At 42.8% G+C, this 576,716-nt stretch overlaps 5 protein-coding genes and 1 long non-coding RNA gene across 21 annotated transcripts; 4 read left to right on the forward strand and 2 right to left on the reverse strand.

The window, feature by feature from the left end:
- The first annotated feature begins 134,015 nt into the window (after positions 1–134,015).
- CFAP20DC (CFAP20 domain containing) lies at positions 134,016–370,801 on the forward strand. Of its 9 annotated transcripts, XM_036331721.1 has the most exons (17): positions 134,016–134,353; positions 137,216–137,305; positions 144,025–144,118; positions 152,833–152,905; positions 218,591–218,705; positions 238,319–238,475; positions 253,887–254,051; positions 270,875–271,011; positions 271,910–272,072; positions 274,083–274,199; positions 275,594–275,713; positions 278,066–278,385; positions 291,341–291,694; positions 311,033–311,236; positions 321,158–321,219; positions 357,762–357,856; positions 370,250–370,801. In XM_036331721.1, exons 1-17 carry the CDS (start codon positions 134,333–134,335, stop codon positions 370,360–370,362), a joined length of 2,400 nt encoding a protein of 799 aa, XP_036187614.1. In that variant the 5' UTR covers positions 134,016–134,332; the 3' UTR covers positions 370,363–370,801. The 9 variants fall into 9 exon arrangements, with proteins under 9 accessions (XP_036187614.1, XP_036187615.1, XP_036187616.1 ...); XM_036331722.1 differs by lacking the exon at positions 275,594–275,713; XM_036331723.1 differs by lacking the exon at positions 253,887–254,051.
- Positions 370,802–412,438: 41,637 nt separating this feature from the next.
- Positions 412,439–439,246, forward strand: FAM3D (FAM3 metabolism regulating signaling molecule D). 2 transcript variants are annotated; one of them, XM_036331730.1, is made up of 10 exons: positions 412,439–412,991; positions 417,191–417,305; positions 419,394–419,501; positions 424,037–424,060; positions 427,510–427,627; positions 429,419–429,477; positions 432,469–432,519; positions 434,878–434,962; positions 435,647–435,773; positions 438,800–439,246. In XM_036331730.1, exons 2-10 carry the CDS (start codon positions 417,293–417,295, stop codon positions 438,887–438,889), a joined length of 675 nt encoding a protein of 224 aa, XP_036187623.1. In that variant the 5' UTR covers positions 412,439–412,991; positions 417,191–417,292; the 3' UTR covers positions 438,890–439,246. The 2 variants fall into 2 exon arrangements, with proteins under 2 accessions (XP_036187623.1, XP_036187624.1); XM_036331731.1 differs by having other exon boundaries at positions 412,440–412,991; positions 424,040–424,060.
- Positions 439,247–445,400: 6,154 nt separating this feature from the next.
- On the forward strand, positions 445,401–497,633 carry FAM107A (family with sequence similarity 107 member A). Of its 4 annotated transcripts, none has more exons than XM_036331734.1 (4): positions 445,401–446,001; positions 492,803–492,977; positions 494,493–494,649; positions 495,149–497,633. In XM_036331734.1, the coding sequence occupies exons 2-4, from the start codon at positions 492,808–492,810 to the stop codon at positions 495,254–495,256; spliced, it is 435 nt and encodes a 144-aa protein (XP_036187627.1). In that variant the 5' UTR covers positions 445,401–446,001; positions 492,803–492,807; the 3' UTR covers positions 495,257–497,633. The 4 variants fall into 4 exon arrangements, with proteins under 4 accessions (XP_036187627.1, XP_036187625.1, XP_036187628.1 ...); XM_036331732.1 differs by lacking the exon at positions 445,401–446,001 and adding an exon at positions 477,515–477,696; XM_036331735.1 differs by lacking the exon at positions 445,401–446,001 and adding an exon at positions 477,960–477,978.
- A 7,846-nt stretch (positions 497,634–505,479) lies between these two features.
- ACOX2 (acyl-CoA oxidase 2) lies at positions 505,480–542,654 on the forward strand. Its single transcript, XM_036331736.1, has 15 exons — positions 505,480–505,609; positions 508,511–508,683; positions 509,086–509,248; positions 509,428–509,579; positions 509,963–510,070; positions 512,455–512,574; positions 512,892–513,007; positions 513,669–513,841; positions 515,928–516,090; positions 522,442–522,632; positions 524,564–524,743; positions 526,293–526,398; positions 530,888–531,105; positions 538,627–538,759; positions 542,082–542,654. Exons 2-15 carry the CDS (start codon positions 508,527–508,529, stop codon positions 542,142–542,144), a joined length of 2,043 nt encoding a protein of 680 aa, XP_036187629.1. The 5' UTR covers positions 505,480–505,609; positions 508,511–508,526; the 3' UTR covers positions 542,145–542,654.
- LOC118667936 lies at positions 531,104–542,158 on the reverse strand. Its single transcript, XR_004971461.1, has 3 exons — positions 541,740–542,158; positions 540,714–540,777; positions 531,104–531,215 (listed from the first exon to the last, which is right to left on the reverse strand). It is a non-coding gene; the product is annotated as an uncharacterized LOC118667936 (long non-coding RNA).
- A 2,379-nt stretch (positions 542,655–545,033) lies between the features above and the next one.
- KCTD6 (potassium channel tetramerization domain containing 6) lies at positions 545,034–557,825 on the reverse strand. Of its 4 annotated transcripts, none has more exons than XM_036331738.1 (4): positions 555,390–557,208; positions 553,457–553,561; positions 548,091–548,159; positions 545,034–546,429 (listed from the first exon to the last, which is right to left on the reverse strand). In XM_036331738.1, exons 1-4 carry the CDS (start codon positions 555,498–555,500, stop codon positions 545,743–545,745), a joined length of 972 nt encoding a protein of 323 aa, XP_036187631.1. In that variant the 5' UTR covers positions 555,501–557,208; the 3' UTR covers positions 545,034–545,742. The 4 variants fall into 4 exon arrangements, with proteins under 4 accessions (XP_036187631.1, XP_036187633.1, XP_036187634.1 ...); XM_036331740.1 differs by having other exon boundaries at positions 553,457–553,579; XM_036331741.1 differs by lacking the exons at positions 553,457–553,561; positions 555,390–557,208 and adding an exon at positions 557,582–557,825.
- Positions 557,826–576,716: the final 18,891 nt, after the last annotated feature.

Raw genomic sequence — 576,716 nt, forward strand, 5'->3', positions numbered from 1 at the left:
GACCTAAAAACCATAAAGAAAAAGTCAAATAAAATTATAAAAACAAACAACAGAAACAATAAGTGAAACAATGAGTAGGTTAAAAGCAAAATAAACCCAGCTCAAAAAGATAACAAATCAACTAAAAGATAAATCCCTAGGAAATATATACAACAAAAGAACACAGAGAGGGCAAAATATGAAAAAGAGTACCATATGGAGATAAAGTTGAATATGTATAATGAGAGTCCCAAAGAAGAATAGAGACAGAATAAAGCAAAGGCAATCTTTGAAAAGATAATGTCTGAGAATTCTTTTTAAAAATGGGAGAAAGTAATAAGCCATGAACTCAAAAGTGCTACAAACCTGAAACAGGATAAATACAGAGAAAATTACTCCTGAATACAATATGGTAAAACTGCTAAAAGCTCGTGACAGAGAAAAACTTAAAAACAAAGAGAGGAAAAAGTCACGTTACTTCTGGAGGATCAACAGTAAGACTAAAATAGGAACCAAAGATAATGGAATTATATCTTCAAAATGCCAGGGGGGAAAAGTTAGCACACTTAAAATTCTAATGCCATTGTTTTTAAAAAATGAAGTGAAATAAAGTATTAAATTTATAGACAACAACAACAAAAAGCTGAGAGAATTTGTCAGGAGCAGATCTGCTCTAAAAGGCATTATCAGCTCTAGCTGGTTTGGTTAAGTGGCTAGAGAATTGGCCTGTGAACTGAAGGGTCCAGGGTTTGATTCCAATCAAGGGCACATGTCTGGGTTGCGGGCTTGATACCCAGTAGGGGGCATTCAGGAGGCAGAAGATCAGTGATTCTCATCATTGATGTTTCTATCTCCCTCTCCCTCTCCCTTCCTTTCTGAAATCAATAAAACATATTTAAAATAAATAAATAAAATGCATTAGCAGAAGGAAAACAATCACATTTTGAAGCAAGAAGATAAAAGAAGAAATGAAGATTGGAAAGTAGTATATAGATAAATCTAAATAGTATCTGTATAAAATGATAACAAAAAAGCCTATAGAGCTTTAACTGGTTTGGCTCAGTGGATAGAGCATCCGCCTGCAGACTGAAAGGTCTCAAGTTCTATTCCGGTCAAGGGCATGTGCCTTGGTTGCGGGCACATCCCCAGTAGGAGGTGTGCAGGAGGCAGCTGATCGATGTTTCTCTCTCATCAATGTTTCTAACTCTGTCTCTCTCCCTTCCTCTCTGTAAAAAATTAATAAAATATATATTTTTAAAAAAACTATAGAAAAAAACATACCTATAGGACTTATATATGTCCAGAATTAACATTAGCAAGAATCAAAGATGGGGTGGGCAAAACTAGGTTTACAGTAATGAGTATGTGAAAGTTTATTTTTGTATTATTATTTATTAATTATTGTACTGTTTTCACACGAACAACTATACCCACTTTTGTCCAGCCCTGTATATTAGCAATAATATTTTAAAAAGGCAGGAGGGCCGAAACCGGTTTGGCTCAGTGGATGGAGTGTCGGCCTGCGGACTGAAAGGTCCCAGGTTCGATTCCAGTCAAGGGCATGTATCTGGGTTGCGGGCACATCCCCGGTGGGAGATGTGCAGGAGGCAGCTGATCGATGTTTCTCTCTCATCGATGTTTCTAACTCTCTATCTCTCTCCCTTCCTCTCTGTAAAAAATCAATAAAATATATTAAAAAAAAAAAAAAAGGCAGGAGGGGATAAACGATATTAAGACAACTAAAGTTACTGCATTGTCCAGGAAGTTACAAATATACTAAATTATATTAAATTTAAATGTCAAATATGCATATTTCAATTTCTAGGATAACTATTTAAAAATAGCAAGAAAGAAATAATAGTGGAGAAAGTGAACATAAAAAATAACACAAAAGAAAAAAGTAATACAAAAGAAAACAAGAAAGGAGAACAAAGGAGAAAATGAGTGGGACAAAGCAAAAACAAATAGTGAGATGGTAGATTTAAATTAAAATGTATCAGTAATTTCATCAATTATAAACAGCTATATATTCCAAATAAAAGACAAATATTTGCCCTAGCCGGTTTGGCTCAATAGATATAGAGTGTTGGCCTGTGGACCAAAGGGTCCCAGGTTCCATTCCAGTCAAGGGCACATACGTTGGTTGCAGGCTCCTCCATGGCCCGGGCCATGGTCTGGGCATGTGCAGGAGGCAACCAATCAATGTGAATCTCTCACATCAATGTTTCTTCCTTTCCCTCTCTCTTCCACTCTCTAAGAAAATCAATGGAAAAATATCCTCAGGTGAGGATTAAAACAAAAATAAATATTTTCAGATTGATTTAAAACACCTTAATTATATGCTGCTTACATGAGACACATCTTAACTATAAAGACTCAGAAAGCCTGGAAAGTACAAGGACAGAAAAGGATGCACCATACAAAACCATATAAAGGCTAATTAAAACAAATTGGCTTCACCATTCTGATAACAGATAGAACCAACTTTAAGGTAAAATAACATTACTAGAAATGGGAAGGAATTCTTGTAATGATAAAAGGGAAAATGCACCAGGAAAATATGGCAATTCTAAATAAGTTAGCACCTAATACCATTGCTTCATATTTGCAAATGTAGGAAGAACTAACAGAACTAAAAGCAGAAATAGACAAATTCACATGATACTGGAGATAAAAATATCTGTCTATATAACTGAGAGAACAAGCAGACAAAAGATCAGACAATAATTAGATTATTCGGATTACAGACTTTATAAAATTGATCCAATTGACTTTTATAGAAAACTATAATCAACAACCACAAATACTTATTCTTTTCAAGTACACATGGAACATTTACCAAAATTGGCCATATTCTGGTCCATAAAGCATGTGTCAAAAAATTTTCAAGTGTTAAAATATTAAAAGCATATACTACATCTACAAAATGAAGCTGCAAATCAATGGCAACTATAAAAACAACAAAATGAATAAGTAATAACTTTACAAATTCACAAATGTGCGAAAGTTAATCAATGCTCCTTAATCAATTTCTGCTTATCAAGTGGCACCATTAAGACAGTAAGAAAGCAAACTGCTGAGTGGGACTATTCTTTGGAATACATATATCCCATGAAAGCTGCAGAATAAAGAACTCCTATACTAGCAAGTCATTAAGAATAACAAGAAGATTCTTCACAAAACAGGATATCCTACTGGCCAGTGAACTTTTTAAAAGAAGATAAACATCATTAGCTATCAGGAAAATATCAGTGAAGATAAAAGCACAATGAGATCCCATCATAAGCCAATGGCAAAGTGTTGGTAAGGATATGAAACAGCTGGAACTCTCATAGACTGTGTGGTCGGCATACCCGATGACCCAGCAGTTCCTCCCCGGATACACACTCACTAAAGTTATGTTCATGTGCCGCCAGCACAGACTTAGGAAAATGATTCATTTTCAAAATATACAGCTGCAAAATGGGCTTGCCCATTTGGGTGGTAGTGCAGAGAAATGTCCAGTGATGAATGGTACAGAATTAGCAGTTGATAAGCCATATTTTTGATAAAAGAGTATACCACTCACAAGACCTACACACTTGGAAATGATAAATTCCAGAATACATTTGAGGTAGGAGTTACTTCCGTGACAAATGTTACCATTTATTATATTCGGAGGCCCTTGTTATAAGGGCATTCAGGAGATAGCTAGGTGGGAGCTATAGTGTCATAAGCCTTGAATGAGCTTTCTGTCATTCAACCCATTTCAGAGTATGAGAATCTCTCCTCAGAAGACATCAATCTCACACTTCCAGGTCAACAGAATTTCAGCTCTGGACTTCTAGCAAGTCAAATGGTTCTCAGGCCTTTTTCCACACATTTCCCCAGCATGAACCCAGTAGCTATATGGCCCAGAGAGAGAACTCTGTTGAAGACATTTTGGTAAAGACCACATGGACTTCTTTTGTTAACATGGTGAATGTGGATTTTGCTTCTGGCAGAAACTAAACAGGGCCAAAACTATCTTGATCCACCAATGTTAGTCATTCCCCACAGTGAGAGGAAAGAATCAATTACTTTGTTAATACCCACTTTTGATCTTTCTTTGTACTAACTCTTGTAATTGAAACTGAAAAAGGTGTAATTCTTTCCTTGCAGCCTTGGTTTTTCTCCTTTGTGGCAAATGCTTACCAAATAGGAATAAATAAATAAAAGTGTAAAGAAGCAACACTGTGGAAAAGCTGAGGAAGTGAGGTCTTGTTGCCAGGCTGTGTCTGGGTGGTAAGTTCAAATTGGACATGGCAGAGTTGATTAACAATGATTATTTAGACAACAGTACTAGGTTGAACTGTAATTCTTGTTTCCATTTGAAACCAGAATTGCCTAGCCATGCCCAGCACCTTTTTAAAGATAGAAATTTTTATGTAGTTTGTTAATCACTATATCCACAGAACCCAGATGTATAGTAGATACCAATAAATAGTTGTAAAATGAACGCCATTCTCACTTAGGAGGTCATGTTTACATCAAAATGGCCAATAAGTCCTTTTGGCTCATTTATTTAATTCAAGAAACTGACTATGTACTATTCTAAATAGCACCAGCTATGTGCTATTTACAAAGAGTTGATTAGTTAAAGAATTGAATAAGCCCTTAAAGAAGGAGCTTATAGCTGGGGTTAGCAAATTTTTTCTGTAATGGCCCACAGAGTAAATGTTTTAGGTTTTGTGGGCCACTGTGATCTCCATTGAAAATACTCAACTTTGCTACTGGAGCACAAAAGCAGTCATGGCAACATATAAACGAATAGGTATGGCTGTTTTCCAATAAAACTTTACTTACAAAACAGGAGGCAGACAATATTTGGTCTGAGAGCTATAATTTGAAAACCTCTGGCTTATATAGTATAGTAAGCAACTCACGTATATAAAACCTAATTATAACCCCCTTTACAATAATGACAGAAAGATGAAACACGAAGAATAAAGAATAAACTTCAAAAAAGAAATGGACAGACCGTATGAAGAAAAAAAATGCATTCCATATCACCCCCCCCCCAAAGCTAATTTCCTGAAGCTATTAAGAACTCTGAAAAATAAGTTAATACTAATAAGCCAACAGAAAAATGAATAAAGCATATAATTAGACAGGCCAAGAAATACACATGTCTCTTAAACACAGAAAAGATGATCAAATGATCAACCTTATTTATAACAGGAGAGATGTCATTTGAAACTACAGTGACTCTGTTGGCAGGAAGTGGGGGGACCAGTGAGTATGATGAATCGGCACCACCACTTTGGTGAGAAATTCAGAACATCAATCAAAATTACAATTTCTCCTTGACTCAGCAATTCTACCTCTAGGAATTTTCCTCCTGAAGATAAATACACACTTGCTCATAAGTGAAATGACAAAACATACAAGGTTATCCACAAAAGTATTGTTTGTAATAGTAAAAGATAGAAAGCCAAGTCCATCATTACGGGACAGGTGAAATAAACTGTGATACAGGCCAATAATGGAATACTATGCATCCCTAAAAGAGAAATGAGGCCTTACTTGAGGTACAAATATGAAAGGTTCTCTAAAATATTTAATGAAAGATAAAGGTACAGAACTGTATATGTAGTTTGCTAAATTTGTGAAAAAGGAGAGGATGATAGATGATATGTATTAACATATATGTGTGTGTTATTATACAAACTAAAATATCTCTAGAAGGATACAAAGAAACTTAAGAATATTGGTTTCTTAAGGGCTGTGGAATGGGTGGCTGGTGGACAATGGTAATAGAAGGAAGGCTTTTCACTGTATACCTTACCTTCTGAATTCTAAATCTATTCAAAATGATAAACTATATTAAAATAAATAATGATGAAACAATGCAGAATGAAATAAATGTTAAATAAATGTAGGAGAAGCATGACACACAAGCATAATAAAGTGAAGTTCAATTGGAGAGGATGAAGGGTTCTTCTGGGTCCAGCCTGTGGTCACAGATAGAATCCAAAGGAAGATGTGAACAGAATCAGAAGCCAGACTCTGTCCCTGGTCTGCCTTGCAAATACTCACTAACTCTACTTGGCTTAAAGTGCCTGTAATGATTGGCAGCTATAAAACCATCCAATAAATTTCTTCAACTCATCATCAAGTAAATAATGGACAACTTGGTCAAATGCCTTGCCAAAATAATCACCATACCTCATGTTAATATTTCAGAAAGAATTTTCACCAAAAAAAATATATTTAAGCAATGTTCATTGATTCAATGGACATTTACTGAGTACTTACTGCGAGGGCATGTTTAAGATGTTATGAAGGCAATGAAGGTCAAGACACATTATTTTCAACCTCAAAGAATTTGCATTCTAGTGGAAAAGGGGCCAGACAATAAACAAAATCATTACATTATAATTTTATAGATCAACCATTGTCTTGACAACAATAAGGTGACATTTTATGGCTATTACCTGATTAGCTGCTTTAGACCAGGAGTTTAGGAATTTCATTTCTGAAAAGTTGGCCATCCACATGAAGCCCCAAATGATGAGGCTGTCTATGGAATTTCTTTAATCAACTAGTCTAATGAATAATCGAAAGAAAAAAATACTAATTTGGCTGAATTGAACAACTTATGTTAAGAATGAGTTATCACCCCCACCCCAATTACTCACAAATGGCATTTTGAATTACTTCAGATCCAGGCCAAGCTGATTACTCAACTGTTACTTTTTTATCCTCTCCGTTTGAAAATTGGAATACTAGCCCCTCTCCAGGATTCTGGAAGCTCTCCCACACTCCATGATTTCTCAAAGATTACCAACTACAACTAGTTCTTTGATCAGGGTCATAAAATAGGACTTTTGATGTAAGCTCTTATAAGACCCAATTGCCCTACTACAAATCTCTCTTGGACTTTAATTATTTTTTACTGCCTTCTACTATAGTCCGTGTTTGAACATTCTCCTTCATGAAGAGAGGGGGCGGGGGGGGAGGGGGGGAGCAAAAGCAAAGGTGGGAGACACTGCCTTTTCTCTTTTACTTGTTAAACTATACATTAACTGTCTCAAGCAGGTCTGCCCCTGCTTTGTGCTGCAAATGAAGCTTGAAAAGTCCTTTTGCCTATTCTGAACAACCATATTCCTATCTCATACAAGTTGATAGTCTAAGAAATAAGATCTCATTTGTTTTTTTAATGAGTTTTATTTATTTAGCTTTTATCTTTTGAGGTAAATTTGCTCTCTTCACCTCCAATAATTTGCATAAACAGTTCATTGTCAGATCACTATTTATTATAATCACACACACGTACATACCAAACTTATTTCAAAAAATAAAATTCATCAATAAGAAAAGTCAATATACCTGTAGTTCTAGCCATTCCAGTGGCCTGGTATGACTTTTCCCTAATTACAACGAAATGCCTGGTGGGCACAATATGCCTCCAGAAATATTTTTATTCTTTTTTTTGAGCATTGGTTTTGTTAGTTGAAACAAAGCACTGTGATCTTTCTGTTTCTCTCTTGAGCTTTCTTTTTTTCTTGTTTGATACTTTATTAAGATAAAAGGTGAACAGACCTTCCTTCTTTCCTTCTTCTTACAGAGGTTCTCAAGAAGTACCCAAAAAAAGATAACATATATTGCCTTAGGGAAGTGACCCAGCCTCAAGCATGTGCACCCTTTCTTGCTGGCTCAGTCTGGGTCATTGCAGATGGCTGCCTGAGTACAGAAAAGGTATAAAAACTCACATGAAAACAGGCTTTTTAAAATCTAGCTAAAATTCACAGAAGGGACCATCTGAACAGACCAGGAGAAAAGATAAGGCTTTTTCTCATGATATCTCAGCTAGAAGAGGGAATTTAAGCAGAAAGAACAGGGCGACCTATTCCACCTCAGAGAATTTATCCCCCAAAGCCAGCTGTGGATGTACAGAATAGACCAAAGAGACCGAAGACTTATCCTCCCATTCTGCTTGTCGACCAGTTTGCCAATCAGCGAGGTTCATTCTATTTCTTTCTCTCCCTCTCCCCTTCCGTTCCCTTCTCTCTAATACAAGTAATTTTCAAGGCTCTAAACTATCCAGAGAAAAGAAAAATCTGTAAGCACTTTGATTCACCATATCAGAATCTGGCAAATGAAACCGCACAAAATTTAACTTATAAGTGAACAAATATTCAATACAAACTTCAAATCAGAATAACTAATGCTATTTATTAATATCCTTTCTCTGGTAGAAATATCTTATCAAAGAACGATGTTACTAGTAAAATAAATTGACCTTTTAGCTTGATTTCCTTGGGAAATAAATTTCTCTTTGCACGTTTTCCTTTCATCAAGATCTTCTCTTTTTTTGTGGTTCCTTGCTTGTTTCTTCCTTTTGTGTTTCCACTTTGGTTTTTCTTGTTAGGGACAACCTAACCCACAATGATCAGGCACCACAGAAAACAGAGTCACACAGTTACCCAACTCGATGCCCTGGCATCTTTCATTTCCTAATATGACATTTGTTTTTTCTAATCCAGATTCCAATTCCACTAAAACACCTCTGTGTACTTTTTGGAAGAGAATGTAAATGTAAAAGTTAAGGTCCCCAAGGAAAAATAAAAAGAAACATTCTCAAATAAAAAATGATCAAAAGTTTGAAGAAAAAAATAAATGACTGGGGTAAGAAAAGATATTGCAAAGGATCCTAATTTAGAGAACACGAAAAAGAGCAGAGTCTGACCAAGCCTCACATTGTAAAATGAAACACTGGGTCCACTAGAATTAGCTTTTAAATTATATTACAATGCACTTAAATAGTCTTGAAAGAACACAAATGCAGGCTTTTATTTACAGTTTAATAAAAAAAAGTCATTAAAATTACACTTGATTATCAAACTTACTGCAGTTTCAGGATAATTTATATTGCACATAGTATATCTTTCTCTTATAATATTATATATTGTGGATTTGGGACATATTTATTCCTCTTATTCATGCTAGCACCTGGCGAAGTATCTGGTAATACAGTAGAAAAATAGCAAATATTTAATTGGGTTGAAGTTGTGATACTTCTCCTACTTAAAGACTCTTCTCTCTAAATATAACCAGGCTGCTAGGTACTTTTAAATCTTTTAGCTTTGCAGATAGAAACTGGGGTGTGGGGTAGGAGTTGACCCTGTTCTTTAACCTTACACTTAAATGGCCCAAGCCCCCACTGCAGGTAGGATGAACACCCAGCGCCTCTTCCCACTCTGATCTTCAGAACCCGGTGCTTTCAGTCTGAGTTCTGTCTCAGCCGGTGCTACTTGGACTCCATAGTACCCACGGTGAAACAGCCAGTTTTCTTGGATTTCCCCCAAATACGGCTCACAATAGACAATGTGTATAGCAATCATACTGTTATTCAAAGTAACAATGGAGGAGAGCTTTAGAGGGGGAAATGCTTCATTACATCACAGCAAACACATTAAAACAATGTCTACACGCACTCCAGGCCTTTCCTCTGCGGGCTCGTTCTACTGCACCTCTTCCCTTCAGATCCACTTTCCACACTCCCCTTACCAGTTCTCTCTTTTCCAAACTACCACCACCATCACCTTCCAGGATACTTTAAAGTCTTATACACATTTGAATGCAAAACAATTCACCTCATGCTTTTTCTAGCCTCTTCTTAACTTAGACCTGCAGTGTCCGGTATAGCCATGCACCACAGATGCCTTGCAACCACTCCTATTGCAGCTAGTCCACGCTGAGGTGTGGTGTAAAGCACACACCAGATTTTGAAAATTAAGTATTTTTTAAACAACTTAAGAAGTAATAAACTATCTCATTAATAATTTTATACTGACTATACATTGAAACAATAATATTATAGATATTGGGTTAAATTAAAAATATTATTAAAACATGTTGTTTTAAAACTTTTTAATGTGATTACTACAACAAACCTTCAGTTCTTGTTAATTACATTTAAAACTTCTTGTCCATTGACCTTTAGCAGAAAATAGCCTGATTCCTTCTTGAGGGTTTTTTAACATTTCTCCTGGTTTGAGTCCTAGCCCAGAAACTGGGGTAAATTACACCAATGGAGATTTCATGTAGTACTTCAGTTCAAATCATGCAACCTCAAGTAACCAAAAAGAAAAAAGGGGGAGGAGGGAGGAGGAAAAAATCTTCCTAAGAGTGTCCCAGGTGACACCTGTCGCATTCCATTCCAAGTACAAAGTCTGTCACCTGAAACTCCAAACCTCAGAATTGCCTGCATTGTTGTTGACTGTTGTGCTTAAGTCCTGCTGTTCCTCTCCCATGTCACAGGCTGCTCTGACCCACTGTGCTTTCCATTGCCAGGGAATTTATTCCTCTTGCAGAAATGTCTCAATCTCTTAGGCGCAGAAGACGTTTCAATTGGTATATTTCAGTAAGTGTGGCTTTATTCCAATGTAGCCTGCCAAGTACTAGTTGGAGTCATCATCCTCTGTCATCACCTTCTATTAATGAGCCAGGGCAGGTCCTCTCTCTCCCCCTCCCCTATCCTGGCTGTAAGTCCCTTGCCACTCCATTTGCATGTGGGTTTGCACCTTTGTTCCTTGCCTTGTGATAACGTGATATTTGCTCACTTATTTCTTTACAAAGAGTAACTGCCAAGTAGAACCTAAGTTGAAAAATGTCCTTCATTAGCCACAAAAGAAGAAATCCATGTCATTTCTTGCAGTAGCCCAGGAGTTTTAATTTAACTATTTTATACTCACTGTCATATGGGCATGGATGCTCACTACAAGAAAGATGGTAATGATGTCAAGAAAGAAGGGAAAAGAAACTAAAAGTGGGGAAGGAAAATGACATTTTGAATATTTATTTATTAATCCCTTTGATAGACACTGTATGTACATTATCTATTTCTGAATAAAGGACTTTGAGGGGAAACTAGACAGTTCCATAGAACAATTGGTTAGGGAATCTAAGTATCATATACTAGTAACTGAAGCAAAGGAATGGGAAAAAAGAACCATGTTTTCAGTGGTGTTGAAAGTTATGTGTGCCACACAGGATGCGAAGAAATAGAAACCTTTGTGCTTTGCTGATGGGAATATAAAATTGTGAAGCCACATTGAAAAACAGTTGGACAGGCTACAGGAAATGCACATTGAAGTCAGCTACAAGGATCTGCCTCTGGGAGTTCTGTGCTCTTTCGTCTGATGTAAGGGGAACAGCAGTCGAAGAAAGGATGAAAACGTGGATGACACCAGCTAAAGCAGAGCAGCCAGGCAATTCGGTTGAAAGTATTTTGACATTTAATTTAGCTGTAATTTCCCAAGCATTTGATGCTTTCTTCCTTCGGGGAGAACAGACGGATTCCATTGCCTTGACTGTTCTGTCCAGTAGAGTTTGTGAGTTCTTTCCAGCTTCACTTCAGAAAGCACATACAGATGGCAGCGTTTCTTTTTTCCTTGTCTCCATCACCTTGCCAATAAATGCGGCTTCCTTTCCAAAGCATCCCTGTTGCACATGTCATGCTTTTTCCGCTCCCATCTCCTTTTATTAATTTTTCTGTTTGAGGCATATGGAGAAACATGTGTTGGTGCGGGCACAGTTTCCTGCGCCACTGCCAAATGTAAGTGCAGCTCTGAAGTGAAGGGAATTGATCTCAGACCTGTAAAACTGAGTAAGAGGCCAGAAGGAAATCTGAAATACTAAATAAGAAACAGCATGTGACCAACTATAGCCTGATAAAGTCAGGAAAATAACTCAGGCCATATTGGCAAAGGCAACACATGTTCATCTATGTCACCCAGCATTAAACATATCACAAGGCGGGGAGGAGAGGGAGGTAAGAGAGCAACCAAAGGACTTGTATATATGCATATAAGCACAACCCATGGACACAGACAGTAAGGGGTGAGGGCATGTGCTGGGGGGTGGGAATGACTGGGAGAGGTTAATGGGGGGAAAAGGAGACATATGTAATACTTTAAACAATAAGGAATTATAAATAAATAAATAAATATCACAAGGCTGTTCACCCGACCAAAACAAGTGTCTATCAACACAAGACCCATTAAGCGTATTTTGGAACATCCAAAACAGGCTACTGCCACCAGAGTCCTCCTGTGAGTTAGGAGCAGTGTCTGGTGGTAGACCTATTGCCAAAAGGCAGACTTCCTCCACTTCCTGTGTAAAACAATTAGCAAAGGTGTCCCTTCCCCAGCTCTCACAGCCCATGCCAGTGCTGCAGAGGCTGGATTTCAGCCTCCAGGGTACAAATCTGCTTCCAACTGCAATGCATGGAGCCATAAAAGAAGAAAAATCTACAAGACACATTGCTAAGTAAAAATGAAGTCATAGAAGAAAAGTGTTTTTTATATACAAATAAATGCATGGATATTTCTAATAAAAATATCCAAGAAACCAGGTATCTGAATGGTAGAAACTCTGAGGCTTGGAGTTTCAGGTGAGAGGGGAGTGAGGCTTTGTACATGGAATGGAATGCCACATGTGCTGGCTGGAACAGTACTAGGCAGCTTTTTCCTCCTCCTCCTCCTCCTCCGCTTTCTTTTTGGTTACATAAGGTTATGCGTTTTGAATTGGAGTACATGGGATTTCATTCATGTAATTTTCTGCAGTTTCTGGGATAGGACTCAGATTAGGAGAAATACTAAAACCCTCTTGTTGAAAGGCAACTGACAAAAAGTTTTCACTTTAACAAGAGAGTAGGGCTTGTTCTGGTTCATAGCCTTATTATCTCTACAAACTAGAGGCCTGGTGCATGAAATCCATGCACTCGGATGGGGGAGTCCCTTAGTCCAGCCTGCACCCTCTCTCAGTCTGGGAGCCCTTGGGGGATATCCAACTGATGGCCTAGGCCAGCTCCCCATGGCTGGCCTAAGCTGGCAATCAGACATCTTTAGCGCTGCCGTGGAGGTGGGAGAGGCTCCTGCTACTACCACGGCACTCGCCAGCCATGAGCCCAGCTCAGGGCTTCTGCCTGAACGGTGCTCCCCCGTGGGAGTGCACTGACTACCAGGGGGCAGCTTCTGCCTTGAGCATCTGCCCCCTGGTGGTCAGTGTGCATCATAGTAACGGTTGTTCCTCCATTTGGTCAATTTGCATATTAGCCTTTTATTAAATAGGATGTTGACTTAATTATTTATCTTTGGCTCAAAACCAATAACTTCCTTTGGAAGGGGTTGTTGGGAAGATAGGGCAAAGTAGGTCAAGTCTAAGGTTCCCTGTTTAAGTCTATCACCAACACTAAATGTATGTGTGTGTGTGTGTGTGTGTGTGTGTGTGTGTGTCCTGTTGGTTTGGTTACTTTGGAAAACCCTAATTTCCTTTATCAACATTGAGTTTTCTTTATTATTCATGTTGGTTTATTTTTTTATACGAATTTATAATCAGTTTATCTAGTTAAAATTAAAAGCTGGTATTTGTTATTGAAATGCTATTAAATGTATAATTCTGTAACACATTTTCAATGTACAAGTTGTACATTTAATTTAGAGAGAATTAAAATATTGAGTCTTCCTATGACCAAGGCTTATTTCATAACTTTCAGCAGTATTTAAATTATTTTTCACTCATCCAAACATTTCTCTGTGTGTGTGTGTGTGTGTGTGTGTGTGTGTGTTAATCCTCACCTGAGGATATTTTTTCCATTGATTTTTACAGGGAGGGAGGAAGGAGAGAGAGAAAAACATCCATGTGATAGAGACACATCAATTGGTTGCCTCCCGCACGGCCCCCAGGATTGAACATGAAACCCAGGTATGTGCCCTTGACCGGGAATTAAACCTGTTACCCTTTGGTCCATGGGCCAATGCTTTAACCACATAGACACACTGGCCAGAATCAAACATTTCTTAAGATTATTTCTACACTAAAGGCCTGGTGCATGAAAATTCATGCACTGGAAGAGGGCCCCCCCTCACAGTCCGGGAGCCCTCAGGGGTGGGAGGCGACCCAGCGATCAGGGGAAGGCGACACTCCATCACACCTCTGCTGCTGCCACTGCCTGCAGAGCAAGTTTTGGCCAGCCCTGGTTACCTGAGGCTTGGGTGGCCCTGGGCGGCTGGGGGGCTGAGAGGACTGGGGATCTCTGGAGGCAGGCACACAGTTTGGCCAGGCCCACCTCTAGGCGGGCCCAGCTGCTCTGCGCCTGCTGCCCTGGCCGGGCTGAGGGGACTGGGCACCGCCATATTTGAGGGCGGGGCAGTCAATTAGTATATTCCCTCCTTACTGGCTGTGGACTCTGCCATCTTTGCAATAGCATGAGGGTCAATTAACATATTCCCTCTATATTAGATAGGATAGTATTTTTTTTTATATTGCCCAAAATACTATCTTTTGTCCATTATAAGTTCTTTTTGCTAATTGTTTGCATATAGGAAAGCTACTGATTTCTGAACAATTATCCCCTCCCCCCATGACTTTATGAAATTTATTATTTTATTGTGGTAGTTTTCTAGCTGATTTTCTGTATCTTCCAGTTATAGAATTCTATCATCTGAAAACATGGACAGTTTTGCCTCCTTCTTCTCTGATTTTATATTACTTATTACTTAGCTTTTAAAAAATACTTTGGTGGCTCAGTTGGTTGGAGTTTTGTCCTGTATGCCCCCAGCCCCTGTCAGGGCACATACCCAGGTTGTGGGTTATATCCTAAGTTAGGGCACATATGGGAGGCAACTGATTGATGTTTCTCACATCAGTGTTTCTCTCTCTCTCCCCTCCTCTCTCTCTCTAAAATCAATAAAAACATATCATCAGATAACTATTAAAAATGTGCTTTGGTTTAGCCAAGTGTAATATTATATTAGTAGTGGTATAATTGTCTTGCTTGTCTCTAACGTCAGTGAGAATACCTCTAGTAGTTTCCCTCTAAGCAAAATGAGAGCAAAATAAAGAAAGTTACAGACCAATATCCCTGATGAACATAGATGTCAAAATTCTCAACAAAATACTAGCAAAACAAATTCAACAATACATTAAAAGGTTCATACATCATGATCAAATAGGATTTATCTCAGGGATGCACAAATGATTCAACATCTATAAATCAATCAACATACTACACACCTCATTAATAGAAAAAGGATAAGGATCATATGATCATTTCAATAGATGCAGAAAAATCATTTGACAAAATAGAACATGCATTTATGATAAAAATTCTCAATAAAGTGGGAACACAGAAATCATATCTCAACATAATAAAGGCCATATATGACAAACCCACAGCTAACACTATACTCAATGGGAAAAAAACTAAAAGCCTTTCCTCTAAAATCAGGAACATAACAAAGATGCCTTTATTCAACACAATTTTGGAAGTCCTAGTCCAGGGGTGGGCAAACTTTTTGACTCGAGGTCCACAATGGGTTCTTAAACTGGACCGGAGGGCCGGAACAAAAGCATGGATGGAGTGTTTGTGTGAACTAATATAAACTCAAAGTAAACATCATTACATAAAAGGGTACGGTCTTTTGTTTTTTTAGTTTTATTCATTTCAAACGGGCTGGATCCGGCTAGCGGGCCATAGTTTGCCCACGGCTGTCCTAGTCTCAGCAATTAGAACAGAAAAATAAATAAAAGGTATCCAAATTGGAAAAGAAGAAGTAAAACTGTCATGATTAACAGATGACATGACAGTATATATAGAAAATCCTAAAGACTCCACTGAAAAAATTATTAGAATGAATTCATTAAAGTTGCAAAATGTAAAATTAAAAATAGAAATCAGTAGCATTTCTATAAACTAATAATGAACTATCAAAAAGAGAAATAAAAACATAATCCCATTTATAATTTCATTAAACAAAAACAACCCTAGGAATTAACTTAATCAAGGAGACAAAAGACCTATACTCTGTAAACTGTAAAGCAGTGATGAAAGAAACTGAAGATGACACAAATAACTGGAAGAATGTATCATGTTCATAGGTTGGAAGAATTAAATTAGTTAAAACATCCAGACTACCTAAATCAATCTACAGATTCAATGAAATCCCTATTAATATATCAATGGCATTTAGTAGAGAACTATAATAAATAATCCTAATATTTACATGGAACTGCAAAAGACCCCAAGTAGCAAAGAAAATCTTGAGAAAGAAGAAAATGCTGAAGGTGCTCTGCGCCCTGATTTCCAACTATACCACAAAGCTATGGTAATCAAAATAGTATGGTACTGGCACATAAACAGACACATAGATCAAAGGAACAGAATAGAAAGCCCAGAAATATAGTCACACTTATAATCTATGAAAAAGGACACAGGAATATACAATGTGTAAATGATGTTGATAAAACTGGACAAATAAATGCAAAAAAAAATTGGACCAGTTTCTTACACAATATACAAAAATAAACTCAAAATGGACTAAAGACTTAAATGTAAGAGCTGAATCTATAAAACTCCCAGAAGAAAAAAATAAGCAGTAAACTTTTTGACATCAGTCTTAACAATATTATTTTTTCACTATTTCTCCTCAGGTAATAACAAAAGCAAAAATAAACAAATGGGATTATATCAAACTAAATAGCTTTTGCACAGGAGAGGAAACGATCAAAAAAGCAAAAGACAACCTAATGAATGAGAGAAAATATTTGCAAATGATATATCCAATAAAGCATCAATATCCAAAATATATCGAGAACTCATTTAACTCAACATCAAAAAATAAAAATATTCAATTAAAAAACGGGCAGAGGGACTGAATAGTTCCTCTCCAAAGACACACAGATTGCCAACACACATATGAAAAGATGCTCAATATCATTAATCATCAGGGAAATGTAGATCAAAACCACAATGAGATATCAACTCAAATCTGTTAAATGGATACTATTCAAAAGTGAGCAAGTAAAAAGTGTTGATGAGAATGTGGAGAAAAGGAAACCCTCATGCATCGTTGTGGAATTGTAAATTGGTGTGGCCACAATAAAAGATAGGTTTCTCAAAAAATCCAAAAACGCCGAAACCGGTTTGGCGCAGTGGATAGAGCGTCGGCCTGCGGACTGAAAGGTCCTAGGTTTGATTCTGGTCAAGGGCATGTACCTGGGTTGCGGGCACATCCCCAGTAGGAGATGTGCAGGAGGTGGCTGATCGATGTTTCTCTCTCATCGATGTTTCTAACTCTCTATCTCTCTCCCTTCCTCTCTGTAAAAAATCAATAAAATATATTTAAAAAAAAATCCAAAAACAATAAAAACATGAAAAGATATATACACTCCTATGTTCATTGCAGCATTCTTTACAAAAGCCAAGATATGGAAGCAACCTAGATTTCCATCAATAGATGAATGAATAAAGAAGATGTGATATATATATATATATATATATATATATATATATATATATATATATATATATATTTTTCCCCCAATGGAATAGTAGCCATAAAAAGAATGAAATATTGCCATTGTGACAACATAAAACCCCTAGAGTGTATTATGTTAAATGAAATAAGTCAGACAGACAAAAACAAATATCATATTCTAACACTTATATGTGGAATCTAAAAAAATAAATGAAAAAAAAAATACAAACAGATTCATAGATACAGAGAAGAAACTGATAGTTGCCAGAGGGGAGAGGAGTGAGGAAATAGATGAAAGAAGTAAAGGGGAAAAAGAGGTACAAACTTCCAGTTATAAAATAAAATAAATCATGAGGCTGTAAAGTACAGCATAGGGAAAATAGTCAATAATATCATAATAATTATGTAGGGTGACAGATGGTTACTAGACTTATTATGGGGATCACATTATAAAGCATATAAATTTCTTACTACTATATTATACACCTGAAACTATATAGTATTATATGTAAACTACAATAAAAATAAATTTTAAAAACTCTAACTTTATTTTTCTCATATAGATACTCAATTGTCACAGCACCCTCTACAGAAAAGATTGTCCTTTCTCTACTGTTCTGCAGTGCATCATTTGTCTATATCAAGTGACAATTCATATGTGCTCTTTATTCAATTCCATGGTTGATTTATTTTTTCTACACTGGCTTAATTACTTTAGCTCTTTAATCATTCTTAGGATATCCTAGAGCAAGTCTACCACCTATTTTTCTTGAAAAGTGCTTCCTTAAAAAGTATATCTTGCTGATATTTTGTGTAATCATTATCTAAATTATTGACAAAGGTATATTAAAACTCTGATTGTTAAGTGGTTTTGTCTATTCTCCTTATAGCCCTGTCAGTTTTTCTTTATGTATTTTTAAATGCCATCATTAGGTCTATAAATGTTTATAATTTTATGTTCTCTTGATGATTTGACCCATTTATTATTATGACATGATTCTCTTTATTCTTGAACATTGTTTGCTGTGAAATCTACTTTGATATTAATATGTCCATCCCAGCTTTCTTTTCATTAGTGATAGCATACTATGACTTTCTTCATACTTTTTCTTTTCATTTATTTATGCTTTTATATTTATAGCATCATTTCAGAGAAAAACTCTCAACAAACTAGACATAGAAGGGAACTTTCTCAATCTAATAAAGGGTGCTCATGACAAACCTACAGCTATTCTCATAGTTAGTGATGAGAGACTGAATGCTTTCACCCTAGAATCAAGAACAAGGCAAGGATGTTCACTTTAACACTAGTATTCAACATTATACTGGAGATTTTAGCCAGTAAAATAAAACCATAAAAACCAATGTCACCCCAATGAACTCAATACAAATTTTTAAAAAGAAATAAAAGGCATTCAAGATTGGAAAGGAGAAAGTAAAATTGTCTTTATTCACAGATGACATGATCTACAGGAACAAAATACTACAGGAACAAATAAGTGAGTTTAGCAAGCTTACAGGGCATAAATTTAATACACAAAAAACTAATTCTATTTTATATATTAGCAAGAGACAGTCAGAAATTAAAGTATTAAAGATATAATTTATAACATTATCAAAGATATGGAATACATGCCATAAATCTGAAAAAAAGCTATGCAAGACTTATACACTGAAAAATAAAAAAACACACACTAATGAAACTAAAGAATGCCTAAATAATGGAAAGACATTCCATGATCATTAATCAGAAGACTCAATACTGATAAGATGTCAATTCTCCCCAAATGGTCTATGCAGGTGTCCTCAAACTATGGCCCACGGGCCACATGCAAATACAAATATTGCATTTGTTCCTGTTTTGTTTTTTTACTTCAAAATAAGATATGTTCAGTGTGCATAGGAATTTGTTCATAGTTTTTTTTTTAAACTATAGTCCGGACCTCCAACGGTCTGAGGGACAGTGAACTGGACCCCTGTTTAAAAAGTTTGAGGACCCCTGGTCTATAGGTTCAATGAAATCCCAATCAAAATCCCAGCAGGCTTTTTATTTTTTTAGAAATTGAATACCAAAACCAGGTAAAGACAACACAATGAAAGAGAATTACAGGCCAATATCCCTCATGAACATAGATGCCAAAATCCTCAACAAAATCTTAGCAAATCGGATCCAGCAGTACATCAGAAAGATCATACACCATGACCAAGTAGGATTTATCCCAGGGATGCAAGGATAGTACAATATCCGCAAATCAATAAACGTGATACATCACATAAACAAATTGAAAGAAAAAAACCACATGGTCATATCAATTGATGCAGAAAAAGCATTTGACAAAATTCAACACCCATTTTTGATAAAAACTCTCAGTAAGGCGGGAGTAGAAGGATCATACCTCAACATAATAAAAGCCATATAGGACAGGCCCACAGCCAGCATCATACTCAATGGACAAAAACTAACACCATTTCCCCTAAGAACAGGAACAAGACAGGGATGCCCCCTCTCACCACTCCTGTTCAACATAGTTCTGGAAGTGTTAGCCATTGCAATTAGGCAAGAAGAAGAAATAAAAGGCATCCAAATTGGAAAAGAGGAAGTAAAACTGTCCTTATTTGCAGACGACATGATATTATACATACAAAACCCTAGAGACTCCATCAAAAAGCTACTAGACTTAATACATGAATTTGGCAATGTAGCAGGATACAAAATTAACCCCAAGAAATCTGAGGCATTTCTATACACCAATAGTGAACTTTCAGAAAGAGAGATTATAAAAACAACCACGTTTACCATCGCACCAAAAAAATTAAGCTACCTAGGAATAAACTTAACTAAAGAGGTAAAAGACCTCTACTCAGAAAACTACAGGACGTTGAAAAAAGATATAGAGGAAAACATAACCAGATGGAAGAACATACCGTGTTCATGGATTGGTGGAATCAACATCATTAAAATGTCCTACTACCCAAAGCAATCTATAAATTCAACGCACTTCCCATTAAAATACCAACGGCATACTTCATAGATCTAGAACGAACTCTCCAAAAATTCATCTGGAATAAAAAAAGACCCCGAATAGCTGCAGCAATCCTGAAAAAGAACAAAGTAGGTGGGATCTCAATACCAGATATCAAGATGTATTACAAAGCCACTGTTCTCAAAACTGCCTGGTACTGGCACAAGAATAGGCATATAGATCAATGGAATAGAAGAGAGAGCCCAGAAATCGGCCCAAACCAATATGCTCAATTAATATTTGACAAAGGAGGCAAGAACATACAATGGAGCCAAGATAGTCTCTTCAATAAATGGTGTTGGGAAAATTGGACGGATATATGCAAGAAATGAAACTAGACCACCAACTTACACCATACACAAAAATAAACTCAAAATGGATAAAGGACTTAAATGTACGACAGGAAACCATAAAAATTCTAGAAGAATCCAAAGGCAACAAAATCTCAGACATATGCCGAAGCAATTTCTTCACTGATACAGCTCCTAGGGCACTTGAAACTAAAGAGAAAATGAACAAATGGGACTACATCAAAATAAAAAGCTTCTGCACAGCAAAAGAAACCATCAACAAAACAACGAGAAAACCCACTGTGTGGGAAAACATATTTGCCAATGTCATATCTGATAAGGGCCTAATCTCCAAAATTTATAGGGAACTCATACAACTTAACAAAAGGAAGATAAACAATCCAATCAAAAAATGGGCAAAGGACCTAAATAGACACCTTTCAAAAGAGGACATTCAGAAAGCCAAGAGACATATGAAAACATGCTCAAAGTCACTAATCATCTGAGAGATGCAAATCAAAACAACAATGAGGTACCATCTCACACCTGTCAGACTGGCTATCATCAACAAATCAACAAACGACAAGTGCTGGAGAGGATGTGGAGAAAAAGGAACACTTGTGCACTGCTGGTGGGAATGCAGACTGGTGCAGCCACTATGGAAGACAGTATGGAGTTTCCTCAAAAAACTGAAAATGGAACTCCCATTTGACCCTGTGATCCCACTTCTAGGAATATATCCCAAGAAACCAGAAACACCAATCAGAAAGGATATATGCACCTCTATGTTCATAGCAGCACAATTCACCATAGCTAAGATCTGGAAACAGCCTAAGTGCCCATCAGTAGATGAATGGATTAGAAAACTGTGGTACATCTACATGATGGAATACTATGCTGCTCTAAAAAGGAAGGAACTCTTACCATTTGCACCGGCATGGATGGAACTGGAGAGCATTATGCTAAGTGAAATAAGCCAGTCAATGAAGGAAAAATACCACATGATCTCACTCATTCATGGATAATAGAGACCATTATAAACTTTTGAACAATAATAGATACAGAGGCAGAGCTGCCTCAAACAGATTGTCAAACTGCAGCGGGAAGGCCGGGGAGGGTTGGGGGACAGGAGGTAGGGGGGTTAGAGATCAACCAAAGGACTTGTATGCATGCATATAAGCATAACCAATGGACATAAGACACTGGGGGACAGGGGAGGCTAGGGGACTGTCTAGGGCGGGGGGGGGGGGGGAAATGGACACATATGTAATACCCTTTGGAATACTTTAAGCAATAAAATAAAAAAAAAAGAAATTGAAAAACTTATTCTGAAATTTATAAAGAAATACAAAGGTTCTTAAATAATCTAAACAACACTGAAAAAGAACAAAGTGAGAGAATTAACATTACCTAATTTCAAGACTAACTGTAAAGCTAGATATCAGAACAGTATAATTTCAATGTACACACAGGTAAACAGATCAATGGGATAGGATAGAAAGTCCAGAAATAGAATCACAAATATATGAACAACTGATTTTCAACAACAGTGCATAGACAATTCAGTGAATAAACAATTTTTCTGCCCTGGCCAGTTTTCTCAGTGATTAGAGTGTTGGCCCATGGACTGAAGGGTCACAGATTCAATTTCCTGTCAAGGGCACATAACCCTGTTTCAGGTTCCCCAGCTCTGGTAGGGGCGCATGCAGGAGGCAACCAATGCATGTGTCTCTCTCATGTTGATGTTTCTCTCTCTCTCCCTTCCACTCCTTCCTTCCTTCCACTCTCTTTAAAAAAAATAATAATAATTTTTCAACACATGGTGCTACAATTGGATGTCAAAGGGAAGAAAGGAGAAATCTGTCCCATACTTCACATCATATATAAAATTTAACTCAAAATGGATCATAGACCTAAATGTAAAACAGAAAACAAGACAATTTCTACAAAAAACAGAGAAGTAAATCTTCATTAGCTTGAAGTACACAAAGAGTTCTTAGATATGACACCAAAAGAATGATCTATAAAAGAAAAAAATTGATAAATTAAACCTCATCAATATTAAAAACATATCTTAAAAAGACACTGGTAAGAGAATGAAAGAAGACCCTAAATCATATATCTGATAAAGAAGTTGTACACATAGTACTTAAAAACTCTTAAAACTAAATAAGAAAATCATCAAGAAAAATTGTTATATTGGCAAGGTATTTGAATAGACAATTCATCAGGATATATGAATGGAAAGGACATTCAGATGGACAATAAACATATAAAAAGATGCTCAATATCACCAATCATCAGGGAAATAAAAAATAAAACCACAATAAGCTATCACCTCACATCTGTCAGGATGACTATCATCAATAAATCAACAAACAAATATTGACGAGGCTGTGGTGAAAAGGGAACCTTTGTGTACTGTCTGTGAGACTATAAATTGGTGCACTCACTATGGAAAACATCATAGAGGTTCTATAAAAAATTAAAAAACGGAACTGCCATATGACCTAGTAATTTCATTTCTGGGTATTTATCCAAAGAAATCCAAAACAGTATGAAAAGACATATGAACACCTATATTTATCACAGCCTTATTTACCATAGCCAAAATATGGAAGCAACTTAAGTGATTATCAATAGACAAATGGATAAAGAGGCAGTACATACTAGTATATACAATGGAATATTACTTATCCATAAAAAAAATGAAATCTTGCCATTTGCGACACATGGATGAACCTAGAGGGCATTATGCTAAGTCAAATAAGTTAGACAGAGAAAGATAAATACCACATGATTTCACTTATCTGTGGAATCTAAAACAAGCAAATAAAAGGGAAACAAACTCATAGATATAGAGACAAATTAATGGTTCCCAAATGGAAGGGGTGTTGGGAGGATAGGTAAAAAGGGGGTAGGGATTAAGATGTACTAATTGCCCGTTATAAAAACAGTCATAGGGATGTAAAGTATGTTATAGGAAAATAGAAAAAATAATCAAATATATGTATATAAAAGCCTAAGTGACCATCTGACTGTTCAACCGTCTGACCAGTAGCTATGATGTACAAGGACCACCAGGGGGCAGACACTCTAACTGGTAGCTATGATGTGCACTGACCACCACAGGGCAGATGCTCAACTCAGGAGCTGCTGAGCTGTGGTGACTTGGCAGCTGCGGTTCTCAGGTGATGCACCCGGAACCAGAGAGGAGGGAGCCTGATTCTGGGGTGCTCACCCAAGAACCGCCCTCTTGCAATCCGGGACACCTCGGGGATGTCATAGAGCTGGTTTCGGCCTGATCCCCACAGGCCACGCCGAAGGACCCCACTGGTGCACTGGCCTCTAGTATTATAATAATTATCTATGGAGTCAGATAGTTACTAGACTTATCATAGTGATCACTCTGTAAATAAATACATGTCTAATCACTAATATAATGTTGAATGTCAACTGTAATTGAAAAATAAAGAAGATTGCCGAAACCGGTTTGGCTCAGTGGATAGAGCGTCGGCTTGCGGACTGAAAGGTCCCAGGTTCGATTCCGGTCAAGGGCATGTACCTGGGTTGCAGGCACATCCCCAGTAGGAGATGTGCAGGAGGCAGCTGATCGATGTTTCTCTCTCATCGATGTTTCTAACTCTCTATCTCACTCCCTTCCTCTCTGTAAAAAATCAATAAAATATATTTTAAAAAAAAAAGTAAAAGAAAGAAGATAAACAAATGGTAAATAAGCACAACAATATTAAGTGTTGACAATAATACAAAATAACACCATTCCTTGTAGGAATGTAAAATAGTACAACCATACTGGAAAATAGCTTGGAAGTTTCTTAAAAAGTTAAGTATACAAATAATATATGATACAGCCATTTTAGTCCTAGCTATTTCCCCAAAGAAATTAAAGCATACATCCATACAAAGACTTTTTTACAAATATTAACAACAATTTTACTTGCAAAAGCCAAAAACTGGAAAAGATGCAAATCTCTATGAATAGGTGAGTGGGTAAACAATTATAGCATGTCCATATGCAGCCATATACATACAATAATATGGATTAATCTCAAAATAACAATGCTAAGTAAAAAAGAAAGACCCCTGTACCCCCAAAACAAATAAATATTGTATGATTCCATTTATATGTAACTAGAGGCCCAATGCATGAAATTCGTGCAAGAGTAGGCCTTCCTTCCCCCGGCTGCCCACACCAGCTTCCCTCTGGCACCCGGGACTCGGGCTTCCCTCACAGCCCCAGCTTCATCTGGCAGGGCGTCCAGAAGGACGTCTGGTCTAATTAGCATATTACGCTTTTATTATTATAGATTCTAGGAAACATGGATCTAAAGTGACAGAAATCAATCAATGATTCTCTGGGCATGGGGACAACAAAGGGACACAAGGAAACTTTGGGAAGTGATAAATATATTCATTATCTTGTTTGTGGTTATATTTCCATTGCTGTACACATATTATTCTTCTATCACTACATATATAAAATTTATCAAATTGCATATTTTTAAAATGTGAAGTTTATTGTATGTCAATTACCCTTCAAACAATAACAATGACAACAGACAACCAGCATTTTTTTCTAACAAGTCTGAATTGATAAGTTCAATTAGATCAACTAGCAGTGGCCTAGCTGATCTAGGATGGACTCAGATGAGACAACTCAGATCAGTTCCATGGGTTCTCTCACCCTCCAGCAGTCTAGCCCAAGCTTTTCTCAGGGTCAAGGAGGAAAAGTGAAAAAATGCAATGACTCTTAAGGTCTAGGCTTGGAATCACTCTATTACATTAGCAAAGGTAAATCAAAAGGCCATCATAGACTCAAGGGATGAGAAATAAACTCTATGACTTAAGGGGAGGAAGTTCAAACTCCTATTTCAAAGGACATGAATACAAAAAGGGGTTGTAAAATCACGGCCATTTTTTTTGCAATTAAGCTACCACACCTACTAAGTAGAAGGCATTTTTATTTACTAAGAATTTCAAATATTACTTCATTTGATCCTTATTACAACTCAAATTAAGTAGAATCCTAATTTTGAAGATGAAGAAACTGAGGCCTAGAGAAGTTAAGTAAGCATGACCAAAGTCCCATAGCCCATATTTGCAGAGGTGGGATTAAGCTTTACTTTGACTTCAGAGCATCTGCCCTTGGTAGCTGTGCTTCATCACTTCCCTTTACTGCTACAATCTTCATTCCAAAAGCCATTACCATCTGCCTAGGACTCTAGGCTTCCATCTCAATACCACTTCAGAAAAGGCATCAGAAATTGTTTTATATGTGGCATAGATAAGACAGGGTAGGGGGAGAGGGTCTATTCTTATTCTATGAATCAAGCTCTACCCTGGATATTAAATTTGTTTAAGGATCAAATCTTTGAAGGAGTCTGAATTTCACTTCTAATCAAGAAAAACTTTCCTGTGTATCCAAAGAGTGTGTACTAAAACTCCAAAAGTCATTCACAATGCATGAGAAAGATTGTCCTATTTGAAAATGTTTGACTATTTGATCTGCTGAAGGGCAATTATTAACATTACCTATTCGTATAGGCAATTTCCAGATTGTTAATGGATTGTGTTCCTAAAGTTCATATGTAAGTAAATGACTTAGAAATCATATTGTAATATTTCATAAAAATAATACAACAAATGCTTCCAGGGTAGCCTATCAAAGCCTATTGATTGCATAATAGCTGAAAAAATAGTACAAAGAATAAAAGAATGTTTCCCTGCAGTTTTTTTAATAAAATGTTTCTGTGTATTTTAAAAATATATTTTTATTGATTTCAGAGAGAAGCATGGAGAGGGAGAGAGAAATAGAAACATCATTGATGAGAGAATCATTGACCAGCTGCCTCCTGCAAGCCCCACACTGGGGATTGAGCACACAACCTGGGCATGTGCCCTGACCAGGAATCAAACCATGACCTCCAGGTTCGTAGGTCACCCACTGAGCCACATCTGCTGGGCAAAATAAAATGTTTCTGAATAAAATATCTGACAAGTTCCAATTCAGCATGCCATGAGTAGAATTCTTGTCCTACTTGCCCTCTGAAAATGAAAGAGCAATATAAAGATTTGATTCCCAACAAGCATGAATTTTGTCACTTTCTTTAGAAGGCAGAATCAACTATAGCCTTGTTTGATTTTGCATAACAAGTGTTTTCATTTCACTATATTTATAAAGGATATCATACAACCTGTACATTTTTAAAAAGCACAGGAATTATTTTCCAATACAAAATATAGTTCAGACTTCTATACTAAAATTATAAATAAAAATTACTTCTAGATTTAACTCTTCTGCTCAAAATCCTCCAATGGCACTTGCCTTACTCAAAATAGAAGCCAATATCATTATATAACCTAAAAGGCCCCACATGCTCTGCCCCATCCCCTTATCTCCCAAAGTTTACCTTTATTTCCCCCTCCTCTCTCAATCTGTTCCACCTGACCATGACATCCTTACCTTTCCCCAAAATAGGATAAGCACACTCCTGCCACAGGGTCTTTGCTTTTGCTATTCCCTCTAACTGGAACACTCTTCCTCCAGCTACCTACATGGCTCTCTCATCCCCTTCAAGTCTTTGCTCAAATGTCATTATTCAACTGGGGCTTTCACCAACCATCCCATGTAATATAGCAACAACTATACCTCCTTCTCCCCACACTCCTTACTCTCATCATTCTTCCTTACTTAATTTTTCCCCATATAACTTTTCACTTTAAATATACAATGCAATTCTCTTATTTTTTGGTCATCTCACTACTACCACCACTAACATGCCAAGTCCGTAACAGTAGTCATTTTATATCTTCTGGTCCTTCCTGCAAGACCCAACACCTCCATGTTCAAGAACTCTGTATAAACACTTTTCCAACTTATTTCATTATCTGTTTATTTATACACACATTTCTTTCACATGTATATTCTTACTTGGCTTTCTTCTTTAAGTATTCTGCATAAAAGAAAAAGGTCATCTTCTATTTGGCCAAAGATTCAGCTGGAAATAACTAATGAGCAGACAGAAAATTCATTGTTGCAATGATTGGTGCTACAGCCTTTCAAATAATTCTTGGTCTTCAAGTCATTCTTGAAAAATTCATGCTTTCTATATTCTCATAGAGTGGAGTGGCATAAGTTTGGTCGACGCTATTCTCTTAATCAATACTCATTTGTATTGTACAATTGTGTAATGTTTTAGCAGCCTGTAGAATTATAGAAGCTATCAATAAGATATCCATTCATGAATAGCATGCATTGTATTATTTAAATCTAATGTTGCATCTATTATGAAAAAGACCCAGTTCAATAAGTTTTTCCATTCTATTTCATTGAATTAAAATTTTACTACTTCCTTATCTCTGCCTTTTATCAATTAATCTAGATAAAACCAACCCCCATCATTGTAATGAGTAAATCTATATCATTGCAAGTAAATTTTAGTATAGCAACTCTGTTATTTGCTGGTGTGATTTCTGTAATGCAGCTCTGCCCATATGTTGCTATCTTAGCACTCATTCACTCTGATTTTCAATTCATTGGATCTGGTTGGGCAAACACTGTGGCCTTTAATCAGGCTGCTAACAGTGCCAAATTGAGAAATGGTTTCACAAGGCTTATAAAATCAGATGTGGGAGATGAATTCAAATTTCTTTGAGAGCTAAGAAAATAGATTGTGTTCTACCTATTTTCTCAACCAGTCATTCATATTTTATGCATTAGGTATTTAACATCAGTCCTCCCACCCCTTTCAAGTATGCATCACTCAGATTACAACCATAAATTGAACATATTCTGAAGCATTTTCCTTTGAGGGTTCTGACGAATTCTGAAAACTAGAATACACATGTCATTTAAACTTCCTTTTAGTTAAATTTTGTATTGCAACTGACAGACTACTTTTGGTAATTATTTAAGATATATATTGAAAACAATTGAGCCCAGTCAGCATGGCTCAGTGGTTGAGCATTGACCTATGAACCAGGAGGTCACGGTTCAACTCCCAGTCAGGGAACATGCCCTGGTTGCGGACTTGATCCCGAGGGCATGCAGGAGGCAGCCGATTAATGATTCTCTCTCACCAATGATGTTTCTCTCTCTCTCCCCCTCTCCCTTCCTCTCTGAAATCAATAAAAATATATCTATATATATAAAAGCCTAAAGCTACCTTCCGACCATTCGACCACTGACCGGTAGCTATGATGTGCAATGACGACCAGGGGACAGACAATCTGATCGATAGCTATGGCATGCACTGACCACCAGGGGGCAGATGCTCAATGCAGGAGCTGCCAAGCTGTGGTGACTTGGCAGCTGTGATTCTCAGGTGACGCACCTGGAACAAGAGAGGAGGGGGCCCGATTTCAGTGTGCATCAACTGAGAACTGCCCTCTCACAATCCGGGACCCCTCTGGAGATGTCAGAGAGCTGTTTTTGGCCTGATTCCTGCAGGCCAGGCCGAGTGACCCCATCAGTGCACAAATCCATGCACCAGCCTCTAGTTTAAAAATAGAAGAAAATACATCGAATTGGTACTTCAGTAGCAATATCAAAATTACGTTGAGTAAGTTCCTGCCATGTACTCAGCCTCATAAGTAATAAAAATGAGTAAGACATAGACCTTGCCTCAAGGAAATTATAAGCTATCCATGTATTCAAAATAAGTGCCCTACAAGAAAAAATATGATACCATTTTGTTGATGTTAATAAATAACATTTTGTTGATGTTAATAAATACTGAACAAATGATGAATAAATGAATGAATATTATAAAGTTTCCTATGATCATTACAACCCCCTTCCAAAAGATTCAACTCTTCCTTTAAATTGTTCCTCTTATTTTGTTTTATGAAAATTTGGAATATATGTTCAACTATATTAATTTACTCATCCTTATTAATAACTAAGAAGAAACATTTTAGTTCATTATCTCTTATGAGATAGGCATTCCTCATCATTTGATGTGTATTACCATTATTGAGATAGTAGAGGCCTGATACATGAAAATTTGTGTAAGAGTAGGCCTTCCTTCCCCTGGCTTCTGGCACCGACTTCCCTCCAGCACCCGGAACCAAGGCTTCCCCACTCCAGTCACCCGCAGACACCTGGTACCTGGGTTGGCTTCCCTCAGGCCCCAGCTTCATCAGGAAGGACATCCGGAATGACGTGTGGAAGACATCTAGTCTAATTAGCATATTACCCTTTTATTATTATCCTATATAACACAAGCCTAGGTGGCATCATGCAGGACGTCATCACAAGATGGCCTCCACAAGATGGCCACCCTCATGTCATCACAAGATGATCACCATAAGATGGCCTCCACAAGATGGCCACCCTCATGTCATCACAAGATGATCACCATAAGATGGCCTCCACAAGATGGCCACCCTCATGTCATCACAAGATGATCACCATAAGATGGCCGCCACAAGATGGCCAGCAGGGGAGGGCAGTTGTGGGTGATCAGGCTGGCAGGGGAGCAGTTAGGCATCAAATCAGGCCAACAGGGGAGCAGTTAGGGGGCGATCAAGCTGGCAGGCAGGCAAGCGGTTAGGAGCCAGCAGTCCTGGATTGTGAGAGGGTGCAGGCCAGGAGAGGTGTCCCTCTCCCCCGTGCACGAATTTCATGCACTGGGCCTCTAGTAGATTATAAAAAGAATTTGAGCTCAAATTTTAGAAATAAGTCACCAGGCACCAGTTTTTGTTTCTCAGGATCCCTTTCCCCTCATGAAATCCTGGTCTATGGCCAGCTCTACTCACCATTCACCCAAACTTATATTCTACATTTGCTCAATATGAATTGATATATTTACATTCATACCACCACAGTGTATAAAGCAGTCTCTTGGTGATACCCAATTTACAACCAATTTTCCTTTATCATTACCCTTGAGGAGACATCTTTGATGAACCAGAAATTGTTTGCAGCAGTTATAGAGGCCAGTGTGGAAAGAGATAATGAAAATTAAAGGTCAAACGCAGATTAAGAAATACAGAGATATACTATTATTCTTAATAACAGGTTCTAATAACTTTTTCTTATTTCTCGATAAATTTATGAAGCAATCTTTGACAATACCAATGTTCTCTCTCCCATAAGTATTCAGGTGATACGTTTTTGAGGTCACTGATGGCTGAAGAAAGACATTTTTGTACAGCTGAGTGGCAGGATATTTTGACAAGGCTCTCCCTATAGTGCCATATCAATTGATGGGTCAGAAGGTAAAACCATTAGTAAAAAATACAAATAATTCTTGCAATAATATCCCTATCCATTACCTTGAGAGAGGTTCACTTCACCCTTCACCCTAACTTGCCCCTAATTACCACTCCATCCCTCATCCAACCCTGAGTGTCCAGCACCTCACTAAGAGATGAAGTAAAAGGTGAAGTCAGGTTTAGGGTTGAATGGAAAAAAGGGATTAAATGAAACTTAAGGACAAAGTCAAGGATAGAGTGTGTGTTGTGGAGAGAGTGGGGTAAGGAATAAGTCAGAAGAATGGAGTAAAGATGTCTAATGCACACATGACTTTATAATTTGTAATTTCAACAGATGCCTAAATCCACACCCAACCCATTCACTTAAGAAAGCAGGGAAGCGTGCATAGAAATAGATTTTGGCTAATGCCTCCGTGACCTCTGTGATTCCTCCTAAGGTGCACTACTAGGGGTCTGGCTGAGACTTGACTACCATTATGGGACCTATGGGGAATGGTATAAACTAGAACAGAAGCAGCTCATCCATTCCCCGCCCTGGAAATGAACAGATCTTAAACACAAAGCTGTTGGATAGCTTTGCTGCTTAAATTGCCAATACTCATGAGTTCCCGGCTTTTTGGAACCCTTAACTTCCATTGTTACATATTTGATTTTACAGAATTCCTTTTACTCCTCTCAAAATAAGACTGTGCCATACAATGTTAAAATAAATAAAATTAAGTGGACTGGAGAGTCTTGCAAATTTTGCACTATGCACATAGATTCTAAATTGTTAGCTTGAGAATTCAGTTAGTTACAACAGATGAATCTGTAAGAACACAAGTATTATTCTTTGTCTTGGCCATTGCCTTATTGATATAGGCTAGAGGGGACAGAAATGAGCTGATCAGGAAATATGAAGGAATTAGAGGGCTAATAAAACAGATCCAATTGTTTTGGGGTTAGTCCAAGTCGAAAAGTCAACAGCCCAATGAACAGTGTCAAAAGAAGTCTGCTCAATTTGAACCTACTTCCTACAGATGTCATCTTCCAAGGAGGCTTACCTTTGTGAGGTAGCTTAGATGAAGGGATGGAAAAAGACATGATACACAAATTTCAACTGGCTTCTATGAGCTTCATAATTGGAAAGCATTCATATCTTGCAATCAAAGATCAGATGGAATTTATGAAAATTAAGCCAACCTTACATATATATTATTCTTGCAGATTCTAATAATTATTAATAAAATGTGAATTTAGTTACATATTCATAAAGTTTATTGCTAGGGTAATTAAATACCTAATTCTTCCAGTATCTTTTTTAAAATCCTCACTTGAGTACATGTTTTTATTGATTTTTAGAGAGAAGGGAAGAGAGAGAGAGAGAAACTTTGATGTAAGAGATCGTTTGCCTCCCATATGTGCCCTGACCAGGGATTGAACCCACAAGCTTTTGGTACATGTACGACACTCCAACCAACCAAGCCACTGGCCAGGGTAATTATTCCAGCATCTGAGTCCAATAATCAAACATTTGAATTGTCCACACTCAAGTGTTTTTAAAGATATAAACAAAGCCCAAAGTTTGTTGCAGGAACATAAATGGTACTATATCAACCTGAATAACATTGAAACAGCTAAAGATATGAGAAACTATGTGCTTTTAAATATGAAGGTATTTTTGTATTCAGGTAAATATAATATGCAACAATGATCTAAATTTATTTCAGGGCTCACATATTTATTATAATAAAGTACATTTCATAATATGTCATATTATCCTATACCAGAGACCTAGTACATGAAATTCGTGCACTGGGGGGGAGGAGGATCCCTCAGCCCAGATTGCGAGAGTGCACAGGCCAGGCCGAGGGACCCCACCAGTGCACGATCAGGGCTGGGGAGGAATGTGGGAGGTTGGCCAGCCAGGGAGAGATTGCAGGAGGGCTCCAGGGCGTGTTCAGCCCGACTCACTCAGTCCCAATCGGCCGGACCCCAGCAGCAAGCTAAACTACCAGTCAGAGCGTCTGCCCCCTGCTGGCCAGTGCACATCATAGCAACTGGCCAATGAGTCGACTGTCTGCCCCCTGGTGGTCAGTGCATGTCATAGCGAGTGGTTCAGCGGCCTTAGCATATCATTAGCATATTATGCTTTGATTGGTTGAATGGATGACCAGACGGCCAGACACTTAGCATATTAGGCTTTTATTATCCTACCAGAGGCCCAATGCACAAAATTTGTGCAAGAGTAGGCCTTCCTTCCCCAGCTGCCGGCACTGACTGCCCTCTGGCACCCGGGACCCAAGCTTCTCTCTGGCACCTGGGACCTGGGCTTCCTTCCTGCCACCAGCAGGCACCCAGGACCCAGGTTTCCTCTGGCCACCAGCAAGCACTTGGGACCCAGGCTTCCCTCAAAGCCCTGGTGAAGCCTGGTCATCCAGAAGAATGTCTGGTCTAATTAGCATATTACACTTTTATTATAGATATAATATGCAAATTGTCCCCTCGCCTGGGAGTTTGACCAAGGGGTGGGGCCAGCTGGCCAACTGCAGGAAGGGAGGACCTGTTCGGCAGTCAGCAGCCACTAGGGACCCTTACCCGTGCATGAATTTTGTGCACTGGGCCTTTAGTGTATTATCTACACTAATAAAAGACAAAGATGCTAATTGACCATACCTTCGCTAAGCCCAAGCCATGCCCACCAGCCAATCAGAGCGACTATATGCAAATTAACCCAACCAAGATGGCGGCCGGTAGCCACGTGCTGGAGCAAGCAGGTGGCTTGGTTGTCCCGGCGATGGAGGAAGCTAAGCTTCCCTCCAACCCTGGCCGGCTGTGGCCTCTGCAAAAGGCAACAAAGTTTCAATTATAAAAGCTAAATAAATCCCAGATACCTGCTTCCAGCCAGCCTCCACTGGTAGCTTGGGTGGCTGGGGGCCGTGGCCAGCCTGCTAACAGCCAAGAGCCCCTCACCCAGGATGGTTGCACCCTCATGGGGTAAGGGTCTCTGCTGGGGGACTTGGCCAGCCTGCAAACAGCCATCAATCCCTCACCCAGGATGGCCACACCTTCATTGGGTAAGGGTCCCTGCTGGGAGGCTTGGCTAGCCTGAAAACAGCCATCAGCCCCTCACTCAGACTGGCCAGGGACCCCAGAAGGACCCTCCACCCTGAAGGGGGTGTGGCCATCCTGCAAACAGCCCTCAGCCCCTCACCAAGGCTGGCCAGGTACCCCAGCGGGAACCCTTACCCTGAAGGGGCTGTGGCCAGCCTGCAAACAGCCATCAGCTCCTCACCCAGGATGGCCACACCCTCATGGGGTGAGGGTCCATGCTGGGGGGCTTGACCACCCTACAAACAGCCATCAATCCCTCACCCAGGCTGGCCAGGCACCCCAGCGGAGACCCCTACCCTGAAGGGGCTGTGGCCAGCCTGCAAACAGCCATAAGCCCCTCACCTAGGATGGCCACACCCTCATGGGGTGAGAGTCCCCACTGGGGGCCTTGACCAGCCTGAAAACAGTGATCAGCCCCTCACCCAGACTGGCCAGGCACCCCAGCAGGAGCCCCCACCCTGAAGGGGGTGTGGCCAGCCTGAAAACAGCCCTCAGCCCCTCACCCAGGCTGGCCAGGCACCCCAGTGGTGACCCCCACCCTGAAGGTGCTGTGGCCAGCCTGCAAACAGCCATCTGCCTCTCACCCAGGCTGGCCAGGCACTCCTATATAATAAAAGGGTAATATGCAAATTGACCCTAACAACAGAACACGACTGGGAATGACTGGTCACTATGACACACACTGACCAGCAGGGGGCAGACGCTCTATGCAGGAGCTGCCCCCTGGTGGTCAGTGTGCTCCCACAGGGGGAGTTCTGTTCAGTCACAAGCCAGGCTGATAGCTGCCAGTACAGCGGTGGTGGTGGGAGCCTCTCCTGCCTCCTCAGCAGTGCTAAAGATGTCCAACTGCAGCTAGGCCTGCTCCCTGCTGGCAAGTAGACATCCCCTGAGGGCTCCCAGGCTGCCAGAGGGATGTCTGACTGCCAGTTTAGGCCCAATCCCCTGGGAACGGGTCTAAGCCAGCAGGTGGTCATTCCCTGAGGGATCCCAGACTGCGAGAGGGCACAGGCCGGGCTGAGGGAACCTCCTGAGTGCACAAATTTTTGTGCACCTGGCCTCTAATATGTATACATGCATCTATGTAATATAATATACATTACATGTAATATCTATATATATAAAAGCCTAAGTGACCATCTGACTGTTTGACCATCCAACTGGTAGCTATGATGTACAATGACCACCAAGAGACAGACACTCCAATCAGTAGCTATGATGCACACTGACCACCAGGGGGCAGATGCTCAATGCAAGAGCTGCCGAGTGACAGCAACTTTGCAGAGTACCCTCTCACACTCTGGGACCCATCGGGGGATGTAGGACTGCTGGTTTTGGCCTGATCACCGCAGGCCAGGCCGGGGGACCCCACCTGTCAGAGGGACCACGCTCACTCCACAGTGCCCTTTGAGCCCCAGCACCATCCCAGGTACAGCTGGCCAGGGACGGATTGTGGGAGGTTGGCTCCAGGGCATGTCCAGCCATCTCACCCAGTCCCGCCCCACCAACCACCTTCTCATTAATTTCCTTTCAATGTCCATGAATCCGTGCACCAGGCTTCTAGTATATTACAGAATATAGATTACAATCATATGATAACACAAATTATAGCTTATGGTGGTTTATACGTGTTTTCCTATTTTTTTACTCCTGTGGAGTTTTCTCTTCTTGTTCCCAGTCATCCTTTCTTCATAGATGTTTCTCTTCAGTGTTATTTATTTTTTGAGTCTTCATGTATCTGATCTTTCCTTTAATCTTTGGTTAGCCTTTCTTTTTTTTTTTTTACATTTTCTTAGAAGTTTTCAGGGTTAAGCATTATATAGTTCTTATAGCTTATAAATCTTTGATTACATAAGTAAACACTGAAAATACCTAAAATTATTTTAGTAAAAAATTTTCATAAACACTTAATTTTTATTTTTTTTTTATTTTTTACAGAGAGGAAGGGAGAGGGATAGAGAGCAACATCGATGAGAGAGAAACATCAATCAGCCGACTCCTGCATGCCCCCTCCTGGGGATGTGCCCGCAACCAAGGTACATGCCCTTGACTGGAATCGAACCTGGTACCCTTGAGTCCACAGGCTGACGCTGTATCCACTGAGCCAAACCGGTTAGGGCAACACACTTAATTCTTAAAAGCATGCTTAGACATTGTCTTAACTTCAAAATATATGACATATATTACATTTTAAGCTTACTATTCAGAAATTTATACAATTTTTAAAGCAGTCACTACCTACTTCTCACCCTTTAATGTCAACATTTTTAAATTATTAAATATGGCTTTTATAAATTATTGAAGGCTCATTCTAGTAATATTATCTTAATAAAAACCACTGTTACAAACAAAAAAAACAGCACAGTTAAATCTTGGTTTTTGTTGCTGCTGTTTGTCTTTTGTCTTAATTAAAAGATAATATCCACCTCCAGGAATAGGGGTCTGTCAAAGAGAGTATCAGAGTTCCAGTGGGGACCAGAGAACTTGGCATGGCTATGAAAGTGAGTACCAAGTTGTATGACCTTGTCTAACATCCTGAGCTCCTCCTTAGGTGCAATGATAAACAATTCTGTGGTAACACAACCAAAGTCAGATAAATTAACCAGAGGGTTCAGGTGCAGAATATTCCTCCTAATTTCATAAGAACTGGCTCAGAATCTGAGCCTCCAGGAAAAAGGTATCAGAAACTATAGTAGACAAACTGGGAAAAAGTAAACTTTGATAGAAAGCAAAATAAGCACGCCTAGTGAAAGATTTGTTGATAATTAATATTAAAAATTTGCCTCTCAGAAATGAAGTACTGACCCACTCACCCATGAGATCCTTGCAAATTGCAATGATAAGACTTGTCTGACCCAACTCTCCTCTCCTCCACTGCACCCTGTGTCACCTTCCTTGCCCCAGAGTTCTATAGGAAAGATTCATCTTTGGGGCTAAAACATTGTCTTAGTACGTTTAATCCTACTGTTTAATCCTAATGTTTTATGAGAATAGTACATCCCGCTCGTCTGCAATAAGATTTGTTTTCTCCATTAGTTCATCTCATGGGTGTGTTCATTTTATAAAATTATAAATCAAACCCATTGAAATATTGATGATGTAAAACTCTATGTGTATTCATGATGGTTATATATATGAGGGACAGTCAGATCCCAACTCCAATTATGTGCACTTACTAAAAACATATTCACAAATGAGTAGAACTCAGTATCATAAGTTCTATTAATTTTAATGCTCCCAAGATGAGTCAGAATTTTTAAAGAAAATGGCTCATTTGCTTGGATCCTTAGCTCTGAAAGTTGTTTTAAATTAATGAAATTGGTTGTCCTGAAATGTTTAGATTGACATAGAATTTTCTTCCCACTTTTGAGGATTCTTCCCAGTTATTAAAGAGGTTTTATATTTTAATATTAAACAAAATTTTGCCCTCAATAACTTTTAATATTTTAAGAGAATATGTATGCTTTGCCTAATGTGAGTTAGTTCAAAATGATGTATAAACTATGATAGATTGAATTTCATTAGTGTTCTAATTTCTCTTTGAGCTGCTGTGTTATTTCCCCAGTGCTATAATCTAAAATATTATGTGACAATAAATATTTAAGAGGATGAATTCCTCAGCAGTTTTGGTTAATAGAATTCACCATAACTAAGAAAAATATTACAATATATATATATTAAGATCCATTTACCAAATCCCAGAATATTAAACATTCACTAACGCTCTAAAATTTAAATAAAATATTCTTATGGAATATAAGTTTGTAAAATTTGTCATCCAGAGAAATAATGCAAGGAAAAATGTGAGTTGGTTTAGAGCTACTTAGAGAAGTTTCATAATAACTAATATTTAACTTTATCCTCACAGTTAAGTTCAGATAGATGTGACTCTGTAAATATATATCTACTAGAGGCCCAGTGCACAAAAACTCATACACTCAGAGGGGTCTCTCTCAGCCCGGCCTGTGCCCTCTCGCAGTCTGGGACCCCTCTGGGGATGTCCACCTGCCGGGAGCCCTTGGGAGATGTCCACCTTCTGGCTTAGGCCTGCTCCCTGCTAGCAGCCCAGGAGCCCTCAGGGGATGTCTGGCAGCCCAGTAGCCCTCAGCCACAGTCTGCCTTAGTGCTGCCAAGAAGGTGGAAGAGGCTCCCGCCACCACTACTGCGCTGGCAGCTGGCAGCCTGGCTTGTGGCTGAGTGGAGTTTCCCCTGTGGGAGCGCACTGACCACCAGGGGGCAGCTCATGCATTGAGCATCTGCCCCCTGATGGTCAGTGTGCGTCATAGCGACCAGTTTGTTCCGCCATTAAGGTTAATTTGCATATTACCGTTTTATTAGATAGGATTTTGATGTTAAGGGAATTGTGATATAACTCAGCATGACATTTTGCTGGTCTCCTTTTACTCATATAATAACATAATCATTCCATAAATAAATATATACTTCTATATATAATATATATTTAGTAATAATTTTGTATTTATCCTGAATATATATTTAGTAATAATTTTATATCAATTGATGTTGAAATGATAATACTTTGGATGTATTGAGTTAAATAAAGTATATATCAATTTCACATGTTTCTTTTCATTTTTTTACTATGGATACTAGAAAATTTTAATGGGTCTCATTATTGGATAATGCTGATCTAAAGGAAACTGACAATAAGCAGGTAAATGAAAAAATATATACAATTTACTTCATATAATGAAAGACTTTTGAATCTGATAATCAGAAAGCCATTATAGAGTAGATTGAATAAAGGCCAGTCAGATACTAGTGTATCAATCCTAATGCCTGGAACGTCTAAATGTTATCTTATTTGGGGAAAAGATTTTTATAGATGGGATTAAAAAAATATTGAGTTAAGGAGATTACCCTGGATTCTCAGGGTGTTAAATGTAATCACAAGTCTCTTTAAGAAAGAATGGAAAAGGAGAGAATAAAGACAGCAGAGAAGGGGCAATGTGACTATGGAGAAAGAGGTTGCAGTGATGTGGCTGAGGAATGCAGAGAGCAACCAGAAACTGTAAGAGGCAAAGAGCAGATTCCTCTCTGAAGCCTCCAGGAGTATGGCTTGGCCAACACCTTGATTCTGGACTTACAGCCTTCAGAATTGTGAGAGAATAAATTTATGTTGTCTTAAGCCATCTAATTTGTGGTAATTCGTTATAACAGCACAGGAAGCTAATACAGAGCATAAACATGGGAAGAGGTGATTTATAATGGATCTTAAAGTAAATTGAGAGAAGAAAATCCTTGAATAAAATGATCAGGGAACACCAATCCGAGAAAGCTACATTTAAGTGATATGTAAAGAACAAGAAGGTGCTAACCATGTGAAGAGACTGAAGAAAGCATCCCAGTCACAGGGAACAAGACACGGGCAAGCTCTGTGACAGAAAAAAAACTTCATCTCTTCTAGAAAAACAAGAGGCTCCAATTCGTGAAACGGTGAGCAAAGGGGAGCATGACTCTAGAAGAAAATGAAGAGGTAAGCAGAATAGAAGAGGAAAGGTCCTGCAGGTAACAGAGAACCACATTTGCCAAGATGTCTATAGATTTTACTTTAATTATAACAAACAAATGAAACATGGTAGACTTATGTTTAAAGAAAAAAATTATGTGGCTTATTTGTAGAGCTTGTACTGAGAGGGAACAAGTGTAAAACCCTAGAATCAATTAGGAGGATGTATGGTAGATTTCCTGATGGGTACCTGGAATCTGAAGGAGGAAGCATGAGCTAAGTATGCCCTGGGTAGAAATGAGTCTAAGACATGAGACCACTGGGTTATTGAGGATGGTGTGCTTTCAGTGGATTTATTCCAGTGATTTCTATGCATTAGCAGTCAGCATTGTTGAAGAATAAATTTTTGGTTAGTCCAAGCAAGGCACTTCTCATTTGTTTATTTCCATTTTATCTCATTCCCCATTTTCATAGGCAACCATTACAGTATCATTCAGAATGGTTTCACAGCCCTAAATATCCCCTACGCTCCACCTACTTATCCCTCCAGACTGGCAACCACTGATCTTTTCATTGTCTCTATAGCTTGCCTTTTAGCCCAGAACTTTATTTCTTTAGGACCAGACTTGAAAAGTAATTGGCCTTATTTTCCTTTCAGTTGGTGCTCCAGTAACGCTTGACATAGGGGACAACTGAGACCTTCACACTAAATTCCTGGGATGTTGGAGCCAAGAGTCAGAAAGAAAGAACATTAAACAATAAATTTGGAAGTAATATAGAAATTTAAATACACAATTTGGTAAGTTATTGATACTGGAATATTTATAATGCAATATATGTAAAGGCAATATTTATAATGGAAAATCAAAGCTAGTAAACAAAGACCCTGGCTCGGTGACTCAGTTGATTGGAGCATAATCCCAGACATCAAAGGCTGGAGGTCTGATTCCTAGTCAGGGTACATACCTAGGTTGCAGGTTTGATCCCCAGTTGGGGCACATATGGGAGACAACCAAACAGTGTTTTTTACATTGATGTTTCTGTCTCTCTTTTCCTTCTTTTCTCTCTAAAATCAATATACATATCCTCAAGTGAGAATTAAAAAAAAATAAAAGCTGGTAAACAAAGACAAACTATAACCCAAAGCAAGGGAAAAGTACATTAATGAACTACCACTTTAAGTAATATTTAATAAGTGGTAAACATGTCATTATACATTTATCAAAACCCATAGAATATGCAACACAAATTCTAATGTAGACTATGAAGTTAATTAATAATAATGAGTCAATATTGGCTCATCAATTGTGACAAATGTACCACACTAATGCAAGATAATAACAATAGAAAACATTGTATGTGCAAAGGGGGACTTGTGGAGAAAGGATATATATGAAAATTCGTTGCACTTTCTGCTCAGTTTTTCTATATATTTAAAACTAAAAAACGCTTATTAGCTTTTAAAAGGTTTGGGTCCTCAATATTTCAAAGATAGAAAACACTTAGATTCTTACATCTAGATGCTTAAATAAACTCCCAAATTATTAGTAGTCAATAACAATAAAAAGGAGACTAAAAACAAATACAACCTATTGGGATTTTTATCTATATTCATGTCTTTTAATGCCATTATTTTTCTGAGCCCTAATGTCATTACCTTTTCTCTCTGGACCATTAAGTGTTGAACTCTAATTTCTTTATGGTCTTTGGATGACTATAACTCTTTTTTACCTTAGAATATAGTAGTTTAACTCTTCAAACCCAATTAGAACATAACCAAATCATGGCCAAGAAACATCAGACATTTAAAATCTATGGAAGAAGGTAGAAATAAGACTTTCTACTACACCTGTTTTTATTATTTTGATTGATTTTAAAATAATATTAAATCAGTTTCACAATAAATAAACTTCTCCTCCAAACTCTGTCCACCAGGCCTAGACATTGTGCATAATTCTCAGTCATTTCTCGTGTTTCTGGTAATAAATTGCTTTTATAGGTTCGGGTCCATACCCATGCCTTCATTTTCTGTGACCTCCTCTACTTCCTAATCAGCACCAGGAAACAAAATGCAGTTTGCCTGTTTGCATCAGACTTCCAACCTTCTGGTAAAAGCCTGCTCTATGTCATAACCACAGTCATCACTAAGTCATAGATACATTGATTTTAGGTATCCCCTTTCTTTATTTTTTTGAGTTTTAAGGAAAATATGTTTGGCTAACTGGATTTCTTTGGGAATACCAAATGACCTAGCCAAGATAGCTTCAGTCAAGACAAACAATCCTTGACTGCAGCATCTAATATTTTCAATCCTTACTAACACCAATTATTCTGCTACCTTGCTGAGAAATTCTAATGTTGAGAATAAAAAATCTAGAGTAGAAAACAAGATAATAATGCTTTGATGCATTACAGTAGGAAGGCTATTCATTTTTTTCACGGATTATTTGTTTCTCCTAGGTGAGCAGAAGATGGAATAATGGTGAGGGTGCTTTTAGTTTGTATTCAGTTTTGGTGTTAAAACTTCTCTCTGCTCAAAGAATCTAGAGAGATAATTACTACTGTGATAAGTTCATTATATTCCAAACTTGACACATTATAAGGTTTGCTGACGATGTTTGTACAGACTCCAAATCCTGCTTTCTTTCCTGTTAGGGGAAAAGTTTCTTTCAAAAGATTTGAGAATCTGGATGAACTGCATAACGCTGCTTTTTTTTTTTTTCCGGCTCAGATAATTCAGGAAATGAAAATGTAAGCTATTCAAGTCTAAAATGAACATGCACTATAACTGGAGATCCAGGAAAAATACTAACCTAGTTAAAACACATTTCTGGCTTCATTTTCAGAAATGCTGGTACCAAAATTTGAAGATCTTGTAATACACCAATTTAGAAGAAAATAGAGTTCTGACAATTTCAGGGACTTTTCCATAGGCCCTTTACTTCCAGGCATGCCGTCTCCTGCCTAGCACCAAGACAAAACGCAGCTTGACTGACATGACAGACCTAAGTCCTGAAGAGTCGGTCCTGAAACTCAGGCCCTTTGTTTCCAGTTGAAATGAATGTAAATGAGAGGTATATATGGCATAGAAACTATTTTCACATCTGTAAGTGTATCAGTCTTCCTCTTTAGGGAAAAGCAGCCTATTTCTCTTCCAGTGCACTTGTATAATGTGGAGCAAGAATTCATTAACCAGGAGTACGTGGTACCTTAAGAGAGACACTATCCACATGTATTTTCTCAGTTCCTCACTATTCACTTGTAGCAAGTAGCTTCCAAATGTGCAGCTCTTGCTCCTATGTTTGTCTTTGGTAAGAGTCATTTGTACACTCATCTTATCCCCATGCCCACGATCTTGTCTTTCCCTCCTGCACTGGACAGTTTTTCCTAATGCTTGGAACACTCGCTCCTCATCAGACGTGCCAGTTTCATCTTATTCAGGTTTCCATGAGAGAGTCCTTCCCTTCTTGCCACCTGACCTTATATTATCTTCGTGCGGCAGTTACAGTGTGTGAAATCTTGTTTACGTATTTAATCATATGCTGCTTTCTGTTTCTTTCCAACTAGAACTTAGTTCATCAAGGCCAGGACATCAGTCTTGTTTACCTTTATTGCCTGTGCTTAAAACAGCACCTGGTCCGTTACAGACAAAGGATTATACACTCCTGGACAACAAGAATAGTCTTCTATCAGAAATGCTATGGTTATAGTAAGCAACCAAAAGTTATTAATTCTCAAAGGATTCCAGCACTATCCTCAAATATGAACAAGTGAAATTAATTACTCAAACCCAGTTTAAAGCTCAGAAATATTTTAAAAAACACTACGTCCCGCCCTGATTGGTGTGGTTCAGTTGACAGGAGTATTGTCTCATACAGCGAAAGGTCTCAGTTCAATTCCCAGTCAGGGCACTTACCTAGGTTGTGGATTCAATCCCCAGTCAAGGCACATGAGGGAGGCAACCGATCTCTCTCTCTCTCTCTCTCTCTCTCTCTCTCTCTCTCTCTCTCTCTCTCTCTCTCTTTCCCCCCTCTCTCTGTCCCTTCCTCCCTTCTCTCTAAAAATCAATGAAAAATGTCCTTGGGTGAGGATTAAAACAAAAAATAAAAAACACCAAGTCCTTAGGTCCAGCCTCAAAGTGTCTAAGAAAGTGAAAGACTCAAAAAAAATTCTTGAAACTATCTGACCCTAATTTGCTAACTGAATGCCATAAAATCTGAATTTAAGTCCATAATAAACTGTGCAGTTGAACCATAGGTCATATTATCAAATTCTGAATACATGCTTGAATAAGTTCATGGGAGAGAGAGATATTAACTCTTTCAGAAAGTACTATGATGATGTAGTTTAACAGCTATTAACTTACTACATATTTAACAGAAAGAATTGAAATATCTTTAAAAAATAGGGAAAATGAGCTATTGTCAGGAAAAGTGACAAAATAGAAAATAACAAACTGAAATACATAAGAACCTGATTTTAAAGGTTAACTTTTAGTTATATTAGATAAAACAGGTATATTAGGTTTTAAGAATAGTATGTATACAACAGCTGTTTTGTAGGTAAAAAGCCATTGAAATGAATAATTAATTACATGTGGTTCAACTTTCCATGCACTGAAGATTTCCTAAATGCCAATCACCTACTGGTAATTGGCACACTGTATCATTTAATGCTCCCAACAAATCTATGAGCATTATCCTTATTTTACAATTGAAGCAACATAGGCTGAGAGAAATTAATCAGCCTCTCCAAGGTCAAAGAGCTAGCCAGTAGCAAAGCAGGCATTCCAACCTAAATCTCTCAGTAGCCACAACCCATTGTATTTCCACTATATTACCGACACTCTGTAAGCATCTGCTTTTTTATTAATTACCAACATCTTTGCCCAAAAGTTCCTATTTTCATTCTGGCTGGAGCTTCATGGTTGATGCTTAAAACTTAGCATTATAATTAATCCTTTTTATATTACCATTAGCAAATAAAATAGGAAAAGGAAAGTGCCTCTTTAGATACATCAGGCAATAGCCAAGGCATTTCTCAGACCAATATTTATATCTCCAAGAGGCCAAGGGCAAGCTTTGTTTTCATCTTTAAAAGTTTATTTACTTTTTTCTGCTATTAATTTGGAGGATGCATAGAAAGCAAGTTTACAGGTCACATTAAATTGTGAAAAGCAAGACACAATGGGAAGTAATGTACTTGGATTCAGATGAATCATTCAGGCTTTGGGACTAATGTGCAGCAAATTGACCTCACCCAGAGAAAATGTAGATAAAATGAGTTTAGGAGCAAATAATAGGATGTGGAAATACATTTAAATGGAACAATGCTTCAGTTGAATAGTTAAGAAACCGTTTTAAGAATTAAGGGAGAAAAAGTCTCATAGAATTTACTAGTCTATACAACAGTCAGAGCAAAACAAGCTGATATGGTGGATAAGGTGATGGCTATGCTGTTAGAGACATATAGATGAAATTTTAAAAAAATGACATTCACAATTTTTGGATACAGTTAAGAGAATGCCAAATGCTTTTCAGTGTGGGTTTCCTAGCTCCCCTTAAACATTTTCAACATTATCAGATTAAGTGCTCTCTAAGGCATGAGTAAGATTCTTCCTTTATTAGCTTTACAATGGAGGGAAAGCATCAACTTCTCTAAGCATCCTGATCAACTACAACAGAGTTCATAGTAACATGTCACAAAGTTTTTAAGAATAAATGAGATAGTGTATGTGAGAAGAGTTTATTATCTATAAAGAATTATAAAAATTAAAATTAATGATGATGATGATGATGATAAAAGTTAAAATAAAATGAAAAGGTAATCTCCCACAGGAAGTGTTATGATCTCACTTATATAAAATTAAAATATTTGTGTTGATAAATGCATAAAAATGAGAAAGATAATATTAGTACTATAACTAGTGACTTGCAAAGAAATCCATGATGTTAACCGAAAAGAGCAAATAGCATACAGAATGATTCTATTTAAATAACAAAAAAATGCATCTGTGCTTATACCTTGGACAATACACGCACACATGTGCACACATAACTGTGTATCATTTGCCATCTTAACCATAAGTCATATTATATTTGTAATTGAGGAAAAAAAGGGAATTTTTAAAAACCATATTAGTAATATAAACCCTGAAAGCAATATTGATAACAAAAAAGTCAGCAAGGTGTGCAGCAACATCCATACTTTTAGAGTCATGTCTTATTAGCAGTGCTCTAGCTGATTATACATATACTTCAACTTGCCCTTGGGCTGCAATCTAAACCACCAAAGTGAGGCATTCACATTCCACTGACACCATCCCCATAATGTCAAAGAAAAGAGTACACTAAGGTGTCTGAAACTAGCCTAAGGATCCAGGAGCCATGGGGTATATGAGACTCTGGTGGAATGACTCAGAGGGGGTGAGAGGTTGTTAAAGACCTCAATGCAATGGTGTGACCACTGTGGAAAACAGTATGGGATTTCCTCAAAATATTAAAAATGGAACTGCTGTTTTTCCCAGTGATCCCACTTCTGGGCATATGTCTTAAGAATCCTGAAACACCAATCAGAAAGAATATATGCACCCCTATGTTCATAGCAGCCTTCTTTACAATAGTCAATATCTGGGCCATGGGAAATGAAAAGCTCTGCTGCTCCACAGAAAACCAGCAATGGTCCTTTGAACATGAAATGTTGTCTGGAGGCTGTACAGAATAGGTTGGATTCTGTTCTAACAATGATTATTGGGCCTAGTAGGCCTGGAGTCCTCAGGATGAAGAAGGCTCAGTTTGGAGACACTTAAACAAACACATTTCAAACCAGTCTTGTCCAATCAGTGTGGCTCAATGGTTGAGCATCAACCCATGAACCAAGAAGTCACTGGTTCGATTCTCGGTCAGGGCACATGCTTGGGGTTGTGGGCTTGATCCCCAGTAGGGACAGTCAGGGGGCAGCCTATCGATGTCACTGACATTTCTTGTCATTGATGTTTTTACCTCTTCATCCTTATCCCTTCCTAAAATCAATAAACGTTAAAAAAACAACCTTTCCTTCACCTTCCATGTACAAGAACAATACCAGTAAGTCACAGGATTGTACTCAGAAAACCTAAAAGTTACATGAAAGAAAAATTCCACAGGGAGGAAGTCTCCAAAGGTGGGCAAAGAAGAGAAAATAAATGAAGACAGTAGAGTGGCCAATTTCAATCCTTTGAATAAATCTAACTCCATGTCTCAGTAGCATCAGCACTGGGAATGCTGGCTCCCCCAGGCCTTCTGCTCGTTGTTTCTAATGAGATACTGAGGACGATTAGCATCCTCCATAGACTTAGGACAGGAAAAAGAAGTTCTAACAGAAACAAAGTTGGCAACAAATAAAAATTTTAATAAAATTGAAATACAAACACATTCTATTTAAAGTGTGGTTATCCTTTTATTGATTGTTTAAAAAAATCTACTGAGAAAATTAGATTTAAAGAAGCTTTCTGGGTCTCAAAGAATGGGTTTTTACCGAAAATTCAAAGGAGCTTTAGAAAACCTTAAGATGTGTTCAAAAATGATGAAATGTAGCTAGATGAGTTTTGAGAGGTTTGACAAGTTCAAATGTTGAAGCAGTAATGAGCTTAAGAGGATGCCAGGAGATAAAAGAAACTCTATGGCACTTTGGGGGGAAGAAACAGCGATTTTTCTTATTACCTAATACACAGCGTCCTTTTATATAGTTTACAAAGGAAAAAGTTCTTTATTTCCTGGAGTAAAAGCTTGATATAAAACCTAGTTGGCTCTCTCTTTGAAAAACAAGAATTATATCTGGTGTAATTAAGATAATTATAAGAGAAATGGGTACAAATTCTTAGCCATGCTATAACTTTAAAATGCCATTTTCAGGAAAAATCTGGAAAATCTAAAACATTCACAAATACATATTTAGACAATTTAGACACAACTTTTATTTTACAAAAGTTAGTTTAAATGCAGCAAGATGCTAAGGTTTAAACAGCATCACCAATACATTTTACAGTGATGGATCAAAACCTGAGAGAATGAAGGCTTGAATCAGGGTTAGTGTGTGGTTTATCTCTTCTATGAGAAGGAGCCACTCAGAACCCCACTTAAGTGCAGAGAGGGGCTGAGGGAGGGAAGCTGGCATGGCAGTTACTTGTGCTGTCAAGTTAACAATGCTGCTTCAGTGCAACTACAATTCTAAACAAGACTTTCCGACCATGAATAGCCGCTGCTAAGAATAAATAAGTTTTCCTATCATCTATTGAGTAACACTATGGATTACTAATTTATTTCACACACATTATGAAGAAACTTGGAAAAGAAAAGTGCATGAGCCATTACTATTGACTGTACAGATAGCTTGATTGTCGTTGCCCATCAGATCTCTTTGTGAGGCTGGAATGGTGATTGCCTTGTGAGAACCTACAAGGCATTTTTTAGTACAGACATGTTTCTAGTGAGGTAAGCGGCTATGAAAGGTTCACCATGGAATAAATACTGCAAAGAACTCTGGCAGGTCATATGTGACATAGCCAGCTTCTCTGTCCCCTGTACCTACTGTTTCTTCCTCAGCCATCCTCTTGGGGTGAGGGTAGGGGGGAGGTGTCTTTTTTTACATAGTTACATCAAAGTTGTGCTATTAACACCAGAGAGTCTGGTTTTATACAACAGATCCATTCCAAAGATCTAAAAAGTTTAAGCCAAATTCCATGGAGGGCTGTGAGATTCCATCTTAGATTCCTTATTGCCTTCCAGAATGGACCCAGGGACAGTGGTTTCCACAGTTTTTGACCACATGGGGAGGGTGAGGAGTCAAAAAAGGAAAGAGGACATGAGAATGACTAGGGGAGAGGGGCCTAAAGCTGACTGATAAGCTAAAAGAGCACAATGAGAACAGTTTGAAAATGTTTAGCATCATACTCTGTACTCTGAGAATGTTTGCAGTCAGCTACTCATAGATTGCACTTGTTTCTAGCAGTGGGCTGTATACATGCCTGCCTCTCCAGTTACACAGTGTAACAGAGGGTTACATGAAGAATGTGAAATAAACTGTTCAGGAAATAAAATCTATTTTACACATGGCAGTATTCTTGCTTCATTACAATGTGGACTGTTTGGGATTATTTAAATCAGGGGTCCTCAAACTTTTTAAACAGGGGGCCAGTTCACAGTCCCTCAGACCGTTGGAGGGCCGGACTATAGTTTTAAAAAAAACTATTAACAAATTCCTATGCACACTGCACATATCTTATTTTGAAGTAAAAAAACAAAACGGGAACAATACAATATTTGTATTTGCATGTGGCCCGCGGGCCGTAGTTTGAGGACCCCTGATTTAAATGATTAGTAACAGCAAGATGACTTCAAACACTTCTTCCCTCTAAATGGAGACTGGGACCCCAGGATCCATTTATTAAAAATAGTTTAAATGACATAATAGTAATCAAAGTGAGAAAGCCAAATGAAGCCAGCTATAAGATACTGATTTTATTTCTGTGTATGGTAGGAGATATTGTGTATAGACAGAGACTCTTTACGAAGCATTTATGACTTGAAACTGCTCTTGTGAAGACTGCATGATGGCTATATTGTGTATTATGCTGTGCTAGCTGCTCTTACAGCATGATTCATAAATCAGGAGAGGGTGGGTTCTTCTGAATTCTATTTTAACTAGTTAAATCCTATGGAAAGAACTATCCTTGCTGGGAGACAGTCTTCCATAGATCTTTTACATTTCTGCCCATTTGATAAGGGAAAACAGAAAACTTTTGTTTTGCACTATCTTTTCAAGGAGGATTTTGTAGCAAACAGACTTAGAAGATAGAGATAGAGTCCCCTCTAAAATAAAAGGCAGGTTTGTTTATCATCCAATATAGTAAAAATAGTGTCACTGTGCAAAAGAGAGCAAAAGTTAGGCATTTGCTTATAATCCATGAGAGGCCTGGTGCTCAGCCTGGCCTGCGGGGATTGGGCCAAAACCAGCTCTCCGTCATCCCCCAGAGGGGCCCTAGATTGCGAGAGGGCATAAGCCAGGCCCAGGGACCCCACTGGTGCACAATTGGGACCAGGGAGGGACCATGGGAGGGCTCCAGGGTGTGTCCAGCCCATCTTGCCCAGTCCTGATTGGCCAGGCCCCAGCAGCAAGCTAACCTACCAGTCGGAGCATCTGCCCCCTGGTGGTCAGTGTGCATCATAGGGACTGGTTGAACAGTTGAACTAACAGTCGGACACTTAGCATATTAGGCTTTTATTATATCCTATATAAAAGTTTATTATATCCTATATAATAAAAGGCTAATATGCAAATAGACCCAACAGTGAAACAACCAAACAATGGGTTGCTATGACGTGCGCTGACCACCAGAGGACATGAACAGAACATGGTGGGTATCGGCAGCAGGCAGCAGAGCGCAGAACTTGGTGGGTGTCAACCATGGTGGGATGGTGAAACAGGTGAGCAGGGATGCCAGACCAAGGCAGGGCACTGGTTGCTGTCACTGGGGCGAGGCTCTGGTGGTTACTGAAAATTCTTTGCTCCCGCATGCCGTGGTCCCACCCAGAGCTCACAACCGCTGCTGGCACCTGGTGCTGACCCTGATCACGCCTGAGGGCTTCTCCACCTTTTCCGGCTCTTGAGGGGCAATCAGGGCAGCGGCCGTCACTCGTATCCGCTGATGGCACCAGCCCCGCTTGCACCTGCTACTGGCGCTAGCCCCAATCGCTGTCAGCGGTACAAGGGGGGCCAGCGCTGTCAGCATGTGGGAGCAGTGGCAGCAGGTGCAGAGCTGCTGGCAGACAGGGGTCTGGGGGCCACAGTGGGAGGGAATGGGTGGGAGCAAGGAGGATGGGCCGAGACCCACCCCTGAGCCCACTGCAGCCTCATGGCCCACAGCTCCTTTCAAGGTGCATGAATTCATGCACTGGGCCCTAGTAAGATTATAAAAGATAGGAGTTTCCTAAGTTGGGGTCCCTTGGCTGTGACACAAACTCACTGTGTGCAGTGTCCACTTGGGCCACTCTGCATTACCCTATGAGACTTGAGGAACAAGGGGGATAAGTCAAACACGAAGGTCATGCTGACTGCTATGTTATGAGAAAGAAAGTGTTTTGTCTCTGATTCATAAGTCTCAGATTTTCTGCCAGCTTGCAAGAAACTAGCTAATTTGATAACTTGCAAGTAAGTATTGGATAAAATATCATGCCTCACAGTTCTTCATAGTCCTCCACTCCTATCCTGCTTATCTCTCACTGCAGTAGCCTCCTACTAGGTCTCCTGACTCCACCCTGGTTCTCCTACAGACTTTCTTTCAATGGGCAGCCAGAATAAACAATCCATTGGAAAATAAGTCAGATGGAACAGCATCTCTACTTAAAACACTCCAGAGGTTTCCTGTCCTGACGATGTCCTACAAACCCCAAGTCTCTGGCTCCCTGCTGTCTTTATCTCCTGTTGCTCCACTCTCCCCATTGCTGCATGAGCTCCAGCCAGGCTGGTCTCCTTGCTGTTTTTCTAGGCATGCTTTCCTCTCAAGGCGTACAGACTTACTGTTCTCTCTGCCTGGAATTTGGACAATTCCCTTAACTCCTTCAGGTCTCTGCTCAAACATTGCTTCCTCAGCCAGGTCTTCCCTGATCATCCTATTCAAAATTGCAATCCCCAGGAAGATGGCGGCGGTATAGGCAGACGCGTCCCAGGTCGTGTCCCTGAGCAAATGGAGTGAGCAGCTGAAACTAGTAACATCCACCCCGAATTGGCGAAATTCCTCAGCTGGCGAGACAGTTTACAGCCGGGAAGAGCAGAACTCCCCTGGAAAGGTAAAAAAACCAGGGATTTGGGCAGGAAAGTTTGCCAGACCTCTGAGACCAGAGAGTCGGAGGGAGACCGCGTGGCAGACAGCCACGTCCCTTGGGACAGGCACAGCCCCTGACGGGGGAAAGGAGAACCGCGGGATTCCTGGCGCTGCCGGGGGAATTGAGAGCTCGGTCTGTGATCACAGAGGACTGAGCCTAAAGGGGGCAGCCTGAAGAGCTGACCAGACCATGCAGTCCCGGTAAGAGAAGAAGCTTACAGAAACCAAGCCTTCCCCGTTTCCGCGGCCGGCGTTTGTTTGTTTGTTTTCACTGAACCCTGTTCATGGGACATTTCGGATACAGACACTCACCTGTGCTGAAGAGAGGGAGAGTGTGCGGAGGAGTGGAATCTGGGGAGAGACTGAGGAGAGAAGGGGGGCCAGGAGAGGTGGCAGCGAATTGAGTGCTGAGACACCCCTGAGCCCACGTCTGAGGCAGCCATTCTCTCCGGAGAGTGAGACTCCTCCCCCCAGCCCCCAGGCAAGGAGCACAGCCACACCCAGATTCCACCCTGTAGGAGATCAAGGATTAAAATAACCTGATCAGTCCCTGGGAGTTAACAGGGTCTGGCCTATAGAGGGATTTTCAATCCCAGCAACAACACAGCACTGGTAACTCTTACGCAGCCAGCTCTGGGCAGTGAACTTCCACTGGACAGAGAGGCCCTGTAGCCTCAGAGGCCAACCCCAGAACACTGCCACCCAGAGGCTGACCCACAAACTGACTCTTTGCTAAACACAAAATAAGGCAGTCTGGGAAACAAATGCGGCTTGCTTTAAAATAAGGACTGTGGTTTACAACACAGAGGAACAGTGTATCGCAGGGAAACTCAACACTCTCCTGAATACCTGGCAGGTCTAAGGCGAGCCACACTGAAGAATAGAAGAACCGAAGGACCTTCACTACTGCAATATTTTTTTTTTCTTTTTTCACCTTTTAACTAAGAAACCAATTTTTTTTCTTTTTTTTTCTTTTTTTTTTCTTTTCCTCTTCTTCTTTTTTTTTTCTTCTTTTTTCCATCACCTGATTTTACCCTTTTAATTACTACCTTCTTATTTTTAACCAGTATTATTACTGCTACCATTTTACCATTTTTTTTAAAGTGCCATTTTATTTTCTCTTTATTTTATTTTGGGATTAGTGTTCTCCATTCTATTTTCATCGTTATATTATTGGTTGTTTCTAGTTTGCATTTATCTCCAGGGAGCTGTTGCTGGAATTTGTTGGGATTAATGGCTGTTCTATAGGAGCATTCTCCTCATATAAAAAGTCTCTTCCCCTCTTCCACTTCATTCTCTCTTTTCGCTCTTTTTTTTTCTTTTCCTTTCTTTTCTCGCTTTTACTTTCCCCCCTCCTTTTTCCCACTTTCATTTTTGCACTCCTTTTTTTGGTCCCTAATTTTCTTTTCTTTTTTCTCTTTTCTCTTTTTCTCTTCCTTCTTCCTTATCCCCTAATTCTCTTAATTCAGGTGGTCACCTTTATTTGGGGTTATTAATATCGTGAATATATTTGTGTATAGTGCCTGGTACGTGGTGCCTTGTTGTGTTGTATTTTGTGCCTTTAAATCAACACAGCAGATCCAAGCAACAGCAACCTCCTGAGCACCACACCCTCTGCTGAGGAACAGCAGCTGTATGTGAAACCTCGCCCCACCAGCCAGAAGAGCCACCACAGCTGTGAACAGCACCCACCAGAGGAGTTGCTGCCAACTGAAGAGCAGCTGCTACCGCAACCGCCCGAAGAGGAACCGCAGACCAAGGAGTCACTGCCACCAAGGGAGCAGCCACTGAACGACTCAACGTCTAGATATGTCAGTGAGATCAAACATGGGTAGACAAAGAAACCCCCAAAGGAAAGAGAAGGAGGACTCTCCAGAAAAGCAGCTAAGTAATACAGAGGCATGCAACATGACAGAAAAAGAATTCAGAATAAGGGTCCTAGAGTGCATAAACCGGATGGAGGAAAAAATCGACAACCTCAGCAAGAAGCAAGAAGAAACAGATGAAAAAATCGATAACATATGGAAGAAGCTAGAAGAAACAGATGAAAAAATCGATAACATATGGAAGAAGCTAGAAGAAACAGATGAAAAAATCAACAACTTAAGTAAGACCCAAGAAGATATGAAGAGTGATATAGCTGCAATGAAAAACTCCATTGAAAGTATCAACAGTAGACTAGGAGAAGCGGAGGACCGAATTAGTGATTTAGAAGACAAGGAAGCAAAACACACCCAAAATGTACTGCAATTGGAGAAAAAAATGAAAAGACAGGAGGAGAGCCTAAGGGAGCTTTGGGACAACATGAAACGAAACAACATACGAATAATAGGGGTACCAGAACAACAGAAGGATGAACAAGGATTAGAAAACCTATTAGAAGAAATAATATCAGAAAACTTCCCTGAGGTGGGGAAGAAAAAAGTCACACAAGCCCAGAGAGTCCCAAACAAGGTGAACCCAAAAAGACCCACACCAAGACACATCATAATTACCATGGCAAATGTTCAGGACAAAGAGAGAATCTTACAGGCTGCAAGAGAGAGACGGAAAGTTACATACAAGGGATCTCCCATTAGATTGTCAAATGATTTCTCAACAGAAACACATCAGGCCAGAAAAGAATGGACGGAAATTTACAAAGTGATGCAAAGCAAAGGACTGAATCCAAGAATACTCTATCCAGCAAGGCTATCATTCAAACTTGAAGGGGAAATAAGAAGCTTCACAGACAAAAAAAGGCTAAGGGAGTTTATCACCACCAAGCCAGCAATGCAAGGAATGCTAAAGGGACTGGTATAAAAATAAGAAATAAAAAGCTCAGAAAGAAAACAGCCACACAAAAACAGAAATGCCTACAAACAAGTACCTTTCAATAATAACTTTAAACGTAAACGGACTAAATGCTCCAAACAAAAGACATCGAGTGGCTGAATGGATAAAAAAACATGACCCATACATCTGCTGTCTACAAGAAACCCACCTCATTAGAAGGGACTCACACAGACTGAAAGTGAAAGGATGGAAAAATATCTTTCAGGCAAATGGAAAGGAAAAGAAAGCTGGGGTAGCAATACTTATATCGGACAAAATAGACCTCAAAGTGAAGGCCATAACAAGAGATAAGGAAGGCCACTTCATAATACTAAAGGGATCAATACAACAAGAAGATATAATCCTGGTAAACATATATGCACCCAATGCAGGAGCACCCAAATTCATAAAAAAACTCCTGGAAGATATCAAAGGAGACATCGACAACAATACAATCATAGTAGGGGACTTTAATACACCACTGACAGCACTGGATAAGTCCTCTAGACAAATAATCAGCAAAGATACAGCAATCCTAAATGACTCACTAGATCAGATGGACTTAATAGACATCTTCAGAACACTTCACCCGAAAGCCAGGGAATATACATTCTACTCAAATGCTCATAGGACATATTCAAAAATAGACCATATATTGGGTCACAAGCAAAGTATCCCCAAATTCAAGAAAATTGAAATCATAAAAAGCGTCTTCGCAGACCACGATGGCATAATATTAGAAATAAACTACAATAAAAACAACCCAAAATACTCAAACACCTGGAAGCTGAATAGCATGCTATTAAATATTGATTGGGTTACCAATGAAATCAAAGAAGAAATTCGAAACATCCTGGAAACTAATGACAATGAAAACACAACAATCCAAAACCTATGGGACACAATGAAAGCCGTCCTGAGAGGGAAGTTTATAGCTCTACAGGCCTATCTCAACAAACAAGAAAAAATGGTAGTAAATCATCTAACTCTACAACTCAAAGAATTAGAAAGAGAGCAACAAGAAAACCCCAGAGTGAGCAGAAGGAAGGAGATAATAAAGATTAGAGCAGAAATAAATGACATAGAGACCAAAAAAACAATACAGAAAATCAATGAAACCAAGAGCTGGTTCTTTGAAAGGATAAACAAGATTGACAAACCTCTAGCCAGACTCACCAAGAAGCAAAGAGAGAGGACCCAAATAAACAAAATCAGAAACGATAGAGGCGAAATAACAACAGACCCCACAGAAATACAAATGATTGTTAAAAAATACTATGGACAGCTCTACTCCAACAAACTAGACAACCTGGAGGAAATGGACAAATTCCTAGAAAAATACAACATTCCAAAACTCAATCAGGAAGAATCTAAAAATCTCAACAGGCCAATAACTATGGAAGAAATTGAAGCAGTCATCAAAAAGCTTCCAGCAAACAAAAGCCCAGGACCAGACGGCTTCACAGGGGAGTTTTACCAAACATTCAAGGAAGAACTAAAACCTATCCTCCTCAGACTACTACAAAAAATTCAAGAGGAAGGAACACTTCCAAGCTCATTCTATGAAGCCAGCATCACCCTAATACCAAAACCAGGTAAAGACAACACAATGAAAGAGAATTACAGGCCAATATCCCTCATGAACATAGATGCCAAAATCCTCAACAAAATCTTAGCAAATCGGATCCAGCAGTACATCAGAAAGATCATACACCATGACCAAGTAGGATTTATCCCAGGGATGCAAGGATGGTACAATATCCGCAAATCAATAAACGTGATACATCACATAAACAAATTGAAAGAAAAAAACCACATGGTCATATCAATTGATGCAGAAAAAGCATTTGACAAAATTCAACACCCATTTTTGATAAAAGCTCTCAGCAAGGTGGGAGTAGAAGGATCATACCTCAACATAATAAAAGCCATATATGACAGGCCCACAGCCAACATCATACTCAATGGACAAAAACTAACACCATTTCCCCTAAGAACAGGAACAAGACAGGGATGCCCCCTCTCACCACTCCTGTTCAACATAGTACTGGAAGTGTTAGCCATTGCAATTCGGCAAGAAGAAGAAATAAAAGGCATCCAAATTGGAAAAGAGGAAGTAAAACTGTCCTTATTTGCAGACGACATGATATTATACATACAAAACCCTAGAGACTCCATCAAAAAGCTACTGGACTTAATACATGAATTTGGCAATGTAGCAGGATACAAAATTAACCCCAAGAAATCCGAGGCATTTCTATACACCAATAGTGAACTTTCAGAAAGAGAGATTATAAAAACAATCCCGTTTACCACCGCACCAAAAAAATTAAGCTACCTAGGAATAAACTTAACTAAAGAGGTAAAAGACCTCTACTCAGAAAACTACAGGACGTTGAAAAAAGATATAGAGGAAGACATAAACAGATGGAAGAACATACCGTGTTCATGGATTGGTAGAATCAACATCATTAAAATGTCCATACTACCCAAAGCAATCTATAAATTCAACGCACTTCCCATTAAAATACCAACGGCATACTTCAGAGATCTAGAACGAACTCTCCAAAAATTCATCTGGAATAAAAAAAGACCTCGAATAGCTGCAGCAATCCTGAAAAAGACCAAAGTAGGTGGGATCTCAATACCAGATATCAAGATGTATTACAAAGCCACTGTTCTCAAAACTGCCTGGTACTGGCACAAGAATAGGCATATAGATCAATGGAATAGAATAGAGAGCCCAGAAATCAGCCCGAACCAATATGCTCAATTAATATTTGACAAAGGAGGCAAGAACATACAATGGAGCCAAGATAGTCTCTTCAATAAATGGTGCTGGGAAAATTGGACAGATATATGCAAGAAAATGAAACTAGACCACCAACTTACACCATACACAAAAATAAACTCAAAATGGATAAAGGACTTAAATGTACGACAGGAAACTATAAAAATTCTAGAAGAATCCAAAGGCAACAAAATCTCAGACATATGCCGAAGCAATTTCTTCACTGATACAGCTCCTAGGGCACTTGAAACTAAAGAGAAAATGAACAAATGGGACTACATCAAAATAAAAAGCTTCTGCACAGCAAAAGAAACCATCAACAAAACAACGAGAAAACCCACTGTGTGGGAAAACATATTTGCCAATGTCATATCCGATAAGGGCCTAATCTCCAAAATTTATAGGGAACTCATACAACTTAACAAAAGGAAGATAAACAATCCAATCAAAAAATGGGCAAAGGACCTAAATAGACACCTTTCAAAAGAGGACATTCAGAAAGCCAAGAGACATATGAAAACATGCTCAAAGTCACTAATCATCCGAGAGATGCAAATCAAAACAACAATGAGGTACCATCTCACACCTGTCAGACTGGCTATCATCAACAAATCAACAAACGACAAGTGCTGGAGAGGATGTGGAGAAAAAGGAACACTTGTGCACTGCTGGTGGGAATGCAGACTGGTGCAGCCACTATGGAAGACAGTATGGAGTTTCCTTAAAAAACTGAAAATGGAACTCCCATTTGACCCTGTGATCCCACTTCTAGGAATATATCCCAAGAAACCAGAAACACCAATCAGAAAGGATATATGCACCCCTATGTTCATAGCAGCACAATTCACCATAGCTAAGATCTGGAAACAGCCTAAGTGCCCATCAGTAGATGAATGGATTAGAAAACTGTGGTACATCTACACGATGGAATACTATGCTGCTCTAAAAAGGAAGGAACTCTTACCATTTGCAACGTCATGGATGGAACTGGAGAGCATTATGCTAAGTGAAATAAGCCAGTCAATGAAGGAAAAATACCACATGATCTCACTCATTCATGGATAATAGAGACCATTATAAACTTTTGAACAATAATAGATACAGAGGCAGAGCTGCCTCAAACAGATTGTCAAACTGCAGCAGGAAGGCCGGGGAGGGTTGCGGGGCAGGAGGTAGGGGGGTAAGAGATCAACTAAAGGACTTGTATGCATGCATAGAAGCATAACCAGTGGACATAAGACATTGGGGGATAGGGGAGGCTAGGGGACTGTCTAGGGCGGGGGGATAAAATGGACACATATGTAATACCCTTTGTAATACTTTAAGCAATAAAAAAAAAAAAAAAAAAAAAATAAAGTTCTACATACTAAACATCATTACATTTATTAATTTTGAGATAAAATTATATTCCATCTATATACTTTTGACAATTTGTGTACATGTGGGAAGAATATCTTATGTATTTGGTCAACAAGTCATATCTTCTATGTCTCTGGAAACTTATAATCCGACAATAGTGATTTAGCCCTTCTCCTCACCCACATCTTTAGATTCAAAGACCACGACTCAGAAACTGGTGGGAGGCATAAAAGAACTGAATTATGTGCACCCCGCCTCCCGCCTTGGGCTGTGTAGTTTGGGCCAAATTACTTAGCCCGTTCGGTCCTTGAGCTTTGTGAGGGTTTAAATTCAATAAGATAATGTATATGAAAGCACTCTTTGAACTGTCAGACAGGATATAAATGCAAAATACAATTCTCTCAAGGACAAGAGGAAAAGCCTGCATGAGAACTCTATGTGATGGGATCACGAGAGAAATACCATCGTGGATGTATTTTGTAGATGACATCATATACATCTGGGTTTTCTTCTCATTGCCCCAAACTCTCCTCCTGCTGGGATAGTTAAATTATCACTGTCTTTCTTTCCTTCTCATGTTTGGTAATGTCCCTTCTACTAGGGAAGGAAATATCCCTCTACCATTTTCTAACTTCTTGCCTGAGACCCCTGTAACAAATGATGGCTGCATAAAGAAATTATTTAATATAAGTTTTATGTGACAGAAGAGTGTTTATAAAAAAACAAAGACCTAAAAAAAAAAAAAAAAAAAAAAAAAAAAAAAAAAAAAAAAAAAAAAAAAAAATTGCAATCCCCCTTCCTTACTCTGCATTGTTAGCCAGCCCCTTTTTCTGCTTATTGTTTTTTTCTAAAGCAGTTTTCTGTCTCCAATACATCATTTGCCATTTATTTTTATCTCCTCACACAAGACTATAAGCTCCATGAGGGTAAGGTCTTTGTTTTACTCATTTCGGTATCCCTATGCTAGAACAATTCTTGGTACAAAGTTGGTGCTTAATAAATTATTGTTACATGACTATGAATGAACTTCTAATCAATATCAATCTCTTATTAAGCATAGCCTCTCTGAGGCTTAGTTTCCTTTCTGCAAAAAGAGAATCATCTTCCTCATATGATTGTTAAATGGATTGGACCAGGTACACTTGAAAAGCACTTACTAGGTATTTAATTAATGATATTTTCCTTACTAAGATCTCAATGAAATTTATATTAATTCTATACATTTTAGTATCACCAGGGAAAACTTGAGATATCTTATATTTGCTAAGCGTATCTTTTCATCTTTACACCCTTAACATACAGCCCAATTTCTAATAAACATCAGTCTTTCAAAAAAGGTATGCTTATTTGTTTTGTTCTCATAAAAATATTATTTTAAAATTGGAAAATATGGAGAAGAAACAAATTACCTATAGTCCTACTATATTAACATGACTGTCATTTCTACTTTATTGTATTTTCTTCTGGAAATTTTTCTTATGACATTTTTAATTGCAATTATGATGTGCACACATTTTTATAGCAAGTTTTTCTCAGTTTTTTCAGTTTTTTTATATAAACACTAGTGTCCTGGTACACGGATTCGTGCACATTGAAAGCAAATTAGTTAGAAGAAATATTTTAATATCACTCTTCGCCCTTTCTCTATAATAGAAGTGTCAACCAAATTCAAGATTGACAATGACAGATCGAAACACACGCATGTAACTGGCGCCAAGAGCTTTATAGTAACGTGCACATGCAAGTCAACTTAGCCTTTTATATATATAAACTTAATTAGACCTGCTTTCTGATTTAGCTAAACTTTTTCCAGCCCAGTGAAAGCACCCCAATTTCTCTTTCAGGTAATTGTCAACAACACAGCAGTATATATCAATACAAAGCAGATTATTATTGTAGATCACATGGGGAGAACAAAGGGTAAAATATTTAACTATAGCAGTCTTTGACTATATTCTGCACAGTGAGAAAACCTGAAGTCATTTTCAAGGTCCACCATTTCTTACTTCTTTTCAGTCAGGTCAAGTTTCTAAGCTTTCTAAATCTCTGTTTTCTGGCTAATGAAAAGAAAATAGGATTCTACCAAGTCTCCTATCTACCTACTCCAGGACGTTTGTGAGGATCAAATGCTTCACAAACATTTGGTTGAACTGTAAAATGTTTGCACCTGGCTATAAAGCAAGTCAGGTTCCTGGGCTGAAGAAACTCCAAGGAGGCTAGTCACTAAGGAGAGGAAGCTGGGTGTTGCTACATGACATCATTACCCGGTGCCCACGGTGACCATTTCCAGGCTGGGCTGGGCTGTGGGCCACATTTTGTGCTATGAGGTCTTGGCAGCGTTGGCTGCGATTTGGTGGAGTGTTGCTCCGAGGTGGTGGTGGGACCTGTGTCCCATGTGGGGGAAGGCAAGTGTTGGTTTGTCCGTGCCAGGTCTGTAGTGCCATTTATTTTTAAATGGCCAGTGCATGTCATGGCAGCTCCTGCATTGAGCATCTGCCCCCTGGTGGTCATTGCTCATCATAGCTACCGGTTGAAGGGAAAGACAGACACTTAGCCTTTTATATGATAGATTTTATAGATAGATTTTTCCATAAAGCTGTGTTGTCTTCCCAACCATTAGTTTATTTATGGCTGCATCATTTGTCAAATGTCAAATAGATACATTATGGTTTACTTGTGCATATTTTCATTATTGGTTATTTGGATAATTTTTAACTGTTCACTTTGATAAATGTATAAGGATTAAAAAGGAAAAGAAAGAATCTACTTTTCTCGCTCTTCAAAATTAAGCATGTCTGACCCTTTTGGGGAAAAGGAAATGAATTCCTCTACTCTGCATTTGCAAGAGAACACTTCTGAATAATTCATGGATACACAGAGATGGAAAAGATATACATCATCTAGCTGATTATTAACATAATACAGCCAAATGAAACATTACCCTAAAAAGTCACTTACTTGCAGCTGTGGAAATGAGACTTTGAACATTTTAAAAGAAGTCATATTTAAGATGTAAATAAATACATTTCAAAATTATTTTAAGGCAATGCCTAGCACAAATTCTTCTCTGTAAATGTGGTTATTGGTTTTTTCCACATAAAAATAGGAAATCAGTCCTTGCAATTTACTAAGTTAGTGAATAATCTTGAGAATAATGTAATAAACTTCTGAAGTATCTATTTTTTAAAAGCTAACAAAATCACTTAGATTTCTGCATGTAAATGTTAGCTTTCATTACACTTCAGTTAGGTCACATGAGAAATTACTCAAATAATAATAACAAAACTATGTGCTGACACAGAACCTAGACACAGAACCTACACAGAACCTAGAGACAGAAGAACTTAGCGGGAGAACATGGCAAAAGATCCTGGACAGAACCTGGCTACAGAACTTGGTTGGAGAACCTAGACAGAACCTGGCTGAAGAACGCGGCTACAGAACCTGGCGACCAAACCTGGCTGGAGAACCTAGCGAGAGAACATGGCTACAGAACCTGGCTGGAGATCCTAGACAGAACTTGGCTGGAGAACTGGCTACAGAACCTGGCTGGAGACCCTGACAAGAGAACCCGGCTATGATGATCACCTGAACGCTGCCTCTGTTTAATTCCTTCTTCGCGACTCCGTCCACACCTTTGGGGGCCCCTGGACCTGCTGGGGTTGGACCCCAGCATCTGGCGCCCAAACAGGGACCCCTAGGTAAGCCCCACTCTCGGGATGGATAGGACTTCACCGTAGGAAGAGGGTGGATAGTCTTCGCCGACTCCGTCCACACCTTTGGGAACCCCTGGAACAGGATTCCCCTAGGTAAGCCCCCCCGCCCCATTGAGAACCCCACACTCGGGACGGATAGGACTCCACCAGGGTACTGCAGACCCCCCTATAAAGGATAAGTAGGGTAAGAAGGTGGATAGTACAGAACTTAGATTGAGAAGATGTGCCATACTGAGTCCAAAGAAAGAAGACTCTGTATTGATCTTTAGATTAAGAAGATGTGCCATACTGAGTCTAAAGAAATAAGACTCTGTATTGATCTTTTAACACATATGCTTGCTAGCAGAGGAATTAAGTTTACTCCCAGTCAGACAGAACGTTTTATATAAGAAGTATGTCCATGCATTTCTGAGGAAGGAAAGGTAAATGTAAAGGCATGGGAGGAGGTAGGCCCAAGGAGCCTTATCCCTAACCCCACTGCAGCCTTTCCACCCCGGGAAAGTGCAGGATTGGCAAGCTCTCCCTGGGGTGATAGATCAGGACTCAGGTAATAGCGGAAAGCACCAATCCTACTCTTAAAATGGATACAAGAGAGCATTTGGGGTTTTTCTTTTTAATGCCTGCTTTTAAAAAATAAAAAAGGGGGAATTTGCCGGGAGCCGGTCCATCCTTGCTGTTTCAAGGGACCTGGCATATATGGCATACTGTTCTTAATATGTTTGCTCACCTTCTTGGCACTATGTGTTTTAACCAAGGTCACCTCTCTGAGAAAGGTTGTTTCCCCAGGTAGGGATTTTCCCCTGAAGTTAGGGAGGGAATAAAACCCCTTAACTAAGTGCCAGGCGGGTAATTAATCACTTTAACTACGAACAATCATGCTTAAGCTACATAATCTTTACTCCCTGGAATGGAGATAAGAAACGCCCTAACCTTTGGAATAGAGATTGATAGGATTGGAATCAACTGGTATAAATTCAGATGTAACAAGACAACAGGACACAGAACCTAGACACAGAACCTACACAGAACCTAGAGACAGAAGAACTTCGCTGGAGAGAACATGGCAAAAGATCCTGGACAGAACCTAGACACAGAACCTAGAGACAGAACCTAGAGACAGAACCTAGAGACAGAACCTAGAGACGGAACATGGCAAAAGATCCTGGACAGAAACTGGCAACAGAACCTAGAGACAGAACATGGCAAAAGATCCTGGACAGAAACTGACCACAGAACCTAGAGACAGAACCTAGTGAGAGAACATGGCCAAAGAACTTAGAGACAGAACCTGGCTACAGAACCTGGATAGAACATGGCAAGAGAACCTGACTAGAACCTGGTGACTGAACCTGGCTGGAGAACCTGGAGAGAACCTGATTGGAGAACCTAGGGAGGGAACATGGCTACAGAACGTGGCTGGAGTACCTGGAGAACCTAGCAAGAGAACATGGACACAGAACCTGGCTGGAGATCCTGACCAGAACTTGGCTAGAGATCCTGGCTAGGCTGCTGATCAACTGAAAACAAAACAAAACAAAACAATGTGCTAATTACCTCAATTACTGATAATGTTTGATTACATCATTCCAAAAAGAAAGATATACTTCTTATACTGAAAATGAAAACTATAAACAGATGAAAATATAAGTATAAAAATATTTATTTTATAAAGGGCCAAGCATAGTAAAAAGAAAATGGAAGAATGAAGCTCCAGGAACAGAGTCTTTGAAGGTTACTGAATGCACACATATTTCAAAACCTCAGAAGATCTGAGTTCTAATGGCTTTCTCTTCACTCCCTGTCCCTTAGTTCCTGTGTTTCAGCCTGTGTCAGCAGCACTGTAGGCCTAATTATGTCCTGGTTGTGTAATCCCATGCTGACTTTCCTTTTGCAATTCCTCTGTATTCAAAACTGTTTCCTGTATTCAGTTTCTTTCTATTCTTGTTTTTCCCCCTATTTTGGTTAAAGTGCATCCTCTAGTTCAGCGGTTCTCAACCTGTGGGTCACGACCCCTTCGACGGTTGAACGACCCTTTCACAAGGGTCGCTTAAGACCATCCTGCATATCAGATATTTACATTACGTTTCATAACAGTAGCAACATTACAGTTATGAAGTAGCAACGAAAGTAATTTTATGGTTGGGTCACAACATGAGGAACTGTATTTAAAGGGCCAGAAGGTTGAGAACCACTGCGAGTTGCTTGCTAAGAAGGTGTTTGGGGTACTTGCATATCTGAAAAATATCTTTGTTCTACCATTTATCTTACATGATTAAGCTCTTAATAGATTAAGAGGCTAAACACATACTCTTAAAATTTTGAAAGCATTGCTCCAATGTTTTTTAGCACCAATTCTTGGATTTGATAAGTCAGTGCTGCTTAGACACAAGGTTGGAGGCAGAGGGTCTGAAGGAATATATCTGGCTGCCAGACTGCTGAGATGTGAGGAGGGGGGAGAGATTACTGAGAGTCCCATTGCTCAGTAAATTGACTCACTTACCCCTGTTCCAGTGCTTGCCTTGGTGATTCCCCTGCTCTGCTTAATGTCACTGACTTCGAGCCGCCTCCAGTTAAAATCCTCTAGAGAACCAACCTGTTGCTCCTTAAAGGCAGGAGAGTAGTGTCCAACCACTTATGTAACTTTCCTCTTTATCCCTACAGATATTTCACCCCGCCTTCTGTAACTCTTGGTGCTTCCAAGAGCTGAGCCTCCAAAGGGTATCCAGAGTGAATCAACATACTTCTAACCAGTCCTAACTCCTAATCTATTTAGTCTTCCCAGAATTTTTCATCCATTCCTATTCCCTCCTCTGTGCACACTCTTGTGAAATAAACACTGTTTTATTCCTTTGTTGTCTTTTTCTAACATTTCTGAAGGGAGAGAGCATCTTCATGCTTTAAGTGATGCTCACATTACTTCCTTTCTGAGGTTTCCCTACTCCAGATTCCTCTGGTCCACTGTTCTATTCCTCCCTCTAAATCCTCAGAGTGCTGGGAACAGATCTCTAGTAGTTACTTTCCATTCTTTATTGGTCTCTTCGAAAAAAAAAAATTGTACTTTTACTCTAAATCATATACTTGAGCACATTATATCTTGGTTTGCCTTTATTTCATATATCGGTAGGAATCTCATTGTGGGACAGAGACTGACATCCATTATATAGCCCCACGATGCCCGAACTAGGCACTTTCAGACTTCATGTGCTCAGGATCACTTAGCGACTGTACTGAAAATGAAGATTCCAAGACTTCACCTCAGAGAGGTGGACTGTGACTGCAGTACAGTCCTAGGGTCTGGATATCCAACAGGCACACCCACATGATCTGACACAGGTAGTTTTGGAACACACTGTGAGATAAATTGTCTAAGGACACTCAAAAAGGAGCTGGTCACATTGGTGGTTTTGTTATTCTTCCCCACTTTATCTTTAAAAGGTTGGAATTCTGGTTTCCCTTAATATGTCATCATGAATCTGACATTCGTAAATGTATCTCTTTTTCTTTAGACATTTTTTCTTTAATATGACACACAGAAAAACGAAAGAAAGAGACGGCTTAGAGTTCCACAGCCCCTGGCAGATGCGCAGCAATTTCTTTTCCACACCTCTCTTTGATGTCTGAGTGGATCTGAAGAGACAATTTTGGTCTTTGAGGCTTCAGAACTGAAGTGAAACAAGTAGGGTCTCTTGCTTTCCTGAAAAAGCCAGAACCTGAAAGACGCCCCCAAGGAAAGAGGAGCATTTAAGCACAACATGCTCCAGAGGAGAGAAGTGCTGGCTCTTACACATCTGCAGAAAGCCTCCCTCAACAGATCTCTTCTCATCTTTGCCTCCTCCGAGAGCTGAGCAGCAAGTTCAATGAAGAGAAACAGAAATCTAATCCAGCCATCCAGCACGCCATTTATAAGAAAGAGATACCCAGCTTCCCGAGGACAGTATTCTCAGGACTCAGGAAGCAGAAACTTTCTTCTCTTGGAAGTAATGGTGAGGCAGGAAAACCCACATTCCCTCTTAGAAAACTCGGGGGCGGGGTGGTGGGAGCTGTAACTTTCCAACCCACTTCAACAGAGCCAGAGCTTCACTGCAGGCAGAACTCAGCCACAGTCCAGTGCCACTCACAATTCTGAGGTTCACAGTTCCATCCCACACTTAAGCAGAAACACAATTTCTAAATGAAGAGCTTCAAATTACTGGGGGACATAGGATAAAAGGAAAGAACAGGGATTTAAATGTGCCCTTTTTAAAATCTTCACCCAAGGACATGCTTTTTTACTGTTTTTTGAGAGAGGAATGGTGTGGGGAAAGAGAGAGAATGAGAGAGAGCGACAAAGAGACAGAGACAGAGAAACAGAGAAACATTCATCAGTTGTGTCCCGACCTTGGAACAAAACTCCAACCCGGCCAGAGCTGCCCTTTTGACTGTTACAAAGTCTGACACCATTTTATTTAGCTTGATGGGGGGGGGGGAGGGGGGCCGAGGCGGGGGGGCTTTGTCTTTTCAAATATGGTAAAAATATTTATTTTGTTTTTCCTATGCAAAAGTTCATTTTATCATTTTGAAGACTCTTTTCCCTTCTGAATTTCATGAGGATTTCTCCTACTACTCATATTTCTTTTTAAAAACATTTAAATCTTTAATCTATTTGAAATTTATCTTAAAATTCAATGTGAGGGCCCTGACTGGTTTGGCTCATGGATGGAGCGTCGGCCTGTGGACTGAGGGTCCCAGGTTTGATTCCGGTCAAGGGCATGTACCTTGGTTGCGGGCACATCCCCAGTGGGGGATGTGCAGGAGGCAGCTGATCGATGTTTCTCTCTCATCGATGTTTCTAACTCTCTATCCCTCTCCCTTCCTCTCTGTAAAAAACCAATAAAATATATTTTTTTTTAAAAAATTCAATATGAGGAATATATTCAATTTTATATATTTCCATATGACTATTCAGTTTATCCCAATATTAAACATTCATAATTTCCCACCGATTTGGATGTTCTCTTTATAATGTATATGACAACATATAATGTTCCCAAATGCAATTAGGTCTACTTGTGGGGTTTCTTCTCTGTTTTGTTAGTGTGTCTGTCTATTCAGGCACCATGATTACACTGTTATAATTATGTTTTAATACACAGTAGGTCTATCTCACCCCCATTGCTCTTTTTGACAGTGACTTCCTATAATGGTTATTTATTTACTTAAATAAACTTTATAATCAACTTTTCTATCTCTAGGATAAAAATCCAATAGTTTTATAAGGATTATGTTAAATTTAGAAATTAATTTAGGGAAAAATTGACATCTTTCTTATGTTTCCTGATTCTATCTAAGTACATGGGTACATTTTTCCATATAGTCAGGTTAATTTTTGTGTCTTTTGGGACTGTTTTATAGTTTTCCTTAATATATGTTTTAGATATTTCTCCTTAACTTTGTGCCTAGTTATTTTGGCTATAATTTAAAAAGCCCGCTCTTCCACTGCATCTTCTAAACAGTTTTTTCTCTACATAATAAGACTATTGTTTGGAATACTGATTTATAACCTACTACTTTATTAAGTTCTCTATGACTTGTTATAGTTTTTCCACCGACTCTTACTTGGACTCTCTGGATATAAAAAATCATCTAAAAATAAAGATAATATTTCTTCAAATTCTTATGCTTCTAATTGTTTTTATTTGTCAAAGTACATTGATTAGTATTTCAACAAAATGTAATGGAATAGTGTCATGCCCTAGCTGGTTTGGCTCACTGGAGAGAGCATTGGCCCAAGGGGTTAGATTCCGGTCAAGGGCATGTACCTTGGTTGCAGGCTCGATCCCCAGTGGGGGTTGTGCAGGAGGCAGCTAATCGATGTTTCTCTCACATCGATGTTTCTAACTCTCTATCCCTCTCCCATCCTCTCTGTAAAAATCAATAAAGTATATTGTTAAAAAAAGAATGGTATCATAAGGGTTACCAGATAAAATATAAGATGCTAGATTAAATTTTAATTTCAGATAATTCATTTTATAGTGTAAATATGTCCCAAATATTGCCTTCTTATATATGAGAATGTTATCCTGCTCAGTATAGTGGGGTTTTTTTATCTTGTACTAACTGCAATCCTTTTTTGGTACTCATATTTGGTGAAATGAGTTTTCCTACACTCAGTGAAAGGAGTGGGTCAGGATATTAACACACAATTGGAAAGTAAAATTTAAGAAACAATACTAATAACCAAAGCATCAAAAAGCATTAAAAAGTAGGGGTAAATTAATAAAATATGTGCAAGATTTGCACTTTGAAAACTACAAATAATGCTTTAGAAAATAACAGAAAAGGGGTTTATAGAGATATATGCTATGTTCATGGATTGATTCAATATTAATAGGTGTCAATTCTCCCCAAACTTATCTATAGATTGAGCTCAATCACATCAAAATCCCAGTAGACTTTTAAAAGAAATTGATGAACTTATTTTAAAATTTATATAACAGAAATAAATCAAAAATTCAAAAATATGTGGAGATTAAACAACACACTTCTTTTCCTTTCAAACAACACACTTCTCAATAACACACAGGTAAAGAAGAAATCTCAAGAGAAATTTTAAAATATTTTTATCTAATTGAAAATGAAAATGCAACTCATCAAAATTTATGTGATGCAGCAAAAACAATGCTTAGAGAGAAATTTATAGCATTGAATGCATATTTAGAAAAAGGGATGGTCTAAAATTAATTATCTAAACTTCCACATTAGGAAACTAGAAAAAGAAGAGTAAATTTAATCCAAACTAAGCTGAAGAAAAGAAATAAGGATTAGAACAGAAATTAGTGAAATTGAAAATGGGAAATCAATAGAATCAATGAAACCAAAACATGGTTCTTTGAAAAGATTGATTAATTGATAAACCTCTAAACAGACTAAGAAAAAAAAAGGACACAAATTATTAATGTCAAAATGACCTATATATATAAAAGCCTAAGCAACCATCGCAACCGAACAGATGACCAAACAGGCTGCATGGGGCGACCAGGCCAGCAGGGGGGTTAGTGAGGGGTGACCAAACAACTGAGCAGCAGGTTGCGTGGGGCGACCAGGCCAGCAGAGGGGGCAGTTAGGGGCAACCAGGCTGGTGGCGGGTGGGGGGGGAGGGGTGCAGTAAGAGGCGGCCAGGCCAGCGGGGACCAGTTAGGAGCGACCAGGCTGGCGAGGTAGGCAGTTGGGGGCGACCGGGCCAGCAAGGGGGACAGTAAGGGGCGACCATGCATCGCCCGAGGGGTCTTGGACTAGAGAGGGTGCAGGCTGGGCTGAGGGGACCCTCCCCACCTCCCGTGCACGAATTTTGTGCACCGGGCCTCTAGTAAAATAATAAATAAATAGGAAAGATTGGCTAAGCTAGATTTTTATATAATAACTAAGGTACCAAGTTGTTATTCTTAGTTTCTCTGGCTTATTTAGAAGTAACTCTCCCTTGGATACAGGTTCAGTGTGTCACGGAATAAACAAACATAATTTGGATTGACCAAATGTTGTAGGTGACAACTAAATGTAATGCAGTATCCTGGACGGGACTCTGGAACAGATACAAGATAAGGAAATCTGAGTAAAGTATGAGATCTTGTTATTAATAATATGTCAATATTGGTCTATTAATTGTAATAAACATACCATACTAATGTAAGATGTTAATAATAGACAAACAGGATACATGGTACATGGGAATTCTCTGTACTATCTTTGTCATGTTTCTGCAAATCTAAAACTATTTTGAAAAATAAGGTTTATTAAAAAATATTTGGATAAATGAAAAAGATATGGACAGATTGGCAATTTGGCAATTAGAAGACCCTAGCTAGCTAAGCCTCCTTATTGTGTGGTATATGAAAAAGGCTATCTGAAAGCCACAGTTATGAATTCCAAATTGAATAATCTAGAAAAATAGTGTGTTAAAAGGACATATACCTAAATATCAAAAGTAATTTTCTCTAGGGGGAGACCTTTCTGAGGTTTTCTGTGTTTCCCAAGTTATCTGCAATGACCATGCATTATACATACAGGTCAAAAGGGAAATAATAATAATAAAAGAAGTGTTCCTTTGGTAAAACCTGTAATTAAATAACTTAAATAAGGTCATGTGCTGCAGAAGGCACCTGCCAGGAATAGAAAGACCATTTATTCTACCAATACTAGATGCCAGTCACTGGCCTGGGCACATAACATATATTATTTCATTTAATTGTTTAAAATAAGGATGTCTTTGCATTGAATCACATTTGAAGAATAATTTTATGTTTATGGAACCATTGGAAATTTAAAGCAAAAATGCTAATGCATGCTTTTTAAAGTTCCAGCCAGGCATATTTTGCTCTTATGCTAAAGCACAATTAGTTACCCACTACCTAACACGTCATCTGTATTTTTTCTTGTCACACATTCTCATTTGATCCACACGTCTGAAGAGAAGCCAATACACCATGTCCTGCCTATATATGACTCTCTTAAACTAATTTTATGCTTCATTGTAAAATAATTGATTTGTGAATCACAGGACATTAATTAACTCAGATAAACTTTAATAGTAAGTAAATAATGAAGTTTAGAAAATCATAGCAAGTAATTGTGTTTAAAAGCAATCTTTCCACAGTTTGTTTTTGTGTTATGCCTTGTTTTATGCCTTGCTTTTTATATAAAATAAAGAAAAAAATTTTAAACACGTTGCTCACAGATGTTAAGATCACAAATTGCATATACATGTCAATATCTTTACATAGGGCCTATTTTCTGTGAAAGCATTATCTCAAAATCAAAACCACAATCAATAATCAGCATATATTGTTCTTGCGAGTGATTGCAGAAAGTGTATGTTCAGTAAATTGTGTATTTATGGATTGTTTTCTCTAAAGAATTCCAACCAAAATAGAAAACTGTTTTTCCCCGACACCGTTTTTTGGAGGTGATTGTTAAATTCCAGAGAGTGACAATATTGTAATGATTGAATGTTGACTCAGCATTTTGTCAAACATATCTAATTTGATCCCTATAATAATTTGTGATGTAGGTACTATTATCCCCAATTTACAGAAACTTGTCTAAAGTCACAAAGCTGTAGGTAGAAGAGCTGTGTTTCCAATCCACTTATGTCTGATTCCAAAGCTTGAAGTCTTAACTACCCAACTGTACTGCTTCTTAGTGTCAGTGTCTGTCTTTGCGCCTGTCTTTAAGGCTTCCACACCTCCTCAGCTCCCCCAGAGCAGTTGAACTTACCCTAGTTCTGTACCACTATGTCCAAACCACCCTCATCTCTTACCTAGACTGCTGCAGTAGCCTCCTATCTGGGGAGCTTCAGGTCTTCCTAATCCTCCTGTCTGTTCTTTCCCTCTTTCTCCACTCCCAACCTCAACCCACTCTCCACACTCTAAACACAATGATTTTTCTCAAACCATGTGGTCTACAAGCCATTATCTGCTACATGCTCTCAGCCTTCATCATACACAATGCTATCCCGCACACTCTGGGCTTCTGTCACACTAGTCTTTTTTACATACTCCCTCCTACCACAGGGTCATTGTTTATGCTCCGAATTCCCCCTTACTAGATTACTCTTTGCCTAGTTAACTCCCACTCACCCTTCACATAACAACTCATAATCATACTACCAGGAAGCCTTCCTTGACCTCCATACCAAGATATAACTTTTCCTATTATAAGTACTCTGGCAATATGCATCTCTGTTCCATTGCATGCTGCCATTACAATGTTATGTTTCCATGATTAGTTAATTAACATCTGATTTAAGCCTCTATGCCCTATTGTGCACCAGATTGCAAATTCAGTGAGGGCAAGAATTCAGTTTGCTTTTGCTCACTATGTTATGGTTTTGCATGCAGTAAATTTTTCAACAAATGCCTATAGATGAGTAAACTGTTCCCACTCTCTATGCATCATAATCTAAAGACTACTATCTTCCTAAAAGAAGAATGTTCTCTGCCCTTCCACAGGTCAAAGCTGGGGTAAAATAGGGTAAGGGGAGAGACAAATATAATGGAGGCAGTGGCTACAGAAAAAACTTACTAGGATCCATAAACAAGAATTTCAATAGCTTACTTTAAATTCTGGATGTTCATTTCAAATGTATATCTGCAGCCTTCAAATTTCTATATATGTCTATTCAACATCTCTACTTGAATTTCTAATAGGCATTTCAAATTTAACATGTCCTAATCTGAACTATTTTTATTTGCCCTCTAAATTCATTCCTCTTTAGTTTTCACCAGTTTAATAAATGGCATCACCATGTATCCAATAGCTCAGGCCAAAAACCAATGAATCATGCCTGATTTTCCTCTTTCTCATACACCCTACACTTAAATTCAAATCTGTCCCTTGTTCAAAATGATCCAATGGCTCCCCATTATTCTTAGAATAAAATCCAAAATCTTTATTTGACCTTAAGACTCTTCATGATGTGGCCCTTCATTCCTTCTTTGACCTCATTTCCTCTATTGTTCCCTTCCTCATGGAAGTTCAGCATCATTGGCTTCCTTATTGTTCCTCCAAGATGCACATGACCTCCTCTGAATATTTGTGCTTACTTCTCTGTGCCTGAAAGGGTCTTCCCCCAGATATTTGCCCAGCTCACTCCGCACTCCCTTCAGGACATTTGTTCACACCTTCCCTTACAGAGCCTTTCCTAATATCTACATAGCCTCCACTGTTGCTCTATAGCAGTTTATCTCTTTCCCTTTTCTAAACAGCACTTATCACTACTGGTGTTAATTATATACTTATTTATGTGTTTATTAATTTATGCCTCCACCACCTTATTGTAAACCTCTCAAGTGTTCTCTATTTTGTTAAGCATAGGAGCTTAATAACTACCCCATGAGTGAGTGAAAATGATTGCCAATATCCAACTACTTTGAATTATCTAACAGCTTGAATTTTTCATGTCACCTGGATTTAGAATAGGAAATAAATGAACTATTTAATAACTAATATAAAAAGGGATAGCAATTAAAAATGTAGTCTTTTAATGATTAGCTAAGAATGATTACAAATCTGTACAAACCAATTGCAAAACAAATAAAAGTTTTATTATTGTGGTTTCTTAATTGGTTTCTTAGGAAAGTTCAGGGTCAGACTAGTTATTTCCTTTATTGTTTTCCCTTAGCCTTCCTCTGCAAAGTCTGTCATCAACCTCTACTCATAACAGTATTATGGCAATAATACTGTGTCAGTGCAAAGATTGTATAATTTATAAGAAAAGAAGATAATGATGCTCAAAGCAGTAAAATTGTTCAGTGACTCACCCTGATTATTCAGTAAGTAAAGCTTAAGAAATATGAACAGAAGTTCACAGCTTATTTTTTTCGTTGTTATCCAATCATTAGCACCAAAGAATTACAAATTTCTTATTCTAGCAAAAAGAAAAAGAGAGGATTCTGAAGATGGTGGCGATATAGGCAGACATGTCCCAGGTCGTGTCCCGGAGCAAATGGAGTGAGCAGCTGAAACTAATAACACCCACCCCGAATTGGAGAAATTGCTCAGCTGGTGAGACCGTTTGCAGCCGGGAAGGGCAGAACTCCCCTGGAAAGGTAAAAAAAAAAAACAGGGATTTGGGCAGGAAAGTTTGCCAGACCTCTGAGCCCAGAGTCGGAGGGAGACCGCGTGGCAGACAGCCACGTCCCTTGGGACAGGCACAGCCCCTGACTGGGGAAAGGAGATCCGCGGGATTCCTGGCGCCGACAGGGGATTTGAGAGCTGGGTTCTGTGATCACAGAGGACTGAGCCTAAAGGGGGCAGCCTGAAGAGCTGACCAGACCATGCAGTGCCGGTAAGAGAAGAGCTTACAGAAACCAAGCCTTCCCCGTTTCTGCGGCTGGCGTTTGTTTGTTTGTTTTCACTGAATCCTGTTCACAAGATATTTCAGATACAGACACTCACCTGTGCTGAAGAGAGGGAGAGGGTGCGGAGGAGTGGAATCTGGGGAGAGACTGAGGAGAGAAGGGAGGCCGGGAGAGGTGGCAGCGAATTGAGCGCTGAGACACCCCTGAGCCCAGGACTGGGGCAGCCATTCTCTCCAGGAAGTGAGACTCCTTCCCCCAGCCCCCAGGCAAGGAGCACAGCCACACCCAGATTCCACCCTGAACGAGATCAAGGATTAAAATAATCTGATCAGTCCCTGGGAGTTAACAGGGTCTGGCCTATAGAGGGATTTTCAATCCCAGCAACAACACAGAGCGGGTAACTATTAGGGAACCAGCTCTGGATAGTTGACCTCTCCAAATCAGTTTTAAATGCGATAGAGAAGCCTTATAGCCTCAGAGGCCAACCCAAGAACACTGCCACCCAGAGGCTGAGCCACAAACTGACTCTTTGCTAAACACAAAATAAGGCAGTCTGGGAAACAAATACGACCTGCTTTAAAATAAGGACTGTGGTTTACAACACAGAAGAACAGTGTATCGCAGGGAAACTCAACACTCTCCTGAATACCTGGCAGGACTAAAGGCGAGCCAGACTGAAGAATAGAAGAACCGAAGGACCTTCACTACTGCAAATTTTTTTTTTCTTTTTTCACCTTTTAACTAAGAAACCATTTTTTTTTCTTTTTTTTGCTTTTTTTTTTCTTTTTTTTCTTTTTTTTTCTTCTTTTTCCATCACCTGATTTTACCCTTTTAATTACTACCTTCTTATTTTTAACCAGTATTATTATTGCTACCATTTTACCATTTTTTAAAGTGCCATTTTATTTTTTCTTTATTTTATTTTGGGATTAGTGTCCTCCATTCTATTTTCATCGTTATATTATTAGTTGTTTCTAGTTTGCATCCATCTCCAGGGAGCTGTTGCTGGAATTTGTTGGGATTAGTGGTGGTTCTATAGGAGTATTCTCCGCATATAAAAAGTCTCTTCCCCTCTTCCACTTCATTCTCTCTTTTCGCTCTTTTTTTTGTTTTTCTTTTCTTTTCTCGCTTTTATTTTCCCCCCTCCTTTTTCCCAATTTCATTTTTGCACTCCTTTTTTTGGTCCCTAATTTTCTTTTCTTTTTTCTCTTTTATCTTTTTCTCTTCCTTCTTCCTTATCCCCTAATTCTCTTAATTTGGGTGGTCACCTTTATTTGGGGTTATTAATATCGTGAATATATTTGTGTTTAGTGCCTGGTACGTGGTGCCTTGTTGTGTTGTATTTTGTGCCTTTAAATCAATGCAGCAGATCCAAGCAACAGCAGCCTCCTGAGCACCACACCCTCTGCTGAGGAACAGCAGCTGTATGTGAAGCCTCCCCCCACCAGCCAGAAGAGCCACCACAGCTCTGAACAGCACCCAACAGAGGAGCTGCTGCCAACTGAGGAGCAGCTGCTACCGCAACCGCCCGAAAAACAACCACAGACCAAGGAGTCACTGCCACCCAGGGAGCAGCGACTGAACGACTCAACGTCTAGATATGTCAGTGAGATCAAACATCGGTAGACAAAGAAACCCCCAAAAGAAAGAGAAGGAGGACTCTCCAGAAAAGCAGCTAAGTAATACAGAGGCATGCAACATGACAGAAAAAGAATTCAGAATAAGGGTCCTAGAGTGCATAAACTGGATGGAGGAAAAAATCAACAACTTCTACAAGAAGCAAGAAGAAACAGATGAAAAAATCAATAACATATGGAAGAAGCTAGAAGAAACAGATGAAAAAATCAACAACTTTAGTAAGACCCAAGAAGAAATGAAGAGTGATATAGCTGCAACAAAAAACACCATTGAAAGTATCAACAGTAGACTAGGAGAAGCAGAGGACCGAATTAGTGAATTAGAAGACAAGGAAGCAAAACACACGCAAAATGTACTGCAATTGGAGAAAAAAATTAAAAGACAGGAGGAGAGCCTAAGGGAGCTTTGGGACAACATGAAACGAAACAACATACGAATAATAGGGGTGCCAGAACAACAGAAAGATGAACAAGGATTAGAAAACCTATTCAAAGAAATAATATCAGAAAACTCCCCTGAGGTGGGGAAGAAAAAAGTCACACAAGCCCAGAGAGTCCCAAACAAGGTGAACCAGAAAAGACCCACACCAAGACACATCATAATTACCATGGCAAATGTTCAGGACAAAGAGAGAATCTTACAGGCTGCAAGAGAGAGATGGAAAGTTACATACAAGGGATCTCCCATTAGATTGTCAAATGATTTCTCAACAGAAACACATCAGGCCAGAAAAGAATGGACAGAAATTTACAAAGTGATGCAAAGCAAAGGACTGAATCCAAGAATACTCTATCCAGCAAGGCTATCATTCAAACTTGAAGGGGAAATAAGAAGCTTCACAGACAAAAAAAGGCTAAGGGAGTTTATCACCACCAAGCCAGCAATGCAAGGAATGCTAAAGGGACTGGTATAAAAATAAGAAATAAAAAGCTCAGAAAGAAAACAGCCACACAAAAACAGAAATGCCTACAAACAAGTACCTTTCAATAATAACTTTAAACGTAAACGGACTAAATGCTCCAAACAAAAGACATCGAGTGGCTGAATGGATAAAAAAACATGACCCATACATCTGCTGTCTACAAGAAACCCACCTCATTAGAAGGGACTCACACAGACTGAAAGTGAAAGGATGGAAAAATATCTTTCAGGCAAATGGAAAGGAAAAGAAAGCTGGGGTAGCAATACTTATATCGGACAAAATAGACCTCAAAGTGAAGGCCATAACAAGAGATAAGGAAGGCCACTTCATAATACTAAAGGGATCAATACAACAAGAAGATATAATCCTGGTAAACATATATGCACCCAATGCAGGAGCACCCAAATTCATAAAAAAACTCCTGGAAGATATCAAAGGAGACATCGACAACAATACAATCATAGTAGGGGACTTTAATACACCACTGACAGCACTGGATAAGTCCTCTAGACAAATAATCAGCAAAGATACAGCAATCCTAAATGACTCACTAGATCAGATGGACTTAATAGACATCTTTAGAACACTTCACCCGAAAGCCAGGGAATATACATTCTACTCAAATGCTCATAGGACATATTCTAAAATAGACCATATATTGGGTCACAAGCAAAGTATCCCCAAATTCAAGAAAATTGAAATCATAAAAAGCGTCTTCGCAGACCATGATGGCATAATATTAGAAATAAACTACAATAAAAACAACCCAAAATACTCAAACACCTGGAAGCTGAATAGCATGCTATTAAATATTGATTGGGTTACCAATGAAATCAAAGAAGAAATTCGAAACATCCTGGAAACTAATGACAATGAAAACACAACAATCCAAAACCTATGGGACACAATGAAAGCAGTCCTGAGAGGGAAGTTTATAGCTCTACAGGCCTATCTCAACAAACAAGAAAAAATGGTAGTAAATCATCTAACTCTACAACTCAAAGAATTAGAAAGAGAGCAACAAGAAAACCCCAGAGTGAGCAGAAGGAAGGAGATAATAAAGATTAGAGCAGAAATAAATGACATAGAGACCAAAAAAACAATACAGAAAATCAATGAAACCAAGAGCTGGTTCTTTGAAAGGATAAACAAGATTGACAAACCTCTAGCCAGACTCACCAAGAAGCAAAGAGAGAGGACCCAAATAAACAAAATCAGAAACGATAGAGGCGAAATAACAACAGACCCCACAGAAATACAAATGATTGTTAAAAAATACTATGGACAGCTCTACTCCAACAAACTAGACAACCTGGAGGAAATGGACAAATTCCTAGAAAAATACAACATTCCAAAACTCAATCAGGAAGAATCTAAAAATCTCAACAGGCCAATAACTATGGAAGAAATTGAAGCAGTCATCAAAAAGCTTCCAGCAAACAAAAGCCCAGGACCAGACGGCTTCACAGGGGAGTTTTACCAAACATTCAAGGAAGAACTAAAACCTATCCTCCTCAGACTACTACAAAAAATTCAAGAGGAAGGAACCCTTCCAAGCTCATTCTATGAAGCCAGCATCACCCTAATACCAAAACCAGGTAAAGACAACACAATGAAAGAGAATTACAGGCCAATATCCCTCATGAACATAGATGCCAAAATCCTCAACAAAATCTTAGCAAATCGGATCCAGCAGTACATCAGAAAGATCATACACCATGACCAAGTAGGATTTATCCCAGGGATGCAAGGATGGTACAATATCCGCAAATCAATAAACGTGATACATCACATAAACAAATTGAAAGAAAAAAACCACATGGTCATATCAATTGATGCAGAAAAAGCATTTGACAAAATTCAACACCCATTTTTGATAAAAGCTCTCAGCAAGGTGGGAGTAGAAGGATCATACCTCAACATAATAAAAGCCATATATGACAGGCCCACAGCCAACATCATACTCAATGGACAAAAACTAACACCATTTCCCCTAAGAACAGGAACAAGACAGGGATGCCCCCTCTCACCACTCCTGTTCAACATAGTACTGGAAGTGTTAGCCATTGCAATTCGGCAAGAAGAAGAAATAAAAGGCATCCAAATTGGAAAAGAGGAAGTAAAACTGTCCTTATTTGCAGACGACATGATATTATACATACAAAACCCTAGAGACTCCATCAAAAAGCTACTGGACTTAATACATGAATTTGGCAATGTAGCAGGATACAAAATTAACCCCAAGAAATCCGAGGCATTTCTATACACCAATAGTGAACTTTCAGAAAGAGAGATTATAAAAACAATCCCATTTACCATCGCACCAAAAAAATTAAGCTACCTAGGAATAAACTTAACTAAAGAGGTAAAAGACCTCTACTCAGAAAACTACAGGACGTTGAAAAAAGATATAGAGGAAGACATAAACAGATGGAAGAACATACCGTGTTCATGGATTGGTAGAATCAACATCATTAAAATGTCCATACTACCCAAAGCAATCTATAAATTCAACGCACTTCCCATTAAAATACCAATGGCATACTTCATAGATCTAGAACGAACTCTCCAAAAATTCATCTGGAATAAAAAAAGACCTCGAATAGCTGCAGCAATCCTGAAAAAGACCAAAGTAGGTGGGATCTCAATACCAGATATCAAGATGTATTACAAAGCCACTGTTCTCAAAACTGCCTGGTACTGGCACAAGAATAGGCATATAGATCAATGGAATAGAATAGAGAGCCCAGAAATCGGCCCAAACCAATATGCTCAATTAATATTTGACAAAGGAGGCAAGAACATACAATGGAGCCAAGATAGTCTCTTCAATAAATGGTGCTGGGAAAATTGGACAGATATATGCAAGAAAATGAAACTAGACCACCAACTTACACCATACACAAAAATAAACTCAAAATGGATAAAGGACTTAAATGTACGACAGGAAACCATAAAAATTCTAGAAGAATCCAAAGGCAACAAAATCTCAGACATATGCCGAAGCAATTTCTTCACTGATACAGCTCCTAGGGCACTTGAAACTAAAGAGAAAATGAACAAATGGGACTACATCAAAATAAAAAGCTTCTGCACAGCAAAAGAAACCATCAACAAAACAACGAGAAAACCCACTGTGTGGGAAAACATATTTGCCAATGTCATATCCGATAAGGGCCTAATCTCCAAAATTTATAGGGAACTCATACAACTTAACAAAAGGAAGATAAACAATCCAATCAAAAAATGGGCAAAGGACCTAAATAGACACCTTTCAAAAGAGGACATTCAGAAAGCCAAGAGACATATGAAAACATGCTCAAAGTCACTAATCATCCGAGAGATGCAAATCAAAACAACAATGAGGTACCATCTCACACCTGTCAGACTGGCTATCATCAACAAATCAACAAACGACAAGTGCTGGAGAGGATGTGGAGAAAAAGGAACACTTGTGCACTGCTGGTGGGAATGCAGACTGGTGCAGCCACTATGGAAGACAGTATGGAGTTTCCTCAAAAAACTACAAATGGAACTACCATTTGACCCTGTGATCCCACTTCTAGGAATACATCCCAAGAAACCAGAAACACCAATCAGAAAGGATATATGCACCCCTATGTTCATAGCAGCACAATTCACCATAGCTAAGATCTGGAAACAGCCTAAGTGCCCATCAGTAGATGAATGGATTAGAAAACTGTGGTACATCTACACGATGGAATACTATGCTGCTCTAAAAAGGAAGGAACTCTTACCATTTGCAACGTCATGGATGGAACTGGAGAGCATTATGCTAAGTGAAATAAGCCAGTCAATGAATGAAAAATACCACATGATCTCACTCATTCATGGATAATAGAGACCATTATAAACTTTTGAACAATAATAGATACAGAGGCAGAGCTGCCTCAAACAGATTGTCAAACTGCAGCAGGAAGGCCGGGGAGGGTTGCGGGGCAGGAGGTAGGGGGGTAAGAGATCAACTAAAGGACTTGTATGCATGCATAGAAGCATAACCAGTGGACATAAGACATTGGGGGATAGGGGAGGCTAGGGGACTGTCTAGGGCGGGGGGATAAAATGGACACATATGTAATACCCTTTGTAATACTTTAAGCAAAAAAAAAAAAAAAAAAAAAAACTCCTGGAAGATATCAAAGGAGAGATCGACAACAATACAATCATAGTAGGGGACTTTAATACACCACTGACAGCACTGGATAAGTCCTCTAGACAAACAATCAGCAAAGATACAGCAATCCTAAATGACTCACTAGATCAGATGGACTTAATAGACATCTTCAGAACACTTCAGCCCAAAACCAGGGAATATACATTCTACTCATGTGCTCATAAGACATATTCAAAAATAGACCATATATTGGGTCACAAGCAAAGTATCCCCAAATTCAAGAAGATTGAAATCATAAAAAGCATCTTCGCAGACCACGATGGCATAATATTAGAAATAAACTACAATAAAAACAACCCAAAATACTCAAACACCTGGAAGCTGAATAGCATGCTATTAAATATTGATTGGGTTACCAATGAGATCAAAGAAGAAATTAAAAACATCCTGGAAACTAATGACAATGAAAACACAACAATCCAAAACCTATGGGACACAATGAAAGCAGTCCTGAGAGGGAAGTTTATAGCTCTACAGGCCTATCTCAAAAAACAAGAAAAAATGGTAGTAAATCATCTAACTCTACAACTCAAAGAATAAGAAAGAGAGCAACAAGAAAACCCCAGAGTGAGCAGAAGGAAGGAGATAATAAAGATTAGAGCAGAAATAAATGACATAGAGACCAAAAAAACAATACAGAAAATCAATGAAACCAAGAGCTGGTTCTTTGAAAGGATAAACAAGATTGACAAACCTCTAGACAGACTCACCAAGAAGCAAAGAGAGAGGACCCAAATAAACAAAATCAGAAACGATAGAGGCGAAATAACAACAGACCCCACAGAAATACAAACGATTGTTAAAAAATACTATGGACAGCTCTACTCCAACAAACTAGACAACCTGGAGGAAATGGACAAATTCCTAGAAAAATACAACATGCCAAAACTCAATCAGGAAGAATCTAAAAATCTCAACAGGCCAATAACTATAGAAGAAATTGAAGCAGTCATCAAAAAGCTTCCAGCAAACAAAAGCCCAGGACCAGACGGCTTCACAGGGGAGTTTTACCAAACATTCAAGGAAGAACTAAAACCTATCCTCCTCAGACTACTACAAAAAATCCAAGAGGAAGGAACACTTCCAAGCTCATTCTATGAAGCCAGCATCACCCTAATACCAAAACCAGGTAAAGACAACACAATGAAAGAGAATTACAGGCCAATATCCCTCATGAACATAGATGCCAAAATCCTCAACAAAATCTTAGCAAATCGGATCCAGCAGTACATCAGAAAGATCATATACCATGACCAAGTAGGATTTATCCCAGGAATGCAAGGATGGTACAATATCCGCAAATCAATAAACGTGATACATCACATAAACAAATTGAAAGAAAAAAACCACATGGTCATATCAATTGATGCAGAAAAAGCATTTGACAAAATTCAACACCCATTTTTGATAAAAACTCTCAGTAAGGCGGGAGTAGAAGGATCATACCTCAACATAATAAAAGCCATATAGGACAGGCCCACAGCCAGCATCATACTCAATGGACAAAAACTAACACCATTTCCCCTAAGAACAGGAACAAGACAGGGATGCCCCCTCTCACCACTCCTGTTCAACATAGTACTGGAAGTGTTAGCCATTGCAATTAGGCAAGAAGAAGAAATAAAAGGCATCCAAATTGGAAAAGAGGAAGTAAAACTGTCCTTATTTGCAGACGACATGATATTATACATACAAAACCCTAGAGACTCCATCAAAAAGCTACTGGACTTAATACATGAGTTTGGCAATGTAGCAGGATACAAAATTAACCCCAAGAAATCTGAGGCATTTCTATACACCAATAGTGAACTTTCAGAAAGAGAGATTATAAAAACAATCCCATTTACCATCGCACCAAAAAAAATTAAGCTACCTAGGAATAAACTTAACTAAAGAGGTAAAAGACCTCTACTCAGAAAACTACCGGACGTTGAAAAAAGAGATAGAGGAAGACATAACCAGATGGAAGAACATACCGTGTTCATGGATTGGTAGAATCAACATCATTAAAATGTCCATACTACCCAAAGCAATCTATAAATTCAACGCACTTCCCATTAAAATACCAACGGCATACTTCATAGATCTAGAACGAACTCTCCAAAAATTCATCTGGAATAAAAAAAGACCCCGAATAGCTGCAGCAATCCTGAAAAAGACCAAAGTAGGTGGGATCTCAATACCAGATATCAAGATGTATTACAAAGCCACTGTTCTCAAAACTGCCTGGTACTGGCACAAGAATAGGCATATAGATCAATGGAATAGAATAGAGAGCCCAGAAATCGGCCCAAACCAATATGCTCAATTAATATTTGACAAAGGAGGCAAGAACATACAATGGAGCCAAGATAGTCTCTTCAATAAATGGTGTTGGGAAAATTGGACGGATATATGCAAGAAAATGAAACTAGACCACCAACTTACACCATACACAAAAATAAACTCAAAATGGATAAAGGACTTAAATGTACGACAGGAAACCATAAAAATTCTAGAAGAATCCAAAGGCAACAAAATCTCAGACATATGCCGAAGCAATTTCTTCACTGATACAGCTCCTAGGGCACTTGAAACTAAAGAGAAAATGAACAAATGGGACTACATCAAAATAAAAAGCTTCTGCACAGCAAAAGAAACCATCAACAAAACAACAAGAAAACCCACTGTGTGGGAACACATATTTGCCAATGTCATATCTGATAAGGGCCTAATCTCCAAAATTTATAGGGAACTCATACAACTTAACAAAAGGAAGATAAACAATCCAATCAAAAAATGGGCAAAGGCCGAGGCCGGTTTGGCTCAGTGGATGGAGCGTCGGCCTGCGGACTGAGGGGTCCCGGGTTCGATTCCGGTCAAGGGCATGTGCCTGGGTTGCGGGCACATCCCCAGTGGGAGATGTGCAGGAGGCAGCTGATCGATGTTTCTCTCTCATCGATGTTTCTGACTCTCTATCTCTATCCCTTCCTCTCTGTAAAAAATCAATGAAATATATTAAAAAAAAAAAAAAAATGGGCAAAGGACCTAAATAGACACCTTTCAAAAGAGGACATTCAGAAAGCCAAGAGACATATGAAAACATGCTCAAAGTCACTAATCATCTGAGAGATGCAAATCAAAACAACAATGAGGTACCATCTCACACCTGTCAGACTGGCTATCATCAACAAATCAACAAACGACAAGTGCTGGAGAGGATGTGGAGAAAAAGGAACACTTGTGCACTGCTGGTGGGAATGCAGACTGGTGCAGCCACTATGGAAGACAGTATGGAGTTTCCTCAAAAAACTGAAAATGGAACTCCCATTTGACCCTGTGATCCCTCTTCTAGGAATATATCCCAAGAAACCAGAAACACCAATCAGAAAGGATATATGCACCTCTATGTTCATAGCAGCACAATTCACCATAGCTAAGATCTGGAAACAGCCTAAGTGCCCATCAGTAGATGAATGGATTAGAAAACTGTGGTACATCTACACGATGGAATACTATGCTGCTCTAAAAAGGAAGGAACTCTTACCATTTGCACCGGCATGGATGGAACTGGAGAGCATTATGCTAAGTGAAATAAGCCAGTCAATGAAGGAAAAATACCACATGATCTCACTCATTCATGGATAATAGAGACCATTATAAACTTTTGAACAATAATAGATACAGAGGCAGAGCTGCCTCAAACAGATTGTCAAACTGCAGCGGGAAGGCCGGGGAGGGTTGGGGGACAGGAGGTAGGGGGGTAAGAGATCAACCAAAGGACTTGTATGCATGCATATAAGCATAACCAATGGACATAAGACACTGGGGGATAGGGGAGGCTAGGGGACTGTCTAGGGCCGGGGGGGTGGGGGGGGTGGGAAATGGACACATATGTAATACCCTTTGTATTACTTTAAGCAATAAAAAAAAAAAAAATAGATACAGAGGCATAGCTGCCTCAAACAGACTGTCAAACTTCAGGGGGATGGCCGGGGAGGGTTGGGGGGCAAAAGGGGGGGGTAAGCAATCAACTGAAGGACTTATATGCATGCATATAAGCATAACCAATGGACATAAGACACTGGGGGGTAGGGAAGGCCAGGGGATTGTCAAGGGTGGGGGAAATAAGGAGACATATGTAATACCCTTTGTAATACTTTAAGCAATAAAACTAAAAAATATTTAAAAAAAAAAGAAAAAGAAAACATGATGGGCAAATTAACATTGTAAATTCTACTGTAGATGATGGATACTTCACTCTGAGATTTTCAGCATGCCAGAGGATGCACATCCACTTAATTAGGCAAGTCAGAAAAGCTGGGAGTCAGCCTGGACTCTCCTGCTCATGCTCCTGTCACTCTTCCTCACCATGCAATTGGTGCCCACGTCCGAGCAGATTTATAGACTAAATATGTCTCAAAGCCATCAGTTTAGGGCAGCCGTGGGCAAACTACAGCCCGCTGGCCGGATCCGGCCCATTCGGCTGTTCTATCTGGCCCACGGAGCCGAACGAGCGGAGGGTTCTCTTGCTCTCCCCTCCGCTCCTTCACCAGCAGCAGTGTTAACATGTATTAGTTCACACAAACACTCCATGCTTTTGTTCCGGCCTTCTGGTCCTGTTTAAGAACCCATTGTGACCCTCGAGTCAAAAAGTTTGCCCACCCCTGGTTTAGGGCCTTAGGTAGCCACTCCCTTAATCCTCTTACTTGGGTTACAAAACAGCCTCCTGAGATTTCTGCCCACATTCACCCTTTTTCCTTCAACTCCACTCTCCAATCTACAGCAGAGTGATATTCTAATACACAAATCCAATAATGTCCCTCTGTTAATCAAAGACATACAGTGGCTTCTCTTCGTTCTTGGAGAATTCTGGTCCCTAATGTCACCTAAAGGCCTGTTTTCTGGCCTCTGTCTAGCTCCCCAACCTCATCTAAAACCACTCTTGCCTTTGTTCTTTCCATGTGAACCTCACTATCCTCTTGTTAGTTCCTTGAAAGTGCACAAGTCTTTTTTGCCTCAGAGCCCCCTCATAGGCATCACTCTGATTTCAGATCAAAGGTTACTTTCTTGTAGTGGGGGGGTTGGGGGGGAGGAGAAGTCTCCCAGTCTACCAGGCTAAGAGAGCTTCTCCTGTTACAAATCCTCAAAGCTCTCTCTGCACTTCCTCATCCTAACATGTGCTATAATTACATATTTAATTTACTTATTTAATATTTCTGGAACCACTATTATATCCCAACACTTAAGATAAACCCTAGTATATAAGAAATTCAGTAACTATTGCATAATAACAGCATTGATGTTAGAAACATCCAAACTTGTACAGAATTTTTACAAAAATTTATTTAGGCCAAACAGAGAATATGCCTGGAAGCAAGATCAACGCTCAACGGACTGCCCTAACCGGTTTGGCTCAGTGGATAGAGCGTTGGCCTGCGGAGTGAAAGGTCCCAGGTTCAATTCTGGTCAAGGGCATGTACCTTGGTTGCGGGCACATCCCCAGTAGGGGGTGTGCAGGAGGCAGCTTATCAATGTTTCTCTCTCATTGATGTTTCTAACTCTCTATTCCTCTCCGTGCCTCTCTGTAAAAAATCAATAAAATATATTAAAAGATCTCAACCGACTAAAACGCTTCAGAGAATAACAATTTGCAGTTTCCTCTTTACATTTGAGATTAGGGAGGGGTTACATGCAGGTGGGAGAAAGCAAGGCAGGGATCCGATTACAGGATGATTAGGATTATGTGCTCTCTTAAGTGTGGTCACACTTTAGAAAGGGGGGTGTGAAGCGGGTCATTTCAAAAGTGTGCTAACCTAGATGCTCAGAAACAATGGAGAAGGCTTGTTTCAGGCAAAGATAAGCCTTCTACAAAAAAAGTTACATGCCTGGGGAGTGACTACCCTCCATGACCTGCCCAGTTAGGAATTTATGATCACCCTGTGAGGTTACTCTAAATAGAACCTTTTTCATCCACATCAGTGTAAGATGAGAATGGTCAAATGCTGACTTAGGTAATTTGGGCTACATTTAAAAGCATTTTTGAGCACCATAGAACATGGGAATGGATGGGGTCCCCACAACATATTGAAGAATCATCTTCTGTGAAGACTCTTAAAATCTAAATATGAGAAAGTGAGTGAGAAAGAGAGCTGCAATGCCCAATATGTTTGCCACTAGTCCCATGTGGCTATTGAGTTCTTGCAATGTGACTAGTCCTGGCTGAGATGTGCCACAAGTATTAAATACACAACAGATTTTAGAATACTGGCAAAAAGGTAAAATATCTCAATAATTTCTATATTGATTAGATGTTGAAATAATATTTTGGTTATATTGGGTTAAGTAAAATTATTGCTAAAATTAATTTTCTTTTTACCTTTTTGAAATGTGACTACTGGGAAATTTATATTTATATCTACATTATATTTCTATTGAAGCCATGATGGTGTATGGTATTTCAGGATGATGATGCCTGAAGATAGGCATGATAGAGTGAGAAAAGCTGTTGACACAGATTTGTATACTGTAAGAAGTCGTGAAGAATCGCTTGTTAGTAATGTGTTTCTTCCTCCCACTTCCACCCCTCCCCAATTAGCTGTGCCTGTGCTACTTCACCACACATCCAAATATTTGTTCAATGTATCGTCCCACTTGCTCAATCTTTACAAACTGAATGTCAAAGCACCTCCTCACGCTATTATTTAATCAGTATCCTAACAACTGACATAAAGTTTGCAAAGTTCCGCTTTCTTACTTTGCTGAATTCTAAATGGCCAGTTTGTTGAAGGAGTGAGTGCTTGGGACAGTTTGGCACTATGAGTCAGTTCTATCTAAGGTAACCAGGAGGCAAACACTGCAAGCAGCAGCTCTGTTTAGAGAGGTAGGCACAGGGTTTCTTTTCACACCTCTGAAAGCTTCACTTCTCCGGGGAGTTTTCTCTGTATTCCCACAGCTGGTTGCCCATGTTATTTTTACATGCTGTCTTCCTCTTAAGATCCCCAGGCAAGTGATCTATAGATGTACCTTGGTCTCCTTAGCATCTAACTCAGCACCAGTACCTGGCACAAAGCAGGCACTCAATAAGTCTTTTCTAGAATTTTTTAAACAAATGAACTTTTCCTCATTCTGACCACTCCTTGACTCTAACCTCAACACTACAGATTCAATTTATGGGCTTATAGTTAATAAACCATTGCCCCGGGATTCCTTTAGGGTCATTTTGTGAGTGTGTGTTTGGCATGGCTAAATCAAATTTAGAGTCTTATATCTCCCTATAATGCCTAGGGCCATGCAAAGCATTTCACAGGTTCATTATATACTAACTGAATAACAAATTGTAATCCTTAGACCAAACACTATTCCCACATAAGGAAAAGAACCTGACCAGCAACTGTGCTTAGTGTACCCCACTTTCTGGGCAGCACTCTAAGCTTATTTATAAAATTATTATTTACACAACTTAGTGAGTGTACCTCCAAAATGTAAGCTACAGTTTAGGATAAGCTGCTGTATAACTGAAATATGAAGCTCAAATGATTCCTTTTGAACATAAATTCCACAGGACATAAAGATACTGAAAGCTACATCAAGAGTGTGTACTGAGAAATGTATCTTAGGCAACTAAGTCTAGGTAAGTGGAGCAACAAGGTAGCTGTGTGTACATGATGGACTAATATATAGAAACTTCACGTCTGACCAGCCACACCCAAGCTCTTGCTTCTGCACAAGGACACGGAGGTGCAGCAGCATGGCTGCTGGCTGCCAGAATTCAACACAAGGAGACAGATAACCTTGCATTGGCAGCCCAAGAGAGTTGCTTTGTTTCAGCAAAAGCCTCAGGCAGCCTAACTAGGGAAGGACAAACCAGCAAATATCCATAGTTTTATAAATTTTTGCTAATCTGAGGGCAGTCCAAGTGTACTCTTGGGCTGAGTCCAATACCTGAATGAAATGTGAACATTAACCACTCAGGTATAAGTAAATTTGAACTTCAGTTTTGGGAATTTCAACTGGATGATTCACATTTAGGAATCACAATATCCAGGCAGAAGGGATTTTGCATCTCAGCAGGTTTTGCTTCCACAATAGTAGCCCCGGCAACAATAGTATCACAGGATAGTTTTAATTGCAAACGGTGTGTGTGTGTAGATTCCTCCAAATTTTGTAAACCTAAATAATCAACACTTACACATATACATGAGATAAATGGCTGATCTGGCCTATGTCCAGGCCATTACTGCTTTTAGCCTTGGTGGCCATCGACTGACTACCTTAGCAATGGTCTAGAGAAAATGTGTATGAAGAAATTGCAATCCCATTTCAGTAATTGATAGATAGTGGGTCACAGGCATTGTGGCAGTCACAACCTCTAGCCATTTCATTTTTTCATAAAGAAAAGAATAATCTATTGATGTAGATTCAACTAGGGGCATAAACATTATTTGTGCCAACACATTCTCTTTTTGCTAAGAAGTGTAATTTGCCATTTCCCAGACAATCAATGTTGCAAAGAGGTCCCATACAAACTCATAGAAGCCTATTTAACCCATTGTTTGGCTGAGATACTATGGAAGAAGAAAATGGAAGGTAAATAGGGAAGGGGCAGGAAGGAAAAATGGGATTCCATGGAGCAGTGGTCAGACATGGGAAAATTGCTAGGGGAATTATAAGAATTATAAGTTGGCTTGAGCCATATTATGAATTAGTTAAGATATTAGATTATCTAAGAACCCAACAACCTTTGGAATAATGTTTCCATGGGGAATGTATCTGAAATAATTTTCTGAAATGAAGCCTGTTCTATATCACTTTTTGCCTAGAAAAATATTAAAATTAAGAGCAGTAAAAGGGTATTTATGGCTAATTTTTAAAAATTAAAAAAAAATACATTCATTCACCCCTCCTTAATGGAGATACAGGCAAGTAAACAAAGTATTTGGGGTGCTAAATGCTTTTACTAAATGCAGGGTGACCTGGAGCACAAAGCAGGGGAATCTACCTAAATTAAATGAGGATAGAGAGGTGGTTAAGAAAGGTGTGGGGAATTAGTTCAGAGAACGGAAAAAAGGTAAAATGCAGACAAAATTATTCTAGACAAAAACAAAATAATACTTCTGGAGACAAGAGAAATAATAGAGTCAAAAAAGACTCCCAGGATTCCAGTTTCAGCTGCAGGGACAAGTAGTACCATTCATCAAGAGAGGAAACAAAGAGGAGGTCCAGCTTGAGGAGGAAGATGTGAATTTAGTTTTAGATGTGTAAGTCTGAAATACCTAAGGAACACACAAGTGGTGGGATCTCAGGATCAGATCTATATCTGGAGTTGAGGCTCATGAGAGACTTGTGGCCTGGAGACATGGATTTTTAAGTCATAGAGATAGTAAGTGTAGGTTTTGCAGAAAACAGAACTCTTCACTCCATCCCACACACAGGAGATGCAAACTTGATCCCCAGCCCTGGTCAAAGCACATGCCGGAGACAACCAATAGATGTGTCTCTCTCACATCAATGTTTCTCTCTGTGTGTCTCCTCCTCTACTCTCTCTAAAAATCAATGGAGCCCGGCCAGCATGGCTCAGTGCTTGAGCACTGAGCTATGAATCAGGAGGTCACGGTTCTATTCCCGGTCAGGACACATACCTGGGTTGTGGGCTCAATCCCCAGTGTGGGGCGTGCAGGAGGCAGCCGATCCATGATTCCCTCTCATCATGGATGTTTCTCTCTCTCTCTCCCTCTCCCTTCCTCTCTGAAATCAATAAAAAAACATTTTTTAATCAATGGAAATATATCTTCAGGTGAGGATTAACAACAACAACAGAAAGATATACTGGGAGTAACATGTACTTAATGTAATATCAGCTTGAGGGAGGGCTTCATTTTACTTTATTTACATAGTCAAGTAAAGGAGCCAGCAAGAGAAGGAAAGAATTTGGAGATACATACAAGAGAAAGAGGGATAATCAAGAAGCCAAGTAAGCCCTAGATGGTTGGCTCAGTGGCTAGAGCATTGGCCTGCGGACTGAAGGGTCCTGGGTTTGATTCTGGTCAAGGGCACATGCCCAGGTTGCAGGCTTGATCCCCAGTAGGGGGCGTGCAAAAGGCAGTCAATCAAAGATTCTGTCTCATCATTGATGTTTCTATCTCTCTCTCCCTCTCCGAATCAATAAAAATATATATTTTTAAAAAGCCACGGAAGTTATAAAGAATAGAACGAATGGTATTCAGAGCCCAAAGTGAAGGGAGGATTGCATCTTTCATTAGAGTATCAAAAAAGAAAAGAAAAAAAAAGGGAAGAGTAGGATAATTTTGTTGGCTGAAGTTAAGGGTGTTCTTTCTGATTATTTCTATTGTCTCTGTGGAGCAACAAATAAGCTCATCAGTTGAGGAGAGGTGGGAGTAAAAAAGGTGTACAGTGACTCCTTTGAGAGTAGGAGAGTAGGAGAGAGGGCTGATTCTTCACACAAAAAACTTGCCAAAAACACGGCCAAGAGCCTAATAAGGTTGTGTGGTTTCACCATCACCTGGCTGAAGTGCTGGCTAAACTCTAAGATTTACGGAGTGGGAGAAAATAGAAAAATGAAGAGACTGGAAGCTCTTATGAGATGAAAGAATACTTGTTGAGAGAAAATACTCAGAGACCTGAAATAATGACACACATTTAATATTTAAAGTGGAGCAATTCTAGATGATGGTATGATTTGGGGCTTGACCACTGGAGTAGGTAGCTGAAGTTGGTAGTGACAACGATCGTGGGAGTTGATAGGTCACCGAAGTGAGCAGAAAATTTCTTATGAATGCCCAAAGTGAAGGGTTTAAAAAGAAAATACACAGAAGGGGGATGTCATAAGGACATAAAAACTAACCTGAAAATTTTCCAATGGCCAAAGCTTTTTGAGCACCAAAAACAAAAAATAGTATTAGATTATACCACAAAAATAAAATAAATATCCATGAGTTTATACAGATATGAGTGATTAAATAAATAGGGAAGAAGGGACAAATATTGCATATAGAATAATTTTAAATAATTAATGTAGAAATGTGGAAAACAGAAAATCATCACAGTGATCACATTAAGGAGAAACACAATACTTACATAGCCTCAAATTATATTCCCCAACATATTTATTTATTACTGTGGTGCTTTTAATGTATGTCCAAAATTTTTTCAGTATTCCTGCTTCCAGGAGGTGGAGCTTAATTCTCTTTCCCTTAAGTGTGGCCTAGATTTAGTGACTCACCTTTAACCAAAAGAGTATGAAAGGGGAAAATAATAGTAAGTTTACAGTAGAGAAATCCATCAAGTACCACCTTAACCAAGTGATAAAGATGTACATTATCATGCTCTGGTTTCTCTTCAGACCGCATAAATCTTTCGCCTTTTACTAAAGATGTACATTATCAGCATGAAGTCATGATGACATCATGTATCCTCTTATGTGATGTGATGGTGTTGGGGGCATTAGGAACAGGTACCAGGTGTTAGGCCAGTGGGGTCAGACCCAATATGGGTTCAGCAACCTTGGTACTTGAGTTCTGGCTAGGAAAGAATTCAGAGCCAAAACTCAAACTATAAGAGAACATTTATTTACAACATTACAGAGGTAGGAGTAATTCATGGAAGAAATGGGCTGAAGAAAAAAATTATAGTGGCAAAGGAAGGGCCCTTGGAGCTTAGAAGTGAGGAAGGTAAAGGTGTTGTGCCTGGGGAAGAGGGCAGTGGGAAGAGAAAGGGGCAGGCGTGCTCCTGGGAAGGAGAGCGCACTGAGGTCCTCTGTCCTAAGGGTTTTAAAGGTGGAGATTTTAGGGGAGGTCCCAGGGGGAGGTCTTAACAGAATATTCATGAGCTTTCTAGATGTGTCCTTTCAGGGTCTAGGTCGCCACTGACTGGTCAACACCCAGACAAGGGGTTAATATTATATAATGCATCTGGTCCTGAGATCAGCAGTGGTGTCACTTGTCTGGTTTTGCTGCTTTTCTGGGCCTGGAACTGAAATACAACTGAGGCCTAGATATTCTCTCTAAGGAGGAAAGGTCAGGGGGTCCAAACCTCCTGACCAGTGATATGCTAGGGGAGGAAAGGTCACCCTGGGGATGAAGTCCCCCCCGACCCCGCCCCCGCCACAACTGTCTTTTGCTAAGTATCAGGGCTTTCCGCTCTGCTGACCTCCTGTACCTGTCCCTTCATCCTTCCTCTGCTCATGTCCCTCTAACTGTTTACCACAATGGGAAGGGCTCTTCACTTCTGTGGTAATCTCCCTCAAACCCATAACTGCAGTTTAATCATGAGAAACACCACACAAACACAAATTGAGGGACCTTCTTCAAAACATCCAACCAGTAATCTTCAAAAGTGTCAAAGTCATGAAAAACAAGAAAGACTGAAACAAGGAGAAATAGATTGGAGTAGACTAAGGGGACATGACAACTAAACGCAATGTAGTACTGGATTGGATCTTAGAGGGGGAAAAAAACATTAGTGGAAAAACTGGTAAAGTCCAAATAAAATCTGTTGTTTAGTTAATTGTGTTGTACCAATGCTAATTTTCCAGTTTGGATAAATGTGCCAAGGTTAGATAAGAGGTAAACATCAGGGGAGCTGGCTGAAGGGTATATGGGAACTCTATATACTTTATTACAATAGTTTATAATTATGAATTCTTTCAAAATAAAAAATTTAAGAGAAAAGCTTGAATGAGTAAGAATGAGTAGCTAAGAGATTAGTATGTTATTAAAAGATAGCAGATGTAATGAGAGTCAGAGCTGGACAGCATGAGGATCAACAGAGAAGGAAGTTTTATAGAAAGGTGAAGAAGTCATTTGGCACAACATTGTAGAGTAAGGTTATCATCTCTGCCTTAGAACCTAACATTTATTTGACTTGATGCTGTCTGAAGGTCAAATAAAAATTAAAAAGTGTTCACTGCATTTGGTAATTATCTGATCCAACTTCTGTGGACCACTGGTCCTGATTAGAAAAGCCATCATCCTTGAAATCTGTCAGCAGTATCATCAGCTCCATTCCATTATCCATGTCAGATCTAAGCTATTTCCCACTTCAGAGTTTGCAGCTCCCACAAACAGGTTTATAAATGGTCTGAGGAAAGCTACAAGTGCTAAGCTGCTTTGCACAATAGAAATGACTGACATGTTTGGAACCTAGTGAATGATCAAGCTCTCTGCTCATCTTTCCAATTTTTCCCACCCCCTATCAAGAGGGAAGTTTTTCTACAAAGTACTCTAAACATTAGGTCAAAACAGGGCGGGGGGGGGGGGGAGTTAACAGGGGAAAGGAATTTTTTAAAAAACTAAAGTTTGTTAAGTGGGTATAAAGTGTTCAAACTCGCAATAGGTGTTTTTACATAAATTATCTCAATTAGATAATTTAGAAAAAGGTCACTATGATAATTTGAAAAAAATAATAATGTATACCACTTTAAATTTAAGATTTAGGAAAAATGAGGGTCAAAAGAATGGGACGGAAAAATTTTTAAAGTACTGACAAGTGGACTTTTATATAATAGCTTTAAATATTGTTTAATTCAATCCATGCTTTATTTATTGTGGTTAAGTGCCAGCTCACAACCATGGCAGAATGAATCACAACTGCAAACAGAGAGCCATACAACAAAGGAGAATGGCAGAGGCACACAGAGTAGACAGCATTCGTCACAACCAGGAAAACAACTCAACTCTGCATTAATATTCATCACAGAGTTTTTTAAAAAAGAAACTTTAACTTTACAAATATCCCACTGCATTGATCAGTCTGTCAAATACAATTAAAATTAAAGTATTTGATGATACATCAGTGAAAGACAGATAGTAGGTTAGATATACAGACAAACAGACAAATAGATATAAAATGATGATAAATGTGTTCTAGGTACCAAATCTGAAACTTTAGTGAGTAATATTCATTACATTAAAAAAAATGGAAAAAAAAACTTCTAAGACTGGCAATATTTGAGTGCTTAAATAAACAAGTGAAGAACAACCACAATAAAACAGCATTATATTGTTTTTAGTGTTTGACTTTTAAAAAGCTTAAAGTGCTTTATATCTAATGTCAGTTCCATTCCCAGAGAATTAAGTTGGAATCAGCATCATGAATAAGTAAACTAATCTGTTAAAAAGCAAAATTAATGGGGCCAAATCAAATCTTGGAAGAGTGTTCTATGCAGCATAGACACCAATCTCAGATAGATTCTCTCATGGTAGTCTCAAGACAGCTCCCTGGAGGTCACAGGGCTATATCTTTCCCCATTCATATCCAGTAGAAAAGAGTGAGAGTTCTTGTCCCAGCTTTCCCACCCAACCAAAGATTCATGTGTCCTGTTGTTTCCAATGATCCAGTGATCACAGGACCTTCTCTGAACAAGTCATTATAACCAGAAAATGTGATACACTAATTGGCTCACACATAGGTACTACTCAAACCTAGATGGGTGTCAAAACAATACTACCTCATACGCATAAAGAAAAATGGGAATACAGTTATCAGGAGAAGGGAAAATAAGTATTGTGAATCTAAAATATTTCAACAACCTCCATTAGTAACCCTGTCAAGCACTGAGAGTTAGAGAACGTGGTTAATCTTTAAAGACTTCCACAAAAGGTGACCAGCCCTGTATCAGTATCACCCTCTTATCACAAAGGTAGGGAGTCTTTCTCAGCAGTGCCCACAAATCACTTTTAAGTAAAAGGAAGCTTGATTTGTTTGAAATGTTTTCACAGGATAGATTAATTAATCTGTGAAGAACTGTACTGACATGATTAATACATAAAGCACTAACTCCTATGATTTCAAAGAGGGCACCCATGGAAGTCAGAGCTGTGATCTTGAAAAGATTTGGCTGCTCATTAAAAAGCTATGAAATGCTTCTGTTGTGGGCTTAAGGGGAAATAAAAAGAGAACTCATACAGAGATAAAGACTCCAGAAAAGTAATACAACAGAACACATTCAGTAACATTGTTTATATTAAAATAAACCTACTGGCTAATGCTTCCTGAGCTAGATATGGAAGCCTAATGAATTCAGGAAGCCAACCAAAAGAACACATTCTGAAACTTAACAAAGGCTAGAATGGCAAACATTCAGCAGGGGGTTTCTTCAAAGGGTAAACAGAAAACAGTGGGGCCAGAGGCTAATCATATGGTTGTGAAAAATGCTAGTTTCTTCTTAGGGCCTATTCAGAAAACAGGCACGTTTTTAAAAATCATGCTAAATGGGTAGTATTATAAATTAATGAGTGATCACAATAATATGCAGTAATCCAACAGCGATAGCTTATAATAGCAATGGGTTAAATTTCTTTCACTGTTTATGGAACTCTCTCTGAAATTCCTTATCCATTAGATCAACAATGGCATTATTCTTTTATTATATGTATTGAATGAACAGATGCATGCAAGCATGAATGAAGTGAATTAACTAGTAATTGAACTTTGGAAGTTTTCACACAGAGTTAATTTTCTGTTATGAACTTGTGTGATCAAAAGTTGGAGTGTTTGCTTATTCCTGCAAAAAAGATTTTGCTATGTAAGCTAATTTCTGATTGCATTAGCACGCCATTTTTTAGTATGGTTATAATGCCTATGTCAGAGCCATACTAGCCCACACAGAGTTTTTAGATAGTTAGAGAAGGTGTCCTTCAAGGATGGATGTAGCTCCTTGGCATATGACTTGGTGAAAAGATGGAACTATGGTATAAAGATAAAAGGTGCCCCATTCTCTGGAATACTTGGGGAGGTGACAAGGGGCTGGATTGAGTTTCCACCCCCATATCCTCATCTTTGTTGAAAGCCTAAGTGGTACAAACCTGGCTCAATCTATGAAAATGCAGAATAATCATAAAGGAAGGAGCAAAAATCAGAAATTCTTGCTATTTTGTTTTGTGGAGTCATTTCTTAAAGACCAGATTCTAATAAATTATATAATCAATAGTTTTAAAAAACACCTAATAGAATATATTTAAATGTTAAAAATTTAAATTTCCCTCAAAGTATTTTTCAACCTATTCTTTCTTATTGACAAGATTTTTCCTGAAGGCCAGGTGAAATCAAATCATTAAAAGGGTTGTACTGTACTGTACTATACATGGTCACAAAGACTTTCTAGTCTAATCTTATGAAAATGTTTCAAATTAAAATGTTAATGCTACCCCAAGGTTATTTTGTTTTACTTCTTCTTTTGCATCAGTGAAAGTTATTTTTATTTCTTTCTAAGACTTCCCAATGGCTAGTGTGATCAACTAAGTTCCCCCAATCTAATTCTAAGAGATGGGATATACTCAGAGCAAGGAAAATGGAGAAACAGTGATGGAGAATGGTAATGGAATCTATTTTATCCTGAAGCAATAACAAAATAAATTCAATTTGCACAAAAGGCTTCTGATTTGCAGCCAAAGGACTAAAAAGGTCCTTCTGTTTACTCTTCATTAGGAAGGTATACATGCCACAGTCTTTTCTGTCTATTTATAGCCATGAAATGAGCCTGTCCCTCCCAGGTGTTAGGCTTTGCAAACGGAGGGTTGTTCTGCATGATGAAATAGAAATGTGCAGATCCAGTTTTGAATTTTAGCTTTTTAATAATAGTCCTTCTGGCAAATCACTGAGTCTCTTCGTTTCATCAGCTGTATGATGGAGGTTGGGCTAAAGATGTGATTATATTGACAATAACAGCCATCACTTATTGACAGAATACTATGTACAATGTACCTAGCACTGAAGTGAGCCCTTGCAGTTGCATTATCTCATCTAATTCTTAAAAGTCCCTAAAAGTTAATGATTTTACAGGAGAGAAGCTGAAGCTTGGATGGATCAAATAACCTACCAGAATCCTAGAGCTGTAGCTGTTGGAGCCAGGATAGAACTAGAGGTCTCAATTAAAAGGCCATCTGGAGAGCATTATGCTAAGCGAAATAAGCCAGTCAGAGAAAGATAAATTATCACATGATCTCACTCATTTATGGAATATAATGAACAACATAAACTGAAGAACAAAAACAGATCCAGAGACAGAGAAGCATCAATCAGACCGTCAAACCTCAGAGGGAAGGTAGGGGAGGTTGGAGGTAAGGGGGAGAGATCAACCAAAGGACTTGTATGCATACATACAAGCCTAACCAATGGACACAGACACCGGGGGGGGGGGGGGACAATGGGGCGATAAGGACACATATGTAATACCTTAATCAATAAAAAAATAAAGAAAGAAAAGAAATATCTGAGAAGGGCAATAAAACAAGGTATGCCTACAAAAAAAAAGGCTATCTGGGATTGCTTCTTGCATATTTACAGGCTAACAAAAAGCAATCTACAAAGTGAATCTCAGACAAGCGTTATTTGCAGGTTTCCTTTTTTACACATTCCTAAGTATTTTAACTTCAGAAGCATACACAGAGTTTTCCAAAATGCTACTGAAAAAAATAACATGTCTGCTCTCTTAGTGAGCATGCTAAGGGTGGCTCTCTGTAGACCTGGGAGATTTAAATTTTAACGCCAAATCCACTGCTGTTTCATATCATCAGGTATTTATGTCTCATAGTACAGATCCAGATTTCATTTTACACAACTCATTTTTTTTTTTTAAGAATTGATATGATGCAAAGAAAATGCCACAGGCTATAAAGAAGAATTCGAAAAGAAGAATTCTAGAAACATTTTTAAAAATAGTTCCATCATGAAACAACTGGGTAGTTTCTGAAATGGCTGCTCTGGCTAAAAGAGGTCTTTCAAATTTTATCACATGACTTCAAAGACACATGGATATATGGTAAGTACTTATTTTTACACCATTTACTTCACATACTGTATTGAGTACTTATTGTTCTGTACACTGACTAGAGATACAACCAAGATGGTTTTCATGAAACATGAAGAGACATAAAGTAAACAAATAAATAAATATACAAAATAACCACAGATTGGGATAATTACTGCAACAAAAATAGGATGTTCTTTTAGGAAAAACTTAATGGAGGAGGCAGTCCATTTTAGCTGGGATCGTTAGGAAAGGCTTTTTTGAAATTTAAAGAATGAGAAGAAGCCAAACATAAGAAAGAACCAGGCTTACAAAGGCCATGAAGTGGAAAAGTTTGGGAAGTTCTGGAAACTGTGGGTGGTTGGTGCATAAGAAACTGGGGGTTGAAATCCATAGCTAACATCACACTTAATGTTGAAATACTATTTTTTGTACCTATATGAAGTGATGGATGTGAACTAAACTTATTGTAGTGGTCATTTTACAATATAGGAGTCACATTATTATTCTTTATACCTATGCAGTGCTGTATGTTAATTATATCTCAATAAAACTGAGGGTAAACTTCCACCAAAAAAAAAGGTAAAAAACTGAAAGCTTTCCCCTTAAAACCTGGAGCAAGACAAGGATATTGGTTCTTACCACTTTCATCCAACATAGATTTTTAGGCAAGAAAAACACTAAATAGCATCCAGATTGAAAAAGTCAAGAAGTAAAGTGATCTCTATATGAAGATGACATAATCTTGTACATGAAAATCCTAAGGTGTCCACAAAAAATCATAAAAATCATCCCAAAACACCATTCGAGCTAATAAATGGGTATAGGAAAGCTGCAGAATATAAAATCAACATGCAAAAATCAATTGTATTTCTATATACTTTCAATAAGCAATCTGAAAATAAAATTAATAAAATATTGATTTCTAAAAGCATCAAAATAAATAAGCTTTAGGAATAAATTTAACAAAAAAGTACAAAATTTGTATACGAAAGCCTAAAAAACATTATTGAAAAAATTAAAAATATATAAATAAAAGGGAAGATATCACATGTTACAAGACTTATTGGAAGACTTAATATTGTTAAGAATTTATGGACAGATACAAGGCAATTTCTATTAAAATCTTAGCTGCCATTTTTTGCAGAAATTGACAAATTGATCTCACAATTCTTATGGAAATGCAAGGGAACCAGAACACTCAAACAATCTTGAAAAAGAACAAAGTAGGGGGACTAACACTTTCCAATTTTAAAAAGTTTCTACAATGACTAGTAATCAAGATAATGTAGTAATGACATAGAATATACTTACAGATTAATGGAAAAGATTTGAGAGTCCAGAAATAAATCTATGTTTCTATGATCAACTGCTTTTAACAAGGGCGCTAAGACCACTGAATGGGGAAATAGTAGTCTTTTCAAGAAATGATGTTGGGATAACTGGATATCCACATGCAAAAGAATGAAGTTGAACCTCTTCCTCATAACATATGCAAATATTAACTCTTAACGGATCAAACACCTAAATGTAAGAGCTAAAGAATAAAACTCTTAGAAGAAAATATAGGCTTAAATCTTCACAATCTTGTATTGGACAATCATTTTTGAGATATGATACCAAAAGCACAAGCCACAATGAATAGATAGATAGATAGATAGATAGATAGATAGATAGATAGATAGACAGATAGATCTTTATCAAAATTATGAATATTCTTTCCTCAAGAAAGGAAAAAGGCAATCCACAGAATGGGAGAAAGTATTTGCAAATTTTATCTGGTAAGGAACTGTATCTAGAACATATAAAGAACTTTTAAGATTCATTAATAAAAAGACAATCCAATTTTTTAAATGGGCAAAGGTTCTGAATTGACATTTCTCCTAAGAAGATATGCAAATGGACAATAAGCACATGAAAATATGTTCAACAACATTAGCCATCAGAGAAATACAAATTAAACCCACAATAAGGAAGCATTTCCCACTAAAATGGCTATAATAAAAAAGACAGGTAGTGACAATGTTGGCAAGGATGTGGAGAAATTGGAACCCATATACAGATGGTTAGAATATAAAATGGTGCAGCTACTTTGGAAAACAATTTGGCAATTCCTCGAAAGATTAACTGTAGAATTGCCATAGGGCCCAGTAATTCTAATCCTAGATATACATAGAAGAGAAATGAAAATACTACATATGTCCACACACATAGTTGTACATGAATACTTTCAGCAGCATTATCCATAATAGCCCAAAAGTAGAGACAACTCAAATATCTAACAACTGGTGAATGGATTCATAACATGTGACACATCTACACAATGGAATTTTATTCAGCAATAAAGAGGAATGAAGTACTGAAATATGCTATAATATGGATAAATCTTGGAAACATTATGCTAAGTGAGAGAAGTCAGTCACAAAAATTATATATTGTGTCATTCAATTCCACTTATATAAAAGATCCAGAAGAGGCAAATCTGTGGAGATAGAAAGTTGATTAGTGATTTCTTAGGGCTGAGAGTGTTGGGGAAAATTGAAGGTGATTGCTAGAGGGTATAGAGTTTCCTTTTGGAGTGATGAAAATTTTCTAAAATTGGTTGTAGTGAAGGGTGCATAATTCTCTGAATATAATAAAGCCCATTGAATTGTATACTTTAGAGGACTGAATTGTATGAGATGTAAATTATAACTCAATATTGTAACCAGAAAAAATGCAGAGAGGAAAAAAGAGATGAGGGATAGAAAGGGAGTTGGAGATGTAGGCACATGTGAGAAGTTGGAGGGCTTTGTGGGCCAAATTATACAACTAGGATTTCGTACTAAGGGCAGAGGGAAGCCACAGAAGGAGTTTAAGGAGAAGGATGATATATGATTGACCGTTTTAAAAGTTCCTTCTGGCTGCTGTCTAGAGAATGGCTTGAAGGGGCAAAAGTGGAAGCCGGGAGAGCAGTAGACATTACAGCAGAAGCCCAGGTGAGACAGGACAGGTATTTGAATTAGGAGATATTGAAAGAAAGATGATGAAAACAGATGGATTGGAGAGATATTTTAGAGCTAGAACATTCATAAATATGGGGTGTCCCCCAAAAAAGTATACACATACTTTGAATAATTATAAAGACAGTGTTTGTTAAAATACATTTCATTTTCAAAATTGTGCTATCAGCTGTTAAAATGTGTATACTTTTGGGGGGAACACTATATATATATATACATATATATACATATATATACACATATATATACATATATATGTATATATCCTATCTAATAAAAGAGAAACATGGTAATCAGCATACGACCGCTATGCTTTCTCATTGGCTAATCAGGGGGATATGCAAATTAACTGCCAGCCAAGATAGAGGCCGGCAGCCAGGCAGCTTGAAACTAACATGAGGCTTGCTTGCTTCAGTAACGGAGGAAACCAACGTTCCCCGCCTGCCTTGCCGGCCTCTGAGCTTGCACTTTGAAACATTGTTACAAATATAGAAGCGGAACAAAACCCCAGAAACGTGCTTTCAGCCCGCCGGGATCTCAGAGCTGGAGTTGATACAGAGTTTCGATTATAGAACCCAAACAAACCAGATACCTGCTTTCAGCAGCAGAGGCCTCAGAGCTGGAGCCTCAGAGCTAAAGCTGGCCCAGAATAAAAAAAAAAAAAGAAAGAAAAAAAGGAGCAGTTGGGAGCTTCAGTCACCCGCCAGCCTGAAAACAGCCCTCATCCCCAAACCCAGACTGGCCAGGCACCCCAGTGGGGACCCCCACCCTGAAGGGTGTGTGACCAGCTGCAAACAGCCATCATCCCCTCATCCAGGTTGGCCAGGCACCCCAGTGGGGACCCCCACCCTGAAGGGTATGTGACCAGCTGCAAACAACCATCATCCCCTCACCCAGGCTGGCCAGGCACCCCAGTGGGGACCCCCACCCTGATCCAGGACACCCTTCAGGGCAAACCAGCTGGCCCCCACCCGTGCACCAGGTCTCTATCCTATATAGTAAAAGGGTAATATGCCTCCCAGCACCGGGATCAGCGGAGCTGAGAGGCCTCCCGGCACCGGGATCAGCGTGACAGGGGGCAGCGCCCAAACCCCCTGATCACCCTGCGGCTCTGTGTGTGACAGGGGGCGGGGCCACAACCTCCCTATCCGCCCTGCTCTGTTCGTGACAGTGGAAGGCGCCCCAACTCCCTGATCAGCCCTGCTCTGTGCCTGATAGGGGGGAACTCCCCGACCCCCTGATGGGCCATGCTCTGTGCGTGACAGGGGGCAGCGCCCCAACCCCCTGATTGGCCCTGCTCTGTGTGTGACAGGGTACGGAGCCCCAACCCCCCTGATGGGCCCTGCTCTGTGAGTGACAGGGGGCAGCACCCCAATCCCCTGATTGGCCCTGCTCTGTGCGTGACAGGGGGTGGCACCGCAACCTCCCCATCGACCCTGCCTTGAGTGTGACGGGGGTGGTTCCCCAACCCCCCAATCGGCCCTACCCTGAGCGTGACTGAGGGTGGCATCGCAACCTCCAGATCCACCCTGCTCTGTGCATGACAGGGGGCGGCGCCCCAACTCCCCAGTCGGCCCTGCTCTAAGCCCAACCAGGGGCTGCACCTAGGGATTGGGCCTGCCCTCTTCTACCGGGGAGCAGGCCTAAGCCAGCAGGTCGTTATCCCCCGAAGGGTCCCAGACTGCGAGAGGGCACAGGCCGGGCTGAGGGACCCCCCCTCCCCCCTGAGTGCACAAATTTTTGTGCACCGGGCCTCTAGTATATATATATAAAAGAGAGAGCAAGCATTTTGATATCACACCATCAAACATCTAGTAAATATATATAATTTAAATGAAATAAAAAATTGTAAGTATTTTATGAAAAAGTTGTTTTTGTTTAAAAATAGTGTTTGATATTAACTAGGAATCTGTAATGGACTAATTTGGTGGAACTTTCAATTGATTTGACTCTATTCTTTTAATAAAGGCAATTTCTATAAGGAATAATTATATTACTAAAATTTTATCAAGTTTTAAAAACTTGATATGGAATTAAAGTCACAAAATAGAAAAAGTGTTTGTTAAATTATGAGTTCTAATTTGGTAACTCTAACTGTACATCATAGATGTTCACAGAATTTCAAGATTTGAAGGAGCTTAAAAGTCACTCATTTAGTCCAATGAACCTACTTTCCAATGATGAGATTTTTTTCTACAACATTCTTGACAAGCAGTCAGACAGATCTGATATCCTATCAGTGCTTAATATTTATTAATCAGGAGATACTGGAATTTTGACATCTCCAAAGATTTACTTTGGATAGTAAAAGTTTTAGTGGATACTTAAAATATAAGCATTTTGAAGCTATATTATATGAAAATACTATAAATAAATTAATATTTAAATAAATTATAGTTATTTTTACAAATAATTTTGTCAAATGTTTCTTAATTCATTTTTATCTTTACATGTAAAAAAAGTAAATTATCTCAATGAAGTCAGAAACCAATTTTTTCTCTATTAGATGAACTGACCATCCATGAAAAGTTTATACTAGTATATGGCTACTAGCAAAAATTTACTACTGAATTTAGACCAAAATGAATGAATCAGGTATCTAGCAACTACAGCAACAACAGATTTATCTGGCAACATTGAGGAATGAATTTTACCATGTAAATAAATTTTACAAATAACCTGCTGTTATAATCAATTCATGGGGATGTATCTTGGAACGTTTCTCACTAAAATCTCTCTAAATCTAAGGTGTTACAGACTTCACTAGCATAGCCAATAGGTAAACATAATTTAAGAGCTGTTGATGAATCAGGAACATCATTTTTAAAATTCCACATAATGATGCTAGTGAAGTAAATAAAAGTTAGTTTGCCAACCCATTAAATGTTTCCATGGACAACAGGGTTGATGGACTTGAATGCCACAATAGGTGGCCTATGGAAGTGGACTCATTTCCTTTTAGAAGGCCTCATGGGAAAGCTTTTTGTGCCCCAATTATTTCAAAACTCTTTGTCCTGACTTACTCCTTAGGTATACACTCCTCAGGTTCACTGCAAAACTATGCTATCTACAAAAAGGGCATATTCCTTGTACTAGGGGTTCCCCTTTGAGTCAGTTAGGGCTTTGAGTTGCAAGTAACAGTAACTAACTTTAGCCAATTAATCCAAAGAAACAGTTCATTAAAGTGATATTCAGAGGCTCATAGAATTGCTAGGAGGACTAATGATTAGGACTAGGAGGACTAAGTTTAAACTAATTCCAGGATAAAGGACTTAAACCACTTTGTGAAACTGTCAAGATGAAAAATTGCCACTGATGCTTGCTGCCCTCTAACTCACTCAGAAACCCCAATATTCCCATACTTTCCCTCCATAGCAGGGTCTTTTGTATTTCAATATCACAGCATCAAATATATAGTAAATATTCAGTATATTTTATTCATTCAATAAATATATATTGGACATTTATTATGCTTCTTGAATTGAATTAAAAAACCCTCTAGTATCCTTATGTATATGAAGAGATTCTACTTTTTTATCAATGTATGCTACAGTTAAAGCATAAAGTATTGTATTAAAACAAATGCTATAGGTTCTCACATTCCTTATGAACTAAAGAACTAAATTGAATTTGACAACAAGTAATCCAGCCTGAAATCAATGTATATCTGAACTGCATGCATTAGCTGTAGCTCAAAATTAATTGCCTAAGGGAGTGGGAAAAACTACAATGTGGATTACTACAAAGCCTAATTTAAACTAATGGCATAATCGTTGTAAGTACCCTACACCTGGTATGCACGAGTAGTTGCACTCAAATGGGAAAAGGTTGGTGCACTGCTACATTTTATGCTTGCCTGATTAATGCAAAACTGTTCTGGATAAAAATGAATGTATAAGTGTTGATAGAGACTCATTCATTTCTTTTCACCTTGAACTTGAGCTGTTAATTTCAAAGTTCTATTATTTTGCAAACAACAAAGACTTAAGATCTTCATACATATAAATCACTCAGGTGCAAGTTAGAAAATTAAATGGATTCAGATATGAGCCACTTGGAGGTCTGTACAGAGAATGAGTACCTAGGTGAGAACCCCTGAGCACAGGAGCTCAGATAAAATTTGCTGCTGCTAAGGCAGAAAAAAAAACAGTCATTATCCTGCCCCATTGGTGCCCTTGTCCTCTGGCTACAGGTTTCTGATCAACAATTCCTGATTGTGCTGTACAACTTAGGGGGACACTTTTTCCCTTCTGCCTCAGGTCTAATAAGGCTTGGCACAACACTGTCTGGTTCATCATACTCTCAAGCTCAATGTGCAACAAAACTATAAGTTGAACCACATGAAATTAATGTTTTTGTAGATCCAAAAGGACCAATTATCAGTAATTTCATATGATTCAATCTAACATTTATACTTCAGATCCATTTGATTTAATCAATGCTACTATTTCATAAAATTTTTATTTTTGTGCCTGACACTGGGTCATCCACCTGTACTTTTCATAATGTGAAAAAATGAGGCCCAGCCCTAACCGGTTTGGCTTAGTGTTTAGAGCGTCAGCCAGCGGACTGAAAGGTTCCAGGTTCAATTCCGGTCAAGGGCATGTACCTTGGTTGTGGGCACTTCCCCAGTAGGAGGTGTGCAGGAGGCAGCTGATCAATGTTTCTCTCTCATCGATGTTTCTAACTCTCTATCCTTCTCCCTTCCTCTCTATAAAAAATCAATAAAATATATTTTTAAAAAATGAGGCCCAGGAAAATTAAAGGAAGTGTCATGTGGTTAGGTCAAAACTAAGACTAGAACCAAAGTCTTCTGATAGCCACTTCCACAAGCTCTCTACTAGTGTGATACTACGATGCTTTTATGGTAGAACTCCTAATACTTTGTTTGGCCAATATATTTTTTAATTTTTTGAATAATTAGCCAACATATTTAAAATGTGAGATTCACATAAAAATCTGGATTCTCAGCTTCTCTTTAAAAAGAGGATTGGGGTGAGGCAAAGGAGGTACTCTGCAGTCACAACATATGAAGGGGTGTCAGAAAAAAACACACAGTAATCAAGATAGATAATATTGTAATGCAATCTTTTAAAAAGAATCAAAATTAATGCTAAAAGATCCATGATGAAGAAAGTAATCAAATGTGGTGAAGACAGGCTGTTTTTTGTTTATTTATAGCCCTCTGTTATTGTGCAATGGGAATAGTCATTTCCAAGCAGTCCTCTGTTCTGGGTCACTTGCCCATCTAATCTTCCCACTAGGCAGATTTATGAGTTGACAATTATATTCAAACTAACTAAGCAGCATGAGGCTTTATATATAGTCAAGTTTTATACTGTAGGTCTTTTAATACATTTTCCACTTAGTTCAAAATATAGGAAGCTATTTTGTTACACATGGAGATACACACTTTTCCTTTTGCCTCAGGCTCCAATATGGCTTTGCATGGTGGTGCCTGCAATAAACAGGTGGTGCCCAGTAACAACAGAGTCTTTGGTCAGAGATAACCTCCATTCAACCCTCTTCACTAGGCCTCCTTTCTTTCCTCTGCTATCTATTAAAGGTTGGCAATCCCCAGAATTCAAAGCTGAGCTCTTTTTTCTTCCCTAGGTAATCTCATCCAGGGATTAAAATTGTGGATTTAAATGCCATCTATATGCCAGTAACCCTCAGATATTTATGTCCAATCATGTGCTCTTTCCTCTGAGCTCCAGATTTAAACATACAACTGCTTACTATGATGATGAAGAGTATCACAAATCTGACCCATTTGAAACAGAAAAACTTTTGATTTCCCCCACAAACTTGTTTCTCCTCCAGTCCTCTCCATCTCAGGAAATGATACAGCCATCCTTCTAGTTCTTCAGATCAAACATTTACAGTCTGCTTTACCTTATTTCTCTATCCCATATCTTTAACTCATTAAAAAGCACTATTAACTCTTAAGAAACACTCAAATCTACTCACTTTTTCCACTTCTATGGCTACTATCACAGTCCAAGATATCACACCATTTCTCTTCCTGACTGTTGCGAAAGCCTTTCAGTTGGTCTTTCTGCCTTAACTGTGCATCTATCTCCATCTCCAATGCATTTCCCACTTAATAGCCAAACTTATCTGTATAAAATATAAATCACACTATGTTACCACCCTGCTTAAAAACCTTAGTGTCTTTCTGCTACAATTAGACTAAAATGAATACTCCTTACTATGACCTATCCTATATAATAAAAGCCTAATATGCTGAGTGTCCATTTGTCCATTCAACCAAAGCATAATATGCTAATGATATGCTAAGGTTGCTCAACTGCTCGCTATGACATGCACTGACCACCAGGGGGCAGACACTCTGACTGGTGGGTTAGCTTGCTGCTGGGGTCCGGCCGATCGGGACTGAGCAAGATGGGCTGGACATGCCCTTGAGACCTCCCGCAGTCCCTCACCGGCTGGCCAACCTCCACGTCCCTCCCCAGCCCACGGTGGGGTCCCTCCGCCTGGTCTGTGCCCTCTCACAATCTGGGACCCCTCAGGGGATGTCGGAGAGCTGGTTTTGACCCAATTTTGCAGGCCAGCCCAAGGGGCCCCAAGGGTGCATGAATTGGTGCACCAGGCCTCTAGTAAAATCCTGTATAATAAAAAGGTAATATGCAAATTGACCATCACTCCAACACACAAGATGGCCACCACAAGATGGCCAGCAGGGAGGGCAGTTGTGGGCAATCAGGCCAGCAGGGGAGGGCAGTTGGGATGGACCAGGCCTGCAGGGGAGGGCAGTCGGGGGTGACCAGGCCTACAGGGGAGGGCAGTTAGGGGCGACCAGGCTGGCAGGGGAGGGCAATTAGGAGCAACCAGGCCGGCAGGGGAGGACAGTTAGGGGCAACCAGGCAGGCAGGGGAGGGCAGTTAGGGTGACCAGGCTGGCAGGGGAGCAGTTAGGTATCGATCAGACTGGCAGGGGAGTGGTTAGGGGGTGATCAGGCTGGCAGGCAGAAGCAGTTAGGGGCAAGCAGGCAAGCAGGCAGGCGAGCAGTTGGGAGCCAGCAACCCTGGATTGAGAGAGGGATGTCCGACTGCCTGTTTAGGCCCGATCCCACCGGGAAGTCGGACATCCCTTGAGGGGTCCCAGATTGGAGAGGGTGCAGGCTGAGCTGAGTGACACCCCTCCCCCCCGCCCGCCCCTGTGCACAAATTTCGTGCACCAGGCCTCTAGTCTAATCTAATAATAGACAAACATGGTAATTGACCATACCTTCGCTACACCTCCCATTGGCTAATCAGCGTGATATGCAAATTAACTGCCAACAAAGATGGCGGATAATTTGCATACTGCAGGCAGATCATGCTGCACCACCCCAGCTCGGGATCTGGGCCTGCCGTGTCCTGGGCGGGGTGGGCAGGGCGGGCAGGGTGGTTGGCAGCACAATCTGAGCGTCCGCTAGCCCCAGCGTGGGATCAGGGCCTGCAGTGTCTTGGGTGGGGTGGGCGGGGTGGGCGGCAGTGATATCCCCAGCCACCGCTCCCCAGTGCAGGATCCGGGTCTGCCATCTGCGACCAGGGGAGACGGGACACACACTGCAGGATTGGGCGTGCCATCTGCCACCCGGGGAGCGGCCCTAAGCCAGCAGGTGGTTATCTCCCGAGGGGTCCCAGACTGTGAGAGGGCACAGGTTGGGCTGAGGAACCCCCCTCCCCTGCCAGTGCACAAATTTTTGTGCACAGGGCTTCTAGTATATAATATGCATCATCGCATTCCAAAAACACTGGCTTCTATATTCTCAGAAACACTGCAGGCACAATCCCTCCTAGAGGTCTTTTATATTCTCTGGGCCTGAAATGCTCTTTCCACAGGTCTTACATGGCTGTTTTCTTCTCATCGTTTAGATATTAGCTCACCTATCACCTCTCCAGAAAGGCTTCTCTGGACTGTCTACTAGATCCTTTGGCTACTTTTACTCATATCGCCCCAATCCTGTGAAATTACCCTGTTCGTTTCCCTGTTTATTATATTCTTTCCTCATGTGGAGTTCACTGATATATCCTTAGCATCTAGCTTAGTGCTAGGTAAGAACACATGCTCAATAAATATTTGCTGAATGCATGCCTAGGTCCATGAATAAGTAAATGAGACCAAGCAGACCTTACTAGGAATATTAGCTATTATAAACTATCTGATGAATCATCCAAATTAATTTTCTCTTGGGATGATGAATAGTATCACAATGCTTTGTGTGTGTGTGTGTGTTTTTTGTTTAATTTCTGTGAATGTCTTTGAGTTTATTTGAGTTTGATTTCTGTGAATGTCTTTGAGTTTATTTGAGTTTGATTTCTGTGAATGTCTTTGAGTTTATTTGCCCGTAACCCTGCTCTTATCCTCTTGTCATTTATCACATATTTTGAATTTTTAAAAAATTAAGGTATAATTGACAGAAAGCATATTAGTTTCAAGTATACTAGTACAACATAATAATTCAATATATGTACTAGTATACTTTAAGAAATAATCACCATACCCCACCATGTGGCTTGGTTGGTTGAGCCTCATCCCATGCACCAGGAGGTCACCAGATAGATTCCCAGTCAGGGTACATGCAGGGGTTACCAGATGGATCTCCAGTAGGGGGCATGCAGGAGGCAGCTGATTGATGTTTCGCTCTCATTGATGTTTCTATCTCTCTTTCCCTCTCCCATCCTCTCTCTAAAATCAATTTTAAAAAATTATATATATATATGAAATAATCACCACAAAAAGTTTTGTTAACATCTATCAGCTTATAGTTACAAACACATCTGCTGTTTTCTTTTGTGATGAGAACTTTTAAGACCTACTCTTACCAACTTTCAAATATGAAATAGAGTATTATTAATCTTAGCACTACAATGCTTTGTTTAAAAAAATATTTATCTGCATAAGCTTACTTCAGAGAAAAATATTTCATTTCAGAGAACACACAATTCCTAGCTGTGGGGCAGTATCTGGATTCTGGAAATTGATCTTAGAGACAATTTAGAGTCAACAACAACCACATGAAACTATGTGCATTATAAAGGAATCCACAAAATGAAGACCTAAAGAGACAGAAAATGGTAGTAGCTCATGAAACTTTTGGAAGATAAAGATTCCCTTGTACATTTTTTTCTGTGACTGTCATTTTTTAATAAATTTAGACAGCATCAGTCTCTGTGCATATTTAGGTTCCTAAATGACAGAGGCTCTAGTCACTATGAAATCTGGCTACAAAAGACAGAAATATCCCTGGCCGGTGTGCTCAGTGTATATAGAGCGTCAGCCTGAGCACCAAAGGATCACGGGTTCTGGGTGTGTGCAGGAGGCAACCAATCTATGTGTCTTTCTCACATTGATGTTTCTCTCCTCCCCCCAGCCCCCTTCCACTCTCTCTAAAAATTAATAGGAAAAATATCCTCCTATGAGGATTGGAAAAAAAAAAGACAGAAATAAAACATCAATAGAGAAATTATTTTTAGTCAGTTTGGTTTCATCTTATTGTTGTGATCCTTCCACTAATAAATTGGCAGCAAAATCCAAGATACTACTTTCCATCGTTGTCTTCATCTTGTTGCTGTATTTTGACACATCATGTGTTTTAAAAAAATCAGCCTTATTGATACATGTAAACTCTATCATAAAATTCACCCATTTTAGGTGTAAAATTTAAATGATTATTATCAAATTTAACAAGTGGTGCAAACAGGCATACTGGTAAATCAATTTAGAACATTTTGAGCTCCCTAGTAAGATCTCTCATACCTATTTACAGTTAATCCAGATTCCCCCTCCCAGACCCAGGCAATCATTAATCTATTTTCTATCTCTGTAAGTTTGCCTTTTCTGGACATATTATAAAAAGGAAATCATACAATATGTATTCACAAATGTACAATATGTGTTTAACTTTGCATTATGTTTCTGAGGTTTCCATGATATAGGACATGCAAATGCATAGTATATTATTTTTATTGCTGAATAATATTCAATTATATGGATATATCATATTTTGTTTATGTATTAAATAACTAATGGACATTTGAGTTGTTTCCAATTCTTGGCTATTATAAATAATGCTGCCATGAACACTCGCATACAAGTTTTTGTGTGGATTTATGTTTTAATTTCTCTTAAGTAGATATCTAGGAGTGGATCTGCTGGTTTATATGATAATTTCATGTTTAACTTTAAAAAAACAACTTTCAAACTGTTTTTTTAAAGGGCTACAGCATGTTGTGTTCCCCCAAGCAACATAAAATGAGTGTCCCCATTTCTCTATATCCTCAGAAATATTTGTTATTATTTTACTTATTATAGCCATTCTAGTGGCTACAAAACTATGGTATCTCATGCAGTTTTAATTTGCATTTCCTTAATGGCTATTGCATTTCCTCAATAGTAATTCCTATATATTCTTTAGTGAAATGTCTGTTCATATCTATAGCTCATTTTGATTTTTTCTATTACTATTGAGTTTTAAGGGTTGTTAGTAAATTCTAGATGAAAGACCTTCATCAGATATGTTTACTCCAAGACTATTGCTTATATTTTCATTTTCTTAATGGTGACAAATGCAAAAGTTTTAAATTTTGCTAAAGTTCAATTTATCAATTTTTTTTCTTTTATGGGTTGTGCTTTTGGTATAGCTAAGAAATAGCTACGAAACCTTTCCCTAACCCAATGTCTCAAAGATTTTCTCCTTTATTTATTCTATGAGTTTTATTTTCTTAGCTTACATTTAAGACTATGATTTTTATGTATGGCATGAAATAAGAAAGTTCATATTTTTGCATGTGGGTATGTAATTGTTCCAATACCATTTGTTGAAAAGATTATACTTTTCACAATGAATTTCCTTGGCATATTGTAAAATATCAATCAACAATAAATGTAAAGATTTCTTTCTAGACTCTCAATTGTGTTCTGTTTATCTATGTCTATCCTTATGCCATAACACAGTCTTGATAACTATATATTTATAGTAAATTCTGATATGGAAAAGTGAAAGTCCTCCAACTTGTCTTTTTCAAAATTGTTTTGGCTATTGTAGATGTTTTGCATTTCCATATAAATTTAGGGTAAGCTTTTCAATTTATGCAAAAAAAATATCACACAGAATTTTGATAGGACTTGCATTGAATCTATATAGCTCAATTAGTGGAGAATTTCCATCATACTAATATTGAATCTTCCAATCTACAAACATGGAATGCCCCTCTATTTACTTAGATCCTCTTTAATTGCTATCAACAAAGTTTCTAAATATTCAGTGTCTTATACTTCTTTTGTTAAACTTATTCCAAAAGTATTTTAACCATTTTGATGCTTTTTGAATAGAAAAATATTTTGTTTGCTGATTTGTTAATGCATAGAAATACAACTGAATTTTTTCAGCTCGTATACACAGTTTTGCATTTTTTTGTTTAATAGGTATGTAATTCATATATCATAAAATCTACCTTTTAAAATATATAATCCAGTGGTTTTCAGTAGATTCAAAGAATTGTGCAACCATTACCACTATCTAATTCCGGAATATTTTCTTCATCTTCCAAAGGAAACCAGGTGCACATTAGCAGTCATTCCTCATTTCCCTTTATCCCCAGTACCCCTAGGCCATGGTAATCAACAACCTAAATTTTGTCTCTACAGATCTGCATACCTTAGAAATCATATAATATGTGGTCTTTTGTGTCTGGCTTCTTTCACATAGCACAATATCTTTTAAGTTCATCCATGTTGTAGCATGTGTCAATAATTCTTTCCTTTTTATGACCGAACTAGAGGCCCAGTGCACGAAATTTGTGCACTGGGGGGGGGGGTGGTTTCCCTCAGCCCAGCCTGCACCCTCTCCAATCTGGGACATCCCTCTCACAATCTGGGACTGCTGGCGTCCAACTGCTTTGCCTGCCTGCCTGCCTGATTGCCCCTAGCCATTTCTGCCTGCCAGCCTGATCACCCCCTTAACCACTCCCCTGATAGCCTGATTGATGCATAACTGCTCCCCTGCGGGCCCAATTGCTCCCAACTACCCTCCCTGCCGGCCTGATCTCGCCTCCAATGCCCTCCCCTGCCAGCCTGGTTGCCCCCAACTATCCTCCCCTGCTGGCCTGATCGCCCCTAACGGCTTCTGCCTCGGCCTCCACCACCGTGGCTTTGTCTGAAAGTAAGTCAGACGTCCTGAACATGGCCAGTCGACCTGGTCTAATTAGCATATTATCCTTTTTTTTTTTTAAATATATTTTATTGATTTTTTACAGAGAGGAAAGGAGAGAGATAGAGAGTTAGAAACATCGATGAGAGAGAAACATCGATCAGCTGCCTCCTGCACATCTCCTACTGGGGATGTGCCCGCAACCCAGGTACATGCCCTTGACCGGAATCGAACCTGGGACCTTTCAGTCCGCAGGGCGACGCTCTATCCACTGAGCCAAACCGGTTTTGGCGCATATTATCCTTTTATTAGTGTAGATAGATTATATAGGATAGGATTGCTTAAATGGGGGGCGGGAAAAGCCTTTTTCAGCAGGAGGAGATGCTCTTGGCAGAGAAAAACACATAATCCCTATATCTGGACTGATAGCCAGCCATATGCACTATACTGCCAAAACGGTCATTAAAAAATTGAACCGGCCAAAACCGGTTTGGCTCAGTGGATAGAGCACTGGCCTGCGGACTGAAAGGTCCCAGGTTCGATTCCGGTCGGGGGCATGTACCTGGGTTGCGGGCACATCCCCAGTGGGAGATGTGCAGGAGGCAGCTGATCGATGTTTCTCTCTCATCGATGTTTCTAACTCTCTATCTCTCTCCCTTTCTCTCTGTAGAAAATCAGTAAAATGTATTAAAAAAAAAAAAATTGAACCGTTTTCTTACACCTTACACCCTTAAAACCCCTCCTCAGCCCCCAATTTAGGTTCTGCCTTCGCAGTTCACCCAGATTAGGTTCTGATTGGTCAGTTTCGATGCCAGACAGCATCAAAAGCTCTGCCTTCTAGGCAGCCATTGGCTCCTGGCATTTCACCCAGATTAGGTTCTGATTGGTCGGTTTCTATGCCAGTCAGTGTCTCCAGGCCTATCTCTGGGCCTGATCAAAGAGGCAGGGCTAATAGCCCCTGTGGAGGCCCGGAGAGAAACAGAGGTGCAGCTGCTGGGGAAGCCCAGAGAGGGAGAGGCAACAGCTGCCAAAGACGCTGTGGATCAGACCCTCCTCTCTCTCTGTAGGCCTCTCTCCGGACCTCATCTGCAGCAGCCTCGGCAGTCAGTGCTGGGTCGCTGCACCAGCACCAGCTGCAGTCAGTGCTAGGTCAACACTAAATATAGATGTATCATATTTATCCTTTAACCAATTGTTGGACATTTATTTACACTTTTTGGTTATAAGAATGATGCTGCTTTGAACACTCATGTACAAGTTTTTGTGTGGACATACTCTTTCATTTCTCTTGGGAGTATACCTAGGAGTGGTCCTATTTAATCTCTAGAGGAACTGACAAACTATTTTTCAAAATTGCCACATTATTTTACATTTCCATCAGCTATGTATGAAAGTTCCAATCTATGTCCTCACCAACATTTATCCTTTTTATTATAGCCATCTCAGTGGGTGTGAAATAGTATATCACTATAGGTTTCATTTTTCTCTGATGGCTAATGAAGTTGAACTTCTTTTCATATGCATATTGGACATGTGTATATCTTATTTGAAGACATGTCTATTCTGATCTTTTGCTCCCTTTCAAATTGGGCTGTCTTTTATTATTGATTCATAATCGTATTATATATATTCTTGACATAAGCACCTTATCATATAAATGACTTGCAAATATTTTCCCCACTCTTTGGTCTTTTCATTTTCTTGATTATGCCCTTTGAAGCACTTTTTTATTTTGGTTTGATGGTCTAATTATGTACTTTTTTACTTTGTGGATGTGCTTTTAGTGATATGGCTAACTAACCATTGTTTAATCCAAGGTCATGATGACTTACACATATGAATTCTTCTTAAAATTTTGTAGTTTTAGCTATTAAATTTAGGTCTTTGATCCACTGTAAGTTAATCTTTGAATGAACTACAAAAAATAACGTGAGATAAGGGTACAACTTCATTCTTTTGCATGTGGATATCCAGTAGTCCCAGCACCATTTGTTTAAAAGATTATTCTTCCCTATTGAGTGATCTTTGCACCATCATAATATCATGACTCTTAAATAATAAAATACCAGGTTATGATGTTATAATGGTAATACTATATCCATTTGTTTCTGATGGTTAAGTCTTTAAATAATCTTTTCATATTTAGAACAATACTTGAAAAGAATTTCAGAAGCAATTTCCATTTTAGAGTATCTTAATATTCACCTTGATCCAGTTATAGTCCAGCCTAAGAAACTTCCTTGTCATTATTCTATTCATACTACCAAAGAAATTGATACTAGATTTTTATAAATTAGGATATTTTCTTTATGTAAGAGAAACCTAAGTCTCAATGGCTTAAATAAAAATAAAATTTATTACTTCATTTAAGAAGAAGTCCAAAGATAGGGCAGCCCCCTAAGGTAGCTGATTCATTGGCACACTGAGAAAGGTGGACAGCATCCAGGAAAGGCATATTCTCCAGTACCCTCTTCAGATGGGCATACAATGCAATATACAGATGATGTATCATAGAACCATACACTTGAAACCTAAATAATTTTATTAACCATTGTCACCTCAATAAATTTAATAACAAACAAAAGAAATGCTACAAGACCAGGAAATAAACTTTTGTTGTTTTAAGCTTCTGTGATTTTGCGACTGTTTTGTTATGGCAGCATACATGGCCTCAGCTGACAAAAAAGATGACTATTTTACTAGTATTTCTGCCTTTCTGATTCTTTAAATACATCTAAAGAGGTCATAATATACAAAGGAACACTTTGTTTCCTTAATTAGATTTAATTCCAAAGTCTAAAAAGTTAGGAAAAGACTTCTTTTAAAACAAGGCCTGGTACAACTCTTATCTGCCTATCTAAGTCAATATAAATTACTATCATTTTTCCTACTTAAATATTAAATATTTGTAAGGTTTTACCATCTGAATAAATGATGTCATTATTCCAATATTCAACTAGAGAACTTGCAGTTCCCAATACACCTTTAAAATTTACATTATAATGCTCAAGCCCTGTATACTATACTTATTCATATTTGCATAAATATTCCTAAATTAAAATAATTTGTTATAGATAAAAGGCCAAAATGCATCCTTGGGGTTTCTTATATAGAAACGGTTTTTAATATCATACATTGAATACTTTTTATACATCAAAGAATCTTCTAAATCAGTGGTTCTCAACCTTCCTAATGCCGTGACCCTTTAATACAGTTCCTTGTGTTTTGGTGATCTCCAATTTCATTGTTACAAATTGAACATAATTAAAGCATAGTGATTAATCACAAAAAAATATGTAATTATATATGTGTTTTCCGATGGTCTTAGGCGACCTCTGTGAAAGGGTCGTTCGACCCCCAAAGGGGTCGCGACCCACAGGTTGAGAACCGCTGTTCTAAATTAAAGTCATTCAGTTCTCAGCATTATTTGAAGCAAAATGAGGAAACAGGATACTTATAACAATCTACATTTTTTTAGTTGAATATAGCAACAAAAAGAAGTGGTTTGTGCCCTAACTTGTTTGGCTCAGTGGATAGAGCATTAGCCTGCGGACTGAATGGTCCCAGGTTCAATTCCGACCAAGGGCATGTACCTTGGTTGCAGGCACATCCCCGGTTGGGGGGTGTACAGGAGGCAGCTGATCGATGTTTCTCTCTCATTGATGTTTCTAACTCTCTATCCCTCTCCCTTCCTCTCTGTAAAAAATCAATAAAATATATATTTTTTTAAAAAAAGAAGTGATTTGTTAGAACAGTAACAGCATATTTGTTGGTATGTTCTACCTGAAACAAAAATTAAAATGTGTAAATTTTGTATTTTATTAGACTAACACTATTCATGACAATACCTTGATGTTCTTATAAATTCAAAAGTTTACCTAGGATTATACGTTACAAAGAAAATCATAATTCCAAAACGAGTTCTATCTATATATATAAAAGACTAATATGCAAAGTGTTCCCTCAGGAGTTCAACCGGGAGACCGGGAATTCGATCGCTCACTATGATGTGTGCTGACCACCAGGGGGTGGCGCGGAACACGGCGGGAGACCAGAGGCAGTGGCAGGGCACTGAGGGAACAAGGGAAGGAGGGAGCCGGGAGACGGAGAGGCAGGGAATCTGATCAGTCCTGATCGCTGGCCAGGCCTAGGGATCCTACCTGTGCCCCAATTTCATGCACTGGGCCTCTAGTTATTTATAAAGAGACTGTTTATTGGCAAACTAAAGAACAATGTCCTAAACAAGTTAATAAACAGAAAACAAAGCTGCTAAAGTCCTTTTGCACATTTACATTTTAAAATATTTTTTATTAGAGCATTTATCATTTTTAACAATTTTTCATTTACAGCTGACATACATTATTAGTTTCAGGTGAACAGCCCAGTGAATAAACATTACATTACTTACTAAGTGATCATCCCGATAAATCTCACAGCCATCTGACACCATATGTAGTTATTAGAATATTATTGACTGTATTCCCTATGTTGTACTTTACATCCCCATGACGATTCTGTAATGACCAATTTGTACTTCTTAATCCCCTCACGTTTGTCACCCATCCCCCAAACCTTCTCCCATCTGGCAAATGTCAAAATGTACTCTGTATCTATGCGTTTGTTTCTGTTCTGCTTGTTTATTAATTTTGCTTTTTAGATTCAATTATTGATAGATATGTATTTATTGCCCTTTTATTGTTCATACATTTATCTTTTTTTAATTCTTAAAGAAGAACCTTCAGTTTCGTATGATACTGGCTTAGTTGTGATGAACTCCTTTAGCTTTTTCTTATCTGGGAAGCTCTTTATCCTTTCATTCTAAATGATAGCTTTGCTGGATAGAGTTATCTTGGTTGTAGATCCTTGCTTTTCATTACTTTGAATATTTCTTGCCAATTCCTTCTAGTCTGCAAAGTTTCTGTTGAGAAATCAGCTGATAGTCTTATGGGAGCTCCCTATTACAAACTGCTTTTTTCTTGCTGCTTTTAAGATTTTTCTCTTTATCTTCAACCTTTTGCATTTTAATTATCATATATCTTGGTTTGGGCCTCTTTAAATTGATCTTGTCTGGGACTCTCTGCACTTCCTGAACTTGTATGTCTATTTCTTTCACCAAGTTAGGGAAGTTTTCTGTTACTAAGTGTACCTGTTAATAATGCGGATTTTTTTTCAATAGATAGTTATGCGATTTGATATGTGTGCTATTTTGTTGTATTGACAACAAGCTTCAAAATTTCGTATGTCAAATTTTCTGAAGGTGTTAACATCAAGATATTTTTACACTTAAAAATGTAGATTTTCGTGCCAAAAAAAGAGCATTTGCAGGAAGTTTTAATTACTTTATGTTGAAAAAAAGTGCTGCTGAATACTTTGGGAAGCTCCATGCTCCATCTCAAGATACTTGTGAACGCTGGTTTAAACACTTTAAAAGTGATTTTGATGTGAAAGACAAAGAACGTCCAGGTCAACCAAAAAAGTTTGAAGACCAACAATTGCAAGATTTATTGGATGAAGATGCATGTCAAACTCAAAAACGACTTGCAGAAAGATTAAACGTTGCTCAGCAATTTCTGATCGTTTACAAGCAATGGGAAAGATTTTAAAGGAAGGAAAATTGGTTCCACATCAACTGAACAAAAGACAAATGGAAAACCAAAAAGTCATCAGTAAAATGTTGCTTCAACAGCACAAAAGAAAGTCTTTTTTGTATCAAATTGTGACTGGCGGTGAAAAGTGGATTTATGTTCAGAATCCCAAATGCACAAAATCATGAGTTGGTCAAAGTCAACCATCAACATCGACTGCAAGGCGAAATTGCTTTGGAAAGAAGACAATGCTCTGCATTTGGTGGGATCAGGAAAGTGTTGTGTATTATGAGCTTCTAAAGCCAGGTGAAACCACTAATACTTATCGCTACCGACAACAAAAAATCAATTTGAACCACATTTGATTGTGAAATGACCAGAATGTGCCAGAAGACATGGCAAAGTAATTTTGCTTCATGATGATGCACCATCACACACTTCAAAACCAGTTAAAGACACGTTAGAAGATCTTGCCTGGAAAGTATTAACCCACCCACTGTATTCACCAGATCTTACTCCTTCAGATTACCACTTGTTCTGATCAATGATGGCACACGCACTTTCTGAGCAGCACTCCAAAATATATGAAGAAGTGGAAAATTGGGTCTCTGAATGGTTTGCCTCAAAACAAGAAAAGTTCTATTGGAACAGTATCCACAAATTACCTGAAAGATGGGGGAAATGTGTAACTAGCGATGGACATTACTTTGAATAAAGCACTTTTGATGTTTCTCTTGAAATTATCATGTTTTCTTTGATTACAAAATCCGCATTATTAACCAATACACCTAGTATTTCATTGAGCAGATTTTCAATTTCTTGCTCTCTTCTCTTTCTGGCACTACCATGATGTGAATGTTGGTATGTGTGAAGTTGTCCCAGAGGTTCTTTACATTATCCTCATTATTTTGTATTCTTTTTTTCTTTCTGCTGCTCAAATTGGGTGTTTTTTGCTTCCTTATATTCAAAACCTCTGATGTGGTTCTCAGCTTCATCTATTCTACTGTTGATTCACTGTAAATTATTCACTTTAGTTAGTATATCCTTCATTTTTCACTGGTTCTTTTTTATGCTGTGAAGGTTCTAAGTTCATTGAGCATCCTTATAACCAGTGTTTTGAAGTCTGCATCTAGTAGTTTGCTTGTCCCCATTTTGCTTAGTTCTTTTTCTGGAGTTTTATTCTGTCCTTTCATTTCATACATGTTTCTTTGTCTCGTTTTGTTTCTATGTAGTAGGTAGAGCTGCTACATCTCCCAGGCTTGGTAGAGTGGGCTAATGTAGTAGGCGTTCTGTAGGGCCAGTGGCACAACTTCCCCAGTTACCCAGGCTTGGCACTTGAGGTGTGCCACCCCCACCCACCCCATGTAGGCTGTGTATACCCTCTTCTTGTAATTAAGCCCTGATTGCTGCTGGCATGTCAATAGTAGGGATTTACCTCCAGGCTGCTGAGCCCTAAGGACTGGCTGAGACTACCAACCATGGACCTCTGGCCACTGTGGAGGATCAGTTGTGCAGGGCCCCATCCCATGGAGCAGGTCTTACTTCAGCAGGGCTCTGGTGCCCCCCGAATCTTCCCCTTGAGTGTGTTGCTTATGGAAGTAGGTGGGTAGTGATGCTTTGGCCATGGTCTAAAGCTGTCCACTGGGTGTGCTGACTCTAGAGCCTCCTGTGTTCAGCTGCCACCTGTGTTCTGTTCAGGGCCACCCAGCATGACTACAAAGTGATCTTCAGATGGTTGCTATTTGTGACGGGCTTGGAGGTGCCCAGGTGAGGCCAAGCTGCAAACTAAGGCTGGCTGCTGCTAGTGTTGGGCCTGGGCCACTTAGCGAGATGTATGGGGCACACTCGGGCCAAATGCTGCTTATTTAAAAGGAGAACCTGAAGCATGAGCCAAGATTGGCCATTCACATGGAAGAGCCACTGGAAACAGCTCGGGTGCCCCCAAATGTTGGATAGGGTACGGCCTTGGGGAATCACCAGGGCAATGTGAACAGTGTTAGCCAGGTTGATGGATCTCAGAAATATGGTTCCAGAGATATGCTGGCTCTGTGAGGGCAGGGCTCATCAAAGGAACAATGACCTCTGTCAGCACTTCGGTCTGGGAAAAAGCCACCCAGCCCTCCCCACTCCCTACCTCCACCTCTTGCCCTGATTCTGGACAATTCAGTTCCTCCCCCTATATCTCTGGTGCTTTTTAAGCTGCTGCCCCAGTGCTGGAGCTCAGAGGGAGTGAGTCCATGCACAGGCTCTTTAAGAGGAACTGCCTGGGACTCCAGCAGACCTCTATCTCCCTCAACTTCAATTCCCACTGGTTTTTACAGCCAGAAGTTATGAGGACTTCTCCTTCTGGCACTGGAACCCTGGGCTCAGGAGCCTGGTGTGGGGCTGGGACCCCTTGCTCCTCAGGGGTGATCTCCACAGCTGAGATATTCCTCTCAAATTTTATCCACTACACGTGGGTGTTGGACTGTTCTGAGTCTCTATCCCTCCTACCAGTCTCTGTGTAGTTTCTTATTTAATTCCCTAATTATAGGACTTCCATTCAGCCAGATTTCCGGTAGTTCAGAATGATTGTTGTTCTGTAGTTTAGTTGTAATTTTGACATGGTTGTGAGAGGAGGGGAGTGCTATATTCACCTACACTGCCATCTTGACTATAAGTTCTCCACAATCTAATTTTAGAACATTTGTGTTACTCCCAAAAGAAACATCTTACCCATTTGCAGTCACTCCCTGTCCCCACTCCCAATCCCAGACAACCACCAATCTACTTCCTACTTCTACAGATTTTCCCATGTCTACATCTTAGCCTGAAGGAATTAGTAAGAAATATTATTGTTAAATATACAAGGATTCAAAAAAGCCTTAATAAGACAAACAAATAAATTAACAAATGGGGTAAGAAGTGGAGAGAGAAAATTAAAAAGCTAAAAAAAGTATCAAGTAACAATTTTAATCCCATAATTGGTAAGTAGCCGATTCCCTATGCAATATTACACAGAGATTAAATTTTTGCTCTATTTTCAATAGAACCATTTCATTATCTAAATATTGCTATAATTAGTTTTAATTTAGAAGAGTGCATTATTCATGATTATCCATTTGAAAAATATCTTTAGCAACTTGTCAGGCCAACAGAGAAATTCTAGGACTGGGAACACACCAAAGATCTTAGAGGACAGTACTGATGCTTGTGCATTTCTAATCATGCACCCCAGAAAATGCAGCATACATCACTCAAACGTCTAGGGATCTGAATTATATTTTAAAAACAATCCTGTTTTGTAATTTTAGATATATAAAATAAAGCCATTGGATGACAGAGTAGCCAAAAGGATATTATTTTGCTTTGAGTGAATGTTTCAATATTTGTATATTATGTATAAATGGTTTATCTTTTACTCTATACTCTCCTCACATGCTTATATCCACATTTACATATATATATATGTGTGTGTGTGTGTGTGTGTGTGTGTGTGTGTGTGTGTATTTCAGAGAGAAAGGGAGAGGAAGAGACAGAAACATCAATGAGGAGAGAGAAACACTGATTGGCCACCCCTCACAGGCCCCCCCATGGGGGATGGAGCCCACAATCTGGGCACGTGCCCCTGACCAGAATGGAACCTGGGACCCCTCAGTCAAACCACATTAATTTAAAACTCTGATACAAAAGATTTTATTTTGCTTTTGTTCTTATTTGTGGGGGGAAAGTATATTATGATTTTAGCCTCTGAAAGAACCTGCATACTAAGATTTTATTCAAGAATATCAAATTAAATTTCTAATAATCCCACAGGAAAATGTAATGAGTCCACATGCTAGTTTTTCTATGAATTATACAATGTTTTTCATTAAAATAAATCATATACTCCTCCCCCTGTCTAAGCATAATCCTTCCATCCATGTTCTAAATCTCATACACTTCTTCCCTTTCAGTGATAATTCTTCCTCTTATATGTATCTTTAAAATCCAAATGTCTCTCCTTAGGATCAAATATTAAAAACTCTCTGTAAACTGCCGAATACTCCAGCTATTGGAGTTTTCCCGTTCCCTTTCACTATCAATTTTCTTGAATGTTTTCTTCATTTGCTGACACTGCTTTCTTATTTGCCAATCACTCCTCAATCTACCGGAATATGGCTTCTCTGTGACCAGTTCTACAAAAGTAACCTTTCAGAGAACACTGTTGATCTCTGAGTTACTTTGCAAGCTTTATCTTGACATCTTAGAAACACAAACATTTGCTGACCTATCTTTTTCTTGACTCTTTACATCATTGGTATGAAAATTACTACATACATGTGCTCTTTCTCTTACTTTTTTGAGTGTTCCCTCTTGATTCTTTACCCATCTCTTACATGCCATTTCTGCCCAAGCCTTTTCTTCCTACTTTACAATCTCTCTAGTTTTTCTCCTTCACTATTCTCAGTCCTTAATTACCATCCATATTTTGGTAACTCCCAATTCTATATCTCTAACAAACTCTCCATACTGGGCTATAGAACCATACACCCAGCTGCCTATTCAATAACTCCAATTGTATGTCCCACAAGCAACTGAAATTTAATCCATCTACATTTAACTCATAATATGCTCTTCCTCATGAACAGCCCCACCATTCACCCAGTTACCTAAGCCATAAACTGTGACTTGATCTTTCCCTTATCTCTCACATCCAACCAATCACCAAATAGGTCTTGTGAGCCAAGCTTTTGTCTTAGCAGCAATAAAAAATCAATGAAGGGCAATAGGCAGTGAAGGGACAAGAACAAGAATATGTCAGAAAGATTACTCTAACTCCATAATGGAGGGTAGAGTGGAAGTAATCACAGATAGGAAATTATTTTCACCTGAATTGAGGTAGAAACCATGGGGGGAATGATACCTCAATGAATGTTGCATGTCAAATATAAAAATAAACATATTGAGGAAGAGTGTTTTTTTTAAATGCAGTGTTAAATATACTAGAAATGACAAATATTTCTTCCTGCTATATCATACCTTTAGAAAATCTACTCCCTCACAGCTGTGTTTAGATCCTATAATTCTCTACTATCCCCTCTTTGCCTACCCTCAGCTGATTGTATTACCTGTGGATACCTGACTTCAAAAAAACCTTACCATAGCCTGGGTCAAGCTGTTAAAGCCTTTTCTACTACCTGCATTGAAAGGGGATAGCCAACCAGTCTCTATTGGGTCCTTAAAGTAATCTGCTTATTCTATTGAAACAACAGTGTTTACATTTGAGAAGGAATTTTTGAGTACTATATACCCAAATAAAATCTCAGACAGAATATGATATCAGGATATATGAAAAAATCATTGAAAACTTAGTCTTTTATTCAAACAAATTGATTTTTAAAAACCCTACAGAAATAATTTTAAAAATGGAGCAAAGATTTGGAGGGGGGAAATGATGTTCATTCACTACTAGGTGATTTACAATAGCAAAAATTTTAGATAGCAACATTGGATTAACTAGATGGTTAATAACAGAAAATTGCTTAAGGATATATACAAAAAACACTAACAATGGTTACTTCTATATGGTGAAATTATAGTGATTTTATTTTCTTTTGCATTTTTCAAGTTTTCTAAACTAAGCGTTAAAAGCAAATTAAAAACAAATGTATGGCTTAAAAACAAATTTAAAATGTTAATAGAAAACTTTACTCACAACTTTAACCAAGTAATTAATCTCAACATCAAAATAACAGAACAAACTCATATTATGAATCTCCAAAATGGATGCATTACATCACTTATGTGGTGTTTTTACCCTAAATGTTTAATTGGGTCATGAGGAAACAATTAGACAAATCCATATGGAGGAGTATTCTATAAAACAACTGGCCTGAATTCTCCAAAATGTCAATGTCTTTAAAAAGAAAAACCATGTATTGGCAAATACATGGTTGCTCTTACAGAACTTCGATGTACCTAGTATGGTCTGGCCCAGTGGCTCAATTAGTTGGAGTGTCATCCTGAACACCAGAAGGCTGTGGATTCAATTCCCAGTCGGGGCACATACATGGGTTGTGGATTTGATCCCTGGTCAGGGCATGTATGGGCAACAACCGATTAATGTTTATCTCTCTCTCTCCTTTCCTCTCTAAAAATCAATACATATCCTCGGGTGTGGTTAAAAACAAACAACCAATTGTTTTAGACTAAAGGAGATTAAAAGTTGTTACAACTAAATTTGAAATATGAACCTTGATTGTTCCTATATAGAAAAATAAAATTAGCCCTAGCCAGTTTGGCTCAGTGGATAGAGCATCGGCCTGCGGACTGAAGGGTCCCGGGTCCGATTCCGGTCAAGGGCGCATGCCTAGGCTGTGGGCTCAGTACCCAGTGGGGGGCGTGCAGGAGGCAGCCAATCAATGATTCCCTCTCATCATTGATGTTTCTATCTCTCTCTTCCTCTCCCTTTCTCTCTGAAATCAATAAAATATATTTAAAAAATTTTAATTAAAAAATAAAATTATTAGAACTGTAACTGAATAGAGACTGTGTCAGAATATATTTTTGTTCAATATTAAATTTCTTGAGAATGGTAATGATAAGGAAGTATGGTATACATGTAATATTATGGTATATAATGGTATGTAGGAAATTATCTTTGTTCTTAGGAGATATATGCTATTATGCCATGTATTTAGCAGTAAAGTGTCATGATGCCTGCATCTTAACTTTAAATAGTTCAACTAAAACAAACACACACACACAGTATTACTGCATACCCGGAGCCTTTTTTAGACATTTATTTTACTAATCAGAGCCCCTCCTCCCATAAAACTTTAACAATTGTGGTAAAAAATACATAAAATTTGCCATCTTAAACATTTTTAAGTGTATGGTTCAGTATTGTTGAGATACTTACATTGTTGCACAATCTCCAGAAGAACCTTTTCATCTTATGAAACGGAAACTCTATATTCATTAAACAACCACTTCCCATTTCTTCCTCCCCTACTTATGCCCTGTCAACTGCCATTCTATTTTTTAATCTATGGTTTTGACTGCTCTGGATACCTCATCTATATGGGATCATACAGTATTTGTTGTGTGTGTGTGTGTGTGTGTGTGTGTGTGTGTGTGTGTGTGTGTGTGTGTGTGTTTGGCTTATTTAACTAAGCACAATGTCCTCACAGTTCATCCTTTTCTTTTTTTAGGATGCCATGCCAAGCAGAAAGCCTCTGAAAAATCCATCTATCACTAGGCTGTTCTTCACAAATGACAGCATCTCCTCAGCTGTGCGTTTCACCTCTGTAGATAGGTGGTTGCTCTTACAGATCTTCAGCTGTTCCTTGGCTTTCTTCATGTCCTTTTCTACTTGTTGCCAGCCAACTCTGATGTACCCAGTTTGGTCTGCAAGTTGAAGGAGAAAAAAGTCTTCCTCGGACAGCTGTTGCAGCCAACTTTCCAACCTTCTGGAATATGAAACCTGTGCACCATCCAGTGACACCTCCAATAATAGCTGGGTTGCCATGCCACCAACAGTGCACAAAAGTTTGAATTTCTCCACATCTTCACCAACACTTGTTATTTTCTCTTTTTGATAATAGTCATCTTAAAGGGTGTGAGATGATACTTCATTGAGATTTTGATTTGCATATCCCTGATGTCCAACTTTTTGTGTGCTTATTGGCCATTTGTAATTTTCTTTGGAGAAATGTCTATTCAAGTCCTCTGCTCATTTTAAAAATAAGGGTAATTGTTTCTGTTGCTGTTGTTGAGTTGTAGAAGTAGTCTGTATATTCTGAATACATATGTTATCAGATATGTGATTGGCAAATACATGGTGAGACAAAAGTAGGTTTATAGATTATGAATACATAAGAGTTTATTCTTTCATTATTTAAATAAATAATTATTCACTAATTATTTACTATTTTCCATACGAACAACTGTAAACCTACTTTTGCCCCACCCTATAATTTTTCCATTCCATATGTTGCCTTTTCACTCTGTTGATTGAGTCCTTTGATGCATAGAAGTTTTAATAAATTTTGATCTACTCTAATTTCTCTTCTTTTACTTTTGTTGCCTGTACTTTCTGTGTCATATCCAAGAAATCACTGTCAAATCCAATGTCATGGAGTTTTTCCTCTATGTTTTCATCATAAAGTTTTATAGTTTTAAGTTTATGTCTTGGTCTTAGATCCATTTCGAGTTAACTTTTTATGTAGTTTAAGTTAAGGGACCAACTTTATTCTTTTGTATATGGATACCCAGTTTTCTATAGCTTTCTTATCACAAATCAGCACAATATTTAGGTTAGAGAAAGTTATGTAAGAAAACTTGCTTAGATCTTAATTAACGTTTTTGACAAAAGAAAAGCACTTAAAAACAAATTGGTATTAAATATCAACTCACTTCATTAAATCTTTTCAAAGATGTTCGTTTTTCTAAAACTAAGTGGATGTGGTACAAAACTTATATTTGGGAAAATATTTATACCTAAATATTCAACTACTGGAACAGCTTTTTTCTGTTGAGAAAACCCTCAAGTAATAACTGACTTGGGAGATTTCAAGTTTATGAATACATTTTGAAGTATTTGGTTATCTAAAATTACAGGCAGAAATAAGTCTCTGTAGAATCTCATAGACAAGAGAAAAAAAGTAAATGAAGCATTCAAGAAGAAAATACACAAACAATATCAAAAACTTTCCCCATAACATACCTTCTTTAAAAAACAAAAAAAAAGACATCACTATTCTCAAATCAAAAGTCAAATGGATGACTGAGATATCACTAATTTTTCTCAATTTAAAATAATAACTTTAATGGCTTAAAATTATTAAATAGGCATGGTTTTAAAATTATCCTATCAAGGTGTCATTATTGTCATTTATAAAGTTATTCCATGATGTAAAAAAAGAATAAAATGATTCCCCAAGTATTAACCATTTTGATTACTGTATAGCAAAACAAATTTTGATCAAACAAACCTTTTTTCTTCCTATTATGCTAAATGATTAGATTATAATCTGCAACCAAAACATAAATTACAATTATATTGTGGTGAACACTCTAGTTCAAAAGAATACTATTTTGTCAAATTTATAATATCATCTACTTGAATGACTACCTTGGCATACAAAGGCTCCACCTTTTAAAAATTGTTTCTAGTCTATTCCATTTTAAATACCATCCAATATCCTTTTATAATATTAACACCCCACCAATTTACTTCCTTTGTAGAACAAAGACAAGCACTTTAAAGCTTGTAAAGTGACTAATTCTTAATGCTGTCAAATTAAGTTAAGCAATTTAATGTAATTACTAAATGTACTGACTTCTTTAAAAATTGTAGTAATTAGAGTAACTGTTTTACTGCCGTTTATAATGTACATAAATAACTTGGCTTAAGCAAAGTTGTTTGGGTGGCTGACTCTTTTTGGGGGAGGATAGGGTACTGAATTCTAGTAGCCATTCTTGAAGTCATAACTTGCATTCATCCAAATCAGCAAAAGCATCTTACCTAATAATAGACAAACATGTAAATTGACTGCCCTCTGCTATGCTCACCAGCCAATCAGGAGAGTATGCAAATTAGCCCAACAAAGATGGCGGTTAATTTGCATACATAGGCGCGAAGTGGCGGAGTGAAAACTGAAGGCTGTGGCCAGAGCCGGAGCGAAGGCCTGGGCCCCGGGTGCCGGAGGAAAACCGGTGCCAGCAGCCAGGAGAAGGGAAGGCCTATTGCACGAATCTCTTCATGCAACGGGCCTCTAGTCTACATATATAAAAGCCTAAGTGACCGAACTACCCAATGACCAGTCGCTATGATGCACACTGACTGACAGGGGGCAGACCCTCAACGCAGGAGCTGTCCCCTGGTGGTCAGTGTGCTCCCACAGTGGGAGTGCTGCTCAGCTGACTGACCCATCCTGGTGGCCCACCAGCCCAGCTGCAGCCACTCACTCCCTCAATAGTCCTGCAGGTCCAATCTCCGAAAATGGGCCAGCAGGCACCAATGGACTGTTGCCACCAGCACAATCCTGGAAGTCGGCCTCAGGCACCATGGCTGCTTCCCCTCCCTAGATGCTCCGCAAGGAAAAAATGATATAAAAGCAGCTGCCAGGTGGCTCCCGATAACCGGCGTGAATATCAGCGGGACACAGCCAGATACCAGGCTGTCAAGGGCATCCCACTGCCCCCCTGGAGGGCTGATCACGTCCTGACCCCCCTCAGCACCCTCTGGACAAGCGCCAGAGCAGGGCTCACAGCTGGCAAATGCTGTGAGCCTCTCTCCATTAGGACTGACTGGGCACGAGCCCACAGCAAGCGCAGCAAAGCCAAAATGAGGAGGAGCGCCAGGTGGTGCTGGATTGCCGGTTTTGTCTCAATCCCCACAGGCCACACCGAGGGACCCCACCTGTGCGTGAATCTGTGCACCAGGCCTCTAGTTTGATATAATAACATTGGATCTCTTTCTATCTCTGGCTTTGAATTCATATTGTTAAAATAGTGCACATTCTTATTTTGCTGTATAGCCACCACTGTTAGTGTTAATGGTAGTTTTCACCATAGACAAAACAATTTTTATCTGAGCTGGGCAGCCTTTAGAATTGCCCATTGCCTAAATAGGCCTTTATCCCACACTCTTGAATAAAACTCCAACTATAAGTGTCCTAAACTTCTAAGGAGTTATGAGAGTAGGGAATGACTTAACTCTTGGACAACTGGGCCTTAGACAATTATTTTTTCTCAAAGAAATAAGTAGTTTAAAGTAAATGTTACTGGATCCTTCCTGCCTTTAACTGAATAAACAGGTGATTAAAATAAAAGCACCTGAGTAATGAAACTTACTGCTATACTGTGATTAATCATTGCAACTCTGTAACTAGTTTTTCTATCAATAAATTAAAGTGATTAATTCACCTTTTACCTTAATGTATTTTCAACTGCTTTCTTCTTGTTTTCTCACCACCAAAGTCTATGGCTGTCTTTTAAGATTATATTCATCCTTCATCTTCTCCCTCAATCATTCACTTAGTTACTATTTTGTTATAGCAGGTACAAGGTTGAACTAGTATACCAAACACAATAGACCCGTGGTCGGCAAACTGCGGATCGCGAGCCACATGCGGCTCTTTGGCCCCTTGAATGTGGCTCTTCCTAAGCCTTAGGAGTACCCTAATTAAGTTAATAACAATGTACCTACCTATATAGTTTAAGTTTACAATATTTGGCTCTCAAAAGAAATTTCAATTGTTGTACTGTTGATATTTGGCTCTGTTGACTAATGAGTTTGCTGATCACTGCTATAGACCAATAGAGATGGCCAACATTACAAATACATATAAAATTTCCATTATTATTTCAGTAATTCTAAGTATTAAGATGCTATGGAAAACTATGAATAGGGGGGCCTGATCAAGTCAGAGAGATCAAAGAAGGCATCCTTGAGAAAGGGACCCTTGATCTAAACTCTATAGGACAAGTAGGTCTTAACCAAAGAAGGAAGGAAGCAAAAGTAATCCATGCAGAACAGGCCCTACAGTGAAAGCAAACATGTTAGACATGAGGAACTAAAAGAAAATTCAATGGCTGAAATGAAGGGGACTGAATAATGTACAAAGAAACTAGGGAAAGAGAAAAAAGCTCTATAATCATGAAAAGGTTAGAAGCAAGAGACTAATATGATTGAATCTGTGTTCTATAAAGATGACTATGACTGCGATAGATTTGAAGAGGGCCGACGTGGTATGTGAATTAGGAGGCTATTAAATTAGTTCAGGGAAGAGAAATCATAGGTAAATCAGAATACAGGCACAGATTTCACTGTGCTTCACAAATATTGCGTTTTTTACAAACTGAAGGCAAGATCCTCCATAAGCAAGTATCACTTTATTGTGGTGATCTAGAACCAAAACCACAATACCTCCAAGGGATGCCTGTATAAACTACAGTGGAGGAAAGGTAGATCGATTTTTAAAGTATTTAGATAAAATGAATAGGTTTGGGCGATGAATTGTGTACGGGAAGTGTGTTAGTTAGCTATTGTTGTGTTAAAAAATTACCTTAAAACTTACCAGCTTACAATGAATATAATTTCTGTGGGTCAGAAATCAGGGTACAATTAGTTGAGTGCCTCTAACTCAGGCACTGACTATCATAAGACTCAGTCAAGGTGTGGACCAGGGGCACGGTCACTTCAAGGCACGGCTAGGAAAGGATACATTTTCAAGCCGACTAATGTGCCTGTTGACAGGCCTCAAGTCCTCAAGGAACATTACTTCCTTGCTACATGAACCTGTCCAAGGGGCTACACTCAACACATCAATTTGCTTCCTTCAGAGTGAGGACAGAGAAGGGGAGGGAAATCAGATAAAGTGGGTGAAAAAAGGCCAGCAAGAAAATCAGTCGTAGAAATGACATCTCAGGACTCTTGCCATTTTGTATTCATTAAAAGTGTCACTAGGTCCAATCCACATACAGGGGAGATTACACAGAGGCATGCATACCAGAAGATGGAGCTCCATGGAGGCCGTTTTAGAAACTGCCCACCATACAGAGTGAGGAAGAGGAGACATTGTTGTATTAATAAGAATGGGAAGAATGGAAAAGGCCCAGGTTTGGAGAAGTTCTGTATTGGATGGTGAGTTTGAAAGGACAAGGTGCCTTTAATTCAATCAAATTTGTTATAATATTCCTACTATATACCACACATTACTGTAGGAGATGAGATATAATGATGGACACAGAAAAAGTCCTTACCTTCATGGAATTTATCTTCTAATAGCTGAAGACAGATAATAAATAAGATTCAGATAATGATAAGGGGTAGAAAGAAAATAGCATAGGATAAAGTTGTAGGTTTCTCTTCAGCTATGGTGTCAAAATACCCATTTCAGAGACCCAAGTAGATTGTTAAAAGCCTTAAGTTGTTTCCTAGATTCTTCCTGTACTCTCACTGCATTGTTTGTCTCTCTTACAGCATTTATCAAAAGCTGATTTCTCTTATAGTACAAGTCAACGTTTGGGTTAGGCCAAGAAATGACACATCCTCCTCCCACAACCCTCCCAATGATATCTACATCTATCCCCTGGGACATGTGAATGTTTCCCTATTTGAAAAAGTGTTTTTGCAGATCTTTCAAGTTAAAGAACAAACAGGCAGTGTGACCACTGAGGCAGAGATTGGAGAGATGTAGCCACAGGTCGAGGAAGGTCAACAGCTACCAGACGCTGGAAAAGACAAAGAGCAAATTCTCCTCTAAAGCCCCCAAAAGAAGTGCTGCCCTGCTAACACCTTCATTTTGGACTTCTGGTCTCCAGAACTGTGAATTTCTGTTGTTTTAAGCCACCCACTTTGTGGAACTCTGTTACAACAGTCACAAGAAACTAATATACCCTTCAAATGTTATTTCCTATCACTGGATTCATGGCATTTATCTCAAATTGTAATTAGTTGTTTATCCACTTGTCATGGTGTCTCACCCTATTAATATATAAGCTCCAAAAAGATGGGGGCCTCCTCTATGCCCCAGCTCTTAGCATCGTGTCTAGAATATACTGCATTCCTAAGAATTAGCTGTTAAATGAATAGATATCCCTCCATGAGATAACAAGTTTATAAGACAGAGACTGTGTGTATTAACCATAATTCCTTAAACCCCCAGCACAGAGCCTTGCCAAAAACTGTTGTTGAACTAGGTCCGAGCTCTAGCAATCGGAAAGTCTGGATTCTGGACATTGTACCTCTATCTTGTCTGCATCTAGTATTCGAGGAAGTGTTCCATTAACTTTGTCCCTGGGCTGCTCTTCTTAGTCCTGCTAAGGCACGAGTCCAGATAGCATTTTTGCACTCTGTTCATGACCCACAGTGCTTGGCACACGGTAGGGACAACACATATGTGAGACTTCTGGGTGACAGGGGTCCTCAAACTACGGCCTGCGGGCCACATGCAAATACAAATATTGTATTTGTTCCCGTTCTGTTTTTTTAGTTCAAAATAAGATATGTGCAGTGTGCATAGGAATTTGTTTATAGTTTTTCTTTTAACTATAGTCCAGCCCTCCAAGGGTCTGAGGGACAGTGAACTGGCCCCCTGTTTAAAGAGTTTGAGGACCCCTGGGTCAGGATATCAGACTAAGCCATAACGTAAAGCCAACATTGCAGCCTCGGGTAAATTCCTAATCAACTCTGGACCTCAAGCTTCTCAACTAACCCTGGCGTCAGGGGGTGTGAACCTGGGAGCTACCTGGCCTGTAGTGGCTCCATGAGTGGAAGCTGATTATTATGAATAGCCCCAGGCCACTCACCTAACTGGACCTTGAGTACAGCCTCAGAAGTGAGTTCCATTACTTCCTGGCCCTGCGACCTTGGACAAGCTATTTTACCTTCTGGGCACAGTTCCTTGGCCAAAACTGACAAGAATGTCTGCCTTGGAAAAGCAGTTCTGACACAGAAACTAAATGAAGTAACCGAAGAGTGAAACTTAGAAAGCCTGGCTTAATAATGTAATTATTTTGAGAGGGGGGGAAAAAAAACAAAAACAAAAAACCCTTGGCTCTTTAACATGCGCTTACCTTGAATAAATACGCCCATTTCCTGGGGCTTTCTAAAACAATGGAAGGGGCTACCAAACCCTCATATTGCCTCAGGGAATCCCAAGTTTGGGAACCTTCGAACCAAAGGCCACGTGAGGGCTCCATGACTCCATGCCTCTTTCCTTCAGCAACCTACCAGTTATCAGTGTTTACAACGAGGAGAGACAGAGCCGAGGGGACAGGTTTCCAGGAGAGCCCGGCTGAGTTTAAGCTTTTTCCGCAGACACAGACCGTGACCTAAGAAGGACGCCCGTCACAGACCAGGCGGTCCACGAAGTCTCAGAGACTCCCTCAGTTGCCTGGGTAACGCTTACGTCACCACGTAGCCTCACGTGCCCGTTGGCTAGAAGCCCATACAGCGCAACGCGCAGGCGCCTGGTGAGAGCCAATGGGCGCGGCCGGAACGTTGGCGCCGCCCCGCGCCCTTTTCCGGTCGGACCGGGCGGCGGCCGGGCGGAGCGCTCGCGGAGCGCGCCTCCCTCTCCCGGCGAGTGGGCGGTTGTCTGTAGGTCGCCGGCGCCCCGTCTCTAGGTTACGCACACGATCACGCCCAGGGCCCGCCCAGGCGGCTGTGCCCTCCCACCTCGGGCTCCCCGGAGGCGGGACCGCGATGGTGCGGGTCGGGGGCCCGAGGTGGAGCTGACCCGCGGCCGGGGAGACCCTGGCCGAATTGGGGGCCAACCACGAAGCCCTTCCCTGCCGCCGACTGTCAGCCGTCTGGAAGCCCTGAACTCCGTGCCCCCCAAGCCCTGGCCCCCCTGCGGGAATGTTCAAAAATGAGTATCAGGTAACCCCAAACTGTCTCCAACCTGTCGATACAGCTTTCTCCTCTGGGGCGAGGTAGCGCCGGTTGGGATGCGGGCCGAGCTTCCCCCAGCCTCCCATTATTGTCTTTCTTCGGGGTAAGAAGAAATTAATGGATGAGCGGTCTTGATCCAAAAAGAAAGCAACTAACGTCTGGATGCAGGATCTGACCCTGTTCAGTCTCCGGCGCAGAGCTTCTCACGGTGTATTGGAATCCCAGAGATTCTAATTAACATACAGATCTTAAACCCCAGCCAGACCCCCGAATCGGGGCCCATAAATGCGCCTTGGTACCCACTTCTGATGCACACTGTGCAGCGAGCTGTTTAGAAGAGAGTGAATCAATGAATGTGCCCGTGAATGGGTCACACCAAGAAAGAAAGCAAGCTTTGGCTATAGGCTGTTTTCTCCGAAACGGGTTCCGTTTCTCTTAAACGCTGGGGTATAGAAGGATCGCTTTTGCAGTGGTTCCCAACCTTAGCTGCACATTAGAATCACCTGGGAATCTTTTTACAATCCTGATTTCCGGGCCTCATCCTCCGGAAATTCTGTTTCTTTGTTACTAATGTTGTGGCCCCACCCCATAACAAAGAAACAGAATTTCCAGAGGATGAGGCCCAGAAATCAGGATTTTAAAAAGATTCCCAGGTGATTCTAATGTGCAGCCAAAGTTGAGAACCAGTGGCTTAGGGAGCACTTGTAAACACTGCAGGGTTCCTGACCCTCACCCCAGATCTAGTGGATCAGAATCTCTGTAGAGGGGGGCAGTGAATTTACCTTTGTAACAACTGTACCCTCCCCTCCTCCCCCAGCCCTCCCCTCCAGCTCATGCTGATGCGAGTGGTCCAAAGATAACGGGAGAAACTGATTCTGGGTCTTCCTGTCACCCTGAGGATCCTCCAGCATCTCAATACCTGACCTGCTCTCCTCACTTCGCTGGCATCTCCCTTCCTGCTTTTCCTTCTCCCTGGTCTCCAGCCCTCCCCTCCCGACCCCTACCAGAGGTCGCACTCTATTCACAGTCTGTTTTCCATTCTAGTCCTACTGTGTGGTCCCAGTGCCAGAACAGCCCTCCACTGGTCTCCAACTCTCTGTTGCTTCTACTTTTTCAGCAAACACTACCTGCCTTCTTATGAGTGCCCCAAGAGTATTTTGCAGCTTTCTTCTATTCCAATAATTAGAATGATTTTAGGGAGTTTCGCTTAATATAGGTAAAATACATTGTGTTGTGTGTGTGTTGTTTTTTTTTTTTTTTTTTAAAAAAAGCATACTCCTGTGGGAAACTTGGATAACAGGAGAAAAAGAAATGGGGAGTGGCAGTTTTTTCTATCTCATCAAGGTATAAGGATTTTTCTTAAAATAAATAAGTAAAAGCTGCCTCATTTAAATTTCATAGTGAAATATGACCTGTCTCCAGAAGCTGTAGTAATTCTATCCACACACAGTTTGCACATAAAATGCCTAAGGAAGAAGAAATTAAATGTCTTAAGTGATTATGTGTTAAAACTCAAAACCAAAAATATATAATTGAGAAAAATTAAAAGCTGGAAATTCTTTACAAAAATCAGACAGATTTGCTCATATGTTGCTTATTATTCATACAGTCCATAAAAGAAAAACCATATTTAGTCTTTATTTCATATTCTCAATTTCTTGCAATAAACTCTTCTTCAGAGATAATCATTTTGTTTAATTCCTCTCCTTTATATTAAAAGTACATGGAAATTCAGTAACGTGTGTGATGTTTTTACATAAGCATGTCCTTCCATGTTCTCAGGTGTACAGTAGGGAACACACAGCATATCTATTGGTAAGATTCTCTATTTTTTTTGTACAGATTAAGAAAAAATTTTTTATTTGTTGATTTTTTTTTTTTATAGAGAGAAGGGGAGAGAGTGAGAGAGAGAAACATCGACTCGTTGCTCAACCCATTCATGCATTCATTGGTTGATTCTTGTGTGTACCCTGATGAAGAATCGAACCCACAACCTTGACATATCTGGACAACACTCTAACCAACTGAGCTCCTGGCCAGGGGCTTGTACAGATTTTATAAATCTCTAAATTAATTTGTATTAAATATACAGGGTAGGGCACAAGTAGGTTTATAGTTGTGAGTATGCAAAATAATTTATTCTTGTATTTTATTAATTTTATATTATTTTCCATATGAACAACTATAAACCTACTTTTGCCCACCTGATATAAAAAGATTTACAGAAATGCTCGAAATAAGAATCATTCTCTTCTTCACTCCCAAACTTTTTTATCGACCAGACTAAAATAGTAACGTGCCCTTTTTTTGAACAGTTATTACTGGCACTATTGAGCTTTGCTATGTGCAAGGTATTGTACTTGATGGTTTATATTTACTATCCTGTGTAATCCAACAATCCATTTTACAGGTGAAGAATCAAGAAGTTAAGTAACTCCAAGGTCAGGTAGTTACTAAATGGCAAAGCTGATATTGGAGCTCAGGCTAGTATGACTAAAAAGATAATTATCAGAATTTATTAGTCTGGGTTGAATAGCATGTTCTGTAAGCATGAGCTATACATGTCAAATAACTGAACCTTACACTAAGATATCATAAGGTTGTATGGCACAATTTATTTAATGTTTATCCTGCTTTAAAAATGTTCTTAAAATTTCTATTAATGAGAGGTGACTCAAATCAGAGCTGCTGTTGCTAGATACAATCTAGGTATAAAGTAGGATCATGTTTTCTCCCAGATCTGCTTACCTGACAGAAGCCTGAACAGTGGTTGTCGGCTATGTGATGGGTAGTCTCTTCTCCTAGCATCGTCTTTCACTGTAATGTAAATACTTCATTTTTTCTTTCTAGGGAGGTGCATTTGTTGAAATATTTAGTGCTCAGGGAAAAAATCCTGGAGCGAAGTGGAAGATCCTTGGAAGCCCGTCTGTGATTTGGAAAGTAAGTGTGAGAAAGGAGTGCCACCTAAAACACGGCAAGAAGTGAGAGTAACTGTTTGTGACAAAAAGGGCTCCGTCAGATTTCAGAACTGCTTTTCCTATTCATGCACCCAAAACCCTCGCATGACATTGTGGGCTGCCGTCCTCCCAGACAGCACTCCTCACTTGTTTGAGATTTAGGCCTGCAGCTCACAGCCCTCTCTGAACACCAAGTCCTGCCGCTTTAAGTGACTTCAGTATCTGTGAGGAAAATCTCTCCAAACCCTCAGCTTCTCGGTTTCTTCTAGTTTTTATTTTAATTTTTAACTTACTGATTGATTTTTAGAGAGAGAGACAGAGAAAGAAACATCAGTTTGTTGATCCACTTATTTGTGCATTCAATTGGTTGATTCTTATATGTGCCCTGACTGGGGATCAAACCTTGGTGTATGGGGATGGCACTCTAACCAACTGAGCTTCCTGGCAAGGGCCTCATTTTCTTGATTCCTTCATTTCTAATGGCCTATCCCACTCTACTTTGCTGTACATGCCCTCTGTCATGCCCTGTACCTCATCACCATAAACTGCAGGGACTCTGAAATGTACTAAGTGAGATATCACGACATCCCTTCCGGCCCCAATCTTCAGTTCTTAAGCCTGCTTGCCCAGTTATTCCCACTATATTTGCTCTTCAACCTAATTGAGACTTTTAGGACATTCTACTTTCCCCATTGTTTAGTTTTATTTGTGTATTTTCTCTGTCTTCACTTCCTTTTCTCTCTAGCCCAGAATCCATAGTCCATGATTTCAATCAAGGCCCGGTCAAGACCTTGAATGCCCTTGCTTCTTGTCCTTTCATCATGCCTGCCTAGGAAACGCTCACCCTTTCTGAATTCCCAGTTATCTGTCTGCATCCAGCTTCTCGATACCTTTGGAGAAAATATCTACAGCCTCTTAGATTGATGATGCTATAAATTTATCCTGAATATCCCAGAAAGTTCTCTTAGTCTTTAAAATAATTTTCTCAATTTTCTTCAGGTTTCCAACCACCAACTCCCTATCCCCATCCCCAATCCACACCCAGATAGGTCCTCCTCACTCACCAGACCACACCCCATTTCACTGGAAAAACCAATGCCATCAGGTAGAAACTACCTCAGCTTGCTGTCACTAGATCTAAAAACCTATATCCATCCCTTTCTTCTTTTTCTCTTGTCTCCTGTCTACTGGAGAGAAAAATGCCTTTCTAAGGACTCAGTTCTATGGGTAACTTTTTAAATCTATTGAGGGCTGTTTACCAAGCATAGCATCAAGTACATTACATATGTAATCTGTACAATAGCCTTGTGAGATAGTTACATTTATGCCCCTTTTATAGACTGAGGCATGGAGAACGTAAGCAACTTACTCACAATTATACAGCTCTTACTATGAATGACAGATAAATGATGCTGTGAGGGTATATACCAAGGAAATTAGGAAAGCCTTCCCAAGGAAATGCCCTTTGATCTCTAAGAGCTAACTAGGCACTGGGTGAGGCTGGTAGAAAGCAGAGTATTTCAGGCAAAGGGAAAAGCATGCACGAAGTCCTGTGTCAGAAGAGAGCTTAGAATTTTTAGGAAACTGCAAGAAGGCTATGAAGGCTAGGATGCAGACAGGAGAGAGTGCAAAGTAGGAGATGGGGTTGGAAAAACTGGGCAGGGATCAGAATACGCAAGGACTTACAGACCACGTTGAAGATTTTGGTAAACTGGTGAAAGGTTTTATGTGTATGTTCAACTTGTGGAATAAATAATACACTAGGTGTATGTATATTCATTGCAAATACACAGGAGAAAGACAAGTATCACATGATATCATTCATATGTGGAATCTAATGAACAAAATAAACTGATGAACAAAATTGATCCAGAGACATAGAAGCATGGAACAGACTGATGAATCTCAGAGGGAAGGTGGTGGTGGGTGGGAAGAGATCAAATAAAGAACTTGTATGCAGCTCTCTCGAACCAAGATGGCGGCATAGGTAAACACCGGAGATTGCTGCCTCGCACAACCACTTCAAAAAAACAACTAAAAGACAGAGCGGACATCATCCAGAACCACAGGAAGGCTGGCTGAGTGGAAACTCTACAACTAGAAGGAGGGAGAGAAGCACACTGAGACTCAGAGGAGGTGCGGTGTGGAATTAAAGTGCAGAGGTATGGAGGCGCACGTGGAAAGGGCTGGCAACTGAGGACACAACTGTCTTTTTCAATCGAGAGGGCGACACAGGCTCCCAACTGCTCTGAATGCCAGTTCCGGGCGAAGCTCTGGATACCCAGACTCATACAGGGAGAAACTGGAATGTCTGGCATCGGGCAGAACTCGAGGGGGGCTTTCTCTCAGAGGCGCTTGCAACGATTACTGTGGAACAGTGAGGCCCGGGTCCTCTTAGGGCAGGGCTGAGGATCAGCCATAGCTGTTTGCTCCACCCTGTTGATTCCCTGAGACCCCACCCCACCCAAGCTGTGCACAGAGGCTTTTGCATATGAATGCCCTAGCCCTTTGCAATCTAAAATTACCTAACTAACTGCAGCTGGGCCAGAGAGACCCAGAACATCCAAAAAGAAGACCCAAGGCCCCACAGCAGCTTGCATTGCTTCACAGTTGGGCCTCATCTCGGCACCTCCAAACTCCAAACAAAGAAGAGGAACCTGCAGATCCCTCCATAGCTCCTGCTGGGTAGCCTCAGGAAGATGCTAAATTAGCACCTCCTTAGAGATCCAAGAGCCAGTATACCTAGTGGTCAGAGTGGACCATCCAGATTACAACTCCTCAGATCCATAAGGGACATACTCGGGGCAGACTCAGTGAGCACCAAAGCCCCACTGAAGCAAGTCTTGCCCCATAAGGGTGTCTCCAGCACAGAAGTTCTCCCACTGTAGACACAGCTGATTCTCACAGCCAATTGGCCTTGAGGTCAATTCCTCCCAGTGATACCTACAACAGTCAAGGCTTAACTACAACAAGACTGTGCACAAAGCCCACAAAGGGGTGTACCAAGAGTGTCCACCTCAGGTAATTGGGGAGGCTGAGCCACTGGGCCCTATAGGACACCTAGCACACAAAGCCACTCTACCAACACAGGCAAGCAGCCAAAATGCGGAGATAAAGAAACAGGTCACAAATGACAGAAATGGAGGAAAGCAAACTACTGGATATAGAGTTCAAAACCACGGTTATAAGGTTTTTCAAGAATTTTCTAGAAACCGCTGATAAATTTAGTGAGACCCTCAAGGATATGAAAAAGGACCAACTAGAAATTAAGCATACACTGACTGAAAATAATATTATACAGAGACCCAACAGCAGACTAGAGGACCCCAAGAACCAAGTCAAAGATTTGAAATACGAAGAAGCAAAAAATGCTCAACCGGAAAAAAAAAAAAAAAGAATCCAAAAATATCAAGATAATGTAAGGAGCCTCTGGGACAACTTCAAGCGTACCAACATCTGAATTATAGGGGTGCCAGAAGAAGAGAGAGCAAGATATTGGAAACCTATTTGAAGAAATAATGACAGTAAACTTCCCCTACCTGGTGAAAGAAATAGACTTACAAGTCCAGGATGCTCAGAGAACCCCAAACAAAAGGAATCCAAAGAGGACCACACCAAGACACATCATAATTAAAATGCCAAGAGCAAAAGACAAAGAGAGAATTTTAAAAGCAGCAAGAGAAAAACAGACAGTTACCTACAAGGGCGTACCCATACGACTGTCAGCTGATTTCTCAACAGAAACTATGCAGGCCAGAGGGGAGTGGCAAGAAATATTCAAAGTGATGAATACCAAGAACCTACAACCAAGATTACTTTACCCAGCAAAGTTATCATTCAGAATTGAAGGTCAGATAAAGCGCTTCACAGATAAGAAAAAGCTAAAGGAGTTCATCACCACCAAACCAGTATTATATGAAATGCTTAAAGGTATCCTTTAAGAAGATAAATAATTTGATGAAAAGAATAAACTGGTGAATATAATAGAATCAGGGACATTGAAAGGGAGTGGACTGAGGACAGTGGCAGGGGTAAGGGCAGAAGGTGGGGTGGGAACTGGGTGGAGGAGAGCTATAGGGGGAAAAAAGAGGAACAACCGTGATAATCCTATCTAATAAAAGAGAAACATGGTAATTAGCGTACGTCTGCTACCCTTCCCATTGGCTAGTCAGCGAGATATGCAAATTAATTGCCAGCCAAGATGGTGGCCGGCAGCCAGGCAGCTTGAAGCTAACATGAGGCTTGCTTGCTTCAGTGACGGAAGAAACCAACATTCCCCGCCTGCCTTGCCAGCCTCTGAGCTTGCAGTTTGAAACATTGTTACAAATATAGAAGCTAAACAAAACTCCAGAAACCTGCTTTCAGCCCGCTGGGATCTCAGAGCTGGAGTTGATACAGTGTTTCGACTACAGAACCCAAACAAACCAGATACCTGCTTTCAGCAGCAGAGGCCTCAGAGCTGGAGCCAGAGCTAAAGCTGGCCCAGAATAAAAAAAAAAAAAGAAAGAAAGAAAAAAAAGGAGCAGTTGGGAGCTTCAGTCACCCACCAGCCTGAAAACAGCCCTCAGCCCCTCACCCAGTCTGGCCAGGCACCCCAGTGGGGACCCCCACCCTGAAGGGTGTGTGACCAGCTGCAAACAGCCATCATGCCCTCACCCAGGCTGGCCAGGCACCCCAGTGGGGACCCCCACCCTGATCCAGGACACCCTTCAGGGCAAACCAGCCGGCCCCCACTTGTGCACCAGGCCTCTATTCTATATAGTAAAAGGTTAATATGCCTCCCAGCACCGGGATCAGCGGAGCTGAGAGGCCTCCCGGCACCAGGATCAGTGTGACAGGGGGCAGGGCCCAAACCCCCTGATTGCCCTGCGGCTCTGTGTGTTACAGGGGGCAGGGCCACAACCTCCCTATCTGCCCTGCTCTGTTCGTGACAGGGGAAAGTGCCCCAACTCCCTGATCAGCCCTGCTCTGTGCCTGATAGGGGGGAGCTCCCCAACCCCCTGATTGCCCTGCAGCTCTGTGTGACAGGGTGCGGCGCCCCAACCCCCCCGCCCCCGCCCACAGGCCCTGCTCTGTGTGTGACGGGGTAGAGCCATAACCTCCCCATTGGCTCTGCCCTGAGTGTGACAGTGGTGGTGCCTCAACCCCCTGATTGGCCCTGCTCTGTGGGAGATAGAGGGTGGCGCCCCAACCCCCTTATCCGCCCTGCTTTGTGCGTGACAGGGTATGGAGCCCCAACCCCCCTGATGGGCCCTGCTCTGTGCGTGACAGGGTACGGAGCCCCAACCCCCCTGATGGGCCCTGCTCTGTGAGTGATGGGGCAGCGCCCCAACCCCCTGATTGGCCCTGCTCTGTGCATGACAGGGGGTGGCGCCGCAACCTCCCCATCGACCCTGCCTTGAGTGTGACAGGGGGCGGTGCCCCAACCCCCCAATCGGCCCTACCCTGAGCTTGACTGAGGGTGGCATCGCAACCTCCCGATCCGCCCTGCTCTGTGCATGACAGGGGGTGGCACCCCAACTCCCCAATCGGCCCTGCTCTGAGCCGGACCAGGGGCTGCACCTAGGGATTTGGCCTGCCCTCTGCCAGCAGGTCGTTATCTCCCGAGGGGTCCCAGACTGGGAGAGGGCACAGGCCGGGCTGAGGGACCCCTCCTCCCCCCCGAGTGCATAAATTTTTGTGCACCGGGCCTCTAGTCTGAATAATAAAGATTTAATTTTTTAAAAAAGAACTTGTATGCATATATATATATAACTCATGGCCCCAGACAGTAGGGTGTTGAAGGCCTGGAGGGGGGGCTGGGGTGGGTTAGAAGGGGTTAATGGGGGAACAAAGGGGGAAGATATTTAATACTTTCAACATAAAGATTTATTAAAAAAATAAAGATTAAAAAACCCCACAAATACATAGGAGATGCTATAGTGATAGACATAATATAAATTTATTAAAATGTTACTTAATTCTTAGCAGCTATTAGACACAATGCATTTCTTAATACAAAATGGGAGAGTGGGAGGATCTGTGAATTATTTTAATGTGAAAAAGATCTTTTATACTCAAAGATTGGGAATTTGTTTCATAAAAATATAACCATTTACATTACCACTTTGATTCATGTTTGTTTGTTTTCTGTTTCTCCAGCCTTAGTTTTTTAGGTTACTTTAATTAACTGTAGTACTTTAATTTGTACTGATGTTAAGCAAATGATATGGAACTTCCAAGTTGGAGCACTAGTTTTTTTTAAAAAGGCAATGATTAATTCTGTATGAGCCATGGCCAAAGACCAAGGACCTTTCAGACTAGATGCAGCATAGGTTAGATGATTTATTATACTGTAACAGAAGTGATGTCCGCTTGTCCTGCTAGACAGAAACACACAGATTAAAGGAAAGGAAGAGAAATAAACTCCGGAAACTCAAAATTAGTTACTTGAGAATCCCTAAGAAGCTTGGAGAGCTTTTTATCGTTTGGAGGAAGAGTGCCTACTCAATATAATAGAGAATTTGCCAAGTGGCTTAGTGTGGCTTCTGTATTCCAGTTCCCAGCAAGTCTTAGGGCGAGAGTATCAAGGCCTAAGTCTACTTTTAAGTCATTTGAATCTGGAATTTGTTTCTTGTGAGTTTTCAGCTCTAATTTTATAATAGAAGCCAAACAACATACTAGTACTTTTCAATTACCACTGTTTTCATTTTTGTTCTATAGGAGTTTGATAAAGAAGTGAAAAGTTTTGTATTTGTCCTGGAAGGCAGCAGTCAGACAAACAAAATTCAGTTACCAAAGGAGAATAAGCAAATCCGTAAGTAAGATTTTTAACCTTGAAACTTAACATTTGATGCTTGAAATTATGCCTTTAAGTCTCATACACATTAATTAGTTTGACTTTTACTGGCACCTGTTGACAGGAACCTGATAAGATTTTTTTTTTAAATTTAGAAAGTAACCTTATGCCAGGTTTTTTTTTTGTTTTTGTTTTTTTTAATATTTTGCTTCACTGTTTACTAGAAATCTATCAGTATTTTTAAGATTTAAAGAACTATTTAATGACCATTAGTTGTAATAGTAATGGTATTTATTGAGCATTTACTGTGTACCTGACTTCCTAAGCATTTCACATTTAACTCTTTTAATCCTCACTGTAGCTCTTCTATAGATAAGCACGCTGAGGTTGGTTCCTTATCAAGAAATCAGGTAGTCAAGACTAAGCTTTGAAATAAACTCAGGAGTTCCTAAATTATAGGAAATTAATTTGTTAGAAAACAATTATGTAAAATACAATAGAAGGCACTATTTAGTGACATATCAACTTATATACCTTTAAAAATATTAATATCTAATAAATATAGATATTAACATGTGCTTTAACAAAAGCTCAAGGAGTAGATTTCAATTCTTTCTTACTTTGGAAATTAGAGTCAGCATTCTAAAGCAGAAGAAACCCTAAGAGATCACCTACATTTAGGATCAGAAGCCATTATTGGCAAAACTGGGGTTAAAATTTGAGGCTCTGCCACCAAATTAGGCTTTGAGTAAACTGATGTGATTTAAAAAATAGAATTTTTCAAAATGATTATTCAGATTTTCATCAACTTTGTCCTATGTTTTAACCATAGATTTTAGGTAATTTAGTAAATATAAGTAGCCAGTTACTTTTTACATTCATTTCTTTCTTCATTCATTCATTAAAAACATTTATTGAATACTACTGTGTACCAGATACTATGAAAAGACTGTTCTTGGTACCTGATTTTTCTCATTTTAATTCAGTTTTCTAAATTTTCATAGACTCTGTGCTTTATCTACCATTTCAAACTACTACATGCATATTTTAGAGCTCTGAGACATAAGCCAAGCCATAGAAGTTATAGATGGAAGATGGTTAACTTTAAAATGGTTTGCCAGTGTTTCTTTCTTAAATAAAATAAAAAGCAGAAACTCGCAGAGAAGGAATAATCATTGTTAAAATAATTTTTGTTAGTTTACTACAATTTTACAAATCATGATTTCCTCACAGTTCCTTTTTTTTTTTTTTAGTATATTTTTATTGATTTCAAAGAGGAAGGGAGAGGGAGAGAGAGAGAGAAACATCAATGATGATGAGAGAGAATCATTGATTGGCTACCTCCTGCATGCCCCCTACTGGAGATCGAGCCTGCAACCCAGGTATGTGCCCTTGACCGGAATTGAATCTGGGACCCTTCAGTCCGTAGGGCTACGCTCTATCCACTGAGCCAAACCGGCCAGGGCCAGTTCCTTTTCTTTTAATAGAGTATTTTTCATTTTTACAAAAATTTATACATATAAATGAGATAAACTAAGATGAGCCAGGGAAATGTGTCTGAAACTAGGTTATTCTTACAGGAGACATGTTTCATCTTTTTTAAGGATATTGTCTTCGTGAGAGAGATACATTATACATTTGATTTGCAGAAACATAACTTAATGTAATCCAGTGTTCTTTTGTTGTTTTTTTTCTTATTGTTGGCCTGTACTTCCATGTGATGCCCTCAGCATCAATGTACATAATCATGTTATTGACAAAATCAAACCACTCCTTGTAACCTTTCTCAGTTGGCTCTGAAAAATTTCTCCTCTTCCAAAGGTTCAGTGTCTAAAGACAAGCTCCCTTTCCTACTTTTTTTTTTTTCTTTTTAGTTTTTTCTTAATCCCTCTACCACCTCCCTTTTCCTACTTTTATCTAAAAAATTTTTTTAGGAATTTTTAACTTGTTATATAATTGCTTTTTAAATGGCAAGATGATAGTTTTAATTGGAAGAAACGGAAGAATCTGTTAATGTGTTTTTTGTGCAATGCCCTGTAATTAAAAATTAATCTGGCTCTTCTGTAGGATGTGCAACACTGTAACAAATGAAACAGTTTATACAGTCTGTAAGATTAATTACTTGTAATTTTTGTACTAATGCCTTTAAGATTATTTGTAATTTTTGATAACAGCTTTATAGTTATTTTTGCTTCTATAAAATGACCTTCTGTGTGAAGTTGTTATGGTTAAATTTAAATTAAATGTTATGCCTTGAATAGAGTATTGGCTTTCAATTACCATTTCTAAATTTAGTTCAGTTACCATTATATATTTCTATTTTAAGAGTAAACATTCACTTTATTTATACAGATTTGAAATTAGCTACCCCATTATGTGTTTCCTACTATATTAGGTGCTTCTGAAGAAAGTTTAATAATAAAATTAAGTATGTTTAACTTTTTATTTTAAATAGTACTATTTCTGAATTACACTTGAATATCTCTCAATATGTCAAAGTTTTTTTGGTTTTGTTTTATTTATTTTTACTCAGCATCTTATCAAATAAACTGATATTAATTATTAGATTGTACACTTCTCCAGTGTAGGAATCTTGCATCATCTATTTTATACCCCTGACTAATGTATTGTATATAGTTGGTGTTTAATAAGTTTGTTAAATTTGTCACATAAACAAACTATAACAATTTAGGTTATAATTTCTAAATGTAACCAGCTTCCCTTGATAAGGAGACTTGAGTAAATTATTAGCCAGATAAGTAAGTCCACACTGCTCTTCACCCTGGTACTTGTTATATCGACTAGAGGCCCGATGCACAAAATTTGTGCATGGATAGGGTCCCTAGGCCTGGCTGGTGATCAGGCCAATTTTGGGGGCAGCCAGCAGGGTGACTGGGGAGGGCTTCTCCCCCCCCCCCCCCCACTGGCACCTGCCTTGGCCGGCCTGGCGCCGCCCACTCACCGACCCCACTCCCCGCCACCACCGCCGAGTTCCTCCCTCTGGTCATCTCCCTCTGCAGGACGACCGGTAGGGTGATTGGGGGGCCCTCCCTGGCACCTGCCTTGGCTGGCCTGAGGCCTGCAGGCTGGGGGCAGCTCCTGCATTGAGCATCTGCCCACTGGTGGTCAGTGCGCATCATAACGACTGGTCATTTCACCAGTTGTTCCACCATTCGGTCTCTTTGCATATTAGGATTTTATTATATAGGATGCCCCTATGGGACTGGGACTTTCTGTGTGAGGCTCAGCTTTGAAACCATTTTTTCTCTGCCTGTGGTGTCCGAGCCCAGTTGCATGTCTGGGGACCAGCATCTCTGAAGCCCTGTGTTAATCCAAGTTCCAGCTGCTCTGGAGGGTGAAGTCATCTTTATGAGGTGCTCCCCAAACCTCCCCCGGCCCCCACTTCGATATTCTTTTTTAAAATAAATCTCATTATGAATTCTTCTGTTTAAAATGTTTCAATGGCACTGACTTTACCACTGTACTGATAGTGCTCTTGTCAGAGTCACTAGTGATCGCTGTACTCCTGAATCCGTTGGCCAATTCCAGCCCTCATTTTGCTTATCATCTCAGCAGCGTTTGACCAGGTTGACACCCTCCTCCTTGATATATTTTCTTCATTCATCTTCCAGGATGCCCACTGCTAGTTTCCTTCCTGATTCTCTGGTCTTCCCTCTTAGTTTCCTTTCATGGTTCTTCCTCTTCTCCCTAACCCAACTTAATGTTGCAGTGCGCCTGGACCTAGTCCCTGACCCTCTATTTACATTTACTCCCTAGTTTATACCATGTCTGTCTTATTCCAGCTTGTATTTTCCAGCTCAGACTTCTCTCTCAAACTCCCAACTTGTATTTTCAGCTGCTTACTTGACATTTCCACTTGGACAGGCTTTGCCCTAGATATTCCTCCTCCTCCTCTAGCACACAACCCCATCTCAGTCGTTAGGTAACTTGTCTTTTCAATTGTTCAAACAAAAACTCTTAAATTAGCCTGATTTTTTTTTTCTCTTCATTCAGTCCATTAGGAAGACCTTATTGGTTCTGTGTTTAAGTTAGAGTCATTCTCTGCTTCTTGCCACCCTCTAATGCAGCGGTTCTCAACCTGTGGGTCACGACCCCTTTGGCAGTCGAACGACCCCTTCACAGGGGTCACCTAAGACCATCCTGCATATCAGATATTTACATTACGATTCATAACAGTAGCAACATTACAGTTATGAAGTAGCAACGAAAATAATTTTATGGTTGGGTCACAACATGAGGAACTGTATTTAAAGGGCCAGAAGGTTGAGAACCACTGCTCTAATGCTACCACCCTGGCCCAAGCCACCATTATCTCATGCTTGGAATACTGCAGTAGACTTCTAATTGGCCTCCCTGTTTCTGACTTGCCTTTTGTTGTCAATTTAGTGGCTAGCGCGATACTTGTCAATGTAAGGCACTCCCCTGCTGAAAATGTTCCTTCTCTCTCAGAGTAAAAACCAAAGATCTATAGGACCCTGCAGGATTGGTGCCCTCTTAACTCCCTAACCCTGTCTCCTATAATTCTTTCCCTAGTTCACTCTGCCGCAACTATAAAGGTCTCCTTGCTGTTTTCAAACATAGCCTGGTACCTTATCACCCTAGCACCTGTGTTCAAGCTGTACCCTCTGCCTAGAGCTTCATTTTCCCAGACTCCCCTTCTTCAGGCCTTAACTTCAGGCCTGTGCTTTAGATCCTTCCCGCACTTTTGATCGTTTTTAGCATGCTCTGCTTCTTCCAGTAGTTCTTACTACCATTTAACACACTATTTATTTACTTACTTATTTATTTATTTGTTTATTTTTCTCATCATTACCAGAAAGTTACTGCCACCAGCACAGAAATTTAGTCTATTTTGTTTGCCTAAAACAGTGCCTGGCACCATAGTAGACATCCAGTAACTTCGTTGAATAAATTAGTGAATATATGAGTGGCTTCCCATTGATTTTAGGATGACCTATACCAGTGATGGCAAACCTATGACATGCGTGTCAGAGGTGACACGTGAACTCATTTTTTTTTGGTTGATTTTTTTTTGTTAAATGGCATTTAAATATATAAAATAAATATCACAAATATAAGTCTTTGTTTTACTATGGTTGCAAATATCAAAAAATTTTTATATGTGACACGGCACCAGAGTTAAGTTAGGGTTTTTCAAAATGCTGACACGTGGAGCTCAAAAGGTTCGCCATCACTGGCCTATACCCTTCACATGGCCTTCAAGGCCCTAAAATCAGGGGTGGGCAAACTTTTTGACTTGAGGGCCACAATGGGTTCTTAAACTGGACTGGAGGGCCGGAACAAAAGCATGGATGGAGTGTTTGTGTGAACTAATATAAATTCAAAGGAAACATCATTACATAAAAGGGTACGGTCTTTTTTTTTTCAATTGTTTTATTCATTTCAAAAAACCCGCGGGCCGTAGTTTGCCCAAGGCTGCCCTAAATGATTGAGTTCCTAGCTATTTGCCAGGCTTATCTCCTGCTTCTTTTCACCTGCTGACTTTCCTATCTGCCTGTTAGGCCTTTAAATTCACCTTTTTCATCACATGATAGAATATTCCCTTTCCCTGTAAAATGTGTTCCTAGCTGAATTCCAATGTCATTTCTTTAAGAAAATCTTCATTCATCGTCCCTTTCCCTCTAAGGACCCATGATTATATGCTTTCACAGCATCCTGACCTTCTCCTTCATGGAACTAGACAATAAATTCTAAGGGGTCAGAGACCTTGTCTATCTTACTCACTACAAAAACTTCAGCACTGTCTTATACATAGTAGACGTTCAATAAATCTTTATTGAATAGATCTAATTTAATCCATACAAATAAGCCTGTAATTTATAACTCTAAATTATTGATCCAGTTTTACACATGAAAAGTAAAAGGGCCCAGACAGGTTTTCTCATTTGCCCAAGGGATGTGGAATAACCCATAATGAAGGCATAACTGTTTCCTGTCGTCTGTATTGAAGTGGAGAGGTACAGGTCAGTGCTGTTTATGGCAGGGCTGTGATTGGAACCAGTAAATAGTTTCAGCATGACTTACCAGGTCACTCCTAAAGGATGACTAGTCCCAACTCCTTGTATATGAGGTGTACAGCTGTCATTTTCTATAAGGAAACAACTGGAACACCAGTGTTTAAACATCTAATGGTATTTTACCAGTTAAATTTGTTTCTAAAATATTCAAAAGAAAAAAGGACCTGACCCCTTAAAAATAGAGGTAGTTTGTCTCAGGCAAGAATAGATTATAAAACTGTAGAAACCTGCATATTTCAATAAAAAGACTACATTTTTATGAATTTTATGTGCATAATGGTCATTTTTTGACTAAGCAGTTCCACATTCAGCATTACTTAGAGTAATTTTAAATATAATGTAGACATGAAGAGTCCATTTGAATTTACTAGGCTACTAGAAAAAAAATATTACTATAGAATTTATATAGCTATTCTAACACACAGGATCAGTGTATGTCAAGCGTTATTAAAGTACTTTTTTCTTTGTTAGATCATCACCATATAGTATTGTCATACTTCTTTTAATCTTAGAAGTTGAGACTTTTGGAAACTAGGGCTTCTCTATATGTGAGAAAGTTGCATTATAAAGGTTTCTTTTTTTGAGGGCAAGTGTCTTTCATATCTAAAAATGTTCATACAAAAATGCCCTGTATGTGTAGCTCTTTGTGTTTGAAAAGAACAGTGCTGATTCAGTGAGATTTGTGACATATATTAGGGACCTTTTGTAAAGACTGCATTTCATTTATCCTGGTGCTCCCTCAGCTCTATTTACAGAGACGTTGTGCAGTGGAAAAATACCCAAGGGCCAATCAGTGGAAGATGCAAGAGAGAGATTGATTAACAATGAGTTGTTAATTAATGAGTTGTTGATTAACAATAAGTTGACCTCATTTTGGTATCTTATTTTGGTTTTGTAGTCCAAGACCCTAGTTGCCTTACTGGCTTTTCCCATAAATATGGTAGAATCTGGTTCCTGATGAATTTTCTAAGGTCAGAACCTGTAATTCCCTATTTTTAATATATTTTATTGATTTTTTTACAGAGAGGAAGGGAGAGGGATAGAGAGTTAGAAACATCGATGAGAGAGAAACATCAATCAGCCGACTCCTGCATGCCCCCTCCTGGGGATGTGCCCGCAACCAAGGTACATGCCCTTGACCGAATCGAACCTGGGACCCTTGAGTCCGCAGGCCGACGCTCTATCCACTGAGCCAAACCAGTTAGGGCCCCTATTTTTATTATATTGCTTACTCTACAAATAGATCTCTGGTCAGTTTATAAGCTTTGTGTTTTTGTTGTTTGTTTGTTTTAATCCTCACCTGAGGATATGTTTTTATTGATTTTTAGAGAGAGAGAAAGGGGAGAGAAAGATCAATGTGAGAGAGAAGCATTGATCAGTTGCCTCCTGGATGGGCCCTGCCTGGGAATCAAACTCTCAACCTTTTGGTATACAGGACAATGCTCTAACCAACTGAGTCACCTGGCCACTTAGTGTTTTAAGCAAAAGTTATCCTGTTTGTTTGATTTAAAAATACTGGGCATATTTAGTTTTTAGAAACTAAATTTCAGGTTGTTCAGAAATGTTGTTAAACAGTTTACCTAGAATTATAACCCAGAAGGTCTTTATATAGACTATATAAACATGTATTATTACTTTAAAATACTTAAATTTGTTAAGCTTACTAAGTTAGAATAAATAGAAAACAACATGCATTTTAGACCAATTGCTTTCTTTTATCCATGCATTAGCCTGTACTGTGAGATTTGTAAGAAAGGTCAGATAAATCAAAACATTTCCATATTTTACCCAAAGTCCCACATCAGGAAAAAAGTTCCTAAAAGTTATGTTTTGAAAAGTAGTGATACTAAAACATCCATTAAACGTATCATAATTGAGAGATTAAGCAGAAGTTCAAAGCCTAAGAGGGAAGGAATTAAGTGACTGAATCTGAAGAGGTAATATGAAATTAATCGATTTTGAAGCAGTTATAGACTTCACCTATCAAAAGTGCCAAGGGATTGGTATTTCTCCAAATATTTTTTTAATAAAGATGAAGCCGGTGGTGGGGAATAAGAGTTATCAGTTCTTAATTTATGAGCATTAGATTAATTAAAAGTGTGTTAAATTAACAAAAGGTATTATAAATGAAAATATGTTTCTCCATCCATCTCAATGTGGACACTATGTTTAAAACCATATAAACTAGATATGGCTCATCAAACCTTCAGTGAGAATTGCTTTTCTTGGTCTATTTTTTTTTATTAAGTTGTTTAGTACACTTAAAACTGTCAGTGAATAAAAATAATTGCTCCAAGCTTTTATGGCTGCCTTGATAGGAATCTATAGTTCAGTTTTATATGTCTCTATTGAATGCAGTTCTATGTGTACATTCTCTCCTAAACTATTAAAAATAGTAAAGAAAAAATTATTTTTTAAATTTTCATAAAAATTTTACCAAGCCTACAGATGGGACTTTAAAAGACAACATTTGTTGTTAGAGTTTGATTTGATTTTCATCAATGTTTTGCTTTAATAAGGATGTTGTAACGCATGGGCAGTGCTATTGCAGTTCTTTATATTACTGAAATACTAAAAGCTTAAGCTTGTTGGTGGCCTTCGATTGTGTTTGTTTATATGCACATATAAATGGTTTGGACATGTGAATGTATCTTTTCCCCCCTCTCATTCTAGTTGGACTGATCCAGAGGTTTCTTGTACTTCAGATTTACATACCCCTGGGACAAGACTTCTCCACTGAATTGCTGTAAGATATACAGAACTTCTTTCAATGTTTTATATGTTTGAGACATTTGATCAATTAAAGCAATACGAAGTCATTAATTACAAGTGGCAGTTTTTGCATTAAAGAACAGTGACTTATCAAGTTGACATAAAGTAATTAAACTAATTTAATCATATTTCTTAGATATCACTGTAGTCTGGCATTTCCCTGAGGGAAGGAAGCAAATTTAATCTGTTTTAAGAAAATATCAAAGGATTATGAATTTGGTAATAAACAACCTATAACTTGAAGAAATAAATAATCCAAAATTTTGAAATTTTGGTTCAAATGGGGGTCAGCAATGTTATGTTTTATGCTGTCTGCTATTTAAAACTATGTTTGGTTTAAATTTGACTGAAATACCTTGTTTTAATGTTGCTCAGTTAGAAATGTTGGTCCTTTCTGATATATAGATGGTTTGGAATGTATTCATTTCAAATGACCTTTCTATAATCAGATTATTTAGCAAAAATGAGAATATACAACTATTACTCAGTTGTGCAATCTGTTGTCTGAGATGATTCAAGAATGAAGATATTTGATTTGTACACTCATATAGAATTTGAATATTATTTAAGATTTAATTAATACAGGGTGGGGCAAAATAGGTTTACAGTTCATATGGAAAATAATACAATAATTAATAAATAATACTACAAGAATAAACTGTGTTTCATGTACTCACAGCTATAAATCTACTTTTGCTACTTCCTATACATTTATATATTTTCATTATAGCATTGCATTTAAAGTATGCTATTTTCTAAATTTTTTCTTTTGTAATTAATAGCTGTCCAAGGTCTAAGCTTAGACTTTTATTTTCCCTGCTGGAATAAGTGGCTTTTCCTAATAATGAAGGTAATTTTGTACTGGAAACACTGGTACAAACTAAGAGAAAGGAAGAGCTTCCTTAATAAAATGCAAATAACATAAATTTGAGGTTATTCTTTTCTCTTTATGTGAATTAGAATATTAACAATTTTTGAAGGTGTTGCTAAAATATGAATTTTAGCTAGTAATATACAATCTTGTTTTGGTAAAGGATAGATGGAACAATTTGTACCTTTGTTTTGTTCAACTTTAAATCTCAGTGAATGTCTAAGGTTTTCTATTTTCATTTGCCTTGGTTACTAAGATTCTTTAAAATAGTTCTTACAGTGATAGGACCAAAACATTATTTGTTGCTCTTAAGAATCCTTTTCTGGTTCTGTAGAAAGAACATTTTTAAGACTCTAACGGCATACTGCTTGTACAGAGAGTACCATAGAAAGCTTTATTTTTAGTGTAGGGGAAATGGCTTCCTACCAAATGGAAGAAAGCAAATTATAAATATATATTTTTAATATATTTTTATTGATTTCAGAGAGGAAGGGAGAGAGACAGAGAGATAGAAACTGAAAGGACAGAACAGGACTGATAGCTGTGTCCCTAACCCCTCTTCCAAGAAAAAGCCGCAGAATGTATCAGTTACTCAGCCTGCCCTTATCTCGGCCAATGGGAAAGCGGGGGAAACTAGCCCAAGGCCAAGAGTATGCTAGCCACCCCCTTGTCTTTGTGTAACCAGACCCTAGCTGCACCCTGCCTTTGCGTCACTAGCCCCCCGGCCCTCACTCAACCAACAGGAATCGGCCAAATCAGTGGTCAGAGTGTGCCCCCACCCCCCGACCCCAAGCCCTATAAATTCTTTGTTCTCTTGGAACTCCGGGCTCTCTCGGGCTCTCTCGCACCCTATCGCAGCGTCGGTAGGGGGTGCAGAGGGACCATGCCCCGGGCTTGAATAAAGACTCTATGCTTTTGCATCGGACTCAGTGCTCCTTGGTGATGTCCTTTGGGGGATCTTGAAATCTGGGCATAACAGAAACATCAATAATGAGAGAGAATCATTGATAGCTGCCTCCTGCACACCCCACAATGGGGATCGAGCCTGCAACTCGGACATGTGCCCTGACTGGGAATGAAACCGAGACCTCCTGGTTCATAGGTCAATACTCAACCAGTGAGCCACACCCCACGCTGACTATTTTTAAGTTTCTTGCATGGCAATCCCGTTCAGCCCCTCATATCCTGATTTCTACCACTTATACTTTGAGATTCTTCAGAAGCAGTGGTGTGGGCACTGGTGGGTAGGTGGCCTTTTGATAAAAGGTATGCAAGACACTTGATTGAACTTTTTGCTGATGGGCATTCTTTTTTTAAATAACAAATTAAGCTTTATTTGTGTCCCCAAGCACTTGAATTTACTACTCTAGCCTAAGTAATATATTGTTTTAAGTAATTTAATAATAATAAAGCTTTAATTTCTAAGAAATTGATAAGTATCTTAGGTTTATCTTAGTCCTAGCAAGAGAGCAGCTGTAAGTAAGCCTGACTACTCCTTTGTTACCCTGCTATTAATGCTGTTGGCCTGTATAAGGATGGGAAAACATTTTCAGAGGTGTTGGGATTAAGGATTACATTTTGAATGCAGTTGACTGTAATCATAGATTCTCTTGTTCTCATATCCACATGAACGTTTTGACTTTCCAAATGGTTTTAGTTTTACAGTTTTAGCAAGAGAAATACCTTTTGACCTGATACAAGGTCAAAATTATTAAATAACATAGGGAAGACACTCTCTGTTCTGACATTGTGAATTTATCCGATTATAAATTAACTTTTCATTTGCATTTGTTACTAATAGGTAATAAAAATATTTTGCTGTTTTAGAAAGTAAGGACAGAGATCATGTTTTTACAAGTAAGGAAGTAGAATGAGTATAGTTTGTCTAACTATAGCTTTTTTCCCTCTTAAATGAAAGGACTTATTTTCAGCACCTTTAGTGTTTCACTATATTTCTGGCAGCATACCCCCAGGCTATTTTAAATAATACATTTCTCCCACAGCTTAAAAAGTCACACAGCAAAAGATAGCTGGCTTCTAATTTTCCATTGCCAGACTGGGAGAGGCATTTTGTTTTACAAAGAAACATTCACACATCAAGAGGTTTTCGTAAGTGGAGTCTTGCCAGCTGGCTTATTAACTTAATAATAATTTCTCCCACATCTTCCTGTGGGCCTCATGTGCGCTGGATGACTAAACTGCTCAGGGTGAGGTCATGCATCTGTGGGTTAGCAGATGCCTCAGAACCAGCAACAGCTCTGCTTGAGGGATCAGTCAGGCAACAAATGATTGAGTTCCTGTGATTGTCAGGCAGTGTGTTAGACATGGGGGAGCCAATCTACTTTGAATCTGTATATTCCACGCCCGCCCCCCACTTACTGCCACCCTCCTGGTCCTTAACCACCGTCACATTTCCCTTGATCTACTGTCAGAGGATCCCAGTGAGTTTCCCAGATTCTTCTCTTGTCCTTTTCTAATCTAGTCTCCACACTGCAGCTAGAGTGATCCTTCTGTAATCACAAAAGCAACTGTAATTCCCATTGTACTGCAAATAAACTCCCAAACCCGTGATACTCCTATGTGCTCTGGTAGCTCACCTCTCCCTTCTCATCTCATACCACTCTGCCCTGCAGTCACCATTTGCAGCCATGCTGGCTCCTTTCCAGCCATACTGTCTTTCCCTTCCTCAAACCCTTCCAGTGAGGTCTCTTCTTACGTCCTATGCACAAGTGGTTTAAATCCCCATTTCTTTGCCCAGCTGGAGTGGCTCGGTTGGAGCATTGTCAGGGCATGGACCTGGGTTTTGGGATCGTCTCCGTTCAGGACACATGTAATCAATGTTTCTCACACTCTTTCTCCCCCTTCCTTTCTCTAAGCATGTTCTCCAATGATGATTTTTTTTTTAAAAAATCCCCATTTCTTTGCCTTGCCTACTCCTACTCAGCCTTCTCATCACAGCTTGTGTCCCTTCTTCACAGAGATCTTACTTAATTTCCCTTAACTAAATGAGTTCCATCTCTTATGCTCTTTTCTAACAGCCTGCTCTTTTCCTTTATTACAATACCAGTTTGTAATTATATTTTTACCTGATTATCTGTCTTTTTTAGTAGACTTTGAGTTCCATGAGGACTGGGACCCTGTCTGTCTACCCATCATGATATTTCAGCACCTAACGGTGCCTCGCCCAGAAGCTCTCAAATCTGGATGAGTGGGCTGGAGGGGACTATTGGACAGAAATGGATAAACAGGACCCAATATAGTTTACTCTTAGTGTGAAAGATCAGTTGAAAGCCTATTTAAATACATCTTGATAAATGTTATGATGACATAAGAGCAAGACCTATGGGGAACATGTGTGGTATTAGGTAGAAGTAAGCACATAGGCTTGAAACTAGACAGATCCATTGTCAAATCCTTCTTTATCTCTGTAGGACTTGGGGCAAATTATTTAACTCACCTTCACCATGGGATGAGAGTAATAATAACTACCTCACAGAAGTGTCATAAGAATTCAATGAGAAAATTTATATAAAATATAATGGCTAATATTTGTTAAGCACTTACTAGATACTGGCCTTTGCTCTAAGTACTTTAATTGTTTATTTCAATTAATCTTTAAAACAAGCGGTAATGTTAATTATTGCCTCTGTTTTACCATTGAGGAAACTGAAGTCCAGAAAGGTTAAGGAATCTGCTAGAGATTATAGACCTACTCACTAGCTCTTAGAGCCAGAATTCAAGCTTGTAGTCTAAATCTACACTTTAACTTAGCCAAAAGGCAACAAAGTGATAATGTAGTCTAAATGTAGAACTTGTGCTCTGTACTGCCATGCCATGCTGCCATACTTTTAAATATTGTTATTTTTCTAACTATACATAGGTACATATCTAGTAGATATAATTTATTTGAGTTTTGGTACAAGATGAAAGTGCTAAGCCTTCTGCATCATTTTTAGGGGCTCCTCAATATAGTATTACTAGTGGCCCGGTGCACAAAATTTGTGCACATTAAAAGGGAATTAATTAGAGGAAATATTTTAATATTGCTATTTGTCCTTTCTCTATAATAGAAGTGTCAGAGATGAAAGAAAATTAGTAAAATGTATATGAAAATAATATATAAATTTATTAATAAATAAACAATAACAGCCTCACGTCCCCCAGCCTCACCGTGCATGCAGCCCCACCCACCCACACCTGCTGCGCATGCAGATGTTCCTGTTTCTGTCTTTACCCTTTTCAGAGAAAAGTGCCTGAGAATTAAAGGAAGAATTTTACCCAAATCTTTTTTGTTTTAGTACTTTGCATCTCAGATGTGGCAATACTCATATTACACTTTCTTTTTTAAATGAAAGCTAAGAATCAACTTTACTTCTCTGTTGATTCTTTATTTTTGTTCATACTGAGATCTTTTTTTTTTCTTTAACATCTAAAAAATATAATATTCAGAATCTTGCACCTGTGGGTAAGGTGCTTTCAGAGCTTAATAACCATTACATTTTGCATGTAGAGCAAGGGAGCACTGTACTAATACTTAATATCTGTAGCAATACAGTAACAGAATTCTCTCATATTTCTCTCTTTTGGTGTCAGCATACAAAAGAAAATACCCTCCCTGCTTTATACAAATAAACCCTATGTTTTAATTTGCTTATTTCTTAGTATTAGTTGCAATTTTTATTTCCAAAGTATTTTAGTATACCTGTGTCTCACTGTTTGACCTGAAGTTAAATGATTCAATAAACAACAACTTTTTAAGAATTCTTTCATTTTGTGGTCCCTTCCGTACTGCAGCATCATGGCAGTGGGAAGCCAGCAGCTCCCCTGTGTGGGTTGATAGGTGTTACAGAGCCTGGAGGCAGACATCTGGTGCACGGGAGAAGCTCCATGAACCAGAGCTCTTGGAAGGGAACCAACTGCATCTTGAAATAGAAATCCATTTTGCTAAATTTGATTCTGCCAATCATACTAAGGGACTTTTGTCTATTATAATTTTTGACAGGGATTGTATTCATTTTACTGAATATTGTTGATCTGCATTAATTCCTTTTTTCTATCCTTATTTTGTCCTGATCTTGGTGAATTATGAGATTTGTAATGTTAATGCCTCTAAGAGAATTGACATTATTTTTCTCATTTTTACTCAGCTCAACCAGTGCTTTTTTGACATATGGGATGAACACACTATGAAAGCCAGTGGTGGGCATCATCTTATTTGGAGAGGTTGGGATCCCTAGCCTGTGGATCCTAAGGAATATTTTTACCAAAATGGTTCACATGTTGAATCCTTAGCTGTTCGGAGCACTACTTGCATTTGAAATCTGATAAAGGAAATTCTTAAAAAAAGAAAGAGACCCCCTAAAAGGATCACTAGTCCTTACAAATTTTAACTGTTTCTTTGTGATCTCTTTATTGCAATATTTTGAATTTGAAGTATATCTGAGTAGAGAGTAATGATTTTAACCTAGAATTCAATCTAGGATTTATGATGCTTATTTCAGTTTTTGTTTCATCCTTTTGCTCTGTCCTCTAGTTATATGCCTGTGGACCAGACACTTAAATTCTGTCTCAGTTGCCTCTTCAGTAAATGGTAATGTGACCTTTTATTTTTATTTTTTAGTTTTAATTACCAGAGTAAATTGGTGATATTAGGTTTTTCCTTAGAAATTTTAGGAGGTTTTATTTATGTGGATTCCTCAGAGCCTTTTTCCCCATTTCCATAAAATAGATAATTGAAACATAGCTATCCTACAAAAGTAAGCTTTAGCATTAAGGCAATTTAATGAAAATTACTCTTACATCACCTTTTCTGTATTGATACTAGTGAGTTAGACAAAGGAGTCAGGAGAGAAATTTAATAGAAATTTCAGATTCTTCTATCCTATTGAATTCTGCTCCTACTGTCCCTTCTTTGGTGATGTTGGAGACAGTAGACTCCTTTGAAACTTTAAACCAAGTAAAGTGAATATGGCCTGCCGACCCATTCTTTTCACATGTCACCAGTCTCCTTCAGCCACTTTAAAGCTAGCCAGCAGAGTTGAGAGAACACCTCAATTTGATATCTTTAGGTCAGAATGACATTGGTGAAAGCTGTTGAGGTTGTGTACATTTAACCAAGCATAGCTCTTCCTGTGGAAAATTTATCTTTTTTTCATTTTGATGCCTTCCTTTGAAGAAAATAGTGGTTGCTATGTAGCTCTTGAATTATTTATTTTTTTAAAAATGTTATCTAAGTGCAGTGTATTATATTATCCAATGAAATCATTTGCCACTGAGTGAATATATCTCTAAATTGTGTGTATAGAACTAAGCAAAAGTGGCCAGTGGTTGCTCTTTTTTAAGCTAGAAATATTGTATACTAAAGTGATAACGACACTGCAAGTTTCATTAGCATTTTGAATGCATTTCATGGCTAATTCCAACTTCTATTTTTTCTTTTTAAAATCATCAGTATTTAAATCTCAGTATTTTAATTATATCCAATTAATGTTTTTGCATAATCAGTATATTTTGTTACATGCATTAGTAAAAAGCACTTTAATATGCTTTGCATACTGACTTTCATAATATATTAAATTTGCATGCCTTAAAATAGATTTTATGTGGAAGTGTTAGATAACACATGTGGTCTTATATAAACCAGATGCAATATTCTTTATTGAATAAATGTTCTTTGAGAAATCTTCCTTGTTTTTAGTTCATTTATTTTAATTTTCTAAATTATTTTTAAAAAATTCTTTAGATAACCTTGATACATGTTGAAAGCTAAAATAAAATGTTAGCAAAAAAAATTGCACATACAGAAATATTTGGAAGTGTTCTTACTCTGTAAAATTGTAATAAAGGCCATACATTTGTTAGTCACTGTGCAGTTCAACGATTGCCTTATACATTATCAAGTCAGGGTCCTGTGATGGGTTGGATGATAAGCCTAGGAGTCATTGGCTCTGATGTGTTAGCTTGAAGACCCTGGGCAAGTTGATGAACCCTCTGTGTGTCACAGGTTTCTCCGTGTAACAGGGATGGTATTTACACCTATTTATTATTGAATCATTATGAGGATTAAATTGGATAATGCCAAGTAGCAACTGTACAGTAAATATTAATTTTACATCCCTAAATATAGATAGGAATGCAGGGATATTTGATTTTTAAATTGTGCTTCTGAAACATTTTAAGACAATTGGAGCATGTCTCTTTCCCTGTGAAATATTCATGGTACTCATCCCTGAAGAGAGATGGTAAAACAGCCTTTCATTGGGAGCCTGCAGGGTCTCTGTCTGGAAGGAGGTGCATTGTTTGGGTATGAATGCTAACAATTTATTTAAAAGACAACTATAGGAATTACTGGCCTCATAGTCCTGGTATGAAGGGAGTTACAGGAGACAAGGCTGAAACCTCAGATAGAGAGGAATGTTCATCTGTGAAGAAATAGGACCTAGCAAAATAGGTAAAGCAGATAGACTTCCAATGATCTATAACAGTAAATGCATATATGCTAATTAGACCAGATGACCTTCTGGACGAAGCTAGGGCTGTGAGGAAAGCCCGGGTCCTGGGTCCCGGGTGCCTGCTATCGGCCAAAGGGAAGCCTGGGTCCCGGGTGCCTGCCCGTGGCCAGAGGAAAGCCGAGGTCCCAGGTGCCAGAGGGAAGCCAGTGTCCGTAGCCGGGGGAAGGAAGGCCTACTCCTGCACGAATTTTGTGCATCGGGCCTCTAGTGTAGACCATAAAAAACAGGCCTCTGTGTTTCCCATTGCCCATGTTCTTCACTAGCAGGGACTGAAGATACCTCACAGCCGATCCCATCTTCCAAATGCTCTCCCTTCTTTGCTATGGCAGAGTTGGGAGGATATGTTTCTTTGATGCCATTGATATCTAGCTCACTTTTTATTGTCAGGAGAAATGTTTCCTCTGGTTTGGTTCTTCTTCCCTCTCACTGTATGTTATTTTTATTCTGGCAGTTAATTATTTTAAGTTTACAAATTAATAATTTTTAACATCTACAAAAATAGATTATAATATGTATGTTATGGGACCCATATAGTCCCCATTATAAAATTTATAATCATTTAGGACATTTTCATTAATGGAATGTTATAGAACTATTTAATATTGAGGAAGAATTCCTAGTTAGCAATTACAATATACCATGGAGCTTTGTGCAGTCATTTAGCTTTGATTACGTTGGCCAATAATAAATATAAGGAGAAGCTACCTATAGGGAGGGCTGGTATCTCTAACATTCCTATTTTTTTTAATTTTTGTCATAAATTGTGGAATTTCTTCCTTGGATGTACAAATTTTATAGAACCTTTATTTGAACACACATAAATGACTTTGGTGGAATGAAATATATGTAGTAAATCACAAATATATCCTATAGTAGCATGTATACATAAGTCTGTTATGACATTTATTACATAACTAGAGGCCTGGTGCATGAAATTCGTGCACGGGTACAATCCCTAGGCCTGGCCAGTGATCAGTGCCAATCTGTGGGGCGACCAGCGGGGCAATCGGTGGGCCCCCACTGGCACCCACCTTGGCTGGCCTGGGGCCTACAGGCTGGGGGCAGCTCCTGCATTGAGCATCTGCCCCCTGGTGGTCAGTGCACGTCACAGCAACCGCTCGTTCCACTGGTCAGTCGATTTGCATATTAGGCTTTTATTATATAGGGTGGTCTATTATTTATGTATCTCCACAACCATCTCTTTATCCTAACTAGACCAGGAGATCTTCAGAGGCCAGTGCATTTGGATCCTGATGAGTCTGTCATTGACTTTTGAATTACTAAATTCCATTTGCTAAAAGACATTGCCCAGATGTTACACTAGGCAGCAGCAGAGTTAATTGGACTTCAGGTTGTTTAAAGAGACCTAACCTAGCAGCTGGCACAGAGCACACGATCTGTAAATGTTCATTTCCTTCTTTCTAATTCCTTGCATTGTTAAGACTCCTTTAAGTCAGTTTCAGTTGGTGGTATAGTGTACTTCTTTTGCAGGAAGAAGTCAAGATACGGGTGGTTTAAAATTGGTAACTTGGTGATATTCACATTTAGAATTTCTATTCATAGGAATGAAGTTTTGAAGCTAGCCGGAAAGAACATTTAAGATTATCTAATCCATTGGTTTTTATACAGTCCTGGGTCACTCCTGTTACTTTAAACAGAACAGTCCCTCCTCCCTTTTTTCAATCTTATATGCATTTGAGGATGAATACCTTTATGTGTTTTATATCAACAGAGGATATTATTGCTCCCTCAGAACGTTGAAATTCTCTGATATGGTTCAACCTTCTTTTAAAAACTGGGTAGTAATACATAATGAAATAAAGCTGGCATTGCAGACTTCAACTGCATTTAAGTTCTCTGTTGCCAGGAACTCTAATACCTGTTTTTCACTTTTGAAATCATCAGTATCAGTTTTAGATTTTAGTCTTAGGCAACTGAGGTCCATGGGAAAAAACACACATCAGATTTGCTGCAACCCAAGCTTCTTCATCCAAATGTAGTTCACTGGGCACCTTAGGCTGGATGTGATCTGACACCTCTCCCTCCATTTCTTATTCCACTTCAACCCCTTGCCATAGATACCTTGGTTGCTCAACCCCGCAGGCTCTTATGCCTTTGGCTTTAGTTTTCATCCAAACTAATCTCATTTTTCCACCTTTTGAAATCCTAATCATTCCCTAAGGTCAAACTCAAATGCATATCCTTACAAATCCTCCCCATGTCCTCTAGTTGCTGTAAGAGTCTCCTCAGTGTTCCCATACTTGTCTACATGATTACTTTGAGGGTAAGGATGTCTTGTTCATCATTGTAATCCCCACAGCACTTAGAAGAATCCTGTGTGCATGGAGGATCCTCAAGAATACTTGTATTGTACTGAAATATGTTGACATACTGTCAGAGTGGTTCTTTGTTTAGAAAAAGATAGGACAAGAAACAAGAATGAGCAAAGAGCAGGTGAACAGGATTAGGAAAGTATCCAGCTTTTCTTTTCTCAATCCTTAGTTCCTGGAAAACTAGTGTCTGAGCCCTAAATTAACCTTTTATTTGCCCTGCTGAATATAAAGTGCATTTCTCTTAGCCACACCTCATGGCAGGATGGTATCTATTTCAGAAACAAGGAAAGGCAGAACTTAGGTAAGGAGAAGTAAAGCCCCATAATTTCTCACAGTGGTGATATGAAGGTAAATGCAAGGAAATGTTTTCAAGACTGGGCTGAAGCTAAGAAACACCACCCTTAGCTCTTAGGTGAAAACTGATTATAAGCCCATAATAGAACTCCCAAAGAACTTTAATTAAAACCAAATACTCTGCCCTCTTTTATTGGAGCTTATTAGTGATCTTACATTTTATCTCTATTTCATACTTTAACAGCTATTACAATAAACTGTTTGAAACTAGGTCAGTGATCTGAAATTCTCAGTCTAGTCGGAAGTTGGTTGCATTTGTTGGTAGTAAATAGAACAGCCGTTCTGTTTCATATGCACAGGTATTACCATTCTCTTTTTTAAGGTTAAATGCCATTGATTTATAACTTGGAAAAGAAAATATATCTTAGCGTTATTTAAAATCATATATGATATTGATACGCCATAAACACAGTGATTTGTAATAAATGTACAGATTCACTATATTTTAGAAATTGATGTATTAGCATAAACTTTTAAAATGTTTTAGCCACTCAATTCTCTATTATTATAGGGAATCTACAAATCTTATCCAGTTCCCTGTTTTTTATAGAAAAAACCCAGGACCCAGAAAAGGGATGTGACATTTTTCAGAACACAAAGGTTCTTATGGGCAAAAACCTGACCTGTAGCACCTTTTCTTGATATCTTTGCTGCTTTTACTGTTTGAGTTGAAAAAAGGTCAAGATGCAGTATGATTTTATAATCATGGTTTCTGACACTTTTTAAAGTGAAATTATTTCTGTAAGTGCTTTGGACTTTCAGTTGCAGAAAGTTAATTATATTCCCATTATCCAGATTTCTATTCCCCAGGACTACCCCTGCCCTCTAATAATTCCCAGAAATAAGTTAAAATTTGGGGTTCAGGATTAGTTAAGTAAAACAAAACTACTACTACTTTTAAGTATTGTTTGTTTGTTAGGGACTGAAATCTATTTAAATTATGCTAAGTAAAAAGATAAGTACCGGAAGAATGTGAGATCTTATGGAACCCAACTGCGGAAGTTGATACAGCAGCTTCTCTCTCTGGCATCTACTTCCTCTCATTCTGTTTGCAAGTCTGCTTCATTATTCTACTTGATCCTATAGATCCGCTTTCTTTGATTGCTTGTCATTGTGCATGTGAGCAAATATGGCTGCCACATTCCTCTATGGTCTTAGACCTCCAGTACCCATCACTCTCTGATTAGGTTCATTGTGTGTATCGTCAAGTTCAAAAAATTTGAAAGAGTAATCAAGATTGGTCCTTGGCTTAGTATTGCTCTGTCTTTGGTTTTGGTTTCAGAGGTAAGCTGGGGCAGATTCCCAGAGAAGAGGGTGTAGGCAAGGCAGGCAGATGGACTGATAACCCACTGCACTGCTCTTTGAGTATGGAGACTTGTCACCTGCCCAGAACCTTTACAGATATGTCTGAGCCCCTCTAGTGGCACTCAGGGGTGCATAATAGCCACATTTTTTATTTTAGTCAGATTTACTTTGATACCACTCTTATCCTAGTTTTTACACTTAATTTACCTGAAATCCTAAGGTTTTCTCAATGGTACTGTATAAACTGTCTTTAGTCAGGGTAGACTCTGCTTTGTGTAGTCACTCAAGGACTAAGCCACAGTTCTTCAGTACTTTTCTAGCTAAATAATAACTGACTAGTTAAGTTTATTGAACAGTTAGGTTTATTGAACATCTATAACATGTTAGGCTCGTTCTGTACTGTATTTGCCAGGGCTGCTAAGGCGGCTTACACCAATTTCATATATTTCTGTCTCACGTTACCTGAGAGCTGCAGGTGAACTGTAGCTCTGCTTTAGCTCTAGGTTGACTATGTGTTGGTTCTGTGTCATCTCATTCCAGAACCTGGATCGAACATACATGCCCTATCAGGGACATGCTGTTCTTCAGGCAAGGGCAGAAGAGCAAGAGTCTGAGCAGAACCACACAATTAAATTTAAAGTTTCTCCTCAGATATGTGTGACATATGTCACTCTACTTACATCCATTGGCCAATGCAAGTCATATGACTAAGCCTATAGTCAATGGTACAGGGATGTATAAACCTCCTACACAAAAGAGGGTAAAGAATGATTTTGAACACTGGTAACATACACCAACTCATACACATTATCTCAGTTATCACAGCGCTCTTAGATGTGTAAATCATCACGATTGTATAATTTATTAATTTAACAATTATGTATTGAGCACCTACTGTGTCCTAGAGACTATACTATTGAATTAATACCCCCACGATCCTATCACGTATTTTGACAACATGGGCTTATTTTATATAAAATGTTGTGACTCCTGGGTGTGCTCATGCTTTCCTTCTTCTACAACAGCAGTTCTCACATTTTTTGGTCTCAGGACCCTTTTATACTCTTAAAATGTATCAAAGGCTCCAAAGAGCTTTAGTTTATGTGGGTTGTATCTGTCAGTAGTTACCATATTAGAAATTAAAACTAATTTAAAAGGTATTATTTAGAAATAGTAACCCCATTACATGCTAGCATAAGTAACTCTAAATAACTATAGCATAAAATATCTTTGTTTTCCAAAACAAAAGAAAAAATGGCAAAGAGTGTCATTGTTTTACATTGTTTTAAATCTCTTTAGTATCTGGCTAAATAGAAGATAGGTGCATTCTCATATCTGCCTCCATATCCAGTCTCTTGTGATATAATATATCACCTCTGGAAAATTCCACTGTATACTTGTGAGAGAATGGGGTGGAAATGATAAATAATATCTTACTATTGTTCTGAAAATTGTTTTTACCTCAAGAGCCCTTTAAAGGGTCTTGGAAACCCTTAAGAGTCCCAAACCACCCTTTGAAAACTAAGGGTCCTTACCACCCTTTGAGAACTGCTATTCTAAAGTATATTCTGAAGCAAATAAATGGCATGCTCACTGAGTGCATTTTCCCAGAGTGTCACTATCTGTTAATCTACTTTATAAGTTAGGTAACTTTATTAGTCAAGCTAACCTGCTGTAAGAGACAATCCCTAAATCTCAGGGGCTTGACACAGTAAATGTTCATTTCTTACACATAGCACAATCCATTGCAAGTCAGTGGTAGGGACCCATGCTCCTTCCATCTTCCATCTAAGCCTTGGAGGCCTATGCTGGATTCTGTGCATCTGTTCAGCAAACAAAAGAAGAGAGAGCCCTGAGAATCACATAAGAGGATATTTGAGATCACATTCCTCTGGCCAGAACTCATATACTGCCCATAACAGCATTGGAGGCTGGGAAACGTAATTTGGCTGTATGTTCAGAAGGAAACAACAGAGTTTGGCCAAGACAAACCATCTTCTATAAGAATAATCAACTAAGTTTCTAAAAAACAAGTTAAAAAAAAATTTTATGGTTTGTTGTTAGCTTTTTTTTGCCCTTATGAAATGTGGCACACAGTGCAAAACAGTGATGCCTCATGCTTTGATAAGTGTTGTGGAACATGCAATCTAAAATTAATTTTTAAATATTTTTACCTTTTTATTTTGAAATAATTTCAAACCTATAAGTTGCAAAAATAGCCCAAAGAACTGTCATAAACCTTTTACCCAAATTCACTAGGTATCATTCTGGCACATTTGCTTTTAATTTTTTTTGTGTGTGTGTATACATATGTGGGTGTGTACATATACATTCCCCCCCCGAAAAAACTATGAGAGAAAGTTGCAGACTTCATACCCCTTTACTAAATACTTTAGTGTGTATCTACTAAGAACAAAAACACTCCGTTACATAGCCATGGTACAATTTTAAAAATCAGGTCATTAAACGTTGACTCAACACTATTATCTATAGTATAGATCTACTGTCCTTTGTAGCAATTAAGTTTGGGGTCTAGGATTACATTTTGCATTTAGTTTTCTTGTTTCTTTAGTCTCTATTAATTTGGAATAGTTTCTCAGCCTTTCTATGCCTTTCACATTATGCGTTATTTTATAGAATGCCCCTTGATTGAGTTTGTCTGATATTTCCTTATTAGATTCAGGTTATATGTTTTTGGCAGAAATAGTATGAAAGAGATGTTGTGTCCTCATTGCATTTTATCAGGAGGCACATGATGTCAGTATGTTCTGTTATAAGTGATGTTAACTTTGATCACTTGGTTAAGGTGACACTTGTCAGTTTTCCTTATGGTTAAGTTACTATTTTTCTCTTTAATAAGTTATTTCTGGGGAACATACTTTAATAGTGTAAATATCTGGGTTTCATCAAACTTTTATTTACTACTTTAGCATGATAATTCTGGCCTAAACCAATTTTTACTATAATGGTTGCAAAATAGAGTGAATTTACTAATTATACACGTAAGAAACAAGCGTGGTAGACATTTATTGGTTCTCTGCCTAGCATATTTTGCAGCATTTTTCTCTTCCTAAAATTACCTCCTCCTGCCTAATGGTAGCCTGTGTACTTCTAGTAAAACTGATGACAACATAGTCCCTGGTGTGGGCTTTGATTGATAGGTCAACCAGCACACGCCAGTCAGCCACATTTATTCTTTTAGGAGTGGGAATCTGAGCTACTCTGGCCCAATCAGAGTGTTTGGGATACTGCACTAAAGCTCTGTATCCGTATGGCTCCTGTCCTGTGACCCTGAGGATAAAGCTGACCCGGGTGGCATAAGAGGAGAAATAGAAGAAAGGAATTGGGTCATTGATGACTGTTTTGAGCAAAGTCATTCGACCCTGAAGTCTATGCTACTTCCATAGTTTCCATTTATTAAGTGAGCTAGCTTGAGTTGGGCTTTCTGTTAACTTGTGACATCGAGAAACTAAAATTCCTGCTAACAGATAAATAGTAATAGCTATTACTCTTTTTATCCGATATTTTTTAAATGGTAAGAATGATGTATGTGTAAAACATTTTCAACACCCAACAAGAAGAAATGAGTATGAGGGTTCTTTGTTTTCTCACCAGCTTGGCAGAGGCTACTAAGGAAGGTTAAAGAATTGGCAATACATATCGCATGTGTCCAAGTGCACACCAGCTCATTTTCAGTAGTAAAGTTGTTATGGTTGTGGTGATGGGCTACTGATTTGGACTGATTTTAGTTAACCAAACCAACCTGAGTGAATTAACACACAGTGTGGCCATCAGATGCACGTAGTTGGGTGTCATGGGAAGCCCAAGGACAGTAGCCCAGCTGGGTGTGGAAGCCAGCACTAGAAAACCTTAAGTGCACACTCTTTCATCTCAGCTTTTTCTGTTTCTGCTTCATTTCCAGCTCCACCCAGCAATTTCAAAGTACCTAGCGAGATAATATGATTGAGTTAGGGCCAGGCATGCATTCCTGTTCAGTTCAGTTGTGCTCATTCATATATAAGTAGTTTCAGAAGAGCTAGCCACGAAGGTTCAGGGATTTCAGGGCGTGATTCAGACTCCAGCGTCGGCTACTAGAAAAACAGTTTTGCCACAGCCAGCTCAGGGCACAATCAGGAAAAAATAGCCTGTGATGCCTTTCTTCTGTCCCAGGACTCCTGCCCCTCATTGTTAGCCTCGTTGTTTCTCTCATTGAATTCTTGCTAAGATGCTCACTAATAGAATCTTAAGGTTTGGGTTGTAATAATTTCCAGGAAGTTTTTTATTTTACTAAGGCAGTGTTTTACACCAGCAGCATCAACAATCTGGAAATTTGTTAGAACTGGAAATCCCAGGGCCCCTCTCCTGAAGAGCAGGAAGAGAAAGTGGGGGCAGGGCCCAGCAGTTCCTAGTTTAACTAGTGCTCTGTGTGATACTGGCACTGAAGTTTGAAAGCCACTGCTTTGGGGATTCCTGAAAACGCACAGGTGGCCAGAATCGGGGGCTTCTGGCGTTTGTTTCAGCTGCACACATTGGTACTGCTCGAATATGGAAACATGGCCAAGTCGCCTCACCCAGTGCTTCAGAAAAGACCCCTAATCTCTGGCCTCTAAAGAGTAGAAGAGACTTCAACAACCGAAAGGTTACTGTCCCCAGCTCCAGAGCCTCCAGTTTAGCCCCAAGAGACCACCATATAGCCAGCATTTCTTGGACATTTTTCTGCCTGTGCGCAGAAGTCTCCTCTTCCTTCCCCACCTCCATCTGCTTTCTTCTTCTCTTTCTTGTCCTTTTTTCCTCCCCTTTCCCTCCGTCTGGTTTCTTCTCTCTCTTCCCCTCCCTCCTCCTCTTTCCCTAGCTTCCCTTGCCTTGTCTTTCCTCTTCCCCTTTCTTTATTCTTGCCCTTTGTCTTCTACTTCTTACTTTTCCTTCTGCCTTCTTCCTTCTCCTTCTCCTTCTCATTTCTTGTAATTCTCCACCAGTTGCTCCTCTTTTTCCTCCCACTTTTCCTGGTAAGGATAAACTTACTCAAGATGAGAAGGTGAAGGCCTGAGGAAGTGGTAAATGTCATTTCTATAGTCCTGGTTGCTTCCCACACACATCCTTAGACACCCAAGGATGTTAACTTTATCGAGGGTCTGAGGAAGACCTGGACCTTATGCTCTTCAGCTCTCAGTCCCCTCAGCCTCCCAGCTCACCCCCTCCCTAACCCAAGGCAGATCTCCCACTGTCCTGTGCTAGTGAGTGTTCACCAGTTAGCTCTGGGGTGGAGGGTAGATATTGAGGAGCTCTGATTTTTAGCGTTTGCTAATTTCTGTGGTGTAATGGCCACTTTCAAGCTACCGGCCTGACATCACTGAATGAGGAACTGCGAAGAGATGCTCACAGTGGACTCTCACAAACCAATCAAACCTGTTCATCACACATTAAAGAGGGCCTCACCAGCTGTGGTCCATATGCAGGACTACTGCTTTCCCCCATTAGTGCAGATGTTTGGGGGTTAACCACTAATGAGTGAATTACTGTAATTTCAAACACAAGATGTTAGTTCACTTCTTAACAGACTCATTTTTTAGGACAGAAATTGTCCTAATTAAAAGCAGCAGTTTATAATTGCCACAACACTACCTTTTAGTTTGATTCAATAAAATTCAGCTGCAAATACTGCCAAAAAAATTGCAGCCCTTTCAATGATTTGTAAACCCTTTTACATGTGAGTCTGAGCTCAATCAAAATATCACTATAAATTGACAACACTTTTGGATTATAGATATAATAAAGTTTCAGTTAATATTCAGTTAAAATGTAGAATATCATCCAGTCACCCTATCTTTTTTATTTGCATTCTACAGCCTCTCTGGTGGATTTTTATTATTTTTAAGTAGCTTCACATTATATTTTATGATACATTTCCTGCAACAGTTTTCCATACAGATGGAAATGTTGGGAATTTAGTTTAAGGCTGATCTTATTTTTTTTTATTATTCTGTTATGTGATTGATCTGGTCAGTGAACAAGAAATTCTTCGAGGCCATCCATCACTCCAGGCAGCAGCTGAGCTAAACCTTCTAACTCACTGCTTCCAGTCAGTCATGCAAGATTCGGGTTATAAATATTGAATGTGCAAACAACTGTTTAAATTAGCTGTCCTATCAGTTTTATGCTATTTCAGTAGAAAAGCAAGCTGATATATTGTTTAGTGGCAAGAAGTAGGAGACAGTGAATTTAGTATTATCCTTTCATACGTCATTGAATTCATCCTATTGGCAAATATTTAAAATAGTTAGATCAAATTAATTCTTGATCCCTTAAGTGAAATTAGAAGTAAAGCAACTGAGCATGTAATTTATGTAGCTTTTTGGGGTTTTATATTCAGCAGTAGCAAGACTGTTAATAATTATAAATGTAGCCATCTGTCATAAATATAGTAGCCAATTGTAAATGCTTAGTTCTGTGAATTTTGTTACCTCTTTGCAATAACAAATCACTTAATATTTAGAAAATATTTGGGCAGGAAGAAAAGTAGCAACTGGTTTATCCTACCATTCCTGGTAAGCATCTAGAATATTGAACATGTGCAGGTGTTTGTTCTTCTGCTACTTGGATTTGTAACAAGTGTGCCTGCTTTCACTGGTGTTGATATATGCAGTAGATAAAATGCCAACCATTTGTAGTGACTCCTGGGAGCCATTTGGTATGTAATGAATTTAGGTAAAGTTCCAAAATTGCTATCTGTGTTTTAAGTTTACTCCCCAAATTATATTATGCCAGGAACATCCTTTCAAGTAGAAGATGTATCGAAGCCTACATTATTACTAACACATATGAACTGCTTACCAAAGAGAAAATTGTCTACCTTACAGGCATGCAAGGTGTTTAGTAACATGGGTCTCTTAGCAGTTGGAGTGCAACCTAACTGAAAAGTTGGGCAATAGTTTATGTTTCTTTTTGTGCCAAACACTGCTCATTACTTATCCATTTTTCTCTTCTTCCTTTAGCAGAATTTTGGTGAGGGTAGCAGTGAGCCCAGCTAAAGAGACACACCTTCCTAGACTCCCTTGTAACTGGAGATGGTCACACGCCCTAGTTCTGGCCAATGAAATGCAAGTGGGATTTGCTTGATAGTACCACTTAGCAAAGCTTTTTAAAAGGGACAGACTCATAGGGCTAACTTTTTCTTTATCCCTATGTCATTTGTCACTTTGTTCTTCACTTGTTTTTTGCCTAAACAATTAATATGATGCATGGAGGGACACACACCTTTTGAGACTGAGAGATCTGGCTTGGCTGTAGTCTAGATGCCAGATCTTGAAGCCACAGGAGAGTTCTCTGTTCTCAGCCTTGCCCGAGGCCTTTCTTGCCTTGGGAGATCTTTTTCCCCCTGCTGCCTGACACTCTGTAAAGGCCTTGACTTTTTTGGAAAGGTCTCTCCACTCTCCTGGTCACCCCTGGCCTGCGGTAGCTGAAACCTCAGAGTGCTTAGATTAATTTCTCTCTACTTTCCAGTTCCACCCTCTGCGTTCCATATACCACCCCTAGGACTTGGTGGAGACTCCTGGGAAAAGTTGGTGAGGACAGGCTTGCTTTGGGTGGGGCCTGTCAGAATTCTGAGCCCTGGTTCAGCCAACATGCAGCTGTGAAAAGCCAGGCTGTTTTATCTATCCCCATCCATAGCCCCGCTCTTTGTCTTCCTTCTGCTCTGCAGAAATAAGAACAGCCATGGGTCTCCCCTTTGCAATGAAGGGCTCATTCACTCTGGAATTTAGTTCATTTAGGTCTTTTTGCATCCTCGGCTCTCTAATAGGTTTTTAAAAACGATGATTTTGTAGTTTATCAGGTTTGTTTTGGTTGTTGGGATGAGAGTAAAACTACTTCGCCACTTTCTATATCCTAACCTCCTCTCTCTCTTCCCTTCCATCCATCTATCCATTCATGGTGTGTGTGTGTGTGGGGGGGGGGGGGGTGTAATGTAGGGATATTTTAAAATATGGTGTCTTGGGTATCATTTCCCTTTCTGTACATTCCAAAATTACCAAAAGGTATTTTCCTATGTCTGTCACAAGTTTCAGCTTTCCTAAGGAAATAAGAGATTCCTTTTACTGAGAACCACATTTGTTTTACCTATTTCAGTGTGTCTACAATATTTTGCAAATGAGGATTTACTAATTCATATTGTCTTTTAGGCTTCATCAAATCTAGAAATGAGATGAATCAATGTTTAAATTTGATTTATTCACAAATAATATAGTTTCTAATGACCACAAAGAAGATTAAAAATCGGATGATGAAAGCATTTAATTACATTAGTATTTTGAAATAAAAGCTAGTGATAGATAGTTCTATGACAGAAAAAAGTGGTCATATGTTAAACGTGGTGTTATCAGTATTATTTTGTATCAGTTGAGTTTATCTACAGTGGCTAAAGTGATGTAAAGTGACTGAAAACCATACTGAAGTTTAATTCATTTACAAATTACATGAAAGCAAAATATAAAAGTTATGAGAGCAAAGTTCATACATGATACATTTTAGTTTGTTATTGTCTCTCACGAGAGTGGTATTTACCACAGAACCTAGTTTTGTGTAAAATGCCTTTGTATTGGTGAATTTTGTTGTTGTTGTTTTGTTTTTTTGTGTGTGTGTTTTTTTTTCCAAAACAAACTGCTCCAAGATTCTAAGGCTTAAAAGTATTATGTATTGTTTCTCGAGCATCTGTGAGGTGGGTTGAAGTTGGCTGATCTTGGCTGGGCTTGCCTGGGCAGCTGTGCTTGAAACCATTCCGGGCAGTTGGCCTGCACGTATCCCTTTTGTACTCTAGCAGAAGGACCATATCCTCTCCCAGCAGGAGACAGATATAGTAGTGGGGTTGGCCAACTACCATATGACACACACACTTAAGCCCAGTGAAGAAGAGCACACATTGAGTCTAAAACAGGAAGATATTCCTGTACAATGTGTCAAGTTCAGCACAGGCTGTGAGGACTCTCATTATTTCCTGGTAAGGAAGTGTTCCAGGCCCAAGGCCAATTCTTATGCAGCTAAGAGAGGGTTGAAAGACTGAACACATGAATCTGCCTTCCTCAACAGATACATGTCATTAAGAGAACATAGTGGGTTTGTTAAGAGAGTCCCTTCTCTTTTAACTTAAACATAAGCTATTTTGAAAAGAGCCCTAGTAATTGGGGGCAATGAAAAGAAAATTAGAAAACCTTCATTGAACTATATTTTGTTTTAATTATAGGCTCCTGTGCTTTCTTCCTGAGGTTAGTTTTACAACTTTCCTGAAATGCTGTACAGTGGTGAAATTAGAATTGACCAATTTTACCATCATCAGGCATAGTCTTTCACTTACATGCATTGATTGCTCTATTTTCATATCATGTCTGCAAAATAGAAGCAGATGTTTTCAGACTTTTGCCCCAGTAAAATGAGTTTCATCTGTCTGTGCCTAGACTCATTACTATCACAAACACTGTGTCTCTGATATTCTTAACTTGGATCTTTTATGGGGATACCTGTGGATTGCTTTGGCATATATATGACTATTGGTTAAGAAGGCAAAGAATAGTACTATAAATATAACCCAACTGTAAAAGCAGTCAATAGTTGGCTATTCTAAAAGATATCTAACTTTCTAAGTATTAATTCTGTGTCTTATTCTCTTAAATAGATTAGATTACATAATACCTGTAAATATCAACAAGTTTCTGACTAATAGATCTGTGTAGCAAATCTTCACCTCCTTCTCTCCTATTCATAAATTCTGTAGAATGGTGATACCTGGTTCCCCATACCTATCCATTCTCTCTGCTGGAGAAAGAGAGAGAGAGAGAGAGAGAGAGAGAGAGAGAAAGGGAAATAGCAAAGTGGGTTGTTAATAATTCATAAAATGAATATTTACTTTCAGGTGATTGAGAGTCTTATCTATAGTACTAGAGGCCTGGTGTATGAAATTCATGCACTGGGAGGGGGTGTCCCTCAGCTCAGCCTGTGCCCTCTTGCAATCTGGGACCCCTCGGGAAGGGTTCCTAGGCCTGGCTGGTGATCAGGGCCTATCGGGGCCTTCCTTCCCCTGATTGTCAGCTTGCCAGCAGCTGGTCTTACTCCCGCTGCTGCCACTACCTGCCATCTGTGTGGCGCTGCTCTCCACCCCCCCCCCCCCCGCCCCGCCACTGGTCCACCGGTCACCTCCCTAGGTGTGGGGTGCAATCGCTTGGCTGGCCTGGGCCTCCCTCTGCAGGGTGATCGCTGGCTGGCCCCACACACCCACCACAGCATCGCTGGCCAGTGGCCTGGGCCTCCCTCTGTGGGACGATCAATCACAGAGCCCCCCATCGATCGCCCCACAAAGGGTGACCTGAGCCTCCCTTTGCAAGGTGATCATGGGGCGATGGTGGGGGGGCCCCCACCAATTGCATCGCACCCGCCTTGGCTGGCCTGGCACCAATGCGTGTCTTAGCATGGTCGTCCGGACGGTCGTTCCACTGTCTGGTCGTTTAGTTGATTTGCATATTACACTTTTATTATTATTATAGATTTCTTTATTCTTACACCTCTTTCTGTACTGCATTTTTAGTGTGAGTAATCAGTGCATTTTCTGCCTCTTTTGAACTCCAGTAACTTTTGAAATGCTTTTAAAATAGGTCTTTTGATTCATCATATAACCACAGGAAAGAACACAGGATTTTCTGTCAGAGATCCTGGATGTCTTACAGCTTTGTCAGGAACCAAGACCTTGTGCAAGTGATTTTATTATTTAAGAGCCCCAGTTTCTTTTTGTGTAAAAGGAAAAAATGCCTACTTAATGTGAGTATTAATTTTTATAAGAAAATGCTTTTTAAGCTGTATGAATATTAGTTCTTGTTGTAAGACGGCGATAAGCACTCTCTTTTTCATGTAAACTTTAAGGAACAGCCCAGCCTCTTGGGTAAGGGAGAAAGGTAAAGAAAAATAGAACCAATCCCAATTAATAACAATCCCAAGAATATTGATTTGGCATCCTTCACTACTATGTTTGACCACACCGAGCATATCAGATTTGTGGCCGAGAGTAGGAATAATAGAATGTAAAATTCAGTAGTTCTTTCTGTGGTATTAATTTGTAAGTAACTGTATTATCTTTTTTCCTTATGGTGGTGTCCAGGATACACATCAGTATTTCTTATAATCAAAATTGTAGGATCATCAATGACCTTAATACATAAATTACTAATTATGTTTTAGCATTTTTAATGAGAGTTTAATTAACAGTCAACAATGCCTAACACATGATAGTTGCTCAATAAAATTTATTGAATGAATGAGTGAATGATTTCACATTTAACAAAAATACTTCCACCAGCTTTCTTGCTTAAAGCCATTTTAGTTATATGTAAAGTACATTGTTAGGAAACATTACTTTTTCTCAGTGACTTTTGTATGGAAATTGGAGATGTGGCCTCTGGGTGGGAAGCTGATGTTTATTCAACGTGTGTGTGTGTGTGTGTGTGTGTGTGTGTGTGTGTGTGTGTGAGAGAGAGAGAGAGAGAGAGAGAGAGAGAGAGAGAGAGAGAGAGAGAGAGAGAGAGAGAGAGGTGCGTTCATGATAGCATATTCTCAGCCATTCGGGAATAAGGAGGTATTTATACTTTTTGTAGATGATGAAACTAAGGTCCTAAGAATATCTTCTGAATGCTTCTCGTCAGGTTAACAGAACTGGGACTCCAGCTCAGTTCTGTCAGGTTCTGACAATCCATGCACTTTTACCTTCATTGTTCTCCCTCCTAGACAAATAATTAAGATGGTGGCCAATCACATGGAATTTTAGTTAGTCTTATTTGGTAGTTAACTTTGTATTTAGACCGTTCTCTGCTTTGGAATCCTTTCTTCCCCTCCAGCCACACTGATTGGCGGAAGCCTGGGGAACCTCTGACTCCTGTGAGAGGAGATAGTAAGATCAGGTGCTTCCCCTTCCTCCCTGAGGCGCCCCTCATCTCAAGCATTGCCTGGCTGCTTCTCTGCACTTGAGAGATTAGAGAAGACTTTCTCCTTCAAAGGTCAAACCCCCAAAGCACCAGGTTCCACTCTTTTTCTTTGTGGTGTGCCTTTCTGTCCATCTGATGGTCATGTAGAGGCAATATTCTGGGCCTGTGTTTTTACAGTAATATCAAAGAATCTTGGAGTAGAAAGTGTCCAGATTCAGTACATCATCAATTATAATTTATGGTGCTGTGTTAATTATTTTAACAGTGATTTAAATTTTCTGGGTCTCCTTTCCTTTCTTCTGTTTCTACTCAGCAGGCTTCAGCCCTTTGAATTTAGTCTTTTTTTTCTAACTCTTATTTCTTTTTAAGATTTAATTTTTTAAGCCTCTTGGAATTAAGAAACTAGGTGAGTTCTTTTCATTCTTTAATTTAAATCCAGATTTCTCTGTTTTTTTTTCATCATCAACTTCACAGCTCTCTTAATGGGTGATGTCCTTTTATAGCTGAGTTTCTAGTCAGTGCCCTCAATTTTAGTTCAAAACGATGGTATTTTTCATACATTTCATCGAAGCTCCAACTCAGTTCAGTTGGTGCCTTCTGGACTCTGCCCCAGCTATATGGGTCATCATGTGAGGAGAGCTGAATTTATATACACCCCCTGACCTTGCTTTCTGTGGGATCCTACTTGTCTAACTCCTTGCTGAGGCCCTCATGCCCTCTCCCCACAGATAGTCCACCAGGCATTGTTATTGAGAAAGTTACCTATTTGTTCTTGCTGTGTGTCAGGAAGGGCAAAAGGTGAAATGAGGCATGTGGGCATTTGCAATCCTGTGAGGTTAGACCTGTTCACCTTCAAAGCTAGGGGTTTGGAGTATATCCTTAAGAGAACTTATTGGCCCTCATGTTCAGTCCTCTAAGCTCAGGGCAGGGCAGCCCTTCCACCTCATACTTAGTTCACTTATTGGTCATATTTCTTCCGTGGTGAGATGAGCTTCATGAAGGTGGAGACCATGTTTCATGACCCTTCTGCATTTCCCCACGATGCCTGTGAGCTTGGGGATATCATTAGAGGCTGCCAGAGAGAACATGCAGAGATGAACTAGGAACAGCCCCTGTCTTTGGGCAGCACCTGTCTAGGAGCACTGCCTCTGCTCTAAAACAGAGATGTTATACCTGCATCACTGAATCGAGGATTCCAATTTAAGGAGGGAGCAGTATGTGAAGTGGTAAGAGTGTGCTCTAGATAGAGCCAGATTGCCTGGTTTATGTCCTGCCTCGCTCCTTACCGTCTGTGAAAACTTTGAGCTTCAGCTTTCTCATCCGTGGGGTGGGGATAATAATAGTACTTATTTCACATGGTTATTGTGAGGATTAAATGTTAGTGTAGGTGTTGGGCACATAATAATTTCATAAATATTAGGTATTATAAATAACAAGTAACACATATGAAAGCACCTAGAATTGCCTAGAACAATGCTACTCGAAGTGGCCATCTTCAGTGAGATGAGGAACTTATGTCATGATGTAAATCAACACTCACTTTTTTGAAAAGCTCTTGTTAGGAAAAAAAAGTATGCTTGGTGATAAAGCTGATTTACATCGAGGCTCTGGCTGCTTCGCTTCTTTACAGACAGTAACAAACAAGTGACAGACCACACCTTTTGTTTCCCTGGCCTAGGGCATAGTAGGTTGTCAGTAAATTTGTTACATATTTTTGCCTGAAAAATCTTTCTACTTAAGGTGTCTACTTAAGTAAATTTCTTACTTAATGAATTTTATAGATTTGAAGTCCTCTGTTTATCACACCTTATATATAGGTTATACTTATTTATAGTCTTTCTGTATCTTCAAAGTTACAGATAGGGGAAATTACAGCCATTTGGGGGGTAAAAACTGACTATTTTTTCAGTAGTGCATAGATAAAGGTAGTGGTGTGGACCATTGTGTGAAGTCTAAAATGGGTTTTTCCAGGTAGCAGGAAGACAGAGTGATATCCTCATTTTCTTTTCTCATTATGTTAGCATTTATTTATAAAATATAAAACTAAACACAGTTAATACAGGCGAGATTTTTTTTATGTAAATACATTTGGAAACTATGCCTGTTGTTTACCAGAAAATTCAAGTATGGTGTTGTTACCGAGAAAGGAATTAATATTATGTTAGTACTTTTTTTCGAGAAAAAAACAAACTCATGGGCACAGACAACCGTGCAGTGATTGCCAGCAGGAATTTAGGGTGCGGGCGTGGGGGGAGCAGAAGGTAGAAGAGGATAAAGGATAAATAGTGATGGAAGGAGACTTGACTTGGGGTGATGAACACACAATATAGTGTACAGATGATGTGTTGTGGAATTGTGCACCTGAAACCCGTATAATTTTGTTAACCAGTTTCACCCCCAATGAATTCAATAAAAAGGAAACAGCACATACACACTCACAAAAGACTTTTTCTTTCAGTTTCATTTATACCAAAGCAATTTAACATGAAATTTATCATCCTGTTAGTCTGGTTTCTCCAGAAAAATGAAACTAATAATACATATTATATAGCACTACAATATTTTTTATGTTACATATTGTATTATACATAAAAAGAGATTTATTATAAGAACTTGGCTCATACATTAGGGCCAGCTGGAGGCCAGGAGAGCCCATGGTGTGGTTCTAGTCTGAGCCCCAAATCTTGAGAACCAGGGGATGGTATAGGCTCCAGTCAGAGTTGCAGTCAGAGTCCAAGTCCAAAGGCAGAAGACCAGTGTCCCAGCTTGAAGATAGGCAGAGAGAATGAATTTTCCCTTCCTGTGCCTTTTGTTCTCTTCAGGCCTTCAACAGATTGGAGGAGGCCCACACACATTGGGGAGGGCAATCTGCTTTACTTGGTCTACAGGTTCAAATGTTAATCTCACCCAGAAACACCCACATAGACACGCCCAGAATGATGTTTAACCAAATAACTGGTCACTCCTTGGCCCAGTCAAGTCGACAATAAAATTAGCCATCACAGTACTATTAGACACAGTGCCTCCTAGGTAAAGGTGAACTTCTTTGATTCCTTGAGGATGGATTTTTTTCATACTCAAAATTAATTTCTTAGCCTAGTTTTAGATTTTAATTCCTTATTTTTAAATAAAATTTATTTTATTCTCTTTTGAATTTCTACAAGTAGTATATTTTTATGAGAAATTAACAGTCATTTCTGCTGCATTATAATTGAAAACTATAAATGAAGACATATGGCAGTGGTTGTTCTGGAAATTGTCAGTTGCAGGAGAGTCCCGTTTCCTAGCTAAAAAGTAGATTCTATAGATTGCAGAGGAAACCTTTGAGTGATGGGGCAAAGGAAGACAGGCTGCTTTGTGCAGCTGTATCTCCTGATATCTTCTCTAAATGGCATCCTGAGGATGTGCAATGAAGGTGGTAACCCTCTGTCATCCCAGCAAAAAGGGATGCAGGTAGTGCAGCCTGAAGGTTCTCAGGGCACGAAGGAAAACGTTTCAAAAACAGAAAAGGACCATTTGAAAATGCAAAAGAATATCCTAGGAATGAATTGGATTATTTTTTCACTGATAGTGGTCCTATAATCCTAAGGAACAGTACCATAGCTCCACCTACTGCATGAAGAGGCAAAGAGGCAAAACACTGCAGGTTAAAAAGAACCTGGCTTCCCCCACCCTAGGATTTTTTTTTTCTTTTATTTTTTTTTTAACCTTTTAGTTCTTCACCCAGCAAAGTCATTGTAACTATTCTTATTTTTTGCTTCCAATCATCCATTCTTTCGTCTTCTTGCCAATTTCATGTTTGAAAGGTTTATGGATATCATTTTAAAAGCTGACATTTCAAAGAAAACATAATAGGAAATTATAATTTGACTAGAGGCTCAATGCACAAAATTCATGCAAGGGGCTTGCCCCTCGCAGCCTCCTCGCAGCCCCTCACAGTCCCTCACAGCCCCTCGCAGCCCCTCGCAGCCCCTCGCAGCCCTGGCTTCATCTGGAAGGTCGTCTGGACAGTCATTCTGCTGCTTGGTCTAATTAGCATATTAGCTCTTTATTATATAGGATGATTTGGTTGAGGTGCCTGGAAATACATACACATACAGCACAATTTAGATATATAGTGTGCTTGAATAAAATATGCATGAGAAAGATTAGAGAAGAGGGAAGGAAGGCAGTATCGATATCTGATGAGAAGATGGGGTGGGGGTTTAAAGTCTTGAATTCCCTGACATCAATTTGCTTGGTGCCTTGGGCAAGTTGCTTAACTTTCTTTGTGTGCTGCAGTTTCTCCATTTTAAAGAGGATAATGGCATGCATATGCCTTTTCTCTGCCTCATAGAATTCTTATCAGAATGATAGAAGATCAAGTAATGCCCCACTTATCCAGCCTTCATACTTCCAGCCTCAGCCATCTGTAATGCATCTCGGAAGCAGGCAGGGAAAAGGGCTAACAGCCAGGACAGAACTAGATGCTTTGAGAAAAGGCAAAGCCTTTTGACTTGAAATTATGTGTAAAGTAAGCTCAATGTGCAAAGTCAGCTGGTGCATGTGTGCATGTATGTACGCACATGCGTGTATGTGTGTTTCTTCTCTGAAGTTTTTCCCTCTCTGTAGTAACTTAGGAAAACAGATTTAAAAAAAAATGGAAAGATAGACATTCACCAGGAAGCTAACTGGAGAAGAGATCTCAGAAGTCCAGCAGCATTCTCGAGCCAGAATTGGGAGTAAACAGCTTTCTGTATTTCAGTTAATCACACTGTGCTGGGTCTCTGCTTCAGGGTTTACACATCTTAGCAGAAGTTTTCTGAATCATGACTAGAATGCTCTTTTACAAAGAAGTTTATGCTGCATTTTAGGAAGAGTTCCATTAAAAATGTCTTTAAAGGGATATGCATCATTTATGTTGAAAATCAATATATATGGACTGTCTCATTTTTTTTCCATATTGGTAGACACATTTGGTACTACTTAGATATATTTTGATTTCTTCAATCAAATGGAAAATTACTCCCCCCAAATTTCTTCCTTATGATTTTTAATCTGATTTAAATCACTTTCCAAATCACTTTAAAGACAAAATATAAAGAGTTAGATTCTGGAAAATTGATTTTGAGGGCCAGGAGGTGTGTGTCTTACAAAATAAAAATGTATTTTACATTTATAAAAAATAAATGTATTTTATTGTATTTAGCCTCTTATAAAAAAGGCTTTCTTTTAGGGGTAGAACCAAAAACTTAAAAGTTCTGGGTGGATGTTTATATAGATAGTTTTTACATACTTTAAATGACTAAGCATTATATTTTCATGCAGTAAGGGTAACAAATTTTTTACATATTTCATATTGAAATGCTTTTATATAACACTAGAGGCCCGGTGCACGAATTCGTGCACTGGTGGGGTCCCTCGGCCTGGCCTGTGGGGATCAGACCAAAATCGGCTCTCCGACATCCGCTGAGGGGGCCCGGATTGTGAGAGGGCACAAGTCAGGCCAAGGGACCCCATTGGTGCACGATCGGGGCCAGGGAGGAACCGCTGGAGGGCTCCCGGGTGTGTCCTCACCCAGTCCCGATCAAGCAGACCCCAGCAGCAAGCTAACCTACCAGTTGGAACGTTTGGCCCCTGGTGGTCAGTGCACATCAAAACCACTGGTAGAATGGTAGAACGAATGTCGGACACTTAGCATATTAGGCTTTTATTATATAGGATTGTCATTAAAATATGTGCTAAATTTATAATAGTAAACTTGAACAAATCCAAAATTATTTATATATTTATTGTCTGATGGAGGCAGGCAAAAAGTGACAACACCCCCAGTGTTCTTTTCCCATCTGAGATGGGAAAATCCTTTTAGAATTCAATGATGTTGGTATAGACCAGAATTTATTAAACTATTTGAAGTATCAGATGTTGTTGTTTTTTTGTTTCTTTTATTTTAATCTCCTGTTTGTCTTAGACCGATATGTTGTTCAACTAACTGTACATAGTCCTGCTGCATAGTTAGGGCTATTCATGTGTCTTTGACAACCCCTAAATTGCTCTATACTAGTGGTTCTCAACCTTCCTAGTGCCGCGACCCTTTAATACAGTTCCTCATGTTGTGGTGACCCCAAATTTCATTGTTACAAATTGAACATAATTAAAGCATAGTGATTAATCACAAAAACAATATGTAATTATATATGTGTTTTCCAATGGTCTTAGGCGACCCCTGTGAAAGGGTTGTTCGACCCCCAAAGGGGTCGCGACCCACAGGTTGAGAACCGCTGGTCTATACCCTGCCCAATGAGATGAGTCCAGTGATCACTTACTTACTTGAATGTCACAGCAATGCCATATTGCTATGTAAGTTTCTGAATACTTTTAATTTTGGTCATGAACCAATAACAATCTACTTTCAGGCTAGCACCTTAAAGTAGCACTGGATACATTAGTGCCACACATACCCAGGAACCAGACTGCCTGGGTTTGAATACTGGCTTAGCCAACCCCAGGGACATCATTTAACCTCTTGGGATAACAATACTATCCCATCTCATAGGGTTGCCATAAGCATTGTGTGAACAAAGTACTTAGTTCCGTAAAACTTAATAACTTAATAGTTCGCTTATTTCATAACAGCAGTCATATTGTTACTATCAGGTAAATCAGCCAAGTTGAATTTTGAACCTACATGAAACTTCAATATTTTGCCAACTTACCTAGAATACTTGTTTTGAAAGCGAATTTACTTTTAAAGCTTATATTTTCAGCAAATATAGCCCATCTAAGTCAAGGGTATTATTCTGGGGGAGTGTGATTCATGCATTCAATATGAAGGAATGACTCAAACATTGAAGAATATTGAATATTGACTGTTTATTGAACAAGCCTTTTCATATTCAACCTTTAGAGGGCATCATCTGGTTCCTAGGCGGTAAGCAGTTTGTCACTGAGCTTCTGTTGGAAGTCACAGCTGAAGAAATCTGGCTGGAGATGTATATATCTGTTTTCTTGATTACAAAGATGTTATTGTTGGTTTCTTAGCTTGGACTATTTTACTTAGCCTGCACAACATTTAAGTCTGCATGCTTGGTGCTGTAGAGACTAAAACAAATGTGAGTCCTTTGAGTTATTCATAATGAAATATCATTAATAGTTCTGCATTAGTGATATGCTATCGTCAATGGGGAGTTCTCTACTTTAATAACTACTAATATTTCTTCTGGCAGAACTGATGAGTATTCATTTCTTACAGAAATAACTATAAATTGTTGAAGATGTATGGGGAACAATTGGATTTTTTACAGTGTAGAACAAAAGGTATAGAAAACATTATTAATTCCTTCCTGTGAAAAAAGACTTATTCAATCTTTTGTTGTGATTGTGTACCTAGAAAACATATATTTAGTGTTTTTGTTCATTTTTCATTTGATAAATATGTATTAGTGCCCATTATGTACCAAGTACAGTTCTAAGTGCTGAGGATATTTTTAATGATCAAAGCAGAAGTTTATAGGGAGGCAGGAAAGAAAAACACATTTAAAGAAAGAATAAAAAATTAAGTTGTATTATGGAGTAAATAGAGCAAGAAGAAGGTACACTGAAAAATCTACTTAAGGAAAAGTGGTGGGGATAGGCACCTCTATGGAAGCATTTGAACTCAGACCCAAAAGGCAAGAAGAGCGGGGAAGGAACATTTCAACAGGTGGGGAGGCTGTTGTTTACTCTGTGCTGTATCTCTTACCAGGCATATCAAAGAATTCATCAGTAGTGGTAGATACTGTGTCTTTTCTCTGGCTGTTTATAACCTGCAGTGGAAGAATACAGAAATGACTGCCCCCCCAAAAGCCATTTCTATTTTCATTTACTGTGCCATTTCTACCTCTTTGGAGTTGTTAATTTCTTCATCAAGTACCACATTTTCCCAGGACCCCTCCAAGGGCTGGTCAGGGCTGTAATTGAGTTCCCAAGGCATTTTCAGAGCCCAAGTGCATTCCATGAGCTCCTGACTTTATTACTTGCTACCCATCAGTACACTGCAGGCACAACTCAGGCATTTAATTCCATTGAGAGTTTTTCTTGATACAAATTACTTTCATTTACTATAATTTTTAATACATTAACCCACAGGATTAGATAGTTTTGAAACTCTTGACTAACACCTTTCTCAAAGGTCATAATTCTTTCCATCTGCTATATCTCACACTCCTTGCCTTGTGCTTTGCTAATAGTGAATCAATAAAATTGCTCATTTTTTATTCCCCCCAATGAAGCCATATATGCTATTTATGTTAAAAAATTTGTTTAAAAATCCTACTGTTATTTGAAAATTTCATATATGCTATGAATATGAATTTACTTCCAGTATTGAAAAGTGTTAATCTTATGAGGTGTAAACTAAATTTTGATTTATTTTATTGAAAGTAGTCTATGCAAGTCAAACATTTCTTTATGTTAATTTTTATAGATCTGTTATGGAATAGAGATTTATCTTATAAAATTTTATCTTCCTTGAGTACAGTGAGAACTGTCTAGGAAAGTTCATTAATGAATCTTGAAAACGTGGCCATGAGCTACTTACAGAGTCCTCTTTGCATAGTAGGATGTAATGCTTTATCTAGTGAAATTTTAGGAAGAATTAAAAGTATAATCATCAGCCCTAACCAGTTTGGCTCAGAGGATAGAGAATCGGCCTGCGGACCGAAGGGTCCCAGGTTCGATTCTGGTCAAGGGCATATACCTTGGTTGTAGGCACATCCCCAGTAGGGGGTGTGCAGGAGGCAGCTGATCGATGTTTCTCTCTCATCGATGTTTCTAACTCTCTATTCCTCTCCCTTCCTCTCTGTAAAAAATCAATAAAAATATTTTTTAAAAAAAGTATAACCATCATTACCAAATATTCTGAAAATAGCATGTTCTTACTCAGTACTTTGGCTTCTTTGCTATCTGAATTCTATATATTTCCTTTCTTTACATAGATATGCTACTATTACTATTGCAGATCTAGTGCCAATTTTGGTAGAATGAACTAGATTCTGTGTGTCTTATACATCATCAACTAGATTTTTTAAAACTAATCTCAACTTTTTTAGTAGTAAATCTATAAAAACAAAAAACAAACATTATATAAATTTTAATTTTTGATTGATTTGGGTGATGAAAAACTCTAAAACGGTCACTGATCTTTTATCCAGGATTTTCCTTTATTTGTGCAGTTTATCATAATCTTATATTGAGTCTTGTTAAAATGTAATACACTAATCTTCTGTTATTTAATTTAGAAAATCGTTTTTTTGCCGAAACCGGTTTGGCTCAGTGGATAGAGCGTCAGCCTGCGGACTGAAAGGTCCCAGGTTCGATTCCGGTCAAGGGCATGTACCTGGGTTGCGGGCACATCCCCAGTGGGAGATGTGCAGGAGGCAGCTGATCGATGTTTCTTGCTCATCGATGTTTCTAACTCTCTATCTCTCTCCCTTCCTCTCTGTAAAAAATCAATAAAATATATTTAAAAAAAAAAAAAGAAAATCGTTTTTATAAAAAGCACAGAATGTAAATATTTTATGAATGATTATAGTCTGAAAAGTTTAGTACAATTCAGGGTAGAAGATGTCATAAAATTTAGAACTATGGGTATTGATGTTCTCTTGGCAAATTATTATTTTTTCTTTAGGCTTCTAGTATTTGTAAAATAATATCTTTCTAAATAGGAAGTACTTTTAAAATAGCAAATAATGAATTAGGAAAAGACTAGAGGTAGAAAAAATTTAGAAGTAATGAAGATTCAATATTATACATTTATATTTTTCTTTTAGGACCAACTGAATGTACAGAATATAATAGTAAATAATGGAATACAATGGTTCTCAACTCTAGTATAAAATAGTAATCTGTCAAGCTTTTTATTTGTGTTTGAGTGTGTGAAATATGTGATAGTCTCAGATTCCTCAACAGTAACAGGTTGCTCAATAACTGAATTTAGCTCTATTACTAACTCCCTGAGTTAGGGTAGAGACTCAGTCCTATAAGACTGTCCCAACTTCTGACGCTAACTGCATTAGTGTGCCCAGGCTAGCCATAATTCTGACCAAACAGCTATAAATTTGAGGTTTCCATGACTGCTCTTGAGGTTCAGTAATTGCTGAAACGAATCACAGAACTCAGGAAAGAAAGTGCTATGCTCTTACTGGTTTATTATGAAAGATACAACTCGGAAACAACCAAGTGGAATAGATGTATAGGGCAAGGTATGGAGTAATGGGATGCAGATCTTCCATTCCCTCTGAGGGCACACCTTGATGTGTTCACCAACCCGGAAGCTCTCTGAACCTCGTTGTTTAGGAGTTATTACCAAAGTTCCATTAAGTGGGCACATTTGATTAAATCCTTGGCCATTGGTGGTTGAAAATCCCAACCTTTTCATCACCTGGTTGATTCTTCTGGCAACCAATTTCCATCTTGAAGTATCTAGAGATCCACCAAGAGTTACCTTATTAGAATAAACTCAGGTAAGATTGAAAGGTGTGTGTTATAAGTAACAGCAAAAAATGCTTCTATCACTTCTATTACTCAGGAAAATTCCAAAGGTTTAGGAGCTCTGTGTCAGGAACCAAGGACAAAGACTAAATAGATATTTCACAGTATACCAAGGGTAGTCATTGGGATTGTTTCCAAATATTATAGTTCCCCTCCAGACATATAGTACAATTTCACCTTCCCACCCCTTAGGTTGGCCATATGACTTGCTTTAGCCAGTAAAGATGAGCAGAAGTGACATTGTCACTTTAGGAGAAAGCTTTAGAAATTAGTGTACCAGTCACCATATTCCCATCTCAGTGTCCTGGTGATTATGGAAGAATGTATCATTCTGGGTCCCTAAGTTCTTGACATGACCACTGTTGATCATCATATATGATACTTTTATATATTGCTAAATTCAGTTTTCTAGTCTTTATTAAGACTTTTAGATATATGCTCGTTAATTACCAGTAGATTAACATATACTTTTATTTTCAACCTTGTATGGTTTTATTAACAAGGTTATATTTGATAAATTAAGTTGGGAAGCTTTTACTCTTTGTGTCATCTCAATCTATACTGAGTACCGTAAAGGTTTGATATAGTTTGTCTTTAAGACATCTGGACCTGGTGCTTTTTGGTGGGTTGACTTTGACGATTGATACCAATTGTTTAATGGTTATAGGTATTTTTAGGTTTCATTTTTTTTCTTGAGTTATTTTTAATAATTATATTATTCTCGAGAAGTGGCACTTTGTTTCATATTTTATACCATAGCTATAAATATGAGTTTATGTAGATATTATATATAGAAGTATACATAGTTTTGTGTTCTCTACTGTATCTGTTTAATATTTAATATTTTTATTTCTGATATAGTATACTTTATTAATTAATCTTTCATGAAATTTTGTATGTCATTGGTCTCTTCAAAGAATTATATTTTTGCTTTAGTTGATACTCTAAAGTTTCTATTTTGATCATTTTTTTAATTTTTACTTTCTAATTTTGTATGTTATTTTTCTAACATTTTGAGTTGAATATTTAACTCAAGGAGATTAACCTTACTTTTTAAACAGGCAATTTAAGGCTATACATTTAGATGCATATAAAATTTTTATACATAGCAATTGATATTAACCTTGGCTTGTTCGGATGTTAGATATTCCATTCCTGTTCTTTTAGTGGTTACCTTTAAATTTATAACATTCATATTTACCTTAACAAAGTTGAAAATAAAGAGTGTGTCCCCTTAGAAAACAAGCATCTTAGAAAGCTGTAACTCCAGTGGTACCCATTCATCTCCTTGTTTCTTCCTTTATCTCTCCATTTTTGGTAATTTCCTCAGATCACTAATTCCTTAGCTGTAGCTTATATGGTGTTTTGCCTATCTCTGTTTTGTTGTGTGTTTTTTTAAATGAAAAAAAGTCTTTAATTTCAAGAATCCTTTTTGGTTCCTTTCTTTTTCTTTTTTAAAATTTTTATTGATTTCTAGAGAAAGAAAAAACATCTAATGCATTCACACACACACACAAACACATACACATATTAGGCTCTGATCCTGATAGTATATATTTATATTATGTGTTAAGTTGCTAAGAGGAAAACTAGGAGTCAAGATAGGAGGCTGTTGCAGCCAGGCAGGCCAGTGATGATGGACGGATGTGAAGAGGACGAAGTGGGTTTCAGCAGTGGGGACTCTTAAGAGAACATCTCAGGATTAGTATAAACAGAGAACAGGAAGGGTGATAAGATACCAAGATTTATAGAGCAGTTGACACTATATTAGGCATTTTGCTTTAATTCTCACAACTCCATAAGCTAAGTGATAATTCATAGATGAGAAAACAGGTTCAGAAGTTTATGAACAGCCCAGCGTCACACCTATGGAGCTGTAACCCAGGGCTGTCTGGCTCCCAAGCCCATTTTCTACACGCTGTAGGGAATGTTTTTTATTTTAATTATTTTTTGCCTCATGTTGTAGTTTTCTACAGTGAAATGATGAGCAATTCAAGAGTCTCTAAATAACTATAATCTGAAGCTTCAGATTACTTCTCAACTGTAAACTAATTAAATCTTGCAAGGCTGGCCACTCTAAAGTTGAAAAAGGATTTGGCCTCTCTGTGTCTACTTCTGTCTTTTCAGTCTGAATATTCTGCCCCCCGCCCCCACCTGCACTTTCTGTTCGTCAACATGTGGTTTGTGGGGCTGGGCGGCAAGAGTAATAATTTTGTCCGCACTCTCTGGTAAAGTTTATCAGAAACTCATTTGGAAGCTGTACTCTCATCACTAAGCTAATTCACAGTGATCACTCAGGGATGTCTGACAAATATAGTGTCACCACAAATTGAAGAAATAGGAAGCCAGTAACAGTTATTGCTGGGTTATTGCAGAAGTTCTTCTGGGCTTTCCAAAAGAAAGGTTTTGTTTAAGTAAAGAAGAACCGATTATAATAAGCAGGATGGAATACTATCACCAACTTCTCCTGCCCCCTGGATTCTTCATTTCCTTCCCAACCAAATTCCCAAGCATTCTTTCCATTTTCCCCTTAAACACCAATGATAGGAACCGTGGGAACACTGAGAGGCAATTGTGAGGTTCAGAAGTAGCTCAAGCCTACCCCTGAAGCATGCCCTACTCATAGGCTAAATTAGAATTTCTGGGTCAAAGGTGAAGAGAGCATATAGTCTAGTGCAGTGATGGCGAACCTTTTGAGCTCGGCGTGTCAGCATTTTGAAAAACCCTAACTTAACTCTGGTGCCGTGTCACATATAGAAACTTTTTGACATTTGCAACCTTAGTAAAACACTTATATTTTTGATATTTATTTTATATATTTAAATGCCCTTTAACAAAGAAAATTCAACCAAAAAAATGAGTTCGTGTGTCACCTCTGACACGCGTGTCATAGGTTCGCCATCACTGGTCTAGTGGTTTAGAGCAGTGGTCACCAACCTTTCGGACCTCACGGACCAGCAGTGCTCTGCGGACCACCGGTTGGCCACTGTTGTTCCAATGGTTTCCTTAAAGGACAGATGCTAGAACCAGACTGGCTGGATTTGAATCCTGGTTCTGACACTCACCAGCTATGTAATCCTATGTAATCTGCATGCCTCAGGTTCTTCATCTTTAATGTGGGAATAATAAGACACAGCTCAGGGGGATGTTTGAAGATGAAACAATGTACGTAAAGAACTTAGAACAGTGCCAGGAACAGAGTAAGCCCTATATAAGTGTTTATTTCTTGTTACTATCATTCCTGATAGTTATAAGCAATAACTTCTCTTTTGGTGTGTTATGGTGGTTATTATTAAACTTATTTCCAGTAAACAAATTTTTGAGTAGAATAATAATAGATAATAATAATAATCTCCTGTATTGCTTACCCATTGTGATGTTTTGCTCTGGTTTTGTCATGTAAATCTTTCAAATAGAAAATATTTAAAACTGAGCCATAAGTTCTAAAACTATTGTCTAAATTGAATATTGTTTTACTTTTTTTAAAAAAAAAATTCTTTGTTAAATTGAAAACAGTTTAGTGTGCCCACATTCCTTCTGATTCAAGTAATCTATAGAAAATAAAATGACAAGCAAGGTGGGATTACCCAGATTTATGACTGGCACAGGAAAGTTGCGAACAGTTTCCATGTGGCAGGTGTAGCTATTTTAATGGAAGTACCAGACTGGCCCATAAACCCACCCAGTTGCTGCGCCGTTCCACAGATGGCCACTTAACAAGTTAATGTTACTAAAAAGGTTCTAGTCAAGATTCTTTAAACAAACTGCAGTGACTTGTCCTTGTGAGCTATCTGAAATACCATCATTAGCCTAATGGCCCATGGTCAGAACAGTTTTCTTCAAATGTTTTTCCTCCCTCTGGCTTTCCTTTTTCTGTTTGAAACTTCTTTCACCTATATATTCTTAATACCATTGATCAGGGCTAAGTTTTATTCATATTATTTAGCTTCCACTAGATTACCTTACTTTGATTTGAGAAACAGCCTGTCTTCTAATCTCATCCTTTGTGAATTGATTTTAGTAGCTTTTAGGGTAACCTTATCTTCAAGTTCTGAGGGCTACTTGATTGTGGAAGGAGGGCAACTTGACCAAGGGATTAACTGTGAATACAAAGGCTCAGTGGTGAGAGTCCTGTGGCATTGAAGTTAAGAAGGAATGTTTACATGTAGCAAGTCCTTAAGTAAGGCACAGCCTGTTGTATACTAGTAATGTACCATGCTTTCAGCTATGGTAATGGTGGCATGGGTAAGTATATCACAAAAGAACCACATGTCTGAAAGATTAACATGGTGGTGCGCCGGCAGGCTAAATGGCCATCTCAGACAGTGGATAAAGAAAACTGGAATTTATTGAAGTAGAGGGGATGGGAGATGGTATATTCAAAGGGAAGGGCTGCACAGCACTAAGCCAAGGGGACATTGGGTCGATGATGGCAGCCCCCAGGAGCTGGAGTTTCATCCTTATATGCAATCACTAGCGGGAAGCACTTGTCATCAGTGGGTCTGTGGTCTGAGTTGATGGGCTTGGAATGTAGATGGAATGCAGATGTGCACGACCAGGTGTCTTTGGGATAGTTTCAATTCCTTATATGGCCTGATTCCTGGTGTCCAGCAACTTTTTCCTGGTCTTTGTCCTCCTGTGGGGGGGAAGCTTACAAATGGCCTTTAAGGATTATATTGCCCTATAGTCCTAAAAACGTCCTTGCTGATGTTCACGGCAGACAAAGTTAATGGATCGTATTTCTTAATAGAACACTCCAGATGATCACTCCCAGTCATTTGCTGTCAGAACTTAAGATGAAACCTATTTGCCGTCCAGGATATGACTTTTGTGAAAGACAAAGTTTTTTTTCAAATGGATTTTTCTTAAATTGATTCTCCATAAAGAAAGAAAAAAAAAAACTGAGGACAAAACATTACATCTCAGCTTCGTGATTTCTCTAGGGAGGAAATATAATATGGTTCAGAATACCAGACATCTCAACAAGCCTTTGGCAAGTGCTAGATTCAGTCAGTTCTAGTTGAATTTTCTGACAAGTGCCTAAAGTGCTGAAATTCAGTGCTGCTGCTTAAGGTGGGATCAATATATTGTAGACACCAGACTGGAAGTAGAGTTGACATTCTGTTATCGAAGTTCAGAATCTGAATTTCATGCTTTCCTTTTCTGCAAAGGTTATTAATAGGTTGGCTCATTTCTCAGGAGTTTTGATTTGCTCTAGCATTTGGATAAATACTTTGTTATAACCTCAAAATCCTGGATAATGAACAAACTCTAGTGAATAACATAAAGCACATAGATGGCCTATTTAGACGATGCCAAACACTTTACATACATTATCACCTTTTATCCTCATAGCAATTCTACAATGTAGAGAGCCTACTTGTATTCCTAGGTTGAGAAGAGGGAGCCCTAAGTTGCCCAAGATACTACCTGAAGCTAATAAGTGGAAGAACCATGACGTGTCCTGGCAGTTTGACTGCAAAGCCTGCTCTCTTAACTCCCACAATGCTCCTCCTCCACGTGAATTGCAGGTTTTGTAATTCTCCTTATTTGACTGATCATATCATCTGGTCCTGTCTCTGGCTCCAAAGAAGCAAGGCCTTTGGTCGTGCTGGACCTTGTTGAAGGTAACTTCTAGAACAGGGGTGGGCAAACTTTTTGACTCGAGGGTCACAATGGGTTCTTAAACTGGACTCGGAAGAAGGAGCTGCGGCCGTGTTTCCCGACGTTGCCATGTTAACACTGCTGCTGGTGAAGGAGCGGAGGGGAGAGCAAGAGAACTCTCCGCTCTTTCGGCTCTGCGGGCCGGATAGACCAGCCGAACAGGCCGGATCCGGCCCACGGGCCGTAGTTTGCCCACGGCTGCTCTAGAACCATAGCCCTGAGGTTAAAGTTTCTGGTGAATCATAGCTTCAACTACAACCACTGAGATAACAGAACCCTCATTAAAGTTGGGCTTGAAGAATATACCAAGAATACTCTAGGGCCTGGGATTAGAGTGGCTATTTCTGAATTTAGCCAAGAAGAGGAAGGGATTAAAGAGAACTAAAAGCCAGAGGGGTGATTTCCCAGTGAAGTTAGCCATGTTTCTCAAAATGTGGTCTTTGGGCCACCTGCATTAGAAGTGTTAGGAAGTCCCAAGTCCCCCATATTGCTTTAACAAAGTAAGACTTTTCTTCACACTTCTACATTTAGAGAGTTATCAACTGTGAGACAATTAGATTGCCTTAATTGAGATTTGCAGCCTGAGAAAATAGAAACAGGGTAAAGCCATTGGCTTCTGAAGCTTAGAAAGAAGATGGGAAGTATGAAGGTTAGGGGCAAGAGGATATGGGAATGCAGGGGAGTGGGGGAGGTGAGGATGCTGATGAAGCTGCCGCGTGGGTTTTTTGTGGGGGGAGGTGGTATCTCCCTGATGTACCCCAGAACAAAGAGTTAGCTGTGCAGACATCTCCAGACCCTTTCCTCTTGGGTTCCACTTACTCTAGGAAAAGAGCACCTATGCCTTTCCTCCCTCGGTTCCTAGAAGAGGGGCCTGGGGTTTCCCCGGGCAAAATTGCTTTTGGTGACAGGTCACTCTCCTCTCTTTGCATCTACCTTCTCTTATGCGGATTTCTGGCCTTGGCTCCATGGTGGAGTGGGGAGAAACAACAAGGTGAAGCACAGCACGGGGCAGCTCCTCCTTGCCAAGTGGAGCTGGTTTCACACTGTCTTCTCTGGTGTTCAGATCTGCTGCCACTTTTCATCCCACATCCCTTTTTTGCCTTTACCACCCAAATATCAGACAAGAAGCTATAAGGACTAGCCTATGCCCACAATTTTATACCTAAGCCCTGCCACATTACCATGTAAGCCCTCGATGTTTGTTTTCAGGAAGTGCCGTTGGTGACACAGGATACCCACAAGGCCAATGTAAATACAAACTATGAGCACACTGGTTTCTTGGCCTCTGTCGGGGCTTACCCCAGTGTTTGCTAGGATGGCTGGTATTTTCTTTCAGAAGTTACTCTGTGTTTAATGATTGCTGTTTCTTATGAAAAACATTAGCTTCAATTGTTGTACCTCCTTTAATTCTGACCCTCAGCCTTCATACACCCACATGGGAGTTTCTAACTAAGACGAATTGTTAGGTATTTTGGTCCAATTTAAGTGTCAAATAAAGGACAGCAAGGGTTTGGTTGCGAATAGGAATAATAAAGAGGCTAGCCTTCTGTTTTCACAAGAGCCTTGCAGGTTAGGTATTAGCCACATTTTATCGATGAAGAAACTAATGTCCTGACAAATGACTTGCTCAGGTTTCACAGACAAGAAGTGTTAGAACCAGGATTTCAAGCCAAGTCGGCCACACCCGTGGCCTGTGGTCACTCCAGTTGCTCTGGTGACTAAAGTAATGGTCCTAATCACATGACAGCTCTCTGCTGCTGCTGTTCTTGCTCCCTCACAGGGCAATGCTGCCATTGGGCCTGCTCGTGGCCACATTCTTTCTCATCCACTTTTTAGACCCTCAGCTTTTCCTGGATGAGCTCTGTTTCCTTGCCTACTTTTACCTCCTTCTAGAATTAGAGTGTTTCCTGGCTTCCCCTCTCCTGCCAACACTCAAAATTACTTTTAATCTCTGTTAACTGCTTAGATGATGAGGTGCATCTTGTTGAATTCATCTTAGGTGGAGATTGCCCATGATAAATGCATTTCCTCTAAAAAATAGCATGGTGTATATATGAAGCCAACAGTTGCTTTTTTGCAGAAGAAGGACCCACTACAAAAGAAGTGGGTCCTTGCCATCCTCTGAAATCTTGATTCAGCTGATGCTCCTCTCAGAGGAGGCTAGAGAAGTGCCTGGATTTTTAAATCTACAGTCGCATGGAAGTGTTGTCACCACTCTAGATTGTGCTTCGCAGTTGTAATCTTACCACATATAAAAAATGTTATCTACAGTCAAATGTCCCTATATTCAAAGCTACTCCATGTTCCTTTGTTCCCTTTCTTCCATTAAAAGAAAAAATATCTTGAAATGATTAATATTTTAGTACTAAGAGCATCACAGAAAAAAATGGGTGAATTTATGCTATTGCTATAGAAACAGCAGTAAGAGAAATGAGCATAAACCTTGCTTTTAAATGATTCAATTATTCCATTTTAGACCATTGGTGCAATAATAGACATTCTCCTTTTAAGTAAACAAGGAATGGAAGATCTACCAATATGAATTTTTACTTTACATGAAGACTTTATTTTAACCTAAAACATGCCATATAGGGTTTTCTTAAATGCTAATTCTGTTCAGAATTCATGCAGATGTTTCTGTGAATATATTGTGTCTAGGCACAGTCTTCATGATTGTGCTATATATTTGTCCAACATTCATTCAGTTAATATTTACTGAGCACTTCCTGTGTAGCAGCAATCTGTTGGAAATATTGCCCCTGTCCTCATTCTAGAGGAGAGGACAGAAAAAAAAATCAAGTAAAGAAAATACTTAAACTTTGGTGAGTATTCTGAAGGAAACAGGGAAAGGATTAACCAAGGAGATACCTACTCCTAGATAAGGATATTTAAATTAAGATGAATAACTAGCCATTTGAAGAGTGAAGAGGACACCCACAGAAAGAAAAGGCCTGTGCAAATTCCTGTTACAAGAACACACCAAGTGTGAAACAGAGCAGGAAGGAAGAGGTACGGTGACATGAAGGAGAGTGTTGTGTGTGCTGATTAACCCCTCTTCCACCACTCCTGGTCCATGCACTGCCTTCTCAGGCTCCTTTGACCTAAAAGCTTCCCAGCCAATGGGAAGTGCCAGCAGATCAGAGGGCAGGAAGAGAGAAGTCAGTGTATTCCTTCGCTTTCTTTCTGCCAATAGTCCCTCCTATGAATATCTACTAGTAGTTGCTCTGGCTCCAGTCCTCCCCCTGTAAACCTAGGATGGTAATAGCTACCCACTTTCGTTATTTTTGTTATTTCCTTTGTTCATTTCCTCAACCCCCACACCTCCATAAGGAGTTATTCATGACAGTCTTTACATTTGTAGCATCTGGAGTGAATTCTGTTTCCTTGGACATCCATGACTAGAAAGCCTGGTGAGTGAGGCAGGGTAATTTAGAGACCTGGTAAACTAGGAATTTAGATGATCTTCTTGGAGCAGCTTGAAGTCACTGAAATATGATCCCCATTTAGGATGTTCACTCTGGCTGCTCTTGAGGATATTGACTGGGGGAAGGGAGGAGTAATGAATGGGAGCAGTGAGACCAGCTGGAAGGCTGGGCAGGTAAGAAAGGTGATGCTTGGGCCAGCCTGGTAGCATAGAGATGGATAAATGAGTGAATTCAACGTGAAAGTGAAAAGAGGGCATAGGAATTAAGAGTGACTCTTAGATTTCTGGTTTGAGCCACTGGGAAAGGGTGATGATTGGGACTTAGGGCTCTTGCCTTGATGGGTTTCATAGAAAATATCTGCTATATCCAGGAAAAGGTTCAAGTAAGTAGATTGAACTGTCAACATTTAAAGATAACATTTAAAATCAGAGTTGAGAATGCAAATAATCCCCTAGGAAAAGAATGTTTAAAAACAATAGAAAAGAGAAGGCAGGAAAACAGTAGAAAACCGTTTAAAAACAGTAGAAAAAAGTCTTTGGAGCTATTTGAAGGCACATTTTAATTCTTCCCAAAATATTGTTTTAATAATATATAAATCCAGCTGTAGAGGAGAGAAAATGAAAATAATGAGTGCTTCAGAAATCAAATGTGAAAATGCTAAGTATTATAATTCTCCCCATAATATAAGCTTGATATATTTTTAAAGAGCAATAATTCTGTGCCTTCTAGGAACACTGCCTTATTTCTGCTTTGACAATTGGCACAAATACAGCTCACGTGGCCACTTTAGCCTTGTGCTGGAAACTTGTGAATTGACTATAGAACTAAATGAGTTAATTTGCCTCCTCATCTCAAGCTCTTATTTCTAACCAACAGGATTATGCTCAGGTGGTGAATTCTGCATATTGTCTAACTTAATTGGGAAATGTGTTTACATTGATAAGCTTCCACCCTAATTCAATTGAAGGAAAGCTTTCTACTTTCACCTTCATTTACCAGAATTTTAAAAAAATTAAAGAATGTATGAAAATGCCACCAATGTGTTACCAGTAATGCAATCCGTAATAACCGAATCCATTTGCCGTTTACTTCAGAGCGATCATCAGGACCTGCAATGACACATTTCTTAGTGTTCTTTGGGTCCTCTACAAAGGATCATTCTCTGACTCCAGAGACTTATAGATTTTATCATATGGCCTTCCAGATTGTGTGTCACAGCATTGAACTGTCGTCTGTAGCATCCATTAGAATGTTATTGACAAAATGTCCACTTCCATTGAACTTAGCACTCTATAAGCCACTATAAGTAAATTGTGGTGCTCTTACCTCGAAGGATAGTCTATTGATTCGCCACATGACTCTCGGCCTAGCAGAATGACCCTAGCTATAGTTCCCTTGAGGCACTGGAAAATGTCGCATAATGTCTTTTTTGAGGTTCCCTGAAGAAAATAATTTTTTAAACATTCTTTTTTGTGTATTGTTGTTTGTGTAGAATATTTCAAATGGTTAACCACTAATCACTTCTTTGTACTTATAGGCTTAAATGCTTCTATTTATGAATTATATTACATAATAAAAGCAATCCATGCACATAATAAGAAAATTTGAAGTCATTCTCCAAAGGTAACTGCTTTTAATAATTTGTGAATCCCTACAGAGATTGGGTGTGTAGGAGTGTGTATGTGTATATGATATTACAATCCTTTTTCCCACAAATAGAATTATACTATTCATACTGTTTGAAAATTTGTTTGGTGTGGTGACAGTGGGGCTTTCTGTTTTATCCATCTTAGAAATCTTCCCATATAACTACATATTAATCTGCCTCCTTCTTTTGAATAGCTGCCATATGTATCATTGCATGTTTATAGCATAGGATACTTATCTCTAGTAGACCCTTCTGATGGACCTCTCAGTTTTCCTGTTTCTTGGTTTTTCTATTAATGTTATAATGAATATCCATGTAAGTGTATCTTTATGTACTTGTGAAATCTTCTGCAATTAAAGATATGTGAGATTTTCATGTAAAAGTAGAATATAAAATAATAAGGAGTCAGAACTGTCTACAGCTATAGTGATGCATTTAGGTAAGCAGAGGTGAGAGGGGCGAGAAAATCTAGAGAGTGCATGTTGGAGGTGTTCAAGGACATCTGACGGATTTCCCCAGTGTTGGTTACTGTCAAATTTTCACTGACAGGCAACTTACAGCAAATTTTTTAAAAAGTTTTCAGACTTTAAGTAATTGGGAAACTCCAATAATCAGTAGTATTTTATATTGATACTTGAGCATTTTAACCGATTTTTTAAAAATGTACTTTTTTTGGTACATCTAATTTATTATGGTCTTCAGAAAGTGATAATTTATGATGGTATTATTCAGTTGAACGGAATAGTCAATTAACTGGAAAAAGCAATGCTCTAACCCTGTGTATAAACAAAGGGTACAGTGCCTGGTAATTCATTGGCAGTTTATGGGAAAGTGTCATTTGGAGGGGAGGGGGGATGGTTAGGAGAGTATGTTAGGTATGAGAGTTCCTTAATTTGAATTCTTCATTCTATGTTAGAGATTGTTATCTTTTAAAGTAAGCAGTTTATACTCAAACTGAGAGAGGCAGGTGTTGCTTGAAAACAGATGATCTTGAAGAAAGAGAAAACCCAATTAAATAGAGATAACAAATCCATTAAAAGCATACTTCTGGAAGAGTAATACCCTATATTTATAAAGCACTTCACAGTTTCTAAAGTATTTTCATGATCATTTTCTCAGCACAATGAATGAATAGATGTTATTGTCCCCAATTTATAGGTGAAGAAATTGAGACTCCAGAAGGTTGACTCTAGTTCCTGTAACCTTTTAATAATAAAGATGTAAATATTACTGCATTTGTTTCTTACGGCTGCCATGACAAATTGCCACAAACTAGATGGCTTCCACAACAGAAATTTATTGTCTCACAGTCTGGAAGCTAAAAATCCCAAACCAGGGTGTCAGCAGGGTTTTCTTTTAAAAGCACCGAACAAGAATCTGTACCATGCCTCTCTCTCCTAGCTTCTGGCAGTCACCAGCAGTTGTCCGTGGCATTTCTTAGCTTATAGATGCACCACTCCAATTTCTGTGTCTATTGCCGCATGGCATCCTCTCCCTATCTCTAATTTTTCCTCTTTTTATGAGGACACCAATCATTCACTCAAGATCATGTTTTCAGTGTCTGTGATTTATTGTTTTTGTGCATGAATAATAATTCATTGTATGGATTTTTTATTTATTCATATTTTGTTGATGGGCATTTGGATTGTTTTCACTTTTTTGACTATTATTAATGATGCTGCTTTAAACATTCATGTACAAATTTTTGTGTGGATGTGTTTTCAATCCTCTTGGGTGTATACTTAAGAGTGAAATTGCTGGGTCATATGGAATTTAACTTTTGAGGGACTACAAAACTGTTTCAAAATGGCTGTTTATATTCCCACCAACAATATCATCCTCAGCAACACGTATATTAGTCTTTTTTATCATACCCATTCTAGAGCTAGTTGGTATGATGTGGTAATTTACGGTTTTCATTTGCATTTCCCTATTGGCTAATAATGTTGGGCATCTTTTCATTTGCTTATTGTCCATTTAAATATTTTCTTTGGAGAAATGTCTATTCAAATTCTTTGCCCATTTATAATTGGATGATTTCTTTTTATTGTTGAATTGAGAGTATCCTTTGATGGACAAAAGTTTTAAATTTTTATGAAGTCCAGTTTATCTGATTTTTCTTTTGTTGCTAAGAAACCATTACCTAACCCAAGGGCATGAAGATTTTTACCTATGTTTTTAAAGAGATTTTAAATTTTAGCTCTTACATCTAAGTCTTTGATTCATATTGAGTTGGTGACAAAAATAACTTCACAACATGGGAGAAGGGGATTTCCTCAACTTGACAGAAAGCATCTATAAAAACAGCTATTATGCTTAGTAGTATAAGACTATGCCAATATACAAAATCAATTACATCTTTATATACTAGCAAAGAGGAATCTGAAATTGAAGGTAAGGAAACACTTCTATTTATTCATGATAACATCAAAAAGAATAAAATGCTTAGGAATAACTAACAAAAACAATGCAAGATTTATATACTGAAAATTATAAAGCAAATGGAGAGCCATTCTATTGGAAGATTCAATGTTAAATTGGCATTTTTCCCCAGTTCTAAAAATTCACCAGTGGGTGGTAGTTTTTTTGTAGAAATTGATGAACTAATTTTAAAATTTATATGGAAATTCACAGGTATAGTAAAACGGTTTCTAAAAGAAGAATAAAAGGGAGAGGACTTAAACTTACTGATTTCAAGATTTACTACAAAGCTGCAATAATAAGGTAGTATGGTACTGGAATGAGGAAGGTAGATCAATGGAGGAGCATGCAGAGTTGAGAAATTAAACCTTACACTTATGATTAGTTGATATTTTACAAAAATGCTAAGACAATTTAATGGGTAAAAGAATAGTCTTTTCAAGAAACAGTTCTGGTGGGACATTTGGATATCCACATGCAAAGATAATCATTTACACCTTAATCATTTACACCTTACCTCACACCATATACAAAAATTAGCTCAAAGTTGAATGTAGATCTAAAAGTAAGTTAAAAGTATAAAACTTCTAGAAAAAAATAGAAAGAAATCTTTATGACTCTGGTGGGATAGGCAACACATTTGTAGATAAGACAACGAAAAGGATAAATTGGACTTCATGAAAATTAAAAGGTTTTTCATGTCAAAAGACACCATTAAGTAAATGAAGATAAGTCACAGACTGGTGAAAATATTTACAAATAATATATATGATAAAGTTCTTGTATCCGGAATATAAAATGATTTCTTCCTGTTCATTAATAAGAAAATGTATCACACAATTCAAAACTTGGTAAAAGATTTAAATAAGCATATCATAAAAGAAGATGGACAAATGGCTTAATGATAATCTCAACATAATTTGTCATTTGCAAAATGCAAATTGAAGCCACAATGAGATACTACCTCATACTCACCATAATGTCTGTCTTCCTGGGGGTACATACCTAAGAAACATGAAAACAGTTCGTCCACACACACAGCTGAGCATGAGTGTTCTTAGTCCCATTATTTAGATTGGCCAAACCTAAAGACAATTTACAGCTCAACTGGTAAAATGGATAAACAAAATGAGGCCTATCCATGTACTGGAATACTGTCCCGTAGTAAAAACTAATATGTGCTACAGTATGGATGAATCCCAAAAACATTATGCTAAGTGAAAGAAGTCAGATGCAAAACACTTTGTATTTTTATTCCATTTATATCCAGAAAAGGAAAATATTTAGAGCCCAAAACCAGATTAGTGATAGCTTGGGGTTGGGGTAAGCGTATGATTGACTGCAGCCATGAGAGATTTGGGGGGGGGGGGGGGGGTGGTTGTTGGGAATGGAATGTTCATCAACTGAATGTTGGTGATTTTTGCATATCTCCTTAAATATTCAAGTGTACACTAAAATGGTATTTATGGAATGTCAATTATACCTCATTAAAGCTGTTTTTAGAAAGGGAATCAGATGGTATTCAGGGAAGATTCCAAAGCACCAAGTATTAATTTAAAAAAGCATTTATGAAATATGCATTGTAATGAATGTTAAATATTTTTAAAAGGACTACATTGTGTTTTAATAAGTATCTGAAAGCATCTTAGGTTCAGAATTACTAATATTCTTTAGTAAGAATAAAAGAATATTAAATGAATTTAAACTTCAGCCAAAGGGATCCAGGAAAAACTAAAGGAATAAAATTTTATTTGGTGATGGTGAAGCATAAGAATGTGGAAGGGAGACCTTATGCATGGAACCTCTTTTATATATATGATTTTTTAAAAATATATTTTATTGATTTTTTTACAGAGAGGAAGGGAGAGAGAGAGTTAGAAACATCCATGAGAGAGAAACATCGATCAGCTGCCTCCTGCACACCCTCTACTGGGGATGTGCCTGCAACCAAGGTACATGCCCTTGACTGGGATAGAACCTGGGACCCTTCAGCCCTCAGGCTGATGCTCTATCAACTGAACCAAACCAGCTAGGGCTATATATATATGATTTTAAATTTTAGTACACAGCCATAGTAGCTCTACACCTAAACATCATTGCATATATTTAAATATACTACTTTGTAAATTCACTCTTCCTTGTAATTATACTGCCAGTTATTTGGTAGCATCACTGAAAATGTGCATTCAAATTTGTGTGTGTGTGTGTTTTTTTTAAGTTATGATAAGAAAAATAAATACCATTTTGGCTTTAGGAACAAATGATTCTAGTTAATGAATCAAATCATTAGAAGTCTGACATCAGTTTTGCAAGTTCATTCTAATCTGAAATGAACATTCACAAATGGTTGTAAATGATTGTACATACAGAAGGAAAGTAAATAGGTAATCTGAACAAATGAGGTTATCTGTACTCTTGGGTGGTTGTCACCATTTACTCAAATACTCAGTGAGGTTGCCATTGTGAAAAATTGTCAATCAAAGATGAAGATATAAAAGTGAATTGAAAATTGAATTGAAAAGTAATTTTACTTTCAAATGGTTTGCAAATGTAGATGTTAAGTTTGGAGTGAATGTTGTTAATGACCATAGCTGTGAGAATTATACACCTGCTGATCACTAGAATATTATAATAAATGAGGTTGATTTTCCTGGTGACTACCCCATTTTTTCTCAATATGGTCTTTTTACTTTTTCTATCACATTGCTGACCCTTAGTTATAAATGCTCACTTAGAGATATAAAAATGTATGAACTATATGTTGTTGTTTTTTTAAGTATCTTTAAGTGCAGGAGAAACTTTTCCAGTGTTGCTTGTCTTTTCTGCTTTGTTAGATCACGGGAGATTTTAGATGGTGAAAATCAAGCCTATAATACAAGCAGCCTTCCTTCCAGCAGCTAAATTGTCCCCCAAAAAAGCATATATACATAATGAAGCTTTTAAGTAGTCACACATATGCATATATATTCTCTCTCATGAATGACTAATTTTAATTTTTTTTAAAGTAGCAATTCAGCTTGCTTTTAGAACCATTTAAGCTTAGCATACGATTTTATTTTCCCTCCAAAACCAACTCTTCCTAATTATGAGGAAGGGAAGGTTTGCATATTTATTTTTGCAAAGACAGTAGAATAAATCCTCATCACCATATGAGTGGCTTAGTCCTGATACCTCTGTCCTAAGTTGGATGAATTTAGAAATTCATCCAGTGATCAGAGCCATAATGGTGAGATTTAACTGAGAACTGTTTTGTGCACACCAAACCTGGCCTCCATGAGGGCAGAGACATGCCACACACTCACTGTGAGCCTTACAGCTCAGGGGGTCCATCTTTCTTAATATTTGTTGAATTATATTAAAAGATCCACTATAGAGAGGAACAGATCTTTCTTTTGAGTTTTCACACAGTCCTCAGGAGTATTCTGTCTGGAATCCTCTTCCTCCAGATAACTGCATGGTTCCAACCTTCGCTTCATTCAACCCTTTGCTCAAATGTCACCTTCTCTGGAGGCCTTTTCTAACTACATTTTCTAAAAAAAAAAATTTCCCACCCCACCTCTCTCTATCACCGTACTGTACTTTGTGGTGTTGTTTTTTCATAGGCATTATTGAGGGCTGACATATTACATGTGTACTTACTTGCTTATATCTATTTTCCCACATTATGTGCTTCATGAGGGCAGGGATTTGCTTTATTTGTTGTGATATCCCAGTATCTCCTTTCATGTTTGGCACCAAGTAGGTGTTCAATAAATAAATGATCAAATGTATCACTCCAGTAGGGCTTCGATAAGGGCAGTTCAGCAGATACTTCCCAATTAACTACAAAGCTCTAACTGTGAGAGTCTTGTGATAACCAGCATGTGGTCTCAGCGCTCAGGAAGCTTACAAGCTAGAAGAGACAGATTGCAGACAACAGCTTGCAATGATGCCCATTCATGTTGACCAAGACTCACTGCATGAGGAGGAAAGATGTCAGCCTGCAACCCCACCCATTCACACTTCAGTATGGAGGTTGGGATCCTGATAGAGGATTATGAGTCATTTACGAACCACTCAAATTTTAGTTATTAGCAAATTAAAGGCCAAAAACACACAGTTCACTAAACAATCCACATACACTTATGTGGTAGAAAATAAGTCACAAAAGATTAAGTCAGCCCAGTGTCACACAGCTAAGCAATGGTCAAGCCAGAATTTGAACCCAGATAATCTGGCTTCAAAATTATTGCTCTTAACCATGATAGCATATTTCCACACTTGTTGATAATGTCATATTAACAGTTTACCTCACACAAAAAAAATAACAGTACTTGAAAACTACAGTCAACTGAATATGACAAAACTGATGATAAATTTGTAATAAGTTCTTCCCGCAAATTGCAGAAATGTCACCTCTCTTGGACCTGTGCATGTGCAAACCAGGAACTTTACAAGATTGCTAAGTCTTTCAGGACAGTCAAACTTTTTTGTGAAATTTAGAATGAGAAACTTTTAAACTCTAAAATGGACTTTGAAATACCAAATTCTAGTAACCCTTTTAAACTCAATCAGAATGTTGCTAGCAAGTGGTAAAACTGAACTTTATGGGACTGCATGTTATTCACCCATGAGAACAAAGGAAAAGATTTGCATATTTGCATCAGATTATGACCCATAAAGTGTATTGTAGTTACTGACCTAGAACACCAAGGGGAAATGAAAAAAATCAATATTAGAGGTCAAAAACATGCTGTGGTAAGTCAGAACAGAATGTTATTATTTTCAGTTTGTAAATCTGAGTTGTTTTCAAGGAGGAGGTAGCATTTCAACCCAAACTGTGATGGATGAATATAATTTCAGTAGGCATAATGACAGAAGGGGGTCTCTAAGAGAAATGCAGAAGCAAAGGCACAAAAATACAAAAGGATGGAATATGTTTAAATAGCAGTGGGTATGATGGTATTGTTATTGTGGCAGCTCATTCCACTGTTCCATGTCATGTCCTCTGGGTCGTCCTCTGATATCAGTTGTAGATTCATTGGACAGAGTGGTGTAAGCTTGCTTGGATAGCGTCCCATAGTGCCACCAAGAATACTGGGATGTTAAGGCCCCCAGGGGTAGCCCTTAACCACTAGGCATTGGGAGTCAATAGGAATATACTCCCCCCTCCCACTCTTAAGGTGGACAATTCTGAGAGGTGTCTGCACACGTCTCCAGACATCCTGGTGGGATGGAGACCTACAGTAGTGTCATCGACAGTGTGTCCTTAATCTTAGCTTTTCTTCTTTTGTTGTCTCATTCTCCCTACTACCTCATTTCTGCTTCATGGAATCCCCCTCCAACAAGCTCCTCATACCTATGTCCTTTTCTCGGACTCTGCTTTCAAGGATTTGCTTCCTAAAGAGGCTGCACAACCTAACCAGGAACAGGAAATAGCTCAAAGGGTTGGATTGTCAGACTCACAAGAATCAGAGATGTCAGCCAGTAATGAAGCACACGTAAAGCAGAACGAGATCCAGGACTACCACTGCGGCTCTCCGTCCTTTCTGAATATACTTTGGCCCAGATTTAACAGATGACTTCTCTGAGCAATGCAGGCATTCCTCGTTTTATTGCACTTCAGTTCATTGGGCTTCACAGATAATTCCTTTTTTTTTTTAACAAGTTGGAGGCAAGACCCACCCCCCCACCCCCACCACCAGCAAAAAGATTACAACTCTCTGAAGGCTTAGATGATAGTTAGCATTTTTCAGTAATAAAGTACTTTTTAAGTAAGATATGAACATTTTTTAGACATAATGCTGTTGTGCTCACTAGACTACAGTATTATGTAACCATACCTTATATATGTACTAGAAACCAAAAAATTTTTGTGACTTGTTTTATCAAAATATTTACTGTACGACAGTGGTCTAGAGCTGAACCTGCAATATCTCTGAGGTATGCCTGTACCTAAGAGAGCAATACCTAAAAGAGTATCACTCACCCAAAGGGAGCTGTTACATTTGTAGTTTATGTGACATTTTCAAGGGAGCCATGCCCTGAAAGTGCAGTTTCCCCATGTGCAAAATAGAGAAGAAGCATACTACCTGCAGTGAGGATTGTTCTGAGACTTAAGATAATGTCTATAAAATATGCTAAAAACAGCTAAAGAATGGTGATTCTTCCCTCTAGTGGAAATCATACTGGATAATGATTTTCATGTTTTAGCTACTTTTATATCTTTAATACCTTATATTGCGCTACTAAGGCATTGACTGAATGTTAGTTGAATGAATTAATGGATCAGGAGGAAAAGTTACATAGGAGACCATAAAGTCGAGCAATTCCTAGTAATGATGGGCTACAAAGTGAGACTGTTCATAGATGGAAGAGGTTAGATTTAGATTAAGTTTTATTCTCCATGTGGATATTTAAATTATCCAGACTGATGTCATAAAAGGAAATTGTGATACAGGTGCTAAATTGCCCAGAAACATGATAGATTGTGCTAACGGTCAATAGATGATAGATCAGTATTAAATAGATTTAAGGGAAAATAGACTTTAATGTTTTAGAGTTTTAAAATATTAGCATCAAAGAAATTCAAGTGCATATAAACCACTTACCAGTCATATACTGAGTCATACGGTGTCTTGTTACATTGGTTTTTTTTTAAAGAGGAAACTTTACAAAGTATGTTCTCTGACCACAGTGGAATTAAATTAAAAATCAATAGCAATGCAATATATAGAAAAGACTATACTCTTTGGAAATTATACAGCACACTTCTAAATATCACAAGATCCAAAGAAGAAATCATATGGGAAATGAAAAAATATTTCAAACTGGAAAAAAAATAACATATTAGAATTTGTGGGATGCAGGTAACATAATGCTAAGGGAAGACCTTATAGTTTTAAGAGAAATGTTTAAAATTAATGATCTAACTTTTCATCCTAAGAAGCTGGTGGAGAGGGTGGGGAATGAATTAAACCAAAATAAGTGGAAGGAAAAAAATAATAAAAATAAAATAAGAATCAATAAAATTGAAAACAAAGAATGGAGAAATTTTGCTCTGGCCCCAGGTGGCTCAGTTGGAGTATCATACACCAAAAGAAAAAAAAAAAAGGGTTATGAGTTCGATTCCCAGTCAGGGCATGTGCAGGAGACAACAGATCAATGTTACTTTCTCACATTGCTGTTTCTCTCTTTCTCTCACCCTTCCTGCCTCCCTCCCTCCAAAATCAATTTTTTAAATCTTAAAAAAAAAAAGAATAGAGAAGTTTTACAAAGCCAGAAGTTGTTTCTTTAAAAAGATCAACTTGATAAACCATATCAGGAATGGTTAATAAAAAAAGAAGATACAAATTATCAATGTCAGGAATGAGAGAGGATGCCCCTACAGATCCTATTGATGTTAAAAAGATAATGAAGGAGAAAATATAAATAACTTTACGGCAATAAACTCAACAGTTTTAATGAAAAGCACAGTTCACCAAAACTGAAACAAAAATTAGAAATTTGAATAGCCCTATAATCTATTAAAGAATTGAATGTGTAACCAAAATCTTTCTGCAAAGAAAATTTCAGACTTGAATGAATTCTGTTAATATTTAAAGAATAACTAGCACCATTGTAAACAAATTTTCCAACAATAAAGGAGGAGTAGACACTTTCCAGATCACTTTATGGAACTAGCTTTTGGTGGGGGGGGGGGGGGTGTGAAAACATTATTTTTCTAAACTCCAGGTGGTAGCATACACTGTAAAGTCCATGATCAATGGTGCATGTCACTCTCCCCTGGGCCCTCCTCTGGGCACATGCAGGTTCTGAGGGCAAGTGGCTGTGGCTAATCCCCATCCAAGAAGCCCTGGCCCAGACAAGGTGACTGCACCCAACTCGGACCCCCTGCAGACCCTGCTCTGACCCTGAAATCTCCATAGAGAAGCCCAAGTCCTGGGAACCCATTGTACAAAATGTCCAGGTCCTCCCTTGCACCCCCTGGGTTCAGGTCTGGATTCTTGGAACTGGTGCACACCCGCTGGGGGAAGCTATGGGATGGCCCTTCTCTGAGGTAACAAGTGACTGGAGAGCAGGGGCTGCAGACTCCCACTCAGGTGTCCCCTCACCCTGGGTCTGGCCTTCAGCCACCCTCAGGTCTTGGCTGACATAGACACTACGAGAAAATTACAGACCAATGTCTCCCATGAACATTGCTATAAACATCCTCAAAAAAATGCTAGCACAATTGAAACTTCTGTCAAAAATACAAGGCTGGTTTCACTTATGAAAATAAGTCATATGGACAGAATAAAGGAGAAAAACAATAGGATCATCTCAATTAGGGCAGAAAAATCATTTGACAAAATATCACACCCTTTCCTGATTTAAAAAAAAAAAAACAACTCACAAAAAAACTAGAAATAGAAGAGAACATCTTCAATTTGATAAAGGAAACTTTCATCGAACATCATATTTAATAGAAACATACTGAACACTTTCCCCCTATTACCAGGAACAAGGCAAGATTTTATACTCTCACCACTTCTATTTAGTATATGTTGGAGGTCCTAGCCAGTGCAGTAATGTGAGAAAAAGAAAGAAAAGGTATAAAGATTGGGAAAAGCAGACGTAAAAGTCTTTATTCACTGAAGACTTGATTATTTATGTAGAAAATCTTTAGGAACCTGCAAAACAACTGTTAGTACTCAGAAGTGAATTAAGCCAGGACATATGAAACGAGGTCTATATATTAAAATCAATAGTATTTCTGTATATTAGTAACATTTGGCTGGTAATTGGTATTTTCAAATGCTTTTTCGTCATGTCAGAAAACAACATACTTAGAATAAATTTAACAAAAGATGTGCAAGACTTCTAAATTGAAAACTGTAAAACATTGTGAAAGAAATTAAACAAGACCTAAATAAATGGAGAGATATATCATGTAAATTGATTGGGAAACTCAATATTGTTCCTCCCAAATTGATCTCTAAGTTCAGCACAATCCAAGTTAAACTCTCAACACCTTTTTTTTTTTTAATAGAAAATGATAGTGTCCTAAAATCTATATGGAAAAGCGAGGGCCAAACAAACCTTGCGGGGGGGGAGGTGGGGGGGAGCCCTGACCGGTTTGGCTCAGTGGATAGAGCATCAGCCTGTGTACTTAAGGGTCCCAGATTCAATTCCAGTCAAGGGCATGTACCTTGGTTGCGGGCACATACCCAGTAGGGAGTGTTCAGGAGGCAGTTGATTAATGTTTCTTTCTCATCGATGTTTCTGACTCTCTATCCCTCTCCCTTCCTCTCTGTAAAAAATCAAAAGATATTTTTAAAAAAAACAACAAAAAAACAGAACAAGTTGAAGAGTTTTTTTGAACTAGTTTTAATTTAAGACTTACTATAAATCTATAGTAATCAACACAATGTGACATTGGTATAAGAATGAACAAATGGATAAGTAAAACAAATGGATCAATACAGCCCAGAAATAGATCCACACATGCTAGTATGTATGTATAGTCAATTGATTTTCAACAAAGTACCAGTGCATTTCAATGAGGAAAGGGGAGTCTCTAACAATGGTGCTGTGATGACTGGGTAAACATACAGAAAGAAATAGACCCACACCCAAAACTACCTCACACAGTACACAAATTAATTAACAGTGGAACATAGACTAAATATGAAAACTATGAAGATCTCAAAAGAAACATAGGAAAGTATTTTTGCAACTTTTGGCTAGGCAAGGTTGTTTTAGGACTTAGGAGGCATATCACTATATAAATAATGATAAACTGGATTTCATGAAAATTGAAAACATCTGCTAATCAAAAGACATCATTAAGCAATAAGCAAAACTAGATAAAGCATAAAGGAGTTTCTCTATAGTATTCTTGATACTTTTCCCTAAATCAGACATTATTTCCAAATAAAAGATTATAAATACATACTATTAATATAATAGGCAAGAAAATATTCACAATACATATGTATTGACAAAGACTGTGTATCCAAAATATATAAAGAACTCTTACAGTTATAATAAGAGAACAACCCAATAAAAATTTGAGTAAAAAACTTGAGATTCTTCACAAAATATACCAGTAAATACATGGAAAAGTGTTCAATGTCATTATTCATAAGAGAAATGAAAATAAAATCACAATGATATCCATTTCATACCCACTAGAATTGGCTAACATAAAGTCTGATAGCAACAAGAGTCGGTGAGGATGTATAACCACGACAACCACTTTGGAGGACTGTGTCTATAAAGTTATATGTGTATCTTTCCCAATGACCTAGTAAGCCCATTCTTAATTATCAAGAGGATGAAAAAACACATCCATAAGAAGACTCTACAAGCATGTTCTTACAGGTTTTCATAAGAAACCAGTATTGGAAACAAATGTCCATCAATAGGAAAATAGATAAACAAATTGCAGACAAGACTCAGCAATTTTAAAAAAGAACTATTGGTACAATATGGATGCTACAATATGGATGAATCTCAAAAACATAATGTGATAAGTATAAGAAGCTAGTCACAAAATAATATAGTCTACTATTATATTTATTAGAAGTTGAAGAACAGATAAAACTTACCCATGATGATAGAAATCAGGAGTGAGGATTGACAATAAGGGGACAGGAAGCAAGTTTTAAGGTGATGAAAAAGTTCTATATTTTGATTGGAGTGGTAATTACATGTGCGTATACTAGTACATTTATCAAAACACAGGAGATTAAGCAAAGAATTTATATGCATACTAGAGGCCCTGTGCATGAAAATTCATGCACTGGAGTGAGGTTCCCTCAGCCCGGCCTGCTCACAGTCTGGGAGCTCTCAGGGGCAGGAGGTGACCCGGCCATCAGGGGAAGGTGATGCCTCCATCACACCTCTGCTGCTGCCACTGCCAGCAGCACAAGCCTCTGCCGGCCCTGGTTACCTGAGCCTCGGGTGGCCCTGGGCGGCTGGGCAGCCACCATCCAAGGCTTGCCTGCACCTCGGGCCGGCCCTGAGTGGCTGGGCAGCTGCCATTCGAGGCTTGCCTGTGCTTTGGGTGTAGGCTGGGCAGCTGCCATCCAAGGCTTGCCTGCACCTCGGGCCAGCCCTGAGCGGCTGGGGGGCTGAGGGTGGGTCCAGCCGCACCATGCACCTGCCGCCCCCCCACCTGGGCTGAAAGGACTGTGGGACTCTGGTGGGGCTGAGGGTACTGGGCACCGCCATCTTGTGGTTATGGGCGCCACCATCATTGTGACAGTGTGATGGTCAATTTGCATATTCCATCTTTATTAGATAGGATATGCATAATCCATGGCCACAGACAATAGTGTGGTGAAGGCCTGGGGTGGTGCAGGAATGGGGCAGGGTGAGGGGAGGGGCCAATGGGGAAAAATCAGGGACATCCTGTAATACTCTCAAGAATGAAGCTAAATAAAAAAAAAATTTTTAAGATTTTACACAAAAATCTATGCATTTCAATTACACAAATTTTACCCCAATAAAGAAATAAAAGAGAACATAACTATTTTTGTCATATCCATTTATCATACTGGGTAGAATGTTGACTCTAATAGCTTCCTATTGTGAACAGGCTATAATAATAAAAGCGTAATATGCTAATTAGATCAGACAGCCGAATGACCTTCCGGACGTCATTCCAAATGAAGCTGCTGCTGCGGGGGTCGAGGTAGAGGCAGTTAGGGGCAATGAGGCAGGGAGGCAGAGTGGTTAGGGGTAATCATGCAGGCAAGCAGAGGTGGTTATGGGTGATTAGGCAGGCAGGCGAGCTTAGGGGCAATCAGACAGGCAGGTGAGTAGTTAGGGGTGATCAGGTAGGCAGGCAGGGGGTTAGGGGCAATCAGGCAGGCAGGTGAGTGGTTAGGGGCAATGAGGCAGGCAGGCAGAGTGGTTAGAGGAAATCAAGCAGGCTGGCGAGTGGTTAGGAGCGATCAGGCAGACAGGCAGGTGAGCGATTAGGAGCCAGCAGTCCCAGATAGTGAGAGGGTGCAGGCCAGGCTAAGGCACCCCCCAACTGTGCAAGAATTTTGTGCACCAGGCCTCTAGTCTATATATATATATATATATATATATATATATATCCCTAATATGCAAATAGACCAAGTGGAGGAACAACCTAACAACCGGTCGCTATGACGTGCGCTGACCACCAGGGAGCACGCATGGAACATGGCAGGCATCGGCAGCAGGTGGCAGAGCACAGAACATGACAGGTGTCAGCTGCGATGGGATGGTGGAGCAGGTGAGTGGGGCTGCCAGACAAAGGCAGGGCACTAGTTGCTGTCATCAGGGCGAGCCTCTGGTGGTTACTGAAAATTCTTTGCTCTGTGGTCCTGCCCAGCGCTCACACCTGCTGCCAGCACCGGCCCCTCTTGCATCTGCTGCTGGTGCCAGAGTCGCCTCTTGCACCCACTGCCAGCACTGGCCCCGGTCCCTTGGTGCCATCAGTGGGTGCAAGTGGCGGCTGCTGGCCCTGATCGCCCGCCCCTCAGGACTTCTCCACCTCCTCCTGCTCCTGAGAGGCAATCAAGGCTGGCAGCCTCCTCTCACACCCGCTGCTGGTGATGGCCCCGCTTGCACCCGCAGCTGGCGCCAGAGCCGCCACTTGCACCCACTGCCAGTGCTTGGCGCCAGTCCCGATTGCTCAGCACTGTCAGCATGTGTGAGCAGAAGCTGCCAGCCCCAGTTGCCCCTGAGTGCTTCTCCACCTCCCCCTGCTCCTGAGGGGAGATCAAGGCAGCAGCCGCTGCTCACACCCGCTAATGGTGCCAGCCCCGCTCACACCTGCTGCTGGCGCTGGCCCCTATCGCTCCGCGCTGTCAACAGGTGTGAGTGGGGCCGGCACCATCAGCACGTGGGAGTGGCAGCAGCGGGAGTGGGGCTGCTGGCAGATGGGACCCGTGGCCGCGACGGGAGAGGCCAGGCAGGGGTGCAGAGGATGGGCCACGACCCGCCCCTGTGCCCACTACAGCCTCGTGGCCCACAGTTCCTTTCAAGGTGCATGAATTCGTGCACTGGGCTCCTAGTAAATTTAAAAACCCCTTACCTTGGCATAAAGACCCTGCATGCCTTGGCTCCTGCCTACCCTTTCTACTTCATGTCCCTCCCTTACCTTCTAGGTGCTACCCCTGCTAGCTTTCCTGTCTGAAGTAGGTCATTTCTTCATCTTTTCTAGCTTAGTCTCTTACATGTTTTCTTCATTGCACTTAAGATACTTGCATGTATGTTGTCTCTTTATACTTTTCCACTTGCCTTTTCCACTAGAATAGAAGCTCCAAGAGGATAGGGACCTTGCCTTTCTTTTTACTATTTTATTCTGCATTGTATTCCCAGGTTATTACCTGGTTCAATGAGTATTTGTTGAACTTGTGAATGGATGAATGAATGAATGAATGAATGAATGAATGTTCTTATTGTTTTATATATTGAGAAAATGGTATATACTCAAATGTTTCTCTGTTTGGAGTTTGATCCTTACCTAATTCAAATAAAAATTATATCATTTTATTCCTACAAGTAAAGCAAACCTTTAATAAAACTGTGTCTCAAATGAGTTTTTGGTTGATGCAACTAAACTTTTTGTTTGATGCATCAAACTTTTCCACCTTTTTCTTTCCAGAACCTCTATATAGTCTTTTCTTCTATTCCATAATCAGAGCTTCTTATAGAAGAGAGCTGATAGAATTACTTCTGACAATGCTTTCCAAATATATTTGACCCTGTATTCTATTGTTAAAATGTTTGTGCACACTAACCACATAGGTACATTTATTTATTTCAAATTATATAAATATATTACTGTACTGACATGTGCACAGAAATAACATTTTAAAGGGGTGGGATGAAAGATAGTTTTAGTAGTTTCTTCCTGCACTTCAATGAATGGTTGTATAGCACCCTTCAGCCCCATATGCACATCCATCCCACTTTGAGCACATTGCTTTGGGGCAGATATTATACTACATTTATTTATATACATCTAAGTGTAAAACTATGTAGTAGTTTCACATTTTAAACCCTATCTCTGTGGATTGAAATAGTGTATTGCTTTTTTAGATGACTTTATGGCATTGTATAGTGCAGGTAGGGTAGAATTTTTAGCTTTATGGCCATAATCTGAAATTATCTAATTTTTACTGTACTTATTCTTACCATTGTTCAGTAATAGTTTTCTACAGAAAAATATGTAGAGTATCGTAGAGGAAGTAAATAATGTGATTAGAAACATAGGCAGGGGAGGAAAGAGCTACAGAAAATGCTTTGTTATAGGCCAATTTCCCTGATGAACATAGATGCTAAAATTCTCAACAAAATATTAGCAAACTAGATCTAGCAATACATCATGATTGAGTGGGATTTATTTCAGGGATGCAAGATGGCTACATTATTCACAAATAACAAATGTGATACACCGTATAAACAAAATGAAGGATAAAAACCATATGATCATATCAATAGATGCAGAAAAAGCTCCTGATAAAATCCAGCACCCGATTATGATAAAAACTCAGCAGAGTGGGAATAGAGGAAACATACCTTAATGTAATAACAGCCATATATGACAAACCCACAGCCAACATTATACTCAACGGGTAAAAACTACAAGCATTTTCCTTAAAATCAATAGCAAGCCAGGGGTGTCCACTTTCACCACTTTTATTCAACATAGTACTGGAAATCCTAGCCACAGCAATCAGACAGGAAGAAAAAATAAAAGGCATCCAAATTGGAAAGGAAGTAAAACTGTTATTATTTGTAGATGACATGATACTGTATATAGAGAACCCTAAAGATTCTACCAGAAAACTACTAGAAGTGATAAATCAATTCAGTAAAATAGAAGGATACAAAAATAAATATACAGAAATCAGTTGCATTTTTATACATCAATAATGAAATATTAGAAAGGGAAACTAAGAAAACAATCCCATTCACAATTGCTTCTAAAAGAATAAAATACTTTAGGAATAAATTTAACCAAGGATGAAAGCGACCTGTATTCGAAAAAGTAGAAAACACTAAAGAAAGAAATTGAAGAAGATACAAATAAGTGGAAGCACATACCATATTCATGGATAGGAAAAATTAACATCATTAAAATATCCATACTACCCAAAGCATTTATAGATTCAGTGCAATTCCAATCAAGCTACCAATGGTGTGTTTCACAGAACTAGACCAAATATTTCAAAAATTTATATGGAACCACAAATGAACCCAAATAGCCAAAGCAATCTTGAGAAAGAAGAACAAAGTTGGAGGAATCACACTACCTGATATCAAGCTATAGTACAAGGCCATAGTATTCAGAACAGCTTGCCACCGACATAAAAACAGACATATAGATCAATGGAACAGAATAGAGAGCCCAGAAATAAATGGATACCTTTATAGTTAATTAATATTTGACAAGGAGTCAAAAACATACAATAAATGTTGTAGGGAAAATTATACATATTTGTGCAAAAAAAATGAAACTAGACTGACCTACATCATATATAAGAATAAACTCAAAATCTATTAAAGACTTAATGTTAAACTTAAAACCATAAAAATCCAAGAAGAAAACAGGCAGTAAAATCTCGGACATTTCTCATAGCAATATTTTTTGTGCTATATCTCCTTGGGTAAGGGAAACAAAATAAAATTAATAAATGGTACTACATCAAACTAAAAAGCTTTTGTACACCAAAGGAAACTATTAACAAAATGAAAAGATAACCCACTGAATGAGAGAACATATTCACCAATACATCTAATAAGGGTTAATATCTAAAATTTGTAAAGAACTTATCAAAATCAACACTAAAAACCAAATTTTAAACATGGACAAAGAGCTTGAATAGACACTTCTCCAAAGAAGACATACAGATGGCCAATAGACATATGAAAAGATTCTCAACATCACTAGTCATCAGAGAACTACAAATTAAAACCACAATGAGGTATCATTACACACCTGTCAGATGGCTATCATCAATCAACAAACAAGTGTTAATGAGGATGTGGAGTAAAGGGAACCCTTATGCACTGTTGGTTTTAATGCAAATTGGTGCAGCCACTGTGGAAAGGAATATGGAGTTACCTCAAAAATTTAAAAATAAAACTGCCTTATGATATACTTGTTCCACTTCTGAGAATTTATCTGAAGAACCCCAAAACACTAATTCGAAAGAATATATGCACCCCTATCTTCAATGCAATGTTATTTACAATAGCCAAGATTTGGACACAGCCAAGTGGATAAAAAAAACACTATGGTATATTTACACAATGGAATACTACTAGGCTGTTAAAAAAAAAGGAAACCTTATATTTTGTGACAGCATGGATGGAACTAGAGGGCATTATGCTAAGTGAAATAAGCCAGTCAGAAAAAGACAAGTATATGATTTCACTAATATGTGGAATCTAATGAACAAAATGAAAACTAACAAGCAAAAGAGAGAGAGACTCATAGATAGAGGCAGGCTAACAGCTGTCCGAAGGGTGGGGTCTTGCGGGGGGTGGAGGGATTGAGCAAAAAATAGAAAGTCATAGACACAGACAACAGTTTGTTAATTTCTAGGGGGAAGGGAGTTGGGGAAGGTGTTGGCCAGTGTATGGGGGGGTAAGTGGTGATGGAAGGAGACTTGACTTGGTGTGGTGAACCTAATACAGTGGTACATGATGTGTTGTGGAATTGTGCACCTGAAACCTGTGTAATTTTGTTAACCAGTGTCACCCCCAATAAACTTACTTAAAAGTAGAAAAGAAGGCTATGTTGACTTAAAAAATAGTTAATTACACTACAAATATTCAAATTAAATGTTTTCTCCTTTGGAAATTGCTAATTGTAGAAAATTAGCAGTTGGTATATGTAGACAAGGTTGCTAAAAATAGGGGGGAAATTAACTATACTCCAATAAAAAGATAGCCTTTCAGGAAGCATCAATTCTACTATACAGCAGCCTGAGACAGGTTTGGAGATTTTAGCCTGCGGTGTTATCTCTGAGACCTAAAGGAAGCAGAACACAAAAATGAGCTCCTATCAATTTGAAGAAAACCTAATCTTTATGATCATGGCTATTCTCTAAATCTATTAAAGATGTTCAAATTCAGTGTCCTTGGTATCACTGCAGGTTGACCTGAATAGTGAGCAATAAACTTGTGTATTATAATTCTGGTTTGAAGATATGTGCTTAGAAAGTGAAACCGACAGTCAGTGTTTTGTGTCTGTCTCTAAGCAGACTAACAGCCTATATAAAATGACAGGTGCATTTTCAGGGAAAGAAACCCATAATGTTTTCTTATTTAGTATGTGACAGTATGTCCCAAGATAACACAAACTTAAGGGGCTGGAACAAGCATGGTTATTAAAGGCTAGCAGTTATTCAGTTCATACAAATTGAATTCTTTTCATAGGCTGGAAGACTGGAAATCTAGTATAAAGTACTGAAATAAATTAGCATATTGAGTGAATTTATACATTCAAACTTGTGAGCACTTTGAATTTAAGGAAGAAATTTTATTACTTCTTGAGAGAAAAAAAGGCAATTCTTAAATTCTGTGTTTGATCTCCCTGTTGGAAAGAGCCTATATGATAAATTATATCATTTTGATGATTATCCAAAGACGTGGTTATTATCTTGATGGAAATCTTTCTCTCTTCTTTTCTCTTTCTTTTTTCAGAATTACTGATTTAGGGAATATCAAAAGAAGATTGTACTTATCAACGGTTCATAAAGAACTGTCCTCAACCCCTCTCCACGCAAAAATTCCACTCTTCATGATCAAGCGCAAAATTGTAAGTGTCACATGAACGCTGCTTAAAATATTAAATTCAATTCAGCAAATATTAATTATGTGCTTAGTCTGTGTATAAGGCACTTTGTTAAGTGCTGTAGTTGTATAAAGGTGAATAAAAATCATACTCTTTATTTTTCTCACATGAAAATGCTTAAAATCTACTAGGTAGAAGAATATAATTATTTAAATATCATAAATACCACGAAAACTGTAATGGGAAGCACAGTAGAAAGGGAAGGTGCTATTGATACTGTGAAAGGCAGAGAAATTCATCAGATTTCAGGATGAGGAAAGGTTGCATGAAAGAGATTGCATGATTGCATTTAGCATGGACTTTGAAGGATTGTAGGATTTCAGCAGGTAGAGATGGGAAGCCAGTCATTCCAAGCAGAAGGAACAATTTGGGGGCTGGAAATTAGTACATATTTGAGAACAGAGAATGACTGATCATTATTGCCATATTTTTAAAAAATAGTTTCTAGGAAAAAATCAGTCTTATAACGGCCTGGTATAGTTTGAAGATTTTATGCCTGTTATGTAACCTCTGAGAGCTAAAGCAGCATATAATGTATGCATAGATAAGCAATAGATTATAGATTAAAAGACTTGGGCCTGTTATGACTGACTAGTCTCTCAAACTTCAGTCATTTTAATACCCCTCTCATGACTACCATGTTTGTGTACTACCTGTTCTAATATGTACTTAATTATTTCCTTTAAAATCTATTCACTTCAGGGGGGTAGGTAGACTTAAATAAATTCATTTTTTAAAGACAACTTTAAGCACCTATCCTAAATGCATAGATACAAATGTAAGGAATCAAGGCTCATGAAAAATTGGGTAAATATAACACCAACAAAGGAAATTAATAAAGCTTTAATAACTGATCCTAAATAAAAGCTATCTATGAACTCTCAAAGAATTCAGAATATTCATCTTAAAAACATGTAGTGAATGAACTTGAAGATAACATAGACAGAAAACTAAATGAAATTAAAAAAACAATGTATGAACAAAATGAGAATTTCAACAAAGAAATAGAAACCTCAAAGAACATCAAACAGAAATCATGCAGCTGAAAAATACAGTAACTGAACTGAAGCATTCAATAGAGAGCTTCAAAAGCTGATTGAACCATGCAGAAGAAAAAGATCAGTGACCTGGCAGATAGGATAATTGAAATTATTCAGTCTGAGGAGTAAATAGGAAAAGAATGAAAAAGAGTCAAGAAAGCCTATAAGAGTTATGGGACACAATGAAAGAATATTTGTGTTATGGCAATTCCAGAAGGAGAAGAGAAAGATAAAAGGACAGAGACAATGTATTAAAGCAATAATGCCTGAAAACTTTCTAAATTTGGTGCAAGAAATAAACATCCAGTTCCACGTGGCTCAGAGGATCCCAAATAGGTTAAACCTGAATAGAGCCTCACAGAAACACTTCATAATTAAATTGTCAGAAGTCAACAAAAGAATTTTGAAAACTGCAAGAGAAAAGAGAGAAGTTACATGCCAGAGACCCCTCATAAGACGCAACAGTTTTCTCAACAGAAGTTTTTCATGCCAGAAGAGAATGTGATGACATATTCAAAATACTGAAAGAAAAGAAAACTGTCAACTAAGAATACTTTACCCGGAAAAGCTGCCTTTCAAAAATGAAAGAGGGATAAAGACTTTTCTAAACAAACAAAAGCTGAAGGAATTCATTACTATGAGACCCACCTTACAAAAAATGCTAAAGGGAGTTCTTTGAGTGGAAAAAAAGGACACCAATTAACATCATAAAATCATAAGAAGACAGTATAAAACTCACTGGTAAGGGTAAATACATAGTCAGAGTTGGATTCTATGTAGGGTAATGGTGGTGTGTAATTCCTTTACAACTCTAGTTAAAGTTCAAACACAAATGTAGTAAAAACAACCATCACTAAATAATCTGTTATTAGTTACACAATATAAAAATATGTAAATTATAACATTAATAACCTAAAATGTAAGGGAAGGAGAAGTAAAAGTGTAAAGCTTAGGTATTCTACTGAAGTTATTAGTTTTAAAAAGGGTGCTATAATTTTAAGATGTTTTATGTAAGCCTCATGGTAACCACAAAAGAAAAACCTGTAGTAATCACACAAAAGAGCATAATATAGAAGTTAAAGTATACCAATACCACAAGACATCAAAACACAAAGACAGCAGGCCCTGGCTGGTGTTGCTCAGTGGGTTGGAGTATCATCCCATACAACAAAAGGTTCAATTCCCAGTCAGGGCACACACCACACACCTAGGTTGTAGGTTCCATGCTCAGCTCTGGTCAGGGCATGTGCGGGAGGCAACCTGTTAATGTTTTTCTCTCACAATGATGTTTTTCTTCTTTCCCTCTCCTCCCAACCTCTCTCTCTAAAGTCAATGAAAGCATATCCTTAGGTGAGAATTAAAAATGTCCATACTACCAAAAAGCCACCTATAGGTCCAATGCAGTCCCTATCAAGAATCCAGTGGCATTTTTTTACAGATATAGGAAAAACAACCCTAAAATTTATATGGAATCACAATAAACCCTGAATAGTCAAAGCAATCTTAAGAAAGAACAACTAAGCAGAAGCCACCATACTTCCTGGTTGCAAGCTATACTATAAAGCTATAGTAATCAAGACAGTATGGTACTGACATAAAAACAGACAGATAGATCAAAGAACATAATTGAGAGCCCAGAAATAAACCCATCATACAAGTCAACTAATATTTGACCAGGAAACCAAGAATACTCGGGGAGGGGGAGGGGAAGAGGAAATCTCTTCAATAAATGGTGTTGGGAAAATTGGATAATTCACATGTAAAAGAATGAAACTGGACCCCAATCTTACACAACTCACAAAAATTAACTTGAAACAGGTTAAAGACTTAAACATAAGACATGAAACTCCTAGAAGAAAAGATAGGAGAAAAGCCCCTTGACATGGGGCTTGGCAGTGATTTTTTTGAATATGACACCTAAAGCATAAGCAACAAAATAAAAAAAATAAACAAATGTAACTACATCAAATTAAAAAGCTTAAGCACAGCAAAGAAACAAATCGAAGTGAAAAGACAATGTATAGAAAAGGAAAAAAATATTTTCAAACATATATTTGACAAGGAGTTAATATCCAAAATATATAAAGAACCCATACACCTCAGTAGCAAAAAGTAAAACAAATAACCCAATGTAAAATTAGCCAAAATGCCTTTACAGACATTTTTCAAAAAAGACATATGAAAAGCCAACAGAGATATGAAAAGGTGCTCAACGTCACTAGTCACTGGGGAAATGTAACTCAAAACCACAATGAGATATCACCTCAAGCCTGTTAGGATGGCCATCATCAAAAAGACAAAAAGAAAGCAAATGCTAGTGAGGATGTAGAAACAAGGGAACTCTTTTACACTGTTGGTGGGATTGTAAACTGATACAGCCACTATGGAGAATCCTCAAGAAAATTAAAAATAGAACTACCATATGATCCAGCAGTGTCACTTCTGGGAATGTATACAAAGGAAAGGAAAATACTAACTTAAAAGATACTTACATTCCCATGTTCATAGCAGCATTATTTACAATAGCCAAGATATGGAAACTAAGTGTTCATCAACAGATGAATGGTTAAAGATGCTGTGTGTGTGTGATATATATATATATATATATAATTATATATATATATATAATTATATATATATATAAAATATATATATAAAATATAAAATATATATATATATAAAATGAATTTTATATATATATATAATTATATATATATATATAATTATATATATATATATAATCACACACACACACACACACACACACACACACACACTGGAATATTATTCGGCTATTAAAAATGAGGGAATCCTGCCCAGCCAGCATGGCTCAATGGTTGAACGTCGACCTATGAACCAGGAGGTCACGGTTCGATTCCTGGTCAGGGCACATGCCTGGGTTGTGGGCTCCATCCCCAGTGTGAGCTGTGCAGAACTATAGATATTTTGATGGTAAACTTTGCAATGCAGAATTTTAAAAGCATTTTAGCTAACACTTATAAGCCAGAAGTTATCAATGTTAAGTCTGCAGAGCAAGCAGTCAGCTGGAGCTGAAGGGCAACTGTACACTTTTAACAGAGCTTTCAGAAATGCAGGTACATCAGCTCCTTCCTGCTTCACTCATTTAATTTATATGCCTGGGCCCTCTAGGCATATAGTTTGTAACCCTGATTTAGAGGATAATTGCCAAATAGCCCACTTTGCCTTGGTTCTTTAGCTAAAATCTTTACATAGCCAGAGGCAGCAAATAAAGTTAATATTCTTCTAGCCACATCAATATAAATATTTATTTATAGTCCACTTACTATTCCAGTTACTATTAAATGTTCAACCTTGCTAATAAAAATTTTTCTTTTTCATGTTATTCTTAATTATGAAGGATTCACTCTCCCATTTAAATTACAACAATTTATACTTTTAGCTTTGGTTTTCAATGTGAAGAATAGTTATAAAAATTAATGATCATCAGATTAAACAGTGGATGTAGCCACTTAGTCAAGACTTACTGAAATCAATCTTACTACCTCTTTAAAATAATTTCAATTTGTTAGTGATAGTATCTGATGAACATCTATGTCTTGCCACCAAAGTAAGTATTCATGTTCAGTAAATTTAATTCCATTTGAATAGAAAGTTCAAGGTATGATATATCGTTGGGAATGAATCATTCATAGAAGATATAACAATGGTATGATAGATTACAATGCCAAAATCTTTTAGTAACCTTTACCACTCAAATACCCAGTGTTTGTCATTTAAATAGATAAAACTGCTCTTTAGGAGTTCCACTTTCTTGAATTACAGTTCTGATGGAATATCTTATATCTTTTATTACAAACTGAAAGTGTGGTATAATGTTTTTAAAAATTCCCCTCAAACATCATTTTTTTCCATAGAGCCAGTGATTTGGACATTTTTTAAAACAGTATTTAATTTATTAAGGGTTATTAAATGAAAAGGTAATGGAGGAGCTAGATTAATTTAGATATAATATCATTTAGGTGTACATTTTTAAAATCCTGCCCTGGCTGGGTAACTCAGTTGGTTAAGTTGATTAAAGTGTCATTCCCATACACCAAGGTTTCAGGTTCAATCTTTAGTCTAGAGACTCTAGGCCAGCCGTGGGCAAACTACGGCCCGCGGGCCGAATCCAGCCCGTTTGAAATGAATAAAACTAAAAAAAAAAAAAAAAAAAAAGACCGAACCCTTTTATGTAATGATGTTTACTTTGAATTTATATTAGTTCACACAAACACTCCATCCATGCTTTTGTTCCCGCCCTCCAGTCCAGTTTAAGAACCCATTGTGGCCCTCGAGTCAAAAAGTTTGCCCACCCCTGCTCTAGGCTCTATCAATGAATGCATAAATGAATGGAACAAAAATCAATCAATCTCTCTCTCTCTCTTTCTCTCTCTCTCTCTCTTTCTCTCTCTCCCCCCCTCCCTCCTTCTATAAAATCAGTAAATAAAAGAATTTTTTAAAATTCTGACTAACATCAGGTATAGCATCATGATAGATCCCCGTTATATCTCCCTTGGAAGTTTCAACAATATGAACAGCTATAATTCAACAAAGCATTCTCTGGCTCAATGCACAAACATGTCTGAGAGATCTGTGCATTGAAACATCTAAAGGTGGGCAAGTGAGAGCAAACAGGGGAGGCAAGAAGAGAGAAAAGCTGAGATGAGCCACAGATGTAGCCCTTCCGCCTGGAGCTCACTGCGGGGCTCAGCCTGGAGAGGGGAGGAATTAGGTTGTGGCTAGCACTCCCTTCAGCAGGGAGGAGCAGAGAGATACAGTGAGCATTCCTGCAGGAGTGGACAGTATCAGCTGTAGCTAAGTCCAGGGACCTGAGCAGGGACTAAGCCAGGGGTGGGCAAACTTTTTGACTCGAAGGCCACAATGGGTTCTTAAACTGGACCGGAGGGCCGGAACAAAAGCATGGATGGAGTGTTTGTGTGAACTAATATAAATTCAAAGTAAACATCATTACATAAAAGGGTACGGTCTTTTTGTTTTTAGTTTTATTCATTTCAAACGGCCGGATCCGGCCCGCGGGCCATAGTTTGCCCACGGCTGGACTAAGCACAGAGGTGCAGCCATGGTTGTCTGACAATCAGCATTCCAAACAGATAAGCAAAGCCACAGAGCCTGGTCGCCTCTCCTCACCCTTCCTGTCTTGTTGCAGAGCAAATTATCTGCAAATCTAAGAACTGGTACTGTAGAAACACTTTTTCTCTGAGAGAAGGGAGCACTCTGTGACTAATCCCAGGTTAGGTGGAGGCACATGGTGGGGACTCCATGGAGGTCTGAGGTTGCTATTGCTGGGAGGGCAAAGCAACAAAGGAGGTGGCTGGGTTCCCCAAGTTCACCCCACCCCAGCACATTGAGGCTGCATTAGTGATATATGGCTCTGGGGGACATCACTAGGATTTCACAATTTGGAGCCCATTGCCCACTGCATTCCCTGCCGGGTTTTCTCCTAGGCGCAGGGCAAATGGATCACACAGGAGGTGCCCACCTTCCTAGGGAACACAGGCCATTTTCCACCTCCCTGCAGAGATCTGAAAAGCCAGAGAAGGGCAAGAGAGCCAAAAAAACAAACAAACAAAAAACCTTGTGATTCAATACTACCTGCTGGTCCCAGCATTTTTCAGGAATGAGTATATATGCTGGTTAGGGTGTGTCTGAAGGGCTAGGAGTAACTGGAGAGTAGTTGGAAGATTAATGAAGCTAAAAGGATAGAAGAACCTACCAATGTGTGCTGCAAACTCCAAAGAGCAATAGAGCATACCTTCTCCCAATGCCACTCAGCCCCACAGCCTCAAAACAGGGCTGGAGAAGCACACGTGACTTCATAAGTAAACTAGCTCTAGTGTTGAAGAGGAAGTAAGGTCTCAGAGAAAAGACAGGTGTCAGTTAAGGTCAGGTGTGTAGGACCCTTAGAACAATACAGAGGCATAAGTACTTTTCAGTAGTAAGGATTTCAGAGGGCACAGTGAAAGGGTGAGTTGAGGATTAGCAAGAGAAAGATGGGGCTGCTCTTTCAGGAGTAGATAGCTTATTTGATTCAGATGGGAGTTAGAAAATAGGAATTAATTGCTGAACAGGTATAATGACAATATTCCCACCAAGAATTTGCCTTTCCTTGGTTCAGCCAGGAGCTGCTGCTGGCAGTCCCAACCTCCCCTCCTCAGCTCCCCTCTCTTCATATAAGACTTGTCATGACTTGCTTCTCCTGGGGAAATTGTTTTTAATACAGTAGTAATAGATAATTGCTTCTCCATGTGGATATAAAATTACTATTTCAATCTCTGCTTGCACCATTTAATAAACACAATATGATGGTGATAGAGATTAATAAAGTCATTATAAGCAGATTTTCTTTTGAGAAGTTAAAACTAACATGTGAAAATTTATTTTGAAAGGCATAATAAACATCTTAAAACTTTGTTCTTTATTATCATTTTAGGAGCATGAAAACAGATAGCTAGATTATGAAATTGTGGTTTCTTGTTTGTTGCTTCCTTTTAGAAAGGCAATGATGGCTAGAGCTGTGACCTGTTAGGACTCAGGCTCTTTCTATCCTTGCAGAATAATTCAATTATCTTCAGAGCTTTTGTATAGTAATGGTTTGAGAAATCAAAGCAGTGCTGGGACAACCAAGAGCATGCATTTGATTGTATGTGTGTGCGAGTGCCCACCTCATTCCCCTGCGGGGTGTTCTCCTAGGCCCAGGGTGAATGGATCACACAGGAGGTGTGTGTGTGTGTGTGTGTGTGTGTGTGTGTGTGTGTGTGTTCACAAAATGTGTCATCCTTTTATTGGTATAATAAAGCCACATTGCCAAAATATGAGTCAGTAAAAAACAGAAATTCATGCTTTGAATCATCCTTTTACACTTTGCCAGTCAATTATTTCATGCAAAATTACATTCTGGAAGTAAGTAACATAACTTCACTTATTTTTATTTTATTTTATTTTTTTTATTGCTTAAAGTATTACAAAGGGTATTACATATGTGTCCATTTTATCCCCCCGCCCTAGACAGTCCCCTAGCCTCCCCTCTCCCCCAATGTCTTATGTCCACTGGTTATGCTTATATGCATGCATACAAGTCCTTTAGTTGATCTCTTACCCCCCTACCTCCTGCCCCGCAACCCTCCCCGGCCTTCCTGCTGCAGTTTGACAATCTGTTTGAGGCAGCTCTGCCTCTGTATCTATTACTGTTCAAAAGTTTATAATGGTCTCTATTATCCATGAATGAGTGAGATCATGTGGTATTTTTCCATCATTGACTGGCTTATTTCACTTAGCATAATGCTCTCCAGTTCCATCCATGACATTGCAAATGGTAAGAGTTCCTTCCTTTTTAGAGCAGCATAGTATTCCATCGTGTAGATGTACCACAGTTTTCTAATCCATTCATCTACTGATGGGCACTTAGGCTGTTTCCAGATCTTAGCTATGGTGAATTGTGCTGCTATGAACATAGGGGTGCATATATCCTTTCTGATTGGTGTTTCTGGTTTCTTGGGATATATTCCTAGAAGTGGGATCACAGGGTCAAATGGGAGTTCCATTTTCAGTTTTTTAAGGAAACTCCATACTGTCTTCCATAGTGGCTGCACCAGTCTGCATTCCCACCAGCAGTGCACAAGTGTTCCTTTTTCTCCACATCCTCTCCAGCACTTGTCGTTTGTTGATTTGTTGATGATAGCCAGTCTGACAGGTGTGAGATGGTACCTCATTGTTGTTTTGATTTGCATCTCTCAGATGATTAGTGACTTTGAGCATGTTTTCATATGTCTCTTGGCTTTCTGAATGTCCTCTTTTGAAAGGTGTCTATTTAGGTCCTTTGCCCATTTTTTGATTGGATTGTTTATCTTCCTTTTGTTAAGTTGTATGAGTTCCCTATAAATTTTGGAGATTAGGCCCTTATCAGATATGACATTGGCAAATATGTTTTCCCACACAGTGGGTTTTCTCGTTGTTTTGTTGATGGTTTCTTTTGCTGTGCAGAAGCTTTTTATTTTGATGTAGTCCCATTTGTTCATTTTCTCTTTCGTTTCAAGTGCCCTAGGAGCTGTATCAGTGAAGAAATTGCTTCGGCATATGTCTGAGATTTTGTTGCCTTTGGATTCTTCTAGAATTTTTATGGTTTCCTGTCATACATTTAAGTCCTTTATCCATTTTGAGTTTATTTTTGTGTATGGTGTAAGTTGGTGGTCTAGTTTCATTTTCTTGCATATATCTGTCCAATTTTCCCAACACCATTTATTGAAGAGACTATCTTGGCTCCATTGTATGTTCTTGCCTCCTTTGTCAAATATTAATTGAGCATATTGGTTCGGGCCGATTTCTGGGCTCTCTATTCTATTCCATTGATCTATATGCCTATTCTTGTGCCAGTACCAGGCAGTTTTGAGAACAGTGGCTTTGTAATACATCTTGATATCTGGTATTGAGATCCCACCTACTTTGGTCTTTTTCAGGATTGCTGCAGCTATTCGAGGTCTTTTTTTATTCCAGATGAATTTTTGGAGAGTTCGTTCTAGATCTCTGAAGTATGCCGTTGGTATTTTAATGGGAAGTGCGTTGAATTTATAGATTGCTTTGGGTAGTATGGACATTTTAATGATGTTGATTCTACCAATCCATGAACACGGTATGTTCTTCCATCTGTTTATGTCTTCCTCTATATCTTTTTTCAACGTCCTGTAGTTTTCTGAGTAGAGGTCTTTTACCTCTTTAGTTAAGTTTATTCCTAGGTAGCTTAATTTTTTTGGTGCGATGGTAAACGGGATTGTTTTTATAATCTCTCTTTCTGAAAGTTCACTATTGGTGTATAGAAATGCCTCGGATTTCTTGGGGTTAATTTTGTATCCTGCTACATTGCCAAATTCATGTATTAAGTCCAGTAGTTTTTGGATGGAGTCTCTAGGGTTTTGTATGTATAATATCATGTCGTCTGCAAATAAGGACAGTTTTACTTCCCTCTTTTCCAATTTGGATGCCTTTTATTTCTTCTTCTTGCCGAATTGCAATGGCTAACACTTCCAGTACTATGTTGAACAGGAGTGGTGAGAGGGGGCATCCCTGTCTTGTTCCTGTTCTTAGGGGAAATGGTGTTAGTTTTTGTCCATTGAGTATGATGTTGGCTGTGGGCCTGTCATATATGGCTTTTATTATGTTGAGGTATGATCCTTCTACTCCCACCTTGCTGAGAGCTTTTATCAAAAATGGGTGTTGAATTTTGTCAAATGCTTTTTCTGCATCAATTGATATGACCATGTGGTTTTTTTCTTTCAATTTGTTTATGTGATGTATCACGTTTATTGATTTGCGGATATTGTACCATCCTTGCATTCCTGGGATAAATCCTACTTGGTCATGGTGTATGATCTTTCTGATGTACTGCTGGATCCGATTTGCTAAGATTTTGTTGAGGATTTTGGCATCTATGTTCATGAGGGATATTGGCCTGTAATTCTCTTTCATTGTGTTGTCTTTACCTGGTTTTGCTATTAGGGTGATGCTGGCTTCATAGAATGAGCTTGGAAGTGTTCCTTCCTCTTGGATTTTTTGTAGTAGTCTGAGGAGGATAGGTTTTAGTTCTTCCTTGAATGTTTGGTAAAACTCCCCTGTGAAGCCGTCTGGTCCTGGGCTTTTGTTTGCTGGAAGCTTTTTGATGACTGCTTCAATTTCTTCCATAGTTATTGGCCTGTTGAGATTTTTAGATTCTTCCTGATTGAGTTTTGGCATGTTGTATTTTTCTAGGAATTTGTCCATTTCCTCCAGGTTGTCTAGTTTGTTGGAGTAGAGCTGTCCATAGTATTTTTTAACAATCATTTGTATTTCTGTGGGGTCTGTTGTTATTTCGCCTCTATCGTTTCTGATTTTGTTTATTTGGGTCCTCTCTCTTTGCTTCTTGGTGAGTCTGGCTAGAGGTTTGTCAATCTTGTTTATCCTTTCAAAGAACCAGCTCTTGGTTTCATTGATTTTCTGTATTGTTTTTTTGGTCTCTATGTCATTTATTTCTGCTCTAATCTTTATTATCTCCTTCCTTCTGCTCACTCTGGGGTTTTCTTGTTGCTCTCTTTCTAATTCTTTGAGTTGTAGAGTTAGATGATTTACTACCATTTTTTCTTGTTTTTTGAGATAGGCCTGTAGAGCTATAAACTTCCCTGTCAGGACTGCTTTCATTGTGTCCCATAGGTTTTGGATTGTTGTGTTTTCATTGTCATTAGTTTCCAGGATGTTTCGAATTTCTTCTTTGATTTCATTGGTAACCCAATCAATATTTAATAGCATGCTATTCAGCTTCCAGGTGTTTGAGTATTTTGGGTTGTTTTTATTGTAGTTTATTTCTAATATTATGCCATCGTGGTCTGCGAAGACGCTTTTTATGATTTCAATTTTCTTGAATTTGGGGATACTTTGCTTGTGACCCAATATATGGTCTATTTTTGAATATGTCATATGAGCATTTGAGTAGAATGTATATTCCCTGGCTTTCGGGTGAAGTGCTCTGAAGATGTCTATTAAGTCCATCTGATCTAGTGAGTCATTTAGGATTGCTGTATCTTTGCTGATTATTTGTCTAGAGGACTTATCCAGTGCTGTCAGTGGTGTATTAAAGTCCCCTACTATGATTGTATTGTTGTCGATCTCTCCTTTGATATCTTCCAGGAGTTTTTTTATGAATTTGGGTGCTCCTGCATTGGGTGCATATATGTTTACCAGGGTTATATCTTCTTGTTGTATTGATCCCTTTAGTATTATGAAGTGGCCTTCCTTATCTCTTGTTATGGCCTTCACTTTGAGGTCTATTTTGTCCGATATAAGTATTGCTACCCCAGCTTTCTTTTCCTTTCCATTTGCCTGAAAGATATTTTTCCATCCTTTCACTTGCAGTCTGTGTGAGTCCCTTCTAATGAGGTGGGTTTCTTGTAGACAGCAGATGTATGGGTCATGTTTTTTTATCCATTCAGCCACTCGATGTCTTTTGTTTGGAGCATTTAGTCCGTTTACGTTTAAAGTTATTATTGAAAGGTACTTGTTTGTAGGCATTTCTGTATTTGTGTGGCTGTTTTCTTTCTGAGCTTTTTATTTCTTATTTTTATACCAGTCCCTTTAGCATTCCTTGCATTGCTGGCTTGGTGGTGATAAACTCCTTTAGCCTTTTTTTGTCTGTGAAGCTTCTTATTTCCCCTTCAAGTTTGAATGATAGCCTTGCTGGATAGAGTATTCTTGGATTCAGTCCTTTGTTTTGCATCACTTTGTAAATTTCCGTCCATTCTTTTCTGGCCTGATGTGTTTCTGTTGAGAAATCATTTGACAATCTAATGGGAGATCCCTTGTATGTAACTTTCCATCTCTCTCTTGCAGCCTGTAAGATTCTCTCTTTGTCCTGAACATTTGCCATGGTAATTATGATGTGTCTTGGTGTGGGTCTTTTTGGGTTCACCTTGTTTGGGACTCTCTGGGCTTGTGTGACTTTTTTTTTTCCCCACCTCAGGGAAGTTTTCTGATATTATTTCTTCTAATAGGTTTTCTAATCCTTGTTCATCCTTCTGTTGTTCTGGTACCCCTATTATTCGTATGTTGTTTCGTTTCATGTTGTCCCAAAGCTCCCTTAGGCTCTCCTCCTGTCTTTTCATTTTTTTCTCCAATTGCAGTACGTTTTGGGTGTGTTTTGCTTCCTTGTCTTCTAAATCACTAATTCGGTCCTCCGCTTCTCCTAGTCTACTGTTGATACTTTCAATGGAGTTTTTCATTGCAGCTATATCACTCTTCATTTCTTCTTGGGTCTTACTTAAGTTGTTGATTTTTTCATCTGTTTCTTCTAGCTTCTTCCATATGTTATTGATTTTTTCATCTGTTTCTTCTTGCTTCTTGTAGAAGTTGTTGATTTTTTCCTCCATCCGGTTTATGCACTCTAGGACCCTTATTCTGAATTCTTTTTCTGTCATGTTGCATGCCTCTGTATTACTTAACTGCTTTTCTGGAGAGTCCTCCTTCTCTTTCCTTTGGGGGTTTCTTTGTCTACCCATGTTTGATCTCACTGACATATCTAGATGTTGAGTCGTTCAGTGGCTGCTCCCTTGGTGGCAGTGACTCCTTGGTCTGCGGTTGCTCTTCGGGCGGTTGCGGTAGCAGCTGCTCTTCAGTTGGCAGCAGCTCCTCTGGTGGGTGCTGTTCACAGCTGTGGTGGCTCTTCTGGCTGGTGGGGAGAGGTTTCACGTACAGCTGCTGTTCCTCAGCAGAGGGTGTGGTGCTCAGGAGGTTGCTGTTGCTTGGATCTGCTGTGTTGATTTAAAGGCACAAAATACAACACAACAAGGCACCACGTACCAGGCACTATACACAAATATATTCACGATATTAATAACCCCAAATAAAGGTGACCACCTGAATTAAGAGAATTAGGGGATAAGGAAGAAGGAAGAGAAAAAGAGAAAAGAGAAAAAAGAAAAGAAAATTAGGGACAAAAAAAGGAGTGCAAAAATGAAATTGGGAAAAAGGAGGGGGGAAAATAAAAGCGAGAAAAGAAAAGAAAAGAAAAAAAAAAGAGCGAAAAGAGAGAATGAAGTGGAAGAGGGGAAGAGACTTTTTTATATGAGGAGAATACTCCTATAGAACAGCCATTAATCCCAACAAATTCCAGCAACAGCTCCCTGGAGATGAATGCAAACTAGAAACAACCAATAATATAACGATGAAAATAGAATGGAGAACACTAATCCCAAAATAAAATAAAGAGGAAATAAAATGGCACTTTAAAAAAAAATGGTAAAATGGTAGCAGTAATAATACTGGCTAAAAAATAAGAAGGTAGTAATTAAAAGGGTAAAATCAGGTGATGGAAAAAAGAAGAAAAAAAAGAAGAAGAAGAAGAAAAGAAAAAAAAAGAAAAAAAAAGGAAAAAAAATTGGTTTCTTAGTTAAAAGGTGAAAAAAGAAAAAAAATATTGCAGTAGTGAAGGTCCTTCGGTTCTTCTATTCTTCAGTGTGGCTCGCCTTAGACCTGCCAGGTATTCAGGAGAGTGTTGAGTTTCCCTGCGATACACTGTTCCTCTGTGTTGTAAACCACAGTTCTTATTTTAAAGCAAGCCGCATTTGTTTCCCAGACTGCCTTATTTTGTGTTTAGCAAAGAGTCAGTTTGTGGGTCAGCCTCTGGGTGGCAGTGTTCTGGGGTTGGCCTCTGAGGCTATAGGGCCTCTCTGTCCAGTGGAAGTTCACTGCCCAGAGCTGGCTGTGTAAGAGTTACCAGTGCTGTGTTGTTGCTGGGATTGAAAATCCCTCTATAGGCCAGACCCTGTTAACTCCCAGGGACTGATCAGGTTATTTTAATCCTTGATCTCCTACAGGGTGGAATCTGGGTGTGGCTGTGCTCCTTGCCTGGGGGCTGGGGGGAGGAGTCTCACTCTCCAGAGAGAATGGCTGCCTCAGTCCTGGGCTCAGGGGTGTCTCAGCACTCAATTCGCTGCCACCTCTCCCGGCCCCCCTTCTCTCCTCAGTCTCTCCCCAGATTCCACTCCTCCGCACACTCTCCCTCTCTTCAGCACAGGTGAGTGTCTGTATCCGAAATGTCCCATGAACAGGATTCAGTGAAAACAAACAAACGCCGGCCGCGGAAACGGGGAAGGCTTGGTTTCTGTAAGCTTCTTCTCTTACCGGGACTGCATGGTCTGGTCAGCTCTTCAGGCTGCCCCCTTTAGGCTCAGTCCTCTGTGATCACAGACCGAGCTCTCAATTCCCCCGGCAGCGCCAGGAATCCCGCGGTTCTCCTTTCCCCTGTCAGGGGCTGTGCCTGTCCCAAGGGACGCGGCTGTCTGCCACGCGGTCTCCCTCCGACTCTCTGGGCTCAGAGGTCTGGCAAACTTTCCTGCCCAAATCCCTGGTTTTTTTACCTTTCCAGGGGAGTTCTGCTCTTCCCGGCTGCAAACCGTCTCGCCAGCTGAGGAATTTCGCCAATTCGGGGTGGATGTTACTAGTTTCAGCTGCTCACTCCATTTGCTCAGGGACACGACCTGGGACGCGTCTGCCTATACCGCCGCCATCTTCCCCCCTCGAACCCTAACTTCACTTATTAATAAAAACAAATAAATAAACAGCACTGTCTTTCATCTATCACATAGCTGTCTTTCTGGTGCAAGCTTCTTAAGGACCCATGATTATGAATATTTAGATTAAGAGCTCTTCCCTACTGTACTAGAGTTGCACATAAAAACAAAGTGGTAACAGACCAAGAAAAAGTCAAAAGCGGGTGTTTTAAGAATGTATGATATCACCAAAAATAATGAAAGTAATATTTTATAAAGGTCAACTATAAGTCATATAATGCACCTGTTGCTAGTAGAAAGTTTATGCTCTTTACAAAACTTCAGAAAATATACCACAGCATTTGTATTAGTAATGAGTTCTTTGTTGAAGCTTATGAAAATTAGAACCTTTATAAATATCAGCTAAACCAAAAATACAATTTACATTTCCTCTAGCCAAGGGAAATTTGTGAAAGTTATTCCCATGTTTTTCAGGAACTACCTCAATCTGTACTTCTAATAGATGGATTCATTAAATACATTATGAGTTCCCACACATTTATGGAGTTTGTTAAATGATTATAAAATGAAAATTTGAAAGTGTGATAGGCATGTGTATAATCATGCATGTCTTCATATATTAAATCACACACACACACACACACACACATATGCATACCATTATTGGTTGAGTATTTTCCACAAACCATGAGTCCAGGCAGAGGGAAAAGCAGCTTGACTGTGATGGATAAGAAAAGTATGTATTGATAAAGGGCCTGGTTTTCTGAGACTCAGAAGGAGAGGGACACCAATTCCCAACCAGAACTGGTGGGGTCTGATGGGGGGTGTTCTGGTGCAGCCAACGGGAGAGTTCATCTTAGCAAGGAAGATGGGCAGGGCCCTGAGAGGAAATGCCCACTATATTTGCACACCTCCCTGGGTCTGGAAACTCACTGTTCACACCAAACTCAGAAGTCATCTACAAGTGTTTCCCAGATGTAGGAAAACTTAGCCTCAAAGAAAATAAAGCAGATAATTAAAACAGCAACTGTTAACTCTAGAAATATAAAGATGTGTGTAAGAAAAGGTAATCATAGAGCATCACTTGGCTCATTTGTACACAATATTTACATAGTCACAAGGAAAACGCGGAGAATGGATTTTGAGGAAAAAAGAAAGCATGAGATACTTATCTAGGGAGGATAAAGTGGGGGATGGAGTATGTGTAAGTGAGTTAAGTCTTATCTACCACAATAGGAAGTCAGTAGATAATACCTAAAATTGATGAAGCAGGATGTGTTATATAAAAATACAGAGAGAAGAAAGTTAAGAGTTGACAGTATGACAAGAGAAATGGAGAGATGACCAGTACTTCATTTTGTATAAAATTTTTGTATAAAATTATATATACATATATATGCTTTTTTTGTTTATATATGCACATACTATCATGATATAATTTTTTAAATGTTCTTTAAAAGAAGCCTTTTCTAAACCTTTCCATCCTACTACCTTGAGCCCCCTCTATACTAACTGTATATCATAGATTCCAAATATCTGCCCCCCTTCCCAGACTGGAAGGACTATCTTATTCCTTGCTGCATCCCTGGGGCCAAGCCCAGTGTCTAGTGGTTCTCAACCTTCCTAATGCCGCAACCCTTGAATACAGTTCATGTTTATGGTGAGCCCCAACCATAAAATTATTTTCGTTGCTACTTCATAACTGTAATTTTGCTACTGTTATGAATCATAATGTAAATATCTGATATGCAGAATGTATTTTCAGTGTTACAAATTGAACATAATTAAAGCATAGTGATTAATCACAAAAACAATATGTAATTATATATTCAATATGTGTTTTCCAATGGTCTTAGGCGACCCCTGTGAAAGGGTAGTTCGACCCCTAAAGAGTCGCGCCAAGTTGTCGTGAGCCACAGGTTGAGAACCGCTGGGACTCTAGCACGGTGATGGCAAACCTTTTGAGCTCGGCATGTCAGCATTTTGAAAAACCCTAACTTAACTCTGGTGCTGTGTCACATATAGAAATTATTTGATATTTGCAACCATAGTAAAACAAAGACTTATATTTTTGATATTTATTTTATATATTTAAATGCCATTTAACAAAGAAAAATCAACCAAAAAAATGAGTTCGCATGTCACCTCTGACATGCGTGTCATAGGTTTGCCATCACTGCTCTAGCACCTAAGTGTTTAGCACCTGTGGGAAAGGGTGGATGAATGCAATTACTGATGGGACAGACCAGATGAATGATTGGAATTGGGCATAATGTTAATTTAAGTCTTTTAGGAATAAGGACCAACAATGATAATATTGCTAATGTAATAATAATGTTAATAATTACTACTGCATATTTGGAAACCTGAAGACCTTCATCCCTATAACCTGTATGTTACCACGGCATGGTGTTTCACCTGTGGCATGCCTATGGATTTGTCCCTTACATTCTACTTCTATGCTAACCTTCTAAGCAGACCCTCCTCTTTATGCTTAAGTGACTGACAGAAACTGGTCTTTCTGTGCCTCTGTCTGCCTTCACTCTACCTCAGCCTTCCCCCATAACCCCTGTATCACTGCAAAACAGCTCTGCATAATCGTTAGTGCAAACTTCCCAATATTCTGCTTTGTCATATTTTGCTTTTGTCATAACACTTTACCCTCTGGAGCCCAAGGTTCTCTTCCTGATCTTCCAGCTCCTCCAGAACCTGGCCTCACTGGCCCATCGCACATTATTTCCCACACCTCCCCAGAGCTCACCATCCCACTTATTACACCTCCCCAGAGCTCACCATCCTCATTATTACATCACACTCAGCTCTACCTCCGACCTATTATTACTCCAGACTCCCTTTCCCCAAAAAGACCAGAGCATACCCAGGGCCTGAGAACGTAATTTTTTTTTTGAGATATCTACAAAGAAAATCATTTTCATTTATTTAATCAATAATTTGTTGCAATCTCTTCTACTTTTCTACTCTGGAAACAACCTCTCCATATTAAAATTATTCCTAAATAGAATTTGCCTTAAGAAATAACATTTTATTTTCTTTATCAATGAATATAGCTTTTGATTTTATGGATTAATAAAATGAACCTATGTAAATTGTGCTTCTGAACAAATAATGGAAGAGGCTGCTATTTTAAAAGCAGCATAATTATAAATACTGCTTTTGTTTTAATTTCAAAAATTATTTTTCCTGCTTTTATTCTGCAGTCTTAATTTCTTACTAAATGATTATTTTCTCCTTTTCTTTAACTCAGTCAGATCACTTAAAGCAGCGGTTCTCAACTGTGGGTTGCGACCCCTTTGGGGGTCGAACGACCCTTTCACAGGGGTCGCCTAAGACCATTGGAAAACACATATTGAATATATAATTACATATTGTTTTTGTGATTAATCACTATGCTTTATGTTCAGTTTGTAACAATGAAAATACATTTTGCATATTAGATATTTACATTATAATTCATAACAGTAGCAAAATTACAGTTATGAAGTAGCAACGAAAATAATTTTATGGCCCTAACCAGTTTGGCTCAGTGGATAGAGCATCGGCCTGCGGACTCAAGGGTCCCAGGTTCGATTCCGGTCAAGGGCATGTACCTTGGTTGCAGGCACATCCCCAGTGGGGGGTGTGCAGGAGGCAGCTGATCGATGTTTCTCTCTCATCGATGTTTCTAACTCTCTATCCCTCTCCATTCCTCTCTGTAAAAAATCAATAAAATATATTTTTTTTAAAAAAAGAAAATAATTTTATGGTTGGAGGTCACCACAACATGAGGAACTGTATTAAAGGGTCGCGGCATTAGGAAGGTTGAGAACCACTGACTTAAAGAATTAATTTGATGAAGTATTAAGAGGTCTAATTGTTTAATAGGCAAAAATTAGCCCCTGCCAAGAGCACTTTAAAAACTGGCATATACCAGGCATAATTACAAATTCTTTAAAAGAATCTATTTCTATACAATAGCTTAATTAGTTATTAGTAGACAGCCCTGGCCACATTTTAAACCCAGCTTTTAATTTCACCCATGCTTTTTTTTTTTTTAAGCAAATGTAAGTGGCTGGCTAATTGGGCTCAAATTAGTCCCCTTGAAGGAGCAATTGGCTCCTTATCCCTGATTTTCAAGATTTAAGTGGTCTAATGCACCGGCAGTTAGCTTCCCACTGGCATCCTGCCTACAAATCCAGAGTGCTTTCCCAGAGTTGTCAAAGCCCTGTCTCACAATGGGCAATCTGTAGTCAGAGGACCAGTGGATACTTTAGATTATGTTCATTTCTTGGGAGAAATCACAGCAGTTCTTCATAAAATTGAAGCCAAAACAGAGATATATTTACCTAAAGGGGAAAATTGGTATGGGACTGGTTGATCCAGATAATTGCCTCAACTCTCTGGGCTTTTCCAAGATGGCCTGTTCATTTATGTGATTATAGAAAGTACTTATTTTTCCCCTTTATTTTAGTGGTGCAACCTATGCATTGACTTGGTGGCATTTACCAGTGAAATATTCAAGGGAGCAGTTTTCCAGTCATTGGATGGAATTATTGTCTCAGCTAACTGTAAGCTGCGGAAGATCTTCACTTTAAAATCCAAGCCTCAAGACACTGCTGATAAAGATGGTATGTTCAAATTGCTATCAAGATTTTTAAATTCTCCAATATGCTTTTAACATTACACATGTCTTTGGAGAGTATAAGTCCACGGTAGTGGTTTTTCAATTTTATTTTATTGTGGAAAGAATACTTAACATGAGATCTATCCTTTTAATAAATTTTAAGTATACAGTATGTAATTGTTGACTATGGGTGCAGTGTTGTACAGCAAACCTGTAGAGCTTATTCATCTCCCCTGAAACTCTATGCCCATTGATTAATAACTCCCAACTTCCCCCTTCCCCCAACCCTGGTAACTCTTTGATTCCATGACTTTGACTATTTTAGATACATCATATAAGTAGAATTATATAGTAACTGTTTCTCTGTAATTGGTTTATTTCACTTAGCATAAGTTTTCATGGTTCATCCATGTTGTAGCATATGGCATTCTTTACTTTGGATCACATGTTTATTTTTACTGTAGCTGAATGTTACAAAGATATATTTTTTATTTTTGTGGTTATATTTTTTTGTTTAAGGTTGTACCTACCATCTGAATTAGTCATGGATTTTAGTTGTAAGCAACAGAATTCTCTCTAGGTAGCTGAAAAAGAAAAAGAATTTATTTTAAAAAATTACCTGGTTCATAGAATCTCAAGGAGATCCAGGGAGTCAGGTTTAGAAACTACAGCCAAGTACACACCCAGCCCCTGCCAGAAGACTGTTCCAAGGATGACCCCAATAGCTACTGCCACTGGGCAAGAACATAATTCACACCATAATGCTGGGCTCTAGGTTCTAAAATTCCTATTACTACTGCTCCTAAAAATTGGCTATCTTCTTCCCTGCCACTCTCACTCACCAAAGCAGATTTCTTCTTCATGTTTCTCTGCTGAACAAAGACTGACATGGCTGTATCTGGTTTGTAGAGCTGAGGTCACATCCCACAAGAATGAGCTGGCAAAGCAAATGTCTGAGTCCTGACTAGAGAGAGAGGACTTATGTAGCAGCCACCAAATTAGGAAGGTTTAAAAGATATTGGACATCCAAAATGCTCTACACGTGTCCACCATACTATCTTATAACTGTGTTTACATTTTTCGAAGTCATTTGGAAGAAATTATATTAACATATTAATTTTCTAATGATCATGTCAAAATAGAAAGATGGTTAAATTATTCCTCATAATATTTCTAGAGGGACTGGAAATATATTCATTCATTATTTTTCTGTGATTGATGAATATACTCCAGAGGTAACTGAGCCATCTAGAATTCATAAAGCAGCACAAACTCTCCTCCTAAGTTAGTCTTACACAACTGAAAATATTGAGAGAATACTGATGCTTCCTCTTGATTTTCATCTGGGGTTATTTTTAACAAAATCAATTATTCTATAAACCCAGGAAACAGGGCTGCACATAAGATGCCAAAGGTGACTTCTTAGAAGTGTATATGTAGACTTTACTAGTAGACTTGGGCTCCATCCGAATGAGTGTCTGAGAAATCCTGGTTTTTTCACTCTGTGGAGCAGGACACTGTGCCCATAAATTTTATTTGCTAATAAAACACAGCATTGACAGCAGCTCCCCAGTGAAATCACAGCCAGGAAGTATGGCCACTCATCATATGCACCACTTAAAATCTATATGAAAAAGTAAAAGGTTTCATTTTTTTAAAAATAGCACACACCTAATATGAAACCTCAAAATTTATAGAAATACATGTACATTCTACATCAGATCATAAGAGGTCAATCATAATTTGATTAATATTTTTTTCTTTATTGATTAAGGTATTACAAATGTGTCCTTATCCCCTCATTGTCCCCCCCAACTTCCAGTCCTGCCCTCACCCTCACCCCCTGTATTTTTTTAAATAAATGTCAGGAAAAAATTGAATCAAAACTTGTCAGATTAAATACATATTTTTATCTAACTGACCCTTCCTCCAGGCCACTAAAATTAATATAAGAATAAAATAAGGCCCTAACCGGTTTGACTCAGTGGATAGAGCATCAGCCTGCAGACTGAAGGGTCCCGAGTTCAATTTCAGACAAGGGCATATGCCTGGATTGTGGGCTCGAGGCCCAGTAGGGGGTATGCAAGAGGCAGTGATCAATGAGTCTCTCTCATCATTGATATTTCTTTCTCTCTCTCTCTCTTTCTCTCTCTCTCTCTCTCTCTCTCTCTCTCTCTCTCTCTCTCTCTCTCTCCCTCTCCCCCTTCCTCTCTGAAATCAATAAAAAAATATATTTTTTAAAAAGAATAAAATAGGTATAAGCTCACCAGGATGAATAGGAGGTAACAACAGAGAAGAGATGTTCATAAATCTTGTGAGATTGAGCACTGACCACTGACTTAGAAGAGCAGAGAAAGCTGACACTTTGGGGTTTACAGAGGTTTGCCAATGAAATTCATAACGTAGAACCTCAGAGGAGCTCAGGAATTGGCAATCCTTGATACTGCCAAAGGCAGGGGGGAAAGGTTGTGCCTAAAATTCTACATGGAGATTGGTTAAAATTCTACATAGGTTGCTATAGGACCCCAGGTCTCCTCTGCATCTCCAAATAACCAGGCAACAGAGATTTATTGTCGGGAAACTAAACCAGTAAGTTTTTGAACACAGGTAGATCAAGATCATGGTAGGCCAACACCAAAACTAATAGAAAGAAATAGGTAAGTTAGAAAATAGGTATATGTTTTTCTCAGAGTTAAGAAAAGATACTGCATCTATAAAATGAGAATAATCTGTTCCTGCTTTATTTCCATAAATATTTTATTCAAGTTCATTATATTTTTATTATAACTTTTATATGCATATAGAAATATTCACAAGTCAAGTGTTCAGCTTGAGGAATTACCACAAAGTGAATACATTTTTGAAACTACCACTCAGATTTAAAAAAATATAGCACTACAAGCATCCTAGAAGCCCTGCTCTTCTCCCCTCCCAATAATCACCCTCCTTCTTCTCCCAGAGGTAACTCTATCATAACTTCTCACATCAAAGATTAATTTCAACTTTATATAAATGGAATCATGTAATACATATTCTTTCATGTATACATCCTTTCTGAAAACATGGTGTTCGTGAGATTCATCTGTGTTGCTGCTGATTTTCAGTACTGTATAGTATTCCATTGTGGAGTATAGCACAATTAATTCATTTTAGGCTATTTCAAATAATGCTGCTGTAATCATTCTACATTTCTCTTGGGGGATCTATGTGTGTGTTTATTTGGGTATTTTTTGAGGAGCTAAATGGATATATACTTCAGCATTCTATTTTTTCTTATTATTTTCGTATTGATTTTTTTTTTTAGAGTGAGAGAGGAAGGGAGGGGGAGAGAGGAAACATCTATGTGCCCTGACCTGGAATCGAACTGGCAATCCCTTGGCACATGGGACAATGCCCAACCAACTGAGCCACACTGGCCAGGATCATACTTCAGCATTATTAATTTTAGTTATGTTTTTTGAGTCTAGAATGTTATTAGATTATTTTTATAGTTTCCATTCCTCAGCTGAAGTTTTCTCTGTTCTCATCTAATTTCTTAAATATATTAACCAAAATTATTTTAAAGGCCCTGGTTCATAATTTCAGTATCTGGCTCTCCTGTAGATCTGTTTCTGTTGCCTGTTTTTCTCTTGGTCTTATCTCTTGGTATATATATTTGCTAAATTTTAAGTAAATACTGGACAGAAACAGAGATATTATGAGACTCTTACTGTATTGTCCTCCTCTAGAGATATAGAACCAAAAAATATAAAATAAAAAAGAAGCCCAAATGGCTAAAAATAAGATGGAAATGTTTAAAATATTAGAAGTTAGTCCAAGAGGTCGACCATCAGAGCAATAAGATTCTAAGATGAGAGACTAAAGAAAACAGAACAAATGAAATATAAGATTTCCCAAAATTGAAGGCCAGGTGTTCTCAAATTGACTTAGCTCATTAAAACAAAAAAGACTTATCATTGTGTAATTTGAGAGCAGGAGGTAAAAAGAGAATATCTTTTAAACTTCTAGAATTGTTTTAAAATTTAAGTTACATACAAAGTATTAAGAATAAGAATGATGTATGATATCTGACTTCATACAGTGACATTATATTATAGAAGACCTTGGAACTATATCTTTAATTGTCTAAAGAAAAATGATATTCAGCTTAGAATTCTGTACCCATTCAGTTTATCAATTAAATGAGTACAGAAAAAAGATATTTGCAGACATGCAAGATTTCAAAAATTTATTTATTTATATGCCTTCTCAGAAAAGATCTGGAAGATACTCTCCAGAAAAATTAAGAAGTTAATTAAGAAAAGGGCATGGATGAGACCCAAGAAACAGAGGATTTCATGCAGGAAAAAAGCAAAGGGAATTTCTGTAGTTATGGTTAAAGGAATTCAAAGGATGACACACATGTGCAGTACAACCAGAGAATAGTCAGTCCAGATTTTAGCAGAAAAATTGAGGTTTTAGAAGGAAAGTCTCCAGGAAAAGTATGTATCTGATAGAATATGATGTGTTTGAACCTGGAAAATAAAATCACACAACTGAAAATATTGAGGAATACTGATGCTGCTGTGATTTTACAGTGCTAGTGAGGGGTCTGGGAAGAATTACTGTTACGAATGTAGAAACTCGATGACAAAGCAGTGATCAACTCTAAGGAAAACAAAACGCCATACAGTGAAAGCAATGGAATCATAGTCTGTCGTGTGGCTCAGTCTATTAAACTTTTTCTTTAATAGACTTTATTTTTTTTTAAGAAGTTCTAGATTCACAGCAAAATTGCGTGGCAAGTGCGGAGAGTTTCAATATGCTCCTTTTGCCCACACATCCACAATCACCTGAACTATGACCGCCCATACCAAAGTGGTGTCTTTGTTACAGTTGTTGAGCATACATTAACACATCATTATCACCTGAAGCCCATAGTTTACATCAGAACTTTGAGTGATTACATGTATGCACCCTATCATATCATTCAGAATACTTTCACTGCCCTGAAAGCATTCTGTGTTCTTCCTGTTCATCCCTCCCTCCCAGCTACTGTCCGACAACCATGGGTCTTTTCACTGTCTCCATAGTTCTGCCTTTTTCAGAATGTCACGTATTTGGGATCATGCATCATATAGCCTTCAGGTCGACTTCTTTCGCTTAGTAATATGCATTTAAGATTCCTGCATGTTTGTTGTTTTTTTGTTTTGTTGGCTTTATAGCTTGTTTTATTTTAGCACTGAATAATAACCACCCCCATTGTCTGGATGCACCACAGTTTATTTATCCAGTCATTTACTGAAGGACATATTGGCTGCTTCCAAGTTTTGGCAACTAAGAATGAAGCTGCTATAAATATTCTTGTGCAGATTTTTGTGTGGACATAAAATTTCAACTCATTTGGGTAATTACCGAATAACACAGTTGCCGGTTTGTATGGTAAGAGTATGTTTAGTTCCATAAGAAACTGCCAAAGTGTCAAAGTGTCTTCCAAAGTGGCTGTACCATTTTGCATTCCCAGCAGCATTGAATGAGAATTCCTGTTGCTCCATATCCTTGCCTGCATTTGGTATTGTCAGTGTTATGGGTTTTTTCATTCTAATAGGTGTGTATTAGCACAGCTTTTTTACATAATCCTAATAATGTAAAACACTAATAACATCCCAAAATTATGAAAAAAATCATATTTGGAGGATGTGGCAAAGGAAGGTGGGGTGCTGGTTTAACAATGCTAAATCTTTTTTCCAAAATAGGAAGTCAGAGATATTATCTAAAATTGTTAACTGCAGAAATGTTAGTATAAGGCTACTATTTATAGAGGCCCTGCACATGAAATTCATGCACAGGTACGGTCCCTAAGCCTGGCCTGCGATCAGGGCCATCTTCCCCAGATGCCTGCAGCCAGCCCCGCCCACTGCCACCACCCATCCCTGGTTCCCCATAGGCCATCGCTATCGGGTGATCAGTGCCTAACAGCGGGGGAGAAGGGACTGAGAGGTGGGCTGTTCCCGCCCACTGGCCAGCCCCGCCCCCGCCACAGGTGGCCATCAGGTGATTGGAGCCTGCCTGCGGGAGAAAGGGATCAAGAGGTGGTCAGTGCACCTCATAGTGATTGGTCCAGCAGTCGTTATGGTCATTCTGCCATTAAGGTCAATTTGCATATTACCCTTTTATTATATAGGATATAGAAGTAAATGCCAGAAGATTTAGAAGAGATAGCCTGGGGTGGGTTGGGAGCCAGGTGGAGGGGAGCAAAGGGCATGTGTTAATATGACATCATGAGTGGATCTAATGTGTCAGAAGAACAGGGAGTTCAGTATGGTTCATGACAGGGGTGAGAGGTATGATGTAATATAATGTTGCATCGCTAGGCTACAGATTTTGGGTGACAAAGATGAAGGGCAAAGTTCCTGCCCTCAGAGTTCACTGTGGAATTATAGACACTAGAAAAGTTAATACTACAAAAGTTCATTCTGAGGACAATTAGATAAAAGAGGGCAAAGGATAACATAGTATGGGGTACAGTGAGTGTCCCTGGTCAGAAAAAAACTAGAATCACTGATGTCTTGCATTAACAGACTCAATGAGCAGAGAAGAGTCTTAGAGGTCATCTAATCCAATGTCTTAATTACACATGGGAGCAGAAGTGATTGGGAGCAGAAGTGATAACAGTGTTGATGATGATGGTGGTGGTGGTGGTGGTGGTGGTGGCAGCAGTGGCTGTTGTAAGTACATAATATATTTGGACTTAATTAAATGCTCGCAACAACCCTATGGAGCGGTTGTTACTATTACCCTCATTTTACAATAGGGAAGCTAAGGTGTAGAGAAGTCAGATAATGTGCCCAAAGTCACACAGCTATAGAACTAATAGAAGCAGGATTTGAACATTGGCAATAGAACTTGAGTTTATGCTCCTAATTATACAGTGTACTGCCTCTCATGGGAGGATAGGAGGAAGAGGAAATTTAAAAAGGAAAGATACTTGCCGAAACCGGTTTGGCTCAGTGGATAGAGCGTTGGCCTGCGGACTGAAAGGACCCAGGTTCGATTCCGGTCAAGGGCATGTACCTGGGTTGCGGGCACATCCCCAGTAGGAGATGTGCAGGAGGCAGCTGATCGATGTTTCTCTCTCATCGATGTTTCTAACTTTCTATCTCTCTCCCTTCCTCTCTGTAAAAAATCAATAAAATATATTAAAAAAAAAAAGATACAAGAAATGTCATGAAATAAGAATGCCAGGATGTGGTGACCAGCTGTGTTTATGGTGTCTATATTACAATTAATAATGGATATCTCTTTGTCTTTCTGTCTGAAGGAAGAGTCCTTTTCTTCTGCAGAGACAGATTAGTTAGTCATAGTGTTGAGACTTTTACAACAGGGAGATTTTTTTACCTGTTTCTTGCATTCCATTCTGGGATTCAATAAGTAAATATTGTATTAAATGCTTGTTTGAGCTCAGTACTGTGTTTTCCTTTGGTTTATTTAAACTTCTACCATTTAAAAAAATATTTATTGTTGAAAGTATTACATATGCCCCATTTTCCCCCCATAAACTTCTACCATTTTAAACTCACTCAAGCGTGAAAGTGCTGCCTAATCCTTTGTTGTTCTCTTTATATAGTGAATATAATGGAAAGTGAATTACTGGAACCTTAAAATAGCAATTAACTAATTTTTCACTTTCCCGGAGGAATGACTTATGCTGGACAAGTATTAAAGCAGCTGATTTAACTTAGTTTATTACTTTTATGGTTCCTGAGGGAGCATGGAGTGGCATTTTTAGGTATTTGCATGACTGAATTATTGACTAACTTGCATTGTTCTACATTTAAAAACAAAACAAAACAGAATATGTGTAGATAGATAAGAGAAAGAGGAGAGAAAAGAGAAGACAGGAAAGAGCAAGTGATTGTCTATTAAGCATAGATGTATGCTATGCAATAATGACTTTACAGGTCTCCTGACTCCCCAATTCAATATTCTTTCTGAAGTATCAGTACTGGGAAGTTTGTGTTCTGTGTTTAGAGATGCAAGAAGAGAATGATTAAAAGTATAATTTCATTCTGAGAGACCCTTGAGGGAATGGGTTGGGTCTCCATATTTTTATCTCTCCCACATGACCTGACACCAGTAACCTGTCATAAATGTTTGATGAATTAATGAAGTAGGGTTGGCTAATTGTTTGTTCATTCAGTTATTCATTTACTGTCTGTATTCAATAAACTTTTATTGAGTGGCAAGCAATGTGAAGAAAATTATCCCGTCAAAGGCCACAGAAAAAACTAGAATCACTGATGTCTTGCATTAACAGACTCAATGAGCCGAGAAGAGTTTTAGAGGTCATCTAATCCAATGTCTTAATTACACATGGGAGGAAAACCAGGCCCATTAGTTTGAGGCATCTTGTGTTGTTGAGGTCACAGGTGAAACTCGAGGCCAAGCCTCTGACTGACTCTTCCTTCCCCAACAGTACACAGTTTACTTTTCTTAATAACTAGAATGGTTTAGTGTTTTTAATAATTAACATTGTTGAGTGTTTTCCTACCTCTCTCTTTATCTCCAGGTCAAGTGAGTGCACATCAGACCCAATCTCATCAGTTTAAAGCTTCATTCCCACTCCTTCCTACAGGAGAACTGAACTCAAAATGCCTTTGCCTAACAAACTACTGTAGGACAAGAAAGGGGATAAAATCTCAGCATTGCAGAGGTGCCCAGCAGCCAATAATAGATCCCACAAATATGGGTCATGAATATCTGTATATCCAGACACAATTATTCAATTAAAATATCAATTTTATAATTAAATATTATAAAATATTTATGATAGAACTTCATATCTCAAAAACTCTAAGGATAACAGTTCTATTTATAACAGCATCCAAAATAACTAAATATTGAGGAATAAGTTTAAACAGGGGGTGAAAAACTTCACTGAAAACTGTAAAACATTGCTAAAATAAATTAAAGATAATCCATATAAATGGAAAGACATTCCATGTTCATGGATTGCAAGACAATTTTGTGAAAATGTCAGTATTACCTAAAGGGATCTAAAGATTCAATACAATCTCCCTCAAAATTTCAATCGCCTTTTTTGCAGAAATGGAAAAGCTGATCTTCAAATTCATAAAGAACTTCAAAGGGACTCAAATTGCCAAAAATAATCTTGAAAAAGAATAGCAAAGTTGGAGCATTCACACTTTCAAATTTTAAAATTTACCTGAGAGTTACAGTAATCAAAACATTATAATACAATTAGGATAGACATATAGACCAATGGGATAGAATTGAGCCCAGAAATGAACCCATACATGTGATTTTGGTAAGGATGCCAAGAACATTCAATGGGGAGAAAACAGTCTCTTCAACAGTGGGTCTGGGGCAGTTGAACAACCACATGCAAAAGAATGAGGCCGGACCCCTACCTCACACCACATGTAAAAATTAATTCAAAATGGATCAGTGACCTAAATATGAGAGTGGGCAAAAGTAGGTCTACAGTTGTAATTCAAATAATACAATAATTAATCAAGAATAATACAAGAATAAACTCTGTGTTTCATGTACTCACAATTGTAAATCTACTTTTGCTTCCCCTCCCCCTGTATAAGAACTAATAGGAAAAAAATAGAGCTAAATCTTCAGGATCTTCAGTTTGGCCACGGATTCCTAAATATGACTGATACCAAAAGCACAGCAACAAACATTTTTAAATAGATAAATTGGACTTTAAAATTTAAAAACTTTAGTGCATCAAAGGAAGCTATCAAATTGAAAAGCCTACAAAGTGGGAGAAAAATATTTGCAAGATAGGATATATATTCTGGTTCTACATACAGGGAATGTATATTCTGATGTAATCTGGTATCTGGAATATGTAACTGACTCTAATAATTCAAAAAAAAAGACATACAACCCAATTAAAATATGGTCAAAGGACTTGAATAAACATTTTTCCAAAGGAGATATATAAATGACTGACAAACACATGAAAAAATGCTTGACATCATTAGTCATTAAGGAAATGCAAATTAAAACCACAATGAGACACCTCTTTACACTCTCTGGGATGACTATAGTGATTTTTAATGGAAAATAAGTGTTGGCAAGGGTATGGAGAAACTGGAACCCTTGCACATTGCTAATGGGAACACAAAATGGTTCACCTGCTGTGAAAACAGTTGCTGTAGTTCCTAAAAAATATAAGCATAAATTACCATATGACCCTGCAATTCCACTGCACGGTATATACTAAAAAGAAGGGTAAACAGATACATGTACATGTATGTTAATAGCAGCATTATTCGTAATAGCCAGAATGTGGAAACAACCCAAATGTTTATTAAACGATGATTGGATAAACAAAATGTGGTATGTAGTATACATGCAGACACCAAATGTCCAGAGTAGATAAATCTGTAGAGATAGAATTCAGATTTGTGGTTGTCAGGGACTGAGGGCTGGAGGGCATGGCAGTAGCTGGTTAGTGGGTGTGGGATTTTACTTTGGAATGATAGAAATGTTTCGGAGGTATATAGAGGTGGTGGTTGCCCACCATTGTGAGTTTGCTAAATGTCACTGAATCATTCACTTTAAAATGCTTAATTTTATGTGAATGTGAATTTCTCCTCAATAAATTAGTTCTTTAAAAACTCTACGGGTATGATTCACTCAGGATAGCTAAGTTTTGGTTATAATCCAGGTTTATTTATCCCTTTAAATATCAAGACCTTTTATCACATACTAAGATGTGGTGATTTTGTCAACATTGTAATGAAAAATTTTACATAAGTATTTGTCTCTTATCCTATATAATAGAGCTAATATGCTAATTAGACCAAATAGCAGAACAACTGTCTGGACGACCTTCCAGACGAAGCCTGGGCTGTGAGGGCTGATCAAGGCTGCGAGGGGCTGCGAGGGCTTGAGCCCCTTACACAAATTTCATGCATCAGGCCTCTAGTTAATAATAAACACTTATGTAAACAGCGACTATTCTTAGCCCCTTATATATATTAACACATTTAATCATCACAATAACCATATGAGGTAAGTATTTTTATATCCATGTTTTAGAGATAAGGAGAGTTGGACACAACAAGGTAAACTACTCTGCCAAAGCCACACAGTTAATAGGTGGTGGAGCTAGAATGTGAACTCAGGACCCCTTGCTCCTGTTACTGTTAACCCCTATAGTATAATGCATAATATCTTCCCCAGTATACAGTAGACTTCATAAAGGCTGGGATTTGAATCCATGCCAGGTCTAGAGAAAAATCTAACAGTTATATCGCAAGTGAATGAATGCACAAACAAAAACTATACTGACTTTGTATCAATATTTTCATAGACTAAGTGTTTATAACCCCTAAAATTCATATGTTGACACTTAATCCCCAAAGTGACAATATTTGGAGGTAGGGCCTTTTGTCAGTGATTAGGTCATGAGGGTGGAGCCCTCATTAATAGGATTAGTGCCCTTATAAATGAGGCTCCAGAGATCTCCCTCACCCTGTCTGCCATGTGAAGGTATAGCAAGAAGATGGTCATCTCTGAATCAGGAATAGGACACTCCCCAGACACCAATCTGCTGGTCCCTTGATCTTGGACTTCTCAGCCTCCAGAATGTGAGGAATTAATTTCTGTTGCTTATAAGCCACTCAGCCTACCATATTCTGATATAACAGGCTGAACAAACTAACACAAATATTTTGGCAGTTAGAGACTTTTATGTTTTCTGCTTTTCTCTCCCTGGTGTTTCAGAGAGGTGAGATTTTATATAAATAAGGCACTGTGCTAGACACTGCAGGCTATCCCCATATTAATAGATGAATATAATTGAATATGGGACCAGTGAACTACTATAAAATTAGTCCTTATTTAAACTATATGAATTAGGAGAAACTATGACCAAAACAGATTTCTAAATCTCCCTATTTTACAAGTGAGATGGTTTTTAATGTATAAAGTACTTACATATGTATTAAAATTGATGAATTATTTTTAAAGCTAGTTAAGGTACTCATCAAAGTTATTAAACACCTACAGAATGGTTCATTTTCTGGCGACTTTATGGCAAACAGGGTTACAAGGTTACTCAAACATCCTAATGATACATTGACTTATACTGGGAGCAAAGACATCAAAAACAAACAAACAACAACAAAAAAAAACCCACCATCTGGTTGTGTTTGGATACTGCATGAGCAAATCTGGCAGCTTTCTCATAGCCTTCCCTTTCATGTACTATTTTGTCATTCTGAGCTGACCATTTCAGCCAACATTATGTTCTTTCAGATTTGTTAAAATCTAAAAGTATTTTAACAAAATCAGTTTAAACTCAACTATGTCATTTTTCAGACATTAATCAAGCAGACAGGCCCTGGCCCCATAATATCTGATTGCCGGCTTGATTTGTTATTTGCCATGTAGGGAGAAAGTTGTGATATCCCAATAAAATGTGTATGGAGTCCTGCTTTTCAAGATGTAGCTGGGCAAAGAACAACCAAAGAGGACTTGGCAGCTGTGTTTCATCTGGGTGAGCTGTTATTAAGGGGCTTTTGTCCATGACCACTTATTGAGCATCCTCTTTGAACCAGATGCAGTACTAAATATACAGTGGGATTATCCCTCCATTCTCTTCCATGCTGGCAGCACTTTGGCAGAATTGTCTTTCTTTCAGTTCCTAGAATGAACCAGAGTCCTTTTGCCTTCAGTCTTCAAAGGCTCTGTTCCCTTCATCTGAATGACCACTCCCATCCCATTTCACCAAGCCATTTTCTACTTATCCTTTGACTCAGGTTAAATGTGTCTTTATCCAAGACTTTCAGTGACACCCTATACTGGTAGATATCCCATTACCTCTTTCATAACACCTTGTACTTTTCCTTCAGAGCACTTAACAGAACTATAATTAAATAGTTATCTCTGGCCGAAACCGGTTTGGCTCAGTGGATAGAGCGTCGGCCTGCGGACTGAAAGGTCCCGGGTTCGATTCCGGTCAAGGGCATGTACCTGGGTTGCGGGCACGTCCCTGGTGGGGGATGTGCAGGAGGCGGCTGGTCGATGTTTCTCTCTCATCGATGTTTCTGACTCTCTATTTCTCTCCCTTCCTCTCTGTAAAAAATCAATAAAATATATTTAAAAAAAAAAAATAGTTATCTCTGCTAGGTGTAAGCTTCAGGAAGGCCAGGACAGAGTTGATTGGCATGTTATCTGAGTCATCACTATATTCCCAGCCACTGCATGAGAGTGTTTGACACAGAATAGAGGCTCAATAAGTGTTTGTTGAATGAGTAAATGAATGAATGCAGACAGACCATGCCCTCTATTTATTCACAGTATAGCACTGTTTCATTTTTATTGCATTATCTATGCTCTTTTCAGAATTCTTATTTTTAAATTAAGCTATAAATACTAAAAAATGAAATGACCTAGGACTTGAACATGGTGGGGGTGGTTAGTGGTGAGGTGGGTGGTGGGGAGATGAGTTAACTTCCACTTAGGTCTATCAGAACATCCAACCACCAGGGCATAGTGTGGTTTCACAAAAATGAGACTAAAGCCCCTTTCCATGTATTCTCTATAAAGTCTCAAAGAAAGTTTGAGAGTCAGTAGTTGCTAAATTAAATGGTCTTAATGATTAGCCTTTATATTAAATTAATAAACCAATAGGTTTTTTATCTCTCCTTTTATTGGTGGTTTTATACTGCAGAGTTTTTCTCAAATAATAATCCAATAAGTAGTGAAACAGTTCTGGGTACAAAGAGAGAGTAGATATATAGAAAGAGAAGGTGACACTGAGGGGATTTGAGCCTCTTAATATGAAATCTGATTTGCATGTCAACCACGTTCCTGTAAGATTCAGATTGCCTGCATTAACGTGGTTAGTATTTACACTTACATAGGATGGTTTTTGAGGGATGATTGGTTGAATTTTTCTTACTACTTACATTCACATATTTACAAACAAATTTTTGCACTATATTCTAAGATTTATATAAAGAAGAAAATAAAAACTATACCTAAGCTAACCATCAAAACTTATTTTACATGTTGGTATATTTCCTTGTCCTTTTGCCATTTATACACTTTATTGATTTTCTATAGTTGAGACAGAGTTTTATATATATATATAATTTTCATTTAACTTCTTTTAAATCTTCACCTGAGGATGGGTTTTTATTGATTTGAGAGAGAGGGGAAAGGAGAGAGAAAAGGGGGGATATGAGAGAAACATTGATTGCTCACTCTGGTATGTACCCTGACCAGGAATCGAACCCACAACCTAGGCATGTGCCCTGACCAGGAATCGAACCTGCAACCTTTTAGTGTACAGAATAACATGCCAATCAACTGAGTCATCTCACCAGGGCATTTAACTTTTTATCTTGAGTCTTTCCCATATCATTAAGCCATCTTCATAAATACAATTTCTTGTGACTCTACTGGAAATCCAAGCTGTTTATTTTTCAGAAATTATAAACATATATTGACATAGATCTTTGTCTGAGTCTTTTATTTTTTTTACTTTAGGATAGATTCATAAAGTGAAATTACTGAGTAAAATGGCATGTACATTTTAAAGGCTTTTGATACATGTAGTAAAATTGCTTTTTTGAATACTAAGAGCAATTTAATTCCTATTTGCTACATATGACAAGGCTTAGTATCTTTGCCATATAAAAGGTCATACAAATTAATGAGAAAAATGTTCTAATAGTAAAATAGATTAAGAATATGATCAGAAAATTTACTAAAATTTACATAGTCATATAAATATATATGAACAACATCAAATCTCATTAGGAATACAAATTATAATAAAAATACTATATTAATTATAATAACTTTTCATTTGAAAATATTCAAAGATAAGATTTATTCTTTATTTTCTTCTTAACATTAGGGGAGTAAAGGGCATATAGGAACTCTGTACTATTTTGATAACTTTTCTATAGATCTAAAATTATTTCAAAATAAAAAGTGAAAATTTTAATTTGTTCATAAATAGCTGTAGTGCTTATTCAGTAACATCATTGTACTTACTGATCTCGTATAAATAAGCCAGAGAAATCCCAGAAACCTTCAATGAAGTATACCTAAGTAGCACTTCTCTCAAGGTAGTATATTCTAGTATTAAAAACAAATATAAGCTATTTCCAGTGAATGCGCTTACTTATTGCACAAGTCTCTGAACCTACTCCGTATGTTACATACTCTCTCGTTTAATCCTTGTACAGTCCTAGAAAATAAGCAGTAAAATTATCAGGCTCATTTTATAGATGAGAAAGCCAAGGATGTAAGGTTGAACAATGCATCCGAAATCATATTCTAAAATGATTTACTTTAATTGGTTTCATTTATAAGATCTGTCCATTTGGCAGAAATGGCTTACATTTGGGGATTGAATGTTTGTCTTTATTTCCAGCTGGATATGGTGTACCTTTTCCAACAGATGAGCCTACAGACATTATTCCACGGAGCTGCCAACTAACGGCAGATGTTCCACAAGTCACACAGCTGCTAAACATGGCCAAGCTCCGCCAAACTGTAATAAAATTCGGAGGTCATCCTCTAAGCTCAGCACAATCAGGTATGCACTTAGGCACCTAAATTACAAGCATAATTATTTGTAAGACCAAAAGAAAAGGGAAAAAACAACCTTGCAATTAATCTTTGTAGCTTGAAGTTAAATACTACACTTCAGCATTGACTCTTGTCAGTGAAATATTATTTTAAACTTCTTTTTAGCAACTAAAATTTTCCTGGAATTTTTACATAATAAATCAAAACATCCTCAATTATTCCTCTCCTTTTCCTACATGCTGCCATTTATACCTCCTAAACATCTCTTAAATCTGTCTATTCTGTCTTGTTTTTCATTCATTGTTCTGGTCCCCAATGTCACTCATCTTAGCCTCCCAGTTAATCTCCACATTGCTGTAAGAACTCTCTTTCTGATAATAGAAACAGAAATATGATCCTGTCACTCTAATTAAAGACTTTTTAAATTAAATGCCTTTCCAACTCTCTTAGAAAACAATGTGAAAAGACCCTTGGGAACGCACACAAAGCGAGCCTCCCCTATCCCAAGCCTACAGCACAGTTTTCTTTCCAGACACATTTCCCTCACTCCCCATGTGTGATCTCCTGATCACTCTGTGGGCTTTCGCATGTTTATATTTGGGGATTGCTGTTTCGTTGGCCTAACTGGCTTCAAAGCTTGCCTTTCTGCTTGGAAAAACTCCCATTTACCTTTCTACACCAGTGGCTCCCAACCTTTTTTTGGCCATGCCCTACCTAAGCATCTCTAAAATCCTGATGCCCCCCTGTGACATATAATTCTTATTCAAAAAATGAACTCCTATTCACTTGGAGGAAGCCTACAAGGCCATTAACTTGGTCTAAACAAGCTTCCAAAGAACATGGCATCCATGAAAGAAAAAAATAAAAGAATGAAAGGACAGTTGAAATACTGAGGAAGAAATCACTAAGATGTTGTTAAAAAATAAGAATATGAAGTGATATGAAAAAATAGCAAATAAAGTTTCAAAACATATAATAAAGAACTGAAATGCATAAAAATGTCACAATATGTATTTATATACTGTATATGAGGTCCCTAGAACCATAAGAAATGCAAAACATTCACTGTTAATAACTCATTCTCGAATTGACCCCTTAAAAATCAAATTGCCCTCCTGTAGGGTGTGTGCCCCACGTTGGGAACCACTGTTCTCTACCCAACTCAAAGGCCACCTCTTCTATGCAGCCTTTCCTAACTCTAACAAGCATTGTTCTCCTCTTTCCATGACTTTTCCCTTTTCTTTTTCTTACTTTCTTTTTTGCAATACTTTTTCATATGTCTGCATACCCCAATAAAGTATGACTTCCTCATTCTTTTATTTCCCTAGCTTCTAACACAGCACGTGCCATTTACCGGGCCAGGTGCTGCAGACTCAAATTACAAAAGAGGCCAGTCAAAAAACGTAAATAAATAGTGACCTGGATGCTTGGATATTTGACACATAGAAACATTTTCTACTTCAAAAGTGAGCCTTATTGGGAGTGGAGGGGAATTAGGGAAGAGGGTTGAGATAGTGCATCAAAGACATGGTTCTCTACTATTAAAGCAGTAACATTAACTACTATGCAAGTGATACAGTTGGTGGGGAATAACACTCAGCCCCTTTGAGGGAACTGTAGGGAGTGGTGATGGCTGCAGCAAACTAGAAGCTCATTGTTGCTGTAGAAGGGGAAACTGCAGCTCAGTTCTGGCCAAGTGCTGCCTTGCTAGAATGCAGGCCCAGTCTCACAGTTCCTCCTTTTTCTCCCCAAGAATGGTATCCCAATGTTTATGATAAATCTCCCAATTTTAAAATATTATCAAAAGTCTAAATTTTTTGTAAGCGTAACAAAACATGCCAGTGCATGCCAGTTCTCTGCCCCTGCAGTACTTACCATAGCTATTGACCAAATGAGTGAATAGTGCTTTACTAATCAAGAAGCCTAATATTATTTAGATGAGTTGTTCTCAACCTCCTGTGTTTTAGAATCACCTGAGATATTTTAAAAATAACTGATATAAAAAAATTTTATTATAATGTCTATGCTTCATTCCAAGAGATTCTGATTTAATTGGCCTGGGATGAATGTTTTTAAGCTCCCCCAGCAATTCTAACGTGCAGGGTTGAGAACCACGGGGTCGCTTATCCCCACAAGGGTCGTGTGGTTTAGATGACACCCATAAACACTGGAGTGATTCAGACGCGGTGAAATGGTCCTCATAGGGCACTTGTGGAGGAAGTGGATTTTGAAAGTATTCAGTAAACTATTGTATAGGTGTTTGTAATGAGTAAATAAATCTAAGATTTGTGGGTGTGAGAGACGGCACAGCACACTTCATGGAGGAGTTCCTGAGTGATTGCTGGGAGGAACAGCCTGAGTGGGCAGAACAGCTGTGTTTGGGAACAAAAAGTGTGCCAGGTGTTCCTAACGTAGAGAAATGATCCCTCCTTTTTAGGAAGTTGAAGTTGATGTCAGGATTTAATATGAATTTGTAAGTCAAGTGAGACCAGAGATTAAGGATTACAACTAAAATGTCTTTGCAGTCAAGTGTCTGTGAAAGTGGGACATAATGACCCTGAGGGGAACTGCAGGGGAAAACTGTTAGGACTTTGTGATTCTCAGATAACAGGTGGGGGAGGGAGAGTGGTCAAAGTTTGAGAGGTCAACATAGAAATAGGAAAAGGAGATACCCAGGATGACATGAATGAGCTGCAAAAATGGACTCAGTCTTACTCTGTACTTATCCTATGTTCATTTAGTCTAGTGAATTTCTAATATATCATCAGCACTACATGTCCTAAATGATATATTCCTAAAGAATTGGGATTGATCTTATAACTTTTTCAGTGTAAACCCTGGCAGAAGACCATGTGTAAATAAGCACTACATTTTTAAGCCCTTTACTATTACTGGCGTACAGAACAGTAGAGAGAATATATAATGAACCCCCATATCTCCATCATATGCTTCCACGATTACCAACTTTGGGCAGAATTTTTGATAACAGTGAGGGCGTAAGTAGTAAGAATTTGTACATTTATTATATGCACCATCTTTAGATGGGTTGGGGGAGAAAGAGAGATATATACAATTCATTTTCATTACAGGATCTTTAGAAAAGATAGAAAAGGATGAAAAAGATCCCACTACCCAGACAGCCACTTTAAACACATTGGGTTAAAATTCAATCTTAATGGAAGATTTGCCACAGAATGAAATGAGTAAGAGTGTTTTCGATAAACAAACACACTATGTGTATCTAATAGGCTGTGATAGTTTTCAGTAATAGAAGTGATGAAGCTGTAAAGCCTATCAGATAATTCTCTGTGATTATAAATGCTATTTGTCTTTTCTGTATCTCAATGTTTTAAGAATTAACTATGTCTTTAAAAAAGAATATAAGTCTATAATCAAATATTTTAAGTGTCTTTTTTATTTAAAGTTCAAGGATACATAATGCCTGAGATTAAAGAGGAATTTGAATAAATATTAATTGCATCATTAAGTCAAAATTAAACAGAAACTTTTTCATAGGCCATATTTGATCCCAACTTGTAGAAGATGATGTTAGTTCATATTTTTCAAATTTCATAAATGGGCTCTCAATGCATAATAATTGTTAATTTGAGTCATGTACAAAATATTAATAATCATCTAATAGCATATTTCTTCTGCCCTGTGAATCCCAATTATATTTATATTCATTTATAATCATAGAGCTTATTATTATTTCTCTTAAGTAAATCTCATTGCACATGTATGCCAGCTAAGATTACAAGAACATATATTGAACTTTGTGGCTCTCTTTCGATAAATAATTTTCTTTTTTTTAATGGTTCTGAAGATGCTTAAGGAACTTAGTGCAAATTACAGCAGCATGAAAAGGGAAATAGAGGCCATGAACCTATAAATAATTTTCAGTTGCTAATTTTGACATGTGTGGGCTTTGATATTAAATAAATATAATAATAATTTTGTTCTCTGTGTACGATATTTTATCTGAAAGATGTAGCTTATGAATAGTGCCTAAGGACAGACTTTTTAATCACAGAAAAGCCAGGAGACATTTCTTTATTTGAACTAGGTATTTTTGTGTCTTTCTAAAAAAAAATGGATTCCCCCTGCTGAGATTTGAATTGCATGAGAACTGGCTGTGTTTTTGTAATTGACTGTACAGTACTCGTGTAAATTGTATTTTATTATAAATGCACATATTGAGAGATCCCTTATGAAGCTGCTGCAGGAAGAAGTAGGTGTTTCCTATGGATGCTTTCCAGCATGTTTACCCAAGCAAAAAAGGAAACATTGAACCTGGCCTGGCCACTGTGGCTCAGTGGTTGAATATCAACCTCAGAACCAGGCGTTCACAGTTTAATTCCTGGTCAGGGCTCTACCCTCAGTAGTGGGTGTGCAGGAAGCAACCAATCAATGATTCTCATTATTTACTTATTTTTTTTTATTGCTTAAAGTATTACAAAGGGTATTACATATGTGTCCATTTTATCCCCCCGCCCTAGACAGTCCCCTAGCCTCCCCTATCCCCCAATGTCTTATGTCCACTGGTTATGCTTCTATGCATGCATACAAGTCCTTTAGTTGATCTCTTACCCCCCTACCTCCTGCCCCGCAACCCTCCCCGGCCTTCCTGCTGCAGTTTGACAATCTGTTCGAGGCAGCTCTGCCTCTGTATCTATTATTGTTCAAAAGTTTATAATGGTCTCTATTATCCATGAATGAGTGAGATCATGTGGTATTTTTCCTTCATTGACTGGCTTATTTCACTTAGCATAATGCTCTCCAGTTCCATCCATGACGTTGCAAATGGTAAGAGTTCCTTCCTTTTTAGAGCAGCATAGTATTCCATCGTGTAGATGTACCACAGTTTTCTAATCCATTCATCTACTGATGGGCACTTAGGCTGTTTCCAGATCTTAGCTATGGTGAATTGTGCTGCTATGAACATAGGGGTGCATATATCCTTTCTGATTGGTGTTTCTGGTTTCTTGGGATATATTCCTAGAAGTGGGATCACAGGGTCAAATGGGAGTTCCATTTTCAGTTTTTTAAGGAAACTCCATACTGTCTTCCATAGTGGCTGCACCAGTCTGCATTCCCACCAGCAGTGCACAAGTGTTCCTTTTTCTCCACATCCTCTCCAGCACTTGTCGTTTGTTGATTTGTTGATGATAGCCAGTCTGACAGGTGTGAGATGGTACCTCATTGTTGTTTTGATTTGCATCTCTCGGATGATTAGTGACTTTGAGCATGTTTTCATATGTCTCTTGGCTTTCTGAATGTCCTCTTTTGAAAGGTGTCTATTTAGGTCCTTTGCCCATTTTTTGATTGGATTGTTTATCTTCCTTTTGTTAAGTTGTATGAGTTCCCTATAAATTTTGGAGATTAGGCCCTTATCGGATATGACATTGGCAAATATGTTTTCCCACACAGTGGGTTTTCTCGTTGTTTTGTTGATGGTTTCTTTTGCTGTGCAGAAGCTTTTTATTTTGATGTAGTCCCATTTGTTCATTTTCTCTTTAGTTTCAAGTGCCCTAGGAGCTGTATCAGTGAAGAAATTGCTTCGGCATATGTCTGAGATTTTGTTGCCTTTGGATTCTTCTAGAATTTTTATAGTTTCCTGTCGTACATTTAAGTCCTTTATCCATTTTGAGTTTATTTTTGTGTATGGTGTAAGTTGGTGGTCTAGTTTCATTTTCTTGCATATATCTGTCCAATTTTCCCAGCACCATTTATTGAAGAGACTATCTTGGCTCCATTGTATGTTCTTGCCTCCTTTGTCAAATATTAATTGAGCATATTGGTTCGGGCCGATTTCTGGGCTCTCTATTCTATTCCATTGATCTATATGCCTATTCTTGTGCCAGTACCAGGCAGTTTTGAGAACAGTGGCTTTGTAATACATCTTGATATCTGGTATTGAGATCCCACCTACTTTGGTCTTTTTCAGGATTGCTGCAGCTATTCGAGGTCTTTTTTTATTCCAGATGAATTTTTGGAGAGTTCGTTCTAGATCTCTGAAGTATGCCGTTGGTATTTTAATGGGAAGTGCGTTGAATTTATAGATTGCTTTGGGTAGTATGGACATTTTAATGATGTTGATTCTACCAATCCATGAACACGGTATGTTCTTCCATCTGTTTATGTCTTCCTCTATATCTTTTTTCAACGTCCTGTAGTTTTCTGAGTAGAGGTCTTTTACCTCTTTAGTTAAGTTTATTCCTAGGTAGCTTAATTTTTTTGGTGCGATGGTAAACGGGATTGTTTTTATAATCTCTCTTTCTGAAAGTTCACTATTGGTGTATAGAAATGCCTCGGATTTCTTGGGGTTAATTTTGTATCCTGCTACATTGCCAAATTCATGTATTAAGTCCAGTAGCTTTTGGATGGAGTCTCTAGGGTTTTGTATGTATAATATCATGTCGTCTGCAAATAAGGACAGTTTTACTTCCTCTTTTCCAATTTGGATGCCTTTTATTTCTTCTTCTTGCCGAATTGCAATGGCTAACACTTCCAGTACTATGTTGAACAGGAGTGGTGAGAGGGGGCATCCCTGTCTTGTTCCTGTTCTTAGGGGAAATGGTGTTAGTTTTTGTCCATTGAGTATGATGTTGGCTGTGGGCCTGTCATATATGGCTTTTATTATGTTGAGGTATGATCCTTCTACTCCCACCTTGCTGAGAGCTTTTATCAAAAATGGGTGTTGAATTTTGTCAAATGCTTTTTCTGCATCAATTGATATGACCATGTGGTTTTTTTCTTTCAATTTGTTTATGTGATGTATCACGTTTATTGATTTGCGGATATTGTACCATCCTTGCATCCCTGGGATAAATCCTACTTGGTCATGGTGTATGAATGATTCTCATTATTGATGTTTCTCTCTTTCTCTCTCCCCCTTCCTCTCTGAAATCAATACAAATATTTTTTTAAAAAGAAACATTGAAACTTCTGTTTTAGAGTACATTTTATTAAATATCATATAACTTGATCAAAATTAATAAAATAATTGTATTTCCATAAAGCCAGTGTTACCACATATTGGTACTGTTCACTTGTTCACTTTGTCAATTCCATTCCTGCTACACATTAGCTAATGAGTGTTAATCTGCAGATGACTGTGAGATCTGATTATCTTATTTTCATTAATGGGACCACAGTTTAATTGAACCAGAGAATCAGGTCTGGTTATTAAAGTTGATCATTCAGCTACTAATGATAAGATGTGGTAGTCCACTAAGCACAAATCAAAACTAGTAATTTACTTAAAAATTTGGAAGCAGTCCTCTCAAGCGCCCTTCTTTCCACAGCAGCAGTCTCATTGGATTTTTGCTCCTTTTAAATAAGAAGCATTCCTATCTCCTAGCACAACTGCAAACAGGTGAATTAATGCATCTAGCAAAACCAGGAAATAATCATCTAACTGTTGTTGGCATTGGTGAGGTTCTTATTAAAATTTCTTCTTGGATTCCACATTATGAAAGTAAAATTTGAGTCAAGTAACAAAATCTACCATGAAGTAGAACCTAAAAAAAAAAAAATGATTAAGATTCTGACTTCAGGAAAAAACAAGACACTCTTTTTATTTCTTCTTTTCTAAACTCAGACTTTTGGTAAACCTTGTTTTAGGATTATTGGTTATAGAGATGCCACAATTTCTAGTTGCAATGTTTGATCCTAATTCAGAGTAAACTCAGCCACCTCTTACATTTGAAATGTATATCTTCTTTCTCTGTCTTTAGTAAAAATGAGGCATAATTGATCACATTCCTTCATTAAAAATTTTTTAAATGTAAAAGGAAGTTAGTATGGATAGTGATCCAGTGTCTGTAATAGCACAAATCATTTATAGAGTCAATTTTAATTTTTCTGTGGTATTTCTGCCAAATGTCAAAAAACTTTGATATGTAAGACATAATATTAAATATGAAAATACATTTAATCAGTTTGATGATTGTGCTAATTTTGCAGGATTGACTCATTCCAACCTTTATATTTTTCCCATAGATGTCTATTACAGCATTGCTTATAATAACAAAAACCTAGAGACAAACTATTTGTGCATAATAGGGAATTGATTAAATAAGTACACAATAAGATATTATGTATGCAGGTATATAGATGAACCAGTCTTCATGTGATGGTCTAGAAAGGTCTCTAAGCCATGCCAATCAGCAAAAATGGAGACAAAGAATGCTGTTTCTATATGACCCCAGTGAGAGTGCTTATGGATGCTGGTATATGCATATATTTTTGAGGAAACACCAGAAACTTAATTACCTTTAGGACAGGGACTAGTAGAGGTAGTGGAGGGAAGATAAGACTTGTATTTCTCATATTATATCTTTATTAGAGAATTTTAATTTTCTAAATATAGTCATGATTTGTTATGTCAGCAGATGTGTATTGCTACAATTATGAGACATTTCTAATTTCTTCTGTACACATTTCTGTCTTTTGAAAATTCAAAGAATTGTTATTAAATTAAAATATATTTATTTACTTATATCAATATTTGCATGTAAAATACGTAATGGGAAGGGATCCAGAATTATTGGCAAAATAAAATCTTAAAGTATATAATTAAATATTAAATTTGTTTATTGGTTTAATAATGAAATATACTATAAGATAATCTATGCTATATTGGTATGAATTATGCTGACATACATTTTTACTAATAGTGAACATGGGAATAGAATCATCAATGACTTCCAATAACTCCCAAGACACTCTATAACATCACCCTATTTTTATTTTCATCACAGCACTTAACATTACCTGATATTTTCTTGTTTACTTGTTTGCTTATTGCTCTCTCTTAAAAACTGCAGAATCCTCTTTATTGTTGTATCCCTAGCACCTAGCTCAATGCTTTACATGTCAGGAGCTCAGTAAGTATTTGTTGATTAAGTGATCAAATGATTGAATCAAATGCTAGCCAAATAATTTGAGCAGGTAAGTATATTAGGCAACAAATCATCATCGTCGTCTTCATCATTATAGCTAACTTTTTTTGAGTTTTTACTGTGTTCCAAACACTAAACCCTTTACATAGTGTACTAGTCAAGGTTCTCCAGATATATATATACACATATACATATACATATACATATACATATACATATACATATACATATACATATACATTCTATATAATAAAAGCCCAATATGCAAATCGACCAAACAGCAGAATGATCAGTGGAACAACTGGTCGCTATGACGTGCACTGAACACGAGGGGGCAGACGCTCAATGCAGGAGCTGCCCCCAGCCCACAGGCCCCAGGCCAGCCAAGGCAGGTGCCAGCGGGGGCCTCTGATCAACCCGCCAGTTGCCCCACAGATCAGCCCTGGCCGCGGGCCTGGCCTAGGGACCCTACATATGCACGAATTTTGTGCATTGGGCCTCTAGTATACATATACATATACATATACATATACATATACATATACATATACATATACATATACATATACATATACACATACACATACACATACACATACATATACATATAACTTCCATCATTTGGCTTAGAAATAGAAGTTTCCTGTAACAGAAGAAGGCTTCCCTGAAACTAATTCTTAAAAGTAATAGTGAGGCCCTAGCCAGTTTGGCTCAGTGGATAGAGCATCAGCCTGTGGACTCAGGGGTCCCAGGTTCGATTCCGGTCAAGGACATGTATCTTGGTTGTGGGCACATATCCAGTGAGGAGTGTGCAGGAGGCATCTGATTGATGTTTCTCTCTCATCGATGTTTCTAGGTCTCTATCCCTCTCCCTTCCTCTCTGTAAAAAATCAATAGAATATTTTTTTTTTTAAAGCAATAGTGAGAAATTGCATCATAATGGAGGGCAGTAATTAAGAATGCATCTGTGAGCCCACACTGCCTGGTTATCCCAGCTCTACCACCCACTAATTACTTTATCTCTGTGAGCCTCAGTCACCACTGGGAGAATAAGGGATTGTGAATGGACTTTGCAAATTATTAAATGCTATTCAAGAGGGAAGATATTAATTGCATATTTATAAGCTTTTACTCCCTACTAAGGGTAGTTAGCATGTTATATGCATGTTTCATGTAATATAACAAAAAATACATGACTTAAGTGCTATTATCTCAATCTTATAACTGAAGAAGGTGAGGTTTAGAAAGGGTAGCTTGTCTAAAATTATATTGCTCTGCTAGATAAGCCTTACTTTTGTATTTTTCACATTCTTTATACCAATGTACATATAGTAAAATAAAATTAATATAATTCAAAGTCTGGATTCTAGTAGAAGCTTAATTCTGATTTGATTATTAGATAATAGATATAAGTCTTGAGCATGACCCCTCAATGATTAGAGTTGAAAATTCAGCCGGATTTTCTGGTTAAGCTTTGAAATCCCTGCAAACTGAAATTACTATAATAATTACAACATTGTATCTTGAGACAAAAATGAATGTTTATTTTTCTAAAAGACAATTAGAGAGTAGACCCTCAGGTTTTATAATCTAACTACAAAGGCATGTACCCCTCAGTAAAATAGCAAAATAATTAATGGTAACATCTCTGACCTACACCAAGTTCATTTTCTATAAAATCAAGAAAACGAACTGCCTAGAGCATGGCTTTAATCTAATCTTCATTTTAACCTTATGTTATGCATATTGATGTCAGCTCTTAAAAGAGCTCCTTTTAGAATTCAAAAGGCATACATTTCTACTTTTAGTTTTCTTTTAAGATTTTTATCATTATAGAAACTTTGTCCCTTCTACTTTTTACTTTAGAAACCAAAGGTCTAAATTACTTTTCCTTGTAGGTTTTAATTAGGACCCTATTATAGTAAATACATAGTATGACACATGTTTATATCCTGTTAGAGCGTCATCATGATATGCCAAGGTTGTGGGTTCGATCTCTTGTCAGGGCACATAACAAGAGTCAACCAATAAATGCATAAATAAGTGGAACAACAACAAAAGAGAAACTAAATAGTGGAGTACAGTGGGGCCTTGACTTTCCCGACTAACGAGTTTTTCGAGATACAAGCCGTCTCAGCCGATTTTTTGCTTTGAGTTGTGAGCTAAAATTCGGATTACGAGCCAGCTTCAGATACCCCACTGCTAGTTAGCACAGTGAATGTCACAGTGAACGCCACATCACGTGTCTCACTCGTTCACTTTTTGATTTGACATACGAGTAATTTGAGTTACGAGCTCTGTCATGGAACGAATTAAACTCATAAGTCAAGGCCTCACTGTATTAGTATACTTTGCTTTGTGGGGGGAAAATGTATTAAAATTTGTAAAAGTTAAAAAATAAATGTAAATATAAATACACAGTGTTATATTATTCTTTAGAGAAATCCTATAGTAGATGCTCTTATAAAAATATAGAATCATGTAATTTTCTGTGATTTAAAGGATTATATCATATCAGGTTTAAATATGTCTTTAATATCCAATGGATAACTATCGCTAAGCAAGAAATTCCTGAGAAATTCAAGGTACTTAGGAATTTTAATAATTTAAATAACTATGAACTAGTTGATATGTTTATTTTGTTGTTTTTATAACTGGAACTGTATCAGTATGGTTTTTTCAAAAAAATTTTATTAATTATAATTCACATAAACATTATATATTAGTTTCAGGTGTTCAGCATAATGATATAATATTTGCATATATTATGAAATGATCACCACAATAAGTCTAGTTAATATAGTCACAAAAAAAGTTTTTAGCAACTTTCAAATATGTCATAAAGTATTAACTATGTACATTGCATCCCATGACAGTTGTACCTTTTTCAATATGAGTTTTTTAATACTCCTTCCCCAAAATCCTCTTTTTAGTCATAGACACTATCCTCAATTTTGGTGATATTTATCCATTGTCTACCATGTGCTATGCTGGTTCAGCAGATGAAAGTATGTACAGTACCAAATCAATGGTCTTTCTACTGGAACTTAACTTAATGGGGGAACCTGCATATAGATAAAGAATATGAAAAAATATCAAGGAAATTGCCACTGTAAGATGTTTGAACAGAAAGATATACCTTCATGGTTTCTATCACTGGGAAAAAAAGAGGGGGGTTCTTATTCTGGTACCAAAAATTCTCATCTAGGCCTATGCCATATTCCATACAGACCTTCAGTACCCTCAGTGGCTATTTTTTTCTGGGAAATCCACATTTGAGAACAAAATCAATAGGTTAGGATTTATTCTACTGGTCACAGAATACCTGTAATCTGTGTGTCATTTCTTTCCATTATTGATCCTGAGAGACTAACAGTGTATTGTTGGCTCGAAATGGATATTTGTAAATGACTAGAAAAAAAAATACAGATTCACACATAGCCATATGTCTACTTGTTAACACTACGAAATTTCTCCTATAACCTGAATAGGCATCTGACTCTGGTACCATAGCACTGCTGCTGTTGAGAGCCACACCATTTATGTAAATACTAATGTCTTGCTCACTGTTGAGCCTTTTCTCTCATCCCCCACTTCCTGGCAGTTGTCCACTTCTGTTCAGTCTTCCTCCTAGATTTACACATAAAACCTTCCATTGGATTTTTCTTAAAATGAAATTCTAATCATAGTTAGAAATATTTAGTCATTCAATCCAACTTGTATTCTGACCCATTACATTTAATGGTTCATTCATTTTACTCAGCAAGGTTTTATTATGTACTTACTTTGTGTCAGGCACAGGTCTAGGTGCTAGAAATGTAGGGGTGACAAAACAGGCCACTGATTTTATATCTACGGAAGCACACATTGTCAGAGAAACCCATAAATGCATGTAAAAGTGCAATTCTGACAAGTTATACAAAGGAAAGTTTATGGAAGTACCTGTACTGGGGGACATTACCCTAGTCAGAGATGTCAGAGAAGACTATTCTAAGGAAGTGATACATGAGCAGAAGAGGAAAAGTACTCTTTCTAGCCACGGAGACCAACATGTGCAAGTGCTCTGCTAGGCAGGAAGAACTGAGGAGGTCATTCTGCTGAGAGAGCAGAAAATGAGGGATGTAAGATATGAGGACGGAACATGCAGATTTTTGCAGGTGATTTTAAGGGCTTTTTTCTTAATTCTATGAGTAGCAGGGAAGCCATTGAAAAGTTTAAGTGAGGAAGGTGAATGACCCAGTCAGATTTATGTTTGAGTAAGACCACTCTGGCTATATTTTGGAGAAGGCATGGGACGGAGCCAGAGTAGATACAGTAGATCACTTGAGAGGCTTTGAAATCACCCGGGAGAGGGATGATGGTCGCTTGGATTGCATTGCTGGTGGAGAAGGTGGAGACAATTAGACATGAATTGGATATGAAGAGGATAGAGGGAGGTGCCAAGAATGACACCTAGATTCTGACTTTTCAACCTGGATGGATTTGGGTACCACTCATTAGGCCAAGTTTTCAGTTTGAGGTGTTTCTGAGGCATCCAAGAGGCTCTGGTCAAGAAGGCACTGGATACGGGAGTGAAACTCAAAAGAGAGCACAGACTAGAGATAGAAACTAGGGAGTTTACCTGATATCTGAATCTGCCTTACAATATCCAGAAGAGCTTTCCAGGTGTCTGCTTGAATACCTTCCAAGTGACAGAAAAATCACTGCCTAAATTGTACTCATTTCTTCTGATTCTGCCATTTGGACAAATAGAATATGTCTTCTATCTACTAGGGCTTCAGGAATTTGAAGAAAACTGGAATCATTTATCTTCTCACCTAGCCATCCACCTCAGATCTTCTGTCCAGCAAAAGTCTCTCAGATGGATTCAACAATCTAGCCCTTGCCCATCTCTTCAGCTTCCTCTATTTATTACAAACACAAAAACAGAGCCGAAATACCCTAAACACACACATATTGCTCCCACTCAGATCTAAATATTTGGAGCTTCCTAAGTATGGCATGTTTTCACAACTTCTATATCTTTTTTCATGCTATTGCATGGAAAAGTGATTTTTAATTCCCTCACACGTAAAATTGCAGCTCTACGGCAGAGGCTAATGAGACCAACTAGCTATCTGTAGGAATGTTTCAGGGGAATAGCTCAGACAGAAAGCCAGTAGCTCTTTCTTTTATGTTCTCTTGCCATTCATTCTATGGTATTGTTAACAGCAGCCTGATCTAAGGCAATCATCTACAGACAGTTTCTGTTTTATTCTGATGCTAGCAAGAAGGCTGTGCTGTAAGCTACAGGCCAAGATCTGTGTGTTCAGGGACACTTTCAAAAAGGATCAGGTGTTTGTTATCCTTGGGGAGCTATCCCTGCCCCCACCGGTTGCTGGTGGGAGTAGGCTTCCTGAGATGTCAGGAGAAAAGGAATTTTCTGAGACTTATACAGGAGGAGGAGATATTGTAGAAAATGTTATTTCTGTGGAATTAAACTCCTGAATTTCTAAGGTCCCATTTTCCTCTGTCCCACCAAGGAAGAAGTCCATTTTGCCTTCAGTAGAGCTGGGATTAAAGCCATTGCTCAGAGTTTCATTCCACAGTCTAATCCAGCATCAGGCTAGCTTAGCTTGTGGTCCCCGCTGCAGTTCTTCATTCCATTGGACATGGGGTCCACTTGGCCATGGGCCGTTCAACTTCTAGGAACACAAGCAAATACAAGAGAGAAACAAGAGCCAAGAGTCCCAGCCATATGAACTTGCTTTATCTGGGAATTATGTATGTATTTCCAAATTTTCAGTGTCTTGTAATGGCCCCACCCCCTCTGGCCAATGATTTTTGTCCTAGTTTAGACTGACAGGTACATTTCCTATGTCACCCAGACTTTATTGCGCGTGTGCCCATCTCCCCTTTGTCGAGTCCCTTCCCTCAGTGATTGGTCTGCAGAGGGAATGGATCAGTGGTTCCCTGGGGAGAGTAAAGTTGCAGCTTGCTAGTGAAGCTGCCCAGATGGCCATGCTTATAATGTCTGGCCCTCCCTTAGCTCCTTTCCTGTTATTAATACCTAGCTAATTACAATGGTAATATTTTGAACTACTGATAGATACTTCAGCAAAGCCTCTTGGGTCCAGACTTCCAAGCTTGAATGTACTTACTCTGTACTTATGGAAGTACCTGTACTGGGGGACTTTTTTCTAGTGCTTAGACAAATTTGTCTAGTGCTTAGACAAATTTCACACCACACCAGTGGACTAAGTCAGGGTTTCTAGGTCTCTAGTCTGAAAGCAGATGGCTTCTTGAAAGCAGTTCACTGACCCAGGATCCAGAAGAACAATTACAGACAACTGAATGGACTGATGAGGGAAATTTAATCATGGCTGCTTGTTTGGAAATATTGTTTGTGCAGTTGTGATGTTCTATTTTTATGGATATGTGAAGAAACCCTTTTTATTTCATTAGGTTCTTTTTCTTGGTCAGTAGCTCTTAAATGTCCAGGACTGTAGAATGAATGTGGACTCATTCAGGGCCAACTCATTTTCAAGTTGGTGCTCTCTTGCAAGTGGGCACAGCAGAAGGTTTTTTAGGTTATGGGCAGTATTTTGAGGCAAGGCCCATCACCCTCACCTGCTTTATTGGTGAGCGGAGGCTAACTACAGTCACAAGGAACCCCACAGTCTGGTCCAGCCGTGGGCAAACTATGGCCCGCGGGCCAGATCTGGCCCGTTTGAAATGAATAAAACTAAAAAAAAAAAAAAAAAAAGACCGTACCCTTTTATGTAATGATGTGTACTTTGAATTTATATTAGTTCACACAAACACTCCATCCATGCTTTTGTTCCAGCCCTCCGGTCCAGTTTAAGAACCCATTGTGGCCCTCGAGTCAAAAAGTTTGCCCACCCCTGGTCTGGTCTAATCAAGCGTTCCTTAGTCAGCCTTCCATAGGGTCATTCAGAGACCCAGGCTCCTTTCATCTATGGCTTCTCTGGGAAAAGCCTTCCACTGAATCTTGTGCATCTTGTCAAGTGATGAGGGAAGAGAGAGCACAGAGGATTATGCAGGAGGTTTTAGGAAGTGGTTTACCCTTCTCACGTTCTGTTAATCATAACTCAGTCACATGGTTCATGGGACTACCGGGAAGGCTCAGAAATGTAATTTATCTGTGCGCCCGGAAGGAAAAGGCAACAGGGTTTGGTGAGCATACCTGCCTCATTCTGGAGGTGATACCAGTTGTCTCTTTCTCCCCAAACCTTCAGTGATTCCCTGTTGCCTACCAACTTGAGAATAAGCTCTTAGCATAAGGCTCTTTGCAATGTGACCCTAGTCCATCCTTTCAGCTAAACTGGTAAATTCATTATTCCCCAAGCATATCCTGCCCTTTTGCTCTTCCATGCCTTTATTCAGGTACTTTCTCTGGCCTAGGGCACCCTACATCTCTTATTTTTGAACTTTTCAGTCATTCAAGGGCCATTCAATAGGTCACTTATGCTTCATTCCCACTGGTCCGCTTTATGTTATAGTTATGTTTACTTGTACTACCACCTCCCTTCAGACTCCCTGAGGGCAAGCAATATGTCTTATCTATTTTGTGTCACTGACAACTTCTAGGAAATGCCTGAGAGAGTACTCAAGCAAATATTTGTTCAGTTGAGCTGGATAGTTTTATTTAAATTATTCCCTTAAAGAGAAAAATAAGATGTATTTTTTAGTAGTTTTCCACTTTTCTTTCTCTTTTTCTTTGAGGAAAAATATTTGTGGTAGTAGTTCTCAAATGATAGTGAGCTTGTTAAAATTATAGATTTCTGCCCACCCTCCACACCCCTGTGCCCAAGATTCTAATTCTACAGATCTAATCTTGATATTGGGCCCCTATATCTGCATTTTTTAATAAGTGCCATTGCACTTATTAATTTACTGTTATTACCTTCCTTTAACAAAACAGATCAGTTCCTTAAGAGAGGAACAGGTAGTGTGCGGAACAGTAAAAATCAAGATGTTTGTCATATCGCCTTTGGATCCAAAGTTCTTGGACCACCTCCACTCTCTGGCAGAAGAAATAACATGAGGATATCCAGTGAGGTAGGAGCAAGGTGTGAGGAGCTTATCTCCAGCGAGTGGCAAGGGAGGGGAGGGTTGTTTCCAGTGACGGGTTAGATGGGGTAGAATGAGGGGGTTTGAGAGACTACATGCCAAAAGCAGAAGGCTTGAGTAAATTTTGAACAGAAACTCTGGACTTTAAAAGACCTTAAAACTGTTTCCTTTTTGTCATGTCAACACATTTAACAATTTTGAGTATTCTTTTCATTAAATATGTTCACAAAACTTAAAGGTAAAAATATATGTGAGCACAGTTTGTGGTCTCCTTCAGGAGGGAGTTGGATCCTCACCAGAAACCTTATACTGAACAGATTCTCAAATGTTATATTTTTATTTTTAATTTCCTCTGAATTTCTGACAATCACAGTGATTTCCACCTCAACTCCTACCTCCTAAAGATGGAGTGTAGTGCCCTATCGGTTTGGCTCAGTGGATAGAGCGTCGGCCTGCGGACTCAAGGGTCCCAGGTTCAATTCCAGTCAAGGGCATGTACCTTGGTAGCGGGCACATCCCCAGTTGGGGGTGTGCAGGAGGCAGCTGATGGATGTTTCTCTCTCATAGATGTTTCTAACTCTCTATCCCTTTCCCTTCCTCTCTGTAAAAAATTAATAAAATATATATTTTTTAAAAAAAATGGAGTGTAGCAAATAAGCACATTTTAATTTACATGTCTAGGAAACTTGTCTTTTTATCTCATTATTTCTCTCCTTCTTTCTAATTTTCTTTCATAACTTCCCTCTCCAACAACTTTTAACCTTCTCGTTTCCTCTAGTTTTTTCCTCTCTTTATTTCTCTAAATATTATTTCTTCTATGTAGGTTCTAAAAATAAATGCAGTTCCTATATTTTAAAATGTGCAAGTGAATTCCTTTTCCTTATAGACAATAAGATCCATTGGGTCCAAAAATAACCGATCATGCCAGCTGTCCACAGTGGAGAGGTGTGTTAACAGTGCAGAAATGTCAGCTTTGCTGATTTCTGAGTCTGAGGAGCAAGGAGATAAAGAAAATATTCGCCAAATAAAGCTGACTGTACCTGTTCATGGTAAGAACGAATCATGCATAAAGATTGGTAGCTACTGAAAATAGTGAGAAATGTCCTTGTTAAAATTGAAATTATATTTATGACTAGATCTTAAGTCCAGATAATTACCGCATAGATATTGAAATATGTTTAGAATTCACATACATATATACATATATATTATAATCCTCTGAAAACTCTCATTCTATTTCAGTGATGGTGAACCTTTTGAGCTCGGCGTGTCAGCATTTTGAAAAACCCTAACTTAACTCTGGTGCCGTGTCACATATAGAAATTTTTTGATATTTGCAACCATAGTTAAACAAAGATTTATATTTTTGATATTTATTTTATATATTTAAATGCCATTTAAGAAAGAAAAATCAACCAAAAAAATGAGTTCACGTGTCACCTCTGGCACGCATGTCATAGGTTCTCCATCACTATTCTATTTATTCCATTATTTCAAATTCCTGTAGTACCCTGTGTTTTTACTTTATGATGACTGCTAAGGAAATAATATAACATCCTTTTATCACTACATTTTAGTAATTTCATGTGCATTTTAAGTTTTTTTAACTTAATATTATCTTTTAATTAATATTTTCCACTTTTAAAGTGTTCTTTATCTTCTCTCATTTATACTAAAACAACCCTGTGGTGAAGAAAAGACTTCATCTCATTTTATAGATTGAGAGTTCTAACTTAACAGAGACGTACAGCGATTTGCAGTCTGTAATCATTGGAAAGAATTGAAACCAGGACCCACTTACTGTCAGTGTTTCTACTCTTACTGGTCTGACTTTGTGAGAGTTGAAACAGAGACATTTGGGTTCATTTTATTGGATTTAGAAATTAATGAGCACTATTAAAATTATATCTCCCTTGGAGTATTAAACTGAGCAGGGAAATGAATAACATAGATATTTGGTCCCAGCCCCACCTGTCTGTGAGACCTACCACTATCTGTGAGACCTTGGTCAAGTTTCTTAAACTCTGTAAGGTTCAGTTTCCTCATCTGTAAAATGGGGATAATTACTACTGGCCATAGTAGTAGTGGTCAATAACAGCTGCTTCAAAGGGTTATTGTGAGGTTTTAATGAGAAAAACTCAGTCATATTGTGCCAAGAAATTAAGCATTCAGTAAATATTAAATGCTGCTTGCTATGAATATATTATTACAGAATTAAATTATACTTAAAAAATTCTTTAGATTTGATATCAGTCTTCTAGCATTCTTCTGGAAACTACCCTCTAAAATCTCATTGCATCGTACTTAACTATGCTTCCTCTTTTATTTTTTTATTTTTTAATATTTTTATTGAGTTCTAGAGAGAGAGAAAAGGGGAGAGAGAGAGAAAAAGAAACATCCATGTGAGAGCAGAACATCGATCAGCTGCCTCCTGCACTCCCCCTACTGGGGATCAAGCCCACAACCAGGCAACTATATTTTCTAAAGGAAGCAATAATTTTTCGGTATTGGCTCTCAATCTCATGTTTTATATTTTTAATATAGCATATTTCATGATTAATATTAATCAGATTACTTGTAGCTTTCTAAAAGGTTATGTCACATGAATAAAATGTATTGGTAATTTTGAAAACCTGATACAATCCTAATGTTAGAACAGCGGTTCTCAACCTTGGGTCGCGACCCCTTTGGGGGTCGAACGACCCTTTCACAGGAGTTGCCTAAGACCATCGGAAAACACATATATAATTACATATTGTTTTTGTGATTAATCACTATGCTTTAATTATGTTCAATTTGTAACAATGAAATTGGGGGTCACCACAACATGAGGAACTGTATTAAAGGGTCGCAGCATTAGGAAGGTTGAGAACCACTGTGTTAGAATAAGAATAAACACCTATTTTCTGTGAAGGAATAAGTTTTTATACAGCTTTACATAATGTCAAAATGATACATGAACATTCTCATTATAGCTATAATTATATTTACTGAGTTATTTCAAACCATAAAGTACTTTCTGTTCTGGCTTTTTGTTCTTTGATATGAAAATGTACCAGCCAATCTGCATATTATGCATCCGCATCCCCCTCAAGAACCATCAGCAGATAAGAATCATAACAGGAGAAGATTACGGTTAAAAAGCACCAACAGAGAAAGGACAGAGACGCCCAGCGGTATGGCACTAATTCAATGCTATCTTATATCTGTATATTATTCAGAGCAATGCATTCTCTCTCTCTGCAGGTTGTAAGTTTCAAAGAATTATGAACCAATTCATTTAAAATCTAAATGTCTGTTCTATAGGGATTGTGGAAATCAAATTTTCTGTAAAAGAATTGCTCTAGAGTCCTAAGAGAGATTTGCTGGATTAAATAGACAGTACTGCAGAAATAAAGGACTTTCTGCGTCTACTCTCAAAGGCTGAATAAGTTTATTTTTTTTTAAAGCCCACATATGATAGAGGAAGTTCCTGCCTATAGACTTTACTGAACTTGGGCTTAACCCATAATTTTTCATGTTTCATTTATGGCTCTTCTTTTTACATTGAGCCCTTTTCACATTGTTGTTTTTTTTTATTTGCTGCCTCTCCCTTTGAACTCCTTGCCATCTGTTACTACAATGTAGGTTAAAATTTCAACTCTTTGCAACCAGTAAAGCATTAGACAATATAGGTGGCTATTGTAGTTATTTTTTAAAATAATGGATTTGAGACAGGTATGTGTAGATTTGTATAAACCTGCATTAGTTTATCCTAAATCAGTGATGGCGAACCTTTTGAGCTCGGCGTGTCAGCATTTTGAAAAACCCTAACTTAACTCTGGTGCCGTGTCACATATAGAAATTTTTTGATATTTGCAACCATAATAAAACAAAGATTTATATTTTTGATTTTTATTTTATATATTTAAATGCCATTTAACAAAGAAAAATCAACCAAAAAAAATGAGTTTGCGTGTCACCTCTGACACACGTGTCATAGGTTCGTCATCACTGTCCTAAATCAAGCCCAGAATGTATCATGTACACATCTGTTAGCATAATTTCTCAAAAATGTAGGGTTCTTGGGTAGGCCATAATTCAGCCTGCTAGGTTTCATGTTATTTTTACAAAATAATAGATAGAAACATTAGTTCTTTAGTAATTAATGCCTTGCCCATTTTCTTAAGGTCCTAAAGGAAAGATCTTGGTTTAAGAGTGGAGGGAGTTCAGTAACAATTGTAATTTAAAGAAAACATTCCATTTTATGTAGAACCAATGGGAAAAGAATATAAGACCCTTTAAAAATTACATAGGTTTTAGAATTTTTTTATCACATATTGTAAAACTTAAATCTAAAATGTCCCCATGCAAATATTCAGGGATTATATTATGCACCTCCACAAAAATGCCGCTGAGTTCATCTTAATACATTCTACTGAAAATTAATTCATATAATCTGCAGTGTCACCTCTAGCTTTCTTTACAATAATCATATAGTAAAGTACGCCAAATTAATACCATTCTTCAAAAAATAATTGTTATAAATATCACAAAAGTAATATGATGGAAAATATTTATTCTAATAAAGGCAGTTCTTCAGGAAATAGCAGGAATGGAGATAAAGCAGCTGCCCTCATCACTGAGTCCCAGCAAGGAGCAGGGACATTGAGCCCCAGTACTCCAGCTCCCCAGTCTTCTGATGCATCAGGTTTGCATCTTTTTATGCCATAATTGTCAATGATTAATAAGATATGAATGTGTTAAATATTTCAAACCCAGTCGTTTGCTAAAAGCTATCGTTTTAACCCCAATTTTATGTCAGATTTTAGTGGATGAAAGAGTATTTTTATTTTCAAGTTTTAATGCACTTGGTTGTCCTGTTCAGAATGAAAGTTTAAAACTTTGAAGTTTTCACATGACATTGTCCCCCTGCCCAAAGGTAATTGTTGCATTTCTTCAGTCCTCTCTATGATGGAGATGGCTGGTTGTAGAGCATTGAGCCCATCCACATATCTTGCCTAGCAGGTGTGGAGTACTTTTACAAAGGCAAATTGTTTCGTGGGTTCCTTTTTTTTTTGCAAATTCTTGTTGAGCAAGGGAAAAAGGAAAATAAATTATAATTGTTTGTAGTTTGTCAGTCTTATTTATACAGTGTTGAAACCTTCATTAAAATGTTAGGCGTAATTAGTGTCTTCGGCATAAATCTGACTGTGTAGAAAAACTAATTAGATGTTTAGGTGATCATTCTTGCATTTATCTTGTTTGCTGCAATATTGTGATTACACAGTAATTTACATACTTTTCTAAGAAAACACACCAAATTATTCATTACATTGATATGGAAATATTTGAGGTAAAACTATAAATTCCAAAAAAGCGTGTGGTAGTGAGATAATTAGAGTTTGTTTGATGTAAGCACGCCTTTTACCTTGACTTTTTGACAGTTAGTAATATGTTTGGCAATAGGTCATACAAGTTGTTTAATTGCATAATGAAGATTCAGGTATCTTTTCCTCCCCTATTTTTTAAATATCCATGAACATAATGCAACACATTGGGTGTTGTTTGTTTTTTTAATTTTTCTCAACCTTTATTAAAGCACCAGTTTTGTTTACAAAGCACCTGCTATGTGCTTAGCACCATGCAAAGGGGTTTTCTGTCCAAAAGAGCACATCCCAGTGAATCTATTCATTCCACCTGCCCACAGCTACACTGACTCGCACCCTTCAAATCCCCATGGAGGTGCTCAGGTGAAGTAATACAGCCTGCCTTTTGGCCATTTCCCTAGACTCTGTCCCTGAAAATGTGAAAGCCTTGTCCCTAATAGAGTTCCTCTAAGAAATGTACATTTCTCACCCTTTTTATAGGCAAGTTCTGTTATATAATGATAGTCTTAGATTAAGAAACCGATGAATACAGTTGTGATAAATACAATTTTATTTGTGTCATCAATGTTATTTTTTAAAGGTGTTTTTGTTTGTTGCTTGTGCTTTTGTAGTAAAAGCTTTAAACTTTCAAGTTAGCAAATCTTAGCTATCTCTACAATATTTTTATTGTGATGGTAAATATAATAGGATTCAAGAATCAGGGGTAAAATAACCGTGCCCACATTGTGGTTCTCCAGACCACAGATTTTAGTAAGATTGTCACCACTGACATAATGCAGCAAAAAAGTTTCATGAAAAATAAACTAAGTTAGAGAAAATGCTCTACTCTTCTGCTGTCATTCTAAACAAAGGCATGCTTTTTATTATGTCATTATATAGATTTGTCATTTCTAGCTTGCCTGGATCATAGTTATAAAATCTACCTCAGTGTTGAGAAAAGATTGCAATTTTTTAAAGCTTTGGTCAAAAAAATGTATCTCAGTGGTAGTATATAGTATTTTTAAAGAAAACAAATAATGCTGTGCAAAAAAAAAAAATTCATATCCAAACATTCTCTCCTAAAATTAAATATAAAGGTCTTTTTCACCAGCAGAATCCACCAGTCACATTAGCAAATATTTCTGTGGATTTACTATCACTTGAAAAGTCTAATCAGCTTAGTCTATGAAGTTTCCTGTTTCATTTAGTAGATTGGAGAGAAAAGGCTGTTATCTTTTTCATGGTTTCCTCTCCTCCATGATTTATAATCCAGACAATGCCCACACACTTGTTTAAAGAGGCTTGTTAAGCACCCTGTCCTGCAGTTAAAAGAAGATATTAGTAAGTCAGCCCCTTTAATTCTGGAAGATTTCCCCCTTCTGGAATGTCAAATTAATGAAGCTGTGCTATAAAGAACTTGCTTCAAGACAGGTGATAATTATTTCAAACTTATAAATGTCTTGGCCAGTCTTTCAACTCAGATGGTGAGGAAGTGTATGTGAGTTGCCCAGAGCTGTAGGCACTGATCTATGGGTTAAATGTTTGGCTGATTACAAGATGGTGAATAAATTGCCATCCTTGGCTTTTGTGTTATTTAATAAATCTGTTTCAATAACAGGAAATTTTAACCTACTTGCCTAAAATAACATTCATGGAACACTACTCTAATTTTTGTCATCTCTTCCAAACGTCAGATGAATGGGTATTTCCCAACAATGATGATCACATTCCCCATTTGGCGTCCAGCAGACAGTCTCTTCTGGGTGATGACTCCTGCCACACCTCACACCTGTGGCTGGAAACTAGCAAGGAGAGTGAGCAGGACCAGCAGGCAGAGGAGACCTGGATTGTTCCAAAGGATGTTTTTACCTTTTCATCAAGACCACGATCAGCACCTCATGGAAAGACTCAGAACATGTCCCCAGAGGGGTGCCCATTTATTCTGGATCTAACAGAGGATACCAGTGTGACCCAATTGGAAGATGATTTTTATGGTGAAGACAGCAGCGAAGAGGTACACTGCTTGATGAGTGAAATTGTGATAAAGCACAGTTGTTCCATTACCTCCAATAAGCACTAAAACTAGTTGAAATAAAAGAGGGAAAATCAACTGCTATTTATAAAAATGCAGCAGATTGCAATGTCAGTCAACAGTTGCCTCAGGTTGTTATGGTAACTCTAAATTGCTGCCTTTTTTATTAGCAGTCAGCCAATTTCATTTTTAATTATAGAAACCAGTTTTTGGTTTGTTTTTGTCTTTTTATTTTAATCATTGTCTCACACAGAATGAGAAATAATATGCGGGTTAGTTTTATGATAGCAAAACCAGTAAAACACTGAGAACACATTGTTCTGGATCTCTGGGGAAATGGTGTTGCAGTTGCTACACATTCTGAATTGATGATTTTCTGACTTCCTTACTCCCCTGCCATCCTATCACCTTGGACCTATTAGGACTCATTATTTTCCATATGGTCCCAGAATTTCAAAAGTTGTGCCAATTAAAGTTTAGATTATGAATCATGGATTAGTTCTGGGACTTGCCTTACAGGAGGTTTTTGTTTGCAATTATTTAGAATATAAATATATCTTATAAATTAGTAAATTCATAAAAAAGGTTTTTTTAAAACTTATTAAAAAAACAAACTGAATATAGTTCTGAAACATTAATATGTAAACATTATAACTCTTCCCAATATAAAATGAATTTTTTGTGAAATTTCTTTAGCTTTATTTTTAAATAATAGACAATATTTTCTAGAAAAAATAGTATTTAAAAAGCAGATTACAGTCAAATTATGGTTTAGTAAAATTATACAAATCATTTCTATGCAGAAATTATAGAAATAATTAGAAAAACTTGTGTATGCTTATAAAACTTTGTTTTAATAATTATAACTGATCAAGAATCCCCCTTTGGATAGTGGGGTGTAGATTAAATCCATAGCTCCTACCTTCAGAGACAGTTGAGAATATGGAGATTGTTCAGTCAGTAATTATGTTTTTTTGCAACTTTTAATGAGTTTCTGTAGCAGAGTGCATGGGGAGATCATTTTTTAATAATACCCTTGCTTTTGAGTGTGATGAAACTATCAGTCATATCAAACATTAACCTACTACAAACTCCTTTATGCATAAAATAGTACATTTGATGCCAGCACTTTAAATGTTGCTATGGACATCTTTGTTCCTTTCACCTTGAATAACCTAAAGCTATAAAACTGTAAAATGGACATTTGTCTTCAGCATCTAGTATTGCCCCCATTGCAGCAGTCAATTCTTCTACAGTATGAATTGGCTGATCTGATAAATTCATACCACTTCATTATCGGATAGACCCATTTTCTTCCTATATCCACAGCACCATCTTTCTTACCTAACCCAAAAGAATCACTATGATGGCAGGTAGGAAAGGGTAGCTCTCTGGCGAACTTTGAGATATGTTTATGGGGAAACTGCCCTTTAAGTTACACCACATAAGGATAAGCCTTGAGAAGAAGCAATAGAACTTCATGGGAAAATAAATATTAGTTCTGAATATTTTAATGTTATTACTTTATGACTTTCTTTTGCTATAAGCTACTGTACTCCTGGTATCTTTCAACATTTATTATGCACACATGTACTCATTACCAACTACATAAAATTGAAAAAAAAATTGATCGTGCATTACCTAAGCTCTGACTGGCATAGCTCTCTGGTACCCCTGTGCCCTGACCAGGAGCAGATGGCTTGAGTCTGTGGTGGGGCCATGTCATTGCTAACACCTGCCCTGGCCTACTTTTAGTTGGAGCCTGTTAAGTAGGACAGCCAGAAAGAGAGGCAGAAGCCTCGCCATATTATGCAAGCTTTGAAGCTTGCTGTTAGAGGCAATAACAAAGTAAAAACTAACATACAAAAAATATGAATAACAGAAATGCCAGGCGATGTTTAAACAAGTTCTAGAATTTGTAGTGATCCCTTCTTTATCAGAATGTTTCATTTGAGGCTTTTTTTATTTTTGTAAATTCTTTTTCTGTAAGATTACTTCTCCTATTTATTAATTATATAAGTCAATGGGAAGTTGGATTCCAAATTTAAAATGTTTATTTACATATAGTCTTTGAAGAAAAATCAGTTTAGTTGATTTAGGCATCCTTACTATTAGTTGCATTATTTTAGAATGTTGTATCCTTAGAGTAACATAATTATGCTTAAGAAAAGCATGTTATGTTATGATAATAGATGAATAAGTAATAATTATATCACTTATTATAACTTGTTTACAACTTGCAGTTAAAAGACTTTATTTTGCTGTTAGACAATTGAGTATTTTTAAAGAGAAAGTAGATGGATTTGGTAGCATATAAATTAGGCAAAAATAAATCATGTTATGATAGAGGAAAAGCACATTTGATAGTAAAGGCTAATTAAAATAAGCTTTAAGTGATACATTGTCTTTTTAATTTAAGTTTCTAAAATAAATAATTCACATATCGGATCTTCATTACTGTGAGAGCCTCAAAAGTATGAATTTTTTGTATGTGCTCTTGTCTTATTCTTTATGCAGTCATATATACAGATATTCCTGATACTTAATTAATTTTGAAGTTGTACATCTTACTGGAAAAGCAAACTATGGAAATATATTTTGTGGAGAGCTGTAAAATCAAGACTGCCATGTAAAATGAATTATCTTAGGATAGCTAGCAAAACAGAGTGCCTTGCACACTATTGCAGCTTCCAAAAGAAAGAAGCATGTTCCTGCTATTGTCTCTGTTTTGTATCTTACCATTATTCTCAATATGCCTTCTAAGTATATACATCTGGTTTGCAACTTGAGTTAGCTTTATAGTAGTATTTTATTGCTCCTCTAATTTAATTTTTTACTTAGAAATGCTGTCATTTCCCCCCCGACCCCCACCCCAAACTCTGGCTGTGTATCACATACTGAAGCAGATATTTGCAAGGACAAGTAACTTGTCTTGTATAACAGTCCAAATTGAAACATTTGAGCTAAAAATTACCCATATTTGGACATGAATTATGTGTCCTGACTACTTATAGTGTTCAGATTAGCTAGGAATCTTTCAGATCTTCTCTCCATCTGACTTTTGGAGGCCTAAAGGACAAAGCTACAAACATCAAATTAAAAGGACCATTTTCTTTTTACTGTTGACAGTATTACAGATGTCCTCCATTTTCTCCCCCCTTTTCCCCCTTCACCCAGTCCCTTCCCCTCCCCAAGGTCTTCATCACACTATAGTCTGTGTCCATGGGCTATGCATATATGTTCTTTGGTTAATATTGTCTCTTCTCCCCCACCCCTTCCCCTCTGAGGTCTGTCAATATGTTCCATGCCTCCATGGACCTATTTTGTTTATTTTGTTCATTAGATTCCACAAATAAGTGATATCATGTCATATTTGTCTTTCTCTGTCTGGCCTATTTCACTGAGCATAATAATCTCCAGGTCCCTCCATGCTGTCGCAAAGGGTAAGAAATACTTCTTTTTTATAGCTGCATAGAATTCCATTTTGTAAATGTACCACAGTTTTTTTTATTTACTCATGTACCTATGGGCACTTAGGCTGTTTCCAGAGCTTAGGTTTGTAAGTAATGCTGCTATGAACATAGGGGTACATACATTCTTTTTGATTGGTATTTCTGACTTCTTAGGATATATTCCCAGATGTGAGATTGCTGGGTCACGGCAATTCCATTTTTAATTTTTTGAGGAAACTCTTTTAGTCCTTCCTCTCAGCTTTACTAGTATTGTTGCTTTAAAGATATTTTTAGCACTCGGTAGTTAAGCTGTTTTGTGGAGAGCGGCTACAGCGTTTGGACAGGTTCAAGCCTGGGACTAAATGCGAGGACACGATCCTCTCGTGGCAAAGCCACATGCAAGTCCCAGCACAATTACAGCCAAAGGCTATAGTTGTAAGCTTGACCTTATGGTCCGAACCCGTGGTCCCATGTGGCAGAGTGATATAGGCTGCGGGAGGTGCAGCAAGTAAACAAAGCTTGATCAGGTGCATGTAATTGAGTAGGTTCGAAACCCACGAGAATGTTGTAAACATCTTGACCACACCCTTACTTTGCCTCAATGAAACTGGCTATAAAATAAAGACTCTGCTTGTAGTCCATGGCACTGTCGCTAGCTCTCCATCAGAGAGGACAGCGTCCCACCCAGACCCAGCTTTCTTCTTTTGTCTGTCTTTTCTTAATCCTTCACCGCCCCCTCTCAGGCTCACCGAACCTGGCTGTGCTGGCATGGTACACTGTTTCATTTATTATTTCTGCATAGCCTTTAAAGACTTCTAACCGTCAATTTATGTATTGGAAAAAATATGGAAGGACCCTATTTTGAATATATTGCCTGACATTTTTATTTCTGTATATTATAAATTACAGCATACATACTATCTAAACCTACCATGCAAATTGAATATTATGCTGTGTGAGTAGTTTTTTAGGCTGGTCACATATACATCTTTATTATTATTCTTTGAAGCTTTGTTCTCCTCTGGAAAAGTCACGGGCCCCTTGGTTCCTGCGACTTGCCTCTTCTTTGTTACAGGCAGGTAAAGAAGGTTATAAAACTCTTGTTCATTGAGAATAACATTCTACAGCTCCTGCTAAAAGATAAACATTGCAGATAAATATTTAGTGTGGATAGGAATTTGCAGATAAAGTCTTTAAAGTGTTATAGTTAAAAGAACATGAAATCTAGCTTAGAGAAAAAGATGTTTTGTCTTGGACAGTTAAGGAAGTCTCATCATTTTTCCCAAATATTCACATGATGATGTTTGCCGATCCCATCCAGTCCCTATAGTTTCTGCTATGATTTGTGTGTGAAGCATCATTGGCTACAGGTAAAGAAGTTTACAAGAATAATTTGCACAACCCCTTTTAATATCAAGCATGCTGCAGGTTAGTTGCTTGTTAGAAAGCCACATTTACCTTTTATTTTGTTTATAAACAAGTAAAATGCATTATAAGACACCACTATCAATTATCTTTGCTACCCAAATGAAATTGTATTAATTTTATATTTCCTAAAAAATCAAGAGGTTGAACTACTTCTTGGGGATGATTTTTAGTAAGGACATTTAAGATACATTTGAATGGTTAATCTTGCTATTATCAAAGAAGTTTTTTTTGTTCTGTTATAGCTAATATCTTTAGCTATATTTATGCAAATAACTGTGATCTTTGATTGACATTGGAAATATATACCTATATCATCTCTATTGTCTGCTAGTCCAATTAAAAGGTGCTGTCAGTTCACACATTTAGTCACAAAAATATTGGACAAAAGTGAAAACCCCTGCAGACTCGACCTCAATTACACATTCAAAGCTGCTATCGAAGTGTGTTTGGAATATTGTGAATGTATTTTTACAGAACTTTCAAGAACATTATATGAGACATTATTCATTGTGGACTGAATTAAAACATCAATTGAAATATAAATAAATACAATCATTCACTTTTACAAAGGCTAAAAGAGGGTTCCATCCTGACTCACTCAACATTAAAGTTGTGATACAAAGAGCCTGGGTCCCATCTGCTCCAAGTAGATGGCCCTCAAGAGTCATTAAAATTATCTTTTTGAAATTGCAGCTCAGCAAGAGCAATTGGTTTTGTGCATCCAGAACTTATCCAAATGCCCATCTGCATGTCCTTTTAAGAAAGTAGTTCAACAGAGGAAGTGCTGGCTCCTTGGGGAAATCATTCTCTCCTCAGCCTGCATATGCTGTGCTACAGTTAATCAGGCAAACTCCATTGATGTCCCTGGCACGGGGCGGGATTGAATATTTAACAAGCAAATGCTTCTTAGCCCAGAAGACAAACAGTTCAAGAGATTTGGGACTTTAAAAAAATATATCAAGTTAAATCAAAAGCATTTTGTATTTGTTCTTCTGAAAAACAGATGAACAGATGATTGGAATGTGAAAATGGCTTGACAATTCCTTTACTACTCTGACAAATTATATGCAATTGCTGTACAGGTTTCAGTAGCTAAATCATAAACCAAAGGGAAAAAAAATGGTTGTTTTTCAATCAGATCATAGGAAGCTGACTTCTTTTGCATATAACAAATGTATGTTATATAGAAAAAAATTAATCCAAAAGCATGATTGAGCCCAAATGAGCTACATATGTGAGATTAATAAACATCATCTATACCTATATCATCTACTTTAGTAAGGCAGCAAAAGCATTACTAAAGAAAGGAATAGGGTTTACCAGTGCACTGCTTCTAGTAAATACTGCACTATTTTTATTCTCTGTTTATTTCCTCTCTAAAAAAGAGGCTGACCCAACTTAAATCAAAATATCAGTCTCATATATCATTTTGCCTTTCTCATTTATCCTAATTCTCCTTTCAGAATCTGGGATAAACCAGATTTAGTGGTTCTGAGGCAGCTAAAGTAAGTTAGCCTTTTGTATCCTGTCCAGATTCTCCAGTTATTTGTCTTTTCCATATATTTAAAACAGCATATTACTGTGGAAATGCAATACAACCAAGATACTGCTCACCAGGGAACACAGCTAAATCTGTCCAGTTCCTGGCACATCTCCACTTCTTGGCCCATCACATTAGGCAAAATGTGAGATGAATGTCCATATACACGATCATGAATATGTCTATATATAATCACTGCCCGTGCCAAACAAAAAGAAGTATTTTACAACTGAGTAAACTACTGAAAGGAAGAGAGGCTGTACTCTGACCTACCACAGGTGGAAGAAATAGGCTTCCCATCAAATGGATTGATTTTTTAAGTGTTTTTTAAATGATGTAGCAAACATCTGGTTTTTCATGCATTCCTCTAAATTCTCATCATAGTACATCTGAAGCTTTTAAAATTGCACTTTCTACTTCTTCCTTATGAGATCAATATCTTTGTAGGTATCTATCTCTCTATAGACTTTGTTTTTCTTGAGGACAGTGTCCATGTTCTTCGAACCTGTGTCTCTTACATAGTGCTTAGAAAATGCCTTACACATAGCAGGAGTCTAAATAAATATTTATTGAACTAATGTTTATTGCAAAAGCTCTTAATTTCTGCCTATGTCGTATACACAATGGAATCCCAGGATGACCCAAAGATTTGAGCCCAAAGAGCCATTATTATACCTTCCTCTCTTACCAGCCTACTTTTAGGTCCAGTATGTTTTAAATCCATAGTATATGCTTTTAATTTTTTAATATGATGGAGATGAATATGTAGAGGGTCTTTTGGTCACAGAAATTTCACTGCCAATTGTTTGCAATAATTATAGGAAATTGAAATTTTTAAAAGTTGGAAGAGACAGAGCACTATATAGTAGGCAGACTGAGTTAAAAAAAAAAAAATCTGAGTTCCACCCATACTTTCTCAGAACTAAGACTCAGGGATGTTGATATTCTTTGCTTACCTTCTCCAAACAAGAGTAACTTTTATTCTTTTTTACCTATATGAAACAGAAATTGTAAGAGTCACCACTCGATTCCCTAGTAATTTGGGGCAACAGGCATTGTTTAGGTTTCTGGCACTCTCTGTGTTTTTTTGGGGGGGGAAGGGGTACGGGGAGTTTGTTGTTGCTGTTTTTGCCTGAAGGCAGGGTTCTTCAACCCTGTGAATATCCTCAGAGTTTGCAGAGTGATGGTAAAGTACAGCTCACCCAGTGACAGCCCAGGGTTGCCCACCGCCTGCAGGACTGTTGTAAGTGCAGAAATTGTCTCCCCTTCTTAAGTGAAAAAGCCCATGGAGTGACACCCACCCACCATCTTTTCTTTACCCTATCGGGGACTCCAGAAAATTTGTTTCTCTATCATTTATGAAAAAATATATGTATCAGAAGATCAAGCCAGCATAGAGAAGGAGAATGTAGGCCCAGAATGAGTACCAAGAAGAAATATTCATAAAAGATCCTTAGACATGCCACAATCTTCATTCCTTACTCTAGAGAGGCAAGCTGTTTCTTAGAAGAGGTTCTAAGAACTGAGTGTACCTTTCTTAAAAGCCCGGTTGTCTGCTAATCTCACCTACTTCCTACAAGAAAGAATTATAACATGGCAGGATTAGGGATCTCAGACTCCATGTAAGCTTTCCAGAGTCACAAAGAATAACACTCTGCCTTCTACAGAGCCCTCAAGTCAGCCAGCCTCCCCATTGTCACCACCATTCCTTAACAGCCACCTCATTGTTTCTGGTTGTAACAATTTCATCATCCCCTAATTGGTCTCCCTTTCTACTATCTCCATAGAGCATTCTAGACATCCTACAAAAAATATTCGCACAAACTCATACCCATGCCTTCTATTTTGTGCCACTGTGGTGCTCCACTGCCTCAAATCACTCTATGACTCTTGGATGCCTTCAGGAAAAAGTCCTTTGATGGCCAGAATTAAGTTATGGTCTACCATTATGTTCCCACTGTCTGCAGTGCCTGGAGCAATACCTTAGCCCAGCAGTTCTCAACCTGTGGGTCACGACCCCTTTGGGGTCGAACGACCCTTTTACAGGGGTCGCCTAAGACCATCCTGCATATCAGATTTTTACATTACGATTCATAACAGTAGCAACATTACAGTATGAAGTAGCAACGAAAATAATTTTATGGTTGGGGGTCACAACATGAGGAACTGTATTTAAAGGGCCAGAAGGTTGAGAACCACTGCCTTAGCCCATGATGAGGAAGAAAGAAAGAGGCAAAACAATGATAAATAGGTACACAGATACATAGATCACTTCCAATTGAAAGTTTTGATAAATTCCTCTCCTGTCCTGTGCCCAACCTTGAGCAGGCTCTCTCATCTTTCTTTACACATACATACTTCACTTCTACCAAAAGGGAAATGTCACCTTAGATCAGTGATGGCGAACCTTTTGAACTCAGCGTGTCAGCATTTTGAAAAAACCTAACTTAACTCTGATGCCATGTCACATATAGAAATTTTTTGATATTTGCAACCATAGTAAAACAAAGACTTATATTTTTGATATTTATTTTATATATTTAAATGCCATTTAACAAAGAAAAATCAACCAACAAAATGAGTTTGCGTGTCACCTCTGACACACGTGTCATAGGTTTGCCATCACTGCCTTAGATAGTGACCTGTGTGTTGAGCGTGTATGGTGGCCAAACATTTAGGAAGTAACTGAACAATTTAATCAGTCACTCAAATATTTTGTTTACAAATGCCAAACATTGGAAATTTCTGGGTATTTGATTCTTTGTGACTGTTACTGAAGAAGATACACATTCTCCGACATCAAGTAATATCTTTAAAATGTACTCTGTTTTTACTGATATTTTTTGTTCTAACTTTATCATTTTAACATCCATTTATTATATATTTAAACTAGAGGCCCAGTGCACAAAAATTTGTGCACTTGGGGGGGAGGGGGGTTCCTCAGCCCGGCCTGTGCCCTCTCGCAGTCTGGGACCCCTCGGGAGATAACGACCTGCTGGCTTAGGCCTGCTCCCAGGTGGCATAGGGCAGGCCCAATCCCTAGGTGCAGCCCCTGGTCGGGCTCAGAGCAGGGCTGATTGGGGAGTTGGGGCGCCACCCCCTGTCATGCACAGAGCAGGACGGATCGGGAGGTTGTGATGCCACCCTCAGTCATGCTCAGGGTAGGGTCGATTGGGGGGTTGGGGCACCGCCCCCTGTCACACTCAAGGCAGGGTCAATGGGGAGATTGCGGTGCCACCCCTGTCACGCACAGAGCAGGGCCAATCAGGGGGTTGTGGCGCTGCCCCCTGTCACACACAGAGCGGGGTCAATCAGGGGGTTGGGGAGCTCCCCTGTCACTCACAGAGTAGGGCTGATAGGGGAGTTGGAGCACCGCCCCCTGTCACACACAGAGCAGGGCCGATCAGGGAGTTGGGGCACCGCCACTGTCACACTCAGGGCAAGGTTGATGGGGAGGTTATGGCTCTACCCCGTCACACACAGAGCAGGGCCCGTGGGAGGGGCAGGGGGGGTTGGGGCGCCGCACCCTGTCACACACAGAGCCGCAGGGCGATCAGGGGGTTGGGGAGCTCCCCCCTATCAGGCACAGAGCAGGGCTGATCAGGGGGTTGGGGCGCCTTCCCCTGTCACGAACAGAGCAGGGCGGATAGGGAGGTTGTGGCCCCGCCCCCTGTCACACACAGAGCCGCAGGGTGATCAGGGGGTTTGGGCGCTGCCCCCTGTCACACTGATCCCGGTGCCGGGAGACCTCGCGGCTCTGCTGATCCCGGTGCTGGGAGGCATATTACCCTTTTACTATATAGAATAGAGGCCTGGTGCACGGGTGGGGGCCGGCTGGTTTGCCCTGAAGGGTGTATTGGATCAGGGTGGGGGTCCCCACTGGGGTGCCTGGCCAGTCTGGGTGAGGGGCTGAGGGCTGTTTTCAGGCTGGCGGGTGACTGAAGCTCCCAACCGCTCCTTTTTTTCTTTTTTTTTCTTATTCTGGGCCAGCTTTAGCTCTGAGGCTTGGCTCCAGCTCTTAGACCTCCGCTGCTGAAAGCAGGTATCTGGTTTGTTTGGGTTCTATAATCGAAACACTGTTTCAACTCCAGCTCTCAGATCCCGGCTGGTTGAAAGCAGGTTTCTGGGGTTTTGTTTAGCTTCTATATTTGTAACAATGTTTCAAACTGCCAGCTCAGAGGCCAGCAGCGGCAGGCGGGGAACATTGGAGTCCTCCGTCACTGAAGCAAGCAAGCCTCATTCATGTTCGCTTTAAGCTGCCTGGCTGCCGGCCGCCATCTTTGGCTGGCAGTTAATTTGCATATCGCCCTGATTAGCCAATGGGAAGGGTAGCAGAGTGACACCAATTTGCATGTTTCTCTTTTATTAGTGTAGATAGATAATGCAAATTGGAAAAATCTACCATGGCAAGTATCAGCAATGATTACATTAGTTTCTTCTTTAAATTTACTTTATAGTAAAAAAATCTACCAACAAAAATAGTACTATATTTCTTGTTTCCATTATTTACCTTATGGACATTGATTCTATGTTTAATCCCTCCTTTCTAAAATTTTAGAAATTAAAAATTTTTGCTTTCTAGGGGTAATCCCAGAACTCTATACTTGTAAAATCCTAGCTTTCACTTTCAATTTTCCCAATAATTATACTAATGAGGTTTATATTTTGTAGAGAGAAAACACTTTTTGTAATTGAAATTTTCATGTAAGAAAACTGTTTCACCAAACATGTTCTATTATCTACTGCTTTTGAACAATAAAACAATAATATGAGGCAAAAATGCTTCGGTAGGCCCACTTGTTTTTAGAGTAGCCTTTTCCTGCTTAAATATGCTAAATACCATAAGTTCTAGTTCTTTCTCTTCCCATGGAGTTAGTTTATCATGAAATCAAATATAAAATTCTTAGATATTGTAGATAACTTCCTATGAATCCTCTATTCTTTAGACATTCTTTGGAATGAACTAATATATTTGAGTGACTATTTTTTTAAATGTTCTCTTGTTATTCAGTGGTTAAAAAAAAAAAATGTGCCTTAGCAAATGATTTGTCTCTCTTTACATTGCTGTTTTTAGTTACTCTTTTTTTTTCCAGAAAGACCTAATTTTTATTTATTTTATTTTTTCAATTACATTGATATACAGTATTATATTAGTTTCAGGTGTATGGCCCAGTGATTAGACATTTCTATAACTTTACAAAGTGATCACTCTGATAAATCTAGTACCTATCTGACACCAAACATAGTAATTACAATACTATTGATTATATTCCTATGACGTACTTTACATCCCCATGACTGTTTTGCAACTATTAATGTGTACTTCTTATTCTCTTCCCTTTTTTCACCCATTGCTCCAACCACTCTCCCATTTGGCAACCATCAAAATGTTCTCCGTATCTATGAGTTTGTTTCCGTTTTGTTTGTTTCTTTGTGTTGCTTTTTAGATTCCACATGTAAGTGAAATCATACGGTATTTGTCTTTCTCTGTCTGACTTAATTCCCTTAGCATAATATCTTCTAGGTCAGCCGTGGGCAAACTACGGCCCGCTGGCCGGATCTGGCCCGTTTGAAATGAATAAAACTAAAAAAAAAAAAGACCGTACCCTTTTATGTAATGATGTTTACTTTGAATTTATATTAGTTCACACAAACACTCCATCCATGCTTTTGTTCTGGCCCTCCGGTCCAGTTTAATAACCCATTGTGGCCCTCGAGTCAAAAAGTTTGCCCACCCCTGTTCTAGGTCCATCCATGTTGTTGCAGATGGCAAGATTTCATTCTTCCTTGTGGCTGAGTAATATTCCATTGTATGTATGCACCACTTCTTCCTTTTCCATTCATCTATTGATGGACATTTACATTGCTTTCACATCTTGGCTATTGTAAATAATGCTCCAGTGAACATATGGATGGATGTGTCTTCTTGAATTAGTGTTTTGGGTTTATTCAAATAAATACCCAGAAGTAGAGTTGCTGGGTCCTTCTTTGTCTCTTGTTACAGCCTTTGTTTTAATGTCTATTTTGTCTGTTATAAGTATTGCTACCCCCGCTTTCTTCCCCCCTCCCCCCATTCCCATTTTTATGAAATATCTTTTTCCATCTCTATTACTTCCAGTCTCTGTGTGTTTTTATCTGAAGTGAGTCTCTTATAAGCAGCATATGCAAGGGTCTTGTTTTGTTACTCATTCAACCACCCTATATCTTTTGATTGGATCTTTAATCAACTTACATCTAAAATAATTGTTGATATATAGTTATTGACATTCTATTCATTTTTTTTCTTCTTCTCAAAGATGAACCTTTGATATTTCCTGCAATAGTGGTTTGATGGTGATGAACTCCTTTAGCTTTTTCTTGTCTGGGAACTCATACTTTTTATTGCAGAATAAAATAAAATATATGTATATATTTTGGTTTATTCATAGAATATACTAACTTATTAAGAAATTGTACTCAGTAACTGATTCACCACGTTTCAGCTCACAATGATTTTCGCTTTGTTCCCCCTGTATAGGGCAACTACAGTGTCCAGGATTCTCCTAGTCCTTCAGGGTTAACTCAGTTAACATTGGAGAACATGCTGGGGAAGGCTGCAAGGTGGACAAGTAAAGAATACCTAAAAAGTGCCTACACAGAAGCAGAAGCATCAGAAAGCCAGAATTTCTTGGTGCAGCAGATAGATAGAAACAACTTTCAACCGAGTTTGGTGCCTGTACCATGCCTTTCTCCCCCTGGAAGAAGCAGTGAACTCTCTCAGAATGCTCCAGGTCCCATTATCAAAGCAAAGGACCAAGTGCCAGCTTCAGTCAACAAAGCCTCCCTGAAGGAAATCTCAGAGGAGAAGCTGAGACCGACTCCTGGAGTAGCAGTAAGTGGGTCCACCCTGGTTTACATATGCGGGCGTCCATCCTGCTGTGTTCTGTCCCGTTCCACTTTGCACACATTCTCAGCAGTATCTATTTTTCATCATTTGCATGATCAGTAATGTAGTTGCTTTCCTATTCAGATGTGTTTTAGCTCAGTAACAGCAGCTGTTAAAGGGTATTGCACATCCCAACGATAATAGAATGCCTCATGTTTTTAATGAGAAAGATAATTATCATAATAGTTATTTTTTTATTTCCCAGTTACTTCTCATTATTTTAGTCATCACTGCTTGCAAATTATAAATGAAGATCTTATTTTTGAGCCAAAGGCTTGCCAGTAAAGTTGACAGATTTTCAATAACAATTTACATTAGGAGTCATAAAAACATCATTATTCTATTCACTTTGCAGCAGTTCCCCAAATAATAAATGGTATGAGTGAAGGTTAACAGTAAAGCAATGTCATTGAGTAAATCCCTAGGCTAGTTTGGTGGCTATCTTCATGTCCATCAGATTGATTTTTTTTCTTCCTGTGTTGTCCTTTTCTTCCTTCAGTTCCCCCGTAGCTGCACTTAGAAACCAGAGACTATGCAGGACAGATGACACTTGTATTCCATTTTCTAAACATTAAAGAGTGTTTCTATTTGTCATGTCCTAAGTATTTCAGATGTGTTACAATGTAAAGCTTTGGTCCAATTATATTCTAAGCAACTTATAGTGGATAATTATTACCTAGCACAGGTAAGACACATATACATCATCGGCAACAAAATAGAAATAGCTGATATTTTTTAAACATTTACCACATGGGAGTCATTGTACCAAGCCTTTTCCATGAAGTATTCCATTTAATCCTCATGATGACCCAGAGAGGTAGAGACTGTTATCATCCCCTTTTTTCAGATGAGGAAGCTGCAGTTTGAAACAGTTGCACAGTTTTTTCAAGGACAACAGTTGGTTTGAGAGTCACAATTTGAACCTAAATTTTCTGTGTCTAGAACTACTGACTATGGCCACCATACTATTCTGCATAAACATGTGCTAAGTCATAAAAGCAATGGTCTCTCTTTAAGAAACATCCAAAATTAAAACAAATGAATTTTCCCCTTTTTATTTCTCATACTTATGTGCATGTTTGTATGTGTGCATGTAAAAAAATAGTAAATCACTTAACCTAATAAAAATGGATTTGTTTTATGGTGATTTTGAATGAAAGTAGTCAATAATATTTTTGCATGTTTTATTTTTGAAAATATTTCTAAAACAAATGTTCTCTCTGTCTTTTTTTTTTTTTTTTTTTTTTTTTTTTGGCTGTGCTAATGATTGGAATGCAGCCAATAAACTAACCTTAGACATTTATTCTCCAATGCTGGGCTGCCAAAAACAGAACCAGAGCAAGCCTTGGAGAAGCATTCCACTCCATTTTCTCCGTAACTTCTTTGCCTCCACCTTCCATTAGGTAGAATCTAATGGAATTAGATTATATGTCATCCTATATATTCAAAAGATTGCTTATTTCCATTTTTTAAATCTTCCTGTAGAGATAAAATCAGAGCATCACAATCAGCTTGGGGACTTCTGCACAAATGGGCTTTAAGTACCTGGACAGTCCACTGCCTGAAAAATAGTGCTTTCTGATAATACCAGGGACAAGGGAAGGAGCAAAGAGGCTGAAGTTTGGAGAGAGAGCAGGGACTTGCCCTCCCATTCTCTTCATTTAAGAAGCTTTTAGGATAAGACAGTTTCCAGAAGCCATTTACATTATTTCAGGAGACCCTTCTTACAGCCACACACTGCAGACTTCAAAGCACAAGCCTGACCCGTATCTGCTCTGCTCAGGAGCCTTCTGAGTTGGTGCTGGTCCATTTTACAGCCACGAACCCTGACAGCAGTGGCTTCAGAGAATAAGAGGGAGAGGAGCTTTGTCTCTGATGAGGGCATAGAGGCACAAAGGCATTGCTTCCCATTTGTGCAGAGACTTTGACCTCAGTGTCAACATTCAGACTAATAAAATTTGATCTCTAACAACCCACATAATCACTACAATCTATGGCTCAATTTTTGAATGTGATCATTTCAGTTTAATAGGATATAGAATTATTGAAGGCCCAGGCCAGTGATGGTGAACCTTTTGAGCTCGGCGTGTCAGCATTTTGAAAAACCCTAACTTAACTCTGGTGCCATGTCTCATATAGAAATTTTTTGATATTTACAACCATAGTAAAACAAAGACTTATATTTTTTTGATATTTATTTTATATATTTAAATGCCATTTAACAAAGAAAAATCAACCAAAAAAATGAGTTCGCGTGTCACCTCTGACATGTGTGTCATAGGTTCGCCATCACTGGCCTAGGCGGTCTGCCCCATTTCAGAGTGAGTTTACAGTGAAAGTGGATGCTCTTCCAGAGACACTACTTAAAAGGAAACTCGAGGTCATAGTGAAGGGTTCTAATGAGCGACATTCTCTCCACTTGATGTTTGCAGGTAAGAATCTGTGGAAACAATGTCCTCTAAAGAGTGTCGCGTGTACTAGCTCCACACAGGGATTTTCCCCACATCCCAGAAACCCAAAGGTTTTTATTGACTGCTTTACTAAGATGTAATTCTCACAATATAGAATTTCGCCTTTTCTTAGTATATTCACAAAGTTCTGCCACCGTCACCACTATCTAATTTTAAATCATGTCATCACCCTAAAATAAACTTCATACTTATTAACAGTCCCCCTAAACTCCTGGAAACTGCCAGTCTACTTTTTGTATCTATGAATTTGCCTATTCTGGACATTTCATGGGCTGTGTGTCTAACTTCTTTCACTTAAGTTTTTCAAGTTCATCTATGTGGTGGCAGGTTTTCCTTTTTATGCCTGAATAATAATTCATTATATGGATATGCCGTATTGGCTTATTCATTTATTAGTTGGTAGACATTGGTTGTTTCCACTTTGGAACTATTAGGAATTATGCTGCTATGAACATTCATGTGCAAGTTCTTGTGTAGACATATGGTTTAGTACTCTTGGTATATACCTAAGGGTAAAATTGCTGGTCCATAAGGAACTTTACATTTAACTTTTGAGAAACTGCCAAACTGTTTTCCAAAATGACTGTGCCATGTTATATTCCCATCAACAATGGAGGGGGGGGGGGGGTGTCCAATTTCTCCATATCCTGGACAATACTTCTTACTGTCTGTCTTTTTATTTAAGCCTTCCTGTGGTGTGTTATCATTGTGGTTGTGGCTTGCATTTCCCTAATGGCTAAAGATGTTGAGCATCTTTCATGTGCCTATTAGCCATTTATATATCTCCTTTGGAGAAATGCCTATTCAAATCCTTTACCTATTTTTAAACTGGATTGTCCTTTTATCATTCACTTGTAAGAGTTTGGATACAAGTTCCTTGTCAGTTATATGATAAACAAATATTTTCCACTCTGTAAATTGTCTTTTCATTTCTTGATGTTGTCCTTTGAAGCACAACAGTTTTTAATTTTGATGAAGTCCAGTTTATCTGGTTTTTTCCCTTCAGTTGTTTGTGCTTTTGGTGTTATATGTAAGAAATCCTTGCCTAATCCAAAGTCATGAACATTTTCTCCTGTTATTTTCTAAGAGTTATATCATTTTAGCTCTTAAATTTAGTCCTATGATCCATTTTGAGTTAATTTTTATTAGTTAATTATTTTGAAAGTTCAACTACATTGTTTTGCATGTAGGTATCCAGTTGTGCCAGCACCATTGGTTGAAAGACTTTTTTTTTCTATTGAGTTGTCACCCTTTTTGAAAATCAGTTGACTATACATGCCAGAGTTACTTCTGACCTCTCAGTTCTCCTTTATTGATCTATTAGAGGTCCGGTGCACAGATTCGTGCACTGGTGGGACCCCTCAGCCTGGCCTGCACCCTCTCGCAATCTGGGACCCCTTGGGGGATGTCAGACTGCCTATTTTGGCCCCATCCCCATAGGCCAGGCCGAGGGACCCCACCAGTGCACGAATCCATGTGCCGGGCCTCTGGTATGCATATAAGACCTTTGGTTAATCTCTTCCTGCACTCCCCCCTTCCCCCTCCCCTCTGAGTTTCATCAGTCTATTCCATGTTTCCATGCCTGTGTGTTGAGCGTCTGTCCCCTGGTGGTCAGTGCACGTCATAGAAGCTGGTCGAACGGTCACTTAGGCATATATATATATATACTAGAGGCCTGGTGCACAAAAATTTGTGCACTCAGGGGGGGTCCCTCAGCCCGGCCTGTGCCCTCTTGCAGTCTGGGACCCCTCAGGGAATGTCTACCTGCTGGCTTAGGCCCACTCCCCGGGGGATCGGGCCTAAGCTGACAGACATCCCTCTGGCAGCCCGGAAGCCCTCGGGAGATGTCCAGTTGCCAGCGGGAAGCAGGCCTAAGCTGCAGTCGGACATCCTTAGCACTGCTGAGGAGGCAGGAGAGGCTCCCGCCACCACCGCTGTACTGGCAGCCGTCAGCCTGGCTTGTGGCTGAGCAGAGCTCCCCCTGTGGGAGCGCACTGACCACCAGGGGGCAGCTCCTGCATTGAGCGTCTGCCCCCTGGTGGTCAGTGTGTGTCATAGTGGCCAGTCATTCCCAGTCGTTCTGCTGTTAGGGTCAATTTGCATATTAGCCTTTTATTATATAGGATAGAGGCCTGGTGCATGGGTGGTGGCCGGCTGGTTTACCCTGAAGGGTGTCCCGGATCAGGGTGGGGGTCCCCACTGGGGTGCCTGGCCAGTCTGGGTGAGGGGCTAAGGGCTGTTTTCAGGCTGGTCAAGCCCCCCTGTGGGGACCCTCACCTCATGGGGGTTTGGCCAGCCTAAGTGAGGGGCTGAGGGCCATTTTCAGGCTGGCCACTGCTGTGGGCTGGAAGCAGGTACAGTGGGGCCTTGACTTCCGAGTTTAATTCGTTCCGTGCTTGAGCTCGTAACTCAGATTACTCGTATGTCAAATCAAAAAGTGAACGAGTGAGACACATGATGCTGGGCTGATGTTGTGGCGTTCACTGTGACGTTCGCTGCGCCAACTAGTGGTGGGGTATCTGAAGCTGGCTTGTAACCCGAATTTTAGCTCGCAACTCAAAGCAAAAAATCGGCCGAGAGACAGCTTATATCTCAAAAAACTCCTTAGTCGGGACACTCGTAAGTCAAGGCCCCACTGTATCTGGGATTTATTTATCTTCTATAATTGAAACTTTGTAGCCTTGAGCAGAGCTCACAGCCAGGGCAGGCGGGAAGCTTGGCTTCCTCCATCGCTGGGGGCAACTCAAGCCTCCTGCTCGCTCCAGCTCCATGGCTGCCACCATCTTAGTTGGGTTAATTTGCATATTTGTTCCTGATTGGCTTGTGGGCATGGCTTGTGGGTGTAGCGGAGGTACAGTCAATTTGCATGTTTCTCTTTCATTAGATTAGATAGATAGATATAGATATAGATATAGAAATAGATATAGATATAGATATAGATATAGATATAGATATAGGTATGACTATCCTCATGTAGTATCACACTGCCTTACAGTTTTGCAGTAGACTTTGAAATCAGGAAGTATGAGTCCTCCAACCTTATTCTTCCCTTTCTTGACTGATTTTGTTAGGCTGGGTCCCTTGCATTTCATATGAACTTGAGGATCAGCTTGTCAATTTCTATTTTTAAAAAAGGCAGCTGGAATTTGGGGAATATTGCCATCTTAACAATAGTAAGCCTTCCGATTCATGGGATCTTTTTCTATTTATTGGGGTCTTTAATTTCTTTGAGCAATGTTTAGTAGTTTTCAGTGTACAAGTCTTGCACTTCTTTTGTTAAATTTATTCTTAAGTATTTTATTCTTTTTGATGCTATTGTAAATGGATTGTTTTCTTAAGTTCCTTTTTGACTTGTTCATTGCTAGCAGATAGTGATACAGTTGTTTTTTTTCTATTGATTTTCTGTCTTACTTCCTTGCTGAACATTAGTTCTCCATATTTTTGCGAATTCCTTAAGAGTTTCTATATATAAAATCATGTTGTTGCAAATATAGTTCTACTTTCTTTCCCATCTGGATCTTTTATTTTTTCTTTTACCTAATTGCCTCCACAAATGGATTTAATTTGAATAGAAAACTTTTCTTTCTTTCAAGATATTTAAAATTTAATACTTTGACTAGTGTGGCTCCAGAATTGAATTCTAACACAGACATGATCAACTCAGACAGGCTACAAGGATTCTACTGGTATGACTCACAGGAAATATACTAATGCAGAAAGAAAATTTTGAGAGTTATCCTGGGACTAGAAGTCCATCTAATATTAATATTAATGCAGGTGTGAAGTTATCTTGGCTGACTAGTGGTAGTCCCTTCATGTAGAGCGTTGACGGGTTCTTGGCAGTTTCTGCCACCTAAGCTGGGCCTGCAAAATAAAGGACCTCCAAGAGGTGGGATACAGCTATTCTGGTTCTACTCCTGAGATAAGCAAGAACATCTCCTCTTCTGTTATCACCTAACAGGCAGACATTCTCCCAGGTGCTAGAGATACACTGACCAAGACAATAAGGCCCCTCTCCTCAGGGGACTTATCTCTGTTGGGAGTTACAGACAGTAGCAACCAAATACATAAAATGATTGTAAACTATGTAAAGGTGTACAGGGGAAAACCAGATTGATGTAATAGAGTAGCAGAGTTGGGCAGAATGGTGGTACTTTAGGTCTCAGGTAACATTTTGGTTGAGATGTAATTTAAGAAGCTAGCTCTGTAAAGAACCTGGGAACAGTGCTTTAGGCATCAGGAACAGTAGGTAGAAAGCTCCTGAAATGGCATTTTTTGAGGAATAAAGCTGGGACATATGGGCATGGAGAAAGTACAAGAGGATGAGGTCAGAGGTAAACAGATCCCAGAGCACATAAAGTGAGGAGGGTGGCCTTTATTCCAACTCTGAAAGGTTTTAAGCAAGCAATGGCATTTACATTCAAAAAGTCTCCGCAGAGTAGGAACAGAAGCAAGGACAGCAGTTGGGGCATCACTCTGATAGTTCAGGGTAGAGATGAGGAGAAGTGGCAGATTACTGGCATATTTGAGAGGTAGGACTGACAGTATTTAAGGAAGAGGAAACAGGAAGAATCAAAGATGACATTAGGTTTGGAACTTGAGCAACCAGGGGGGTGGATGGTCATGTCATTTATTGGGCTGCGGATCACTGCAGGCAGATCTGAGCCTCCACTTAGCCATTGAGGTGCTGCAATCAGGAATTATAAGTGGACATCCCTAAGCTCTGGCAAAGTGCCCACATGAAGCAACTTTATGATAAGGAAAATGAAAGGCTCTTACCAAAAAAAAAAGGAGAAGAAGGTGGTATAGGACAACTGTCCTTCTAATCCCCTGATATGGAGGGTACTAGTAATTCTTAAAGAATGCTTACTGAAATTGATTTGCTAACTGCTGGATAAATTCTTCCTTGCAATGCTTTATTTATATTTTAATAGAATTCAGATATTTTTAATTAAGAAAGAAGTGCAGCCCTCTGGGTAATACTGCAACAATGTAGATAGCTGGTAATTAAAATTTTCCACATATATAATTGCATTGAAACAATTTTGAGTGAATCATTTTAAACCTACAAATGTCATTATGTGCATCTTTAAATAAACAAACAAAAAAGATGTACATACAGGCTTTATGGCTCCAGAAAAAGTTTGAGCTTATGGAAAAATGGTTAATTTCATAATGAAAGACAAAATAAGCTACCAATTACAAATCCAGCTATTCTCTATAGGGGAAAAAATAAAGATCTGACTTTTTATAGGAAAAAATATATAAAATGATTCATATATAACTTTTTAAAAAATATATTTTATTGATTTTTTACAGAGAGGAAGGGAGAGGGATAGAGAATTAGAAACATTGATGAGAGAGAAACATGGATCAGCTGCCTCCTGCACACTCCCACTGGGGATATGCCTGCAACCAAGGTACATGCCCTTGACCGGAATAGAACCTGGGACCCTTGAGTCCGTAGGCTGACACTCTATCCACTGAGCCAAACCATATATAACTTTTGAGTTTATTTTCACATTTCCATTTTTGAAAATCAGAACTGAACTATAGGAGAGCACTTTTAAAGATATCTTAGGAAATGAAATAATGTTTTCCCTGTAATCATCAAGCACTTTACTTTGTGGTTGTTGTTTTTTTTTTAATTTATCTTTATTGTTGAAAGTATTACAGATGTCCCTGTGTTGTTGGTTTTTTTGCCCATTGGCCCTCTCCACCCCGCACTCACCCCACCCAGGCTTCCACCACACTATTCTCTATGTCCATGGGCTATGCATATATGCATCTAAGTTCCCTGGTTACTCTCTCCACACCTGCCTTCCCTCTGAGATTGGACAGTCTGTTCCATGCTTCTATGTCTCTGGATGTATTTTGTTCATTAGTTGATTTTGTTCATTAGATTACACATATGAGTGGGATCATGTGATACTTATCTTTCTCGAACTGGCTTATTTCACTTAGCATAATACTCTCCAGGTCAAGCAATTTACTTTGGATAATGAAGAAGGATGAGTTTCATTGCCTTCTTGAGGAACTTGAGCCCAGTATTGGAGCAGGACATATTTATCATCATATTTTTAAAAAGTAATAAAAGTGTACTCCTCTATGCAATTGGTGCTCTGCAAAGTTAGAGAAAAGTGAATTTGTAAGTTATTTTAGAATTTTTAAAGCATTGTTCCATTATATAAAGTTCTGCGTCTTCTATGGTATATAATACTCTTTGTTCAAAGGGAAGCCATCTGTCTTCCTTTGAATTTGCCACTCAAGTATGCCTTTGCAGCTGTCATTTCAACAATACTCCATTGTTTGAAGAATTCATAAATGTCTTTCTGACCCCTGACTTGCTTTAGCTACAATACTGCATTGTTGCAAAACATCTGCTTTGGGTCCGGTTGCCGTGTGTATTACTCACATGCTGATCGCCCTGGCCCAACGGTGCAGGTTTACTTAGGGGTGACTGTCCCTCCTTCAGCAGCTTCTGCCCCACGTGCCCACTAGCTTCATGCTGCTCTGGGCCATCTGGTGTATAGCTGTCCCCTCGGGGCCTTCCCCAAATAGGATTCTATGTCAAGTGTATCTACATTTTCATTCTTCAAAACCAAGAAGTCAAGAGCAGTGGACTCCCTGATTTAGAGCAGCAGCTCAAATCAGACAGACCTGGATTAGAGTCCTGGTTTGCTTCTTCGTACTTAAGTGACCTTGGACATATTTCTTAACTTCTTTGAGCCTCAGTTACCTTATCTATAGACTTGGAGAAAATGATTCCTATTCCATAGGATTGTTGTATTAAATGACATAGTACATGTAGAACACTTAGCCCATAATCCAACAGGATTTTTTTTTCTACCTATTTGAATAGTTAGAAGTGTAATCGGTATACCTGGTGTGCTGACACAAATGAAACCTTTTCAAATTTAATAAAATTCCATGAGCTAGTTCTGGGTACTGTTCAGTAAGTGCTAACTATGTGTGCTTCCTCTGTTTATAGATTAATTGAATGCTAACATCAGAGTGAATTAATGGGTCAGTTCTGCCAGATTACACATTGGTATTTTCTCAGGGGTACCCTGAAGAGAGAAAAACATTCAGAAGCTGGACATGATGTCTCTTAAGTCATTCCATAGAGACCACCCTCAGTGTGCCAACCATGTTCCCGGAGCTCAACTGTAGATGAGTAGCTTCGGGGTTGATAGAGTGAGTTGAACTTGGGCAGGACTAGTAGCATTTCATAAACCATATTAACCATGGTAGGATTTTTTTTTTATTAAATTGGACACTCCTACCAATTAATAGCCTTTGGAAAAGAGTCTGATATTTGAAGTTTTCTCAAAACTGCGCTCCTTTTCTCTGAAAAACAAAGTAATTATCTCAGTTTCATCTGTCAGTGTACTGCTGGGCATATTGCTGAAGCTATAGAATTTGGTAATCAAATAACAATTGTGCTACCAATAAAGAATTGGCATTAAGCATAGAAATTTCCCAGGTGGAACTTGCTCCTAGCCTTCTGCCTTCTTTTTAAATATTTTCAATCCAAACTCCTACTGATGCTACCGAGTGATTTTTATTCCTGTCACTTTCTTTGTACCTAGTGTCTAATTAAGTTGTTGACCAAGGCAAAATGGTCTAGAGTAGAAGTATGTTAAAATAATTTAAGATGGAATTAGGTCCAAAATTTGGGCACTGATAGAGAATTGCAGATGTCATCAGGACATTTTGATGTCTCTGTTTTTGAGCAGCTAGGTATGCAAGCAATTTCAAGTTTTCAAAAGTTTCAGGAATTGTAGATAGAGAGACTTGACAAAATTTAAGAGACTATCAGAAGTATGGATCAATGAAAATGTATTGGTTGTTTAGCCAACACACTCTAATATTTCACTGTCAGTTCTGCAGTATTCTGATGTATCCTACTAATTAAATGTTTATTGAAGAAATCCATCGTCTTTGGTGTCTTGCTTTTCCTACTTTTAAATAGCAGCAAGTCAGACTTACCATTTTCCTATTTTAAGTAACAGGCACTAGACTGAGTATTTCATAAACACATTGAGATCAAGGTCTTTGATTAAGAATCTTGTTGGTGGCTGAGGATCTGGGGTACTTGACATGTGCCAGGCCCTCTACAAAGTGCCCCTCGCTTTGTCTGCAGTCTTCATCTCCACCTCACACGCAAAGCCTTACTTACTCCTGTCTGACAGACGAGGAAGCAGAGAGGCCTTAGCTTGTTCACATTTAGTCAGTGACTGAACAGTGTCAACCCAGCCCCGAATTGAATTCTGTGATCATGTGACATCATCACTTCTATTGCCACGTGCAGCTCTGCAGTATTTCAGTGTGCAGAAGCATGCACAGGTGTTAGTCTGTCATCACTGTCTCACAAGCAGGCTTTTACATTTGCAAACAGTTCAAACCCAATGTTAGCACCTTCCCACTCCAGAGCGTCAGTTGGCTTACCTCTGCTGTTTTCATTTCTATGAGAAGTCTCAGAAATTGTTTTCCTCCAGATTCTTTATATAATATTTTAATCTATCATTTATTGAATGGTTACTATGCTTGTCTATGCACAAGGCTATAGTCGCCTTGTAGAAGTCATATCCTTGGATGTTATATAAAACCTGTTCACTTTTACTTTACTAGCTTCCTTCCACTCTATAGCTTATTGTGAAAATCAGGGAGTACCTTGAACTCAGAAAATAGGTGCTTGGAAATTACTAATTGTTTATCAACTCTTTTAGGTTAATAAGAGTTCAGCTATATTTGTCAGAGAATCCTTCCTGAAAATTAGCTCTCTGACTACCAAGGCAAAATGGATGGGAGTATATTTATTTATTTATTTTTAGGTCACAGATTAAAAGGGTAGTCTATACAAATATAGCAAATCAATATAAAGATCTTTTTTTAAAGTTCTTCTCCCTCCTCCCCAAAAAATGAAGAGAGATCCACATACTAGTATATGAGATAAAAAGGAATCTCTTTGCAAGGAATTTTGCCACCGTTGGGTATAATTACCCAAGAATTCTCTACCTGAGGCATTCTTAAGATATTAGTGCAGCCATGGGCAAACTACGGCCTGTGGGCCGGCCCGTTTGAAATGAATAAAACTAAAAAAAAAAAACAGACCATACCCTTTTATGTAATGATGTTTTCTTTGAATTTATATTAGTTCACACAAACACTCCATCCATGCTTTTGTTCCGGCCCTCCGGTCCAGTTTAAGAACCCATTGTGGCCCTCGAGTCAAAAAGTTTGCCCACCCCTGGATTAGTGTGTGTGGATAGTGAAGTACAGGCTGAGTCAGGGGTTGTGAAGTGTCTCCAGGTCTCAAGCTGAAATGTTTGTGAGACACATTTCAGAGGTGGCAGTGGAGCTGGGTAAGCCTACCCTGTGAATGCCATTGACATAAAGTTGGTTCTTTCTAACAGTCTGACTCCTGATTTATACTGTGCAAATTCCATCTCTTAAGTTTAGCAAAGTTTTTCAAGTTGTGCTGTGGCTTGGTCTTTGAATTTTGATTTACCTCTTTGCCTGTTGAAACACATGCTGCAAGCTGCCATACATTTTGAATGAGCTATGTCCTCAAGTATGTGTCACAGCTCATGTTGTGGCTTCTGTCTTCTCTTCATTCTTGTTGTCAGTGGGCTGCGTACCCAATGAATCAGGACAAACGCTTGTGTGGGGTGAGTAGCTCAGGAATTTAGAACAAGTCTTCATGGAGCACTAGCTGGCAAAGATGCCCTGGACCACTAATTTACTATCAGCCGTTATTTAAAATATCAGCATAGAAATTAAACACTGTCTGTAAATAGCAATAGAGAGGACATTAATCTTCAAATTAAATGCCAATTAAAATTATCTTTGGAAAATAGACTTCTACTTTCCTTGGGGTCATTTGGGGGTTCAAAAAACTTCCAAAATTTTCTAATTACAGCTTCAAAATTCTTAATAATAAATACAAATTTAAACTACCAATGGTAATGACACCCCAGCCACATTTTTTCTCACTAAGACAGCCCCCAAGTAAGTGCCAGTGATTAACAACTAATCACTTTTCAGGAAAGTCTTAGACTTTCATGCTCTCCTTGGTCATGGAGAAGTAAACACATACTTTGATGAAGTTTCACAAATTGAACAAGCCCTAGTGACCATCCCCCAGCTCAGGAAAGAGAACAAGACCAGCACCCCCCCCCCCCAAGCCTAATCGAGCTCCCTCCCTGTCTCCACCCCCTTCTGTCACTGTCCCCTCACGACCTGCCCTGACTCCCAAGACTAGTTTCACAATGTATACTCTCTTGTGTCTGGTTTCTCTCACTTAGCATCTTGTTTGTGAGATTCAATATATCACTCATGTCATTGCTTATAGTGTTTTACTGTGTGACTCTCACACTATTTATCCATTCTATTTATGGCATTTGCATAGTTTCCATTTCTGAACTGGTATCTTAGATTTTTCATAAGACTTGGGCAGCAAAGTGGAAGCCATTTGGTCTTATAAGATTTTGATTAAATCTCTTTCATGAAGCCTTCACTGATTCTGTAAGTGAACGCTCTCTTTTCTGAATGCCAGACTATTTGACTATTTCCCCTTTCTCAATTGCCTTTTGTATTCTACTCTAACAGCCACCATCCCTTAGAGTAGCGATTCTCAACTTGTGGGTCGCGACCATTGGAAAACACATATAGCATATCAGATATTTATATTACGATTCATAACAGTAGCAAAATTACAGTTATGAAGTAGCAACGAAAATAATTTTATGGTTGGAGGCCACCACAACATGAGGAACTGTATTAAAACGGTCGCGGCATTAGGAAGGTTGAGAACCACTACCTTAGAGTCTTGCTGTAACTTAAAAGAATTCACATAGTCAGCGATTGCTTATAGACTTTTTACTAAGAGTTACACGATGTTCCCTGTGCGTGGGTGTCAGGCACTGTCATGATGCAAACCTGATTTAGAAGGAGAGTGTGAGATTTTACAGGCTCCAGAATGAGACTAGCGACCCAGCTTTCTCCCAATTCTATTACACTCCCATCCTTGTAGGATAGAGTGAGGTTCTTCATCTGATCTATTAACCCATGGCCATGTCTCCTTTTGGCTCTATGCCACCATTGGAAACTTAGCTTGTGTCTCTCACAGTTCCTATCTGAGGCTCACAAAACTCTGTAGGCCGGTGTTTGATCGATTAAGCTAGCCTGTCTTAAAATCTTGAGAAGAGAGATCGAAGAGCATCTAGTTGAAAGGTTATTTTTGTTTGTTGTATTTTATGATTTTGCTGGAGTTATTAGTTTTCTTTTTAATCATTATCAGGGTTCTGTTTGATTATTAATACTATACCTCAGATATGCTTCCTTAATTTATGCTCATTTCTTGATAGCTCTTGTCCTACTAGATCGGAAGGCCTGTGAGAGCAGGGGCCACATCTTACTTGTGTTTGCATCTTCACTGTCTTATGCTCCTAATAACATCTTTCGAAGCAAAAGATGACTTCATGACTTTTAATGACTTCATGATGGAAGGGCTTGCGTGGAATCTGAGCACAGTTGAATTATATAGCCCTGTGCCTATTACCTTGTTCCTGAAGCAGCTGATTGATAAAGTCTCCCCTCTTTCTTACAAGGATATTTTGAGATGAAATTGTATTATACATAGCATTTTGAGCCTTTCAGAGATAGAATTACATAAAGCACTTTGCATCTCAGCAGTTGCATAATTTAGTTAGATGACATCTTGTGGCTGAAGTCCACTTTAATGTGAAGACTTTATTGCAATCCTTTTTTAAAAAAATGAATAATTTAGCCTTTCTGGTGATTTAGATATGGTTTAAGAGATTGCAAATCAAGAATGTATCAGGGGACTAAGTTAATTACCTGTCTCTGCCACCAGTTGCTCTACTCATGACCCTGGAGAAAGTCACTTCTTTGGCTCAGCTCATTTTTGGCTGCCCCTTCCAGGGTGTTGTCAGAATACATTATTACTGTATGATATAAAGTCATGGAAATACAGAGTTCTAAGCAAACTTAGCACCAACAGTTCCTGGCACATAACAGGGTCTCAGTAAGTATTTGTGGAATAAATTAATGGATTAACACATCAAGCCATTTTCACCATGCCAGATTCCTGCAACATTCCAGCCAGCTATTATTTCCCCAGCCTCTGCTTCAGTCCCACGGGTGGTGGAGAGAGTTCACTCCCTCTGAAGGCTGCCCATTCCATTTGTCAATAAATTGAATTACGATCAAATGCCACTGTAGACTTCTGGGAGGCTTTCAGTCTCCTGGGCAGTTAGTCCGGCTGTGCTGCATCTTAGACATGTCGCTGTTGTAGTGTTGATCACAGTACATTTGAGAATAACTGTTACGCCTCCTTTCTAGACTGTGAGCTCCATGAGGACAGATGTGCGTCTTACTTTTTTTATACTCCCAGCTCGCAGCATAGCACAGAATGGATGAAAGACTGGACGGAGGGGATCAGAGAAAATGGGAGGAAGGAATAATAATAACAAGAGCATATGTATTGATTGCCAGCTCAGTGGCCTCCTAAGAGAATTGTACTCACCCTAGAAGATGTGTCAGAAACAATCCACTGGGCTTCAGGAAGACTTTTTTTTTAACTATTTCCATTTATTTTTTTAAGCCTAACCATTTTCATTTCAATTTTATGTGTGTTTTATACTGTACATACTATTTTAATATAGTTGTGCATGTGTTTAATTTATAAATACCTACATATTGGAAAGTAGATATTCCAACACTTTCTGATAGAAGTACAAATCATAAGTTTGAAGACCCTTAGTTCATCAGGTACTATGCTAAGCATTTGATATATAGTATTTCATTTTATCCACCAAAAATTCCATGAGGTATATACTATGGTTCCATTTTGCAGGTGAAGAAACTAGGCACAGAGAGGTTAGGTAATTTGCCCTATCATATACACCTGTTAAATGGTGTAACTAGGGCCCAGAAAGGATTTGTCTGGCTTAACCACTGCCCCATTCTCTCTTGTTTTTCCATCCTCGCACCTGGGGTATACCTCAGGCACAGTACAGGTTGTGGAGTCAATAAATAAATGAATAGATGGGTTAATCATACCACATATTAAGATTTCCTTAAGAAAAATGTAAAACCCAAAAATATTTTCTTTTTCATGTATTGGCAATGACCAGACAAGTAACATACCTCTTTGACAGATGAGAACATTTAGTTCCATTTCTTGCAGAAGAAGGACAGCAACTCACTTGATCACTATTGAGCCCAAAGTCAAGTGATTGGTCTTGTGTTCACATCTGATTACTGACTGCTCTTTAACTGAAATATAACTTATATGCCATAAAATTCACCCTTTTAAAGTATACAATTCAGTAATTTTAGTATATTCATAAAATTATGTAACCATCACCACAACATAATTTCAGAACATTAGCATCACCCCAAAAAGAAACCCCATACCCATTAGCTGTCACCCTCCATCCCTCTCTTCCCCCAAGCCACAAATCTGCTTTCTGTCTCTATGGATTTGCTCAGTCTGGACATTTCATCTAAATGGACTATATAATCTAGGACCTTATAACTTAGTATAATGTTTTCAAGGTTTATTAGTATGTCATTACTTTTCTATAGTTAAACTAGAGGCCCGGTGCACAAAAATTTGTGCACTCGGGGGGGGGGGGGGTCCCTCAGCCCGGCCTGTGCCCTCTCGCAGTCTGGGACCCCTCAGGAGATAACGCCCTACTGGCTTAGGCCTGCTCCCAGGTGGCAGAGGGCAGGCCCAATACCTAGGTGCAGCCCCTGGTTGGGCTCAGAGCAGGGCCGATTGGGGAGTTGGGGCGCTGCCCCCTGTCATGCACAGAGCAGGGCGGATCGGGAGGTTGCGATGCCACCCTCAGTCACGCTCAGGGTAGGGCCAATGGGGGGTTGGGGCACCCCCCCTGTCACACCAAGGCAGGGTCGATGGGGAGGTTGTGGCGCCACCCCCTGTCACGCACAGAGCAGGGCCAATCAGGGGGTTGGGGTGCTGCCCCCTGTCACGCACAGAGCAGGGCCCATCAGGGGGTTTGGGGCTCCGTACCCTGTCACGCACAGAGCAGGGCCCATGAGGGGGTTGGGGAGCTCTTCCCTGTCATGCACAGAGCAGGGCCCATCAGGGGGTTGAGGAGCTCCCCGCTGTCACTCACAGAGTAGGGCCAATAGGGGAGTTGGGGCACCGCCCCCTGTCACACACAGAGCAGGGCGGATCAGGGGGTTGGGGTGCTGCCCTCTATCACCCACAGAGCAGGGCCAATCGGGGTTGGGGTGCTGCCACTGTCACACTCAAGGCAGGGCCAATGGGGAAGTTACGGCTCTACCCCATCACACACATAGCAGGGCCCCGGGGGGGGGGGGGGGGCGCCGCCCTCTATCACCCACAGAGCAGGGCCGATCAGGGGGTTGGGACGCCGCCACTCTCATACTCAGGGCAGGGTCAATGGGGAGGTTATGTCTCTACCCCGTCACACACAGAGCAGGGCCCGTGGGCGGGGTTGGGGAGCCGCACCCTGTCACACACAGAGCAGGGCCGATCAGGGGGTTTGGGCGCTGCCCCCGTCACACTGATCCCAATGCCGGAGGCCTCACGGCTCCGCTGATCCCGGTGCTGGAAGGCATATTACCCTTTTACTATATAGAATAGAGGCCTGGTGCACGGGTGGGGGCCGGCTAGTTTGCCCTGAAGGGTGTCCTGGATCAGGGTGGGGGTCCCTGGCCAGTCTGGGTGAGGGGCTGAGGGCTGTTTTCAGGCTGTCGGGTGACTGAAGCTCCCAACTGCTCCTTTTTTTCTTTTTTCTTTTTTTATTCTGGGCCAGCTTTAGCTCTGGCTCCCGCTCTGAGGCCTCTGCTGCTGAAAGCAGGTATCTGGTTTGTTTGTGTTCTATAATCGAAACTCTGTATCAACTCCAGCTCTGAGATCCCAGCTCGCTGAAAGCAGGTTTCTGGGGTTTTGTTTAGCTTCTATATTTGTTACAATGTTTCAAACTGCCAGCTCAGAGGCCGGCAAGGCAGGCGGGGAATGTTGGAGTCCTCCGTCACTGAAGCAAGCAAGCCTCATTCATGTTCGCTTTAAGCTGCCTAGCTGCCGGCTGCCATCTTGGCTGGCAGTTAATTTGCATATCTCGCTGATTAGCCAATGGGAAGGGTAGCTGTCGTATGCCAATTACCATGTTTCTCTTTTATTAGATAGGATTATATTCCATTGTATGGATAAACAAACATCCTTTCACCAGTTGATGACATGGTAGGGTTTTCACTTTTTGGCTACCATGAATAATGCTGCTATGAACATTCATTTACAAGTTTTTATATGAACACATGTTTTCAGTTCTCTTGGATATATAGCTAGGAGTGAATTCCTGGGCCATGGGCCCAGGTTTAACATTTTGAGGAACCTCCAAACTGTTTTCCAATGTGGCTGCACCATCTTGCATTGCCACCAGCAGTATATGGGGATTCCAGTTTTTTCATGTCTTCGCCACACTGGTTACTGTCTGTCTTTTGTATTATAACAATCCTAGTGGATGTGAATGGTATCTCATTGTGGTGTTGATTTGTATTTCACTAATGATAGTGATGTTGAGCATCTCTTCTTGTGTTTATTGCTCCCCCAACTATTTCTTTTAAATTTAAATTATATATTTCCCTTTTTTTCCTTTTAGTGCTTTTCATTGAAATATAAATTTTGTTCATCTTCTCATGATGTCTATTTTGTCCCAAGAATCTCAAAGCTCTCAAATGCTTATGAACTCTCCTGTTAGAGATTGCATGGCCTGGGTGTAAATCACAATGCTCATTCATATATGATACTAACACTTAGCAATGTTGAAATTAACATTTGTTATCAAATTTGGTTTAGGCCAGAGAGAAAGGAAAGGTTTTAAAAATTGCATATGCCAGTTTCTTCCCTGTACAGTAAAAGAATATTTACATTAGCCTCTAAAGATTTGTAGTACTATTCTTGAGGGGGAAAAATGTGCCTGACAGATTTCATGTATAGTAAAGTCTGTATCAATAAAAGTGTTTATTGTAGCTGTGAGGTCTTTCTGGCTTTCAGACCTACATGTTCCCATCTGAAGTTCATATTTTATTTGATGTTTTTTGACAGTGTTAGTCATGCTCAATCTTACTGTAAGTTGAATGTATTTGGTCATAATGATAAGGATGAAATTTATCAATTTCTTGTAAAGTGGACATTTTTATGGGAAGCGATTTTTCTTTTTTTTTAACTGCTTTGAATTTTTATTTATTTAGTCAGTCCTCAAATAGTGGTTGAGCATCAGACATGGACAGTACCTATAGTGGGAGTAAGACAGTCTTTGTGGAGCTCATAGACCACCTGTGAATGCCAAGACCAATTACTAACTGCAATTATGATAGATACTAAAAATGAACACTTTAAGCCTCTGTGTGAGCCCATAAAGTGGAGGAGCTGACCCAGTTTGTGGTTGTCAGAAAAGGCCTCCTCAAGGTAGTAACATAATTTGGGACTAAAAAACACCTCGGAGTTAGACAGCAGATGGGGCACAACAACTGGCATAGGCACAGGCACTAACGCAGACATAAATTTGCTGCTTTAGAGAATCTTAGTGAAGCACAGTGTGGCTGGCATGTCAGGAGCAAAAAGACAAGGTCAGGCAGAGGGGTAGGCATCGATAAAGACATGTTGGGCTTGACCTCTGTCACTGGGGAGCCATAAAAGGGGTAAGGCTGTAGCACTTGATGATAGCCTGTAAAATTAAGAAAGGCCAAGTGACCCTTTGTTCTGTCACCTTTTTCCTTTCTTGGTCAGGAATATGACTGGAGAAACTACCAGCCCAGCCAGATGAGTGAATCCGAGTTGCAAATGCTGGCAAGCCTACGGCAGCAGCAGAATGATGATCTGGAGGACACGGGGGCTTCCCATGGCCTGAGTGCGTCCCAGGTGGACAACTGTAACGTCAGCATAAGTACCAGCAGTGACGACACCACCACCTGGAACTCCTGCCTGCCGCCTGTAAGTCCCGGGCTTTGGTCCGTTGATTTCCCTAACAAGGAGCAAGCTCCTTCCTTACAAAGCCCACCTTGCCTGGGAACACAAGGGCCCAACAAGCACCCCCGCTATGAGCAACGCTCAGAGCCCATTCGGAAATACTGGTTGTCTGTCAGGTGTGGGGTCATTGACTTTTCTAAATTGTCTTAGTTAACCTCAAATAATGCATGCTAATTGTGTGTTGATATATAAAACCACACATGGAAAGAAACAAGAATAATTTAGTTGTAGATTCTAGATGTCCCACTGCATCCCCAGCTCCTTGTACAAGCCCTGGCACACAGGAAGGTTGATATTTGTTCAATGAATGAATAAATAGGAAGAGACTATAAATATTCTAAGGATTGCTTGGATGCAAGGTCAGAAAAGAACCTTCTGTAGAAACCACAGATGTTTACTGACTCTTCCCTGCACCTGAGGGCATGATCGGCCTGCAGATGCTTCAGGGGCTCCTGTTTGCCCATATGCTCGCACAGGTAGAGCTCTTTAATACGGCCCAGCATCCACACTAGGATGGCAAAGGACTTGGAGTAGCTCAAAGTCTTCCTGGTTTTCAGGTGAAGGAACTAAATTGGCCCACCTTCCACCCCAGTCAGTGTTGGACCCCAGAGCAGAGCCCAGTGTTCATACTAGGTCCATTCTCTACAATACTGTCCTACAGGACCTTCTGGCTTAACTGGAAATACAAAGCAGAAGCTTCGACAAATAGTCACAAGAAATACTGTGAAGCAGAATAATAAATTATTTTTATAATAATCATAATTATTAAGCACCTAGAGACATTTTAAGACCTAGCTAGGCCCAAGGGATATTTACATATAAGGCCACATTCAACATCAGATCAAATGCATTAAAATACACTTTTATCCACAGTAAATGTTCTATCCAACAGCAATTTTTGAAAGGAAACATAAAGTTGTGTAACTTTGATTCATATTTATATAATGTATTAAAATATATAAAGATTGAGTCCTAGTGTAGGTTGGCAACGGATAACTTCTGTATTAAGTATTTCATTAAATATTTATTAATTTTACAATTTTCTTTTTGAATTTTAAAGCCAGCTTTTTTCCAAGTTTCCAACATCTTTGTAGATCTTAGAAATCTCAGAGACCCTGGCACTAGGCCTGTGGTGTTACCTAACTCCCTCCTCACTGCTGTCCCCTGTGGTGAGCACTGGCAAGGCCCATTTCCAGTTGGGGAAATGGAGGGCCTGAGTAAAGTGACTCAGAACTAGTGTGGCATGACTCCTGAGTCTGAGCTCCTGACCACCATGAGCCAGTGACTTCTCCATGACTCAGTTGTCTAATGAGTGCTACCAATATCCAGCAGAAGGTGAGATTCCTGCTCTGGAGGGAACTTGTAAGTCTTCATGGAGGAGGAATTCAGATTGGCTCTAAGGAGGGGTGTGTGTGTGTGTGTGTGTGTGTGTGTGTGTGTGTGTGTGGTGGTGGTGGGGTGGGGGGGAGGAGGGGGGGTAGAGTGAGATGGTGTTCATTTTTCATTAGTGTTCTTTTTCCTCACCTTGCCCACCCTCCAGGTTTCTCTTGCCTTAGTTGTGCTTTCATTAATTGAATGTTCAAGCATGCATAATGTCTGGAGCAGCCTTAGTGCCAAAGAGTATCTACCCATGCAGCAAAAATACCCTGTGTGCTGGTACTCACAGTACCCTTGCAGCCAGCACTAAAAGCATCAGTATAAGTTGCAGATTTTTGCCAATGCTATTTACAATGGAATTGAAAAATTGCCTTTCTTATAAAACAGTCCTCGGCAGGCATTTAAACCAAAAGAAAGAAAGGGAACAGTGGCCTTCTGAACAAGCTTCTTCCGTCATGAAGCAGCTTGGAGGCCAGCATTACAAAGGGCAAGCTGAGGAATGCTTATTTATGGACTGAAAAGGCTGAGCTCTCGGTTGTCCTGGATACAGTGTTCTCATCACTGTCCTGTCTGACAAGGACTGAAGTCCTCATGTGTGACAACTGCTCCTCTCTAAAAGTATTTGGCCAAAAACAACATCATTAATAATGATCTTAATAACCCCTCTATTTGACCAAATGAAAAATTGAAATATTTTAGACAGAGAATATAATGGAAAAGCCTACCTTTGGTATTCATAAGATGTGTTTATTACTGCATCAAGTTCAATATTGGAACTATCACCAAATGGAAAATTACATTTCTTAATGAACTCCTGCATCTTGTTGCTCGTAGAGAGTTTAAATAGCAGTTTACAAGAACTATTGTGGTCTTTCTGAGAGTTCATACCTTTCTCTTTAGAAGTTGTACAGGGGCCGTGAAAAAGAACAAAAGAACTCATAACTTTATTTATCACAGTAATATCCTGCTTTCCTTGTAGCTCAGTGATGGCTACCATCCAGGCTGGCACTCACACCAGAAACTTGGAAGACCCCCTCCCCCTCCTTTGGGGTCCACATCCACTGGGTCTCCAAATCCTGAGTCTCCACTCTTCCTTTTACCTCATAACGCTCCCCACTTATACCATAACCTTGGCACTGTATTTTTTTATGCAAATTCCTTCAACAGTCTCCTAATACCTCTGTATCTCCAGTCCAAGCAGCATAGCCTGAGGGATAGGAGCATCTGCTCCGAAGTCATATTGCCAAGGTTCACATCCAAGCTATGACCTTGGAAAAGCACTTGGCACTGAGACATAATAAGCACTTAATAAATTAATGTTAGTGATAATTTTTAATATCATTATTATTCACATTGGTGATCTTTCTAAAGCCCCACTCTGTTTTACCTCTTCCCTGCATAAAGCCTTTTCACAACCCCCCGTTGCCTCTTTAGTTTGACCTACAGGGCCCCTGATGATCTAAGACCTGACCCCCTCTCATCTCATCTCTCAGTGCTCCCCACATTTCACTCCCGGCTTTAGTCCCAGTTGTGAGTCCCTAAATGCCCTCTGCACATACCTTTGTACCTTATACCTGTTTATCCCACAAGACTTAGCTCCAGAGTCTTCTGCAGCCCTTCTCCAGGCCTCACTGTGAGAGACACACCTTCCTTTCTCCACCGGAGCCAGGAATATCTCCGTGGTGACTCTCACCACAGCCTAGCTTGTCTGTCTCACATTAATTCATTTCACATTTTGTTTTGAGTAGTACCACATGCTGTGAACTATGCTGGGGATACAAACAAAGCTTTACCTGCCTTGAGATGTTCACGACACTGCAGGGAAGCAGAGTCCTATCAGTCAGGGTAGTGAGTGATGGAATAGAGTCTGGGAGCAAGTGAGAGGCAGCATTCATTCTACCTGTTGGTTTCAGGGATGCTTCACAGAAAAAAGTACTGTTAAACCAGAGTTCAAGAACCAGTGCAGCCCTGGTTGGTATTGTTCAGTGGATAGTGTGTGAGCCCATGTACTGAAGGATCTTGGGTTCAATTCCCAATCAAGGGCACGTACCTGGGTTGTAGGTTCCATCCCCGCCCCATTCGGGGCATAAGCCAGAGACAACCAATCAGTGCGTCTCTCTGACATCGATGTTTCTCCTCTCTCTCCCTCCTTTCTACTCTCTCTAAAAATCAATGGAAAAAATATCCTCAGGTGAGGATTAACAAAAATAAATTAAATAAATAAAATGTTTTTTAAAAGAATGAATGCAAACTCACCATGTAGAAAGAAAGAGAAAGGAATTCCAAGTTAGAAAAGGAGCAGAAGTAAATCTATGGAAGTGAGGGTGGAGTCTCTCCTTTAACAGGATAACTTCGTCACAATACCTTTGTTTCTTCATCACCTTGAACCAGACTTGAAATGAGTTTTCGCTTGTCTCAGCATCACCACCCACCTCCCACCCAATACACATAGGACTAACTACTCCCCGCTCTAGCTACACTGTGCAGCTTGCCATGCCTTTCATCCAGATCATGTCAATCATGCTGTTGCTCATGCCTCTTCCTTCGGCCTGGGGACCCTCCATCCCTCTTCTCCTAAACACTCTTTGTGGCCCAATTCAAATGTCACTGCTGCACGAATGCTTCTGACCCTCAGCCACCATCTACAGAATTATCTCTTCTCTGGGTTCCCATTGCCTTCAGGCTCAACGATAGCACTGACCAAATCAGGGATCCTTGTTGCCAGCATCTACCAGACCTGGTTGTAAGCTCCCTGAGCAGAGAGCCTGGCATGAGGTCACACTCAGTCTGGGCTGGTTGTTACTTATTAGTTGAATAATCAATCAATAATATTAAAATAATTTTTTACTCTAAAATAGTAGTTTTTATCAAAATTTTAAAATACATGAGCTTTTCTTTGCTTAAATAAATTCTTAAAGTGGCAGGTAATATTTTACATTCCAGATTTGATAAATAGGTATTTTATATACACATAAAGGAAAAATCTCCCTCTGGACAGGGCTTAATGACCAATAATTTTAAAAGGAGACTTAGGCAGGTCACATTCAGTTTAGCGACTTTATCTCAGGACTTCACACACATTGCAGTCTGGAACCAGAATGAGGTCTTTAGCAAATTCTATTGTGTTTACTACAAGCTTTGATTCCTCAGCTTCCCCAAGCATCTGTACAGTTCAGAGTAATATGTACTATTTAAATGGTGTTTAGATGCTATAAATTAGTCATTTAAAAGTGTACTTACAAGTAACCATATTTCTCGTAACAGATTGGCTTTTGTTGGCATCTCATGCTAAATAAATCAAGCCTGCTGAGAATCCCCTGGCCTTTGACAGACAGATTTTTCAAAGTTTCTAACTTAGAACCAAATTCAATTAAAACAATACTTTACAATTTCTGTGGAAACCAAGCTACAGGTAATCAAATTTGGAGGGTTTCTGTCAGGAGTAGCCCTCATAAGATTTAGTCATAAACTGGGCCCCAGGCAAGCTTGGGAGGGGTGCTAGGAATTGGTTACAATGGAGTTCTAAGTGCATTTTATTTTGATGAGAGATTTTGATTGACAATGCATAAAATCATGGTGTGTGTGTGTGTGTTATTTCTTTTTAAGAAAAAGGATAGTTATTAATGGAAACAGCTTCATGTGATGACCAAAATAAAGACTCTTCATCAGCCAACCTTGGCTCATTTACTAGGTGTACTGGTTAATCAGATTTTTTTCAATAGATGGTGTTACACATATGTTGATATATATGGGATTTGATATGTATGTTATTTTGTTGTATTGACAACAAGTTTCAAAACTTCATATGTCAAATTTTCTGAAGGTGTTAACATCATAGATATTTTTACACTTAAAAATGTCAAATTTTTTGCCAAAAAAAGAGCATTTGCGGGAAGTTTTAATTCATTACTAGCACTGACTCAGTCGCCTATAAAATGGGAATAATAAAGAGCCTTCCTCGTACTGGCATGATGAAAAATGAATGAGACCATCAGGTGCATGTGCCCTGTGCCTAACAGAGGAAGCTCAGGCTAACTATCATCTGCTCCCCAAAGCTGTCTATTCTCCTCAAAGGGCCACTTGAGTGACCAGAAAAGATTTCTAGAACATTTCCCTTTTTTCTGACTACTGAGGGCTATAAGGGTGGGCAGAGGTTCTGTTGTTCTTGTAATATGAGCTTAACCATTAGAATCCAGACATACCCCTCAGAACTTTACACATCAATTCTTTCATTATTTCTCTCTCCCATCTATAACCTAGATTCTGGAAAAACATGCCTCACATGCATGCTAACCTGGAAGAAACCAAGGGCCTCAAAAGCCACCATTCCTTCAAGTTAGGAATTCCTGTAACCAAGTATATTAGTCCCTCAGCTCGTTTAAAAAAAAAAAAAGAAAGAAAGAAAGAAACTCATCACATGCGCCCATCAAATGGCATATTGCAGAGCATATTTGGAGGAAAACGAGGCAAAACGCACTTAATAAAATTACAAGCATATGGTGACACATTACTTATGGTCTTGATTAACGTTGCAACTTTATTGCCATTTTCATAAGATTTTACATACAACATGAAAATATTGTCTTTACCTTTTAACATGACAGAATTATCTTCTCTCCTGTTCTTTTAATTAGCCTTTACTTCTCTCCCTCAACCCCCAAATTTCTAGCAGCTTGATCGTGGAAAAGCGGAGCTTCTTTTGTGCTCAGTGGTAGTTAATTTTATGTGACTGTGGTTTTCCGACGCTAGTGCATAGCAACAGCGCCACCAAAAGGACGAGGTCCTGAATTTCTAGGATCTGTTCCATGTCTTTGCTCAGCGGCATACCATTTTTACATGATGGTTGCTGGCTGCTCTGTGTCCAATGTATAATACCTAATACATGGGCACTTCAGGCTTTAATAGGTCTTAATTTGTTCTGACCTGCAGCTTCATTAACTTCTCCGTTGTCTTTAGGTGTAATGAGTTTTCTTTTACTTCTGAACTAAAAAAGTAAATAGTTGATTGAGCTAAGCTGTAGATAACTCCGAGGAGCAGACATCATGGCACTATAGGGTGATATAACTGGTGTTAGAGTCAGAGCAGTATCTGAGCTGCATGGAATTAGCCTTCCTCATCCTCAAAGTATTGTCTATTACATCTTATATTTGTCTCAAATTTAGCAATGTAGCGACACTTAGTTTCTTTAATGTTAAATATAGAGTAATATATCATAAGAATGAAATCAAATGAATTTATGATAAGGAGGTAGTCTTACATATTTCAAATAAATGTACTTCAGTACCCTTTTTTTTCTGACGTAAACTTAACTGAGTTTGTCATATTTGTTATTCAGAATCTTAGGTATTCCCCCCTCCAGGTGAGCCCCAGCTGGATTAAGTTCATACACTAGCGGTTGCAGCGGTTCTCAACCTGTGGGTCGCGACACTTTGGGGGGTCAACGACCCTTTCACAGGGGTCGCCTAAGACCATCGGAAAACACATATATAATTACATATTGTTTATGATTAATCACTATGCTTTAATTATGTTCAATTTGTAACAATGAAATTGGGGGTCACCACAACATGAGGAACTGTATTAAAGGGTCACGGCATTAGGAAGGTTGAGAACCACTGGGTTAGAGGGTAAACTGAAACCAGACGGCCTGGTTTTCAATTATGGCTCCACTATATCCTGGCCAGCAGGACCTTGGCTAACACCCAGTGGCTGGATTTCCTCCTCTGTTAGATGGAGTTGTTAGTCCTGTCCATTTCATAGAATCACTGTGTGAATCCCATGAGATAATATCTGTCAATGATTGAACACAGAGTAAGTGCACAATAAATATCAGTTACCACCATTATCATTATTGTCACAGTTATTGGTAGGTATTGGTTGCTATTCCTTGGCTTCTTCTTATGGTATTCTCTAAATATGGCTGAATTCCAAAATAAAAAAATCAATTTTAGTTTTTTAACTGGTGCTTTCAAAGAATGTTTCCTACCTGGAAAAAGTAGAAATAGGTTTACTGCTGCATATGTATAGAAACATATATCTATTTCCACCTGTGGATAAGGACATCTGGCTTCAGACAACCCACTATATTCTCCCACTGCCACCACCTCCCTACCCCTCCTCACCCCCCCTCCCCACCCCCATGGTCAGAAAGCTTTAGAAACCATTGGGCACATGCTCATGCATTCTGATTTGGGCCTAGAAGACAAAAGACCTCACCCAAGTGAAAGCTCTGCCCTTTCAAAGTATCAAAGCAAAGTCATGGAAACCGAAATATCTTGAAGGAGCTCCTTAGCTGCATCATTCCCATAATCCCTTCCTGTCCCTGAGTTGGATTATAAAATTAGAAGATGTGCAGAGAAAGGGAAGTGGGCTACCCATTTTGTATGGCACTCACTTGCATCCTTCCCACACTGAGTCATTAGCAGGGAGGTTTATAAGTCCCTTTATAGCAGCTACATGCGTAAGTCTAAATGCTGTTATTAAATTTAAGTTCCTTATTGAATAAAAATTTTTTGAGTAACAACTTGGTCATTAGCTTTCAATAGTACAAATTAAGTTAAGGAATCCAGTATTCAGACAAGTTACAATGCCTGCAATTATTTTAAGTGAATATTTTTATTTACCTTTCTATCTATTCATATCTGTAATCCTTATTACTTTGAAAAGTTTCCAGTGGTTATTTTTTGCTTTGTTTTCTGACACTTAAAAATCATTTTAAGTGTGAACCTTTTATTAATTGTATTCCCTTTTATTCCTTATATCATTGGATCTGTTTGATATAAACATGAGCAAACATGGATGGGCCAGTCTATGTGGGCTAAGTGGTGGCTGAGTCACAAACAAGGTAGATTCTGCAGCCATTTCTATTCCCCAGAGGAGGGAATAGGCATTAAAACAAGGGGGTGGGGACAGGTGTAAATAGAATCAATGGTATAAAATTAAGCAAATAGAAATTTGGCTGAATATCAGGACTGTGATTCTTAGAGTTATGGAAATGCCTCTTAAAGTCATAGGCAGAGTTCCATTTACGGGAGGCCTACTACAGCTGAAGTACTAGAATACCAATGAAAACTTTATTGCAAGTATTTTGGCACCAGTGTGAGTTGGTCTAGAGAACCTGTTAGGCACTTTATGTGCTAATCCTTTTTTTGCTGTGAAATAATAAAGCCTAAATCATAGAACTAAATTTCACTTACAAATTGCTAAAAGTCTTATTTCTCTAGTGAGATCAAATATGTCTTATAACATGTTTTTCCTTCCACTGGTCTCCCAGCTGTTTCTTATTACTGAAATGGTGATGCATTGATATTGGTTCAATTACCAAAGTATCTGAGTACATTTACATTCATGGTACATCACAGAGAGGCAGGCTAAGTGAGTGTGATCATCATACAGGGTGTTCAATTTAAATTAAAGGAACACTTCCAAGACATTATTTATAGAGGAAGACAGTTTACTCTAAAGAATTCCCATCATGCATATCATTAATATTTTAGGATCTATTAAAATAAGCAATATGTGCTCTCCATGTTCAGGCACCATGGCCACACTTTTTCTTGGTTGGTGTTAGTGCCATGGGGTCACATTATGGGTAAGAAAACATTAATGCCAGCCCCACTGGGTAAGGAACTAACTGAAGCCCTTTGAATGCAATTCAAAAATGTATACCAAATTCCAACTCATAATAAAATGAGAACATTAAAAATTATTTTCATATTATGATTGCATGGTGGTTAGTCACATTGGAAAATACTTGGAGCTAATGCTGAAAAACAGAATTTGTGTCAGGTCTAATAGAATTTTCTCCTTTTATAGAACAGATGAAAAACACCAAGTTCCAATGGAGGCAAGTTAAGGCTTGCATGGGATGTGGTGGTTTAGCTGTGTTTTGAAATAGTAACTTAAAGGTTTCTTGTGGAGGGAAAACTTGATAGTTCACATTTTTGTTGGGTATTGGCATCACATTTTTTCAGCCCTTTGATAAATGCCTGAGGTTTTATTGCACACTTGGGGGAAATTACAACCCTAACCCAAGATCCACATGTGTAATTCCATTAATGAAAACGGATATTCTCCTTGCAAACTTACTAACAATGAGATAGAAATATATATAATCTACATCCCCCTGGCTCTGAGTTATTGCCTGTACTTGCTATGCAGCATTAGTGCAACAAGATATCTTGTTTGGTTTTGCTGTATCTGGAAATATCAACCAATGTTAATAGCACAAAATTCCGAAAGGAGAAGGATCCACCATGAACTTTGATTGCACCATGGATGCTATCTAGCCCACTGACTGGCCATTAAAATGACCTGTTTCCTCATATGCATCACCTTGTTATTAGCTTGATCTCCCAAACAGCCTTCAACTCTTCTTTAAAATAAGCCAGCCACTTCTTGCAGATTGTTTCTGGGAGGAAAATTACAGTGATGAGAGTGACCGTGAAAGTATATGTCAAGAGTATGATACTGATTAGTTTTTACTCACAAATGGTTTGTCTCTTACAGCCTGTCAACCAGGGCCGGCACTATCAGAAAGAAATGAATCCACCTTCTCCTTCTAACCCCCGGTAAGAATCATTACTAATCTAAATTCCTTGTTTAAAGATTAGTTAGATTATGCATTTTTCTTGGTTTCATGAAATTGGTTTTCAAAACAGCCAAAGGACTTTCCAAAGTTCTTTTTTTTTTTTTTTAGAAGTCTTTCCGAAGTTCTTTTTTTTTAAAGAAAGGTCAGTCTACTTTTCTTATCTAGACTGTAGTGTGTTGGCTAACAGCCTACCTAGGTTTAAGTAGCACTCCGACCTTTTACTAGCTGTGGGACACAGAGCTAGTCATTGAACTCAAATTCAGGCATCATAATCTCATAGTGTTTTGGGGAGGATCAAATGAATTAATACATGAAAAGTTATTAGCACAGTTCCTGGCAAACTCTTTTAAGTATTAATTTAGTCATTGTTACTCTACTTGCTTAGATACTTCAATTTAATAGATATTTGATATTTAGTACATTTTAAGCATAAATCTTTTTTATGTTGCTTGGTACCTTTAAATTTATCAAAATAGCTTATACAAGTATAAATAGTGATTCACTTTTTTTATTTCAAATTTTCATAATCTCAAAATTTCATTATTTTTAAAATGTCATTGGCATATGAGTCATTTATCAATATAAAGAAATCTCATTATTTCAGACTCATTAGGGACAAGGAAATCTGAATTTCAGTTTTGAAATATATGTAGTATCATATGGCTTTCTAATAAATAGCTAAATAAGGTAGTTTATCTGCATAAACCAGTATCAACTTATTGTTATTTATTGTATACTAGGAATTTATTAAAATCAATCTATCTTGAGCTGCACACACAAGGTCTTAGTTATTGTAATGCATCTCATTATCCAAATGCACCTCATTATCAAGCTCTTTCACCTGTACTGTGGTTGGTCCCACTGAGTGAGCCAGATACCAGCGACGCATCACAGCTCTGGCTCCGGAGAGTGATCTCTGTTACAGTGTCTGAACTAGACTCATCGGTTACACGTATCAAAAACAACTTAGCTAGTATTAAAAGAGAGAGACAGATAGATAGCTAGTAGGGATTTGTTAAATAAGAATATAGGCTATATCCTCAGACCAAGGGCAACCAGGCCTTAGGAGGGACTGAAACTTGATCCCAGGGTCTGCTTCACTCTTCTCTCTGCGCACCAGCTTTCTCTGCTTCCAGTCACATGGCTGGCTGACAGCTCTGGAGTTTACATATTACACATACATGCTGAGGCTGGCAGGCTATGCCTGAATCCAGTTCCTACTTCAGGAAGGAGAATGTAATTGACATAGCTTGCGCCAAGTAACCACTGGTCTAATCAGCAATGAACAGCAAATCGAAGCCATGTGAAAGCCAGGAGACCACCTACACAGTTCACAGCACTTTTAACAGGGCCTAGACTATCCATGACATGGGTAGAGTAAATAGACTTTGTTAGTGCCCTCGTCTAAGTATTCCTGGTCTGTACACTTGATCTGTCACTATCATAACTAAATATAATAGTAGTTTCAAAAGTGAGATTGTAGTTTTAGTATATGTAAACGGTATATGTTTAGTATATGTTAACATCATTAGAATCAGTTTATCTCTTGATATGTGAATATGTCCCTTGTAATCATGTAGCTCATCTAGATTTGACTAACAAACTCTTTTTCTATATATGAGTAAACTTTCAAGGTAATTGGAACTCCAACTTTGGTCCAAATTCAGAATTTGTAGTCTGAACAAGTGATAGTGATAATAAGATATGTTAAAAGGTAGAAAACTTTTGTTTCAATAAAAGGGGAAAAGGACCCTAATTCTCATCCTCATTCTGCTACTAACACAGTAAATTATCTTAGACAAGCCTCTCAGTCTATTCAGACCTCACCTAATAATGTGAGCACCCTCATGCATCACAGAAAGGATCTGAGTTACATGCTCTCCAGAGTCATCCCCAGCTTGAGATTCTGGGACTTTGATGAGACTCATAGATTTTTCCATAGGAAAACCAGTCCCACTATTGAAGAGAACCCTTTATAGAAAATATTCTTCATAATATTGGGTAAATTAATTAATGTTTAGATGTGGTAGTCTGTGACTTTAAATATCTCATTTAAAATTCAATTCTCAAAGATAGAATATAAGAAAATTTACTAATTAAACAGTATATTTATTTAACCAATTAAATGTCCATTCATCTAGGAAAAAATAATTTAGATTTTTACATAATAAAATTAAAAACCAAATTCTAAAGGAAAAAATAAAATCCAATTAATCCCATTTGCCAGCAGGTTATCCACCAGTTTTCTGGAACGTTATTATATAGCTGTTCAGGAAACCTGAAGATTACATGGCTTGGCTCTTGGCTCATAACTTCAGCAGCTTGGAGAAGTGGCAGAAAGACATTATTGGGCCATAAATGAAAAAGATGATAAAATTGTGAGGGTAGCAGAGATCATCATATAAAATGGGATAAAAGAATTCACTTATACTCATTGGGCAATGTTTGACACTGGATAGAGACATAAAGCTAATTGTTTCTGGAATGTTTATAATCTAGGAATTAAAATACTCATGGTTCACCTCACCATAATCCCTTGCTTCTCTAGATTTTCAACAAAGCCCCTTGTATTGATAGGCATGGGTGTGATATTTCCCCCTGTATTTTCCTAACAGACTGACTGATAGTTAGGCAGCACCTCAAATGCTGGGGCCCTTGCCTCCAGTGTCCACCTGCATTGCCTCTTGGGGCGCTGACAGCCTCAATGACAAGGTGCAGAAGTGGCTAACAATCTAACACAATTTAGAGGAGTGTTGGGTAGGAGGAAACAATTTCACAGTTCACTCATGTTGAGAAGTGTTTTCTAGCATGTGAACTTGCTGCCAAATGGAAGAAAATGGATGCTGTTTGCAGCCTTAAGTCATTTATTTTCAAATTCCTCCTCTTGGTTTGTGGGGTTCAGAGCTGTCCCTTAGGCACATCTATGTATGTGTTTGTGTAGAGTCTTCAGAATGGCTCAAGATATTTTTGCTCAGAAATGGGTTTTGTAAAATAAGCTGTGATTACTTTCTAGAAGTCTGTTTACGTGGATGGAGTCGATAACCAATCTTTCAAATGATGATTATACTTGCTATTTTTACTCATTGGAAAATTAGAAGGGAAGGGGGAAGATAGTCTAAGGCTCTGTAAGGCTCTAAATGTTTATGGAAATAAACAATACAGAAGATAATTCTGGAATGCCCAGTAATAAAGGGCATGGTTTTCTCAAGTGTTTGCTTTATGATTTATCATCTTCTGTATTTTTAAATATCAGTGCAGATTGTGTTAGGGCTTGAATCCTTTGCGGCTTTGCCACATGTTTTGTGATATAAACATACTTATAACTATAATTATCTGATAAACTCCTGCAGACTTTGACAAATGATTAATAGCCGCTGACCTCAGTTCCCACTGGCTCAGCTGGCCCGACCGAGGCAAGCTGGCCTGTCGTGGTAACTACCAGCCTGCTCTGGGCTGATCACAGTGATTTTATCTTTCTTTTCTCGCCAATTGTCAGGACACAGCCTGATGGGCTTCTCTACAGCTTACGTTTCTGTCCCGCCAGTACAAATGAGAGAAAGGTATAAATGAAATGAAATACAGAAATTGCATGTCCTGCTTCTCTTCAAATGCTTACATTTGGGTCATCTTAAAAAATTTTTAAGAAATATTTCTCCTTTCGGACCAAAGCACAAGGACTAATTTCCTGATTAATTGTGATAGATAGAGAGATAGATAGATAGATAGATATAAATAGATAGATGTAGCTAGATAGATATAGATATAGATAGATGGATATAGATAGGTAGGTAGGTAGATGTGGATAGATAGATGATAGGTAGCTGATAGATAGATAGATAGATAGATAGATAGATAGATAGATAGATAGGTAATCCAAGCCTGTGGAGCTTGTGCCTCTTAAACTCAAGTGATTCTATGCCCCTCCTCCTCCCAGAGGTCTGCAGTCCACTGGTCCAACCTTTTCAACAGGCTTTATAAACACCAGGTACAAAGAGGCTCAGCTGGGCCCCTTTCTTCCCCAGGTGAAGTACTAAGTTCAGTTTATAACATTCACCTCCATTCTACCTGAGGGGGATGGGGTGGGGGGCTGCAGGCATGACATGAACCTGAGGAGAGGAAGACCATCATGAGGGTTACGTGGCCGCAGCCAGTCGCATCTGTGGACTCGCCACCTCATCCTTCATTTAGTAAATGCAGAATAGCTTCCCTGTTTAAACAAGGAACCTCTACAGCACAAAATGATTCAAAGTGTTTCCGTTCATACCTTTAGCAACATTCAGTGTTTTTTAAGCACCTACTATGTGCAGAGCATCGTGGAGAGATGGCTTTAGTGTGCCTTCAGGGAGCTCTCAGCCTCCCATTGCAGACCAGTCCTCCCTGCGTGTCATCAAGGCAGTGAGTGTGTGAATGTCTCAGGAAAGGTGCCGGGGGCCCGGGTGCAGCCTTTCCAAACCTCTCCCCCTCACACACTCTGCTTTTGTTAGCAGTTAGTTTTACTTCTTCCTCATACATAATTCTTTTGTTTCTCTTATTAATGAAAAACATTACATTTTGAAACTGATTAAGGTTAAAACATAATTTTTCACTCAAGCAATATATTATGTTTCCAGAGTTTACAGCTCCATATTTCACTGTTCGTTGCCGCATAAAAACCCACTCAGTATAATAAATACCGTATAAGTCACACATCCAGCCTATTTCAAATGACTTGAAAGAGAAAAGGCAAACAACTTCTAGCTGATTTGATTGAATTAACACTAACATTATTGTTCTATTGACTTTTTCTTGTCCATTGATTCTTAAAAGCCTTTTGCTCCCTTGCCATTGATTAAGACAAATTAGATGCAATTCGGTGCTTCGGACAAGAAAGTGGTGTTGGGTGTTGGGTGTATGCGTGGGAAATACGTGTGTGTGCTGAAACAAGACTGGTTAGAGCTTAACAGTTGTGACCTTGGTTTTATGATGTGTGAACTCCTGGATCAGTAACAAGTGAAGCCAAATGGTGATTTGTAGATGATGTGCTTTATCTCTTACTTAAAATGAAAGGATGCTGTCTAGAATTTTACATACTCTCATATTTTTCAGTTCTTCATACCCTTTATTTGCAGAGTTTATAGACTAACAAGCAACAGGATCAAAGCAAGAAATGAGGGGAGAGTAAAATACCTTCTATTGATTTGCTAGCAAACAATTGCTAGAAAACATTTTTAAACAGCAAAATCATTTGTATTTTCAAAATAGCAAAGAATAAGAAGGCTGAGATCTAGCCTGACCTGAGGGCAGTCAGCACCATGATAAAAACAAAGGTCTCAGCTTAAATAAAACCATAGGGGGACTTCCGTTAAGCGGTGGTTTATGCTAATCAGCCCTGTCTTTTAAGTGGGTAAAATCATCCCTAAACTACTGGATGATGTCTTTCTCCTTTTTTCTTCCTCTTTTTAAAATAATATCTTTTTCTTTTCACCTAGTGGTTAGAGGTGGCGGGTGACAATCTATTTACTGCCCAGTAGCATTAGAAGAAAATTCTGTTATGGTCAATGTTTTAACTTGGTGAAGGGTACAATTACTTTGTATTTTACCATTTTCCCTCTTCCCTCTTTAACAGCACTTTTACTGAAACCTGAAATTGCCTTCATGTCAGAAATACTATTAACTCACATTAAGAGTCCAGAGAACTTTTAGTTTCTCCTGCTGGGATAATGGAAGAAATGGGAAACATGCAGGAACAGCCACCCATGTGACATTCTCTAAATTTACTTGTGATTTTCTAAATTTCAGTGCTAGCAAAAAAGAAAGATGCAGCAAGGCGTGCAGTAAATGAAGATATTATGTATTAGAGAAGGAATGAATCTGTCATTTTGACGAATTGTGAGGCGAAGAGCAGATTAACAGATTACTCATAGTCAGAAGGCAGCTCGGTGTGAAAAATGTGCAGGAAGATAAGTGTGGGTTTGTGCTGATTTAATGATATTTTTAAACCACAATAACATTCTGGTAGTATAATATATAATAAAGCACTTTGCTTGCATTTTTAAATAATCAACATATTTTCAGTTTGACCTTAAAAACATTTTGGACCATTCTCTATTAAAATATGTAGCTTTAAAATTAGAAAAAAAGTACCATCTAGATATCACAGCAATGACCTTATAGGAAATATCACTGGCTTTTAAAATCAGTTTTTTCCTAAAATAGCATTTGTAATACAAACTTTTACTGTGTTTTAAGCACACTAATACCACATTTACTTTTTCTTTGGGCATTTAAATCACTTACAAGAAGAAATCATTATCTTCTAACATTTCCAGGGAAACGCTTCATAGATAGTATTGATTTGTCTTCATATTTTCATTGTAGGTTTTTAGTTTTGTAGTTGAGATCATGGAGTACTTATGAATAACAGCTATATTTTCCCACAGATAGTGGATAAATGTAGTTCAAATTTGAATTGAGTACTCTGAGACAGAGCAAGAAATAAGGTGAATTATTTTGTTATTGCCAACATTATTAGAAAGCAAAAGTTTTTTAAGAGGTTTACATTTTTCTATAAATAAAATTGGGATTTGAATAATACAGTTTTAGTTAATTTCACAATGATGGAGTGGCATTGCCAAGAATTTTCAGAATAAAATTTTTATAATGTATGTAAATGGATTTTTTTCTATATGTTAATATTCAAAACCTGGTATATGGCTTGAGCTGTTTCACATTATCTTCTCTGTAGCTCACCAATGATGGCTTTACATAATTAGGTACAATGAAACTTGTAAAGGAGTAAAATAGTACATTCTCTGTCTAAACACTTGTATGTAACCCAAGTGCAAATAAGTACACTAATATGGCATGCCCAGGGCTTGAATCACAGACATGATTATGGTTCAAATTGTGTTTTACGTATATAGTGAGGAATTCAGCACATTTTGTACATTTTCTCTCTCCTAATGTATTAACACTCTCAACTTGGAGTAAGTAAACAAGCTAATGTAAAGAAGTAGTCATATTCTTTTGGTAGAAATTCTGAAATGTGTATAGTAAATGTTGTATGTTTTCTGGCTTCCTTGCATAGTTATTGTCTGCAGTAGTTATTAACATGATTTGCCAAATATTCTTTTTTTTTTTTTTTTTATTAGTTAAGGTATTACAAATGTGTCCTCATCCCCCCCATTAACCCCCAACCTCCCCCACACACACACTCATGCTCCCATCCCCCTGTTGTCCATGTCCATTGGTATGGCTTATATACATGTATACAAGTCCTTCGGTTGATCTCTTCCCCTTACCCCCGCCCTCCCCTACTTTCCTTCTGGGGATTGATAGCCTGATTGCTGTTTCTCAGTCTTTGAGTCTGTCCCTTTTCATCAGTCTATGTTGTTCTCTATAATCCACAAATGAGTGAGATCATGTGGTATTTATCTTTCTCTGACTGGCTTATTTCACTTAGCATAATGGTCTCCAGTTCCATCCATGCTGTTGCAAAAGGCAAGAGTTCCTTTTTTTTTACCGCAGCATAGTATTCCATTGTGTATATGTACCACACTTTTCTAATCCACTCATCTGCTGATGGGCACTTAGGCTGTTTCCAAATCTTAGCTATGGTGAATTGTGCTGCTATGAACATAGGGGTGCATATATCCTTTCTGATTGGCGATTCTGGTTTCTTGGGATATATTCCTAGTAGTGGGATCACTGGGTCAAATGGGAGTTCCATTTTTAGTCTTCTGAGGTAGCTCCATACTGTTCTCCACAGTGGCTGCACCAGTCTGCATTCCCACCAGCAGTGCAGAAGGGTTCCTTTTTCTCCACATCCTCTCCAACACTTGTTGTTTGTTGATTTGTTGATGATAGCCATTCTGACAGGTGTGAGATGATAACGCATTGTCGTTTTGATTTGCATCTCTCGTATAATTAGTGACTTTGAGAAGGTTTTCATATGTCTTTCGGCCTTCTGTATGTCCTCTTTCGAAAAGTGTCTATCTAGGTCAGTTGCCCATTTTTTTATTGGATTGTTTATCTTCCTTTTGTTAAGTTTCATGAGATCCCTGTAAATGTTGGAAATTAAACCCTTATCGGTGGTATCATTGGCAAATATGTTCTCCCATGTAGTGGGTCTTCTTGTTGTTTTGTTGATGGTTTCCTTTGCTGTGCAAAAGCTTTTTATTTTGATGTAGTCCCATTTGTTTATTTTCTCTTTAGTTTCCATTGCCCTAGGAGCATTATCAGAGAAGAAATTTCTTCGGCATATGTTTGCGATTTCGCTGCCTGTGGATTCCTCTAGTATTTTTATGGTTTCCCGTCTTACGTTTAAGTCTTTTATCCATTTTGAGTTTATTTTTGTGTATGGTGTGAGTTGGTGATCTAGTTTCATCCTTTTGCATGTATCTGTCCAATTTTCCCAACACCATTTATTGAAAAGACTGTCTTGACTCCATTGTATGTTCTTGCCTCCTTTGTCGAATATTAATTGGGCATAGTGGTTTGGGTTGATTTCTGGGGTGTCTATTCGATTCCATTGATCTATATGTCTGTTCTTGTGCCAGTACCAAGCTGTTTTAAGAACAGTGGCTTTGTAATACAGTTTGATATCTGGTATTGAGATCCCACCTACTTTGTTCTTTCTGAGGATTGTTGCAGCTATTCGGGGTCTTTTTTTATTCCAGATGAATTTTTGGAACGTTCGTTCTAGATCTGTGAAATATGCTGTTGGTAATTTAATGGGGATTGCATTGAATCTATAAATTGCTTTGGGTAGTATGGACATTTTGATGATGTTGATTCTACCAATCCATGAACACGGTATATTCTTCCATCTGTTTATGTCTTCCTCTATCTCTTTTTTCAGTGTCCTGTAGTTTTCAGCATATAAGTCTTTTACCTCCTTAGTTAAGTTTATTCCTAGGTATTTTAATTTTTTTGGTGCAATGGTAAATGGGATTGCTTCTGTAGTTTCACTTTCTGTAAGTTCACTATTGGTGTAAAGAAATGCCATGGATTTCTTAGCATTAATTTTGTATCCTGCTACATTGCCGAATTCATTTATTAAGTCTAATAATTTTTTGATGGAGTCTTTAGGGTTCTGTATGTACAGTATCATGTCATCTGCAAATAAGGACAGTTTTACTTCTTCTTTTCCAATCTGGATGCCTTTTATTTCTTCTTCGTGTCTGATCGCAATGGCTAGTACTTCCAGTACTATGTTGAACAGGAGTGGTGAGAGGGGGCATCCCTGTCTTGTTCCTGTTTTTAGGGGGAATGGTTTTAGTTTTTGCCCATTGATTATGATGTTGGCTGTGGGTTTGTCATATATGGCTTTTATTATGTTGAGGTATGATCCCTCAATTCCTATCTTGCTGAGAGTTTTTATCAAGAAAGGGTGTTGGATTTTGTCAAATGCTTTTTCCGCATCAATTGATATGACTATGTGGTTTTTCTCTCTCAATTTGTTTATGTGATGTATCACATTTATTGATTTGCGGATATTGTACCATCCTTGCATCCCTGGGATAAATCCTACTTGGTCATGGTGTATGATCTTTTTGATGTACTGCTGGATCCGATTTGCTAGGATTTTGTTGAGGATTTTGGCATCTATGTTCATGAGGGATATTGGCCTGTAATTCTCTTTCATTGTATTGTCTTTATCTGGTTTTGGGATTAGGGTGATGTTGGCTTCATAGAATGAGCTGGGAAGTGCTCCTTCCTCTTGGATCTTTTGACATAGTCTGAGGAGGATAGGTTTTAGTTCTTCCTTGAATGTTTGGTAAAACTCCCCTGTGAAGCCATCTGGCCCCGGGCTTTTGTTTGCTGGAAGCTTTTTGATTACTGCTTCGATTTCCTCCATAGTTATTGGCCTATTGAGATTTTTAGATTCTTCCTGGTTAAGTTTTGGAAGGTTGTATTTATCTAGGAACATGTCCATTTCCTCCAGGTTGTCTAGTGTGTTGGAGTAGAGTTGTTCATAGTATTTTCTAACAATCCTTTGTATTTCTATGGGGTCTGTTGTTATTTCTCCTCTTTCATTTCTGATTTTGTTTATTTGGATCCTCTCTCTTTGTTTCTTGGTGAGCCTGGCTAGAGGTGTATCAATCTTGTTTATCCTTTCAAAGAACCAGCTCTTGGTTTTGTTGATCTTTTGTATTGTTTTTTTGGTCTCTATGTCATTTATCTCCGCTCTGATCTTTGTTATTTCCTTCCTTCTGCTTACAGTGGGCTTTTTTTGTTGCTCTCTTTCTAATTCTTCGAGTTGTAGAGTTAGGTCATTTATTCTCATTGTTTCTTGTTTCTTGCAGTAGGCTTGTAGAGCTATGAACTTCCCTCTCAAGACTGCTTTTGCTGTGTCCCATAGGTTTTGGATTGTTGTGTTTTCATTGTCATTTGTTGCCATGATGTTTTTTATTTCTTCTTTGATCTCACTGGTGACCCAGTCGTTGTTTAATAGCATGCTATTTAGTCTCCATGTGTTTGATTTTTTTGGATTGTTTTTGTTGTAGTTGATTTCCAGTTTTATGCCTTTGTGATCTGAGAAGATACTTGATATGATTTCAATTTTCTTGAATTTGAAGAGACTTTGTCTGTGACCCAATATATGGTCTATCTTTGAAGATGACAAATGTGCACCCGAGGAGAATGTATATTCTGTGACTTTGGGGTGAAATGTTCTGAAGATGTCAATTAATTCCATCTGATCTAGTGAGTCATTTAGGATTGATGTTTCTTTGCTGAGTTTCTGTTTAGAGGATTTGTCCAGTGGAGATAATGGGGTGTTAAGATCCCCTACTATGATTGTATTGCTGTCAATCTCTCCCTTGATCTTCTCCAGAAGATTTCTTACGTATTTGGGTGCTCCTATATTGGGTGCATATATATTTACCAGAGTTATTTCTTCTTGTTGGACTGCTCCCTTTAGTATTATGAAGTGGCCTTCTTGATCTCTTTTTATGTCCTTCACTTTGAGATCTAATTTGTCAGATATAAGTATTGCTACCCCGGCTTTTTTTTCACTTCCATTGGCCTGAAAAACCTTTTTCCATCCCTTCACCATCAGTCTGTTTGCGTCTTTTTTTGTGAGGTGGGTTTCCTGTAGACAGCAGATATATGGGTCATGTTTCCTTATCCACTCATTTACCCTATGCCTTTTGACTGGGGAATTTAATCCATTTACATTTAAAGTTATTATTGATAGAAATGTGTTAGTCGCCATTTTTGTTCTTTACCGCTGCGTTCCTTCTTTGTTTCCTGTTTTTTCTATTTACAGCAGACCCTGTAGCATTTCTTGCATTGCTGGTTTGGTTGTAATAAACTCCTGTAGACCGTTTTTGTCTGTGAAGCTCCTGATTTGACCCTCAATTTTGATTGATAGCCTCGCTGGGTATAGTATTCTTGGATTCAGACCCTTCCTTTGCATGACTTTGTATATTTCATTCCATTCCCTTCTTGCCTGATGTGTTTCTGTTGAGAAATCGGTCGCTAGTCTAATGGGGGATCCTTTGTAGGTAACTTTCTGTCTCTCTCTGGCTGCTTTTAAGATTCTTGCTTTGTCGTTGGTGTTTGCCAATTTAATTATTATGTGCCTTGGTTTCGGTCTTTTCGGGTTCATTTTGTTTGGGACTCTGTGAGCTTCTTGGATTTGTGTGAGTTTTTTCCTCCCTATATCCGGGAAATTTTCTGTTACTATTTTTTCAAACAGGTTTTCTATTCCTTGCTCAGTTTCCTCTCCTTCTGGCACCCCTATTATTCGGATGTTGTTTCGTTTAGCATTGTCCCAGAGTTCTCTTAGGCTCTCCTCCTGCTTTTTAATTTTTTTTTCTAGAAGCTGTTCTGTTTGGGTATTTTTTTCTACCTTGTCTTCTAGCTCACTGATGCGGTCCTCTGCTTCTTCTAGTCTACTGTTGATGCTTTCTATTGAGTTCTTTATGGCAGTGATGTCGTTTTTCATTTCTTCTTGGTTTCTCTTCATTTCCTCTTGGTTCTTCTTCATTTCCTCTTGGTTCCTACACATATTGTTGAATTGGTCTTCCATTTTTTTCATCCACCTTATGACCATTACTCTGAATTCTTTCTCTGACAGGTTGCTTGCCTCCATTGCCTCCATTTCGTTTACTTCCTTTTCTGATGATGCCTGTTTTTCTCTCATATTTGGGTTGGTTCTTTGTTTCACCATGATTTCTCTTCTCAAGGTGTTTGGTTATGTAGTTCTCTCTCTGCTGCGCTGATTCAAAGGCACAAAATACAACACAACAAGGCACAACGTACAAGGCAACAAACTAAATGCATTCACGATATTAATAACCCCAAATAAAGGTGACCCCCCGAGCGAAGAGAATTAGGGGATATAGAAGAAAAAAGAGAAAAAGATTAAAGAGAAAAATAAAAAACAAAAAGGAGTGCCGAAATGAGATTGGGAAAAGGGAGAGAAGAAAAAAAACAAAAGTATAAAAAAAAAAAAAAAAGTTAGAGAATGAAATAGAGGTGGGGAAGAGGCTATTTGTATGGGGAGAGCGAGGGATTGGAAATTAGATATATAAGTAGAGTGAAATTTAGACAGTGGTTAGAAAGAAGGAATAGGTAAAATCCAAAGCAGGAATAGGGTAAGAGAAACAGGACAACAAAAGGGGAAAAGTGAGGAAGAGAGTTTTGGCTTAAGGGTAAATGTGAGCTAGAGAGAAATGATGCTAAAGGAACGATGAAAATAGTGTGTATAACACTAATCCCAAAATAAAATAAAGAAAAATTAAAAAAATAATAAAAAATAAAATGACACTTGAAATAATGGTAAAAGGATAGCAATAATACTGGTTAAAACAATGTAGTAATTAAAAAGGTAAAATCAAGTGATGAAAAAAATAAAAAAATAAAATAAAGTAAAATAAAATAGGTTCTTAATGAAATGGTGAAAAAAGAATTTAAAAAAAATATATATATATATATAAAAATATTCGGAAGTGAAGGTGCTTCAGATCTTCCACTCTTCTTTTTGGCACGCCTCAGTCCTGCCAGGCATTCAGGGGAGTGTTGAACTTCCCTGCGATACACTGTCCCTCCGTGCGGTAAACCACAGACCTGATTTTAAGGCAGCTTGTATTTGTTTACCAGACTGCCTTTATTTGTGATCGTAGAAGAGACAGTTCGTGGCTCTGCCTCTGGGTGGCAGTGTGTCTGGATTGACCTCCGAGGCTATAAGTCCTCTCTATCAGTAGGGTTTTTTTTTTTTTTCCTCTATGGTATTGGGAACTGATTCAGGAAAGACCACTGCCCAGAGCTGGTTCCTTGCCACTGCCCACTGTTTCCCAGGCTCCCCAAAAAGAACTTTCCCCTACAGGCTCTGTGAATGACCCCAACTGGGGAATCCCATGCACTGGGTTTAATAATCAAATGCACGGATCTAAGGGGAACTGTAACAAGAGCCTGATAGTTGTGCGAATTCGCAAGCCTCCACCTTCCAGGTCTGCGCACAGTCTCCGCGCGCAGTCTCCGCGCGCTCACTCGCCCCTGGCACCAAGCAGCCAGCAGATTGGCAAAGTCCAAGGCTGCTCCCTTACATCCAGTCCAGCTATGGGCTCATTTTTCACGTGCCCTTCTGCCAGCAGCCCTGTGGGGCCCCTTCCCCACTCGCGGGTCACGCTGGTCCCAACGGCTGCAGACTCTGTGGGGCGCAGATTCCGCCCCGTGCGCGCGCGAGCTCGGTCCTCCCTCCAACCCGAACTTCAAACCGCACCTTTAGGGGATGTCCAACCTTTCCGTGAGAAGAAGCAGTGCTCGTCTGAGTTCAGGCAGTGACACTGCTTGAGATCCCTTGTTTCCAGGGTAGTAGCTGGTCTTTGGATGCCGGCAACAACCACCCAAGATGGCGCAGTCTCCGCTGCTTAGCTGGCGCACCACGAGAGGCTTCAGCCGCAGTCTCCAACCGTCCTTTTTTTCCTGGGGGTTCTCGGTCTTTCCTAGCTGCAGACAGTCTTTCAGCTGAAAATCCTCTGCCTATTCGGGCTGCATGTTACCCGTTTCAGCTGCTCACCCTTATCTGCTCCAGGACAAGGCACAGGACACGTCCGTTTATACCGCCGCCATTTTTCCCTCCTCTTTGCCAAATATTCTAAACTCTCTCAATTCCAAGCACATTGTTGGATTGCTTTTCTAAGTCCACTTGGTTTGGGTGGAGCCAACTAGTCCAACTAGTTCTAACCAATGAACTGTGAGCAAAATCGCCTACATTGTTACTTGGCTGGAGCACTAAATTGCAGGTGTAAAACCCTCTACCAGAGTTCTCTTTTCCTCTGCCACCAACCATGAACATTCAAGGTGGTGGTGGTTTCATAAGCCTGGTCTCTAAATGACTGTGATAAACAGAGTTCCCTGCTCATCTGTTATATGCATTCATCAAGAGCAAGAAATAAACTTTTGTTGTTTTTAAGACACTGAAACGTGAGGGCTGTTTGTTACCAAGTTGTTTGTTACACAGCATAAGCTAGCCTTATTCTGACTTACATAGTTAGTAGCTATGAGATTGACCATATTTTGTCACCGTAAATAAGGCATTTTATATACTTTAATATATAAGGTTTAGAAATTGGTTAAAATTGTAAAGCTTAGAATGCCATTCATTGGCATGAATAAGTGGGTGTAAGCAGTAACAGTGCACTGATTAAAAGCACAGTCTCTGGAATAAAAATGCCACATTCAGATCCTTGTGAAATTAGTTCTCTAAGCCTCAATTAAGTTATCTAAAAAACGGGGGTTGTATTCAGTTATCTACTTTACAGTGCTATTAGAAGGATTACATGAGGAAATGAATGTAAAGAGTTTTCACAGGGCCTGACATATATATTTTTATTAAATGGGAGAAAGTGATGGTAGTATGGTAGGATATTAATAGGAATATCAGAAATAAAGTTCCTCCCAAAAAAGATCACACTTTGAGCGAATCAGAGAATCTTAGAGAGTTTAAAGTGATCATAGAAATGACTTAACACAGCATCTCTTCAAAAGTCTCCGTACTCACCTTGGCCGGGGAGGTCGGCTGAGTGTGGCACGAGACAGACAGTCATTTCTGAGTATTCCTCACTTACACTGAGTCCACATAGGTTTCCTTATACCTCCTCCCTTTGATCCTAGCTGTCTTTCCAGAACAGTCATTTGAATCGTCACTCCTTCACACAATCCCCCTTGAAATTTTTGAATATAGCTTTTTGGTTGTTCCATTTTCTCCTTCAGTTTCATTTCTCCAGCATTAAGTCCACTTTGCCATTCCAGGTTCTGCATAGTCCTACTTGCCTTCCTTTGGACACTACTGAGTTTATCAAATTGATGTTATCTAAATGAACAAGATGATCTCACAGTTCAGACTACAATTAGACCATTGACCAGGACACTGTGTCTGTTAGTGTAGCTCAAATCACATTTGTTTTCTTAGTACCCATATCCTACGAATGCAGTGGTTCTCAACCTTCCTAACGCCACGACCCTTTAATACAGTTCCTCATGTTGTGGTGACCCCCAATTTCATTGTTACAAATTGAACATAATTAAAGCATAGTGATTAATCACAAAAACAATATGTAATTATAGATGTGTTTTCCGATGGTCTTAGGCGACCCCTGTGAAAGGGTCGTTCGACCCCCAAAGGAGTTGCGACCCACAGGTTGAGAACCGCTGTTAATGGCTTATCTTTGGCTTTTGGTCGCCTGAAACTGTCACCATCTTTCTCGAGGGCCATTGCTATAGCCTCCTGTGGTCTCCCTGCATCCACATGTGCCTTTTCACCACAAGCAGTTCCCCACAGAGCAGCCAGAGTAACCTTTTCTAAACACAGATCTGACTGTGATACCCCCATATCAAGACCATTCATTGGCTTCCCATTGCTTATAGGGTAAAGACAAAACCTTTCAATGGCCTGCAAGACTTGAGTGGTTTGGCGCATGCCCACTGAATCAGCCTTATTGTGTGCCATTTTTCCTCTCCAGATTTGTGCTTTAGCTACATTGGCCTTCTCTCAAAACTGCCTCCCTTAGAACCTTGTCAAAATGGCTTCCCTTGAGGCTTTGCCCATTTTTCCCTCTTCCTAGAATGTTTTTCCTTTTCCTTACCTTCCACCTTGCCTGGTTAATACCTATTCGCTTCATTAGATTGCCTCTCAAGCATCACTCCCTCTAGGGAACCCTCAAGTTCCTGATCATGTGTTTTCATAGCATTATTAAACTCACACATTTTTGTGTGATTATCTGATTAATGTTGGTCTCACCCCCTACACTGTACGCTCGAAGAGGGCAGGAAATCTGTTTTTGCTCATCATTGTATTTTGTGCCAGGATCTGACACAAAGTTGGACTTGGTAAATACTGGTGGAATAAATTTTGGTGTCTGAACCAATTCTCTTGACTATCAAGATCATTCTGAATCTCAGTTCTGTCATCCAGCCTGTTCTCTCTCGCAGCCCAGTGTCTTCCATACATTTGAAAAGCACAGTCACTGTCTCTGCTGGACAGTATTACAACCTTAATAGATGATAGCTGAATAGAAAGCCCTGTGGGCCTCCATTAAAGGTCTTCCACGATGTTAATATTGATCAACAGCCAAATTGAAGTGATGTAATTGTAGGGGAGAAAAGAAAAATTTTCTTCCTCTACCCTCCTAGGTTCTGCAGCTAAAAGGTAAATTGACAAAAGACATATTAACAAAAGAAAAGCATACAGATGTTATTTATATGTGCAGTGCTCATATATATGGGAGGAAATCAGAGATGAGTAACTCAACAGAGTGGTTAGAACTTGGAGCTTATGTAACATCTTAACACATAACAATTAATTTGTAGAGAAGTGACAACAAAGGGAATTGGGTTTAGGCTTTAGGGGTGGCAGACTGTGGGAGGAAACATATATGGGGGAAACTAATGGAAAATAAGGGTTGTTTCAGTAAAGCTTCTTTTTTACAGATTCCTTTCGGTGCTGTCTCGAGGCTAATCAGAATCTTCGGAGATTGAGTTGTGCCCTGTGCCATAAAGGGCATCTTCCTCATGGGAAATTTCATGTCTTGCTTTTAGGTAGAAATGGGGAGGTCAGAGAATCCTCCCTGTATCTACTGTTTCTAAAGTATCTTCAGTCAAAAATAAAAAGTCAAAACAGCATAATTTGGGGATGGCATGTTTAGAACTCTTACAAGATGTTTCTAAATTATTTTAAATTATAAACAGTCCAATTCTAACACACTCTTGATGCATGATAATTCAATCATTGCCTATGATTTCTGGAATGTTATGACTCACACTCACGTGCAGCTATGCCCCATCCTTTGTCCAGTGCAGACATTGCTAGTGGATCACAATCTTCTTGCCCTTTGAGCATCACTGTAAACTTAAAATCCTTCTCAATAAGGTACTCCAGGCAATGCTACCATTAGCACATGATTTATAATTTCTTTGAGCTAGAATTTCCATTATTTATTTAGTCAACTAGGTTAGTGAAAGGACTATATTCCTGGCCTACATGACGTTCCCTGAACCTGGGAATTATCACCTTGCTAATATCGTCTACTCTAAAAGTCACCCCCTCTTCTGTAAAACCTTCCTTGACTAAAGTGAGATTGGGACTGCTCCTTCTCCACAGCCCTGACTCGGTTCCCCACATCAACCATAATTAAAATCCTACAGCATTAAATGATAGGCATAATATATTTTGTAGTTTTAAATTAATTAATGTAAGCTCTGCCTCTGGCAATGGCGGACTTAGTTGTTTCACACTGAACTTCCTTCTGAGGGCAACCAGAAAAGCCAGAGAAAATATGAGATTGTGGGTTCAATCCCTGGTCAGGGCACATACAAGAATCAACCAATGAATGCATAAAGTGAAACAACAAATCAAAGTTTCTCTCTCACATTCTCTCTCTCTCTCTCTCTCTCTCTCTCTCTCTATATATATATATATATATATATATATATATTGCTTCCTCTCTATATCTAAAATCAGTCAATAAATAAAAATATTGTATGAATGAGATACTTTACATTTTGTGCTATTAAGTCCTTGAAATGCAATGTGTTTATATTCATAGCTTGACTCAGATTAACTCCATTTCAGGTGCTCAGTAGCTACTGATGGTTGGTGACTACCATGTTGAACAACACAATTCTAGAAGGAAACTTTATTATTTTTTTTAATATATTTCTTTATTGATTTCAGAGAGGAAGGGAGAAGGAGAGAGAGATAGAAACATCAATGATGAGAGAGAATCATTGATTGGCTGCCTCCTGCACACCCCCACTGGGGATGGAGCCCGCAACCCAGGCATGTGCCCTTAGCCGGAATCGAACCCGGGACACCTCAATCCGCAGGCTGACACTCTATCCACTGAGCCAAGCCAGCCAGGGCTAGAAGGAAACTTTAAAGAACAGCTTTATGGCCTTGGGATAGGAAAAGATTTCCTAAATAAGTCTCACATTCATAAAGGAAAATATTGATAAATTGGACTGTATTAAAATTAGGAATTTACTAAAGAACACTACTTAAGAAGGTAAAAAAGCATGCCCCAGAATGGAAGATGAAGCACACTGTGATTCCACTACACCCTGTTACAGTGGCTGATACATAAAATATCAATAAGTTTGTTGAGAATATGGAGAAACTAGAACTCTCACACATTGCTGATGGGAGTGTAAATTAACACAACTACTTTACAAACTCTTCTGGTAGCATCTACATAAACTGAACATACCATATCCTTTTACCCAACAGTTACCCTCCTAGATATAGGACCATTGGAATGTATGTATGTTCACCCAAAAACATATATAAATTGTGGGGACTCAGACCCCAAGAATTGATATAAAGATGACTTTACAGTGAAAATATTTGAGCTATAAAAGATGGAGAAAGAAATATTACCTGCACTTCCATTATCTGACTGAAGCAAGGCCTCTTGAAAATACAGACTGCCAATTCCCATTAGCACCAAAAAAATCAATAGAACCTTCCATACTTTCCCTCCGAAGACCTAAACCCACCCCCTTTGTTAAGTTGGCATATCAACCTTTTATTTCTGGCTATTTAGTGAGTTACTTGTTACTGAGCAACTCCCAGGTACACATGCAAATAAATTGTCTTTTCTCCTACTAATCTGGCTATTGTCAGTTAATTTTTAGGCCTCCAACCACTGGACCCAAGTGGGAAAGGAAAAAGTTTTGCTTTCCAATATAAACACAGCCATGACAGCCCCAAACTGGAAATAACCTGGCCTCCTTCAATAGTAGAAAGCAAAAGTAAATTTTGATATATTTATACAATTTACACTAAAAAAAAACATGGAGGAATTTTACAAATGTAGTATTTGGGGAAAGAAGGTAAACAACTAAGGAATACATATTGTATCATTCCATAAAAGTTCAGAAGCGGGCCAACTGATTGGTAATGTTAGAAGTCACCATCTACTGTTGTACACCTGAAACTTACATGATGTTGTTAACCCAGAGTGTAATATTGGTAGGAGGAGTTAGTGAGGTTCTGTTCTTGGCCCAGGTGGTGGTTATGGTTACTTTGAGATCTTTAATTGAGCTGATACATTTATTAGTGTGCTTTTCTATGTATGCTACACTTGAATAAAAGAATCCATCAATAGCATAATTCTTAGTCTATTATAGTCAGTTTGCTCTTTCTGGTATTTTATGTCTCTATCTTTCTGCCTTGTTTACAATTTAGCATGTCAGCTTTCTATAGAACAAGGTCCATATTTAGTTTGAATAGCAGCTGCAGTAACACCATAAATAATTATGATGATGATGGTGGTTTGGCGAGGGAAAGAATTATTGCCCTCCCTGGCAGGCCCAATTTACTCACTAGAATGGTCCATGCAACAAAAGAATTCTGATTACTTCCTCCCAATGTTTTAAAAATAGCATTTTACCATCATATCTGTTCAGAAGTCCATTTATCACCCACATCAGCATTCTATCACAATATTTTTCATTAACTGAAATGTTACAATTAACACTCCCTGCAACTGATAGGAAATAAATCTAGTCAGCTAAAGATCCTGTCAACTTTCTCCAGTTCTTTATTTTCTTGTGCAGCCAGCCAACGCTGGGGGAAAATTAAATTGTCATTCACCTCACAGAGCAGTCTTTTTAGCATATCATTGTTTTATTTGACTACTGAACATAATAAAGGAATAACCAAGCTTTGAAAGTAAAATGGAAATCAGTACATAAGTGCGGCATCTGGTAATCTGACTTAATGATGAAAATGATGCCCACAGTTATTCTTTACAAAGACAGAGAGCTGAATTAGAGCATTAAGTTAGCCCACCTACTCTTTCTGCACCATTAAATCCCATCATCCTGCAGAACAGTTAAGGAGGTTTTATTTTGTATTCTAATTTTAAGGCAATTATTCCCTAGTTAAAGTTAGAAAAGGCTGCAAAGTTTTCTGCTCTTGATTGGCTAATGACTTAGTTACAAAGCACTTAACACATAGCTGCCCTGTAACTCTGTAAAGGGTGTTACAAAGATTGCTTAAGAGTGAATCTTTTTCTGTAATTTCAAATAATAATAAGCACTAACATTATTACTTTTACTGCATCTATTACTTATTGGTTCCATCTCTGTAGCAAGCATTGATAGGGAGAGTTTCCATATGCTATATTATTTCATTTAATCCCTGCTGCAATGCAGGGTGGTAATTTCTGTAACCCCCATATTCCAGGTGAAGAAACAGAAGCACAGAGTTTAACCCAAAGGTTGCAAGCTCATATCAAAAACCGTGCAACTTAAATTATATGCTCTGTTGTTACCCCAGATATTTGGAGGGGTAGTTGTTTCCCCTGCATCTTCAGTAATGCTGTGTTTATTTGGAGTGTAAGTCCTCATTCTATGTGCATCCTTCCACTTGATAAAGGAATAATGTTTAAGTCTCCCATGAAAATGTAGAGATTCTGAAGGATCTCTTGGAAAAAATCATAGCTTCATACAGCTTTTCTCAGCCTTTTCTTTCTGTTAGGAGAATGTACTCAATAGATGTCATTTACATGTGCACTCTGGTGGACATGAGTCAGAACCTTTCTTATATACCCAGCAAATGTCCAAGAATAGACTCTGGCCTAGATTTGGGCCTAATGCCTGCCCCCATATTGGGAGTGAAGAAAGGCTTAACATCCAAAACCATGTGAAGTGGGTTTCCCATAGAAGAGAAGAGTTAGTTTCTCAGAAGAGGGAAAGGAAGTGGCCAGCCAAAATCATAGCTACCATAATACATTACCAGTGGGTAAGCTTTAACTCTGCAGTGGTTCACTCCATAGGTATTTATTGAATGACGATGGTATGCCATGTTCACTCTTTCCCCTTGATTTCAAGAATACATGGGAGTGGTATCACAACTTTATAGTTTTAACTATGCTTTTTAAGAGCCAGAAGCAGTTACTAAACCAGTATTACATTAGACATCTTGACATTTAAATTAACTTCAGGCAAATAAAATAAGCCAAATTGAACTTTTTAATTTACTCATCAGAAACTATATAGGGGCATTTCACATTCACGTCTTAAAAATGTAATAAGAAAATGTCATCTCTTTGTGTCTGGCATGTCTATTCCTCGTGAATTCCATAACCAACTTGGATGACAATAAGCTGAGAGAAATCTCACATCACTTTTTTGTCTTCATTGAAACATCCTGAAGTTGCTATTCATTTCTGCTACTTAGATGAAACTTATTCTTCTGCTTGGAAATATCAAGGGAAGAATTGGAATGTTCATGCTTATGGTCCTCATAAAAGAGTTTTCACTTTGTCCTGACCTGACTTTGAACATTTAGGGAAAATGTTCAATTTGCAGCTTTAGCTAATGGCACTACAATGTCACACTTCTCTGTTTAACATTCAGCTTTGTTAATCAAGAAAACCAGATTGGCTCTGTGCATGTTGATTAAATTGATTACAGCTGTAGGGCCTTGATAGCAGTTTTTTCAAGTGTCTCTAATTAATCAGACAATGCTTGATTAGTTTTTTTTCTGTTTTGGGGAGATAAACTGACTTCCTTGAGAATTTTCACCCCAAAATGAGTCCCCTCCAGTAAAAGGTAAAGGATAAGTGAGTCACTGTTTAGTTTTCCATGACGTTCAGACCCTTTATCTCCCAGCGACTAAAAACAGAAATCCTTTGAACAGCAGATCACAACATAATATTAAACTTCTTTTCACATACTCTCATGAATGCATCTCCTAGAATGAAAAAAGTCAGTATGTTTGCTTCCTCGGGGCTTTTAGCCTCACCTCCTCCCTACTGTGGAGCATCTTCCAGCTTTCCCATTGTAATCCTTCTTTGTCAGGTTATGTCATTGACCTGTCAGACCTGACATTGCAGAGGTCAGCCCAGGAACCATTTTGCTTTAATAATTAGGCTGAATGATGTGTTAAAAACAAATAATAAGCCACCATCTATTTTTTAAGTCATATCTATCACATTAGATAAAGTGGCTGTTTATGCAAAGAACTTGACAATTTCAGGAACATTACCAACATTTATTTATAAAGACCCAAAACATTCTGCTTTTATCATTGGAGTTCATATTTGCCATGGGGAAGGCTGCCAGGATCAGCTCAGATGGTGGCGCTGGCATGAGGAAGGCTCCCCGTTTTCCTCTCTCCTCCATTGGTTGAGGGACCAGTGGGACTGCTGTTTCCAGTAAGTGCTGTCACCTAAAACACTTTTTAAAAGATGTTTTGAAGCTGTGTTTCAGAGTTCTTTTATGGATGCCATCAAATTGCAGGCTCCTGAAGAGAGAGAATCGCCTTTAAAAAGAAAGTAGTAAAAAAAAAATTTTTTTTTTAATTTGACTAGAGTAGAAAAAATAGAAAGTGAAAAATAGGTCTTACTCTTCCCACCCTTCCTTCCCACTCCACATTTTTACTCCCAGGTATGACGACAGTTAAGTTTCTTGGGCATTTCAGAAACTTTCTGTGAATGTACAAGAAAATGTTTTATTTATATTTTTTTCAACTCAGTGGGATGAGTCTCTATACTGTTATACAACTTGCTTTTTAGATTTTTACAGAATAAATGTTGGATATCTTTCTAAATTTGCACATATAATTGAACCCATTCTTTATTAATTGCTGGATATTACTGTGATTTACTCAGCCCGTTATCTGCTGATGGACATTTAGGTGGTTTCCAGCCTTTCATTACTGTAAACAGTGCTCTGATAAACATCCTCATGGGCATCTCTGTGACCTTGGCAGTATGTGTTGACAGTAAATGTCTGGCAGTGAAATGACGTGGTAATTTTGTTGGATATTACCTAATTGTTCACCAATTTACATTCCTACCAGCTTGCACCGAGCTTCGTGAAACTTGAGAACTTTTACCGAGCTGCTGTATGTCAGTGTAGCTCATTATTTTGATTTGTGTTTATATAAATATATACATGGTCACACATCTTTCCACGAAGGGAATGGGGAGGCTTTTACATGTCTTTTTTTTCTCACGTGCCTGTTCTTATCTTTGCCCACTTATTGGGGACCATGTCTTGTATTTATTCAATATTCTTATATATTCAACACAGTGTTGGGCACTTGGACCCTCAATAACAGTTTGAACTTGACTGAGGTAATATATGGGCCACACAGAAAGACTTTAAAATAGTCCTTATTAGAGTGTAAGGTTCTAAAGGCAAACTGCCATCGCTAAAGACCTTCACTGTCAGCATGGGAAACACATGATGTCTCCTCCAGGGGTTTCTGTACATCACAACCTTATTTTGATACAATGAGAAATGAAGTTTGTCAAAGGGAAAGTTCTATGTTCCTTATATGTATTTTCATATGCATATGTATTAAATTTCCAAAATAACATTATTCCTTGCCTAGATTATACCACTAACTCCTAACTGATCTTTCTAGCCCTTCTCCCGACCGATCCATTCCCCACACAGCTGCCACTGTGATCTTTCCAAAATGCAAATCAAAGATTCTTCTAGCTTAAAATCCATGAATGGATCCCCAGGGCTTTCAGAATAAAGTAGGAACTCCTTTGTTTGCCAGCAAAGACCCCTGCCTTCTTCTGCAATTGACCACAGTAGCATCATCCAACACATATTACTCACAGTGCCCGTAAATCCACAATGGGTACCCCCAAACCTCCACCCCTTTCTACTATGGTGCATGCTCTTCCCTCTAGGACATCCTCCCATTTTTTCTCTATTTTGCTGCCTCATCCTCGCCCTTCAGGAACAACCCATTCAACTTTTGCTAGAAGCCTTATGTGAACCTGCTCCTAACTGTGAGGGTTCTCTGGGCTTACCTCTATCTAACATACTTATTTCACTGTCTTCTAAGTGCTGGTCTAATAGCCTGCCTCCAGAAGACTAAATTCCTCAGAGCAGAACCACATCTTACTCAATATCCAGCGTAAAGCCCATGACACAGCATGGGCTCAAGAAACATCTATTCAACATAAAATTGTAGAGCAGCAATGCTGATATCACCATTGAGAAGGCACAGAAATGATTGGTCTTTTTCCAGATTGTCTCCAGTAGATAGGATATTACTGTGCACATGTTGTTGTTGAATTTGATGGCTGATACCTGGATTTGTGCCTCCAGAGCTGAATTATCTACCATGTCTAATGAGTCGCTGTCTGTAAAATGGTCCCAGGACGCTATGTCATTAATATTTTCTTAACCTGAGGGAAAATACTGCCAAGCAGGAAAGATATTCAGTTCTGCAAAGAACATATAAAACATATTTAATAGAATAAGGGAAGTTAATCATTTCTGTGATTTCTTGGAGCATTGAGCACTTGGGGAGACCTTACTCCTCTCTTTTAAGGATTTTCTGACAAAGACATGGGCAGAAGAGGTGATTTTGTAGAGGCCAGAAGAAGAAAGAGCATGATTTCCTTTTTGTATGAGTATTTGTTGCGTGTCTTCAAATACACAGAGATTGATGCGAGATGAAAATATAGCACTTGTTTATGCAATAAATTTCCCAACATTTGCTGTGGAAGAGATGTGACCCTATTCCAGAGGTCACCAGAATGCAAACATCCTCTGGGAGCATTTTTAGGAGGAGAAAAGAAATGCCTGGGAAAAATAATTCTCATATTGTTCTCCACTAGATGCCTTTTTGGCTCCTACTGTCCCTCCCATTGCACTCAGAGTATGTTCTCCTACCCTCCTCTCTGCCAGGTCTTTCTCAGCGTTCTCATCCACTTCCCAGTATTTTCACTCTTATTTCTAGGTCCCTCTTTTTGAGCCGTGACTTCATACAGGAATTCATTCATCATTCAGCAAGCATTTATTGAACATCTAATATGTGTCAAGCCCAAGGTGAAGAAGACAGACATGATTGTCTGCCTTATGGAGCTTATAGTCTGGTCAGAGCTCCGCTTTCTTATTCATAGATAGATAGCTGCATTCTCACCGTAACCTCACCTGGCAGAAGGGGCAAGGGAGCTCTTTAGGGCCTCTTTTATAAGGGCACTAATCCATATATGAGGGCTTCACCCTTATGACCTTAGCACCTCCCAAGGGCCCCACCTCCCAACACTACCACAGTGGGGAGTAAGTTTCAACATATGAATTTGTGGGGAGGGGGGGATACTAACATTAAATCTGTGGTACTAGGCCATTATGACAAAAGCACCAAGAAAAGAATCTTTAAAAATAAATCTTGAGCAAAATGTTAACATTGTTAAATCTGAGTAGTGTAGATTTCAGAGTTTGACATATGTTTGAAATTTTTCATAATTAAATAAATTGTTTTTACTCACGGATATATATATATATATGTGTATGTGTGTGTGTGTGTGTATATATATATATATATATATATATATATATATATATATATATGTCTTCAAATCTATTGTGCAATAATAATAAAGTATTAACATGGAGATTTTTTTAGAAAGGGACTAAAGATGTGTCTGCCTCTGAAGCTGGGGGTGGAATGGTAGAATCAGTGAAGGAAAGGCACAAAAATATTCTGTAGAGATAGTAAGGACCAGACTCTGCAAAGCTTTAAACCAATGCAGTGATTTTGGATTTTGCTCTTAAAGCTCACTCTGGATTGGATTAGAGGAACTCAGATTGGCTACAGGATAAACAAGGGAGAGATTCTGGAAGTACAGGCTAGGATGGTGGCAGTGGGTATGGAGCTATGTGAGCATATTCAAGAGTTAAGGCTGGGACCCAATAATAGATCCCTAAATGTTTCCAGCATACCTTTCCTTAGAGAAACTACCAAGACCTCATATTCCTTATGTACTACGCTAAATTCCTATATCACCCCAAACTGGTTTTCTCTCTCCAATTTCCCAATTCACTCAGAGGTACCAACACTGTTTCATTCCCAGAATCTAGACTTTAAACTTCCTCATTCTTTCTCCAGACTAGCGTCCTCAATGGGATAGGAAATATGGTAAGCAGTGGCATCTGAGTTTCACTTCTTTGGCTTCCATCTTTATTGGGGACTGTCTGATTTTCAGATCCAGTTTCAGAAGTTTTAGGGAAGCACAGTTATTGGCTGGGTTAAGTCAGGTGACCATATCTGGACCAATCAACTGACACTGTGGGCTCATGTAGGAACATGGTAACTCCCAGAAAGCCATGTGGTTTGAGGAAGCTGTTCCAAGAACAAGGGGAGGAAGGAGTTGTGGACAGACAGTCCCTTAGCTCTCTCCTACTGTGTCTTGAAGAGAGATTAGAATTGTTTCTTGAGAGTGACGAGGAGTAAATGTAGGACAAACAGGTGGAGATGAAAAGAAAACAGATTTTGCCTCAACATGAGGAAAAAACCTTTTAATAGTTAGAGCTGTTTGAAGATGAAATGTGGTCTTTGGAAGTAGTAAGTACACAGTTGCTGATGGTAATCAAATATAGATTAGATAACCACATGGTGAGATGTGGAGAAAGCAGCCCCCAACACTTAGATGGGGATCGTTCTTCCAACACTAAGAGACACCCTGTGGAAAACAAACTACAATTAAACAACAGTATCTTAATACCTCTTCTAGTCCTTCTTCAGAGATATGCAAAAGCGTTCCCAACTGATAGCTTGTGTTTCTAACTTATGGTTTGAGCTTCCTACTTCAAGTGGAAGGTGAATCCTATAAAGAAAATTACTAAGAGCTCTTTTTGTACGTTTAAGTATGTTTTAAAAAAAGAAACATAAATTGCCCTAGTTTTCTAATACTAGTAAATATATTTTTGAACAAGCATTCTGTTTTCTGAGACAGAAACTTAAATTTTTCTGTCTTGCTATAAGGAAACAAGATATGTATTCCAGGTTCTCCCCAAAGCGTGTATGCACCACGCACATGAGAGGAAACAATCCCATGCTCCTGGCAGGTGGAGAAAGAGCAAGGTGGAGGGCAAATACAGAGTAGGTTGCAGCAGCTGTGTGGTTACTGTTGTGGAAACTTTGAACACTGAGTGGCACTCAGTATCGGGACTGACAGAGAGGCACTTGGTAACTATGAGGGAGTGTCTTCTTTGTGTCAGACGCTCTGCTAGGTGCAGGTTAGAGTCAAATGGGGAAGACTGCATTCATCAGATGATCAAACAAGTGAGGATTAACTGTGAGCTGAGACCAGAGCTCTAATGAGAAGATTACAGTTGCTCTATTAAAACGAGTAATAAAGGAACTTGGCTAGAATGGCAAGGGGGCATCAGGGAAGACTTCCCAAGAGAGTGATGCTTCAGCCAAAATCTGAAGGTTGGGTATGATTTCACCAGGCCATGGGAGCGATAGAGAAGAGGAGACCATGGTCTATACACAGGGGGAGCACAGCCTAGACAAACAGCCATATGGTGGTTGGGAGTAGGACATATCCCAGGAATTGAGAGAAGGCCAGCGTTACTAGAGCCTAGTGAGTCAGAGGGAGAATAATGCAAGATGTGGTTGGAAAAATACATAGGCGTTATTCTATGAAAAGCCTCAAAGGCCAGATTCTGGTCTTTCTCCCAAGTGCAATAGCTTCCAGGTGACATTGGAGGGTTTTAAACGAAGAATTGACTTGAACTGGATTAGAATTTTGGTCACAGTGTGGAGAACAGAAGTGAAGCCAGAATGAATGACTAGAAGGGGATCAATTAAGAGCTTTTGCTCCAGAAAACATGAAGCAAGATAGTTGCTTGGACTTTGGAAGTGGAAATAGAGATGGTGAGAAAGGTGGATTCAAAAGCACTGCGAGGAGCGTTGACAGGAAGTTTCCTAGCAGCCGTGAAGTTTCCTCTTCAGCTCCTTCCTCTGAGGCAGAGGTCACTCAGCTGCAGCCGGGGGCCAAATCCTACCCTTTGCAGGTTATGTCCTGTAAGTAAGATTTTATTGTAACACCGCCATGCTCACTTACTTACTTATTTTTCATGTTGCTTTCACACTACAACAGCAGAGTTGAGTAGCTGCAACAGAGACCTTATGGCTTGGAAAGCCTAACATATGTATTTACTGTCTGGCTCTTTACGGAAGTACTTTGCCAAGCCAGGATTGTACTCTACTAGAAACACTGCCTCCATACTATTCCAAGGTGCAGAAGTCCTTAATTCAGGGGTCCAGAAGACCATGAATGGGCTTCAGATGAACTCTGACCTCCTGAATTGGAAGTAAAACTTGGGTTTATGTACATGTTTCTGAAAAAAGGTTTTACCAGCTTTTTCAAAGTATCTGTGAATTCTCCCCTGTCTGTTTCCTGGCCACAGATGTTTAAAACCCACATTTCTTTCAGGGAATAAGAAATGTGCACTGGTCCCAAACGATAAATAAATATCATTGAGTCTTTGCTAGAAATTGCTCCATTCCTCATGTAAGACCTCCTGTTTAAGTATTGCACTGGGCTGGCTCCTCTGACCCTGGCCTTGTGATAGTGGGTTGTAATGAGAGCTATATATTAATTATTGTCATGGCTTAGATTTCTCAAAGAATTACTGTCCCAAATAAATATTTAAATGTATACAAACTTGTAGACAGTTTTATTACAGGGGAATTCCTCCAAGGGAGCAAAGGGATATCTGACCAGCCCACAGCAGCCCTTGTGCATGGCTGTATTGTGTTGTTTCCCGATGGGTAGGATGCTCTCTCCATCTGACTCTGAGCTCTTTGATTCCCAGGCCTGACAAACAGGACTTTAGTGAACGTTTGTCGTATGTGTAGAGAGATGATTAAGCTGTCAGGCTCATATCATCTATTGTGTATATGTGTTTACACACACACAATGTATTTTTAGGAATACATTAGTGAATTAATTAGTAAAATTGTCTTATAAACAAAATCTTGTTTTGAAATGAAGGAACTGGAACTATAGTTCATCTTAACGGAAGACATTATCCCATTTATTAAAATATCTGACCCAGCTCTGACTCAGTTCATGCTTACTGTGGGATGAAAACAGTGTGGGATTCTTTTTTGGCCAAGATTTTTATATTAGGTCAATCTGACCATTGTGAAAATTCACAAGATGGTATGATTTTTTTCAACTGCATGATATTTTTCTATGTGGTATTTAATGGTGAACTCACTGTCTTGACTTTTGTGTAAAACACATCTGGTGCCAGGCCTCAGCATGTGAGGTGCGCTGGGAAGCCCTTTCCCCTCCCCCCAGTTTCAAGAGGAGAGGCAGGATAGAGGGAAGGAGGAGGAGGAGGAAGGACCTGAGCATGCTCAGACAGCAAGCTTTGACAGAAAGCTTGCTTTTATCCACCAAAGGAGCTAGAGCAAGCATGTCAAACTCAAAAGCTAACACGGGCCAAATAAACAAGGTTTAAGTTTATGTGGGCTGCAAAAAAACAAAAGCTTCAATTTTCATAGAAACATAGGTTTATTTCGATAGAGACATGCTGAATAAATGAGTAATTGTTAACATAAAATAATAGAACATTTTAATAAAATTAATATTCTCTTCTTGAACATTAACTTACCAGACACTGAATAACTGCACAAGTTAATAAGTGTAATGCAGTCCTAGCCAGTTTGGCTCAGTGGATAGAGTGTCGGCCTGTGGACTGAAAGGTTCTGGGTTCAATTGTGGTCAGGGGCACATGTCTGGGTTGCGGCTTCATCCCCAATAAGGGACATGCAAGAGGCAGCCAATCAGTGATTCTCTCTCATCATTGATGTTTCTATCTCTCTCTCCCTCTCCCTTCCTCTCTGAAATCAATAAAAATATATTTTAAAAAAATAAGTGTAATGCAAATAAACCTATTTTTCTTGTTCTCTGAAAGCAATTTATTTCCTGTTGGGCACACCAAACAAGTCAGTCCAAGACTAATGATGTGGCAATCAGCTGCTAAAATATTCGCTGCTAGTATTAGTGGAGAGAAATAGTGCACCTGCATGCATAAGGTGCATAAGGAAAATGAATGCAACATGATTATAGTAATCAGCCATTAGCAAACATTGTAGTTCCTTATTAATAACTAGAGGCCCATTGCACAAAATTCGTGCACTCGGGAGGGGGGTTCCCCCAGCCCAGCCTGCGCCCTCTCGCATTCTAGGAGCCCTCGGGGAATGTCCAACTGACAGCTTAGGCCCGCTCCTTATGGGGAGTGGGCCTAAGCCTGCAATCAGACATCCTTAGCGCTGCCGTAGAGGTGGGAGAGGCTTCTGGCTGAGTGGTGCTCCCCCTATGGGAGCACACTAACCATCAGGGGGCAGCTCCTGCATTGAGCGTCTGCCCCCTCACCAGGGAAGTGTATGTCATAGCAACTGGTCGTTCCAGCATTTGGTCAATTTGCATATTAGCCTTTTATTATATAGAATCATGTATAACAGGATATTGTAAAAATTAAGTTATGCAATTTTTATTAAAACATTTCTTACATACCGTTATATTGGCTGGGCCGCATAAATATTCGTTGTGGGCTGCATGCAGACCATGGGCCACGAGTTTGGCATGCTTGGGCTAGAGGTTTTCACACCAGGTGGATGGAGTCTGTCCTTGGGTAAAAGATTATAGTTGGGGTTGAGAAAAGCAACCAAAACAGAGTATTAGTATCCGGTACAAAGACAAGGCAAGTATGGAAATTGTGGGACAAAGAGCTAGAACAGATTCTGGACATGGGTAATCAGGGTAAGAAACAGGCCCAGGAAATGGCTCAGAACTACAGCCAAGACCAGCATGCCTGAGTGACACCGAGATGGAACTCCCCCGCATTAGATGTTCACTGCTTGCTGTGGGGAAGTCATGGAGGTTTGAAGGCACTGATTGGCAGTCAAGGCAATGGGTCAGCATTAAGTATCACATTAAAATGTAAACATGTAAGATACAGGTACTAGGCCATACATTTCTGCTTTTTAATAAGTCACCAAAAAGAGATGCTCTTGAAAAAGAAAAATTATTAAACATACATAAAGTAAAATAAAAACAATGTCACCAGGAGAAAATGGTCTAGCGGCTAGCCTGACGCAGCATCTCTCAAGGTGTGGTCTGTGGACTCCTGATACCAAGAGATGTAACAGTTTCAGATGCGCACACGTGGGTGGTGCTGTATACTCTGTCCTCCCTCAGGAGAGCCAGTGCCTTAAAGGCTCTCAAAAGTCCTGCAAGAAAAAGTCCTGGTTGATTTTGTTTAGCTGATAGTTTTCATATTTTATAGTTAACATGGAAACCTTTTTTTCTTCAAAATATACTTTGTAAGTGCTTTCTTGGTTAAAAAGCCAAACAAATGAGTTGCTTTGATCAAAATTTTTGAATGGTATAAATACTTCTAAATATTAAGTTAAAATATCACTTATCAAGAGCATTATGCAATCATTTTTACAAGATAAAATCAGAGGCACCTTACACCGGAAGACGCACACACCATATAGTATGACTCCAAATACTGAGGCAATAAAACACTAGAGTCATACATCTGACTACAGGGGGAGAAAAATTAACTTTTGCATGACAAAAACAAAGTAAATGAACATAAATTACAAGGTAAAAGAAAGAGGTAAAAATGATAAAAGGGGCAAAAGATATGAACTGACAAAATATGTATATAGACAGATATAAAATACCACATGCATATACATAAGTAGTAATATAAGAGAGTCACCTCCACTTATGATGCTCATAATGAAAACAAGTGCAAATTAAAACTACTTTAAGATACCAGGTCTCATCTTTCATCTTAGAAAGCATTAAAAACTTGATGATATGTTCTTGTGACATGGCTATAAAGAAACCAACACTTCCATTCATTACTGGTGGGAACACAGATGTGAACAGCCCCGATGGAGGGAATTTGTCTAACAAAACCAAGTATGTATTTACCTTTCTTCCAGGAATCCCACTTCTAGAAATTTACCTTGAAGATATATCTTCAAATATATATACAAAAATAGATATGCCCATGTTTATTCATGGCAGCATTAATTGCAATTCTTTCAGTTAATTTGCAATAATGTAAAATATTGAAAACATGCCCAAACATAGGAGAATGGTGAAATAAGCGATAGCACACCCACACAGTGTAGTACTATGCAGCCATAAGAATGAGGAAGCTATGAACTAGTGTAAGTGATTTCCGGGATATGTTTTAAGTTATAAAAATGCAAAACATTAATTATAGTATGCCACCTTTTATGTAGGAAGGACAAGGAATAAAAAAATAGACATGTATCTGCTTATTTTTTGCAAGAAGAAACATAGAAAGGAAATTCCAGAACTAATGAAATTGATTGCCTATGGAGTGATGGGTGTGATGGCAAGGAAGCGATGAGGGGTGGGAACAGACTGGAAAGATGGGTGAAATGTAAGTCTTACCTGAATATGCCTTTCTGTGTAGTTTGACTTTTGAACTGTTAATCTGTAACAATCTCAACAACAATACAAGTAATAAAAATCATTAAGGATGGAGAGAAAAACCTAAAACGTGATACAAACAAAAGCTGATGACTCTATAGTATATTTCAAATGAATAATGCAGATGCTTCTTGACTTTCAGTGGGGTTATATCTGAAGTTGAAAAGATCCCAAGTCAAAAATCCATTTCATACACCTAACCTACCCAACATCATAGCTTAGCCTAGCCTACCTGAAACGTGCTCAAAACACTTCCAATAGCCTACAGTTGGGCAAAATCATCTAACACAGGAACACACGGTAGAGTATCAGTCGTGATCGCATAGCTGACTGGGAGCTGCGACTCACTGCCACTGCCCAGCATCACAAGAGAAAATAATACCACATGTTGCTAGCCTGAGAAAAGATCAAAATTCAGAGTGCAATTTCTACTGAACGCTTATTGCTTTCACACCATCGTAAAGTCAAAATTGTAAATCAAACCGTCGTAAATCAGGGACCATCTGTGTAACCACACAAAAGGGGGGCAGGGGCAGTAACTAGCCCAAGTAAATTTTGGACCTAGTATTTTGACTAAAGAATAAAAAGAACCATAAACAGAGAACCCTAGAGAGTAAGTTAGAGGTTTTCTGTTGGTTGTTTAATTTGTTTTGCTTGCTTAGCAATTCTGCAGTGACTTTTGGCGTGTTCTGTAGTTCAGAAAATAGTAAAAATGGTGCAGATAATGGGAGCCAGGTCTCCACAGTCAGGGAGGAGTTACAAATATGGAAGGAGGAGAGATGAGACAGACCTGTGGTTGTATCAGAATTGGAGAAATCAGCATGAGCCATATTACACATCAGGGACCATCATGAATACTTCCCTCTGTCCCTATAGCACAGAAGCAGCTGTAGATGATACATAAGCAAGTGAACACTTTTACATTCCAATAAAAGTTTGTTTATGAGCACTGACATTTGAATTTTATGTAATTATCATGTGTCATGAAACATTATTATTTTAAAATTTTTCAACCATTTAAAAATGTAAAAACATCTGAACAACATAAACTAATGAACAAAAATAGATCCAGAGACATAGAAGCACCAAACAGACCATCAAACCTCAGAGGGATGGCAGGGGAGGGAAGCGGGGTTAGAGATCAACCAGAAGACATGTATGCATGCTTATAAGCATAACCAGTGGACACAACAGGGGGTGAGGGCCTCTGCTGGGAGGCAGGAGCAGGCTGGGAGAGGTCAATTGGGGGGGGGGGCGGGGGGAGGGGGCGGGGGAGAGACGTACATAATACTTCACCAATAAAGAATTAATATAAAATAAAAATGTAAAGATGTAGAAGCCATTCTTGGTTTTCAGATTAGACAGACGAGGCAGTGGGCCAGACAGGCTTTGCCTGAGGGCCATCCTGTACCAACCCATCAAAGAAGTAGTGGTAGGTGATGTTTAGGTAGATAGACAGATCACAAGCTAGTGTGATAAAATGTTTAGTGGGGAACCTGGGTGAAGGACTAAGGAGTTCTTTGTACTCTTACAACTTTTTGATAATTTTGAAAATATTTTTTAAAGATCCCTATACTTTTCATGGCTACTGCTAAGAAGGAAAAACATTAATCAAATCATTAGCCTAAGAAGTGAATGCCTTGCTTTTCATAACAGTCACACAACAACCCCACCGACAGTTTTTCCCATGTCCATGGAGCATGAGCAGTTGCTTCTGCCATTGGGTGGAGTTTCTAATTTGTCTCTGGGGGTATCATCATAGGACAACATTATTTTTCTCCTGTTCATCCTTGCTCTCCATCGTTCTTATTGAGTAATGAGGTCATTGGGCTGATAATTTGTGTGTGACCTTGTAATTTTCTCTAATGTAGGAATTTTTGGTCTACTATAATTAAATGGACTAAATAAAAGGTGCTTATCAGAAAATGCCCCGTTAGCTTGGAAGTCTGTGACAAATCCTTTTTGATGCCCTTAATGTGTTATTATGAAATTCAATTACACAGCTTGCTCACTTTGCTTATTTCACTAGCCATAATCTAGTAACAGCTGAGGTGTGCAGTTACTTAAAGTATCTTAAAATATTCCAAATAGGAAATGGATAATTTTTACATAAAGGTACTTTTTATACAAAAAGAGTAAATGGCTTGCAAGGAAAATCTCTACTGTATAGACTTGTCATCATTCTACCATCATTTATTGGTTTAATGTCAACAGAATCCAATTCTTATCTTGGTTTATCATTATAGATAAAGTCACACTATGATCTTCCTTGATAATGAGGATGGTGGTGATAATAGCTGAAATTTATTGAGTGCAACTCTGTACCCAGAGCCATGCTAAATGTTTCTCATCCATTTTTTAATTCAATCCTAACAACAAAAAAGCTGAGGTATTCTTATCTCCTTTTAATAGATGAGGCTTACGATGTTAAGTAATTTGGCCAAGCTCTTACGTTAGGAAAGATGGAGCCGGGATCGGCCTGGAGAACCACTGCTCTTAGTTATGGTTGGGACTAGCTCCCATTATAGATAACGGCTAAAGGAAGTACAGGGAAAAAGTTGTTTAGTCATGATGACATGCTCCTGTTGAGAAGAATAAGGTAAATCACAGGGTACTATATCAACACGAGAAATAGAATTCATGCTGTAAAATCCTTCACATTCCTCTGCTTGCTCCCTTCTCTAAAGAAGTGCAGGAACAAGTTTCGAGCTAAGAAGGGGTGAAGTAGAGGGCACAATGACTCACATCTTCTGCATGTCACCCCTCGCATCACACCCACCCAGGTGTCTACTAGAGGGAATAGGGCACTGGAAAAGAATGGAGGAGGAAGGAAAGTCAAGCGATTGGGAAATGAGGTTGGAGGCAGAGGGAGAGGGGCTGAAGGAGGTGCTCTGGAGTGGTTTTGTCCCCATGCCTAATGAGGAAACTGAAGTAGTGAGTCACTCCAGGGCCCGGCTCCCTCCCTCTCCCTTCCTTCACTCCCTGCTGCTGAAGAGCTCCAAATTAATGCAGACTGACTCCCACCACTGTGGCTGGTGCACATCGCTCCAAGACTAACTTCTGCTTTGAGTCACCATGTAGAGTGTTGTCATTCATGGCGTGTGACATGTGGCTTTGTCGGGCTTTCTTACCCTGAGGTTATAAGGAACTTTCTCTGCTGCATTTTTTCTGAGTTGTTGAAATAATGTTCTTATGTGAGAGAAACCATGTTTAATAATAGTTTATTTAACAATAAACTTTTGAGAAGAATGCCCTCTTTATGTAGCTGATGTATTTATTGAACAACTACAGACAATACCTAATTCATGATGGTTCGACTTAATAATTTTCTGGCTTTACAGTGATATGAAAGCAATAGCATAATAAATTACCTGAGATACTCAACACTTTACTATAAAACAGGCTTTGTGTTAGGTGATTTTGCCCTAATGTAGGCTAATCTAAGTGTTCTGAGCATGTTTAAGGTAGGCTGGGCTAAGCCATGATATGCGGTAGGTTAGGTCTATCAAATGCATTTTCAGCCTACAGTATTTTTACCTTATGATGGTTTATCAGGATGTAACCCCATGGTAAGTCAAGGAGCTCTGTAGTTAGTGAAGTGACTGACTCTACATTAACCAGTTTACAAAACTAAATATTAACTTTTGAACATCTTGTCTTTCTGAAATACGAACGAGGAAGATCCAGGGAATTGAAAATCCAGGGAAGGGTAAAAACTGAGTATGATATTACAGGTGTGTGTGTTCGTTGACTCTTCGTTTCTTTTTAGGGACTGGTTAAACATGCTGAGCCCACCCATCATTCCTCCCAGTCGGCAGCCAGCAGAGCAGAATCAGGATTCTTCTGGAAGTTTGACTGCTCAAGGTGGGAATATGAAAAATGCTATGCATAAAAAAATAAAAATAATTAACTATAAATAGAGAAAATTGGTCACTTTGAATGAGATGCCACTTTTTTTATTAAATGCTGTACGCTTAGACTCCCACACCCAAAATCAGTTAGTTACCTGTGCCTCGTTTCATACAATGATGGGTTCTTTACAACTAAAAAGAACAAAGAGAAATTGTCCTCGTTCTTCTAAAGGTTATTCCAGGACAAAATATGGTTTAAGGAGGAAGAGCATGACTTTGGTGTCAAACTGCCCTTAATCTGAATTCCAGCTCTACCAATTCCCGCTGTGACCTTTACGATTTGGGTTACTGCATTTGTAAAGTCAGACTAATAACAGATAATGCCCACCTGAAAGTTTTCACAAAGATCAAATGAGGTAGATTGCACATGATCACTTAGAACAGTCTGCCACATCCTATTATTGTAAAGCAGACTCATTCCAGTATCATTGAAATTCATGTTTTTTGTTGTTAAGATATAGTGGGGGTTGGAGGTTATTTTGGGGTGTGTTTTATTTTTTTTAATTTTAAAAAAATTTTCAATTATATTGACATAAAGCAAATGTTGGCACAGAGCCAAGATAAGTAGCGTTAGTAATTGAAAAATTGGAAGGAAGCAGGAATGAAAATTCACGTGGGGTTCCCTTTGTTGGAGAGAGCTGTAAAGATGAACTATTAGTTTCTGGTTGTGAGTAGGGAACGTGGTTGTCAGCAGTGTAGAGAGGAGGAACAGAAAAGAATGTTTGGTGGAAACCGAGGGCTTGAGGTGGGGGGGTCGGGGGATCTCAAGTTCGTAATAGGAGTGACAACTTCAGAGCAGGACTCCCTGAGACAGTTTTCTGAGTTGGATTTTGAAGATTGAAGCTCTGTATCTGAGGCTAAAAAAAAATTTAAACCAATATAAATTTCTCTAACAAAGGTGCCAGTGTTTGGGGGGTGTTTTTTCTTAGTTGCCTCAGGGAGAAAGTGGAACATCCATTTTTCTTCAGATATGAATAATTCAGAGTGAAAGCTCATACATCTGGGTTGTACATTTGGGTCACCCCAGGGATAGAGATGTCTCTGTGATTTACTATCTGAAATAGATTATGCCCCTCAAATTGGGAATCTTTTTAGAAGCGTACATTTATAATTACTTATGACAGAAAACTAGAATCTTGGCTGTCAGAGGAGACCTTGCTGTGAGGGAACAAATAATGTGTTAAGTGTCCTAAATAAGACACAGGAACGGAGACCATGGACCTTGAGCAGAGGCACCCACGAGGTGTGTTATGAGAAGCAGGTAAAAGGATGTTGTCAAGTCCCCGTTGCAAAGGGAGGTTTTGACAGCAGGAGCTCAATTACATTTAAGGTAAACAGAACTTTCATGAGGACAAATGAACAAGTTAAACTTAGAGAATTATAAACATGTTCTGGTTAAAGTTAACCAGATCTGCCACCCCTTATGCATATCACCCTAGATTTTTGTCAGTGGTCCCTTTCCCCTTTTCTGATATGTTTGGGTGGTTTGTAGCTAATTAAAACCATCAAAAACCAATGTCTCTTATTTGGTTTATCTTTACATGTTATTGGCTTAGTTTTAAACAACATAGAACAGTTCATACTTACCAATCAGTGGTTCTCAACCTTCTGGCCCTTTAAATACAGTTCCTCATGTTGTGACCCAACCATAAAATTATTTTCGTTGCTACTTCATACTGTAATGTTGCTACTGTTATGAATCGTAATGTAAATATCTGATATGCAGGATGGTCTTAGGCGACCCCTGTGAAAGGGTCATTCAACCGCCAAAGGGGACTTGACCCACAGGTTGAGAACCGCTGCAATTTATCGAGATAGTATTTTTATCTGTTCTTATAAAGAATGTGCTTGTCAAGGAAAAATAATGGGGTCAGTTATCCAGTTTATATCATCAGAAGGAGAAGGGAGGCACGGCTGTGGGCAGCCTGGGACTCTTTCTGGGTTTCTGTTCCATGATACCATTAATTTAGCACTTACTAGGTGCCAGATACGTGCTCAGTTGTTACTTTTAGTCCTCACAACAACACCATGAGGAAGGTACTGTGTGTGTGTGTGTGTGTGTGTGTGTGTGTGTGTGTGTGTGTAGTTGTTTTTTACAGCTAAGAAAACCGAGGCACAGTTTCTGAATAACCTGCCCCAGGTCACAGTCATTAGCGGAGCTGGGATGTGAATCCAAGCAGGTTGGTCCCAGAGCCCAATCATTGTTTTTATCCTCTTCTTTTAGTTTTGAACCAAGTAAATACATTACTTACTGTAAAATATGCACAAAACCAGGAAGTGAAAGATTGTTCTTCTATTGATAATTGATAATCAATAGCAAAAGCAAATTAAAATATTTCAAGGGCTCAGTAGCTTAGCTCTTCAAGGAAAATAAAAACAACAGACTTCTGGTCACCTGTTTCAGCCCTGGACCTGCCTCCGCCTTGCCCCAGGCTTGTCAGAAGTGACAGGTGGCCACACTGTCTCCATGGGAGTGGCTAAGGGATGAGGTGACTGCTGACCACTTTTAGGGCAAGGCCAAGGGAATGAGGGGAAGAATGGAGGGCGAGACCACTGGACTTGGACCACCAGGCCTGGTGTTTGCTGGCAGCCTACCTTCCTAAGTGCCCTTCTGGACCATCTTACCTGAGGCAGTCCGTCGCTCTCACTTTGCTGTGTACACTTTCTTCACAGCCTTTTTACAGTTTGTAACTTGTTTACTGTTTGTTGTCTTTTTTCCCTAAGTATCCTCTGAATTTTCAAGAGCAGAGACTTTGCCAGTTTTGCTCACTCCTGGGTCCCTAGTACCCTATGCTCTTTCTGGTATATGTCAGATATTCTGAATTTTCACTAGAAGGAATACAGGAAAGGAGAAAGGGAAGAAAAGAGGGAGAGAAATGTTCAACTTGTCATTTCTTATCATAGCCTTGAAAAACAAAGTAGGCTAATTCATTGAAATCTGACTTTCCATTTCCTCCCTAATTCTAATTTCTCAGTATATGAGGTTTATTTCTAAAATTCAACAATGAGAGCATTAAATTTAGAGCCATTAAAGCAGTTATAGGCTACATTATGTAATGGCTCTTGAACTTTATTTATAAGCAGTGAAAAACCTTTCTTTCAAATGAAATTTTATGTGGAATCCCAATATATAAGAGATAAAAGCAGAACTGCTTTGGCTAAAGGGGAAGTTAGGGTCTCAGAAACCTGCCCTGGGGCTCTGATGAACCAGTGAAAACCCCTGATGTAGCCCTAGTCCCTTTGGCTCCATGGATAGAGCAGTCAGCCAATAAACTGAAGGGTCCCAGGTTTGATTCTGGTCAAGGGCACATGCAGGCTCAGTCCCCAGTAGGGGGCGTGCAGAAGGCAGCCAGTTAGTGATTCTCTCTCCATTGATGTCTCTGTCTCTCCCTCTCCCTTCCTCTCTGAAATCAATAAAAAATATATTTAAAAAACAAAACACAGATGTAGCCCATCCCCCTCAATTTGACCTTGCCTAAGGTCAAATGTCAGAGTGCAAGCAAGGATTAAGATCCAGGCTTCCTCCACATCACTGCCTTTCTGCAGAACCATTGCACTGGGAAGTGAAGTCGCTCTGAAGGCTGGGTTCACAGGGAACAGGGGTCTCCCATCTTCTGACTTGTAGGGTAAAAACACTAATAACTAAGGTTTATTTCATCTGCCTGTGACCCAGGCCCACATGTGCACTTTAATCCTCATGTCAGCCCACTAGGTGTAGGTAGGTACCAGTATTGGCCCATACACATGGACACTGGGACTTAGAGGAAGGGCTCAGAGATGAAGAGGCTGAGATGCACTGTGCAGCTGGAGGCATAACTGCATTGACTAGTAATAGCAGGGGAAGTTGGCCTGACCAAGACAGAACTCTGGAGAACTTGCCCCTGGCTCCACAACAGTGAGTGCACCCATTACCTGGCCTTTGAGTCCCTCCTTCATTTGGTGCAAGTTTGTCAAGCCACAGTCTCTCTGGACCAGAATGTCTCAATGTATAAAAGCCACCTTAAGGTGAACAGCCCGGCTTCCAGCGGAGCGGCAAGCCCGCAGGAGCAGCCTGTGCTGGGGCCATTCAGTGGATGGAGGAGTGGACGGCTCTTCCCAGCGCCTCCTGGACCACAGTGTGCTTGCGAATATCAGTTGCCGTGGGCAAGGTGCCCTGACACTTACCTAAAAATGTGTTTTCCTGAAGCTCCTCTGAAATGTAACAATGGAAAGGTAAGATTTCAGAACTCACTCAAGAAAACGACCAAACTGACCTTTTGAAAGTGAACCGAACTTTGCTTGAAATATAGTTGTCAATTTGTATTTGACATTTGTTTCTTTACAGATGTGATCCTTAAATTATTCATACTTACCAGCTCCAAAGTAGAATAAAAATGGCCTGTCTTCAGGCTTGCAGCCTCTCTTGCAGTTGACACAGATCTTGACCAAGAAAGGCATTCAGAAGGACTCTTGGAGTTGCCAGTCTCATAAAAATAACATTTTTATACCTTTTGCTTAGCAAAACCACATGGGATATTCCTTTATGAATACTTATTAATTCCACATGAGACATAAACAGGCAACAGATGCTTATTTTATAGATGTAATATCTAAATTCCTAGTAAGGAACTTAGAGAAATCTCATGGCTCCTCACAGCCAGCAGAGAGGGGAATCTGGCCGCCCACTTGGGCTCTGACGGAGGACTACTTTCACACTTACCTAGTATTGAGTCCCATGTCATGCCGCACGATTATTTCACACTTACCAAGTGCTGAGTCCACAGCAGTCTTCTAAAAGCCGCTGTATTCGTTACCTCACCAGACATTCTGTTTCATCAAACAACTATGCACCCTCAGTGGCACCGAGGATACAGTAAACACCCCATAAATATTTGATGAGTGGACGAGTGAGTCTTCTTCCCTGGAAACAGGAGGAGGATTTGGTCTACTCTGGATTGTCCTTATATCTTGAAGATTTATTTAAGATGTAAAGGAGACCTTCTCCCAGAAAAATCAGTACTGATAATTAATAGTAATAACAGCTCGGCCGGCGTGGCTGTGGTTGAGCATCGACCTTTGAACCAGGAGGTCACAGTTGGATTCCTGGTAAGAGCACATGTCCGGGTTGCAGGCTAAATCCCCAGTAGGAGGCAAGCAATCAGTGATTCTCTCTCATCATTGATGTTTCTCTCTCTCCCTCTCCCTTCCTCTCTGAAATCAATAAAAGTGTATTTATTTTTAAAAAGTAATAATAGAAGTCAGCCTTAGTAAAGCACCCACCATGGACCAGCACTGGGTGGAGTTTTCCTGTGTATTTCCTCACAACCACTGGGCCCAGCACTCCCAGGCATGGGGCTCTGTCGAGTCCCCACCTCACCGGTGAGGTTTTGGTCACAGCCTGGGTCAGACCCACTGAATGTGGAGCCAGACGCCGACCAGGCCAGTCCGCACCCTGAGCCCCTGCACGGTGATAGGACCACAGAACTCCCACTGAGGTCAATGAGAACTGTACGGCTGAAATGGCCGCTGCAATTTCTTTCTTTTTTTTCTTTATTGATTAAGGTATCACATATGTGTCCTTATCCCCCTTTTGCCCCGCCCCCTCCACTCCTGTTCATACCCTCACCCCACTGCAATTCTTTTAATTTAGGAAGTTCTTTTTCTTGAAGCTTTCTGGGTTTTAAAAAAAAAAGTATTTTTTTTGGTATTCTCATCCATAGAGCCCCCACCTCAACTCAGCTTGTAAAGTGCTTCCTTAGTATTTATGACATTCTTAATCCGGAATCCCTGCCCCTCCCCTGTGAGGTAAGTACCACCCTTTGTTTTCTGACTAACCTTGGGGCGCAGAGATGTTTTCTCTTGTGCAGCTATGCAGGGCCCCAGGGTGTCTCCTCTGCATAGACGTGATTGGGAGGTGGGGGAATCAACACTACCATTAAGTAAAGAGATGCCTTCCCCCACCCCCAGCTCTGGAGCGGACCCTCCAGCAGAGAGGTGAACACATTGCTGGTGTCTGAGGGCTCTCCCTTATTCCAGAACCACACCCCACCACTTATCCCCCCACACGCACCCAGGGGTGGGGCCCAGCATGTGGTCCAGCGCCCCTTGCTGGGACTGGGTGCATTTCCACCAGCTGCAGTGCGGCACCTTGCTGAAGCCAGACCCTGAGAAGTGCTGGGCTCTGAGGCTTCCCAGCTCATTAGCCAGGCAGGGACCTTCCTTCATGTGAGACAAAAAGGCATTCAGAGTCGAAAGCCACAGGATTGTTTTGTGGAGGTTTTCCAGCTTTGTCGAGACATAATGGACATATGACATTGTGTAAGTTTAAGGTGCGCAACGTGATGATTTGATATACTGTGCGCATTTACAAGTGGAAACTACCCAGAAAGAATGAAATTGCAGTTAACTCCTAATTAATCATCTGAATCCTCAACATGTCACTTTAAATGGCACTTTCCAAGTGAAATACTGCCACCGGTGTTTACAAAGGGGCGATGCACTTATTTCCCAAATGCAACCTGAACTGTAATCATAGCATGTTATTTGCCTTCCGAAAAACAATATAGCTTTCTAAAAGAAGTATCTTTTCACTCTTCTCATTCCATTGTTGATCATTAATCTTTCCCATTGAGAGTACGTATCTGCTGAAAACCAAACTTCAGCAGTTCTCAGTGGACTTCCTCCGGCTTTAGTGCACGTTAATTTTGCCCTCTTGTGAGATATGCTGGTGGTAGAGTTTGCAAGCACCTGGTTCTCAGGAGAATCTTATCTAAAATGTCATCTTTATTGCTCCTAAGGCTGACTGTTCCCTATGGTGAACCCTCCCCATTGAATTGTTTAAATAATAGTGTATTAGTATGCACATGAAAATACAGTCAATCTGTTCTCAAGATCTATAGGAGAGAAAATGCATTAACTTTTTTTAAAATTCTAGATGGCAGCGTCAGAAAATCGAAAATCAAGTACAGTGTCTTGATTCAGAGATTTTAAATCTGATAAAGTAGTGCCACATCATTTATTTTTAAGCTTGAAGACTTAGCTTGTGCACATAGGTTTTCTATTATTTCAGTTAAAATGCATTAACTATAGGTAATTAAGCACTTGTATTAATTGACTTTCAAAGGGTGACCTGGAGGGATTGTTCACCCGTTCAGCTCTGAGGGGAGGGCCGGTAACGATACTTTGTTCGTCTGGCTCCATTGGTCTTTCTCCAGTTATTGCTGTTAACCAATTTCAACGTGGATGAAGCTGAAAGTTTGTAAATAGATTATTATCTGAAAGGCAATTTTATTTCACTAGAAATGGCTTTATTGTGTGCAGAAGAGTAAAAATGTAATTTGGATCCCTGACCAGATGCTCTTAGTCTGGTAGGAGAGAATGGCTTTATTTGTTAATTTGTCCTTTTAGAGCTTCTGCAGCCAATCTTTAAATAGAGCAATTTCACATTTGGGGGGGGAAAACAAACTCTGCACTATCCAAGAATAGAATTGAAATTACCCCATCCCCAAGCACAATAATTACCTTTCAAAATGTTTCCCATTGCTTGATATCATAGTGGCAATTGCTTAATGATATTATAATTTCATTACATAGGGATTACAATGGCAAAATGATGTAAGTTGGAGGCTTTGAAAATTAAGTTGTAATGAAAACAAAACCCTTTATGTACGTTTAAAGCACTTATTTCCATGTAAAATTATACATAAGGTCACCCAATTTTTGTATGAATGCCAGTGTTGGTAGAGTTTAAAATTCATCCATTTAAGTCTTTAGTACTAAACCCCACAAAACCTGCCTTAATCGCATGGTTATCATGCATGAGGTCCCAGTTCTGTAGAGATCTGTATGGGACGAGCGCATTTCTGCAGCAGTTACTGCTCCCGTCTGTCTGTCCGTCCGTCTGTCTGCGTTTCGTAGCGGGGCCCCTCCTGAGGGTTGGACCCACTCCATCCCTTGGCAAGCGGGCGATAAGACCCAGGGCTCATTACAACCCTTGCTGACATCTTGAAAAACTCCTGACTGGTTATAAAAAGCATTGTTTTCTAAGTAAATAGCATCAGCTTAAAACTTTATCTTTTGGGAAAGTACAGGCACAGATGCTCTAAGTAACGAAATAGCTTATAACTCCTATGTGCCCGACATCAGAATCTCCCCGATGTGTTGATGACACAAAACAAGACATCCGATATAGATCTCCGAGCTAGTGTGACTCATAATCTGCGATATGTGGTTTTAGCATTACACTTGATGGAAAAATTAATTTTACTTTTTGAAAAATATGTGATTGTTGGTGTAAGAACTGTTTTTATTTTCTAGTTGGGGGGGTCTTCATTTTTCATTCAAATCAACTGCTTTTTTCTTTTGAAAAATCAAAAAGATGAAGTTTGGGGTGGGGAATAAGGTATAGATGAACATATTCCACTCGTGTCTATCTCCAGTATCTTAAGTCTCCCATGGGAACTGGAACAGTATTTACTGAGTGCTTACTGAGTGTGATGAGTGTGACTTTATTGAGTTCTCACATGCACGATCGCAGGCACTGTCACTACCCTTATGGTACCCGTGAGGCTCAGCGTAGTGACTTTCCCAGTGTCCCAGAGCCCGGAAGTGGTAGAAATGGGATTTGGACCAGGTCTGTCCCACTCCATTGGCTGAATGTCACACTGCCTGTGTCCATGAGCCGTTTTCTCGTACTTGAAGCTTTACCAGTGCTCCTGTTTTGAGTTAAAGCCTATAGTTCATGATTTGTTTGATTGCTATTATCCTTAGTAGTAAAGGTAATGATCATTATTGAACATTACTGAGTGCACTGTGCGATGCCTGGCACCCAGTGTCCAGTTGTCTGCCACCACGCCCTGTGAGAGAGGCACCGTTATTCCCATTTCATAAATGAGCAAACAAAGGTCTTGTGAGGTGAAATGACTGTAAAGCAGCCTAAGGTGATCCGGGCAGGAAGCAGCGCGCTCCCATCCCTCCCAGGTTTGGTGGCTTCTACAGCCCCGGGGTGCTCCTCACCGCTCTGCAGTTGTGCCTCCCAGTCTAACTCCTTGTTTACCTGTAGTAGCTGCTTTTGTTTTGTGTGTGTGTCACATCTACAACTGGACTGCTCAGCCACATCACAGGCACACCGTAGTTCCTCTTGATAAACTGGCTTGGTTCTGTTCTCTGAAGTAGCCCAAATATCAAAGAGGTGACGGGTTGAATATGTGAAAGTAAACAACGTGCCCACTCTCCTTTGATGTACAGAAGTGACTTAACGGGGGTCCTTTTTGATATAAAACAACCACTTGAATAGCATTCCCAACCTCTGCTATGTAGAGGAAGTAGGTGGAGGCAGCTGCACCCTGGGCACCACACTTAAAGTGACAACAGAAAGCAAAGGACAGGCAGCCTGCTTCTCCGCGGCACTCCTGTTCTCAGTAAGAAACTGCAGGGTGCTCAGGTCAGCTGCCACTGTGATGTGGCTGTTAGCTATAGCCTGTCGCAATGCACGGACATAAGCCAGTGCAGCTAAGAGTCATAGAAACTCATCAGAGGCACCCCAGGGATCACTGGATCCTGTCCCCTGTCGTAGGCAAGGTTCAGCTACGAAATCGCACACAAATGGTTGCCCCACCCCGTGGTTGGCAAACCGGCTCGCGAGCCACATGCGGCTCTTTGGCCCCTTGAGTGTGGCTCTTCCTAAGCCTTAGGAGTACCCTAATTAAGCTAATAACAATGTACCTACCTATATAGTTGAAGTTTAAAAAATTTGGCTCTCAAAAGAAATTTCAATCATTGTACTGTTGATATTTGGCTCTGTTGACTAATGAGTTTACCGACCACTGGCCCAGCCCCTGCTTTACCTGCCCCAGGGTCCACGTTCCATTCCCTGGTCGCTCAGATGTTTAGAAAATTCTTCCTCCTGCTGAGCCAAAATCTATCCCTGGCCACCCTATTGCTTTCTCCTGGAACCACACAGAATCTTCCTTTCTCACTCATTTGCCACCTTTATATACTTGAAGCCAGAGGCCGCTGTCACCTCCATTGAGCTGTGTCTTTTCTGGATGTAGTAAGTCACGTTCCCTCGGGCTCACTGAGCTGTTCGCCTCTGCTCTCCCACGTGGACGCACTCATCTTTGTCAGTGGTTTTGAAATATGACAAGTCAAATTTCTTTTGTTTCCAAACCTGATTTTTTTAAATGTAGGACACCTTCACAATTTGTTCACTCTCTTTCATGTTTAAATTCCTGTAATATAATAGCTCCCAATTGAGTTGAGCTACACCACCTTCTTAATAAAACAGCAAGCTAGTATGGTCGAAAGAATACCTAACTGAGAGTCTAGAAACCCAGGTTCATCCCTGAATCTGCCTCTAACCAACCAAGTGACCCCAGATGAGCTATTTAACTTTGCGGACCCTGGTTCCTCATCTGTAAATTGGGCACGAAAAGTCCTGTCTATTTCACAGGACAGTAGGGTCAAATAAGCTCCTGCATGAGAAGTTGCTCTCCACACCAGTGAGGGCCCTGCCAGACGTTAGTGAGCAGGGCAGACACGATCATTCCTCTGTTAGACTCCACTCTAAGGACTGCCAGACTACATGCACTAGAGCAGCGGTTCTCAACCTGTGGGTCGCGACCCCTTTGGCGGTCGAAGGACCCTTTCACAGGGGTCGCCTAAGACCATCCTGCATATCAGATATTTACATTATGATTCATAACAGTAGCAACATTACAGTTATGAAGTAGCAACTAAAATAATTTTATGGTTGAGTCACAACATGAGGAACTGTATTTAAAGGGCCAGAAGGTTGAGAACCACTGCACTAGAGGGTCTGCTGATTGTGTTCTCCCCACCCAGCCCTGAGTCACTTCACACTTCCGATGGCCTGGTTCTCCTATCACCACGTCCCCAACACCTAGCTCGGTGCCTGGTGCAGGGAAAAATCACGTTGAGTGTTTGGGATGGTTAGCAAGAGGATGGGCAGAGGAATGGCTGTGGTGCTGTTCCAGGCCCGCACTTCACCATCTTGGTTCCACTTCCTGGCGCTTAAGTCCATCCTGTCACTGTCCCAACAAGGTCCACGCACCAGCTTGATCTGATTTCAGGAGGGGAGGGGGTATGAAGTCCCACCATTACCACCACCTTCCCTTAATCAGGGCAATGACACTTAAGCTTACGGGCTTTGTTTCACAAACATTTATTCACCCTTTCATAAAGCATTCAGTATTTATTGAGCCTCTATTGCATGCCAGCCCTGTCCTATGCCCGCCACCTTCCAAATCTGCCCCTGGTAAGCCCGGGGCCCACAAGTTTAGTTCTTAGTAGCCTATGGCAAGGAAGACAGAGGAGTGTTGCCTTAATCGCCCTTCCTATCTGAGCCTGCTCTGGCTTTCTCCAGCTCAGGGAAGTAGATCTTACCTCCCAGCTCCTGCATTTCCGGTAGGTGGATTTGCAGAAGTACCTAGGAGGCACTCGCTGATGATGGTGTCAGGTGCCCAAGTACATAGCACAACATTGGGCACAGAAAAGGTGCCCAGGAATCGTCTAGTAAAACAGGTTTCTTCATCCCATGCCATTTGTTGGAAATCAACCAAACCTTGCTAATAACTTAGGCAGTAGCGGTTCTCTTCATGCGAACCATCCAAATGGCTGCCACAACAGCAACAACAAAAAATGCCTCCAGCCACGTTCATTATTCCCAGCGAAGTTCACATACTTCCCAACACTAATAAAATTACAGGTCACCTGACATTGTGTTTTCCGTATGCCTTCTATGTTTTATATATCCTATTTATATTTCTAAATATTTTTTTAATTTTATTGAATTTATGGGGGTGACATTGGTTAATAAAAGTATATATGTTTCAGATGAACAATTCTATAATACATCGTCTTGTATATTGTATTGCGTGTTCTAAACATTTTATCCTAATTCATGCTAATTTGGTAGTCTTTTTAGGCTGTATGAATGGGGATTGAGTTTTTTATTGTGTCATTCAATTCACACTTTTGCATTTGCACAGCTCTGGACCCTGAAGAAGCCTAAAACTATGACGGAGGCTTTGAATCCTACTGGTCTCCCTAACCCTGATTAGCATACCCTTAGTCCTTTGGCCACTCCTTCCCCTTCCCTGCCAGTTCTCCACACTCGGTTTTCCTTCTCCTTCCCACCAAAACTGGCCTGTGATCGCTGCCTCTTCCCTGTCTTGCACTGCATCGTCTCATCACGTCTGCAGCGCTCCTCCATTCAGCACATCTACCCACAGAAGGAAAGTCCCCAGGGAGAGATGGCAATTCCTGTTTCCTTGCTCTTCTGTTGTTGCAGTTGAGGAATTTGGGGCTAGGCCAGCAGCTAACATGTCTGTGGTTCCCCTTCCCACAGGTGAAGAAGACCTGAGTGTGGAAGAGGACGAGGAAGTGCTGACTCTTCTGTATGACCCATGTCTGAACTGTTACTTTGACCCCCAGACTGGGAAATACTACGAGTTGGTGTAACCCCTCCTTCCAGGGCAAAGAATGGCCACCCCCAGGCCAAGCAGGACAGCAGTTCTGACTCTGTGGCCACCACAGTGTGTGTGTCGGGCAGGCCCGCAGAATCAGAAGTAACTGAGAGAAGTGAATTTCTTTTGTAAATAATGTTCGATGTTAAGAATAACTACATTCTTTTTGTAGATGTGTGTGTCTTTTTGGAACTGTGAAGGAATTAATACACAGGCAAGATTTTAGGGCTTTGAGTTGGTTCTTATTTTTGGTTCTCATTTACATATAATTTTTTTCATATAATTTTATGTAAAAATTAAGAGTTATTAATTCAAATACTTTGCAGTGTTAATCTGTAAATGATGGCTAGGTATATAGAAAATGTATTCTTTAAACAATATCTGGGTACCTTTTATTTTATTACCTATTTGTATTAAAAATAAAGTATGATGATCAGAAGAATACCTTTTAAACTGCTCCTTTTTATGTATCCCAACTTTCTTTACCAGAATATTCCTAAGTAATATTTACCTTTTCTTAGACGCTTAGAAAAGGAAATGTGCACTGGTCAGACTTTATGGTCACATTTTATTGGCACTGGCCCCACTATTTTCATTTCATTATAGTTCATCCAGAGTTTGCCGAGATCACAACATTGTTAATCACTTAAGCTGCTTAGCACTGTGCTTTGCTTTGCTGCCTTTTTTTTTTTTTTTTTTTTACCAATTACCTCTGAATTTGAATAATATGATTTAAACCTAGCTCCATGGATCCAGATTTTACAAGAAGTCAGCCGTTTGAGCACCCCAGACGCCTCACCACTTCCATGACTTGGGCCCAGAGAAATCGGGGAGGCTTTCTTTGGTCTTCAAGGTTATGTCCCTGTAACTCCCTGCTGCATCGCAGGGAGAACTTGTCTGCTTCCTGAATTTGAGTGGATGGCCTTGAAGTGTGTGCCAAGCATATTGATGTTGAGCTCAAGGAAGTACTTCTTATATTAGCAGGCACATGTTGTTATTTAATAAGGATTTTTTAAAAATATATTTTATTGATTTTTTTACAGAGAGGAAGGGAGAGGGAGAGGGATAGAGAGTTAGAAACATCAATGAGAGAGAAAGATCGATTCAGCTGCCTCTTGCACGCTCCCCCACTGAGGATGTGCCCGGAACCAACTGGGGTACATTCCCTTGACTGGAATCGAACCTGGGACCCTTCCACTGAACCAAACCGGTTAGGGCTAATAAGGATTTTTTAATACAGAAGAGTACCATTGGGGATGAAGAAGTACTGTGCAACAGTTAGGTTTGATGGCAGTGCTGTAACTTTACCTAATGTTGTTCGATAGAGGAAATAAGAGCTCCTTTCTTCAGGAGTAGATTTGGGCTCCTATGCAGAGGATCATACATTATTTAGGACCATGTTTGTGTATGATAAGCTTTTAATCTTATTGTTCACAAAGAATAGCTTTGTTATGAATTTCTCTCCAAGATCTTTATACTTACAAAATGCAAATCAATCACTGGGACTTCAGAAAGCATGCAGAATGATAAAATAGTTGGGTTATCTTGGTTATGACCTTGAAGGCTGGAGTGGGGCTTAGAAGGCCTTGTTCCTGCTTTAGTCAGTCTCAAAGCATCCACATAAATGAGGGAGTCAAGTCTGTATTAGTTACGATGTGTAGTTACAAATATAAAAAACATCTAAGCTAAAAAAAAAAAAATCTTAAGGATACAAGTGTGTCTCATGAACCCCAAAACAGAATGCTACAAAGCCTCCAAATGGATTCAAGCTAGGACAAGAAACTATAGAAAACTGAATTGCAAGCAACATACACCCTTGATCCCAGAATTCAAGGATTTGCTGAATGATCAGACACAGGAGGCGCAGGAATCAGGGCAGCTCCGGGGATCCTGCAGCGGGAACCAACATTTTCTCCTGATGATCGTCACCAGAATGACAGCGCTGCCTTTTTCCGCCTGGAGCCCCTGCTCAGGGAGCAAGTGGCTAGTGGGCTTCACTTGTCTGTATCCCCAGCCTGTATGGAACAGGACTGGTATGGTCCCTGACTGAGAAAAAGACACTGTTGATAAAGTGGAGAGGGGTGCCAAGCAGGCAGAAATGACAGCTGTCTGCCTGGGGATCTAGACACATTATTACCTCTGATTCATCTTGCTCACCTCTTCTCTCTTCTCTTTCTTTCCATTTCTCTCTCTGTGTCTCTCTCCCCTCCCCCTGAAACTTTCTCAGCTCCTCAGTCCACCTGCCAGAACACTCAGCCATTCCATAGCCCACACCTCCCACCGTGCAGAAACATTAGCTCTCAGTTTCTATTCAAAAATCCAGACAGGATCCCAAGTGGCCCAGTCTGGTTCGATGTCCACGAGAACCTTCGACTGTTCATTTCTGTTGAGATTTCTACAGAAGAGATGAAAAGAGAAGCAGGTGTGCTTCACACTGCCCATTTTAAACCAAATGAACCAAATGATACATCAAGTTACTTGAAAATTTATTGACTGGGCTATTCTGCTTCACTGATTATCACATTTTGCTGCATATTAGAATCTCCTGGAAAATTTATAAGGATACTAATGCCTAGGTTCCACCCTAGAGAGTCTGATTTGATTTGTCTCAGGTACAACCTGAGCAATGGAAAATTTAAAAACCTCCCCTGGCCTGGCCCGTGTGGGTCAGTGGTTGAGCATCAACGTATGAACCACGAGATCACAGTTTGATTCCCATTCATGGCACATGCCCAGGTTGTGGGCTCGATTCCTAGTAGGGGGCATGCAGGAGGCAGCCAATCAATGATTCTCATCATTTCTTTCTCCCTCTCCCTTCCTCTCTGAAATCAATAAAAAATATTTAAAAATAATAACAATAAACAAATAAATAAAAACCTCCCCTGGTGAGTTTACTGTGCAGTCCCAGTTGAGAACCGCGAGGTGGATCAGATCCAACATGAGGAGGGCAGGAGTGGTGCCTGATGGTACAGGTCTCAGTGGGGAGGAGTCTGTAATGCTATCAGTTTTCATTATCAAGACTTTGACTTCTACTTTTCTAATCAAATATGTATCTAAAAGTGACTATTACAAATGGATCCTGAAAAAGTAGTTTGATTCAATATGGAAATACATCTTAAGTTCATTTGGGGACTGATTTAGTTTCCTGTTTCATATAATTTGGGATGCAACTTGCAGGTGACTTTAAGTCTTCAATCTCTAACGTATTTAATTACAGAGCCTAGGTAATGAAAATTATGGGGAAAACTGTCAACTCATAGGTGACATCAGATCAATGATTGAGCTTCCCTAGCAATTATACCTTCTCTCTCTAATTAATTGTCTGTTAAAGAAAAACAATGACATTTGCAAAATATAGACACTTTTGCAAGATAATTTGCCCTATTGTATTTCTCCATATTTTATATTAGCTTCATTAAGTCAGTTATTTCAACCACATCTTGATTTTTTTGAAGTGCAAACTGTGATTAATAACCAAGAATAGCGTAGCCACAGATCGTACAACCTGAAGGACAATTAATTAAAAGAACTAATTTTAAAGTTGGCCCTGGGCTTTAATCAAAGATCTAGCTGCTGAACATTTCTGTGCTGGTGTTTTGGGGTTTTTTTCAAGTGTTTAATGAGAGCAAGCACAGTACTAACACTAGGAGTATTCCAGGTTGCACTTGCACCCTGTGACTGAGTTTTCAATCAAAATGACCAGGATAATGAGCGTCAAGAATCACCTATCCACATGTGGTAGTATCATAGGGTTTCCATTTCAAACACCATTTATTTTGCATTCCAAAAAAGTTAGTTATAAAGAGAATTCTTGTCAAGCAAATCCTATTTTCTCTTCTTTCATTGTGATAGCTGAGATAGAATCATCTAATTGGGCCTAGAAAGGTCAATCAAGATCACTTCTTTGAACTCTGATTTTACAATTGAGGAAAGTGGGATGTAGATGGGGACATGGATTGTCTACCGGCACTCAGTTGCAGAGGGAGAGTGGAATCTATGGTTCCTCATGTCAACTCAAGGTGACATCACAGACACGGTACAATGGGTACCAAACACCCTGTGGAATTTGGGTTCTCAGGTTCCCAGCATTCCCTTCCCTTTTGCTGTGCAGATTCTTTCTTCCCCTCACTGTCAGCTTTTCACATCAAGGATCAGCATTTCCCAAAGTGTGTTCCAAGAAACAGAAATTCCATTCGAAGTCAATCAATTTAATTGGAGTGGGCAAGAAACCATAATCAAACATTCTGGAAAATACTGGAGAAGCCGAAATAGTCATTTGTCTTTCCTGGAGAAGTTCTCCGTGGCTTTAAAAGACCAATATGCAGGGGAACTCTGAGGAGAGGTGGCGGATGCTGCACTTGTCCAATTTCTTGGTCCTCAGAGTTCTTTCTAGGGAGAGATCTCAGGGGCTTATCCACCCAGAACTCTCTCTGAGAAATGCTGCAGTGAGACAGGTGAACCTGACTCCACCAGAACTCCCAGAATTGTGTCTCCCAGGTTGGTTGTGTGTGTGGTCTGTGTGTGTGTGCCATGTGTCGGTGTGTGCGCCATTGCTGGTTGATGGTGGTGGTAGGCTTTTTGCTTTTTGTTTTGCTTTTGCCCAGATATTCCACAGGCCCCTTCAGCCTCTTTTCTCTAAAACAATGTGTGCTGGAGCTAAACACTTCTCAAGTCAGAGGCCTTGGTCACCTAAGATGAAGAATGTCCTTTCTCCTATTTTAAATTATACAAACTTATAACTGTAGGTAATACAGTTAACTTACGACAAAGGATAAATCTAAGTTCAAGTTCATTTCTCATGAATATTGGAGCTTTACATCTTAATGAATATTTTGCTTTGGGTTGGGTGGTTTTAATATAATTTAAAATCACATTAAGTCAAACTAATTTGACTTATAAGAATTAAATAACCAATAAACATGGCCCACAGATAACACTAATTTTTACTGCTGACATATTCTTCTGTAGTTAATCTCCTGTAATCCTGCGAAACATTACCGAAGTGAAGTGTGGGAAATGGTATTGATTGGTTTTCATCAGCTCAACTTATCATTGTCAGTGTTTGTGCTGAACTTGGCAAGATTTAAGCACATAAACTTGCTGCTAATAGTAATGAGTACTGCCAATACTTCAACCTGTGGATCAGGAGGAATTATAACAGCCCCCCTTGTCCAAGGGGGACATGTGCCAAGATCCCCTGGAGATGCCTAGAACCACAGATAATACTGAACCCTGCATGTCCTATGTTTCTTTCCTAAACATACATACCTGTGATTAAGTTTAATTTAGATATTAGGCACAGTAAAGGATTAACAACAATAATAGTGAAATAGAACAGCTATAACAATATACTATAATAAAAGGAGAATGTGACATTACTAAGTAAAATGGGGGTTCTTTGAACACAAGCACTGCAATTCCCTGGCGGCAGTGGTAACTGAGATGACACTAAGGGACTAACCCGCAGAGGGCACCCACAGTGCAGAGACCCTGGACACAGGGATGGTTTGAGTCCCGGGCAGGACGGTGCCAGATTTCACTGCAATACTAAGAACAGTCCACGATTTAAGACTTAGAAATTTTTTATTGAGTTGTTTTCTTCTGGAATTTTTCATTTAATACTTTTGGGCTGTGGTTGACCACAGGTAACCGGAAGTGTGAAAGGAAGTGAACTGCGGGTAAGGGGGTTGCTGTACCTCTGATTTTCTGTAAAGGATACTTCCACAGCATAGGGCAGGCGGGTGTGCCTGGGGCTGAATAACTGAGATAAGTGCAATCACCTAGGTGTGTTTGGCTTCGGAAGTCCAGGAGGGGAAGTTACTCTTTATTTCTGATAATATGCCATTTTGAATACAATTTCTACTAATGATGGAGTTTCAATAATCTGTAATTAAATCATGAGATGGGATTAAAACAAGCCCCGCCGATTTTGCTTTATGGCTTCCTAAACTCAAAATTATCCTAATTAAAGAAAATCTAAATTTCACCCTTCATTTTTCCTTTTACATGCAAACTTGATTTAGATATTTCAAACCCTCAAAACTTACAAACCTTTTAGCCAACTCAGTTCTTTTAAAACCTTTTGGCTGGGCAAAGGAACTGATAGCATCCTATTGTGGACTAATTCTAATAAGCAGAATCTCTTTTTTCCCCTGATACTTGTGTTTTCTTTTACTTTTGATATTTAAATACATCTTATATCTCTAAGTTCACTTGTTTCAGAAGATTGTGATCCTCTAAGGTCAGGTACTTCACAAGAATACCTGCCATTATCAACAAGTGATGGCTCCATTTAGCTAAACATAAGAATCTATGAGGTGCTTCAGAGTCCAAATAGAAAAAGAATTCATTCCAGAGATTTCTGTTCTGATTTTCTCTAATAAGAACATGCATTATCCCTGGCCTGGTCATGTCTGTAACCTTAATTCGTAAGGGATATCACTGCATCTCTCTCAGAATTTTTGAGATCCCTTCCCATGTTTTGCCACTTGTTACTTTCAGTCTAATCGGAAAACTCAATCTTGCCAGCAGATTGCATCATCTGGGGACTAGATAATGCTGCTGATGGGGTCCTACCCTGGGGATTTCTACCTCCTCCGGGCTTCACAACATTTAAGAGCAGCCAAGGCTGAGCTCTCTGGCCCCAACCATTCTCAGCTGCTCTTCCTTCCTGTGGGGCCCGATTCCCAAGTGCCCATGGTGTTAGGGACCTTGGACCGTTTCAGTCCACAAACTGTCACTTGATGGCTTTCACCCAACAGTGTTCTCACAACGTGCTTTCGCCATGCGGTTGATGATTACGAGAATGGAAAACATGACTTGTTTTATTTTGTTTAGCTTTCCTGATTCTGCATTTTATACAATTCAAGCGAAACTACTCATTCTCCTTCTGGGTTTCAGACTATATTTTGTTATTGAACATATCTAGGTCCCACTCTAAATTATTAAAGGGGAGAGGGCTTATCAAGTGACAGTGTGAAAATCATGGGAGCCTCTGTCTTAGGCTATGAAAGGAGTGTGCGCATGTCTGAGTATGTATTCTGTAACTAGAATTCATCAGTTCACAAAACCGTTTATGACTTACCATCATTAAGTTAAATATGGTTAGGAATTGGAGTCACCCCACTTATAGTAGCTCTTAGTGGGTCAGGTCTATTGTTCTTCCACATAAAATGCCATTTTTTCCCATCTGAGTGAAGGTATAGAGCAGTGGCTTTCAATTTTTTGGTATCTATAGCATATTTCTAAATAGACTACAGGAGACCCACTGAGAATTAAAAACCTTGCTTAAAGCACTCTCTTCAGAGTCATAAACCTTTGATAAAGTCTGTTTTGCTCACAGCCTTGAATGGGAGGTGCTTTGGAGCTGTGAAGGAGTGGAGACAGTTACTCTCTAGTGAGGGATAGTGTGCAGAAAAAAGAGGGAAAGAGTAGGAAGGGAATGTAGGAAGGGAGATCAAAAGCCAACAAGGCAGTGACCAAATCAGAGGGACTGGGAGGAGCATGGGCCCCGCCCAAGGATCTGTGTAGAATGCAAACGGGGTGACAACTACTTGTGGAGTGAGACCTAGGTTCGTTCTTTTTCTAAATTTGAAAGGACAACCTGGAGAACTCAGAGACATCCACGATGCAGATAAGTGACTGCCGATGAAAAGGCCCTCACACTCAGCGAGCACTCCGCCAGTGCTCCTGCTGTGATTCCTATCCACGCCCAGCCCGGCGGCCTCTGGTGATGCACAGTGGCTGTGGCATTGCTCCTAAATGTGTTCCTAAGTTAGAGGTTCATATTTTGCTATAAAACTAAGCTTAACACATTGTTTGCGGGTAGTTTTTATCGCGCGCTAACAGGTGGCGCGGGCCATTTTTGCTAATTTTTTGCACAAATGGCAACGTTCAGTAAAATTACGATAACTTTAGTTTACGTATTTATACGTTACCCTCATTCTACCGCTATTCTCTAAAAAACGTATTAATACGTGTCCCGCGCTCTACTACACTGGTAGAGTGTATAAATACATAAAACGTATAAATACATTTCCCGCATACAATGTGTTAAAAAATGTGTTATCCATACTCTGGAAGATAGGAACATCAGTTTCCTGCAATAAGCAGCCAAGAAAACAAACAATTTCCTAAAAATTGAGGGAAATACAGCCAACACTGAGTACAGATTTAACATGTAGGGCCATGTAGTTGGAAAATGAACACTCCAGAAATTCTTTCAAGCTGTATTTATTCGTTATTTGTAACAACCCAGGACTAACCTGTCTGGTTGAAATCATTGACTCCACTATGAATTTTCAGAGTCTTACTCCTGAGTAAAGACCAAATCAACAGCAACTTTTCAAAACAAGGATTTCAGAAATGGCCAATGCCGAGCCAAGCAGCTAGTGTATGTTAAAGAAGGTTTCTGCTTTTATTTTTTTTTTAATGTTTTTATTGATTTTAGAGAGAGAGGAAGGAAAAGGGAGAGAGAGATAGAAACATCAATGATGAGAGAGAAACATCAATCGGCTGCCTCCTGCACACCCCCTTCTAGGGATCAAGCCCACAGCCCCGGCATGTGCCCTGACGGGAATCAAACCAGTCACCTCTTGGCTTCTGGGTATATGCTCAACCACTGAGCCATACCAGCCCGGCAGGGTTTCAACTTTTACTCTTCATGGTGGTGTAGGATTATTGCAAGCAGTCTTTCTAACTCATCTCATTTTATCTGTTAATACATATTTTATCCTGGGACATATGAAAAGTATTTACACTATACGTTTCCCACAGACTAAATTAATGGGATTTTTGTAATAATCGGCTAGGATTGTGTTGAGAATTATGGAAATAATCATGTTCAGCTTTGCCTTTATTTGCTATTAGGAAGATCAGCCATCCTCTACAAATGTTTCTTCCCTAATTTCTATCTAGAAGATAATCACACGTTATAAATACAGAGCAGTCCACGAAAGAAATATCAACTCGGAGTTCTGCATCCCTTTCTGTGGTGGTTGCTGCCTTCAACCACTGAGAAGAGGAGGGAGATTCACAGTCCCCCTCGGTAGATGTTTTTGCCACAGCTTTTATGCCCTGTTGGGTGTTATAAACCTGTTAGGGTGAGAAGCAGTTTTTCTTCTTCCCTTCTTCACTCTTCCATTAATTCCAACACCATCCAGTTTTATTTCTGTTTCAGTACCAAGCTGTAAGAGAAATTGTACACAGCCTCTAACACAGTATGTCCAGTAAATGCCCTGCAATGCTTTCTGAAAGTTCCGTTTCTTCCCGGGGCGCTAAGAGTGTTAAAAGGGTCTCTGGATGCGTCCCAGGCCAAGCGAGGCCCTGTGTCGCTGCCACGGTTCCTCCTCCCACAAACAGCATCTGCATCTGCTCCTCGCAGCGACTGCTTTGGGCTTATCTGCGAGACTCCGAGGTTTAGAGCACGCACTCCTGCGGTTCTCCTGTAGCACCCCCCCACCACCACCTGAACTTTACAAATACCGTCAGATCACATCTCAGAGTGAAAACTGTCCATTTCACTCACTTAACCTAACGACTCATTACAGTGATGGCGAACCTATGACACGGTGTCAGAGGTGACACGCGAACTCATTTTTTTGGTTGATTTTCCTTTGTTAAATGGCATTTAAATATATAAAATAAATATCAAAAATATAAGTCTGTGTTTTACTATCGTTGCAAATATCAAAAAATTTCTATATGTGACACGGCACCAGAGTTAAGTTGGGGTTTTTCAAAATGCTGACACGCCGAGCTCAAAAGGTTCACCATCACTGCATTAGGATGAGCTTTGGACTGTGATTCTGCTCCAAGTTTTACTCTGCATGGAAATGACTTGGCATTGTCCCCGTCCCCCACCCCCAATCCTTATTGCCATCTCTGTAGCTAGACATCAAGCTCTCACTGTGTTGCCAAGTATCGCACTGAACTGCATGGATACATTTTCTCACTTAATTCTCACCACAGCTCTGACATAGTCATTAGTCCCTTTATAAATCAGGAAACTGAGGCACAGGCAGGTTCAGGAGCTCTCCCGAGTGACGATGTGGGATCTTTCAGGTCACGGTGACGTCCCCTCTCCCGCCTTACCTGTGGGCAGCACTGCTGGCCAGCAATGGCTCTGTGATGGCCAAAACCCACCCTCTTGGTGGGATTATTAACAGAAGAGAGTGTTCATTGTGACACCTTGCTTCCTGACTAGGTGTGAACTCCATGGTTGCAGCTTGAAAAAGATTTTCCCTATTTATCTGTTGCATCTTAGACTGAAAAGAAAAAGAGTCCACAAAAAAATTTAGTTTTAAGTCCATGAGAGATTTACTACATCTACCTAAATACATTTTTAAAGGCATTGCTATGTTTGCATATTAGGAGTGTTCTTTCCTATTATCTGCACATTTTGTAAAGGGAAGATGTTTACAGGTATCATTTTAAGAATCTCTTCTCCTTAAAGCATCGTTTATGCTCTTCCCACTCCCCTGATGTTTCTATAGTAACCTGGCATCCTCCGCTTCCACCTTTGCGTTGGCACTAAAAGATCGTTTATAATCAGTCCTCCACTTGTTCTGAAATGTGCCTCCGTTTTTATAACACAACAGACAGTGTGTGAGTTTAACAGGACCTGAAGCACTTCTTATCTTGAAACGCTCATGTTCAGGGGAGTGAGAATATCAAGAAATGTGGTGGTGAAGGATTTAGCCTTCAGCTTCACCACTAATAAAAAGAACCAAGATGGATTCTGGGATCACGGGAGTCCACCTTTCCCTTCATCCCTGTTCCCTTCTCCTGCCACTTACACGATGAAGACTGTAACTGGCCAGAGATATAGTCACATCCAAGGAAAGAACATTTCAAAAACCTATCTTTTCTAAAGTCCGTGTCTGGGGGTTTTTCCCCTGAAAAGCCTCTAACTCTGCTGTCTCCAGAACAGGATATGACAGGCTTTTTGTCATTTCAATAATCAAATAACCTCTAGAATCAGTCGCTGTTGTGGCAGAGGCAGAAGAGCCATTAATGGGCCTTGTAACCACAAGACACATTCCTGATCACCTAGTGGGTGAGACACACACAGGGACTCGACAGCCTCCAGCAAAGAGAATGGCCATCCTTCATCTTCAAAATGAATCCGCGTTACTGAACCACTTCACCTGCAGTGTATGATGGATTGCTTTTTTAAGAATAAATTCTATAATTATTTAATGAGTACCCAATTACATGGCATTCGGTATTTGGGAAGGTTGAAAGGGTTAATTTGTCAAATGCAAACATTCAGAATTCACCAAACCAGCTGCACTCACAGCCTTTCTCCAGCTCTGGTCTCCCCACCTCATCTGATGGCAAATCCATCCTTCTAGTTGCTGAGGACAGAAAACTTGGAAGCAACGTTGACTCTCCCCTTTTTCTCACCTCACTTTCAGACTATCAGGAAGTCCTCCAGGCTGTGCCCTCATATATCCACAACCTGACTACTCCTCACTGAGCTGACCATTCTCACTACTGTCTTCTCTTCTGTCTCATTGCGCAGCCTACCAGCTGCTCTGCCTGCTTCCTCCAACACCATGATGCCCCACCCCCGTCTATTTCAGCAGGACAGCCAGAGCAACCCTTTAAACTATAATACATCAGAATGCTCGTCTGCGCAAAAGCCCCCAGGAGATTTCAATAGCTTAATAATGGTGGACTAATTTGGTATACACCAAACCTCCCATTGGGAACAACTGCAAAGTCTACCCCCACCCCCCCAAACTCTGTCTTAGTCCATTCAGGCTGCTATAGCAGAATACCATTGACTGTGTGACGTAGACAACATTTATTTCTCACAGTTCTGGGGGCTGGGAAATTGAAGATCAGGTGCTGGCAGATTCAGTGTCAGTGAGGGCCCTCGGCCTGGCCTGTATCTTCACATGGCAGGATATTTGGGCGAGGGGTAGGGGGGCGCAAGCACTCTGGTCTCTCTATCCCCTTCTGAAGTCACCAGTCCCATCGTGAGGACTCTACCCCCATGACTTCATCTAAACCCAATTCCCTCCCATAGGGCCCTCCTTCAACACTATCGCATTGGGGATTAGGCTTCAACAAACGATTTTGAGGGGACACAAATATTCAGTCCACAGCAACCAACTGAAACCTGTTTGAAGGCATCAGAGTTACAGAACAGTGAGAACTCAAGGGGACAAGAAGACAGAACAATAGGAAAAATGGGCAATTCCCACATGCCTGCTTTTTCCTCTGCTGACCACCTGAGAGTGTGAGCAGAGGTTTCTGAAGTCGTATCTCCTGAGACAGAGAACCTACAAGAAGGAGCTCCAGGTGCCGGAGGCCCGAAGACAGTGCCCTGGTGACAGCTTAGGTCTCTCAAACACAGAAACTCACTTTCCAGTCGCCGGCTGGATCCGTTATCTACACTCATCCTCACTGCCCACGGCAAGCGAATACAAATCCTCTTTGTAGGAGGACACCACCACCTGGAGCCTCACATTGGCCTTTACAATTTTTCCAAAATTTAATCCCAAAAAATTATGTACAAGGAGACGAACCAAAATCACTGACAACCAGGAAAGCATAAAAGACCACAGGAACAGATACATTTTATAATATGTCAGTTCTTTCCAATATGACGTGCAGCACGATAGGTTTATCAAAACTCGGACATCGGAAGCCTAAAAATCAATGGAACGCTGCCATTCATTCAGTTCTCTAAGTTACCTAGCTCTGTGTTAATTCAACAGTAATCCAAAGTCTTCACCTCCCTTTCTTTTCACCCCAACGTCATGTCTAATTTCTTCATTGACCTAAATAACATCTGGGAGGCATTTTTATCCACATCCATGTGAAGGCGTTTTTATAATCCAATTAAATGGCTGGAATAACACAAAAATAGTCAAACTTCTTTAGTCCTTGGCATAAACCTATTGGAACAACCAATGTTTAAGAATTCTTCCTTCTTGCCAGCTTTTTCTCTGCCACGAGGACTGAACCTGCTTTCAACGACCTCTGCAGTAGGACAGCCTAAGGCATGTCCCTGTGCAGACCTCCAAGAGAGGCCCGCGGCATTCTTTATGTTTCATCCACATGCTATTTTGGTCTTATCCTATTTGCTAGAATAATAAAAGTCACTAATTTTGCAGTTTAATCTCACTAACTACTTTCTGGTTATGTAGGTACCTACTCATCAAATCAATAAAAACACATTTTAAAAAATAGTCACACGCCGAAACCGGTTTGGCTCAGTGGATAGAGCGTCGGCCTGCGGACTGAGGGGTCCCAGGTTCGATTCTGGTCAAGGGCATGTACCTGGGCTGCGGGCACATCCCCAGTGGGAGATGTGCAGGAGGCGGCTGATTGATGTTTCTCTCCCATCGATGTTTCTAACTCTCTATCTCTCTCCCTTCCTCTCTGTAAAAAATCAATAAAATATATTTTTTAAAAAAAAATAGTCACATAATTCCAATGTTTGATGATTCAGCAGCCCCCTCCAGGGTGATCGTGAGAGACCCCTCTGCTCCTCCCTCCACCATCAAAATGCGACCTCGCTTTTTCTGGGACTCCCTCAGCAGTGCTCACAGGCTCCACAAATCAGCTCAGTTGGCTGCTCACTGGAGCCGAGCCCCAGGTCCCATCGCCACTGCTCCCAATGTTTTAGTTATCTGGTACCACCTCCTCCCAGGGTCACTCCCCAAAGAGGTCATTCTCACCACCTTTGGGCAAGAGATGAGGTGTTGGGGGAGCTCCCGGCCCTAGCAGCCCCGGCAGGGAGGAGGGAGAGCCTCCTGATGCCCACAAGCCAACCTGACAACCCCCCTCTCCCCAGCAAGGAGGCCCTCTCAGAGGTATTAAACCACAGCATCCTGCCATGCAGACATGGCTGAGCTTCCTCTCTGAGCCCAGCGAGGGACTGTTTGCCCTGTTTCCACGGTAGATACACCGGCGCAACAAAATGTGTGCTTAAGGGACTTGTCTCTCCCATAAGTAGTCACTAGTATATTTTATATGGTGGTTGTCCTTTCTCAGAAAAAAAAAGTTTTTATTAAACTCTACCCCACTCGGCTGCCTTAATCCTAATGAAAGCCAACAGTCATTGAGTGCTACCCTGGGCCAGGCATTACTGCTCTGTTACCTCCATTGTTTAGTCCTCACACTAGCCCTACAGGGACTGTACCACTTACACCCCATGTGGCAAATGCAAAAACAAAGGGACAGGGACAGAATGGGGTCTGCCAAGGTCACCCAGCTGATGACGGGCAGAGACCTGCGGTCACCACAGCCCACTCCTGCCCACCGCGCAGGCGCCTCATGCACTGGCGCAGAGGCCGCCTGAGAAGCTGTTACTCATCGATGCTCCCTTAGCTGCCAGTAAAAGTGCAAGAATACGCCCTAAATTCAAACTCAGAAAAGTTTCCAAGAAGGAAAGACGATGTTCTTGCGAAGGGAGAACATAAAGAGCAGCTCATGTGTTCTTCCGCATCCTAACTGCCGTTAAACTAGGAAAATTGCTGCAAGTGGGACGCTATTGACATTACGAGTTAAGTTTTTCCATTAAAAAGTATAACATTGGATGATTGTGCATTTCGCTTGTGTGGAGGGGGAGCCTTCCTCCTTCTGAAATTGCAAATGTGGGTACACAGTGTTGGGTATTTATTAGTCCATCTGCCGCGACAGTGTTGAAGGGGGAAACCTACTATAAGCAATTTATTCACAGTTACAGTTTTACCACCTGGTGTGCAAAATAACAACACCCGGGAAGAAGTTATTGTTGTGCTGAATATTTTCAATTTAGTGCATAACGTGTCAAAGATCACAAAAGTGGACGTTTGCTTAACCTCGGGTTTTGTGTCCATATTTTGGCTGAAAAGGATCGTGGCCGGTGCTTGGGATGATCAGGGGAGTCGCTCACCAGCATGTCTTTCAAGGTTTACAGCTGCTTGAGGTTTTAGGAACCTGATCACATGGCCACGGCCATGGCAGCCGCAGGTTACCAGCGCTGGCAAGGAAGGATGTGAGAGGTGGGTTTGAATCAGATCCAGGGCAGACGTCCACTGGGAGGCAGCTGCTGCATTTTGCTACCACTGAATCCAATCGCAGTACAAGCTGGGACTGCTTATCTCTCTTGGCAAAATACCAGCAGTGTGTATCAGCTGGGGGATCTTTCAGAAACAACTGATCCGAAAATAACAATTAAATAAGGATTCGGGCAGGCAATCACAGCCGGTGTGTGACTTTCACACCTGGAGAATGGTGAAAAAAAAAAGAAAGAAAGAATTAAGCGAGTGTTCTATCGGCTCAACACCCACTCCTGCCTCAACGCTGCCTGAAAGGGGCGAGGTGGGCTTCTGACTTGAAGATGGTTTCCCGCAGGTTGTCCACCCCATCAGCAAGCAGAATTAGGGTCCTGTGAGAGAACCCCTGAGGTCCAGGCCGACCTTCGGAGCCCAAGTAACTAGCTCCCTCCTGCTGCCCTTGGCAAACCTGCCTATCTCGGCCCCTTTGACCTGGGTTCTGTTTTCACGACTGCCCAGCAAACCACCCCACCCTACGTGGTGTAAAACCACAACCATGGTGTTTACTCTGCACACAGACTCTGGGGGTCAGGAATCCAGAGGTGGCTGCACAGCTTACCTCAGCTACGCCATGTCTGGGCCTCAGCGGGAAAGACTGATACAGGTGGAGGTGACCGGGCATCTGGCAGCTGGAATCATCTGGCAGCTTCTTCATGCACACACCTGGTGCCTGGACTGGGGTGGCAGAGGCTGGGCTGTAACTGGGGCTATCGACTGGAACACCTACACATGCCCTTCCCGGGCGGGGGGTGGGGGGGCCTCCCCAGGAGGGAACACCAGGAAGCAGATGTCCCACAGAACCAGGTGAGAGCCGCACCTGCTCTTCTGAATGAGCCCATGAGTCACACTGTGTTCCCGTGGCAGCCCAGCCAGCCAGGCTCCGGGGGACAGTGGCAGGGCCGGGCTGCAGAGGAACACGAGGGGTGGCAGCTGCTGCTGCAGTAAGCCTAGAAAACCCAGGCAGCGGGGTGACCGGAGCTCGCAGTCTCCACCTGGGATCCAGCCCTGGCTCCCTGACGGTGTTGAGAAAGGAACAAAGGTCCCTGGAGAGGCGACTTTGGGGAAATTCCTTTATTCCATCAATAAATCAACTGCTGTGTGTCCTCGCCATCAAAGTCCTGTGTGAGACAGTCCTCCCCCGCCCAAGAGACTCACCTGGATCACATGACCCCTCACTCTTCAGCCACTGACCCGCCGGGGTTGGTTGTACTTGTTCCTGGGCCTCTCTGCCTCAGGGCCTTCGCCCTGCTTGCTCCCTCCCCTCCTCGGCTTGTTAATGCCCACGCGGCCTTCAGACCTCCACTTACCTGTCTCTTCTTTGTGAAAAACTTTCCTGAGCCCCCTGGCCGGGTCACATTCCCAGAACAGGCACTCACAGTACTAGGTTCCTTATTAGGGTTATAATTTTTTTATATGTAATGTCAATCTTCTCATCTTGACTGTAAATGAGATCAGTAATTCTATTTTTGATGACCACTGTAAACGCCTCCCCCCCCCCACACACACACACACAATTATGGACTCCTTGGCCCAGAGAAGGTGTTTAATAAGCAGGTGTTGGGATAGATTTATGTAGTTACTGAGCGTGTCCTATCCACCAGGTGCTGTGTTGGGGCGCTAATACAATCCCACTCTGCCATCTTGGAACTCCCATCTAGACATGGAGACAGATGATAAACAGACAAACCTCGGGGCTATGAGTCCAAAAAGAAGGCTCTGGGGGAGAAAACGGGGCCCCTAACCTAGCCTTGGCATCTGCGAATGCTTTCTGGAGGAAAGGAAACATCCACTGAGCCCTTCTCCCCACCACACACCCCTGAGTCCTGCGTCCCAGCCAAGCCTGTGGGCACACAGGTCTCAGCTTCTTCCTTTCTTCTTTCCCCAAGTGATAGTGATGATCTACCACAAATAGCAAAGCCATGTCTTTTAATCCCCCTACCTTTTCCGGCCAATGCACGCATGGACACACACACACACACACACACACACACACACACACACACACACCCCTAAATGCTGCTCCCCAGATCCTACGAATGCTGAGAGTGGTCAGAGCCTGCTGGCTTGGCTTTGCTGGTAGAAGAGACCATGTTTCTAACTAACACGATCTTCCTTAACACACGGAGAGCAGCCAGTGGAACAGACCAGAGTGCTCCCACACCACACGCCAGGAGAGGAAGACCTGGGCCTGTGGCAGGAAGCAGAGGGCCCACATCCTCAGGCCCAGGGGACTGAGGGACAACGGGGACCACATAGAGAGGCTGGGGTGGGCTTCCCGCTCTGGGCCAAGGCCCCCGCATGAGGAGGTGTCATAGGCAGGTGCTGGTGCCCCAGATGGTGAAGGAAACGCGGCTGCTTTGTTTCCTGTAACTCACTTGATCGTCCCCATAAGCGCCTCCTGCTCCTTATGGTTTGAAAGGTCTCTTTTCAGTGCATGTGTCTAGTTTGTTCAAAGTTCACCTGCCCTGGCAGGACGCTCACCTGGCCCATCCAGAGCATGTGAAAGAGGTTGGGCCTTCCTACCACCCACAGGACAGCATCAGCCGGTAAGGTGGAAATAGCTTCCTCTTGTCAGAGCGGAGCCCCTCCCCCAGGGCCAGAAAGGTTTAAAAAGAATGGAGGCTTTGCCCACCTGTGCTGTCATCAGCAGGTAAGCCCACCGACCCTGGGAGTCTTGCTGGTAGTCCCCGTGCTCTATGGGAGCTGACGTCATGTCTCCCTGTGCATGATGTGTGCTCTGATGGCTGCCCAGCCTGGCATGCCCACCCTCTGGATGACCTGCCCTTCATCACGGCCACCAGTGTGCCCAGAGCCATTTGTTCAGACTGTAGCCTCTTGGCTCCTTGTGACATGACTCCCACAGGCCAACTGGAAAGCCAAACACAATAATATGTCACATCTATGGGGTAAGCAAAGGTCACCTTTTCCCTGTGGCCACAGGACATCTGCCCAGGGAGATGAATTGATGGCCACTTCATCGTTTGTAAGGATGAAAGCCCATCAGCTTTCTCTTCCTATTGTTTGGCCATAGAACAGAGCCAGAGTCTAAGAAGGAAAGGCCAGACGGTCTCAGAAACCCAGGGGAGGCCTACCGATGGCAGTGGCCGGATGGCACGGGACCCCTGTGCGGTTACGGTCACCTGCCACCCCCGCCTGGGATCCCAAGACACATGCTGTTTTCGCTTCTTAAAGACGCTCAGTCCATGAGGTGTACACTTCAGAGGTTCCTGGACTTCTGTGTGGCATTTTGCACCTGAAGTTCAGCTGTGATCATATTAGTTATCTGTTGCTGTGTAACAAATGACCCCAAAACTTGGTAGCTTAAAACAATACACCTTGTGGTCAGGAATCCCGGCTCAGCTTAGCTAGGGGCCTCTTCCTCAAGGTCTCCCGCAAGCCTGCAACCAAGCTGTCAGCGGGAACTACGGTCTCATCTTAAGTCTCATCTTAAGGCTGGACGGAGGGAGGATCTGCTCCCACGCTCACTGGGGACTCCACTGGCGGGCCCTGGTCTCTCCCTGCCTCCCCTGTGCCTGGCAGTAACTTGTGTCCTTAACAACGTCGGTGAAGCTGGGTACGGGGTGAGATCTCTACTTCTTGCTGTTTGATGTGGCATTCCAGTCTGTGTTTATCCCAGCACCCTAGTGCTGAAGAGGGTTTGAGTTGCAGAGACCCTGAGAATATGGACGGGGACCTGCTCTGGGTCAGGGTCTTTGTCGCGTCTGTCACACCCTGGATCTGACCATAGGGGCTGGTCAGTAAATATTCACCCACCAAGTGAGTGTTGATCGTTCCATCCTAGGGATTAACCTTTAGGTCCCTGGCTGTGCAGCAGAAGCCCTGAGTGGGTGCATCTCAGAGAGGAGAGCAGGAGGAGGAAGCAGGCCAAGGGGGGAATACTGTGTATTTCCTCGCACCCACTTGGAAAACGTTAGGCCACCACCCCGAAGCTGCAGCCACTGCGAGAGAAAGATCTGGCCTGTGGGGAGCACCCGCTGAAGCAGTTCCATCAGCTCCACGCAGTATTGCCTGCCCAGCGATAAACAATCCATGAATGAAAAAAAAATTGCATTGGTGACCGAAACCGTTACAACCTACCTGGTTGAACTTGAGAATTTTGTGGAAATCGCCCATCTTAATGTTTGAGAACCTCACTAAAAAGGCTTCACAAAGCTCACCAAGCTTCTCCTATTAAGAAAGGATACCAAGGCCACCAAATAATTAACATGGGATATGTATTTTGAAGAGTCAGAAATGGCAGAGGAAACACAGCAGCCTTTGTCAGCCGTTTGTCTGAGATTCACACATCTTTAATGCAGAAGCAAACACTAAACGAGGCAAAGAGAGGCTCAGAAAAAAAAAACAAAATTTAACATTTATTGGAAAATAATTTTCCACAACATTATAATAATCCATCAATCCCAGAATAAACCTGAAGATGATTGTTATCATTATGTGGCAATGTCTCCCATTTCCCAAGGCAAACAAAACCATCGTTAGAAACACCGGTGCCTCTTTAATGCTCATTTTGGGCAAAATAAAGCCCATTAGCTAGAGAAGGGGGTGCACAGTGCTGACTGCCTGACTCCGCTTCAGTCTGGGCGGGTTTGGCGTCACACACCCATGTTAATAGGACAAAAGCCCTGATCGGATTACTGCCTGGTGATTCTGTGCGGAGTAGGGCTTTGGGAAAGGACCTCACTACCTCATATCTGTGTGTTCTGTACGGCATCCCAGAGAATATGTTTAAATCTCACAGATTTTATGCTGGGGAACCAGAGGCCCTGGGCAGTGAGCACTGGGATGTTACAGGTCAAGAGATACCGTGAAATAAAATGCTGTCTCTTCTGTCTCTGTCATATTCTCTCAACTGATAAAGTGATATTAGAAAAAGACTGTGTGTGTGTGTGTGTGTGTGAGAGAGAGAGTGAGAGAGAGTGACAGAGACCACAACAGAAAAGAACAGTAAATATCTCCTGGAAGCTGGGGTTGAAAGGAAGGCCTGTTTCATGTTAGTGAATTGTCTAGACCAGTGGTCGGCAAACTCATTAGTCAACAGAGCCAAATATCAACAGTACGACGATTGAAATTTCTTTTAAGAGCCAAATTTTTAAAACTTAAACTATGTAGGTAGGTACATTGTTATTAACTTAATTAGGGTACTCCTAAGGCATAGGAAGAGCCACACTCAAGGGGCCAAAAAGCCGCATGTGGCTCGAGAGCCGCAGTTTGCCGACCACTGGAGAGTTCCTCAATCTTGGCACTACTGACATTTTGGGCCAGGTAAGTCTCTGTTGGGGTGGCTGTGGGCTGTGCTGTGCATTGTAGGACGTGTAGCCCCATCACTGACCTCTGCCCACTAGATACCAGCCATACCACCTGCTTCCCACTGTGACAACCAAAAATGTCTCCGGACTTTGCCAAATGTCCCCAGGGGACAAATGTGCTCCATTAAGAACCACTGATCTAAGGCCAAGTTAGACCCTTGGCAGTTATCAATGGGGTCAGGAGACAAAGATAGAAAGGCCGCAGCGTCTCTGTGCAGCTGGCAGGGTGTTCAGTGTTGCCCCAGGAAGGAATCCGCTCAGGACAGGGAATCTGACCTTCAGCTGCAGAAAACAAAATGCAGTTTCCAGAATCGTTCCACCTGTGATGTCATCAATATTAACTGTAAATGTATCCCTAGGCTTTCCTCACTCCCTGCCCACACAAGAGAGTTCAGGCTTGGAACAATGCACTAGTCAGGGTTCTCCAGAGAAGTAGAACCAACAGCATGTGTGTACATCTAGAGAGTGGGAGAGATTTATTATAAGGAATTGGATCATGTAATAAAGGCGGTTTGATAAGTCCAAAATATGCAAGGTAGACTGGCAAGCTGGACACTTAAGGAAGTTTCAGTTCAAGTCCAAAGGCAGTGTGCTGTCAGAATACCTTTTCCTTTGTTCTATTAGCGTCTTCAACTGATTAGATGAGGCCCACCCACACTATGGAGTGCAATTTGCTTCCACAGATTTAAACGTTAACCTCATTCGAAAAACACCTTCATGGGAACATTCAGAATAATGTTTCAGCAAATATCTGCTTACCACGGCCATCCAAGTTTACACATAAAATTAGCCTTTGCAGCCCACTTCTCTTTTGTTGTTGTTGTTAATCCTCTCTTGGGGATATTTTTTCCATTACTTTGAAAAGAGAAAGTGGAAAGGAGGGAGAGAGGGGAAGAGATACAGAGGAGAGAGAGAAACATTGATATGAGAAAGACACATTGATTGGTTGCCTCCTGCATGCACCCTGACCAGGGCCAGCGATCGAACCTGCAACCCAGGTACATGCCCTTGACCCACGACCCTTCTGTGCACAGGTTGACACTCTAACCACTGAACAACACTGGCCAGGGCTGTAGCTCACTTCTTGACTCCACCCTCCAAGGAGGGTGTGGCCCAGCCAGATGGATTCTATGGGTTTGGGGGTGGGAATTGGGAGGGAAAGAGGGTGAAGCAGTTTAAGCGGAGGCAGGCAAGGGTGAAATCTGAAGAAGGCCTTTGGTTTTGTGTTTGTGGAGGGCTATGGGTATAGAGAACACCTGTTGTATGGGAGGAAGTAGATGACAGGGGTTTATAAAATTAGATTCCAAGAATATCAAGGGGAACTCTGTCATTATGAGAGTGCTCAGAGTAATACTTATAAAGGAGCCTGTTTACAAAAGCACTGTGTTCCTTGCACTGCAGTGCCTTTTTGGGGTCTTTGCTGTCTATATATTACACATGAGGGAGATACCACTATGCCAACCAGTCCCTCAGTGAGGCATGGCTACTGCTGTGGTGAGCAGACTGCAAGGTATTTATTTAGCCTTTCACAGCAAGAGAAGGGCCCCACATTTCCTCCAAACAGTCATTTCCTCCCTGCCTGACACCTCCGGAGAAACTCCCTGACACCTTCTCAGAGGAAGTTCTCAAGTGGCCCCTGATGGATGGGCAAAGCGACCAGGTGGCAACACGACCCAACCTCCAGCCTCTGCCCATCGGAACAGGGTGAACACTGGTGGACCACATTGGCTCAAGATGCAGCAATCAAATTCTCTCCGCTCAGAACCTGCAATCGGCTCCGTTGGAATTATGAACAGAAGGCATTACAAAGCCAGGGCTGGCAGAGTGTGGGCAGAACACAGCCGACAACACAAGTTGGCGGAGACAGGAGAGTGAAACAGATGCACAGAGAGAAGTTGGGAGGATGCAGCTGCTCTGTGTCCAGATGTCTGCTGGCTGACACACTGATGGCAGAGCATTAGAATGAAGTTCCCAGACCTGCCCTCACGCCTGCATTCTCTGAGACTCTGATATATCCCAATATCATCCCAATAAGTTTTCTTTTCCCTTTGGTTCATTGGAGTGAGTTTGACAGCCTAATGATGCTTCATGAGGACAAATCACCATCTACCCTGGCCAAAGGAAAAGGTCCCGCCATGTTCTGTTTCTTGCACAGGAGCTCAGTCAACAGACCCTGCAGCAGTTTCCACTGACTGCCCACCGGAGTCCCTCCTCCCTCCTCCCTCCTCCCTCCTCCCTCCTCCCTCCTCCCTCCTCCCTCCTCCCTCCTCCCTCCTCCCTCCTCCTTCCTCCCTCCTCCCTCTTCCCTCCTCCTTGTTGGATGACATGCACCTCCTGTAAACTTCAGAGGAATCAGTTCCACTCCACAGCCCCAAGGAGTACACCAGGATTGGGCTAAACCATGCCCCTTGCCAGTGATGGGTTTATGCATGACCATGTGGCATCATTCTAGCCAATGGGACATCGGGAGAAACTGCTAGGGGGAGGGAGATTGTGGGGAGACAATTCTGTAAAAGATTTTACTTGATGATGAAAAAGAAACTCATGGAAGAAACATTCTTCTTTTCTACCAAAACACACATTTGTATGTGTGCATGGTAAACCAACCGAGGAGGACTAGATAGTGCGATGAGGATAGCAGAGCAGAACAAACCAAGAACCTGGGTTTTTTAAGATGTCTTTGAGCTCCTGGAACCACCCTTCTTGGACTTCTTGCTACTTGAGAGACTAAATTCCTTATTCTTAAGCCTTTATTTTTTGTTACTAATAGCTAATGTCATCTTGTCTGCAACATAGTTCTCCAAACTAAGAAAGTAGATATACATAATATAAGAGAAATCCTGTGATGATGCTGGTGGTGGAGATAGTGAATATGGCAATGGCTGCTGGTGGTGCAATGAAGGGGCACTGCTGGGGACGATGGGATGGTGTTGGTGTTGGTGCTGCTGCTGCTTATTGCGGCAGTAGCAATGGTGATGATGATCATGATGATGGTGATGATAAAGCTGGTGATGACGATGGCAATGGTGAGAGTGAGATCAGCAGCTACCATTTGTCAACTGTTTTCTTTCTGCCAAAACAACTTCGAAGCAAGTCTCTCAATTTCTTGCATTGAGATACAGAGAGAATGAGTTAATAAATGCAAAATCTTCTTAAAAGGATTAAACCAACCATTGCATTGATAATCCCCTTATTAAACACTTAGCCCTACACTGGGCTATGATGTGGTTTAAGCAACTATTTTCTCATGACAGTCAGACTCCATCTTTAATGTTTGCCTGCTGACAGCTTTCAGGCCCCCACTATTCCCATTTTCCTTTGCCCCACACTTGGGCAAGCTGATAAAAGCCCGGACACTTCCTCCCACGGGGAAATTCAAACCATGCAAAACCTGCTCGTGTGTGGAAACTCTCGCCCCAGCCTCACCCCTAACCATAGTAAGACCATCTTGGGTGCCTGCCCAGTCCTCCCCCAGAAAGTCTCATGCTGCAATAAATATTTTATACCATTTTGGTGCATCTGTGACATCATTCATGTCAACATCTGAACCAATTTGGGGTTGCAGAGGGCAACCACAGAGTAAACCCCATGAGGCAGAGAACCTAATTCCTCCTATTTCATTGATGAAGAAACAGAGGATCATCACATAGTTAGCATACAGCAAAGACAGGATTCTGTCTACTCCAGGACCTGAGCTTCTGGTCAACCAGGCCATCTTTTCTCCACTTCCAGAGGTGATTTAAAAGATGGAACAGGATACTCATTGTGGGAGATCTTTGAAAAACAAAGCGTGTGTTCACTGATTCTCTCAATCATTCCACAAGTAATTAATTGTGCCCCTGCTACATACCAAGCTGTGGCTACCTTTTGAGGACAGATATTTGCATGTTTAGGGGCTCTTTAAGCCAACTAGAACCAAACGCTCTTCTGAATGAACTTACAGGACCCTGGGGCATGGTAGAGGTCAACCAGGCCACCACCTATGGAAGATGAAAAAATTTGTCCAAAATGGGTAAATAGATCAAAAACAAAGGATGAGTGAAGAAAAAGAAAAAAAAAATCACAAAGCATAAGCTCCTGCTAGAGCAGGATACAAAACTTGGACCAGAGAAGAAATTCATTTTAATGAATCGTTATCTAAAATTGCTGATGAGAAAGTCACAATAATCCTCAGCGCCGTGGCCTTGTTTGGGAGACTGCCTTGCTACTCTAATTAATGAAATGAAGAATTAATTCATAAATCAAATACTCATTAAAAATTCAGAGGGCGGCAATCAATATTTTTCTGCTCGTTCTACATTCATCTAATTTTCCGTAATAAATGGCATTAGGAGATGATTATTGGTAAATTAACAGAACATCCAATTAAACCACTTCTTGAGAGTGTTTGCCAATTTAGAGGGCTCATTTGTGAAAAATGCAAGGCTTGGGTGGATCCTAAGGACAGTGAAGTAATTGTCTACTCACTGAGCACTGGAGAGCTTTGGTGTGAATGGCATGGTGACAGATCAGTGAGAGCCATTGAAAGAATTAGTAAACATGTAAAAACATTGGCTTTTTAATTTTCATTTTATTTTATTCAAAATGGGTCAAGTCTTATTTTTTCCTGGAGCCTGAGGCCAGTATTGACCTTGACCAAACTAAAGATGCGATTTTCCAGGATTTTGGATCCCAAGGCTGTGAGCAAGGACAGGAGGAGGAGGAGCAGTTGAAGGAGCATGTGCACAGTGGCCACAGTGGCACGCTGACCACATCGCCCTGCTGCCTGGCCCTGCAGAAGGTCCAGGATTTGTGCCCACTTCTTTTTTTTCTACATCCGTCACATTTTAAATCTGTTTTTAATATATCTATTGATTTCAGAACGAGAGAGTGAGAGAGAGATAGAAATATCAATGATGAGAGAGAATTATTGATCAACTGCCCCCTACACACTCCCCACTGGGGATCAAGCCTGCAACCCAGGCACGTGCCCTGACAGAGAATTTAACCATGACCTCCTGCTTCATAAGTTGACGCTCAACCACTGAGCGATGCCGGCCAGGTGGGTCTGTACCCATTTCCTAAGCTTGACCTTCAAGACAGCTATCAATTCTGAGAACTCAGATATCTTCTAAGAAATTCCTTTATGCTGAAGATGGGCAGAGCTTATTGCTCTTTGGCAACCAAGACTTTTGACTGAGACATAAATAGCCTGAGGGAAGAGGCAAATTGTGCTTTAATCAAGTTCCCCATCAGGGTAGGCTCTCTGTGTAAGGAGAGAGGAGCTTGCTTTTAGAAATATGGGAGAAGGCAGCAGGAAACTATTAGCTTTAGTACATGTGGGGAGTGTGGTTTGGAGAGCACCTGTCTGCAGGTAAAATGGGAACAGACAGAATTATGACCAGAAAGAGAGAAGGGAGAGGGGAGGCGATCGCTTAAGCAGAGTACGCGAAATGAAGTCATTATCCAACAGAGGGCAGAAGTGCTGTTCAGGCTGGTGCGCTCCTCGAGGCTCCCGCTCAAATGATGAGGATGGCGGCCGGGTATGCAGGTCTGGTCACCAACCAAGGCAGTGCTTCTTCCTGAGCCCGTCTGTCTGCTTCCTGACCGTGCTCCTGGGATATGCTTCTCTAGCAGGGCTCCCTCTGCAAATGTCCAAAGCAACCTGATGGCACATAGTCGGTGTTCAATAAATATCTGTTGAAGAAATGACCAAACTGGGACACCAGAATGGTACAGCCTCTAGCAAATGCACTTAGCCATTTCAGAACTTCTACCATCTACTGAAGACTGTTCACTCAGTATTTCTTTTGTTATAGGGTTTTGTAACCAGCCTTTAGGATGGCCCTCAACGATTCTTTCGTGCCAGAATTCATGCCACACTGAATAGGGCTGAATAGGGCTGATGTGTGTAACCAATGGGATAGTGCTGAAATGATGGAGTGTGGCCTCCAAGACTACATCATAAAAGAAATGCGGCTTCCACCTTGCTCTCTCTTGGGTCACTTGCTCTGGAAGAAGCCAGCTGCCATGTTGTGAGAATACTCAAGCAGCCTTATGAGCGGTCCTCATGGAGGAATTGAGGTTTCTTGCCAGCAGGCAGCATGGACAGGCCATCCATGCTGGATTCATAGCCTCTAGCCCCAAACCAACCTCCAGACAATCCCAGCACCTTGAGAGACCATGACCCAGGACCACTTCAGTCACTCCTGAATTCCTTAACCACAGACACTGTGGGAGCTAATCAATGTCATTTCCGTTTTAAAGGTTATAGCTGCTAAGTTTGAGAGTAATATGTTCTGCAATGAGAGAGAGGGAATGCATCAGACATATGTTATAATCCATAAAAATTGCACAGAAAGGTAGAGATTTGGGGTGACTTCTTCAGTCTCCTCCATCCCCCAGTTTCAGTCTATATGGCCAACCCAGTAGTCATCGGAAAATACCCCACCCATGGATCTGCTCCCTCATGGCCCTCCACCCCACTTTTCCAAAGGCCAGCTCCTCGTGCGCAGCCTCCAGGGTGAGTTGTTCGCTGTTCTCTGCTCCATCCAATTCTACTGTCAGGGCCTTCACCCCTAAGAGAGAAGAAGAGGAGGAGCAATCTTCTCCAAAGTCCCAAGTCAACATGGAGAATCAAAAAAATAAAACTCAGACCTTTTCATACAATAAGTATTGACTCTCTTTCTCTAACATATATCTCCTGTGTCGTTATACTCACCACATGGCAAATGCTGATGATCCCCAAAGGCCTGGCTCCAAAGTGAACACGATTCCTTACGCCTCGCTCTCCTCTTCTCTGATGAATGCTTTAGCTCAGTGTTACTTAAGCACATGAACCTCTAGTCTTTTGGGACACCCAGAGGAGGAGGGAAAAGATTCTGTGGACAAATGTTAGGGAATTGCTGTATTCTGTAGCCCCCTCTTGGAGATCCACAACATATGTTCATGTCCTACGAAGCAATCTTTCAGCCAGGAAGTTAACCCAGAGTTTCCTAAATTTGCCTGGACACAGAATAGTTATTCTTGCCTAATAGGAATTCCTGATGAATTAGTGTTTTCACAGAACCCTTTGGGAAACACTGTTTTATCCAAAATGTTGGCTTACTCTCTTTTCAATTCATATGTCCTGGCAAAGGCTAATAATGAAGCATCAGATGGGGTGTCGCTGCCAGTAGGCAGAGCTCAGGTGTGAGAAGACCCAGAGTGCTTTGTTTTGCAGTTTTGTCTATTTGGTCATATTTTATTTTGAAAAAAATTTTTATAATCCCAAGAAACTGTAAAAACAGTACAGAGTTCCCATCTATACTTCACATGGCTTAATGGTAACATCTAATATTTTACCCCCCCCCCAAAAAAATGACATTGGCACACTATTAACTATTATTTGATTCCACCAGTTTTTACATGTACTTTTTGTGGTGTATGGATTTATGAAATTTGATCACATGGATAGACTTGTGCAGCCGCCACCACAACCAGGATGCACAGCTGTTCCATCACCACAAAGAAACTCTTTCACGTTCTCTCTTTATAGTCACACCCTCTACCACTCCCAGCCCCTGGCCCCCATCACTATAATTTTGTCATTCAAGTTATTGGCTATATCAACAGCTCATTTCTTTTTATTGCTGAATGGGAATTTGTTGTACAGATTTAACACCATTTTTTTAATCATTCACCTGTTGAAGGATAAGGATATTTGGCCGACTTCCAGTTTTTGACTATTACAAATAAAGCTGCTTGAACATTTGGGAATAGGTTTTTGTGTGAACATAAATGTTTTTATTTCCCTGGGATAAATACCCAGCAGTGTAATTGCTAGGTTGCATGGTAAATATATACTCTACGTTACAAGAAACCGCCAGGCTGTTTTCCAGAATAGCCATACCACTTTTTATTTTCACCAGGAATGTATGTGCGATCCACGTTCTCTGTGTTCATGTCAGCACTTGGTATTGTCAGTATTTTTTATCTTAGCCACTATAATAGGTGTGTTATGGTATCTCATCATGATTTTAATTTACATTTGACTAATGGCTAATATGTTGAACAAATATTCATGTGCCTATTTGTAATCTGTATCCCCATTGGGCGAAATGTTTGTTCAAGTCTTTGTCCACTTTTAATAGGACCATTGCCTACTGTTTCTGTAGATTGAGTTTAGCGAGTTATCTTTGTATTCTGGATAAAAGTCCTTTCTCAGATACGTAACCTGAAAATATTTTTCCCATTCTTTAGCTTGTCTTTTCATCCCTGACCAGAGACTCTCGCAGAGCGAAGGTTTTCATCTTGATGAAGTCCAATTTTTCAAATTATTTTCTTTCTTTTTTTTAAATATATTTTATTGATTTTTTTTACAGAGAGGAAGGGAGAGAGATAGAGAGTTAGAAACATAGATGAGAGAGAAACATCAATCAGCTGTCTCCTGCACATCCCCTACTGGGTATGTGCCCTCAACCCAGGTACATGCCCTTGACCGGAATCGAACCTGGGACCTTTCAGTCTGCAGGCCAACGCTCTATCCACTGAGCCAAACCAGTTTTGGCCAAATTATTTTCTTTTATTGATTGTGCTTTTGGTGTCAAGATCACTTGACCTTAGTCTAGTCATAAAGACTTTCTTCTCTGTTTTCTTCCAAAAGTTTTATAGTTTTACATTTAGATCTATGATCCATTTTGAGTTAATTTTTTTACAAGGTGTCAGGTTTAGGTCTAGATTCATTTGTGCTTTTTTGGTTTTTGGTTGTCGCCTAAGGGTGTCACTGACCACACGCACCTCAGGTGCACAGTGCTGACCTCCCACCCGCTCCAAACATCCTCAGCAGCTCTAGGGTGCTCTCTGCTCCTTCCAGCCAGTCTCCCACTTGATTGGATGTTTTGATTAACCTCCCACTACAGATCGTAGGCCTAATGGGAGGGCTCCTACTCCAGTGCGCACCACCCAAGGGCATCACCAAACCCTCTTGGGTGGTTATTAATTGAATGCACTGTCCCTGGTCACCCAGGACGGGTATCCCAGCTTCCTTGCTGTTGGAACACATTTAGTGTGTTAACCCCTGGAGCTCCCAGGCAGGAGGGAGACGCTGCCCAAGCTTCTGGGCCTCAGCTGGAGTAAGGGGGGCTTCTTTCTGGAATAACGCTTACATGAGGGGCACAGTTTGGATCCCAACATGTTCAAAATGTTTTCTTTTCTGGAGGGAAGAACCTTGTGGCTTTTAATTATTCTCTCTGTGTTTACATTCCAATTTTTGGAAATGAGTGGTATATCCTGTTTTATGGAGAGAGAGAAAAAGAGACTTAAAAATTATTTTTCTTAAAATGAGTTCTGGTTTAAAGGAAATATTTTCCAGAAGTCCATTTGTAGAGTGTAAGTCCATCTGTACCGGGCCTGTGAAGAGCGCCCTGACCGGGCCGTTTTGGGTAAGATGGAAGCCTGCCTCGCTGTCCTCTGGCTGTGATGAGTCGTGTCAGGAGGTACCAGGTGGGCCCTCCACAGGCTCCTGTGTCCCAACCCCCACCCACCACTTTCCAGCTGCGGGACTATGGGTTGTGGCACTGCTCTGTGCCTCCGTTTCCTTTTTTGTAGAAAAAGAGTTTAATAACAACATTGCCTCATGTATACTCATTTACATGAGCATGTAAACTGCTCGACACAATGCCTAGAACACAAAAAGTGCTCGGTAAAATGTGGGCCTTTTTCCTTTTCGCCCGCATTTTCCTGTAAATATTTTGTGAAACACAGATAAACAGAAAGGTGCCAGGAGAGGTCCCTGTGCCCCCAGGTCCTGACTATGGGGCCCACGGAGGAAGGCCTCTGTGCAGGGTCCTTCCGCACCGACACTCCTGGGGAGATGGGGAGCAGGCAGAAAAAGGGCTGCTGCTAAAGTGGGTGAAGCAAATGCGGTAGCCAACCGCCAAGGGGCCCCGGGGACTTGTGCCTCTCAGTGCCCACGCCCATGTGTGGTACCTCACACACTGACAGGGCCGAGGGGGCCACATTAGGACCTTGCAAAGTGATGCGACCCCCGAGGCTGAAGCATAAAAGACACGTGGCTTTGCCTTGCCCACTCTTGGATCACTCTCCGCAGGAGCCAGCTGCCATGTGCTGGGGAGTCTCCAGCCACTCTTCACAGACGCCCAGAAGGTAGAGAACTGAGGCCCCCAGCCCACAGCCAGGCCATGTTGGCCAGGCTTGTGAGTGAGCTGGCTTGGAATCGAATTATCCAACCCTAATCAAAGCTTCAAATGACTGCAGCCCCAGCCAACATTTTGACTATGACCTTGTCATAACCCATTCAGGCTGCTATAACAAATATGCCATGAGCTTGTGGCTCATAAACAATAGGATTTATTTCTCGCAGTTCTATAGTCTGGGAAGTCCAAGATAAAGGGGCTGGCAGATTCAGTTTCTGTAAGAGCCCAGTTCTGGTTCTTCGATGGCCATCTTGTCACTATGTCCCCACATAGGGGGAGGGAGGGTGGGGGAGCTCTCTGGGGCCTCTTTTATAAGAGCATTAATCCCATTATTGAGGGCTCCACCTCATGAATTAATTACCTCTCAAAGGCCCCGCCTCCAAATTGAGGATTAGGACTTAATATGTGAATTTGGGGCGGGGGGGGGGGGGGGGTCACAAACATTTAGTTTATAGCAAACCACTTAGGAGCCAGAATTACACATCTAAACTTCTCCTAAATGCCTGACCCACAAAAACTGTGAAAGATAATATATGTATATATATTAGTATGTATACATATACTAGTATGTGTATATACATAAATACATATATTAATTTTTTATTTCAGAGAGGAAGGGAGAGGGAGACAGACATAGAAACATCAATGATGAGAGATAATCATTGATTGGCTGTCTCCTGCACTCCCCACACTGGGGATGGAGCCCACAACCCAGGCATGTGCCCTGACCAGAAATCAAACCGTGACCACCTGGTTCATATATCGATGCTCAACCATTGAGCCAAGCCAGTCGGGCAAAGATAGTCAATTTTTATTGTCCTTTTTTTCATTAAGTTTATTGGGATGACATTGGTTAATAAAATGGTATAGGTTTTAAGTGTACAATTCTGTAATACATCATCTGTGGTGAACACACAATCGAGATATATATATGTGTGTATGTATATATATATATATATATATATATAGAGAGAGAGAGAGAGAGAGAGAGAGAGAGAGAGATAGATATAGATATAGATATAGATATAGATATAGATATAGATATAGATATAGATATAGATATAGATATAGATATATGGTCTTTTTAAGTTGCTAACTTTGGAGGTAATTTGTTATACAGCAATAGATAACTAATATACCAAGGCTGAGTTACCAAAGGACCCTTTAATAAAGTTGTCAAAGGTGGGGCCCAATAATACAACGTACTCCCTATTTGTCACCATGTGCTAACCTCCTTATTACAGGAAGCAACAGCAGATTGTATGACATGCCAGTATTGAATTTGAAGTTTGAGTATTATAGGGCTGCTTGGGTATCTACATTGTATGCTCAGATCCCAGAACATACAATAAGATGAGTTTGCAGTCAAGCACCTCAAACCCAGTGTGGGGTCCTGAAATGGTGAGGGGCACAGGGAGGGACGGAGGGAGGTGGCAGGAGCAGCCACTACATTGGTACTCTCCTCCCCGGTTAGCAAACATACCCAGAAGTTACTCCTCCAGCTTTCAGCCAGAGCACCTGGCCTTTAAGGCCTCCCATTTCTCGGGAGTCCTGCCTATAAAAAAAGGCACATGAAATCCTCCCCTTCTCCAAACATCGCTGGTCCTTCCTACCTCCTTCTGCTCCAGTTCCATGAACAAAGGTGCACGTTGGCGGCCAGGTGGAAAGCTAAGCCCTGTGAACACCCAGATAACCTCTACTTCTGGTAAAGGTGGGTTGTGTGTGGAGAAAAAACACCCAGCAATTAAAGACATGTTTGTTATCAGGAAATTAGGACAGAAGTATGCTTGGTAATGATTACTCTCTATAACCTGAAGCCATCCAGCTCTATGAATGTGGCCTCTAAAATACTTGGTTTTTGTTTTCAGTTTTTTAATCACAGTAAAATTGCTTTATAACATTATATAAGCTCCAGATGGGCAATATTATACTCCGACATCTGTACTCACAACCAAAAGTCTAGTTTCCGTCTGTCACCATACACTTGGCCCCCTTCACCCTCCCTCCACCCCCTGCCCCTCTGGTAACTACTGATCTGTTATCTGCCTCTGTGGGTTTTTTATGTTGTTGTTGTTTGTTCATTTGTTTTGCTTGTATTTTTTTTTCAATGTTTGGTTTCCTTTAATGACCTGCATCTCCCTGAAGGACGAGTGCAGGCAGCTAGGCGATGGCAAGAGATATTCACTAAAGATCTTGCCCTGATTGAAGGCTGCTTTTATTTTTATAGTCCACTTACAAGTGAAATCATACAGAATTTGTCTTTTTCTATCTGTTTCATTTCACTTAACATAATACCCTCAAGGTCCATCCATGTGTCACAGCCTGGCTGGTTTGGCTCAGTGGTTAAGCATTAACCTATGAACTGGGAGGTCACGGTTTGATTCCCGGTCAGGGCACATGCACAAATGGAAGAGTTTCACTTTTTTATGACTGAGTATTATTCCATTGTGTGTGTGTGTGTGTGTGTGTGTGTGTGTGTGTGTATCACAACTTCTTTATCCAGTTTTGTGTTGATGAACACTTAGATTTTTTCATATCTTGGTTTTTGTAAATAGTGCTGCAATGAACATAAGGGTACATATATTTTTTCTGAATTATATGGCCATTTTATATTCTTATTGTTTGGAGGAACCTCCATACTGTTTTCCATAGTGGCCGCACCAATTTAATCCCCACCCACAGTGCACTAGTGTTCCCTTTTCTCCGGATCCTCTCCAGCACCTGTTGTTTCTTGTCTTTTTGGTGGTAGCCATTCTAACAGATGTGAGGTGATGCCTCATTGTGATTTTGATTTACATTTCCTTAATAATCAGTGATGTTGGTTATCTTTTCCTGTGCCTGTTGGGTCCTCTGTATGTCTTCTTTGGGAAAATGTCTATTCAGATCCTCCACCCACTTTTTGATTGGGTTGTTGGTTTTCTTGTTGAAATTCATGAGTTCTTTATATATTTTAGGTATTAACCCCATGTTGGATGTATGATTTACAAATATCTTTTACCATTTCATAGGCTGCCTTTTTGTTTTGTTGATAGTTTCCTTTGCTGTGCAAAAGCTTTTTGTTTGATATGGTCCCATTTTTCATGTTTGCTTTTGTTTCCCTTGCTGTTGAAGTTGAATCCTCAGAAACACCACTAAAACTGATGTCCAAAGCTTAGCACCTATACTTCTCCTATGTATTTTGTGGTTTCGGGTCTTTTATTAAAGTCATTAATCCATTTTGAGTTAATTCTTGTGCACAGTGTAAGATGGTGATCCAGTTTTATTCTTTTGCATGTGGCTGTCCAGTTTTCCCAATACCCTTTATTGAAGCCAAACATCTGCTGTTTTTTCACATACAAATTACCCATTTAGTCCAAACATTTGTTTTGAATGTTTACTCTTTGTGGGTGTGGGCAGAGACAGACAGAGCAGACAGGAGGCAAGAGGACCCATTTCCAATCATGGCATAAGGGGTGGGATTTCCCCCCAGCCCCCAAGCACTGGCAGGCCTTCATCAGCTGGCAGGAGACGGGGATAAGCTCAACCACTGAGTAGGGTGCTGGGAGAGGCAAAGTCTCTACATCACCAGACGTTGCATTCCATCCCATTGGGAAACATGCAATGAAATAAGTAATACTCTCCCGATGCATTGGTGAGTATTGAGAGGATTTCAAGCATCAGATACCTGGTGCCTGGCATCCTGGAGGAAGCCAGGAAGCCTCGTGGGGAGGAGAGAACCAGGACTGGGAGTGCATGACTTTGGGCAAACTCTTTAGCTTCTCTTTGCTTTTATCTGTAAAATGGGAACAAGGTCCTAGTAAGTCCCTGCATATTGAGTACCAGCCATGCTCCAGGCGGTAGGCTTTAGTTCACTCCCCAGAACACTCATAGCTGACGAGAAAGTTAAGCAATTTGCTAGTCAGTAGTCAAACTGGGATTTGGTCTCATGTCTCTCTGACCCCAAAGCGGATGCTGCTAATTCCTGGACACACTACTTCCTGCCTCACAGGGGCCAAGTTGAGCAATGCAAACTAATGTGTCAGCCATAAAGTGATAAGCCGGTATCAGGGCTGGCTGTTATTTTTAACTGTTAATAGCTAAGGGACTTATAGAGGCCAAGACTTCTAGCAAATGACAGTCCAAAGCAGACGAGTGCTGGACCCAGATGCTTGTAATATGCACACAGATGGGGGGAAAGTCAACCAGAATATTAACAGGTGGATGAAATCTAGAGAAATAAAAGGGCGAATGTTAAACAAAAAAGAGACGACTGGCACACCCATTCAATGCGGTCCTGCTTACCCATCTGCTGAGATCCCAGTCACCCCACTGGTCCCTAAGAGAGCAAGACTCACAAGTAAATGTTGACAAGTTGTATGCACATAGGGACAAAGCCTCGATCAATATTTACTCTGAACACTTCTCATCAAAGGCCTGGAGGCTTAGTAAAACTAACAAGCTATTATCCTTCAATAGAGCATCTAAATGGGACCCAAGTCAATGAATTTACTCGGCTCTCTTTATGGATTTAGGTCAAGGTTGGCCTCTGCAATGAATTTCAAGCACTGTCCCCGTGGCCAAGTGTGTCTAGGGAGGCAGCCAGGAGTGAAGACTGAGCTGGGGCAAAGACCAAAATGAAGCCGTGGTAATGGGTTTACCACATGAGTTTTCTGTTCTGGGAAAATGTATCCTGCCTGAGTCGGTGACAGGGGTGCTCCCAACGCAGCAGAACTTCCATTTCAGAAGGCAGGGCCCAGACTCTTCTCCCAAGCATGGCGGCCTGGAAGCTGGAAGGGGCGAGCCCTCCCTCAGAGGGAAAGGACAACAGCTGTGTGCTCCAGTTGAAAAGCTATGAGGTGACCATAAAAACCAGGCTCTTCTCTCCAGACCATGGAACTCCAGCTCCCCCTGCGCGCCCACCCCCGTGGCCTAGGAAAGCAGGTGGCCTTGGTTCACGTTCCCAGGGTTTGTCTGCATTGTTAAACCTGTGCCCACAGCCACTCTCTGGTCCTGGGGAGCCAGCACTCAGCTGAAAGGAGAGGCCAGAGGAGATGTAGGAAACTGATAATGAGCTTTGTGGTAATGATCATAAAGGGATATCTGTTAACCATAGAACATGTAAGGGGTGAGGGGAAAAGAGCTGTGTCAAGAAGAAAATTAAAATCGCTGTGATCCCACTTCCAAGAGACAAGCTGTGGGTACTGGCTGTGTTGCCGTCTTCCATCCATGTGCCTGCCTGTTTCTTATGTTGTGTTAACTGAGATCCTTCACAGACACTGTTAGAAATCTGTGGGAAAGCGGGGGAGACGCCAGATCCTGTTTCCACATCACTAAGCCCCTCCCTCCCCCATTTTCTGGCAAGGAGAAAGGATGAAGGGAGTTCCAGAATGATGGTTGGTACTGAAATTCTCTCCACCCTGACAAGTAGAGGTTTGGAGTGAGAGTTAACTTGATTTAGAGAAATAAAGAAATGTGGTGTGGAGCACAATTCCCACCAGCTGAATGGATGGGTAGACTGATGGATGGCAGTTTGGATAGCAGGCGAGAGAGAGAGAGAGAGGAACAGGCATATAAAGGGACAGAGACAGACCAGAGAGATAGATATATATGCTTGTATGTGCACAGGAAATTCTAGGAGGATGCTTAAAAAGTGTGAACAGTGGTTCCATCTTGGAGAGCAGATAAAGGTGGACATTTAAATTGTTATTTCATATAGCTGTGCACTGTTCTGAATATTTTATCATAAACAAGCAGTGATCTTATAATTCTTAGAACATGTGAAGCGATTTCCCCACTTCAAATACTGTAAGGATGTTAGGCTCCATGGCAAAGGGGAATGAGGCTGCCGATGGGGCTCAGCTTGCTCATCAGCTGGCCTCGGGCAGGGAGATGATCCTGGAGTATTGGGGTGGGGGGGACACAAAACCACAGGGGTCCTCAGAGTGGAGGGAAGCAGAGGGTCAGAGGAAGATGAGCCCTAGGAGAGGGTCATGAAGATGCAATTCCGCTGCCGTTGACGGAGGAGGAAGGGGCCACCAGCCAGGACATGGAGTGGCCGCTGGAAACTGGAAACGGAAACAGGTTTTCCCCTGGAGCCTGCGGAAGGGGCTGCAGCCCCGAGACACCTCGAGTTTAGTTCAGGGAGGCCCACGTCAGGCATGTGGCCTGATTCAGCCACCGTCTCCCTGTCTCCACACACTGTGGACGGTTGGCTGGGCTACTGGCGACCCAGGCCTCCGAGCCCGAGAGCCTCTGCCCCGCTGCCCACTCCAGCCCTGGCCTCCGAGGGAGGCACTCGCAGTGTGAGTCATCGCTGTGGTTCAACGGAACAGCAGGAGCACCGAGCGGCGTGAATGGAGGAATGAATTCTTAATGCTTGGAAAGAAGTATCTGACTCCATTTGCATTCTGTCCTTGGCCGTGCCAAGGCACTGATTTTATTACACAGCAGACCAAGGCACCAGGCACACGTGGCCACACTGGATTTGGTCAGTTAGCAAGGGTGGGAAGAACCGTAAGTTGTGGGAGTTCATTGTGGTGCCCCTCGGCATAGTGGCGCTTTCTGCCTCTCTCCCCGCCTTCAGCACACACCTTCCGTCTTTTGTGCTCAAGGCCTGTGGTTGCTGTGAGAAATGCTGCTGATTTGATGCTGAAGGTTGTACAGAAGAAATCCTTGCATAGGTCCTGGTCCAGTTTCTTATCAAAGATTAGGACTAGAAAAATCGATGTCGTAGACATGTATTTCAGTAGTGAACAATTCTTTTGTCTTTGGGCACCCAGAAGGTCAAATGCAGCCTGTACACACACACACACACCCATGAGCCTGTGCACACACAGGCTCACACACTAGGGCAGTGGTCGGCAAACTGTGACTCGCGAGCCACATGCAGCTCTTTGGCCCCTTCAGTGTGGCTCTTCCACAAAATACCGACTTCTGCGCAAGGGCCAAGAAGTTTCAGTCGCACTGTACGTGCGCACCCGCACGTGGTATTTTATGGGAGAGCCACACTCAAGGGGCCAAAGAGCCGCATGTGGCTCGCGAGCCACAGTTTGCCGACCACTGCACTAGGGGAACCCACGCTTAGATGCACACACTGACACTACTCTGCCCTTCCGTCTCAGATGTGCCAGGGGCAGGCCTGCTCCTCTCGGCTTTTCCCTCTGAGTGAAGACTTCTAGTTCAGAACCTCCCAGCTCTGGGGAAATACTCATTAGATCCGTTTGCCTACCTGCCGAGAACATGCTCGATCTTTTAAAAGCGCCTTATTTCAAGAAATGCTGGGGACCCCTGTGTATCCCGAAGCCGCCCGAAAGGTGTAGCTGCAGGATTCCGGAGCCCTCCTTGCCGACTGCAGCTCTCAGAGGGTGTGTGTGTGTGTGTGTGTGTGTCCTTCCTCAGCTTCCTGCCTGCTAGCTATGTCACCACAGACAAATTACTTAACCTCCCTGTACCTCGGTTTCCTCATTTGTAGGTAATAACAGCACTTCCCTTGGAGGGTTGTTGTGGGGATGAAGTCAGGTGTGCATGTGCCTGGTTTACCAGGGCATCAGGCACACAGTAAATGCTCCATAAAAGCTGTGGCTGCTATTATTCCTAGTCCCCCACTCATCTAATCTCTCACCTGTTCATGTTACCAGTGGAAGCGGGTATCCCTTTCCCCACTGAGTGCTGAGGGTGGTGTCCTTACGATATTTTTTTGAGGCTGGTGCAGGAGGATGAGCTATTTTCATTTAAGCGGAATTACCTCCCCCAAGTGGCTGGGTATCCAAAGTCCCATTTCCCTTAGTCCAGTCCTGGAAGAAGTGGAGTTGGGGCTTCATAGAGCTGGAAGCAAAGTCAGTGCCCAAGTTTCCATATGGCAGCCGGGGCCAGGTCAGCATCAGGCTAGTTGCCGTCTGTTAGTCCTTTGTGTGCGGATGAAGGGCAGCCAAGGAGCACGCCCCCTGCAGCAAGAGACCCAGCCAAGAGCATCAAGGGGGCCAAGAGCCCAGAGAGCGAATCCTTTGTTCAGGGCTTAAATATCTCAAATCTTGGGCCACTTGCAGTGGCCATGCCTACTCTGGCCAATGCCCTGTTCCCAGGTGTGACTGACAACAAGCACCTTTGCAAGTCCCCCCAACTCTACTGGACATGCATCTCTCTTTGCTGCACCCCTGGGGAGTGTAAAGTTTTAGCTTCCTGGTGAAGCTGCCCACATGACATGCCCATAATATTTGACCTTCCTTTTGCTCCTTCCCTGTTATTAATAACTAGGTTAATTAAAACGGTATAACTTAGACACACACACACACACACACACACACACACACACACACACACGGTGCTTGGGGAGGCGATGCTCAGAACCCGGCCTGGCCTTCCATTGGACGGCTCTTTCCCAGGTTGTGAAAGCACCTGGTATCGTTTTCTCACTTTGCCTCATAAAGCCTGAGGGGAAGGAAGGCGGGATTTATTGGTTCCATTTTTTTAAAAGGGAGGAAATAAAGGTGCACAAAGGACACAAGGTGTGCCTGTAAAAACTCACTGCCGTGTGTTTACTCACACACACGCACACACACACACACTCACAAGCACACACACGCACGCATGCAGGAAAACACCAGCAACTGAGGAGGGTACAGGAAGATGGTGCTCTGTGACACGGTCCTGTGTGGCCATTAAAACCTCACACCCAGCATTCTTCCTGGACGTGGGGACGCCTCAGCTATGACATTAATGTGCACAGGAAGACACATTACACAGCCGGGTGGTGGGGGGGCAACAGGCCAAAGTATCAACCTTGTTCCCAATGGGAGGTTGTACTTGCCTGGTTTTCTTTCCAATATTCGCTCCTGTATGTTCCAAGATGTCCATGGGGGGACTGTATTGTTGTTATAATTAAATAAGAAAAATAAGCTATTGAGTTACAATTACTCCCCTGAGGGCTTGCAGCCGCCAGGGGGCAGAGCCCTGCCCTGGGTCTGTCAGCCACGAAAGAGAAAGTGACTATTTCCACCACCTCGGGGCCGGCCTTTGGCACCCACACTCCCCAAGGAAATGAATCAACTGTCAGACACCAATAATTGCACTTCCAAGACCTCCTGCCAAACTAGACTTGACACTGACCCTCACTCTCTCAGCATTATCGTCCGAGAGAGAGGGGAAGGTATCTGGCCCCTTTCACAGGGAAAGTCAAAATCACAGTCTGAGTTTATTGAGCACCTACTATGGGCCCATGTCCTCCACTCGCATAGCAGGCTGCGGGGGGGGGGGGGGGGCAGCCATTGGAGCACACAGGAGCCAGCACCCATGCTGAGCCCCAGTGGGCTCCCCTGAGTGAGACTGGGGAGAATGTCCCCACAGAGGCCCGCTCTGTGAGGGCTTAGCCCTGGAAGGAAAACCAAGGGATGATTTCACAATCAGCTTCTCCGAGACTGAAGACTGGAGCCCTCGGGGAGACTGCTGTGGCCTTCCCTTCCTCCCAGAGCCGTGGTGAGGGTGCCTGAGACCCAGAGGGTAAAGTGGGGTCACAGCTCCTGGCTCTCATGAGTGCCCTCTCTATTGACCAATGCAGAACTGAGCCGGCACTATCTCATTCACTCCTTCAGCAGACCATGACTGATCACCTGCTGAGGGAGGACCAGGCACCCTTCTGGTGAGCAGCACCAACAAGGCCCTGCCCTCATGGGGTTCACTTTCCAACGGAGCGAGACAGGTGACAAATGAACCAATGGTCAGGAGAGTCATTTCAGATTGTAGTAAGTGCTCTAAAGAAAATAAAACAGGATCGCACTTGTAATTTGCAGAATGATGCCTCTCAAAGATGCCCAAGTCCTAAACCCCGGAGCCTGTGACTATGTAATATTAATCACACGCCGAAAAGGAATTAAAGGGTTAAGTGGAATTAAGGTTGCTACGCTGCTGGCTTTAAGACAGGAGAGTGTCTTGGAGAAGCCAGGGGCCCCACTGTACTCACAGGTCCTCAAGAGCTGTGAAGAGAAAGGTAGAGGATGTGACCTTGGAAGAAGGTCATGGAGATGCCACACAGCTGGCCTTGAAGATGGAAGAGGGGCTTTGAGCCAAGGAGTGGGGGAGGCCTCGGGAAGTGGAAAAGGGCCGGGAAACATTCTCCCTGGAGCCTCCAGAATGAATGCAGTCCCGCCAACACCTGGAATTTAGCCCCGAGAGACCTGTGTCAGACCCCTGACCTACAGAACTGTGAGCTATACACTTGTGCCCTTTAAAGCCACTATTTGTTACGGCACAAACAGGAAACTAGCAGAGCCCCAAAGCTGGCTCCTGCGAGAGGTTTCCCTGACCGTCTGCTGAATGAAGAAAGTTCCCCTGCTACTTGCTGTTCCTTGGGTTCCTTCACAGAACTTACCAGAATTTTAACTTACTGATTCCATTGCTTATTTACAGTAAGCAACAGGGGTGGAGGGCCTCCCTGAGGAGGTGACAGTGGAGGTCAGATCTGATTACTAAGAAGCACCAGGCCTGAGCTGAACTGTCCAGGCTGGGGAGAGGGGAGGAGAGAAAACAAAAAGGAAGGGGAGGAGAGGGTAGGGGAGAGAAGGAGAGGAGAGGAGAGGAGAGGAGAGGAGAGGAGAGGAGAGGAGAGGGGGGAGGGGAGGGGAGGGGAGGGGAGGGGCGGGGAGGGGAGGGGAGGGGAGGGGAGGGAGGGAGGAGAGGGGAGGGGAGGGGAGGAGAGGAAGCAGTGGGAGCGTACATAAAACCAGGCCCAAGACCAGTCAGGAAGCAAGAAAGCATGGCCTGTCCTGGACGTGCCCCCAGGGGACCCACCTCCCCTCCCCAGGAACCAGTTGGACAGCCAGAAGACAGGCCTGTCCCCGGAGCCTCATCCTCCCACCAGCTCCTAGCTACGCGTCCTTATTTGCTGAGCAGCTACTTGACCTCCTGTCCCTGGATATTCATTTCAGGCCGCACATCCTCTCTGGAAGCAGTCAGGGTAGAAATGACCGAGTACAGAAGCATCCCAGCCCCAAACAAGTGAGGAAGGCCCGCAGGAGCCAGGGTAAAGGGGCCTCCTGGGAGAGCACTTGTCCTAAGGGGAAAGGGCTCCAGCAATAACAATCATGAGAAGTGACAAGTGGGGGGAGGAAGGGCTGTTGACTCTGGAGTGGGGGACACTGAGCCCCTCTAAATGCACCTGGAGTCCTAGGGAAAGAGGCATTAAACCCACACTCACTGCTGCACTGGAATTCTAGCCCCTACTGGCCTCTCTGTTCTTCCTCCCTCCAGTAACTTCTAATTCCAGGTGCCGCGGTGCCCCAACGACCACACTACTTTCTCTCTGTTCCTCACTCCAGATCAGGAGGGCCCCTTTTCAGCATCCAGGCTCACTCTCACTCTCGGCCAGCCGTCCCTTCCACCCTCCCTCCTGTGCTGCCCCACCCCACACACAGGCTGAATGGGCCTCCGCCCCAGGCTCACCACCCCCTTCCTCCAGCAGCTCCGCCCTGCCCCAGGGCCTCAGCAGGTGACAGCAGCTTCGCTAACACTCCTCCAAGGCCCCCACTTCCTCCCCAGGCCTGGAAGGTGGTCTGCATCGGACTTGTTTTTGGGGGGCAGGGTTTTGTTGTGTTGTGTTTTGCGTTTTCAGGCAGAGACTGTGGTATATCATTCCCAAGCTGCTTACATTCCCAGCCGAACCTCCTCTGCCAAGGCCAGGGCTCTGTGGGGAGGAAACACTCACCTGGGCCCCAGCCAGGGCTCACCCCGAGGGGCTCCCGGGCCTGGCGAGACCAGAGACTCATTTCCTGCCAGGGAGCCCTGAGGTTAACTTCCTCCTTCCGGGTGAGGCGTTTAAGAGGGCAGGGAGAGTTTATGGCAGGCCTCTCAGAAGGAGGGCAGCGCCTGGGCAGGGCCAGGTGGAGCTGGCCACGGAAGGTGATCCATGAGCCGCTTCATCTTCCCTCCGGGCCTGCTGCATCCACAGGGCCCGCCAGGAGGCCCCAGCCCCTCCGAGACCGGAAGCCAGACCCTCTGACAGGGTGGTGGTCGCTGGCTCAGGGACTTGAGACCCCAGCTGGACCCTCCTGCCTTCTTTCTCCACTGAAGCAGGGAAGTGGGAGCTCGAGCCCTCAGGTACGTTCCTGTCGGAAGGCAAAGGGCAAGACCTCTGGGTCACATTACTGAGGGGAAGGCAAACGAAGGTGGGCGGGTAGCAAATACGGAGAGAAAGACGAAGGGAGAGGAGGGAACCACAGCGTGAAAGAGATTTCTGAGATCAGACTGAGGAAGGTGATTTTATCGGAGGGGCCAATTCTGGCAGTTAGTGGAGGACGGAGACCAGGATGTGAGGCGCTGAGGCTGGGTTCAGGCTCGGTGCAAAGTGTGCCGAGCCGTGATTAATTATCCGTGTCTGCCTAGCTAAGGGCCCAAGAATGAGGTGGGGCTTGCAAGCCAGGGATTTGATAACCCACATGGCGGGCTCTTTTCCTTAACCACCGTAACCACAGAGGCCCTTGGCTATTTCTTCATTCGTTCACTCATCTAGTCACTAAAAAAAACACTTGACCTTCAACTATGAGCCACACAAATATTTGAAGAATGAATGAAGTAAGGAGGAATGTTGTTCTTTGGCCCCAGCTCTCATTTTTCTCAAAAAATCATGGTCTGAAAAGTTACAACAAAGGTTCATGGTCTTGAGGCGTTTGCTAGCCATGTGATGTCAGACTAACCCCTTCCTTTGATTAAGACTCAATTTTCTCATCTGTAAAATGGGAGTGATCGTCAGGATATCCCCTCTTAATCCCTGTAGTTCTCACTGGCATCTAGGATAATAATCACTAAACACCTATACTAGCCAGGCTCTGTGTAAGTGCTCCCTGTATAATAACACCTTTAATCTTCATGTCACCTCTCTGAGGAAGGCACCATTACTACTCCCATTTTGCAGGTGGGAAAGCAAGGCACTGGGAGATTAAACAGTTTCCCCGGGGCCGTGCTCCGCCGCAGTGTGCTCTGTGAGGCAGCTGATGCTCCCTCCGTGGCTGGAAGAGGCTGGTGCAGGCGCCTCTTCCCAGACGATCCCTTCAATGAGCAGTTCAGCCTACATATCAGACAAGCAAGGATTCGATTATTAAAAAGACAGGAGAGCAAAGCAGACGTGGTCCTAGCCTGGAAATGAAACAACTTGTACAGGTGGTCATTTCAAATCAGTTTTGACAGGAGCCGTAGAGGAGACAGCCCGGGAATCAGGACAGACTTCTCTGGGATTACATTTGCAGGGGAATGCTAGCAGGGGTAGGAGAGCAGGATGGGTAAGCACTTGGCACACAGCAGAATCCAGGAGGAGGGGGGGAGGGGGGAGCGGGAGGAGAACTCTGCAGAGGAGGCTGGAGCTGGTGGTGGGAGGTGAGGTGGCAGCGAGGTGGCCACTCCCAGGCCAAGCACGGCTCCCTCATCCAGGAGCACAGGTAAGCGTTTAACCTAGATTTGAGGTCTCCCTAAGGAAGACTTCCCAGAGGAAGCGACTTCTACTCTGAGACCCTCAGGGAGAATAGGAGTGTCCCAGGCAAAGAGGCCGAAGAACAGTGTTCAGACAGAGGGCCCAGCAATGCAGAGGCTCAGGCTGCTCCAGAGAGCGTCTCGCTCACAGCAGTATCCCCCGCGCCCACGGCACAGCCTGCCGTCCCACCCGTGCTCAGAGAATGCTTCCGGATGAAATCCGAAATTGGCTGTGTGGCCTTGGACAAGTCACTTGCCCTCCCTGAACCTCAGCTTCCTTCTCTAGCTGGTAGCTTAATCATCCTAACCTTCTAAGACAGTGGTTCTCAACCTTCTGGCCCTTTAAATACAGTTCCTCACGTTGTGACCCAACCATAAAATTATTTTCGTTGCTACTTCATAACTGTCATGTTGCTACTGTTATGAATCGTCATGTAAATATCTGATAGGCAGGATGGTCTTAGGTGACCCCTGTGAAAGGGTCGTTCGACCGCCAAAGGGGTCGCGACCCACAGGTTGAGAACCGCTGTAAGACTATGCAAGAATCTAATTCAGTCAGTCCCCGAATGCTCCAGCACTTCCTCCGTGCTCGACTTGTGCAGAGACAAGGCCGGCCTGCCATGGGACAAAAAAGGGCTTATACACTTGGCCAGACCTGCAGCCAGAAATCAGAAGGGGTCCAGGGGGAGGGGCAGGATAAAGAGAGGCTCAAGGACAGTGAGGCCGACAATGGGCTCTCCAGTCAGGGAGAAGTGGGGCAGTTCTCGACTCCCCACTCCCCACCCCCACCCCATGCCCTACTTTCCACCCTCCCACCCCATCTAGCTGTGATCGCACACCACCCTGGGCCCACCGAGCAACCCCACAGGGAGGGCAGGACATCTCTCCCTGTCCCCTGGCCCCAGAACGTCCTAACCTGAATAACAGGTTGTGACATCTCAGCAGGAACGAGGAAGAAAGGAACTGTTTGGGGTTTGGTGGCTGCAGAGGGAATTCTTGTCCACCCAGCCTGCGATCCTGTCCAGCAAGCGGGCCTGGGCTTCCACTCCAGAGCAGCCACGGCTGGCAGGGCGAGCCATTGGGGCGGACTCGGGAGAGCAGAGAGCCCTGCAGTGCTGAGAGGGTAGTGGGGGCTCATCTAGGAGGGACAGCAGGCCGTCCCTGTCCCTCCCCTGACCCTGGCTAAAGCTAGAGTCCCCGCTTGGCCCCGGCATGACAGCGAGAGCCTAGCTCCCTGCCCAGATATCCAGATATGTGCCTTCTCTCTCTCTCTCTCTCTCTCTCTCTCTCTCTCTCTCTCTCTCTCGTTCTGTACATGGGTGATAGTTTATCTTTATCTCTGTTCTCCTCCTTGTCCTGGTCTCTCTTCTGTCTTGTTCTTTCTCTCTTTCTGTCTCTGTCTCTCCATCTCCCTCTCCCCTTGTCTCTCCAGTCTGTCTCTGTGCATGCTCCCTGTGGAATATCCATGTCTGTCCATTCATCTGCCTATCCCTCTCCCTTCTGTCTGACCCTGCCCCTGTCCTTCCCTCCTGTCCACCCCAGTTATCCTAACTCCTCCACGCACAGGGTACCCCACAAAATGTCTTTTGAGCCTCATATCCAGGTGCCGGAGCTCCTGGACTATATAGGTCGCCCCTCAGAACATTCAAGAGATAATACAGTTTTATATTGGGGTTTGGGGTTGAAGGGGAGTTGGTCACTTGAATTTCAGAAAGTTAACTTGTACAAAATCTCTGTGGGTGGAGCCAGGTGACCACTCTGCTTTCTCATCTAGAAGGCCCTGGAGGGTCAAGCCAGGATGGTGGAGTTTGTATAATCTCAAGAGGAGATGTGGATTTGCCTTTGTCGTTGCTGTTGTTTAAATATCAACAGACCCAGCCCACCTGCCTCAGTGCCAGGTCCCTGGCTCATATCTGGATCCTTGGCGGTTGGGCTTCAGGCACCATGTCTGTTAAGATAGATTCTTAGGGAGAAGAAGATTCTGGGGGGGTTGGGAGACAGGCAAAGCGGTGGGAGCCAGTCGCTGCTGTCAGAGGCCCTCAGAGGCCCTGAGCTGGCTGTGGGGAGGCCCAGACCTGGGACAGTGGTCGCCAGCCCACCATCTCCAGAGTCCTGCTGGGGGTCAAAGCTGCCGAATCGCTGGTAACTGCTCAGGTTCTGGGGGTCGGCATGGGGCGAGGTGGGCCCAAGGATGGCCCTCCCCTTGCCCAAGACTCAAAAGGGGAGGGAACTTCTATTTCAACTCTCCTCTCAGACAAAAATCACTGGTGGAGGGACCCTGTGGGGATGGGGTGGCCAGACACCCACATCCAGATTCCGACTCTGACCCTTGCAAGCTGAGCTGAGCAACCCTGAGCTTAGCCATGGTGAGTCTTAGCTACTCACCCGAAAATACAGGCTGTGAGGATTAAAAGCAGGTGATGCACGGACAGCGCAAACGCGCCTGCAATACGCGGGCCCTGATTGCTCTTCATTTGCTACATCAGCAAAGATCCCTGATGGCTTCCATGGGGCTCGCTAGCTCATGTCTCTCTGCTGACTGGATGGATGGACAGGTGAACAAATGGATGCATGGATGGGTGGATGGATGGGGAACTAAATCAATTCTCCAAGAGATGGTGGCTGGCAGACTGCACCTTACTCCACTTTCTAATCTCTACACGCGAAAAAGCCATGTTGAATATCAAATCCCAGTGAAGGAGAGGTGGAGGCAGAGAGGGAAGAAAGAAAACGGCTGCTCTGTCCATGTGGCAGATGGTGAGGAACCAAACTGAAAGGATGGTGGCCTCACTGAGAGGTCCCGGGCCCTAACCTTCAGTCTTCTTCACTCTCAGACCCCTTCTCACTGCGTGGAGGAGCCAAGCTCCGGCTTCCCATTCGAGTTTCTTCTCTCCACACGCCGCCGCTGAGCCCGAGCCACTCCTCACCGGGACAGGATGAGACCTTCAGGTAGGACCGGGAATGAGGACTCTAGGGCTCAAGGTTGGGGCCGAGGTTGGTTTGAAATCCTTTTTCTGTCAGCGGTGTCTGCTGTTCTGGACTCAGAGGGCATTTGGCTGTATCTTTGTCAAGTGGTCAGGCCAGAAGGCCAGGAGGAAAACAGGAGGGTGAGCCTGGGGAGTGGAGGAGGCGACTTTGCCTCCAGGCGGAAGGGCTAGGAAACCTTGGGCGCCTGGACCCCAATGCGGCCGGGATCATGGGGAGTCCTCCTCTTGGAAAGCCCTGACCCTGATTGGAAATTAGGGACAAAATATTTGCTCCAAAGAAAGCTCTTCCAGAATCCTCATACCATCGGGCCGGGCATGAAGAGAACTTTGTCTTCTAGTCTATGCCCTCATTTGGACAGATAGAGAAACTGAGGCACTGACTAGGACAGTGATGGCGAACCTATGACACGCGTGTCAGAGGTGACACGCAAACTCATTTTTTTGGTTGATTTTTCTTTGTTAAATGGCATTTAAATATCTAAAATAAATATCAAAAATATGTCTTTGTTTTACTATGGTTGCAAATATCAAAAAATTTCTGTATGTGACACAGCACCAGAGTTAAGTTAGGGTTTTTCAAAATGCTGACACGCCGAGCTCAAACGGTTCGCCATCACTGGACTAGGAAGTGAACACAGCTCCCTGACATCCCACAACAGCTGTGAGGGGGTTGAGTTTCAAAGTCAATTTACTAGCCTGGGTTCAAATCCCACCCCCAACACTTACTAACCAAGTGGCCACCTCCCTGAGCCTCAGTTTCCTCGTCTGCAAATAGGAATAATCAGCAGGGCCCAGCACAGGGCTGCTGTGAGGGTGAACTGAGATAACGCATGGAAAAGCTGTTGGCATGGTGCCTGGCACAAAACGCGTGCTGTGTAATGTGATCCCCGAGAGAAAATCCCACAAACAGCCACCCTGCGTCCTTGAAGATGAGGGTCCCCACACACCTGCGCTCCACCCCACAGCATCCAGGGGGCCTTCCCACTCACCCCAAGGAGCTTGGAACCAGCTCGAGGCCACAGAGCTGAATTCAGGACTGAGGAGAAGCGTGATGCCGAGGGGGGCGGGGGTTGTCAGGCAAGGAGCCCGGGATCTGGCCTGGTGGTTGGAGTGGATCCGGAAGCAGCAGCAGCCACCAGAGTCCCTGAGCGGGAGGTGGATGGGGGCCCGCTTCTCGCCCTCGTGGAAGAGCAAAGAGCAGGACCGGGAGCTCAGGGGGGCCCATCCCATGTGTGGGTTGGTCCCCAGTGATGGGACGGGGTCGAGGTCGGGCAGCATCTGTCTGTGAGGCAGGGGAGGCCCCTCTGTCTGTGTTCCTGTCGAGAGCTGTGTGTGGTTATTGGTGGTGGCTCTCGGGGGAGTTGATGGAAAATGTGGGGGACAAACAGCACTCCCCGAGCCACCCTGGAGGCTGCCTAATGGTGACAACAATCACATCTCTCCCAGCAAGCAGGGGCTCCGTGGCAAGGATGTCACCATATTCACTCTGTGACTGAGGGACTCCAACTCAGGGGCCGAGCTCCGTCCGCGGCCGCACCGCGTGGGTGGCTGCCAGCACTGGCCAGGGCCTCCTGACGGCTGTGACGCTCACCTCCAGGCTGTCCGCAGCAGGGCCCGCCTCCTGCCCGCCTGCGGCAGGCTCCCAGGCCTCGCCCCTGGAGCTGCTCTCTCTGGAGGGCTCCAGGAAGGTGTGCTTCTCACTTTCTCTCCCGTGGTCCCACTTGGGGAATGTGGCCCGTCATCATGCAGCACCGTCTCACCATTCTCATCATCACGTCGTTCACACGGCTCTCAGCTCGGGGGCCCGGGGGCCGGCCCACAGTGTGGGTGTGGGTGTGGGTGTGGGTGTGGGTGTGGGTGTGGGTGTGGGTGTGGGTGTGGGTGTGGGTGTGGGTGTGGGTGTGGGTGTGGGTGTGGTGTGACCTACAACGTGGGGTCTCATGACGGGTCTCCCTGTGCGGATCTGACAAGGACCGCATGGAGTCTCGCCACGCGGCTTTGCGATGCCGTCCGGTGCTGTGGTCTCATGTCCGGTCTCCTTGCTCTGCAGGACTGTTTCGCCTCCTGGCCTTCATCTTTGTCCTGATCACCTCATTGGTCTTCATCCGCAGCTACATCAGCCTCAGCACGAAAACCATCCGTCTGCCCCGCTGGCTGGGTGAGTGCAGCTCACTGCTGGGGCAAGGCCTGTGGACCAGGGCTGAGGGCCGAGGATCTATCCCTCCCTCCGTCCCTGGAGACCCTGAGACATGACTGAGTGTGGGCTTGCCTTTGGCACCCCAGCCATTGTGGGGTGGCACATGCTCTGGCCAGGGCCACTCCCCGTTGTTGAAATGAGCTAAAAGTCCCATCTCCTCTGGGAGTCCTTCCTCACTTGCCACTGATACCCCTTCACACACACACACACACACACACACACACACACACAAGCATACAAATACACACAGACATACACACAAGCATACACATACACACAGACATACACACAAGCATACACATACACATGTGCACACACATACAAGCACACACAGATACACAGGCACCCTTCATAGGCAACACCCGCCTATGCACACAGACACATGCATCTCTCCTATGTGCTGGAGAGATGTGGCACGGGCACACCCAAGGCCCTGGCCAGAGCATGTGCCTACTACATCCAGGGGGAGCTTGGAAATGAGACCCAAGAAGGAAGGCAGAGAGCAGGAACGCAGGGAGGGGTCGGGGAAGAAAACCATCTGTGCACTGAGTGGCTTCCACCTGCACTGGCTGTTCCCTCTGCCTGGGACCCTCTTCGCGTAGAGCGCCCTGTGGCCAGTTTCTTCTCAGCCTTCAGGTCTTTGCTCAAACGTTACCTCTTCAGATGCCTTTCCTGACCACCCGGCTACAGCTGCATTTGTCACCAATGTCATTTATTTGTTTTTCACTTGGTTGTTGTCTGTCTCCACCCTCTGGAGTATAAGCTTCCTGGAGGCAGGGATTTTAGCTTGTGCACATCCATCTCTCTAACACCTGGTACAGAGCAGATGCTCAGTAAACATTCGATAAGTGAAAGAAAAATGGGTGGATACATGGGTGATGCGTGGATGAATGAATGATGGATGGGTAGGTGAATGGATGGGTGGAGGGATGGATGAATGGTGATGGGTGATGGGTAGAGGGATGGATGAATGGTGATGGGTGATGGGTGGGTGATGGGTGGAGGGATGGATGAATGGTGATGGGTGATGGGTGGAGCGTTGGATGAATGGTGATGGGTGATGGGTGGAGGGATGGATGAATGGTGATGGGTGATGGGTAAATGTATGGGTGGAGGGATGGATGAATGGTGATGGGTGATGGGTGAATAAATGGGTGGAAGGATGGATGAATGGTGGTGGGTGATGGGTGGAGGGATGGATGAATGGTGATGGGTGATGGGTGAATAGATGGGTGGAGGGATGGATGAATGGTGATGGGTGAATAAGTGGGTGGAAGGATGGATGAATGGTGGTGGGTGATGGGTGGTGATGGTTGCTAGCGGCTTTACATTCATAGTCTCATTTAATCTGCACAAATGCCCCCTAGGGTGATCCATGTTGTGATTGTGGAGTGCACTCATGCTTGACCTCCTGTTGTGGTTTTATGCATAGTCTGCGAAAACAGAAGCTTCCAAATTCCCCTGTAGATGTCAGAATAGGAATGGGAACCCAAGCCTCCCAGATCCAAATCCTATCAAAGGAAGGAGAGAAAGGGAAGTAATTGATACCTCTGATTTTGTCCTCCTCAAAGACCAAGAGTCCCCTGCAATGGCATAGTCAAACATAATAACGCCCAGGTCAGCCCATGGCCACAGCAGCCAGAAGCCAGGCACCCTGTCTTTAACACAAGCTCCCCACCATGGGGTCTCAGATGTCCCTCACCTTGTCCACTTGTCAGCCACGGTTTATACCCAGGTCAGGATGATTTATACAGATGCATGCTGGCCACCGTGTCCCCAGCCCAGGGCGCTGCTTTCATAGACTAGAGATTGGCTGGGCTGCACTGATGGCCTTGGAGGAGATGGGCCCAGGTCGATGATGGAGGCTCAGACAGGAGTTGAGACCAGGGGTGTCCCCTGGAGGAGAGGGCCCCAGCCTGAGGTGGGAGAGGAGACAGTGTTTGAAAGGAGACCCCAGAACTCAACCACCTGGGGTTTGACAAATCAACACTTCCAACCAAAAGTACCCAGTGACTATTCTGTTAGGTCCCAGACCCTGAAGTGAGGACCACGCCCCCCCAACCCCCACTCACAGTTTGAGCTAGGGAGACAAATAGACTTAATCACAGAATATACAAAAACAAGAGTGCATGATCCTGAGTCCTGAGAAATGCTCACAGTGGCAGGAAATAGACCAGTGGGGAAAGTGACCATCAAAATCCATTAGCGTTGCCCTAGCCAGTTTGGCTCAGTGGATAGAGTGTTGACCTGCAGACTGAGGGTCTCGGGTTCGATTCCGGTCAAGGGTGTGTACCTCAGTTGCAGGCTCAATCCCTGGCCCTGGTTGAGGCGTATGTGGGAGGCAACCATTGATGTGTCTGTTTCACATCATTTCTCTCTCTCTCTCTCTCTCTCTCTCTCTCTCTCTCTCTCTCTCTCTATCTCCCCCCCCTCCCTTCCACTCTGTCTAAAAATCAATGGAAAAATATCCTCGGATGAGGATTAACAGCAACAACAAAAACGCATTAGTGTTCGGCACAGGAAGAGGTAGCGTTCATTTACTGCAGAGATCCTTAACTTGGCTGCACTTGCCGATGGCGCATCAATATAGAAGCACATGTATTACTAGAGCACACACTTATTTTCTAATATTTTATGACATATTGATATGCATTTGGTTTCCTTTCTAATCCAATCTATTTTGTTTCATGATTTTGTAGCTTGCAGTCTGTTACAGTAGGAGGTACTAAGTGTCTCAGAGAAGTGGGAATAAATGTATTCATAGGCTTTCCCAAACCACCACACATCCATGGCACCAAAATCAGGAGACTAAGAACTCCTGGTCTACCTGCAAACTGGGCAGGCTCTTTCCGATGGGCGTGACAAGGCCAACTCTAACTGGTTTAAACATAGCGGATGTCTTGTGTCATGTGACTGGGGAGTCCATGGATGACGGGCTTCGGTGTGGCTGGATCTAGGGGCCCTCACAAAGCCTCCGAGTCCCTGTGTCCCTGGGCTCTGCTGGTTGCTACTGAACCTCCTCCCTGGGCAGCCTTCTCTCTCAGGCAGGAGTGATGGCTACCATCTCTCCAGATGCTTGTCTTCCCGCTAAGCTGAGAACTTCTCTCTCCCTCGGGGCCATATACCCCCCAGGGAAGGGCTGTCCCCGGAATGTAATGTCAGGACTCTCCCGCCTGGCTCCCAGCCTACTCCTGGAGTGTTGGAGGCAGGGGGGAGGGACACGCCAGGGTGAACAGCCCCCTGATGACCAAATGGAAAGTGTTTCAGTGGGGGGCCCCCCAAAAAGCGTTCCCACCCCTAGGATTTCTGTGGGGGGCCCTGTCCTCTAGGACTCACTGCCAGTATCGTGGGAGACCTCCCGTGGAACCCCTGAAACAACCAGGATTCAGTGTGAATGAGATGTTAGAAAGTGACCACGGCCCCACGCCCGGAGCAGACAGTCAGGGAGTCAGGAAAGGGTCACTCTGACCTGGCTGACCAACACCAGCCACACGCTCCGGCCCATCACTGAGGCCAGGGCACCAGGCGCTGGGCGGGACCCTCACAGCCTGACCTCACTGGGTGGTCTCCACAGCCTGCGAGGTGGGTGTGGCGGCCTCCATGTGAAGTCAAGGGGAACCCACACCCGGCACACAGCCAGGAGCAGGGCTCCAGCCCCAGCGGGTCTCACAACAGACCCCGGCTTCTTGTCAACCGTGAGAGTCGTGTGTGTGTGTGTGTGTGTGTGTGTATGTGTGTGTGTGTGTGTGTTCATGTGTCCATGAGTGTACATGTGTGCCTGTGTGTTAGTGCATCTGCATGTGTCTATGTGCATGTAAGTATACATGCTTGTGCATGCATTTATGTGCACACTTTGTGTGTTTATGTATTGTGTGTCTGTGTGTGATTGTATGTGTATGCTTATATGTGTGCACATGTGTATGTGTATGCTTGTGTGTGTGCCTGTGTGTGCCTGTTTGTGCATGTATGCGTATGCTTATATGTGTGTGCATGTTTGTGTGTGCTTGTGTGTGCGTGCGTCTGTGTGTTCATGTGCCCATGAGTGTACATGTGTGCCTGTGTGTTAGTGCATCTGCATGTATCTATGTGCATTTATGTATGCATGCATGCTTGTGTGTACATGTATGTGTACGCTTTGTGTGTTTATGTATTTGTGTGCCTGTGTGTGCCTGTGTATACGTGTGTGCTTGTATGTGTGTACTTATGTGTGTGCACATGTGTATGTGTATGCTTGTGTGTATGTCTGTATGTATGTGTATGCTTGTGTGTGTGTTTGTGTGTGTGTGTGAAGGGGTATCAGTGGCAAGTGAGGAAGGACTCCCAGAGGAGATGGGACTTTTAGCTCATTTCAACACCCGCCATGGGAGGGGACTCTGCTCAGCCAGGCCAGCACCACTCTCAATCCCTTCTTCCCACTCCCCAGCCCCCAGCCCAACCTCCATCCTGCAGGGGGGCCCTAAGCACTTTCTCACTAAGCAGATTCTTCTTCTCTCCAGCAGATCCACCCTCCAAGAAGACCCGTAAGTATCTCCCAGCACCCCCCTTGCCTTAGTGAGATGCTCAGGGCCTCTAGCCCCCGCCCTTCAGGTCCCAGAAAAATCTCCTTTCCAGAACCTGCCCGGCTCCCTCCTCCCACAGCCCCATGTGCCCTCCGACCCCCTGAGCCCTGTGGCAGGAATGGCCCCTTCCCAGCCATTCAGGCTGATAGGATGGCTGAGCTGTCTCCTTCCCCAGCCCCCCACCCTGCAGTCTGGACATGCCTATCCCCGTCTCCCCTGTCCCAGCACCTGGCCTCGTACTTCTCCCTTGACTCCCCCCACCCACTGGGAGCCCTGAAGATGGAGGCTGTGCTTATTGTCACCATGGCAATGACCACAACTTGGCTCATGGTTCCTGCATCAAAGTAGCATACCAGCACCATGTCAGGGACTACAGGGGCCCCAGAAGGGGGTGCTGATTACCTGTTGGGGTAGAAGTGCCAATCGAGCCAAGAGCAGTGGGGCAAAGTGTTCTGGGCTCCAGGAAGGCCACCCCCTGCCCATGGATGGGGTCAGGGAAGGCATCAGGGAGGAGGTGACCTTCAGCTGTGCCTTGTGGAGGCGGGAACAGCCTATGCAAAGGCTCAGAGGCAGGAAGGCTGGGGCTCCTGTGGAGACCTTGGCTGCAGAGTCAAGGACATGAGAGTGGAGAGAGCACTGGGAGGGCAGGAATGCTGGCACCCCAAATGCTGGACACGCAGATGTCTGAACAGCGAGGACCCCAGCCCCTCAGGTGGGAGGAGGTGGAGGGAGAGACAGCTATGATGATGATGATGGTAACAATGATCGAGGGCTAATGTGTGCCAGACAGTGTATTCAGAACATGACAGACATCGCGCACCATCCTCACCACAATCCTGTGCAGGTGCTGTGACTATCCCCATCTCATAGACGAGGATACTGAGCTCAGAGAGGTGAACTGCAGATGGTGGAGTGGGAGTCAAGCTCCCCGTCTGGTCCAAAGCCCACGCTCTCAACGCCTCCTTACAAGAGGCAACACCGCCAGGTCCCTGGTCCCTCCTCTCTCACCCGACGCGGTGCTGACCGAGCGGGAAAGCAGCGCCAGGGGTGGGACTGACCTGATTGAGAGGCCTGAGGCCCAGTGTCCTGTGGGATTCCAGAGCAAAGACTGTGAGGATGAACACCGACATTCACCCTGCACCCCCTCCGCTCCCTGAAGCCTCCGGGGGCAGCTTCTGAAGTAGACACAGAGTCACAGTGTCGTGGTGCTGAGCGAACATATGCTGGGAAGATGGTAAATGCAGGCACACCTGTGCCGCCCACCTTGCCCGCTCCCACAGTGGGCATCACCCACCAATCCCAGCACCTTCCCCTCCAAACCCACAGGCAGCCTCTAAGGTAGACCCACTGACATGAAGAGGACACCTGTTTGACCACCCTGAGCTACACGGGTGCCTCCTTTTACGGCTGGCGAAGGGGGGCGGGGGGAGATCTCTGGCAAGCCCCACAGCAGGTTCTGGGAGCAGCCCAGGCTCCCTGGCCGCACCCTCCAGTGCTCAGCCTCACACCCTGAGCAGCAGCACTAGCTCCCGCGGGGGCTGGGCAGCGGCTGGGGCGGTGCCCAAGCCCAAACCCAGAGAGCAAATCCCCTGCCTCCCAGCGGCTGAGACCCCGGGGCCCCATCCCCTTCGTCCCTCAGCCTGACCGTGCAGGCTGGACGGTCAGAAAATCAATCCTGGGAAAGCCGGCCTGTTGGTATTGGTTTATCAGACTCAGCTGCAGTTGATAAGGCTCGGGGGCGGCGATGGGGGACGGGGGGGGGGGGGGGGGGAGTCCCGAGGCCTGGACAGCGCCTCCAGCTTAGGGAGCCCCTCTGGTCAAGAGTAAACCGGTCTCTCCGTGACCGTGACCGGGCAGGTGTCAGAGGTGGGGCTCCCGGGCTCAGGAGAGAAGAGGACCCTCCCAGCCTCATCCGCAGGCCCGGGCAGGGGCCGGGCCCCTTGGTGGGGTTCCATCCCCGCCTCCGCCCTCTCTCTTCTGAGCTACAGGCCTGGGCACCCACTCTCTCCGAGCAGCCTCAGGGGTGTCTCCAACCCGGCGCTCACTCTCTGGTGATCACGTTCCCACTGAGCTCTGGTCACACCCTCAGGTGGGTGAGGGGACAGAGAGCCCGGGGCAGGCACTCTGCTCAGATCCCCAGGGCTGCCCGCAGCCCAGGGCGCCCAGGCCCAGCATGTGCCCGGACGTGGGTGCATTCAGTCCCAGAAAGGGGGGCCCTCGCCTCCTCAGAGGAGCCACAGGCGGGCCACTTGCACCTGCGGGCTGTCCCCGCAGAGGGCGCTCTTTCCTGCTTCCCACAGCGGCTCCCTCCAGAGGGCGCTGCCCATCCCCCCACCTCGGGCCTGGGCTCGGCGCCCAAATGCTCTGTGTGGTCACCCAACGAATATGTACTGCGGGCCCACCGGTGCCGGCACAGGAGCCATTGAAATGATTCCACGAGATAATAAAGAGGGAGCACTTGCCCCGGCCTCGCACACAGCAACCTCCGCGTGTGCCCGCTGCCCTGCGGGGGCTGTGGGTTTGCTGCAGGCGCCGCGGCCGGAGCGGAGCGAGGCTGCCCAGGCACTGCCTTCCCTGTGCAGGTGGAGTTCCCCTCATCCGTGTCCTCCCTGATGGTACCTGGCCCACGTCAGGTGGGGCTAAAACACCCCTTAGCAGCAGTCGGAGCCTGCCACGCTGAGAAGGCGGCGATGTCCCAGCTGGCAGGGCCCCCTGAGGGCTGCGTGGCTCTGCAGCTGTTTGAGGGTCCAACCTACACGTCCCCCCTTCGTGGGCCTCCTGAGTCGGCCCTGGGAGGGCCTTGTGGAGAGGAGGCAGGTCTGAACAGCAGCCCCGATAGTCACAGCTCCACACAGTGTGTCCTCAGTGGGTTCCAAGGAGGGCACTAAGCACTGAGTGGGGGGCCGGCACTGCCTACCTGTCCCTGTGGAACCCCAGAGCCCAGCCCATAGTAGGTGCTCAGTAAATGAGTGGGTGATGGGAAGAATAATCAGTAGTAACCTGTGTTCATTTACTCCCCGTGAGAACCCAGCAGGGAAGCCCCCATAGTTATCCCATTTCACAGAGCAGGAAGTTGAGGTGCAAGGAGGTTGAAGACTTGCCCAAGGGAACCCACTGGTGAGAGATGCTCCTACCCACCATGCTAGGGCCCCAGGCGGTCAACAGGGGCTTCTCTGGAGGAGAGGGAGCTCAACAGGCTGCTGCGGCCCCAGAGGAAGGTTCTGGAGAAAATCTCTTTGTCACGGTGCCGCTGGCATTACCCACACTCATTGCTTCACACACACTGACCAGGGGCCTGCGCTGAGTGAGGCACTGGGTGGGGCTGGGGCTGTGAGGGGAAGCCCAGAAATGAATTCTGGGGGGTCCTACACACAGCTGCTGCCACCAAGGCTGGTCTGTTCCCTCCCCAGGGGTCGTGAAGGTCAAGTGTGACCTCAGCAAGCCCTGCCCAGACAACTTCTTTGCCTTTAAAATCCTCAGCGGGGCCGCCAACGTCGTGGGCCCCTCCATATGCTTTGAAGACCACATGTAAGTACCAGAGGGACTCCTGTGTTTCGTTTCCTTTATTGCATTCATTCATTCATTCATTCATTCGCTAATTCAGAGGCTGTGGGTGTAGGCCCTGAGGCCAGCCCACACCTTCCACACACTTCCTTTTACTGCGGGTGGGTGAGTCCCAAATACCAGTAATCCTAACAGCTTCCGTGTCTGCCCGCACCTTGCTCATTGCTCACAGAACCATCTCATCCAGCCCCCAACACCCCCAGCACCATCTCATCCAGTCCCCAACACCCCCAGCACCATCTCATCCAGCCCCCCAACACTCCCAGCACCATCTCATCCAGCCCCCCAGCACTCCCAGCACCATCTCATCCAGCCCCCCAGCACTCCCAGCACCATCTCATCCAGCCCCCAACACTCCCAGCACCATCTCATACAGCCCCCAACACTCCCACCACCATCTAATCCAGCCCCCCAACACTCCCAGCACCATCTCATCCAGCCCCCAACACTCCCAGCACCATCTCATCCAGCCCCCAACACTCCCACCACCATCTAATCCAGCCCCCCAACACTCCCACCACCATCTCATCCAGCCCCCCAACACTCCCAGCACCATCTCATCCAGCCTCCCAACATTCCCACCACCATCTCATTCAGCCCCACAACACTCCCAGCACCATCTCATCCAGCCCCCCAACACTCCCAGCATCATCTCATCCAGCCCCCCAACACTCCCAGCACCATCTCATCCAGCCCCCAACACTCCCAGCACCATCTCATCCAGCCCCCCAACACTCCCACCACCATCTCATTCAGCCCCCCAACACTCCCAGCACCATCTCATCCAGCCCCCCAACAATCCCAGCACCATCTCATCCAGGCCCCCAACACTCCCAGCATCATCTCATCCAGCCCCCAACACTCCCAGCACCATCTCATCCAGCCCCCAACACTCCCAGCACCATCTCATCCAGCCCCCCAACACTCCCAGCACCATCTCATCCAGCCCCCCAACACTCCCAGCACCATCTCATCCAGCCCCCAACACTCCCAGCACCATCTCATTTCATCCTCACAGCCCCGTGGGGTTGGGGGCCATTGTTATCCCCTTTATACATGAGGAAAATGAGGCTCAGAGAGGTCAAGTGACTTGTCCAAAGTCACACAGCCAAGGAGCCTCAGAATAAGGCAAAGCAAGGACCTCAGTGGGTAGTTCACATACCTAAAAGGCCAGAGGCAGTGGCTTCAGGACCAGCTGCATCCAGGGGTTCAAACCATGTCATCAGGGTTCCCTCCCGCATGGTCCTCAGCTCTGCTTTCCTCACTGAAGACAGGCCTCGGGTGTGGACAGCAGGGGGACCACAGCTGGTCCGCACACGGGCCCCAGCCAGCACCCCAGGGGGGAGAGAGCTTTCCATCTGAATTGCCCCGTAAGGGTCCCCAGGGCGCTGGCTGTGCCTGGCCGGCCCTGTGGCCAGAGGCACAGGGTGCTCTGCTGTTTAGGCCTGGGAGGGAGGGTGGCCCTGAGAACCAGCGGCCTGAGATGGAGGCCAGTGCTCCCAAGGACACCACAGACAGGAGTGGGGACCCTGGGCCTTTTCTCTGAGCAGACTGCTCTGGTCCGGACAAGCCCCGAGTGGCTCCTCAAGAACCCAGCCCACCGCCCGGGGCCGGAGGAAACATGGCCTGAATCCTGCCTGCACTTCCTGTTGCTCTGCCTCACAGCACGTGGGCGTGTCCGAGTCCCGAGTCCTGGAGCAGTTCATTCCACACCGAGGACCCACTGTCACATTTTGTTTTCCTTTTCTTCTTCAGGATCATGAGTCCTGTGAAAGACAACGTGGGCAGAGGCCTGAACATCGCCCTGGTGAACGGTGAGTTGCTGACCACCCTTCAGACAGCGCCCACTGTGGGGGGTTGGCGGGGGGGGGGGGGGGGGGCGGTGGCGGCCCTGGGTGCATTCCTTCACTTCCTGCCACATGCCCTGGGTCGTCCGTGGTGTCAGGCAGGGAGGCCTGGCGGGCCTGTGGGGACAGAAGGTATGAAAGGCCCAGTCCTGCCGCAGCCCTGGCCGGGCCCTGCCGTGTGTGTGTGTGTGTGTGTGTGTGTGTGTGTGTGTGTGTGTGTGTGTGTGCCTGTCCCAGGAGACATGCTTCTCCCTGGGTTTTAAACCAACACCATGAGGCCATAAGAGACAACGATGGCAACATGAGATCATGGCTGGGTGCACACCTTCATTCATTTATTCAGCCATGTCAACAGCAGCTGTGGTGGTGGGCCCGGCCCTGCCCAGAGCGCTGGGGGCCGGGGCGGGGGATGGGGAGGGCGGAGGGGGGGGGGGCGGGGGCGCGGGGGAGGGGCAGGTCCTCCCTGGCTTCACAGCCCCTGCGGGTGTGCATGAAGTTCACAGACAGCCGCAGTGTGGGAGCGTCTGTGGAGCCGGAAGCACAGACCTGGGGCAGGGCCATCGGGGAGGTGAGGTGATGGTCAGCTGCGGCCTGAAGGAGGGTAGGGTGCCCGGGAGGAAAGCGGGGAGGCTCCTCCCAGGCAGGGGCCGCACCGTGCAGGGCGAGGAGGGAGGGGAGGGTGGTCTCTCTGGCTGCACCAGAGACAGGCAGCGGTGGGCGGCGAGGCTGCAGAGGCCGCAGGGCCAGAGGGTGAGGGGCTGTGCGTCCCACTAAAACGTGTGGCTTGAAGCAGAGGGCAGTGAGCAATCTCAGGAAGGCTTTGAGCAGAGCATGAGGCCCAGCCCTGCATTCCAGAAACTTCTCTCCTACCTGAAGTGGGGGGGCTGGAGGCAGGGAGACCCAGGGGAGACCCCGTGTCACTGACCCTGCTTCTCCAGCAGGCAATGAACGGGAGGCCAATGGCAGGCCAAGCCTGAAACGGGGACACCTTACAGGAGGGGCTTTATTTACGGGATTCAAGTCCGGACCAGGTGGTCTGGCCCCAGCCAAGACCCCCCCCCCCCCCCCCCCGCTCTGCCTTCAGCTCCTAGATGGGTAACATGGGCCAGTTCCCTGGATCTAAGAGCCACTTCCTGGGACAAAGGGCAGGGCAGGGGGGAAAGGGCACAGTGGGCACTCAGGAGGGAAAGGTCGAGCTGTGTGTGGCATGTGACCACACCCCCGCACTTGGGATGTGACGGGGTAAGACTGGAACTTCTAGAGGTGCATTTCCCAGGAGCCTTGCAGAGCCTGACAACTCCCTGGGAGCTGAGGAAGGGTGGGGGCTGGGAGGGTAGGAGGCCAAGAGGTGGGTCTCCCCCAAAGTCTTGAGGAGAGAGCAGCCTGATTGACTCCAGTGGTGGCCCTGCCCAGAGGGAGGGCGTGCAGGCCGCTGGGACTGGTCCCGGAGCCCCTTCAGGCTGCAGAAAATGCTCCGGCTGCAGCTGACCAGGCTGGAACCTGCTGGTGTTCTCTCCCCCCAACTGGGCCCCCTGCCCGAGAAGACCTCTCAAAAAGTCTCTGATGACAGAGGCTCAGACTGGGGCCTCCTTCCTCACCCCTCACAAAGTCCAAAAACAAAAACAACCATCAACAATAGTAAAAGCTAACGTTTAGTGAGCATTTACTACGTGCTAGCTATTTCATTTAACCCCATCACCATGCTGAAATGGCATGATGCTCAGTGTCCCCATGCTCCAGGTGAACAGTGGAAGCTCAGAGTGGTTAGGCGACTTGCCCAAGGTTGCACAGCCAATAGCATCATCTAGATTTTAACCCGTATCTGGCTGGCTCTAGGTCTGAATCACTCAACTGAACTACCTCCCTAGACTAGAAATGTCTCCAAGCATGTATGCAGCACCTACTGTATGCCAGCTCTGTGCCAGTCCAAGGAATCAGTTCTCAGGGCCAGGGCCTCCTCTGTACAATGAGCCAGAACAGCACAAGGATTGTTAAAGGTTGGTGCTTTGCAACCTTTTAGGAACTGTTCAAACTATATCTCCTCCCTCTGATTCCAAAAAATTCCACAAATGCACGTGGTCTCAGTTTAACAGGGTCACATTCCCCTTCCAAGGGGCCCAGGTGAAGTGCCCCAGGGGCTTGGTCCATCAGTGGCTGGAAGAATCCGGGAGGAGCTGCAATGCGAGCTCCCTCCCCCACCCCACCCTCCACCCAGCGGGTGACCCTTCACTACCAGGGCCCTGCCCACCCTCTTCAGGAATCCTGGACCTCCTATTGGGTGGAAAGGGGGAAGGACCCCCGGTGAGACTGGAGAGCTGCCATCCCCTCTGCAACATCTCCATCTAGTGGCACCGAGCGGGACTGTACGTTTCCTCCAGAGCACACGGTTCTCCGCGGGTCTGGGACCCTTTGCAAAACTCACAACACGCAACTGAGATTACTGAGCTCAGGACACCGAGTTCCGTTCAGCAAATCCCTTCCCTTTCAAGAGTCAGAGGACTCCAGTTGCAGAGCTCCGACGTAGGTGGGAATAAAGATGACAATTGTGGTTCTTTTCATGCCTAGTTTGTAGCTAACTCGTATCTTGTATGCTGACTGTCTACTGTAAAGACATCTTATTTAGTTCCCAAAGCCCATTGTTCAGATGGAAAAAAAAAAAAAAAAAAAAAAAGCGGTCAGAATGCTCATGGGTGCATTAGGAAGTGGAAAGGCAGAACACAGACCCAGATCAGTGGAATTCTGTTCGATCCCAGAGACCCTCCTCCATTATATTGTACCACTCACATCAGCCCAGACTACGGGGCATCTTCTTAGTCCCGCATGCTTTCTACGGGACCTGATTCTGTTCCATTATTATTCTATCTTTAGACCTTAGACTAAAAAGTACTCGTTTTCCACCAAATGACAGGCAGAACGACACAGTCCAGCAAGTAATAGTTCTGCTCTCTCACCCCTCAGGAACCACGGGGAAGGTGCTGAGTCAGGCCAGCTTCGACATGTACTCCGGAGGTAAGTGGGCACCTCTGTTGGCAATGAGGTCACGGGTGGGCTGAGCTCCTTCCTGTGGCGAAAGAGCTATCGGGGTGCCGGGGGGGGGGGGGGGGCCTGGCTCTTGTTTCCACAGAAGACACCCAGAAGGAGGCGTGGTGGGGGTTCACGCCGTCCTGCGGCCTTTGAAACGTGGTGATCTCAAACAGTGTCAGTGGAGAGGTGAGGTGGGGAAGGGGAAGCAGCCAGCACAGTGTGTTATCAAGCGATTGAACACGGCAGGCAACTGGACCTCAGGGGACAGTGTTCGAACAGACGCCTCAGAGATGTCCCAGTGGGGCAAGGGAGCTGGGGGCTCCCACCCCTCGTTCCGGGGCACTTCCACACTCTGGCCGGCCCCAGGGTGCAAAAGAGAACGTGGAGGCCAGAGAAGACCTTCCGGCAAAGACGTGCTCGGGCTGGAGTTGCAGGCCAGGCATGTGTGCGGCCGACAAGCTCAGGATGAGGTATAGGGCCCAGTTTGCTCTGCTAGATGGAAGTGTTTATTTTAAGGCCACAGGGGTCCTTAGTGGGCGAGGCCTCCTGGGCCCAGAAAGGACAGCTGTGAGGCGCCCGGCTGTCTTTCCGCAGCGCCTTCTCCTCTCTCTGCGCAGACATGCTGGCCGGGTTTCTCTGTGCACAGGCCACCCCCTAGGAAGTCACAGTCCTCCTTGCCCTGAGCAAAGCCAGGCCCCTGCGCAAATTGCTCCATATCCAGAGAGCCGTCTGCATGATTAGAATTTTCCTTTAAATTGTGTCACTTTTCTAATCTAAATAAACTAGAAGCCTGATGCACGAAATTCGTGCCAGGGGCTCAGCCCCCACCATCGCAGCGGCTGCTTCTGCCTCGGCCCCCGCCGCCACAGCTTCGTCCAGAAGGTCGTCTGGAAGGACATCCAGAAGGGTGTCTGGTCTAATTAGCATATTATGCTTTTATTATTAAAAGGAAATTATGTCTAGGGGACTGTCTAGGGCGGGGGGATAAAATGGACACATATGTAATACCCTTTGTAATACTTTAAGCAATAAAAAAAAAAAAAAAAAAAAAAAAAAAAAAAAAAAAAGGAAATTATGTCATTGCCCTGAGTAGAAAGACAGTATTGCTGTTTTGGTCACAAAAGTAAGCACAACAGGAACAAAACTGTGTCCTTGAAGGAAGCAGGGAGCTGATGCCCCCGTCAGCCCCAGCACAGCCCGCACCAAGGCCTGCCCTGGGTCAGATGCAGCGATTTCACAGTGCAGGGAGGCGATGAAGGTGCAAATGGGACCGGACCCGCTCCTTCATGTGAACTGGAGAGTTGTAGGAGCCTAAGTTCTCTCTCTGTGACCCCAGTTACCTGCAGGCCAGTGGGTGTGCCCTCCGAAGAAATCCACATCACTAACCCAAGAAGACATATGCACCCTCAGGTTCACTGCAGCATTGTTTACAATAGCCAAGACAGAGAAGCAACCTAGTGTCCATCAATAGGCAAACAGATCAAGAAGATGTGATTATTACAGTGAAATATTACTCAGTGAAATATTACTCAGCCATAAAAAAGAATGAAATCTTACTGTTTGTGACAACATGGATGGACCTACAGGATATTATGCCAAATGAAATAAGTCAGACTGAGAAGGATACCGTATGATTTCACTTATACCAGTGTATAGAATCTAAAAACAAACAAAAAACAGAAACAGACTCACAGACACAAAGAAAAGCTGATGGTTTTCGGGGGGTGGGGAGGTAGGGAGGGATAGGATGGCTGAAAATGGGGCCGGGGAATAAGTTTATAACTTGTAGTTATAAAATAAGTAAGTCACAGGGGTGCAATGCACAGCTCAGGGAATATAGTCAATAATATTGTAGTAACTTTATACAGTGACAGATGGTTACTGCTTATCGTGGTATCACTTCATAAGGTATATAAATGTCAAATCACTGTGTTGTACATGTGAAACTAATATTATATGTTAACTATACTTATTTTAAAAAATTAAGTCAGCCTAGACAAGCTAGGCTCTTAGCCCCTGTAGAAGTGGGTGTTGGGGGTGTGCAAAGAGCCCTGAGTTCCTGAGAGTCGACTGGCCTCTGTCCCCCAGTGGAAGTCCCCAGGCCCTTCCACCAGTAGTTCTCTCCCCAGCTGCACATCAGAATCGCCTGGGAACTTGCAAATTCCATAATCGGGGCCCAGACCACCTGAGCGAGGGCGCCCTCACCCCTCCTTGCAGGAGCACCACCCAGGAGGCCGCCTCCCGCTGGGCCCTCAGCTGCCCGGGCCACTCCTGGGTCATCAGGGCCGTAGGTGGGAGGGAGAGTGGCCAGCGGTCTTTCCCTTGTTTTCCTTGCTCCCCCAGACCCTGCGCTCCTGGTGAAATTCCTTAAAGCAGTTCCAGAGGACGTGCTGGTGCTAGTGGCCTCCTACGATGACCCGGGGACCAAGTAAGTGGGGACCTCCCTGCCCTTTCTCGCCCCCCACCAGCCCCGTCTTCTGGCAACTTCTCCTAAGGAAATAGCCAGACAAGCGCATAGAGATGTTCTAGGAAGTTCATTGCAGCCTTGGGTACAACCGTGACGAACGGGACACATAGTTACAGAAATCATGACATGTGGTGACATATGACACCTTTCTATAAATACCTAGGAGGCTATACTGCATCAAACATGGTGATGCAGAAAACAGTTAAGGACATGGAGGAATACTCATCCTTTCGTGTTTTTTATTTCATGTTTGATCGCAGTTTGCATTCAACACTGTTTTGTCTTAGCTTCAGGAGTTCATCCCTTAGTATTAAGTAGGAGGGAAAGCTGGTTACAAAAGAGTTGGTATAATCCCCCAAAACATGGGGGAAAGGACATGAAGGAAATACATTAAAATTTTACAATGATGGTGTTGAGAGGGTGAGGCTGTAAGTAATTTGTGTTACTCTGTGATGTTCCATATTTTCCGAATGAACACGAATTGCATTTGTAAACAGAAGCCAACCGTTCTAACACCTCCCAGCTCACCCAGGGGTCTTCGGGGAGGAGTCCCGCCCCGCCCCGCCCCACCTGCTCCTCCCGGCGACTGGCCTCCCGTGCTCCCCCTTCTCCAGGCTGCGCTGACGTCCTCTCTGTCCTCTGCAGGATGAATGATGAACTCCGGACGCTCTTCTCCAACTTGGGCAGCTCCTACGCGAAGCAGCTGGGCTTCCGGGACAGCTGGGTCTTCCTGGGGGCCAGAGACATCAGTAACAAAAGCCCCTTTGAGCAGGTGGGTTCCTGGCGACTCCCGTCCCAGGGAGTGAGGGGCAGGGCCTGGATGGATGAACAGGCCGGGGTGGCTTGGGAAGGACACACAGGGGAGTGTGGGGAGGGCCATTGGGCTGTCACCCACCCCAGCGGTCAGGGTGGCCTGATGGGCTCACCCCAGAAGGACGTGGTCTGGACCATTTTGCCAGGATATATATAAATTCCTGGGCACGTGGATTAGCACTAACAAGCGGGGGGGGGGGGGGGGGGGGGAAGAAGGGTGCCAGGCAAGCCTGGCTTTGGCACCCCCCCCCTTAGCCAAGCCCCTCCTCCCAGGCCTCAGTCTCCCCACCTGTGAAGGGGAGGGTTTGGACCAGGGGAGCCTGAGGCCCCTTCTGAGTTCCCTGGGGACAGGGTGACATGGGACCAATTAGGGGACTGGGGGGAGCCCACCTGAGTATGTGGGAGGAGTCAGGAGGGGTCCCCCATATAGGACCCACGGTCACTTCCTAGGGTGGCCCAAGGAGAGGGGGTCAGGGAGGCCCCCAGAGGTGGAGTTTAAGGAGCGCTCATAGGAAGGGGGGTCAACAGAGGGTGGGGGGCCCCAGGGAAATGCTTCATCTTCTCCCCTTGTCCAAGGTATCTCCATCTGTGCATCCCCTGCCCAGACAACTCTGAAACCTGAGGGACTGGCCAGGCCTTCCCCAGCGGTGATGAGAACGCTCAGCTCTGCCCAGCTCCAAGATGGGGGGCTAAGGCCAATGATTCAGACATGTAGGGCCACTGAGGGGCACGGACTCTGTCCTGGGGGCAGCGGGGAGCCATGGGAAGCTTAAGAGGGAGAGTGACAAGAGCAGATTGATCATAAGAAAGCCTAGCATTCTGCCACCACTTGCTCTGTGCAGGCACCAGAGCAAGTCCACCCAGGGTCCTATGCTACAGCCACCATGAGGTGGGTACAGTTATCGTCCCAGCTCACGGAGGAGGATCCAGAGCCTTGGAGAGGCTTTAGCCGGTTGCTCGGTCTCAGTGAGCCAGGTGGATTTCTCATCCAGGTCTGCTGCCTCCACAAAGACGTCCTGTCCTGGCTGCTTTCAGAACAGCCGTCCAGGCAGAGCCTGGAGAGCTCTGTGGGTGGGAGCCTTCAGATGGCAGGGAGGAGGCGCTGCAATGGCCAGACACCAGCCAGCAGCCGGGAGGGGCAGGGGCTATGGAGGCAGAGCCCAGAGCGCAGAGTCAGAGGCCAGTGCTGAGGCCAGGGAGGAGGCCAGGGAGGGGGCCAGGGAGGGAGCCAGGGAGGGAGCCAGGGAGGGGGCCAGGGAGGGGTCCAGAGAGGGGGCCAGGGAGGGGAGCCAGGGAGGGAGCCAGGGAGGGGGCCAGGGAGGGGGCCAAGGAGGGGGCCAGGGAGGGGGCCTTGATGGGGCTGCAGGTTTTTGCCTTGTCTGGAAAATGTGGGCCTGGTTCATAGGCATCTGCTTCTAAGAGAATGTATTCTAATTAGAAGTTACTTTTTAAAAATAAGAAATAATAAGAAGTAGCTGGAGATGAAAAAGGAGAAGAGCCTCTATTATACCCTCTGGGTGGAACACAGGAGCCAGGAGCCAGGGTCCCCAGAACATCCCTGTGGGAGGTACCTGGCGGGGGGGGGGGGGGGGGGGGGGACTTTCTAGGAAGATGCAAGGCAGGCGCTGTTCTTCCTTAAAGCACAGCTTCTAGATCTAGCCAGGGGTGGGCAAACTTTTTGACTGGAGGGCCACAATGGGTTCTTAAACTGGACCGGAGGGCCGGAACAAAAGCATGGATGGAGTGTTTGTGTGAACTAATATAAATTCAAAGTAAACATCATTACATAAAAGGGTACGGTCTTTTTTTTCAATAGTTTTATTCATTTCACGCGGGCCGTAGTTTGCCCACGGCTTCTAGACCCATCCAGACTGGGCCGAGACAGCAAAGAGGGAGAGTCAGTGCCATCCTTTTCCTGAAATTTATGATCAGCTGACTGAGACCCATCCCCCAAAAATGAACCAAAGACCATGATGGATGAAAGCCATCGTGTCATTTGATCCCACACCTGGGAACTGGGTTTTAGAGGAGCAGCATCTAGAGCAGGGGTGGGCAAACTTTTTAACTCGAGGGCCACAATGGATTCTTAAACTGGACCGGAGGGCCAGAACAAAAGCATGGATGGAGTGTTTGTGTGAACTAATATAAATTCAAAGTAAACATCATTACATAAAAGGGTACAGTCTTTTGGTTTTTTTTGTTTTTTTTTTTGTTTTTTTTTTTGTTTTTTTTAGTTTTATGCATTTCAAACGGGCCGTAGTTTGCCCACGGCTGATCTAGAGTCTATTCTTTCTTCCTAAGGGTTAGCCACGATTATTCCAACCGTAGATTTTGCCATTTAGTTTTTCTTGCAAAAACTAAGCCTGGACATTTAGAACACAACCTTAACTGACGGTATCCCCTTGGCGCATGTATCATTTATGTGAATTAATAGTACACAGTGGTTCCACCACGTACCAGCAGGGTGGCCGTAAGCAGTTACTTTGGCCCCACGTGCCTCAGTTTCCCCATCTGTGTCACGGGATGATAATAGTATGCACTTCTTAGGGCTACTGTGAGGATTAACTACATAAGACACTTTGTGCCTGGCATAGAGCAAGCATTTAATAATAGCTAGGATGCTTTATTGTTGTTGTTGTTGTTATTATTTTGGATGTTCCAGTGAGGCTGATGGAGAATTTGGGAGAGGGCCTAAACTCTGCAGCCCCACCCCCACTCTTGGTGTCCCCACAACCACCCCATGACAGTCAGTGACTAGGCTCTGGTCCCATCTCTGAAATCTTGGGCAAGTTGCATCCCCTCTGGGGCTCTGTTTGCCTTTCTGTGAAATGGACTAGTAACACCCAGCCCTGTCCACCAGGGGGCAGTGGTGAGAAGGAAGTAAGTGAAAGCATTAGGTTTTAAAGCGCCAGGCGAATGCAGGTGTGAGTTCTGAGCAGTCTCCCATTACCGCTGTTTCTCCCTCTCCTCTCCTCGCCTCTCTAGTACTTAAAGAACACCCCCGACACGAACAAATACGAGGGCTGGCCGGAGCTGCTGGAGCTGGAGGGCTGTGTGCCCCGGAAGGTGTTTTAGGGCTGCGGCTCCTCCTGGCAGCCGCCAGCGGGACTGGATGGAGCTGAAGGACAGCGGGCAGCGGGCAGCGGACAGCGGGCAGCGGACAGCGCAGGGTGAGGCCGGCCCAGCAGCATGAAGGTGCTGAGGATCGCCGCCCTCTCTGCAGCTTCCCCTCCCGGCGAACGCAAGCTCCGATGGGCGGTGGACGATGGGCGGAGGCAGCTCCCGCCTGGAGGTGGCCAGCCTCGGAGGGTCCCTCCGGAGCCGCTGTCGGTGGAGAGAACGGGTGCTGTCCCTCTGGAACTCTGACCGTTGCCCGAGAGAGGGCGGACTGCCCGCCGGGCAGAATTAAATTCTGTTTTTGCTCACGTTGAAGGACCTTTCCAGACACTCGGTGTGCAGCGTTTCTCCCGAGATGGAAATGGTCTCGATTGGGGTTACTTGGGCTCCACGTTCAGACAGGTGGTGACAGCTCCCGGGACCTGGTCTGCAGCCAGGGAGGAGGTCGGTGGCAGAGAGATCTCCATTTAGGCGTGAAAGATGCCGTGGATCCCAGCAGAGGGTGTGAGACCCCCAGGAACAGAGCCGAGGGCCGGGCGCTGAGAACATGTACCTGCTATTGGAATGAGAGGGAGAGGACAGGGAAGGGGGGATCTGGCAGGGGCCTGGAAGGCAGGCCTGGGGGGGGGGGGGTCCCCGCTGTCTTCGCCAAGTACCCAGGCGCAGCCCTTAGGTTTATTTAGAAAGTGAGTCTAGAAAACAGAAGAGAAGGAGCCCGTAAAGACTGTGTGGGAGAGAGTGGAGCGAACCCCAGGGGCACACCCCGGAGATCTCTTCGTGAGCGCCGGGAGCTGGGGTCCTATGCGCCCCACCACCACCACCACCACCCGGTCACCATTGGAGGGCTGCTAGTGCCGTGGTCATCTCAGCTTCCCAGACAGTCCTTGGCCCAGAGCTGCCAACACCAGCCACTGGCGCCCACTGAAGCGACGAGACCGACGAGATACGGTGCTTTCCCCCCTGGGGTCTCTGAGAAGGGCCAGGGGCCCTACACCAAGTCCTGGGAGCAGAAAGCTCTGGCACTCAGGCCCCTGGCATGTGTGGCAGGAAGACTGCAAGGCTGGTGGAGATGCCCACCCTGAAGTGAAAACCCCAAGCAGTGGCCCCGCAGAAGCTGAAGTCCCGAGCCCCTTGGGGTGGGCTCCCAGCTCCCAGCCCTGGGGACAGAAGTGAAGTCCCACACCCCTTGGTGTGGGCTCACAACTCCCCAGCCCTGGGGACAGACCGGCTTCAGATGTGCTGAGGGGACCTGGGGTGGAGAAGGACGGGTGTGGGAGGCTTTGACAGGGCCATGGTGGGCGGGACATGGGCTGCAGGTGCAGTGGGGTCACGATCAAGGTTAAAAGCCAGATGGTGGCTTGAGCAGGATTGGCTGAGGAAGGCGCCCAGCCAGCCACCCAGGCAGCTCCATAGGCCCCCCTCCCGCCCTCCGGGATTAGAAGGGGTGGAGAGGCTGCTGGCAGCCCCAGCCAACCACTCACACAGACACCACGTCAATATCCAATGTCGTACTTGCAGCTTTATAAGCAAACAAATGTGCTCCATTCCTCCCATGTGGTCCCAAGTGGCCAGGCCCCCGCCCACATTGGACGCCAGGTGCTGACAAGGGGCTTCCACTGAACCCCAACACCTTCCTTCCCTGCCCCCAGGACTCACTGAGGAAAGCTGACCCCTGACCGAGCCCCTCCTTTCCTCTCAGCTGACGCACTTGTTCTCATCTGTAGTCGCAAACCACAGCTGGGCCGGCTGGCTCGGCTCCCTGTCTCTGCCGCCTGCTGGTGTGAACAGGTGATGTCTCCGCCCTGAGCCAGTTCCCTCTTTGGTAGATGGGGGATTATATCCGTTTCTCAGGGGTTCAAGAAACTGATAAAATAGCCACATCACCAAACGTTGTCAAAAAATAGAAATAAATAGAAAACTTCTGACCAGACACCTGCTCTGGAATGGAGGTGGCAGGAAGTTTATCACCATAAACCACCTCTGTATGTTTGAATTCTTTTCTTCATGAGCAAGAATACCCCATGAAACTGACTTCTATGCACAGCACAGTACCTCCTGGGACCAGATAGAAGCTGGCACTTTCCCTGCAAGCTCCCCTTTGCTTGTTGCTTCCCCTTCCCCATCCTGCTGCCCGCTCCCTTACCCATGTCCCCAGGGGCCAGTCCTAAATAAGTCACTTCCCAAGAATCCTCTTCCTGGAGCTGGCTTCTGGGGACCCATCCTAAGAGAGGCCGTGGGCATGGCCCCTGACTGGGTCTGAGCCTGGGCCTGGGCCTGGGCCTGGGCCTGGGCTAGGAGACGGGACCACGGGTCTGCAGGAACTGCCTCTGAAAGCCAGCTCTCCATGGGAAAAAGCTCAGAGCCAGGGAGCTGCGCCTGTCGCGGAGCCGGTGGGAGGCACCTGCTGCTGCTCACTGGGAGCACAAGGCCGAGACGCCGGCCATGCACCGCCTCTGCCCCGCCCCGCCCGCGGGAGGCTCTGTGGTCATCCTCCTGGTGGGTTACGGAAAAGGAGCCCAACAGGCTGTCAGTGGCACCACCAGAGCCCACCGGGGAGGCAGCATGCTAGAACCAGCCCCCTGGGCATGCAAAGTGGCCAACATCTGCCAGACTCAACATTGTTCCCAGGGCACTACAGGGACCCCCCATTGCTCAGGTTGGGGCAGGTCAGAGCCCAAGAAAATGGCTGCAGAGAGCTGTCTGTGTCATTGAGCCAGTTTCCTCACACCTCTGTTGTTCCTCACGTGCTATGTGTCAGCAACTAGGTGGCACTGGAGACACTGCAGTGAGGATACCCAGGCACAGTCCCTGCTTGTGGTCTGGGGTGGGGAGAGCAGACCAAGAAGCAGCCTGGCTTGGGAAGGGCCACATTGGGAGAAGGACTGCAGAATCAGGGAAGGCGTCCTGGAGGAAGCTTCGGGAATGCAGAGGAGTTCGCCTGGCAAAGAGGGGAAGGAGGAGTGTGCCAGGCAAGGGAACAGCATGAACAAGGCCTGGAAGGGCAGAGGGCAGGTGATAAGGGCCGAGTGGCCAGGAATGAGAGCCTGAAAGGCCTTGTGGGCTGGGAAAAGGAGCTTGGACTTAGTCCAGGGGCCACAGGGACACTGAGAGATTTAAGCTGGGGAACAGCATGATCAGATTTGCATTTTTTTAAGTCCCTCCTGGCTGCTGTGGGTAGAGGTAGTAGAGGCAGGAAGGCCAGGGAGGAGGCTGGCCTTACCCAGGGGGACAGGGAGGTGGCAGGGACCAGGAGATGGCATGGGGATGGACAAAAAAGGACCAGCCCTAAGGATATTCAGGAAGTGAAATGGGCAAGACTTTGGGATGATTTTCTCATCATCAGGGTGGACATGTCATCATCTGGAATCTCTACAAGCTACTCATGGTCTCAGAATGTGGGGCTAGTATTTCCCTGCCCTCCTGGTCAACATGCCTTTGGTGTCTGCCAGGGGCATGAGGATGGGTGGTGAGGGTTCGCACACAGCAAGCGCTTTCCAGTGGCTGTAGTTCTAGACCTTGCCACTAGGTGGGAGCCCAAGATAGAAAGGGAAGGGCGGCCAGGTTTCCCCGCCCACCAGTTCTTAGGAAAGGTTTTGTGCTTAATGGACTTGCCAATGGACAGAGGGTTTACATCACTGTTATTAACAGCATCGTAACATCAGCACCTGACTTCTATGGAGCATTGCTGTTGTCCAAACATTCTCTATGCAGAGTTTAACATGAATTACTTCATTTCATCCTCACAGCCCCGTGGGCTTGGGGGCCATTGTTATCCCCTTTATACATGAGGAAAATGAGGCTCAGAGAGGTCAAGTCACTTGTCCAAAGTCACACAGCCAAGGAGCTTCAGAATAAGGATTGGCATTCCAGTCGATCTCCATCACTACAGGAAACAGACTTTTCAGAAACCCTTCCCTAAAACTATTCTGAGGTGAGCATTGAGCCCAACCACCACCTCCTCCTTCTCCCCCTGTCCTTCCTCCTCTTCCTGAATGCCGCTGAAGACTTTTGAAAATTGCTCAGAACCTTTGAATCAACATTCTCAGTGCACACAGTGCAATATACAGATCTTATAACATAGAAACACACACCTGAAACCTATATGATCATGTTGACCAATGTCACCCCCCAATTTTTTTTTTAATTTTTTTTATATGTATTTTATTGATTTTTTTACAGAGAGGAAGGGAGAGGGATAGAGTTAGAAACATCGATGAGAGAGAAACATCGATCAGCTGCCTCCTGCACATCTCCTATTGGGGATGTGCCCGCAACCCAGGTACATGCCCTTGACCGGAATCGATCCTGGGACCTTTCAGTCCGCAGGCTGATGCTCTATCCACTGAGCCAAACCGGTTTCGGCCCCAATTTTTTTTTTAAAGACAGAATCAAAGCACCCACCACCACTGCTTTGGGAGAGGTGGGGAGGGAACATCATTGAGAGATTTGGATCTCCTCTTCAAACCCCTCCCACATCTCTCAAGCTGGCTTCCTTCTACCAAGTCACGGGTCAAGAAGGAGCCGTTGTTCATCCCCATTTTGCAGATGGGGAAAAAGAGGCGAAGAGCTGTGAGTGGGCCACACAGTGAGACAGGGCAGAGCTGGACCTGGAACACCTGGTCCTGGACCCTTCACCACCAACTCCGTGCCAGGCCCTAGACGAGGCTCCGAGACCGCCACCCCACTTTTCCCGCCCGTGGCATCAGGTCCAATGCTGCATTTCGGACCCACATCTCGCCAGAAAGGCTTCAGACTTTCAGCCAATGGAGGCCCCCAGTCAACCAGGCTTCCCGTGCAGCTCAGAAGTCATATTTCAGCAGGACTCCAAGCAGATGGGGGGGTGGAGGGCTTAATAAATATGAAATTCCTTTTAACTCCTCCCACCCCACCAAGAGCCAAGCTGGTGGGTACTTTTGGGATGGCTGCCAAAGGGGCTGGACCTTCAGGTTAACTTGCAGCATTTTTACTGCTGGTCTGACTGCCCATTCAGTCATTGCCCTTGACTACTGGGGGGGTGCTCTTCTTACTACGGGAAATCAGAGGCTGGGCCCCAGCCATGACTGGAACAGAAAGAAAGGACAGGGCGCAGCAGCAGCAGGGGCTGGACCGGGAGAAGGAACAGAAGGAAGGAGCCACACTTTTGCTTGGCTGGAGGAGACGCGGGTGTGGAGGGACGCACAGCAACAACAATAACAACAGCAGTAGTCATGGCTGTGCAGGGAGCACTTGCGATGAGCCGGGGCTGTGTTAGGCTCTCTCCATGCTTCGGCTGTTTTATTTAATCCTCCATCATTTCCCATCCACTCCACGGTGTTTACGGAGCGATGGCTGTGCGCCAGCCAGTATTCTAGACCCAGGGGTAACCTGAGGAACAAGTCAGACCAGGTCCCAGTCTTTGTGGAGCTGCCACTGCAGGTGGGGGAGAGAAACAGGAAACAGAAAAGATATCATTTCAGTTGCTGATAAATCTATGAAAAAAACAATAAACAGAAAGTCTGGGGAGCTGCTTTGCACTGGGGGTCAGGGAAAGCTTCTCTGAGGAGGTGAGCATCGAGCCTGAAGCTTAGAAAGGAAAGAATTATGCAATTTTTAAAAGATGGAGTCCCGGGAGAGAGATGGCAGGGAGAACCGCAAGTGCAAAGGGTCTGCGGTGAGGGGCCAAGTGGTATGACCCGGGAACTATCAGGGAGAGAGGTCGCAGGGCGATTCTGTGTGCACCGAGAACACCTGGTGATCCCTGGGGCACGGGCAGAGCTGGAGCTGGTGTGCCTGCCCTTATCTCTACCACCAACGCCCATTTCACAGTCCTCGCAACCTCCCTGGACCAGGCCCTGGGCCAGAAGGAAGGGAAGCTCAAGTCTCCCCCCACCCGTCCAGCTCTTGGGAAAGTGTTGTGCTGAGTGGGTTGGTTCCCTTGGGCTTGCCTTGGGCCGCGGATTTACCATCACTGTTATTAACAGCTTCATCACAGCAGCACCTGACTTCTATGGGAACTGCTGGTGTCCGGGCTCTGTGCAGAGTCACGTGAATTGCCTCATTTCGTCCTCACAGCCCTGAGGGTGGGGCCATCCTATGCCTCTGTGGCCAAGAGGAAGGTTACAAAACAGGGAAAGACATGATCCGATTTGTGCTTTAACAAAACAATGGCGTCTGCTACACACGCCCTCCCCTCCAGCCCCCAGAGCAACGCTGTGCGGTTGATGATCTGACCCCACACGCGGATGGAGGTCAAACTGAGGCTCAGTCATGCGCCCTGGCCCACACCACAGTGAGAAACAGCTGCGACCAATGGGCTTCCAGCCTTGATCTCTCCCTGTGTTGACGAGGGAGAAGGAAGGGGCTGGCGAGGGCAGAGGAGGGGACTTCCAGGGGGGACTCTGAGAACTTGTCCCCTGGCCTGGAATCTGGCCTCCAGATACGTCCCTGCCTGCGCGCAGCCCGCCCCGCCGGCCACTGTCCTGAATGGAGCACTCGGCGCTCAGAGCCTCTGCCTGGGACAGCCCGGCCACAAGTGATTTCCATCTGTTACTAATGGGCTGTTTCGCCTGAGCCTCACATCCCCACGCAAGCCGCCCAGCCCGTGCCCCGGCGCCCCACGCAGCCTCCGCCGTCTGGGTGAGCAGTGCCCAGCCTGCAAGAAGGCCAAGTCCTGCCCGCCGGGCCGGCCAGATGTCACCCGCTGCCCAGAGCTGCCGGCTGCAGCATGAGAGGACTGCTTGCTTCTCCCCAACCCCAGCGGCCTCCGTTTCCTTCCTGAGAGAGGCTGGGGGCTGGTGGTGACGACCACAGAACCCCCAGGAGGGCATGTGGGCCGCCTCGGGACACCAGGCCCTCTGTCAAGGCGAATCGCCCTGAGCCCGTCTGAGGAGCTGCAGGCCCTGGACCAGCTGTGAGGCACCGCTGTGCCTAAGGAGCATGATCCACGAGAGGCCGGGGGGCCCTGGCCCAGGGAACCCCTCAGGCCCCAGCTCCTGAGGTCAGCACCAGCAGGACCACCCCCAGCCTGGCCCCTGAGGCCCACCCAGGCCTGGTGCCCACTTCGTGCCATGGGAGCAACCCAGGGGAAGAAGGTAGGAGCACTGAGGGTCCTTTGGGGCCCTGGACACGGGAAGGGAGACCAGATCTGCCAGGTGGCAGCCTCACACCCCACCTGCCAGCTCCTCAGAGCCTCAGCCAGGCACTGCCCACCCGCCCCCTCCCTGAGCTCGCCGCCCGAGATTTGCATCTAGAAACCTGTCTGGGGCTCAGGGCAAGGCCAGTGACTGGTCCTTCCACCTCTGGAACTGACCTGGGGGCTGGCTGACCCCTGAGCACCCCGCTCTTACTCAGGACCTGTGAGCATGGCTCTACCTCCCTGCACATGGGTCCCTGGCCCCCTCCCCATGTCCCAGGGCCTGTTGGTACCGGTGAATGCAGGGGCAAGATAAAAAATAGGATCCTTATCGTCAAGTTGGCTAACCGGTTGTTACCAGATATAGGGCCATGGGCAAGTTGTTGAAGCTTTCGGTAACTCCCTCCCTCCTCTGTCAGGTGGGGGGAATGGCAGTCACTGCCTCAGAGGCTCGCAGTGAGAATTAAATGAATTGAAATATGCAAAGTGTCTGAAACAGTGCCTGGCGCCTGGTGGGCTCAGTGTGCACTGTGCTCTGTTGTTGGTAGAATGCTTTGAGATCATTATCCAGCACCTTTAAAGCCGGGCTCTCGCTGTGGTTATGAGAATGTGGTGGGTAGATGCCCCGGGCCAGCACTAGAGATGGTGTGGGAGGGGCTGACCCAGCCCTCCGGGGTCAGCTCTCCAGGGATTCTCATTCATGCTCACGGCTCACAGGGTGCCCAGCGGTGTGGGCAGGCCGCCCTGGTCCCAGCTCCTCCACCCACCTGCTGTGGCGAGGACCTGAACCCTCTGTAAGTGGGGCTGGTCCCACCTCCTGGGAGACTCAATGAGATGGTGCCTGACACCCCAAAGGCCCCAGTAAACAGGGCTCTCTCTTCAAACAACCCATGATGACCTGGTACATTAAAGTTGGGGAACAGCACAGGGGAGGGGGGAGCAGGAGGCGAGAAGGCGGGGAGGCAGGCTCTTGGCCCCGTTCTTCTTGAGTCCAAACTTTCTGCCAACCCAGAGCATCCCACATTTTTTTTAAACTTAAAGTAAAACGCATCAAGGACCCCATGGAGGAAGCTCTCTGGACCTCAGTTTCCCCATTTGCAAAATGAGGGTGGTGGCCAGATAACAGCCAGGGGCCTCCTAGTGCTGTCTCTGCTCCTGCTCCCTCAGCAGCCACCAAAGTCACTCTCCTCAAAGCTTAATGTCCTGGGACTCACTCCCTGCCTCACAATGCCCACTCCTGCCTACAGGGGCCAGTGTGGGGCACCCAGCCCCACCGGAATCCCAGAGCCACCTTCCCAGCCAAGTCCCAGCCCTGGCCCCGACCAATCCACTCTTCCTGCTCTCCCTCTCCCCCGGGGGAATGAGGTCAGTCTCCAGATCCTAGCTCTGCTGAACATGAATGTGGGGAGAAGGTCACCTTGGAGACCAGCTTCCTGGGTCTAGAAAAGACCCTAACAAGGTCTAACCCAGAAATAGCAAAATGCATCTCATGTACTCCCTCTCCCACTTCCCTCACCATGACAGACATCACAAACCAATCCCGGTACCCTTTCCCACTGAGTCCTGACAGCCTCAGAATCCTTCTCAACACAGCATCCCAAGGCTCCCCCGTCAGTCAGAACTAGCCCCCAGGTGGAGAGCCATGCCTACCCTGGCCCCGTCCCGCCCCCGGCATTCAGGGAGAAGCCCTCCCGGGGGAAGCAGGGCACTGTGATTGAGAACATGGGCTTAGGGTCAGACAGGCCCTACTCAGTTCCTCCGCATCCTCTGTGACCTTGGACAAGTCGCTGTACCTCTCTGGACCTCAGCTTCTGCCTCAATGAGCTAAAGATAATAATCCTCACCAGCGTGCTGCAAAACTTAAATGGTGTCATGCCTGGAGCAGAACGGGCACCCAGTCAATGTTGTCTTTCCCCGAATGTGATCCTCTCACAACTGCATGCTCCTCTGAGCTCACCACTGCTATTTGGGCCGTGAGGGTATCCACGTCACCCCAATGGCAGATGAAAAAGCTGGTCAGTGGTGGAGCCAATGCAGAGAAGAGCTGTGAGCAAGCCCAGGCCAGGCCCCCTCAGCTCCCCCACTGTGGACCTCCCCTACCCAACCCCCCACCACGCCCATCTCTCTCCGGATTTCTGGAGGCGGCAGCTGGGTATGTCTGTGACAGGCCTGGATGCGTGGAACGGAATGCCAGCACCCAACCACTTATTCTCCCGGCAGCTTGTCCTATAAAGCTCACTCTACTGTCCTCGGACCCCTTCCCACAGTACAGCTTAATCAGAGTCATAAAATAAAAGCTCTGGAAAACCCTTGGTGATATGGTCCAATCCCCTCCCCATTATACAGATGGGAAGACTGAGGCCCAGGGAGAGGAAGGACTTGCCCAGGGCCATGCCTGGACCAGGGCATTTCTACAATGCCTGGCAGCCCCAGGCCAAACTACAGAAGCACAGGGGAAGGCAGTGGTCTCCTTTCTCAGCACCATGAAGGGCAGAACCAAGCTGGTCATGGAGATGAACCGTGTCCACCAAGGCACTCTCTCCGGGTACATCACTCTGTCTGCCAAATCCTCATTTGCTCCCACTCCACCCTCCCACAGAAAAACAACAAAAAACACTGAGTACGTGCCACCCTGTGCTGAGAGCTGGGCCAAGGGTGGAGAAGCAAGGTCCCTGCCTCACAGCCTTCCCTACTGGTTGGAGAGACTGAACATAAGCAAATAATGATAGTCATAGTGGAGACAGGGGTGGCTGGCCAGTCGAGTAGGGACTGTGTGTGAAGACTCCAGGTAGGAGAAGGCTGTGGAAATCCCATAACTCAGATGTTTGTTTAGGACGTTGTCCACTCTGAGGAAAGGAAACCCAGCTCCAGCTAGCTTAAACAATAAGGAAATGTACTGCGTTCTCTAACTGGAAATCCAGTGGCTCAGTAATGTCTCCAGGACTTCTCCCAGAAGCCCCCAGCCAAGGTTCCCTTGAATTTCCTTGGCTCAAATTAAGTCATGCTCTCATTCCTGACTTGTCCCCTGGGGCCACTGGCTTTGCCTGGAGCCCTGAACCTGTCGATGGCAAAGGATGGAAGTGGGACCGTGGGACCAGAGCCCCCCTTGAAGCTGGAGATCAATTCCCCAATGGCAGGGCTACTGTTCCATGGGAGGGGTAGGCTGGATGCTGGACTTTTAACCATAATGCCCCGTCCTGGAAGAGAGGGGGTCGTGCCTCTGACCAAGGTGCGTACAGAGGGAATGGAAAGAACTTGAGAAGTTTGAGGGTGTGGGAGAAAGAGTAAAAGGCCAGAAATGGAAACACAGACATTGTTGCTTCTATTCATCCTGTTAACTTCCTTTGGATGTGGCATTTTTTTAATCTGCAAAGTGTCACCCTGACCGCTCTCATGATTTTTGCAACAATCAAATGAAGATATGTTCCATACGTGGAAACAATGTCTCTGTTTGGAATATCCCTGAAGCTGCAAACATTGGCCAGTGGGCATGTGTGGGTACCAGAGAGAGGAGTGCAGCAGCGTGTGCTAGATAGAGCCTGTTTCGAGCTCTTGCCTCACACAGCGGGGCCACAGCTCCTTGGGCAGCAATGGGCCTAGGAAAAGCAGCTCCCCTGGGCCTCAGACACGAGCTGAACATTCAGAGACCACAGGGTCTGGGTGCTGCGTCCCCAGCCCCATCAGCAGCCAGTGTCTCTCCCCCGGGAAGGGGACAGGACAAGCTTCCATAGGCGATTCCTACCTAAGTTCAGCACCCCAGGCCATGACCTTAATTCCAGCCTTAAAGAGGTTGATACCAAAAGAGATACTAAGTAATACCCCGACGCCAGCTTTTGCGCTCATTCTCTGATTGAATCTTCCAACAGCTCTTGGAGGTGGGTGCTTTTATTACCCAAACAACCCGAGGCCTGGAGAGAATGGTCAAGAGGCCAGGGCCACGCAGCTGGAGTGCAGTCTAAAGATCCCGGCCTCTCAGCCAATGCGCTTCAGTGCGGGCGCTCCTGAAAGGGGGCTCTGGAGCAGGCAGAACAGTGGTCAAGTCCCATCTGGGACCCCTATTTGGGCAACTTGCTTAACCTCTCTGAGCCTCAGTCTCCCCTCTGTCAAGTGGGAGGATGACTTCACCTTCTGCACTAGGACGAAGAAGGCGCTCGGGGACTGTGGGGGAGACTTAGTGCTGCTCTGGACGCTGAAGGTGGCCTTTCAGCAGCAAGGGGGCTGGCGGGGCCCCCAGAGGCAGCTGTCTTATCTCCCTGAACCAACCCTGTGTTCTGCCTGCTGTTTGTCAAGACATCATCGCTTTGCATCCGTCTTCATTAGCAGAACGTCCCCTGGCTGAAACAGACGGGAAGACGTACGGGAGGGGTGGCCAAGTGTGATGAATGAAATGGCCAGGGAGCATGTCCTTACAGAGCCCAGGAGGCGCACTAATGGCCGGGCCCTGCTGGCTCTCCGAACAGTGAGCCCCGATGATGGGTGTTCCCGCTGGCTGGCACCCAGCTCAGTGGGGCATGAGGACCTCGTTAGGAGGCTCACCCCGCCGTGGACCGAGCCCTGCCCACCCCCTCAGACTGCTTCTCCAAGGGGAGCTGGGGCCAAGCACCCCACTCCTCAGCTGGGTTCCCAAAGGGCCCGGAACGGGAGGCTTGGGGACAAGAGGAGAAGGTTGTCGGGACCCCCCTCACCCCCAACAACAGCAGAGCTCAGGCCCCTCCCTGAGCCCCGTCTCCCCGTCTCACTCAGCCTCCCAGTCTTTACTCACACCAGGTGCCCCTAGACTGCCCCCCGCCCAATGCCTACCTACAGTCCAGTAGGTCCCTGAGTCCCAGGCCCGGGGCCCCCCCACCTGCTCCTGTAAGTGTTCCTGGACCAGGTGTGTCCTGAGCTCTGACCGCACAGCTGACAGATATTCCGTCACAAGGTGTGAGAAATGAGGGGGGGCGGTCTCAGCTAATGAGCACCCCCCTTGGCAGCCACTAAGCCAGGTGTTTTCACCTGCTTTCCCTCCAGGCACCCCAGCGAGGTAGAGGCTACCACACCCATGTCCATATCATGGCTGAGCCCTCTGCCCTCCCTGCCTGCTCTGGGCCTCGGGGCAGGGGCCTCACCCCACCTGGCACTGAGCTCCACACTCCACCTACTTTCCTCACCGTCCCCACAGAGGCCCCAGAAGGAGGCTGCTGCTCTCATCCCCATTTTACAGACCAGGTCACTGAGGCTCAGCGGGCACCAGCGAGGAAGTGGCTGAGCCGAGGCTGCACTGACATCTACCCGGCCAGTGGGCACTCACCCAGGCAGGCACGTTGCATCCTTATCCCAGAGCCTCCCACCACCTCCCCCCGCCCACCCCACCCCCCTTCCACAGAGGAGGCAGCTGTGACCCACGCGTCAGGCTTGGGTTCCAGGAAAGCACGGGCCAGGGCGGAGGCCTGGGTGGGGCTGAGGCTCTGCCTTCACTCCCTGGGGTCCATGCCTGGCTTCTCGTCTGTAAATGGGGGTGAAACGAGCACCGAGTTGGCATGATGGTGTCAGGCTGCAGTGAGGAAGTGCCTGAAGCACCTTGGACACCTTCCTCTCTCCCTGGGTCTCAGTTTCCCCGCATGGGAGCTGAGGGGTTTGGGGAAACGATTCCCAGCCGTGGTAGAAGCGACAAACTGCAGTTGATTTGGGGAGCGGGTGGGCCCCTTTCCAGACCTTGCAGCTGGGGGCAGAGATGGAGTTTAGGGCACTGACCTTGTCCCTTTGTCCTAGCAGGACTCAGTGCAGAATGAAAAGACGGGGCCCCTTGTGCAGAAGTTATTACAGATCATAAGACAGCGGCCACAGGGGATTAGTCCAAGCACAAGATCCTTCTGAGCGCATTTTCGAGGGCAGGGGTCCCAGGCCCCGGTCTTTAGTGCCAGCCAATCGGTAGACACTGTCTTTCCCTTCACTGTGAGCTGTCCCCCACCTCATTCACCCACCCTCAGAACAGCTGGCCAGAAACCCTGGGAGAAGTCGGAGTTGCAATGTCTCCCCCAGGGAAGCCAGGGACAGGGGTGGGGTTGGAGAGCTGTAGGGGTGCCGGCAGCAGCTGAGAGGGTATCCGAGGGCAGGCAGAGGGGCCTTTGGAAGCAGGAAAGGGCCGCTTTCCCGTCCCCGAGGCCACGGGGTGGGCTTCCTTCTCCTCCGCTGTGGCCTCCCTGAGGTTGGTCCAGGAGTTGGGTGCCCCGGGGCTGCCTCAAGCACGCGGACCGCTCAGGCCCTGCACAAAGCAGTGGCGGAGGGTGAGCGGGTGGGAGTCCGGGCACCTCCCCCGGGGGAGCCTTGGAGCAGGTGCTGGCCAGGTCTGCCCAGAGGAAGAAAGGCTGCTCTGTAAGTAGATAATGGCATCACTTACTCCCTGCAACCATCTCTTCCCAAAAAAGCTTCTCTCCATCCTTATGGCTGGAAGCCTGGCTTGGGAGGAAAAGAGATCAGAGGAGGGAAAAGAAGACAGAGGCCGGCTCAGCTGGCACCTCTAGGAAACCTTCCTGAGTGGATCGCAAATAGCTCCACGGGGGAGGGGCTTCGGTCCGGGGAGAGGGGACACGCTGGTCTCAGAGGTGCGTTTGCAGAACTAGCCTCAGGTTTCACTGGGCCTGCAGATTACCAGGGGCACTGGGAAGGGGCGGAGAGATCAGAAGCGGTAAGGCTCCCTCAGGGACCCCAGGGCACCATCTCGCGCCCTGAGTTCCCCCGACGAGGGCAAATCCCATGATGATCTCAACAGTCTCCACCACTCCGACCACAGCTGTAATTTTGTCTGTAATTCTGTGACTTACCCATGAGGGAGGAGAGACTGCGTTTGCCTTTTGGCCCACCATGTGTCCCTGTACCCAGCACATGATAGGTGCTCAGGAAGTTCAGGAAGAAGAAGCAAGAGAAAGGCGGGCTGGGCGCCCTGGAAGTAACATGGGGTGGGGTTAAAGACCACACTCGTGCGAGGGCCCCCACAGGGCCTCCGGCTGGGGGAAGGGTGTCCTTTATCCACACGCCCCTCCTGCCTTCCCATAGCTTTCAGGCTTTGACCCAAATTCCCACCTGCTGACCACACACACATGGTTGTAATGGAGTCTGGAGAGATCACTGAGTTAATGCAGGGCAGCCTTCAGACTCCTCCAGCCCACACCTCGGGCTGCAGAGACTTCACACAGCACAGCCCAGCCTTGGCCTATACCCACAAGAGGGACGGAAACCTCCCAAATGGTTCAGAAGCTTAAGCAGCCAATTCTTCTCAGGCCTCTGTCCTCATCTGTAAAATGGGCACTTCTTAAAGATAAGAATGCCTTCCTGCCCAGCTAGTATAGCTCAATGGCTGAGCATTAACCCATGAACCAAGAGGTCCCAGGTTAGATTCCCAGTCAGGGCACACACAGGAGGCATGCAGGAGGTAGCTGATCGCTGTTGCTCTTTCATCGATGTTTCTCTCCACCCCCCCCCCCCCGATCAATTTTTAAAAAACATTTAAAAAAATAAGAAGAATGCTTTCCAATAACTGAACCCCCACAGAAACCCCACCACAAACCCAGCCTCAGAGGTAGGAAGTCCCCATTCGCCAACGCAAAAACCCAGACAGAGAGGCTGAGTTCACCCCTCAAGGCCACAGTCAGCGAGTACCAGGGCTGGGGCTGGAGCCCAGATACATCTGGCTCCTCAGCCACATTCTCAGTGACTTGTTTTTCAAATGTCAGGATGAAACTGTGCGTCTCAAGCCAGAATAAATCTCCACCTTGCTGGGTCGAGTCACTAGCCCGTGGTGGCTCCAGTCCCGCTGGGAGCAGCGCCGGAGAAGGGACTTAAAGTTCAGTCGAATTTAATTTCCATCGTGAAAGGGCTTGGAGGTGGGGCAGGAGGGGCCAAATCCAAAGCCGGCTTTTGAGAAGGCAGAAACCCAAAAACGCCCTCACTGGGCCCCAGGGATCCGCTTTCAGAACACTGTGTCTCCTCGGCCTGTGAACAGGGCCTTTGTTCGGGAGAGATCGGATCTCAGGGCCCGGGGCGGAGGGAACCGGCCAGGAGCAGGGGCTTTGCTTTGTGATCTAAAACTCCAAGCGGAGGCCAAAAAAATCAGCAGGCCTGTCCAGGGAAGCTGGGAGGGCCCGGCTCGGTCTCAAGGAAACACAGGGTGAGGCCTGGCACGTCCCGTAAGGATGTCACACACAGAACCTTCGAAGCTCGGGCAGAAACTGGGTGCTGATGCTGTTCTGAGGGACCATCAGGGCCTTTTCCTGATGCGCCCGAGCTCTGGGGGACACTTTGGGGTCGTTTGGGGTAAACAGTGCGGCAAGTTCATGCCAAATGGACGATGTGGCAAAAGCACACCTGGGGGATCTTCCCTATGCTTCCCCGGGACTGGCTCCCTCGGGTCTCATCAGAGAGGCCTCCTGACCCCCCAGCTAAAGGAACCCCATCTCGGTCCCTAGTCCTGGACTTGCTTCTCCAAACTGACCACCATTTGGTTCTTTAACTGTTTCACATCTGGTTTTCCCAACCAGCAAGGACCTTACCTGTCATTCACTCTGGATGCTCAGCGCCCAGCACAGGTCTGACATATGACAGGCACGAGTGAACCCATAGCTGCCAGACAGGGAACTCACTCCTCCATTCCACAAATATTCCCTGAACTTCCATTTGGGAGCCAGATGCTGCCCCCGGCCTGGGGCACAGAGGGCAGCCCAGCCCCAGGGCCACTCAGCCGTTCATCTGCTCAGGGAGCCAGACTGCACAGGCCGCAGGGAATGGCTGACAGGTGGGGGTTAGGAAAGGTGCCTATCTCACAGGCCTTCACCCTCAGCTCCCGGGAATCATAAGATCACATTGTATTCTCCACCGTCACTACGGTTGGGTGCCAGTGTGGAGATTCCCCGCGGACCAGCTGCCCCCTTCCTGGTGCCTCAGTAACCTCCTGCCCAGGAGCCTTCTACCCTCAACAGCCCTGGGGCAGAGGAAGAAAAGGCAGGATCGCAAACTCGTGCTGATGTCGTTTCTGCCTAACAGCAGGCTGGGGACTTGACTGTCCCTGACATCCCCGAGAAGAGCAAGTCTGGCCCCTGGCTCGCCGTCACAGCCTCCAGGCCTGCCCAGGGCCACGGCGTCCATGCAGCCTCCGTTGTGGGCAAGCACACTCTGTAAATCCCAGGGCCTGTAAGTTCCTGCCAGCAGGACTCCCCTGGGAACCGGCGTCAGCCCTGGCCCCGCGGAGGCCCCAGGGAGGCCACACCTGCCTGAGGTTAGTTCTTGTCTTTCTTCCAAAATCCCCACTTGGGTCCTTTCACATAATCAGGTCCAGGCTTTCCTGGGGAAAGAGTAGAGAATACACTGATCCCTGCATAACATCTGTCACATTTTTCCTCAAAGATGGTTTTTGGATAGATAAACAAATGTGTGTTATAATTATTAAATCCTTTAAATCATTTGAACGAAATATTCGTTACAAAAGACTGCTTGGGAAATACGCATATCTAAGGTCCGATGAAGCATGGCCAACAAACACCCAGGATCTGACCACTTAGCTAAAGGCAACAGCCCCTGAGCATCCCCTGGGAGGAGCTGGGCCTTGCCCAAGCTTCCCCTCTCCTCCCTCTCGAGGCCACTTCCCTCCTGGCCTGGGCACAGAGCCCTACAGCGTTGAGGTTCCCGCTCTGCACAAATGGGAGTGGTGTGTGCGTCTGCAGCTCCCTTTCTTCATGTCCCATGTGCTCCTGAGTGCCAGGCACATTGCTGTGTGTGTGTGAAAGGTATGTGCCAGGTCAGACAGCGTCTCACTGTACAAACGTGCCGAGACCACCTAGCCACACCCCTGCTGGGGGGCACTCGGGCTGTTCCGAACTTCATCGTGAGAATGTTGCTGTGCACTTACTTCCCTGTGCCTGCCTCAGAGTGTCCACGTGTCTCCCAGGCGTGGGCCAAGTTGTGGGACCTGTCAGGAGGCCAGACGTTACCTCTCCCTCAGGGTCGGCACTGGGCCTGGGAATTAAATCACCCTAAGGCAGGTCAACAGGAAAAAAGCTTACAGAGTTTTTCTTATGTGAGAGTATGACCCCCACAGTGGAGAGGCCCAAGTTATTATGCACCAGGTTGAACAAAAAATAGCAACTGAGGAAAAGTAACTGAAATACCGTCCTTCGCACCTTTACTAGAAAAAGCCAAACTGGTGATAACAAATCACCTCCCACTGTGCTGTCTGTATTCAGCTGCCCCACATTCTTAGCAACATTTTCTATTTTCCAAACATCTTCACTTTTTTTTTTTTAGTTGATTTTCTACAGAGAGGAAGGGAGAGGGATAGAGAGTTAGAAACATCGATGAGAGAGAAACATCGATCCGCCGCCTCCTGCACGCCCTCCACTGGGGATGTGCCCGAAACCAAGGTACATGCCCTTGACCGGAATCGAACCTGGGACCCTTGAGTCCGCAGGCCGACGCTCTATCCACTGAGCCAAACCGGTTCTGGCAACATCTTCACTTTTGTAAAGCTCATAGATGTACCTCATTATGGTTTTGCTTTCTCTTTTGAAAGCGGCAGGCTTGGTTTAATATTTAGAAGCCTATACATTTTTTCAAGCATTCACAGAGCATGTACAAAGACTCCACATTCTAGGTTCCAGACTCAGTCCAGGTACCAAAGAATCAGACACATGTGTCAACAGCATGATTAAAGGCAACAACACAAATAAAAAAGAAACTGAAATATGTTTGGAATATATAACACTTGTAAAATGACCAAAGAAAATATTCAAGGCGATATTTAGACCTGAATGATAATAATAATACCATAAATTGAAATGCGTGGGATGCAGCTAAAATGACATTTAAGGAAAAGTTTATAGCCTTAAATGCAGATAGAAAAGAAGGCTGAGATTTAATGAGCTAAATGCCAAAGTTAAGAAGTTGGTAAAAGAACAACAGAATCAATGCAAAGAATACAGAAGTAAGGAAAAAAATAAGAGCAGAAACTACAGAAGTGGAAAACAAATGTATGATAAAAGCAATATGGCCAAAAGTTGGTTCCCTTTATAGGATAGTAAGAATGATGTGGCAGACTTTATGCCTGTGAAATTCTAAACTTTCTAGAAAATACAGTTGAACAAAACTGGCCTATGGAGAAATAGATAACCTGAATAGTTACTAACATTTAAAGAAATTGAATCATTAGTTAATCTTTCTACCAAGAAACCATAGGACTATCAGGTTTATTTTAATGTATATATATTTTTAATCCTCACCTGAGGACATGCTCATTAATTCTAGAGAAAGAGGAAAGGAGATAGAGAAACATTGACTGGTTGCCTCCTGTATGCTCCCTGACCAAGGATAGAACCCACAACCTGGGTGTTGAACCAGCAACCTTTTTGGTGCATGGGATGATGCTCCATCCAACTGGATGGAGTCACCTAGCCAAGCAAGACTATCAATTTTATAGGTCGATTCTATTAAACATTAAAAGAATTCATCAATTTAGTTTTACAAAAAGTCTCCTAGATAATAGAAAATGAGGAAACACTTTCTGCCTCATTTTATAATAATACTAGGCCCAGTGCACGAAATTCATGCATGGGTAGGGTCCCTAGGCCTGGCCGCCGATCAGGGCTGATCTGTAGGGTGGCGGGGCAATCGGGGGGCCCCCAAAGACACCCACCTTGGCTGGCCTGGGGCCTGCATGCTGGGGGCAGCTCCTGCATTGAGCGTCTGCCCCCTGCTGGTCAGTGCGCATCATAGCGACTAGTGGCTCTGCCGTTCGGTCAATTTGCATATTAGGCTTTTATTATATAGGACAACTTTGATATCAAAATTAAACAAGGACAGTGAAGGAAAAGTAAATTACAGGCCAACCCACCCATGAACATTGATGCAAAAAATCCCAAGCAGGACTCCAAAACCCCACCCAGCACCTGGTGGCACAGGGACTGTTTTTAGCCCTGTCATCTGCCTGTGAGTCTGGTCTGGGTCCGAGCAGCAAGAGGTTCAGGCCTCCCTCTCTTCTGGATCCCGTCACTCCAGAGTGGCCCAGAGTCCATGGAAAGTTCCAGCAGCAGTTTTTCCAGGGATGCCTCAGCCAGGCTCAGCCAGGTGGACACTGGAGAGGGAGGTGACTTCGCTAGTCTGCAGCACTCCTCTGGCCCTGGCCTGCTCTGCCCCAGCCGGGAGCCTCCAGCCACAGAGCCCTGGCTGCCTCCCCAGGGTCCACGGGCTGCAGGGAATCATGGCGCCCTCAGGAGCTGAGCCAGAAGGCCATCAGGTGTGACATGAAGACCTGAGACTAGCCATAAGGCCTGAAGCTTCCTGCCATCTGCCTCCTGCCTGGCAAAGGCTCCACCATCCCAGGGCTTGCAAGGACTTGGCAGCTGTGGAGGCTGAGCACCTCCACAGGGATGGGGAGGGTCAGAGAGCAGGGCCTCCTCCAAGCTCACCCCACACAGAGGGGTAATGACCCCAGGGCACCCAACCCTAGGCATAAGGGAAGATTTCCCAGAGGAGGTGCCATCTGAGCAGAGCCCTGGAGGAGAGGGCCAGGCCAAGAGGAGGATGACAGCATTCCAGGTGGAAGGGAAAGAGGCCTTGCCACCACTCAGGGGACTGCAGGCAACTCTGGGCAGGGCCAGGGCAAGTGTGAATGCTGTAGGATTGAGAACAACAGGGGTTGATGGGGCTGCAGAACCAGGCCAGGGAGCTTGGTATGATAGGCCTGAGGTCAGCAGTTGGAGTCAGTTCTGGCATAGTATTAGGAGGCTGGGCCGTGAAGTCAGAACTATGGTTTGATTACTGGCTCCGCTACTCACTAACTTTGTCACCTTGGCCACCTCCTTGACCTCTATTGGCCTCAGCTTCCTCATCTGGGAAATGGGTTAATAAAAGAACCTATTGAACACAATAGGTACTTGGCGCTCAGTAAGAGTTCAACCAAAGGCTGCTATTTCTGTTGTTATTTATCTGGCCAAAGAGTCAGCCGCTCGCTTGGGCTGGAATTCAGGGGCAGTTGTGACTGGTGATATGGAGCTGCCAGCCATCAGCAGTATGTGTCCTCCCAAAGAGACTATAACTGAAGCCCAGAGAGGCAACGAGGGAATGGAGGTAGAGCCATAGAAACAGATCCCTGAATTCCTCCCACTGCCGAAGGGCGGGAGTGGAGGGTCACACAGAGTTGCAGCCTCGGTGAAAACAAACCTGACCCCACACAGTGCAGAAAGGTGGGTGAGACTAGAGATGAGGGAAATAGGGATGAGAGGAAGGATAGCTGATTTGTTTTTTTCCTCTTTATTTTCCAAACTCTCTGCAATACTCCATTTCTCTCATTTAAAAAAGTAAACTTTGCTCCTGTCCTTTTTAAATACCTTTTTATTCTTTATTGCTCATATAATACATTTTTGTAGAAAAATCAGAAAAGAAAGAGAAGTAAAATCACCCATCAGCCTTCCAGCCAATAAAACCACAGCTAACACGCGGTGTGGACCTGGCAGACCTCTGCCAGCCCCCTCAGCACCTGTCTTGTTAGAGCTGCGTAATGACTTCCTCTCCACACTCCGCGACAGACCATGTACCTTTCCCTTTCTCGTGGTTGCATTGTTTTCCACTAATTTGGACAGGTCACAATTTGCTTGGCCAATCCTCGATTTTGGGGGTACTTGGGGTGTTTTCCTTATTCTCTCGCATCCTAGTAGATATATTTGGGTGCGCATCCTTTGTCCTTTCCTTGGGATAAATTCCACGTTTAGGCTCATGGGTGGGTTTCTTTGGAGTTGGATACAAAATGCTGTGTGCACATGAGGTTGTGCAGACTTTCCAGGAAGAGGGAGCATGGCCAAGTCAGCTCTTTACGGGAGCTGGTTTCCCAGGTCTAGAACCTGCACTGCACAGGACACAACCTGCAGGATGTGGCCTGTGCCTCCCTTTCTTCATTCTCACACAGAGCACTTGGGCAACTCAGACCACAGGGCTCCAAACAACCTCGTTTCAAAGAAATAATAATTTCCCACTTAATTAGTAACTATTATGTGCTGGGCACATCAGAGTCATTTACATGGACCATCTCACAACAACTGCAGGAAGTCGGTGCCCCTGTGATCCCCACTTCACAGCTGGGAGACTGAGCTCAGAGAGGTTAGGTGCCTTGTCCACGGTCACACAGCAGGTCAGTGGTGAACCCAGGAATCAGTGCCCAGGATCAAGCCCTGAAGCAGCAGTGCCCCTGCTTCTCCCGATCAAGTCGTCAAGGCCCTGGGCTGAGTTTCCCTCAGGGACCTGCCTGTAGCTGCAGAAACCAAGAGTCTCTGCCTGAGGGAAGGAGCCGTCCAGGTGGGCAGATGCCACATGGGCCTGGCTGGTCCCACAGCTGGTCCTGCAGCTGCCCTGCTACACCTCCCCCTGCTCAGAGCAGCACCCTCTCTGCGAGGACAGGGCCGCTGTGAATAGCTGCTGGTTCCTCATACTGACAGGGAGGGGGAAGTAGAGTGGATTGAGCGTATGTTAGGGACTCTGGGGCACGACCCCTCTGCCCTGCCACCTCCTTTCACATTGGGGCCCGTGTCTGCAACAGCCTAGGCCAGTGGTCGGCAAACTCATTAGTCAACAGAGCCAAATACCAACAGTACAAAGATTGAAATTTCTTTTGAGAGCCAAATTTTTTAAACTATATAGGTAGGTACACTGTTATTAACTTAATTAGGGTACTCCTAAGGCTTAGGAAGAGCCACACTCAAGGGGCCAAAGAGCCGCATGTGGCTCGCAAACCGCAGTTTGCCGACCACTGGCCTAGGCCAAGGGCAGCACAAAGCAGCCAACTCCACATTCTGGGGAGACCAGTGTCCGTGAGCTAAACCAGCCCCTTTCCTTCCTCACAACCCCTCAGGTGGCTTTGAGGGGGGACTCGGAGTTGCGGTTTGTCGCCAGAGGGCTGGAAACAGGAAGGTGGATGTGGCAGGTGCTGGGGCCCAGGGCCTAGGGAAGTGCCCAATACAGGTTTCTTGACCGACTCTATGTGAGGGTTCCATTTTTAGAGCACAGTGGCTCAGGCATCGGGCTCTCCCAGCCGTCTGTTTTATGCATGCACAGAAAGAAGACTGGAAGGATATATGCCCAGTGTGAATCCTGATGACCTAATTGGGGAGGGGCAATGGGGACTGTAATGGTCATCTTTGTGGGTTGTGGGGGTTTTTTGTACTTTCTTAAACAGTGGTTCTCAACCTTCTGGCCCTTTAAATACAGTTCCTCATGTTGCGACCCAACCATAAAATTATTTTCGTTGCTACTTCATAACTGTAATGTTGGTACTGTTATGAATCATAATGTAAATATCTGATATGCAGGATGGTCTTAGGCGACCCCTGTGAAAGGGTCATTCGACCGCCAAAGGGGTCGCGACCCACAGGTTAAGAACTGCTGGAATGAACAAGTATTAATTTTACACTCTGAAGGAAACAAACTTTTCTGTGAGTTTAGAACTCATCCCATTTTACAGAAGCAGAAATGAAGGCCCAGAGGGGTTAAGCCATCTGCCCAAGGTCCTACGACAAGGAGGGGGTGGCTAGGACAGACCCAGGTCTGCCATCCCGCTCCCTGCACCCCCAGGGAATGCGGGCCCTCAGGACTGGAGTCTCCTTCAGCAGCTGCCTGGTGGGGCCTGGGTTCTCCTTTTCCCACACCCACGCCCCGAAAGCGTGCCCTCCCAGTCCTGCCAGCTCCCCATCCCCTGAGAGCGGGATCCCTGCAGATCCCAGGAAGGCGCCCAGTGGAAAGAAATACGTGTGACCCCCCTCCAGCTCCACAGACACGCTGCTTATTCATAAATAAAAGAATGCCCAGGCTATTTTGGGCACCTGTAATTTTCTACTTGAATAACCAGGGAAGTGGCTGCCTGCCCACTTCTCTGCCCTGCTCACGGTGCCGGAACAGGGGAAATGTGATCTCCCCTGGTGTAATGAGATCTGGGGCAGGCCTCGCTGCTGATTTCCTTGCCTTTGCCCCGTTCCAGAAAACCCAGGTGTCCCAGGCCACCTCCTCGGGGGTCTGGGGAGAGAGAATCCAGGCAGGTTTGGAGGCCATGGACTAAGTGGTTCCTTCCAGATGTAGGAGGCAAATCCCAGCTCTGCCACTTGTCAGCTGTGGGACTTTGGGCAAGTGACTCAACCTCTCTGAGCCTCAGTTTCTTCATCTGTAAAATGGGAATAATTGCATCACCTTGCAGATTTGGTACAGTTAAGGGCCTGGCTCTTTGGGTTGTTGTTGCTGCTGCTGCTGCTGCTACTTCAGGTATGAGAAAGGATTCTCAGGCTGTCAGCTGGCTCTAATGCTGACTAGGTCTGGGCTCTTACATAAGTCAACTCTCCCCTTAATTATTTTAAGAAAAATTATTTTTTTTCTATTTACCAAAGCAATCCATAATAGGTGTCAAAAAAAAACTTAGAAAAATAAAGAAAATTTAAAATCATGATAACTCTTAACTGCTACTATTTATTGAGTACCTACTCTGTTCCAGGCCACATGCTAGGTGCTTTCCATCACTCGCTCCAATTCTCCCAAGTCTACACCTGTTTGTAGATGAGAAAACTGGGCTCAGAGAGGTGATGTGACTCACGTAAGGTCACAATGCTGGTAAGCAGGGCAGAAATCAAAGCCGGGTCTCTCACTCTCCACAGCCCATTGCACTGGTTTTCTACTGTGGTAACAATTATCATGCTACCAGCAGCTTCAAACAACACACTTTATCACGATTTCCATGGGCTGGAGTCCTGGTCTGGCATAGCTGTGTCTCACAAGGGGCTGGTCCTCAGGCTGTGTCCTCATCTGGAGGCTCAACTGGGGAAGAATCTGCTCTGAGCTCCATCAGTTTGCAGCAGGATTCATTTCCTGTGGTTGTGGGATAGAAGATCCCAGATGTTTGCTGGGTGTTGGTTGGAGCCTGGCCTCAGTTCTAGAGGCTGCCAACAATTCCCAACACTTGTGCTTCAGTTCCTGACCACATGGGCTCTCAGCATGGCTGCTCACTTTACCAAGTCAGCAAGGAGAATCTCATGCTAGTGCATGCTGGCAAGACAGCCACACACATACACACACACACACAGACACACACACACACACACACAAATGAAAACAAATCCTATATAATAAAAGGCTAATATGCAAATTGACCAAACGGCAGAACAACCGGTCGCTATCATGCACACTGACCACCAGGGGGCAGACGCTCAACATAGGAGCTGCCCCCTGGTGGTCAGTGTGCTCCTATGTTGAGCATCTGCCCCTGGTGGTCAGTGCGCATTATAGCGACCGGTCGTTCTGCCATTTGGTCAATTTGCATATTAGCTACAAGGGAAACGCTCCTCAGCCAGAAGCTGGGATCACAGCTGGCGAGCACGGCAGTGGTGGCAGGAGCCTCTCCTACCTCCACAGCAGTCAGACATCCCCGAGGGCGTCCCAGACTGCAAGAGGCTGCGGGCCCCCCGCCCCAGTGCACGAATTTCATGCACTGGGCCTCTGATACTACCATAATTATGAGAGTGACAAGCCACCACCTTTGCCATAATGTATTGTTAGAATCAAGTGAAGAGAGAGAGAGAGAGAGAATAAACCTAGGTGTGAGCTGGACTTTGACTTCTGGCCATGAATGAGGACCAGGTACCAGACCAGCCCTCCCACCAAAAATAACAACACTTTACAAAATAATAGGCAACTGTTGTCAGGCAGTGGAGAGCAGACCGTGTAGAACAGGTGCTGTGATTCTGAGGGGAGGAAAGCTCATAGGTAAGCCCCCTCCTCACCTGGGCTCTCCTGGGATAATTTCACCAGCGTGGCACAGGGCAAGGGACACCCAGTAGAGCATGACAGTCCCTCTGAGCTTAGGAGGCAAAGATGAGAGTTTGGGGCACTGGGGCAATAAAAGCAGAAGGAATCTGTGGGAAAGGGGGACCCCAGAAGTCTGTGTGGGGTCCCAGGACCCAAAAGTCTTTGTCCAAAGCCTGGGCTACAATATGCATAGGGTGAGACTATCCAAGGTTTACCAGATAGCAGCTGTTAGGAGCTTGGGAGTGAAGTCACTACAGGTCAATCAGTGCTGGGAGTTATTGGAGAGACCTTCATCCCAGGCATCGAGCTGAACCAGAAAGGCCTGAGGAGTGAGGACCACGCTCTACTGTAGGGGCTGCTCTGGACCTGCCCTAACAAAGCCTGAAGCCAAATCCTTCAAGATCTTTAGGGGGAAGAGTTTGGAAGTGAGTCCTGCCAAGTTAGGTAGGCTTGGGAAACAGCTTGAACTTTGCATGAATCCTCCCTAACGAAGTATAAAACTGAGCCCATGGGATTTCAAAGGGATCAGCCAGTAATTGTACTGCCTGCAAAAACAAAATGTAATCCTCTTCAGAAGAAGAAAACAGATTCCAGAGTCTCTACAATACGTCACATACCACATATCGTATACGATCAAAATTTTCTAGACCTACAAAGAAACAACAAAATGTGGTCTTTAGTCAAGAAAAAAAAAAGGTAGTAGAAACTGACCCCAAGATAGTCCCGAGGTCAGATTTAGCAGGTGACGAAGCTAAAGCCCCTAACCCCCGGTTTGGCACATAGTAGATGCCTAAAAACGTCAGCTGCTCATCTCCATTTGAGCAAAGTAATCATTTGTCCCCCACAAAGGCTTTGAAACCCAAAGATGAATAAAGGGAAATGCAGCCAGTCCTCACACGCTGAGCTCCTGCTGTCTCACCATACAGGACTCGGGGCAGCGGCTGCCTTGTGCAGTAATGAGAAAGACGGATCAGGACCCCTCCACTAACTCACTATGTGAGTCTCCCAACTCCTTGTGCTTCCGTTTCCCCGTTTATGTGACCGGGAGAGCGGGCAGGTCATCCCAAAGGGCCCTTTGTCCCCAGGGTTCTGAGTTTGTCTCGCACAGAAACGTTTCCAGCCAGGATGCGCTCCAAGCTGGGGCCCAGAAAAGACAGTCAGAGAAGGAGTTAGACCTACTTCCAACACCTGGCAGGAAACACATGCTGGGATGTCTCTCTCCCAGGAGTAATACCTGGGTCTGTGGGCAGAGCCTGAGCTCATTTTCCAAAGGAACCTTTCTTGAGAAATGTCTCCTAGCAACCAGCTCTACCAACAACCTTCAGGGGCCTCTGCAGAAACGCAAAGGCTTTCTGTGGCTCCCTTCTTCAAAACCCCAAGTTGGAACAGCTTGTCAGCCAAGATACCAATGTGACACAGAGAGTAGATGGAGGGGCCACTGTGAGGATCCAAAGAAAGAATCGCATGAAGTCCCAGCCAAGGCCTGGATGCAGTATGTGCTCAATGCATGGACCTCATTCTCCTCCTCATTCTCTTCATCGTCACTATTGTAACCACAGTCCTGGGATCGGAGGGACTTCTAAAGCAGACAAGAGCTGGGACAGTCTTGCATTTAGACTGTCTACTACAGCTGAGACAGCGGCATCCGCTTTCTAAACTAAAATATTAACACATTACTTTTCCTATTATGATAGCAATGCAGGTTCATTGCCAAAAAGAAAAACCCTCAGGACACTTAAAGAACTACAAAAATGAATTAATGACTAAATGAATGAAAAAATTTCCCACCATTTAAATATAATCACTGAGATTTTCATTCATGTCCTTCCAAACATTTACTACATAAATTCACATTATATACATCTATAGACACACATATACACATATATCTGCATGCAAACATATATATTGTTTATAAATCTAGAGCAAAAGACTACATATGTAATAATACATGTAACCAATTTTGTTTCCAAAAAATAGAACCACAAATACTATTCTACAACCTGTTTTTCCCCACTTCTGTGGGCATCTTCCATGTTAGTAAACACAAGTCTACAGCATCAATTTTAGCCATAGATTGCTATATTTTTTGGCGATAACACAGCTTATTTAACCAGTTCGCTACCTCTGGACATTTGCCTTGCGGCCAGTCTTTTTGCTGTGATGCACAATGCCGGATCATGCACATCGTTGTCCACATATCCTTGTGCACTTGTTCAGTTATTTCCTCTAAGCCATTTCTAGAGGTGGGATAGCAGCGACATGAGAAAGCTGAGTTTCCTGCTAGCGGCCCTCCCTCCACGCGTGCCCCTGTGTGTCCACTTACCCACACTGGGCATCAGCACTCCAGCACGAGGTACCATTTTGTTTTAATCTTTGCCCATCTGATAGGTGAAAAATAATACTCCATTGTTGCCCGAGTGTGCCTTTCTTTGGTTTCTGGGGAGGCCAAGCATCTTTTCTTACGTTTGTGGGCCGTTTGGATTTCACCTCCTGGGACCCGCCATTGTCCAGTCCTTGGCGAGGCCCTCTGGGTGTCTCCTCCCTCCCCACCCCCCTCCAGAGCCCCAGGCTGTGGCTCCCTGGGGTGCTATTTCACAAGCAGCAAAGCCCTGCTTCCTACTGGGTCGGCCTCCCAGGGAGGACAGTGTTGGCCCTCGGACCCCAGCAGCCAGCCAGAGCTGGGGTTAGTGGGGATCGGTTCCGTGACCTGCAGATGCCCCCTGGCTAAGTCCCCTCTCCTGGCCCTGTCCACATCCCTACCCCACAGAGACTTTAGAAACCAGAGCTGCTGAAAGAAAAAATCGGCTTTCTCCAGAACTCCACACCCACCCAACAAATACCTTCCAGGGGTGACTGCCAGCATGACTTAAGGAGTCTTCAGAAGAACACCCTAGAACACTCCTTTAAAGTTCAGTGCTCCTGAGAGGTTTTCAGTGACACTGAACACGTGCAAGGATCTATTACGGTTTAAAATACCCCAGCCACTGCCCCAGGGGCTCTCCTGGCAAAAACAGCCCGTCTGGGTGAGTGCTCTTGCCCACGAACAGAAGGGCGTGTGTAAAGTGCTCCTTGAAACATCACTCGCAATAGCAAAATAAGTGGTTAACAACCTACAGGTCCAGCAGGAAGGACCTGCAAAATTAGTCATGAATGGCCTTCGCCGGGAAGCCCTGTGCAAACAGGAAGACACCGCGGTAGATCTGAACCTGCACGTGTGGGAAAATGCCCTCGAGATTTCTTAAAGTGACAGGAGCACGTTGAAGAATAATGCACCGAGTGGGGTCTCTTTTGTGCCTTTCAAAAGGGTCGATTGGAATTGTTCTAGGTGTTTGTGGAAGCGGAGACATATCCTGGATGAGGGCATAGGAAACTACTTACAATGGTTTCATCTGGGAGGGGGTAAAGTATTTAGAGAGTTTTAGGTCAGGCTTTATACCAGCGGTTCTCAACCTGTGGGTCACGACCCCTTTGGCGGTCGAACGACCCTTTCACAGGGGTTGCCTGAGACCATCCTGCATATCAGATATTTACATGACGATTCATAACAGTAGCAACATGACAGTGATGAAGTAGCAACGAAAATAATTTTATGGTTGGGTCACAGCATGAAGAACTGTATCTAAAGGGCCAGAAGGTTGAGAGCCACTGCTTTATACCCATCGGCATTGTTTAAATTATTACCATAAATATGCTTTACCATTATATAATGAAAAAACGTAAACGCTTAAAAGTGAGCCCGTACTCCATCAAAGCAATTGTGGTAAGAGTATGACCACTAAGCAGCTTATTGAATGCCAAGTCTGTGTATTCTCCCATTTCATCTTTAAAAGCATTTTATACCTGAGGAAACGGGTTAAGAGACTTGCTGAGGCCACGTGTGAGCACGAAGCCCTGGCTCTTCCCACGGGCGTGGTTCTGGTGCCCAAAGTGAGAGCTGACTGTGTGGGCGCTTTGCCAGGACCTCCCCCGTGGGTCCCTCCTGGTGGGCTGGGTGGTTTCCCACGAGGGCAGCAGCTCAGTCATCTGTGCCCGCAGCGCTGCTCCGCCTGACCTGACCCCTTAGAGTTGCCCTCTCCAATACAAGCAACTTAAATTAATTAGAATTAAGTAAGACTAACACTTTGGTTCACTAGCTCTGCATTTCAAGTGCTAAACATTCTCCGGGGGCTAGTGACTACTGAATTGTCAGCACAAACATCGGAGATTTCCATCACCGCAGGACATGCTGTTGGATAGCACTGCCCCGTCACAGCGTTAGAGCCAGCAGAAGGCCCCAACCTTGCTCTTCCACTCATGGGGTGAGCTGAGCAAGTTATGTAACCTTTCCGAGCATCCGTGTTCTTATCTATACAATGCGATCACAGTTTAGCTCCCTCACTGGGCAGTTGCAAGGATTCCTGGAGATCATGCCGTTGGCACGGTTAGCCCAATGCCTGTCACGTGAGCCACTTACAGGGTAGCGAGGAGGGTAGGACTCTGCAGGCAGGCAATTTCATGACCTTGGGCAGGTCACCTCTCCACTCTGAGCCCGCCTCCTTCTCTGTAAAAAGGGGTAAATGGCACCTACCCTGAAAGGCCGCTGTGAACGTACGAGCATCTAGTCAGTGCGCAGAGGGTCCAGCCCTGCTCCCCTCCTGAAAAGGGGGTTCCTCTGCCAGGTGAAGAGCTCTCCCAACACCCAGGAGTAAAATATTCAGGAAGGAACCCAGGAGGCCAGTGTACCAACAGAAAAAGGCTCAACCTCCAAAATAAAATGACCATGGGATGCTATTTGGTCGCTCATCAGATTGGGGGAGGGAGGAAATAGTTTGAACTTTTTATTGAAGAATAACATACATATAGAAAAGTGCACCTATCACAGGTGTACCACTCAATGAGTTTTGAGAAACTGAAAATATCAGTGTAACCACTACTCAGATTAAGAAACAGAACATTAACACTACCCCAAAGCCTCCTTGTGCCCTTCCCATCCACTAGCCACTGCCCACCCCCCCCCCCAACCCCGCAAAAAAAAAGCTAATCCTGACTTCTAATTCCATAGATTCATTTCTGGTAGACAAATGTAAAGATGCATGACACCAAGGGTGAGTGAGTGTAGACAGTCCAGTAACCTCAGATGCTGATGGAGGGCATGTGAAGTGATAGAGCCATTCTGGAAGGAATTTGGTTGCATCTACTAGAATTTATATACATGCCTAGCGTTTCCACTTCACAGTGTCTGCCCGAGAGAAGCACTCACATCCACGCAGAGAGGCAAGCACAGGGACACTGGAGCTTCCTGTGGGATTACACGCTGCTGATCACAGTGAAGTGGATTCCATGTGTTGACACAGAAATAGCTACAAGACATACTGCAGCGTTTAAAGAGCACGCTGCAAAAAAGTGACCACGTACACACACAGCACCAGACAGTGACTACACTAGGGAAGGGGTGTTGGGGGGGGGGGCGCGTACAGTGAGGAGAAAGGCCACTTTTAAATTCACATGCGAAAATAAGACAAGAGAATAAAAAATAAAAAATAAATTTACATGCATTTGGGTTGTTCCAAATGTTGAAAGCAGCAGTGGGTTTATATATTACTTGTGCGGACTATTTTACAAGCTTTTAAGGAGAATTAAACAGCCCACCCACCAAATCCAGGCGAGGTGAGGGAGGCGCCTTCTGTTTCCTTTGGGGGTGAGTCCCAGGGGGCTGGCACGAATGACACAGTAAGAGACCCTGAGACCGGGATCAGGCGGCTTCCTCTGATGGGGACGGTGCGCTCATTACCGCACCTCCGCTGAGAACGCAACCCCAGGGCGATGCAGGCGCACCCCAGAAAGGAGCAAGTCGCAGGGGCTGGCGCCTGCTCCATACAGTGCCCCATACTTTAAAGGAACGAGTTCAGGGTTTGGGTCTCTCTGTCCCCCAGATAAAAGAGAGGGAGGCCGCAGTTGTCCCTCACACAACACGGTGGCTTTGTGAGAATGGGGAGCTGAGGCAGGGGCTGAAGGGCAGCCCTGTGACACCCGGCGGCACTGGGCTCAGGAACGGGAACAGGAGGAGGTGGCAGCAGTCATGGGTCCATGTGAAAAACATTCTGGCTTTAAGAGTTAGCTTGGCGGGGAGGCTGGCCCAGCTGACTCCACAGAGAGGAGTTCCTTAACCTCAGAGCCCTTTTCTGTGAAATGGGGTGCAGCCCCTTGCCACTACCCACACACTCATGCACACACATGCATGCGTGCACACACACACATTGTGAATGGGATATTTTTTTATTAATACTTTTCTTCCCACCTTCTAAGTCAGTGATGGCGAACCTATGACACGCGTGTCAGAGGTGACACACGAACTCATTTTTTTGGTTGATTTTTCTTTGTTAAATGGCATTTAAATATATAAAATAAATATCAAAAATATAAGTCTTTGTTTTACTATGGTTTCAAATATCAAAAAATTTCTATATGTGACACGGCACCAGAGTTAAGTTAGGGTTTTTCAATATGCTGACACGCAGAGCTCAAAAGGTTCGCCATCACTGTTCTAAGTTCTTCTGGCTGGGCTAAAAAGCAAATTAACAGAGACAGATTATCAGGAGAAAATAAAAATTTAATACATGCGCATGGGAATTCACATGGACATGATAAATCCATAAAGATTCCCAGAGACAGGGAGGCAACACTGGGTGTATAAGACATGTTGAACTGCCGAAACCGGTTTGGCTCAGTGGATAGAGCGTCGGCCTGCGGACTGAAGGGTCCCGGGTTCAATTCCGGTCAAGGGCATGTACCTTGGTTGCGGGCATATCCCCAGTGGGAGATGTGCAGGAGGCAGCTGGTTGATGTTTCTAACTCTCTATCTCTCTCCCTTCCTCTCTGTAAAAAATCAATAAAATATATTTAAAAAAAAAAAAAAAGACATGTTGAACAAAGGAAAAATGGGCGGGTATTAGATTTCAGAGCGAGAGCGGGCGATTTACCTATTTACCTGGAGCGAGGCTCTGAGGCAGACTGCCTCCTGGTTGCAGTGCTGCTGCGTGTCAGCCGTCTGTTAACCTGTCCCAGGCTCAGCTTCCTTCCTCATCTCTGATTCAGGAACCTCACTCCTCCCTAATCTCAAAGGACCGTTATGAGGCTTTAGTGAGACCCTAGGGGTAAATCTCACCACAATGCTCAGCCATAGGACATGCTCAATAGACGTTTGCTATAATTATTAAGTTGGTTTTCCTTGACTAGGCACCTATGTGCCAGCAACTATGCTACACATTGAAGACACCCCTGAATAAGTCACTGTCCCTGTTCTCACAGTGTTTACAATTTACTGGGGGGCGAAAAAGACACCCGAGACACTCCTCCCTCTGATTCACTCCAGGTTACAAGGACAAACACTCTCAGATTCCCACCTCATCTCTTCCGAAGTCAGAACTCGGGCCCATCTAAGTTCATAAGCTGTAACTTTGCTAATACCTCCTGCGTCTTCACCACCAATCCAAGGCATTGTGCACAGAAGTGACCTCAATGTTTCAAAAAAAGAAATCTATGTTGTGAAGATATCAAAAGCACAACACGTAAACTGATACAATCACTGTTGACAGTATCTACCATAGCTGAACATTCACCGACCTTATGACCCAGCAATTCCACGGCTGTGTGTTCGCCCAACGGAAACCACACTGTTTACCCAAAAACTCCTAGAACGATGCTCAGCGTCGCGTTATTAGTCAGAGCCTCAACTGGAAACCACCCAAATGTCCATCCATAGGAAGACAGACAACCACACCGTGGGATGGGGCATACTCATCAATAAAGAGAATGAGCTGCTGATACAGGCAACAACATGGATGAATCTCCAACATGCTGTTGAGTGAAAGCAGACTCCAAAGAATAAGTTTAATGATTCCACTTATATGAAGTTCTAGAACTTAGAACTTCACAGAGGTGGGTCTATGATGATGGGAGGCAGAATACCGCTTACTCTGGGAGAAGGTGGGCAGTGCCTGAGCAGGGGCACAGGGAGCCCCCTGGGGTGCTGGGAATGCTTTGTGTCTGGACCTTGGAGCGGTTGTGTGGGTAAACACATATGGCTCACTTCACAGAGCTGCGTACTTGGAATGAGTACACTTTATGGATGTGTGCTATACCTCAGTTGTTAAACGTTTACACACAAAGCCAGGTCCCATATGTGTTCCTTGGTGCACGCATCTTGTAGGGAAGACTAAGGAGGATGTGTGATGGGTCCGTGGTCTCTTTGACGCGTCTCAAATAGAGGCATCAGCCTCCAGAAGCAAAGTGAAGAAGAGGAGGGGATAGACTCATGGAAGATCACCGAGGTCCAACCCCGAGAACGTTTCCTCAACAATCGGGGCATGAAAAGGAAGCAGGCGGTGGCCACAGGAAGGACAGGAGAAATGCAAATGTCTTTGGCCTCAGCCAACATTGGGTTGTGTGCAGACATAGTTGGGTCCATTGTACAATATACAATAGCATCTCCTCTGGTATTGTATTGTGTGTGCTACCTCTCACAGACCAAAATTATAACTAAGCCAGCATCTTCCAATCCCTAAACGCTGAGAACAAATGATTGGCCGTATTTCACAGCACAGTCCTTAGAAAAGACTATCAATTACCTGTAATACGTCAGCAAAGATCCAGGTGGCTTTTCAAATTAGCTTCGCCTTCACAGGGGGCTGTGTGCAAGTGAGCATTTTCTCCTCACCAAGCTCCAGTCATTAAAGGGACAGAGGCCTCTGGTCACTGAGATCTTACTGGACATAGGTTGACCTGATTTCCCAATGAGTCTTTCATGCAACCGGGGGGGGGGGGGGGGGTTGGGGGGGTGCGGGGTGCGGTCATGCAAGGCACAGTTGTTCTGGGAGCTGCTCCTTCTGCAGTCCTGGCTTTGTGATGCTAATGCTGCCCTAGGGACCCAGCCCCACTCCCTAGGTCTGTGTGGGGAGACATGAGAAGAACCCGGAGCACCTCAGAGCCCTCTGAAGCAGGTCCTTTTTCTATGTCCTGGAATTTGCTTTCACAGATGAGGTTACTGGTCCTCTCAATCCCTTTGTTAAAAAACACAAAAGAGGCTTGGCCAAAGCCCAGAAAACACCCTCCCTCTTCCATGGCCTCCTCCGTAGCAGAGCTCAAAGTGGGAGCACCCCGGGAAAACATCAGGACCCCAGGCCCTTCCACCCACCCTGAGCATTCCCTGGGGAGGCAGCAGGCGGCCTCTTTGCCTACATAGCCCAGAGCTCCCCGAGTGAGTGCGTTCATTCATTCGCTCATTGTATTCATTCTTTCAGTACATTGTTATTGGGCATCCAGTCCAAGCCCAGCTCTAGACTAGGCCCTTGGGAGACAGTTACAAACAGGCAAGAACAGTCTAGCTGAGGAGCTGGGGCTCAGACCATCATAATTCGGTGGTGAATATGAATATCAGGGAAGTCCGGGGTGCTTCGGGAGCACCTGATCAAGGGGACCTCCTTGAGGAAGTGGCATTGCAGCCCAGCCTACAGGGTAAGGAGTAGCAGGCCGAGCTGCTGAGTGCCTCCTGAGTAGAGAAACCACTGTGTATAAGCAGGAGTGAGAGGCAGCATGGCTTTCAGGGAACCCAATAGTCCTTTTTTAAAAAAATATATTTTTATTGGTTTCAGAGAAGGGAGAGGGAGGGAGAAATAGAAACATCAATCATGAGAGAGAGTCATTGATCGGCTGCCTCCTGCACACCCCACACTGGGGACTGAGCCTGCAACCTGGGCATGTGCCCTGACTGGGAATAGAATCATGACCTCCTGGTTCATAGGTTGACACTCAACCACTGAGTCATGCCAGCTGGGCCCCAGTAGTTCTTGGGACTGGAGTATGGAGGTGGGGGAAAGGAGCCCCATTTCCTCGCTGACCTTCCCTCAGATGGCTGCCCCTGTGTCCCCTCCACTCCAGCCACCTTGGCCACCTTGCTGTTCCATGCTCCAGCCTCAGGGCTCTCGCTCTAGCTGTTCCCTCTGTCTGTGCACCCTCCCCAAGATAATCTGTTTGGCCAACTCCCCCCACTTCCTCCGAGGTTAGTGCTCACCTCTCACCTTTTCAGCGGGACTCTGAGCAGCCATTTATTGTCCCACACTGGCCCTTGCTTACCACTGACTCCCCCACCCCCGCCTCTAATTTTCCTTTGCTCCACAATACGTCACCTTCTAACATACTATCCACTTCACTTATTCATTACTGTCTCTCTCCCCCACTAGAATGTCAGCTCCACAAGGTCAGGGACCTTTGTTTTCTTCACTGAAGCATCCTGAGCCCTTGAACATTTGAAGAAACAAATGGATGAGATTTGAGAGGCTGGCAGGGAGGGTCTAGGTTGCAGGGGCCTTGAAGGCCAGGGGAAGGCATGCGAGTCTGGTTCCAAGTGCAAAAGGAAGGCACTGAAGGGCTTTGAATAGTACAGGGTCAGGGTTTGAGTTACATTTTAAAAGCTTGCTCTGAAGTTTATGTGGACCATGACCTGAAGGAGAGCAAGCTACTGCAGGCATCCAGGCGTACGATGGGGGCCGGGGCCGGGGCCTGGGGGGCAGGGGGGGGGGGGGGCCTTGGCCAGGGTGGAGGCATCGGGAGGAGTGGATGGATTGAAGAGATCCCAGGTGATCCCACCAGGCCTCGGTGACCGGAGGACTGTGGGTTTCAGAAAAACAGGGCAAGGCAGACCCCCCAGCTCCTGAGTGACAGGGCCAAGAGCCACTTGCTAAGCTGGAGGTCCAGGGGATGAACAGGCTGGGGCTCGAGTGATCAAGTGTTCTCTTTGGGCCACTACGTGTTGGGCCTATTAGACTCTCAAGTGGAGATGTCAGGTAGCCTGTTGGACAGCGTTTAAGCTCACAGTGAAAGTCTGGGTTGGAAATACACGTTTGGGGATCTTTGGCTTAGAGCTCTTTTTAAAGTCATGGGTGTAGAGGGAGAAAAGAAGGCGCCCAAGAACTGACCTTGAAAAGCAAACCCTGAAGCCTTCTGAGCTGACCCTTGAAGGAAAAGGAGTTAGCCAGGAAGGTGGGGAGAAGGCAGGCCAGGAAGAAGGAACTGTGTGGATAAGGTCCCAACATAAAGAAGACATGACTCTCAGTACTCTTCAAAATTGTCAAGGCCATCAAAACCAGAGTCTGAGAAACTGTCAGAGCCGAGAGATGCATAAGGAGACATGGTTTTAATTATTAATAATATATCAAAATTAGTACGTTAATTGTACCCAAGTGCCCTACTACATACATGTACAACTACATACATGTAAAATATTAATAATAGAGAAACTGGGTGTGAGGTATAAGAAATTCTCTGTATAATCTTCTCAATTTTTCTCTAAATCTAAAACTGTTCTAAAAAGTAATCTATTTTTTAAAAAGGGCATGAGTCTCATAAATGCCCCCGAACACACACACATGTGCACTCTGAGGACATAGTAATGTGTTTCTCTGAATAGTATGAGTGGACAGTAGGAGGATCTTGACCCTGACCAGTCCTTTCTGTAGTCAAAAGACTCAGGGACATCGACTATTTCCTCACTCCTCCCCTGCCAAGGAACAGAGGGGCTCACCTCCGCCTACTTGCTTTCTGTTCACAGAAAGAATACTCTCCCCAAGCCATATTTCATAGTGAAAATGAGAAGCAGAGACTAAAGGGCTCAGGTAAGTCAGATCCACCTAGGATCCCGGGGGGGGGGGGGGGGCATGAATCCAACCCAGTTAATCCTCTGGGAATGCTGTCAACGCACATTCCTTAGCCACAACTTTCCTGGACCCCCACCTTGTTCAATCCCAGCTTGGTTTCCCCCTGCAGCCAAAGCGTTGGTGCCGTCTGGGTTCAAATTCCAGTTCCACAACTAACTAGTTATGGGATCTTGGGCAACTCACTTGAGCCTATTTCCTCATTTCTAAAAGGGCCATAACCATACGTTACCAAAGAGTGGATAAAATGAGATGAATGGTAAACTGAGTGCAACTTCATCCTCTGAAGAATGGATATGAGATAGAGAATGCGAAATGTCTGGCATGGTGCCTGGCACGCATGGCGGCTGGTTGTTGATGACAGGCATGGTCAGTCTGGCCAATCAGTGAAGTCCCTGAAGATCCAAGTGTGTCCCTTGGTCCCTGGGACCCAGGGTGCTGACTGAGGATCAGAGAAGTACAGGGATCTCTGAATCAGAGCAGAAGCTGGGACTGGGCAGTGGCCAAGGGCCCGCCAGAGAGGGCTTTGCTGGCAGATGGCCTGGCAGGCTCCAAGGCTGGAGAGGACTCAGAGGCAGATGGAGGTGATACTGTGTGGCAGAGGCCCCAACAGCCAGCTCAGGATCCCCTGGCCCACGCAGGCGCAGCCTTCACAGATGCCATCCAGTACCCTGGACAGCTCCAGGGGGTCTGTAGGTTTGGGGGGCACTAGTGTGTGGGTGGAGACTGGATTGGGTCTTGGTCCTCCATCTGGCTGTATGAGCAGGAGCCAGTCACCTCACCCCCTGCGTCTCAATGATCTCATCTACAACACCTGCCCTTCAGCGCTTTTGTAAAGAGTCCATGAGAGAACAGAGCAGCCCATGTCTGGGGTCAGACCACTTGAGTTTGTATCCCAGCTCCACACTCTGTGATGGCAGAGAAATTGTTTAACCTCAGTGAGCCTCAGTTTGCTCATCTGCAAAACTGGAAGGCTAACAGATGCTAATTCATAGGGCTGTGAAGATGAAACAAAATAGGACGTAAAGCACACAGTAAACGTTTGCTTTTTGTTTTGGAAGAGAGCACAGCACCCAACACAGTAGATAAGCAACACTGTCAGTTTCTTATACAGTCTCTTCCAAACACGCCTGGTTGACTTTGCCTCTTCACTTTTATTTGTTTTAAAATAAATTTTTTTTATTGATTTTTTCAGAGAGGAAGAGAGAGGGATAGAGAGTTAGAAACATCGATGAGAGAGAAACATTGATCAGCCGCCTGATGTGCCCGCAACCAATGTACATGGCCCTTGACTGGAATCGAACCTGGGGCCCTTCAGTCCACAGGCCAGCGCTCTATCCACTGAGCCAAACCGGTCACGACTGCCTCCTCACTTTTAGATTCTTTTGGTTGGTCCTCCCATCTCTGCTGTTAAAGATTCCACAAAGCCAGAGAAATCAATCTTGCGCAGTCCACAGGTTTCCCACCACAGCCCTCTTCCCTGGTGAAGTCCCCTGCTTCTCAGTGCCACCCACCCCAGTATATAGTGTTCGTTCCGTGCTAGCCACTGTTCTAAGATATATCAGTTACCCTCACAACCCTGTGAGATTAAGTACCCATTTTACAGATAAGAAAATGGAGACTTTGAGAGATTAGGTAATTGAATCGTGGGGTCACACAGCTATGAATTGGTGGCGCTGGGTTCCGATCCCAAGGATGGCACCTCAGAACCCCACACCTGCTTGTTCGAGCACTGAGCGAGGCCAGCGGCCAGGGGAAGGAGGTGGAAGAGGTGGAGGAGGTGGGAGACCACCTGGGAATCAGGACACCCGGTTCTCGCCTTGGACCTGGGACCGCGGGCCCAGGGGTCCTCAGACCAGACGCTTACCCGCCGCGCCCTGCCGGCTGCAGGCGGGGTATGCCTACCCTTGCCCTGGCTCCCGGTCCCTCCCCCGCGGCGCCTCCGCGCCCGGCGGCCGCAGCGCCGCGGTAACCTGACCCGCGGCGGGGTTTTGGCCTCCGCAGCAGAGACTTGCCGGCTCGGGACTGCGCTGCACCGAGCGCTCCCCGCCCGCAGTGCCGGCTCCGCTGTCGGGCGCGCGGGCGCATGGCGCAGAGGCTGGGCGAGCGGGCACGGGTGCCCGCCGAGGCCACCGGGCTCTACCGGGCGGTGCTGCTCAGGTCGGGTAAGTGCGAGCAAGGCCCCCTCCCCGCCTCCGTCTCGGAGGAGCGCGAAGAGGGCGGGGTGGGCGCACCGTTCGGTCCTTCCGTGCTCTGCTTCCCTCCTTCCCTTTCCTTCCCTCCCTTTCATTATGTTTAATTACTTTTCTTTCTCCCTTCCTTCTTTCCTTCCTACATCCTTCCCTCTGGGGATTTGTTTTGCTATGTGTGGGCGCGTGCACACACTAGGTCGCTCGCTCGCACTCAGGTCCTGACCACAGACGTCCTCGCGGTTCCTCTCTGGGCAGGTCGGTCCCTTACGCAGAGACTCGCGGGGGCGCGGGGCGCGGGGGCGCGGGCGCCGGGGCCGGAAGGAGCGCGGGACGGACGGAGGTCCAGGGGATATTAGGTTAGCGGGGGAGGGCAGGAGGGGGGAGAGCAAGTTACTGGACGGCGAGGAACCCGTTTTCTATACGCGTCATTTCAGGAGGAAAAGATGCGTCAGGAAACGCGACGGCGGTCGTTTGGAGGGTGGGAGCTGAATACATGCGTTTTCTTCTATTTGTCCTTTTATTTGAAGGAAACCTATTACTTTACCGCTCAGGACAATGAGAGATGTTTTCATTTAGGAAAACGAAGCCAGCGTCATATGTGGTCAATTTACAGATAATTCGGAAAACGGGAATGTAGAGGGAAGGAAACGCTGAAGGTCCGAACTCAGCGTTTGGAACGTTTCCTTCTGGACTTTGTGCTAGAAAGTGACGCTCGGGGAAGGTGAAGATCAGTCCGTGCCGGTTGGGGGTGCGCGATTAGGAAGCCTCGGGGGCCTTGGGCGCCCGGGGAGCGACCCTCTGCGGCGGGCGAGGAGCGCCCCACCCAGCGGTCCCGCCTGCAGATCGCGGGAGGCAGCGAGGGGCCAGGGTTTCCCGCTGCGATGCTAGCCCCTGGCGCCGTCGCTCTGGGACCGATTGCCTTTCCCACCGGGACTGGCTCCCGCCGCGCAGCCACAGCTCCGGAGCCCGGGGACGAGGCTCTCCAAGTCCAAAAGCGAGCGCTGGCCGAGCCTTCGGGGCTGGCGGCGCCTTCCGGGGGAGGGTCTTAAATCTGGCGGCGCCAGGCAGGCAGAAGGGATGGTGCTCTCTAATTAGAAGAATCTGATTTCAAATCCCAGCTCCGGCGATTCCCCCACCGAGCGCTCTCCCCAAGTGTCCCGGCCCAGTTCCTAGCTCCTCACAGAGATGAGGAGGGCGCAGCTCCAGTCCCAGACGCTGTGTTCCCTCTAACTGCAGCAAGAGCCTTACAGTGGTTCTCAACCTTCCTGATGCCGCGACCCTTTCATACAGTTCCTCATGTTGTGGTGACCCCCAACCATAAAGTTATTTTCGTTGCTACTTCATAACTGTAATTTTGCTACTGTTATGAATCGTAATGTAAATATCTGATATGCAGGATGTATTTTCAGGGGTCGCGACCCACAGGTTGAGAACCGCTGCTCCAAAGGTAGCATGTTTCACTCGCAGCCAAACTAGCAGACCTATTAGAGTCGTTCCGGCCACACGTGTTGGCCTGGTACCTGTACTACACACAGCGACGCAGCCAGGAGGGCAGCAGAGGCCTGTGGCTGGGCCACCTACTCGGTGCTGGGCGCTGGGCCGCTGGCCCCCTCCACAGCCCTACAGAGTCACCGCTGATTGTCACCCCCATTTAATGAGTGAGGAGACGGGGGCTCAGAGGGGACAAGCAGCTTGCTGGCCCATGGCCCTGCTAAGGAACCTTTTCTATCCCCCTAAAGCAGTGACGGCGAACCTATGACACACGTGTCAGAGGTGACACGCGAACTCATTTTTTTGGTTGATTTTTCTTTGTTAAATGGCATTTAAATATATAAAATAAATATCAAAAATATAAGTCTTTGTTTTACTATGGTTGCAAAGATCAAAAATTTCTATATGTGACACGGCACCAGAGTTAAGTTAGGGTTTTACAAAATGCTGACACGCCGAGCTCAAACGGTTCACCATCACTGCCCTAAAGGGTAGAAAACACATTCAAACTTGGGTCCATGGATGCCAAAGCCTGCACACCTTCTGAGAACAGTAGTTACCACGGCAAATGCTTGTTGGTCGCTTGTTATTGCCGCTCTCCCTGCCAAATGCTGTACATCTCATGAACGTCGTTCATTTAATCATCCAATATGTACTGACCACTGTTTTATTTAAACATGAGGAAACCGAGGCTCAGAAGGTCACCCGACTTGCCTACGGGGTCACACAGCCCATCGGGGGTGGGGCTGAGATTCAAACCCAGGGCTGCCTGCTCTGGCTGTCTCACAGGGAAGAGAAGGAGTAGGACTGAGGGGAGAGGATTCAGTGAAGAGGCAAGATCCCCCTTCGGCAGCGACGGAAGACAGGACCGTAGAAACAAAGCCAGGATGGCAGTGTCTTCATACAGTAGCCTCAACTTATGCCCCAAAAGTACTACTCCGCTTTTAGAAAAATTGTCATCTCAAATTACTTTAAAATAACTTAATATTAGAATAATACTGGCTCACCATGAATATTTTGGGAAGTCGAGAATAAAGAGAGGGACGTTCTTTCACTTGGAATCCCACTCACCGGAAGCAGGCACTGGTGACACGGGGATGTCTCCTTTTACTCTGCTGTGCAGAGGTTGTGCGTGGTCGTGCGTGCTTGCTCTTCACTGCCGAGATTGCACTGACTGTAGTCTCTGACCTCACTTTTCTCACTTGGATGAAAATCTTTAATGCTCTTCAGTGAGTGATTGAGAAAACAGCTCCCGCCTTGGAGCCCAGACTCCGGGGCAGGTACTGTGTGAAGGGCTTCCCGCCATGTTGTGTCTCCTTCTCTCCTCAAAAGGATGTCTGCCCCCTAGTGAGGAAAGGGGGGGTTGGAGGTCACCAGGTCACCCAGCCTGGAGCCAGGAGTGGTGTCTGTGCTGACACCAGAGCCCAGGCTCTGACCCCCTGGGCTGGAAGGGTCCCCTCGGGGGGTCACGCATGCTTGGCCATGCCTGGTGGGCTGTGCAGGGCTGTGGTGAAGGTCCACCTGCAGTTGGCTACCGGCATCCTACCTGGAGCTCAGGCCAGGTTCCTGGCAGGGAGGGAAGCCTGTCTCTGTGGCACAGACAGAGCCTCCAGCCCTCCCTGCCAAGTAGGGTTGCCAGGTAAATACAGGGTACCCAGTTAGATTTGACTCTCAGACGCACAACCAATAATACTTTAGAGTCTAGAAAATCATTCATTGCTTATCTGAAGTTCAAATTTAACTGGGCATGCTATATTTTTTGTTTGCTACGTCTGGCGACCCCACAGCCAGGAATCATGGAACTTTGCTTGGCTTGACAGGCGATGGTCTGCCCAGGTTCCTCTGTACACACACACTCACCCCCACTCACATCCCTCTCCCCATCCCTAGATCCACTGTCCATCTCTTGTCTGGCTACAAGTGAATTAAAATGCACTGGGAGTGGGGCATCCCAGGCCCTTCTTGCAGCTGAGACCAGATTAACTGCCTAATTTCGGCCGGGTCGACAGCCAGCTTTCTGAAACCGGGCTTTGTTCTTCCCCCCTCCCTTGCACTTTCCTGTTTTCACGCTTGAAATCCCTCCACCGGGTAAATTCTTCCTAGTTCGAACTTGTTGTAAAGGCAACTCTCATTACTTTTATAATCTCTCGTGGATCCCATGACAAGTTTTTCTGCCAAAAAGCTCCTGCCCTCCCCCATTCCTTTCAGCCCAGCATGTAGGGGGGAGGGGAGGTTGGATTCTAGGCTTGTTGTGTGGGTGGCTCTCAAAACCCTCATTGAGGCTGAAAAGTGGCCTTGGAGATAGAATGAATACAGGGCTGGGGAGGAAGTTTGGAGTTGCCATGGGAACTGCTTGTCTGATGTTTGCGGGCCCAGCTAACTGCTCCTGCGCCTCTCGGCTTGGAGAAAAGGGGCAGAAATGAAAGGAAAGGGGGTTTTGGAGTTTTTAATGACAGCTGTAGCCACCGCCCACCGTAGATGCAGGAAGATTGCCGGCTCCCACTCACCACTGCCTCTCTGGTCTTCACTGCCCTCCCATTTGCACCTCTTGTTCTCCAGAAAACAAACTTCAGGGGGGCAGGGAGGACCTGTGGAGGGATGTGCTCAGCACTGGGATCCCCTTCAGGCCTCCATGGATTGAATCTGACCCCCAGAATGGGGAGGCCTTGGGGAAAGCCACACTGATCGAGGCAGGAGGCAGCACCTGGGGCTGAGTTTGGCCGGTGCGTGGAGTAACCGGCTGAAAGGTTCATTTTCCCAGAAGGCCCTACTTTCCGACATGGCTGAACCAGCTGTGAACCGTAGCTACAGTTAGTTGGAAAAGGTTGCTCTTTTTCATGTTCCTTCTCTTTATTGCTTTTTTCTGACAGCAAAAGAAGTCTCTGCTTACTTGTCTTTTTTAAGCCACAAACACTACAAAACACAGTGACAAAGGAGAAGAGCTTGTCATTTTATGCCATGGAATCGTGGTTCTCAAAGTCCCAAATATAAATCCAGGCTCCTAGGCCCCTCCCTCATAGGTTCTAATACAGCAATGGCCCAGTAATTCCACCTCACCCCTCCTTCTAAGTGACGTCTGGCAATGATGTTTGAGATACATTGATCTAGAACTGACCTCCGTTAGTAGGTTAGTTAGGGTATCTGCACCCAGGTTGGTTCTCCATGTATATGCAGTTGACCCTTGAGCAAGACAGGTTTGAACAGCACAGGTTCCCTATAGGAAAATTTTTCCAATAAATACTGTAAATGTATTTTCTCTTATGATTTTCTTACTAGCACTTTCTTGTCTCTAACCTACTTTATTAGAGTAATAATCTCTAACCTATTTATTTATCCCCACAGCCCACAGTTCCTTTCAAGGTATAAGAATACTATATATATATATATATATATATATATATATATATATATATACCCTAATATGCAAATAGACTGAACAGCAGAACAACCAAAAAACCAATCGCTATGACGTGCGCTGACCACCAGGGGGCGTGCATGGAACATGGCAGGTATTGGCTGCGGCGGGTTGGTGGAGCAGGTGAGCTGGGGCACCAGACCAAGGCGGGCCACCAGTCGCTGTCATTGGGGTGAGCCTCTGGTGATTACTGAAAATCCTTTGCTCCCACACACCGCAGTCCCACCCGGCGCTTGCACCTGCTGCCGGCGCCTGGTGCCAGTCCCGATTGCTCAGTGCCGTCAGCGGGTGTGAGCAGTGGCTGCTGGCCCCGATTGCCCCTGAGGACTTCTCCACTTCCCCGTGCTCCTAAGGGGCGATCGGGGCAGCAGCCACCACTTGCACCTGCTGACAGCACTGGCCCGGCTCGCACCCACTGCTGGCGCCGGCCCCAATGGCTCTGCACTGTCAGCGGTTGTGAGCGGGGCCCACGCCATCAGTGCGTGGGAGCAGCAGCAGCAGGAGCAGAACTGATGGCAGACAGGGGACCGGGGGCCGCAGCGGGAGGGGCCAGGCAGGGGTGCAAAGGATGGGCCAAGACTCACCCCTGTGCCCACCACAGCCTAAGCCCACAGTTCCTTTCAAGGTGCATGAATTCGTGCACTGGGCCCCTAGTATAAAACAGATAACACAAAAATATGTGTTAATCGACTGTTTATATTATCAGCAAGGCTTCCAGTCAACAGTAGGCTATTAGTTTTGGGGAATCAAAAGTTGTACGTAGAATTTTGACTGCACAGGGGGTCAGTGCCTTTGACCCCTTGTTGTTCAAGGGTCAACTGTACTAACTTTGACTTTGGGGAAAGAGGAGGGGGGAGTTATAATGCATGTGGTTTTGCACTTTGATTTTTCACCAAACATGAAGTGGACACCTTTTCAGCTCAATAAATGCGCATGCTATGGACTGCATCCTGTTAGGGGGTGTAGCCTGCTCTCCTCCCGATGGGGTGTGGCTGGGGAAACGGTCCATCACCGATCGCACACAGAAGATGGTGCTGTGAGGAGCTCGGGGAAGTCAGTGCTGTTGCTGAGCAGGGTGGCCTGGGACAGGCGTGCTAAGGAGGATAGGGAGGCCCTGCCCCAGGCTGGCAGTCTCGTGGGGGAGCCTGATGGGTTGTAACAGGTTGAACCGTGAGTAGAGCTTTAGTGGGGAAAGTGCACCCAACCTCAGGGGGTGGGGGGTTCACACCCAACTCTACTTGGCTCTGGTTGCTCTGGGGCTACCGTTGGAGTCTCCCAATAAAGGGACATGAAGTCGGCCGCAGGGTGAGCTGGCATGGGAACCCTCAGCGTCTCCTCTGGACGGAGCTGGATTCCGGGGCTGTCTTCTCCAGGTGGGAGCGGAAGCTGTCGGCGGTCCCCCTGCCCCAGGACCCCTTGTGTTGCTCCAGCTGTCAGCGGGCACTGGGATTGGCTCAGGCAAATCACTGTGGGCCCCCGGAAAGGCCCAAATAAATAGGCATTTGTGGGACCAGGGGCAGAGGAGTGGTCTGACAAGGACTTCGCTGTTGTCCCCCTGGTCAGAATTTAGTGAAATGAAGCCACATCAGAGTGGAAGGCTGGGGTGGCTGCCACTCAAAGTACCTCAAGGGAAGCAGGATTTAGGAAGAAGAAACAAAAAGGGATATTCATTGTTTCCAGAAAATTACTTTCTACCGGAGAGCCTGTGACCCTTAAGTGGCACCGGCAGGGCCAGCGTGGCCCAGGCTCCCGGGACATGCCTGACCTGGCCCCTGCCCCTCTCTAGCCCCGTCTCCCACCTCCTCCTCACGCCTCCATCACCCCAAGCTCATTCCCACCCAGGGGCCTTTCCACTCGCTCGTCTTACTCCCTGCAATGCTCTCCCAGGTGGGCAGACTTCACGCCGTGACTCCTTCTCTCCGTTCAGCCTCCCTAAAACATCACCACCTCGGTCCACGCTTCCCAAGCCCCAGCCCCTCCCTCTCACCTCACCCAGAGTTACTCCCGTCGTAGCATTCAGCGAAGCGCAGCGTTTTCTCGGCTCCTTATGTTTTGCCTGCCCCCCACCCCCTGGAATGTAGGGTCCCTGAGCACAGAGCTACCATGTCCCATGCACACAGGGAGCAGTGCCAGGAACATAGTCGGGACTCAGCAGATGTGGTTTAAATGGATGATCGAGGCCAGAGAGGACAGACTCCTCTGAGAAAGTAAAGGTGGGAAGAGGGCCAAGTTGAACTGGTAGATGCCAGCTTCCTTGCGAGGGGATGGCCTCTGGCATCAACACCCATTCCTTATTTTTGCATCCACACGTTTGTTTGCCCACTGAGCCAGGACGGTGGCATGCACTTCCTGCCGGGCCCACGGCTGCGTGCTGGGGCCCTCCCACAGGTCACACGGAGTCCAGTTCTCTCTGCAGGAAAAGCCCCATTTGCTGAGCATTGACTCAATGCTTTCACTGATGTCATCTCATCCGTGTTTTCTCTCATCCACCCTGTGATTCTCCACAAACACAGAAACCAAGGCTCAGTGCCTGCCAAGGGGCTGGTGCCCAGGCCAGGGCTGACCTGGGGCAGGGGCGCAGGGGGGTGGGGGGCTGAGCTTCCACTCCCCCACACTCCCCTGGGCGATGTCCCGTTGGTGCTTATCTGAAGTTCAGATGAAGTTCAGGGTACCGAATAAATAAAGCGCAGAGAGTTTTGGACCCACCCGTGGGAGGCCAAGAACTGACCCAGGGCGGTTCCCCCTCCCTTCACCCCCAGGAGCCCGGGGCACCAGCAGGAAGCCGGCTTCCCTTGCACCAGGCGGTGCTGGCTGCACTCTTGCCGACCCTCCCATTAGAAACGGAAATGCCTCCTCACTCAGAACAAAGCTTGGCATGTTTCTTATTCTGCAACAATCTGACAAAATAGGTATTTATTTGTGTCTCTCAAACGTGTGGCCTGGACACGGTGTTCCGCGTTGTGGAAGTGGCTGTGCACCAAGTGAAATACTCGTTACTATAGTAACAGTTCCTTTTTATTGATACCAGAATAAACAGGAATGCAAAGCTGCCTCACTTGCTGGCACATTTCAGCCGCCTGGCCCGTGATCCCGGGGGTTTAAGAACCGCCCTGGGGAGGAGGCGGCCCTGCAGCCAGTCTGGGACTTCTAGGTGGAGCGAGGAGGCCAGCAACACCGTCTGAGTTCCCGCAGGACGTGGGCAGAGAAGTAAGACCATTTCTCTTCTGTTTCACCTGCTGGGACCTGGGTGCTGGGCCAGGAGGAGGTGCGGGGTCAGGAGGGCAGCCCCAGAGCACTGGGGTGGGCTGTGGGGAGTGGAGCTATTTAAGCTCCGGTACCCAGGCTCTGCCCCATCTGTGAAATGATGGGGAGGTGCCTCTGGGCTTGGGGAAAAGAGAGGAGACAACGTGGAGGGAGCACGCGGATACAGCCCTCCGTTCTTGCTGATCGTCTTCCTCAGACGGATCTGAGTTTATACAGGGTCTGACTCGCCCACATCCATCAGCGGCAGCGTGGCGGTTTCTCTGCGTCGCTGATGGACAGGAGGCCGCAGGGTGGCACCTGAGAGAACACAGGTCTGGCATCCGACAGCTCGGCTCAGATTCTGGCGCCTTCACCTGCTGGCTGTGTGATCTGGGGAAATCACAAGGCCCCTCAGAGCCTCAGTTCCTTCGTCTGTAAAAAGGGATGACGATAGTACCTGCCTCCTCAGTCTGTTGTAGGAGCTTCATGAAATGTGGCTGTGGGGTGCTGAGCACGGTATGTGGCTCACTGCAACGTTGACGCGCCACCCTCCTGCCTCTCAGGTGCACTTGGCTTTTGCGTTTGGCGGTACGAGGCCAGAAGTCTGGGATTGGCCAGAAGCCAGGCGTTATGGGATTGGCTGTGTCACTTTTCGGCCGTGAGGCAGAAAACCTGTGTCTCCCGGTGGCTTGGACCCCGAGTGTCACTTAGCTCTGCTGGTGGGAAGTACCAGCCAGGACCTTTCCCCTGAGGTCTCTGCCAGGTGGAGAGGTGGCACCGTGCCCCTGGTGGGCCAGCAGGAACGCCCGGCCTGCTCTGTTCCTTGGTCAGCCGCACAGCCTCTCCACCGGCCTTGCTAAGGGCCTTGCAGGCCAGCCCTGGGCCTGGGAGGTCCGAGGGGCCCCAAGCAGAGTGTTCAGGAAGTTCGTCTTTGAGTCCTTTTCTCATGGGGTGGGGAGGCTGCAGCCAGGCCAGGGGCTGCTGGGAGATCTGGAGGTGGCTCCCAGATACACGGTTCTTTGGTTACCGGCCAGTGAAATACAAACGGGCACTTTCCCCACAGGGAGGGGGAAAGCGAGGCGTGTTAGGAAACCCGGTGGCCACGCCGGTCACTTTTACTGAAGGCCTCTTTCTCCTCTGCCGGCGGTTCTGTGGAAGCCTCTCTCTCCTCTGCCCCTCCACCTCGTGAAATGGTGAAGCGCGAAGGTCCGGTGGGTGTGTGCTGAGCCCAGCTGCTTGAATAGCAACAAGGAGCAAGGGCGAGGGAGGGAAGGCAGAGGAGTGTAGACTCTGACCCACACCCAGGGAGGGAAGGCCCCAGCTGGTCCCCTCCCAGACAAAGGCCGGCCGTGGGTAGAAAACCTGTGGAGTCTGTCTGCCCAGCCCAGAGCTGGTATTTTGTGTGACTTGGATGTCCTCCAGGTACCAGCCTCCATTTCTCATCTATAAAATGGGCTCACACTGCCTCTTCATTGGGTTTCTTGAGTACCAAGAGAGAGAAAAGAGATGTGAACCTACTTTGTGGACCGAAAGATAGTGCGCCTGGAGGAGGGGAGTGATTAGAAAGAGCACTCGAGTTGGAGTCTGCAGGTCCCAGTTTTGCCATTTATTCTGTGTATCTTGGGACAAGTAGCTTGAGCTCTCTGGGCCTCGATTTTCTCATCTACAGAATGGGAATGATAAAATAGTAGCACTGGCTGCCCCCTAGGGCTATTGTGAGGTCCAGGTGGAAGTGAGTGAGCTTTCTTCAAATGCTGATGCTCACCACAGGGGTCAGGGGAACCACAGTTTGCCTTGTGAGCACCACTGTGCCAGGCATTGGGCCAACCACATCACCCACATTGTATCATTTTACTCTCCAGACAGCCCCGTGAGTAGGTACTGCTATTATCCCCACTGTACAGGGGCTCAGAGAGGTTAAGCTATTCGCCTAAAGTCACACAGCTAGGAAGGGATGTGGCCATGATTCAAATCCAGTCTGTCCCCTCCAAAACATCTGCCTTAGCCATGTTGCTTTTCTGGTCCCGGTGCCATTTGTTACCATTGATGTCATCAAAGACGGAGCCAGAACCTCCAGCAGGGGAAGGCGGGTGAAAGAAGGGGACGGTAAAGCCTAGCCGGCCAAGGTCCTGCAGCTGTTTTCAGGATGAACCGAGTGCGACCTGGGTCTCCATGGGCACCACTTTCCTCCGTTGCTCCCCTGTGGGGAGGCGAGGGAACTGCTGCCCCGCCTGCCCCAGCAGCCTGGTGAGCTCACTGGGGAGCAGTTAGTGATCCCAGTTGAGCCGTGTCTGGACTGGGGCTGGCATCCTGCAGGGCTGTGGGGGAGGAGCTGTGGGACCTCTTGGGTCATCGGCAGAACCAGGGAAGAACCAAGGCCAATCTCCGACCTCTCCTCCGACCTATTATCACCCCACCCAAAATGTGAGGTCCGTCCCACAGTCTGCATATTAAGGGATTTGCCCATGTTGTGCTCATGTGAAACACTGCGTGTAGCTGTCGCCTCCTGGCTGCCTCTACCCGCTGCCCCGCACGTCAGCTCATCCAGTCTTCACAGCATCTCGATTTCACAGAGCAGGAGGGTTCCATCCAGGTCACAGAGCTGCTAAGAGCTGTGGCTTCAACCAGGGGCGTCCACGACAGCGAGGCCAACAACTCGACGGAAGTCACTCAGGCCCCAGCGAAGAAGCTTGATTTGTAATCCTGGTTTACAAAATTGGCTGGCGATTGGCATTACCTGGGGAACTACTTTAAAATTCCAAAGCCAGGCTGCCTCCCGGGCTAATTAAGCCAGAATCCCTGGGTGGACTCGGGCATCGGTATTTTCCAAACGTCCCCTGGTGATGCCCGTGTGCGGCCAGAGTTTAAATCCCTGGTGTCACCAGTGCAGTTTTTAAGGAAGATGAGAAAGCTCAATCCAAGACTAGGAATGGGATTTATGAGCGGCCACTGCTAATGGCTATCAGGTGGCCACACTGTGCAGTTCCAGGGGCGTGAAGCCGTGCCCTGCCTCGCTGTGTGTGGCTGCCCTGTAGCCAGCACGTAAGCACCTTGCAAGTATCACCTCATTCACTTTGCAACAACCTCACGAAGATGACTGATCAAGAGCGGCTTCCGTAGCTACTCAGCTCTGCTGTTTCCCTGGAAAGCAGCCATAGGCAGTAAGTGATGAGCAGACAGCCAGACCCAATCCAGGTTCAACTGGCTCCAACATCCGTACACCTAAGCTTCATTCTGTCTTTCTTTACAACCAGCGAAGGGTATTCACTAGCCCCTTAACTCTCTCCTAGACTGCCTCTTCCTCCCCTCCAGCTCTCCCCTGGGACACCCACCTTTCCTCTTTCAGAGACAAGCTGATGCTCAGCTCAGTTCACCTCACCTCTTTGCCCATTATGGTCACTTCCCAGAGTCTCGGACCTCTCAGGACACCCAGCAGCCTGAGAGACTGGCCAGAGCAGTCCTGGGAATGGCCCCACCGCTGCCCAGGAGGCCGGCTGGCCCCCGGGGGGCCCAGATGTTTTGAGTCACCAGCACTTCATTGAGCAGCCCCTTTGTTCCAGCATCTTTGTAATCTTTTCCACACGGAGGCCCAGCAGCTCTCTAAGACCTGCCCCTGCCCCACACGTGTTGTCTGCGGGAATTCAGCGCCCTAACTGGGGAAGGCAGCGGATTTCACAGCCTGCAACTCTGGGCTGGAGCACCAGCGTCATCCTTCAGGATCCCTGTCCCAGCCACCACACCCCCCACCCCCGGCGAAACACCAACCCTGCGGCTCACCGCGATTTCATTAAAAAAGAAAAAAGTCTGGAGCAGATCTTTGAGCCAGAGCTGCTCACTGATCGGACCAGGGGTGCAGGCCTAGCTACCTAGTTTGCAGGGCTCAGTGCGAAATGAAAACGCAGGGAACCCTCTTCGCAGACGCTGAGGGCTGGGCCCCACCCGCACCCGCACCGTGGGCCCCCTATGGGTGAAGGCTCTCAGCCTGGCCAATCAGACGTTTCCCCCTGGAATTTAACGGGAGAGACAGCGACCGCCCACGGGCAGTGAAAGAAAACGAAGTCGGATAAAAATATTCTTCAAACCTGCTGACAGTTTTCCCACACACAGCAGCGAGAATGGCCTTTTTTAAAGCCAATCAGATGCGATCTTTCCCGGACTTGAACCCGCCCATCCACCCGCCACTCTCCCCTCGCTCGCTCACGCCACCCCGGGGACACTGGGCCTTTTTGTTGCCTGAACAGACCTAGCTTGTTCTAGGTACATGAGTCACACGTGCTGTTCTCTCTGCCCCTCACAGCCCCTGTCAGGTCTTATATGTCACCTGCTCAGAGAGGCCCGGCCCCTGCACCTGGCTGAAGGTGGGTGCAGCCCTTGGTCGCAGCCCCTCTGGCTCCACCAGCAGGCTCCTGGCGAGTCCGAATCGTTTCTTTTTATTGGCCGTGTACTCATTTACTGTCTGCCTCCCTAGTAGATGTCCGCCTGTGAGAGCAGGAACCCTGCTTGCTCAGTTCACCTCGGTGTGTCCCGTGTCTACCACAGAACCTGGAAAATTATAGGAACCCAAACAGATTTCAGAATGGATGTCTATTATCGTGTACTTCCTCAGTGGTCATTCCTGTTATGTGGGAGCTCTTGGTTTAGTGTAGTTACTTTGTGTCTGACCACATTATTGAACTCTCTCATTAGTCCCAAATGCTTTTCTGTTCATACATTTGAGAATTCTGGGTAGGTAGTGATAGCTTATGTAAATAGTAATTCTGCCTTCTCCTAAAGTTATACAGCTATTTCTGTGTCCTGCCTTATTGCTGTGGCTACATACCATTCGTTGTTTTGAAGATGGTGTGACTGATTAAAATTATGAAGCACTGGAAGGTTTGAGGCTCAAAGGGGCTAAGGGAGCTGCAGAGTGAAGTGTGGTGATAGCGGCCTGCGTGGGATATATAGCTGAGAATTACTCAGATAAACAATTGAGGGGACTTGGTAACGGGAATAGGCATCATGGGGGTGATTTCCAAAACTCCAAACTGAATCAGGGTATTCTCAGGCATTGGCTCCCAGACAACTTAATCCCATCGGCTAAGAAAATATTCACATTTCTAAACGGGGGCAGTGGGGGGGGATTGCTATAGCCAACTGTTTATTTTGCCAAGTGTAATAATAATTTTAAAAAACTGTGTAACGAAAAAAAGAGAAGAAAGGAAGTTAATTAGAATTCTTGTTTTAGAAACAGTTCTGAGAATGTGAATTCAAGAAAAAAAAATTAGCAAGTGTGTCTCTATGCTCTGACACTTAATCTGACTACATCCAAAATATCTTATAATAATTAACACTTTCCCCAGCTTACACAGCACTTTCACCAATGTGGTCTCTCCTCATCCTCCCAGAAGCACCCTGCAGTGGGCAGTGATAGCAATGCCACACACGTTTCTGGTATGACACCATTTGCAAAGCATCGTCCTCCCTTTGATGCCTCATTCCCTGGCATGGCACCTTGCAATTCACAGCCCATCAACCCCCTGCTGTGTCCAACCCCGCTGAGCTCTTACCCACTCCCAGGTTTTTGCACAGACCACCAGCCCTGTCTAGATTTCTTGGAGAACTGTTCATCCATACAACCCGTCAGGCAGAGAATGGCTTTCATCCTGCTCCAGTAAAGGGGGAATGGGAGTGTCTGTCCGAGGCCAACATGGTGGCCCTCAAGAGAGGGGACTGACCCTGGTGTGTGCAGTGGGGACTCACCCCCTCAGTGGCCGCATGGAAACCCCATGCCTTAAGGCGCTGGTTCCCCAAGACCAACCTCTGTGAGCCTTGGTTTCCTCGCCTGTACAACCTCAAAGTTTCTATTATCAATTTCCAACAAATATTAATTGTCTACTATGTACCAGACCAGACACTGCTAGTGCCTGGCATGTAGCAGAGGCTCAACCTCAGAAAAGCCGGACTCATGAGGGGGCAGAGCCAGTGCCCACATTTTCACTCTGATTACTGTTAGCATCTAATGGGCCAGCCTGTGTCACCCTCCTGACACTTTTCCTTAAGAAATCCCTCTCTCTCTCTTTCTCTTTCTTTCTCTCTCTCTCTCTTCTCTCTCTCTCTCTCTCTCTCTCTCTCCTCTCTCCTCTCTCTCTCTCTCTCTCTCTCTCTCTCTCTCTCTCTCTCTCTCTCTCTCTCTCTCTCTCTCTCTCTCTCTCTCTCTCTCCCCCCACTTGCTTTTGAGCACTTCAAGGACATGTAGCCAAGGTGTAGAGGAGGGAGCCCTTCTGCCTGAATTTCAATCAAGTTAACCAATCTCAGGCTGCTCTGGTGGCACTGAGGCCACCGAGAAGCCAGGCATCTGCTTACATATGGCAGCCCTCCCTCCGTAATCGGCGGCACAGCAGTCTCGGGATTCCACACTCAGTCTCTGCTCTGGAGAAAGAGAAAAGCCGGTCACGTCCACAGATGCGCTCGGAATGATGGACAGGGAGTTTGGACAATAAGGGGTGATACTTCCCTTTCATTACAGCATTCATCCAATTGTCTTTAACAAGTACATATTGCTCTTTTTCATAATTATTTTTTCCTTTCCTGGACTTACTGAAAAACAGAAACTCAAGTGTAATCCCTCTCATAGGAGGGAAAGTGTGTTTTTTTTCAAAGTCAGGCTAAAACCATTTGCACATCGACCCATATTTTGTGGCCCAGTAGCTCTTGACCTCTAGACCCCACTTGACAAACATCCTCTCCAGCCCTTACAGCAACCCTGTGCACAGGCTCCGCTATTTGCAGCTCACAGTTGAGGAAACTGAGGCTCAGAAAGTCAGCTAGCCTGCCCAGAGCCACACAGTAGCGGTGGCCAAGGCGACCGAGACCCTGGCCCTTCGCTGTGCCCACGGGGGTGGGTGAGTGTGTGACCTGCTCTGACCAGTCCCCCCCTCCCCATCTCTACAGCCTCCATGTACTCAGAGATCCAGAGGGAACGGGCAGACATCGGTGGCCTGATGGCCCGGCCCGAGTACAGAGAGTGGAACCCAGAGCTCATCAAGCCCAAGAAGCTGCTGAACCCCGTGAAAGCCTCGCGGAGCCATCAGGAGCTGCACCGAGAGCTGCTCATGAACCACAGAAGGTGGGGACGGAGCTCGGCTGCCTCAGCCTGGCTAGCACCTGCTCAGGCTGCTGGGGCCTGAGGGGCTGCCCCTCGTGGAGGGCAGGCCTGGGGGTAATCCTGGGGCTCCTGGAAGCTTGAGGGCTGAGGGTACCCCCACGGTGACCAACAGAGACTGTGAAGGTCCAAAAGCCCTGTCCTCCCATCCAGCTACCCGCTGCGTGCCTGACCTCCACATACTTGTACTGAGCACCTACGATCGGCCAGGCACTAAGCCAGACCCTGGGGTTCACGAAGGAATGTTCCTGCCCTTACAGAGGGGATGGATGCATAGCCAGGTGGTAGGATGAGTGGTTCCATGGAGTATGTTTCCAGCAGATGGGTGAGCCCGGAAACTGGACAGGAAACACCAACCACTCAGTGTGGTTGGAGCATAAAGTGTGAGGGAGGCCAGAGGAACCATGCAGTCCTGGGAAGGGGCTCAAGCAGGGGTGTCCGAACCCTGGAGGGGCCATGAATGGAGCAGGGGGTGGGGGTGCAGTGAGAGAGGCAGGCCTGGGGCAGGGCTAGAACTCGCAACTGAAGGAATGTGGAGAGGGGAGAGGGAAGCTGGGCCTCTGTCCCCTCCCAGGCCTGGAGAACAGTCCAGGCTCACCAGCGCCAGAATGGAGGCGTCGGCGCCTCCGCAGCTCCCTCTCCTGGCCACTTGTAGGATTGGCACGGGCTGGGATTCTCACCCTTGTTTTCAGCTGTGTGCAAAGGACCTTCCCGCAGATAAGTTTATATCGGTGGTGGTGGTTTTCCTCGTAGTATATCAGAAGTATTTCTCTGGTTGCCTTTTAGAGTCATCCCTGTTAATGCCAAAAACCACTACCACAGTTTTTTTTTAAACTAAAGACAAATCAAGAGAAATATTTGCAATATAAGTCACAGACAAAAATTAATATATACAGACCTCTCATAAACCCACGAGGAAAAAATTAGCAAAAGGCAGGTATAGTTAGTTCACAAAGGAGGAAGTGCAAACAGCTGGGAAACAAGTCAAAGGCTGTTGGATATGCTAATAATCAAAGAAACAAATGAAAGCCAGGTGTTATTTCTTGCCTACCAGGTTCACAAATACAAAAGGGTTGGGTGGTGATGGTGGGGAGAAATAGATGCCCTGGTACCCTGTGGACAGAGTATAAATTGGAGAATCTTTCCTAAGGGGCAGATGGAAATGCGTCCAAAATCTCTTAAAGGAGACTGACCCAGCAGCTCCACCCTTAGGAACATATCCCGAGAAACTAACCTGAGATAGCATAAACCTGGTCTCGGCAGTCAGGCAGGCCCGGGTGCAAATCCTCACTCAGCCCCTTCATATCTGTGACGTGGACCAGTGTCTGAACTCCTAGGAGCCTCACTCCCCTTCTCTGCATAAGGGACAGTGGGGGTTCCACACGCCACACCCGGGGTTGCCGGGAGGATTGCAGGAGATAATGGTAGTGAGAGGCGGGGGTGGGGAGTTGGGGTCTCTGACGGCTCCCCCCGCCCCAGGGGCCTGGGTGTGGACAGCAAGCCCGAGCTGCAGCGCGTCCTGGAGCACCGCAGGCGGAACCAGATCATCAAGAAGAAGAAGGAGGAGCTGGAGGCCAAGCGGCTACAGTGTCCCTTTGAGCAGGAGCTGCTGAGGCGGCAGCAGAGGCTGAACCAGGTGAGTGAGGCCACCAGCCCCGCTGCCCCAGCCCGTCGCCCCCTAAGGCTGCCCGTTGGCCCAGGGAGAGCTCTGCGTGTGGCCACAGCCGGCCAGTTGAGCAAAACGAGGGCTGGACCGTGAGTCCCCCACTGGCCTGAGTCCTCACTCTGCCACTCGCTTCGCTGGGTGACTCTGGGCCCTGGCTTCCCCTCCCTGAGCCTCAGTTTCCTCATCGGCCCCATCTATCGCGTGTTGATTCTGATTTCGTCATCACAACTGCCCTTGAGCCAGGTAGCGTTCCCATTTGAGAGACGAGGCCAAATGAGGTAAGCAATTTGAACGAGGCTTTACAGGGAGAACTTGGTCTCATGGTCTGTCCCCCCAGCCACCAGGCTGGTGGCAAAACTGGCCCCTGGTTCTGTTTCCCCAGAGAGGACCCTTGGTCCAAACCCAGTGGCTTTTGAGCCTCGGAATCCCCCTGGCCCCACCCGCTTCACGCCTCCCCTCTCTCCTTCAGCTGGAAAAACCACCGGAAAAGGAAGAGGACCACGCCCCGGAATTCATGAAAGTCAGGGAGAACCTGCGGAGAATCACCACGCTGTCGAGTGAAGAGCGGGTGCTGTAGAGCTGGCTGGGGGAGCCCCGGCCCCCGCAGCCCTCCCCCGGCCCCCACACCCTCCTCCAGCCTTCTGTACCTGGCAGCCCTGAGCCCCAGGTTTGGGGACATCTGCTGCGTTCATGCTTGCTCCTGTGAACTGCGCTGTCCCTCCCCCCGCCCCCAGAAGCTGGGGTCCCGAAGCTCGCGGGAGCTTCCTTCTGAGCACTCACCCCTCCTGCCCCAAGAGGAAGCCACCTGGGAAAGCTTTCACAGGGCACCTCCCTGGCCCAGCAGCCCTCCATGCTGCCCAGGCCCCGCGGGACCCTGAGTCTCTGGGCAGCTCCACTCGCAGGTCTCAGAGAACTTCCCTGCCCGCGGTTTCACCTGCGGCCAGGAGTGAGGCCACTAGTCGGAGCGTCTCAGGACACCTGTCTTGAAAGCCAACCAAGGGGAGAAGGTTCAAGTGCAGTTGTCCCTGGTGAGGAAGGGCAGGGCGGCCCGCAGGTGGCCTGGTGGCTCCCATCATGGCAAGTGGGAAGGGTGGCAACAAAGACAGTTGCTTAGAGTTTGCCAGCCTCCCCCCACACCCCCTCTCCCCGGCCCCCTGGTCCAGGCTCGTAAGCACTCCCAGCCAGGGCTTCAGCCTTCCTGCTCCCAGGGTCTGCAGCAGCGCTGCTCAGGCTCCATCCTGCCTACGACTCACTGGGGTCTTGTTAAATTCCGGCTTCTGCGTCAGCAGCTCTGGGGTGGGGCTGAGGGTCTGCGTTTCCATCAAGCTCTAGGGCCACACTGAGCAGCAAGGCTGGAGCGCCAGGGGTGCTAAATATTGGAAACGTCACCCCTGAAGCCAACCTGCCCCCCCAAGTCCCTCGGGCCTGTGCCCTGGGGTTCCCCCTTCCCCTGCAGCCTCCAGGGCTCTCTGTGTCCAGCCCACCCAGGGCCCCAGGCCCGAGAAGACTTAAAGCCTAGCAGGTCGTTCCAGGTCTATGACAGATTCTCACCAGACATCTCACAGTCCAGGACCTCCAATCTGCATTTCCACCGCACTGTTGTGGTGCAATTCTAGCCAAAAAAAAATACATATTTTTTTACCTAAAGCCCATGGAGAGCACATACAGTGGTTTCCAATGGGTTTCTGGAACTAGAAACAGTGATTGCAGACCCCACTGCCACCCTCGCGGACTGGCCCCTGTGAGTCCCCATTTTCAGCCTCTGGACCTGAGACCCACCCTCCTTGGCTTCTGTGCCCGCCCCCCAGCCCCCTCACGGGGCAGCTCCAGAGACCTCACCACGGCTTCCCCAAAGCCCTCCCATGCAAGACCAAATGGTTTCACCTTTTGCTCCCATTTTTCAAGATTTAAAGAATAAACCAGGCCTGTTGCTTTCTCCCCTGAAGAGCAAACCCTGCCTCTGGCTTTGTAAGCCCACCATTTACGGGGAGCATTTCTTTGCACCCAGCGACAGCTGCCATGGCGATGCCCTGGATGTTTGGCCAATGGTGGGACCTGCAGGAGAGAGGCCATCCCGGTCTCACTCCTGACTGTGTACTCTGAGGGTAACCGAAATGTGGATAGCGACAGGCTGCGTGCGTGCGTGCATGGGTGTGCTTGTGCATGTGTGCATGGGTGTGTGCATGCGCGTGCATGGGTGTGTGTGTGTGTGCGCGTGCGTGCATGCGTGGGTGTGCAGTCCAGCTCTAAAAGGCTCATGGAATTGACTGTCCTCGTGAGGATATGGTACCGCTGTTTAAATGTCTGCCAGGTGAGGTGATGCTCAAAACCCACCCTCCCTCATAAAGACCGCTGCTCCCCCCGAAAAGCCACCTCGGGGTCGATGTGTTGTTCAGATGTGAAGAGAAGCAGGAGGGGGTGTCTAGCCTGGAATAGGCCCCTTAGGATTTCACTCAGGTGTTGCCAGGGGTGCTTTAGGGAGGCGGCAAGGCACAGAGACAAAGGCCCCAGATGTAGAAGGGACCTCCAGTCCCACTGGTCCAGTGGAGCCACGGGGGACACCCCTGTTCACTCCCCAGTGGTCAGTCCCAACGCCTCTCTAGTCACCTCCCACTGTTGAGAACCATCCAGATCCTCCCTGTTCCAGCCCCTTCGCAGCTTGGGGTGAGCACATGCCCAGGGATGGGCAGTGACACGTAAGAGGAAGTCTACAAGAACTTCTGGGAAAGCTGATGCTCTTCTGATAAAAGAGATGGACATGGGTCCCAGCTTCTTCCTGCCTTGATTGGGGATGTGATGCCTGGAGCCACAGCAGCCCTCTCACTACAAAGAGAAAAAGGCCAAGAGAATCTCAAAGACATTGACCTTATCGTCATTGGACCAAGCCAATGCCTGCAACCTTCCTCCTACAGAACTCTTGTAAATAGAAATAAAGCCCTCTTTGGTTAAGCCATCGTTGGCCAGTCTCTGTTATTTGTGGACAAAAATATTCCTGACACAGAAAGCCAGCCCTGCTGCCCAGAACTACCTGCAGACTAAACTGCAAACCCAGCTCCCTCTTCCCATCAGAAACCTGTTGGGTCCAGACCCCCAGCAGCAGTACCGGGACCTGCCCTTCCACACCTCCTCCTCGTGGCCTACAGGGCTCCTAGCATCGACACCACGAATCCCCACACCATTCAGCCCTAGCAAGTATCTGCTGAGTGCCTGCCCTGTGCCGGGAAGCAGGTGGTGTGCTGGGGGTGCGGTGGGAAATGAAACATCTGGGACACTGGGGTGGCCTCCTCCGAACCGGTCTCCCTGTTTCTGCCCCTGCCCTACGCACAGTCTGTTCTCGACAGAGCGGCCAAAGGACCCTGTTAAAAGTCTAAGGCAGATCTTAACCTTCCTCTGCAGAGCCCTCCACGGCTCCCAGTAGAGTCCTTCCTGTGACGGAGAAGGCCCCATGTCCACTCCCTCTTCACCTGTGGCCTGTTTCCCCCTGCCCGCCCCCTCGCTCGCGCAGCTCTCCAGCCTGGACTCCTCACACCCCCCAAGCACGCCCCACCTCAGTGCCTTCCCACCTGCTAGTCCCTGGCCAGGAATGCCCTTCCCTCTGGGAGCCACGCAGCCTGCTTTTGCTAAACAAGACCCTCCTCGGTCACCCCGTCTAAAACCTCAACATCCACACGTTCCCTCCACCCTCCTCCCCGCCTTGTTTTTCCTCCTCACTGTTTATCACCATCTAATGTTATGCAGCTCACTTGCTGATCGAGTGTCTCTCCTAACAATAATGTCAGCACCGTGAGGACAGAGACTTTAGTCTGTCTTGTTCACTGCTGCTTCCCAAATGGCCTCCCTCCTCCCCTCCCCCTCCTTCTTGGCCAGCAGGTGGCTCGGCTCAGGTAAACCTGGCAAAGTGGGTCCAGGGACCAGAATCACAGATCATCCCACTTCCGGGTTTGAGAAAAGGCAGTAGGCCAAATAGGGCACAGGGCACCCAGCAGGTGCTCCATAAATGTTTGTTGAAACCATTTCTTCCCTCCCAGAGCCTCTTCCCAGGGCCAGCCCCTCCCATCCCCATCCCCCACTGCCTCCTGCCTCCACAGTTTTGACCCTGCCCAGAGATGTCAGCTTGGTCCCGAAGCTTTCCTTTGTCAGGACACTGGGCCCTCTGGCATTTGTGCCTGCAGGACCCACATGGAGCTGGAGACCTTGGAGAAGGAGGGGCCCCGGCGTCAGGCCTGCCCAAATGGAGGCCGAGAGCAACAAGCCCTGTGCTCACGGAGGCCACATTCCCTCCCGCCCACAGGACCACAAGCTGGGTTTGGGTTTGGGTTTGGGTTTGGAGGGCACCCTCTTCAAGGGTGCACGGAGGGAGGGGGGACAAAGGGGCCTCCTCCCCCACCCCCTGTTCTGCAGTGTGTGCTCCTGGGGCCTCGCCAAGCTCAATATTACATAATTCCTGGGCTATGAGGGCAGGGTCCCTGTCTGATGGTGCTCACCCTTACCAGTCCCAGCCCAGGGCTCTGTATACAGTAGGTGTTCAGAAAGGTTGCAAATGGGTGTCAGTAAAGATGACTGCATTTATGGAAGGCCAGCAATGCCCCACCATGACAAGTCAGTGTCGTCATCACCCGTTGCCGATGAAGAACCCAAGGCTCAGGACAGTTTAAATGAAGGGACCTGAGAGCAGTCACAGAGCAACGCCTGGGGAGGGGAGGCTCACGCCGAGCCGGCTGTCGGCACAGCCTGCCTTTTCCTGTGGATGCGGGCCTGGCTCTTAGACGCTCACCGGAGGCCCCTGTGCCATCCTGACCTTTGGCCACGAGATCTGAGAACCTGTTTCACCTTCCGAGTGTGATTTGTCCATCTCAACTTAAGGGATTCACCTCCGCCTACAAAAACAGACTGAGGCCAACTAGACTGACATGAATCCTGGGGTGAGGACCGTCTGCACACTGTCATGGCCCCACCCCTAATGGCACCCCCAACCCCCCAGGCCGGCAGTCTCCGGGTACAGCCAACAGGTCCGAATCTACCATCGTGTGCCACTCCTGCCCCCTGCGGGACTGGACCTACGGCGAGCAGTGCCTAAAGGATTTGATGTGTCTGCCCCCAAAGACTCACCAATGCCCCACCCCTTGCTCCCCAGGGCCTTGCCTTAAGGCGCCCCCTTTCCTGGCTTCACGAGAACAGATCCTCATGCTTCCGGGATGAACTGCCCACATCTCAGCCTGTGGCAGTTATTTGAGTTGAAGGTTGCTGGCGCTCACCCAGAGAGGACGCGGGGCTGGCTTGTTTTCCGAAGCCGGCCCTCTCAGTCCGTGTGCCCATCTGCTCCCCAGAAAGAACTGTCCAGTCAGGGGCCCTGGCAACTCTCCTGGACAACAGCCAACCCAGTGGGGCTCCCCCCGCCCCTCTAAGGAAAGGCTTCCCATGGGACCGGGCACCTAACTCTCCCTTTTGGGTGCCTGACCTCACTTGGCTTGCCCTGGGGGAGGGCTAGTTCTGTGCCCAGGCCTGGAGTCCACCCCCAGCTCAGCCAGTCAGTTTTTGTCACAAGCCGGCCAACTTGCTGGACCCCATTTTCCGGACCTACTAGTGTGATGCAGGCAACGATATCTGTGTCTACTGAACCCTGAGTGTCTTGCCCGGGGGCTGGGCTGAATATATGAACTCTCTCATTTTCGCCCCCAGGACTGTCCTTGCCTCTATTTTACAGGTGAAAGATCCAGCGTTTAGAGAGGACAGCCCCTGCCCAAAGCACACAGTCAGCAGGTGGCAGAAGCCAGAGGGGAGCTCATGTCCGTCCGTCCATCTGCCTGCCCGCCCGCCCGCACATTTATCCTGGCAGCATTGCCGGTGGGGGCTGTGGGAGGATGTTTTGCAAAGCGCCCACACTTCAGCTTTCCCATCTGCCCGTGTGCTCAGGCCCAGCAGCCTTCCCCCTCGTCCCTCCTTCCTCCTTCCCAGCCAGCAGGGGGCCTGGCCCACACCGACCTTGAGGAGTGGACCCCAGGGGCGAGGCTCCCAGCTCCATCCCCTCGCAGCTTTGACAAAAGACAGGGGCCAAATGGGGTGCAGGGGTCCACATGCCTGCCCTTGGCCCAAGAAGTCCGGGAAGGAGCAGGATGGAGAGACACGTGCATCGAGCCCCCTCCGTGTGTCTGGCAGGTCCTGGAACGTGAGTGAATTGAGTGCCTAGCCCAGGGCCTGGCACATTTCAAGGGGTGGCAGTTCCTTCCCCCTCTTTCTGTCTCCCCTTTAAGGACATCTCGACAGGTGGCACAGGATGTCAGATTGGGGCGGGGGCAGGGGGCGGCTCTGCCACTCGCCAGATGGGTGACCTTGGACAAGCTCCCTAACATCTCTGAGCTTCTTGTGCTGCGTGAGGGTCTGATCGCACAGGCACCACTGGCTGTCGGGAGGACTGAGTCAACCAACAGAATGTTTGGCAAGAGCCAGGCGCACGGCCAGCGCTCAATACAAGTTAATCATCTTCCCGGTCCTCCGTCGTTTCACTCTGTCACATCGGCCAGGACCTGACCCCTCCACGCCCTGTTTCCACTTGGTTATTCCTCTTAGCCCCTAAGCTCGCTGGACATCCATCCCTTTCTCATGGCTGGTCGCCCCCGGCCCTCTGCCCTTCTCTCGGTCCCATACTTTCTCACACCTCCTCCCTTCTCCATCCCCATACTATCTACTCCTTCTCCTGCCATTTCAAAATGACTCCTGAGAATTCCTTGCCTGCTTTCATCCACCGAGGCCTCTCCAAGCCCAAGGAGGCCGAGAGCACCCGCGTGGCCGGCCTCCGTGGCTTCCTGGGCCCGGCCCTCCTCTGCCCTCTGGGCTTCTTCCTGGCCCCTTCCCCTTCGGCAGGGCCCTGTGACTAGTTCTGGTCGGTGGGATGAGGGAGGAAGGAGAATGAGGGTCCCTTCTGGGCTGGGGCAGGGAGAAGCCCCGGGGGACCCTCCGTCTCTCTCTCCCCAGCATCACAGTGCAGGAGCTTCCAGTTAAGGTGAAGGCGCCACAAGGCAGAGCAGCCTGGCTCGCCCAGTCCCCACGTGAGGGCAGCTGTCCTGGACTGTGGCACACCAGCCGCAGACGAGGCGCGAGAAAGAAGCAAACCTGTGCTCGGCCTTCCAGATCCGGGTGGTGCGTGACCGCAGCACAGGCTGCCGTGCTGCCAAACGCTCGACCCAAACCAAGGCCACAGAAGTCGCGGCGTTCCTGTCGTGAAAAGAGGTAATGTTACAGGTGATGTTTTGAACAAGTAAATGACATGGATGCTAATTTAACTCAAAACGTAATTCATTCCAGTAAAATCATTAAAACACTGGACCAAAGGGGTGAAGGAACAAAGGGGTGAAGATGGAGACAGATGTGGTCCTGTGAGCTGGGAAGATGGATTGATATTGTCCATATTAATCCAGGGAGATTGTCATCTTTACTAGATTTTAAATCCCCAGGAGATACCTGAGACTTTGACAAATCAACTGTACTAATCAAGACTCTTGGTGGCGGTAAAAGAAATCCAACTCAAACTGAATTTAAGAAGAAAAGGGAATTTCTAATTCAAAAGTATAAAGTCAAGCCTCAGATATGGCTGGATCCAGGACTCAAGGCATCAAGCTCTCGTTCTCTCCCTCTCTCTCTCTCTCTCTCTCTCTCTCTCTCTCTCTCTCTCTCTCTCTCTCTCTCACACACACACACACACACACACACACACACACATAAGCTCTCTCTGTGTCGGGGGTGAGATGACTGACTCTTGCTAGCCTCTGACCCTCCTCCAACTAAGCAAGCACAGCACAAAGTGTCCCAATTAGGAACCATTTGGGGGAGTGGGTGGTCAGAGAGGAAGGTTTCTGATTGGCCCATCTTGGATTATGTGTTCATTCCGGAACCAATCACTTTCGACCAGGGAGATAAGATATTGTGATTGATCATGACTGGGCCAGATGCCCACCTGCTGTCCCCAGAGAGGCAGGAACAACCTCGCCTAAAGCATACAAGCTCTTCACAAGAAAGAAGGGTTTTCTTACCAAAATAAGGGGAAGGGTGGCTGAGCAGGCAACAGCACTAGATGTTCACTTCAGAAATTCATCTCGAAAAATAAGCAAGCAGGGAGGCCAAAGGAGGGAAATTGAAGAAATTACACACATACACAGAAATATATTGGGTGTCCTCCAAAATTGTATACACACACTTTGAATAATTATAAGGCAGTGTTTATTAAGATAGATTTCATTTTCAAAATTGAGCTATCGGCTGTTAAAGTGTGTATACATTTTTGGGACACCCTATATATATGTATATAAATGATGGGCTCAACTCTACCAACTTTTAAATTTCAAAAGATAACAAAAGGATAATTATAACATCATATGATATCAAACTAAGGCAGAAATAATGAACCACTAACACAGAACTGATATTTCCAAATTAGAATCAAGCAAATACAAGAAGTTACTATATGAGGTGCTAAGAATAACACAATATTCCTCAATATTTATTCTTCATTCAGCAAGTGACTTTGTCCTACAATAACAATAAATGTCTCTGTAAGAGAATAATGATACAAAAGGGATAATTTAGACCCACGCCTTATACCATACACAGAACACGGTGCAAATGAAAATTAAATATTTTTAAACTATAAAAACAAGATCCTAAAACAGCACTTTAACCTTATCCATACGGAGTTAAACTTCTGTCGGCAAAACAGGATGCATTCGAATAAAGAAAAAAAATGTTATGTACACGAGACATGAAAAAGCAAATAAAGGATCATCGAGAGCCTGACCTCCGAACAAATTCAACTTGAAGCACATTCTAAAGAAACAGCTGACCAGTACCCTTCAAAGCACCAAGGTTATAAAAGACTGTGACTGAGGAACTGACCAATTAGAGAGACGGGACAACTACACGCCATTGGGGTCCTGGGCTGGATGCTGACCCACAAAAACAACATGATTGGGAAAACTGCAAACCCAGTGTGCAGTACGTGGCTCACTCAGCGGGATTTCAAACCCCGCACGTTCCCAAGGAAAGGCTGGCCTGGCAGCTCCTGGGAGGTGAGCTCTAAGCTCATGGCTTATCGTTTCTGAAAGATGTTTCTGTCTGTGTGGGGCCGTGGGCCATGCGGGGAGATTTACACTAACAGTGTGATTCACGTGGGGCCGTGGGCCATGTGGGGAGATTTACACTAACAGTGTGATTCACGTGGGGCCGTGGGCCATGCGGGGAGATTTACACTAACAGTGTGATTCACGTGGGGCCGTGGGCCATGTGGGGAGATTTACACTAACAGTGTGATTCACGTGGGGCCGTGGGCCATGTGGGGAGATTTACACTGTCAATGTGGTTCACGTGAGGCCGTGGGCCATGCTGGGAGATTTACACTATCAATGTGGTTCACGTGGGGCCGTGGGCCATGCGGGGAGATTTACACTAACAGTGTGATTCACGTGGGGCCGTGGGCCATGTGGGGAGATTTACACTGTCAATGTGGTTCACGTGAGGCCGTGGGCCATGCTGGGAGATTTACATTAACAATGGGATTCACGTGGGGCCGCGGGGCCTGCTGGGAGATTTATACCAACAATGTGGTTCACGTGGGGCCACGCGGGATCAGTCTGGCGTCGGCAGGGGCGGGAGCAGTCGCTAGGCCAGCCGCACCAGCATGCCAGGCCTCTGTGACCCAGGCCCGACCACTCTGGACACCAAGGCGCTGTCACACGGAGAAGGAGATGCTGTCCACACAACTCCACGGGAGAGGACAGCGGAGGTCGTGCCTGGTCTCTCCTGAAGCTGCCTGGGCCCGGCCAACGCCATGAAAGGCAGTCCTCACGGAGGAGCCCTGCGGCAGCACTCAGCGCCAAGGCCAGGTTCCTACTTCTCATTATCCACAAGGGCAAGGGCGCGGAGTCAGAAAGCAGGCCATGAGCGCCTACTCCAGCCTGCGGTGACTTCCCCAGCGCGGGCGCCTCTGTGGTGGGATGACAGGTGAAGAGGAGCTGGACAGGAGAGCGGGAGGGGCCGGGGACGCGGGAGCCGGGAGAGGGGGCCCGAGGCTTCCCGTGGAAACAAGTTCTAAATTCCCGTCTAGGTTTTCCTGCTCGGCCCTCCTGTGACTGTCCGTCTCCCAGCAGCCCCCAGTCCCAGCCGGAAGCTTCCCCAGGGCAGGGGACTAACCCAGCTCAGCTTAGTCTAGTTTTGCTTCGCTTCTGCAGCATGTGCATTGTGGGCACACAAAGCTATGTATGGATAAGGCAACACATCAATGCCTCCTGTACAGCCTAGGGACTCACGCCCCTGCCCATAAATAGCTCACCAGCAGACGGCCCACAATCAGAAATCCCACCGTGACACATCACTCTGGGGATTTGAGAAGTGTTTTCATGGGGAACCAGGAAAGCCGTAATAATCTCAAATTAAAATGCATGGGGCTTTACAGCTTACCAGGAGCTTTCCCGTGTAGCCTGTACGTTACAGACAAGGGAAGGGAAGCCCGGGAGGAGATGAGGACGGGTCACACCTTGGAATTCGAACCCAGGTCTCTGGGCTCTGGGTGGGGGCCGTGGGGTTTCCTTATGCCGAGTGCAGTGTGTGCACCCTCCCGGGAGCCGGCTCCGGGAGGCAGGGCCAGGGAGGAGGGGGAGGAAGAGGAAGACAGAGGCTGCCCAGCCAGCTTCATGCCCAGCCACCTCTCCTGCTTCCTTGGCATGGCAGCCTCCACACTGGGCACAGTGCAGGCACAGCCGCTGGAGGGCGACAGGGGGCAGGAGAGAGCACACAGCGAGCTCAGCTGGGGTGGCTGGCAGCTGAGGCCGTCAGGCCGTGCCTCCCCTCGGGGGAGGAGAAAGGGGCTGGGCTGCTCGCCGGAAGCCTGGGCCTGCCACAGCTGGAGCGGCCAGGCCTGCAGTGCAGACGCCGCGGGACAGAGGTGAGTCGGATCCCGGGCTGAGGGACGGGGACTGGGAGACCCCTGCCAACTGGACCAATGAAGTAGTGACCTCCACGGCTCCCAGTGCCTCTGAGCACTGCTTTCTTTAACTCGACACTTACCTACTAGACACAGCCTCTGGGCCAGGCCCTGTGCTAGGGCTGGAGCGACAGCATGAAGGTGACAGAGGGCCTTGCCTCTTGGAGTTTACCTTTTAGGAGGGGGAGACAGCAATAAGCAACAGAAGAAATGAGTCGGTTATCCTGTGTGGTAGGACACCTCGCAGAAGAAGAAGCAGAGCAGAGGGAGGGAGACTGGGAGCTGGGGCAGGGGTGACCGATCAGACTTGAAAGACCCATGGGCCCGGGCAATAGGGGAGTGAAGCCCCGGGGGATGGATAGAGCTGGGAAGAGGGGGGTAGGAGGGCTGGGAGAGATCTGTAATACTATAACAATAAAACATACACGCATTTTATAATAACATATATTTTAAAAGACTTGAAAGAGGTAATTAGGGAGCCAAGGACTTCTGGGGAAGAGTGTGCAGGAAGACCAGGGGTGGCGAGCCTGGGGGTGAGGGGTGGGGCGAGTGCTCGCTGCAGGAGGCAGCGAGGAGGTGGGGCAGGAATAGAGGAGCCGGCTAGGTGGTCAGCGCCCACAGGGCCCAGCCACCCACTTAGGGGTATGGGTTTGGCAGCCTGCATACGAGTGGCTGCGAGGCCTTCCGTGTCTCCTCCCTCCCTGAGGCTCCTGAACTCTGTGAGCAGTCACGATGCCAGTAGAGGATCTGCAGGGTCGTGGTGCAAAAGAAAGGGGATCCAAGTGGTGGCCGCCTGCGGGAAGGCTGGGCGTCCCCTGTGAGAGAGGCTCCTGGGACAGCCCCGGGCACTCACGGCCTAGGGAGGCGCCTTGGAGCAAATAAGGGCCCTGAAGGGGTGCTCGGTCTCCCAGGGGTGCCGCCAGGAAGGCTTCTTAGAGGAGGGGCCCTGGAGGCTGGGGCTGAGTAGGAGCACCAGGGGACAGAGCAGAGGCAAAGTGCAGGAGGAAGGGAGAGCGTGGGCTCCTTTCCACAAGCGGGGGGTCAGGAGCAGATTCCAGGAAGAGGCCATCCGGGCAGCAGGGAGCACAGACAAGAGCCCCTGAGGCCCTGAGGGGCGAGGGTGCCGGTGGCCACGGGATGGAAGGGGTTGACGGATTTGAGAGGCCCGGGAAGGCCGGGGGTTGCTGTGGAAGATGCAGGACCCACCGTGGCTGCGAGGGACACACAGGGCTTCCAGGGAGAACACTTCACAGGCCAGGAGCCAGGGTCCTCCCCTCAGCTCCACAGCACCCTCCAGGCTCACAGATATGGGCAAGTGACCCCGAACAGGGGACTGAGGGGACCCGGTAGCTGGGACCACAGGTTCCCCAGGGGGCCCTGGGGCGGGGCTGGAGCAGGGACAGAGCACGTGCTTTGTGACCAGACCCCTGCCAGCCCCTGGCCGCGTCCAGCTGTGCCGCTAAAGGCCACGCACAATCCCGCCCCGATCGGTTTCTCCCTGACCCTCACTGACATTTCGTGAGGACCTCCCCAGGCGATGCTTGTTGCACAGGCTGCAGTGACAGCATGAGCTTCGTGGTCAGATCCTGCCCAGATCTTGGCTAACAGGTACTGGCCTTCCCCTTACTGAGCAATCCCTGCTTACGACACCTGGACAAGGCCTGGGTCACAGCCGATGCCCCAGGGAGAGCGTGGGGTGGAGGGGCACCAGGCGGGCCCTGGCTGGCACTCAGCCCTGGCACTCCTCCTGCACACAGGTCCTTAGCTCGCCTCGGCTCAGAGCAGCCAGGCCAGGCGTACGGCTGCCCCCCCTTATCCAACAGGGATCTGTACCATGACCCCCATGGGTGTGTAAAGCTGCGGATAGTGCTAAACCCTGTACATACCTGCGATCGAGCATAATGTATAAATTAGGCACAGTAAGAGGTTAACAGCAGCCTTAGCCGGTGTGGCTCAGTGGATAGAGTGTCGGCCTGCGGAATGATGGGGCCCCGATTCGGTTCTGGTCAAGGGCACATGCCTCGGTTGCAGGCTCAATCCCTGGCCCTGGTCAGAGCGAATGGAAGAGGCAACCAGTCAATGTGTCTCTTCACATCGATGTTTCTCTCTCTGTGTCTCTCCCCATCCCTTCTACTCTCTCTGAAAAATATAAAAATCAATGGGAAAATATCCTCGGGTGAGGATGAACCATAACAAAAAGAATAAAGATTGACATTCCTAACTTTTAAAAAAGAGAGAGATTAACAGCCATCTATAATAATAAAAGTGTAATATGCTAACTAGACCGGACCAAACCAGGGCTACAAGGGATCCCCAGGTCCCGGGTGCCAGAGGGAAGCCGGAGCCGGCAGCCAGGGGAAGGAAGGCCTACTCTTGCATGAATTCTGTGCATCGGGCCTCTAGTAACTAATCATAAAATAGAACAATTATAACAGTATACCGTAACAAAAGTTATATGGATGTGGTCTCTCAAAATATCTTACTGCCCTCGCCTGTTCACGTAAAGGACGCACTTACAGCTTGTCTGCGCTGCCAGCTTCACTCCTCTCGCACTGGGGGCATCACTCAGTGAAGTAAGGGTGACTCGCCACAAGCTCTGTGACACCAGATGGTTGACCTGATAACTGAGATAAGGGACAAAGGGACAGTGATATATGCAAGGGATGGTTCACGTTTGGGGTAGGATGGAGCTGAATTCGAGGGATGTTTATCATGCTACACAGAATGCTGCACAATTTTAAACTTGTGAATTGCTTGTTTCTGGAATTTAATCACTTTGGACCGCGCTCGACCACGGGTCACCAAAACGATGACGCGCAAAACCTCAGCTAAGGGACCGCTGTCTCTCTCCTCCGACCGCAGGCAGATCCCGGCTAGGATGGACAGCCCAGCGCGAGTGTCGATGGGGGATGCCTGGAGCTGGCAGGTGCACCCCGACATGGAAAGCGAGAGGCGCCAGCCGTCCTTCGACGTGGAAAGGCTCACCAACATCCTCGACGGAGGTGCCGAGAACACTGCGCTGCGGAGGAAAGTGGGTAAGGAGGTGGGAGTGGGGCGTCTGCTTTGTGCCCGTAAGCTGCTCTTGGAAGAAGAGTCTCTCACCAGCACTTCCACCTTCAAATGACAAGGTTTGCTCTCAAAAGGCAACCTCTGCGGATTCCCTCTGGACTCTAGGGCATCTTTATCATGCCAACACCCCTGAGCCCAGCTGAGGGAAGAGTCCTAGGCAGCCTGGATGCTGGTCCTTATTCCGCCGCTGCATAGCTTTGTAACCTTGGGCAAGTCACCTTCCCAGCTCTGGGCCTCAGCCATCGCATCTGTCAAGTGACAGGAACGTCTGACTTCCTTCCCACGGCCAGAGGCAAGGGGGTGGAAAGCTGTGAAGGTGCCGGGAGCTCACTCAGGTCCCTAAGCCCACTGTTGTCTGTTCCTGGCAGAGAGCGTCATCCACAGCGACCCAGTGTTTAGCCTGAAGGATAATTATTTCATGAGCCAGAATGAACGTTACGAAGCCGGCGTTAAGAAGAAATTCCACCTCCACATGATAGCACAGCGCCTGGGCTGGTCGGAACACAGTCGTGAATTTCGTTACGCTTTCAGGTGCTCACTCCACGGGCAGCCCCAGCAGAGAGGAATTCACCTGGGATCACCCAGAGCCCCGGCCCCATGAACGAGCTCCCCCAACCACGGCAGTGCTTCTTGGGAAGGCAGGACTCGAGGGGCCCCTCCCCTCCTGCACCCTGGGCCCCTGTCTCAACCACGGTGTCTCTCCCCCACAGAGCCCTCACTGGAGACCTGGCCTTAGGTTTACACCACATCTTCTTAAAATCCCTCCAGAGCCTGGGCTCAGAGGAGCAGATCGCCAAGTGGGCCCCGCTCTGCAACGAGTTCCGGATCATCGCCACATATGCCCAGACAGAGCTGGGACACGGTGAGCCAGGGCTGCTGCCTGGAGGGCACGGTGCCAGGGCCTGCTCACGGCTCGGTGGTCATAGATGTGTAGACTGAATAGGAAAGTGAGCTTTGTGATCAGATCCTGCCCCAGTCTTACAGCAGGTGGCAGGCAAGGGTCTGGACGAGGGGGTGGTGCCTCTTTCTAATTTATACACACAATGTCCGAGCTCACGGCGTGGCAAGCCGTTCTTTCCAGAAATGTCAGCAACCATCCTTGTCTTGGGCTGGCCGCGTGTCGCCCACACAGCCCGGGGGGAGGAGAGCGATGCCTGTAAGTACAGCTGGGAGGTACCTGCAGCCCTACTGGGCTGGTGGGATTCCCACCCTGGCCCGAGTCTAACTCCCTTCCTTGATTCCAAGGGACGTACCTTCAGGGACTGGAGACGGAAGCCACCTACGATGCAGACACCCAGGAGTTTGTGATGCACAGCCCCACGCTAACCGCCACCAAGTGGTGGCCGGGTGACCGTGAGTGTCCATCCATCGCCAGCCCCGTCTGTCCCCAAGGAGAACAAAGCTGGATGGTGAAGGATCACTAACTTTGATGCCCATCCGACCCCAGTTGATTCCCTGCTCTAGGCTAGTGGCCTTGGGCAAGTCAGTTCACCTCTCGGAGCCTCAGGTCCTTACTCTGTAAAATAGTGGGGGGGGGGGGGGGGAGGTGAAGAGTTTCATCAGTGAGTGGCTGAGAGGCCCCAAGGGCACTTGGAAGTAACTAAGGAAGTCCACCCAACCTTTGGGGGCTGAGGCCAAAGCCCCTCCCACAGGCACACACGTGTGCATGCACAGAACACACACTTGGCTTAGTCCCAGCACTCCCCACAATCCCAGTCCTCTCACCTCCCAAAGCTTGCCACCAGCAGGCGCACACGCTGGGATTAGCAGCCCTCAGCTCCCGGCTCCAGACCCACCACCAGCGCCAATCAGGCCGCGGCACCGCCCATGGCCACCAGGTGGCGTCCGCGCTTCCCTGAGGCTCAGCGATGGGCCCCAAGAAGCGGTCTCACCGAGGCCCTCTGCCTCCTCTTTGAGAATACACTGCCAAGGGCACGCCGGGAAAAGCTGGGGACCCATCAGGGAACGCTTATGCGGAAAAATACATGTACAGCGAATTGAGGCGCTCAACTAAAGCAGAAAGAAACACGGAGCAGTGAGAGACTAGCAGAGAGGGAGAAAGAGGGAGGCTGGAGAAATCAGAGGGACGTGAAAGCAATGGTGGGGAGGGAGGGAGGGAGGGAGAGAGAGAGAGAGAGAGAGAGAGAGAGAGAGAGGGAGAGAGGGAGGGAGAGGAGGAGGAGGAGGAGGAGGGGGAGGAGAGAGAGGAGAAAGAGGAGAGAGGAGAGAGAGGAGAGAGAGGAGAGAGAGAGAGAGGAGAGAGAGGAGAGGAGACGAAGATGGAGAGGCAGGCAGAGAAGAAAGGCTGCTTCACAGCTGCAGGGAAAAGCAACTAGCCTTTGAAACCGGGCAGAGTTCAAATCCCAGCTCTGCCTTCTCCAGGCCGGTAACCTTGAGGGGTCGCTTCTCTGGAAAATGGGCCTCATCGCCTGCCCTGTCAGAACCGGAAAGCACCAGCACAGGGTCTGGCACCACCGGGGTTTTGATAAATGGTGATTAACTGTGTTTATTATAATTAGGTTGATGGCAGAGTCATTTTTTAAAAAACATTTCTTTATTGGTTTCAGAGAGGATGGGAGAGGGAGAGAGAGAGAGAAACATCAATGATGAGAGAGAATCATCGATTGGCTGCCCCCTGCACACCCCCTACTGGGGACTGAGCCTGCAACCAGGGCATGTGCCTTGACCGGGGATTGAACCATGACCTCCTGGTTCATAGGCCGATGCTCAAATCACTGAGCCACACCAGCCGAGCCAGAGTCATTTATTAGTAGGTTTTTGAGGACAGAAAAAACAAAAAGCTTGTTCACAGTGTCTTTGGCGGTTCCCCTCTCTGTGATCAGCGACTTTATAAAGGTGCCCGTCAGCCAGGTGGGGGCAGCGGTGAGCACACGCCCCTGTGCCTCGGGCCTATGTTCTTGCCGCACACCCTCACACACATACCCGTCTCCTTGACCCCAAAGAAAATGACTCAAGGGCACACACTTCAGTCAGATGACTGTCATAGAACCAGATTTTAATAGATGCCATGCTTCTCCAGATTGCTCCATTTGGACTGTCTTCATTAAAATCATTAGCCTTTGTCAGGGTTTGACTTTGGAAGAGGGAGAAGCCAAAGGGCGAGGATAGCTTTGGTCCCTCGATGTCTCCATCAGCCTCCTTGAGCCTCCTTGCCCCATGGGGTCCTGCCTACGTAATTGTAGGCGCTTGCTACACAAACCTGACATTTCCACACGAGCCCCTGTACCTCCAGCCACCAAATGGCTCTCCAACCCAGTGTATTCTAGAATCAGACACACATAAAGCTCTTCGCGTGGTTCCAGTCATTTCCAGTCAGGGCCCTGTGAGTTGAGGGGAACCCGGAATGAGCATCCCTTTGTGTCCTGCATGCTACCTCCTCTCTGCCTAGTCCCCCAAGCCTATCCAGTCCTCAAGCTTCTGAGCAGGCTGTTCCCTCTGCCTTCACACCCTTTCCCGTGTGACTCCCCTGGAAAACGCCCCTCGCCCTCAGGGCTCCTTGTGATCCTCCCCTGTCCCACATCTTTTGAGGCAGATCAAACCAACCCCCATCCTGCCTCAAAAAGTGCCCTTCCCTTCCCTGTGCCACCACACTGGCCCTCCTGACACATTTCAGACTGGCTCACATGCAGGTCCCTGGTGGGGAGGGTTCGCCTGTGCTCTGCACACCAGCCTCACACACCGGGATCACATTTGGCCTCTCGTCTCTCTGCCCTCAGTGGGACGGTCAGCCACCCACGCCCTGGTCCTGGCCCAGCTGATCTGCTCGGGAGCCCGGCAGGGCATGCATGCCTTCATTGTGCCCATCCGGAGCCTCCAGGACCACACCCTTCTGCCAGGTAAGCCATGCTGCTCCCTCCAGCGCTCCTTGCCTGAGGGCTTCAGAAGTCCCTGGGAAAAGCCGGGACCGGTCACTCTGGGGCAGGGAAGAGAATAGTTGGACAGACCTGATGCCAACTAGCTGGGTGATCTAGAGATGCAGCATCTGTCTGACTCCAGCTTGGTCACCTGCAAAACAGGTGTAACAACCCAGTGTCACAGGCTGCTGTGAGGCTCAGGAGCTAGAGTGTGTGTGTGTGTGGGGGGGGGGGGGGGTGGTCCCTGGCACAGAGCCAGCACTCAATGGACCCACATTCCCAACTCCACCTCCTTCCAGGAGTCACTGCTGGAGATATCGGGCCCAAGATGGACTTTGAGTACACAGACAATGGCTTCCTGCAACTGGACCACGTGCGGATCCCCAGGGAAAACATGCTGAGTCGCTTTGCACAGGTAGGGGTCTGGGGAGTCTGCAGGCCGGCACTGCCTGGAGGGGGGGGTCCCCCACAGGCGGCTGCTGGCTCTGGGCCTCCTCCATAGAGCCGGTTTGGGGCATATCTCCCCCAGAGAGGCACTGTGGGACAGACCTGTGTAAAAGCCCGGCTTAGGAGCTGTGTGATTTGGGGCAAGTCTCTTGGCCTCTCTGAGCCTCAGAGTTCTCCTGGGTAAATGCTCACCTCGTTAGATGGCAGATGGATGGCAAGGCTATCTGAAGAGAAGAGGGATAGGGCTGAGGACGACATGCATATGTACCTACGGTGCGACTGGACACAATCGCTGAACAGACACCAGCCAAGTGCTGGGGAAAGTCCTAGAGATGCACATTTGGGCAGGCATTACCTTTAGCTATGGACTCTGGGAAGGCCCAGGGTGTCCCAGGAGAGGAGCCGTGAGCCAGGGCAGTTGAGGCAGTGGCCGTTTAGCCACAAGCACAGATGTTTCACTTCTAACAAGCAGCGTAGTCGCATGAGCACATTTTGGCTGATGGCGGGCTGTCTGCTCTGGTTAAGTGGTTCGAGGACTGTGGTGTCCACAGGGCATGGAGGACCCGGTCCTGGGTGTAGGCAGGCTGGCAGCCTTGGCTCAGACCCCGCACCTGTCCTTGGTCCACCAGGTCCTGCCAGATGGCACCTACATCAAGCTCGGAACAGCGCAGAGCAACTACCTCTCCATGGTGGTGGTGCGGGTGAGCCTGCTGTTGGACGAGATCAACCCGCTGCTGGAGAAGGCTTGCATCATCGCCATCCGCTACTCAGTCATCCGCCGCCAATCCCGGCTCCGGCCCAGGCAAGGGGTGCCCAGAGGCTGACCATGCAGGCAGGGCGACTCAGTCCCACGGTGCCTGGCCCTAGCAAGGTCCCCTCTGCCCGAGCACGTGCTGGGAGCTGGCACTACCCCTCAACGCACACACATCCACCCGGGCCTGGCCCATCTGCGGGGTCTCTACCTGTTCCCCTAACTCCGGCTGATCAGCTGGCCCAACCTGTGTCTGTCAGTGTCTGGCCTCATTGGGCCGTGTGAGCATCTCTCTGTCTGTCCGTCGGTCTGTCTGTCTGAGTCTAACTAGGTCCTGCACAGCTGTGTCTGGTCAGCCGGTTGCCAGCTGCAGGTGACTGGCTCCTAAGTTGGTTCTGTCAGGGGGTGAGTAATCGTGTCTGGCAAAGCCCAGTGGCTACATGAGACTGCACAGGCTGAAGTGGGTTCTGTCTGGCTGTGAATGTCAGCATCTGACTGTGGCCTGTCCAAGCTTGGATACGTTGAGTTGTACATGGATGTCAGTGCTAGGCTGACACTTCCTCCACTCCGTGCACCAAATAGCAAAGGCTGAGTGTGCCCTCTGCTTTAATGTGTACGTGTACACAAGGGCACAGGCATGCACACACACATGCACACAAACACACACACACAGTTGCCAGATTCAGCAAATGAAAATACAGGTCTACTGGTTAAATTTTAATTTCAGGTAAATCACTTTTTTGAATAAATATGTCCCAAATGGACACTCCGAGGATGTAGCAAGTGCAACCTGGGCATGTGGTGCCGCAGAAAGAGAGGCTACAGCTGGGCACAGGGCAGAACCAGGCACAGGGCAGAGCCAGGCCTAAGGCAGAGCCTGGCCTAGGGCAGAGCCGGGCACAGGGCAGAGCCAGGCAGGGTGCAGAGCTGGGCAGGGGGCAGATCCAGATAGAGGGCAGAGCTGGGCAGGGGGCAGATCCAGAGAGAGGGCAGAGTCGGGCACAAGATAGAGCTGGGCACAGAGGGCAGAGCTGGGCACAGAAGAACTGACTGAATTCGTGGTGCTGGAGGATAAGCTTCACCCCAGCAGTTCTTGTCCCACCCGGCTAAGTCCTCTGCCCGCTCTGGGTCTGCTTTCCCACTTGTAGAGACTGGACCTTGGCGCAGCCAGTCCGAGAGTCTGATGGTGTCTCATGCAAAGGGCTCAAGGGTCCAGGAGTCCAGTGCAAAATGGACTGCGGGTCGAATGCCCAGCAGGCCTGCGGGCCACCTGTCAGTGATGGGAGCTAGGCGAGCTGTCCCACCTCTTGGTCCCTCACTTCCTCATCTATGCTGAGGATGAAATACAGTCAATCGTGTCTGGCCCTTGGCCCCGGGTCCTTTCCTCTGGCAAACCCAAGGCTCCCTCGCCAGCCTGGGCTCAGTGCTGGGCGGCGGGTGTCTGCTCTGGAGAACAGAGGTGCTGGGCAGGGCTGCCGATGATGTCCTGGCAGAGCCCAGTTGTCCGGTTGCAGAAAGTCAAATATGGTTATAATAGTGCGTCCATCCCACTGAGGGGCTGCTGCCTAGAGAAGAGGCTCCAGGTTCCCCCCATCAGCCGTGGGAGGCTTCTCTCTGCCAGCCTGTCAATCCACAAACAGCTGCAGCAGGAACAGCGCCGCCTGCTGGCCTCAGTCTCGGCCCCGAGGACGCAGCCATGGACACAGCAGGCGCAGTCCCTCCCTTGCGACTCCATGGGGCCGAGTGTACAGCCTCAGAGTCAGTGATTCGGTGCCGCAGCTGGGCAGGGAAAGGTCAAGGTTCAAATCCACAGCCTTCGCCCCAAATCCTTGGGACCACGTGTGTTAGAATGCAGAGCTTCCCAGGTTTTAGCAGGATGTGCTGTAATTCTGTAAACCTCGCCCACAAGGGGCAGCATAACGCACAAGCAAATGTCCCGACTGTCTGCAGTGACATGAGTGGTTATTCCTGTCAGGTGGAATTTTAAGAGGTTATTACTAGCCTCATGTCATTTCGGTCAAGTTTTATAGAAGTGAGATATAAAAATGCCCTTGGTAAGGCTTTGTGGCCGTGGGGCTACGGGAAGGTGAATGCGGCTCGTACAGTCTTCTAACCCTCCCCCGTTTCCTGCCCTCAGCGACCCGGAGGCCAAAGTCCTGGACTACCAGACGCAGCAGCACAAGCTCTTTCCCCAGCTGGCCACGGCCTACGCGTTCCACTTCATGGGGACCAGCCTCCAGGAATTCTTCGAAGAGTCCTACAGCGCCATTCTGGACAGAGACTTCAGCCTGCTGCCCGAGGTACCTGCTGTGTGCTGGTGGGCAGAGCCAGGAGGGGGCTGAAACCGCTCCGCCCGCAGTCCCGCCCAGGGGTCCTTCCGCTTGCTCCTTCCCAGCCTTCCAGCATCCCATCGCACCCCAGGGGAACTGCATCCCAACAAGGAAATCCACCCCAGATGGCCCCCCAAAAGCTCAGAAGATGTTAGAGGAAATAATCACACCTAGTATACAGAACACATGCACAACCCCTGATGCACATTTAAACCCCAAGAGCTCTGAAAAGCAAGAGTGTTTAGAACTCATTTGGTGGCATAGTTTGACCCGAACTGGGCAGATTTACCCCTGGAGTGTGATACGCTTTGTAGCAGAAACATTAACGTGTGTGACCACTAAGGCTGCCCGGACTCCTCGTAGGGGTATTATATATAATCAACCTTAAATGGCCGCTTTACCTTTCTAAAATTCAAAATATTATTCTGATTCTAAGACATCTGGCCCCCAGGGTGTCGCATAAAGGGCTGTAGACTCGCATGTACTGAGCTCAACCTGTGCAGGCCTGTGCTTTATGATCATTTATAAGCATCGCTTCATTGACCCTTACCTGCCCAGCAGGCACCGTTCATGCCCCATTCACAGGTGGGGAAAGTGAAGCGTAGGCAGGTTACGGGACACAAACTTCCTCCCAAGGACTTGAAAGTCTGAAGATGGTTAGGAGTTTTTTGCTTTTGTTTTTTATTGTCTAAAGTTTTCCATATGTCTTCTTTTTCCCCAATTGACCCCCCACCCCAGCCATTCCCACCCCGGGCAAGCCCCCACCGCCCAGTGTTTGTCCATTGGTTATACACATCCTTTGGTTGCTCTCTAACCCCCACCACCACCACCACCACCACCCTGTCATTTGTCTCTGGATCTATTCTTGTTCATCAAATTATGTTGATCATTATATCCCACATATGAGTGAGATCATGTGATATTTATCTTCTCCGACTGGCTTATTTCACTTAGCATAATGCTCTCCAGTTCCATCTATGCTGTTGCAAATGGTAGAAGTTCCTTCTCTTTTAAAGCGGCAAAGTATTTCATTGTGTAGATGTACCAGTTTTTTAATCCACTCATCTGCTGATGGGCACTTAGGCTGTTTCCAAATCTTAGCTATGGTAAATTGTGCTGCTATGAACATAGGGGTGCATATATCCTTTCTGATTGGTGTTTCTGGTTTCTTGGGATATAGTCCTAGAAGTGGGATTACCGGGTCAAATGGGAGTTCCATTTTTAACTTTTTGAGGAAACTCCATACTGTCTTCCACAGTGGCTGCACCAGTCTGCATTCCCACCAGCAGTGAAGGAGAGTTCCTTTTTCTCCTCATCCTCTCCAGCACTTGTCGATTGTTGATTTGTTGATGATAGCCATGTTGACAGGAGTGAGATGGTACCTCATTGTTGTTTTGATTTGCATCTCTCGGATGATTAGTGACTTTGAGCATGTTTTCATATGCCTCTGGGCCTTCTGTATGTCCTCTTTCAAAAAGTGTCTATTTAGGTCCTTTGCCCATTTTTTTGATTGGATCGTTTACCTTCCTTTTGTTAAGTTGTATGAGTTCTCTCTAAATTTTGGATATTAAACCCTTATCTGAAATATACATTAAGACACAGACACGTACAACTAAACGTACCCAAGCTTGGACAGGCCACAGTCAGATGCTGACATTCACAGCCAGACAGAACCCACTTCAGCCTGTGGAGTCTGAGGTGTCCATTGGGCTTTGCCAGACACGATTACTCACCCCCTGACAGAACCAACTTAGGAGTCAGTCACCTGCAGCTGGCAACTGGCTGACCAGACACAGATTAAGTTTATCTTCCTTTTGTTAAGTTGTATGAGTTCTCTGTAAATTTTGGAGATTAAACCCTTATCTGAAAAATCATTGGCAAATATGTTCTCCCATGCAGTGGGCTTTCTTGTTGTTTTGTTGATGGTTTCTTTTGCTGTGCAGAAGCTTTTTATTTTGATGTAGTCCCGTTTGTTTATTTTCTACTTAGTCTCCATTGCCCTAGGAGCTGTGTCTGTAAAGATATTGCTACAACAAATGTCTGCTATTTTGCTGCCTATAGAGCCTCCTAGGATTTGTATGGTGTCCCATCTTACATTTACGTCCTTTAGCCATTTTGAGTTTATTTTTGTGTATGGTGTAAGTTGGTGGTCTAGTTTCATTTTTTTGCATGTATCTGACCAAATTTCCCAGCACCATTTATTAAAGAGACTGTCTTGACTCCATTGTATGTTCTTGCCTCCTTTGTCAAATATTAATTGAGCATAATGGCTTTTGTTGATTTCTGGGTTCTCTGTTCTTTTCCATTGATGTATATGTAGCCAGTACCAGGCAGTTTTGAGAACCATGGCTTGGTAATATAGCTTGATATCTGGTATTGTGATCCCTCCAACTTTGTTCTTCTTTCTCAGGATTGCTGTGGCTATTTGGGGTCTTTTTTTATTCCAGATGAATTTTTGGAGAGTTTGTTCTAGATCTCTGAAATATGCTGTTGGTTTTTAATGGGGATTGCATTGAATCTGTAGATTGCTTTGGGTAGTATGATATTTTAATGATGTTGATTCTACCAATCCATGAACATGGTATATTCTTTCATTTGTTTATGTCTTCCTCTACCTCTTTTTCAATGTCCTGTAGTTTTCCGAGTACAGGTCTTTTACGTTAAGTTTATTCCTACTATCTTAATATTTTTGGTGCAATGATAAATGGGATTGTTTTTTTTGTGTGTGTGTTTTTGGGTGTGTTTGTTTGTTTCTCTTTCAGTGAGTTCATTATTGGTGTATAAAAAGGCATAGATTTCTGGGTATCAATTTTGTGTCCTGCTACATTGCCGAATTCATTTATTAGGTCTAGTAGTTTTTTGATGAAGTCTTTGGGGTTTTCTACGTATAATATCATGTCATCTGAGAATAAGGACAGTTTTAGTTCTTCTTTTCCAATTTGGATGACTTTTATTTCTTCTTCTTGTCTGATCGCTATGGCTAGCACTTCCAGTACTATATCAAACAGGAGTGGTGAAAGTGGGTATCCCTGTCTTGTTCCTGTTCTTAGGGAAAATAAGTTTATTTTTTGCCCACTGAGTATGATGTTGGCTGTAGGTTTGTCATATAAGGCTTTTATTATGTTGAGGTATGATCCCTCTATTCCCACTTTGCTGAGAGTTTTTATCAAGAAAGGGTGTTGGATTTTGTCAAATGCTTTTTCTGCATCAATTGATATGATTATGTGACTTTTGTCTCTCAATTTGTTTATGTGATGTATCACATTTATTGATTTGCGGATATTGTACCATCCTTGCATCCCCAGAATAAACCCCACTTGGTCATGGTGTATAATCTTTCTAATGTAATGCTGAATCCAATTTGCTAGAATTTTGTTGAGGATTTCAGTATCTGTGTTCATTAAGGATGTTGATCTGTAGTTCTCTTTTTTTGTGGTGTCATTATCTGGTTTTGGGATTAGGGTAATGCTTGCTTCATAGAAACAGCTTGGAACTGTGCCTTCCTCTTGAATTTTTTGGAATAGTCTGAGGAGGATAGGTTTTAGTTCTTCTTTGAATGCTTGGTAGAACTCTCCTGTAAAACTGTCTGGACCAAGCCTTTTCTTTGCTGGAAGATTTTTGATCGCTGCTTCAATTTCTTCTGTAGTTATCGGCCTATTCAGGTTTTTTTAAATTCTTCCTGGTTGAGTTTTGGGAGCTTGTATTTTTCTAAGAATATGTCCGTTTCAATTATCTTGTCCATTTTGTTAGAATAGAGTTCTTCATAGTACTTTTTCATAATCATTTGTATTTCTGTGGGATTGGTTGTTACTTTACCTCTTCCATTTCTGATTTTGTTTATTTGGGTCCTCTCTCTTTGCTTCTTGGTGAGCCTGGCTAGAGGTTCATCAATCTTGTTTATCCTTTCAAAGAACCAGCTCTTTGTTTTGTTGATCTTTTGTATTATTTTTGGTCTCTATGTCGTTTATTTCCGCTCTGATCTTTTTTTAAAAATATATTTTATTGATTTTTTACAGAGAGGAAGGGAGAGGGATAGAGAGTTAGAAACATCGATGAGAGAGAAACATCGATCAGCTGCCTCCTGCACACTCCCTACTGGGTATGTGCCTGCAACCAAGGTACATGCTCTTGACCGTAATCGAACCTGGGACCCTTCAGTCTGCAGGCCGACGCTCTATCCACTGAGCCAAACCGGTTAGGGCAGCTCTGATCTTTATTATTTCCTTCCTTCTGCTTACACTGGGCTTTTCTTATTGCTCTCTTTCTAACTCTTTGAGTTGTTGGGTTAGATACTTTATTACTATTTTTTGTTGTTTTTTGAGGTAGGCCTGTAGAGCTATAAACTTCCCTCTCAAGACTGCTTTCACTGTGTCCTATAGATTTTGGGTTGTTGTGTTTTCATTGTCATTTGTTGCTATGATGCTTATTTCTTCTTTGGTCTCTTTGGTAGCCCATTTTTTAATAGCATGCTATTTAGCCTCCAGGTGTTTGATTTTTTAAATTGTTTTTAGTGTAGTTGATTTCTAATTTTATGCCATTGTGATCTGAGAAGATGCTTGATATGATTTCTATCTTCTTGAATTTGAAGAGACTTTGCCTGTGTCCCAATATGTGGTCTGTCTTGGAAAATGGCCCATGTGCACTTGAGAAGAATGTATATTCTGTGGCTTTGGGGTGAAATGTTTTGAAGATGTCAATTCCATCTGATCTAGTGAGTCATTTAGGATTGATGTTTCTTTGCTGATTTTTTGTTTAGAGGATTTGTCCAGTGGTGTTAGTGGAGTATTAAAGTCCCTTCTATGAATGTACTGCTGTCAATCTCTCCCTTGATATCCGCTAGAAGTTTTCTTATGTATTTGGGTGCTCCTGTATTGGGTCCATATATGTTTACCAGAGTTATATCTTCTTGATGAATTGCTCCCTTTAGTATTATGAAGTGGCCTTCCTTATCTCTTGTTATGGCCTTCACTTTGAGGTCTAATTTGTCAGATATAAGTATTGCTACCCCAGCTTTTTTTTTTTTTCTTTTCCATTCGTCTGTAAAACCTTTTTCCATCCCTTCACCACCAGTCTATGTGAGTCCTTTGTTCTGAGGTGGGTCTCCTGTAGACAGCAGATATATGGGTCATGTATTCTTATCCACTCAGCTACCCTATATCTTTTGATTGGGGCATTTAATCCATTTACATTTAAAGTTATTATTGATAGGTACTTGTTTGTTGCCATTTTTATTTTTCATGCCTGTGTTCCTTCTTCCCTTCCTATTTCTTCTTATTACAGCAGACCCTTTAGCATTTCTTACATTGCTGGTTTGGTGGTAATAAACTCCCTTAGTCCCTTTTTGTCTCTGAAGCTCCTGATTTCACCCTCAACTTTGATTGATAGCCTTGCTGGGTACAGTATTCTCGGATTCAGACCCTTGCTTTGCATGACTTTGTATATTTCATTACATTCCCTTTTGGCCTGATGTGTTTCTGTTGAGAAATCAGTCAATAGTCTAATGGGAGATCCCTTGTAGGTAACTTTCTGTCTCTCTCTCTGGCAGCCTTTAAGATTCTTACTTTGTCATTGGTGTTTGCCAATTTAATTATAATGTGTCTTGGTGTCAGTCTGTGGGGTTCATCTTGTTTGGGACTCTGAGCTTCTTGGATTTGTGTGAATTTTTTCTTCCCAATATCAGGGAAGTTTTCTGTCATTATTTCTTCAAACAGGTTTTCTATTCCTTGCTCAGTTTCCTCTCCTTCTGGAACACCTATTATGTGGATGTTGTTTTGTTTCATGTCCTAAAGTTCCCTTAGGCTCTCCTCCTGTTCTTTAAGTGTTTTTTCTAGCTGCTGCTCTGCTTGGGTATTTTTTCCTACCTTGTCTTCTAGCTCCCTGATGCAGTCCTCCACTTCTTCTAGTTAGGAGTTTTTAAGAACAAAAAACTCAAGCCAGGTCAGTGCCTGGCAGCCCATCCCATAACCCAGGACAGTGGTTCCTGGTGGACTTCCTTCCTCATAGGCCAGCTGTCCAAGACCTCTGCTTGCCAGCAGAGCCCTAACTCCTGAAAGATGGGAGCCCCCTCCAGGAGGCACCCTGCCCCGAGACCCTCACCTGGAGGGCTTTCCTTGGTTCTTGCTGTCCTTACTGCAATGCTGCCTCATTGTGTGCCCTTGAGCGAGTCACACAATTTCTCTGAATCTCAGCCTTCTCATTCATAGAGTTGTGAGCCGAGGAACAGTTCCTACCTCAGCACGCAGCAGTGCTTGGTGTGTGGGAAGCATAGGTGTTGACTGGAGGGCTCCCCTACACCACCTGACCCCTTTCCTGTTCTTGCAGCTTCACGCCCTGAGCTCAGGTCTAAAGGCCATGGTATCGGAATTCTGCACCCAGGGGGCCGAGCTGTGTCGCAGGGCCTGTGGTGGACACGGCTACTCAAAGCTGAGCGGCCTGCCATCGCTGGTCAGCAGAGTGACCGCCTCCTGTACCTACGAGGGTGAGAACACGGTGCTCTACCTGCAGGTGGCCAGGTAAGGCTGAGGCTGCTGGGGTGGGAGCATCATCGGATGTCCACACAGGCAGCAGACTTTGGGGAGTGCCATTTGGGGACTGTCCAGCTCCCACAACACGTCTCCAACCATCCACTCCCCCCCGACTCACCACAGCTCCCAGCTGGGCCCTGTCCCCATCACCTGGACGATAGCATCAGCCTCCTCACTGACGCTTTCGCCCACTGCAGTCCATCCCCACAGGCAGCCAGAGGCATCTTCTCAAAGCCCAGAGAAGATGGCATCTTTCCTTCGCTTAACATTCTTCAGTGGCTTCCGCACTGTGGCCTCCAAGGTCTCTGACCTGGCCCCCTCCACCCTGCTCTCGCAGCCTCCTGCCTCCACTCACTCTGCCAGCCACACATTTCTGCTTCACCACGGGCCTTCCCCTAAATCTCTCTGCCCCCAGTTTATTGTACAGCTGGCTCCCTCTCATCCTCCTGGTCTGAGTCCTCCCGGCCCCTCCCACACTGTCCTGTCTCCTTGGAGCAGTAATCACAGTCGGAAAGTGTCTCTGGGTCTGTGACCGGGAGCTGGTCCCCAGGCTCAGCGCAGGCCCTGCACACGGCAGGCTCTACGTGCAGAGGCAGGAAGGAACGGCTGGGCCGGCCTCCTCCCTCTCTGGCTAGGGGATCTCAGGCCTCCTGGCTGACAAGGCCTTTTCAGGGTCATCTAGTCCCAAGTGACTAAGCAGGGCAAGTACTTCTCTGTGCAGGAAGGGCTTACTGGCAAATATGCTATATAATATTTCTTAGAATTTTTTTAAATATATTTTATTGATTTTTTACAGAGAGGGAGAGAGATAGAGAGCTAGAAACATCGATGAGAGAGAAACATTGATCAGCTGCCTCCTGCACATCTCCTACTGGGGATGTGCCCGCAACCCAGGTACATGCCCTTGACTGGAATCGAACCTGGGACCTTTCAGTCCGCAGGCCGATGCTCTATCCACTGAGCCAAACCGGTTTCGGCTAGAATTTTTTAATATATAATATTTATTGGGTTTTTTTTCCAAATTACAAAGAGTACAGCATCATGTATTAGAACTCTGTGCCTCACACTGTGCCGGGCACTTTGAGGCGAGTATCATCATCCCCATCTAGACTCGGACACACTGAGGCAGGGAGGTGACGGACAGCCTGTCCCATCACCTACAGCATCACCTCGGTCTCATGCAGCTGCAGGGAATCCAGGTGGTCTGAGCCCAGAGCTGTAAGCACTGGATTATTACAAGGAAGAGGCTAAGAGTCACCTGTAATTTCCCCTCTCGTGTTAGCATTCTTACATCTATTCTTTTTTTTTTTTTTAATATATTTTATTGATTTTTTACAGAGAAGAAGGGAGAGGGATAGAAAGTCAGAAACATCGATGAGAGAGATCGATCAGCTGCCTCCTGCACGCCCCACAGTGGAGACGTGCCTGCAACCAAGGTACATGCCCTTGACCGGAATCGAACCCGGGACCCTTGAATCCGCAGGCCGACGCTCTATCCACTGAGCCAAACCGGTTCGGCCTTACATCTATTCTTTATTCAGCTAAGAAAAATGTAATTCCCACAGTCACTGTACAACCTATCACAAATCCCCGAACCGCAAGATCCTAACCATCAGAAAGGATTCTGTTTGCTCAGGTATCAAAAGGGTTTATGTTCAGGATCTGTCTGCCCAGCTCCACAGCTCCAGCCCATTTCACTGTGAAACTGCAGCCTTGGTGCACACCTCCCTGAAGGCCTCCCAGCGGGCTGGCTGGGAGTGGGGGGTCGGCAGTAACCATCAGGAAGGACTGGGCAAGAACCTGGGTGGCCCTGGTTCTCCCATAGGGGGCATAAGAGTGCGTGTCTCTGGGAGAGAGGGGTGCTGGCCTATCCCACAGTGCTCCCCACCCTCTCACCTGCCTCCATCCCCACCCACTAGGTTTCTGGTGAAGAGCTACCTGCAGGCTCAGGCATCCCCAGGCTCCACGTCAAAGACGTCTCTCCCTCAGTCTGTTGCATACCTGACCGCACCTGACCTGGCCAAGTGCCCAGCCCGGAGGGCAGCAGACTTCCTTCACCCAGAGCTCTACACCAGGGCGTGGGCCCATGTGGCAGTCAGGTGAGCCAGAGCTGAGAAATCAGCCATCCCTCCTGGGGGCAGCTCCTTCCCACAGTAGGGCCTTTAGGATTGGATACAATTCCAAAAAGCCACCCCCTTCCCCAACCTCCTCAGTCCTCTCAGTTCCTGCCACCATGGGCAGGGAGAAGGGGAGGTCCCACCCCTCAGCCATGGACCACCATCCCTTCCCTATCCTGGTCGGGCTGTAAGCACTGGATTATTACAGCCATCACCTCTCTGGCCAGTCCAAGGGAATTTTAAAAATCTTTAGCTTCTTATTGATTTAAAATACAAATAACATACCCATATGTAAACACTACAACTGTATCAGTATGTAAATACCAATCAATAAGGCAATATGCATATGTTCAAAATATCCCATAATCTAAAAATAATTTTCAAAAAGATGGCTATATCAAGGGATAGAACTGGTTTATTTCCAGGATCTAGTAGGCTCCAGGGAAGAAGGATAAGACCAATTCTGTCACTCAACAGACACCGTTGCTGTCAGGCACCTACTGTGTGTCAGAAATGTCCAAACCTACCAGGGGCTGGGAATGAGAGGCTCTGGCCAAGCACAGGCACCATCACAAAAAGATGGAGCGATTTAACTACCTAAAGGAAACCGTCTTAACCCTTCCTTAACCAGAACACCAAGAACAATTGGAAGCGTATTTTCAGTCAATAAAAAGAGATATCCCAACCTGTGGTCCCAGGGCTGGGTAATAGTTATCTCAAGGTCACAAGCAACTTGGGACATTATTTATCCCACGATATCTGTTTAAGTGCCTACAATATGCCAGGCTCTGTTCTTGGCACTAAGACCTATTGACAAACTAGTCCCATAAGAAGCCCAGGCCTCACAGAGCTATCATTTCAATTGGGGGGAGTGGGGAGGGCAAAATCAGGGTACTCGGGGTAATTAAATGTCTTTATATTGCTCTTTGCTTGGAATTCAATGTGACATCTGCTTACTTATTCCCTGAAAAAGTAAAATATTGCTTAATAAACAGTTTTCTTTGCCTACAAATGCTAAGGGTCATGAGATGGGCAGGGAACAGAAAATAGAAGAATAAAGGTTAGTAAGCAAATGGCAAATGACCATTTTAATGGTTTGGAGGACAAGGGTTAGTTTTCCTTTCTTTTAAGATCCCTTAGACAGAACTTGGAGCAGCCAGGTGACTTGCAGGCCTCACTAGCCTTTAGAGAAAAGCCATTCTCCTTGCTCGGCCACAGGGAGTCCGTCAACAGAATGGCCTGCAATCACGGGATGGAGTCTGCTTACAGCTCTGAGGTTGTGAACAGCTCCATTTCGTGCTAGCTGTGCGACCCTGGACCAGTTAGTTAAGCTCTCCTGGAACTCAGGTTTCCCCACCGCCAACTGGGGATGCCTGCCCTTAGAAGAGTTGAAGAGGTCATGTATATGGAGCGTTCACCTTTGTAACACATCGTGCTTAATAACTGGGGATTATTTCTACTTCTGAGGGTCTGGGCACCACCCGTCTCTTTCCCACTTGGTCACGCTGAACTTCTTGTCTTTGGCCTCCAGGCTCATAAAGGACTCGGCGCATCACCTGCAGACTCGGCTGCAGTCTGGGGCTGACGAGCACGAGGCATGGAACCAGACCACCGTCATCCACCTGCAGGCTGCCAAGGTGAGCTGCGGTCCGCGGAAGCGGAAAGGCTTGCCTGCTGGGGAGACCTGCGCTCTGCCCCTACTCCCTAGCCCTCCCAGCGGCTGCCCTCATTCCACTTCCAAGACTTCAGTCCCAGGTATTTTAATTAGAGGACTTAACTCCAGAGCAATCTTGCTGGCAGCTCTTAGGGAAAACGTAATGAGGCGGTGTTATTGGATTTGCTTCAGGTTGTTCAAATATTTCCTCCCAGGTAGAAAAGCACGTCAAGCCTCCTCGTTTGTCCCGCAGGCAAGCCTTAGAAGTCTGGTTGAATTTCCACTGTGTTTTGTGTTTGTGCATAATTCACAGCAGCCAGCACATATTTGAGCACCCACTTAACAGTGGGCATCAGGCTGGGTCCTGGGGGCACAGCAGTGTCCGATCGCAGTGGCAATCCAGGGAGTGCTGTGATGGAGATGCAGGCTGACAGGATCTGGGGCAGGTGCGCCTCTACCACCCTGTGGGGTCCGAAAGGCTTCCCAGAGGAGGCATATAGGCCGAGACTTCAAGGATAAGCTAGAATCAGCCAGGCAGAGGGTAGAGGCTGTGGCTTTGGAGAGGAAGGTTTCCGGGCAGAGGGAACAGCAAGTGAAAGAGGAGGCAAGAAAAGGTGTGGTGATCAGGAGGAATGCAAATTCTCCCCAAGGAGGAGCGAAAAGAAGAAGACTGAAATGAGGAGAGGGAGAAAGGGGGGACAGGACAGACAGGCAGGGCCTGGGGCCTTCTACACCATTGTGAGAAGTTGGGGCTGTTTTCGTTGCAAAGGGAAGACTGCAGAGTTTGTATGGAGGGGGAGTGAACTGATCAGTTTCATTCTAGAAGGATCCTGCAGGGGGAGGGATGGACTGCAGGCTGGTGGCCAGTTAGAAGCAGGTAGTAGCAGTCTGGGTGAGGGCTGAGGGTGGCCCTGACCAGGAACTTGGCAGAGGGCATAGAGAGAAGTGGCTAGATGAGAGCTATCAAGGGGATAAAAGAAAATAAAAATGAGTTCCAGCTGACACAGCTAGAAAATCAAAGGGATCATTTCAATCATCATCCATTAGGCCCAGAAAACAGCAGCCTTAAAACAAGAGAGCTCTGGAGGAGTTTGCAGGGCCGGCACAGGGCAGGCTGGACATGAGCGCCACCTGGTGACCGCCACCTCCATCACTGGCAGGTGCGGTATTAACTCTGCCACATGTGCTAAATGTCCTGTCAACACAGAGGAGGGAGAGCCAAGGCTGAGCTCTCACCAGCCTACCATAAAAACCACAGCTGCCCACTTTCCAAACCTGTCCTGCCTTCAAATGGACCGGACACTGTTTGCCAGGGTTACCTCGTTTCATACACACAACCCTGGAAGAAGAGTAGCATAACCTCTGTTCCACGGATGTGGACAGAGAACTCGGGGGCATTAGTCCCAGAGGTAGGAAATGGCTAGTGAAGATGCTTTCCTTTCATTATTCCCCCAAGGAGCCACTGCGCATCAATGAGGGGTGACAAGGGTGAGCTCAACCAGCCCAGGGCTTCCTGGGAGGTTTTGCCTTGTCTCCAAAGTCATAATGGACAGGGAAGTCTGCACTTTCGGGGCTTTGTGGTTTGGGAGGCCATCAAGCTCCCAACAGTGTGCCATGTGGAAACCACAAGGGTGCAGGGAGAGAGGGAGAGCACCAGGGGAGGAGCAGGGAACAGTGGCAGAGGGGTGGACACAGAGCAGAGTGTGACCTCAGGCAGTCCTATCCTCTCTGGGCTCTCACTCTCCTGTCTTTATCACCAGGTTAGAGCCCTTGAGGCCTGATGGGCTCTGATCCCACCATTCAGCCCTGCCCAGGAGAGACGTCGTCCCCAGGAACCTGGGGCAAATGCTGGCACTCAGCCTCTGGTGGTTTTGGCAACTCAGGGCAGCAGTTAAGGGCAGAGGCTAGCCCTAGCTGGTTTGGCTCAGTGGATAGAGCATCGGCCTGCAGACAAAAGGGTCCCAGGTTCAATTCTGGTCAAGGGCATGTACCTTGGTTGCAGGCTTCTCCCGGGTCTGGCCCCTGGTCAGGGTGCATGCAGGAGGCAACCAATTAATTTCTTTCACATCGATATTTCTCTTTCCATCTCTCTCCCACTCTCTCTCTAAAAAATCAATGGAAAATATCCTCGGGTGAGGATTAAAACAGAACACAGACTACATGGGATGTGAAGTACAGCATAGGGAGTGTAGTCAGTAATACTGTAATAACTCGTGGTGTCCGATAGGTACTAGACTTACTGGGGTGATCACTTCGTAAGGTATATAAATGTCTGATCACTATGTTGTACACCTGAAACTAATATAATGTTGTATGTCAGCTGTAATTGGAAAACAAATTAATTTCCTTTTAGATAAAGAGTACAGACTCGTAGCTGGGAGGTGAATGCCCCGGTTTGGATCTCGTTGCTACCACTTACCAGCCATGTGACCTTGGGCAAGGAACATACCTCTCCATGCCTCAGTCTCCTCATTTGCATAATGGAGCTGATAACAGTACCTACCTTGGAAGATTATTATGATTAGATGAGTTAATGCATGGAACATTTAGAGAGGTACCTAGTGTATAGATACCTCCACTCCACTCCCACATTAGCCAGGAGGCAAGATTTAAATCAACCTGCAGTGAAGTTAACGAAGTTCACTGTGCTCCGCCTTCCCCGAAGCGTGGAGGCCACCTTCTCTCTCTGGCCCTCCTCCTGCTTCCCCAGGGAGAGGCTCTCAGGCAGCTCTTCATCACTCCTTCCTCAGCCCCAGGCCCTGAGAACTTCAGGACATGGCACTCAGGTTAGAATAGGGAAGCGGGGCCTAGGTGAAAAAGGTAAGTCTCCAGTTTGAGCAGCGAGGGCTGTAGGACCCGGCAGAGCAACCCGCTCCTCTTCCACATCCAAATGCTGCAAACCCAGCAAGGCTGAGAGCACAGGCCCAGGTGGTAAACCGGTGCCATTAGCACCCCTGTGAGGCCTCTCTGGGAAAGGCAGATTCTTTCCAAGTGAAAAACCTGCTCAGATCTCTGGCATGTTGAAGACTTTAGTGGCTGCCGGATGCCCACAGAATTAAATCCCAACCTGTCATTCACAGCCCTTCATCACCTGAGGGCCTCTCATTGCATTACACTCCAGTGCTCAGTCGGGTTAAATTGCTGCCTCCTGAAAGGATGGCCCTTTGCACATGAGCCTGGAATGACCCATTCCTTTCCCCCTTGGGTAAACACCTTTGAACCCTCAAGACACTCTAAGCCTGCTTCTAAAAGTCACTGCCAGGTAATCCATATGCAAATAAACATTTGAGACCTAGTTTGTTTATTTAAATATGTTTTATTGACTTCAGAGAGGAAGGGGGAGGGAGAGAGAGAGAAACATTGAGAGAAACATAGGATTGGTTGCCTCCTGCACGCCCCCTTCTGGGGGATCGAACCCACAACCCAGGCATGTGCCCTTACTGGACTCCAACCCACTGGCATGAGACTGACGCTCAACCAACTGAGCCACCTCGGCGGGCATGCTCTCCTTTCTGCTTTCCCCATGGACCTCACATCCTACCAGGTCAAACCAGTTGTGCATGTGTCTTGGGGAGAGTAGGGCAGGGACACCAAGCAGCCCAAAGGATTTCAGGGAAAGCAGAGTCCTGAGAGGCTCCTGCTGGGCCAGGCACTAACGCTGTAGTTGCTGGGCTGTGGAGAACGGGGGACCCAGAGAAGGAGCCTGGCTGGCAGAGGGCTCTTGCCTGGTTGAGGTCAGTGGGCACTTACCAACTGGTTATTTTACTGCCAGACTGCTGCGTATGGGCTAAATGAGAGCACTGCTTACCTCAAGGAGTTCCTCTCTAGCTGGGATGGATTTCATGTACATACTGAACCCCTCCTTTCTCATTCACAGCATACGTGCCCATACATCTCCTACTGCCTTGAACGTGCAGACAAGAAAACAGTATTTATTGAGACAAGTGGTGTCCTCCACTGTCCCCAGGCCAGCCTCTAATTCTCCTGTACTTTCGACTTTCAAACCTACTTGAAATTGCCCCAAGCAGCCCAGCCAGTGTGGCACAGTGGTGGAGTGTCGACCTATGAACCAGGAGATCACGGTTTGATTCCCAGTCAGGGCACATGCCCAGGTTACAAGCTGGGTCCCCAGTGTGGGGTGTGCAAGAGGCAGCCAATCCATGATTCTCTCTCATCATTGATGTTTCTATCCCTCTCTCTCCTCTGAAATCAATAAACATACATATTTTTTTAAAAATTGCCCCAAGCAAAATGAAAAAACTAAGGGCCATGTTCCAGAGCCCACCAGCCCCCAACACACACAGGTGCACCCACACACTATCGAAAGGGCTCGGTAAGACCCACAGGGAGCTGGGAGAAAGGCAGTGGCTTGTCAGCCTGCCGGGAGACACGCTGCAGCAGGCGCATTCCCAGGAGGGCACCTGGAGCCAGAAATCGGAGCGAGAGGCTAACGCACCTTTGTGTCCCTGTAGGCGCACTGCTACTACATCACTGTGAAGGGTTTCGCAGAAGCTCTGCAGAAACTCGACCACGAACCAGCCATTCAGCAGGCCCTGCAGCGCCTCTGTGATCTCTTTGCTTTGCATGGCATCCTGTCTACCGCGGGCGACTTTCTCCAGGATGGCTTCCTGTCTGGGGCCCAAGTAGACATGGTGAGATCAGCCTACCTGGACCTGCTCTTCCTCATCCGGTGAGTGGGAGTCCTCAGAAAATATCCCTTCACCCTTTGGTCACGTCAAACTCCAAAACTTTCAGCTCCAAAACCTTGTTAAATGGGGTCTGACAAAAGCGGCCACAGCCCTGGAGAGGTTCACACCCGAGCATTATCACACCAACAGAAAGCATTATGGGTTAATTAAAAACTGGGAAAAACAAATAAAAATGCCTAAGAACTCTTCACCACTGTCAAGGAAATAGGAATAGTATCTAAGTAATATGAGTAAAATGAAGCCTATTACATATGAATAATATGTATTAATGAGTCCTAGGCACAGCTAATATTTAAGGAGCACTTATGCGTGCCAGGCACTAGGCCATCACATCATGGAAGCCTTACAGCCTTCTGAAGTGGATACTATTACTCTCCCCACTTTACTGGGGAGGAAACCCAGGCTTAGTAGATTTAAGTACTTTGTCCAAAGTCACATCATTAGCCAGAGGAGGAGCCAGGTACAGTCTGGGGCCTGACCCCAGAGCATGAGCTCTTAACACATTGCGCACCAGTAGTTTCATTACTAGCTTTACCCAGTGGCCAGATAAGTTTCTATTGAACGAGTACAAAAAACGTTTTACAAAGTGTATTTTAAAAAGATATTAGCTTGCAAGAACATGTAATAAATAACTTCAAAATGCAATGGGTATTTAATTGTAAGGCATGCCTTTAACATTTATGTAAAACTCTGTAATATGAAAACATGAGAATGCTCGTGATCCGCCCGCAATGTGTTAAGCTGTATGTTAAGGTTGGGCTCTTGTTTATTCAAATCCTATATCCTTGTCTTTGTTCAATGTGCTTAAGCAAACTCTTATTTTAATCCTTCCTTAGCTTCAAGAGGGGATTTTTTTTAAAACCTAGTAATTCATATACTCATTTGCGAAACAATAACACAAATAGTAATAACACAAATAGTTTTTAAATGCAACATTAATGCAGTGCAGTTTAGGGTTATGACATACTATGGATGCAATGATATAAACCGTATCAAAACAGCCCAGGCTGGGTAGTCTTGATACACCAAAGTTGTTGGTCTGATCCCTGGTCAGGGTACATACAAGGAACAACCAATGAATGCATAAATAAGTGGAACAACAAATCAATGGCCCAACCAGCATAGCTCAGTAGTTGAGTGTAAACCTATGAACCAGGAGGTCATGGTTCAATTCCTGGTCTGGGCACATGCCCGGATTGCAGGTTCGATCTCCAGTGTGGGGTGTGCAGGAGGCATCCAATCAATGATTCTCTCTCATCGATATTTCTCTCTCCCCCCGTCTCCCTTCCTCTCTGGAATCAATAAAAATATATATTTTTTTAAAACAATACAAATTAGTCTTGCCCTGGCCAGCTTGGCTCAGTGGATAGAGCATCAACCTCCAAATTAGTCACCGTTGTTCATAACATGAAAAATGGGCTAACTTGAGAACACAACTTTTTTGAGAACATATGATGCCTGTGGTATTGGGGGTGAAGGGGTTATACACACAGTTGTGTGACTTTTACCCCTAGAATCTCCAAGAGTTCACATTATCAACAAGACTAAGAGAATTTTAAAAAATATATTTTTGAAATTTAAAAAAATAATATATTCATAATGGAGGTTAAAAGAAAAAACTAGACCAAATTATTTTATTTATAATAATATGCACTATGTTGCATACCATTTATAACTCCACATAAGCACCTCACAGATAAGTTGGTGGTCAGTAAATGTCCAATTAAACCATCAAAAATATATTTGATAAAATTATTACTCAAGTATTAAACTTTTCCTAATATAATTGGGAATCCAGTGATAGAAACCATTAATAGCATAATTGAGTACTGCATTAAGCCCAAGTATCTCTAATTTTAAAAAAGCTTGGCATTTTAAAAGCACATGACGACAGTAATGTTCTAGCCCTGATAGTGATGATGAAACACAAAAGATCACCTTAACACCTCATCAGCATGATTTTTATCGGCAACAGCATTTCTAAGTGCTTGACTTGACTCGAGAAATATACAGTGCAAGTCAAAACAGCCCGGATGCAAACAGACAACTAATGCAGGCATCAAGCCCACAAATTGATTTACTCACATTACGGTTCCTAAGTCACCTTCCTACCAGTGCAGGATAATCAGGTGTGTAAGAACTCCATGCTTTTAACAGTCCGTGTCCCAGTGCCCAGCCTTGACTACCCAGCATCACCCTCAGATTTCTGAGATGACAAAGGAAGGACGGCACATGATTCTAAGCGACACTGAAAACCAGCTCTCTGTGTAATGGTAGCTGACTGACCCAAACAGTTTTTATTCGCGTGATCGTGAAATCTCAGTTGGGGGACTTCCAGGTAAAGACGGCAGATGAACATACGCATTTACTTTGTTCCCTCCTGAAGCCTCACTAAAACATCAGCAAATGTTAAATTTTTTACAAGGCATAAGCCCACAAAGAAAAAAACGCTCAGAGGAGAAGAAGCATGAGAATTGGAAGTAGATGGACAAACAGTGACTTAGCAGACCCGAGAAAGGTGAATCATTCCCTACAAGTGGGAAAAGCAACCAAGTTACACCCAAGAACCGGAGGACCATGTGCCTCTGGCAGTGGGGGTAAAGTTGACTGATAGGATGGGTTGAAAGTCTGTTTCAGAAAGAGCTGAGTCCCCAGTTCCCCTCCTCATTGAGCAGTTTTAAGGCTTTGCTTGGCCCCACCCTGGCAGAAGGTAAACACCTGGGGATGAGGCTGCCCTGCAGAACACAGGGGCTTCAGTAAAGCGTGCTGATGAGCCCCTCCCCAGCCCTCTTTTCCCAAGGTTCCCACAGTGGGCAGCCAGGCTAGTTCCCTAACATGATCCTCCTCTAGGGAATCTGACCAGCACAGGGTTCCCCAATTCACCCACACTGACAAGCACAACTAGACTTCTAATCAGCTAATTAATGCCCCACTCTTAGCTATGACCAGACACCTGAGGAAAGCCCCTGACATGAAAGAGACCAAAGCAAGCAAGAATGAGGCAACTTGAAAGACATAAGAGAATTTTCAGGGAAGAGAAAACTTTTTTTAAAACATCAGTAATTTTTTTTTAAAAAAAAAGGAGATTTATAAAAATAAATAAAAATGATCCTATATAATAAAAGGGCACTATGCAAATTGACCCTAACAGCAGAACAACTGGGAATGACTGTCACTATGACACACACTGACCACCAGGGGGCAGACACTCAATGCAAGAGCTGTCCCTTGGTGGTCAGTGCTCTCCCACTGGGGGAGCTCTGCTCAGCCACAAGCCAGGCTGACGGCTGCCAGTACAGCAGCCTCCTCAGCAGCACTAAGGATGTCAGACTGCAGCTTAGGTCTGCTCCCCGCTGGCAAGTGGACATCCCCCGAGGGCTCCCGGGCTGCCAGAAGGATGTCTGACTGCCAGCTTAGGCCTGAACCCCCGGGAGTGGGCCTAAGCCAGCAGGTGGACATCCTCCGTGGGGTCCCAGACTGCGAGCGGGCACAGGCCAGGCTGAGGGACACCCCCACCCCCCCGAGTGCACAAATTTTTGTGCACCGAGCCTCTAGTATTGTAATAACCATGATGGTGTCAGATGGTACTAGACTTATCAGGGTGATCACTTCATATGTTAAATGTCTAATCACTACATCGTATACATGAAACATATTGTACGTTAACTGTAATTTTAAAAATACATAAAAACAAAACATATTACTGTCAAAAAAAGAATCAGTGATATCTTCAAAGAGTTAAGAGGAGATACTGTGACCATAAAATAAGAATTTCATTTCTTAAAAAGTAACAGAGAACAAAAAACAAGCGCTCTATGAAATTAAAAAATGAGATGGAAATGAAAAACTTGAAGGATTGAAAGATAAAATTGCAGAACCCTCAGAAAGAAAGCAAAAAGACAAAAACAGAAGAGAAAAAAAATAGTAAGAGGTCTGATCCTGTCCATCATCTGAAAAAAAGGTTGAGAAAGAGGAGACAGAGAAAACAGAAGGGAGCAGATCATTAATAAAATGATTACAGAAGATACTCTTCAATTGAGGGATATGAAAGGGCACAAATGCTTACAGCCTAGAGGAGAGGAGACAAACACAGACATAAAATATAAGTCAAAGCCGAAACCGGTTTGGCTCAGTGGATACAGCGTCGGCCTGTGGACTGAAAGGTCCCAGGTTCGATTCCGGTCAAGGGCATGTACCTGGATTGCGGGCATATCCCCAGGAGGAGATGTGCAGGAGGCAGCTGATCGATGTTTCTCTCTCATCGATGTTTCTAACTCTCTATCTCTCTCCCTTCCTCTCTGTAAAAAATCAATAAAATATATTTTAAAAAAATATATATATAAGTCAAAGACACAGTGTTTGGAATAGTGATAAATGCTACTAAGAAAAGGACAGCAGGAAAGGAAAGGGGCTGGCGGGGGGGCTATTATTTTAAATAGGTCAAAGGCCACCCAGGGAGGGTGACGTTTGAGGAATAATCTGCAGGGGGCAGGTGAGAGGAGCCATGTGGTCGGCTGGGAAAAGAGCATCCAAGCAGAGAGTAAGTAGAAATGGTGGAGGCCAGAGCATGCTTGGCACGTCCATCCAGAGAACAGGGGCTGGAGGGGCGTGACTGAGGTGGGGAATGAGAGTAGAGGTGGGAAAGTTAGGGTGTACTGAGAGGGGCAAGGGAGGGGGTGTGGATCACGGCAAAGACTTAAGACTCTGGCTTTTACTTAGTGTGAGAACGGGAGGGTTCTGAGCATAGCACAGAGCAAAGGATCATTCCAGCAGCCAGATTAAGAACTGAGTGGGGATGGGGGACAAGGGAGCAAAACAGGGAGACTAGCGAGGAGGCTGCTGCAATGATCCAGGTGGGAGAGGGTGGTGGACAGGACCAGGGTGACAGCATTGGAGGTGGTGGGAGAAAGTAGAGCTAGAATATACTTTGAAGATAAAACAGGACTTGCTGACAGGTTAGATTTGGGGTGGAATAGGCAGAGAGGAGTTCAGGTTTTTGGCCAGGACAGAGTTGCCATTAAATGGGAAAGATTATAGGAGGGCAGGTCTGGGCAGGTTAGACAGGAGAAAGCTAGAAGCTCAGGATTTGGTTTTGAACACGTTAAGTTTAAAGAGCCTGTTAGAAATCAGGTAAAACATTAGTAAGCAGGCAAGTGAGACTGGAGAGAGAAATGTGGAAGTCACTGGCCTATGGCTGGTATCTAAAGCATGAGAAGGATGATATCACAAGGATGAGAGTATGAAGGGAAGAAGCCCAAACACTGAGTCTTGGGCCCCTCCAAAGATGAGGCTGGGGTGACCCATGACAAGAGATACGTCAGTGGGGTGGTGGGAGTGGAAACCTGTATGGATCTAGTCCAGGAGAACAGCAAAAAGAAGTGGAAACACCAGGCATACGTGAGCATAGCACTTTAAAGAATGTCATAAAGAGGAGCCAAGATATGGGGTAGAGGATGGTGCTGGGAGGAGTCAAAGGCTTACTTTTAAGAGGGGAGAACTGGTAGCATGTTTGTATACTGATGGAAGTGATCCAGTAGAGAGGGGAGTGTGGGAAAGGCAGGAGAATTTCTGGAACACTGCTCCCTAGTAGACAAGGAAGGACTGGCCTCAGGAGGGAGCCTGGGCAGTTGACCTATACTATGAAGAGAAAAGCACTGTGTGGATAAATGCATGGGTGGGAATGCTCTTACCACTTTTATTTATCAGTGGAACAGGAAGCAAAGTGATTTAGGTAAAAGAGATGGGGAAATGGAGAAATTAGATTTGAGGATAGAAGACAAAGTACAAAACATCACCTAAGAGAATAAAAGAGTAAATGAATTAGAGCAATGTAATAGGATTGTTGGGCAACCATAAGGACCCCCATAAACCCTATGACCCCAGTCAGTATTGGTTTTTCCAGCCATAGCTACAAAGGTGGTAGCACAAAGTCTGTGGAAAATTAAAGATAATCAGGGATGGGGTTTTGCCAAAAACCAAGGCAAGAAAAGTTGTTGAATATATTTTTGAGGAGGTAACATAACAAGCCACGAAATTTCAGTGGGATAAGGAGGAAAGTGAGACCACCAGGGGGCTGAGGGACCTACTGGTAGGTGCCAGTGGGGTCACAGAATGATCAACAGCCCTACATGAAATCACCTCATAATGATGACATAGGGTCAGCCAGAAAGAACTGAAATAGGTCCAGTATCCCAGTCACCTCAAATGCTTTTTGAAACAAGTCAGGGAAGAGTTTAAACAAATAATCGCATATTGTGTTTTACATCCTTTGCTAAAAAGGTAGGAAAGCGTGTGAATACTTTTTAGAAACTATTTCATTCAGTGGGATTAAAATAAAACATTGTTTGTTGCTTGAAAGGGAAAAAGGAAGATAGAAGTCAGAATACTAAAGGGAATAAGCTAGGAAGACAGGAGCAGAGAAGGAAACATGGCTGAGATCACAGAGAAGTTGCAGAAGCTAATGATGAGTCCTGGTGTCTGATTGTGGCAAAGATGACCGAGGGAGGCTGTAGAACGAGGTCAATGGAGCAGGAGATTCAAAGAACTGAGGAGTTGAGCTTTAGAGGAACATCTACATAGACAGTGAAATCACTAAGGATTAACAACAGCAGTGTTGGAGAGAGGACAGTGAGCCTGGAGGTAGGTCACTGCAACAAGGAGATGTGGTGGGGACCTAGCTCAGCCGTGAACAGGATGCATAAAGTCATAATCATATATAAGACTAGAGGCCTGATGGACGAATTCGTGCACGGGTGAGGTCCCTCGGCCTGGCCAGTGATCAGGGCCAATCGGGGCCAGCCGGCCGGGGGGAGGGACCACGGGAGGTTGGCCGGCCACAGGAGGTTGGCTGTGGGAGCGCACTGACCACCAGGGCGCAGCTTCTGCATTGAGTGTCTGCCTTGGTGGTCAGTGTGCATCATAGCTACCAGCCGTCTGGCTGTCTGGCTGTAATGGTCGCTTAGGCTTTTATATAGAGAGATACGTACAGTCATACTACTTTAAGCACTGAGTATTAGTCTGGCCAAAATCATAGCTATATTGGGAGGCAGGAAGGTGAGGAGGAGGAAGCATAGGTTGGGGTCAGAAGAAGGTGCTAAAAGTAAATCCTCATCTGTTGTAATAGAGAGTCAACAGATAATGTCCACGAGTGAACCAGCAAGAAACAGAAATATAAACAAGTTACTTAGAGACGTTCAGGTTAAAACCAAAAATATCAGTTAAAAGACTGAAACTGATTGCTCTGGGGGCAGTGGGGGGATGTTTAGGAAATGGAGGTGAGAGAACAGGATATGCTCATTTTAAATAACCTCAAAGAAGTATCTGATTCTTTATGCTGTGCATACATAACTGATCAAATATAAAAACTTCGAAAAAAATTAAAGCTGAGTTGTTCGAAGGTGAATAATGAAGCAACCTCTAATTAGGTGTTGTTCACCATTCCAGAATAATCAGATTCATGAGCAGTCTACAGTACTCACAAACTCTTGTTTTTTTTCTCTCAGGAAGGATGCCATCTCGTTAACGGATGCTTTCGACTTCACAGATCAGTGTTTAAATTCAGCACTTGGCTGTTACGATGGAAATGTCTATGAACGTCTGTTCTACTGGGCTCAGAAGTCACCGACCAATACCCAGGTAGTCGAGTCGAACACATCAATTCCGGAAGAGAGCAGAGAACAAGCAGTGAATGCACCTCCAGTGTTTTCCCATTTAAACTGATTCCCATTGGGTTAGAAATCGCTGCCATAGCATGTCTGTTTAAAATATTTTGAGGATACATAAAAGAAACCAGGAGCGGGGCTGTGGCCTGGCAGGAACTCTGAGTCTGGACTGTAATCAGCAAAATGCACTGCTCAGAATTTGATTAAGGGAATTAGGAGGACCCAAGCTCTAAATCATGGCTTGACACACCCAAGGGCATACACACGAAATGGCAAGCTGGCTTTTAAGTAACAAAAATAAGATAAGTCACACCCCACCTTATTTTCAGCCTCCTAACTCTGAGATTTGTGTTGATAAAAGTGGGTATTCAGAGGTGATAGGAAGCTGGATGGGCGGCGTTCGGGGGCAGATCTCTCAGACCTGACTGCTAGCTAGACATACCTCCTTCCTCTTCACCTAAGAAACACAATCCCAGAAACACAGAACACGGCTGCACCGCCATCAGTGGCCAGGAAGCCATGCGAATGACCACTGCAAGGGTTATGGAGAGAAGATGCCCAGCAGTCCTAGGAGAGGATGCTAGAGCCCCGAGTCACTAACAGAAGAGAGGGCCAAGCCGTGAGCCTCACTGGGAAAAGCTATGAATGTCCATGAGCACCATTAACTGGAGTAAAGAAATAAACCCTGTACTTAGAATTTGAGGGCCCAACATTTAATAGCAGATTTTATATAGATTTTATAAAAGCAAAGATAGACTCTACGTGCACAACAGGTTAAGTTCTATCATGCAGACATGATATTCAGATGGTGAAGCCTACTCCTTTACCTCTTAGGGCAAATTTCAGAAAAGGTGTCTTAACACCTCATCAGATTGGCAACTCTCAGGCTTTCATTCACACTTACCAGAGCGTCAAACTTGCTCTTAACAGTATGCATCCTGTCATGCCTCATAGCTTAATTGAACGTGATCATCTCAAGTTATAACACAACCACTACCCCCCAGATGGTTGTCAGAGAGAAGGCCAATCCATTTTGGTCATTCCCTGACTCTAGGAAGGCATCCTTTTAACTCTACAAGGAAATACAATCCACTAAAGAAGGTGTGATACAGTCACTGCCTAGTACAGGTAACTAATACTAGTGTTTTACTTTTTCTAATGCTTAGATCTACTTACTAATATTTAAATCCCGGCGTAAAACTACAGCCGTCCTCCCCTCCAGAAAAGCTCCTGTGGTCTCAGTATAAATGCATGCCCTCTGGTGCTCCAGAGGAAAGCCTGCCCCGCTGTGCCACCTGTCAGGAGATGATGACATAACCTCCCTCAAACCTGTTTTACTAGCAGCAAGGAAACATGCCAATTCTCCTGACTCCTCATCTTCACTAAAGCACATAGGGGACTTTCTTATTATTTCTAAAAGAATTTAATCTGGATATGATATGAGGGCAGGCTTATCTAAATGAGGGGCATGACCAGCCCACAGCATCAACAGATTTGATAAGCCCGGCTGACATAGCTCAGTGACTGAGCGACAACCTATGAACCAGGAGGTCAAGGTTCGATTCCCAGTCAGGGCACGTGCCCAGTAGGGGCGGCGGGTTCAGGAGGGAGCTAATCAATGATTCTCATCATTGATGATTCTATCTCTCTCTCCCTCTCTGAAATAAAAATATATTTAAAAAACAATGATGTCCTTAAAAAAAAAAAATGTTGATGCACTTCATCCCATTCACTTTTCCCTTTTCTGTCACCTGCCACTTCACTGTGAACAAGGATGTAGTCTTCACCTTCCCAACCCCAGGGCCTATCACAGAGTAGACATTTGCATTGATGGAATAATTAACATGGTTTTGTGACCTACAGTGAGAGGAAGGAACCTGCTGCATCCACAATGCTGCACAGACTGTTGCCATCCTAGCTTCACTTACCTTGCTAAAAAGGTGACAGGTACAGCAAGCAACTTAGAAACTGAGATTATAAATGACCTTGGATCTATTATAGAGAAAGAGCGAATAGCAATATTAAAATATTTTTCCTAAAAAAAATAAAAATAAAAAAAAATAAATGACCTTGGAGAACGGTTTCCAATTAGTTAAAATGGTACTCGGTTGACTGCTAATCTACAGCCACATCATCTTACATTTCTGGCTCCTCTAGAGAGCAGCAACATGGCACTTTTACCGTGTAATGTTTTAATCTGCTGTAGATAATTTTGAAACTACGAGAAGAGGCAGTTTTCATTGGCACTAGTAGAAAAAGGTTCACTACAGGTATTTCAAATAAATTAAAACAAAAGCTACGTTAAAACAAACCTTGCAGACAAATGAGAATATATGTCACTGACATTTTCTATCAAAAGAAAGGTGCTATGCTAAGTTACGTGTTGTAGAGCCCTAAGCTAGTCTCTCTTCTGTCTGGGCAGGTGGGTGATGAGCTTCATGCCGGGACTGGGTGATTTGCCCTCCCGAGGTTTATTTGAGCCATGAGTCTGGTTTTTTGGCTTTTTTCCTGATCTGGCCATTTCAAGCCAGCCTTTCCAGAGTGAACAGCAAAAGGCTGCTGCCCCTCCCCACATGAACTCATATCAAAGTGATTCCCTACAGATGCAAGCAGTGGAGGAAACATTGGGGATAATTTCAAAACAAGAATCCTATTTCCCCCCAATTATTCTATTGTAAAAGTCTGTCCAAGTAGTTGCTAGATGCCTTAAATACACCTACTGATTAATTCAATCATTCAACATATTTACTGAACATACAATATATGCCAGAAACTTTTCTAGGTACTAAGAATACAGTAGAGATCAAGAGTCACTCAAGGAGCTTACAGTTTAACCTAGACAGGCAAAAAAGACACAAGTAAATGTTACATGGATGAGAGAGGGCTGAGAAGGAACAAATCAAGACATCAGAAAATAATAGGGATAACCTATTGTGACATATTATATTGCTTACCTGATTCCACCGTTCTGATTCCTTTATGGTTAATGTTCCATTTCAAGGAGCCTTAGAGTCGAGCCTTTTATTTGTGTTAAATTCCAAAAGCAAATGATAACTGTGTTTTTTAATTGGCCACCTGCATCCACAATTTAAAATCTGCTGGAGAAAATGAAGGATGCCCTTTGGAAAAAAAATGTTTCTCCATATGTTCACACAAAATGAATTTTAAAAATAATTTTTAAAATTAAAAATCTTATGTAATGTTCATTTTGAAACAAAAAAACCCAACTTAATTTGAAAAGTTATTAATCCTGACAGAAATATTCTGTCTTACTAATGCACTTCTTTCTACAACAGGGGAACCCTGCCTACCAGAAATATCTAAGACCACTACTACAAAGTTGGAGATCCAAGCTATGAAATCATCAGCAGCATTCAAGAAGCACCACTTGCCCTGGCCGGCTTGGCTCAGTGGATGGAGCATCGGCCTGCGGACTGAAGGGTCCCGGGTTTGATTCTGGCCAGGGGCACATGCCTGGGTTGCGGGCTCAGTTCTCAGTGGGGGCTGTGCAGGAGGCGGCCGATCGATGATTCTCTCACATCATTGGTGTTTCTATCTCTCTTTCCCTCTCCCTTCCTCTCTGAAATCAATAAAGAAATATATTAAAAAAATAAAGAAGCACCACTCTGTGATAATGGTAGTATGGCAAATATGGCGTTAAAACTTTAAAGTACATATGTGTATGTATTTTTTAAAGAAAGTCATTATTTTCTAGAGAGACAGTCTGAAGTGAAAGAAACATCTGTGGTTTACTTCAAAATCCATGAGAGGAAAAAAGGGGAGAGAATAGTTGTGGATGCTGGTCATTGGGTATACTGTTGTTTAAACAATTCTCTCTTCTAAGTATGTTTGGCACTTCCTACAATAAAACACAGTAGTATTATCCAATTGTAGCATCTATTTTGTTAAATCCCAGGTTTTGTTTTTGATCTAGCAAAAGCTAATAGGTTCATTAGTTATCATTTGTGCCTACAGCTCACATTTATCTAAGGGTTTAAACTTTAAAAGGACATACACATGCACCCACACAACCTTTCTCCAAAAGTGCCTATACTTATAATCTAAATAAAATGTACAGCCCTAAGACTTCAACTAAGTATCAATTTTGAAAAATCAACCTTTCCACAGAAAATTAAAACTTATAAAAGACATAATTGCTCAAATTACCCAAATATACTCAAGCTACATTTTCATATCATTTTCAGTTGCTTAAGCAAATAAAACACTCAAAATTAAATGCTCAAATTGCAAAATCTCTCAGCTGGCTATTTTTCCTAATTTACCCATATAAGTAATCATTTTATTAATAATTAATAAATCTGTGAAATTTTACCAAAAGCAAACTTATCTCCAGTAAACTGAACAAAGAAGAGACCTCAAAAGTTTTTAACTTTTAAAACCTTGGAAGGCCAAACATTATTCCCATTTCCATAACCTGTTCTCAAGCCAAATCCTTTTTTCTCACGTTCACCTCAGCTAGCTTACCAACACCTAAGTGGCTGGGTTGGTTCTGTCTTAGGTAACCACTGAGCAACCTGAAGTCGGAGACCATTTTCTAAAGAGATAACTTCATACTAGTACATTTACTGAAACCACAGCAACCGGTTAGTACCATTAAGGAGTTTTAGCTTGAAGATGGTGAAAATGGGGTACTTACAGGTTTCTGAATGTTGGTCATTTGTCAAATCTTAAGGTAAATTTTCAGAGACCTGGGCAAACACGGATGGTGTTTTCAAAATCCTTTCAGAGGCAGAATCTCAGAGAAGAGGAGTGGCTGGCCCTAGAACACACAGCCTGAGAACCTTCCTCCCACAGAACAGGGAAGGCATTACACACCTACACAATGGAATACTATGCAGCAGTAAAAAAGTAGTTCTTACCATTTGCAACAGCATGGATGGAACTGGCGAGCATTATGCTAAGTGAAAAAGGCCAGTCAGAGAAGGATAAATATCACATAATCTCACTCATTTGTGGAATATAATGAACAACATAAACTAATGAACAAAAACAGATCCAGAGACAGAGAAGCATCAATCAGACCGTCAAACCTCAGAGGGAAGGTAGGGGAGGGTGGGGGTAAGGGAGAGAGATCAACCAAAGGACTTATATGCTAGCATACAGACCTAACCAATGGACACAGACAACAGGGGGGTGAGGGCATGAGCGGGGGGGGGGGGGGGGGGGGTGGATAATGTGGGGATAAGGACACATATGTAATAGTCAATAAAAAAAATTTTTAAAAATACACACTTCCTTTTAGAAGGTGTTCCAACAAACCAGGAAGTCTCACTATAGTTAACATAAACCTTCCTGTGAGTAACTTCCAAGAAATAGAATCAAACGAACTATGCAAAATAAAGACTACTGAGAAACAAATACACATACCTAGTCCAGATCCTTCATTCACTGCAGTTTATTTCCTCTCCTCAGAAACAGATTTAACTTTAATAATAAAATAATTTGTGGGTTACCACATACAGTCAAAACCTCGGTTCTGGAACACCTCCCATCTCAAATAACTGGGTTCTCGACTAAGTTGTTCACAGAATATCTGGGTTGTCGAATAAAACTTTGGTTCCAATCCAACAACCCTTTCAACACATGATCAATCATGTGTCTCTCAGGCGACAAAGAAGAGAATGCGTGAGTGTGAGTCAGTTTATGGCTAACACTCGAGTTAACATCTCAGGAAATTGTGCTGTGAAGTTTCATGTGTTTTTGCTTATAGTGGTCTGAAACAGATTGATTCGATTTACATTATTTCTAATGGGGGAAAATGATTTGGTGTTCAAACAAATTGCTTCCTGAATAGCCTTCCGGAATGAATTAAGTTTGAGAACTGAGGTTCCACTGTGTAAGAGAATAAAGTGGCTGAAGAGTCAGTTTGTTCCAATACTCAACACAAAACTCCGATAAGGGTCATATCCAGGGCTATGACAAATGGAGGCTTATTGAAGAAAAATCTTTAATCTTCAACATAATTCCTACTTAATTTGTCAAATTATATGTTCACTGTTCAAATTGTACTGTTTTAACAAAATTAGTAATTCCACCTATTCCTGCTTAATAACACAGTAGAGTTCTACAAACTGCATCCAAGGGTACCACTGAGTCCTCTTGAGTCAAATACAAGTGTGCTTTGGCAGTGCAGTGTATGTTGGTACATAAAACAAACAATGCATACTTTAGAGACAAGAAATATGATTTTCCCCTTAAGTAACAGTAGTCAATAAATATAAACCTAATTTTTCTACTTCATTTTTTATTCATTTTTTTCTGGTAGACAGTACACTTGGGAATTATACTGCACCAGGCATAAGAAGTAAGATTTCTACCACAGGGACATTTTGTATTCAGAATCCAATATAAATATTTCTAGTCAGACATTTCCATGGCTACAGATATTTGGTTGCTTGATTTATATGCATAGAAAGAAACAGTTGTCATAACTGTAAAAAGCAGTACTTAACAAGTACTTTTAAATGATTGGAACAGTTTTCTTTTAATATTACAATACTGCTTATTGGTGTGGAAACTAGGTCACCCTACATGATGTTTTGATTTTTGTCAAAAGCATCAGGAGTACTCACTTTGTTTATTCTTTCATTCCTATATTTTTGAGCCTCTAGTTGAGTTAGGGACCATTTAATCAGAAATCATTTTAGCACTGTAATAAAAAAAAGCTCTGTTAAGGGTTTATATACCATAATAATTTTCAGACTTCTTTTTATAAAAAAGTTATCTGGAGGCTCTGAACAGGCACATGCATACTCAGGGTGAAGGGAATGAACATAGAGGAATCCATTAAAGCACAAAACTTCCTTCTGCTCCTCAATGCCTTCAAATAAATACCAAAAACACTTTTTTTAAATCCCACAAAAAAAAAAAAAATCAGTCTCCAGTCTCTTCCATATCCTGGAAAGTCGGTGTCCAGGAACTCCCCCGGGATGGAGCTCAATCGTCTGTCTTCCGGGCCAGCCTACAGAAAGTCCAGTTGTGCTCCACTGTGTTCTCATTGGCCCGCTCACTCATGTGATGCACCCGGGTGTTGCGGATCGTGAAGCCTTGTTTTGTGATGTATTCCATCAGGTGGACCCGGAGAGACACCTCCTGGTGATAATCACAGGGTCCAAAGGTGAAGGAGACCTGGCAGTCTCTGGTGTCCATCATGTGCTTATTCCACTTGGTAAAATAGTTTGAGATGCCTTCTAAGAGGGAATGGACCTTGGTGGTGATGGTTAGCTGGGTGATGATGACAGCTACTGGATTGGAGTACTTAGAAAGCTTCCGAGTGCTAGATAATTCCACCACTTCTTCAAAAGTATCCATAGGATACAAAGGCTTAGGGTCATTGAGACACTGAATCAAGGGCTCAATCTGATAAAAGTCTGCTTCTTTTCGAAGCAGATCGAACTCCTTAAAATCCAGGGGTAAGGTCAACTCTGAAGTTCTTAAGAAGTTGAGGACATATCTGAAAAGAGGTCCATCTCGATCAATGAAGTAATTGCCTTGAGGGTCTCGAGCTGTGGGGAAGTCCCCCCCAAACATAGCTCCAAGCATGGAATCCGGGTATCGGGTCAATGTGGTGAGAGACGTTGTGTACAAGTGTCCACCTACATTTAACGTGACTGGGTCAGTCATCTGAAATTTTGTAAAAAATGATTAGTCACCTGAAATTTTTAAAATCCTAACTTTGACAAATTAAGAAAAATGGTAACAAGCAAAGCAAAAGATTCCTTCCAGCTATGTGTATTTAGCAATCTATTCTGCAAAATAGCTTTAATTTCAGTGATAAACCCTCCTGGATGCAGGGATCTAACATATGCTTTCAATAGGGGATAACTCTATTTCTTCAAAGACATATGTACTAAGAAACAAAGGCATCACTTCCAAAGCCATTTAATTTCAGCCCCAGTATCTAAAGAGAAGTTTCAGTGAGAGTATATTACAAAGACAAAGGCCAAACTAAAATAAACTAAGTTTCTTTCTGCTTTAAAAAAGAGACTTGTTCTGGCTGCTGTGGCTCAGTTAGTTGAGTGTCATCTCTGCACAGAGAGGTCACTGGTTAGATTCCTGGTCAGGGCATATGCCCAGGTTTCAGGTTCAGTTCCCAGTAGGGGGCGCAAAGGAGGCGTGATTGTTGTTTCTCTCTCCCTCTCCCTTCCTCTCACTCTAAAAAGTCAATAAAAAACATTTTTTAAAAAATAGAAGAGTCATTTTTCTTAACTCAATTTGACAAAAAATAGGCCAAAGAATGATTTGATAATGAAAAGAATCTAGTTTCAATATTTCTTCTGTTTACTCTTCTCTCAAAAGGGGGTGGGGAATCATGAAATTTTTTTAAAAGATAAAATTTGTGCAGACCTCTTAACTTTTTCATGGCAATAACAGTGCCATATACTAAGTTAAAATACACAGTTTGATCAGCACAATCTCATATACCCAAAAGCTAACAGCAACTTTCAAATTTCAAAATCTGATACTGTATTCACTTTTGTAACATTAATGTTGCAACCTGCTCTTTAATTTTGAAAAGCAAGCTTCTCTAAATAATATATACCTTCAGTTTTAGAAATCATATTTAAGAAAAAATATAAAGACAGACTGACAGACTTCAGTTACTAGGCAGGTAAAATATTTCTTAACAAAGTAAAAGGAAAATAGGAAGATATGCACACACCAGTGGGAAAAGTGGCACCTTCTCAATGGTAGTAACCTCCCTAACCACAAGGAAATGTCCTCTGCACCAGCGGTCGGCAACCAGTGGTCCATGAGGTCGGCGACCGCTGCTCTGTGTACCATTCCCCACTGGACCCTTTTCATAGTCACTTTTTATGAAGGAAGAGTATTAATGGCAATAAACTTAAAGACCAAAAGTCATGATCTCTCCCAAATAAAGTTACTCTGAAGTCTATGTTGAGTTTGCTTACATAAAAACACCAAACACCCCAAAACACATCTAAACTAATTAAGGGGAGATATACCAATAATTTTCATTCTTACAAGGTGTATGATACCTAAGAATACATAAGGGGGAAAGACATCTTATATAATATCCTATATAATAATAGGCTAATATGCAAATTGTCCCCTCAACTGGGAGTACGACCGGGAGTTCAACCAGGGGGCGGAGCCGGCCAGCCAACAGCCCCTCCCCCTGGCCAGCCCCATCCCTGATCACCCACCACCCCATGGAGCTGAGCGGGCCAGCCAGAGCCCACCTGTGCACAAATTCATGCACCAGGCTTCTAGCACAAAAATAATTTGACAGCCTTCAAAAGGCATCTGCAAAAGCATCTCACCATATAGCCCCAGTCTCCATTATCCATCTGCTCCAGCGCTGCGTCTGGGGAGCCCAGGTTCCAGGAAAACTTGGGGAGGAGAAAAAGACAAGACAGCACATGTAACCATGAAAACAGAGAGGAAAGATTTTTCCACTTCACAGAGCAGGCGGAAACATGAGAAAACTACTCATCTTTGCTCAATTAAAACCTGCTACAGGGCAAAGATCTAGGGAAGCATTCCTCCAGAGCAGCAATTTTCAATCAGGTGCTACAAGAATTTTTAAAATATGCAATTCCGCCCTGGCTGGTTAGAGAGTCAGTCTTTGGACCAAAGGGTTACAGGTTCAATTCCCAGTCAAGGGCATGTACTTGGGTTGCAGGTTCGATCCTCAGCCCTGGTCAGGGCGCCTGTGGGAGACAACCAATTGATGTGTCTCTCTCACATTGATGATTCTCATTCATTCTCTCTCTCTCTCTCTCTCTCTCTCTCTCTCTCTCTCTCTCTCTCTCTCTCTCCTTCCCTGCCACTCTCTCTAAAAAAAAAAAAAAAAAAAATCACTGGGGAAAACTATCCTTGGTTGAGGATTAACAAATATATATGCAACACCCGACTCTTTAGTCAGGGGCACTGACCTCTTTTCCCTTAGATTGTCAAATTAAAAAAATGACAACCAACACAATAATAGACATCCAGTGTGAACAAATCAAAATTACACCTATTTTGTCTGACCGGTGTTGCTCAGTCGTTGAGCCTCAACCAATGAACCAAGACATACAGTTCGATTCCTATGAACCAGGGGTCAGTTTGATTTCTGGTCAGAGCACATGCCCAGGTTACTGGCTCAATCCCCAGTAAGGAGGCATGCAGCCAATCGATGATTCCCTTTCATCACTGATGTTTCTATCTCTCTCCCTTTCCCTTCCTCTCTCTCTAAAATCAATAAAAATATTTATTTTTAAATTATACCTATTTTTTTGTCAGATCGGCAAAAAATATAGTATACAGTGGAATCTCGGTTCTCAAACTTAATTTGTTCCCTAAGGCTGTTCAAGGAGTAATTTGTTCGAAAACAAAATCATTTTTTCCCATTAGAAATACGTAATGTAAATTGAATTAATCCATTCCAGACGCTCAAAAGCAAAACAAACAAATAAAAAAACCACAAAAATCTTCACAGCACAATTTCCTGGGATGTTAACATGTGAGTTAGTGGTAAACTAACTCACACACACATTCTCTCCTTTGTCGCCCGAGAGACATGTGACTGATCATACAGGTATCAGCAGGAAAGGGTTTTGGGTCGAGAACCAAAGTTTTACATGAACAACTTCATCAAGAACTGAATTGTTTGCCCTAACCTGTTTGGCTCAGTGGCTAGAGCTTCGGCCTGCAGACTGAAGAGTCCCAGGTTCGGGTCCAGTCAAGGGCATGTACCTTGGTTGCGGGCACATCCCCAGTAGGGGGTGTGCAGGAGGAGGCAGCTGATCGATGTTTCTCTCTCATCGATGTTCCTAACTCTCTATCCCTCTCTCTTCCTCTCTGTAAAAAATCAATAAAATATATTTAAAAAAAAAAAAAAGAACTGAATTGTTTGAGATGGGAAACATTCTAGAACTGAGATTTGACCTATAATATTTGGGGTGCCACAGAATTTTAGTAATTAGTTTATGTGTGCCATGAGATGGAAAAGGTTGAAAATTGCTGCTTCAGAGCACTCTATGGGCGCACTTCCTTCCCACAACATGCACCTAACCTCTACAAGAAAGAATGATCCTATACTTAGGGAACAAGGAAGAGGCTAGGAAGTAAATTAGTCATTCAAATTCTACCTATCTTCTCTGAAAATTCAATTTTTAGAATTCTATGGGAGAACATTACAATTAACTCTACAGCCTTATCCTTGTACAAACCTATCATGATCCTTACCAAAAAGGTTGTTTAAGAGAGAGGTTGGGGGGGGGGGGGACTCTTTTTCATCAGCATTTCAGCTATACAAACTAAACATCTCAGTAAAAGCGTTAAAAACCTTAGACCTCCAAGATATCAGTATCACTTCGCAAGAGAAATACCATCAGGATGGCATTTCTTTCATAACATAAAAAACTAAGTGTACTTTTAATACTGATACATTTCATTTATACAATAATCAAAACAAATAGAAAATAATTTAAATGCCAAAACATTAGAGCAAATTTGGGGGCAAGAAGAACCTTACAAATCGGCTTGAGAGTCACTCAGCTGGCACTTGGGAGAGCCAGCCTGAAGACACTGATAAACACCAGATACTAATGATGCCAGTTTGAATTTACCTACAATTCCAAATCACTTAAGCAAACAGTTTGCCAGCTACTGAACTGCTTTAGTCAGTACGCTCTCAGGCACATCATTCCCCAATCAACCAGCAAAGCAGTTTCAAAAGCTCTGACAAGAGACAATAAGAAGCATGGAGTTATCGGAAAAGCACTGGCTCCTTTATGTGGTCTTTCAACAGATTCACTTTTCCCACTTTTAGAGGAATCTGGCACACTATTCCCAGAACAGGCCTGGCTACAGAAGATCACAAAGGCTCTTTCTCAAAAGGTCACTCAGGCATGTAGAGAACATTTGCATAGCACAGCATGGGCTGAAATCAGAGCCTGAAGCATCTATTTCTCCACCTCAAAAATTTTTCAAAGCAAACAAGCTAAAATGTGGGCCAGACAACGCACAGTTCGTTTTTATTCTGATACCACACTCAGCAGTTGGATATAGATAGGCCTCCACATGCTACAGGGTGAGAAATAGAACAAATGTCAAATTTCAGGGCTGTGACAAGCTTTCATTCCTGACTTGTTTCACAAACAGTATTTGAAGAGAACAACAACAAAAACAGGCTTTACCAATCTGTATTATTAGCATCTGATTCCGTTACTGATAAAACAGACAGGTAAGTAACAATTTAAAAGACCAGTCATCCAAAGGTTTTGTAAGATGCCCCTCTTTGGCATCTTCCCATCACCAAAAGCATTCATTCCTGACAGCCTCAAAAATAATTCAAGCAACATTTACTGTAGGTCAGTAGACATTAGGTGCAATGTGGATACAGGAAACAGGAAAAGTAAAATCCCTGCCTTCAATCTATGAAGAAAGGCAACATGCAACACCTGAAGTGCTGTTGGGGTCCAGCCCCAGCAGGTCCAGGGGTTCCCAAAGGTGTGGACAGAGTCGGAGAAGAAGGAATGACACGGAGACAGCAGTCAGTTGTCAGCATAGCCAGGTTCTCTCTTTTATTGTCCTGTTACATCTGTATTTATACCATTTGATCCTATAAGCATGCCTCTATAATCACATCATATTATGTTTGTTTTGGGTAACCTTCTACTGTTCCTTGTTTCATTTCCATAGTTTCTTATCTGACCTTTGCCAAAAATCCTGTCTCTATCTAGTCCTGTTGATTTTAATCTTGTCTAGGTTAATCTCTGTGTTTCATTATAAGGGCTATTCCAAGGTCACTGTTCTACTGCTTTACTGATAAACTACAAGGAAGTGGCTGAAGGAGATTATCCTACCCAGTAAAGGTTATGTCCTCCCAGCCCCGCTGTTTGCCTGTCCTGGGATTGCCCTGTGTTGGTGGGTCTCCAGGGGTACAGGCTTTGGTGTTTTCCTTGGTGGGCAGACCCCTGGGGATGTGGGCCCAAGTCCCAAATTTATTGCCAACAGTCTTAGTCCTGTTAATCCCTAACTCCAGGGAAAAATCCTCACCTGGGGAAACAACCTTTCTCGGGGAGGTGGTCCTGTTTAAAACACATAGCTCTAAGAGGGGGAGCAAACATATGCCATATACGCCAGGTCCCTTGAAACATAAGCTGTGCAGATGTTTCTTCCCTGCAGCGACTTGTGTCAAGCAGCAAGGGTGGACCGGCGTCCGGCAAATTCCCCCATTTTTATTTTTTAAATGACAGCGCATGTAAATCAGCGGCCACCTCTCGGATTGGGTTAAGACTCGGAAGAAGACTTGTTTGTGATTTTGCTAACAGGTCAGTCCGAGGCTTAACCCTATATCGGCTCCCCACAAAGTGCAGCACAGAATTCAAAGTGCTTTGTAACATACAGACTGCCAGAGGCCTTCTGGAGAAAGAGCAAGAACAGTTCCAAACGGGAAAATGGAGGACTTCTGGGAAGAACTCCCTCAGTAGACCTCTGCAGGAATAGCTGGACAACCTGGACCATTCTAGAAGGGTCTCTAGAATGAAGAAACATTTTAAGTAAAAGGGGGAGGAGAGCTTCCTGATACAACATTCCTGATACAGCAAGCAGTGCATGAATTACTATCCCCATTTTATAGATCAAAATAGAGGAACAGCAGATAGGGATTTGCTCTAGGCCTCATAGCTGGAAAGAGCTGATTAAGAGCTTAAGTTTTCTGACTCCTTGTTTAGATCTTTCCATGAATCCCCTCCTTGGGTAGAAACAGAAGGAAGAGAATCCAAGAAACAAGAAACTGAAAGGATTAACTTTAGACCTCCTACAGCTGTCTATTAACCTTATTCACCTCCTAAGGTTTTAGTTACAAATGCTAACAGTCACTCAGTTTACTAGTCAATGAGCAGTCATAATGGGTTTGTAAAAATTCCCGAGTCAAACCATCAAGAACCTACTCCCTAGTGCAGTGATGGCGAACTCATTTTTTTGGTTGATTTTTCTTTGTTAAATGGCACTTAAATATATAAAATAAGTATCAAAAATATGTCTTTGTTTTACTATGGTTGCAAATATCAAAAAATTTCTATATGTGACACGGCACCAGAGTTAAGGGTTTTTCAAAATGCTGACACACCGAGCTCAAAAGGTTCGCCATCACTGCCCTAGTGCAAGCATGTCAAACTCAAAGGCTAACACAGGCCAAATAAGCAAGGTTTAAGTTTATTTGGGCCACAAAAAAACAAAAGCTTCAATTTTCATAGAATCGTAGGTTTATTTCGATAGAGACATGCTGAATACAAAGGGCTGACATAAATAAGTCATCATTCATAAAATAATAGAACATTTTAATAAAAATTAATATTTTTTCTTGAACATTAACTTACCAGACACTGAATAACTGCACAAATTAATAAGCGTAATGCAAATAAGCCTATTTCTCTTGTTCTCCGAAAGCGAAATATTTCCTGTTGCGCACACCAAACAAGTCAGTCCAAGACTAATGATGTGGCAGTCGGCTGCTAAAATATTCGCTGCTAGTACTAGTGGAGAGAAATGGTGCCGGCACGTAAGGGAAATGAATGCAACACGATTCTTGTAATCAGTCATTAGCGAACATTGTAGTTCGTTATTAATAATTATGTATAACAAGATATTGTAAAAATTAAGTTACTAACTTTTTATTAAAAAGTTTCTTACATACCATTATATTAGCTGGGCCGCAAAAATATTCCCTGTGGGCCACATGCGGCCTGCGGGCCCGAGTTTGGCATGCTTGCCCTGGCGTGACTGAAGGCTGCTGTCCTGTCTATAAGTAAGTAAAGGACTCCAATAGAGCAATGTCCAAATGGTTAAATGAGAAATGGGGGCCAAGACAAGGAAACAAAACAGACATGTGAGTGTTACAGCTGTTACACAGGTCTGTCCACTACTAATCCTTCCCCCCTCTTTTTTTACTGCTAAATCAAAACAAGATAACTTCTTAAGCAATCATAAAAAGAAAATTAGATGCTGCCCCTGAACCTGTTCTACAGCAAAAGCCAAGGTTCTGTTCCGGTACAAAGATGTAATGCCCTCAAGCTTAATAATTCAGGGAAGCAATTATGGGAATCTTAAAAAGCACCCAAAAGCCTCCTTACACTTGTGTATAAGACACATCAAAATAAATAAAGCCACTTCCAATAACAATGACTACACTATCAAAAAAAATCAAACTGTTCACTAAAGAGCTCTAAGGGAAAAATAATATTGCTTGAATTTTATCTTTACTCCTTACTTCTAAATATCCTCTGGGAGATGCTTAGATACAGCAAGAAACAAAGCTGGAAGGTTCCTGGTCTTCCAATAGCTGGATAATTGGCCTCTGAATTGATAACTATTAGGAACATCAGAGAAACAATGCAGATGAATGAAATAGAACATAATCCAAAAGAATTTCTGGGACAGTTTCAATCTCTTCTAAATCATTTTCCAGAGCTGCTAACAATTAGAAAATGACTTATTTTCTTTTCATCTTCTCTCCCTTCTGGCAGTCTCCAAGGGAGGGCTTAATAAGAAGCTAAACGACCGCAAGATGGGCAGCAGAAGGAAGATCTTGAAATGGACATCAAACGGGCTTGTTTTACTTGATTAAGACAAAGAAAAACCTAATATTTCAGAAAATTTGCCAGGAATAGAGATTATGAGGATAACAATGAAAAAAAATTGCCTTTAAAGTGACCTGCCTTACTAAAAGATCGTTTTCCAGTAAACTACAGTGGATGCAATGAGCACAATTATAAAGTTCAAAGAAAGGCTCCAGAACCTGTAAAATCAGTTCACCTGGAAAAATCTGAGCTTTGGCCCAAATAAAATTCTTGTGGCAACAACTGGGTGACCATTCCCTAAAAATATAAAACAGTACTAAAAATTCGCCCACATTTAAGCTTCAAAGGTTAATTATGACTAATGTATCAATTCTGTTAGCAGATAATTAAGGAAAATGCTAAAGAATTTATCAAAGCCTTAAGATAACATGCTAAGAATTTTCTGAAGTAGCAAATGTGGAAAATACACAATTAAACAATACCTTAAAAGAAAAACCCAAGAACCCCTGAAGGCCATTTTCCTCACTACTGCACAACTGCAATGACAGGCTTCATGGTTATGCTGAACTAATTTAACTCAAAGATTCTGGGTCTAACACTTCAGTTACAGACTAAGAAGCCTCTAGGGCATCGGTTCTCAACCTGTGGGTCGCAACCCCTTTGGCGGTCAAACGATCCTTTCACAGGGGTTGCCTAAGACCATCCTGCATATCAGATATTTACATTACAATTCATAACAGTAGCAACATTACAGTTATGAAGTAGCAACGAAAATAATTTTATGGTTGGGTCACAACATGAGGAACTGTATTTAAAGGGCCAGAAGGTTGAAAACCACTGCTCTAGGGCAAAAGTTCTACTCCTATCTGACAACCTATAGATTGCAATACACACTATCCCCCAAACTTGAATAATAATAAAACCTATAGCTACTGCCTTTCCACGGTTTCCTGGTAGCCCTTTTAAAATGCCTTTCGATTAAATCTTCGTGCCTGGTGCCTGGCATTCAGGAGACTCAATAAATTCCATCTGTGCATACCTGCAAATTACCTTTGTACTGAATTGCTCTGTTGTTGAAACGTGGGAGTTTGAAAGTGAAATACTTTTCATAGTAACGAGTCCAGCGACATCTAAAGGAGTCTTCTGGGTTAACATTCGCATGCAGGCTGGCACAAGCAGCCAGGTGCACCAGGAGAATGTGAGTGTGATGCCAGGTTATCCTTAACCACACCACTAAGGGAATGGATTGTTTTTCCCCAAAACCAATTCTTTCTTCTCTCTCTTCCCCCCAGGTGGTGTAGAAGAAAGGCTCTCTCAGGTGAAAACTGTCCTTAATACTAAAAAGCTGTCACAAATAATCACAAAATCACTAAATTCCTCTTACTCTCCCCCAGTGTCTACAGGATGAAACAGGATAACAGCACCTTCCCCAAAGTAATACCGCGTAGGCACAATACAAAGGCAACAAGTGACCTACAGGGGAGCAGGTCAGGACTAGGGTTCTGAAGTCACATGCAGGCCAGTGCAGAGGAAAGAGAATGCGTGAAGACTGCATCCCAATTCTGCTCCAATTCTACCTATGAGACCCTGATTAAGTCAGTCCTCATGCCCAGCTGCCTCTTCGCAGAGGAGAAAATAAGCGAGATCATGAATAGAAAACCATTTGTAAACTGGCAAGTGCTAAACAAATATGAAAATGCTAGTGGCAGTATAAACAAAATTTCTATGGTAAATTAAGAAACTTGAGACTGTGAACACAAGTAATTTAGAGCACTGGCATGAAGGCAGGGCAAATACCAAAGACCTCTTAATCCGCTTCCAATCTCCCCGGAGCCCCAGAGGGGAGAACTACAGGTTCAGGGGAGCATCCCGCTCTCACAGAGACCACCAGACGCCTGAGCTCCTGACCACAGAGGGGACTTGTCAAAGCATGACTCAGGATTATCTCCAAGGTTAAGATGAATCAAATAAATAAATATGCGTATTCCATCTTAAGTAGCCTCCACATACCACAATCTCTAAGACACACTGAGGGACTCATAGAAAGATCCACCTTAGGATTCCTTTCCGTAGTGATGCTTTGGGTTAAACATGACTTATGGAAATTCAAATCACACAAACGAAGGAATGGCATCTGTCCTGACCACTCAACCCTGACTAGCTAGGGCACTGCCCAGAATGAGGGTGAGTATGGACTGAGGATTCTCAACCAACCAGCAAGCTCTCTCTCCCTACCAACCCCTTGGGTAAAGATTGTCCTTTTCCTAGAATCAAGGACCTAGATACACCTGGTTCCTGCGAAGACACCAGGCCTGTGCTCAACACTGAACCCCAGCTTCCCTCCTCTCCCGGAGCCATGCGCGCACTCGGCCCTGGTGACAGCGAGAAGATGCACATGCCCGGGGGAGGAGGTCAGAGGCGCTCGGGCGGCCCCGAACATCCTGAGCCAAACCGGGTCACCCCGGTCTCTCTGCGCCCAAACCTCAGCCACCACCACGTCCTCAAGCTGGGTTTATGAACTTGGTCTAGAACTGCTAAACTTGAACAGAAACTTGTTAACTTCAGCAAAATATCCAAACGGGATCTGTTTCATTTCTCCCGTCTACCCCTGGGACAGCCTCCACCAGCGCCGGCGCGGCAGGTGCGCGGGGCTCCCCACGGCCACGGCCACCTCTCACCCCGACCTGGAGCGACACCAGGGCTGACACACACCTGGGTGTCAGCAGCTCGGCCGCAGGCAGTGTCTCTGGGGCAGAAACTCCCGAGGCGGGGCTCGGAAGCCCTCCCGCAGGCTTTAAATTAGGGCAAACGGGACTAAGCAGCAGCACCCCCAAAACAATCCTTGTCGAGCACCCCGAGGTGCCCGGCCGGGCGGCGCCCCGCGGTTGCCCCGCAGACCAAGTCCCCACCCCACCCGCCCGACCCCGCGGCCCCGGCGTGGGACGCGAGATGCTGGGGCCTGGGCGGGGGGAGCGCACCGGAGCCCGACCCGGGAACGCCGTCACCACGCGTCCCGCCGGGCGGGCCCGGAACCCCCGCCCGAGCCCGGCCGCTCGGCCGCGGGCAGCCCGCCGCGGGCCCGTGCCAGCCCCAGAGCGCGCCGCCGGCTCCCGGGCTGCCCTCGGCGCGGCCCGCCACCGCCGTTCTCTCCGCCGCGCTCGGCCGGCCGCTCCTCCCGGGCTCCTCCCGGTGCCCGGCCCCCCCAGCCCCAGGCCCCCAGCCCCCGGCCCGCCCCCACTCACTGCAGGCGGCGGCGGCCGCGCCGGTAGACACCGGCGGCCGAGAGCACGAGCGCGAGGACCAGCGAGCCCGCGCCCGGCAGCGGCGGCGGCGGCGGAGGGACGACTGAGCCCGCGCCCGGAGTTGCGGCTCCAGCCGCGCGGCGCGGGAGGCGCCTCCCAGCAGAGCCGCGGCGCCACGAGAGCTGGCGCCCTCTTCCGGCGGCGCGAGCGGGAGGCCAGGGGCCGGGGCGAGGCACTTCCCAGGGCTCAGCCTGTCCGCAGTCAGGCAGGCTCCGCCGCAGCCCCGGGCCCCGCCCCAGGCCCCGCCCCAGGCCCCGCCCTGAAACCCGAAGCCCCGCCCAGAGCCCGCCCCTACGTCCAGCCTCCGCCTGAAATTTGGGATCAGCCCAGCCCTCCCGCAACCTTCACCGCGTGCGCCCTCGGACCTAGGGTCCCCACTGCTGCTCGGTTGACTTCCCACGAACATGCGTGGGGTCCCGGCCATATGCCAGGCCTAGGGGGTACAGCGGCCAGCAGGATGGAGGGGGTCCTAAGTAGAGAAGAAAACAGACAAGACCCAAGAAACAGCCGGCAGACAAAATGCTGACAAGTTATGATGTGTTGGGAGGCGCATGATCAAAGGAATTAGGTGGAGAATAAAGGGAGGACTCTGCTTCAGATGCAATGGCCAAGAAAGACCTGGACACTCTGCTTGTGGCGGAGGACCTCCTGGCCTTGCCCTCCGTGGGGCAGGCGACTCTAATAAGGTCACCTGTCAGGCCTGGTGGGCAGGGCAGGGAAGGGCCGCCAGGCCTGAAGGGACAACCTGGGCGGCCAGATAGGAAGAAAAAGGGCAGAGCTGACTTCGGCAGAAAGGAAGGACCGGTGCAGAGGGTCTGAGGCCTAAAGGAGCTGGTCTTACTAGAGTCTGGGCACCATATTGTCCTCTTTTCACCAGGAAGGAAGCCAAGACTGCAGAGGGTGGGGAATTAGGTAAAAGTCTCAGACCTAATTTGTCTCCAAGAATAGGCTCCTTCGAAATCCCATTCGCTCCTGCAAACCAGATCTCTCTCCCCTTCCTGGGGGGACGTTGATTTTGCCATTTCTTCTCCACCAGGATAACCACCTGCCTTAGAAACTCACCTGTTGCAGTCTGCATGTGCGTGAGCTGGCTCTGAGGTTTAACTTTTATCCAATGATTATCACACTCAGATCTGATACTTGGTTTTTCTCTGAAAACTTAGATTGATAGGTTAAATAAATGGCATATGCTTCATCAGCATAACTGGGTGCTATATGATCAAATTCAAAAAGACTAGGTGATTTTACAGGAACATGTGTGAGAAAGTGAGCAGTGCACAAAATGACATGCATAATATAATCCTAATTTTACTTTTAGAAACTTAAATATACAGACAAATATTTTGAAGGAAATCTTTGATCATAGCTCTCTAGGTAGTAGCATGGGAATGTTAGTGACATTACTGAATGTTCTTCCAAATTTCCTATAATTTTTAGAATCAATATTGAATTTACAATGAGAAAAAAATTTTCAAATCAGAGTTTTTTGTTTTGTTTTTTAACAAGAAAAAGACAATACCAAAATTATTCAACACTCAGATCTCTAGGATTTGGTGCCACTGAAAACTCCAGACCTGCCCCTGGCTTATCGGGGGTGTCCTTCAAAGAGTCATTTCCCCCCTCAGAGCTTCCATTTCCCCAACTAAAAACAGAAAGGAATAAACTTTGTCAGTGGTTTTCACAAAACTTACGTACCTCTTAAAGTTTTTATTGCTATGATAAATTATATTTTCAAGTTTATGTTTTATAGTGTATTGATTGATGGTTATTGAAATGTGGTTGACTTTTAATTAATAACCTTATATTTTGCTAACTTGAACTCTTTTAGTTCTAAGTTTATAGGCTCTCTTGAATTTTCTATGTAAGTAAACAGTCTTCAAGTAATGACAGTGTAGTATCTTCTATTTTATTTCTGTTTCCTTGTTTTACTCACTGACTAAAATCTCTAGCACAGTGTTGAATTGCAGTAATGGTGGTGGACATTTCTGTCTTGTTCTTGACTTTTCTAACATGTCACCATTGAATATGATGTTTGTTGTAGGTTGTTTATAGATATCTTTTATTGGTGTAAAGAAACACTATTCTGCTGTGTTATGAATGGGCATTGAAATGTATTAAATGTGGGATTTTTCACCCTAATGTAACGTATTACAATCATGGATTTTATTACAGTAAACTATCCATGCATTCCTAGAATAAACTTACTTTGATGATGTATTATTTTTTCACTAAAGCAGCTTCTGTAAGACTGGAGTTTCCTGTAATTTGGATTTCCTATTGATTTCTTCTATAAGTCATCTTGGTTTAGGGCTTAGGGGTGGAAAGCATTTATGCTGACACCCCAACCCACAACATTCAATCTGGTCTCCGGGCCCACCTCTCCACCTACACAGCTCTTACGGGGATACCAGGAATCGTGTTGCTGAATCCAAAAGAACCTCCTCAGATCCCCCCCTCTCAGGCCTCCCTGGGTGATATGTTGTCCACAACCTCTGAGAGACAGACTCTTCCGAACCCTGCTCTACTCTTCCTCCTACCTCTGTAGCACCTCCTCTGCCATTACCCACCCCTCATGTCCAGGCTCGGTCAAGGCCATCCTCTCCTCTCTGTCTCTTCCTCTCTGTGGACTGAGTCAGACACTTCCATGGATTCTATTATTGTTTCTAAGCCAAAAGGTTCCCAAACCCAGGCTTCTCTCTCAACTCCAGACCTACAGATGCATATTCTACAGCCCCAACTATGTGCCAGGGACTGTGCTCAGTGCTTTTACCTTCTGGGTCAGTTCTCTATCACCACATAATAAATTATCCCAAAATTTAAGGACATAAAACAACAAACATTTCTTATCTCATGGTTTCTGGGAGTCAAGAATTTGGAAGTAGATGAGATAGGTAGCAGATCTTGCAGCCTAGATGTCAGCTGGGGCTGCAGTCATCTGAAGGCTTGGCTGGGGCGGGAGGATTCGCATCTAAGCTCACGCCTGTAGTTTTCAGGAGGAGCAGTAGTTCCTCTTCACATGAGCCTCTCCTGACAACATGGCAGCTGGCATCCCCCAAAGCAAGTGATTTAACGGAAAACAGGAAACCACAAGGTCTTTTCTAACCCAGCCTTGAAAGGGACATCGCTGGAGTCTTGTGGTCTCACAGACCAGCCCTATTACAGTGCGGGGTCACCACACAAGGCCGTGAATACCAGGAGGTGAGAATCAATGGGGTTACTGTATCTTGGAGGCTGCCCACCACACCCTCACCACAGCTCTGAGTGCAGGTTGTCCACATCATCCCAGGTACAGAGCAAAAAACAGGCAAGGAGAGGTGAAGTCAGTGCTCAAGGTGACACGGCCAAGTGTGAGAAGAGAGCTTTGACCACAGCTCTTCCCAACATTTTTTCTGCCTCCACAGTCCATCCTCCAATAGTCCACCACCAGGCTCCTCACCTTCAAAGTGTACAAGCCTGAATCCTCTCACCTACCACCCCCAAACCTCCAGGCGCCCAGCTCAGCTCAGCAAATGATGCCACCATCCTCCCATCTGTCCGGCCCAGAAGCTTTGAGTCATGACTGCTCCTCCCACCCCTCACTTCCTAGTGCTAGATACCCCAGCCCTGCCAAGTCTTCCTCCTCAGTGCAGCGTGGGTTTCCTCTCCTCCTCCCTCCATCTCCACCACCATCACGCTGGGCCAAGCCACCCACTTGTCCATCTAGGACATCTGCAGTAGCTCCTCCCTGGCCTCCCTCATTCTCTCTGCCCCCACAATGCCCATCTGCCCTCCTCTCTCCAGCATGAGTCACCTTTAAGAACACAAAGCTAGTGTGTCGCTCTGTCTGCTTTAAACTCCATCCAAGGCTCCTATTGCATGCAGGATCCAGCCCAAATTCCCTCCGGTGTGATCTGGCCCCTGACCCCTACTCCAGCCTCCTCTTTTGTCTCTCTTCTCTCTCTGGGGCCCCAGCCAATCTGGCCACATTTTGGTATCTGGGACCCATTGCAATTTTTTTTTTTTTTTTCACTTTGGGGCCTCTGCTATGCCATTCCCTTAGCCTAAAATACTCTTCCCCAAGCTCTTGGCCTGCCTGTCTCCCCATCTTCAGCATATTGTCACCTACTCAGAGAGGCCTTTCCTGACCTCCCAGCCAGGCTGATGTCCTCAGCTACAACTTCCACAGTGCCTGTGCTTCTCGCTCCTCACCTCACTGCTCCTCAGCTGAACTGTGAGCTTCCTCAGAGCAGAGGCTGTCTGTCTGTCTGTCTGGCCAGCAACAGCACCCTAGAACTTCACGGTGAGCCTGGCACTTAGCACACCATACCCAGCCATTGGATAACGTTCAGTTCCTTAAATGAAGCCCGGGATCCCTCGCCTCCAGGTCTTTGCACATGCTGTTCCTTCTACAGGGATGCCCTTCCCCCTTCTCCCCCAATTTACTCAGCTAATCCCTGTATATTCATCAGGAACTAGGGTCACCGGATTTAACAAATAAAAATACAGGACACTCAGTTAATTTTCAATTTCAGGTAAACAACAAATAATCTTTTTAATGTAAGTACGTCACAAGTATTGCATTAAATACAAGCGTCTGTATTTTACCTGGCAACCCTAGTGGAACCAGCACCAGTTCTGCTTCCTCTAGGAGGTCTCCCTGGCCTCTACCCTCACCCCCTTGATCTGCTCACTCCCACCCCAGGCTCCCAAACCCCTCCCCTGCTTGCCCCTACTCAGCATGAACGCTCACTGTGTTTTGAAATTATCCATTACCAACTAGAATGTGACCTCCTTGGCAGGAAACTGCTTCTCGGTCTTCAACCAGAGTCTCTTCTCACCTGGGCCAACCCTGGCCACAGGACGTGGTCACTAAGGTTTACTGAGTAGAGAAATGAAAGAGCATCAAAGAGAAAAAGTAAACAAGATGGGGAAAGGAACTAGCAAGTGAAACTTGGCCCAGAAAATGGGATGGATCTCTTGGCTGATTCCCACAGTGGGGAGCTCTCCTTCCCACCCCACCTCTACCCCCTGCCTTGCCTCCTTCAGTTAGAGCCCTCACACACACACTCAATCACCCCCACACCCTCAGCCTCAGGAAGTCTTGCGATTGGTAGAGCAGGAATGCAAAAAGAAGCAGTCGGTGTCCCTTTAAGGATTTTTCCAAAACAGCTTCTTGAGCATACAAATGGGAGCCCCTGTGGGGAGCAGGGAGGAAGTGTAAGCCCCCCCACCCCTCCCGCCATGGACTGGAGGCTGTGAGGATCCCCTGTGTAAGGAGGCAACCCCAAAGGTTGGAGGTGTGGCTGCACTGCTCAGAGAGCTGTGGAAGTTTAAGCACCTGGGGCTGAACCTACACTCTGCCCACCTGTGGCCATCCAATGGTCTCCCACAGCCTCTCCCAAGTTGGAGATGGTCCCTAGGGATCCCAGAAGGCGAGGGATCCTAAGCGGCTAACTGCATGGATTATCTGGACCCAAGACTTTGCTGAGCTCCTTCCAACTACCCCTCCTGGAGTATTCTGAACAGCTGAGGACCTGGCCAGTGGAGAAACCCACTTCCTCTGCCTCTCTTGGTGGTGGGTTGTGTGTGTGTGTGTGTGTGTGTCCCTTTCTCCCCCTCAGTCCCCTGTGGTCCTTGTGCCCCTGGTTTCACCAAGCAGAGGTTCTCCTAAGTCTGATAAAAGACGCTACTTAGCCTTTTACTCCCTGGTGGCCCTGCCTCGGAGACACATTGCTAACCAGACTCCCTGCGTCCTCTCCTGGGACCGGCCCCAGCCCCTCTGCACTCTCGCCCCAGCCTCTGGCACATGCTGCCCTTGCAGCCGGCAGTTTCCAGTGCCTCCCCCACTTCCAGCCATGGAGACGCTTTGGTGAGTTTGACGAGAGCATTTTTCCTTTTTATAAGGTTTCTAATTACCTATTATTTCGGATCTTTTCTTTAATCAGCTTCCAGAACTCTGCTGGGAGCTACAGAGCCAGGGGGAGGAATCTGATTCTCACCAGTGTTGAGAGAGAGGCCCTGTGGTCGTCCTTGGATGTCATCATCCCCTTCACCATTATGACTGTAATTAGAGAGAATGGATCTGACCAGGAATCAGCAGCTCTGGCTTCTGCCTTTAGTCCCAGGAGTGTCTCAGTGCCACATCTGGGAAGTCACAGGCCTTGTGAGTCCTCATATGTCAAGAGGGAATAAAGTTGTCTCGCCATAGCATGGCCAACTGGCACGAGGAGGCGAGACGGCTCCAGATCCTGAGTTCGCGTCCTCCCTGACAGCTCGCTGCTCTAAATGCTTGGCAATATGTGCGCATGTTAGTGCTTGGGTGTCCTGCCCCATTCCTAATCCAAACCACTCTGTCTGCTCATGTTTGCTAGTTTAGCACGAGCCAAATTCACCTGCAAAGACAGCACAGCTCCTGCCCTCCTGCCCTGTCCCTCCTAGACTGGGTCTCTCCAGGTTCAAGGCCACCCTTTCCAGCTGTCTTCCTGCCTGGATGCCCACCCCCCTCATCTACCTAGTGAGGGGGCACCCATGCACCACCCCACCTCCCAAATGCATCACTTTTGTCAACAGTCTGCAGAGCTCTGAAATATGGTCGTGTCGCCTTTAGTGGGCTCCTATGTTTAACGCAAGGTGGACATAACAATATTTGTAAAGCTGCCATAGCGCAGGATCTGTCCATGTTCCGGGAGCTTCTGAAATGAAAAGGTACGATTAAAAGACAGGAACGTTATTTTAAACCTATTATAATGTCCCTTGAGTTTTGTGATGATGGTGGGGGTTCAACACCTTAGCTTAGTGGTTAACAGTGGATCCATTGTTACCCAGCAAAAAAAAAGGAGAGCGTCATGCAGAGAAGTAACTATAGTAACCTTGTGAAGAGCCACGATTCGGATTCAGAATTCTGTTACACATGTCATGTATTTCCAGGTCCTGAGACACAGCAGAGCACACTGGGTCAGACACCAGCTGGCTCTCTGGCTCTGTCACTCCCCAGCAAGGACACTCACCTGCCTCCGCCTCAGTTTCCTCAGCTGTAAAACGGAATAAAACAACTCCTTGGCAGGGTTGTTGTGACAACGAAATGACGCAATTAAAGTATGAAAAACTCCTATAATGCAGTGCCTGGCATGAAGGCAGCACACAATAGATTGGTAGCTCTTATAATAACTAATTGCTATACTGCTGATTGGAAAGATAAATATAGAATTGAAGCTCTGGCAGACAGCAGGAGGACCAGGCTGAGAGAGAGGGGACTTTTTGAGGCTGATGACTTGATTGTTCCACCAAGTCCTCTTAAAACATCCATTTATTTTTGCTGCAAGTTGAATATTGTCCACGAGTATCATTGCCATGAATAATTAAGGAACAATGGCGTCCACTGACATTCTTACAGCACTTGTGTGATTAGCTAAATATATCTTCCCGTAACCCTTTCTGTATTGGCACCCAAAACCTAACCCCCTAACATCATGAAACTAAGTTTGGCAGGCTGATATAATTATACAAAATAATAAGCGGGAAAGTAATACATTTTTGTTACTTGGGGAAAAATGGTGTCCCCATTGGCTGTTTTTTTCTTTTTGTAAATTTTGTTACTGGGTATAAGATTCAATAGTGCACAAAGCATAAATGAATGGCTTGATGAATTTTCACAGAGTGAACATACCCTTATAGACAACACCCAAATCCTAAAAAACAAACAAATAAACAAACAAACAAAACATCATGAGGACTCCATAGCCCCTCATGTCCCTTCCTGGATGATGGTTTCTTTTTCCTTTTCTTCTCCTCTCTCTCCTCCTTCTTCTTGGAGATGTACTAGTAATTTACAGCCATAACATATATCCATTTTAAATGTACAGTTTGATGAATTTCTCTAAATTCATAGTTATTCAACCATCACTACCATCCCGTTTTAGAACACTTCCATCCTCCAAGAAGTTCCCTACCTCATCCCAACTGGTTTAATTCCCTCTCAGTGGTCCCATTAGACTCGAGCATGTAACCCTGTCCTGCCCATTGGAATGTGAGGATATATCTGATAGAAGGTTTCTGGGGAAGCTTTCCTGGCTCCTCAGAAGAGGATATTGGAATAAAAGGCCCCTGTTCTACCTCTGGATATTGCTGGGTCTAGACATGATGCATTTACCTGCTGCTCCCGTTAACCTGTGACCATGAGTTGATATCGCCTCGTCCAGAGGAGGCTGAGAAAGAGCTGGGAAAGCTGGGTCCTGACACCACCGTGGATCAAGCCTCACACCTTTGCACAATGTATTTTCTTATTTAGGCCAGTTTGGGTCAGCATTTTCTCTTCCTTGCAACGGAAAACACGCTACGGATCCATCATCTTTAAGCTGCACTGGGACACATAAATTCTGAAATCCATCCAAAGGGGCAGCAACCTTTACTTAAAGAGTTTTCAGAAGGACCTTAAGTTTAAAGTTCAAACTAACAGAATATTCCGATGAGTTTGATTTAATTAACAGATCAGCAATAGACATTGAGTGCCTACTGTATACAATATCCCTGAGGTAGGTTTTCTCATTTTATGAATATCTGTGGAGACTCAGAGGTATGTGGCCAGCCCAGGTCACACAAACAGCAAGTGTCAGAGTCAGGATTTAAAAGCCAAGTCTGACTGTCTCGTCCAAATCTTGCTGGACAGCCCATCCTGAATGGGAATGGCTGGGAGCTGGGCAGCCAGGAAAAGGAAAGAATTGAAGAGGTCTCAGTAGGCATTTTTTTTAAAAGTAGAAGGGTTTTTATTTTTTTAGAGAAGACAATTTCACCAGCAGCCTCTCACTTCTGCCACATCTGAACCAGACACAAAAGTATTTGAAAATGCAAAATTGCTTGTGAGATGTACAATCAATCGGTTAACAAATATTTATTGAACTCATAATATAGGCCTGGCAGCTAGAGTAACTGCTGGGTGCTGTTTTATTGTCCCACTGAAAGGCCAGACTGTAGTACAAACTCCAGAAAAACAGAAATTTTAAATGCTACTCTAGGCTTCCAGGTGCTTTTTTGTTTGTTTGTTTGTTTTTTAGCATCTAAAATGCAGTTGAACACTGCTTATAAATAAAGGGTTGGACTCTAGCCCTGGCCGGCTGGTTGGGCATCATACTGTGCATGGGAAGGTTGCCAGCTGGAGGCTCAGTTCCTGGTCAGGGCATATGCCTGGGTTGCAGGCTCCATCCTCAGTGGTGGGCATGCAGAAGGCAGCCAATCCATGTTTCTCATATCAATGCTTCTCTCTCTCTCCCCCTTTTCCTTTCTCTCTCTCCCTAAAAAAAAAAATCAATAAAAATATTTGTTTAAAAAAAAGATTTGGAATCTTGTGTCAGGAAGACTGAGATTCAAATCCTGGCTTTCCCACTCCTACCTGTGTGACCTTAAGCAAGTTTCTTATCTCACTGAGCCTCAGTGTTCTGATCTGTAGAATAGAAATAATAATAGTACCTAGTTGAAAAGGCAGTGTGCTGATTGAACCAGACAGTGCCTTGTTCAGTACTCAATAGAATTGAAGAATATTACTTTTTATCATTCCTTTGGAAATAGCAGGTGCTTATGATCTCCCATGCATAAACACAGAGCTGGAGTTAAAGGGAGACCTGGCTGGGGCCTGGATTATGTCAGAGGGCGTTAATCCACACTGTTGGTTCTTCCTGTGTTTTCCTTTCTTCCTTCCTCCATTCAAGAAGGAAGCTGATTTGCGAATGCTATCTGTAGTCTAGAAACCGTGGAAGGTGTGCAATCAGCCACTGAGACAACCTCAGAAAGATTCTTGGGGCCCCATAACGGCAGGAAAGCAGCAGAAGACCCTGGAGCGAAGGGGGTCACTTGGGCAGGGCCAACCATGTGACTGATGATCCAGAACTAGAATCATCCCCTCTCTCACCCTGGCTTTGCTTAACCCCAAGCCCTGTGTGATACTCGGTGTGTGTGTGTGTGTGTGTGTGTGTGTGTGTGTGTGTGTTTTGCCGAGGAGCGGGAGTGCGTGCCCAGGTGCCGTTACAGTGGTTCTCATCCTTCTGGCCCTTTAAATACAGTTCCTCATGTTGTGACCCAACCATAAAATTATTTTTGTTGCTATTTCATAACTGTAATGTTGCTACTGTTATGAATCGTAATGTAAATATCTGATATGCAGGATGGTCTTAGGTGACCCCCCGTGAAAGGGTCGTTTGACTGCCAAAGGGGTTGCGACCCACAGTTTGAGAACTGCTGCGTTAGAGGATTTAACCAGCTTAATGGGGTCAAGGCCTGCGCTCAGAATGGAGTTCTAGGAGAGAAAGCTTTATTTCGTGTCCTCCTGAGTCGTGGACTGAGACTCACACCGGCTACGGCAAGAAGAATTCAAAGCAGCTTGTTCCTAGGAGACTGGGGTGGATTCAGGTTCACAGATTCCAGCAAGAACAGAAGAGAAGGTAAACCTATAGTCGTCAGCCCAGGCCCATCACGGGAGGAGAGCACGCCGGTGGCAATTGTCCAGAGGCCTTTGGTCTGGGCTTGGGCACAAACAAGGAAGCAAGTGAGGGAGAGGAGGAACAGATGAACACACCTGGCAGAAAACTACCACCATTCACAGCCGTTCCCACCCGATTCTTAGTAAATCCAGAGATTGGTGCTGGTGGCTGGGGTTTAGCAATTAAGACTGTTACGCCGCAACACCTTTCTGCTTTCAAGTGGTTAAGGCATGAGGCTTGTGAATGCGTGGATTTGACGGCGCAGCCTTCTGTGCAAACATCTGGCTCTCTGCCCCTCGCGGGCGAGACGCCAGCTCAGGTTTCATTATTGGCCCCCGAACCCTGCTGTGAAGCTCAGTTCTCTCTCAGAAGCAAATGGAACTACCAAATCTCTTTAAATCAGTGCTGACAGCCTCAACCCAAGTTTATGAGGCTCCAGGCCAAAGAGGAGGCCCTCCGCTCCTGGGCTGCACCCCGGGGTGAGCAGCTCTGCCTCAGATGAACCAGAGCCCAGATTCCACTGTTTTCATCACCTTAACATTTACATTCTGAGAGCCTGGGGAAATGGATCTATGGGACACGGAACATTAACCTTTGCTATAGCACGTCTTTGCTCTCTTCAAGAGCCGATCATGCTAGCCTGGAAAGGTCAAAATATGGGAGGAGCTGCGAGCAGTGAAATCTCAGCAAATCTTAGAGCTCTTAGGGACTGTAGCCACCACCTAAATCCGCTCTCATTTTATGCATGAGTAAACTCAGGCTGAGGAGAAACGGGGAGTTTTGCAAAGTCACATTGCTAGATGGCCCATGGACTGTAACTGGAGTCCACGTTACCCGACTCTGCCTGTTCATTCACTCTAATGAACAACTGTCGGTTACTGTTTAGAGACCTCTGTGCCTGCGTAGGTCATAGTGGGGAACAGGGCCCCAACCTCCCCTATGGAAGTGAGACAATCCTCAAACCCCTCTCCCTGCTCCCTAGAAGCAGGGATGTGATCTAGGGCTAAGCCAACAGGGCATTCCCATTCAGCCCGCCTGTAACATCTAACCGGCCCCTGGCCACCATGATGGTGCTGCCCTAGGAACAGACTACTCCGACCAGAGCCACGCATCCCAATGATGAACTTACCCGGTGATCAGGTCACTCAGTGGCCCATTTGCATAATAAAGTTGACCTGAAGTTCAGGCCTTGTTTGAGTATGTTTGCATTCCTTTGGCGTATTTTTTTTTGGGGGGGGGGGGTGGGAAGGGGGAAGGAGGGGTGGCCATATTTTTGGCATTTTTACAGATTAAAAAAAATTAATTTCCTCTAAGGGCTTTTTCCTCCTGCTAAATTTTCATTTCTGATTAAGTATTTATAATATGTGTCACCTTTTATAAACAATGAAGTTGTTCTTATTGTTGTGGGCATCTTTTGAGAATATGTGAAGTCTGAAACTCTGAGACTTTTTTGCAAGTTTGTATAGACTCTTCCTTCTGGCAGGGCCCTCGAGACCCCCGGATCTGACTCTGGCTTCAACAGGTTTGGACGGAACAGACCCAGGGATGCCCCTTCTTCCAGCCTCCAACCACCTTCCAGCTGCTTTTCTAGTGGCCACCTTGGAGACCAGCCAACACTGCTTTTTTCGTTTAACTCCTTATTGCCGAGCAACCATGAGCTCCCCAGTTCATCAGAATTATTCCCCTGGGGTGGAGGCCACCATCAACCGCCTGGCCAACCTGCATCTGCGGCCTCCTACACCTCCCTCTCTCTGGGTTTCTATTTCGACTGCAAGGATGTGGCTCTGGAGGGCATGGGCCACATTTTCCTGGAGTTGGCTGAGAAGCTCAAGGGCACCAAGTGTCTCTTGAAGATGCCAAACCAGCCTGGCAGCCACACCCTCTCCCAGGACACACAGAAGCCTTCTTGAGATGAGGGGGGTAAAACTCAGGAGGCCTTGGAAGCCGCCGTCGTCATGGAGAACCTGAACCAGGCCTGTGGCTCTGCGTGCCTGGGTTCTACCCGCACAGTCATCAGTGACTTCCTGGATGAGCCGGTGAAACTCATCAAGAACATGGGTGACCACCTGGCTCACCTCCTCAGGCTGCCGGCCCCCAGGCGGGGCTGGGTGACTGTCTCTTCAAAAGGCTCACCCTCCAGCATGACTAGGAGCCTCTGGAGCCCAGAAGACTCTGAGGGGCTCTTTGCACCCCTCGTGTCTGACTTCTGCCTGAGCCTCTCCCTGCCAACACCAGGCATCCTTTTGGCCGCCCTGGAGCCCTCTCCCATGCCTTGGACCAAATGGAAATAATAAAGCTTTCTGCAGAAAGAAAAAAAAAAAGACTCTTTCTTCAAAGTTGTATTTTTATAGCAAGAAACACTTACTGAATTTGAAAGTTTTGAGCACAAAATGGAGTGCCCTTGGTCAGCAATTGATTTGACTTGAGCAATGGGATGAGACCAGCACAGCTGACATTTAATGCTAATTAATGTCTGACTGCAATGACTATACTAAACCAAATGTGCAATACTGGGCTCATATTCCACTCAAGTCCATAAACAAATATTAAGTTTGATTATAATAATAAAGAAATAACGTTTCTTAAAGGCCAACATGCCAGAGGCCGGGCTGGATACCTCACTTAGGTTTTCTCTTTTAATTACGCTCCCCGAGGGGAGGGCCTCCTCCTTGCTCACCATTGTGTCCTCAGCTGGCCCCTAGCACACACTCTATAACTGTCACCAGAATGGCTGAATGGCCCCATTAGCTGGTACTGTTATTACCTATCACCTCAAATGCACAGGTGAGGAAATTGAGGCTCAGGAGTTACTTGTCCAAGGACATCAGGTAGGGCAGCATGTCCATGACCCTGGAGCCTGCACTCCTAATGCAGGGGAGTGTGACCTCACCCCTGTACTCTAACAACTAAAACTGGGCTGTGGGTGGGGGGGAGAGAGGGGAGGACATATTCCAAGCAATTTTAATGCTGCTTGTGCTGGGAGCCTGGGCATGGGTGTGTAGATAAAGAGGTCCCTGGGAGAGAATGATTCTGAAGAGACTCTCTAAGTTCTCTAAATGACTATTATTGGGGGTAGAACGGTCCAGAAATAAGCCCAACCTTCATGGGGAAACCTGGGACAGAATACAACCCGGGTAACACCCCAGTGGCCTACGCAACCTGTTGTCGTTTCCAACAAATCATTAGCTTGTTGATGAGGGGGAAAGTCATTCTGAAAACCTGAGACATAAGCATGGAACCTTGTAGACCAGCAAAGAGATTAGTCTTGACCTCTTTTTTTTAAATCTAATGTATATTAAATTTATTTTTCTCTAGACATTAAAACTGTCTCAGATTCTCATGTGCTCTTGGCCTAATGCCATTGTGCTAACAGTAGCTAACATTTTACATAAGAAGAAAACTGTGGTTGGAAATGTAAAATGGTACAACACTCTGGAAAGCAATTTCTTTTAAAACTAAGCATACACTTATCCTACAACCCAGCAATCACAGTCCTGGGCATTTATCCCAGAGAAATGAAAACTGTGTCCACACAAAAAAACCTGTTCATAACTGTTCATAGCGGCTTTATTTGTAACAACCCCAAACTGGAAACAAGCAAAGTATCCTACAACAGGTGAATGATTAAACAAACCGTGGTACATGCATATCATGGAACACTGTCCAACAATAAAAAGGAACAACCTACTGATACAGGCAATAACTTGGATGGATCTCAAGGGCATTATGCCAAGTGGGAAAAACCAATCTCATGCTGTATGATTCCACTTATATAATATTCTCAAAATGACAAAATTATAGAGATGGAGAACTGGCTAGTGGTTGCCAGGGATGGGGATGATGGGAGAAAGGGTGGGTATGACTGTATCAGGGCATCAGGGGGAGAGCTCTGTGGTGATGAACAGTTCTGTATCCTGGTTGCAGTGGGGGTTACTCAATTCTACACAGGTGACAAACAGCACACACCTGCATTGTACCCATGTCAATTTCCTGGTTTTTATATTATACTATACTTCCCCGAGCTGTAACTATTGGGAGAAAGTGGATGAAGGCTACAAGGGGTCTCTCTGTCCTATCTTTGTAACTTCCCGTGAATATATAATTTTTCAAAATAGAAAGTTAGAAAAAGAAAAAGCTGTGGTTGAAAGCATCACCTGATTTCTCAAATTTCCCTTCATAACCATTCTGCAGAAATTCAAATAAGATGGAAAGATGGATGTGCTTCTCATATGCAGAGAGCTTCTTTGTTCCTTTTACAGCTTCTTAATATTCCATTTCATGGCTGGACCATATGTATTTTTTTACCCAGACCCTTACCCAGGAATATTTAGGTTATTTTCCTTTTCTTTTCTTTTTTGATATTATAAAGAGTTATTATAAATATTATTATAAATAGTTACCACAAATCATCTTATTTCACCCACTGCTTTTTGGACTATGTTTGAAGTACAAATTATTTCAAGTGGCAAAACTTTTATTGATTTCAGAGAGGAAGGGAGAGGAGAGATAGAAACAAGCCCACAACCCCAGCATGTGGCCTTGACTGGAATCAAACCCAGGACCTTTCAGTCCACAGGCCGATGCTCTATCCACTGAGCCAAACCAGTTAGGGTGCAAAACTGGTTTCTTAACAACTATGCTATATTCTATAGCTATGGTGTATATTAAGCAACATAGAATTTTTCAAATCACCTCAATTCTGAAAATAAATATTTATATACACATTTTTTATTTTTTATTTGTATTTTTATATACACATTCTTAACGCAAAAAAGTTTTAGTCTACTTCAAATTAGTGTACATGTTCAACATTAATAAAAACTTTTCTATTTGATTAAACTAGTCATTTACCTATTGGTGGTGGCTTAAATATTTTTTAAAAACTTACACTCTCATGATTATAATACAGTTCATTTTTACACAGATCCAGAGATAAGATAAAATGTAAAATCTTGTCTCCCTAAACATAACTACACACATAGAATAAGCTTGGTGTTATTAATTCAGAAACAGCTTCAACCCCCGTGTTACATAAGTGGGATCTAATGTACTAAACAAAATGTATTTCCTTTAGTAAAAACACTTTTTATAAACCTAGCCAAGTAATCAGCATCAAAATGTTTGCGATGCTATGAAATGTCTCATGCCTAGAAATGGGGCGTTTTATTCAGCCTCTAAAAGTTCACGGTACAGCATGTGGGTGAATATTTCTGGGCAACCTTCTCTTTTAGCCTTTGCTGCTGCGAAGCCAACATGTGGGCTCTGAGTCTGAGTTTTGCAACCCACAAAAAATGTGGCAAAGGCCAAATAACATAAGTATTTATACTTTGTAGTCCTCGTCCGTCCCCCCTCACCTCTCCCTCCTCCACCCCTGAGTCACGTGGTGGCGGTCCTAACTGGTTTCTGTGCCTCTTGCAATTTGTTGCAGCCAGTTAAGTGGAGCGAGCGCCCTCTAGAGGTAAGCTTCGGAACAAAATCGTCAGGACACCAGGAAAAGGGACTGTGGAGTTAACCTGGATGGCCTTTCCTAAAACAGCTGCGCTTCTAAAGCTTCCATAAACTAAATTCTACCAATACCGTATCAGAAATAACCTAATGGCCCTAGCCGGGTTGGCTCAGTGGATAGAGCGTCGGCCTGCGGACTGAAGGGTACCCGGGTTGGATTCCGGTCAAGGGCACATGCTGGGTCCTGGGCTCAATCCCCAGTAGGGGCCATGCAGGAGGCAGCCTATCAATGATTCTCTCTCATCATTGAAGTTTCTATTTCTCTCTCCCTCTCTGAAATCAATAAAAAAAATTTTTAATTAACATTTATATGCCACTATGTGGCAGACACATTCTAGCAGCTTTACAAACATTAACTCATTTAACCCTCATAACAGTCCTATGAAGTAGGTACTATTATTATCCCAATTGCAAGAGATTAAATGTTTTGTTCCCCCAAAATCCGTACGTTGAAACCTAATCTCCAATGTGATGGTATTTGGAAGTGGGGCCTATTGCAGATGATTAGGTCATGAGGGCAGAGCCTTTATGAATGGGATTAGTGTCTATAAAAGAGCACCCAGAGAGCTCACCCTTCCCATCATCTGAGGACATTAAGAAGATGACTCTCTGCCCTGGGGGGTGTGACTCAGTTGGTTGAGCATTGTCCCATGTACCAAGAGGTCAGTGGTCAGGGCACATGCCCAGGTTGTGGGCTTGATCCCCAGTAGGGGACATGTAGGAGGCAACCAATCAATGGTTCTCTGTCATCAATGTTTCTCTCTTTCCCTTCACTCTCTAAAACCAATAAAAACATATATTTTTCTAAAAAGACGACTATCTATGAACCAGGAAGTAAGCTCTCACCAATGAATCTCTTGGTGCCTTGATCTTGTACTTCCCAGACTCCAGAACTTTAAGAAATAAGTTTCTGTTGTTTAGAAGCTACCCAATCTACAGTATTTTGTTTTAGCAACCCAGACTATGACATGCACTTAACAGATGAGAGAGCTGAGATATAGAAGCCACTTGTAGTACAGATCTCAAAGTAGAAACATGTGCACATGAACTATATTGGCCAAAGTGTGAGGAAATTGGCACTTTCAGATATTGCTTGTGGCAAGGTATGACAATACTGAACACAATTTAAAATGCAGTTACTTTAACCTTGAGATTCCTCCTCTAGAAATTATGCAGATGCATTTGCATGAGTGTGCAAAGACATATGGGCAAGGCATTCCAATGCACCATGGTTGTAATAACGAAGACTAGAAGACTAGGGCGTAATGTAATAGGACATCAGTTAAATAAATCATGATGTATAGCCACACTGAAAGCAAGTGAGGGAAATCTACTTACACTGACACGCAAAGTCCTACCAGATGCATTCCTAATGAAAAACCAAGCACAGGGCACTGTGTGTGTCTTAACGGCTAACATTTAAGCCGCTGTACCAGGTTCCAATTTAGGGAAGACAGAGTAAACACAGTCCACCCCACCTATCACAATGACTGCAATTATATATAAATCCTTTCAGAATGCATGGAGCAGCTATCTAAGGATGCTGAGTCAGAGAAGAAACCAGAATCCAAAGGTGCACCAAACTGGTGGGAACTTCACAATTTTTTCCCTCAGTATTGCCCAGTCTAAACTCAAAGGCATCTGCTCAAAACCCAGAAGGTTCATCAGGTACAGATAGGAAGAGCTCCAAGAGCAGCTCTTCTTTTCTGATCGTGTGTGTGTGTGTGTGTGTGTGTGTGTGTGTGTGTGTGTGTGTGTTTGGGGGTGGGAGTACCCCATCTTGGTTTCTGTTTTCCTTTTCTCTGTTCTCCCCTGCCCCAGCCTGCAGGCAACAACTTGGTGCTGGGGGCAGCAGTGTGTGGGCAGATGCTTAAAACTCTAGAGGCGCTGTGGTTCTAAGAGCCTGGAGAGAATCCCATTGCTTTGTTTCTCTTCCTGTCTTCCTTTGGTTCCAGATGCAGACACAGTGGTGGGAAGTGCACAGCAGAGCAGCGAAACAAAAGACACCCCCCCCCCCACCCCCGCTCAAATTCACCGGTTTAAGTGCTAACTCTCAGTACCTCATAATGTGATAGGGTTAGGGCCTTATACTTGGTAATTAAGGTAAAATGAGCCCAGCAGTGTAGCTCAGAGGTTGAGCATTGACCTACGAACCAGGAGATGGAGGTTCAATTCCCAGTCAGGATACAAGCCCTGGTTGCAGGCTTGATCCCCAATAGGGGGCATGCAGGGGGCAGCGATCAAAGATTCTTTCTCATCATTGATGTCTCAATCTCTTTCTCTCCCTTTCCCTTCTTCTCTGAAATCAATAAAAACATATTTTAAAATAAAAAGGTAAAATGAGGTCATGAGGCTGGGCCCTAATCCAATATGACTGGTATCCTTATAGAAAGGAATTAAGCCCTAGCCGGTTGATAGAGCATCAACCTGTAGACTGAAGGGTCCCAGGTTCAATTCTGGTCAAGGACACATGCCCAAGTTGCGGGTTCGATCCCCAGTAGGGGGTGTGCAGGGGGCAGCCTATCAATGATTCTCTCTCATCATTGATGTTTCTATCTCTCTCTCCCTCTCCCTTCCTCTTTGAAATCAATAAAGAAATATAAATTTTTTAAAAGAGGGATTAAGACACAGACATGCACATAGGAGAGACTGTGAAATGACAGAGCAAGAAGGTAAGGAGGGAGGTCTAAGGAGAACCTGCATGCACCTTGATCTTGGATTTCCAGCCTTCAGAAATGTGAAAAATTTTATTTCTGTTGTTTAAGCCACCAGTCTAGTATTTTGTTACGGCAGCCCTAGCAAACGAATACATCCATCTTTCTGCGGGAGGACTGGAAAGGGAGGCTCTCACATCACAAAGTATTGGGGAAATCAAAGACATGAGAAAGATGAGGATAGACATCCCAGAAACCTGTGCATAACCTCCTAAGCTCACCCCAGAGGTTGCATGTGAAGTTCACATCCTAAACAGCATACCAAAGGCTTTACCAATTGAACTACAAGGTCCCTGACTGATCACTGGGTAGAGCACATGTGGGACCAATCTGACTAGCACTGAAAATGCTTTCAAAACCAGCTCTTTGGAATCACAGCCCACACAAAGCAGACAGCTCGAAACTTGC

This window comes from Myotis myotis, unplaced genomic scaffold (assembly GCF_014108235.1).
Source record: "Myotis myotis isolate mMyoMyo1 unplaced genomic scaffold, mMyoMyo1.p scaffold_m19_p_13, whole genome shotgun sequence".
Lineage (NCBI taxonomy): Eukaryota > Metazoa > Chordata > Mammalia > Chiroptera > Vespertilionidae > Myotis > Myotis myotis.

What these genes read in the sequence shown, in the direction of transcription:
- CFAP20DC (XM_036331721.1), top strand. Translation starts at nt 134,333, where the DNA reads ATGTTCAAAAATGAGTATCAG. An exon ending in AGACACTGCTGATAAAGATG is followed by an intron (nt 238,476 to 253,886) that starts GTATGTTCAAAT and finishes CTTTATTTCCAG; the next exon opens with CTGGATATGGTGTACCTTTT. An exon ending in GTGAAGACAGCAGCGAAGAG is followed by an intron (nt 278,386 to 291,340) that starts GTACACTGCTTG and finishes CCCCCTGTATAG; the next exon opens with GGCAACTACAGTGTCCAGGA.
- FAM3D (XM_036331730.1), top strand. An exon ending in GAACATCGCCCTGGTGAACG is followed by an intron (nt 429,478 to 432,468) that starts GTGAGTTGCTGA and finishes CTCACCCCTCAG; the next exon opens with GAACCACGGGGAAGGTGCTG. An exon ending in CTTCGACATGTACTCCGGAG is followed by an intron (nt 432,520 to 434,877) that starts GTAAGTGGGCAC and finishes TTGCTCCCCCAG; the next exon opens with ACCCTGCGCTCCTGGTGAAA.
- FAM107A (XM_036331732.1), top strand. Translation starts at nt 477,618, where the DNA reads ATGGCGCAGAGGCTGGGCGAGCGGGCACGGGTGCCCGCCGAGGCCACC. An exon ending in GGCGGTGCTGCTCAGGTCGG is followed by an intron (nt 477,697 to 492,802) that starts GTAAGTGCGAGC and finishes CCATCTCTACAG; the next exon opens with CCTCCATGTACTCAGAGATC. An exon ending in GGCAGCAGAGGCTGAACCAG is followed by an intron (nt 494,650 to 495,148) that starts GTGAGTGAGGCC and finishes TCTCTCCTTCAG; the next exon opens with CTGGAAAAACCACCGGAAAA.
- ACOX2 (XM_036331736.1), top strand. Translation starts at nt 508,527, where the DNA reads ATGGACAGCCCAGCGCGAGTGTCGATGGGGGATGCCTGGAGCTGGCAG. An exon ending in TGGGCCCATGTGGCAGTCAG is followed by an intron (nt 524,744 to 526,292) that starts GTGAGCCAGAGC and finishes TTTGGCCTCCAG; the next exon opens with GCTCATAAAGGACTCGGCGC. An exon ending in TCCACCTGCAGGCTGCCAAG is followed by an intron (nt 526,399 to 530,887) that starts GTGAGCTGCGGT and finishes GTGTCCCTGTAG; the next exon opens with GCGCACTGCTACTACATCAC.
- KCTD6 (XM_036331738.1), bottom strand. Translation starts at nt 555,500, where the DNA reads ATGCGAATGTTAACCCAGAAGACTCCTTTAGATGTCGCTGGACTCGTT. An exon ending in CAGAGCAATTCAGTACAAAG is followed by an intron (nt 553,562 to 555,389) that starts GTAATTTGCAGG and finishes ACTTACTTATAG; the next exon opens with ACAGGACAGCAGCCTTCAGT. An exon ending in GCGGCCCAGCTAATATAATG is followed by an intron (nt 548,160 to 553,456) that starts GTATGTAAGAAA and finishes CTCCTCCCCAAG; the next exon opens with TTTTCCTGGAACCTGGGCTC.